Here is a 576,716-nt window from a genome sequence, read left to right on the forward strand (position 1 = left end):
GTATGTATTTAAGTAATAAACTAGTGAAAAGGTTAAGGAACTAACATCAAATAAATGAATCCTCAAAAGGAAACTTGAACAAATGCCATCACACCCGCTACCTCCTTATCAAGATCATATCAAGGACAATTTTAATAGCCATCCAAGATCTTCTCAGCATTCAGTTCCAGCCATCTGAACTATAATGAAACATCCCATCTCCGGCACTCTACTGCCCTTGTGTCCACTTAGTCCCATGGCACATTAGAAGACGTTTTGAAAGAACCACAGTTTTCATATACTTTCCTACCAAGACATCACATTAACAGAAACTGAAGATAGGGAGAGTGCAAATAATGTTAAACTTGGAGAGAGAACCACACATAAGTAATAAAAATTCTGTGCTCTCCTGAGCATTTACAGACCTGTCCTCAACGCTGAGGCTGTCTCTGCTATACTTAATAAAAGTTAATTTGGTAACGAAGATGGAATCCTACACTCCTTTGAAATACAGGGAAGAAAAGCATGACAGACAGCAGAGTGACATTCCCACCAAGAGTAGCTGTGATTAATGTAGGTGCAAACATCCGTTCGATAGAAAAAAATTTCCACAGCACCAAACAGAAATTCTGACCAAATCATGGGTCACCATGACAAGTCCTCATTATTTTTCCAACCCTGGACCTGTTATCCGTTTGGAATCTAATGGTTCAGCCACACCGACTGGTGGTAAAAATAAGGATAAATACTCCTAAACAAAATATTTTCAGTATAATGGGCATCTTCTCTGAAATTGTCTCTGAACCCTGACAGCTCTATTTCTACTACACATAATGGTTGGTGGGACTGAGGATGGATACTCAAACCAATTAACACAATCAGATTTCTTCAGCTGAAAATCTGATTTGGAATCAAATAGCCAGTCTGCCACATGCCAATATAGGCACTCTGGAGCACCTTAGGAAATGAGTCAGTTGAGGGGTGAGGGGCTAGAAAACAGAAAGGAGCTAATGACTTTCCAATATTTTCAGCTTTTTTTCAGAGTCCCTGATGCATTCCTGCTCTTGTGATATATAGTCCTGTCTCCTCATTATAAATTCCCTTTTTTTGCTTAATTTTCCTTGAGTTGATTTGCTACCTAAACCCAAAGCCTTAATTAATCATACAATTACACATTAAATTAGATACTGTTGTATTTTTATTTATACTTCCACAAAACTACAACTTACTTCCTCATCCATATAAGCTCCATGAGAGCAAAGATTACTCTTTATACTCCTTACACATACACCACACAATACTCTTTACACACACATGATGCTTTTGTGTTTTTTTTTTTAAACTTTACATAATTGTATTAGTTTTCCCAAATATCAAAATGAGTCCACCACAGGTATACATGTGTTCCCCATCCTGAACCCTCCTCCCTCCTCCCTCCCCATACCATCCCTCTGGGTCGTCCCAGTGCACTAGCCCCAAGCATCCAGTATCGTGCATCGAACCTGGACTGGCAACTCGTTTCATACATGATATTTTACATGTTTCAATGCCATTCTCCCAAATCTTCCCACCCTCTCCCTCTCTCACAGAGTCCATAAGACTGTTCTATACATCAGTGTCTCTTTTGCTGTCTCGTACACAGGGTTATTGTTACCATCTTTCTAAATTCCATATATATGCATTAGTATACTGTATTGGTGTTTTTCTTTCTGGCTTACTTCACTCTGTATAATAGGCTCCAGTTTCATCCACCTCATTAGAACTGATTCAAATGTATTCTTTTTAATGGCTGAGTAATACTCCATTGTGTATATGTACCACCGCTTTCTTATCCATTCATCTGCTGATGGACATCTAGGTTGCTTCCATGTCCTGGCTATTATAAACAGTGCTGCGATGAACATTGGGGTACACGTGTCTCTTTCCCTTCTGGTTTCCTCAGTGTGTATGCCCAGCAGTGGGATTGCTGGATCATAAGGCAGTTCTATTTCCAGTTTTTTCAGGAATCTCCACACTGTTCTCCATAGTGGCTGTACTAGTTTGCATTCCCACCAACAGTGTAAGAGGGTTCCCTTTTCTCCACACCCTCTCCAGCATTTATTACTTGTAGACTTTTGGATCGCAGCCATTCTGACTGGTGTGAAATGGTACCTCATAGTGGTTTTGATTTGCATTTCTCTCATAATGAGTGATGTTGAGCATCTTTTCATGTGTTTGTTAGCCATCTGGATGTCTTCTTTGGAGAAATGTCTATTTAGTTCTTTGGCCCATTTTTTGATTGGGTCATGTATTTTTCTGGAGTTGAGCTGTAGGAGTTGCTTGTATATTCTCGAGATTAGTTGTTTGTCAGTTGCTTCATTTGCTATTATCTTCTCCCATTCTGAAGGCTGTCTTTTCACCTTGCGAATAGTTTCCTTTGATGTGCAGAAGCTTTTAAGGTTAATTAGGTCCCATTTGTTTATTTTTGCTTTTATTTCCGATATTCTGGGAGGTGGGTCATAGAGGATCCTGCTGTGATGTATGTCAGAGAGTGTTTTGCCTTTGTTCTCCTCTAGGAGTTTTATAGTTTCTGGTCTTACGTTTAGATCTTTAATCCATTGTGAGTTTATTTTTGTGTATGATGTTAGAAAGTGTTCTAGTTTCATTCTTCTACAAGTGGTTGACCAGATTTCCCAGCACCACTTGTTAAAGAGATTGTCTTTAATCCATTATATATTCTTGCCTCCTTTGTCAAAGATAAGGTGTCCATATGTGCGTGGATTTATCTCTGGGCTTTCTATTTTGTTCCATTGATCAATATTTCTGTCTTTGTGCCAGTACCATACTGTCTTGATGACTGTGGCTTTGTAGTAGAGCCTGAAGTCAGGTAGGTTGATTCCTCCAGTTCCATTCTTCTTTCTCAAGATTGCTTTGGCTATTTGAGGGTTTTTTGTATTTCCATACAAATTGTGAAATTATTTGTTCTAGCTCTGTGAAGAATACTGTTGGTAGCTTGATGGGGATTGCATTGAATCTATAAATTGCTTTGGGTAGTATACTCATTTTCACTATATTGATTCTTCCAATCCACGAACATGGTATATTTCTCCATCTGTTACTGTCCTCTTTGATTTCTTTCACCAGTGTTTTATAGTTTTCTATATATAGGTCTTTAGTTTCTTTAGGTAGATATATTCCTAAGTATTTTATTCTTTCCGTTGCAATGGTGAATGGAATTGTTTCCTTAATTTCTCTTTCTGTTTTCTCATTATTAGTGTATAGGAATGCAAGGGATTTCTGGGTGTTGATTTTATATCCTGCAACTTTACTATAGTCATTGATTAGTTCTAGTAATTTTCTGGTGGAGTCTTTAGGGTTTTCTATGTAGAGGATCATGTCATCTGCAAACAGTGAGAGCTTTACTTCTTCTTTTCCAATTTGGATTCCTTTTATTTCTTTTTCTGCTCTGATTGCTGTGGCCAAAACTTCCAAAACTATGTTGAATAGTAATGGTGAAAGTGGGCACCCTTGTCTTGTTCCTGACTTTAGAGGAAATGCTTTCAATTTTTCACCATTGAGGATAATGTTTGCTGCAGGTTTGTCATATTTAGCTTTTATTATGTTGAGGTATGTTCCTTCTATTCCTGCTTTCTGGAGAGTTTTGATCATAAATGGATGTTGAATTTTGTCAAAGGCTTTCTCTGCATCTATTGAGATAATCATATGGTTTTTATTTTTCAATTTGTTAATGTGGTGTATTACATTGATTGATTTGCGGATATTGAAGAATCCTTGCATCCCTGGGATAAAGCCCACTTGGTCATGGTGTATGATCTTTTTAATGTGTTGTTGGATTCTGATTGCTAGAATTTTGTTAAGGATTTTTGCATCTATGTTCATCAGTGATATTGGCCTGTAGTTTTCTTTTTTTGTGGGATCTTTGTCAGGTTTTGGTATTAGGGAGATGGTGGCCTCATAGAATCAGTTTGGAAGTTTACCATCCTCTGCAATTTTCTGGAACAGTTTGAGCAGGATAGGTGTTAGCTCTTCTCTAAATTTTTGGTAGAATTCAGCTGTGAAGCCGTCTGGACCTGGGCTTTTGTTTGCTGGAAGATTTTTTATTACAGTTTCAATTTCCGTGCTTGTGATGGGTCTGTTAAGATTTTCTATTTCTTCCTGATCAAGTTTTGGAAAGTTGTACTTTTCTAAGAATTTGTTCATTTCTTCCACGTTGTCCATTTTATTGGCATATAATTGTTGATAGTAGTCTCTTATGATCCTTTGTATTTCTGTGTCGTCTGTTGTGATCTCTCCATTTTCATTTCTAATTTTATTGATTTGATTTTTCTCCCTTTGTTTCTTGATGAGTCTGGCTAATGGTTTGTCAATTTTATTTATCCTTTCAAAAAACCAGCTTTTGGCTTTGTTGATTTTTGCTATGATCTCTTTTGTTTCTTTTGCATTTATTTCTGCTCCAAGTTTTAAGATTTCTTTCCTTCTACTAACCCTGGGGTTCTTCATTTCTTCCTTTTCTAGTTGCTTTAAGTGTAGAGTTAGGTTATTTATTTGACTTTTTTCTTGTTTCTTGAGGTGTGCCTGTATTGCTATGAACTTTCCCCTTAGGACTGCTTTTACCTTGTCCCACAGGTTTTGGGTTGTTGTGTTTTCATTTTCATTCGTTTCTATGCAAATTTTGATTTCTTTTTTGATTTCTTCTGTGATTTGTTGGTTATTCAGCAGCGTGTTGTTCAGCCTCCATATGTTGGAATTTTTAATAGTTTTTCTCTTGTAATTGAGATCTAATCTTACTGCATTGTGGTCAGAAAAGATGCTTGGAATGATTTCAATTTTTTTGAACTTACCAAGGCTAGATTTATGGCCCAGGATGTGATCTATCCTGGAGAAGGTTCTGTGTGCGCTTGAGAAAAAGGTGAAATTCATTGGTTTGGGATGAAATGTCCTATAGATATCAATTAGGTCTAACTGGCCTATTGTATCATTTAAAGTTGTGTTTCCTTGTTAATTTTCTGTTTAGTTGATCTATCCATAGGTGTGAGTGGGGTATTAAAGTCTCCCACTATTATTGTGTTATTGTTAATTTCTCCTTTCATACTTGTTAGCACTTGTCTTACATACTGCGGTGCTCCCGTGTTGGGTGCATATATATTTATAATTGTTATATCTTCTTCTTGGATTGATCCTTTGATCATTATGTAGTGACCATCTTTGTCTCTTTTCACAGTCTTTGTTTTAAAGTCTATTTGATCTGATATGAGTATTGCTACTCCTGCTTTCTTTTGGTCCCTATTTGCATGGAAAATCTTTTTCCAGCCCTTCACTTTCAGTCTGTATGTGTCCCCTGATTTCAGGTAGGTCTCTTGTAGACAACATATGTAGGGGTCTTGTTTTTGTATCCATTCAGCCAGTCTTTGTCTTTTGGTTGGGGCATTCAACCCATTTACGTTTAAGGTAATTACTGATAAGTATGATCCCGTTGCCATTTACTTTATTGTTTTGGGTTCGAATTTATACACCGTTTTTGTGTTTCCTGTCTAGAGAATATCCTTTAGTATTTGTTGGAGAGCTGGTTTGGTGGTGCAGAATTCTCTCAGCTTTTGCTTGTCTGAAAAGCTTTTGATTTCTCCTTCATACTCGAATGAGATCCTTGCTGGGTACAATAATCTGGGCTGTAGGTTATTTTCTTTCATCATTTTAAGTATGTCTTGCCATTCCCTCCTGGCTTGAAGAGTTTCTATTGAAAAATCAGCTGTTATCCTTATGGGTATTCCCTTGTGTGTTATTTGTTGTTTTTCCCTTGCTGCTTTTAATATTTGTTCTTTGTGTTTGATCTTTGTTAATTTGATTAATATGTGTCTTGGGGTGTTTCACCTTGGGTTTATCCTGTTAGGGACTCTCTGGGTTTCTTGGACTTGGGTGATTATTTCCTTCCCCATTTTAGGGAAGTTTTCAACTATTATCTCCTCAAGTATTTTCTCATGGTCTTTCTTTTGTTCTTCTTCTTCTGCGACCCCTATGATTCAAATGTTGTAGCGTTTAATGTTGTCCTGGAGGTCTCTGAGATTGTCCTCATTTCTTTTAATTCGTTTTTCTTTTATCCTCTCTGATTCATTTATTTCTACCATTCTGTCTTCTAATTCACTAATCCTATCTTCTGCCTCTGTTATTCTACTATTTGTTGCCTTCAGAGTGTTTTTAATTTCACTTATTGCATTATTCATTATATATTGACTCTTTTTTATTTCTTCTAAGTCCTTGTTAAACCTTTCTTGCATCTTCTCAATCCTTGCCTCCAGGCTATTTATCTGTGATTCCATTTTGATTTCAAGATTTTGGATCAATTTCACTATCATTATTCGGAATTCTTTATCAGGTAGATTCCCTATCTCTTCCTCTTTTGTTTGGTTTGGTGGGCATTTATCCTGTTCCTTTATCTGCTGGCTATTCCTCTGTCTCTTCATCTTGTTTAAATTGCTGAGTTTGGGGTGTCCTTTCTGTATTCTGGCAGTTTGTGGAGTTCTCTTTATTGTGGCGTTTCCTCACTGTGTGTGGGTTTGTACAGGTGGCTTGTCAAGGTTTCCTGGTTAGGGAAGCTTGTGTCGATGTTCTGGTGGATGGAGCTGTATTTCTTCTCTCTGGAGTGTAATGAAATGTCCAGTAATGAGTTATGAGATGTCTATGGTTTTGAGGTGACTTTGGGCAGCCTGTATCTTGAAGCTCAGGGCTGTGTTCCTTTGTTGCTGGAGAATTTGCTTGGTATGTCTTGCCCTGGAACTTGTTGGCCCTTGTGTGGTGCTTGGTTTCAGTGTCGGTATGGAGGCGTTTGATGAGCTCCTGTCAATTAATGTTCCTTGGAGTCAGGAGTTCCCTGGAGTCAGGGTTTGGACTTAAGCCTCCTACTTCCAGTTATCGGTCTTATTTTTAGAGTAGTTTCAAAACTTCTCCTTCTATACAGCACCATTGATAAAACATCTGCGTTAAAGATGAAAAGTTTCTCTACTGTGAGGGTCACTCAGAGAGGTTCACAGCGTTACATGGAGAAGAGAATTGGGAGGAGGGAGTTAGAGGTGACCCAAATGAGATGAGGTGGAATCAATAGTGGAGAGAGTGGGCTAGCCAGTAGTCACTTCCTTATGTGCATTCCACAACTGGACCGCTCAGAGATGTTCACAGAGTTATACAGAGAAGGGAAGAAGGAGGCAGGAGACAGAGGTGGCCAGAAGGATAAAAGGGGGAAATGAAAAGGAGGGAGACAGATCCAGCCAGTAATCAGTTCCCTAAATGTTCCCCACCGTCTGGAACACACAGAAATTCACAGAGTTGGGTAGAGTAGAGAGGGGTTAGGGAGGAGATACAGGCGACCTGGTGGAGAAAACGGAGAGTCCAAAGGGAGAGAGAGCAGTCAAGCCAGTAATCTCGTTCCCTAGTGAAAAATGGGTCCTGAAGATTGGGTTTTTAAAGGTACAAAATTGGTAACAAATACATAAAAGCAAAAATTAAAAATCTAGAGTAGAGTTTGGAATTTCAAAAATGCGATGTTAATGAAAAGAAGAAGGAAAAGAAAGAGAGAAAAAACGAACAAAGAAAAACAAACAAGGTTGCGAAAATTATAAAGAAACTACAGGTACAAAATTGATAACTAATACCAAAAAGCAAAAATTAAAAATCTAGAGTGAGTTTGGAATTTCAAAAATACAATGTTAAAAAAAAAAAGAAGAAGAAGAAAAATAAAGAGAGAAAACAAACAAACCAACAAAAACAATGTCACAAAAATTATACAGAAAATACAGGTACAAAATTGATATCAAATACCAAAAAGCATAAATTAAAAATCTTGAGTAGAGTTTGGAATTGCAGATATATGATGTTATATAAAAGAAGAAGAGAAAGAAACAGAGGGGGGAAAAAAGAAAAAAAAGTCACAGAAATTATAAAAAAAAAACTATATGTACAAAATTGATAACATATACCAAAAGGCTAAAATTAAAAATCTAGAGTAGAGTTTGGAATTTCAAAAATACGATGTTAAAGAAAAGAAGAAGGAAAAGAAAGAGAGAAAAAACGAACAAAGAAAAACAAACAAGGTTGCGAAAATTATAAAGAAACTACAGGTACAAAATTGATAACTAATACCAAAAAGCAAAAGTTAAAAATCTAGAGTAGAGTTTGGAATTTCAAAAATACAATGTTAAAAAAAAGAAGAAGAAAAATAAAGAGAGAAAACAAAAAAAACCAACAAAAACAATGTCGCAAAAATTATAAAGAAAATACAGATACAAAATTGATATCAAATACCAAAAAGCATAAATTAAAAATCTTGAGTTTGGAATTGCAGATATATGATGTTATACAAAAGAAGAAGAGAAAGAAACAGAGGGGAAAAAAAGTCACAGAAATTATGAAAAAAAACTATAGGTACAAAATTGATAACATATACCAAAAGGCTAAAATTAAAAATCTAGAGTAGAGCTTGGAATTTCAAAAATACAATGTTAAGGAAAAGAAGAAAAAGAAAAAAAAAAAAAAAAACACGGTCAAAAAATTATAAAATATATATATGAAGTTTGCTGAAGAAGAAAAAAAAAGGTCTTTTTTTTTTTTTTGCAAAGTAATAGTTATAAAAGTGAAAATTAAAGGACAATAGAGGACTTAAATTTTTTTTTTAATTTAAAAAAAAGAAAAAAGAAAGAAAGATTGATCGTAAAAATAGTAAAAATATATCTATGTCTTTCTCTGGTTTTGTTGTGAGTATTGTGGGTTCAGTTCATTTTTGGCTAGTTCCTTGGTCTGACTTATATTTCTCAAGATCTATAGGCTCCTTCCTATGCAGTCCGTAGTAACTACAGGGTTTTAATCTATGGCCTGTAGCTTCCAAGGCGTTTCTCTCTGTTATAGCTTCTTCTGTTTGCTGGTCTCTTCAGTGTCTGGTTCCCGCCCTGATGCAAAGGGGATGGTGGAGGACACTATTTTTTTTAATTTTATTTAGGCTCACTTGTTCAGCCACGCTGTGGGGAGGGAGGGATGCTGCAAACAGATAACACTGGCATGCGCTCGCAGTGCCTCAGCCACACTGGGTCTGCCCCCGCTCAGGCGCGTGTAGCCTCCCTGCCCACACTGCCCGGGCTCTAGGTTGTTCCGCCGGGAACAATCAGAGGCCGGCCCTGGGCTGAGCTCCCAGGTCCAAGCCGCTCAGGTTCAGGCACTCGGGTAGTCCTCAGAGGCTCAGACTCGGTTGGACCTGCGTTTTGTGCTCTTCCCAGATCCGAGCAGCTCAGGTGATATGTTTGGCGGGCGCCAATGCTGCGACTTATCGCCTCCCTGCCACTCGGTTATCTGGGTGTAAAACCGGTGCACCTTCTCAGGCAGATGTTGACCGTCCAGACCCCCAAGAAGTTTTAGTTAGCAAAGAAGCCTGCTTACAGTTTTATAGATAGTGTCTCTCTTGGGCTGTGATTGCCCCCTTACGGCTCTGGCTGCCTGTCACCGGAGGGGGAAGGTCTGCAACCGGCTATCTCTGTTCAGTCCTTTGTTCTGTGCGCGGGCCTGGCGGTGTCTTAGGTTAGGGCTGGCTTTTCACGTGGTAGATATCCCACAGTCTGGTTTGCTAGCCCAAATTATTTCGCTCAGATAGCGCTCAGGACATTTGGGCCGATTCTTACTCTAAGGGACACAGCCCGCGCCGCGCTTCCCTGCCCAGCCCCCGCTTGCTAATGCCGTGTGCAGGCGTCTGCGCTGCTTCTCCGCTGGGGGAGTTACCGTAGGGCTCACAATCTGCGATTTTTAATTGTTTATTTATTTTTTCCCCCCTTTTATATTGCCCTCTGTGCTTCCAAAGCTCGGCACAGATTCGGCAGTGAGAAGGTTTCCTGGTGTTTGGAAACTTCTCTCTTTTTAAGACTCCCTTCCCGGGATGGAACTCCGTCCCTCCCTCTTTTTTTGTCTTTTATATTTTTTCCCTACCTCCTTTCGAAGAGTTGGGTTGCTTTTCTGGGTGCCTGATGTCCTCTGCTGGCATTCAGAAGTTGTTTTGTGGAATTTACTCGACGTTTAAATGCTCTTTTGATGAATTTGTGGGGGAGAAAGTGTTCTCCCCGTCCTACTCCTCCGCCATCTTGGCTCCTCCTCACACATGATGCTTTTGAACTGTGGGATTGGAGAAGACTCTTGAGAGTCCCTTGGACTGCAAGGCGATCCAACCAGTCCATTCTGAAGGAGGTCAGCCCTGGGATTTCTTTGGAGGGAATGATGCTAAAGCTGAAACTCCAGTACTTTGGCCACCTCATGCGGAGAGTTGACTCATTGGAAAAGACTCTGATGCTGGGAGGGATTGGGGGCAGGAGGAGAAGGGGACGACAGAGGATGAGATGGCTGGATGGCATCACTGACTCGATGGACTTGAGTCTGAGTGAACTCCGGGAGTTGGTGATGGACAGGGAGGTCTGGCGTGCTGTGATTCACGGGGTCGCAAAGAGTCGGACACGACTGAGCAACTGATCTGATCTGATCCCACACAATAGTAATATATTGATATATAATTATACATTCAACATATTGTTTGAATACAGTAATACATTGAATATTGTAAGCCAGTTTTAAATACTTGCTCATTAATTATGGCTTTATGTTGACATCTTTTTTCCTTTTTGCTAAAAATGTTATTGTTTATTATTATGATCCATTGCATGACCTACATACAAGTACATATGTTGTCCGGGAGTGTTTCCTCAGTATTTGCAAACACCAGGAATTAACCTCCTGGCTGTTTTCCAACTTTGGGATGACAGATTATGTTGTGTGCCGTTCCTTATATTACTTTTAAAACTAGTCTGGGTTAAAATGCAAACTAAGAAAAACATAAAGCAGCCCTTGGGAGAATAAATACACTACCCAGAGGAACAGTGAGATTCCCCTCCCCCTGGGAAAAAGTTTGTGTAACTGTAGGGGTTAATAGTCAGCCACCTGTTGCTCTGGCTAAGCCATGAGAAAATCACCATGGGAAAAGAATAAAAACAAAATATAGCAATTCAGCATAACCCAAATAAAAGTACATCAGGTTCATTAGTTGGGGTCAGCATGCCCTGCTAAGCTAAGGAAAAACATAGTGTGGACCTTGGAACGCCGGGTCAAGCACAAGTTCAGAACGCTGCTTGTGCACACACCAAGATGTTTTCCCAAGGCATATGCAGGTCTATGACCTCCAGCTAGTTGAAACCCCTTGTACAAGAAAATAATAAATATAGTTTGAAGTAATCAATAAAATGGGAGACGTGACCACGGACACAGGAGGCTGATTTCATCGTAACACAGCAGATACTTTCTGGTTGCCAACACACTAAATAAAAGTGATGTGGCTCTGAGGAACAGGGCTCTTGATCTAAGAGGTCTTGAGCCCCCCGGTCCCATCTTTAAACCCTTAATTCTGTCTCTAGTTTCTTTTTCCCAAACTGTGTGACGAACACTTTTGATCCCTACCTGCTGTGCTGGCTGCAACATGTAACCAGAACAGAAGGAGTTCAACCAAGTGGCCTCATTACTGAAGAGCGGGTGGCAGGAAAGAAGAGGGCTACCTTTAGTGATCGTCCACATTTTTTCCTCAAAGTGTCCTTCCAGCTGGTAACCATCACCTCTTCTCTTGAAATTTCCTCTCTTAGTTATTTGGAATGGAACCCTGAGAGTTCTATTTCTATTATCTAACCCCACCATGACCAGAAAGGAGCAAGCTTTTGTTTATTGATTTGAGCATTCTCACATTCATACCTCCTTATTCCCAATAACAAAAGTCAATGTCCTCATTACTTCACTCTGAGGTCAAGCAACAATCTCAGGACTCTCTAGTTTATCTTGTTTCTTTTCACCTCCATAATACTGCCAGTTCTAAAGCTACGTGTTTCTGCATCACTCTTTTACTCAAAAATCGATATAGTTCTCAGAGGCTAAAACTGATCCCATTTAACCACTCAGCCTCATTTCCTACTTTATTTATTTATCCATTCAACAATGTATGACCATCCTGCAAGGGGAGGAATTTTTTAAGCATTAGGAACACAGTGAAGAGTATATAAGTAAACACAATGCAATACTGTGGTGTTAAGTGGTATGACAGAGATATGCATACGGTGCTAACAGAGCATACAGAAGGCAGTCTCTATGCGTTTATCAGAAAAGGCTTCCTGGAAGAAACAATACCAAGAAATGAAATCTAAAGGGCAAGCAGTTATTAGGAAGGTGATGGTGAGTAAGAAAGTAGCCTTGGGAAAGCTAGGGGCAGGGATACAGAGAAAGGGAAGTGTTTTAGGCAGGAAGAAAGACATGCATGGACGAGTAAGCAGGTGGTAGCAGTAGAGATGAAAGAAACTGGATAAAGTTAGTTACAATCAATAGGACTCAGTAACGGATTGGATGTGGGAGGTAAAAGAGAGGGAAGAACTGAAAATGATTACCAGATACCTAGCATAAGAACTGTGTACACGGGAGTATCCTATAATGAAGTGGATAAGAAGGTGTTTGATAAGAAGATCACAAAGTCTGAAGAAAATGGTTTTTCAGTATAGCATCTTGGGTACAGGTAAGAATACTTTAAAAGGTGAGCTCTTGAGAAGGATATATCAATATATTTATAGAAGAATATGGACCAAATTAATATTTTCTAAATCAGTATGATGGACTCTTACCTATTCCTTCTACTTGTTTTGGTATGAACACGTGTCACTTTATAGCATGAAAAATATTGGAATATTTCAAAATAGTGTTTTAAAATATTAAAATATACATTAAACACATATGTTGTAATACATGGTTGTCATTGACTCAATGGACATGAGTTTGAGCAAACTCCAGGAGACAGTGAAGGACAGGGAAACCCGGCATGCTGCAGTCCATGGAGTTGCAAAGAGACACTACCAAGCAACTGAACAACAAATGTTGCAATATGACTTATTTAAAACAGAATGATGAGGCAAGACTGTACAAAAATACAATCCTTTTTATATTTTTCTGGGATCAGTATGATGTATATTTCTTCTTTAAAAAAAATAAAATAAAAGAATCACATATTTGTGAAGATACAAATGAGGTGCCACCATCTGGTATTCAGATAAAACTCATCTGGTAAAGTGTGACAGAGTAATATTTCAAGGCTCACACCATCTACTCACATGCTCCCCAGGGCGTTAACTTGCTCAATACACTGAAGAAAGTGGTAAGCAAGGCTGATGCTCATGGGCCCAACATAGCTCATCAATAGTGCTGAGACATGAAGGCAAAATCATTTCTCAAAAAGAGAGTGAGCTTAATTATTTGAATTTGTTCATGTCTACCCCAGGCTTTCTGGCTCATATCAGTCAAGTTAATTTACCATTAGAGCCATGAATGTATTTTTTTTAATTTGCTAATTATTTTTTTGCCTTCATCTCAAGGGCTTGAGGTCACTACAGACCTTTAAATGCATCCTTAAAATGAGAAAAACACCCCAAGACTTACCCTTACAATATTTAACATTTTGAAAAGCTAAAGTTATTTAAAATCCAATATCAAATTATGGCTATGATGAAAAAACAATGACCAGCAGCTGATTACTCAGTTTGGCATCTATAGCAAAAGCAGACTACCTATTCACCAAGAAGTTTACATCGTCTTCCTAAATGCACAGCTACACTGACTGTAGCCTTATGGGTATTTGGAAGAGGATGGTGGCAGTGGAGATGAGGTAAAGTGATAGATTTGAGGTTTGGTAGAATCACTAGGCGGAGAACGCAATGGCACCCCACTCCAGTACTCCTGCCTGGAAAATCCCATGGACGGAGGAGCCTGGGAGGCTGCAGTCCATGGGGTTGCTATGAGTCGGATATGACTGAGTGACTTCACTTTCACTTATCACTTTCATGCATTGGAGAAGGAAATGGCAACCCACTCCAGTGTTCTTGCCTGGAGAATCCCAGGGACGGGGGAGCCTGGTGGGCTGCCGTCTATGGGGTCACACAGAGTCGGACACAACTGAAGCGATTTAGCAGCAGCAGCAGCAGAATCACTAGGACTCAGTAACAGATTGGAAGTAGGAGATGAGGCAAGATGGAGGTATCAAAAATGACTACCAGATGTCTAGCATGAGCAGCTGCATGGACAGGAGTGCATAATGACATAAAGAAGAGGGCCAGGCTGATAAAAGTGATCATAAAGTATAAAAGAGAATTTCAGTCAGTATGACATCTTGGCATGAGTGAAAACAATGGAATGAATGTGAATAGAAATTGTGTTTGCCACTTATCACCCTGGTGCAAAAAAACCTCCCACTACCATCCTTCATTGTTTTTCCATGTACTGGCTGAATGCAGCAGACTCCAAGGGCCTGGTGTCTGGTGGAGCCATAAAAGAAAGGAGACTGGAGAACTGCGCCAGTAGACCAGGGGTTAAGACTCCGTGCTGCCAAGACAGGGGGCATGGGTTCAATCCCTGGTAGAGAAACCCATGGGATGGGAGCAAAAAATAAACAAAAAAGAAAATTTAAAAAAGGAGACTGGGTCCCTGGATGACCACATGGAAAGTATATTAGTTTCCCTTGGCTGCTGTAACAAATCACCACTAATTTATGGGCCTTTTTAAAACAACACAAATGTATTCTCCTATATTTCAGGAGTCAGAAGTCCTACAGGGATTCAGCAGGGCTGTGTTTCCCTGGAGACTCAAGAGAAGAATGCTTCTTTCCCTTTTAGAGCTTGTAGAGACCATCTGCGTAACTCATGGACCACCCTCCAGTTTTAAGACCTGCAGCATAGTATCTTTCAGTTTCTCTCTTCAACCCTCTACTTGTGTCATCACATGCCTTCTGCATCTGTCATGCCTCCCTCCTTCCTCTAATAATCCTGGTGACTACACTAGGCCTACCCAGATAATCCAGGGTAATCTTTCCATCTCAAGATCCTTAACATAGTAACATCTTCAAAGTTCTTTTTGCCATGGAAGGTTCAGGTGATTAGGACTTGCAGGGTGAGGGTGGGCATCATTCTGTCTACCACAAAGGGTTTTGGAATTCATATGAGTGAGAGAAAACTATTATGCTAATCCATTAACTTCAAGGGTATTACCTCTTCCTAGCTGATATTTCTTTAATAATGCTATCTACAGATCCATCAGTCAATATCTGACCTCAGCTGGATTTCAGCTGGGAGAGCAACAGCATCTTCAGTTCAGTTCAGTTCAGTCACTCAGGCATGTCCAACTCTTTGATACCCCATGAATCGCAGAATGCCAGGCCTCCCTGTCCATCACCAACTCCCAGAGTTCACTCAGACTGACGTCCATGGAGTCCGTGATGCCATCCAGCCATCTCATCCTCTGTCGTCCCCTTCTCCTTCTGCTGCCAATTTTTCCCAGCATCAGGGTCTTTTACAATGAGTCAACTCTTCACATCAGGTGGCCAAAGTATTGGAGATTCAGCTTCAGCATCAGGCCTTCCAATGAACACCCAAGACTGATCTCCTTTAGGATGGACTGGTTGGATCTCCTTGCAGTCCAAGGGACTCTCAAGAGTCTTCTCCAACACCACGGTTCAAAAGCATCAATTCTTTGGTGCTCAGCTTTCTTCACAGTCCAACTCTCACATCCATATGTGACCACTGGAAAAACCATACATGTTACTAAAAATACACTGCCCTACACATAACATGTAATAAAACTCTGGTAAAGGTGCTGAAGTTGAACGGTTCTATGAAGACCTACAAGACCTTTTAGAACTAACACCCAAAAAAGATGTCCTTTTCATTATAGGGGACTGGAATGCAAAAGTAGGAAGTCAAGAAACACCTGGAGTAATAGGCAAATATGGCCTTGGAATATGGAATGAAGCAGGGCAAAGACTAATAGAGTTTTGCCAAGAAAATGCACTGGCCATAGCAAACACCCTCTTCCAACAACACAAGAAAAGACTCTACAAATGGACATCACCAGATAGTCAACACCGAAATCAGATTGATTATATTCTTTCCAGCCAAAGATGGAGAAGCTCTATACAGAGAGCAAAAACAAGACTGGGAGCTGACTGTGGCTCAGATCATGAACTCCTTATTGCCAGATTCAGATTTAAATTGAAGAAAGTAGGGAAAACCACTAGACCATTCAGGTATGACCTAAATCAAATCCCTTATGATTATACAGTGGAAGTGAGAAATAGATGTAAGGGACTAGATCTGATAGAGTGCCTGATGAACTATGGATGGAGGTTCGTGACATTGTACAGGAGACAGGGATCAAGACCATCCCCATGGAAAAGAAATGCAAAAAAGCAAAATGGCTGTCTGGGGAGGCCTTACAAATAGCTGTGAAAAGAAGAGAAGCGAAAAGCAAAGGAGAAAAGGAAAGATATAAGCATCTGAATGCAGAGTTACAAAGAATAGCAAGAAGAGATAAGAAAGCCTTCCTCAGTGCTCAATGCAAAGAAATAGAGGAAAACAACAGAATGGGAAAGACTAGAGATCTCTTTAAGAAAATTAGAGATACCAAAGGAAAATTTCATGCAAAGATGGGCTCGATAAAGGACAGAAATGGTATGGACCTAACAGAAGCAGAAGATATCAAGAAGAGGTGGCAAGAATACACAGAAGAACTGTAGAAAAAAGATCTTCACGACCCAGATAATCACGATGGTGTGATCACTGACCTAGAGCCGGACATCCTGGAATGTGAAGTCAAGTGAGCCTTAGAAAGCATCACTACGAGCAAAGCTAGTGGAGGTGATGGAATTCCAGTTGAGCTATTTCAAATCCTGAAAGATGATGCTGTGAAAGAGCTGCACTCAATATGCCAGCAAATTTGGAAAACTCAGCAGTGGCCACGGGACTGGAAAAGGTCAGTTTTCATTCCAATCCCAAAGAAAGGCAATGCCAAAGAATGCTCAAACTACCGCACAATTGCACTCATCTCATGAAAATCCCAGGGACGGGGGAGCCTGCCATCTATGGGGTCGCAGAGAGTCGGACATGACTGAAGCGACTTAGCAGCAGCAGCAGCACACGCTAGTAAAGTAATGCTCAAAATTCTCCAAGCCAGGCTTCAGCAATACGTGAACTGTGAACTTCCAGATGTTCAAGCTGGTTTTAGAAAAGGCAGAGGAACCAGAGATCAAATTGCCAACATCCACTGGATCATTAAAAAAGCAAGAGAGTTCCAGAAAAACATCTATTTCTGCTTTATGCCAAAGCCTTTGACTGTGTGGATCACAATAAACTGTGGAAAATTCTGAAAGAGATGGGAATACCAGACCACCTGACCTGCCTCTTGAGAAACCTGTATGCAGGTCAGGAAGCAACAGTTAGAACTGGCCATGGAACAACAGACTGGTTCCAAATAGGAAAAGGAGTACGTCAAGGCTGTATATTGTCACCCTGCTTATTTAACTTATATGCAGAGTACATCATGAGAAATGCTGGGCTGGAAGAATCACAAGCTGGAATCAAGATTGCTGGGAGAAATACCAATCACCTCAGATATGCAGATGACACCACCCTTATGGCAGAAAGTGAAGAGGAACTCAAAAGCCTCTTGATGAAGGTGAAAGAAGAGAGTGAAAAAGTTGGCTTAAAACTCACCATTCAGAAAATGAAGACCATGGCATCTGGTCTCATCACTTCATGGGAAATAGATGGGCAAACAGTGGAAACAGTGTCAGACTTTATTTTTCTGGGCTCCAAAATCACTGCAGATGGTGACTGCAGCCATGAGATTAAAAGACACTTACTCCTTGGAAGAAAAGTTATGACCAACCTAGATAGCATATTCAAAAGCAGAGACATTACTTTGCCAACAAAGGTCCATCTAGTCAAGGCTATGGTTTTTCCTGTGGTCATGTATGGATGGGAGAGTTGGACTGTGAAGAAGGCTGAGCGCTAAGAATTGATGCTTTTGAACTGTGGTGTTGGAGAAGACTCTTGAGAGTCCCTTGGACTGCAAGGAGATCCAACCAGTCCATTCTGAAGGAGATCAGTCCTGGGATTTCTTTGGAAGGAATGATGCTAAAGCTGAAACTCCAGTCCTTTGGCCACCTCATGCGAAGAGTTGACTCATTGGAAAAGATTCTGATGCTGGGAGGGATTGAGGGCAGGAGGAGAAGGGGATGACAGAGGATGAGATGGCTGGATGGCATCACCGACTTGATGGATGTGAGTCTGAGTGAACTCCGGGAGTTGGTGATGGACAGGGAGGCCTGGCGTGCTGTGATTCATGGGGTCGCAAAGAGTTGGACACGACTGAGGAACTGAACTCAACTGAACTGAACTGAAAGGTGCTGCCAGGACATGAAATGGTACAAAAAGAAATAAGGACATACAGAGATACAGGTGAGACCGATAACTCACAAACAAGGTCTAAGTAATCATACTTTAAAGTTTTTTCCTCCTCTTCATGAACTGTAGGACTGTGGAATTGTTACTTCAAGGTCAAATCAACCTCAATGTCCATGGACTTTACTTGCTATAAACTTTTATTGCAATCATAGGGATTGGGTTATCACCAAATGTTGTTTTTATGAGAAGAAAACTAAAAGATAAGGTAGGGTCTTGTTCCCTCTAGACATTCATCACCAGCAAATTCCTAATTATTCTAATGACTGTTCACTGGGAAAAAAATTTAATGTGCTTTTGTGTCCTCCAGTTTAGAAAAAGAATCAGACTTTAATGTGAATGCATTTTTAACATTTTTCCATGCTTTAGGGAAGCTGCTTTTAGGAGGGAAATGTAATGAATGTTTTTAATCATACTAAAATGATTTGCCCAGAGTCTGTGGTTTAATTCAACTTTTCAATAACAACAAAACAGAAGACTAAGCACATTTATCACTAGGGCTCCTCCTTTCCCAACATAGCTACCTACTGTTTAAACATATTTGGAAGATAAAACTCATTTAGGGCAATCGGAACAAATAAGCCTGCCTAGTTAATTTTCACCATTTTTTATAAACATGCCTAAAGGGATCACTGCCAGTCTTCTGAGAACATCTGACCCCAACCCTCCAAGCAGTTTCCACCCTCAAAACCCACTTCACCCTATCCACAGACACATTCTCTAGTTTGTTCTTATGTGCCCTTCAGGTTTTCAATAAATTCTTAATGTCATTGATGAAAATGTCACTGCTGAGAAGATTCAAGTCCCATTGTTCCACTCAGGACGTTAACTGCAAAGCAAACACCTTGCTTTCGATAAGCTTGTCCTGAGATTTACACTGAACAGAAATCAAAGAATAATTTCTGTCTCACTTTTCTTTTCTTTGGTTTGAAACATACTCTCAGAGATTCCATCTAAATATCTCCCGGAGGACACTCCAATCGCCTCACCATCTTCACATCTCCTCACTGCTTCTAAAGTGCTGCAACCAAACCTTGGTGATAGTCTAACAACACTTTTCTCAGCCTAGAAAATAGCAGGTATCAAGGGGAGACAGATTTGAAGACTATAATAAGGAATGTGGTATGGCTTTAACACACAATAAAGAATTGATCTGTAAATGTTGACAGGTTCTTGAACAGAGGAGAGCAGATACCGAAAATCAATCATCTGAGAGAAGGGCTTTTCCCCGCAGCACAGCTATTGCCACCACAGGATATCTGTACAACTTTACAACTGATACTCATAACTTTAAAGAAGTTTCCAGAAAATGAAATATATGACCATTATCATATGTTCTGCCATTAATCATGATTCAGAATATATATGAGCAGTTATATCATACTTCTAAGTATTCAATTTTTAAAAACTCACAAACTAGATTCAGGAAATGACATGAAAGGCAGATGCAAACAACTGGATAATGTGTATAAAATTCACCCCCTCAATTCAAGTGACTCTGAGTAGTCCAGTCACCTCTTTGCCACTTCTGATGGCTCTCCACACCATTTTCTGGCCCATTTCATAAGAAGGAACGCTATCACAGAAACGCCCTAGTGAGTAGTGGGAGGCACTAGCAAAGGCAGGCCAATGAATCCTTAGAGATGAACCACCCCATTCTGCCTGGGTCATTCCTCTTTGGGGTCCTTCTGAGCAGGGCTCCCTCTGTTGTCTCTACACCCTGGGATGGCATGACAAGGCAGCTCCAGTACATGGCAAAAATTTAAGGCAATGGCACCCCACTCCAGTACTTTTGCCTGGAAGATCCCATGGACGGAGAAGCCTGGTAAGCTGCAGTCCATGGGGTCACTAGAGTCAGACACGACTGAGCAACTTCACTTTCACTTTTCACTTTCATGCATTGGAGAAGGAAATGGCAACCCACTCCAGTGTTCTTGCCTGGAGAATCCCAGGGATGGGGGAGCCTGGTGGGCTGCCGTCTATGGGGTCGCACAGAGTCAGACACGACTGAAGCGACTTAGCAGCAGCAGCAGCAGCAGTTATAAAGTAGCTCCATACTTCAACAATGAAAAAAATGGCTTAGATCACCTCTTGTGTCACTGCATCTGTTAACTTCCCCCTCTCAAGTATTACCCACCCAAGGATGTAAAACAATAGACTTTTATTCTAAAGATTTCAGAATTCTTCACTAAAAGGTGTGATTAAGGACTAAAAATATTACTATCCAAACTAATTAGAGGGAGTTATGGTCTAATTTAGTTTTATGATGCAAAGCTGTTCTGAGTTGGTTTTATTGGAAACACAAATTCTATTATATTCTAAATTCAATTGCACAATTCCACAGCAAAGAACTGGGTAATCCATATAGCTCTTCAATTTTCTTGCTAAGATTCAAAGTTTTGCTTATTTTGGGTTATGAAATATGAATTATTTCAGTGAATCAACCTCTAATTTCAAGGAGATTTGAGGAACAACTCTTTAATTAGTCTTTATCATGCTTGCTTAAACCTTGCCAGCCATCCCTCTCTCGAAAGTAAATTAAAGTGAGAAGAGGAAGAATCTGAATGACCTGCCATAACACAGCTGGCTACTTGACAGATAAATCTTCATAAGACCCATCATTCTGAAGAACGACATAATTTTAGTTCTAAGCACTAAGCGTGCTCAGAAAAAGTTATAAGGCAGTGAAACGAGACATCAGAGTAATAATTTGTGTGTGTATGAATAAACTAGGTAAATATTTACATCTGACAAGTAATGCATACTCATTATTTATCATTCATTTTTAACAGTTTTCCTGTCTTGAAAATATTTCCTTCCCCAAGCAGGTATTCAGCTTCTCCATAGTTTTTAATTATTATCAACACAAAGCATATTAACTTTTACCACCTTTATTTATTTTGTAATTATAATTCTAAGTTTTCAGCCATAATTCACAAAATAAGCACCAAAAAGCCAGGCTTTACCAGTTCTACAGTGTCGGTTTGGAACTAATTTTTACCTTCTCTTAGACATCATAATCTTGTATTTTGGTCATCTGATGCAAACAGATGACTCATTGGAAAAGTCCCTGATGCTGGGAAAGATTGAGGGCAGAAGAAGAGGGTGTCAGAGGATGAGATGGCTGGACAGCATCACTGATGCAATGAACATGAACTTGAGCAAACTCCAAGAGACGGTGAGGGACAGGGGAGCCTGGGTTGCTGCAGTCCATGGGTCACAAAGAGAGGGATACCACTGGGCAACTGAACACAACATCAGAAAAATCAGGAACAGAAAAAGATACAAAGTAAACAGACTGACAACATCTATGACCCAGAGAAGTAGCTACTACGATGTGCTCCCAGACTCTGTGCAAAGTACTTTACATGGATTATCTGATTTAAACCTCATTGAGTAAGTGAGTGAAAGTCGCTCAGTTGTGTCCGACACTTTGCGACCCGGTAGACTATACAGTCCATGGAATTCTCCAGGCCAGAATACTGGAGTGGGTAGCCTTTTCCTTCTCCAGGGGATCTTCCCAACCCAGGGATCGAACCCAGGTCTCCCGCATTGCAGGCAGATTCTTTACCAGCTGAGCTATCAGGGAAGCCCAAATAAGAACTCTCAAAAACGCTCTATTTAATCTTCATTTGATCAATGCAAAAATAGACTCAGTGAGTTAAAGCAACTGGCCCAAACCACATATTATATAGCTAGTTAGGAAATGACCTGTGGTTTAAGATTTGTCTGGACAAAGTGCTCAATTACTATGACATGTTGCTTCTACGTGCAGACACAGACCCACCTGGAATCTGGCACGTGATATCTGCTCATGTGCTGAGGCAGAAATGATTAGCTGTCTACAATTTGTGCCAGCCTTCCATGCATATTACTGTTGCTAAATGTCTACTCAACGACTACATTTTCAACCGCTAGCTCTTAGATCTAGGTGAGACTATAACACAGACAGGTTGTTAACCAACGGAATATGGGCAGAACTGAGGTATGCCGCCTTCAGACCTGGCCTATAAAAACCTTCCAAGAGATGCTCCATGCTCACCCACCATTCCATCTTCCATTTGAGGTCAATTAGGGCTGCCAGATAAAATGCAGGACATCCAGTTAAACTTGAATTTCAGAAAAACAACAAATGATGGTTCAGTGTAAGCATGTCCCAAGAAATATTTGGGACATACTTATATTTATCAGGGGCACTGACATTCAGGTTCCCAGATTTAGCAAATAAAATGCATTAAAAATGTAAATGTCCCAAATATTACATGGGACATAATTATCCTAAGAAGTTATTTGAATTGTTATGAGACAGAAACAGACTCATAGACATAAAGAACACACCTGTGGTTGACAAGAGGGAGGGGGTGGGTGAGGGATCAACTAGGAGTTTGGGATTAGCAGATGCAAACTATTATATGTATATTATCCATATACACAATGGACAAATAGCAAGATTTTACTGTATAGCACAGGGAACTATCGTCAATATTCTGTGATAAACCATAATGGAAAAAAATATTTTTAAAAGTATATATATAAATGAATCACTTTGCTATATAGCAGAAATTAGCACATTATAAATCAATTGTATTTCAATTTCTTAAAAAAGAAGCTATTCATCATTTATCTGAAATTCAAACTCAACTAGTGACCATTGGTTCACAAACTGGCCCAGCACCCAGAGAGCAAGGAGAGACCAAAGAAGGAGGCAGAATGCTCTAGGTGGGCAGCTAGTAGGTTAAACAAAGGAACTTAAATATGAGGCTTGTCTTGGGTAACCAAAAGACAAGTTGCTCTCTGCACCAAAATAGAACTGCCTTATGATCCAGCAATCCCACTGCTGGGCATACACACTGAGGAAACCAGAAGGGAAAGAGACACGTGTACCCCAATGTTCATTGCAGCACTGTTTATAATAGCCAGGACATGGAAGCAACCTAGATGTCCATCAGCAGATGAATGGATAAGAAAGCTATGGTACATATACACAATGGAGTATTACTCAGCCATTAAAAAGAATACATTTGAATCAGTTCTAATGAGGTGGATGAAACTGGAGCCTATTATACAGAGTGAAGTAAGCCAGAAAGAAAAACACCAATACAGTATACTAACGCATATATATGGAATTTAGAAAGATGGTAACAATAACCCTGTATACGAGACAGCAAAAGAGACACTGATGTATAGAACAGTCTTATGGACTCTGTGGGAGAGGCAGAGGGTGGGAAGATTTGGGAGAATGGCATTGAAACATGTAAAATATCATGTATGAAACGAGTTGCCAGTCCAGGTTCGATGCACGATACTGGATGCTTGGGGCTAGTGCACTGGGACGACCCAGAGGGATGGTATGGGGAGGGAGGAGGGAGGAGGGTTCAGGATGGGGAACACATGTATACCTGTGGCGGATTCATTTTGATGTTTGGCAAAACCAATACAATTATGTAAAGTTTAAAAATAAAATAAAATTAAAAAAAAAAAAGTTTATACAGAGGCTTAACTGGGTTCAGTCACATATACAATCCAGATGGTCCTAACAAGTGTCCTTGACACTGGTTCCCACTGTGGGAATGGCATGCAGAACACGCAGTCCAAGGACAGGGGAGGGGGTGGAAGCCCCCAGGCACTCGGGCCCGGCTCATGGGACATGTCCTCTCAGTAACCTTCTCCAACATTCCCCACTCCTGACTGGTTCCCTCTTCAAAGAGTGCCCTAAGCAGTCAGCGAGGGTTATCATTAGCATTGAGATGGCTTGTTTGGTGGCCATCTCCCTACGATGGAGGCAGACCCCATAGGAAGTGTACAGGTACATGCAAGAGAAAACACCGATTAAAATAATCATTCCCAAAATAAGTAAGTATTTTTTATTTATCTGAAATTCAAACTCAACTAGTTACTGTTGGTTCACAAACTGGCCCAGCACCCAGAGAGCAAGGAGAGACCAAAGAAAGAGGCAGAACGCTCCAAGTGGGCAACTGGTAGGTTAAACAAAGGAACTTAAATATGAGGCTTGTCTTGGGTAACCAAAAGACAAGTTGCTCTCTGCATAAGTAATGATTTTTCCCACCATGACCAGAATCACTGATTTAATAAGTGCCCTACGCTAGGGGTCAGACCGCTGAGGGCATTTACGTGCATCCTCATGTGATGTAATAAAGATGATACATTACCATACTCATCAGGGATGAACACACAGCACTGTTTGGATAACGGCATAGGTGCCTTATGATGAGGCCGCAGTAACGTCCAAGGCCATCCCATCTTCAGGACAGCTTTTCTCATTAAAGACATTTCAGTGCTCAGTAAGGACAGGCTGCTCTGGCTACCATTTAACGCTTGCTAGGTGAACTTAGTATGAGCTTCTATGTGTACTATAAGGAACAGAAGTCTAAGGTGGAAAAGACAGATATTAAGTAGGAACTTGTATGGGGAGGTCTTCTCCTTCTACCAAAATTACACCTGAGGCCTGGTCCTGAGATGATGCCTGGTTCTGGCTGTGCAGACCACACTTTGGAGGGAGAGGCAGCACTGTCAGGTATGAGGAGATGGGCTGGGGGCGGGATGCCCCAGGCCAGGACCCCCACCTTTTCCCTTCTTTCAATGGTGTGTGCTCCACTCCAGGTACAGCGCATTTCAACAGGTCCTGTTTACAGCAGTCTCCCAATGGAGACTGAGTAGTTCCCCTCTCACCCAGGAGTTCTAAGTAACTCACCCAACCTCACAGGAGAGCACATTGCAAATCCCCATAGACAATGCCTTTCCCAGGGGCGACGGAATGTTGTTCTCAGCAACAGAGCACACTGACCCTCAACGAGAGTCAGGACAATGGCCATCTCCCATCACATGCAGACCTTTATGGTATCGGGTGTCTCAGCCGAGGTCCCCAGTCTGATTAATCATTGAAATGTATTAAAACCTGGGATAGTCCTTTAGTCCACCTGACCAAGGCGATTGATTACCTGTTAGCAATTTAATCTGCTGCTTTACTATTCCATTTTTCCTATCAATGCTATTGCTTGCAGGTTATAGGGAGATGGAACCTCCATTCAGTGTCATGTTCTTTTGCCCAGTCTTATATATCTTATATATATATATCTTTGGAAATTTAATTCCTGATCACTGCCCATTTGATAATAGTATCTGCACATGGTATTCAGCTTCTTTAATCCCCTGATGGTGGTAGCCTGGTTTCCTCAGTGACAGGTAAAAGCTTGCATTAAGCCAGACTCAGTGTCCACACAAACCTAGGCATACCTAGAGAACTCACTCATGGAGAAGGGGGCCAGTGTAATCTGTCAACCCTTCACTGGTTAGGAACTCTAGTGTATGGCCCGAGTCCTCTGGCAGTTGCCTCAGGTGTTACTTAGAATACACAGGACATGCTGTTAACTGCATTAACCAAGTCACCATATTTCAAGGACAATCCAGCATCCTTGGAACCATGCCCTCCCAACCAGGAGTTGCAGTGGGTGTTCTTTCTATGCACTCAATCGGCCGTATCTACTGAAGAGTCAGCTTCTAGCACTCACAATAAGGCCAGGGCATCAGCATCCTGACTGCCAAGGGGTGTCAGTGCCTGTGAGCCATGATGTGAAAGACCATGAGGATGGCCTCAGGCTCCAGTAGGGAAGCCCAGATGTTTTACCACATATCCTGATCCCAGGAGGGCTTATTCATGATAATCCGCCTTCCAGCTTCTCACTGTCCAAGACACAGGGTCCATCCCATTCCTTTCAGTTCAGTTCAGTCGCTCAGTCGTGTCCAACTCCTTGTGACCCCATGAACCGCAGCACATCAGGCCTCCCCATCCATCACCAACTCCCGGAGTCCACCCAAACCCATGCCCATTGAGTCAGTGATGCCATCCAACCATCTCATCCTCTGTCATCCCCTTCTCCTCCTGCCCTAAATCCTTACCAGCATCAGGGTCTTCTCCAATGAGTCAGCTCTTCACATGAGGTGGCCAAAGTATTGGATTTTCAGCTTCAACATCAGTCCTTCCAATGAACACCCAGGACTGATCTCCTTTAGAATGGACTGGTTGGATCTCCTTGCAGTCCAAGGGACTCTCAAGAGTCTTCTCCAACACCACAGTCCAAAAGCATCAATTCTTCAGCGCTCAGCTTTCTTTATAGTCAAACTCTCACATCCATACATGACTACTGGAAAAGCCATAGCCTTGACTAGATGGACCTTTGTTGACAAAGTAATGTCTCTGCTTTTTAATATGCTATCTAGGTTGTTCATAACTTTCCTTCCAAGGAGTAAGCGTCTTTTAATTTCATGGCTGCAGTCACCATCTGCAGTGATTTTGGAGCCCAGAAAAATAACGTCTGACACTGTTTCCCCATCTATTTCCCATGAAGTGATGGGACCAGATGCCATGATCTTCGTTTTCTGAATGTTGAGCTTTAAGCCAACTTTTTCACTCTCCTCTTTCATCAAGAGGCTCTTTAGTTCTTTTTCACTTTCTGCCATAAAGGTGGTGTCATCTGCATATCTGAGGTTATTGATATTTCTCCCAGCAATCTTGATTTCAGCTTGTGCTTCCTCCAGCCCAGCATTTCTCATGATGTACTCTGCATACAAGTTAAATAAGCAGGGTGACAATATCCATCCCTTTAGCACAGCCTTAAGTGTACGGCCCGGGCTCTTGCATGATCACCAGTCAAACCTGCCTGAGTTCAGCTCACTGGCTACTGCACTTCATTCTTATTTTCATCCAGTTGGCATCAGTGTTTGGCTGAATAGTGATTTCAGTCCATGTGACTGTGTTGCTGCAACCAGACCCATCTGTATACCAGGCATCAGTTGGCATTTCCCCCACTCCGTCTCTACAGGCTGCAGGGGCTGCCAGAGATACAGAGGTGGGAGCATTTAAAGGTTCTCTACAGGGCACCCTCATTTCTAGGAACAGTGGGTGGTGGACAGAGTGCTCCTCTGCTGCAAATAGGCCACTTAGCCAATGTGGGGGTTTGAGCCATGGCAGAGGTGGGTTAATGAGACATATTCTCAACCCACCCTTTGATGGTAAAGGGAGTTCTTACCATGATCTGCTGCTCCTTTGTAAGAGGTTCTAGGGAGGAGGGGCTTCCCTGGTGGCTTAGACGATAAAGAATCTGCCTGCAATGTAGGAGACCTGGGTTCAGTCCCTGGGTCTGGAAGATCCCCTGGAGAAGGGAATGACTACCCACTACAATATTCTTGCCTGGAGAATTCCATGGACGGAAGAGCCTGGCGGGCTACTGTCCATGACGTTGCAAAGAGTTGGACACGACTAAGTGACCAACACTTAAAAACTAGGCAGGAGTGCTGTGTACACCGCTAAGAGCTGTTCTCCTGTGGAGGTTTATTGGGTTTCTGCCCCTTTCCAGAGCTGGAACCAATATCCTAGGAAGTCTCTCTGTTTCTAGCTCAAGATGGAATCACAGACACATCTAACTCAAATGGTAGCCCTATTTGGGAGAAGCCCAGCGCTTTCATCTGTTTTGCCAGTACTGCCCTCCCAAAGGCGGCTTCCTGCCCTGATCTCTGGTCCCACACCTGCCCATCTTACCCAGGTAGCACTAAGGGAAGAAGGCACTTTGCCAGACAGGAAGTGGAAATCCCAGCAAACCCCAAAATCCCCAGAAGGCTAGCTCCTCTTTCACGTTCTTAAGGGCTGGATAGGCTGGCATCTTATCAATCCCAGCTTCTGAGACAACACTTGTCATACCCAACCCAATGAATCCCAAAAACCGTGTGGGAATTTTCTGTGGGTTCAGGGCACATCCTGTCCCTGGGAGATGTTCTGGAAACATCTGCAGAGTGCCCTGCAGCAGAGGTAAAGTCTTCACATGTCAGTACAATAAGATCAATACAATGGCCCTGTTTCATGATGTGGGGAAGGAGAACAGAAATAGATCTCAGGCTATCATCCCATGCCACAGTGTGGAACTGCACGGGCAGCCTTGGGGAAGCACTTGAAAGGCCCATTATTGCCCCTCCCTTGTGAAGACAAACTGATCTTGTGACTCAGAGGCCAGGAGTATATTGAAAAAAAGCATTGACTAAGTGTAGTACAGCATGGTACTCAGACCAGGAGAAAAGGATCTACGGTGATGACAGTTTTGGGCACAGCCACTGTGGTTAATGACAGTTTCTTGATAGATGACAGTTATCCACCATGAGCCAATTGTCTTTTTTACTGGCCATACGATGGTGCTGAAAGCACTGTGTGCTGGGTGCACAATTCTTGGATAGCTTCTCCTCTTTCCTTATGCCCAACTCTCAATTTATATTGTTTGACAGGTACCACTCTTCCCAGGAGTAGTAGATTTACTGGTTCCCAGCTTCAGCAGTACATGAACCGTGAACTTCCAGATGTTCAAGAAAAGGCAGAGGTTTTAGAAAAGGCAGAGGAACCAGAGATCAAATTGCCAACATCCACTGGATCATCGAAAAAGCAAGAGAGTTCCAGAGAAACATCTATTTCTGCTTTATTGACTATGCCAAAGCCTTTGACTGTGTGGATCACAATAAACTGTGGAAAATTCTGAAAGAGATGGGAATACCAGACCACCTGATCTGCCTCTTGAGAAACCTATATGCAGGTCAGGAAGCAACAGTTAGAACTGGACATGAAACAATAGACTGGTTCCAAATAGGAAAAGGAGTACGCCAAGGCTGTATATTGTCACCCTGCTTATTTAACTTATATGCAGAGTACATCATGAGAAACGCTGGGCTGGAAGAAACACAAGCTGGAATCAAGATTGCCGGGAGAAATATCAATCACCTCAGATATGCAGATGACACCACCCTTATGGCAGAAAGTGAAGAGGAACTCAAAAGCCTCTTGATGAAAGTGAAAGTGGAGAGTGAAAAAGTTGGCTTAAAGCTCAACATTCAGAAAACAAAGATCATGGCATCTGGTCTCATCACTTCATGGGAAATAGATGGGGAAACAGTGGAAACAGTGTCAGACTTTATTTTTCTGGGCTCCAAAATCACTGCAGATGGTGACTGCAGCTATGAAATTAAAAGACGCTTACTCCTTGGAAGGAAAGTTATGACCAACCTAGATGGCATATTGAAAAGCAGAGACATTACTTTGCCAACAAAGGTCCATCTAGTCAAGGCTATGGTTTTTCCTGTGTTCATGTATGGATGTGAGAGTTGGACTGTGAAGAAAGCTGAGCACCAAAGAATTGATGCTTTTGAATTGTGGTGTTGGAGAAGACTCTTGAGAGTCCCTTGGACTGCAAGGAGATCCAACCAGTCCATTTCTGAAGGAGATCAGCCCTGGGATTTCTTTGGAAGGAATGATGCTAAAGCTGAAACTCCAGTACTTTGGCCACCTCATGTGAAGAGTTGACTCATTGGAAAAGTCTCTGATGCTGGGAGGGATTGGGGGCAAGAGGAGAAGGGGAAGACAGAGGATGAGATGGCTGGGTGGCATCACTGACTCGATGGACATGAGTCTGGGTAAACTCCATGAGTTGGTGATGGACAGGGAGGCCTGATGTGCTGCGATTCATGGGGTCACAAAGAGTCGGACACGACTGAGCGACTGAACTGAACTGAACTGAACTGAGCTGTTACATCCCTCAGCACTGGATTGATTACTCTGACCTGGAGGCAGAATTTGCCACCAGAGGTTGGCAGATTTTGACCTTGTAGCATATCAGTGCTCAATATGTCCTCTGGTATTGTAGAAATTAAAAATCTCATATTCTCACAGGGGAGAACACCCAATGCATGCACGCCAAGTCCCTTTGGTCGTGACCGACTCTTTGTGGCCCCCTGGACTGTTGACTGCCAGGCTCCTCTGTCCATGAGATTCTCCAGGTAAGAATACTGGAGTGGGATGCCATGTCCTCCTCCAGGGGATCTTCCTGACCCAGAGATCGAACCTACGTCTCGTAAGTCTCCCGCACTGTCAGACTGGTTCTTTACCACTAGCGCCACCTGGGAAACCCAGAACACCCGGTATGTGGCATCAAAGAAACCTTTCCTTATGGCAACTGTGTGCCCTCTGTAACTACTGATGGCACTAAGGGCACCAGAAAACTCCTGAGAGATGCCACGTATTCTGTTCCAGTATTAACCAAAGCTGTTAGCTTTCACTTATTTCTGGGGGACCAGTGACTAGTGAGCTCAACTCACTAGTGAGGCCTCCAGTTGCCCTCAGTGCTCATTATCAGGAGGGAACACCAGCCTGCATCCTCAGCCCAGGGCATGGGAGGCAACATCCAATAGGACTGCAGCCCTGAGGCCACTGCTGGAGTAGGCAGGGCAGCAGGTATGGCTGGACCAGGTGGGGCAGAGCTGAACTGGCGTGCAGATTGTAAGGCTTGTCCCGGGCCAAGCAGCACAGCCTTGGGTTGCTGGACTATCTTTTCATGGAGGGTCCCACTGGCAATGAGGTCAAACCACGTTTGCTTCCAGGGTACTTTCACCAGACTCTTTCTTCACAGCTGACTGGGATAGCCTCCTGGCTTTTCAGGCTCCCGCTGTGTCTCGGGTCTTCCCCATACTTATTTGTCAGCTTCCCCCAGATCAGCAGCGGATTGCCCAACATCATAAATGCCTTGTCCCACTCCTGGGCTCACAATGGATATCAGGGTCCTAGAGCAGGTACTGGGGATGTAACGGAGTATCCTGGCCTCATCCTGCCATGAACGAGGCCCAGTCAGGGCCTTCAGAGACAGCAGATGGCCTGTTTCATTCCCAGCTCCCTAAGGATTTGTCGTACCTTCTCTATAGATTTCCAGGGTCCCATGTGCCCAGGAAGATCCCTCTCTTTGAGCCAAGTGTCCTTGCGAGCTAGAATAATCCAATCTATGAAGGAACGAGTACCTTGAATCCCAACAACCCCCTCCAGCCCCGCTGTGCAGGCACAGCAAAGGCAGGGTGTGTGGTCATGCTGTTCATTTTCTCTGCCTCCCCCACTCATCAGAGAAATGCCACCACCTGCCTCCCACCCTGACCCGATTCCACAGCCACACGAAACCTGGCCTGGACACTTTCCTGGCCTCTTGTTGGAACCTGGCAGCTGTGTCGATAAGCTCAGCAGAATACGTATTCTCTCACCATCAATGCTTCCTGAACCCAGGACGGTCCCACCACTGGGGCTGTCACTGTGCTTTGGCTTTCCTTTGGATCAGGGAGCAGACAGCATGGAGCATCTTGTCCTTTTCACTTCAGTCACCACAACATCCTCCTCTTTGTTCCCCTCACTTTCCCAGGGTTCCCACCTCTTAGCATCCCAAGCACTGACACTTTAATCCAAGGCAGTCTGCACTCTCCTGGCTTTGCAAAACGGCATGCTAAGGTCTCTGACTTCTTATCCTGCTCTCCCACCTTGTCTACCAGCCCCAAAGCCAGCAGAGTAGGGACAGCTCCAAGTCCTTCTCACATCTCAGATTTTCTTCTGATTCTCTAACTTGAGCTTAAGCCTCTAGTAGAGTATCAGTGTCCAGCCCAACTGCCCTCAGCAGAGGCCAGCCCACCACACAGCATTGCATTTCCTTCCCTTCCATGCTACAGTGTGCTGCGTGCAGTTCCTCAAACAAGGATTTATAGCAGTCAGTGTCTTGGGCATCACTCCCATATTCACACATGGCATGCAGCATCTCACATGCAGCCACCCCACCCCACAGAGAGATGAATGGCCAACTTGGGATATCCCCCAGGGAAGCCTCGGTCCCAGGACCCAGTTCTTTGGTTTCCTGTCCAGCTCACCAATTGTCAGTTTGCAATTTCCGGGCACAGAGGGCAAAGAGAGACTGAAAAAAGAGGCAGCCTGCTCCAGGTTGGTAGGTGGCAGGTTTAATAAGCAAGGAAACTACTTACCTGGCCTGCCTTGCGTGGTCACAGGATGAGTAAATCTCCTCGCTCACTTTAAAGTTTACACAGAGGCTGTAACTGGGTTTAGTCCCATATATCACCCAGACAGTCTCAACAACACACTTCCCTCCCCAAGTTGCACCCTTGAAAGTGGCTCCCACTGTGGGGGCAGTGGCAGACAGCGTACATTCCAAGGACAGGCTAGGGGTGAGGAGCCTGCCACACCTGGATCCAGCTTACAGCAAGCAGTCAGGTCTTCTCAGTGATCTCCCCCAACAGCAGCCAGTACTTGTATCTGCTAAATCTGGCAGCCAAATGTCAACACCTCCAGTAACCTTAGAAGCAATAACATGCTGCAGCGGGCAGAGCCACTGTCAACGGGAGTCTGATGACTAAAACCTAGGGCACCTCCTCCTTTAGGCTTTGCATGATGAGAGATCAAGGTCTACTGTGTTAAGCCATTAAGATTTGTGAGCTAAATTGGGGCTCTGTGACTACCTAGAAGGGTGGGATGGCGAGGGAGGTGGGAAGGAGGTTCAGGAGGGAGAGGACATGTGTATGCCTATGGCTGATTCATGTTGATGTATGGCAGAAACCAACAAAATTCTGTAAAGCAATTATTCTTCAATTTAAAAATAAACTTTAAAAAATGAATTTTTGAGTTAATACAATGCAAACAATAGTAACATGATTCATTCTAATATAAGTGCCAAGAATTTACCATCCAGGCCCTACAGGAAGGCCATACAGAGAATGGAAATTGCTTGGGTCTGGAGTCACACCAATATGTCCTGGGTTCAAATTTCTGCTGTATCAGGTCCTAATTTTGTTGCTTTAATAGCCTCAGTCTCTTCATCTAGATAATGGTAAAGTCAATGCCTTCTTGAGAAAATATTTTAAAAATTAAGCAGGACAATACATGCAAAACAAAAACCCCAAAATGATATCTGGAACAAAATATATCAATTAATGAATTTATTATCTAAAACATAGGATAATTTTGTATTTTGAATATTGAGCTGCAAAATGATTAATTCTATGCCTTTTAAATTAAGCTTTATTTTATTATTTATCATTATTAAATCCTTAAGACTCAGTCTTATAAGTAGCTACTTTTTTATCTCACTGTCTTTGCACTTAGTCATGGGCTTTACTGATTTTTCAGCTAAGATCAGTGTTTTCTCTGAGTTTTCCAATTGGACTCTCACCACAAAATGGACTGGCTTTTGTTCACCATCCTCAACACAAAGCTCAACAGGCACTGTGGGCAAAGTCTGAAATCTGACTTTCCTCCTTACTTCTGAGCACATCCCAAATTGATCAGCTCACCAGGTAGAATTTGAAAGTTGCTTTCATTTAAAATAAGATAACCATCAAATCACCCTATTACTATTAGAAGCCAGGACGCTTGCCGTCACAAATCCCAAGACTGAGGCACATGCCCCAGACAATTCAGATCCTGGGTGCCCAGAAAGCATAAAACATTGGCCTGGTTTCTGACTTAGACACTTGCTGTATGACAGGAAAATTGAAGACTGATTTGAAATCAGTTTTTTTTAATGGTTATTTGTTGATAAACCATTTTAATCAATCCTCTAAGTCTTGAAGGTGATCAAAATTATGTTTCAGAAGCAGATCTGTTCTCATAAATCTCTACTCAAAGAAAGAAACTAAAAATTAAAGTGAATCCCTGATTTCCTATTGCTCTGGAATTATTCATTTTCTGCCACTTTCTAAATTTAGTTACAAACTATAAAAGCCAATAGTATAATATAGCACAGGGAATATAGCCAAGACTTTATAATAACTTTAAATGGAGTAGAATCTATAAAAATTTTGAATCACTATGTTGTACACCTGAAACTAATACAAAATTGTAAATCAGCTATATCTCAACTTAAAAAAAAAAAAAAAAAACACAGTTTAGGAAAAGGGCTTAACCTGGAATGCATGAACCTCCTGAAGCTTTAAAACAGCATTTTGAGAGCCTCGAAGAATGATCCAAGTCTGCATGGGTATCAGTAGAAGGGATACAAAGAACACCCCCACAATCCTATTTCCCACACTGCTGAGTGCAGCCAGCTGCAAGAGCGCACATGGCCACCAAACAGTTGTAGAGTCCTTTTATTTCTAATAGTCACCTGCTTAATGTACACCCATTGTGGACTATTGGTTAAACTCAGCAAGTTTAAGAAACATCAACATTAGCAACCAGTTTAGCATAAAAGTGATAGTAATTCTCACATTTCACCTCAAAAGGATATTTTACAGAATTCAAAATTACATCCTCTGATAAAGATTTTTATACAGTACCTCAAGAGGCTTTCAATACTTAAAAAAAAATAAGATTAAGAAGATGAAACAGAGCTTCCCAGGTGGAGCTGGTGGTAAAGAACTCACCTGCCAATGCAAGAGACCTAAGAGATGAGGGTTCCATCCCTGTGTCAGGAAGATCCCCTGGAGTAGGAAATGGCAAGCCACTCCAGTATTCTTACCTGGGAAATCCCCAGGACAGAGAAATGTGGCAGGCTACAGTCCAGGGGGTCACAAAGAGTCAGACACGACTGAAGCAACTTCGTACTCACCTTAGGAAGCAAGAAGATGAAACAGTGACAGTTACATTAAATGCGGTATTTTAACTCATTGGAAATAAAGGTTATCCACACCTGCAAAGCAGTATAGAAAAGTGTTTACAAAACAGAAGGCAGAAAATTTTTTGTTTCTCATCAGAGGGGAAACAGGACACACAAAAAAGATACCAAATAAAGCAAATCCTTTTTATCTAAAGCACAAAATGCAAGAACTCCATACATCAGGTTTTTAAAAACATACACATATTTTCTTCTATTTTAGATACCTCCAAACAATGTGATGGGGCATTATGTCTGCAGCCTGCTCTTGGAAGGGTCAAGGGAAAAAATTTCTTTGTCCCATTCTTATAACTCTTCTGAAGGCTTTTAACTCATTCAAAATGTTAGAAATTAAGTTACTCTTAAATATCTATTTTATCCTAAAATCAAACACAAAATAATGTCATTTTCAATTTATTATTTGTTGAAAAGCCTCATTCTAATGTATCAATTTAAAGTAGTTCATGTTTCTTGCTAAATACATCTAAATATTTTAGATCATTACATTTACATGTATTACATGTATTTAGAGTATGTTAAAGATTGCAATTTTTAATATTCTCATCTAAAATAAGATCTCTTTAACTCACATTAGCACCTCATCCTATAACTCTCAAAAATGATGGATTGAAATGATAAGATTATATTTTACCATGAAAAGAACTGGAATATCAAATAGGTTTGCTCCTATCCAAGCCCCGTCGTGTTCATTATGGATCAACTACAGAATGGGGAAAATGAAGCTTTCAGTGTCTCAGCTCCAGCACAAATACGCCATGTCTCACAGCAGAGTACAGAAGGGTAGATTTGGAGCCAAGAGACCATGGCTTCACAACTGGAAGCCATAATTGGGAGTTTCCCAATGGATGCAACTGTTCGGTTTTCTCCAGTGAGTGAGATCAGAAGGCAGATGGTTACATTGGTCTAGAGTTGCAAATTTGATAAGCAGGTGCCATGGAAAACAGATGGGAAGAGAGCTGAAAGTTCCAGTGAGAGAATAGTTTAAATTATTCACTGGTAAGGCAGGTCCTAGATAGACATTTTTTTTTTTAATAAAGAGAAACAAGGTGGGGGAATGATAGACCAAAAAAAAAAAAAAAAAAACTGGAAGGATTTGAACAGAAATATTGGGAATGTGGTATTTATGGAGAAAGGAAATTTTGTGTCTTTTTTTCTTTAATGGGAGGACAGAAAGGTTGTAAGAGACCTTGTGAGTAACATACCAAGGTGGTATGGAGGTAAAGATCATGATATAAAAAATGGCAAAACAGTTGTAAACTGGGGAGTTGGAGGGATTGTCCGGATGGATATTTTAAACACCCAGATTGACAGGTGTATGTATGCTAAATTGCTTCAATCGTGTCCAACTCTTTGCGACCCTATGGACTACAGCCCACCAGGCTCCTCTGTCTATGGACTTCCTCAGGCAAGAATACTGGAGTGAGTTGCCATTTTCCTGATCCAGGTCAAACTCACATCTCACTATCTTTCCTGCACTGGCAGGCAGATTCTTGATCACTAGCGCCACCAGACTGACAGGAGTTCAAGGTAAAGAGAAATATTGTAATCCAGATGCCAGAGTACGCAACATATTCTGAAAATCAACCAGAGAACGTTGTTAAAAAGATAAACTTTGGAGCTTAAATAGCAAGACTTCAGGTCCAGGTTCCTCCATTTACTAGCTGATCTGGGACACATTATTTATTCCCTACACATTATTTACTCTCATTTTCCTTATGTGCAAAAATGCCACTAGTAAATTTCACAGATTTTTTGTGAGAAAAATGGCAACCCACTCCAGTGTTCTTGCCTGGAGAATCCCAGGGATGGCGGAGCCTAGTGGGCTGCCATCTATGGGGTCACAGAGAGTCGGACACGACTGAAGTGACTTAGCAGCAGCAAGGACTATTTAAAGAAACTCATAACAGTGTCTGAATAGAAAAACCTGTTCCTCTATGCTCTTTCATTTCTGCTCGCCCTCTTGAGCTCATTTCTTTCTTGTCTTACCTTGACCAAGGCACACAGTAGGGGCTTGTACTGAATGCATCTTTGTTTTCCAGCCTCCAGTAATTCTCACTGACCACCAATCAGCCTTAAGCCAATGTCCCATATTTTAGATGTTTCCATGGCAGCACTACATTTCTGGGTGTAAAATCTATTATGATTAGGATATTTAATGCTACTGCTAGCATTAAAAGTTCAGAGTGTAGGTCAAAGTGCTGGAAGAAAGGGCAGCCCTGGAAAGTCGAGCTAGGAGGGAAGAAAGGAAGAGCAAACATGAACGAAAGCAGAGAGGTCACACACGGGCTTGCGTCCTGGGCGCGGACCAAGATGCCAAGAATGTAATTACCTGGCCTTGAGTTCCTGTTGGATTCTGGGGACACATTAACTCCTTGGGTGGTGAACCTGGGTAGGGCTCCAGGTCTGGTTTGGCTTGATGGCTAAGACGCTTCATTTATCAGAATTCTGGTATCATTCCCTCTCTAGGCCCTTCAACTTTGAATTTTTGAGGTCAGGCCTGCTACAGTGCCTCTAATCCCTATCCACGTTTTGATCCCCAAGCCCATTTGACAAGTGTACAGTATGCACAAAAAAAGAGGGTACAACTGACTTCTATCAGATTAAACCTGCAGTTGAATTTTATCATACATAAATTTACTGCTTGAAAAGAAACTGAAAATTTGTTCCAGGATGATGCCTTTCCCCAAAAAGTCCTAATTGTACCCATAATATATAAAAATTGATTCCTTAAATTTTCAAAACCAGAAAGTATCGTCATCACTATCATGTGATCACCATCACGCTGCCACCTCCATCCACTGCTTTCAACAGCCATCATCCTCATCATTCTCTTTCTTCCCCTCCCTCTCATTACTGAATATTTTTGAGTGTTTACTGTTGTAGGACATCATGCTAGGTGGCATCTTCGCCTCAGTACACAAGTGCAGTCTTTAGTCCTCTAGGACACGGTAATGAGGAATGCTGGGTCTTTTTTTGCTTTAAAGCCATATGTACTCAGGAAGTACAAGCAGCAGATTCCCCTTGTCCCATCTCAGGACTGACCCAGCGGAGTCTACTGGGTCAGACGTTTCTTCCACGTGCACTAGTTTATCATTGTATTTTTATGAAATTGAGCTCTCCCAATGTCCCCAACACTGCTATAAAAAAAAAGGAAGGAAGAGAGGGAGGGTGGTGGGGAGGAAGCAAATTCTAATATACTTGTGTCTATGAAAAGAAATGATTCAGTTCAGTTCAGTTCAGTAACTCAGTCATGTCCGACTCTTTGAGACCCCATGAATCGCAGAACGCCAGACCGCCCTGTCCATCACCAACTCCCGGAGTTCACCCAAACTCGTGTCCATCAAGTCGGTGATGCCATCCAACCATCTCATCCTCTGTCGTCCCCTTCTCCTCCTGCCCCAAATCCCTCCCAGCATCAGGATCTTTTCCAATGAGTCAACTCTTTGCATGAGGTGGCCAAAGTATTGGAGTTTCAGCTTTAGCATCATTCCTTCCAATGAACACCCAGGACTGATCTCCTTTAGGATGGACTGGTTGGACCTCCTTGCAATCCAGGGGACTCTCAAGAGTCTTCTCCAACACCACAGTTCAAAAGCATCAATTCTTCAGTGCTCAGCTTTCTTCACAGTCCAACTCTCACATCCATACATGACCACTGGGAAAACCATAGCCTTGACTAGACGGACCTTTGTTGACAAAGAAATGTCTCTGCTTTTGAATATGCTATCTAGGTTGGTCATAACTTTCCTTCCAAGGAGTAAGCATCTTTTAATTTCACGGCTGCAAGAAATGATTACATTCAGATAAAAAAAATTGGTTGCTTCACAAAGTATGCAGAAAAATATCAACAATTTATGAGAACCACAAATTCCTCAGAACCCCTGAATATATTACCTCTCTAAAGATTAAGCATTAAATACACACACTGACACACACACCACAGCTCGTGTGTCCCCTGTCAAAAGCATATTTAAAGCCATTTGCATTATCACTGTGAATTTAGTTTTCTTTACATTGAACCTAAATAACCAGACTCCACCTCTTCGTAAATTCTGTCCCATTTGTCCTCCTTCTGCCCAAGATGGGGCAAGTCTCATCTGTTATTATGACTAAGTCTGTTACTATAATTTCTATAAATCTTCTTTACAAGCTGAACACTCCGGGTTCCTTCTACTCCTTCTTGACTGACAGGACTTTTGTTTTCTTAGCTGCTTTTCTGTGAGGTATTCCCTTTGTCCACACCACTCCTGAGTGGAGGACCCATGCAGAGTAGACTGATGTTCTCAAAACCAGATTTCTAGTGTCAGTAGAACCATCTGAAGATGGCACCATTTTTATCTCATTTGAAATTTTTAGCTAAAAACTCAATTTTTAATTTGCTATGAAAACACATCCCACCCGCACAAACTTCTGTGCCTGCTGAGTCTGCCAGTGGCTGTTTCTCAGCATTCAACTAGCTCATGCTGTTGAAAGATGTGCTGCTGTGTATTTAGAGGGATGGAGTTAGATTCTGGAGTCCACAATTATGCTCTGCAAATAAAGTATTGTTATGGCTGTTAAAACTTTTACAAGGGAAATGCTCTCCAGCTGCTCTCCTTTCCCTGAATTAATTAGCTTTGCAAGAGATGATTAATGTCAGCAGCTCATTCTATAAGGTATACAGGATTCGTCTCTATCGTGCTGTTACATTTCATATCTTAGGTCAGGATTTGTTTGGGGCTGATACAAGATTTAGAAAATAAAGCAGATATACGGCATGATTTTTTAAGATGCTAAGAGTCAAACAGAAAAAATTTTGTTTATAACAAATTAAGAAGCAACAGTATACAAACCAACAAGATGACATAGAACCAATGTATCAACACATCATTTTAAATATGTAATTGATAAAACAGCTAATGTTTGTTTACTGCTTTTTAATTGTCAGAGACAGTTCTAAATGCATTATATCTACTATCTCTTTTAATCCTCAGAATAACTCTGTAAAATGGGCATTTTTAGCTGAATTTACAGATAAGGAAATAGAAGCCCTCTGGGGTGCTCTGTGTCACAAAACTAGTGAGTATCAGAACCAAGATGTGAAACCAAGCTATGCTGCATCCATATCATCTCCTGGTTCCTGTTAGCTCAAGTCAAAGGCACCTGAAAAACCCAGTGATAGTAAGGACATGAAGTACAAAGAGGCTTCAAAGACTGCTGGCAAGAGTGTCAACTGGTACAACCTTTCCAAGAGTATTTTGACATTCTCTGTCAAAAACCTTACAATTCACCCAACAGAAACTGAACATATACTAACATACATATGTTCAGCAAGGTCAATGGAAGCATGTAAAATAATGTACATGTACTGTATAATCATTGCAAAATTATTAAGGATTATGTCTATAGAATAAAAGCTATACATACAATTTACTGAAACGCACATATAAAACAGAATATAAAGTATATTGTTTATAAAGATGGACGTATATACACATATTTTTTCCAGTTTCATTGAAAAATAATTGACATACATCAATGCATGAATTTAAGGCATACAGCATGATGATTTGATTTACATATATTATTAAATGATTGCCACTATAGTTCAACTAACATCCATCTTCTGATATACATATAATTTTTTAAGAAAGAAGAAAGGAAAGGAATTCTCTTCTTGTGATAAGAATGCTTAGGATTTATTCTCTTAACAAGTTTTATACATTCATAGAGCAGTGTTATTCTCAGAAGTGAAACTTCTGTTATCATATGGTAGATCTATTTTTAATTTTTTGAGGCACTTTCATTCTAGTTTCTATAGTGGCTGTGACAAATTACAGTCCAACTTACAGTGCACAAGGATTCCATCTCTCAGCATCCATGCCAGTGTTTGTCATCTCTTATCCTTTTGGTGATGGCAATGCTAAAAGACATGAGGTGATATTTCATTGTGGTTTTAATTTGCATTACCCCAATCACTAGTCATACTGAGCATTTTTCATGTACCTGTTGGCTTTTCATCTATCTTCTTTCTTCAATCTTTTATTTGGGTCCTTACCCATTTTTAATTGGGTTATTTAAGGTTTTGCTACTGAATTGTATGAGTTCTTTATGTTTTGGATATTAACCCCTTATCAGATATATGGAGTTATATATATCAGAAATATATCCCCTTATCAAAATATGAAAATATTTTTCTCATTCTGTAGGTTATCTTTTTATCTGGTCATGCTTTCTTTTGTTATGCACAACTTTTTAGCTTGATATAGTCTCAGTCATTTATTTTTCATTTGTTGTTTATATTTTAAGTGTCATATAAAAAAATCATTACCAAGAACCATGTCAAGGAACTTTGTTTCAATGTTTTCTTCCAAGAGTTTCATGGTTTCAGGTCCAACATTTCAGTCTTAAGTCATTTTGAATTAATTTTTGTGAGTAGTATAAGATATGGGTCTGGTTTCATTACTTTACACATAAACACCCAATTATCCCAGTATTATTTATTGAAAAGGCTCACTTTTCTCCACAGAGTATTCTTGGCTCTCTTCTCAAACACTATATTTGCCCATAAACGGTTGGGCTCTTGATCCTGCCCCATTGGTCTATTTGTCTGTTTTTATGCCAGTCCTTCGAACTGTAGTGCTGAAAAAGACTCTTGAGAGTCCTCTGGACAGCAAGGAGATCAAACCAGTCAATCCTAAAGGAGATCAACCCTGATTATTCACTGGAAGGACTGGTGCTGAAGCTGAAGTTCCCATACTTTGGCCACCTGATGCGAAGAGCCAGCTCACTGGAAAAGACCCTGATGCTGGGGAAGACTGAGGACAAGAAGAAAAGGGGACCACGGAGGATGAGATGGTTGGATGGCAACACCGACTCAATGGACATGAGCTTGAGCAAACTCCAGGAGATAGTGAAGGACAGGGCAGCCTGGTGTGCTGCAGTCCATGGGGTCACAAAGACTTGGTAACAGAACAGCAGCAAATGCCAGCACCATATTATTTGGATGACTACAGTTTTATAGTAGAGTTTGACATCTAAAGGTGAAATCTCCTGCTTTGTTCTTCCTTCTCAGGATTTCTTTGACTATTTTGAGAGTTTTCTCTACTTCTATAACAAATGCCATTGGGATCTTCATAGGGATTGCACTGAATCTATAGAAATGGTTTTGGTAGTATTGATATTTTAACATATTATTTCTTTCAATCCATAAACATGGCACTTTCCCATTTATCTGTGTCTCCTTTGATTTCTTTCATCAATGTCTTACAGTTTTCACCACAGAGGTTTTCATCTCCTTAAATTTATTCCTAAGTATTTTATTGTTTATGATGCTATTATAAATGGATCACTCTCTTTGCTTCTCAGAAATGTCACTGTTAGTGTATAGTAATGCTACTGATTTTTATATGTTAATTTTGTATTCTACAACTTGCCTGAGTTCATTGATTAGAGCTAACACTTCCTTGGTTGAGTCTTTATGATTTTCTATATATATATATAACATCATATCATCTTCAAATAGAGACAATTTTACTTTTTCTTTTCCACTTCTGATATCTTTTATTTCTTTTTCTTGTCCTCTATCTAGGACTTCCAGTACTGTGTTGATAAGAGGGGTGAGTGGACACCCTTGTCTGTTCCTTAGAGGAAAAGCCATCAACCTTTTACCATTGAGTACAATGCACATTCATTTTTAAAAACTCAAGTACGTACAGACTAAAATGATATCAAAATATATCTCTGTATGGTTATATTAACCATTGTTTTTTCATTATTATCATCCACATTTTTTACTATTATATATTAAACATGTATTTTATTACAGAAATTAAATGTTTAATTCCTATCTTTAATGATAATTAAAAATAGTAACTGATGAAATGTATACTATCTCTTAAATAACAAAGATGACTCTAAAACAGTCAGGATAATATGATCTCACCTCTGTAATAATCTATATAGTTTTTATTAATATTATATTACAGTCTAAGAATGAATAATAAATTCATCATTATCTCTGAGTGGTAGGATTAAGGATGAATTTTACATTTCCTCATTTTACTTATCTATACTTTAATTGTATGCTGCTTTTATAATTAAAATGTGTTACTTTAAAGGAATCTATTATTAATGATGGGCTTCCTAGGGCGCTCAGTGTTAAAGAATCTACCTGCCAATGCAGAAGAGGTAAGTTTGATCCCTGGATTGGAATGTTCCCATGGAGAAGAAAATGGCAACCCACTCCAGTATTCTTGCCTGGGAAATCCCATAAACAGAGGAGGCTGGTGGGATACAGTCCATGGGGTTGCAAAGAGTCAGTCATGACTTACCGACTGAGCGTGGCACACACATTATTAATGATATGCCGACGAAGGTCTGTATAGTCAAGGATATGGTCTTTCCAGTGGTCACACACAGTTGTAAGAGATGGACCACAAAGAAGGCAGAGCGCTGAAGAATTGATGCCTTCAAACTGTGGTGCTGGAGAAGACTCTTGAGAGTCCCTCAGACAGCAAGGAGATCAAACCAGTCAACCTTAAAGGAAATCAACCCTGAATACTCATTGGAAAGACTGATGCTGAAGCTGAAGCTCCAATATTATGGTCACTTGATATGAACAGCCAACTTGTTGGAAAAGACCCTGATACTGGGAAAGACTGAGGACAGAAGAAGAAGAGGGCGTTAGAGGATGAGATGGTTGATGGCATCACCAATGCAATGGACACGAACTTGGACAAACTCCAGGAGATGGTAAGGGACAGGGAGGCCTGCGGTGCTGCTGTCCATGAGGTTGCAAAGAGTCAGACATGGCTGCATGACTGAGTAAGAACATCAATGAGTTGTATGAAAAATAGACTTTAAAATCACATAACCATGGCACAAAAAAGTACTAGTATACAAAATTGGTTAAATGAAAATAAATTGTTAATTCTCTTCCAGCATGAAGTGACTTGTCCACTGTGATGCCCTGGTAAGAAGATTAAAATTATAGCACTAATACAATTTGAAAAGATGAGGATTTCAGCAAGCAACCCTGAAATGTCTGTAAAACAGACAGACAGGGCTTGGTTCGGTGGTAAAGAAACCATGTGCCCCACAACTATTGAGCCAGTGCTCCAGCGACCAGGAACTGCAGCTACTGAGCCCACAAACTGCAACTACTTAAGCCCATCTGCAACACGAGAAGCCACCACAATAAGCCCAACTAGAGAGCTGCCCCTGGTCCCTGAAACTAAAGAAAAGCCCATGCAGCAACAAAGGCCCAGCACAGCCAAAAATAAATTTTTTTAATTAAAAAAAAAAAAAAAAACAGAACATATAGAAAAGCCTCAATTTGTCTCTAGGACTGTTTTAAAATAACAAATGGGAAACATTATAGCTTTGTTATCATGTGAAAGAGATTCATTCAATAATAGCTGTAGCATTTACCAAATGCAACTAAATTGAAATTTCCCTACAACATAAAAATTAACTTTTCAATCAAATATATGAAAATTGCTTATTGTACATTTGTGAAATAGTAATTCCCTGTTGTGTATGCAAGAAACCTGTCAAAATAGGGAGGCATAACATGTTAAAATATAGACTCTGATTGAATCCAGTCTAGTTCATTATGTTCTTTCCAATAACTCTACACTAAATTGATGAACAGAAGGCAGGAATAAGAAAAATAGCTAAGTGCAAGCTGAACAAAGCTTACACATGGGAAACAATTTGCTGTCAAAGAACAAAAAAGATACATGTTATTTAATGTTAAATAACAAACAAAGGACACCAATTTTTTTAAAAAAAAATCAATAGTTTTGACAAAGTCAGGGCAATTACTCTGTAGAAGAGAAAATCATGGAAGATAATGAAAATATTTCACAATAATAACTAGAAATTCAGAGTTACTTGAGTCTCACTTTAGTCCAAAAAAGTAGTCATCTGCCTACTTTAAGAATGAGACAGAACAGCAAACAATGAAAGCATTGAAAAATGCAGAGTGGAAAAAAAATTCTGAGAAATGCCGACCAAAAACCATGATGGACTCCTAATTTTCTCCAGGCTAGAAGGTGTAATCAATCCTCTTTCCAACCATTTGATTAAATGATTAAAGAGTTAAAGATGCCCAGATACTAAAAGCTTCACTTACCTAAGATTAGTGTGTATCCTTGCCAGAAAACAGACCGTTTCCAAAAATAATGAATAAGTGGAAACAACAGAGGCTGAGCTGGGCAAAGTTTTGTTGTCTCATAAGCAAAGAAAAGAAATACTTTAGGAAAAGCCATTGTAATATGTGGTTTCAAGGCAGAAGCCATCATTTCCCCCAGAAGAAGCACTGCTGTGGCATGATTCTCAGGGCACAAGGCCCATAGAACTGCCTCTGGAGCAAAAACTGATCTGATACCGGGGCAACGCAAAGGAAACGCTGATTAACAGACCACTGACACACAACAAATGCGCAAAAAGAGAACAGTTTGACGTCACTAACTACAAAGGACTAGACTCTCTACTGACCAAGCTAAATATGTCAATTAAAGAAGCAGTGCTTACAATACTGGATGCTTGGGGCTGGTGCACTGGGACTACCTAGAGGGATGGTATGGCGAGGGAGGAGGGAGGAGGGTTCAGGATGGGGAACACATGTATACCTGTGGCGGATTCATTTCGATATTTGGCAAAACCAATACAATATTGTAAAGTTTAAAAATAAAATTAAATTAAAAAAAGAAGCAGTGCTTAAATACACAAGAAAGATTATTTTTGTGTGAAAAGTGAAAGGGTTCTTTTTTCATATAATTTTTCAACCAACTCCCTGTTCCATTAGCTAGCTTCACCATAGAAACACAACTACATTCAGAGGTAACCGCAGTTCAACTGACTCAAATTCATTCCTTTTTGTGGTGAACCTAGAGCCTGTTATACAGAGTGAAGTAAGTCAGAATGTAAAAAGCAAATATCACATGTTAACACACATATACATGGAATCTTTCTGGTCCTATTTGCAGGACCAGAAGAGAGAGACAGGCGTAGAGAATGGACTGCTGGACCCAGCAGGGGAAGGAGAGGGTGGGACAAACTGAGAGAGAAGCATTGAAATATACGCGTTGCCATGCGAAGAACAGCTAGCTAGTGGGAAACTGCTGTATAGCACAGGGAGCTCAGCCTGGAGCTCTGTGACCATCTAGAGGGGTAGGAAGGAGGTTCAAGGGGGAGGGGATATACGAATACTTGTGGCTGATTCACACTGTTGTATAGTAGAAACCAACAACATTATAAAGCAATTATCTTCCAATTAAAAATAAATTTAAAAAATTAATAGGAGAACTTTCCAAAACTGGACCAGGAAGAAATAGAAAATCTTAACAGACCCATCACAAGCATGGAAATTGAAACTGTAATAAAAAATCTTCCGGCAAACAAAAGCCCAGGTCCAGACAGCTTCACAGCTGAATTCTACCAAAAATTTAGAGAAGAGCTAACACCTATCCTGCTCAAACTCTTCCAGAAAATTGCAGAGGATGGTAAACTTCCAAACTCATTCTATGAGGCCACCATCACCCTAATACCAAAACCTGACAAAGATCCCACAAAAAAAGAAAACTACAGGCCAATATCACTGATGAACATAGATGCAAAAATCCTTAACAAAATTCTAGCAATCAGAATCCAACAACACATTAAAAAGATCATACACCATGACCAAGTGGGCTTTATCCCAGGGATGCAAGGATTCTTCAATATCCGCAAATCAATCAATGTAATACACCACATTAACAAATTGAAAAATAAAAACCATATGATTATCTCAATAGATGCAGAGAAAGCCTTTGACAAAATTCAACATCCATTTATGATCAAAACTCTCCAGAAAGCAGGAATAGAAGGAACATACCTCAACATAATAAAAGCTAAATATGACAAACCTGCAGCAAACATTATCCTCAATGGTGAAAAATTGAAAGCATTTCCTCTAAAGTCAGGAACAAGACAAGGGTGCCCACTCTCACCATTACTATTCAACATAGTTTTGGAAGTTTTGGCCACAGCAATCAGAACAGAAAAAGAAATAAAAGGAATCCAAATTGGAAAAGAAGAAGTAAAGCTCTCACTGTTTGCAGATGACATGATCCTCTACATAGAAAACCCCAAAGACTCCACCAGAAAACTACTAGAACTAATCAATGAATATAGTAAAGTTGCAGGATATAAAATCAACACCCAGAAATCCCTTGCATTCCTATACACTAATAATGAGAAAACAGAAAGAGAAATTAAGGAAACAATTCCATTCACCATTGCAATGGAAAGAATAAAATACTTAGGAATATATCTACCTAAAGAAACTAAAGACCTATATATAGAAAACTATAAAACACTGGTGAAAGAAATCAAAGAGGACACTAACAGATGGAGAAATATACCATGTTCATGGATTGGAAGAATCAATATAGTGAAAATGAGTATACTACCCAAAGCAATTTATAGATTCAATGCAATCCCTATCAAACTACCAACAGTATTCTTCACAGAGCTAGAACAAATAATTTCACAATTTGTATGGAAATACAAAAAACCTCGAATAGCCAAAGCAATCTTGAGAAAGAAGAATGGAACTGGAGGAATCAACCTACCTGACTTCAGGCTCTACTACAAAGCCACAGTTATCAAGACAGTATGGTACTGGCACAAAGACAGAAGTATTGATCAATGGAACAAAATAGAAAGCCCAGAGATAAATCCATGCACCTACGGACACCTTATCTTTGACAAAGGAGGCAAGAATATACAATGGATTAAAGACAATCTCTTTAACAAGTGGTGCTGGGAAATCTGGTCAACCACTTGTAAAATAATGAAACTAGAGCACTCTCTAACACCATACACAAAAATAAACTCAAAATGGATTAAAGATCTAAACGTAAGACCAGAAACTATAAAACTCCTAGAGGAGAACATAGGCAAAACACTCTCTGACATACATCACAGCAGGATCCTCTATGACCCACCTCCCAGAATATTGGAAATAAAAGCAAAAATAAACAAATGGGACCTAATTAACCTTAAAAGCTTCTGCACATCAAAGGAAACTATTAGCAAGGTGAAAAGACAGCCTTCAGAATGGGAGAAGATAATAGCAAATGAAGCAACTGACAAACAACTAATCTCGAGACTATACAAGCAACTCCTACAGCTCAACTCCAGAAAAATACATGACCCAATCAAAAAATGGGCCAAAGAACTAAATAGACATTTCTCCAAAGAAGACATACAGATGGCTAACAAACACATGAAAAGATGCTCAATATCACTCATTATCAGAGAAATGCAAATCAAAACCACTATGAGGTACCATTTCACACCAGTCAGAATGGCTGCGATCCAAAAGTCTACAAGTAATAAATGCTGGAGAGGGTGTGGAGAGAAGGGAACCCTCTTACACAGTTGCTGGGAATGCAAACTAGTACAGCCACTATGGAGAACAGTGTGGAGATTCCTGAAAAAACTGGAAATAGAACTGCCTTATGACCCAGCAATCCCACTGCTGGGCATACACACTGAGGAAACCAGAAGGGAAAGAGACACATGTACCCCAATGTTCATCGCAGCACTGTTTATAATAGCCAGGACATGGAAGCAACCTAGATGTCCATCAGCAGATGAATGGACAAGAAAGCTGTGGTACATATACACAATGGAGTATTACTCAGCCATTAAAAAGAATACATTTGAATCAGTTCTAATGAGGTGGATGAAACTGGAGCCTATTATACAGAGTGAAGTAAGCCAGAAAGAAAAACACCAATACAGTATACTAACGCATATATATGGAATTTAGAAAGACGGTAACAATAACCCTGTGTACGAGACAGCAAAAGAGACACTGATGTATAGAACAGTCTTATGGACTCTGTGGGAGAGGGAGAGGGTGGGAAGATTTGGGAGAATGGCATTGAAACATGTAAAATATCATGTATGAAACGAGTTGCCAGTCCAGGTTCGATGCACGATACTGGATGCTTGGGGCTGGTGCACTGGGACGACCTAGAGGGATGGTATGGGGAGGGAGGAGGGAGGAGGGTTCAGGATGGGGAACACATGTATACCTGTGGCGGACTCATTTTGATATTTGGCAAAACTAATACAATTATGTAAAGTTTAAAAATAAAATAAAATAAAAAATTAATAGGAGGCAACCACAGAGTCAGTACAGGCAGAAGGTTAGCTCTATCCTTGGTTACTCAGCCGGGATGAAGGCTCAAGGGCACCAAGTCCCAGCAAAATTTATTTTCAATATGCCCACCATGAGTCAGTCCTTGGAATTAAATCATTACATCTCTTAAATGTCCCTAACTAAATGTAACATCAATGTTTTGATGTTTTGAATGCAATGTTTTGATGTTTTGAATGCAATGTTAAGATTGCATTAAGCGGCAAATACCAAAAGCCTACATCACTCAAGAGGGATTCAGTTATTTTCAGCCACAAGTTTTAAAGGAATCTCTACTGAGCTGGTATGTTGCCAAGGACCCGGATCCTTCTGTATTTTTGCTCTGCCTCTCTTGGTGTATGACTTTCTCCCTTAAGGTTATAGGATGGCTGCTGCAAGTTCTATCTGCTGTTAAAGCCTGAAAAATAACAACAAGATGTAGACTGGTAACTCTAGAAACCAGACTGTCTTTTAAAAGCCCCCTACCCATTCTTCCCAGACAAGAGTGAGACTAATTTCTGATGCATATGATTACTGCCTATATTAGTTTCAGTTGTAGACTTAGAATAAATATTCCTTCTGAGTTAGCAATGTAATTTAAGAGCTCAGTTATCAATGTCTCATCTTTCAAGTCTCTCTAATACAGAAATGGGGAAAGACCTCTAGGTAAGTGCCAAATGTCTCAAAGGCAAGGATAAAATACCCATATCTCTTACCAACTAGCAAAGGGCCAACAGGGCAGAACTGAAATACTGACCAACTTTCTAGATAGACAAATAATTACCGTCCCCCCCCCTCCGCCCCCCCATCCCACTGCTTCTCCAGGGGATCTTCTCAACCCAGGGATTGAACCCAGGTCTCCCACACTGCAGGTGGATTCTTTACCAGCTCAGCCACCAGGGAAGCCCAACTACAATAAAGCAAGTGCTAATTGTATAATGTTGTTTGTTGTTTAGTCGCTAAGTCATGTCCGACTCTTGGGACACCAGGCTCTTTTATCCATGGGATTTCCCAGGCAAGAACACTGGAATGGGTTGCCATTTCCTAATCCAGGAAATTTTTCCAACCCAGGGATCGAACCAGAATCTCCTGCACTGCAGGCAGTCTCCTGCATTGGCAGGGAAATTCTTTGCCATCCAAGTCACCAAGGAAGCTAATATACAGTTGGGCTTCTCTGGTGGCTCAATGGTAAAGAATCTGCTTGCAATGCAGGTGACCTGGGTTTGATCCCTGGGTCAGGAAGATCCCTGGAGAAGGGAATGGCTACCCAGTCCAGTATTTTTGCCTGGAGAATTCCATGGACTGAGAAGCCTGAATGGGTTGCAAAGAGTCAACCCAAAAGTAAAGTCTTTCACTTTAAGTAGTTTATACTTATCACATGAAATCTGAGCAGTACCCTTGTATTTGAGGTACTTCTGTTAGCTCAATGCTAAAGTAGTGCCTAAAGATTATGATTAAGTAATTTATCAAAAAGCACACAGACAGTAGGTGAAAAAGTTGGATTTAAATCTAGAGTAGGACTTTCCTGGTGGTCCAATGCATGGGGCCTAGACTTGATCCCTGATCAGAGAACTAGGTTGGCTCAGATGATAAAGAATCTGCCCACAATGTGGGAGACCCAGGTTCAGTCCCTGGGTTAGGAAGATCCCCTGGAGAAGGAAATGGCAACCCACTCCAGTATTCTTGCCTGGAGAATTCCATGGACAGGGGAGCCTGGCAGGCTAGGGTCTATGGGGTTGCAAAGAGTCAGACACGACTGAGTGACTAACACACACACACACATACAGAACTAGATCCGCATGCCACAACTGAAAAAAAAAAAAAAAAAAAAAAGATCCTGCATGCCAAAATGAAGATCAAAGATCCCACAACTAAGACCTGAACAAATAAATAAATATTTTTTAAAAACCTAGAGTAAATCAAGTAGGAGATTGAGACTCGAAGGTTCATAGTCTCTTTTTCAGATGGACTATGGTAATAGGCCAAAGACTTCTGTTAAACATCTGTTGCTCTCCCATAAACTGAGAATACTTTCACCTGAACTGGATAACGCAGCAATAAATTGCAGATTCAACACAGACTCTTAGGTTACAAAAACCATTAGTCTATATAGCATCATTTTGTGGGCCCAAGAATCCTGAGCCACAGGACTTTAAAAGATTTTTAAAGCAATATTAGTTGCTAAAAGCTTTTGTATAAGCTAACATATTTTCCCATAGATTAAGTATGAGCCAATATAAATCAGCAGCAGCATCAGCTTAGCTTAGATACTGCACTCACATCTCAATTTGTTTATTGCTATAAGACAAGTCTGTTTGATCACCACACCAAAAGGATGCATGCCACTGATGCTAAATTACATTTTTCAAATTAAACAAATATATACTCATAACATGATAGAGGAGAGAATAGTAAACCAAAATATATATACAGTGCAAGTTATTAAAACCTGTGTCATCATAACCCAAGGTTAAGGGAACATAGTAACACAATCAAATCTATACTTATGGAGGTAAAAATATCCTTTATTAAGTTAAAACAACATACTGGTGAACAAACACTACAGAGATGACATAAGAAAACAGAACTGTTGACATTCCCCTTAAGTCAGCAAATACTTGCAGTCACAAAGCCTCAGAGGTGGCAATATAAACCATGATCTTCCAGAAAGTAATAAACACAGCTAACAATTTTAAAGGTTAAATAACAACAAGATTATCCTTCTGTTTTTGTTCTGTTTTGTAAGCAAATGGCCTATTATTTTATGAGGCCATAGCCTGGGAAACTTGGGACTTGGAAGCTTTGTATGTGTGTTGTTTTGGTTTTTGCTTTCTCTATATGAAGATGAAACACATACCATACAATATACCATTTTATAGTGAACAATTCAGTGACATCTAGTACTTTCACAAAATATGCAACCACCAGCTCTCTCCATTTTTAAAACATCTTCCTCACTGCAAACAAAACCCTGTACCCATTCAACGGTTACTCCCTTCTGCACCCTCCCCTTGGACCCTGGCAACCACTAATCTGCTTTCCATTTCAATGAAGAATTCATGAAATGTATGTTTTGATAAGTTTACCCAGAAGCTGTAAATACTTTTACAAGTGTTTATTTTAAAATCACTAAATAAAAGGGACAGACTTACTAAATCAGGGAGATAGTACAATACAGATTTAGATTCCCAACAGAATTCTTCCACCTTTTTTTTCTTATTTTCACTCACAAAATTAACACAGAGAGTCACATACTTGGGATGTAAGTAACTGCTCATGCTACGACAGAAAAGGTGGGAAGGCTACCTGGGTCATGAAAGTACGAAGACATTTCTGTATCCTTCCACGTCTATTCTAATTGTCTAGAATTTTGTTTGGCAGATTCTGACACACACCATGTGGTCTTTCGAGTGACATTCCTGTACTTGACTTTACAAATGTCAAATCATCCCCCAAAACAACTGTGAACTAAACTGTTAACCAGAATATTCTGTTGTAGAAAACTATCACAATAAAATCTGCTATCTTCTGGGCTCAATTCCCCCCAAAGGGTATAGAAAATGTGTTTATAAAACTTTCCTTTGTTGCCGTCTCCATGCGCAGATCATACTGTCATACCAGATATAAGATCCTGTGAAGGGAATGAAAATGAACATGCCTAAAAGACATTCAGTGATTCAGCCTCGCAGAAGACACCTGGAATGACATCAGAAAATAACTGCAAACACGTACATAGGGCTTACTCTGCTCCCAGTATTCTTCTAAGCTTTTATTGTTTGTTAATTTACCATGTTATTTATTTATTCATTGTATTAAATGATCTTATATATATTTTCATTTAATCTTCATAACAATCATGCAACACACCTACTATTGCTATCATCCCCACTTTACAGACTAAAACTGAGACACAGAGAGATAAATGACTTGTCTGAAGTCCCTCAGCTCCAAAGCCAGGATGTGACCCAGTCCACTTGGCTCCAGGGTCCACGCTGTTAGCCCCAAGGTCATACTGCCACTCTGCCCAAGTAAAGACTCTCAGAGAAGCCTGCTGTTTAGCTGCTGAAATACTCATAGCTGCTGTTTAGCTGCTGGAATAGCTGATTACATCTTTCACAGTAGAAAAAAAGGAGAGACTCCCATTTTATTTAGTTCCTTGACTTATGTGAAGAAGTTAGCTGAGCTATGGATGGGTCCTAATTTTATAATTAATTTAGAGTAAGTGTGTTTTTCACCTGCAAACAAAAAACAATGCATAATAAATTTTCTCAGCACTCACCAAAACAAACAAACAACAACAACAACAAAATGATTTCGACAACCATTTAGGTTAAAAGTAAATCTGAATTCTACACAGAGAAAACTGGGAGACTAAGCGACATTCACTGTCACTTTCAAACATAAGTGTTTCCCTAAGTTTATAAGCCACTCTGATAAATTAATCCAACCCCAGGAAAGGGTCATCTGAACCTCTAAGTTATAGCCAATCTGTTGGAAGCATAGGTGACAACCTGGACTTGCAATTGGCATCTGAATTGGGGACAGTCTTGTGGGACTGAGCCCTTATCGTGGTGATCTGACACTATTTCCAGCAAGTGTCAGAACTGAGTTAAACTGTAGGACACCCAGCCGGTGTCACAGAATTGTTTGGTGTGGGGAAAAAAGTCCACATGTCTGAGGTCAGAAGTGCTATGAGAGTGGAGTGTAGCAGAAGGGCAAATGTAAAGGAGATACTCAGGAAAGAAAGACACACGAGGTGGAGAGCAGGATTTTCCCCATTCACAAGGGAAAGACTGAATGTTTTTCCTAATATAAGTATGTATTTCGTTCCCTGAATTTTCCATCTCTTCTATTCTCTACTATATCCACTCTATCCTCTAATATCTATTATATCCCTCTTGGCGCTAACTTGCCCATAAGATTCTAAATCTTCTACCATACACACAACCCTGCCTCAAACAGTTTTGAAAGCTTCTGAGTAAGTCACAGGAGAAAGCAAAAGTTGACAACTGCAATTTACAAGCTACAATACTTCCTGGCTACATAGCACGTACAGTAGTTCTTTGGGTTTTCTTAGAAGAATCTAAGAATAGCTTAGAAACATTCATGCTGCAGAGCTTCAGTACTCCTGCATCTGATAAATTCAGTTTAAAAAAATTAGGCACACTATTTTAAGTATATTCCAGACATGTATTTTCATGTTTCAATTGACTGAGCATCACGTTGTCTAATTTCGCAGGATCACTATCAATCTCCAAAATCCCTTTCCATCCTTTCTCAGTACGCTCCTTCATGCTCCTTATGTTCCAGACCAGGCCTATTCAAAGAAGTTTCTGTGATGAAGCAAATGCACTGCACTATACAATACAGCAGCCATTAGCCATCTATGCCTATTGTACACGTATCACTGGTTCAACTGAGGATCTAAAAGTTGAGTTTTACTTCATTTTAATTAATTGAATTTTAAATACCCATATGCAGCTAGTGGCTACCATATTGGACAGTGTATTCTCTAGACAAAGAGACCCACTTGTCCTTTCTTATCCTTTACTCATTTACTCCATTTGTATTTATTGCCCATCTGCTCTGGGCCATGCATCATGCTAGGCTCTGAGCATATAATGGTGTACAGGACACCTCTGACCTTACAAAAGCTGAGGGAAACAGCTATTCCTCAATTACAACAAAAGGAAAGGAAAGTGAAGTCGCTCAGTCATGTCCGACTCGTTGCGATCCCATGGACTGTAGCCCACCAGGCTCCTCCGTCCATGGGATTTTCCAGGCAAGAGTACTGGAGCGGGTTGCCGTTTCCTACTCCAGGGGATCTTTCCTGCATTGCAGGCAGACTCTTTACCCTCTAAGCCACCAGGGAAGCTAATTACAACAAAGAAGTTCTTAATTTCAAATCACAGTACATCTCATTAATTATAAGATATTAAGTTTTTCATGGAGAAGGCAATGGCACCCCACTCCAGTACTCTTGACTGGAAAATCCCATGAACAGATGAGCCTGGTGGGCTGCAGTCCATGGGGTCGCTAAGAGTCAGACACGACTGAGCGACTTCACTTTCACTTCTCACTTTCATGCATTGGAGAAGGAAATGGCAACTCAATCCAGTATTTTTGCCTGGAGAATCCCAGGGACAGGGGAGCCTGGTGGGCTACTGTCTATGGGGTTGCACAGAGTCAGACACGAGTGAAGCAACTTAGCAGCAGCAGCAGCAAGTTTTTCATATATTAACATTTCTACAATCAGGGTTTATGCCTCATATTAATGGTGCTCTTACAACCACTGCCAGTCAGGCTAGTCATGGCAAACTCTCATTGCCTGCACATACAGGAACTCAGTCATTATTCCTAGTGGCATGACCAGGAAAAAAGGCAACCCCTCAACACTTTAGACAACAAATTACAGAAGAATCATTTAAAGAAAGTCCTGGTCATTATGAGAAAATCTCCCATTAACACCTTCTGGTAAGATCAAGAAGGCACTTCCTGTTAATATCTCCTGATAAAGTCAAGATGAGACCTGAATCAAAACTCACAAAGTTGGGACCTGTGACTTGGAATAAAATACAAAGACAAGAGTAAAGCACTCTGTTAAGAACTGCTGTTATCACCAAAACACCTGAAGATACAAGGATAACACTCTTTGAAAGAATGTGGACCACAAAAACTCTACATGATTTAATAATTCCGAAGAATCAGATTCTAAATTTTAAAATGTACCTGAAATAACTTACTCAATTTATTTTGTCTATAATTTCATTTTTATGAATGCACAATAAAATATGATAAAATCCATGTCTATATATATATATATCTAAAAGAATCCTCTTGATAAGAATAAAATTTAAATTATGAAAAAAATATATGGTATCATGGATTAATTGGGAGTAGGGCTTTTCCTTTTCCACTAATACATAAAATAGTTGATTATTTTTCAACATCTGGTATCTTAAAAGCAAAGAATCTTAGTAAATGCAATACTCAAATGTTCATGTTTCCAGTCCTTTTTTTTTTTTACATTTTGCCCTTCTTCCTGGAAAATTCTTTTCATTCATCTTTTTATTCCAGGTATGATGCCCACTTATCACTGATCTTCATGTCTTTCCCATCACAAATAATTCTCCCCTCCCCTGAATTCTCAGAGTACCTTCTCAAGACTTACTAGTAACGGAGTACTTGGTATTTTGTTTGCTGAATTACAGTTACTGATGTGTGTTCTTAGCTCCTCAGTGGAGTACCTGGAGTCCAGACTCCTTAAAAGCCAACTGAATGTCTTATTTAAATCTTATATTGCACTTCAGATACTACTCTCCACACTGGAGTATTTAGAGAAGGTACCAAGGCCACTGCAGCATATAATGACACAAAAATACCCCACAGAGTGATGTACTGTCCTTCAGACTTGATATATGGCAGGTGCTATTTAACAGCAAATTTCTGATTGTGTCAATATGTAGCACAGATGAGATAAGCTGAGAATCATTCCAACCGACACATGACACACGCAATGGTCTGGGAACAATGCCATGAAGATGTCAGTTATTGAGACTGTATTCAAAGATCCCACAGGGTTAAATATAGGTTATTGCACACATTTTTGTGTAAAAAGGATTATCTCCACTTCTTCTCAAAAGCCCAAAAGATAAAAGTAAAGGAATTAACACTAATAAACCCAAAATACTAAGAAGTCTGGTAAAGGAAATGACAGTAAATAATGTCAACAAACTTTGGAAACTGATAAGCAGATGGTCAAGAAATTTTCAGGAACGAGAAACAAAGTCTCCCTCATAGATGAAGTGTAGTACAGGGCTAACAATGGAGGGCTTTGTTGAAACTCTGCATCAAGAATAGCGTCCCAATTCCCCTCCTTCCAGCAAACATGGGATAGGCAGAAGATAAGTTTACTGCTAAACTGGAGGAGCTCCAAGCAAAGCTAAGGGTAACACTGAGGTATAATTAAAACAAAGGAATCCTGCACAAGGGAGCCCGAGCCTCCTTTTCTCACTCAGCTCTGACAGTATGGGCTTAGATCCCTCAAGATGATCAGTGAATTCCTCCTCAGGGAAAGCAATCAGCCTCTTTTAAAAAATTACTGCACCAGCTATTTTAAAAGATAATATTTCTGCTTTTCTGCTATTCTATATATACATAGATACAGGTGCTTGTACATATACGTGTGTGTGTGTGTGTCTGTCTGTGTATATATGTACATGGGCTTCTCTGGTAGCTCAGCGTAAACAATCCACCTAAATGCAAGAGCTGTGAGTTCGATCCCTAGGTTGGGAAGATCTCCTGGAGGAGGAAATGGCAACCCATTCCAGCATTCTTACCTGGGAAATCCCATGGACAGAGAAGCCTAGTGGGCTACAGTCCATGTGGTCACAAGAGTTGGGCACGACTTAGGGAGTAAACCACCACCACCATATATATATATATACATATATTCAGAAACACTTAAGATTCAATTTGAAGTTTGAAATTTATATATATATATATTATAATTATATAAACATGTGTGTATGTATATATATATATATATATATATATATATATCCCACTAAATGGTTAGCTTGAAGAGCTTTATGTGTAATAAGTACTTGGGTAAATACTGTTAAATTTAACCAGAAGTTTTCAAAGAATACAAAATTTACCACTATATGTATCCAGACAGGGAGTTCTTAACAATCAAGGGCTGTTCAGACAAAACTTTCTGACTCCAACCAAAATCAAAAATAAAACCAAAGCAGCCATCAGTATTTACTGCGTTCAGAGTAAACATATAGCACAGTTTTATCTCTCAGCTCGCTCCAGGGGGCTGATCTCATAGTCAAAGATGACGGTTTGATGATTGGTGCCTACACAATCCAAACGAATCAATTAGATTTTCTGTGGCCTGTTTAGCAACAATTTTTATAAACAACCACTTTACAAAAAACATTTATAAAGATTTAGGAACATTCTCTAAGAAGAAAAAGGCCCAGTCTACACTAATTTCATGCTGTCAATTCTGGGAAGACATCTGTGGTTTTCAAAATTATCCATTAATATTAGCTGTTGATGAGCATCACTAAGTGATTTTAAGGTTTTATAAAGCAAATGAAGCCTTGGAAGTTCTTGCAGATGCTGTGCATCTACCAACAGCTGGCAATAGTTCAGGAATGGGGTAGTCAAGTGGCTGACCTCTTTTCTTTAAGCAATCTGAAGCAGAGTAGAAGGAGAGCAACAATAAAGGAAAAAGCAGAAGCCAAGAATCTTCTTCTCCCCCATAGATGAGATCTGCACCACTTTGGGAATAGACTCTTATATTATGACGTGGGGTTGGAAAACTATTCTGAAACAAAGGGTATGTCCAAAGAGGGCAATTATAGCAGATCCGTACAACAGCTTTGCCTGTTAGCTATTTGCACCTCCACGTAAGGCCCAGAGAGAATGAGTAAGAGCCCAGACTACCAGTGACTGCCCGGAAAATCCTCTCCCTTCACCCATGACAGTTGGCGTGCTGAGATCCAGAGGTGGCTTGCTTCCCTTTGAGCAAGCATGCAGGAACAGCCTCTCTGAACCCCACGTGCTTCTCCTGGCTCCCCACTAAGGACTCCACTTCTCTAACAACCACCTAAAGGCTGCTCTTCATTCCAGATCCCTCGGAGCTGAGAAGGGTGCAGGAGCCCCCTCACTTCACAAGTGCTCTTCTAAACCATGACTCCTCCACCCTTTCAGAGAGTCACTGTCCGTGCCTGGGACACGCCACCATCACACTCCCTCTGCTTTTCTGTGACTCCATCATCCACCTAATTCCAAGCCAGACCGATCAAAGATGACTTTGGTATGAAGATCACTATCCTCTCCTCTGACTGCTAGAAAAGTGAACCAAAGTAGTAGTGGGTGGGAACCAAAGTTAACTTCTACTTTGCCATTTTGTCTGTGGCTCTAGCTCAATCATCACTTTAGATACCATGAGAACCACCTATGACCTGGAGTGCTCTCAGTGTTGGCACCTTTACCAGTTTGCTAATAACCAAGCTATACAACAGTAAACTATTATATATAATTGTACATCATAAATTATAGAAATTTCTTCCCTGTTGGCTCAGATGGTAAAGAGCATGCCTGCAATGTGGGAGGCCCGGGTTCAATCCCTGGGTTGGGAAGATCCCCCGGAGAAGGAAATGGCAACCCACTTCAGTATTCTTGCTGGAGAATTCCAAGGACAGAGGGGCCTGGTTGAGCTATGGTCCACAGGGTCACAAAGAGTCGGACATGACTGAGTGACTAACACACACACGATTCAAACATCCCCCAATGTTTGGAAAAGGTGGTCAAATGTTCAACATTATCAGTGACTTTCATTTAATAAAGACATGACTGGATTCAAACTGTCATTCACAATCTGATATGCTACCATTTCAAGATTTAGGGAGGTGGCTGGGCAGGGACTGTAAGAGAGTGAAGATGGGCAGGGGGTTAGAAGAGAGCAAAGGTGGGCAGAAAGCAGCAAGATAGTGAGGTGACTTCCAAGGCTGCCTCATGACAGGAGCAGCCCTTCCCTTCCACTCAAGTACTCTCTGTCTGGGACTCTCTGCCCTGAGGTATTACTGACTACCCTTCCCTGGCCACATTTCTAGGCAAGTCCTATGAAAACCTCCATTTCTGCTTTTCACAAACATCCCAACATCCATATTTCTTACATCTGTGAATTCTAATCTTCAGGTGTTAGCTCAAAAATTTCCTATTTGAAAAAAAAATCAGATCATATGTATAGTATAATAGTCTTATGGAGACGACAGAGAGTGACATACATGTTATTTATTTACAGATACACATTTAACACAGCAGCCTACTGGGCAGGGATAATCTTCAACATTATCACCAAACATAGCACTATAAAAACGTTAAAATTTTATTAAACCTGTATTATCAAGGAAAGTTATATACTTACTGCAAACTAAAAAGACATCTTGGCTGTTATTCAGAAATATATTATTAATTCCAATATAAATTTTCCATTCCCACAAGCTATTATTTTTTCAATTCTGAAATTTTATTTGTGATATATATAAGAATTATATTTAATATAAATATATAAAGGTAGACCTAACTCAGCTTCATCAACATCACTTTTTACTAATTGCATTGTTTACTTGAATTTCTTATTCATAACAGCATTTTATTATTCAAAATAACATTGTTCAATTTTAATTGAATCCTCAAGCAAACCAGCATGCTGCTTCTCGGCTTGCATGGTAATTCATCAATACATTCATTATGCATTTCCTATGGACAGCACATGGATTAAAATGAGCGATGAGGCTGAAACCGTGCCTATGTTTCTTTAGGCAGAAAAAAGGAGGAAAAATAAAATACATGCAAAAAGAGACTTTTTTCTAAGTCCAAGTGCTTTAAAATATCATATTAATTACTTTTAACTTTAAAAAGCACCTGAATACCAGGGAATTAAAAACATAAATCTGTTTGTACCCGAAGGAGAGACATTTTTATCTACAAGAATGACTTGAATCCCTCAACAGTTAATTAGTCCAGAATCACAGAGGTGTCAATGAGAATCTTCTAGAACCCTAAAGGCTAAACACCTTTCCTGTTCAGTGCAGTTTCTGTGATTTATACCACATGTTTACATTTATAAAAGTAATTAGGAGGATTACAATTACTTTATCATAGAATTTGTATGCTGTCAGCAGTTGCAGACTGACAGGTGGAGCAGAATTCTGCTCTGCATTTAGAAGTGTTTTTGGTTTGGGGTTTGGCTAATGTAGTGTGCATGGTTTCTTGTTAATGGATTTGGATACCTTTGGGCCAGGATACACTGTCCACCAGCATCTTTGCCATTACCTAAGGTCTTTGCAATATGCCAGCAAGTTTGGAAAACTCAGCAGTGGCCACAGGACTGGAAAAGGTCAGTTTTAATTCCAGTCCCAAAGAAAGGCAATGCCAAAGAATGCTCAAACTACCGCACAATTGCACTCATCTCACACGCTAGTAAAGTATTGCTCAAAATTCTCCAAGCCAGGCTTCAGCAATATGTGAACTGTGAAATTCCTGATGTTCAAGCTGGTTTTAGAAAAGGCAGAGGAACCAGAGATCAACTTGCCAACATCCACTGGATCTTCAGAAAAGCAGGAGAGTTCCAGAAAAACATCTATTTCTGCTTTATTGACTATGCCAAAGCCTTTGACTGTGTGGATCACAATAGACTGTGGAAAATTCTGAAAGAGATGGGAATACCAGACCACCTGACCTGTCTCTTGAGAAATCTGTATGCAGGTCAGGAAGCAACAGTTAGAACTGGACATGAAACAATAGACTGGTTCCAAATAGGAAAAGGAGTACGCCAAGGCTGTATATTGTCACCCTGCTTATTTAACTTCTATGCAGAGTACATCATGAGAAACGCTGGACTGGAAGAAACACAAGCTGGAATCAAGATTGCCAGGAGAAATATCAATAACCTCAGATATGCAGATGACACCACGCTTATGGCAGAAAGTGAAGAGGAAAGCCTCTTGATGAAAGTGAAAGTGGAAAGTGAAAAAGTTGGCTTAAAGCTCAACATTCAGAAAACGAAGATCATGGCATCTGGTCCCATCACTTCATGGGTAATAGATGGGGAAACAGTGGAAACAGTGTCAGACTTTATTTTTGGGGGCTCCAAAATCACTGCAGATGGTGACTGCAGCCATAAAATTAAAAGACACTTACTCCTTGGAAGGAACGTTATGACCAACCTAGATAGCATATTCAAGGGCAGAGACATTACTTTGCCAACAAAAGTCCGTCTAGTCAAGGCTATGGTTTTTCCAGTGGTCATGTATGGATGTGAGAGTTGGACTGTGAAGAAGGCTGAGCGCTGAAGAATTGATGCTTTTGAACTGTGGTGTTGGAGAAGACTCTTGAGAGTCCCCTGGACAGCAAAAGAGACACTGATGTATAGAACAGTCTTTTGGACTCTGTGGGAGAGGGAGAGGGTGGGAAGATTTGGGAGAATGGCATTGAAATATGTATAATATCATATATGAAACGAGTCGCCAGTCCAGGTTCGATGCACGATACTGGATGCTTGGGGCTGGTGCACTGGGACGACCCAGAGGGATGGTATGGGGAGGGAGGAGGGAGGAGGGTTCAGGATGGGGAACACATGTATGCCTGTGGCAGATTCATTTCGATATATGGCAGAACCAATACAATATTGTAAAGTTTAAAAATAAAATTAAATTAAAAAAAAAAAAGGAGATCCAGCCAGTCCATTCTGAAGGAGATCAGCCCTGGGATTTCTTTGGAAGGAATGATGCTAAAGCTGAAACTCCAGTACTTTGGCCACCTCATGCAAAGAGTTGACTCATTGGGAAAGACTCTGATGCTGGGAGGGATTGAGGGCAGGAGGAGAAGGGGACGACAGAGGATGAGATGACTGGATGGTATCACCGACTCGATGGACGTGAGTCTGAGTGAACTCCGGGAGTTGGTGATGGACAGGGAGGCCTGGCGTGCTGTGATTCATGGGGTGGCAAAGAGTCGGACACAACTCAGCGACTGAACTGAACTGAACTGAAGGTCTTACCGAACAACTTTATTCTTCCACACGGCTTGTTGATGCCAAAGGCCTTTGAGTTTATGTCCTTGATCTATATAGACTATGTACTGTATTTCCAAGTTTAATCTTCATTGCCATGTATTACTTGTAAGGCCATTTCTTATTTTTTAAAGTCTTTTTACTGTCATTCACACGACCTTCCAAACCCATCTATCATAAATGCATGTTGTCAAATGTATTCATTCAGCAAATTCATATTGTATGGTCTAGAGCCAAGGTCAGAGAGGTGACCAATGGCAAATTCACCCATGCCCTTGGAGGCAAACAATAAGGACTTGGGATTTTCTCCAACTGTGATTAAGGACCACTGGAGATTTTTAACAGGTGGTTGAGATAATCTGACTTGATACCTAAAGAATTCTGGCTATTATGTTTAGAACAGACAGAGAGGACCATCTAGCAGCCGACCACATTGATCCAGATGAGACATGAGTAGATTAGATTCCTTGTTAATTGTTCAGGTATGGGCTGCACCTTGGAGCAGAAAATGGGAAGTGATCAAATTTAGGATATATATTGAAGTTAAAGCTTATAGGATTAGATGACATGAGATTAGAGAACAAGAGATGACTAAAGATGACTCCAAGATTTGTAGCCTGTTGAACAACTGTGTCTGTTCCTGAGATGAAGAGGGCAGGAAGAAGAGAAGGCTGGGGAGTAGAATCAGGAGTTAAGTTTTGGTCAAGTGAACTGTGAGATGCCTATCTGACCCTAGTGGAGATACCTTGTAGACAGGTAAACACAGAATTCTGGAATTCAAATGATAAGATGGGCTACAGGCATATATTTGAGGTGGGCTGCTGTCTATGGGGTCGCACAGAGTTGGACACGACTGAAGCGACTTAGCAGCAGCAGCAGCAGTATATATAATGGTATATAATCCATAAAAATGGAAAGAAACACCTAGGGAGTGAGTGTACATAGAGAAGAAGTCTGAGGACAGCACTCCCAATATTGTGACACAATTTCAAATTAAGAAAGAAGAGGAGTGTTCAGCAGAGAACACCTGGAAGGACTGGCCAGGGCAGCAAGAGAAAGAAGTCCTAGAAGTCAAGTGAAAAACAGAAGTTTTCAGCAGTGAACCAGCAGCAACAGCATCAACTGGGAAACTGTTAGAAACGCAAATCTCAAACCCCACCTCAACCCTACTGAATCTGAGGACTAAGTTTAAACCAAGTCCCCAAGATGTTCTGACACATACAGAAATTTGAGAATCAAGGAAATTTAGTAAAGAAACAAAGTAAAGGCAATACTGAAAAGGTCCCCAGAAGTGTTTGCTAAGGCCTAAACTGAATATATATGCATTGAAACTCTATGAGCTGTGCTAGATTTTAAAGCAATTTTTCCTTTCACAGTATCAAGTGATGCTTATTAACTAGCTGCTTTGTGGAAGAAATATCTCTAGGAGTCTCCCTTCATTTTAATTTTCACCACATTTGTCTTATCATAGACAGTAAGCTGCTATGGCTTCAAGGAGCCTGCTTCCTTCCCAACACTTCTTTTGCCAAAAAAACTTCACTTCCTTTTACAAACAGATCTGACCACTCTCCTCCCTTTCCACTATCCTCAACCTTACAGGTTGAGGTTCACCTTGCAGGTTGGAATTTAAAATGAACTCAAATGAAAAAAATCTCCACACGGGACAAACTTTTAATTAGTATTTCAGATCATTGGTTCCCAAATCTACCTGCTCATGAAAATCACACAGAAGTTATTTGGGGTGGGGGGCGGGGCGGAGGGCGGGTTGAGGGTTTTTTTTTTTAGTAGATTCCTGGGCTCCACTCCAGACCTACTCAAAATAGAATTTTGGAAGTAGGGCCCAAGAATCTATATTTAAAATAAATTTTCACATAATTAAAAAAAAAAAACAACCTTTCTAGTTGATTTTGAAGACTGGCTGGGCTTTGGGAATCACACTTGGAAACTGCAAATCATTTAGGAATTCAGGAACCATGAGTCTGTCAGGACTGAGCAGGAAGGGAAATCTCTGTGGCCTAAGTCCGGTTTGACTGGGCAGAATAGAGGTCATCAAATGTAGCTGATTGTAGACTGAGAGCAGGGGAAGGGCATGAGTTCTCTAGAAATGAGCATTAATCTGACAAATGTAAGAACCAACACAGGCTGATGCATCTCTGGTCCCAGGAGATGAGTAAACCCACCAGGAAGTAGAGAGGGTGTAGCAAGAAATGACAGGAAGTAGGTTAAACAGGAAGGCACCTTACAGATTATTTCAATAAGTAATAATAGTTCAAGCTTCAAGATAGATGAGGGTGACACAGAGAATAGGATAAAGGGGTCATGACCCTCCCTGAGTCTCAGCTCAGCTCTAAACTAACTAAAGCCCCTACAAAAGGGATGCTGGCTACGACTCTGGGGTAAAGGAGATTTTATCCAGATTTGTGATTCTCCATTAAATAAAAACGCAGACCTACATGCATCTAAGATTTCGTACAGCTCTAACCTTCATGATTTCATGTACAAGTCCTACTATTTCATCAGTTCCAAGTCCCTTTAAGCATTCTTTGCTGTTCTTTGAATTTTACTTCTCTCCATTATGGAGAGAATAAATTGCCAAGTAATGTGGGCAATGGTGGGTAATTTTCTTCATTAATCTCACAATAGGAAGTCCTGCATCTACATTTCAATAACAATCAACCTGGAACAATATGCACGCACCTTTCTCCAAAGTTTGCTCTAGAGACTTTGTGACTTTAATACAGATTTTTTTGACCAAGATAAGGCCTTGAAAACACACAAAAAAGATGGATTCATATGCCACATTGACCGAGAAGAATAAAACTCTGCAGCAAATGCATTAGATAAATCTGATGTGACAAGCACCTCAGTGGTAGTAGCCATTTTACCCAAGGGACTTAGTGATATATGAAGACTAATATACTCAAGGGATAAAGACTACAACCTTCTATTTCCAAGTACACTTGGCACAAACCAAAATCAATTTTCTCCTCTCTTTGAAGTTAGTTCCATCTGTCAAGATCCATCCTTCTTTGGCCTCATCTCCAGCCACATCCCTTTTTCCATCATATTATTTGATGAGTACCATTGCAAATCACTGAGATGAAGATTCAACAGAAGATAAAACGTTGTTGTTGAAGCAGAGAATTTGGTATTATTCACCTTAAAACTGTCTTGCTGAGGGTTCATGAGATTATTCCTATGATTCTCTGGAACAATTCTTTAGTGATTTTCCAAAAAGTATAGAATAATGTCCAAAAGACATTTCAAGGAAAAGGGAATTATGATCAAGGTCTATAAAGGAAGCAAAAAGCAAGATGAAGTTAATAAAGCCTCCTTTCCTTAAGTCTGCTTAGTGCTATGACTCTACTATACTAGAAATATCTGATGGCTTATCCAAGTTCTAAATAAAAGACAGGATAAAACTTGTATGATTTACAAAAAATAGTATGATTTACTCTGGAAGCCCTAGTTCTGTTCCTTTTTTATGATTTGTGTCCTGACAAATGCTCTCTTTAAAAGTAGTGCCAGGATGTAGTGGAAGTTGACTTTCTATTTAAAAAATCCCCAGGAAAAGAGTACCTGTACAAAATCCTTAATTGTTCACTGACTTACATTTTTTAGGTTTAAAGATTTAAATATATATATTTATGATGGTGGTTGGTGGTACAGTTGCTAAGTCGTGCCCAACTCTTGCGACCCCAGGGACCAGGGACTATAGCCTGCCAGGCTCCTCTGTTCATGGGATTCTCCAGACAGGAATACTGGAGTAGACTGCCATTTCCTCCTCCAGGGGATCTTCCCGACCCAGGTATCAAACGTGCATTTCCTGCACTGCAGGCAGCTTCTTTATCAACTGAGCCACCCAGGGAAGTCATATGTATTTATAAATTATATTATATCAGCATCATATATAATACTATTATTAATTTATATAAAACAAAGTTACAAGAGCTAACAAGCTGGTAGATAAAAGATATACTGCAAAACAATAAAAGCCACTATATACCTACCACAATGGACATAAAGCTGACCGCATATGTAATGAATAATGGTCTTTTTAACTGTAAATTATCAGAGTTTTGTGGAAAATCAGATTTGAAGTAGACTTTGAGGGATCAGCAAAGTCAAAGACCTCAATATTTTGAGGGTACGCTCTGAATATCCTGTCAGTTATACCCCCTCAGTGGATCTGACATCTATTCCCTTCTCTGCAGCTGCTCTGCCACCACCCTAGCTCCAGCCATCATTATCTCTCACCTCAATGCCTGCAATGACCTATGTTCTTCTTCTACTCTGGCCCAATCCAATCCGCTGATCATGTCTGCCTACTTTTTGTTCCTGGAGCATACCAAGTGCTTTCCACCTCATTGCCCTTGTCTGTAGTTTTTACTACTGGAGAGTATTTGGCACAGATTAGCTACCCAATAAATATGTGTTAAGTCAATGAATAATTGTTTCTTCTCCTAGTTTGTAAGCTTTACAAGGTCAGAAAGGTTTTATTCCCTACTCTATTCTCAGGAGCCAGTATAGCATGTAATGGATAGTCGGCCTTCCAAAAATAGTTACTGAAGGAAAAAAAGGAAAGAAGAGAGGGAGGAAGGGAGGAAAGACTGAGTGAAAACCAAATCTGCTGGATGAGCTTTGCTTTAAGGACATGTTATTATCCTTGTCACAGTTTTAATAGTTCTTAGTTCCCTTTGGAAGCATATAATAAGACCATGACATACTGTGGAATAAAGATAGGAATGCCTATGTTGCTATTTGCCCTATTAGAATTGTTTATAACTATCTATTTGACTAAATGTGCTGTTTAAGATGAACAGTAATAAAGATTCCATAATTGCACCTAAATTAGCCCCAAAGCATTATCATGAATACCTACTGTAATTTCAAATGTTAATAACCAAATATGCATGTTTTCAGTCATTTTAACAAGACTTTTACCTGAATATTAAAAAGACAAGTTACATGACAGAAATGATGTTATTAACATCCATGAACAGTATAGTGTTTCTATAAAATAATTGCATATGCTCAGAGAAATATCATGTTTCTAATGCTGGAGGTAATATTACTTCAGTGATGCTATTAAAATGAATTGTTCTTTTTTCATTACAACTACACATATGCCATTATCTGTTGGATTTAACAAACATGTACCATCAAAGCTGTTTCATATTTAGTATCCCAGGGTATACATGCAGTAATAATGTATTATGAAAGGATTGTTTTCACTCTTCCCTGTAAATTATTCTTTCCTCCCCATTCTCCATGTGTTAAGATTTAAAGTAACATTTTTTATTTATAGAGATGTGAATGGTACTTGACCAAAGTTAATAACAAAAGTATAGTTAGCTTACTAGGAATATAACACAGTATAAAACAATGTAAATACAGAAAATAGGATGAGAAGTTTTTTGGTGTAAAGAGGTACAAAGACTTCTTCCGGGTAAAGAGTTTAAAATAATATTATATACCTTGTGGGATCAACACAAGATCTCCAAAGTATAAGTTCAGCTTCATTCAACACAGTAGAAATTTCAATCTCATAAAGAATTCCACCAACTATTTTTCCAAAATCAAAAAAACAAAAATTGAATTTATTATAAGGTAAAAACAAATGCAACTTGAATGAAGGAAACTGGAACCAAAGTTTCCTAAAATTAGAAACTCTGTGATTTTAACCATATTGATCCAGTTTTTATGAAATAAGACTTCTCCAAGGATAGTACACTGCCATCTTAGGAGGAGTTATTTCTCTGGGGTGATAGCTGAACTAAATAATTTTCTTTGCTGTCAATATTTATGATTATTTTGTTTGATCTTCTGATGATGTATTAATAATACAGTCCTTTTATTATACCTTGATTCATGGACCTAACATTCCAGGTTCCTAAGCAATACTGTACTTTATAGCATTGGACTTTACTTCCATTCCCAGTCACATCCACAACTGGGTGTTGCTTTTGCTTTGGCTCCGTCTCTTCATTCTCTCTGGAGTTATTTCTCCACTGTTCTCCAGTAGCATATTGCACACCTATCAGCCTAGGGAGTTCATCTTTCAGTTTCCTATCTTTTTGCCTTTTCATACTGTTCACAGGTTCTCAAGGCAAGAATACGGAAGTGGTTTGCCATTCCCTTCTCCAGTGGACCACATTTTGTCAGAACTCTCCACCAAACTGTGGAAAATTGTTAAAGGGATGGGAATACCAGACCACCTGACCTGCCTCCTGAGAAATCTGTATGCAGGTCAAGAAGCAACAGTTAGAACTGGACATGGAACAACAGACTGGTTCCAAATAGGAAAAGGAGTACATCAAGGCTGTATACTGCCACCCTAGTTATTTAACTTACAAGCAGAGTACATCATGCGAAATGCTGAGCTGGATAAAGCACAAGTTGGAATCAAGATTCCAGGAGAAATGTCAATAACCTCAGATAAAGCAGATGACACCACCCTTATGGCAGAAAGTGAAGAGGATCTAAAGAGCCTCTTGATTGAAGTGAAAGAGGAGAGTGAAAAAGTTGGCTTTAAACTCAACATTCAGAAAACTAAGATTACAGCATCCATCACTTACCATAGTCCCATCACTTCATGGCAAATAGATGGGAAACAATGGAAACAGTGAGAGACTTTATTTTCTTGGGCTCCAAAATCACTCCAGATGGTGACTGCAGGCATGAAGTTAAAAGACGCTGGATCTTTGGAAGAAAAGCTATGACCAACCTTGACAGCGTATTAAAAAGCAGAGACATTACTTTGCCAATAAAGGTCTGTCTAGTCAAAGCTATGATTTTGCCAGTAGTCATGTATGGATGTGAGAGTTGGACTATAAAGAAAGCTGAGCACCAAAGAATTGATGCTTTTGAACTGTGGTGTTGGAAAGGACTCTTGAGAGTCCCTTGGACTGAAAGGAAATCCAACCAGTCAATGCTAAAGGAAATCAATCCTGAATATTCATTGGAAAGACTGATGCTGAAGCTGAAACTCCAATACTTTGGCCATCTGATGGGAAGAAACCGATTCATTTGAAAAGACCCCGATGCTGGAAAAGATTGAAGGCGGGAGGAAAAAGGGACCACAGAGGATGAGATGGTTGGATGGCATCACTGACTCGATGGACATGAGTTTGAGTAAGCTCTGGGAGTTGGTGATGGACAGGGAAGACTGGCGTGCTACAGTCCATGGGATCACAGAGTCAGACACGACTGAGCGACTGAGCTGAATTGAAACTTTATTATACCACACTATTCAGTTTCATTCTTTGCTTTTCTTTCTGACTATTAAAAATAACAGTGCACATGACTTTCTAAAATTCAGTGAATTTACAAATCAGTCTCTCTATACCAATTTTAATAACTAGTGAGAAAATGGAAAACAGAAGAGCTCAGGCTTCACAGGTGGTGCTAGTGGTAAAGAATCCACCTGCCAGCGCAGAGACATAAGAGAACACAGGTTCAATCTCTAAGTCGGGAAGATCTTCTGAAGGAGGAAATGGCAACCTAATCAAGTATTCTTGCTTGGAAATTTTCATAAACAGAGGAGCCTGGAGGGCTACAGTCCATGAGGCTGCAGAGAGCTGGACATGACTGAGCAACTAAGTGACTAAGCGCACACACACAGAACAGCTCTAAAATATCACCTTATTCTGCCTTCAAGAGTTAATCAGTGGTAATACTTTATGCATCCTTTTCTGTTTAATGCATTTTAAGTAGTCATTCATGCAATAAATCAACAAATACATATCAGTGTCTGCTACGTGCTTGTCTTTACCCTAGGTATTAGCAATACTACTATAAACAGGACAGTTAGGCTGCCTGCTCCTGTGGAATTAACATACTGGAAATGGAGACAGATTAAAAAACATATACAAATATATCATATTGTCATATACATACTCTGAAGAAAAAAAGATTTCAGCTAAAAAGTATCATTTACAGAAATGAGAACCCTGGAAAAGGAAGGGAATCAAGAATCTGGTTTTATCTATGAGATTCGCCAAAAGCAGTGCTAAGGAGAAGGTTCATAGCAATACAAGCCTACCTCAGGAAAAAAGAGAAAAATCAAATAAAAAACCTAACTTTACACCTAAAGCAACTAGAAAAAGAAGAAATGAAGAACCCCAGGATTAGAGGAAGGAAAGAAATCATAAAAATTAGGGGAGAAATAAATGGAAAAGAAACAAAGGAAACTACAGCAAAATTCAACAAAACTAAAAGCTGGTTCTTTGAGAACATAAATAAAATAGGCAAACCATTAGCCAGACTCATCAAAAAAACCAAAAGGAAGAAGAATCAAATTAACAAAATTAGAAATGAAAAGGGAGAAATCAAAACAGACAACACAGAAATACAAAGGATCATCAGAGACTACAATCAGCAACTGTATGACAATAAAATGAACTTGAAAGAAATGGATAAATTCTTAGAAAAGTATAACTTTTCAAAACTGAACCAGGAAGAAATGGAAAATCTTAACAGACCCATCACAAGCATGGAAGTTGAAACTGAAACCAAAAATCTTCCAACAAACAAAAGCCCAGGACCAGATGGCTTCACAGCTGAGTTCTACCAAAAATTTAGAGAAGAGCTAACACCTATCCTACTCAAACTCTTCCAGAAAAATTTCAGAGAAAGGTAAACTGTCAAACTCTTTCTATGAGGACAACATCACCCTAATATCAAAACCAAAGATGCCAGATAGATTGAATGCAATCCCTATCAAGCTACCAATGGTATTTTTCAGAAAACTAGAACAAATAATTTCACAATTTGTATGGAAACAAAGCTACAGTCATCAAGACAGTACAGTACTGGTACAAAAACAGAAATAAGGATCAATGGAACAAAATAGAAAGCCCAGAGATAAATACACACAACTATGGACATAGCTGTGAAAAGAAGAGAAGCGAAAACTAAAACAGAAAAGGAAAGATATAAGCATCTGAATGCAGAGTTCCAAAGAATATCAGGAGAGATAAGAAAGCCTTCCTCAGTGATCAATGCAAAGAAATAGAGGAAAACAACAGAATGGCAAAGACTAGAGATATCTTCAAGAACATTAGGGATACCAAGGGAACGTTTCATGCAAAGATGGGCTCGATAAAGGACAGAAATGGTATGGACCTAACAGAAGCAGAGTATATTAAGAAGAGGTGGCAAGAATACACAGAAGAACTGTACAAAAAAGATCTTCACGATCAAGATAATCACGATGGTGTGATCACTCACCTAGAGCCAGACATCCTGGAATGTGAAGTCAAGTGGGCCTTAGAAAGCATCACTATGAACAAAGCTAGTGGAGGTGATGGCATTCCAGTTGAGCTATTTCAAATCCTGAAAGATGATGCTGTGAAAGTGCTGCACTCAATATGCCCAGCAAATTTGGAAAACTCAGCAGCGGCCACAGGACTGGAAAAGGTCAGTTTTCATTCCAATCCCAAAGAAAGGCAATGCCAAAGAATGCTCAAACTACCGCACATTTGCACTCATCTCACACGCTTGTAAAGTAATGCTCAAAATTCTCCAAGCCAGGCTTCAGCAATACGTGAACCGTGAACTTCCAGACGTTCAAGCTGGTTTTAGAAAAGGCAGAGGAACCAGAGACCAAATTGCCAACATCTGCTGGATCATGGAAAAAGCAAGAGAGTTCCAGAAAAACATCTATTTCTGCTTTATTGACTATGCCAAAGCCTTTGACTGTGTGGATCACAATTAACTGTGGAAAATTCTGAAAGAGATGGGAATACCAGACCACCTGACCTGCCTCTTTAGAAACCTATATGCAGGTTAGGAAGCAACAGTTAGAACTGGACATGGAACAACAGACTGATTCCAAATAGGAAAAGGAGTATGTCAAGGCTGTATATTGTCACCCTGCTTATTTAACTTATATGCAGAGTACATCATGAGAAATGCTGGGCTGGAGGAAGCACAAGCTGGAGTCATGATTGCTGGGAGAAATATCAATCACCTCAGATATGCAGATGACACCACCCTTATGGCAGAAAGTGAAGAGGAACTAAAAAGCCTCTTGATGAAAGTGAAAGTGGAGAGTGAAAAAGTTGGCTTAAAGATCAACATTCAGAAAACAAAGATCATGGCATCTGGTCCCATCACTTCACAGCAAATAGATGGAGAAACAGTGGAAACAGTGTCAGATTTTATTTTCTGGGGCTCCAAAATCACTGCAGATGGTGATTGCAGCCATAAAATTAAAAGACTCTACTCCCTGGAAGGAAAGTTATGAGCAACCTAGATAGCATATTCAAAAGCAGAGACATTACTTTGCCAACAAAGGTCCATCTAGTCAAGGCTATGGTTTTTCCTGTGTTCATGTATGGATGTGAGAGTTGGACTGTGAAGAAAGCTTAGTGCTAAAGAATTGATGCTTTTGAACTGTGGTGTTGGAGAAGACTCTTGAGAGTTCCTTGGACTGCAAGGAGATCCAACCAGTCCATCCTAAAGGAGATCAGCCCTGGGTGTTCATTGGAAGGACTGATGCTAAAGCTGAAACTTCAATACTTGGCCACCTCATGCAAAGAGTTGACTCATTGGAAAAGACTCTGATGCTGGGAGGGATTGGGGGAAGGAGGAGAATGGAACGACAGAGGATGAGATGGCTGGATGGCATCTCCGACTCGATGGACACGGGTTTGGGTAGGCTCCGGGAGTTGGTGATGGACATGGAGGCCTGGCATGCTGCAATTCATAGGGTCACAAAGAGTCAGACACAACTGAGCAACTGAACTGAACTGAACAGAACAGATGGACACCTTATCTTTGACGAAGGAGGCAAGAATATACAATGGAGAAAAGACAATCTCTTTAACAAGTGGCGCTGGGAAAACTGGTCAACCACTTGTAAAAGAATGAAACTAGAACACTTTCTAACACCATACACAAAAATAAATTCCAAATGGATTAAAGATGTAAATGTAAGACCATAAACTATAAAACTCCTAGAGGAAAATGTAGGCAGAACACTCTCTGACATAAATCACAGCAGGATCCTCTGTGACCCACCTCCCAGAGTAATGGAATTAAAAGAAAAAATAAACAAATGGGACCTAATTAAACTTAAAAGCTTTTGCACAATGAAGGAAACTATAAGCAAGGTGAAAAGACAGCTTTAAGAATGGGAGAAATAGTAAATTAAGCAACTGACAAAGAATTAATCTCAAAAATATACAAGCAGCTCATGTAGCTCAATATCAGAAAAATAAATGACCCAATCAAAAAATGGGCCAAAGAACTAAACAGACATTCTCCAAAGAAGACATACAGATGGCTAACAAACACATGAAAAGATGCTCAACATCACTCATTATCAGAGAAATGCAAATCAAAACCACAATGCTGTACCATCTCACGCCAGTCAGAAAGGCTGCTATCCAAAAGTCTACAAGCAATAAATGCTGGAGAGGGTGTGGAGAAAAGGGAACCCTCTTACACTGTTGGTGGGAATGCAAACTAGTACAAGCACTATGGAGAACAGTGTGGAGAGTCCTTAAAAAATTGGAACTAGAACTGCCATACCACCCAGCAATCTCACTGCTGGGCATACACATCGAGGAAACCAGAATTGAAAGAGACACGTGTACCCCAATGTTCATCACAGCACTGTTTATAATAGCCAGGACATGGAAGCAACCTAGATGTCCGTTGGCAGAAGAATATATAAGAAAGCTGTGATACATATACACAGTAGAATATTACCCAGCTATTAAAAAGAATACATTTGAATCAGTTCTAATGAGGTGGATGAAACTGGAGCCTATTATACAGAGTGAAGTAAGTCAGAAAGAAAAATACCTATATAGTATATTAATGCATATATATGGAATTTATAAAGATGGTAATGAAGACCCTATATGCGAGACAGCAAAAGAGACACAGATATAAAGAACAGACTTTTGGACTCTGTGGGAGAAGGTGAGGGTGGGATGATTTGAGAGAACAGCATTGAAACATGTATATTACTATATGTGAAATAGATCCCCAGTCCATGTTCGACGCACGAAACAGGGAACTCAAAGTCAGTGCACTGGGACCACCCTGAGGGATGGGATGGGGAGGGAGGTGAGAGCAGAGTTCAGGATGGATGGGATGGGGAGGGAGGTGAGAGCAGGATTCAGGATGGGGGACGCATGTATACCCACAGCTGATTCATGTCAATGTATGGCAAAAACCACTACAATATTGTAAAGTAATTGGCCTCCAATTAAAATTAATTAATTAATCTTTAAAAAGTTACCAAGATTATTTTTTAAATTTTTAATATGATTTGTACCTTTATGTTCAGAAAACTTATTAAGCACACAAATAAAAAGATCTAATCCATAAATTTTATAGGAAAATAGGCAATGACTTACACTTCCTAATTTTCAGAGTTTTATATTTCATAAAAACTTAGAAAAAGAATAAAACAGAGATTCTAACTTTTAAAAAACTAACTAAATAAACAAACAAATAAATTAGAGGTTCCACAGTTGGTCACAAAGGCTGTAAAAACTCTCCCTATGGCTTTGAGAGCCTTGTTTACTGCTCATTGATCGCCATGACAATGCTACCATAAATAACCCCAGATAGACCGCTATGTAGAATCACAGAAGACATCCATATGCATGAATCACCTGTCAGCGCTCCAATCCCATCACTTTCAATACCTGTCAACAAGCCATCAAGGACTCTCTGAGTCTGTGACATAAACAAAACTTACTCTCTCAAAAAAGTATGCAGCACTATACATATTCTGGGAGCAGAAGGAAATGAAACAAGGAATGTCCACTATTTGGGGTAAAGAATGTGTGTGGGTTTGCCAGTTCACTAGGAACTGTTCTCTGACCCATACCCCTCCCCCAACAGTGCAAGGATCCATGTTCAAGGATAAAAATCCAAACCCACTTTTCATTTGTGCCTGAACAATATACACTGACTCACTTCTCATGAAAGGCAAGGCAGAGAATTATCTCAGAATGTTCTAGAACAAACTACCAAATGGCAACTAAACCTGGCATGGTGTATACCAGCCACAGCAATTTTTCAGGAAAGGCTTTGGTCACTTGGGCAGAATTAGTTTTACTGGGTTAGTAGGACCAGGAAGATGTTTAGACTGAGAGGCTACTGATAATACAAGGCCAGGTGAGAATCAAGAGTCAGGACAGAAAGGTCAGCCACCAGGCCAGCAAGATAAACAGTATGCAATTACTTGAACCCAGGAACAAGACAAGGGATAAGATTTTACAGACAAGAGCTAGGACTCAAAACAATTCACAGTGAGAGGAGAGACAGGAAAGCAGTAATTCACGGAGAACGATCCATAGGTGGGGGAAGCAAACGAGCAGAGGTCCAGTACCAGCAAGTAAAAGATCCAAAGCCTGGGGAGAAAAATGGGTCATTTCAAGGTATCAGCAGTCACGGCCTCATGTTGTAAATCTGACTGTGATACAAAATTTGTCTCAGCCAAGTATCTCATATGCTGGCTGCCAAGTCTCTACACACAGCTGCAAAGAGATAAGTGGCTTCACCTGTCTAGGAGATGGCTTCTGGTGGTTCTGAAAAAGAGAAGCCAAAAACAAAAACTGAAATAAGAGTGTGCATTTGTATTGATCTAGTAACATATACATGAATAAATGCATGTGCCATTTAAATAAGACTAACTGCAGAAAACAGTACCCCTGAATTTGTTTCACTTATGTCTACAGAAAATGACTAATGTAGGTAACAATAATAATGATAGTCATAACAAAAAAATTTCTACATGGCAGGGACTTTTGTGGGTAACAAGAAAATAATAGGAACAATAGTAGTATCTAATATTATTAAGCACTCACTAACAACCAGGCTCCGTTTCTAGGTGCTTTTCATGTGATGTCTTTTACTCAACGATTCTCAGTTAGGTACTATTATTATCTCCATTTTACAGATGAGGCACACAGACATTAAGTAATTTTCTCAGAGTCACATAGCTGGCGAGTTTTGATTTGAACACCTCTCCAACTTCAGTAGCCACGCCTAGGAGGAAGAATTAACATGACACTAGATCTTGTGATGGATCAAAGGAAAGAAAAAAAAAATGTTCACATTCCAAAACCTCCCTTCTCAATTCTGATTCGGTATAGCAAACAGCCTAACAGTCTCTCCTCTACCATCCTCTCCTTCTGACATCTGAAAATGCTAAGCATGGAAAACTTGCAGGGGATTAACATTTACTGAAATATATAGCATTACCTGATGCCAGGTTCCATGCTCAATACTTTATATATATGACCCCATTCAGCAAGTGGCTTTAGAGTGTTGAATCCTCCAGTCAGTCCCCTCCACAGACGGAAGTATACTTTTACTAGCAGCTATTATTGCATGACGGAGAAGGTAATGGCACCCCACTCCAGTACTCTTGCCTGGAAAATCCCATGGACGGAGGAGCCTGGTGGGCTGCAGTCCAAGGGGTCGCACAGAGTCGGACACGACTGAAGTGACTTAGCAGCAGCAGCAGCAGCATCATTGCATAAAGCCAGAAAACAAATCCCAAGTTCACACCAAAGGTCATAGCCAGAAAGATGGGTTTCAGAGGCTGGGGCAGATCAAAAATGAAAGGTAGAAACAGGAAGAGAACTTCTTGACAGTCTTGATGAACACTACAGAAAATGAGCTTGAACAGTGTGCCTGGCTTGTGTGTTTATGACAGACCTTATCTGAGGAGGTCAAAAATATCTGAAGGGTGCAGGATGAAAGCAACAAGTTCTTTGAACTTCTCAAGGCTGGGCCATGCTTAGCTTTCTGTACTTCATGTGTGATGAGAGAGTATAAAATTCACTAAGAATCCCAGGGACAGGGGAGCCTGGTGGGCTGCCGTCTATGGGGTCGCACAGAGTTGGACACGACTGAAGCGACTTAGCAGCAGCAGCAGCAGCAATAATATTGTCTTTCCAAACAATGACAAATATATGGGGGAGGGGACAGTTACTCCTTGCCTATAATCAAATGCTGAAAATTGTTATAAACAGTGAATATATTAGAAATAAAATGAGAATGAATACTATCATAAGGATGAGTCAGAGGATAGTTAAATGGCTGTTTCCATTCAATCTGTCTACTTTAGCCCTTCTCATAAGGGCATCTCACACATTAAGAAGTGACAAGAAAGCAACCAATTAAACATCTGTCACACTTTCCCTTTAGTATTTAATCTACAATAACTTTCCATTTCCTTCTAAATGAGAGTTGATTATTCAAGGGAATGCTGGCTATATTGTACATGACTTTGACTTGGCCCAGACTAGCATTAACCAGCCACCATATCAACACTGAAACTCACAAGTTCAACACAACAGAAAAGGGACATTTTCACCAGGGTTCAGTGAGGTTGTCTGTGTCAGCATTCCATTCACTGACAGTAACAAAATTAATGAATATAGTCACCTGGATGGTGCTTTCAATGCTACCCTTAAACTGATTTCCAAATACTACCAACCAAAGATCCAAAAATCACAAAATGAAAGAGATCATATCTAATGTCTATATAGTAACAGAGCTTGTCTATTAGGAAATGTAGGAAATGTTTCATGTTTTAATTTCAATCTTAGATTTTCAGGTCTTCATTATAAGGGGTGGCTACTCCAACTGCCTTTGTGATGTAAATCTATTTTGACCATTAACTCTTCTCCTCCTTAAGGAGCCCCCAAATTTTCCCAGTTCTGTTCCTTTTGCTCACAGGACCCTTTGATCAGTATTCAAAACCCAAGAGGTATTAAGCCAAGTGGCCATTTGCCTTCAAGGTTATACAGTTACTCAAAGAATGCACTTAACTCTCTCATCTCCCACCACACCCCCTCCTACGTCCTGTCTCTAGATTCACAGAGCTGCTCATCTTCCCTAAAATACACTGCGTGTCTCTGTGAGTTGCTCACTGTTCTAGTCTACTCTGGCCACCGCAAAAAAATGCCATCGGCTGCTGGCTTAAACAGTAGAAATTTATTTTCTCACAGTCCTGGAAGCAAAAACTCCAAGATCAAAGTGTCAGAAAATTCAGATTCTTATGAAAGCTCTCCTTGCAACTTGCAGGCAACCACCTTCCTGCTATGCCTTTAAATGAATTTATTCTGTGAGCACATGAAGAGGAAGAGAGCTCTGGTGTCTCTTTCATTTCTTATCAAGACATCTGTCCTCTAAGAATCCCACCCTCTGACTTCAATGGACCTTAATTACCTCCTTAAATACATAGTCATTTAGGGGGTGGTTGAAAGGTTGTTGTTGAATCACGCGAATACACCGGGATTCTTGGCCCCCGGAGGAGAAGAATTCAATCCGGGGCCAGAAACGAGGCTTGATCGCTCAGAGCTTTTGTGTAATAAAGTTTTATTAAAGTATAAAGGAGATAGAGAAAGCTTCTGACATAGGCATCAGAAGGGGGCAGAAAGAGTACCCCCCTACTAGTCTTCAGCTGGATGTTATATAGTCACTAGCAGTCTGTTAATGAAAGAAAGGAATGTCTTAAAATTCCAGAATGGCACCAAATGGTTTATCCTGGGCCATAAAATGATTAACTTGAATCTTAAAGAAGGGCAGACCACCATACAAATAGTTTCATTTACATAGATTAGGGGAACAATATCTGAGTATAACATACTGGTTTGTCAAGTAGGTTTTGGACCAAGAGGCGGAACCGACTTGGAGACGGAGTTTGGGGTAAAGGCGTAGTACATTAGCATAGCTTAAGACAAACATTTCCATAAGAAAAAGGCATTGGTTATCTCTAGGCTCAAGAATAGCTAACTTCAGGCGAAACCAGGTGTCATAATGGCAACACAGTATTTTAAGAGAAACCTCTCTTTAAATTTGTATAGAGAAGGAAAAAAATATTGCTTGTTTGTTTCCTCCTGCCGCTTAAGAGAGATAAAAATGTCTGACACTTGCAGGCTATTTCCTCCATTTGGAGACCCCTCTCTCCTTGGGGACCCCTAGATTTCCTATCAACCTGCCTAGGAAATGACTCTCTCATGGTTGTGGCTTCAACATATGAATTTGGTGGGAACACAGTTTAGTAGCTAACATTCACGCACTATCACCAGTCGACAAAGGTCCCCCCTCTCTTTTCCCCTGAGAGACATTCCACTCAGTGTCCACCTAAATGTTACCATCTCCAAGAAGCCTTCTCCAGTTACATTCAGGAATAATTTATTACCGTTGTGCCATTACATTTTCCCTCCTATTACTTCTTGTTAGCAGCTTATGTGCCTCTCCTCACTAAAATACTATGAGCTCCTTGAAAACAGGGACTCTTCTCAGACTCATCATGCATTGCCCATAACACCTAGCACAGTCATTCCCTCTGTCTCTGCAGTATCTAGCACACGACTACACACAACAGGCACTCAGTTAAAAAAAAAAGAACTTTCTTTCTCTCTGCTATTCACATTTTCTCCAATTCCCCTTTAGTCCTTTTTGTCCTCTTTATGAACTCTCTTCTTTCCCTTTTTCCCTTCCACGACATTAACATTTTTTTCAAGCCCCCCACCCCAAAAATATAACTTTCTCTCTCTTATTTCCTCTCCTATACACAGGATGTAAAAAAGAGATACACAAGGAGAAAGACTTCAAGTATGATTCCCAAAGTGCATCTGCATCCCAGACCTCCCTGCTGAATTCCAGTTCCGCATGCCCATATTCCTGATTGACAGCTCTACTGGATGTCCCACAAGCAGTCCAAATACAACAACCCATCTACGCATGGAGAAGGAAATGGCAACCCACTCCAGTATTCTTGCCTAGAGAATCCCGTGGACAGAGGAGCCTGGTGGGCTGCTGTCCATAGGGTCTCACAGAGTCGGACACGACTGAAGCGACTTAGTAGTAGTAGCATCTGCGCAGAAGTCACCCCACATCAAATCAGTCCCCAAATCCTGTAGATTAGACTGCCCCAACATCTCCCTTTCTGCCACTTCCTTAATTGAGCCTGGAATGCAACTTGTCAGGATGATAACGATGATGGTGGGTGTGAGGGTAAGGTGGTGGTGATGTTACTGATGATCTTGATGACAATTACTTCAGCAACAACTTAATTATTTGCCCAATTGTGGGTCTAGGCTCATTCCCACCATTCCCCTACATTCTCTTTTTGATCCCACCAGACCAAATACAATTCCCCAATTACATGTGATCTTTCCTGCTATGTTTCTATACACTCCTCCCTTAGCCAACAGTATCACCCTCCACCTTCTGAATCCAGTTCATTCTCACTCATCTTTCAAAACAGGTCACACTGCCATTTCCTACAGGAGGACCTCCAGGATATTCTTTGTAGCCAATGGCACTGCAAAGCAGTATCGCCTGTGTGGAAAGATAAGCTGATTTTCCTTGCTGATTCCTGACTTTCCTCTTCTGAGTCAAAGGTCTTCACTTCCCCAGGAAAAGGAGTGTTATATATACACACACATATGTACATATGACAGGAACTAAAGAGTCATCTGACTTTATAAATATAAGTTGGATATCATGTTGCTTTCCCTAATCACAAATTTGAATTATCCAGAATATATGAGAACTTCAGGTCAATTTTACAAATAAAAAACTATGTATTCCAACATATTAGATATTGTTTTCTCACACAGAATAAACCGAGATCCTTCTATATAACTCTGGGTGAAATGAAGAAATGAATGAATCTCAACTGAGAGCTACTCTAACAACACTGAGATATTCTTGAAACCTCTACAGTTAGTCTCAAAATAAGTTTAAAAGCAATAAAATACCTTAAAGAGTTGCAAGGTAGTCATGTTTGGGTCACATCCTTCAGAAAAAAAATGGTAACATATAAGCCTTAGTATGACTGTAAAATCTGCAACTGCCACCGATGACATACACAGCTCCTTGAGCGGTGGCATCAATGTTGCTAAGCACTAAACCATGAGACAGATCACCAATACCCAGGGCCTAAAATGTAATCAATACTACAACATAGAAACTAGGCTTATTATGTTTCAACATGGCCAGGTTTAAAAGGATAACAGCAGAATACAAAAGCAGTTCTTTATTTACTTCTGTGAGGAGACTTGGAAGAAACCCTTAACAAGTGGGATAAGGCACAGCTGCATGAGCAAAAAGCTTGTATCTGAGCAGCCCCTCTCTGCTCCAAGACTGCACTAGACCTGACAGCTGAGATCTGCCGAAAAACACCAGCACAGGCAGCCACAGCAGTGAGGAACGTGGGAGGTGTGGGTTCCATCTGACAAAGATTTCAAGCTGACCGCTCATAACTGTACACAAACTGACTGGGGAAAACGCACGTAAGAGAACGCTATTCAAGTGTCAGGGGTTTTCACGTAGATTTCTTCATCCAGCTATTTATTCTGGAAAAAAAAGCTATAATCTCATTGACTAATAATTAGGTTTTTAAAAATTTAATCCTACAAATTACTTTCAAAATGTTTGATTGTGCTCAACCTACATAGTTTTTCACAAACTGATTTTCTAAGGGAGAAAACTAACAAGCCATGTAGAAAAGAACAACAGACTTCAGTTGTGACTACTCAAGCAAGCCAAAAAAAATAACCTTCTGGGAACAGAGTGTGGAAATGTTCTCATAGCCTCCAGCATATGCACAAAAAGTAACCATAAGCCATTCATCACCTTTCCAGATGAAGAGTAAAGAGATCCATATAGATAATATAACAAAGATAGGCATAAAGCGACAGGACTGATTTTCTTATACAATTTACACTAAGTCTCATTGCTCTATAATTACACTAGGTATGTTTTTTGAATTACAAACCTTAATACCAAACAACCTTAATTTGCATCATAAGCTATAGATTACCAAGTACTTTCTTATGCATTAACTCCAGTGATCCTTAAAATATTACCCTGAGATATATCTCTCATTTCTGCTGAAGAAACTAAGGTTCAGAAAGGTTAAGGGGCTTGCCCAAGGTCATGCAACTGGTGAAGTCTGAGCCAGAGCTTTGCCATAAAATCTAATTCCATCACTTTTTCCAATGCACCACTGTTGCCTCCATGTACCTACGTCTATCCAATCACATCTGCATGCACAATACTATGAATCCACCTCTTCAATAAACACTGATCATCTACTCTGTGCCTAACAGTATGCTAAGCTATTCACATCAGCAGATTAGACCAACCACAGACAGAATTCCGGTTGGCTGAATCCCTGGATTAAGAATCCACAGGCTCAGAGGAATGACCATACAATGCCATTTCACATATGCAGCATCCTCAGGTTTTGGTATCCACAGAAAGCCTGGACCCAGTTCCCCACAGATACCCAGATACTGAGAGACAACTGCAATGATGAGTCCCATAAACAGAGACTAACAGCTGCTCTCCAGGCTAACTGCGCAGCACTACCCCATCAGAGAAAATAGCACATAACTTTTTAGGCACCTGGACTCAAAATATTGTATACTTTTTTTTCGTGTTGAAAAGTGTATTGTAGAATGTCGTATGTCTAGGTGGCCTCAAAAAGGGCTTTTCCCAACCTGTAAAATGTGGGCATTTAGGAGATTTTTGCATAAAATTAATAAATTCAAGCCCTCCCCCAGCCAAAAAAAAAAAGCCAGGCATCCAAAGGTGACTCAGATAACATCACTGACCCCTCAGAGACACACAATCTACTAGAAAGACAGTGACATCATCAGCATTATCAAAAGAGCTAACTTTTTTTGATATTACCCATGGGCCAGGCACAATTCAAAGCACTTTATAAGTATTCATTTAATCTCATAAAGCTATGAATTGGGTAATTTAATACCTGCATTGTACATACAGATAAGGAAACCAAGGTGAAAACCAAACTGACACAAAGGATTAAAAGTGGTAAAAAGAATAGCTTGGTGCTAAAACAGTGTTAAAGGCATTTCAACAGAGTAGATCCTATTTGAGCTGAGCTGTAAAAGATGAGCTGAGCTATGAAAGACAGAAAGGAAGACATTTCCAGTGGCAAGGCTGGAATCTTGGCAAGGCTGAAGAGCTGCCTCAAATGTGTTTCATGCTCTTTGGCCTCCTTGTCTTTCTGCTTTCCTTTAGCTACAAATCTCTTCCCTCTTCTCCAACTGAATATATCCACCAGGGCTTATTGGCTAATTGGAAATGGCTGGAAAGAAGAAGGAAGCAAAGGATAACTCAAAAATATTTGACTAAAACAACAAGAAAGATGGAGCTGCTATTAGCTGAAAAGAAAACTAGGGGAAGGAAAAGTCACCAAAAAAAAAAAGGGGAGGGGAGCCAAAACTGTGCACCCTACACAGGGAGCTTCTGTTTAGAGCAAGATAAGTCTTTCTCTAATTTGCATAAAACAAATGTGTAACAACTCCAGGAAATATTGAGAGTTTGGTTTCAGGCATGTTAAGGGATTTATTAGACATCCAAGTTAATCTCTCAAGTAACTGAATAAACAAATCTGGAGTTCCCTGAATAGGTTCAGAAAGGAAATATAATTTAGGAGCTGTGAGCTTAATTATACTACTTAAAACCATGAGACTGGATAAGTTTATCAGTGAAGAGGGAAAAAATAAAGAAGAAATCTAAGGACTGAGGTCTAGAATATCCAATGTTAAGAGATGAGAAAGATGAAGAGGAACCAGCAAAGAAGATCAAGAAAGTAGAAGTATCCTGGAAATTTAATGAGAGAGTGATAATAATACTGCTGATTGATCAAGTAAGATAAGGGCTGAGAAGTGCCCACTGGAGTTAACAATACGGCAGTCACTGGTGACTGACAAGAGTAGAATGGGAAGTGAGGGATTGGGGAGAGCAAGCAGAAGCAACTGTAGAAGTTTCGTAGAGGAAAGTGGAAAATGGAGCAGTTGCTGGCAGTTGCATTAATTATCATTATGTTGCTGCTGTTGTTTTAAGTTGAGAGAAATAGTTGCCTGTCTGTTACTAATGGAAACAATCCAATGGAGGAAAGGGAAATGACGGTGCAGAAGAGAGAGGACAGAATTAATGGAGCAATGTCCCTGAGCCAGTACAGAAGATGGGATCTAGGGCACAAGTGGGATGATTGTCACGGCTAAGAGCATGAACAGTTCCTCAACAATATGGAGGAAAGGCGGACTGCAGGGGCCCTGATGCAGGTATGCAGGTAGAAGCAGTGATGGGAACGTGGCCTGTCTCTTCTGATTATTCTATTTTCTCAGAGAAGTGGAAAGGAAAGTCATCATCTTAGAATGAAGACTGCAAAATCTTGCAAGCATTGCTGCCAAAAAAAAAATACTAAAGACTGACATACCAGAAAAAGGAGTTGTCAATGATGTGGACAACAGAAACTTGCATACACTTGTTCAGTCACCCAGTCGTGCCCGACTCCTTTTGACCCACGGACTGCAGCACGCCAAGCCTCCCAGTCCCTCACCATCTCCTGAAGCTTGCCCAAGTTCATGTCCATTACATCGGTGATGCCATCCAGCCATCTCATCATGCTCTGATGCCCTCTTCTCCTTCTGCCCTCAATCTTTCCCAGCATTGGGGACTTTTCCAATGAGCTGTCTGTGTGCATCAGATGACCAAAATACTGGAATTTCAGCTTCAGCATCAGTCCTTCCAATGAGTATTCAGGGTTGATTTCCCTTAAGATTGACTGATTTGATCTCCTTGCTGTCCCAGGGACTCTCAGGAGTCTTATCCAGCACCACAGTTCGAAGGCATCAAATCTTCTGCGCTTCACCTTCTTTAAGATCCAGCTCTCAGAACCATATGTGACCACTGGGAAGACCACAGCCTTGACCATACTGACCTTTGTGAGCAGAGTAATGTCTCTGCTTTTCAACACACTGTATAGGTTTGTCCTAGCTTTCCTACCATGAAGCAAACATCTTCTGATTTCATGGCTGCAGTCACCATCCACAGTGATTTTAGAGCCCAAGAAGAGGAAGTCTGTCACTACTTCCACCTTTTCCCCTCTCTATTTGCTATGAGGTATTGGGGCTGGATGCCATTATCTTAGTTTTTTTAATATTTATCTTTAAGCTGGCTCTTTCACTCTCCTCCTTCACCGTCATCAGGAGGCTCTTTAGTTCCTCTTTGCTTTCTGCCATTAGAGTGGTATTATCCACATACCTGAGGCTGTTGATGTTTCTCCCACCTATCTTGATTCCAGCTTGTAACATATCCAGCCCAGCATTTCTCATGATGTGCTCAGCATATAGATTAAACCAACAAAGTAACAGCAGACAGCCCTGTTGTACTTCTTTCTCAGTTTCAAACTAACCAATTGTTCCATACAGGGTTCTGACTGTTGCTTCTTGACCCACATACAGGTTTCTCAGGAGACCAGGTAAGATGGTCTGGTATTCCCATCTCTTTAAAAGCTTTCCACAGTTTATTATCCACACAGTCAAAGGCTTTGGCGTAGTCGATGAAACAGAGATAGATCTCTTTCTGGAATTCCCTAGCTTTCTCTGTGATACAATGAATGTTGGCGATTTGATTTCTGCTTCCTCTTCCTTTTCTAAACTGAGCTTGGACATCTGGAAGTTCTTGGTTCACATAATACTGAAGCCTAGCATGCAGGACTTTAAGCATGACCTTACTAGCATAACAATACTTTGGCCACCTGATGCAAAGAATTGACTCATTAGGAAAGACCGTGATGCTGGGAAAGATTGAAGCCAGGAGGAGAAGGGGATGACAGACAATGAGATGGTTGGATGGCATCACCGACTAGATGGACATGAGTTTGAGCAAGCTCTGGGAGTTGCTGATGAACAGGAAAGCCTGCCGTGCTGCAGTCCATGGGGTAGCAAAGGGTTGGACGTGACTGAGCAAATGAACTGAACCATTAGCATGGGAGATGAGTGCAATTGTCCAGCGGTTAGCATATTCTTTAGTACTACCCTTCTTGGGAACTGGGATGAGGATTGACCTTTTCCAGTCCTGTGGCCACTGCTGGTCTTCCAGACTTGCTGAAATATTGAATGCAACACCTTGATGGCATCATCCTTTAGGGTTTTGAATAGTTCTACTGAAATTCCATCACATCCCCTAGCTTTATTAACAGCAGAGCTTCCTAAGGCCTACTTGACTTCTCTCTGCGAATATCTGGCTCTAAATGGCTGACCACACCACTGGAGCAATCCAGTTCCTTTGGACCTTTTCTGTACAGTTCTTCTGTGTATTCTCTCCATCTCCTCTTGATCCCTTCAGCATCTGCTAGGTCTATACCATTTATGTCCTTTATTGTGCCCATCTTTGGGCAAAATGTTCCCTTGATATTTCCAGTTTTCCTGAAGAGCTCTCTAGTCTTTCCTCTTCTGTTGTTTTCTTCTAGTTTTATACACTGTTGATTGAAGAAGCCTTCTTGTCTCTTGGTGCTGTTCTGTGGAAATCTTCATTTAATTGAACATACCTTTCTCTTTCTCCCTTGTTTATCCCTTCTCTTCTTTCCCTAACTATTTGCAAGGACTCCACAGATAACCACTTTGCCTTCATGCTTTTCTTTTTCTTTGCATACACTGAAAGTGAAATTGAAAGTGAAATTGCTCAGTAGTGTCCGACTCTTTGTGACCCCATGGACTATATATATAGCCTCCTAGGCTCCTTCTATGGAAGGAGTCCATAGAATTTTCCAGGCAAGATTACTGGAGTGGGTTGCCATTTCCTTCTACTGGACATGAAAACTGGTAGAACCACTTGGAAAACAGTGTGACAAAATTCAGTAATGGCAAAGATGTTCATATCCTGTGACCCAGCAGTCATTCCTAGTTATACATATTATAAAAATGTGTGTGTATGTAATCACGGCCCCATACAAGAATAATCATGGCATGACTGCTCTTATGTAGGTAGTAAAATTATTTTTAAAAAAAGAAAGAACAGACAATCATCAACATAGTGGCTACCATTAAGAGGAAGGAAGGGGGCTGTGACCATGAATGAACATACTAAAAGATTTTCAAGTACTCACAATGTCTTATTTCTTAATCTGAATGATTTGTTAAACTGTACATATACATTTTATGTACTTTTACAAGCTGTTCAATTTCAACATTAAAAAAATGTTTTTAATTCCTTAGTCTTGCCACTTTTGATTTATATCTGTCTCACTGGGTATTATATTGGAGAAGGAAATGGCAACCCACTCCAGTGTTCTTGCCTGGAGAATCCCAGGGACAGGGGAGCCTGGTGGGCTGCCATCTATGGGGTTGCACAGAGTCGGACACGACTGAAGCAACTTAGCAGCAGTAGCAGCACTGGGTATTATGTCAGATCAAGAGTCTCCCATTCCCCTCCACCTTCCTTCTCCTCTGAAGATAACATAATTTCCCAAGGTGGTTGCAAGAAATCTTGGCAGCTGAATTATCAGGTCCAGTAGCATCTAGCTCACCCACCTGGTCGCAGGGCATCATGCACTGGTGTCTGATAAATATAAGTTCAATTCCTGCCTCAACCCCAATCCAGTCTTGAAGGCAGCATATTCTGAAACCTCCTCACTGAGACCTGGGCCCTCACTTAGCCTACCAGCCCTCTCAGCACTTATGCATGGCCCTGCTGGCTCAGAAAATCTGAGGACTGAGTGAGGCTTCCCCAGGCTTATCCATTTCTCTGTCCTTTGCTTTCCATCTTCCCACACCATGCTACGGGAAATACAGCACAAATCTTTACGCTCTGAGAATCTCCCTATAAATATCCACATCCTGCATCTTTTCTATTTTCAGGCTCATTTTATTTGTACTTAGTCCATCAGACTCTGAATTTTAATAACAGTAAGAAAACCTTTGGGGATCCAGAAAACTCTCAAGTGCCCAGTGGTTGCTATTACCTTTAATTCTGTCCAGTTTTGTTTCATGTACTTTGAAGCTCTGCTATTAGGTACACACTTATTTATGACTGTTACATTTTTAACACTAATAACAACTTTTGTCTTGAAGTCTAGTCTGTCTGATATTAATACAGTTTACTCAGCTTTCTTATGGTTAGAGTTCACACAGTATCCCTTTTTCCATCCATTTATTTTCAACCTTCTTTAACACTGCCCTACAGGTCTGTGATCTCTGGTCATTTTTTAAAACCTTTTTTCTATGTCCTTCAGAAGAGATAATTTTTATCGATCTATCTTAAAGTTCACTGACTCTTCTGTCATTTCCAATCAAGTATTAAGCTCATTCAGTGAATTTTTATTTCACGTATTATACTTGTCAGTTCTAAAATTTATATCTGGTTCTTTTTTGTAATTTCTGAGATATATCTGAGATATAATTGCTGAGATATCATTATTCATTACAGAAGTATCTTCCTTTATATCCATTACATATTTATAATCACTGCTTTAAAATCTGTTTGCTAAATCCAACATCCAACTATCTTTGGGTCAGTTTTTCTCTTCAGTGTGAGTCACATTTTCAGGTCTCTTCATGTCTAATAATTTTAAATGGACCTGGATATGATAAATGATACATTACAGAGACTCCGGTTACTGTTATGGTTCTCCAGAGAGATTTATTTTTACTTGTTTTGACAAAAACTTACTTAGGCTGAACTCAAACTCAAAACTCTGAAATCTCAGCTCAGCTCTTTATGTGTCATTCAGGGCCCATCTAGATATTTGGGCAACTGATATAAAGAATTTGGGGCTCCTTTTCCATGGCTCTCTCTTACTTCCTGCCTCACTCTTCAGCTGCTATGGTTATCTCAAATCCTATCCTCAGTAAGGCTATGGGTTTACTATCCATGGTTTGGTTTCTGAGTGTGCCAGCCTGGGACTTTCCTCCAGGCTAAAATCTATTAATATGAGAAACTGGAAATCCACTCCGTGCTGGTCCCTTCCTCTAAATGTCCATATAAAACACATACAAATGTGCCTCTTTGGTTTGCTTCCTAATGCCTTCAGATGATTGTGTTTTCCGTTTTATGTGGTGTTTATAATTATCTGTGGAAAGGCCATTCTGACAGGAGCTTCTAAGCCATTGTCAGAAGCAGAAACTAGCACCTGCTATTAAAAGCCAGGAATTCCATGCCTATTCCCTCTAGTGTCATTACTGTTGTTGTTTAAATCTCGAAAGAAACTCAATGAAGTCCTTCCTTCTATCTTTACTTGTGTGTATACGTCTTTTCCCTGAGAGTAGAGAATTCAGCTTCACTGTCTAACTTTAATGCTGAAAGGACTAAAGGAAATAAGAAAGGGAAACATGAATACATCCCTCTGTAACTGCAGATCTATGATGGAAGAGGTTAACACACTAAAATCATCATTTGAACAAATTAGGTTTCTGGCCTAGGAGGTCCTGAAGGAGAAGAATCTGTGAGAGGAGAGAGTACAGAGGAAATAAAAACATCCATGGCTGAGTGAGAGACAGATCTTGGTGGAGTCCCTTAGCGAGGTGTGAGATGGGGAGGAAAGGCTGACATCTCATAGATGGAGGAGGAGCCCCAAAGACAGCTTGTTGTTTGCCGTTACTCTTTATTTGCTCAGTCATGTCCAACTCTTTTCAACCCCATGCGCTGTAGCCCACCAGGCTCCTCTCTCCATGGGATTTCCCAGGCAAGAATACTGGAGTAAGTAGCCATTTCCTTCTCCAGGGGATCTTCCTGGCCCAGGGACTGAACTTGGGAGGGTGGATTCTTTACCCCTGAATTACCAGGGAAACCCAAAAAGACATTTTACAACCCCAGAAAATGGAGAATGCCTAAATTTTAGACTTATACCCTCATGACATTTTAAACCTAAAAGATATTTATCAGATCATCTAAATCCAAAAGTCTTATTTTGGAGACAAGGAAACTGAGTCTCACATTTTTGCCTGCCTCATAGTTTAGTCAATTTAACCCCATCGGTACAGGGCTGGTGCCGCTGCTAAGTCGCTTCAGTCGTGCCCGACTCTGTGCGACCCCATAGACGGCAGCCCACCAGGCTCCCCCATCCCTGGGATTCTCCAGGCATGAACACTGGAGTGGTAGTCTATTCTTCTTAACGGCAGCCTGGGGCCTGCTCACATTTGTGTTTTGACTAATCAATGTGCTGTATGATAGCTTTAGGTCTGAGCCACTCAGTTCATTCTTAAACATGCCAGAGAATTCTAATATAGAGCCTTTTGTTCTTTCTCTGTATATCCTGGAGTTTTAATCACAGCAGAGTGCACTGAGGCTTCTTTATGATTGCGTAGAGTACACCAGGCTCCAACTCTCTTTTCTAATTACGACAAAGCCGTGTGGCCTCTCATGGATTGCTCAGTGGAGTGTCCAGGTATAGATGGCTCACAGGATTTTATAAAGATTAATTCAGATTAGCTCATACATTTATTGAAGGAGGTATCTATTAGGTGTTCCTGTCTGTCTGTGTGACTGCTATTGACAATAATAAAATGATATGAGTTTCAAACTCCTTTGTCCCATGCTGCCTTCAGATTTAATCATTAGTCAGAATCTGCCTTCTTCCCTAAGGTATTTTTTTATCATTTCAAATAAGAATGACAAGCTGAGATTAGTAAATTTAAGAAAATTTATTTCAAATACTACTTTTATCTCCACAGATTTATCCTTCCCTCTCAATATCTGGGTTATAAAACAAATTGACATCTTCTGGACAAATTAATATATAATCAAGATGCGTATAATTGTTTTTTACTCGAAAGATAGTTTGTGCTTCCAGTGACAATGGTGGCCAAGTGAAAACAGAGTAAACCATTGTTCACAGCCCAGGGTCAATAGTTACTAGGTTTCTTTCAAAATGATGCACCCCTGCCCACCTGCCAACCAATAAGAGCCCAAACAGAATTTAACAGAGTGCCAAAGTATCCAATGTAACCAAGAGTAACCTAGCTTTGGGGAAGAATAAAAACAAGAAGTGACGTTTATTTCCCTTCCATAAATAAAAAATAGAAATGCTAATATTCTTTTTTAAATCTACAAATATTCATATTATTTTTGAGGCTGTAATTATATAACCCAAAGGTAATTCAAAATTCAGCACTTGGAAACACAAATAACAGCAGCATTTTTTAAGCAACTATTATGTGTAGAGCCAACAGCAGAGGCCATGCTATGTCTCACCCACTGGGGACTTTGGTTTCTTCTAGTCCTAGGGATCATTGATCTTCTTTTTAAGATTTTTGCATTTAATATTAAGATCCTCGCTAAGAATACTTTCTCTAATCCCAGATTACTGCTGTTAGTTTCAGTGACAAGCCTGATGATCTCCACAATACATAATCAAAATTCCTATATAAATAAGACACTGGATCAAATCACTTTTTAAAAAAGATAAATTATTATTTCTCAACAACCACATATGCAAATATACTACAGGATAAATGAAATCTGATTAAGCACTGTCACAAAATCAGTGACAACCAACTCCCACTTAACATCTCAGACACCACTATCAAGACCCCAAGCATGGGTCCTGATCAGTTTCAGTGGTCAGCATGAATGAACAGGAGCAGGAGGGAGAGAGAAAAGAGGCATCGTTTTAATGCTTTCACAGTATCTCTTCTACTCTGGTATGTTTTCCCCCCAACATGACCCTGGTAGTTACTGGATTCTATCTTCCTTAGCCTGGAGAAAATAAATACTGCCAGCTCCCTTTAGCCTCCTAACAACTTTATCCTATCTGAATATAATTGGCGTGTCATATTAATGGACACACATACACTAACTTATTTTCTTCTGCTTCCTCAGGCTTTAAAACCTCCTCTCCTGTTAATTATTGAACATTTTCATTCGATGAACAAATATTTTGATGTGGGCTTGGTGTCAAGCAACATAGAAAAGCAAGACTGAACTAGACAAAGAAGGGGACATACATTCCAGGCAGAAGACACCCATTAAAGAGAGATTCTGTAGCAAGAAAAGGAGGTTCCATCCTATAAAGACTTGCTATTTTAGTGGCAGCTTGTCATTCAGCCCACGTTACTGGTAAATCTTAAAAATTAGCCCATCAAGCTAATTCTCAAGAAAAAATGTGACAGCCACACAGCATGGCTAGTAACCAGGTTAGTGACTATCAGTGTGATAGTACCAGATGGTCATGGGGAAAATGCATCTTTGCACATGTGTCTCAGCGGGGCTAATGGTGTGAGTGACAGGCAAGCAAAATGCAAATGACAGGTAAAAACAGTCAGTGCTCTCAATACGGTTTTTAAGATGAATTACACTTTAAATAATTTTGAAACTTTTCTTCAGAAACTCTAATACTCTCTGACTAAAATGCCTGAGTAGATAAATTATCATCACTAACATACATTAATTTGGGGCTTATGATGCTTTAGTAACCAAAAAAAAGAATCTATTTTTGACTCTCTTAATTCCTTGAGTTTTTACGGAACTAATATATCTTGAAACAAAATGAAAAATATAAGCTGAGGTCCATCCTTGGTTAGACTGGAAAAGATTTGCTTGTAGTTTGGCACTATAATTGTATCTTTAACACACAAAATGTCCCTGAGGGTTTTACTTCAGATATAATCCCCTGGGAATTTACCGCAAGCCATTAATATATATGTATATACAAAATGTATTAATATAAAAATGTGATGTCTTAAGCTTTAAACAAAGTAAATTTATTTCCTTTTTTAAAATGAACTTTTAGGACTTTCCTGGTGGTCCAGTGGTTAGGACACTACACTTCCACAGCAGGGGGCATGCATCTGATCCCTGGTCAGAGAACGTAAGTTCCTGCATGCTACCCATGGCAAAAAACTAGAAAAGTTAAAAAACAGAAAGCAAAATAAAATGAGCTTTTACATCATGTCACAAAATGGCATTATGAGTACAATATTTAGTATCAAAACTCAAATATAAAAATTAAATGCAAAACTACATCAAGTGCATTCCCTTAAGCGTCAATAAAAAAGAAAAATATAATAACCAGATGAAGGTGCTATCAAGGACATTATAAGCATCCCAGTGGAAAAACAAAGAATGTTACCTGATTGGGATTAAAAACAAAAACAGGTGGCGAGCTTAGCTCTTCCTACTATAAGTTTTCTATAAACAACTGAAAAGGAGAAGGGGAGATGGGCATTTCCAGAAGACCCATCCTGTGCAGCCACTGCAGTGGGCTCTGAGGGTGCAGCAGGGAACAAAACATATGTCCTTTGCCCTCATGGAACTGACATGAGACAGACGAGAACTGAGAAAAGATAGTTTTTCTAAATTGTCTGTCTTCCCCCCCAAGCTCCCCGTAGCTTCCTTCCAGTATAAGGAAGAGAAATGCATCTGGAATTCCCTTTAATCCCTTTTCATTTTCTACAGAGTTCCAGCTCTCTGACCTGGTTTCCCAGGCCTTCCTTGGGCTATTCTCAACCCACAATTGCAATCTCATCTCTCCCACTTTTTCACATGTATGTTTTTCTCAGTCAGGTTTATCCAGTCACTGTTTCAAGATACTGTTTTTACTTTTAGTCAAAACAACTCACCAAGTCCTTTAATAGCTTCTCTTCTCTCAAGGGCACCTGGAAGGGCTCCCTTTGTGGACAGCCCTGTCCTACACCTAATGAAGATTTACAGAAAGAAGCAGACATGTTCCCTGACCTTGAAGAGCTGTTGGGAAAATGAGGAGAAATGGGCAGAGTTGATCTCTTTGCATTAGCTGTCTTCATGATCAATATCTGTCTCCACTAAATCGATTTTATGGAGCCTTAAACTGATAGCTAAAAGACCAGATTGAATATTGCAACCATGCTACATATGTCCATTTATATTTTCCATGTTGGCTGAGCCAAGGGCTACACATTCTGTATGGTACCATTATTGGGGTTAAAATTACATATATATAGAAGTCAATCTAGAAATGAATTGCTATTCTTCATAATTTTTCAATATTAGTAAACACAAAGATCTTCTTATAACTTAAGAAAAAAGGAGTCAGGAACTACAGCCCAGAGACAACAACATTAAGACCTAGATAAGATTTCTTAGACTTTCATAATGTCATTTACTTTTGTCACTCTCCATAGGAATTAACAACAGAAACATTAAAAGAAACAACAAAAAGACTCTGCTTTTTCTTTATCTTTGGGAACTGGTGGCAAGTAGGTCCTAATCTAAAGTAAGCACTCAGTTGTTTCATCATGATTTGTAACACTGTGGTCTGCAGGGAGAGAGCTGGGGAGGTAAATACCCCAACTTCCTTCCCTCCAACTTCCTGCCAGGGCTGAACCCAACCAGAAGTCACAGAAGCCCACTGAAGGGTTTCTACAGGTCACCCTCCTGGGATGTGGAGCAGAACGGAGAAACGTAGAAAGGGAATCCAGAGAAGCAAATGCAGGCTATCTAGCCAGAAGACTTGAAAACCTTTAAAATTAAATTCCAGAAAAGTCTTGTGCTCAGATGCAGTTGGTGGCTCAGAGGGTAACAAGTCCATCCGCCTGCAATGCAGGAGACCTGGGTTCAATCCCTGGATCGGGAAGACCCCCTGGAGAAGGAGATGGCTACCCACTCCAGGATTCTTGCCTGTAGAATTCCATGGACAAAGGATCCTGGCTGGCTAAGTCCATGGGGTCACAAAGAGTCAAACACGACTGCGTGACTAATACTTTCACTTTCATGCCACATTAAAATGATTAGAAAGATGGGGTCTGGAGTATCAATGACTCATTCATATACATAGTACTTCTTTTAAGAAATATGGAAGAATTGGAGACTGACATGTACACACAGCTTTATTTTAAATGGATAACCAACAAGGACCTACTGTATACCCCCAGGGAACTCTGCTCGATGTTTTGTAACAACCTAAATGGGAAAAGAATTTGAAAAAGAAGGCGATGGCACCCCACTCCAGTACTCTTGCCTGGAAAATCCCATGGACGGCGGAGCCTGGTAGGCTGCAGTCCATGGGGTCTCGAAGAGTCGGACATGACTGAGCAACTTCCCTTTCACTTTTCACTTTCACACATTGGAGAAGGAAGTGGCAACCCACTCCAGTGTTCTTGCCTGGAGAATCCCAGGGACGGGGGAGCCTGGTGGGCTTCCGTCTTTGGGGTGGCACAGAGTCGGACACAACTGAAGCGACGCAGCAGCAGCAGCAGATCCATGTATATGTATAACTGAATCACTCTGCTGCACACCTGAAACTAACATAACATTAATCACTTATACTTCAATATAAAATAAAAACTTAAAAAAAATAAAATAAGAAATATGGAGGAATTTGAACCACTTAACAAGAAAGAGACATCCATTAAGCTGTCTTTGAAGTGAGAAAGATTATTTACTTTAATAACTCATAGCTAGGAAATAACACCCCACTTTTCAAACCTTAAGGCCAGGTGATCTGGGAGAGAGAATCAGTCAGTTACCACACAGGGATAAGTAAACCCACTGGGTCTCTCACATCAAACGCAACTTAATAGATGTCTCTTTCTTGTTAAGTGGTTCAAATTCCTCCATATTTCTTATTTTATTTTTCAACTTTTTAGTTTATATTGGAGTATAAGTGATTAACAACGCTGTGTTAGTTTCAGGTGTGCAGCCTTTCTCAGCAGCAAAGGCTCCTGCCTCTGTGATACTGTGCTCACAGAAACTGTTAATTAACTGAGAAAAAATGGAGAATTGAGCCCAAAAGCACAGATGTGAACACACACAAATACCCAACACCACACTGAAAGAGCAGAAGGAAAATTACTACACTAGCGTGGATCTTCCTCGAAAGAGGGAAGCCCTTATCTCCAAAACCCTCTCTGCTTCCCCTGCCTCAGTGAATACAAACCATGCAGTAACAGAACCAGACACGGTGCCGGTGAGTTCAGCATCATATTCTGTTCATTAATCTGGCTTTCACATGTGGCTTGTTTTTCTAGAACACAGGATTACTACATTATGAAATGCTAATTGTTTCTGCTACCCAGCATGACCTGCCTGGAAGATGAGATGCAAATTAAGACATAATGCTGATATAATTATGGCTGTTCTCACGCTATTCCAATGTATTTTTCTTCTCCAACAGGCTCAGGTAAAGTGGTCCTTATTTTGTTTAATTCCCATAAGTCTCAACTCCTGCAGCCTACGGACTCTACCCGGTGAAATGTCTAACATTAGTATAAGACACTGAGGCTTCTTGTTTTGAACAAACATATCAGAACTTCTGTATCCAAACAAGTCTTGTCTTTCTAAATAATCACCTTGGGAGGATAATAATTTAGGCACATGGCTGCATTTTTATACCAGTGAGCTTTCATGAAAATACTGTGTCAAGACAAACTCTGAAACAGAAAAGAGGCACCATCATCAGAGAAGGATGATAGACATCAGCTTGCGGGGGGCATGTGGAAAGGCGGGGCTGTACACTGCCTTAATGACCATGGGGAGTTAGTGAGGCAGAAACCTCTCTTCCTTACCAGCAGCTTTTAAAGCATCCTCTTAGCCTCCTTAGCCAGCTGCCCACCCTGATTCAGGCTTGGTATCTTACCAGAACAGAATGAAATACATTGCTAATGAAAGTGTTTCTAAAAAAAGAAAGAGACAGAGGGGAATGAGAAGAGGAAAAGAAGTGAGGGGGGGACAGAATGAAGGAGAAATAAATGTGTTTTGGCAAAGTATCTGGAAATCTCCTGTCAATAAAACATTAAGCACTTCAGAATGTTGTAGAGTGTGAAGCTGTTTATGATAGTAAATACTTGAAGTTGCTGAACTGTAACTGGTAAAATAGTTTATGGATTATCCATGCATTAGAGTAATTGGCTGTGATTTAAAGCTATTGTATACACCTATTTTCATTGACATGGACAGTTGTTAGAAGAGAAAATCACATCACAGACTACATGTATAATGTGATCTCCTTTTTAAAATATGTATGTTTGCACATATAAATGTATATGTGTACACAGGGAAAGAGGGAGAAAACTACAGGAGAAAGAGAGAAGGAAGGGAAGAGTCTCAATAAACATCAAGATGAAAATGGATATTTTTGAGAGGCAAAAATTATGGATGGTTTCCTTCTTCTTGCTTATTTCAATTATTTTTCTAAAAGAGAGAGGACTTACAAATGTAAAAACTAAAGAAGGCTGCCATAAAGAAAACTGAGTAGTTGTGGCTGAAGATTATCATTCAATTAGTTACGCAGCATTTGCTTTTTTTTGTACTAGTGTCTCTTTCTAAAAGCAGACAATGTTATGCTATAGATACAGTGATGAGATTTGTACATAAACCTCCAGAGTCCACATATAGTGCTCTTTTAAAATCATAAGGCTTCTCATCTCTAACGTGTTATGAAGTGAAAAAGCAAAATGAAGAAGCAGAAAATGTATAAAGTATGCAGCCAATTGTTCACAAAAGGATATATCAGATTGGCTTCCATGTGCATAAAAATTATCTGAAAGGGTAAATAAGAAACTTAACAGTGTTTGCCTGTAGGGAATAATGACTGAACTGATGGGGGACAGAGATAAAGCTCTGCATGTTTTTTTACATTTGAAACTTTAAATTTATTACCTAGTCAAAAATAAAAACTTTAATTAATCTTTTATACTTTTCAATGACTTGTCATGTATCCTCAGAATTATAAGTGATTGGTTTAGTGATTTACTCTTGATTTAATATTAATTATATTCAAATGTCCATCTCCATGATATTTTTTAATATTTCTACTTTCTCTCTTTCTGAATGTTAAAGATTAGATGACCTGGGTAGGTGGGGACAGTCTCAGCATCCTACCAACTGAATAGGACTGAATATTTTTGCCCCATGCTTTTCTTTTTTGGGGGGTGGGGTGGGGCACATGACATGTGGGCTTTTAGTTCCCCCACCAGGGGCAGAACTCTTATCCTCTGTGTTGGAAGCATTGAGTGTTAACCACAGGACTGAGAGGGAAGGCCCTGCCCGGTGTTTCTTAATAGCAGGTTTACCAAAAAGTCAAATAGAAAACAAACCCTAGCTGGGGGTTAGCCGCTAAGAGGCATGAAAGAGGCCAGGTTCTCGTTCATCATTCTATTTTGGAGCCAGTATTAACGTCTCTTGGATGACAATCCTGCCTCTATTATTTCCCCTTAACATGGGGCACCCAATGGGAACATCTGCCCAACATTAATGAGCTATTCACAGGAGAAACAAGAACTGGGTACCAGGAGCCAAGACAAAACAATTAGAGGGAAAGGATCTGTTGGCTCCTGACCTAAATTGAATTGCTTTTAAGAGACAGAAACAGATTTTTAATTATGTAATCCCTTTGTTTCTCATTTCCTTTAAAATTTAAAGGTCAAATTTCCCTTTTAAATGCTAAAGGCCAGATCTGACATTATTGTACCTGATGTTATTGTGTCTGTGAGACTTGCTGGACTGAACCCAGAAGAGGTGCCCTGTTCAACCTAGATGGATGCAAAGCATTTTGTTGTTATTATCCAGACCACTCTTTGGAAGAATTAGTTAATAACTACTGTCTTTCTTCATTTCATTTTTCTTGCCAAATACTGTTCAAAGAGAAAATTTAGGCTGCCTTTGCTATGAAAAAGAACTGTTTGAAGGCATGAAGATTTGGGATAAGAAGTCTAGTTAACTTCCACTTCTGCAAGACTTAACTAGGCTTTGAGATTGCTTTAATCTACTCCCTCTCACATGTTATTGCTTGCATTATTTCATTAATGGAAGAAATTTTTCTTTCCATACACTTCTCCTCTGCCCTTCCATCCCTCCTTTTCTCAGCCTACACCTTTATCCTTCCCAGCCCAGCTAAGTCCACTTCTTCAAAATCAACTTCCCCAGTTTGCACAGCTCCCTCCAATCTTAATCTCTGACTCCCTGACTCTTTCTGTTTATAAAACTCAATTGGCACTCAGGTCCACATTCTCTTCTCTTTCGCTGGCAAGAAGTCTAATAAATGAACTGCACTGGTTCCTAAGGCAGGAAAGAAAAGGAATTAAGGCCTAGCTGTGTCCAGAGGTTCAGTCAGTGTCACTGGACTCTCTGCCTCCTTCTCCATCCCTTTGGCTCTGCTTTCCCTCTGTGCATCTTCTCTCTTAAGCAAGTTCTCCCTACAAGCAGGCTTATACAATCCTAACAGTTGAAAATCCCAGGAGAAAAGGACTCTCCTTCCCAGAGTTCTAGGAGAAGTCCTAAGGGCTGTTGGTAAGAGGCCCAGCCCTGAGTTAGATGCTCACCTCTGGAACAGGGATCAAGATCAGTTCTACCCAAAATCCACGCACTGCAAAGAAGGAAGGGAGAATCTCAAAAAGAAAGGAGGGATTCTGACACCAAAAGCAACAGTGCTACACACACACGCAAGTCATCCTCTCAAGTTAGCACCAATACTATCGATAATGATGATTTATATGCGTCATTCACCTAGACATGGTAAATTTCCCTGGTGGGATTTCCCTGATCTGCCTACAGTGCAGGAGACCCAGGTTCGATCCCTGGGTCAGGAAGATCCTCTGGAGAAGGAAATGGCAACCCACTCCAGTACTCTTGCCTGGAAAATCCTGAGGATGGAGGAGCCTGGTGGGCTACAGTCCATGGGGTCGCAAAGAGTCGGACACGACCGAGCATCTTCACTTCACTTCACCTAGACAGTAAGTTCTTGGAAATCAGAGACTTTCACTATCCTTCATCTTCCAACCTATTATGAAACACATTATTAGTGAATATTCTACACACACTCACTGAATAAGAAAATTCCTTTTACAAAGAGAGAGAGAGAGAAGCCCTGTGTAAGACTCGGAGGCTCGATAGAGCTGGATACTTCCATCAACACTGGGAGAAATTTCCATCTCTGGGGACAACAGACAGTGTTTTCAAGGGTGACAGACCCCAGATGCTCCTGATTCCCTATACGCAAATCCCAAATGTCAGCCACTCCTTATGCTGTAGGGAAAATTCCAGGTGCTCGGCTTCCTTTCTGAAGAACTTACAGCAGGGACCAGTGAACTTTATCTGTAATGAAGCAGATGGTACAAATTCAGGTTCTGTGGGCCACATGGTCTCTACTGCAGCTATTCAACTCTGCAGCATGAAAGCAGCCATAGACAACACATAAATGAATGTGCATGGCTGAGTTCCAATAAAACTTTATTTATGGTACTGAAATTAGAATTTCAGATACTTTTCATGTATCACAAAATATCATCTTCTTTTGATTTTTCTTTCAACAATTTAAAACTGAGAAATACATTCTTAGCTTGCAGGTCATACACAAGCTGGCAGGGAGCCAGAAGTGGTTCAGGGGCCATACTCTGCCAACCCTTGTTCTAGAGTAGTTCAGGTTTTTTAAGAAGGACCTTCTTCTGACTTTACTGGAATAAGATAAAAGCAAAAAGTAAATAAGACAAGTTTAAACTTCCACTTGAAGGTTAACTTTTTGAAAGGTGATAACCAGTTGAGCTTTCGGTGTGATGGTACCTAAGTGTACTAAGCTCTTTCAAAGCTGTTCTCAGTCTGACAGCCTACAAAAAACATTTAGCCATGTTCACTGGTGTTTTCGAGAACTGAAGCCATTGATGTTTGATACCAAGAAAACATCTTCTGCAGATTTAAAAGTCTGTCTCTAGCATACTGAATTTTCGATTACCAATACACATGTGGTTAATTTAGGTAACAGTTACATTACAATTTAGTCAGCCTCAAATTGATCAAATAACCAGTTGATCCAGGGGAGGGGAGCTTTTCTAAATTTGTGCATTGATTCAGTTAACATCATTCAGATACTGGATAACAATAGCAATGAACATTCTCTTATTCTATAAAGGAACTGAGGTAACTAAAAAAACATATATATGGTACTCATTTTTTCAAATTGTTTTGAGAATAACTGTGGCATTTATGTGTTATTATGTCATTTAATTCTCCCAACTTGATGAGTTAGTTAGGAAAGTTTATATTACTATAGAAATGCACTTCACTTTAAGAAAACAGAAAGCCAGAGAAGTTATAGAACTTAAAGCATTTGAACTTGAACCTAGATCCTTTGGCACTAAATGCTTGTTCTTTCCATACTTGCTCAAGGATGGAGATTTTGGGTGTTAAGTCAGGTCGTTTATGAGCATCAGATATCTGTGGTGTGACTAAAAATGTAAGCTCCATATATAAAATCAGATATAGAACAATGAGACTATTGGTCTCTTTGAAAAAGAATTTTAAATTGAAAATCCTACCTTGTGAGGCAAACAGTATTTTAAAACAGAAGATAAAAAAAAGACAGGAAATATCAAGTGTTAGAGGAGAAATATCAAGCGTTAGGAGAAAAGGAAACCCCTATACACTACTTATGGGAGTGTAAATTGGCACAGCCACAATGGAAAACAGTATTCAGACTCCTTTAAAACAGAACAGAACTATAATACAGTAGTTCTAAACCAAAGAATACAAAAACAATTGAAAAAGATACGCAGCCCTGTGATCATGCAACACTATTTACATTAGACAAAATATGGAAACCTAAATGTCCATCAACAGGTAAATGGGTAAAGAAGGTGTAGTGTGTGTGTGTATGTATAATATACTTTTCAGTCATTAAGAAGATGATACTTTTCAGTCATTAAAAAAAAAGATGAAATCTCACCATTCGTGACAAATGAACCTCAAGGGCACTATACTAAGTGAAATAAGTCAGACAGAGAAAGACAAACACCATATGATTTCACTCACATGTGAAATGCAAAAAGGAAACACAAACAGAAAAACAAACTATATGAACAAAACAAACCACATAAAAACAAACAAGTAGATACAGCAAACGGAGTCGAGGTTACCGGAGGGAAAGGGAGGTAGGGGACAAAATGGATAGACAGGATCAACTGCATGGTGACGAGCAGAAACTAAAGCTTTGGCAGTGAGCACCCTGTAGCCATTACAGAAGCTGAAAGGCAGTGTTGTACATGTGAAACTAACATAATGTTATAAACCAATGTTACCTCAACATAAACAAACACAAAAAAATTTTAAGGAACAAAAGATAGCCTTAGGAAAACTGGGCCTTTGGAAAACTCTAACAATGAAAATACAGGCATCATTCCTGCAAAAGCTACAAATGCATGTTCTTCTAAAGGTCTGCTGCTGCGTCACTTCAGTCGTGTCTGACTCTGTGCGACCCCGTAGATGGCAGCCCACCAGGCTCCCCCGTCCCTGGGATTCTCCAGGCAAGAACACTGGAGTGGGTTGCCATTTCCTTCTCCAATGCATGAAAGTGAAAAGTGAAAGTGAAGTCGCTCAGTCGTGTCCAACTCTTAGCGACCCCATGGACTGCAGCCTACCAGGCTCCTCCGCCCATGGGATTTTCCAGGCAAGAGTACTGGAGTGGGGTGCCATTGCCTTCTAAAGGTAGATCAACCCTAAAATAACCCTAACCCTGATTTGCCAAGTTTTATCCTTTTTGTTCTGACTACACACGTGCCCACACTTCCTTCCCTCCTGAGCTAACCCCTGCCCAACAAATCAAAATGCATCTGTGGACTGGTGGTGGCTTAGAAAGGTTCTAAAACAAAGCAGCTGTTCAGAAAGGACTTTAAAAAACATCCCAGCTGTGGAGCCAGCTTTCCTAGTGGCTTAGATGGTAAAGTGTCTGCTGTAACATGGGAGACCTGGGTTCAATCCCTGGGTCGGGAAGATCCCCTGGAGAAGGAAATGGCAACCCACTCCAGCATTCTTGCCTGGAAAATTCCATGGATGTAGGACTAGGAGACTGGTAGGCTACAGTTCATGGGGTCGCAAAGAGTCAAACACGATTGAGTGACTTCACTGTGGAGTGTTAACTATTATAGAACTTAATGATCATTTAGGCATACAACCTACCTTATTCCTCCAAGGGAAACTCCTACCTGTCTATCAAGAATCTACCTCATTCACCACATATCTGTGACCTTGCCTGACCCTCTATCCCCTGTTATCATGAATTTGGCACTTGTCTAAGGTCTTATAGCCTTAATTCAGTGTTATTTAACAATACCTGTATATTCACCATATCTCCAACTAGAATGTAACTTTTCAACATCAGTTTCACTTCCTTCTATCTCCACCCCTTTGTCAATATCTACCACAGTAGAAATCATTGTGATAATCTATTATTAATATGCCAGTGGCTCCCAGTGACCCAAAACTCCTGATTTAAACATATTCATGTGCTTCCCTCCCCATAATTCGTGTATACCTCATGACTAGCTTTAATCATAGAATACAGTGGTGGTACCAGTTCCCAGGCTAAGCCTTGAGAATATCTGGAACTTCTGCTTTTGAGTCCATGGAACCCATGGAAAGTTGGGAGACTCTGCTGGAGAGAGGCCCCATTATCTTTGTGTCCCAATTTAATCCAAGCCCCACCTGACCTACACGTTGAATGAGTCACCAGAGTGACCATCAGCAAAATCAGCAGAACTCTCCAGGTGACCCCATATTGCAGAACTATAAGCAAATTAAGTCTTACTGTTTTAAGCAAACTTAAACTGTTTTACGTTTTCAGATGTATAATGTAATAAAAGATAACTGGGAAAAGGTACCTGGAAAATATATGTTGACTGAGTAAATTAATGAATGAATGAAATTCTTGATTTGTTATTGCTTTGCTACAAAATTGCCATAGCAACAAATATAACATTAAAAACTCATAAAGATAATGGATTGAGAGTCTGGGGTTAGCAGATGCAAACGACTATGTATAGAAGGGATAAACAATAAGGTCCTGCTGTATAGCACAGGGAACTATATGCAATAGCCTGTGATAAACCATAATGGAAAAAATATAAAAAGAATGTACATATATGTATACAAAAATATGTATAACGGAATCACTTTGCTGTACAGTAAAATAAATGCAACACTAAATTAATTATACTTCAGTAAAATAAATCTTTAAAAAAACTCATAAAGAGTGGATTGAGAAAAAGCAGAATGTATGAAAAAAGAAAAAAATAACATCCCAGAAGCTTAGAAAAGCAAGATGAGAAGCTATGTGCCCCAGTCCAATGCACCACAATGCTGACCCATATCTGGATGCATCCATGTATATGCTGGCTCAGTAAGTCTGGTGTAACAGCAAAAATTTATGTACTTTTTACAAGCTCCCCAATTGATTCTGATGCACAGTAAGGTTTGAAAACCACTGTTCTGGTCCATTTAAAAATATAACTAATTCAGGAAAAACTGTTAGTTTTTACCCTTCAGAGCACATGTCATACTAATGGTACGTGAAAGATGATACATTTTTAATTATGTGGACTGTCTATCTTGACATCTTCAATTCATTAGATGTCATCAACCATCTTCTTTAATGCTGACTTGTGTAAAATCAGTTTAGTATCTCAAAAGGTGAGTTTTTAAATCTCAGCAGTCAGCCTAAAACTGGTACCATTACCCCATAAAACAGCAAGGTAGATTTAGGCTTGGTTCTTTGAACAGATACTAATGCATCTTTAGTATAATGTTTCCAGCTGATTTAGTACAGTAGATTCAAGCATATATACCTTGCCCTCATGTTTCTCTACTATGATAATTAAATGTAATGTGTTACAGTTTCAAGATCAATGTGGAATCTGGTTTTGTGATTAGTCACTCAGTCACGTCCGACTGTTTGTGACCTCATGGACTGAAGCCTGCCAGGCTCCTCTGTCTATGGTGGTTCTCCAGGCAGGAATACTGGAGTGGGGAGGGATTGGGGGCAGGAGGAGAAGGGGACGACAGAGGATGAGATGGCTGGATGGCATCACTGACTTGATGGACGTGAGTCTGAGTGAACTCCGGGAGTTGGTGATGGACAGGGAGGCCTGGCGTGCTGCGATTCATGGGGTCGCAAAGAGTCAGACTCGACTGAGCGACTGATCTGATCTGATCTGATGTCTGCACTAATAACCCATGGAAATATAAAACTAAATCCACCACACACACAATGAAGTGATCAATAACCTCATGCCACAATCAGTGGAATCAACACAAAGCCCAAGGCATTTGAAAATACACTGAGAAAAACCTAATGCTCTTCATCACACCACATACTCTGGTGTGAATCATGAAAAAGAAGCCACTTAAGGAAAAAAAAAATACACGACCAAAAATTATTTTTAACCTTTAAAAAAACTTTTTATTGGAGTAACATATAGAAAAGTTCATGCATCATTAGGGTATATAGCTCAATGAATTTTCACTAACCAAACTCGTCTGTGTAACCAGCATACAGATCAACAGACAGAATAATACCAGCTGCCCAGAGAGTTGCCTCAGGCTCTTGCCAACCACTAACCCCCACACCATGGTTTGTAGCTTTATTTAAAATTCAAAAAAGATATTTATATAATCCCACTTTCAGTCCCCTGACTCAGAGTCCAAAAAAATGAAGCCCGCGTGCCTAGAGCCTGTGCTCCACAGCAAGAGAAGCCATCGCAATGAGACGCCTGTGCACGCGGCAACCGTTAGCCCCTGCTTGTCACAACTAGAGAAAGCCCCAGAGCAGCAACGAAGACCCGGCACAGCCAAAATAAAAGTAAATAAGTAAAAAAGAACGTAGCAAACAGAGACGAAGGCCTCCATGCCCCTTGGGTGTTTTTCTATGTGTGAGACACAAAACCATACAGGACTCCCCTTCCCTTCCTCACTCCTCCAAATCTCTGCATCCCAGCAGAGACAGTAAACCCCAGAAAGTAGTGGGACAATGAGTATGTGTACAGAGGCGGCAGAAGACGCAGGAAGGGACGGGTGACATCCGCGTTCTCTGTGAACACCGAACTATTCGGCTATGAACACCGAATGCTGAGGATTGAAGCTTGTGTGCACAGTAGCGATTCACACGTCACAGAATCAAGCATTAAAGACAAACGAACGGTACGTCAACTGAACAAACGCCCGCTTCGAAAAGGAAAACTGGGCTGAAAGCGCAATGCATCAACCTGCTCTTCATATGTCCTGTGAAAAAGAGATCATATCTAAATATCTTTGGACTGTATCAATACACCAATACGGTTTGTTAAAGATATGAGTGAGGAGGTAAGAAAAAGTCTACCCACCCTATCTGATGACAAACACGGAGTTTGGATTCATCTCACTTTGTTCAAGGAAACAAAAGGAGAAAAACCCAACATAAGTCTGTGAGGGGAAAAAATACAGGATAAAGAAAAAGAGAACAACATATATGAGAGTCCAAGAAAAAAAGAACTAATGTCTGAAAATAAACTCTTTATATTCCAGCAAAAAATTTCCAAATTCTGATTAGTCTTCAAGAACAATATAAAAAGACATCTGATCTAACGAGGAGAATCTGGACAAAGAAAGAGCAGGGTGAAATGAGAAGGTCAAGTGAATAGTTTTAAGGAAATTAGAAGTACTATAGCACACAGTACTGTTCTGGTAAGTGGTCTGAAAATACCTACTAGAACTGATTATCTGTGTGCTCTATTAGTCAACAAACCTTCTAGTGGATATATAATATTTACCCTAAGAAATATCACAGAGTGCACCAGAATACAAATTTCAAGTTAATAATACTGTATTGGATACTGGAAACTTGCTTAGATTTCAGGTGCTCTAATCATTTTAAAAAATGAAACTATACAAAGGAAAAATATGTTAATTAGCTTGACTGTGGTAATTATTTCACTATGTATATGTACATCGAATCATCATGGTATGTACCTTAAATATATATAATTTGTACTTTTTTAGAGAATGTTTAAAGTAGCATTTTTTTAGTAGCCAAAAACCATAGTCAACCCAACTATGTGGACCCAATCTAACCCCTGCAGACAGGGTAGAATGGCGCTGTACATAACAATGAGATACCTACCATACAGAAACGAAAATGCAGCAGACTACACCTACTCACCCCCACACAGATGAGTGCCACAAATACAGTGACTTATGGAAGGAGCCAAACAAACAATTCACACTGGCTGATTTCTTGTACATAAAGTTAAAAAGCTAAACTGCGATATTTAGGGATGTATACGTAGGCTGCCAAATAATTAAAAAACAGAAAGCAAGGCAGTGATTACCGTCAAAGTCGGAAGACCATTACCTTTGAAAGGAACAAGGAGTTTGTCCCTAGGGATGGGGCATGTGGAGACTCCTGGGATGCCGCCATGTTCTGTTTCTAACCTCCTTCTTAGAGAATAAACTTTATTCTCTTAGAATTTCTCAGTGTGTGCATTTAGGATATATATTTTTCTGTATGTGCATTACATTTCATGACTTAAAAAGTTTTGGAAACACATTAGCAAAATTAAAATCTAGGTTGAGAGAAAATGCAGGTGTGATAAAAGAAAAAATGAGAATGAATTTGTATGCCTTTTTTTTAGTATTTATTTATTTGGCTGTGCCAGGTCTTAGCTTCAGCATGTGGGATCTAGTTCCCTAACCCATAGTCAAACCCAGGCCTGCTGCAGGGAGCATAGTGTCTTAGCCACTGGGCCACCAGGGAAGTTCCTGAACTTGTATACTCTTATAAAATATAAAACAATAAGAGGTAACACGATGACAGCAGAAGAAAAAGAAAAGGAAAGGTTGAAATGCAGACAACTGACATCTCTGGAAAAAAGCCCCAACAGACAGAAGGGAAAATCAAGTAAAGAAACAAGTAACGTAATGGGTACTGAAGGCTTCCCACGTGTCACTAGTAGTAAAGAACCCACCTGCCAATGCAGGAGATGTTAAGAGATGCAGGTTCAATCCCTGAGTCAGGAAGATCCGTGGAGCAACCTACTCCAGTATTCTTGCCTGGGAAATCCCATGAACAGAGGAGACACTGGGCTATAGTCCATAGGGTCCCAAAGACTCAGACAATGGAAGGGACTTAGTACAGCACAGAACAGAACAGTAAGTACTGGGCTAAACATAGAAATTAACTCACTGAATGCTTACAATAACTGTATGAGGTTCAGTACCATCACTGGGTTTCTTCCTCATGCTAGTGGGAAAACTGAAGCCTAACTTACCCAGGATCTTATGACTGGTAACTGGTAGGCAGGTAAGTGGCAGATAGAAACCTTAAACCTCTGTCTGTGAAGTACTAAAGCCAGTCCTCTGAAACACTATACAATACTGCCCCCTCTTTCTTCCTGTCCTGGATTAAAATAAAATGTACTGCAACACTCAAAGCCAAAGGACAGAGGAAAAAAAATCCTTTAAAAGATTTAAGGAGAAATTCATTTTTCATTTATGTATTTGTTTGGGCATGATTTTCGGTTGGGTTTTTTTTTGTTGTTCGTTTTTTCCGGAGTTCATTTAATCCAATTCTAACCATGAGCACTCATTACAAAAAGTATTTATTCAAACTAAACAGAATTAAAAATATAGATTTTCCTGAACCAACAACTATGAGTCATTTATTACAAAACCAGACGTATTTAATATTTACTACAGAGTCCAAACCTTATTAAAAAAAAAAAAAAAAACTTTAAATAAGTCATGCTTGAATGGGAAAAAAAACACCTTCTACTTAATGTTCTCTATAAGAGAAAGTCAAGTTTACCTTGGTACTAACTGGGAGTAGCAATCACACGCTCTGGTTAGAAACACTAATTTCTAGGTTCTTTGCCCTTGTTCTGCAGAATAAAGTACAATGTAACCAACGACAATGGCCCTTAAATATTATGCTATTTTAGTTATTTTGTTCAGAATGTATGACCCCATATGTTTTTTTTAACCCTCTTTTGCCGCAAAAGCCTTTCAAAGCAGATCATGCATCTCTATAGGATATAACTAGGTTGTGAAACAATGAACAATCAAAGCCATCCTATATTTAGTACAAAACACCACTGGAGCCAAGCCTGGGCACAAGGCACTGCTGCGGGTGGACATCAGCTACACTAAGACCACCAGGCACCGGCCTGCGCTCCTGGTTGGCCGCAGGGACCACACGTGACCCACTTGCTGCCTGTGACCCACCGGCCGCACTAGCGGCACGTGGGGACTGCACGTGAGCTGTGCGCAAGACCAGGACCCGAGACCCAGCAGCTGGGCGGGGCAGAGAGGGTCTTAGACCACGTCTGGGAGCGCAGGCGGCGGGTGGGCTGTGCAAGCGCAGCGCCGACGGCCACTTCCGCACAGGCCTTCTGGCCACGGGGCTGCGCTCTCGGGGCGCCGGGAGATACAGGCGCACAGACCCCGGCTCCGTACACAGCCTCAGCCTTCCACAGAGCCCACTACTTCTCTGCGCCAGTCATCAGCACGTGGGTTGTGCTCGGCTTTTCGCGAAGCGCGCAAACCACGTTAAGGAGTCGGCCGTCTGTATGGCCCTGGTGACCCGGCACGGCAGGGACTCTACCAGGGCCGTGCCCTGCACAGTCGTCCCCCAGGGAACCCAGATGATCTTGAGTCAGGGGCCGGGTCCTCCACAAACCCTCTCTGCTCTCTCTTCACCTTCAGTGCTGGAGCCTGAAGGACAAAGCCCAGTCAGTGCAGAGGAGTTTGCTGGGGAAAAGGCAGCAACCGGACGGGCCTCCTGGCCACCAGTGATGCCAGTTCAGGGACCAGGCCACTCTAAGGAGCACCATCAAGTGTGCATGACCTTGTCTCTGCCCTGCGACACCTGAGGGGAAATTCATGGTGATCCAAGAATTTTATACACAGCTGTTGACTAAGGGGGAAAAAAAGCCTTAAATTTGATAATTGTGTTTTATTCTAAAGATATCCTGAGGACTTAAGCCAAGCTTTCAACTAGCTGGAATAGATTGCTCCAGCAGAAGTTCAAGAGGAGGTATGGTATATATAAGCTTTGCAACAAAAACCAGGTAGTTGGAACATCAAAAGATCACTGTTAATTGAAGAAAATCATACATCCGAAGTTAATGAATTTAGCACATTTCTCTGTAGGGGCAAGAGTCTGGGCTCATTGAAATCCTGTCTTTGATAGGCTGTCTAGGGCGGGTGTCCTGTTTTTGTCCACCCTGGATCCCCTCAGGGGGCACGGGTGGGCATGGCTGTAGTGGCCTCCCTCTTGATGGCCACGGCATCCTTCCTTTACTGGTATGGCAGCAGCATTTCTCATCCATACACCCAAGTTGTTGCATGCTTGTGAAAGCAATAAAACAGACTCGGGTGTTCCAGAAACTATACCCACTCATATTTTTAAAACCTTTTAAAAAAATATACATTTGAAAACCAATTTCAACTGGCCAAGAGAAGAAGCCTAGAAGGAGGTAAATGTGAAAGAGGTAAAAATAGAAGTGTTCCAGAGCTCCAAAAATGGCTGAAAGATGGATTTAATCATCTAGGAAGAGTTTAAAAAGAGAAACTAAAGCAGTATCCAAGCATTCCTGATGCTACAATTAAAAAGAAACATTTTTGAAAGAAAAAAATATTTTTAAAATTTGTATAATAATCCAAATTTTAAAACTCAAATTTCATTAAGAAGAACTGGATGGGTGAGAAGTAATAAGCAAGGAGAAGGTGGTGGTGGTTGTTGAGGTGCTAAGTCATGTCTGACTCTTCTGAGACCCCAGGAACTGTAGCCCACCAGGCTCCTCTGTCCACAGGATTTCCCAGACGAGAATACTGGAGTGGGTTGCCATTTCCCTTCCAGGGGATCTTCCCAACCCAGGAATGGAACCTATGGCTTCTGCCACATCTCCTGCATTGCAGGCAGATTCTTTACCATTGAGCCCCCAGGGATCCTCAAGAAGTTGGAGGGGAGTTTAAACTGCTCTAAACAATAATCAAAGATATGGTTTTACTCTTTGGGAGTTACAGAAATATAAATTTATGAATGCTTTTGAAAAACTTTGAAAGCTAAGTACCACTAGCAAAATTTAAATATGTGTATGACTATCTCCAAAGGAAGATAAAAGCAAAGAAAATGAGATCCATATTTCAAAACAATGGAAACGCACAGAAATGGGAAAACAAAACATGAAACAAGATGACAGGTAACACCAAACATATTGAAGTCAGAGGGTTGCAGATCGAGTCCCAAACTGCTGAGTTTAAGAGCCCCATATAATATCAAGTGACATAAAAAGGAAAAAAGTAAAAGGAAAGGAAAATGTATGAGAAACAAGGGCACAGGAGAAAGAAGCAGTGATGAAAATATTAATAACTAATTAAGAGGAATATAAGGCCAAAAGCATTACATAGGATTGTTTTACATTAAAATAGGATTATTTTACATTAATAAGTGATACAGTCCTTAGTATGTGGACAACAGTCAAATCTTTATATGCCAACTAGGATTGTATCGAAAACACACACAGGAAATATGTCCATAGACATACCAGGATACATTTTCAGCAATGCAATAGTAGTAGAGAATTTTGACACTGTCTGCATCCTGGCCAATCAGATATAGGCCAAAAAAAAAATAAAAAGGATGACATTTCAAGAAATACATAAGATCAACTTATTGGATATGTGTATCATATTATTTATACCACAAACCGAACACCAACTCCTATAAACCTCCTAAGTAAAACAAAAATCATTAAGATCAATTTAGAAATAGCCAAAATGAAAACACTACACATTAAAGAATACAGTATCAGCAACGAGGTACCCAGAGGAAAATATTCACGAACACTCAAAGAAAGCATCATAATAAATGAGCTGAGGACTCCTAAGAAAGCAATAAAGCAAGACAAGGGTAAGCACAAAGGAATTAAGAGAAGAAAGTAATGAAGATGAAAATAGAAAAATATGAGAATGATAACCCCAAAGATGGTTCTTTGAAATTAAAAAAATAAATAAAAGGACAAATTTCTGTTGGCTCTAATCAGAAAGCAAAGACAAAAAGTAGTTACAGAGGATCAAGAATCTAGATAAGAGAAACTTTTTAAAGTAAAAGATTTAAAGTATTGAAAATCTGGATCAAACAATGGAATACAGCTTCACACCAATTAGGCTAGCAAAAATCATAAAAATCTAACTAGTGTTGCACGTGTGTGGTGGATGCGCCGAGCGCTGCTTTGGTTTGGAGGGCAGGAAAGACCGGAGACACCAAGTAGTTCAAAAAGTTGCTTTTCCTTTGATCTGCTCCCAATGCAGCAAATAGTGCAAAGGGTATGATGCAGGTGGGTGGATGTGGCTGCCTGTAACTTCTCTTGCTTTTTGTCGTGGCACAGTAGAATTCCAGTCCACCAGGTTAGAGAAGTACAGACTGGAGGGATCCCTGATTTTTTTTGTACCCTAAGATACATTAAAATCCAGACAGGTTTTGCTTTGCAAGAAGTCAAGTTGCCTTGCTTGTGCTAATGTTCAGATTTCATTCCTTGACATTCCTGCTGTGCCAGCTCTGGGCCAGTCTCCTTGTCTGGGTCAATACGCTTGCCCTGTAGGATCCAGGTGTTTTCAATCACGTTGACTCAGGGGATTTGGGTGCCAAGGCACAACACGGCATTAACTCCCAGAGTAACACCTAGTACTCTGATAGGTCTGTTCATTTGTTTATTCATCCATTCATTTGTTAACCAAATATTTAACAGGCTTTTATGTATCAAGCAATGGAATAAAGTCAGAGAATACAAAAACTTTGGGGGAAAATTACTGCCCTCATTAGGGACAGCACAATCTAGTGAGACAGACAGACAGAGTTTAAAAAAAAAAAATTATCATATCAAATGTGCACAGGTAAGCTATGGGAGCGAGCCATGAGAAGAAAGGGAAGTCTTAACTGGGGAGCTGTTAAAGGACAAATATAGAGTGTCTTTCTCTGGCATAGTTCACATAGCATAATGCCCTCCAGGTTCATTCATGTAGTTTCAAATGGCAAGATTTTTCTCTAAGGCTGAATAATATTTCTCTTTGTGTGTGTGTACATATGTGTACGTGTGTGTGTATATACATATTTTTCACATTTTCAACAATACTATATTGCATACTTGTAATTAGCTAAGAGAACCGATCTTGATTTAAATCTTCTCAAGATAAAATTGTACATGCAATTGTAACTACAGCTGATTCGTAAATTACTTAGCTTGATTATGGTGATATTTTCACATTTATCAAAACATCAAGCTGAATACTTTAAATATATACAATTTCATATGTCAAATATATCTCAATAAAATTGTTTTAAAAAACGAAAGAATAAGTATTAATTTTCTAGCTAAAATAACTCCAGGCAGAGGCAGCCTGTCTCTTCTCCCTCCCACATCAGTCTCTGAATTCTATCCTTCTCATTACCCCTCTCCCAGCATCATCCCTCTTGCCTGCTGCTGCTGCTAAGTCACTTCAGTCGTGTCCAACTCTGTGCAACCCCATAGACGGCAGCCCACTAGGCTCCTCTGTCCCTGGGATTCTCTAGGCAAGAATACTGGAGTGGGTTGCCATTTCCTTCTCCAATGTATGAAAGTGAAAAGTGAAAGTGAAGTCACTCAGTCGCGCCCGACTCTTAGGGACCCCATGGTCTGGAGCCTACGAGGCTCCTCCGTCCATGGGATTTTCCAGGCAAGAGTACTGGAGTGGGGTGCCATTGCCTTCTCTGAATTAGAGAAAGGAAATGCCTCAAAACTCAGAGAATAGCACCAGGCCCCTCACCACAGCAAGTACTTCTCAGCTGTCCTCCTTTTTTCAGGTATGACCTAAATCAAATCCCTTACGACTATACAGTGAAAGTGACAAATAGATTCAAGGGATTAGATCCGATAGACAGAGTGCCTGAAGAACTATGGACGGAGGTTTGTGACATCGTACAGGAGGCAGTGATCAAGACCATCCCCAAGAAAAAGATATGCAAGAAGGCAAAATGGTTGTCTAAGGAGGCCTTACAAACAGCTATGAAAAGAAGCGAAAGGAAACGAGAAAAGGAAAGATATACCCATTTGAATGCAGAGTTCCAAAAAATGGCAAGGAGAGATAAGAAAGACTTCCTCAGTGATCAATGCAAAGAAATAGAGGAAAACAATAGAATGGGAAAGACAAGAGATCTCTTCAAGAAAATTAGAGATACCAAGGGAACTTTTCTCGCAAAGATGCCCACAATAAAGGATAGAAATGGTATGGACCTAACAGAAGCAGAAGATATTAAGAAGAGGTGGCAAGAAATCACAGAAGAACTATACAAAAAAGATCTTCATGACCCAGATAACCACAATGGTGTGATCACTCACCTAGAGCCAGACAACCTGGAATGCAATGTTAAGCGTGCCTTAAGAAGCATCAGAACGAACAAAGTTAGTGGAGGTGATGGAATTCCAGCTGAGCTATTTCAAATCCTAGAAGATGATGCTGTGAAAGTGCTGCACTCAATATGCCAGCAAATTTGGAAAACTCAGCAGTGGCCACAGGACCAGAAAATGTCAGTTTTCATTCCAATCCCAAAGAAAAGCAATGCCAAAGAATGCTCAAACTGCCACACAATTGCACTCATCTCACACGCTAGTAAAGTAATGCTCAAAATTTTGCAAGCCAGGCTTCAACAGTACATGAACCATGAACTTCCAGATGTTCAAGCTGGATTTAGAAAAGGCGGAGGAACCAGAGATCAAATTGCCAACATCCGTTGGATCATTGAAAAAAGCAAGAGTTCCAGAAAAACATCTACTTCTGCTTCATTGACTATGCCAAAACCTTTGACTGTGTGGATCACAACAGACTGTGGAAAATTCTGAAAGAGATAGGAATACCAGACCACCTTACCTGCCTCCTGAGTAATCTGTATGCAGGTCAAGAAGCAACAGTTAGAACTGGACATGGAACAACAGACTGGTTCCAAATTGGGAAAGGAGTACGTCAAGGCTGTATATTGTCACTGTGCTTATTTAACTTATATGCAGAGTACATCATGAGAAACGCTGGACTGAATGAAACACAAGCTGGAATCAAGATTGCCGGGAGAAATATCAATAACCTCAGATACACAGATGACACCACACTTATGGCAGAAAGCGAAGAACTAAAGAGCCTCTTGATGAAAGTGAAAGAGGAGAGTGAAAAAGTTGGCTTAAAACTCAACATTCAGAAAACTAAGATCGTGGCATCTGGTCTCATCACTCCATGGCAAATAGATGGGGAAACAGTGGAAACAGTGACAGACTTTATTTTTGGGGGCTCCAAAATCACTGCAGATGGTGACTGCAGCCATGAAATTAAAGACGCTTACTCCTTGGAAGAAAAGTTATGACCAACCTAGATAGCATATTAGAAAGCAGAGACATTACTTTGCCAACAAAGGTCCATCTAGTCAAAGCTGTAGTTTTTCCAGTGCTCACGTGTGGATGTGAGAGTTGCACTATAAAGGAAGCTGAGCACCGAAGAATTGATGCTTTTGAACTGTGGTGTTGGAGAAGACTCTTGAGAGTCCCTTGGACTGCAAGGAGATCCAACCAGTCCATCCTAAAGAAAATCAGTCCTGAATATTCATTGGAAGGACTGATGCTGAGAAAGATTGAAGGCAGGAGGAGAAAGGGACAACAGAGGATGAGATGGTTGGATGGCATCACCAACCCAATGGACATGAGTTTGAGTAAACTCCATGAGTTGGTGATGGACAGGGAGGCCTGGTGTGCTGCAGTCCATGAGGTCACCAAGAGTCGGACACGACTGAGCGAGTGAACTGAACTGAGCCTTACCAACCTCCAGATTGTCCACTCCAATCAGACATTGTCCTGCTTAAAATCTGACATTAAAAACCTTTAGGATAAAATCTAAACTTCTTAACCTGGCTTACATGGTCCCTCAATATATGGCCCATGTCTATCTCAGCTGTTTCATCTACTGTATTTTCCCAGTGGACTAATTTGGAGAAGCAGATATTGCCCAATTGCAATAACCCCCTAGACTCTCGTAAGTTAGATTTTCTTGCAGGTTCCAACAGTCTCTTTGCAACACATCCCTAATGTAATACCCAGGCCTGGAGATTTGCTGTATATTCCCAGTGATGGTGAAAATGCTTGTAGTGATGATTGTGCTGGAAAGAGATTATACCTCCATTTAAGTTAAAGAAATCAGGAGTCTGGGTGGAGAGGGAGAGGAAAGTAGGTGGGAGGTGGGTGGGATATCTAGGATATGTTTACGAGGTTGGGCACCTCAACTCAATATCAAAACACCCGCGGTGGAGGAGATAAGTAGTAGAGAGTTCTGGTAAGTGTAAATCCCAAATCAGTAGGAGTTTGAGTCTTTGTTCCTGCCTGGAGTTCTATTCTAATAGGCAATTATAATGAAGGAGACAGCAGTGTGGAGAAGGTCTATGAGAACAGCACCTAACCCCTACTCAGGTGTACCTGGATGTAGGCAGAGAGCTAGAGAGAGAAACAAGTTTTCAGAAACTTTACTGAAGGATCCTGAAGTTACTTGAAAAATCACAAATCAGTATACCAAGCAAGAGGTCACTGCAGCATGGGGCAGTGATGGGAGCCCACAGCCAGTGGCCAAAGTGTGGACTGACTGAGTTTGGGAAGATCAGTAGGACTCCTGCGAGCAGGCATGGGAGCTGGTCAGCAGGGGCTCCCGGCTGGGCTCTCCTGAAGCATCATCAAGAGAGACAGTCCTCAAGATTCAGGGGCCACAGGCAGCGAGGGGAAGGCTGATGGCCAAACACCAGATGGAATGGCCTTCCAGCTGAGCCGGTGATGATCAAATGACACTTTGTTGGTTCAACTGGCCCCATACACTGAGAGCAAGGAAGAATTGAGGAAAGGGGTAGACCACTCCAGATTGGTGGGTGACGGTTTTAATAAACAAGAAAATTTTGCATGCAAGACTTGTCTTGGGTGCCCGCTAGATGAGCTGATCTCATCACTCACCCACCAGAACCTTAAAAGCTTATACAGAGGCTTTAATTAGGTTCTGTCACTTTTTCAGTTCAGATGGTCTCATCAACACCTATTCTTTTAAGGCTGTGTCTTTGAAAGAGCCTCTAGTGTGGGAACAGTGGGCAGAGCATCATTCCAAGAACAGGGGCAGGGGTGAGGAGCATTAATTGTATTGGTCCAGTTCTCCATACAACTGGTAGTCACATCCTTTCAATGAGCTCCTCCCATACCCTTCCCTTACCTCAGGACTCCATAGAAGCTCCATAGGAACTTTTAATCACCCCCATGGAAAACAGCAAAAATAAGTCGTGGATTCTGGGGCAAATAACCTGGACTTACTCAAGTCTATCACTAAGTAGCTATGTCATCTTGCGTGAGTCACTTGATCATTCTGTGCCTCCATCTCCTCACTGACAAAATGAAAATAATAATGGTGCCTGTCTCAGAGGTTATCCTTAGCACGTGAAACAGTGCCTGGCACAAAGTGAGTGCTCCATTCGTTATTAATTACTATTAAGTTTGTTATTCAGTTGCAGTTCCTGGTGTATTTGTGTACAATCAGTATAATATAATCCATGTGCTTTACCACTTAACAGCCATGCACACTTTTATAAGGCCTTTAAGTCTTAGTTACTTTATCTGTAAAAGGCAGATAATAAAGTGGGGTGCCCAACAGACAATGAAGAGTCAGAGAGGAGTAAAGCCTCCGTGACAAGGATGGCAACCAACACAGGGCATTTAATAAGCGCCAGGCACTGCTCTAAGCATACTACAGGCACTTAATCACTTAATGCTCACACAACCCTATGAGTAGGTACTGTGATTTTCCCCATCTTACACCTGAGAAGCAGGTTCAGAGTGATTAACGTGCCCAAAGTGATTCAGCTGGGGAGTGGCAAAGCTGGGACTCAAACCCATGCAGTCATGCTTCTAAACACCTCACTCGGCACCCTCTGTCCCCTGTGTGTGTGCTTAATATCAACACCCATGGATTCTTCTTCTTAAAAGAGATACACTACCCGTTTCCCCCTGTTTGCTAGATAGACAAACATTGATTATACAAAAGAAAAATAAAAGAGAAAGCACCTGTTAATCTAAACTCTGTTGGATTACTCCTGCTGGAAATAGCAAATGCTCAAACCTTGATGTTTAAAAATAGCTGAAACACCCACTATATCTAATTTACCAAAGCTGTTTATCCCCAAGGAAGATCTCCACTCATATGATAAGCAATTCACTTGAGCATGGAAACATAAGAGTCATAGAATTTTTGACATTTTCGGATCTTCTACTAAATATAACTTTCTTACACAAATTCTCCTGGTTATGGTTATTGTGCTTTTGCTTAAAAAACGAACATCATACTTTAAATCTATATTTAGATGATAACCAAATGAAACATGACTAAAATATTAAATATTCTGCAAGAAATTATAGGTCAAAAACGTGGTCAATCTGGAGATTTTAGGGTTATGTGTGACCTTGGAATCCCCTCCCAGTCTCTTAATTGTGCTGCAGAGTCCACAATTGCTACTTTTTTTTTTTTTTTCACAATTGCTACTTTTAAAAGAATTGATTTACAGAAAATTTTAAATTTTATGTATTTGTAATTTTCTTCTGGGAACTCGGTTTTTTAAAGTTTTCCATGCGTGATGTGGAGATTAACTCAGACTTTCCAATTCTGTACACTTGCAACAAACTATTTTTTTACTTTGGGGGTCCAATTATTTTAGACAGGAGTAGGGATTAGCTGTCAAAAATCACACACTAAGGCATGGGCATTGATATTTTTTAAAATCACAAAAAATAATTAGAAATGTCCAGAATTTAAAGTGGAGGAGAAATACTAAAAAAAAAAAAAAAAAAATTTGTTTCCAGTTATGTGGTAGCTGCTGCCCCCGTGTGGTTAAAAAGTGTTAGTGCCTTCAAGCTATTTTCACCTCTTGACTGAAATTTCTTCAACATTTTCTAACATTTCTCTGAAATGCTTTCCTTGTTATTTTTATTATGTCATTATTTTCTTCCCTTAGTCATTTTCTCTTTTGTTTATTGAAGGCCTAATAATATTAACGTAAAAAAACCCACAGTGAATTAAAATTTTCACACAATTCAACAACTAGTTCAGCAATTTCTACAAATAAGTAGAAAGTGAAAGTGAAAATAATACAGAGAAATGTAATGACACAGCCCTTAACAGAAAAAAAAGCACAGAATAATTTTTGTCTCTTGACAAATTTGTTTTTCAGTCCTAAAATCTAATAGTAAAGAAGACGTGGCAGGAAATATTGTAGTATTAATCTCATTTAAGTCCAAAAGTCAGAAATAAAGGACAGATACATTCTAATGTATGAATCATCTAACACACAGAAATTTTTCATTGATTATTTGAAATGAAATTATAATTTTCTTTATGGGAAGGTTAAACGATAAAATACTTCATGTCTCCTTACTTGCATATATCTGACTGGTAGGTTAGTTCTTTTTCTAACTTTCTAGAATCATCAGCAACTGATATTTTTAGCACAAGGCACTGCTTTATAAATAATTTTCATCTCTAGTCTACAGCACTTATGTAACCTACATAGTATTGCATATAAAGTGAGTGAATGATTATATCTCTGAGATATTTTTTAGTGACAATTACTTTATTTTTCTGGGCTCCAAAATCACTACAGATGGTGACTGCAGCCATGAAATTAAAAGACGCTTACTCCTTGGAAGGAAAGTTATGACCAACCTAGCTAGCATATTCAAAAGCAGAGACATTACTTTGCCAACAAAGGTTCGTCTAGTCAAGGCTATGGTTTTTCCTGTGGTCATGTATGGATGTGAGAGTTGGACTGTGAAGAAGGCTGAGCCCCAAAGAATTGATGCTTTTGAATTCTGGTGTTGGAGAAGACTCTTGAGAGTCCCTTGGACTGCAAGGAGATCCAACCAGTCCATTCTGAAGGAGATCAGCCCTGGGATTTCTTTGGAAGGAATGATGCTAAAGCTGAAACTCCAGTACTTTGGCCACCTCATGTGAAGAGTTGACTCATTGGAAAAGACTGTGAAGCTGGGAGGGATTGGGGGCAGGAGGAGAAGAGGACGACAGAGGATGAGATGGCTGGATGGCATCACTGACTCGATGGACGTGAGTCTCAGTGAACTCCGGGAGTTGGTGATGGACAGGGAGGCCTGGCGTGCTGCGATTCATGGGGTCGCAAAGAGTTGGACATGACTGAGCAACTGATCTGATCTGATCTGACTGAGAAACACTTAGGTGTTACACAAGGTGTCACAGACTTGTGCAAAGGAGCATCCAATTTCAGCATGGACTCCCACCAGGGTGGGACTCTTGTCACTGAAACACCCTTCCCATGCTTACAGCCCACAGAGAAGCCCCACCAGCAGAGCAGACCCAGTGGGCAGAGGAGAACATAACCACCAACATTCTGCACAAAGCCGCACATCAGGTCACCACCTTAACAGGAAAAGCAGACAGATGGCCTTGTCTAGCATTTGAGACGGAGAAGGTGATGGCACCCCACTCCAGTACTCTTGCCTGGAAAATCCCATGGATAGAGGAGCCTGGTGGGCTGCAGTCCATGGGGTCGTGAAGAGTCGGACACAACTGAGCAACTTCACTTTCACTTTTCACTTTCTTGCATTGGAGAAGGAAATGGCAACCCACTCTAGTGTTCTTGCCTGGAGAATCCCAGGGACGGGGGAGCCTGGTGGGCTGCCATCTATGGGGTCGCACAGGGTCGGACACAACTAAAGTGACTTAGCAGCAGCAGCAGCAGCAGCATTTGAGAGGCAAATGTAGCCTTCCACTAGAATTCATTGATAAAGATTTGTCTCTTCGGGTTTACTTTGAGCTGCTTATAAGCAAATCCTGTGACTTGGAATAAAGGTCCTAAAGTGAGAATTGTGTTTCACAGAGCAAACACTGTGGAGGAAGAGGTGAACAGGTCAGACCCAGGAGGCAATCTCCAGGTCCTGGGAAAAGAGTATATGGAGACTAGAACTATTCCCAAGACATGCTGATTAGGAAGCTTCACTGAGAGAAGAACCAGAGGCTGACAATGGAATTCTCTGTGTATGTATAGTTTATACTCTTCTTGTGGATAAATGTGAAACAAGTAACTTGGACTAAGATAACATAGATAGCAGAATATGTGAGCCATAATAGAGACCACATGCAGAACTGTGAATGAAATGATGAATGCTTTCCACCTAGCAAGAATATGACTATTGTTAAGTGGAACTATGTCTATGACTTAAGAGAGATCTATTAGGTAGAAATGATGCCCAAATTATCAACCTGCTAGGGTCTTCCTCAAGTGGTTGATGGACGGAAAATTACACACACTGAACAAGTTTAAAGGGACAGAGATAAAAATATAGTAGCTCTCAAAATTATGATTCACGATCCCTGCTCTTTCAATGCACTAATTATAAAGACGTGGAGTGCTGCTGCTGCTAAGTCACTTCAGTCGTGTCCAACTCTGTGTGACCCCATAGACGGCAGCCCACCAGGCTCCACGGTCCCTGGGTTTCTCCAGGCAAGAACACTGGAGTGGGTTGCCCTTTCCTTCTCCAATGCACGAAAGTGAAAAGTGGAGTGAGTCATGTGTAATTCCCATTACTCATCGATATTAAGATTCTTTGTTAGGAATCCTCTTGGACAGTGTTAGAAAGACACCCAAACCAGGTGAACCTTATCTGTTCAAAGTGAGCAGATAAGGCATCTTCTGGGACTCAAATGTGCCACATATCTCACTGTCCGATTAGTGTTCTCAATGCTGAATCCCTTTTCTTTCCAACAGGCAGGTGAAAAGGTAGTATCATCATTGTCACTGTGACCATTGTTTCACCAACAAGTTTAACTCTTTTTCAATATTGGGGATTTGATGTAAGGGCACATTTGCAACTGGTTCAAGAATCTGCCTGCAACGCAGGAGACAGGTTCAATTCCTGGGTTGGTAAGATCCCCTGGAGAAGGAATAGACAACCCATTTCAGTATTCTTGCCTGGAGAACCCCATGGAGCCTGGTGTGCTACAGTCCACAGGGTTCCAAAGAGTTAGACACAACTGAGCGACTGAACAGCAACGACGATGAAACATTTGGGTGTAAGGGTGAAAGGATTCCATAAATAGCCACGCTTCAAGATTCAAGGGCATCTAGGAACCCTACCCAGCCACGGCTCATGAACCTTCACCCTCTGGCTCTACAATCAACATGCCTCTTCCACTCTTTGTTTCTTCTCTATCATTTTTCCTCTCGTTATAGAACAGCTGCTGCTCTCTGAGTTTTCCTATTCAAATTTTAGAGGAAAGGAAGTATACATAGTCTAATTAATTGCCAGTATCTGTACTGGGATATCCTTATGCTTGCTCCTTGGAAGAAAAGCTATAACCAACCTAGACAGCATATTAAAAAGCAGAGACATTACTTTGTCAACAAAGGTCCGTCTAGTCAAAGCTATGGTTTTCCCAGTAGTCATGTATGGATGTGAGAGTTGGACTATAAAGATAGCTGAGCACCAAAGAATTGATGCTTTTAAACTGTGGGGTTGGAGAAGACTCTTGAGTGTCCCTTGGACTGCAAGGAGATCCAACCAGTCCATCGTAAAGGAAATCAGTCCTGAATATTCATTGGAAGAACTGATGCTTAAGCTGAAACTCCAATACTTTGGCCACCTGATGTGAAGAACTGACTCATTGGAAAAGACCCTGATGCTGGGAAAGATCGAAGGCAGGAGGAGAATGGGATGACAGAGGATGAAATGGTTGGATGGCATCACCGACTCGATGGGCATGAGTTTGAGCAAGCTCCAGGAGTTGGTGATGGACAGGGAAGCCTGGCATGCTGCAGTCCATGGGGTCGCAAAGGGTTGGACATGACCTAGCAACTGAACTGAACTGATCCTTACTGGGAAAACTTTTTCATGCCAAATCACTTTATAGGTTAGTAGCCAGTCTGCACCTTAGAGATGCCTTTAAATGATCCCACGCCTTTGTTTAAGGAAGAAGCTGGGACTGACTGCTTTTCTCGGCAGAGGGGCTGCAAGCAGAGGACTTGTTGAGTGTTACAGGCGTATTGATATGTCTAGAATGCCATGTCAAGGATTTGGTTTTCTTACCCTGTAGTGGCAACCTTAGATTTTATTTATGAGTAGGTTTTATCTATGACAGGTGCAGAGCCATATATAACATGTAGCATGGCTACTTCATTATTAAACATATTTTGTGATTATATTCTTAATAAAAAAAAGTAAACTCTGGTCATGTTTTAACATATCTCTTTTCAGCCATCACAGTTTCATGATCTATTTAATCATAAGAAATCCTTGCAGTGTTCCACGTAACTATTGTTTTGTGGAAGGTCTTGCAGAAAGGTGGGGATTTGTTTGAATCCAGTTAATTTCCTTCATCAGACAGCTGGACAGCTAATGATATGGACATATGGACTTAAAACTGAAAGGTGCAGATGGAGAAGCAGATGTAGCTGTCTCCCATAGAGGCTGAGTAAGCACAAGGGGCGCCGTGAATGTTCTTGCCAGAGAACCTGTAATAACAAAGCATGAGCTCCCTGAAACCATGCTGGACTTTAGACTCCAAATGGAAACTAATCATTAGAGTCATTTACAACAAGCCACATCAAAAGCTGTATGATACTCAATAAGTGAACGTAATTGAAAATGCTACTGTAAATAAATATATAAGAAGATGACAGAGTGGGAGGTGGGAGGAAAGTTCGAGGGGGAGGGGACATCAGTATACCTATGGCTGATTCGTGTGGATATACGGTAGAAACTAACACAATATTATAAAGCAGTAATCCTCTAGTTGAAAATAAATTCAAAGAAATAAAATTTTTAAAAAGGAGATGATGTAATATACACAGAACCGTAGTCTGTTGGTGTAAAGACTGCTCAGACTGTTGAGTTTATTTTTCTAATTCCATGAATATCCACATCTGTCTAACCCATAATGGTTGTCTAGTGTGTTAACTGCTCAGTCATGTCTGACTCTTTGTGACCCCACAGACTATAGCCTGCCAGGTTGTCTGTCCATGGGATTTCCCAGGCAAGAATACTGGTGTGGGTTGCCATTCCCTTCTCCAGGGTATCTTCCTGACCCAGAAATTGAACCCAGGTCTCCCACATTGCAGGCAGGTTATCATCTGAGCCACTGGATATCCATGTCTATCTAACCCATAATGGTTGTCTAAGCAACTAATAAATATACCTCAGTTCAGTGCAGTTCAGTTATGTCTGACTCTTTGCGACCCCATGAATCGCAGCACGCCAGGCCTCCCTGTCCATCACCAACTCCCGGAGTTCACTGAGACTCACGTCCTTTGAGTCAGTGATGCCATCCAGCCATCTCATCCTCTGTCATCCCCTTCTCCTCCTGCCCCCAATCTCTCCCAGCATCAGAGTCTTTTCCAATGAGTCAACTCTTCGCATGAGGTGGCCAAAGTACTGGAGTTTCAGCTTTAGCATCATTCCTTCCAAAGAACACCCAGGACTGATCTCCTTTAGAATGGACTGGTTGGATTTCCTTGCAGTCCAAGGGACTCTCAGGAGTCTTCTCCAACACCACAGTTCAAAAGCATCAATTCTTTGGGGCTCAGCTTTCTTCACAGTTCAACTCTCACATCCATACATGACTACTGGAAAACCATAGCCTTGACTAGACGGACCTTTGTTGGCAAAGTAATGTCCCTGCTTTTGAATATGCTATCTAGGTTGGTCATAACTTTCCTTCCAAGGAGTAAGTGGCTTTTAATTTCGTGGCTGCAATCACCATCTGCAGTGATTTTGGAGCCCCCCAAAATAAAGTCTGCCACTGTTTCCCCATCTATTTCCCAAGAAGTGATGGGACCAGATGCCATGATCTTAGTTTTCTGAATGTTGAAATATACCTAGTGAAGAACATTTCATAACATGCCTTCACTTGCACAGTCCTAAAAAATGGGATGCATCTTCCCTAAAGTAATTAAAGCTATTCCTAAGTCTATTACTCAGAATCTTATTTTCTCAACATCTTTATCCAAATATAGAAGCTGATTCCGGGTATTACCAAAACCCAAGATTCAATGAACACATTCTCTTCAGGTACATGATACTGTACTCCCATTAATATTTCAGTAACTTAATAACCTTTGTAATAGAAATACTTACTTGCTGAAAAGGGATATTTGATAAATCAGTTGGCTTAATGATCTCATTAAAAATAGAATTTTAGAATGATACATTTCAAGAGATCAGACAGGATGGAATAACCTGGGCTCAGCAGAGGAGGACTGTGTCTGACTCTGTACTCCTCACTTACCTTGTTAGCACTTAGTCAAAGTCTGCATTTTATCATCACCAGGTGATTCCTATGCCTAGTCAAGCTTGAGAAGCACTGTGCTATGATTCTCTCATCTCCATTGAGTTTTTCTTCCCAGATGTTTTCAAACACGCAAATAACTTGACCTGTCAACATCTCACAAGGATTTTATGAAGATTAATTTTCTGCAGATTATTTTTAAATTGCCTTCACGGCAGAACTATCAGCCCTAAACCAGTAAAATCCAGTGAAATGTGATCCTCACTCATTAGAGGTTCTTCAATCAGAACGCTTATCACTTCAAATGATGTCTTTACTGTAACTCCTAAGTAATCTACACATTTGTTATCCTTAGAAAAATGTCTAACCCTTCCAGAAATTGTTGGTTTTATGGATTTCCCTGTTTTGCTAAAACAAACAGTGCAGTCCTCAGACAAGTTTAAATGTACATATAGCATCCTTCTGTGGCTGCTTCACCCTGTTAAGGCAGCTGAGCAAGATCCTGACACAGATCAGAAAATAGAATTCTTCCCAGCAGCAGCTCAGGCCACATTTTCCCTAGGAAACAGATTCGCACCCCCTGGCTTTTCATGCCCTTCTCTCTACCTAGAAGTGTACTCTGATTACAGGGCTCTGCTGGGAAGTAGATACATGATGTCCTGCTTGGAAAGTGTATTTCTGAAGTAGCACAGACTTCCTGCATTACGGGCTGCCCCACTCTCATTTAATGACAATATCAGAGGGCCAGATGGCTTTGTAGGTCAATGGTTATAGTCCTCAGAATGTGTTGTGTAAAACAGATTTAAATGTTCGCCATCAAATTCTGGTCAAGGCTTCTTTTTAGTATGTCACATATTAATCCTTCCCAGTTCACTATCTTTTCTTTAAAAGTGTAAGTCACTTGTAGGGTTCAGCAATCTACGCTCTCCTGTCTTAACTGTCACTGCAAGTGATCTACAGAGGTCAATCAACCATCAGGGATATTGTGAGGGAATTCTTGAACTGGGTAAGGAAATAGGATTTAATGATCTCAATGGACTCCTTTAACTATAATTTCTCAACTTCATAAGTACTTCTATGTTCATAAGGAGTTAAGTATATGATTTTAACATCAAGTTTTCCCTGAAATTCATTAGAGAATAAATTTTAGATGCCTTGGTAATTATACAACTAAACAATTATGCTTTTTAATTGGCCTGGACCAAAAAATTTGAATAATTGTTAATTTAAGATTTCCATTAAAAAACTATTCAGAAGATGAGCCGATAATCAATTTCCTTCTTTGCTTTTGAAATGCATTTAAGACTTTCAACGCTTATTATCTTTTTGGTTTTATGAAGCATCGCCTCCATTTATTTTCTATCTCATTAAAATTCTTATTTTACCTTTATTTCCTTTCTCCTTCTTTCCTTAGATGTATTTGTTGTTCATTTTCATTGAGTTGAATACAAAGTTCATTTATTTTCAATCTTTTTTCTCCAGTTGCCTTTAAAACAATATATCCCTCTAATAATCTTTTTTTCCATACCACAAGTTTTGAAAGAGTACTTTTATTGTTCAATTCTAAATATTTTATAATTTTCATTGAAATTTCTTATATAACTCATGAGAAAATAACCTTGTTTCCAAGGACAGCAGTGTAACAAAGTCAGAGCACTTGGTTTGAGTTTTATTGCCATATGCCAGCAATTCCAAATAATATCAGTGATAAAATACTCCAGCTTGAAACAATTTTTATTGGTCTACAGTCTATACAATTGCTATGGCTACCTCTGAGTTATAATATGTGTGTAATTTTCTGATTATTACATTGAGACAGTGAAGAGGAACTAAAAAGCCTCTTGATGAAAGTGAAAGAGGAGAGTGAAAAAGTTGGCTTAAAGCTCAACATTCAGAAAACTAAGATCATGGCATCTGGTCTCATCACTTTATGGCAAATACATGGAGAAACAGTGGCTGACTTTATTTTTGGGGGGCTCCAAAATCCCTGCAGATGGTGATTGCAGCCATGAAATTAAAAGACTCCTTGGAAGGAAAGTTACGACCAACCTAGATAGCATATTAAAAAAGCAGAGACATTACTTTGCCAACAAAGGTCCGTCTAGTCAAGGCTATGGTTTTTCCAGTGGTCATGTATGGATGTGAGAGTTGAACTGTGAAGAAAGCTGAGCCCCAAAGAATTGATGCTTTTGAACTGTGGTGTTGGAGAAGACTCCTGAGAGTCCCTTGGACTGCAAGGAAATCCAACCAGTCCATTCTAAAGGAGATCAGTCCTGGGTGTTCATTGGAAGGACTAATGCTAAAGCTGAAACTCCAATACTTTGGCCATCTCAAGCGAAGAGCTGACTCATTGGAAAAGACACTGATGCTGGGAGGGATTTGGGGCAGGAGGAGAAGGGGATGACAGAGGATGAGATGGCTGGATGGCATCACCGACTCGATGGATGTGAGTTTGAGTAAATTTCGGGAGTTGGTGATAGACAGGGAGGCCTGGCGTGCTGCAATTCATGGGGTTGCAAAGAGTCAGACGCAAAGAGTCAGACACGACTGAGCGACTGAACTGAACTGAACTGAACTGAACTACCTATCCTTTCATAAACATTGTATTTGTCCCATACTCAGAACTTAATTCAGAGAAATCCCATACAATCCAGTCCCAACATACAGACACTCTTGCCTTTGGAAGGTTAAATTACTAACAGTTTTTGAATCATTTCGCCTCCCTTGAAGAGATTTTTTTTTTTTGGTCTTCAATATCCATTGGTCAAAGTATCCTAGTGTTTAAACAGTAGGTTCAATAAACAGTGGTAATTACAAAGATGAAGAAACAATTCACTCAGTCTTTATATGGCCACCCAGAGTTTTTGTTTGTGGTTAAATTTTAAAACAGTGAAAACAGTGTGAACTTTGAGGTGTAATCTTTTTTGTAAGTGCAAATTTTAGTGTACATGTGGAAACCTTTAATGAGTTTTAATATCTTTACAATTAAAACTTTCTTTTTGAACTGTTTTAAAACTAAAGGACTGACCAAGAAAATAAAACATGACATTAATGGCACAATTTAGAAATTTTTCTTGGTGCAAAGTTTTAGATGAGGTTGATCAGAAATTAAAATAGTTGCAGTCTAAACAGAACTAAACAGTGTACAGTAAAACATTTTTTAAATTGCTCCTCCATTTTTAAATTGTGAAGAGCAGCACACAGCAGCTGTAGAGAAGACCATCAGCTATGCAATGACAAAAATGTAAGCTATGCATTTACATTGAATAATCAGATTTGAAGAATGCCAGGAAAGCAACAAAAAGATATTGGCCTTAAATGATCAAAGAAATTAAAAGAGCAATGTTCAAATGCCTTGATCATCTTCACCATAAAAGGACCTTTGTTCTAAATCAATGGATCAAATAATGTCAATGTTCACCAGCATTGAGGTATCTGTTCTCATTTTTGCAAAAGAAAAATTTTGGAGGATTTTTATCAGATTTAAAAGGAATTTATCTTGAATTAAAACTCAATAAAGCTGTTTTTTTTTTTAAATAAGTGACTTTTTAATCCATCAATATCAGTTTTTATAAATGCTCTACTTTTACACTAGGCTTTTCAGGCTTACTAGATTTCAAAATAAGCGGGAAAACAGAGCAAATGTATATTTTATTGGTATTTAGACCTATCATAGTTCAAATAAAATGGAACAGAGCAATTTATTTACTCTAATCAAATAAAACATATAAACAATTCATTTAAAGTATCTGTTTTACCATCAAATGATTGTGTTCATGCAAATACAATCCTCGCAGTCCTGCTAAGCCCATATGGTAGCACCACCTTTTATTGCAGTACTTGATGTAAATTTCATTGTCAAACATATCTGGCTTTAGCAATGTAAACATGTGCTACAAGTAAACTTTAAAAGGTAAAAGTGAATGATACTAATGAATAAATCAAGAGAACTGAGCATCATCACATGATAAAATTCAACAAAATATTAGATAATACTGTTTCAATAAGAACTACAACTGTTCACGAAATGGAAGCAAAAACAGAAAGTAGCGTGTAAACTCCCAAGAGTTTAAAATACTGAAGGATATAATATAAAACTTACCTCAGATAAACAAAAGGAAATAACAAAAGCATGCAGTGAATATTAAATTTGGTTTAGAAGTTACAATAGTCTTTTTACTGCAAAGCCTTTCTAAAATGTACTGTGACGAAACTATTTCTTTTCTATTTCCCTTTATTAAAAAAAATATGTTTAATCACATAGTTGGGTCCTTTGTGGGAATTTCACATGTTATCAATTATGGAACTGTCATCCAAAAAAACTTTCATCTCTAAACTATTTTTTTCAAATGACCAAAAACATTAAATTATCTTCATGAAAATTACCATATATAAAGTCAAATAATTCCTAAACAAGTCATCATAAAAATATATCTGCCTTAACAGAGTAAGTACAGAAGAAGCGTATACATAAGTGCTGAATATCATGGAAAAATATTCAATGAATAGGCAAAAATGTTCACATTTATCATTACTGTTGATGATTTTGTTTACTTTCTGGTTAAAATTAAGAAACAAGTTTTCAAAAAGTCAGGAACATTCAGTGCCACTTTGAATTTGTCTGCAACATACAAATGAGCTATATCCCTGCAGTGCAAGGCAGACGCTGTTTTTACTTTTAACATAATTAAGTTATAAAGCATCACGAGCTAGATGGGACATGAGTTTGAGTGAACTCCGGGAGTTGGTGATGGACAGGGAGGCCTGGCGTGCTGCGATTCATGGGGTCGCAAAGAGTCGGACACGACTGAGCGACTGAACTGAACTGAAGTTATAAAGACTTCAAATTTCTAAAACCAGTTATAATACTGTGGCAAGGAAAACAAATTTGTTCGTATTGCTCTTATACTCTAGCTTAATCTACAAACATGAACATTTTTCCAAATGCTGTCTCAAACCATACTAATACAAAGAGTCTACAGAGATCTCTCTTGATTTCCACAGATTAACTGAAAAGAAGAGAAAAAAAGAAACAAATACTATTTCATCTTCTCAATCTTATTAAGTTCAGCACATCAAGCAGCACTTGACACAGCAAGTTTTTTCAAGTGATCCATAAACACTTGCAAACTAACATCATCTGTGAGAATCGGCGCTCCAGACTCCTAGAAGAAAACAAAGATATTTGCTATAATCAAAAACAAAGGATGATACCTTAAAATGTATAAGCAAATGTGTAAAAAAAAAAATAGACAAGGAAATCATTTTAAGCAGAATAATGTCTATGTTCTTGTATAATAAAGAATCCGACTGGTCTTTGTCCCAGATTCCTGAGGGGGGAGACTACATCCTTGGAATTACCCGACAGCAGCATCTGTTATTCATGAGCCCTTCAGATCACACTAGAGTTTATGCTGTGAGATGAGATGACTCAGGATAGGGACCAGTCACCAGAAAGATCAACCATGTAATTAGATGGCTGGGCTTTAAGAGAGCCTGACCTCCAGGGAGGAAGGGATGGTGTGGGGGGTGGGGGGGGCTAGATTTTCAATCAATCATACAAAACAAAGGCAAAGGCAAAAAAAAAAAAAAAAAAACCCCACTGGATACCAGAGCCAAGTGGAGATTCCTATTTGAGGAATAAATACATCAATACATCAGCTGGGAGGGTGACAAACCCCGATTCCATGGGAAAAGGAATTATCAGTTTTATAATAAAACTGTAATCATAAATATAGTGCTTTCCTGAGTTCTGTGAGTTGTTCTAGGGAATTTCCAAATCTGATAGGGGGTTGTGGGAACCCATCCTCTTATCTACCCCACCCACCCATCTCCCATCCGACCACTCTCCCTTTCTCACCACCCCCAAACATGAATTTGTAGCCAGCTGGTCGGAAATGTGGGTAACCTGGGATTCGACTTTCGGCTGGTATCTGAATAGGGTAGGTCTTGTTTGTGGACCATGTCCTTTGACTTTCGGGGTCTGCACTAACCCCAAGTGGTCAGAGTCAGATTTGTACTGCAATTCATCAATTGGCATTAAAATAGCTCCATATCCAATTTAGTCTTTAAAGTACTAAAGTGTTCATTTGTCTTGAATGTATTGGTGCTTTTATCTCTACTAAGAAGTAAGCCTCCTTCATTGCTGCCTGTTTACTAAAATAAAATTTCAATTACATATATTTTGGCAGAACTGCCAGCTGGAAGGAAGAGAATTTATATCATGTTTTAAATAAAACACACATATATTTTCATTCAAGTCATTTTCATTGATTCTTGTGGGTTCTAAAGTTAGGGAAAATTCCTGACTTCTATTTTAATAAAAACTGTGTTGATGAAATGATTTTAATAATCCAATCCACCAAGAATGAAATTTTATTGTAGCAAGAAAGTTTCCTGGAGTATTTTATATCTGGATTTTTAAATTCTTCACCTGATATCCAATTTCTTATTTACAGGTATATATAAAAGTCTAAAATAAGGAAATTCAGTAATTTTCAGAGGATATCTGCAAATTAGTGGCAAACATGAGATAAGAATTTCCAGCTCTTGTGGTTCTGATCTGGCATAGCCACAGACATGCCATAACCTCTCCTGAAAAGGAAAATCAATTTTATTATGTGTTTTCATAGGTGAATTCATAAGAACTTGAAAAACTACATAATGAAGGGAGACAACAGCACTGGAATTAAGAGCTTAGAGACTGGAGCCAGGCAGACTGAGCTCAAATCCTGACTCTGCTGCTTACTGCCTGTATGACTTTGAAGAAGTGACTTAAGCTCTTTGAGTCTTAGTTTCCTCATTTGTAAAATACAGATAAGAACAGAACCTATTGCACATGGCTGTCATATTGATTAAATGAGTTAAATTGTGTAAAGCAAATAGAACAATACCTGACACACGCAGGTGGCCTATAACATTAGTATCTATTTTAGAAAATCTATTCTTTTATAGCTACATATATAGTTTTATTATATTTTATTCTATATTTTATTCTACATTCATAGTTAACATAGGAAGTAAGGTATCAAAAATGTGACTTAAACTAGTAATAAGCCAATAGCTCCTTTTTTTCTTCCTATAATTATACCTGATTTTTTTTCCACTTTACACATTCTTCACCCAATCCCAGATCTATTTCTCCTAGTAAAGACAAAATATATATGGGTTTTCTAATTTATATACTGTGACCTTATTTGAAATGATAAATACTAAATGCTCAACTCAATCTTATCAAAAATTTCCAGTTGACTGATCTCAATTTTTCAACTGTACCCTTTTTCTCTTTAACATACACCCAGGATTGGGCAGAAAGGGCCACGTTTCATATCATTTAGTATATGAAGCACTACAGCATCAGAGGCCTCCAGCACCATCACAGAAGCAGTGTTGCAGCGGTGCCCCCTTCAGGTTATCCATGGATAATACTTATACTGGATTCTTGATTTCTGACAAAAAGAAAACTAAGGTATTAGATTTCATAATTTTTAGCAAAATGCTTGGGTATCATGTTAACTCCCTAAATTTCAATCATCAATTTAGCTTAATGGTTAAAAGTTCAGATTCTGGAGTTAGAATGACCTAGGATCAAATCCAAACCCTTGTCACAGTTTATGTGACTTGAGGAAAGTTACTTAATCTACGTAAGCATCAATTTCCTCTTCTGAAAAATAAGATTAACAGTACTCACCTCACAAGAGTGTTTTAATAAATAAGAGTTTATGAAAATCTTAGTATAATGACTAAAACAGTGCAGATTCAGCTTATTATTATCTATAAAAATATTAACATAATTTCTCTTATAAAAGTCATATGTCAAGAAAAACCTTAGGCTCTTGGTTTCTTTCTTACTCCTAATTATCACATTTACTTAATTTTGACGTTTCAAACACCATTACAAAAAAGGGATGCTTTCAAATTTAACAAAATATAAAGACTGAGAAACACTGATTTAAATACAGCAGACCAAAATTTCATTGTTTTTAGACACATGAACTAATTCAACATGGACTGAAAGATCTTTGAAATAGTTTTAAACCAATCTAAAAGGAGTTGTTTGTTTTGTTTTCATAAGATTCTATTCATAAAAGATAGGATCAAATGCCAGCTTGCCCCAAAGGTATAACTGTGACTAATTCTTCAATTTTCCTAAACCAGATGGCATTTCTGGAAAAGATTATTATATTTTCTAAAATGTAATAATGAGAAGAAATCCAAACTGCTTTTAACTTCCTCTTTGAGGAAAAAACTTTATAAAATAACCTAAGGAGAGACAGACCTGATAATGTAATTAAAACCACCATATAGTGTAAGGATATAATTTAACCGAATGATTGAAAATATTTAAACAAGGTTTTATCAAATGAATAAAAAGAACTCCTTTAATAACAACAAAGCATATTTAAGTATCTCCAAAGACGATGCTTTCAAAGTTGAATACATGGATGGGTGGATGGATAAATGAATGAGTGAATAAGATAAACGATACCGCATGTTTGTTCCTTGGCCTGGGATTTCCTTCTCCATCATATTCACCCAATGAAATGATCTCCCTCCTTCAGGGTCTGGCTTAAAATGTTAGGGCTTTTATTTATGCCTCTAATGTTCCTATTTCCAGGCAGTAATAATTAAGTTTCAGTTTAATTATTATAGGTTATATTATTATTGGTTTTCTTTCCTATCTTAAATATCTTTAGAGAGAGACTGTTTTCTCCAGTGATAACAAGGAAAACTAATAACTAATATTTACTGAGTATTACTGGGCATATCAAGTATGTGTCATTAAACTCTATAATAGATAAGGAAAAGAAGGCATAGGAAAGTTTAGTAACTTGCAGAATTTTCAACTACCAGCCCAGAACAACACATGGATTGATGCCTTTCTACCTCAATTCACCAATCTCAGATCTAGTTCTCCTAGACCAGACAAAATATATACGGGTCTTCTAATTTATATACTGTGATCTTATTTGAAATGATAAATACTAATGCTCAACTCAATCTTATCAAAAATTTCCAGTTGATTGATCTTGATTTTTCAACTGTACCCTTTTTCTCTTTAAAAATACATCCATGATGGTTTTCCACCTCAATTTGCCCATAGCTTAAAATAATATGACCTATAATAATTAAACTGGAACTTAATTATTACTGCCTGGAAATAGGAACATTAGAGGCATAAACAAGAACCCTAACATTTAAGCCAGTTCAACAGGTTCTTTATAAGCCTTCCATCTACATCTCCATGTTGTAATTTAAATCCTCCAAAACAAAGAACAAGTCATTATTTCCAAGAACTAAACCATGCTTTCTTAATGCAGAAATTCAGCCACAAAGAGATATGTTTTATTTGGACTTCATAATGTGAGCTCACAACACTTTGTTACTTGAATTACGTGAACACCAAGGGTCATCTGGAGGGGAGGAACAACTACTCCCTCTGGAAAAAGATCTGTGGACCCTCTGCATAAGCCCTAGTCTGCCACAGACCCCGCCCTCAGGCATTGGTTTCTGACACTGAGACTGAAAGGGTCTCTTCTATGCAGCCAGTTTCCCTCATTTCTTCACCTAGTCCCTACGTGCAATTGATAAACGACCCCTGATGAATACTGTTTTAAAGTATCCTTTAACTTCCCCCTCATATTCATTATTTACTATTTTCATTAACTCTATTTATCGGTGTTATATTTTCTATATTCTTGTGGTTTTCTTTTCTTAAATAAGTTCCTCTTAACTTGTGGGATCCAGAACCAAAACCAATACTCAACCGACTAAAGTATAAAAGAAAGGCTAACTCATGGACATCCTGTAGCCCAAAGTTCCACATCACAGGATTATACTTGGCTTTTTGTCTCCCCCCCAACTCCCTACCAAGTGGAAGACGGTGAGGGATGATATTGAAAATCTATATGTACATGTATTATGTGGAGACAAATTTTTCTCACACGTGCTATGTACCCTTTGAACAATTTCCAGGAGTAAGTTCTTTCCTTGCTATAAAAAAAAAAAAACAACTTCCTCACTTTTCAGGACTTCTAGACCATGGCCTCAATTTATCTACCTATATCACAAAAGCTTCTTAACTCCTAAAGCATCTCCACAGATTCCCCTACTCTAATCTCTATTCTCCTGTCCAGATGTATTATAGTCAATATGTGTTAATGTTTAAGGTACTGTGGAAAGTCAAAAATGAAAGTGACACAGTTATTACCCTCAAGTAATTTATATTCTAAAAGGAAAAATAAGTGCCATCAGAAATGGATGGGGAAAGAGAGGGGGAATGAAGGGTCAGGGATATTCCATAATATCCAGTCATACAATCACAGAAAAAGTTTCATGGAGTCAGTAAACTTTTAAAACTGAGCCTTGAGGGATGGCTGCTATGTAAGTTACATGCTCAGTACACTCAGAGTGCAGTAGGAAGGCCAGTTTGATTAAAAAGACTAAATAGCAGCTAAAAGTGGGCAAAGCTATGTGGAGCACACTACAAAGGACCCTCAATAGCAATACAGAGCTTTTAGTAACTCAATGCTGCTGCTACTGCTGCTAAGTCGCTTCAGTCGTGTCCGACTCTGTGCGACCCCATAGACAGCAGCCCACCAAGCTCCCCCGTTCCTGGGGTTCTCCAGGCAAGAACACTGGAGTGGGTTGCCATTTCCTTCTCCAATGCATGAAAGTGAAAACTGAAAGGGAAGTCGTTCAGTCGTGTCTGACTCTTAGTGACCCCATGGACTGCAGCCCACCAGGCTCCTCCAACCATGGGATTTTCCAGGCAAGAGTACTGGAGTGGGGTGCCATTGCCTTCTCCGAGTAACTCAATAGGGGGTTATTAAAGATTTCCAGGCAGTGCTTTGACTTAGAACTGATTTAGGGATACCACTCTGACCAGTGCCAAAATGGGAGGAAACGGCTGAAGCGGTGTCAGCAGGTAATTCCAACAGTCTATGTGAAGAGTAACAAGGGCCTAACCTTGATTAGCGATGGGGAAAGGAGGGAATGGCCAGGGAAAATAAGTCAATGATTAGGGGCAGAAGAGAGAAAATGTACATGACTAAAGTCCCAAGCCCTGGCAACTGAGAGAATGGTGGGCTCCTCTGTAAAAAACCTGCAAGTCAGTAAGTACAAGATGGTATGAAAGAGCTCAAGTTGGGGCATGCTGCTTATGAAATGTCTACAGGAAACTCAAGTGCTCTGCACCTGGAGGTTATAAACTCCAGTCTGCAGGTCACTGTGAAGCCAAAGCAAAGATGGAGACTTACAAGTTAGACTCAAATGAAAGCTGAAGCCACAAGAATGGATACAATCACCCAGAAAAAATTCTCTAAAATGTAGAGAATTCAAGGCAAACTTTTAAGGCACCTCTATATTCAAAGGGCTTCCCTCATAGCTCAGCTGGTAAAGAATCTGCCTGCAATGCAGGAGACCCTGGTTTGATTCCTGGGTTGGGAAGTTCCCCTGGAAAAGGGATAGGCTACCCACTCCAGTATTCTTGGGCTTCCCTTGTGGCTCAGCTGGTAAAAGAATCTGCCTGCAATGGGGGAGACCTGAGTTCGATCCCTGGGTTGGGACGATCCCCTGGAAAAGGGAAAAGCTACCCACTTCAGTATTCTGACCTGGAGAATTGTATAGTCCATGGGGTCGCAAAGAGTTGGACACGACTGAGCAACTTTCACTCACTCACTCACTATATTCAAAGAAAAGGGCCTGAATTCCAATCATTGCTTTATTTCTCTTCTAATCAGCCTGGGCCCCATAGTCAGTTGTTTAACAATGCTCTCAAGTATTCTCCTCTCTTTGCTGTGTCCATCTTTCTTACCTCTAGTTCTAAATTAGCCCCAGTTCTTTCATCTTTGATGCAATGCCTAACTGCATGGCTGAAGAACATTATGGAACCATGCTCAAGAAACTGTTAGTAAATAAAATGGACCCTCAACACTGCTCTAAGTCTTTTATTCATCCTCTATTGCTTTCTTATATTCCTTATAGCTGTTTTTAACCTGTTCTGTTGGAGAAGGCAATGGCACCCCACTCCAGTACTCTTGCCTGGAAAATCCCATGGATGGAGGAGCCTGGTAGGCTGCAGTCCATGGGGTCGCGAAGAGTCAGACACGACTGAGCGACTTCACTTTCACTTTTCACTTTCATGCACTGGAGAAGGAAATGGCAACCCACTCCAGTGTTCTTGCCTGGAGAATCCCAGGGACGGGGGAGCCTGGTGGGCTGCCATCTCTGGGGTCGCACAGAGTCGGACACGACTAAAGCAACTTAGCAGCAGCAGCAACCTGTTCTGTTATCTAGTCCTTAACCCCAGCATTTCTCACTCTAGCAAATAATCTATTATTGAAAAGAAACAGGCTTCTTCAATGAGTTTTTCTCTCCACCTCAAAATCTGTCTTCACCCTTCTTCTCACTCTTTGCTTTTGCAGAAAGAAATGTCCTGCCTCCCTACCAGTGCTTAAACTCCACATAATGTGATCACACTGTCTCTTTCTGAGGCTCTTAAACACCCATACACTCTTCTTCTGGGTCTCCCCAACGTTAGCTCCCTACACTTAGCCTACAAATAAGTTTTGTGCCCTTACTCTAATAACAATCATCCTTCTACTCTTCATTCAGGCTAAATTTGCAAAAGAATCATTTATACTTAATGATCTCCACTTCTTCACCACTCATTAATTCTTTAACAATCTATCCTGTACACAATGACTCTATTAAAACTGCTTAGCAAGGACACAAATAACCGCCTAATCCTCAAACCAAGTATCTGCAACATCTCAGTATTTATTACTCCCTTTTTCTTCCTTCTATAAAGTTCCCCCTCACCACTTAGGACATGGTGTTCTTCTCGTTTTCCTTCCACTTCTCTGATTACGTATAAAATACTCCTAGCACTTGTACTTCCTCAAGGTTCTGTCTCATCCTTCCTTTGCCTTTGTAGTCTCTCCTTGGACAACCATCCCCTGTGATGGCTTTCAGTATCACTTGTCTAATCCTTGCCCTGACCACCAAACCCAAATTTTCAACAGCCTGCTCATTTGGGCATCTAGATGGTATCTCAAACTCAAAGTCTAAAACGTTTTCTTTTCACGCTCATTCCTACTGGCACACGTTCTCCTCAGTTACCCAGGCTCAGAACGCCTTATTCCCTTGTTCTCCCTCAACTATTTTTCAAAAATTCAAACCTTAGAAAAAAAGTACAATGAATACCAACATAGCGCTAAACTTAAAATCAATGATGAACATTTTGCCGCATTTTATGTTTGTATCTATTTTTTCTTTTCTTTTTCTTCTTGTTGAATCATTTTTGCAAGCTGAAGACATCACAATATTTTATCCCCAAACACTTTAGGATATATCTCCCAAGATCAAGGACAATCACCTACATAACCACAACACCATTATTACTCTTAAGAAATGTATTACTATACTAGTATCTGACATACAGTCTATATATTTCACAAATCATCCCAATTATGTTCTTCATAAGCTGTTTGCTCTAATCCAGAATCCGATCAGAATTCAGATTTTGCATACAGCTGTCTGGCCCCAGAGTAAGTTTTACTTTCCTGCAACTGCTAATCAAATCTCACTGAGTCTCCTCTCGAAATATAACTCACATCTATTCCTTTTCACCATCTCATCTTCTTTCTCTCTCAATTGGATTACTTCAGCAGAAACAGTTCCAACTTATAGACTGCTTCCAACTAATCTTAAGAGTCAACTATAGTCTCCAAGAGTCAAAATTGGCCCTCTGGCCAAAAACCTTCAATGACATTCCATAACTTAGCAAATAAAAACCCAGCTCTTCAGTCCTCAGCCTGGTATTAAAGAGCCTCCATAATTGACTTCACAATTAAACATTTCCAGTTTATTGTTCTACTATTCATCCTGTCATATACTCTTTATCTTAGTCCATACTGTCGTCTACCTAGAATTCCGTTCCTCACATAATTTCTACTTATTGGAGTCATAAGCACTCTAAAGGAAATATCTATTCTGCCATCATGCGACCCTTTCCCCTTCTTCTCCTCTATCCCCCCGTAACATTTTAAATTTTCCTAAAAGCACACAACCTAATCTGCCTTGTATTTTTAATGACTTAGGTATGTGTTTTATTTCTAATACTGTTGAGTCATTGGAAAAGACTCTGATGCTGGGAGGGATTGGGGGCAGGAGGAGAAGGGGACGACAGAGGATGAGATGGCTGGATGGCATCACTGACTCGATGGATGTGAGTCTGAGTGAACTCCGGGAGTTGGTGATGGACAGGGAGGCCTGGCGTGCTGCAATTCATGGGGTCACAAAGAGTCGGACACGACTGAGCGACTGAACTGAACTGAACTGAACTGAGACTACAAGCTCTTCAAAGGCAGGGATGATAGCTGGGATCCTGAAGTAACCAATATAGAGTCCTGCAGATTGGACACTTGATAAGTGGTGATATAGTGTAGCAGCAGCAGCAGTGTATCAAGAGGTAGAATTTCTACCAAATTAAAATATATTAATAATGATGTCCAGGCCTCCAGCCTCTCTTGTTCAACCACAATCCCTGACCACTCCGAGCGTACTGTGGCCTTTTGTGGTTCACAGCCTAGCATTAAGTCTGAATCATCACCTTCTAGTTCATTTGCTACACACTTTATTGCTTTTTGTCTCAAGGGAAACATGATAAGCTTGAAATATGAAAGGGTTCTATATATTTGATATAATCAAATATTTTTTGTATTTTCTTTTGTATTTTCTGTGGTGCCACCAAATGTTAATTCTATTTTCACCTCCTTTTTTTTTTATTACTTTTCCAACAGAAACCATTACCAAAAACAAAGGCAAAAAATGTAGCTTTCGCTAAAATAACGAACTATAAAAAACACAAAGAAATAATTTCCATGATCTGCTATTTACACTTACCTGTCCCCAGGCATACATATTATTATGAGTCTGTGAGGGGTTAACTTTCGAAAGCAGGAAACGAGCCTTAAAAGCAAAGAAGAAATAATATTATCCATCAAATATAAGATTTGGTCAAAATAGGCTAAACAAATACATTATGCCATATAAAATCAATTCTATTTAATATCTTTTCATAAAATTAATTTTATTAAAATGAAACTTTAAAAAAATGAGATAAATCTTGAAATATGTAGACCACTATATGTACAAATAAGTGTAACCTCTCCAAATCATACATACACAATAACATTTACAGTAACAAATACAAATTGCAGAATTCAAAACTCGGCATATAAAGAGTATGTGTGAAACAATTATGACAAAGTTAGTGTGACATTTACCAAATACCTGGTCTGAAACATCAGCAAAGGTTCAAAGTCTCCAAAGGTTCAAAGTCTCTACATGTTCTTTCACTTCAAACAATGACTCTCACTTTTTCAAACTATAGGCTATTCCATGAGAGCATTTCCCCAACATTTTGCCCATCTATCACTATGCCTTATCATCATGAAATAATAACCAGAATTGAAAAGGAATATAGCACTACATGCGGTGAGACATCAATGAGAGAACAATTCAAAAATTATTATTTCACATTAAAAGAACAAGACAGTCCTATCATTTGAAATTTAGTACCATACAAAATCTTTTCTACTTCTAAAGAACACCTCAGAGAAGGCAATAGCAACCAATCAGTACTCTTGCCTGGAAAATCCCATGGATGGAGGAGCCTGGTAGGCTACAGTCCATAGGCTCGCTAAGAGTCAGACACCACTGAGCGACTTCACTTTCACTTCTCACTTTCATGCACTGGAGAAGGAAATGGCAACCCACTCCAGTGTTATTGCCTGGAGAATCCCAGGGACGGGGGAGCCTGGTGGGCTGCTGTCTATGGGGTCGCACAGAGTTGGACACGACTGAAGCGACTTAGCAGCAGCAGCAGCAGCAGCATAGAACATCTGGATTCAAATCCCAATTCTTCCATTTACAGTTTTCCTTGGCCACAAGTAACCTAAGTCTCAGTTTTATTACCCGTAAAATGGAAACAATAATTGGACTGCTAGAGAATCAAATGAGAGAAGTTATGTAAAGTGTTATCAGCTTTGCAAATTCTCAATAGGGTATAGTAGCTTCTATTATACATATAGTAAAACCCTAATAATAATTGCTATCATTTCTGAATAATAGTTAACTGATATCTACTACCTACTTTGTAATACTGTGCTAGGCACTAGGGATACATCAATAAACAAAGCAAGGTCTGTACTTTCTAGGAACAAGTGAAAAAAACTTACAATAACCTATAATTAATTTATATACCTCTAATAAGAATTTAAGAGCAGCAGTAAAAGTTATTCAAGAGTTGAGCTTTCCATAGATGGCTAACAAACACATGAAAAGATGCTCAATATCACTCATTATCAGAGAAATGCAAATCAAAACCACTATGAGGTACCATTTCCTGCCAGTCAGAATGGCTGCAATCCAAAAGTCTACAAGCAATAAATGCTGGAGAGGGTGTGGAGAAAAGGGAACCCTCTTACACTGTTGGTGGGAATGCAAACTAGTACAGCCACTATGGAGAACAGTGTGGAGATTCCTTAAAAAGCTGGAAATAGAACTGCCTTATGATCCAGCAATCCCACTGCTGGGCATACACACCGAGGACACCAGAATTGAAAGAGACACGTGTACCCCAATGTTCATCGCAGCACTGTTTATAATAGCCAGGACATGGAAGCAACCTAGATGACCATCAGCAGATGAATGGATAAGAAAGCTATGGTACATATACACAATGGAGTATTACTCAGCCATTAAAAAGAATACATTTGAATCAGTTCTAATGAGGTGGATGAAACTGGAGCCTATTATACAGAGTGAAGTAAGCCAGAAAGAAAAACACCAATACAGTATACTAATGCATATATATGGAATTTAGAAAGATGGTAACGACAACCCTGTATGCGAGATAGCAAAAGAGACACAGATGTATAGAACAGTCTTTTGGGCTCTGTGGGAGAGGGAGGGGGGGATGATTTGGGAGAATGGCATTAAAACATGTATAATATCATATAAGAAACAAATCGCCAGTCCAGATTCGATGCAGGATACAGGAAGCTTGAGGCTGGTGCACTGGGATGACCCAGAGGGATGGTATGGGGAGGGAGGTGGGAGGGGGGTTCAGGATGGGGAACACATGTACACCCATGGCGGTTGCATGTTGATATATGGCAAAAACAATACAATATTGTAAAGTAAAAAAAAATAATAATTATTATTTTTTTATAACAAATAACAAATTTGTTATAACAAATTTTTTATAACAAAGACCCAGTGTGGCCAAAAATAATAAACAAAAAAAAATTTTTTTTTAAACAGAGAAAAAAAAAAGAGTGTATGTTATGGGGTCCTAATTGAGTCTTCTGTAAGGCCAAAAAAGGCTATATGTACGTTATTTAACCCTCATAACTCTAAAAATTACACACCTTTTTATAATGCCATAATGCTTTCCTATTACATGACATTTTCTAGAAAAGTGAAATGATAGAATAAGGAAAACAAAAATTATGTTACCATAAACTTCATATTCATAGACTTTGTCAGTAAACAAAGAGATCTGAGAAAAGTACACTAAATTATTTCCTAAGTTGTTCATATCTACTTCCTCAACTAAAGCTGGCATATCACCAAAACACCACCCTGGCTCTTTACTAGAGCTGAGCTGGAGGAAGAAGATGGGAGAAACCACCACCTGTAGTCAGCTAGTCAATGATCTTACTGCTCTGCTCTCAAAACTAAGGCAAGAAGGAAGCATACCTTCCTCTGGAAACCATCTGCCCATCTCTTTCCTTTTCATTTGCCTGGTGAAGCAGTCTATTCAAACTAATGTCAGAAGGCAAACAGGAACAACTCATTGTAAAATCAGCAACACACATGCAAACAAATGAAGAGCATTACCTGACTGCCCCCGTGTTCCGTGTCAATGTACCTCGGCATTGGAAACCTGGAGTGAAGGATTTCCTGGGCATCGTCCACTGGGGCTTGCAGAAGGTGGCGGAAATTTTCATATTCTGGCATGTCCTGGTATCCTGACTTGCGCCACTGAGCTATGGTCTAATTTTAAAACAATTAAAGGAATTATTACTTTTTTTCTTGCCTAACCAAAAATTTGTTTTTCAAATGAAACAATCATCAGAAAATAAGAAAATCATAGATTATTATCCCATTTATTTTTAAGTTACTAATTTTTTAAAGTTACAATACTAATTTCAGTATTCTTGAGTAAACAGATGCAAAATTAGGATATTTCTTCTTTAAATGTAAAAAGAAATAATAACGAAGAAAAATTTTAAAACACTACACTTATCATATTAAAGTTATCTAAAAGGTATCCCTGGGCTTTCCAGGTGGCTCAGTGGTAAAGAATCCACAAATCACTGCAGGAGACAAGGGTTCAATCCCTGGGTCGGGAAGATCCCATGGAGAAGGAAACAGCAACTCACTCTAGAATTGTTGCCTGGAGAATTCCAAGGACAGAGGAACCTGGTGGGCTATATAGGCCATGGGTCGTAAAGAGTCGGACATGACTTAGCGACTGAACAACAACAACAACAACAAAAAGGTATCTACCTAAGTTTATGATAAATAAAGGTACACAAGATTTCCTAGAGACTTCAAAATTAATTACTCTTATATTATGAATCTTTACCATTGGAGTTACATTCTCACAAGATACATAAAGGTAAAAGCTTTAATAATAATAGCAATAATATAAGATAATATACCTATAAAAGAGCATCTGAATCAATATTTTTAGGTAAATGACTCCAAAACGCCATTTAATTAAATCATCCTAAGATTTAACCTGGCTTGATTTCTAAGTTAATTGAATCAATCAATGCATATCTTTATATCTCTATATTTAACAGAGGAACAGTCATCTGAATTTCTGATTTCTCATTTATGCATGTTAACAAGCTATTTGAAGAAATAAAACTACCGAAAACAAAAGAAATAATCAAAAACCTAGCTCTGTCACAGAGCTGGTATCACAGGCATTATTCTTGAAAGTTAAATAGCTCTAGTAACTGGTATCAATTAAAAATAATAATAGGTCTTTAAAAGTCCCATATATTTAAAGTGATATTTTGAATAAGATCTTCCCTGAGTGCATGCGTGCCAAGTCACTTCAGTGGCATCTGACTCTTAGCAACCTTATGGACTGCAGACCTCCAGGCTCCTCTGTCCATGGATTCTCCAGGCAAGAATATTGGAGTGGATTGCTTTGCCTTCCTCCAGGGCATCTTCCTAACCCAGGGATCGAACCCTGGGTTATATCTCCTATGTCTCCTGCACTGACAGGTGGGTTCTTTACCACTAGCGCCACCTGGAAAGCCCCTTCCCTATTACAGTGCAAATCTAAAATCATTTACAGTTATAACACTGGAAAAATATATCTGCACAAGTTACCTGAATACTAGACTATAAGCTTGAGTATAAGTTTATGAAAAAGGAGATCTGTATTTCTCAAAGCATCTAGATTTCACTGCTTTCTCACACAGAGGAAGCACTTAAATACTGCCTGAATGAATAAATACAGGAATGAATAGAGTTATGCTAAATAACCTAGATTAACTCAACTGCTACTCAGTCTGCTCTTTTCAATCATTTACCTATCCAATTAAGTTACAAATTTTAATTAGCTTGTGCTTTAAATGAATCTTTAAGATCAACTGAAATTTTTTTTTTTTTACTTTAAATACTTCGTGTGGAATATTTGGGGGGTGGGGATGGGGTCTGTGTCGGGTTTTAGTTGCACCATGCAGGCTCTAGCTCCCTGACCAGGGATAAAACCTAGCCCCTGCATTGGGAGTATGGAGTCTTAACCACTGGACCACCAGGGAAGTCCCAGAATACTTTTTAAATGGATACATGAAATAACAAAAAGGAAAGCCCGCCTACTGACTTTTCCCTTCTCAGTGTCTTCAGGTAAAACCCAAAGGTATGATATGCTCACTCTTACTTTCACAGCTATGCTTTGTATAAAATTCATTTCTCCAATTATGTGCAGACAAACAGACAAAACAACCACAGACAGGTCAACTGCAAATTAAGTCTAAAAATTCACAAAAGGAAGAATCACATTTTACACATAACTTAATAAAAGTGGAAATAAAGTTTATCATAGAGGAGACACTACTCATATATTAAAGGGAGGAAAACTTGTAGCAATATGAATTAAAAGACTTTACTGAAACTACATGCATAGCTTTAAACACAAGGGAATCTTACCTCACCATGATAAATCAAAATCTGGAAAAATGTGTCCATGAGGAGAATACGATCTGCAAGAATGCTGCTGCTATCAAGAAGAACCGGCTGATGTGAGGATAATAATGAAAGAGGAAGAAGGAAAAATTAATTACTTAAAAATACAAAATTGATCTTTTTAGGATCTTTTAAATCTTTTAAATGTATCATCTTACTACTTAAAACCTCCTGCTATTATGAATTCTTAAAGGATGTTTCAATGTAATTTTCTGAGGAATCGCTAAACTGAAATAACAATTGAAAATAGAATAGTCAAGAGGAAATCAGAGAATAGATTCCTAAGTCTGATGGTGTGTGGCACCACTGAGAGGGGAAAGGCTTGGGACAGAGAAAATTTGGAGATGGAAACATAGTTCTGAATATGAAATAGAAGGAAGTGGCCTGAACTGACATAAATTTGGGTATCACATGCATGAAGATGGCAATTAGAGCTATGTGATTAGACTGCACCGCTTCAAGGGAATCCAGAGAAGCCAGAGACTGAGCCCAGACGACACCAACATTTAGAGTTCAGAAAGGGAGAAGCCAGCAGGAGGAGTCTGAGAAGGAACAGGCAGTGAGGAAGAGGAAAATCAGCAGGTGCTGCAGGCGTTGGAGAAGCCTAGACCAAAAGTTTTTCAAGGAGAGTCCTCACTGGGTAAATGCTGTTGTGAGTTCCAGCAAGATGAGGGCTTGGTAGCCTTTATAAGAGTTGTTTCAGAATAATCTCAGGGCCAAGAGTCTGACTAATATAGGTTGAGAAGAGAATGTAACGTGGGAACATATGGACAACAAGCAACTCTCTGCGTTTAGCTGTGACTGGGACCAGAGCAATGAGGCGGCAATTAGAGACAATGTGAAGTCCAGGGGCTTTTGTTTAACAGGAGTGACACTAAGGTTTCTATGTTAATAGAATGATGGTGATGAGAGAAGTGACAATGCAGAAGAGAAAGAGGATAACTTTAAATGCAAAGCCTTAAGAAATGAATGGGATTCATGGATTAAATGGCGAGTTTGAAATCTGACAGTAGCAGGCAGTGGAATTCCATTTTTCTTCTAAAGACTTTTTGACATTTTCCAGATGTTTACAACTTACATATATTACTATGAAATTTAAAAAAAAAAAAGGTATTTCTAAAACTTAACTTTCCTCATTCAAATAACTATGAGACCAAATGTATAGCTAGACCAATTAAAAATGCATTTTCTAGAAAAGTAAAAACTATGACAAATTACTTTAAAAAATGGCAACAAAATATAACTTTCTACCCACTATTTTTTTTACAAAAGTGAATAAAGGCAGCATTAGAGATCATTAACAAATAGATATCATATTCTCTTTATACTGACCCTTCCTAAAGTTATTATTTTCAAATATAGTCATTACATACTTTTAAGTAAACAAATTGTTTTAATCATGAAACAGAAAAACTATCTATTTGAAAATAGGTAAAAATAATTGGGACAGTTTGCTAAGAAGGCAAAATAGATAGCTTTATCATTTTTCTAAGTATATATCTTTATAATCAACTGTATCTTATGTTCCAAAAGACTATAGGAGAATGGGACTGTATTAAAACAAAGCTTTTGTTTAGACAGAATGCCCTAATTGTCAGACACTAAACTCTAGAATACAGTTTCTAGAATCGTCATCACCTGCAGACGTTGGTAAGGACATAAGACTAGTCATGAGCCTGACAGGATTTTTATCAACCAAATGACTAGACAAAATGATCTTTAAAAAGTCTGTTAAAAAAATTTTTTTAATAAATAAAAAGTCTCTTATAGCTGCTTATTTTTTTAATAATTTCCTAATATAGCCTAGCATTTTATCTAGCATATAGTAAGCACTCATAAACATTAAGAGTACATATGAATAACAAGATATTCACGCTTGAATTAAATTCTTACATTTAATAACTATATTTCAAGAAAAACCTAGTTGTTTTACTTTAATAGCAGACAGCACAGTAACAAAACCAATTTTTTTTTCTACCCCTCTTACCTCTGGTGGTCCACTAAAAGAATAAGCGTACAGAATAGGCTGAATCATGATGAGAGACTGGGTCAAGTCTTGACGCATAAAGTGGTGACGATAATAGGAACTCTCATCAGGACTATTGTTAAAAACTTGCAAGAAAGGAGATCTTCTTAAATGAAACATAAACTACAAGATAAAACATGTGAGATAGCTTTAACTGATTTTAATATGGCAACAGAAGTTTACTACTATGAACACATTTGATTACAGCCATTAATACAAAAAAACAACTTACAATAAGAACATTCTAAATTGTATTTATCAGAATCTTACCCATGATATCTGTCAGTTACTTAAAAATGCAACTCAACAACAACTAAAAAGTAGAAGAGATGACTCAAAAGAAAAACAAGACTAGGGAAAAAACCCCTTGTTTGGATCTAAGTCAAATATTTAGACTGAGGGCTTCCCTGGTGCCTCAGTGGTAAAGAATCCGCCTGCCAAAGCAGGAGACACAGTTTCAATCCCTGGGATGGAAAATCCCCTGGAGAAGGAAATGGCAATCCACTCCAGTATTCTTGCCTGGAGAATTTCAAGGACAGAGGAGTCTGGCGAGCTACAATCCACAGGGTCACAAAAGAGTTGGACACGACTTAGTGACTAAACAACAATAACTTAAACTAATGCCCTCAATTCCCTTACTATTTTCTGATATGAAGTGAGATCCGAGAATTCTCAAAAGACAAAGGGCTGCCTCCTTTAAGACAAGTGAGTGAGTGACAGTCACTTAGTTGTGCCTGACTCTTTTCAACCCCATGGACTATATATAGCCTGCCAGGCTCCTCTGTCCACGGAATTCTCCAGGCAAGAATACTGCAGTGGGTAGCCACTCCCTTCTCCATTAAGACAAGTAGACACTGTCTTATTCTAATCCTCCAAAATCTCAACAAGAGTCTTGGGGAAGTCTCCCCCTATAAACATGGAGTTTCTAGGTTACAGATCAATAAACTATTTTCAAAAAATAAGAGTATCTCTGAAAAGAAGGTCGAAGCTTTAAACAAAGTTTTTGTGAGGAGTAAAAATTTGAATTTCCGTATCTCAATATTAATCATCCTTCCAGGTTAAGGTAAAATAAAATACCACTTCTTCCATAAAGATATACCAAATAATCCATTTGGAAGGATTCTTTAAAGTTTCCTTTAAATATTGTGCCTCTGTTGTAGTACTGAATCTCACTTTCTTTTCTGCATTGTTTACATATATTTCAGATCTCACCCTTCAAAATGAAAGCTCCTTGGAAACAGAATCCACGTCAACCATCTTTATTCTCCTAAATTACTTGCACTTCGTATATACTCAGTTGAATAAATATTATCTCTATTACTCATCATATAAACCTATACTTGTGGGAATATCTACCAAAACAACAGACAGATAGACTCCACTATCCAAGTAGAAAGGGTCTGTAAGATAAAGGTTCTTTTTCATTTATCTGGGATATCTCCATAAAGTTGTCCTCAGGCAACGATACCATAAGACTAGCAGATTGTTAAAATTACTTCCTTTCGGCAGTACTGCAATTAGTTAGATCCTTTTTATCAGATGAAAAGCTAATCTGCTTCATACCAAACTGTGCTCCCTGATAAGGTTCTGGTGTAAATTTCTACTCACCACAAATATATGCTATAAGGAAGGTTATCATAAAAATACTACTTACTTTTCACTAACTATTCAACCATAATACTGTTTTCTTAGCTATCTCAAAACTTAAAACCTAACCAAAAGAATAATCGTATAAGATGAGTAATAAAAGACAACAGGAAAAGTGAGACCCGACGCTACTGTCAACACTAAGAACATGTATCTTTTGTCTACTCACCTGTGGATAAAGGGAGAAAGTTTCTGAAAATCTGAAGGAACTTGGATCATCTTTGTGATACTCGCCAAACTTCTGACACTAAATAAAATAAAACTTGTTAGTAATACATTCTCTGGCACAGAGCTAAAACTTCTGCCTATGTGTTTTCTATTTTTAAAAAGTTATTCTCTTTAGGAGGCAGATACTTGACACAGTAAAACTGGGATATTATTTATAGACTTACCAAGAGAATGATTACCAAAAAAGACAGAAATTTGAATTTTGGAAGCAAACAATACATTTGCTTCAGTACAGAACAACTCATCTTAAAAGTGTTTGAATTTTTTTAAACTAAGTGTCTCTGATAGCAAATAAAGAGCTCTGGGTGATGGCCCAGGAGCTCAATATGTGCCCCCTAAGACCCTACCTAAAAAAGGCAACAGTCTACAGACAGAAAGATGTACTGTCAAGATGCCATAGGGGCTCTGAAGGCAAAATGATGGTATAAAATTGGGTACACTCGAAAAAATACCAAAAAGAAAGAGCTACTGAGGAAAAGAAAATCAAGATCAACGGGTAAACCCGGAAAGAAAGAACACAAAGGCAGAAACTAAAAGGCAATAAAGGAGACACATACTCTAGCAATAGGGAAGTAAACCCTCCATGATTATATAACAAAAGGCATCAACGTAACTGAGATAATCCACAGGAGAAAGTGCTCAGCACAACGGCTGACACTAAGCACTGAATAAATGGTAGCTTCCTCTTTGTTCTTCAGCAAAGTCTCTGACCTGAAAAGTTTCTATAGTACTTATGTAACTGGTCTACTTCCTGGCAACATCTATCAGTACTTGCATAGGATCAAGGGCAAAAATAACCACCAAAAAGTAACAAAAGGTTCACTGCTGAAAGTAATACAGGGCTTTTGTAGCCTAAAATGTTCAACTAAATCATTTACATAGCTATCTGTGCCATAAAGAACACATAAAAGGCATAATTGGTTTGATCACATTTTTGGCTTTCAGGAAAAATCATTTCAGAAGCACAGCTATCCTAAGGATAAAAAAGCTGCAGTTGCGGCACTAATCCTCAGAAAATAGATCTTGGTATCGGGAAATAAGAGTATTTCTGACATCAATGTGCCCTAATAACATTTCACTGATGAAACTTATAGATTAGGATAATAATTTTCACTGTCCAATATGAAAGCCACTAGCTATGATAAATTAAAATTAATTAAAATTAAATTAAAATCCAGCTTCTCAGTTGCACTAGCCATATCTCAAGTACTCAAGAGCCACATGTCGGTAGTAGTTCCATAATGGACAGTGCCAATAACAGAACATTTCTGCCATTGTAGAAAGTTCTCCTGGACTGGTCTAAAATACAAAATATACTTGAGATCTAGAACATCAAACACATTGAAAACACTCTTCAGAAAAGCCAGTATGTCACACATCATTTGATTTTATTATAAGATCAGTAACTTTTTCATGTTTTTCATTTTCATTTTTATTGGTGACTGCATTCCTTCTTTTGCTAATTCCTTGTCCATGATCTTTGCTTATCTTTTACCCAAATACTACTGATTTGCAATAGCTCTTATACATGAAAATTTTCACATTTTGCCATACATGTAATAATGTTGGTAATAAATTGTGCTAATGGTATTTTTACCACACAGACTTTTGTTCATTTGAATGTAATAAATCTTTTAATATTTTTATTTAATGGCTCCTGATTATATGTTTCATATTTAAAGTCCTTTTTCATCCAGAGGTTAAATACATATTAAATTATTTTTTATAAATATTGCCTATGCCACAGATAACAATACAAATTTTGTGTAATATACACATACATAAATTTCTAATCTTTGGGTTACTTTTTAAAATTTTATTGAACACTCAAATGCCCTGGCATTAATTACTGGAATTGTGAGGAGTAGTTCTTATTTACAACCCAACCAGAACACTACCACAAATGAGAAAAAAATAACCAAAAACTGAAGCAAAAATGAGGTAAATCAAAGATCCACTGTTTGAGTTATTTAGTAGCAGTAAGATTGGGCAAATAAAGTGACAGTAACAGAATTTTCTTGGAGAAAATAACAACACTTGTAAGAACTTTAGTCTTTAATTCAGCTATTAGTAATGCACAAAGCCAGCCACATAAATGGGCCCAAAGGGTCAAAGCCTAACCTCTATAAGAAAATGGTAATGATGGAAGCAGTCCTCCTTAAAAACAGCACAACTAAAGTGTCTGGTCCCACCAGTATACCAGAAAAAGTGCAGCTTCACACTGAAAGCTACTTATCAGTGGGTTTTACACAGGTTGATAACCCAAGTTGTACTATCCAATTTCATGTCATATGTCATAACCTACAAATGCAGTGATAGCTCCAGCAAAGTGGAAAAAGTACTTTACTACAAATCATAACCATATGGCAAATAAATGTGCTGATTACTTCAAACAGCTTTTAGATTCTCAAAGCAGTAAAGTATTTGTTAAAATTACATAGTCACAATTAGTGAAAAAGCTCAGGAAACAAGATATTTCAAAGCAAAATTTATTATCTAGAAAAGAAAAAAATCACACAGTGGATAAGAACCTAATAATGACCACATGTAAAATTACAGTAAGTAAAATGCTAGGATAAGATGAAGTCTGAGAAATTAGAAAGGTTCCATTGTAAAACAATATAAAAAGTGAATGCATTCATGACATGTTAAATGATGTTGAAGAGGTTTGTAAAATTGGCTGAAAAATAACAGCTTCCCTAATCAAGCGAACAAGTCAACAGATTTCACCAATGTCATGCCAAGTTGCTAAATAACAGTGAAATTCCAGAGGACTTTTCTGCTGCCCTAAATAAGCAAAGGGCAAAACATATTTAATGTTTTGATCTTCTTATATGGAAACCAAAGTCTACTTTGGAGAAAATATGCTGGCATTTGTACTGATGGTATCCAATTAATGGTTGGCTCCAAGAAAGGTTTTATGACTCTTGTCAAAAAAAGACAGGCTGATGTTGTCATAACACTGTTTTCTTCACAAAGAGGTGCCAGAGTAAAAACGCCCTCAAAAGTGGAAGAATGAAAGCACTGGATGATGCTACAAAAATGGTTAACTTTATTAAACAAAGACTAGTTCCCTCAATAATGTTTTAAATATACATGAAAATTTAGACAAAGAACACAAAAACTTCCTGCTAAAAAAAGAAATTTGATAGCCTAGCAAAGAGAGTTCTCAATAGAATTTCCAAACTCAAGGAAGAATTGAAGAAGTACTTTCAAGGAAATTATAGGCCAGAATTTGCTGAGTAAATAGGAAGCATTAAGAACAGAACTTAACTAAGCATTCTAGGTCATAAGGAAAGTAATGGGTTCCTGACATGTTAAAGCCCAAGTATAATTATCATTCTTAACAACTTTACTACATATACTTTGGTAGCCTAGATACAGATAATAAAGACTTGTCTATGTTTTGTATGTTAATGTGTATAATTTTTATATCCTAATTAATTTCTCTTCAAACTTCCACTAAAATAAAAATAGAAAATTAAAACCACAGCAGTGGAGGAAACTATGCAAAAATACAGTAAAAACAAATACAGCAATTAAATTGGGAATTAATTTGGTATCAGTCCCCCCAAATAATAATAGGTTACATAATTGTCACTCCTTCATTTTAAGGAAAAAAGGCATTTTCATTTACTGGAAGAGATCAACGAACTCTACTATTCATTTATGCCTTTCTCAGCAACTTGATCAGAGTCCCTCACAGTCCTTCAGTTACACTGTGAAGTACCTTTGAAAGAGATTATCAGAAAATACCGACCATCAATAAGTGCATACCGATTCAGAACAGTATGTTTACTTCTTACCAGTCTAATGAGCTGTCTGTCTAGCCATCTAAGCACATCTGGACCTTCTTCAGTTTCAGCTCTATAAATCGCCAGCCGAGCCATAAGAATGGCAGCTGCCTCCTGGTCAAAAGATGCAGCAATGTTTTGGATCTGAGTTTGAGCATCTGCCCAGCTAAAAACAAGAAGAAAACATAGAATTGCTGCTAAATTATTATGTTCATGATACCTTAGTAGGCTATTACACATATTTAAATTTAAAAGATACAGAAAATTACATTAATATTTCAAAATTCCAATATTACCTAGAAAAATTAGGTTTAAAAAAATCACTAATAGTAGTTTCAGTATAGTACTCACTGTTTTTCAGAAAAAAATATCCAAACCTAATAAAATCCTCTAAAATAACTGCATGAGCCTAGGTGCTTCAGTCCTGTCCAGCTCTTTGTGATGCCACGGACCGCAGCTCGCCAGGCTTCTCTGTCCATGGGATTCTCCAGGAAAGAATACTGGAGTGAGTTGCAATGCCCTCCTCCAGGGGATGCTCCTGACCCATGGATGAAACTCATGTCCCTTACGTCTCCTGCACTGGCAGGCAAGTTCTTGACCACCAGTGCCACCGCAGAAGCAGTAGATTTCCAAACACATTCCTTAAAACATTAAGATCTTTACACATAAAAATAACAGCATAGGTATGTGTGTGTGTATGCACACAGATACACGGGTTGGTATCACAACAAACTGTGGAAAACTCAACAGTTAGAACTGGACATGGAACAACAGACTGGTTCCCAATCAGGAAAGGAGCACATCAAGGCTATATATTGTCACCATACTTATTTAACTTACATGCAGAATACATCATGAGAAATGCTGGGCTGGATGAAGCACAAGCTGGAATCAAGATTTCTGGGAGAAATATCAGTAACCTCAGATACACAGATGACACCACTCTTATGGCAGAAAGCGAAGAACTAAAGAGCCTCTTGATGAAAGTGAAAAGGAGAGTGAAAAAGTTGGCTTAAAACCCAATATTCAGAAAACTGAGATCATGGCATCTGGTCCCATCACTTCATGGCAAATAGATGAAGAAACAGTGACAGACTTGATTTTTTGGGGCTCCAAAATCACTGCAGATGGTGACTGCAGCCATGAAATTAAAAGATACTTGTTCTTTGGAAGAAAAGTTATGACCAACCTAGACAGCATATCAAAAACCAGAGACATTACTTTGCCAACAATGGTCCGTCTAGTCAAAGCTATGGTTTTTCCAGTAGTCATGTATGGATGTGACAGTTGGACTATAAAGAAAGCTGAGCGCCGATGAACTGATGCTTTTGAACTGTAGTGTTGGAGAAGACTCTTGAGAGTCCCTTGGACTGCAAGGAGATCCAACCAGTTCATTGTAAAGGAAATCAGTCCTGAACATTCATTGAAAGGACTGATACTGAAGCTGAAACTCCAATTCTTTGGCCACCTGCTGTGAAGAAGCGACTCATTTGAAAAGACTCTGATGCTGGGAAAGATTAAAGGCAGGAGAAGAAGGGAATGACAGAGGATGTGATGGTTGGATGGCATCACCGACTGAATGGGCATGAATTTGAGTGAACTCCAGGAGTTGGTGATGGACAGGGAGGCCTGGCATGCTGCAATCCATGGAGTCACAAAGAGTCGGACACGACTGAGCGACTGAACTGAATTGAACTGACATGGGTTGGTATATCAGACTTAAAAAATCATTTCTTCAATCTTATAAAAACAGAAAAATGGAAACACAAAAAATAAAATTTTCTCCCAGACTAAACAATTATCATTTCCTAAACCAGAAAATGAATAAAGTATCAGAATTTTTTCTCATTGGTCTTTAATTCAATTATTAGTAATAAAAATTACTTAATTAAAATTATTATGTATTCTTTTCTCTCCATATCGACACACTGCTGCTGCTGCTAAGTCGCTTCAGTCATGTCCGACTCTTTGCGACCCCATAGACGGAAGACCACCAGGCTCCCCCATCCCTGGGATTCTCAAGGCAAGAACACTGGAGTGGGTTGCCATTTCCTTCTCCAATATGGACACACTAAAACCAATCAAAAATAATAAGTAAAATTTTAGTCTAAGTGATTCATTTGATATTATATATAAAATAGCACAATTTATTAAACTCACCTGTTCTATAAATCTAATCCAGTCAAGCTGATAATGAGGAGACCCAGCAATAGCTTTTGTTTGTTTGTCTAACATTTCACAGGCAGAGTCTTTTAATACTTCAGCTGATCCTGTTCCTAAAGCACCTCACTTTAAGCAATTCTGGCAATACTTATAGCTTCATGAAAAGCTGAATCACTTTTACATGACTCAGAGCTCTAAGAAGGGATCCCAAGAAAACTCAGGCAGCAGCACTCAAATTCTTCTCCTTTTTCCCTCTGCTTTTAATTTTTTTTCAAGTAGACAAATAAATGTTTAATATTTTCCAGGTGACTTATAGCCATAGATTATCTCAGTCTAATGAAATACCAAGAAGCAGAAAACAATGAGAATGAATAAAGGAATAAGAACTAGTAATTTTAAAGGTTATTTTTAGTGCAATTTAAATACTTAGTGATTATACTAATAGTTTAATTTAATTACTTTTAACTAAAAAAATATCATAGAACTATAAGCAAAGCTGTTGCTTGTTTGGCCACGCAGCAGGGCTTACAGAATCTTAGTTCCCCAACCAGGGAGTGAACCAGGGCCCACAGCAGTTGAAGTACCAATGGTTAGGACCACTAGACCACCACAGAATTCTCAAAAGCAAAATTGTTTTAAATGGGAATTTTTCCCCAACTTGTACGACCATGATATTCACTTGCTGAAACATTTTTCACGTGAAAACAAAACGGTTCAGCAGTGAAAAATACATTAGCAAGCAAACACATAGAAGTTTACTACTTAAAAGTTATTCAGCCATCAATTTAAAATTTTATTCCTAAAGTTTAAAGGGTTTGTTCACATGGCAAAATCTGTCTTCTGTATTTTCAATACTCTTTCACTATGATTCTTACCAGTAGTTTCAAACCAAACTTTCCAGATCAAAGTTATTTTCTCTATACAACACAGGATAACTTGACTGTATCTCAGGAACTTAAGTCCTTTACTTTCATATGGTTTATTTACTTAACAAATGCACTTGCCTCAGCCCCTAAAGTCATATTTCTAATAAATAAAGGGAAAAAAATAAGACTTGATTATTGAAAATGGCCAGGATAAGCTAAAGAAGCGGGTGCTTTGGTGACACTCATTGATATAAATGGCACCAAAACACACATGGTATCTCTCTACAAACAGCCTCCAAAATTCGAAGCAAAAAAAAATTGAAGATCTATAAATCCATGAAAAATTTCTTACAACAATAGTTCCCTTTCTCTTCTTAAGCTCTTTTTAAAACTTTTCATTTTAAGAATATTTCCAACATAAAAGCAATGAGTGGAATAATCTATATATTCATCACCTAGATTAAACAATTGTCAGCACTGTGACATTCTGTTCTGCCATTCTCTCTTCCTTCACACACACACACTTTTTCTTTTGCCAAACTTTGTGAGACTAAATTAAAGATAGATATATCACCGTCTCCTTAAATACTTCAATGTGTATCTTCTAAGAATAAAAAAGTTCCCTTATACAGCTCCAGTTACAAAATTAATGAAATTAAACACTGATATAACTCCAGTATTCTTGTCTGGGAAATCTCATGGACAGAAGAACCAGGCAGGCTATAGTCCGTGGCATTGCAAAGAGTCGGACACAACTTAGCAAATGAACACCACCACCACCACACAATCTGAAGACTGGGATTTGGGGAAATAGTTCTTGATGGAAATTTGGCATAAAATGGAAAGTGAAGTGACCTAGCAATATGGAATATAGATTTTTGTAAGAAATTAAAATTTGTGTATAGAATAATAGTTGCAAATATTCAAACAATAAAGTCCGTGGTTAAAGGAAAAAAAAAAGATAAAATATTATTATCCTATATGTAAACCAAATTCAAATTGTCCTAATTGTCTCAACAATGTCCCTATAGCAAAAATTTTCCTGACAGGATTTTATCCAGGATTGCATACTGGCTTTAGTTGTAATGTCTCTTTAGTCTCCTTTATTTGGACAAGTTACTAACAGTTTCTTTGCCTTCTAAAACATTTTTGTTGAGTCTAAGCCAGTGGCTTTGTAAAGTATTCCTCAATTTGACATGCTCAGTTGTTTCCTTAAGCAAATATTTTGAATTCCAAATTAAGTTATACAGGCATGTGGGGGTGGGATATGTATATGTTGCTGCTAAGTCACTTTAGTCATGTACGACTCTGTGCAACCCCATAGATGGCAGCCCACCAGACTCCTCTGTCCCTGGGATTCTCCAGGCAAGACTACTAGAGTGGGTTGCCATTTCCTTCTCCAGTACATATGTCAAGGGGGCATAAATAAATTGATCTATTTGCCAAGAATCAATACTTCAAAGTTTGTAGTACGAAATCTGAACAAACATAAAGGAAAGCTCAATTGGCACTTTTTCTTCAAAAGAATAATATATTCCCTTAACATTCATTCAAGGATTTTAAGTCAGAGCAAAGTTATAGCAGGACAATATATCTAATCTCTCTACATACTGCCCTCTACTATTTAACAGGCCATCCAACACAACACTCTGTTGAAACATTATTAGGCTGTTTCCATCACTCACCAAAATAGTCTCATGGTTTTAGAAATGAAGCTGGAATTTAAATACATTTCAATAAAAGGAGAGCTATGATGCCTTCCTTTAGTGTGCATTTTCTAAACCATACCTAGATCAGGTTAAGTTTATACTGACCAACAATTCCTACCCAGACAATCAAGTCCAAGACAAACAAAAACAGACCAAAAGTCTATTCATGTCTAGACTCACCTCATCTAAGAATCCTTTCCAGACTAACTTCATTCCAAAATGTCATTCAAAATAGGAAGCCAGTTTTGGGAGCATGACACATAAATTAAATCTCTAACAAATACAACTTACTTCCTAGCAATGGTGGTCACTCGTATACGTCTCTGCCCACTTGAATGCTGATACTGAGTCACAAACTGGATTGCACCACGCCCTCCTTGAGGAATTGGAGCATTATGCTGCATAAACATAAAAGAGCAGAATCTAAGCAAAGGCTATTACAATGTTGTCATATACTCATGGATTGCATATCCTAGCACTAACAATTCATTCTAAAATCTATCAGAAGGATGCTTATTTCAAGGGCATACAGAACAATGGTGATTTACCACATGAAGGAGAAATGTATTGGGGAGAGGAGAAAAATTATGAAGGATAAGAGGGGACTGAGTCAAGCTAGTAAACCAATTTCAAGTAATACATAATTCAGAGAAACATGAAAAAGCAAAATGAAGGGAGAAGTGTAAAGAAATTAAAAGATAAAAAAAAGCATATGTGAGGCAATTCTGCCTAACAGTAACTGGATAAAAAGAAATGGAACTAACATAAAAAAGAATGAAATAATGCCTTTTACAGTAATATGTATGGACTGAGATACAATCATACTAAGTAAGAGAGACAGAGAAACATGTATATCATATGATATCATTTATATGTAGAATCTAAAAAAAAGATACAAATGAACTTATTTACAAAACAGAAATAAATTCACAGACATAGAAAACAAATTTATGGTTACCAAAGGGGAAGGTTGGGGTGGGGGATTAGGATTTGGGGATTAACATAGACACACTACTATATATAAAACAGATAACCAACAAGGACCTACTGTATAGCACAGGGAACTATACTCAATATTTTGTAATAACCTATAAGGGAAAAGAATCTGAAAAAGAATAGAAAAATATATATGTATAACTTTGCTGTACACCTGAAACTAACACAACATTTTAAATTGACTACAATTCAATAAAAGAAAAAGAACTTGAGCTAAGTTTCCTCCCCTAGGTACATAAGATGAAAACACAGATTTTAGGAAGATAATCACATGATGAACAGATGACCAACAGAAAACCATTAATGAGAAGAGACCAACAGTAATATATGATAATAATCCTCAGAAAGAAACAAGACGGTCAAAAGGGAAACTTTCTTCATGCCCTTTGGCAACAGCCATTCTTGCTTTGTTGTTGTTGTTACTGTCTATCGATAAGAGCCACTATCTTTTTCACAAATTCTAATAGTTAAAAAATTACTGCATCTATTTTAGGCAGGCTCCCTACTAATACTTCATAGTTCATTTTATGCCCAATAACTACTGGCATATCAATATTTATACATTATATCATTCTTTAATATGATAATGTTCTCCTGCAGCAGAACAAAATATCTTTCCAAATACTGGCATCTTTTACCTTCCAACATTTTTCTATAAATTTTGATATCTTAAACTTTCTTTCAAAAGGACTCATATATCAGTATATACCTTGCGACACCTAGGAGGAACTAGATACCTACCTACAAAAATGCTTAACTAGAACAGAATTTAAGATTTTATTTATGCTACAGCTTTAAAACAAAAGACTAAAAGCTGGGTTGCCCAAGGTTGGGTATTTGCAGCTCTCCCTGCCATCTCTTATTATACAGTATGTCCTCTCACCAAGGAGTGCAGCCTTGAGAAATACAAAATGACAAAGAAAAATTTCAAAACAGAACAAGCTTTTGGTCATAGCTCTGGAAATACTCATGGCCTAAATTATGTTTTCAAATATACATTTCAATATTTAAATATAAAAGTCATACCTGATTGACAACTTCAAAATATATGGCTAAGGTTGTAGTGGGACTGAGTCCACATATCTTCCACTGACAAGTGCCACCTGTTCCTATCTCCTGTAAAAATAAAACAGCATATTTGAAAGCTAGAGAATATAATTTATCTCTGGTGGTGGTGGTGGTGGTGGTGGTGGTGGTTTAGTCAATAAGTCATGTCCGACTCTTGCAACCCCACGGACTGTAGCCTGCCAGGCTCCTCTGTCCATGGGATTCTCCAGGCAAGAGTACTGGAGTGGGAATTTACCACTATATATATGGGCTTCCTTTGTAGCTCAGTCGGTAAAGAATCTGCCTGCAGTGCAGGAGACCTGGGTTCGATCCCTAGGTTGGGAAGATCCCCTGGAGAAGGAAATGGCAACCCACTCCAGTATCCTTGCCTGGAAAAATCTCATGGACACAGGAGCCTAGTGGGCTGCAGTCCATGGGGTCGCAAAGAGTCGGGCATAACTGAGTGACTAACACTTACTTACTTACTTATACACACACACACACACACACACACATATATGCATATATATATATAAAGGTGGAGACGTAGAAAAAAATACCAGTGAGAAAAAATTTACTTCAGGTTTCTAACTAATTTAATAAATGTCAAATGTCTAAGATTTTTTTAAGATCATATAAATATGCCATGAAATAAAATTAAGCAGTTTTCACACAAATAAAATTAATTCAAATCCTTGCTAAGTAAATTATAAAAGTATTAGCATAAGTTCCTCATATTGGAGACATTACAAGTATACTCAATTTAATGAAGTAATTATAACTAACATTATCCTTCTATCCAATGATTTAATCCACTTAAAGAGATAGTGATTTAACATACGCATACATGAATACAGGTTCTTTGGGTCAGAACTGTGTAATTTAAGCCATCTAATTTCCAAGAAAACATCTTAGATATAAATTTTTACCATGCAAACTGCTTAAAATTAATTTTTAAAGTGTCATTTCAAAGATGATTGCACACTTTGTATTTTATCCCATCATTTTCTTCACAGCTACATGATTCTGCCATCTCAAAGCACCTTATACATCTCCTAGATAGAATAATAGTAAAGAAAGGAATTAATTCAGCTTGTGGCTTAGCTGGTAAAGAATCAGACTGCAATGTGGGAGACCTGAGTTAGAACGGGTTGGGAAGATCCCCTGGAGAAGGGAAAGGCTACCCACTCCAGTATTCTGGCCTGGAGAATTCCGTGGACTGTATAGTCCATGGGGTTGCAAAGAGTCAGACACGACTGAGTGACTTTCACTTTCACTTTCAAAATCTAAAATCTAATTCAATTACTCCAATGGAACCTCTATTAATGAAAAAAATGGAGGAATTAATTTTGACTTTCAGAAATCTCCAACTTTCCAAATCATAATAGTTGCTTTTTCTCCCCCAGGCACGATGGGGCAAGGAATAACTTAGACATAAAAAAAAGAAGACTAGTGAGACAGTACAAAAGTTCTAATTTAGGGACGGATGGGAAAAGTAGTATGTGGAAAACACCACCACAAACAGAGGTATACCAATGGAAGCTGAACCACGTTCTACTGAAAAGTAATTTTGAAAATTACTTTCAAAAGTAATTTTGAAAGGAATGCTACATACTGCCCAGGTCTCTACTGATCTGCTCTGAGAATTAATGATTTTCTTTTTAGAAAAAAAGGTCGTGACTTACATTTTCAGACACACAGGGTCCTTTAGAATTGAGAGACACACAGGGTCCAATAGCTCCTGAAATCTTTATTTCCCTTGAGGTCTGCAAAATAAGAATACACAGTCAGCCCCCCATATTGGTGGGCTCCACATCAGCACCTTTTTGAATGAGAGCTTTCTGGATATATGTGGCAATTTCTTAAAATAAGACAACAATGAACTTTGCTGCATCAAATGACTCTTCTTTTCACAAGCAATTTCTCTGTAGAATGCAACACTGTCGGACAGCATTTTACCCATTAATTGAACTTCTTTCAAAAGTGGAGCAACTGTGGAGGATTCATTTTGATATTTGGCAAAACTAATACAATTACGTAAAGTTTAAAAATAAAATAAAATTAAAAAAAAAATTGGAGCGAGTCCTCTCAAACTCTGTCACTGCTTCATCAACTAAGTTTATATAATACTTTAAATCCTTTGTGGTCATTTCAACAATCTATACAGTATTTTCACCAGTAGATTCTATTTTAAGAAACCCCACTTTCTTTGCTCATTCTGAAGAAGAAACTCCTCTCCATTCAAGTTTCATTATGAGATTGTAGCAATTCAGTCACATCTTCAGGCTTCATTTTCTTTTAAGTATTTATTTATTTCGCTGTGCCAGGTCCTAGTTGCAGCACACAGGACCTTTGATCTTTACTGCAGCATGCAGGATCTTTTAGTCGTGGCATGTGGCTTCTTTCAGTTGCAACATATGAATTCCTATTTGTGAAATGTGGGATCTAGTTCCCTGACCAGGGATGGAACCTAGGCCCTCTGCATTGGGAGCAGTCTCAGCCATTGGACCACCAGAGAAGTCCCCAGGCTCTAATTCTGCTGCTGCTGCTGCTAAGTCACTTCAGTCGTGTCTGACTCTGCGACCCCATAGACAGCAGCCCACCAGGCTCCGCCATCCCTGGGATTCTCCAGGCAAGAACACTGGAGTGGGTTGCCAGTTCCTTCTCCCATGCATGAAAGTGAAAAGTGAAAGTGAAGTCGCTCAGTCGTGTCCGACTTCTAGCGACCCCATGGACTACAGCCTACCAGGCTCCTCCATCCATGGGATTTGCCAGGCAAGAGTACTGGAGTGGGTTGTCATTGCCTTCTCCAGGCTCTAATTCTAGCTAGCTCTAATTCCCCACTTCTAATTCTAGTTCCCTAGTTGTTTCCACTATATCTGTAATTACTTCCTCCACTGAAGTCTTGAACCCCTCAGAGACCCATGAGGCTTGAAACTTCTTTCAAATGCTTGTTAAGGCTGATATTTTTTACCTCTTTTCACAAATCACATATGTTCTTAATGGCATCTAGAATGGTGAATTCTCTGCCAAGATTCATCAAATGAATCATCGTCTATGGCAGCATGACCTTATGAAATATATTTCTTAAAAAATATGACTTGAAAGTTGAAACTACTCCTTGATCCATGGGCTGCATAACAGACACTGGGTTAGCAGGCATGAAAAAAACAACATGAATCTCATTGTCTGTCTATATCAGAACTCTTGGAGTACCAGATGCATTTTCAGTGAACAGTAGTATTTAAAAGAGAACCTTTTTTTCTGAGCAGTAGGTCTCAACAGTGGGTTCAAAATATTCAGTAAACATGGGGTAAACAGATATGCTGTCATCCAGGCTATGCTGTTCCACTTAAAGAGCATGGAGAGAAGATTCTTAAGGGTCCAAGGATTTTCAGAAATGGTAAATGAGTCTTAATTTAACTTACAGTCACCAACTGCATTAGCCCCTAACAAGAGAGTCAAGCCTGTCCTTTGACACCCGACACTGACTTCTCTCCAGCTATGAAAGTTCTCAATGGCATTTTCTTCCAGTAGAATACCATTTCACCTACATTGAAAACTTGTTTTAATTAGCTACCTTCATCAACTATCTTAGCTAGATCTTCTGGATAATTTTCCTGCAGCTTCTACATCACCACTTGCTGCTTCTCTTGCACTCTCATACTTTCCTTAAACCTTATGAACTGACTCTGTGCTAGCTTCAGATTTTTCCTCTGCAGCTTCCTCACCTCTCTCAGCCTTCCAAGAACTGAAGAGAGTTAGGGCCTGCTCAAGATTAGGATTTGGCCTAAGGGAATGTATTAGCAGTTTTTATCCTCTATCCAGGCCACTAAAAATATCCACAATCAGGCTATTTCACTTTCTTTTTGCTATCATTCATGTACTTTTAATTTCCTTCAAGAACTTTTCCTGTGCCTTCATAACTTGGCTAAATGTTTGGTGCCAAGAAGCCTAGCTTTTGGCCTGTCTTGGCTTTTGATATGCCTTCCTCAGTAAGCTTTTGATTTAAAGTAAGAGATGTGGGACTCTTTCTTTCACTTGAACACTTTAGAGGCCATTGCACAGTTATTAATTGACGTAATTTAAAATATTATTGTGTCTCAGGGAATAGGAAGGCCTGAGAAGAGGGAGAGAGATAGATGGAGTGATCAGAACATACACATTTGCTGATTAAGTTCACTGTCTTAAATGGGCATGGTTCATGGTGCTCCAAAACAATTATGGTATTAATGGTAACATCAAAAATCACAGATGACAAATGCAATAATAATGAAAAGGTTTCAAATATTGAGAGCATTACCAAAATTACAGAGATAAAATAAGCAAATACTGGTGGAAAAATGGTGCTAATAGACTTGCTCCACACAGGGTGGCCACAAATCCTCAACTTGTAAAAAACATAGTACCTGCAAAGCACAATAAAACAAGGTATACCTAGCCTTAAAAAGTTAAACCCTATATAAACAAAAAATGGAGTCAAAGGAAATTTCACTTACATGATTTTTTCTTGTTTTAACAATTATCTATGGATGCTCAAGTAAAATTTCATTATATGTTTAATAATGAACAGTATTATAGTGAATAAAATCTCTAACTCCAGGTTTCAATATAAAATAACCACTATTTTTAAGGTATATATTGAGTTTGACTGATGGTATTTTAAAATTATGATCAAGCCTACCAATTTCTCTCTTGGTAACATACCACACATGTCAAGTTTTAGCTCTTACCTTTATTTCTAATGTACCACCAAAGCCCATTTTAAACTGCCCATGCATATCTTTGGTAAAAACTCTTTGAAAGGTCTGCTTGAATAAAGAAGTGTTGAAAGAGTCGCCCATTACCATGTATCCTCTGCATGAAAAGAACAAGAAACAATGTGATGCGAGTACTTGGGTCCATGTGGTAAAACCAGAAAAGCAAATTATTTCTCAACACTACTAACATTTTAAAGATATTTCCTAAAATGTGTTTATTAACATTAATTTTAAAAACTCAATTATATGAAAATATTCCTACCCCACAAATAATCTCAATTCTGAGGGTACCTGAGTGCCCCTAACACTTGCATTTGCCCTCAGTAATTTTTTAAAAATATTTTTTAAATAGGTTATACATCATACATTACAAAATTCAGAAAGCACAAATGGGTACACAGTAACATATGTGTTGGAAGTGAGAGTTGGACTATAAAGAAAGCTAAGGGCAGAAGAATTGATGCTTTTGAACTGTGGTGTTGGAAAGACTCGAGAGTCCCTTGAACTGCAAGGAGATCCAACCAGTCCATTCTAAAGATCAGTCCTGGGTGTTGATTGGAAGGACTGATGTTGAAGCTGAAACTTCCAATACTTTGGCCACCTGATGCGAAGAGCTGACTCATTGGACAAAGACTGATGCTGGGAGGGATTGGGGGCAGGAGGAGAAGGGGACGACAGAGGATGAGATGGCTGGATGGCATCACTGACTCGATGGACATGAGTCTGAGTGAACTCCGGGAGCTGGTGATGGACAGGGAGGCCTGGCATGCTGCAATTCATGGGGTTGCAAAGAGCTGGACATGACTGAGCAACTGAACTGAACTGAACATATGTGTTTCTCCTACCCCAGTTACCCAGTTCTCCCTGCTAGTGAAGACAGCTGAGTTAATGGCATGCATTCTCATTTTTAAAACATCTACATGTGTATGTGTGTATGCATGTGTTTGTCTCTGTGTATCACGTCAAGCCTAACAGTGTTATACCTAGTGAATGAGAATACAGGGATACTTTGGGAGCATTTTCACTTTATGCACTTAAATACTGTTAATTTTTTTCCATAACCATGTACTTCTATAAATTTAAGTTTTAAAAAAAACATTAATTATCAAATAGAAACTATCCAAGATGCCATTTCCACCCTAATAAATCAGCAAAGCAGTCTGACAATGTATTCTGTTGAGGAGACTGTGGGAAAAGTAGGCACTTTCATAATTGCTGATGGGAATGGAAAATGGTGCAACCCCAACGCAAGCGAATGTGACAATATATAACAAAATTAAATATGTATTTTCTCTTTTATCCAGCAAACACACTATTAGGAATCCATCCCAAAGATCACTGGGCAAACAAAAACAAAAAGGAAAATATAGGCACAAGTCTATTCACTTAAGTACTTTTTAGAGTAATAAAAGATTGGGAATAATCCAGATGATCATCTGTTAAACTAGCTGAATAAAATACGGTATATCCACACAGTGGAGTAATACACAACTGATCCTTGAACAACACAGGTTTTGAACTGCATGGGTTCACTTACATGTGTGTTGTTTTTTTTTCAGTAGTAAATACACAGAACCATACTATTCACTGATGGTAGAATCTGAGAATGTACAACTACAAATATGGAAGAACCACAGATACGGAGGGCCAGCTATAAATTCTAATCAGACTTTCCACTATGCAAAGGGTCAGTTCCCCTAATCCTTAAATTGTTCAAGAGTCAACTGTATAAATCTATTTCCAGGATGTGAGTAAAAAATGCAAAGTAGGAAAAAATGCAAAGTAGGGGAAAGTGAAGTCGCTCAGTTGTGTCTGACTCTTCGTGATCCTTGGACTGCAGCCCACCAGGCTCCTCTGTCCGTGGGATTCTCCAGGCAAGAATACTGGAGTGGGTTGCCATTTCCTTCTCCAGGGGATCTTCCCAACCCAGGGATTGAACACCAGTCTCCTGCATTGCAGGCAGATGCTTTACCCTCTGAGCCACCAGGGAAGCCCAAAGTAGGGGAAGGCATGTAAAATTTCTGTTTACGTTAAATGGGGGATTAAAAAAAAATTTTTAGTAAAAAATTAAAAGAAGACATATATACTCATAAACAACATGAGTACAAACATTTATAAATATTTTGTATAGTTTTTAAATAATAAAAACATTTTGAGCAGTTTTTAAATAAAAACAATCAAAAATTAAATTGGGCAAAAAAATAAAACTGCTGTAGTATAATCAATCAATGGTAATTTTTTTAATGAGATTGTATTTATTTATTTATTTGGCTGTGCCAGGTCTTCACTGAGGCATGCAGGATCTGGTTCCTGGACCAGGGACTGAAACCAGAACTCCTACATTGGGAGTATGGAGTCTTAGCCACTGAACAACCAGAGAAGTACTCAACAGTAATTTTATTTTTGATACTGCTAAAGTCCTAATTTATGTCATCTCTGATGCTATTATAGATTGTATGTTGTTAAATTTTGTTTGCCCTTTATTGTTGACTCTTGAACAACCCAGAGTTGGGACACAGACCCTTATGCTCAGTCAAAAATCTATGTAAAACTTTTTAATTACCCCTTTGTATCCACAGTTCCACATCCCCAGATTCAACCAACTAAGGATGGTATAGTAATTCAGTGTATATTTTCTGAAAAAATATCCACATATAAGTGGACCTGTGCAGTTCAACTTCGTGGTGTTCAAGGGTCTACTGTATTTGTTACTGGTATACAAAAATATAATTGAAGCTTGTACACTGACCCTGATTTAGAAGTCTTGACAATCTAACATACTGATTTTACAGTCGGCATGTACATTCTTTCAGATTTTCTACCTTTGTAAACATACCATCTATAATGATCTACATTTTCACTAAACCTAGTTAAGCATCCTAAATTAATGGCAACATATACTGCACCCTATTATCTGCTCCCTTTTACAACAAACTTTTATGCAAGAGCTGTCTATACCCTTCCTAGTCAGTGTGGCCTTTGATCCATCAACATTAGCATCACCAAGGGTCTTGTTTGAAAAGCAGAATTTTAAGTCCCATTCTATGCATACTAAACCCAGAATCTGCATTTTACCAAGATATCCTTCTGACATGTAAATGTGAAATGGAAGTCTGAGAAGTTCTGGTCTATACCAGCTGCTCCCAATCCCCTCTCCTGCTCCTTTTCTTATTCATTCTAAGTCAACTTTCAATGCTCTTAGGAAAGTTACCAATGACCTTCACAGTGATAAATTACACAATCTTATAATCTCATCCACTTTTACTACTTTAAAAAAACCTGTAATATTCTGGCAACTCCCACATTTATATCTACAGATATAAATCCAGACCTATTTTCTGCCTTCCAGGTTCTAATATCCAACTGCTACTCAACTCCTCCAACGGATGTCTACTGGCATATTAAACCAAACACGTTCGGAACTGAACTCCTAATCTTCTCTCCAACTGTTTTTCCTCCCATTCGTACCCATTTCAATAAAGAACAGCACAATCCTTCTAGACTCAATTGCGTTTCTCAAACCTCAGATCCAACCTATCGGCAAATCTTCTACCTTCTAAATATATCCAAAATCCAACCTTGTCTCACCGCCTGTGATGCCACCACTTGCTATTCCTGTATCTCACTGCTGAAGACAACTGAAATCAATGACCCTTTTAAAACATTTAGTCAAATCATATCACTCCTCTCCCGAAAACTCACTAATGACTTCCCATCTCACTCAAAGTAAAATCCAACAAACTAGGGATAGGAACATATTCAACCTGATAAAAGAATCTACAAAAATCCACAGCTAACATTATTCTTAATGGTGAAGGACAAAATGGCTTCCCCCTAATATCAAGAATAGACAAATCTATAGAGATGGTAAAGCGTCTGTCTACAATGCGGGAGACCCGGGTTCAATCCCTGGGTTGGGAAGATCCCCTGGAGAAGGAAATGGCAATCCACTCCAGTACTATTGCCTGGAAAATCCCATGGACAGAGGAGCCTGGTAGGCTACAGTCCATGGGGTCACAAAGAGTCAGACACAACTGAGCAACTTCACAAAAAAATAGAGACAGAAAGTAGTTTACTGGTTGTCTAGGCTGAAAGGTGAGGGGAAGGAAGGAGAAATAGAGAGTGACTGCTAATGGGTACTGAGTTTCTTGCTGGGATAATCTAAATGTCCTAAAATTAAATTATGGTGATAGTTAGAATATACTAAAAAAATAAATTATATGCTTTAGGGACTTCCATGGCTGTCCAGTGGTTAAGACTCTGTGCTCCCAATGCAGGGGGCACTGGTTTAATCCCTGGTTGGGGAACTAAGATCCCACATGCCATATGCCATGCAGCACAGCCAAAAGAAAGTAAAATAAATTATATGCTTTAAATGGGTAAATTTTATGGTATGTTAATTAAATTTCACAAAAGCCACTAAAGTAATAAAATACAATGACTTAAGAGTATCAAGATGAGCTTTTCAAACAGAACTTGTGCCTTTTTAATTGTATTTTAGAAAAAATTTGAAGTGAGCATCACTGAAAGGAGTATAAAAAACTTAACAGCTGTTGCCCTAGAGTGGCAGGATGATGACTCGGTTACTTTTTCCAAAATTGTCATTGGTTTATATTTGTAAACTCTCATTATTAGCTTATAATTGCAAAACTTATAAAAATGTGAATACATACCCAGTAAGGTTAGGACAGCATTTCATCTCCAGGAGACCCGTCTGATCTAATGCACATGCATAGATATCAATAACATGACCAGTGGTAGCAGCACGATTAGCCAATGCTTCAAAATGCTACAACAGAATTTTTAAGATCAAATCAAAGTAATGTACAAACTTCATCATCTTATAACTCTTTTACCATTAATAGATCAAGATGATCTAAGAAATGTTCCGAGTCCATAATAATTTAAATAGGATTTGTCCTAATTTAATTTTCTATAATGTCTCATAAAATAATACAATAAATTCTAGTAAGTCTGGCACTTTCACATTCTTTACTTTAACTGCTATTCTTTATAAACTCCTTAATCAAGTTAACCTTGAAGAAAAGCATGGTGAACATCTTGCTCTTCATACATAAAAATAATAGAAGAATCAATACAGAACTTTTTCTTGGCTAAATCTATACCCAAGTAACATCAAAAATAGAGAGACAATAACAAAATCGTTAAGATAAACAAATATAAAACTTTTTTTATAGCTCTAAGAAATATTCCAAGCTCAAAAGGGAAATTAGGTGTCAGGAAAATAGTATCCATTAATAGTAACAAAAATTATCTGTTATTAGCGACACACTAAAAATTGAATAATGACTACCAAAAAAACAGATGAGACAATACAGCACAACTAAGCTAAAATTGTAAACTTTAGAGAATTTTTTTAAAAGGGGGATGGTTGGGAATTAATAAGCAGACCAATACAAGGGTGTCAAGAATCAAAAGTAGTAAAAAATGTACTGACACAAACTCAGGTAAAATTGAAGTTTCATGAACAGAGAACAACTCATGAGAAAATGCTGGACTATTCAAATTATGAATAATATTCACATCTAAAGGGCAGCCTCTTGAAAATAAGAAATAGGAAAATTTAAGAAATTCTTCCTTGAGGGAAAGACATTCTTTAACATGAATATTAAAAAGACACACAGGTTTTCTCCCAGGATCAATTTTTAAAGAGACACCTACTGGTGTCCACTATTAAGGTTTTAATTAAAAAGTTAATATTTAAATTAAATTTAATTTAAAAATATTAAATTTTTTAAGTTTTTAATACTTCAGCCACCTGATGTGAAGATCTGACTCATTAGAAAAAACCCTGATGCTGGGAAAGATTGAAGACAGGAGGAGAAGGGGACAACAGAGGATGAGATCGTAGGATGGCATCACTGACTCAATGGACATGAGTTTGAGTAAACTCCAGGAGTTGGTGATAGACAGGGAGGCCAGGCGTGCTGCAGTCCATGGGGTCGCAAAGAGTCGGACACAACTGAGCAACTAAACAACAAAATTAAGTTTTTAATATTTAAAACCAGAAAAAAAATACCCTAAGTTATTAAGGAAAAAAAGACTATTTCTCTAATTCTGAATGGCAGCTATAGGATCATCACAATATCAGATTTATCATCAAGTAATTATATTCCTCCTCCTTCATCAAATGAATTTTTCTAATAAGGCAAAAAGACTTAAAAATCAAACTTACCTTAGTTCCCTTTTTGACATATTTGGCATTGTCTTTTTCAATGTCATGCCATGATCTTATGGGTGTCTTCAATTCATCTCCAACCACCATTCCAGGCCCCTGAGTGGCTGGACCACCAATGAACATCATGATACGAGCACCAGTGTTGGGAAAAGTACACTATCAGGAAAAAGGAACCCATGAGAAGAGTTTAAAGGGAAACACATGGATACACATTTCTGATAGTGGATTTTGATATATTCTTTCTAAACAACAGGAAAGCGCACATATTTCAAGAATAATCAAATGTTTAAAACAAAATTTAAACACAAGACATATCTCTCTTTTGAAATTCTATTCTAATAGTCATGTTTTTCCTAATTTTAAAATTATCTATAAACCTGATCCCTATAAGCAAGGTTGTTCTTCCTGCTTAACTAGTACAGACAGGAAGGAGTAGGGAAAGAAGAAGAAAATAGGGCACTCTATTTGTTCCACAAATGAATAATATCATATTCAAAATGCTTTTAATTTCTGTAAGCAGTTATTGAAAAAAAAATACAGAGTGCATTTTCAAGCTACTTATTCATTACATTCAGAAAAGAATATATCACTTCTCGGGCTTTTGGCTAAGATCAAGTGCAGAAAAGAATGTAAGAGATATAAACTTTAATAATAATTTTAAAAATCACATACTTAACAAATCTAGGGAAGAGCGAGGAAAACTGCCTTTTAATTTTCATTTTCATATATCCTTATATATTGTTTGAATGTTTTTATTAGGTATACTTATTACTTATATGACTTTCTTAAATTAGATTAATAAATAAAAATAATCTTTTCATCCTGGGTATCATCTTGCTGATGTAATAGCAATCATGTAAAGCTGAAACATCAGTAAAGAAGAATAAATAAAAGTATACAAACCGCACATCTTCATAACTAGAACACAAAAAACATTTAAACTTTGAATTACTTATAAGGAAAAAAATAAACACTAAGTCCCAGTGAGCTATCTCCCATGCAAACCTTCACACAGAGCAAGGGCAGTTTGGGGAAAAGTAGAGGGAAGAAAGAAGGGAGCTAGCAACCAGCACAGAACAACTGCCAGACTCAAATGAAAACTTAAAGGAAACTGAAGAAAAGCAAGAAAATACCCAAGAGCATAAAAACGAAGTAAAGAAGAAGAGAGCAGAGACAAAGTGGCTGAAATGGAAAACAGGCAAAGATCCAATTTATGTGTAACTGAAGTTCTTAAAGAAGATAAAACAGTTAAAAAACTAATACTTAAAACTATGATACAAGAAAACTTTATAGAAACAAAAGATTTGAATACACATATAAAAAAGGATCACCAGACACTAGAGAATATTTACCCACAAGACATTCTAATAATGCTATTAAGATAATAAAGATAAATTCAAGACCTCCAAGCAAAATGATCAAATAATTTACATGGGCAAGAGAATTAGACTGGCATCAGTCTTCTCAAAATCATCAAAGCAAGAAAACAATGGAGCATCATTTTCAAAAACTACCAGAAAGAAAGTGAGAAGCAAGGCTTTTTATATCCTGCCAAGTTATCCTTCAACTATAAAAAAGCCACAGAAGAAGTGTTTAAACATTAGACAGTTTATGAAATTCTGTACCCTTACATCTTCTTAAGAAATTTACTAGAAGACAAATTTCATACAACAAAGGGACTGACACTACTCTGAACATATAGTTTTGTACAACTTTGATTTGGAAGCATGTTAATGTTTCACTATATATATACACGCATGCAAAAGAGGAATGGGATTTTTTAAAAAGAAATGTACAGAATGTGCAACAAATCAAAAACATAACCACATGAAGTGGGGGGAGGGTGTGGATAACTAACCCAGTTCACTTTTGAGTATAGTGTATTTTGTCTCATATATCCTCAGAATGTTAAATAAACATTAAGCCCTAACTCCTAGGCTTTTTCACAGAGATCTGAGCTAAAAATTCTAAAACTAGTCTATCTGTATTCTAACACTGAGCAAATAAGTAAATATATTTTAAATAGTCACAGCCAGCTTCTCACGGTCAAAGGAATTACAAATATGCAAAGTGGGAAGGATAGAATAAATCCTGTGGTACTAAATTGGAATTAGATATATCTGAAAGAAATCTTGGTTTCTAATATATATAGTGTTTATGGTTTTAATAGAGATAGACATAGATGTTTGCAGGGGAATGTAGATATATGTGTAAATATATGCACACATACACTTAATTATATGGGTATGTGTATATATATATAAATATATAGCTATAGAGAGAAAGGGAAACATACATACTTATCTTCTCCTTATACATATCTGCTTCTTAGCTCTATTCACTAGGACATAAAAGCAATGACATTCTAGTAACAGTGAGCACATGAACCATCAGTTCAGTCACTCAGTTGTGTCCAACTCTGCAACCCCATGGGCTGCAGTACGCCAGATTCCCTGTCCATCACCAACTCCTGGAGCTTGCTCAAACATGTCCATCAAGTCAGTGATGCCATCCAACCATCCCCTTCTCCTCCTGCCTTCAATTTTTCCCAGCATCAGGGTCTTTTCCAATGAGTCACTTCTTCACATCAGGTGGCCAAAGTATGGGAGCTTCAGCTTCAGCATCAGTCCTTCCAATGAATATTCAGGACTGATTTCCTTTAGGATGGACTGGCTGGATCTTCTTGCAGTCCAAGGGACTCTAAAGAATCTTCTCCAACACCACAGTTCAAAAGCATCAGTTCTTTGGCACTCAGCTTTCTTTATAGTCCAACTCTCACATCCATACATGACTACTGGAAAAACCATAGCTTTGACTAGATGGACCTTTGTTGGCAAAGTAATGTCTCTGGTTTTTACTCTGCTGTCTAGGCTGGTCATAGCTTTTCTTCCAAGGAGCAAGCATCTTTTAATTTCATGGCTGCAGTCAACATCTGCAGTGATTTTGGAGCCCCAAAAAATAAAGTCTGTTTCCACTGTTTCCCCATCTATTTGCCATGAAGTGATGGGACTAGATGCCATGATCTTAGTTTTCTGAATATTGAGTTCTAAGCCTACTTTTTCACTCTCCTCTTTCACTTTTATCAAGAAGCTCTTCAGTTCCTCTTCACTTTCTGCCATAAGGGTGACGTCATCTGCATATCTGAGGTTATTGATATTTCTCCTGGCAATCTTGATTCCAGCTTGTCCTTCATCCAGCCTAGCATTTCGCATGTTGTGCTCTGCATATAAGTTAAATAAAAGCAGGGTGACAATATACAGCCTTGATGCACTCCTTTCCCAATTTGGAAGCAGTCTGCTGTTGTTCCATGTCTGGTTCTAACTGTTGCTTCTTGACTTTCATGCAGATTTCTCAGGAGGCAGGTAAGGTGGTCTGGTATTCTCATCTCTTTAAGAATTTTCCACAATTTGTTGTTATTCACACAGTCAAAGGCTTTGGCATAGTCAATAAAGCAGAAGTAGAAGCATGGTTATGTTCCAAAAGAAACAGAGCTAAAAGAAACCAGGGCTTCTAAATGGCCAATTTCAGGTCAAGGGCAGGGAACATGTAAGATGAGCATCTTACTATACTAGAAAGCAAGTAAATGTTCAAACAGTGATGAGGACATATAATAAGGACCTAGGAGCCAGCTTGAAAGGGCTCCCATTACAAAATCTGGACAATTTGAGTTTCAAAAAAAAAAATAATGACAGTAAAGGAATATAATCCATTGGATTAAATAAGAATTCACATTGATCTAAACATAAATGAAGAACAGAACACTCAAGTAGAAAGTCAATAAATGTAGAAGAAATGATGGAATTAGAAAGTCACTATTTAGCCCCCCTCTCAATAATAATTGATCAAGCAAGAATCAAGAATGGACGCTAAAACTACTGGGTAAAAGTTTGATGAGTACACAAGGAATCTCCCCATTCAGTTCAGTTCAGTCGCTCAGTCATGTCCGACTCTTTGCGACCCCATGAATCGCAGCATGCCAGGCCTCCCTGTCCATCACCAACTCCCGGAGTTCACTCAGACTCACGTCCATAGAGTCGGTGATGCCATCCAGCCAGCTCATGCTCTGTCGTCCCCTTCTCCTCCTGCCCCCAATCCCTCCCAGCATCAGGGTCTTTTCCAATGAGTCAACTCTTCGCATCAGGTGGCCAAAGAATTGGAGTTTCAGCTTTAGCATCATTCCTTCCAAAGAAATCCCAGGGCTGATCTCCTTTAGAATGGACTGGTTGGATCTCCTTGCAGTCCAAGGGACTCGCAAGAGTCTTCTCCAACACCACAGTTCAAAAGCATCAATTCTTCGGTGCTCGGCCTTCTTCACAGTTCAACTCTCACATCCATACATGACCACAGGAAAAACCATAGCCTTGACTAGACGGACCTTTGTTGGCAAAGTAATGTCTCTGCTTTTGAATATGCTATCTAGGATGGTCATAACTTTCCTTCCAAGGAGTAAGCGTCTTTTAATTTCATGGCTGCAGTCACCATCTGCAGTGATTTTGGAGCCCCAAAAAATAAAGTCTGACACTGCTTCCACTGTTTCCCCATCTATTTCCCATGAAGTGATGGGACTAGATACTTACAATGGGAAAAATATAACGCTACAGTGAAGAAACCTGGTTGAAACCACTTTGACCAAGTGATCAAAGCTAAGTAAACCAGCAGTAATAAAATAAGTTAACGTCACATCATGGAATTCCTGAGATGCTGCACTAAGCAGATCGCAAATCAGTATTTCCATTTTTTTTTGCAATATTCCTGCCAAAAGTGCAAAAGCTCAATCTACTCATGAGAAAAGATCAGATAAACCCAAATTGAAAGTCATTCTACAGAATAACTAGCCTAAACTAATACAAAATTATAAAGCCATTGTCCTACAATTAAAATTTTCAAAATTAAAATTAAAAAAATAACTAGACTGTACTCTTAAAAAATATTAATGTCACAAAACACAAAGAAAAACTGAGGAACTATTAGAATAAAGGACACCAAAGAGACACAACAACTGAATACAATACAGAGCTAGGATTAGGATAACTGGTGAAATCTGAATAAGGCTTAAAGATTTGGAAAATAGTGTTCTATCAATGTTAATCTCATAATGTTGAATGAGCTGCATTACAAAAGGAATGTTCTTGTGTAATTAAGAAATACACACTAAAGTATTTAGAAGTAAAGGGATATGATTATAACTGACTTTCAAATAGTTTCACTATCTATATAAATATCTAGAGAGAGAAGGACAAATCAAATGCAATAAATGTTAACATTTGAGGAATCTGGTTAAAAGATATAAAGGAATTCTTTGAACAATTTTCGTGACTTTTCCTATGTTTGGAATTATGTCAAACTAGAAAGTTAAAAGAAAAACAAAACTGAAAGTAACAGATTATAACTGGTATAAAACAGGAGACCATCAACCCACAGTGATATTAATAAATAAATGAGTAAATTGAAAGTTTGATGAGGAATGGGATATTTTCATGGTTTTAAAGATCCTCACCATCTAACGTTTATTAATCATAAAGGGAAGAGAAATGAGAGTAATTTTACAGTGGAGACTTCTGCCAGACACATTTTAATGAATGATCAAAGTGATCATCATCAATAATGGGGCAAATGAAAATCATGTGTCACCTGATAGGCTATAAAAAGAACAGAGCATTACTTCTGTGATCTTCCTGCCAATGATGCAAGACCTCAATCTAATTGTGAGGCTACCATCAATCTAACTGTGAGGCTACCATCAAGACAAACCTAATTTGAGAGACATTCTATATACTGGCCTGAATTTTCCAACATGCCAAGGTCATGAAAGCAAAGGAAGGCTGAGGAAATGTATTCGAGTGAAGGAGACTAAACAGACATAATCACTACATGTGTGTGCATGCATGCTGAGTTGCTTCAGTCATGTCCAACTCTTTATGACCCCATGGATTGTGGCCCACCAGGCTCCTCTATCCATGGAATTCTCTAGGCAAGAACGCTGGAGAAGGTTGCCATGCCCTTCTCCAGGGGATCTGCCCGACCCAGGGATCAAAGCTGCATCCCTTATGTCTTGTGCACTGGCAAGCAGGTTCTTTACCACTAGTGCCACCTGGGAAGCCCAATCACTACACGCCTCTGAATTAAATCTTTTAAGCAAAAAAACATTATTGAGATAATCAGTGAAACTTGAATGAGTTCTGAGAATTAGATGGCAGTAATATATCTGTGCTATGTATTGTATAATTCAATGGATATGAATTTGAGCAAACTCTTGGAGACAGTGAAGGACAGGGAAGCCTGGTGTGCTGCAGTCCATGGGGTCGCAGAGTCAGATGCAACTTACAAATGAACAACAACAACACAACAATACATCAGTGTCATGTATTGTATAAAACATCAGTGTATATATATATACTGATATATATATATATATCACATATTTTAAAACCTGATTTTAAAAGTTGTATTGTGGTTATGTAGAGAATATCTTAGTTTATAGAAAATACAGCTAAAGTATTCAAGGAGTTAGGAACATCACTTAATCACAAATAGTTCAGAGAAAAAAGTCCTTTGAAACTTTTCTAGTAACATTTCAAACTTAAAAAAAAAAAACACCTTTTTTTTACAAACTCTTCTAATTATTAAGATAAAGCTAAGATACGTCAAGTTTAAAATTTTCAAATTGTATTTCATAAAATTCTCCTTATCCTGCCACTCTTAATATTTGGGTAAACATCATTCCAGAAGCTTCTCTACACACAAAAGGATACACCACAGATCAAACTTTAAATAAAATCATGTATGTGCTATCCTGTAACCTGATTTTTCCACCCAGCATCATCTTGTGCATACCAGTCCATACATACATGTATGTATTTACATTCCAAAATAAAGTTACTGTCTCTACCTCAAGGAGTCCTACAGCTATGGAAAGTGCCACCCCAGAGGAACGCAAAGGTCTCTTTCCCTGTGGTACAGGCCAGGGGTCCCGCTGAAGCTCTCCCAGAAGGTCTGTGAGATTCATGTCTATCTTCTGTACTGGCTGTAAGAATCTACAAAACAAAACAAAATATAAAGCCATTGATAAATGTTTGTGGGTAAAGGTTTAAGAAACAAATTGTCCACTGTCTTAAAAACAGAAAAAGAAGCTGAATACAAGGCAGACCAAATGGTTCTCAAACTTTTGTGTATATCAGAATCGGTGAGAGAGTTTGTACTGACACAGATTGCTGCTTCCAGGGTTTTGTTTCAGTAGGTCTGGGGTGGTGACCAAGAATTCTCATTTCAAATAAGTTCCCAAGTGATGCTGTCTACTGCTGAGGAACTCAGTGAGTACAATTACTGTAAAGAGAACACTCAAACCAAGTATTACTTTGGGACTGCATCTTCCATTTACCAATCTAGTAAGTTTTAGAGTTACTGAATTAATTATGAGAAGATACATCAACTCAATTTTACTAATACCATCTCTGATTAGTAAGTTTAGCAGAAAAAGCTACCCACAAAACTAAGAAGGCAAAATTAAAAGCTTATGGGGACCTATTTTTGCTTGGCTGCCCTCAAGCACAGAAATAAAATTTTTTGAACTTAAAAACAGAAAATCAGGAATATATCAAAACTATATTCCAGGGGCCTTCCTGGTGTCTCAGTGGTAAAGAATCTGCCTGCCAATGCAGGAGACACAGGTTTGATTCTGAATCCAGGAAGATCCCACATGCTGTAGAGCAACTAAACCCCTATGCCACAACTGTTGAGCCTGTGCCCTGGAGCCTGCGAGTCTCAACTACTGCGAGTCTCAACTACTGAGCCCATGTTCCGCAACTTCTGAGCCCGTACACTCGAGAGCCTGTGCTCGGCAATGGGAGAGGCCACTACAGTGAGAAGCCCTCGCACCGAAACTGAAGAGTAACCCCCGCTCACAGCAACTCGAGAAAAGTCCGTGCGACAACAAAGACCCAGTACCATTCAAACAAATAAATAAATAAAATGCCCCACATAAAGTTAAAAAAAGAAAACTATACTCCAATATTTAAAAAAAAATTTTAAAGACTATATCAAAACTAAAGTAACTCCTTACATTGTCATGATGAAAAACCAACCATTGCAGCAATATGATGTTACCACAACTCTTTAAAAAGTATACTAATTCAGTATTTATATTCCTAAAAATATTTAACGGTATTGGATCACTGAAGGCCTATGTTCAAGTTAAGGGTGAAGACAGATGTATCAGCTGTAAAACTGTGAAGTTCTTTTTGACATATTTATTACCTATTGGAAGGAGGTGGCTGCTGTACCTGAGGACCACGTGTTGCTTGAGTAACTGGTACTTTAGAGAGCCCCAGCATTTCCTGTAAAGAGATTACTTCTGTGATGTCTGTTTAATTACTCCTACAAAGATGTATTAACTATTTATGGCATGGAAGGTGCTTTCATAGACGTTAGAAACACAAAAATAAAGAACACAAAATCTCTTCCCTTGAAAGCAAAAGTTCCAGTTGGGAAGACTATCAGGTAAACAGTGATATAATGAAATAAACATCATAAGAGAGCAAAGTACAAAGTGCTATGTGAGCAAAGTAGGGGGAAACTAGCCTAGAATACTTCACTTCTAATTAATAGTCAAAATAAATTACTGTGTAACTTGAATGTCTGTATTCTTAGCTTGTATTCATCAGCAGCTATATAGTTCAAGTATCTGTTATGGGCCAGGTATGTAATGGTGAAAAATATAAATAGTCCCTGACTGTATGAAAATTTAAATCTGGTGAAACCAACAAAAGTTGAAGCATTAGCTAAATAAGTGTAATAATAAATATGATGGAGAGATAATAAGGAATTGTATAAAGGGGGGTTATACAAGGGGGGTTATTATTATAAAGTAATAAACATCTTGCATGCCTATGCTTCTTAATTCTCTGACTTATATGAACATTCTCTGCCCTCTCAACTATCTTCCAATCAATGAACATATTTAAAGTAATATGAATATCTCTCATCATCTATCAAAATATCTAGACAGAAAAAGATTTTGAAAAATATACCAAGATAATCCTAGTATGTTGCACATAACTCCCTGCCTTGGAAGACAAGGCTTTAATTTGCTTCAAAGACAAAATATCCCAGTGTATGAAAAAATATATATATTCACAGTTCACCTATTAACTCTCAAGCCTTAAAATATCTCCCCTTGCCAAACACTAAGTGTTTAGTTCCTAAGTGACATACAAGGAAACAAAAGTGGTTGCCTTCTCTCAGTCTTTAGCATGACTCTTCTACAAGCCTTCAAATCTTTAGTAAAATAGCTTCAGTTTCACTCTAAGTTTTACAGATACTTAAAAAGTAAAGGGTCTTCAATCTCTATGATTACAGTGTAAGGCAAACGAAAGAAAGCTGAGGCCATCACTAAATTTAAAGGCTTTGTTATAATACAACTATATTAGTCATTCATAATATTTTCTGGAAACATATATCTAGAAGGCATTTTTAGACACACATAGAGTGATATGCAGAGACAGGCAAACTACCATTCTTGTTGCTTACCTGCAGTTGTTTGGCAGACAGATCTTTTGTTCCTCTGAAGACATAGCTTTTTGAAATGCCCTCACATCCAAGTTCATGAACCTGCACCATTCTCCCAAAAGTAATTAAGCCAACCAAAGCTGTAGGTGGTAAAAGGCTTAGTGACATCTGCATAGATTCTTTCAGGGCTTGTAAATCTTCATCTTCCATGCAAGTATCAACCACATAGAGGAATATCAAAGGCATCTGAGGACCACGCTTTTAAAATAGATTGTGATTAAAAAAAATGTTGTTTTAAAAGTATAACACTTCAGCTCAATACATAGGATAATCAATAGAGGACTAAAAAAATGTTGTTTTAAAAGTATAACACTTCAGCTCAATACATTGGATAATCAATAGAGGACTAATTAAATAATTTATTATATGTTTAACAATGGAATTCTAATAAAGCCATTTTACAAATGAAACATTATATATCTAATACATCATCAAGTGAAAAATTAAGTTTATGAACATTAGTTATGTTACAAGAAGGGGAGTTTCACTTTCAGTTTTACTTAACTGCATGAAGTTTCATTTCTTACAACAAGCACTTTTTTTAAAACAAGAACACAGTAACTTTAAAGCTTAACAGCAAAATTAGGTGATTTTTATAAAATAATTATCTAATCTGAATTGCATTGTAAGGGAACTAGAAACTAGTCAGAATGGACAAATCAGTGACAGACTCAAGTGAGTCATATTCTGCTATCTCTACAACATTCATAAAAGACATTACCTTAATACTTAAGTATTAAAATAAATTATATAAAGCTGTTCAGAAAGGAAAGAAAAATTTTCCTAACAATAACCAATTCAAGAGTAATTTCATTATTAGACTTGGGGATATATCATTAGGCTCCAGTTTCATATTGACCAAGTATCTGTAACTAACCTTCCAACTACAAAGCAAAATTGATACTTTACTATTTATTAACCTACTCGATATAGCAAATCAAACCTCCCCGCCCAAAATCCTGGCCACCTTTCAAATAACTACAATAGAAATTACCTTGCTCAAACTGACCTTGACAGTTCTTACCCTTGAAATGCTCGATCAATTCAATGTGAGAATGAAGAATGATGCCTTTTAAGTCAGCTCAATTGAATAATTATTTTGATATAAAGTACTGCTATATTACTGGATATTTTAAACTTCCTTAAAGAGTTATTTTTATGTTCTTACCAGAACTACATATTCAATGCTAGAAAACTGAGGTAAAAGTTCAGCAGGCTGATTCAGTTCAGATATACCAGCATAAGTCGGTGGAAACTACAGGTAGAAAAAAGCAAAATATTTTAACCAATTATTACCAAGTAATGAACTTTTAAAATGAAACAAAGTATTTCTTGATCACTTAATTACTTAAAAATAGATACTTTAATCACTTATTTATTTAATCCTATAAAAAAGTAATCTTTATTTTCAAATGTATTTTCCTACAGTATTAGTATTACAGCATTAACATCTACACTGGGGGCTTTCTTACCTGATTCCTCTGATAACAAAAGTTGCAAGCCCAGAGTTTTGCTCGATAATCCACTTGACTGTTTTAAGAAAAGATACAATAGCTCATGATTTAGCTAAACTGTGCAGTAATTCCAATTTCAATAAAATTAACTTCTTTCTGAAAATGAATTAATTCAAACCGACAGTGAAAGCAATCTTTAAAAGCCATGTATTTTTAGGTGTTGCCAATATTTAATTCATACTTTTAACACATACAAGCTTACCAAAGTGAATATATTGTAACTTTTAATGTATAGCAAATACCAACAATAAATTAAGATAATCTTATTTTTTTTCCCCAAGTGACTCAGTAACTTCTAAACTCAGCTCTAGAAAACACATATTCAATAAAAATATATGTAGTTACTGAATGCCATTATTCTAGGTACTGATGATAAGTAAATGAGATCAAAGGTCCTATTTTCATAAAGCTTATATTCTAGAAGTGAAAGACAATAAACAATAAATGCATAAATGCAGAAGACACTTTTAGATAGTGATAATAAAAACTAAAGATAACAAAGCAAGACATGAGAATGCATTTGGGAGGGCAACTTTAAAGGAAAGCCTTCATTAATAAACAACTAAAATGTAACTGAAATGAAAAGAAACCAGTTACAGGAAAATCTGGGGGCAAAGCAATCCAGGCAGCACCTATAGCTATTGCACAAAGTCTGTGGCAGAAATAAGTTAAGTATATCCAAGAATAGAAAGAAGATAAGGTGTAATGTAGGTGAAAATGAAGAAAATGGATGATACAGATGAAGGCAGAAATATACACAGGTTACATTATATAGAGCTTTACAGGTCTTGATAAGGGGTTTGGATTTTTCATTATAAGTGTAAATTCTCCACTCTTCTGGGTGGAGAAGAGATTACTGAAAGGCAAGAATGGAAACAGGAAGATCAGTTAGGAAGATAATGAAACCACCCAAGAAAAGATTACCATCTTTTGAAGCACCATGTATTAGCAGAGAATGAGAGTAAGAGACAGGATCAGTAATGTTCTTGAGACAGAATGCACCAGATTTGCCAGTGGATTGAGTGGAAAGAGAGGGAGGAGAAAGAGGAATAAAAGGTGATTCTTCAGATTCTGGCTTATATAACAAGAAATCATAACAGTTTTGAAACACCATACCACTCAATTATAACTTTACAAATGACACAAAATGAGGTGATAGCCAGCATCAGTATCTAGAGAATACTGATAGAATCTAACAGTTTACATACTGACAATTTTGTATTTGGTTTCTTTGTAACTCACTACAGCTAGTATGAGTCTAAAACTTTATAGCTCTTTGGTTCTACTTTAATTTGAAAAAATATAAACAAAAACATTTTATATAAATGAACAAGTAAGAAACTACACTTTTAAATCATAAGGACACTTTAGTGTTTTCCATATACTTTAATTACCATAAAGGATTCAAAACTGCACGGCAAGTGGTCCTACTACAGAGAACAGGTTCATATTGAATGGGTGGCAGATCTGGTCTCTCCTTCAGTGGTGTAAATAAGGCCGCTACTGGAACGACCATTCTTGTAGCTTCCAATCGACTCGATGGCCAAACATTCCAACTAAATCGCACTCCATCTCGTTCTTCATTTTGTTGGATGAATTCCAAATAGGTTGTCATTGTAGAGCTTGATTCTTATTTCTGTAACAAAATTAAAAGATATTTTTAAATCCTATTAAGAAAATTCAAAATAAGTACGTTTTTCCTAGTTCCACTGATACTCATCCATTAGAAATCATAAATGAAAGAAAATAATTATCTCAGAAAAAAATTAGCAAGTGAACAATGACCTCAATTATAACAAAATAATGAATGGCTCTACAGAACCCAAAGCTCATTAGGCCCCAAAGAGGTATTTTATCCCTTTTTCATTCACTCTTGAAAAAAACTACAGAAAAAATAATAAATGATAAAATTGATGTCCTATTGATTTAAGTCAAAAATGGGGAAAATCCAGGTCCTAAGTTTTCTGTATCAACCTTGTGAGTTACATCGTTCTAATAAACAGATTGTCAAAAACATTAAATTCTAAAACTCACATGCTTTTCTACCCAGAAGGAAGTAAGCTTCCATTAAACTTGTTAAATATAATGCTTAAGAGTACACAACAAAAAGATTTTTCTAAAACGAGGTACTTCTATTTTAGACAGGCAATTTTTTATCATACTAATACAGGACGTTTGAGGAACAAGAAATAAACACAGGTTAAGTGTGTTCCGTGTGATGTATACGTCACTTACTTCTTTTGCAGAAACAATTCAGAATACTTCTAACATTCCAACTTATGAGAGCATTTTAAACTCTAATTTGAGATATATAATTTCAATATAATCATTTAAACTCACTACCAGAAGAGGGAGATGCCATTTTGGTTAGGGCCCAGTATCAAAAGACATCTTCACCTTGTTGTTCTTTAGCTGCTTGACTAGGATGCCAGCTCTCCTACCTAGGCAACAGGTCTGTCTCATGCTCTCAAACTGCAGCAGTGGTTAGTGATGGAGGGAAATTATAAAATTTAAAGGTCTAAGGAGATAGAATCTCAAGTACTATCTGGCTGGCTAAAAGATTTGTGGGAGGGATGAATGGCATCAAGAATTGGAGAATTATGAAGGTAGGGTACCAACAGAGCCAGCATGGATGCTGAAGTTGCTAAGAACAATGATGGGATGAGGAACTGATTCTAAAATATAAGTGAGGGAAGAAAAGGTGTTATTAGATATAACAGTTTTCAGAAAAATGCTCAAATATATTTTGATAATACAAATTACAGAAACTGATGCTTAACAAACCTAAGTATCTTAAACAGCTAAGAACTTTCCCTTCTTTAAAAGAAATAAGAATGTTATTAGTCAATTATATCCTAATCGAAAATATAATAAGAAAATAACAATTAGACACTGTATTTCCTCCTATCAGAATTTCAGAGACAACTAGGGAATTTTATACTAAGCAAAAGCAATAATGGATTTTTCAAAGATTGACAAAGGGTAGAGAGAAATCCTAAGATAACTAGATTTGTTTAGAAAAGATTATTTTAAAGCTAAATATTGGGGACGGCTTTGAGAAAAATTGAAGCATTCGAGAAAAAAAAGTATTGAAAGATAATGATAAAACAAAGGTCAAGGATAATCAGAGGGGAGATAAAAGATGCCAACTTCAGTTTTAGCATAGGAAACAATAAGAGTTTTCCAGCTACGTGTTTACGTGAGGCCAGATTTCCTTCATACAATTCAACCAGACAACATATCAAAACAGCAAGTAGATCCGAAAATCCACCTGTCTTCTATTAAGCCTGGCTAAAGAATCCTCCTGCAAAGCAGGAGACCTGGGTTCAATCCCTGGTTTGGGAAGATCCCCTGGAGAAGGGAAAGGCTACCCACTTCAGTATTCTGGCCTGGAGAATTCCATGTACTGTATAGTCCATGGAATCGCACAGAGTAGGAGGTACTAAGGGACTTTTTTTTTTTTCTTTTCTTTTCTTCTGGATCCTCAACAATGTTTAAGAATATAAAGAGGTCCTGAGAATCACTTCCTTAGGACTCTAGGGCTTAATTTAAAAGCATGGAAGCTGGTAGAGCAGGCTCTATGAAACTTATCATGAAGACATCTACACACAGCCATTGGCCAGGTTTAAGTTTCTACAAGAGGTAACAAGCCTGGATTGTAACTCGACATCCTTACTTTTAGAGACATACTGAGTATCACCTGATTGATATTTAAGTACAATTCCCCTCCTCTTCCTCACTGTTTGTCTCCTCAATCGCTCTGCTCTAAGATCATATTTGTTCTCTAAACCACATCTATTTATTTCTTACATATCACTTTTCAACAGCAATCTGAAAAATGTCCCACGTTTTTCTTCTTAACTGGTCTGATTACAGAGACATGCAAAACCCCTCCCCAAATTCCCTCACCTTTGCAAGGGAGAAATTAATCTTAAAATCACTTACTCTAGAACAAATCCTGCCAGGCTTGGTCACATATTCAACAACAGCATATCTGAAATAAAGTCCTTTTGCAAACCAGGTCCTTATGAAATGGCATTATTTGATAAGCATTCTCTCCCCTAGTACTGTCTGTATAAAAGCATAAAACTAAAAAAATTTTGATTCAAACACTAAACTAGGATGCAGACAATATACTAGTCATTATATTTTATTAAGTGGCACAAAACATAAAAGACCATTCTAAAGAAATGTCTCCTTTTCAGCACAACTTATAATCATTGGGAATGTACTTTCTTATGGTATAACTAAAAGTAAAGAAACATTAAGTCACTTTAACCTAGCACATCAGATATATGCCCATTAGCCATTTTATGGGTAGCTAAGTGAGAAACATTGTAAATTGCAAGTAAAATTTGAGTTCCTTCCAATCAGATATATCTATTAACAGACAATTAAATGTGGCTTTCCCACTTTTCTGTCCTAAAATCCTCAATGAAGTGTCTTCAACTACTTCCCACGACTAGATTTACTATACTGCACAAATAGCTTAACCTCTCTGATCCTCAAATTCTCATCAGTAAAATGAGGGGTTTCGGTTGGAAAACTACAAGGCCCCTTCCAAATCTAAAATTCTGAGCCAATTAAAAATGACTGAACTTCCAAAATGATGTCAGTTAAGACTACTGGAGAAGGCAGAAAAGGAAGACTTAACATACATCTATAATTAAATCTAAAACTTCTTTTAACCAAGTTCACTTGGCTAGTTATCCACTCCTTTGAGGGGTGGACCTTGAGGAAGCTCCCAGATTCAACATACTCACTCCAGTGATTACAAGCAGATTTACTCTGACTTTTCCCTTCCCACCAAAACGGGAAAACATTTAGGGCCGAATGGAAGTACGGAAGATGGGTCCAATCTGAAAACTTAAGTCTATTTGTAATCAAGGCCCAAGGTGTGAGCTCTACCTGGCACTTTTCTCCTTATCCCCTTTAACTCCCAAGGCCAAACTACGAGTGACGAAGTCACTTCTGGTCAAAGTCTAGGGCTCTTCGGATGAGACAAGGAATGAACCAAGAAGCCAAAGTACCCAGAAGCGGCGATGGGGTGGGGTGGGGTGCGGTGGGGAAGGCAGATCGGCCATGAACGGAGGGTGGGGTGCTGCGAGAGATGCCCTAACTGCTGTTTTCCACTCGACTCTCATCTTTCACTCCTGATCCGGGGGAGGTGGGTGAGGGAGCCGGGTTCCCAGGCCCTGATAGAACTAAGCAGAGGTGGTGGGTGAGAAGGTGACAAGTTCAGGGCTCAAGGCAGCCCCCGCCGGGCCGGGTCGCAGCCCCTGCGCACCCCCATCTGGCCTGGGGCGCCCAGAAGGCAGAGTGGGCACCACCCTCGAGACCCCGGCCCGCGGACCCGCCGCCGACCTTCCCCCGCTTCCCAGTGAGCGCTCACAGCCCCGAAATCGATCCTTACCACAGTGCCACCACGTACGAGATCTGCGCCTGTTGCAGCCTGTACCTTACAAATCCGTCCCCTCCGCCGAGCGGCAGCGGCCGTGGCACTGCAATCAGGGACCGCGCAGTCCCGCCCCCGGCCTGCGCACAGAACACTGCTGGACCAACATGGCTGGCGCCGCCTCTGCCACGTCAAAGGGAGGGGGGGGGGGGGGGGGGCCATTCTGAGGGCGGGGCGACCGAGCCGCCGAACCGCAGGGGAGCGAGCGGGACCCCGGCGGAGCCCGGAGGTTGGAGAAGGGAAGGAGAGAGGGGAGGGGGGGAAAGGCGGAGACGGAGCTGGAGGGGCGGGGCGACAGTGACAAACCTGACACGGATACCCCGGAGAGGCGCGGAAAGCCGGTGGAACTAAAACGCGAGGGTGGGGCTGCGTCGTGGCGATGCAGTCTCCTCTCCCAGGAGTCACGGCGGATCCCACTCCCCGTGGGCCTCCACGATGTACGACCTTCTGTCGCCAGACTCCTCACCTCGTTGAGAGAAACGGAGGTGTTCCCGAGGACATCCTCTCCTCTAGGGCCCTGGTTGATTCCAAGAACAAGCCTCATCTCCCCTGAAAAAGCAAAGTGAGAAGTTCGTTTTTTCACTAAGTGCAACAAACATTTACTGAACATCCGTCTGCTTTGTGCTAGGCGCAGTAGCGATGCTGTGATACCGCGTAGGCAAAAAAGGCCAAATATTCGGTCTGGAAGAACTTACATACTATTTATACACTATTGATGTATTCCCAGTTTACCTCCCCTCCTACACTGCCTCTCCCACCTCTCCCCGCTAAACACATACAAACACACACACACACACCCTCTACAATCTTTGGTTGATTCATCTTGATGTGTTTTCTGCTTCTCTTTTCAAGAAAAGAATTGAGCAAAATGGGGAAAACAGAAACTGGCTGGAAAGGCACTGAAGCTTGATAGTCTGAGGCAATCCCACCCTTCAGTGAGGAGTTCGTTGACTAAAAAAATAATATAGTCACAACCTTAAAGTAGAGAGGTATTTTATTTGGTGGAAATGTTAAGGACTTTAAGCCCAGAAGCAGCATCTCACTAGACCTGAGAAATCTGCTCCAAGGAGGCAAGAGGGGGAGTCATGCTATATACAAGTTTACAACAAAGTGGGGCAGGCAGTCTGACCATCAAAGATTATTGTGAGGTAAGGGAAAACAACATTCAGAAAACTAAGATCATGGCATCTGGTCCCATCACTTCATGGCAAATAGATGGGGAAACAGTAGAAACAGTGGCTGACTTTATTTTGGGGGGGGGGGGCTCCAAAATCACCGCAGATGGTGACTGCAGCCATGAAATTAAAAGACGCTTATTCCTTGGAAGGAAAGTTATGACCAACCTAGACAGCTTATCAAAAAGCAGAGATGTTACTTTGCCAACAAAGGTCCATCTAGTCAAGGCTATGGTTTTTCCAGTAGTCATATATGGATGTGAGAGTTGAACTATAAAGAAAGCTAAGTGTCGAAGAATTGATGCTTTTGAACTGTGGTGTTGGAGAAGACTCTTAAGAGTCCCTTGGACTGCAAGGAGATCCAACCATACATCCTAAAGGAAATCAGTCCTGAACATCCATTGGAAGTACTGAAGCTGAAGCTGAAACTCCCCTACTTTGGCCACCTTATGTGAAGAACTGACTCATTGGAAAAGACCCTGATGCTGGGAAAGATTGAAGGCAGGAGAAGGGGATGACAGAGGATGCAATGGTTGGATCACATCACCGACTGAATGGACAGGAGTTTGAGTAAACTCCAGGAGTTAGTGATGGACAGGGAGGCCTGGCATGCTACAGTCCAAGGGGTCGCAGAATCAGACACGACTGAGCAACTGGACTGAGCGACTGAACTTAATTGAACTGAAGGGAAATCGGATATCAAGTTAAGGAATTTAGCATTCTATGTATGGGAAGATGCAAGTCTCTGGGCTCACTGACTTCATTCCTTTCATATGGACCTCAACTCTCTGGGGCCATATCCTGTTTTCTGATTGTTTACATCCTTAATTCCTTCTTCACCTTAAGGAGTGGCAATGTGGCAGATGGCTGCTTCCCCTAGCTTCTCAGCAATCCTGGGGGTGGAGGGTAGGGAGGGGGGCATGGCAGCATCTGCTGGACAGAAGGCATTGTGTTCCAAAATTGCTGATGTCTGTGACATTTCTTATTTATTGATACGGCAGGAGTTACTTCACGTAACAGATTGTTCATGAAATTATTTCCAAAAAGGACAATACCTAAACTCTTGCCAAGCTTAGCCCTATAAGCATTTTACTGCACAGAGAAAATGATTAATTTTTTTGTTCTTCAAAGCTTATATTCACAAGAAAGAAGATACATAGCAAATATATATTTTACTTTCTCTAAGCTTGGTTTGGAAGATAAAAGAGGGTGACTTTGGTTGTCAAATTTTAAACACTCCTGAAGAGGAAATGGGAATCAAAATTCTGTACAGACCTGCAAACAAAGTGGGGTCGGTGTGCCACCTTAACGAGGATTCTTGACTGAAAGTACAGCAAGTAAACAGCTGCAGACAATGATATATAGGTGGAATATGGACATTCACAGAAAAAACCAAGATCTAAGAATGAGTAGGGTAAGTAGAGACAGATGAGAGGATCCACTGGGATCCTGGAATTCCGTGAGGAATAAATCAAAGTACAGCACCTTTGGTAATTTCATTCATTTTATGGTCCCCAGAGAGGGATCTTTGCCATCCAACTCAATGAAGTCTAAGAACTCATTATGTTTTCAGCTGGACAAAAGGCTGTTGTTTCCTATTCCAATGAAATAAATGTTAGGATGGGTAACAAATTCAATTATATCTGTCTTTATGTACTTAAAGATTAATGAGTTTAAGAGTTAACCCTTCTACATATTAGGATCTATTAGACCCAACTTTAGTTTTCAACGATTTCTTGGAGTACTATTTGTAAGGATTGATTTTTTTACAACTTTTATTCTTTCTTAAAGGTCTTCCAAAACACAAAAATTCATTAAAAAAATAGGATAAAAAAAGGATAAAACTTTATTCTATTTGCAGTAGTTACATGGGTCCATTGAACTCTTGTAAATCTAGGATACATCATGGAAACTTACTGATCTTATTTTTCCTGTCTTGCAACATTCTGCTACTTCATCATCCATGGAATTATTTCATCATTACTGATTAATTATTCCAAACTATGCTTTAAAATATACTAAAATAATAAGAAAATGGAAAATGATATAATTACCTAAGATGATAGAATAGTGAAGTAAGGTATCACTATTGCATTATCCTTTAGTTTTCTTTTTGCAATGCTCCAAGTACTGTAGCTTCTTTCAAGATCTTTATACTATGTCTCTAGCTTTACACATATTCATATATATGTGTATATATTCAGCTTTCATTGAATATAGTTGAGAATTCAGAAGATGAATACAGAAATAGAAATACAGAAATTGCTCTCTAATAATAAGAGCAAAATCTTAAACTAAGAATCTTTAGATGACCATTTCCTAAATGAATGTTTCAAAGTCAAGAACTAATGAGTCAACAATATATTTCTAAAGACAAAAACTGTGATATTCTCATTTAGTTATTCAAAAGGATTAACTTCATTCCACAAGATTTGCAACAAGCATCTGCATGATCTTATTTTGCTAAGAGCACATATTATGGAATTCTTTCATCTTTTATAATGTTTATATGGATAATTTACTTGATAAGATTCTTAAGGGGATATTTGCTAATGGCAGTTTTGTATACAAAGATGATAAGAAGGAAACATAATCTAGAAATTAAAAATTCTTTGAGTTGCTCATTTATTAAACTAAAAATACAAATGTTTTGCAACTAGGTAGCAAAGAAGATGGCTGTCCTCTATTCAACAAAATGATGAGCCTTTAAAGGTTTCAGAAAATTCTTTGTCTTATGTTTTGATGATGCAACTGCAAAAAGAACCAGAAGTAACAATAAGAAATTCATAGTATGCAGTAGTAATGTATTTGGAATTTGTAGTCACCATGTGCAAGACGGATATGTTCCAGACACATTATTGCAGGCAATGAAAAGGTAGTTGCATTCAGAGCACATTGCCCATTTGGGGTATTATCTTCAAAACCAGGAAAATGGGGAATAAAAACTGGGATTTTCTATGCTTAGATACTTATTTAAATTTCCAATAAAGTTGCTTTCCATTATCCTTTTATTCTTTTTTAAATAATGGCTTTATTGAATATCCCTTTAATCTAAATATGTATTGGTTATTCATGAAATGACTTGAAGATATAAACTTATAAAGGATAATGAGTCCAGATAGTAAACGGTGAAAACTATTTTTTCTGATATATTTAAAGTTAAGTAGTTTTGATCTGAAGAAGAATAGAGACTGGGAAAGAAAATTTTTAATTGAAGTATAGTTGATTTACAATGTTGTGTTTGTTTTTGGTCTGGTATACAGCAAAGGGATTCTGATACATAGATATAGATAGATATGTGTATATATTCTTTTGACTAGATCAGTCTGGCTTAAGAAAATACAGGTAAGATTTATAGTAGAGAATGTTTTGCCTATGTTCTCTTCTAAGAGTTTCATGGTATCATGTCATTTAAGTCTTAAGTCATTTTGAGCTTATTTTTGCAAATGGTGTGAGAGTGTGTTCTAACTTCACTGATTTACATGCAACAGTTCAGGTTTCCCAACACCACTTGCTAAAGAGACTATCTTTTCCCCATTGGATATTCTTGTCTCTTTTGTTGAAGATCAATTAACCATACATGTGTGAGCTAATTTCTGGGCTCTCTCTTTTCTGTTCCATTGATCCATATGTCTCTTTTATGTGTAGTATGTGTAGTACTAGCACACTGTTTGGGCTTCCCTGGTGGCTCAGTGGTATAGAATCCACCTGCCAATGCAGAGGATACAGGTTTGATCCCTGGTCTGGGAAGATTCCCTGGAGAACCCACTGCAGTATTCTGGTCTCAAAGAGCTTAGCAACTGAACAACAAAAAACAACACTGTTTTGATTACTCTAGCTTTGTAGTCATGTCTGAAGTCTGGGAGGGTTATGCCTCCAACTTCGTTCTTTCTCCTCAGGATTGCTTTGGCAATTTTGGGTCTTCTGAAGTTCCATAAAATTTTTAGGATTATTTGTTCTAGTTCTGTGAAAAATGTAATGGGCAATTTGACAGGTATTGCATTAAATCTGTAGATTGCTTTGAAGAGTATGGCCATTTTAAAGAATGGAACATTTCTTGAGCTCCTGAGAAAGGAGTCAGACAATGAATTGGAAAAAGGGAAAATCTCCCAAAACAATCTTTACTGGCTTTCTATTTACTTATAGACATCCCTAGACCAAGGCATTTTAGATCAATATGTAAACCTGAAGGATACTAGTTAAACATTTACCAACATGCAACTGATTATAACTGTTTGCTTTCAGTTACACCACCCTGTAAGTCCTAGCACAAAATGACTGTTCCCCCAAATATTTATGAATTGAGCATGAAACTTAAACAATTATAAAATACTGTTTTTATCATTATCATTCATATGTATTTAGATTGACTGTAAAACTATAAAATCTGACATAAATCCCCCCACAGAAAAAGTCTTTTTTAAAAGCAAATACTCCTAAGATAATTACTTCAAACTGGTATTTTCTGAAAATGTCAGAATAGCCTGGCGTACTGCAGTCTATGGGGTCACAAAAAGTAGAACACAACTGAGTGGCTGAATAACAGCGAATTAAAAAGAGGAAGGAGGAGAGGTCCCATGGTCAAATAAAGTCTGGAAATGCCAGTTATGTAAAATAGGTCTCTTAATTTGTCAAGAGTTTTAATATGTTAATATTCATTGTGAATCTTTAAGAGTGGCATTTGTGTACATTTCCCAAAGATATCTGACCTTGGACTTTTTCCAGGGACTATCTAGGGGCAATTATTCTAAACAACCTATGACTTTGTCTTCAGTCATTAATCAATTTAATCACTAGTTAATGTGTAACAGCCAGTATTTTCCTTCCCACTTTTGAACCCACAGGTTTATCCAAACTGGAGATTCCAGTAGTAGAGTCAAAGAATACAAATTTCTTGAAATTGCATATGGTCACCAGCAGATGGTGCCTTCACCTCTACTTTTTCTTTCTGGTTTAATCTGTTTTTTGGGTTTTGTCCTGTGGGATCTCAGTTCTCTGCCCAGGGATTGAACCCGGGTCACAACAGTAAAAGCACCAAATCCTAACCACTAGACTAGGGAATAAATGAAGCACCTGTAGTTTTTTCTAACATGGATTGTCTTCTATTTGTTCAGATGGTGACATTATAAGACACCACGCAACTATTTTTGGAGTACTCAACTAGAAAAAGTAATACTAAGCATCAGCAGAGTGTCCATATATATTGCATATGTGATGCCATAGTCCATATAGTGTTGTAGTCTGCACATACAACTACAACTGTTGTTTAGTTGCTAAGTCATGTCCAACTCTTTGCAACCCCATGGACTGCAGCATGCCAGGTTTCCCTGTCCTTCATTATCTCCTGGAGTTTGCTCAAACTCATGTCCATTGAGTCTATGATGCCATCCTCTACCTCCCCCTTCTCCTCCTGCCCTCAATCTTTCCAAGCATCAGTTTCTTTTCCAGTGAGTCAGCTTTTCACATCTGGTGGCCAAAGTATTGGAGCTTCGGCTTCAGCATCAGCCCTTTCAATGAATATTCAGGGTTGATTTCCTTTAGGATTGAGTGGCTTGGTCTCCTTGCTCTCCAAGGGACTCTCAAGAGTCTTCTACAGCACCACAGTTCAAAAGCATCAATTCTTCGGCATTCAGCCTTCTTTCTGGTCCAACTCTCGCATCCATACATGACTACTGGAAAAACCATAGCTTTAACTCTACAGACCTTTATCAGCAAAGTGATTTTAAAAAATCTGAAACATAGTCTTGGAATGTTATATTAATTTCATAAAATAGTTTTCCATTATAGTGTTATCTAGTTTTAAATCACCTTGAATGATGAATCCTTTTCAATTTCAGGAGTTTGTTTTGCCTTTTCTTATTGCAGTATACACATGGTGATAAATTTTCATTCATGTTTGACCTTAATGAAAATGTATATCTATTTTATGAGTTCCAAAGATGGGTAGAAGACCTAAATAATCAACATCACAATTTATTAGAGAAATTCTAATCAATGCTACAATGAGGTACCACTTTGCCCCAGTCAGCATGGCCATCATCAAAAAGTCTACAAACAACAAATGCTGGAAAGGCTATGGAGAAAAGAGAGCCCTTCTACACTGTTGATGGGAATGTAGCCACTGTGGTGCAGCCACTGTGGAAAACAACATGAAGATTCCTCAGAAAATTAAAAAGAGTTACCATATGATCCAGCAATCCCTCTCCTGGGCACAGATCCAGACAAAATTCTAATTGAAAAACATACATGCAGCCCTATGTTCATAGCAGCACTATTCACAATAGCCAAGATATGGAAACAACCTAAACGTCCATTGACAGATGAATGGATAAAGAGGATGTGGCACGTATATACAATGGAATACTACTCAGTGATTTTAAAAATGCCATTTGTAGTAACATGGATGCAGCTAGAGATTATGATACTAAGTGATGTAAGTCAGAAAGAGAAAGACAAATAACATAAGATACCACTTACATACGGAATCTAAAATATAACACAAATGAACCTACCTATGAAACAGAAACAGAACCATAACATAGAGAACAGACTGGTGATTATCAAGGGGGAGGGATGGAGTGGGAGGATGGGGCTAGCAAATACAGGCTTTTATGCATAGAATGAATAAACAACAAACTCCTACTGCATAGCACAGAGAACTATATTCAATATGCTATGATAAACCATAATGGAAAAGAATATTAAAAAAAGAATGCATAAATATATACATATATGTATAACCAAATCACTTTGCTGTACAGCAGCAACAAACACAGCAATGTAATTCAACTCTACTTCAATAAAAAAAATTGATAAATTTGCAAAAAAAAATTATACATGGTTATAGAATTCTAAACTCAAATAGATCTCAGTGATCAGTTAGTCTAATCCCTGTACATAACAAATGAATGTGAGGATAATAGAGTTTAAGTAGCATATCCAAGGTCAGGGTGTTTATGTCCATTTAAAACCTAGAGCACTTGGTATTAGTTTCATGCCTGTCATATCCTCTTTAAATGTTGGCGAGACTTGTCATTAAAATTTCTAGCTTTTGTTCAAACAGCAATTGTTTCTACTCCACAGAGTGCCCCACCAGTATTATACTTCAATATCATTTCATTCTGCCACTCTGACCAAATCCATAATTATTACTAAGAGTACATATAATCAAACAAAACATATGAAATAGTATGCTCTGCTCTTTATTCAGTTATAGCTAAAGAAACAGAACATGGTTACTTTTCAATTTTTTAAAAAATATTTTTTAAGTGTTTTTCCTTTTCTTTTTATCTAGTGTTTATTTGATTTCCAAAGAACATAAGAATTATTAAAACCATGTAGCAAAGAAGAGAACTACTACATTAAAAGGAAGGAGCTAGATTTGTATTTTTACTTTAAAAGGGGAGTAAAGTTTTGGGTTTGGGGTTTCTATAATTAAATTAGACCTTGCCTCAACTTTACAGCATCAGGTAAGCTTTGTTGGATCTGGATTCAAAAGCTTAAGAACAGCATTCACAGTGATAAAGAGACTGACTGCTCATGCCCAAAGGGTGTGATCTAAGACTAGGTGTGACCTTGCATCTAATAGAATTGCCTCTCTCTAATCTACAGCCAGTTCCACTTCCAGTTCAGTGGCTGAGTCGTGTCCGACTCTTTGCGACCCCATGAATCGCAGCATGCCAGACCTCCCTGTCCATCATCAACACCCGGAGTTTACTCAAACTCATGTCCATTGAGTCGGTGATGCTATTCAGCCATCTAATGCTCTGTTGTCCCCTTCTCCTCCTGCCCCCAATTCCTCCCAGCATCAGGGTCTTTTCCAATGAGTCAACGCTTTGCATCAGGTGGCCAAAGTATTGGAGTTTCAGCTTTAGCATCAGTCCTTCCAATGAACAGCCAGGACTGATCTCCTTCAGAATGGACTGGCTGGATCTCCTTACAGTCCAAGGGACTCTCAAGAGTCTTCTCCAACACCACAGTTCAAAAGCATCAATTCTTCAGCACTCAGCCTTCTTCACAGTCCAACTCTCACATCCATACATGACCACTGGAAAAACCACAGCCTTGACTAGACGGACTTTGTTGGCAAAGTAATGTCTCTGCTTTTGAATATGCTATCTAGGTTGGTCATAATTTCCTTCCAAGGAGTAAGCGTCTTTTAATTTAATGGCTGCAATCACCATCTGCAGTGATTTTGGAGCCCAGAAAAATAAAGTCTGACATTGTTTCCACTGTTTCTCCATCTATTTGCAAAGAAGTGATGGGAATGCCGTGATCTTAGTTTTCTGAATGTTGAGCTTTAAGCCAACTTTTTCACTCTCCACTTTCACTTTTATCAAGAGGCTTTTTAGTTCCTCTTCACTTTCTGCCATAAGGGTGGCGTCATCTGCATATTTGAAGTTATTGATATTTCTCCCAGCAATGTTGATTCCAGCTTGTGCTTCTTCCTGTCCAGCGTTTCTCATGATGTACTCTGCATAGAAGTTAAATAAGCAGGGTGACAATATACAGCCTTGACGTACTCCTTTTCCTATTTGGAACCAGTCTGTTGTTCCATGTCCAGTTCTAACTGTTGCTTCCTGACCTGCATATAGGTTTCTCAAGAAGCAGGTCAGGTGGTCTGGTATTCCCATCTCTTTCAGAATTGTCCACACTTTATTATGATCCACACAATCAAAGGCTTTGGCATAGTCAATAAAGCAGAAATAGATGTTTTTCTGGAACTCTCTTGCTTTTCCGATGATCCAGAGGATGTTGGCAATTGATCTCTGGTTCCTCTGCCTTTCCTAAAACCAGCTTGAACATCTGGAAGTTCACGGTTCACGTATTGCTGAAGTCTGGCTTGGAGAATTTTGAGCATTACTTTGCTAGTGTATGAGATGAATGCAATTGTGCAGTAGTTTGAGCATTCTTTGGCATTGCCTTTCTTTGGGATTGGAATAAAAACTGTCCAAATTTGCTGGCATATTGAGTGCAGCACTTTCACAGCATCATCTTTCAGGATTTGAAAGAGCTCATCTGGAATTCCATCACCTCCACTAGCTTTGTTCATAGTGATGCTTTCTAAGTCCCACTTGACTTCACATTCCAGGATGTCTGGCTCTAGGTGAGTGATCACACCATCGTGATCTGGGTCATGAAGATCTTTTTTGTACAGTTCTTCTGTGTATTCTTGCCACCTCTTAATATCTTCTGGTTCTGTTAGGTCTATACCATTTTTCTGTCCTTTATTGAGCGCATCTTTGCATGAAATGTTCCTTTGATATCTTTAATTTTCTTGTAGAGATCTCTAGTCTTTCCCATTCTGTTGTTTTCCTCTATTTCTTTGCATCGATCACTGAAGAAGGCTTTCTTATCTCTCCTTGGTATTCTTTGGAACTCTGCACTCAGATGTTTATATCTTTCCTTTTCTCCTTTGCTTTTTGCTTCTCTTCTTTTCACAGCTATTTGTAATGCCTCCTCAGACAGCCATTTTGCTTTTTTGCATTTCTTTTCCATGGGGATGGTCTTGATCCCTGTCTCCTGTACAGTGTCACGAACCTCATTCCATAGTTCATCAGGCACTCTATCTATCAGATCTAGGCCCTTAAATCTATTTCACTTCCACTGTATAATCATAAGGGACTTGATTTAGGTCATACCTAAATGGTCTAGTGGTTTTCCCTACTTTCTTCAATTTAAGTCTGAATTTGGCAATAAGGAGTTCATGATCTGAGCCACAGTCAGCTCCTGGTCTTGTTTTTGCTGACTGTATAGAGCTTCTCCATCTTTGGCTGTAAATAATATAATCAATCTGATTTCAGTATTGACCATCTGGTGATGTCCACGTGTAGAGTCTTCTCTTGTGTTGTTGGAAGAGGGTGTTTGCTATAAGAAGTGCGTTCTCTTGACAAAACTCTATTAGCCTTTGCCCTGCTTCATTCCGTATTCCAAGGCCAAATTTGCCTGTTACTCCGGGTATTTCTTGACTTCCTACTTTTGCATTCCAGTCCCCTACAATGAAAAGGACATCTTTTTTGGGTGTTAGTTCTAAAAGGTCTTGTAGGTCTTCATAGAACCGTTCAACTTCAGCTTCTTCAGTGTTACTGGTTGGGTCATAGGCTTGGATTACTGTGATATTGAATGGTTTGCCTTGGAAATGAACAGAGATCATTCTGTCGTTTTTGAGATTGCATCCAAGTACTGCATTTCGGACTCTTTTGTTGACCATGATGGCTACTCCATTTCTTCTAAGGGATTCCTGCCCACAGTAGTAGATATAATGGTCATCTGAGTTAAAGTCACCCATTCAAGTTCATTTTAGTTCATTGATTCCTAGAATGTCAACGTTTACTCTTGCCATCTCCTGTTTGAACACTTCCAGTTTGCCTTGATTCATGGACCTAACATTCCAGGTTCCTATGCAATATTGCTCTTTACAGTGGGTCACAAAGGCTCTCACAAGAGATGAGCTGTATCTTGTGGAGCATAGTAATTTTTAGAGCAGTGGTTCATTAATCTGACTACCCAAGATGGATTCTCACCTCCATCCACTTCCTACTTGTATGATCTGGGCATGTTATATAACCTTTTCTGAGCCAGTTTCTTCATCTGAAAATAAACATAATAATTGTATTTACCAATTAGAATAACAACATATCATGATAATTTGTATAAAATATTTAGCCCAAAGAAAGAGAAAAGCAGTTTCTGAGAACCTGAAATTAGCCTGGCTCTATCTCTTGGTCCAGAAGATCCCCTGGAGGAGGACATGGCAACCGACTCCAGCATCTTGCCTGGAGAATCCCATGGAGAGAGGAGCCTGGCAGGCTATAGTCCATAGAGTCACAGAGTCAGACATGACTGAAGCGACTGAGCATGCACACATGATCAGGCCTAAAAAATCACATATAGGTATTTAACGAAGGAACAGGACTCATCAGAATTGTCCTCCTCAAAATTGTCCCCATTTCCTGACAGCAAACCTCCACTGTCCCCACATCACCTAATAATGCCCACGATCGTGTCTGACACATCATAGAAAACTGATAAACCTAGACAGCATATTAAAAAGCAGAGACATTACTTTGCCAACAAAGGTCCATCTAGTCAAGGCTATGGTTTTTCCAGTAGTCATGTATGGATGTGAGAGTTGGACTGTGAAGAAAGCTGAGCACAAAAGAATTGATGCTTTTGAACTGTGGTGTTGGAGAAGACTCTTGAGAGTCCCTTGGACTGCAAGGAGATCCAACCAGTTCATTCTAAAGGAAATCAGCCTGGGTGTTCATTGGAAGGACTGAAGTTGAAGCTGAAACTCCAATATTTTGGCCACCTGATGCAAAGAGCTGACTCATTGGAAAAGACCCTGATGCTGGGAGGAGTTGGGGGCAGGAGAAGGGGATGACAGAGGATGAGATGGTTAGATGGTATCACTGACTCAATGGACATGGGTTTGGGTGAACTCTGGGAGTTGGTGATGGACAGGGAGGCCTGGAGTGCTGCGGTTCATGGGTTGCAAAGAGTCAGACATGACTGAGCGACTGAACTAACTGAATTGAAACGTTAATTGGATGACTGAATTTATTAAAGTTTAATGCATAAAAGGGAGAAGTTAAATTTCAGACTGTAGCCAAGGAGAAAAGAACTGACAAAGTATGGTAAGACAGAATTCTAGGGTGTGTGCTAAGTTGTTTGAGTCATGTCCAACTCTTTGACAGCCTATGTACTGTAGCCTGCCAGGCTCCTCTGTCCATGGGATTTTTCAGGCAAGAACACTGGTCTGGGTTGTCATGCCCTCCTCCAGGGGATCTTGCCAACCCAGAGACTGAACCCATGTCTCTATGTCTCCTGCATTGCCAGGTGATTTCTTTACCACTAACACCACCTGGGAAGCCCCAAATTCTAGGGGAGTAAATCTTAAAGAATAAGGAGGAAAAGGTAAAATGGATGTACTAAGCTCTGTTTCTCACTTGGAATGCTTTCGAAAAATTTCAGTTTCAGAGTCCTACAGCCAATAAACAGAGTCAGAAGCTCTGGAGGAGAGAGTTATAGGACCCAGGAGTCTGTATTTTAAAGAATTTCTTGCAGATAATTCTTATACACACTAATACTTGAAAATAACTGAGCTGCTTAAAAGGACATAAAATACAGGGACAAATTTTTCATTTAGCTCTGCAAGTTTGACTTAGCAGATGCTGCTGTCATCAATAAACAGACATTCTGTGCTCACAACCTTCACATTACTCCCACAGCAAAGCACCAATGTGAGAAACATTGAAACATAAAAATATTTCCACTGTAAACTGAGAAGTGACTGGAAATCTTTAAAAACAGGGCCTCAGAACCAGTTAAGTATCTTAGAAATAGTTCTTCCTAGGAAGAAATGGTTATTATAGTCTTAGATGTTCAGATTTCTAATAAGTTGTTTTTCTTCAGAATAACTTCATCAACTGTCTCATAGTTTCTTCTCAACTGTCTCACATCTCAATCAAAACACTCAAAAATACTTAGTGCAGGGGACCTCCCTGGTTTTTCAGTGGTTAAGACTTCACCTTCCAATACAGGGGTTGCGGGTTCTATCCCTGGTCGGGAAGCTAACATGCCTCATGACCAAAAAACCAAAAATAAAGCAGAAGCAGTATTGTTACGAATTCAATAAAGACTTAAAAAAATACTTAGTGCAACTTCCTATTTATAACCATATTAAACGTGTTCCAAAATTCATTCCTTAATTCTTTTAAGCAAGATTAGTTTTAAAGAGCAGACAGTAACCCTTATAAATGCTTAATTAATTTCCTCTCTCTTGAATGAATTCATCCCTGCATATTTAAAATTTTAGAACCATCTCAGAATTATTGATGTCCTTTATTACACACTTCTTTTGAAAAAAAAATTCTTATTATTTCCTGGGACAAGCTTTGTTTTTTTGTTATCTTTCTCCTTGTTTCCTTCATCCATGTGTAGTTTTGCCATGCACTTATATATGGAGTCCAGTATTAAGAATTGTTCCCTTTGTGGTTGATCTAGTAGGTTCTTTTCTATAGAAAAATGGGGGGAAATTGCTAATAAGCTAGTTTCCAAAGAAAAAAGTATGTGTAAGAACATCCAGAAATGACACATTATGATTTCTAGTTTATTCTTGATCATCACCAAAATGTTTGTTGACGGGAGTGTTTCTCCACATCTCTTATAAGTTTGTTTCTTCTAAAATCAGTAAGATTTTTTAACCAAATAACTTTTTAGTTTGCAGCCAGGCAGTTTCTTTCCATATCTCCAATTGTTTAGTTAGTATTTATAAGCACTAATTCTTAACCGCTTAACCTAAAGATTGTCCTTACTTTATCTCCAGTTCAGAAAGTTACATTCTGGTTTTAAAATCAACTGTGTGCAATCTAAAGACTGATTTAAGAACAAGCAAAAAATCCTTAAATTAAAGACCTTAGAAAACAATTGTATTCACTCAGAGCTTTTTTAGAAAAGACTGTGCTCGCTTCGGCAGCACATATACTAAAAATTGGAACGATACAGAGAAGATTAGCATGGCCCCTGTGCAAGGATGACACGCAAATTCGTGAAGCGTTCCATATTTTTATTTGAATCAGTTCTAATGAGGTCGATGAAACTGGAGCCTATTATACAGAGTGAAGTAAGCCAGAAAGAAAAACACCAATACAGTATACTAACACATATATATGGAATTTAGAAAGATGGTAACAATAACCCTGTGTAAGAGACAGCAAAAGAGACACTGATGTATAGAACAGTCTTATGGACTCTGTGGGAGAGGGAGAGGGTGGGAAGATTTGGGAGAATGGCATTGAAACATGTAAAATATCATGTATGAAACGAGTTGACAGTCCAGGTTCGATGCACGATACTGGATGCTTGGGGCTAGTGCACTGGGATGACCCAGAGGGATGGTATGGGGAGGGAGGAGGGAGAAGGGTTCAGGATGGGGAACACATGTATACCTGTGGCGGATTCATTTTGATATTTGGCAAAACTAATACAATTATGTAAAGTTTAAAAATAAAATAAAATTAAAAAAAAAAAGCCTGAGACATAGTAATTTCACTGTTTCTTGCAATTTGTGACCTAGCATAAGTTCAGTTCAGTTCAGTTCAGTTCAGTCGCTCAGTTGTGTCCAACTCTTTGCGACCCCATGAATCGCAGCACGCCAGGCCTCCCTGTCCACCACCAACTCCCGGAGTCCACCCAGACTCACGTCCATCGAGTCAGTGATGCCATCCAGCCATCTCATCCTCTGTCGTCCCCTTCTCCTCCTGCCCCCAATCCCTCCCAGCATCAGACACTTTTCCAATGAGTCAACTCTTCACATGGGGTGGCCAAAGTACTGGAGTTTCAGCTTTAGCATCATTCCTTCCAAAGAAATCCCAGGAGTTAACTTAATCCATTTCTGCCTTGTTTCAGTTCAGTTCAGTTCAGTCGCTCAGTCGTGTCTGACTCTGCGACCCCATAAATTGCAGCACGCCAGGCCTCCCTGTCCATCACCAACTCCCAGAGTTCCCTCAAACTCACGTCCATCGAGTCAGTGATGTCATCCAGCCATTTCATCCTCTGTCGTCCCCTTCTCCTCCTGACCCCAATCCCCCCCAGCATCAGAGTCTTTTCCAATGAGTCAACCCTTCACATGAGGCGGCCAAAGTACTGCAGTTTCAGCTTTAGCATCATTCCTTCCAAAGAAATCCCAGGGCTGATCTCCTTCAGAATGGACTGGTTGGATCTCCTTGCAGTCCAAGGGACTCTCAAGAGTCTTCTCCAACACCACAGTTCAAAAGCATCAATTCTTCGGCACTCAGCTTTCTTCACAGTCGAACTCTCACATCCATACATGACCACAGGAAAAACCATAGCCTTGACTAGACGGCCCTTTGTTGGCAAAGTAATGTCTCTGCTTTTTAATATACTATCTAGGTTGGTCATAACTTTTCTTCCAAGGAGTAAGCATCTTTTAATTTCATGGCTGCTGCCTTGTTTACTCACTTGTAAAGTGGAAATAGTACCCCCTCACAAGATTTCCCCTGAGAATAATGATAACTTCTGGGTGTTGGCATTAACTTTGTTCTTTGCACTATTTAAGAAATCTTTCTTAAAAACAAAAAGGAATGGCTAGTCTAGTAATATCAATTTTGGATAAATATAAACTGATCTCTGGCACAGCCAAGTACAAGAAATTCCTTTGGGAAACTAATTTTACATTCATTTGGCATCAGATAAATCTGGGTTGGAATCGGCTCTTCTCTTTTGTTGTTCTTGTTCAGTGGTGTCTGACTCTGCGATCCCATAGACTGCAACACGCCAGGCTTCCCTATCCTTCATCATCTCCCAGAGTTTGCTCAAACTCATGTCCCTGGAGTTGGTGATGCCATCCAACCATCTCATCATCTGTCACTCCCGTCTCCTCCAGCTATCAGTCTTTCCCAGCGTCAGGGTCTTTTCCAATGGGTCTTCTTTATAAGAAAGTTACAATTGTCCTTAACCCCTCTTTCAGTCGATTTCCGCCCCCACAGACCTGGCATAATACCACTTACTTTAAAAGACAGGAAAAATTAAATGAGGAAATGCAGGTGATGTGAATTTAAAGCTCAATACAAGATCGTTACGGTAGCTGCTCATTAACTTAAAAAGTACTTACAGTTCCCTCAATACTAAAGATGCATAAAAGTTAATAAGCCTTAATCTTAGAAAGGTATAAGAATAAAACCCAGAAAAACTTCAGAACCACTTCTACAAGGAACTCAGTTCGCAGTCTTCACTACAGCACCGGACCATTAAACTCTGGGACAAGCTTCAGGTTTGCTCATGCGCAGTTACGCCCCCTAAGGCCTGCCTCTTGCTCAACTCCGCGCCTAATCCGCCTCTACGTGCGCCTGCGCTGTGACCCCCAGCTCTGGCGCATGCGCTGGGTGGGACGCTCCTCATTGAAAACTATGGCGTGGGTGCCTTCGGAGTCGCCGGTGGAGGAGTTGATGCCACGGCTTTTGCCGGTGGAGCCTTGCGACTTGACGGAAAGTTTCGATCCCAGCGTACCTCCGAGGACTCCCCAGGAATACCTAAGGCGGGTCCAGTGAGTGTTGGACCCTGTGCGGGTGGGCCGGTTGTCCTTACGCCCTTGGGCACAGTGCCCGTACCCCGCTCGACCCCAAAGTGCGATAAAGCCCCAGTACTGTCCCGTCCCCATACTCGGTCAGAACAAAACCCCTTGATTACATCTTTGTGTGAGCGAGTTTCTGTGAACTTCATTTTATTAAACCTGATTACTCGTGACAAGATACATGCTCTTAGATTGCTTTCAGTCCAGATAATTTTAGAAATTTATTGTTTAGACCTTCCATTGCAATTCTGAAGTGTGTAATTTTATGTTGAACTGTAGAAATTGGATCGCTTGTTATACTACACGTGAACAATAGTAATCACGTTTTTTTGCATTTATTACTTGTTTGTAGGATCGAAGCAGCTCAATGTCCAGATGTTGTGGTAGCTCAAATTGACCCAAAGAAGTTGAAAAGGAAGCAAAGTGTGAATATTTCTGTGAGTGTTATTATACGTCAGGGGATTTTTTTTTTTTTTTTTTCCTTCCCCGCAAATTAAAAGATGGAGGCTCACCCTATAGTGTCGGAAAGTATCGGACAGGTTAAGTTACAATGTAAGATTTGACTTCTGTATGTTCAGTTAGACAATTGCTTGTACTTTTCCCCCCAAAAGGACAACTGGCGTTTACTACCTCCAGAGAGGCTTTCAGTAACCCTGACATTCCTGGAGATTTGCTCATAACACTTTAGGAGCATGATCCGATTTTCATGGAGTCTTTAAATAGGTTATTTATGCCAGACTTTATTTTTAAGGTACCTTTTACCAGTTCATAATTATTATTGGGCTGGCGTTTAATCTTACCTAGAGTAGTTTGTATGTTTTGAATTTGACTAGGTTTTGTTTTTTAAAAATAGAAACCCAAGTATCACACTTTTCTACCTACGTGCCCACTGTGAACCTTTTCATTCATTTATTTATCCAGCACATTTTTTAACTAAACAACTGTATGTGCCAGGCACTGGGAATACAACAGAGGATGAGACAGAAAGTCCCTACCCTTGTAGAATTTGCTTCTCCTGAGGAAGACATTAAAAAAGCAAACAGTTATATATTATGTCTATTGCTGTGAAGAAAGTTAACATATATTGACCAGTAAGTAACAGGGAGAACTAGTCTGGATGGAGTAGCCACAGAAGTTCCACTTGATGCTGTTTAACCTATGGTGGAAGGAGAGCAGCAGTTTTTAAATTACCACAGTTCCTTTTCCTTTTGTGTTCTAAGTAATTTGTTTATCTGATGTTTATTATCAGGAGATTTTAACTCAGGCACTATAATGTCTCATATAATTCCTTTACAGAAATTTTTAGTTGATGACAGATGGTATCTTGTATACCTGACTTTTGAAATGTGACCATACTCATTTTTATTTCAAGGCAATATGTGATCAGTTGTGACCTATGTGCTGTTTTGAGAAACAAAAGTGGCCCTTGTAAAGTCAAATGTTTTGAATTATTTGCATTCTGCTCATACCAGAATGTTTTATTTGCATTATGTCTTTTTGTTTCAAATAGTTTTGCTATTATAGAAAGGTAGTACTGGGTTATATCTTTAGGTCTTATATTTGGATTTTGTAGAAACTCCAACTATAAACTGTTACATTGCTTTTACTAAAGCAACTATATAAGGATCTTTTCCTGATGTTTTAAACTCAGACATAAATGAATTGCCTCCTTTTTTACATCTGCAAAAAGTACTTCCTTTCTTGTGTAGTCTTACTTGCTTTATTACTCATTTTTCCTCTTGATTCTGCTTTTACTTTGCAGAGGCTTGAGATTCTAGTGGTAATAACTTAACATTGATTCTAAAATTTATGAACTGATCTTTAGCTTTCAGGATGCCAGCCTGCCCCGGAAGGATACTCCCCCACTCTTCAGTGGCAACAGCAACAAGTGGCACAATTTTCAGCTGTTCGGCAGGTAGGTGAGCTTTAATCATTTAATCAAATTAAAGCCTTCCTTCAGATTTATTTCTGTTCTTAGACTGTAGTTGGAAAAATTGGGACTATTAAATATATAAAGATAAGAATATTCATGAATCAATTACCAAATTATTATTATTATAATCACTCAACATAATACAATTTGAAATATTTTCCAGGCTTTAAGATTGTTAGAATGTTGTGCAGCAACTGATTTCTTTTGAGTTATCCATTCTGTGAAGATCATTTGTCTGATTTCTCTTCCTTTAGAGTGTGAACAGACATAGAAGTCACTGGAAATCACAACAGTTGGATAGTAATGTGACCATGGTATGTAAGTTTCTCTCTTTAGATTGTACAGTGTATAACTATTTGAAATAGTCCATATTTACTTCCAGTTCTTAAAGATTCTCTTGTTTAACCCATATTATTTTCATTCTCTCCCATCTACTATTAATAGTAACAGTTCCATTGTCTTTTCGCCTGAAAAGGATAGAATAAGTAATGCAAGTTATGTTTATGACACCCTTAATCCACATCTTGAGAGACTTTGGATCAGTCTCTACAAGTCTGCAAAGGTTCTTCTAGAAATTTTTTCAAGAAAGTAAATACATTTTCAGTATTTACAAAAAGATTGAATAAAGGCTTTTTGGATTTTCCTGATGAGGTAATGGTACCAGTACCAGTGACTGACTTTTTAGTAAAGTTTGTCATGCTTACTGGAAGGTACTATTTCATGTTTTATCAGCTTAGACTCAGAAGGCAATGGCAACCCACTCCAGTACTCTTGCCTGGAAAATCCCATGGACGGAGGAGCCTGGTAGGCTGCAGTCCATGGGGTCGCTAGGTGTCTGACAGGACTGAGCGACTTCACTTTCACTTTTCACTTTCATGCATTGGAGAAGGAAATGTCAACCAATTCCAGTGTTCTTGTCTGGAGACTCCCAGGGACGGGGGAGCCTGGTGGGCTGCCGTCTCTGGGGTTGCACAGAGTCGGACACGACTTAAGCGACTTAGCAGCAGCAGCAGACTAATTTTTTAAAATTTGTAGTTGGAGGATAACTGTTTTACAATATTATATTGGTTTCTGCCCTACATAACATGAATGGTATATATATGTCCCCTCCCTCTTGAACCTCATTCGCACCTCCCACCCCATCCAACCCCTCTAGGTTGTCACAGAGCACCTGATTTGAGTTCCTTGTCTCATCCAGCAAATTTCTACTGGCTGTCTATTTTACATGGTAATTTGTATGTTCCATGCTGCTCTCCCAGTTCTTCCCACCTTCTACTTCCCACACTGTGTCCACAAGTCTGTACCCTATGTCTGTATCTCCATTGAAAAAGTGAAAGTGTTTGTCATTCAGTCGTGTCTGACTCTTTGCAACCCTATGGAGTGTAGCCTATCAGACTCCTCTGTCCATGGGATTTCCCAGGGAAGAATACTGGAGTGGGTTGCCATTTCCTTTGCCAGGGGATCTTTCCAACCCAGGGATTGAAGCTGAGACTCCTGCATTGGCAGGCCAATTCTTTACCACTGAGCAACCAGGGAACCTCTTTAACCTCTTAGGGAGTCTCATATTCATCTGGAGAATCAAATGAAAGCTTTTTATTTTCAGAGAGGGGAAAATGCACCTATTCATACAATTTTGCTCATTGTTTCAGGTGGTTCATAGATTTCAGGGGGTTCTTTTGGCCATGCTGCGCTCCCCGTGGGATCTTGGTTCCCTGACCAGTGATCAAACCCATGCCTCCTGCAGTGTAAGCACCGAGTCCTAACCATTGGCCCACCGGGGAATTCTCCGTAGATTTCAGATTTTAGAAGCTTCTTCTAGGTAGTGCTTCCTAACATCTTTTAAATGATGTCACTTTGGGATAAGTTGAGGAAGCTGTTCTCATGGCCTAAGACTACCAGCTGAAATCTGAGAGATTCAGTATAACCTCTCTATATGCTTCTGTATACTAGTTGGAAGCTCTGCTCTAGGAAAAGTGTGAATGACACTAACATCACTTGCCCAAGATCATTTAACTCATAAAAAGTATAGCTGAGATACAGACCATACTTTGTCTGATTCGAAAGCCTTTCACTGTATGGTGAGGCCTCCTGGTAAGAAGAGGGAGAGGGCAGTAGGTAGGTAGATACACATTTTTTCCTTGCTCAAGGTAAGGACTTTTGAGTACCTATATAATTCAGAAAGAAGCTGCATCAGTAACATGATGATGATATAATTTTGTCGAAAGAGAAATGACAACATAATTAATTGATTTAATAAATGAAGATCCCCCATCAAAACAGTGGAATATTACATAGCAGTAGATACCAGGGGAACATTTCATGCAAAGATGGGCTCGATAAAGGACAGAAATGGTATGGACCTAACAGAAGCAGAAGATATTAAGAAGAGGTGGCAAGAATACACAGAAGAACTGTACAAAAAAGATCTTCACGACCTAGATAATCACGATGGTGTGATCACTCACCTAGAGCCAGACATCCTGGAATGTGAAGTCAAGTGGGACTTAGAAAGCATCACTATGAACAAAACTAGTGGAGGTGATGGAATTCCAGTTGAGCTACTTCACATCCTGAAAGATGATGCCGTGAAAGTGCTATACTCAATATGCCAGCAAATTTGGAAAACTCAGCAGTGGCCACAGGACTGGAAAAGGTCAGTTTTCATTCCAATCCCAAAGAAAGGCAATGCCAAAGAATGCTCAAACTACCGCACAATTGTACTCATCTCACACGCTAGTAAAGTAATGCTCAAAATTCTCCAAGCTAGGCTTCAACAGTACATGAACTGTGAACTTCCAGATGTTCACGCTGGTTTTAGAAAAGGTAGAGGAACCAGAGATCAAATTGCCAACATCTGCTGGATCATGGAAAAAGCAAGAGTTCCAGAAAAACATCAATTTCTGCTTTATTGACTATGCCAAAGCCTTTGACTGTGTGGATCACAATAAAGTGTGGCAAATTCTGAAAGAGATGGGAGTACCAGACCACCTGACCTGCCTCTTGAGAAACCTATATGCAGGTCAGGAAGCAACAATTAGAACTGGACGTGGAACGACAGACTGGTTCAAGATAGGAAAAGGAGTATGTCAAGGCTGTATATTGTCACCCTGTTTATTTAACTTATATGCAGAGTACATCATGAGAAATGTTGGGCTGGAAGAAGCACAAGCTGGAATCAAGATTGCCGGGAGAGATATCAATAACCTCAGATATGCAGATGACACCACCCTTATGGCAGAAAGTGAAGAGGAACTCAAAAGCCTTTTGATGAAAGTGGAGAGTGAAAAAGTTGGCTTAAAGCTCAACATTCAGAAAACAAAGATCATGGCATCTGGTCCCATCACTTCATAGGAAATAGATGGGCAAACAGTGGAAACAGTGTCAGACTTTATTTTTCTGGGCTCCAAAATCACTGCAGATGGTGACTGCAGCCATGAAACTAGAAGACACTTACTCCTTGGAAGGAACGTTATGACCAACCTAGATAGCATGTTCAAAAGCAGAGACATTACTTTGCCAACAAAGGTCCGTCTAGTCAAGGCTATGGTTTTTCCTTTGGTCATGTATGGATGTGAGAGTTGGACTGTGAAGAAAGCTGAGTGCCGAAGAATTGATGCTTTTGAAGTGTCATGTTGGAGAAGACTCTTGAGAGTCCCTTGGACTGCAAGGAGATCCCACCAGTCCATTCTGAAGGAGATCAGTCCTGGTTGTTCATTGGAAGGACTGATGCTAAAGCTGAAACTCCAGTATTTTGGCCACCTCATGTGAAGAGCTGACTCATTGGAAAAGACTCTGATGCTGGGAGGGATTGGGGGCAGGAGGAGAAGGGGACGACAGAGAATGAGCTGGCTGGATGGCATCACAGACTCGATGGATGTGAGTTTGAGTGAAGTCCGGGAGTTGGTGATGGACAGGAGGCCTGGCGTGCTGCAATTCATGGGGTTGCAAAGAATCGGACACAACTGAGCGACTGAACTGAACATATATATTCATCATGGCAGAAATATGTGAATTATAAGATGACGAATTTTTAAAGCAACCTCTGAAGGCAACTATGTAAATTTGAACATTGATTGATTGATCTAATCATTTGTTAAACACCAACCATATGTAATAATTAAGATTTTCAGTGCTACCTGAAGCAGAAACAGTCTCTGACCTAATGGAGTAATGGGAAAACATTGTTCCAGGACAGTAGGCTTTTACCTTTTAGGGGTTTTTTTTTCTCCTTCTGAGAATCTAATGAAAGCTCTTTATCCTCATGGGGGGAAACTGCATGTGTATGTAAAATGATTTGTGAGGTGATGTGCCCAAATAAAAATTGTTTTGTTAATTGAATCACTTTGCTATACGCCTGAAACTAACTCAATATTATAAAGCAACTATAAATAAATAAATATATATTTTTTAAATTTTAGGTTCTGTTAAGGTTGAGCTGAAAGGTCATGCTTTTTTCATCTGACAATGTAGAATAAATCTATTCCTTCTTTGATTGGACAGCCTTTTATGTGAAGTGTGTAATTATGTCTCCTTCCTTGGGATAAACAGGCTTCATTCTTGAAAGCATTCTTAGTGTATTTTTTTTATATCAATCTTACGTCTTTATCACCCTCTTTTGAGCACGTACTTGCTTGTCAGTGTTCATTAAAGTATGATGCAGACTAAAAGTGTCCCACATATGGTGTGACCACTTGGGTCCTGTACTGGTTTGCTAGGACTGCTGTAACAAACCACCACAGATGGAACAGCTCACCAAACAGTAAGGTATGTTCTCACAGCTTTGTGGATTAGAGGGCTGAGATCGAGGTGTCAGCAGGTTTCTCGAAAGGCCACTCTCTCTATCTGGCTTGCAGATGGCCATCTTCTACCTGTGTCCGCACGTGGCCTTCTGTGTGCATATGCATCCCTAATGTCTTTTTGTCCGAATTTCCTCTTCCTCACAAGGATGTCAGGCAGATTGGATTAGGACCCACTCTACCCACCTCATTTTAACTTAATCACTGCTGTAAAGACTCAGAGGTGAGGGTTTCAGCATACAAATTTTGAGGGGACACAGTTCACTCCATTACAAGCACTGTATGTTTGTGTGAGCTGGTGGGAATATGAAGGAATCCTCGCTTGTTTTTTCATTGTTCAGTATTAAAGAAAATACATAAGTAAATTCATTTTTTTTCTTTTAGCCAAGATCTGAAGATGAAGAAGGCTGGAAAAAATTTTGTCTAGGTGAAAGGTTATATGCTGAAGGGGCTATTGGACCAGCTGCAAGTGAAAGTCCTGGAATCGATTATGTACAAGTAAGTGCTACTGTGACTAAACAAACAAAAAAACATAGTTTTGGTGCAAGATTCATTATAGAGACTTAGCAGAATATAGCTTAGGCTAAATCCAGTCTCCTGACTGTCTTTGTAAGCCCATTTGCTAAACGTAGAAGCATAATAGCTTTTTTGTTTTCCAAGATTGTAAAAAAGTTTTAAAAAGCAAATAATATATGACTGATTTATATCAGCCTGTTTTCTAAAACAGTGTGTGCTTTAGCTGTTTAATAATTTTTTGAGCTAGATAGGACTTTTTTTTTTTAATTATTAGCAAGGGCCAAACAGTGAGTTCTGAGTGGTCAGAGAAACAAAGGAAAACTTGACTCAGGTGCTTAAAAATGCTTAATAAATTTCATATTCTGGCAGTGAAATGTTGAGGCTATATTTAATTTATATTTTATAAATATAAAGATTATTTATATTTCATATGACTTTAATAATAAAGTATGTGGCCAGCTGCTGCTTGTGCTTCAGGATTCACCTGCCACCAAGCTTGCAGATGTTCATACATCTGCATTACTGGTAACTCCCTATACCATGTTGTCTGTTCTGTTGAATAGGTATTTATTGTTTTCTCTTTGGTGTCATGTTTTGTTTTTCTCATTTAAAATTAGTTTACCCCCTAAATGTAAAAGCTCTGAAAATCACTAAAAAAGACCAAGACCCCAATTTAAAAAAAAAAAAAAGCAAAGGATGTAAAGAGACATTTCACAGGAAGGAAATACAAATTGTTCTTATATGAGAAGATCCCGAAACTCACTTAAAATGAAAACATTACTTACAGCTCCACTGAGCTGGCATTTTGCACATTGGTAAAGCAAGTTTGACACACTGTTAATAAGGGCTGAGAAAACAGGCACTCTTAATGCATGGTGGTGGGAGTGTAGACAGATTCAGTTCTCTGGGAGCTAATTTGATGCTCTTTCTTATACAGCATTTCTTCTATTGGATTATATCCCTAATGTATGTTACTTTTCAAAATTTTTTAATTTGGCAAAGTATATATTTATTCAGTTTGTTATTGCAAAATACACTTTAATGCGTGTCCTCTTAAGTTTCTCATAAGTCGGTACTGTTTTCATAATCAAAGCTCCCAACATTAAAGTCCAAAATAATTTTTTTTATTTAAAGGAGATTAGGTTTGAAAGAACTCATTCAAGTACCCTTACTTCCCCAAAATGTTTGCTTTAGCTAAAGATTTTTGAAAGAGTGTGCACAGCTTATTGATATCATACTGTGTTTCTAATACATGGTTTATTTTAATATCTTCATTACTCAAATCATTCTGTATTTTTACATTTATGTATTCAAGTGTCAAGACATTGTTTTCTTGGGCATTATTAGCATAATAGTTCATGGAATGTTTTATTGTAATATATAATGAAGGAATTTTGTCTATTTTTTGTTTTTATAAAACAGCATGTTGAGAAATTCACCAATTTAAAAAAAATGAAGACCCCCCCCTTTGTAATATCACTTAATAAACTTCAGTCTCATTTTTCTTTCAGATTGGTTTTCCTCCCTTGCTTAGTATTGTTAGCAGAATGAATCAGGTAAAATATATCTAATAATAATAAGAATATATGCATTCTTCTGTTTGCAGTGTGTGTTAAGATATTTGAATACATTTATTTAATATTTACAGTGTGTAAGACCCTGTCCTAAACTCTTTAAAATTCTTATTTAATCCTCACTACAACCTTATATGGGCAATTATTATTAATATACTTTTTTTTAGTAAATGAGGAAACAGTTGGCGATTAAGTCATTTGTAGGTGGTTTATTAGCAAACTTTAACAGCAGCACTGGAATTCAGTCCCAGGTTGATCTAACTTCAGAACTCGTGCTCTTTATCATGGTGCTAAACTATTCATACGTTTCTGTTTCAGTTATAAGTCTTAGATTATGGGGTTTGAAAAAAATACTAAGGTTAGATTGCTATTTCTAGTTCCAGATGTTGGGCACACTTCATTAAGAATGAAATTTGAATTTCTTGGGTCAAAAGGGAAGCAATATGAATTTTAGTTGTTTAGTCTCTCAGCACTAGGAACTCTGTTACCCACTTAAAGAGCAAATAAAACTTTGATTGTTTTGTATTCACATATATTGGATACCCCTGGAAGATAAACTTTTTAAACAAGTCATACTCTGTTGTGAATAATATACTGGCCGACAGTTTACGTTAAGATATTCTAATAATTATACTAAATTCAATGAGAATGACTTTTGTAAGTGTCCCATCTATATTACGGAGAAGGCAATGGCACCCCACTCCAGTACTCTTGCCTGGAAAATTCCATGGATGGAAGAGCCTGGTGGGCTGCAGTCCATGGGGTCGCTCGGAGTCGGACACAACTGAGCGACTTCACTTTCACTTTTCACTTTCATGCATTGGAGAATGAAATGGCAACCCACTCCAGTGTTCTTGCCTGGAGAATCCCAGGGACAGGGGAGCCTGGTGGACTGCTGTCTATGGGGTTGCACAGAGTCGGACACGACTGAAATGACTTAGCAGCAGCAGCATCTATACTAGAATAAGCTAGAGAATTTGGTAAATTCTATCTGTATAGCTTTAAAATTGATCTTTTTCTAGCTAACTTTGTGTTTAGATTTGTACTTTGATTTAATGAAAATAAGCTGAATTTATGCAAAGACTTTTTTTTAAAAGAGTGTGGAATTAAAAAAAAATAGTTCTGAACTAAATTAGTAGTTAACTAACTAAATCCTAGGATTTAAACCGTGTTGATAATTGAAAATATATAAAAATATTTGTCAAAAAAGCCTCATCTTACTGAGTGTTCCATCTAATCAAATTACTAGAGTCAAAGGTTTCTCTTTAAGTCTAAAGAAGTCCATTTTAGGCAGAATTGCTTTCTCACTGAACTTAATGTAACTCAGCTTGAACTTGTCAGTGTTTTATTCCTAACGATGTTCTTCCGTCTCTTCCCCCTCCCCCTTTTTTTAGGCAACAGTAACTAGTGTCTTGGAATATCTGAATAATTGGTTTGGAGAAAGAGACTTTACTCCAGAATTGGTAGTACTGCATCTTTTTCTTTTCATAATGCAGACAAAATTATATATACTTACCTTATATGTAAGCTATGGTTCTATGTTATTTATATACATGTATGTGTTATTCATCTATATGTATAATGCAGACAATTGCTTGTTTGCAGTAAAATTCTATTCACTTACAATAGAATGTTAATCAACATAGTACTTCCTTCATTGAGAATCTTGCATTGGGGAGAAGAAAAATCAACCAAATAGTTGGTTTATATCCTGGGAGAAGCTGCTTATCTTTTCACAGATCAATAACAAACAGAATGGCTACCAGTCTGCAGACCCCATTGCAAATAGTCCTGGCTTAGAGAAGTTTGAAATGCATTTTCTAAAATGGCTTTGAAATCCAGTCCACTAAAGAATATCAGAAATAGGAATAAGAGCAAATATACGTGCCAGGCTTCGTTCTAAGGATTTTATGTATAATAACTCCTCGAATCCTTCAATAACCTATGAGCTGTTATTTCCATTTTACACATGAGGAAACTGGAGCACATAGGGATTCAGTAACTTACCCGAGGGCACACAGATTATAACTGGCAGAACTGAGACTCATGCTGGGGCAGTTTGGCTGTACTCTGACCAACTCTACTGTACTGCCCTTCTGTTTTATTGCTTTACACTCACAGCTTAAAAAATTTTCACCTTCAAAATTGGGTAAATTTGATAGATGTTATGTAAATGAATTGCCCACTTAATCCCCTAATAAGAAATTTTATCATCCTTTGCAGTTAGATTTGATTTTAAAAACAAGTATTTTTCACCATTGAGGATATTTGCAAAAAAAGAGTGTATCTGAAGCTTCAAGGCTCCCAGTCAAAACACAAGATATAATCTGTGCCGTCCAGAAGCTTCTGGTCAAGTTTAAATGTATACCTGCTCTTTTCACGTAGAAGAGAATCCCATTCACTCTTTGTGAAAGAAACCTGGATTTGAATCTTTGTTCAAGAAAAAGTCATTGAAATAAAGCTTGAATAGAGCGAAACCATTTTTTTTAAAAAATGGAAAAAAAAAAAGCCATTGACTTGGGGTTGCTTGAGGAGCTAACTTAGTGTGTTGCACAAATTGCTATTTAAACTTTGTTCTAATACTCTTGAGTGGTCCCTGGAGTGATGTGTTGCTCCAAATAAACCCAGTCATATGTACTGCTGGTGGAATATAACTTGATAACGGTCTTTCTGAGGTACAATTAAGTGATTATAAATTAAACTTACTGTGTAGTTTGCCTACTTATTACTTTTTTAAATCCTGTATAGGGAAGATGGCTTTATGCTTTATTGGCTTGTCTTGAAAAACCTTTATTACCGGAGGCTCATTCACTGATTCGGCAGCTTGCAAGAAGGTGCTCTGAAGTGAGGCTTCTGGTGGTAAGTTCAGACTCATTGTTTCACGGCGGAAGCGCTCAGCAGCTTCTGTGGTGGTAAAGAATGATTTCAGTGAAATAACAAAAGGTGGACTATGTTGTTAGTCAGGATTAGATTTAGCCGTGTGGTAGAAGAGTCCAAAATAGCATTATCTTAAATAAAATGCAAGTGTTTTTCTCAGACAAAGGGAGTATGAAGGTAGGCAGATTAGATCTAAGGTGGCAGTAACCAGGCCTTCGAGTTCTGCCACTTGTGGTTTCCCTCCCCAAGCTCACTTCATAATCCAGGTTCCGCCAGTATGTTTCACTAAAGGAAGCTGGGAAGAAGAGAAGGTCCTCCCCTCTGAAGAGCCTTCCCAGAGCCTCTTACGAGCACATCTGGCCAGAATTTGGTCACATGACCATAAGGAACTATAGGAAATGTTTATTTTAGTTGGGTGGCAGTGTACCCATCTAAAAATGAGCTTCATTTGCTACATAATAAGGGGAATCAAGAAACCAGAGTGGCCAACCAACAGTCTCTGGCATAATAATGGTTTTGAATTTTCCCAGTTAGACCCTTCCTCTAGCTCATGCCTGCAGCATTACGATATAAATTAATTTGATGCCAGACTAAGCTGATTTTTTTTCATTCCTCCTTTCACCTGCACAAAATATATAACTGTTCTCCACTGACTACTCCAAAATATTTTCATTAAACTTCCAGGAGATGGCACAGACTAATTTAAATGGCCTGTACTCCGAGCAAAATGTAACTTACTACTCACTAGATATTTAAAGTGAATTTTAGGAAATGTATAGTTCAGGAACAACTTCCTTCGTCATTGAGAACCCTGATCTGAAATATTTTCTTTAAAATGTTTATATATGTTTTTTCCATTAGTGTCCAGTTAGGACACAGGCTTTTTTCAGTCTTGCAATCAGAAAAAGTATCTCTCCCAAGTTAACCTCCTTAGAGCCCTAAACTCTTATTCCTTTCTAGGACCTATTCAGGAGCTTTCTTTAAAAGAACATCTTAGATGTTTCTCAGGGAATCATTAACTCTACAGTTTCTCTGTTTCTTTGATGTTTTCTATATCCATGTGATTATTATTGTTATCTAATAAAATGTTCATGGTTTGCACCTTGAAAGGAAACTTCCTTCAAAAATATTAGGTGGTTGGGGCTTTGCTGGCAATCCAGTGGTTAAAACTCTGCTTCCACCACAGGGAGCATGGGTTTGACCTCTGGTCAGGGAACTAAGATCCCAAATGCTGCGAGGCCACAATAAAAGAAGAAGAAAAAATTAGGGGATAACAGACTACATTTCAAGCTTTCTTTTTTTCTTTTTACTTTTTAGGACAGCAAAGATGATGAAAGGGTTCCTGCTTTGAATCTATTAATCTGCTTGGTTAGCAGGTAAGTAATCCTTGACTTCTTGCTTTATAATAGCATTATTAATGGTGGTAGAAAGTATTGTTTCCATTTTACAGTGAGGAAGTTGAGGCATAAGGAAACAGCATTATATGTATCACAATTCCCTTTATTTCTAGTTTTTCTCTATAAATAATGCTGTATTGAAGATTCTTATACATTCAGCTCTATTTATTGCCTAAGGGCAAATTCCTGGAAATAAAGGGCTTGCATGTACTTGTAAAACTGAGATATTTATTTCATTTGCCTTCTAGAAAGATCATACCACTCTGGGTTCCCACTTAAATGTTGGTGAGAGTGCCCATCTTCTACTGGTCAACGCTGAGCGTTTTCAGTTGATGTAAATATTTCCATTCTAGTAATAAAAAGATGCAGATTATTTTTATTTTCTTTGTATGGTTATCCATAAGGATAGAATATGTTCCATTTTATTGCAGTTTTTTTAAATTGCTGTGTCCTTTGTTCATTTTCAGTTGGGACATATTTTTATTTAGTATACTTTTTATTTCATTTCTTACATTAAAATTCCACCTGGAATTTACATGAAACTCTTCGTATTCTGAATTCTTGTATGTGAATATGTGTATACATAAACACACATATTTATTTTAGGTCTCTTTCTGACTTGCTATTTTTGTCCATTGGTCTGTTTTTATTCCAACACTAATAACTTTTCAATGTTTTATAATATATTTAAATATTGGGATCTTAAGTAATAATACTATGTTCATTTTTCCCATTGCCAAACGAGATACTTTTTCAAAATATAAACACGTTCAGCATGTAGTTTCTTGATCTATAATAATTATGCTGCTGCTGCTGCTAAGTCACTTCAGTCGTGTCCGACTCTGTGTGACCCCATAGACGGCAGCCCACCAGGCTCCCCCATCCCTGGGATTCTCAGGCAAGAACACTGGAGTAGGTTGCCATTTCCTTCTCCAATGCATGAAAGTGAAAAGTGAAAGTGAAGTCGTTCAGTCGTGTCCCACTCTTAGCGACCCCATGGACTGCAGCCCACCAGGCTCCTCTATCCATGGGATTTGCCAGGCAAGAGTACTGGAGTGGGGTGCCATTGCCTTCTCCAATAATTATGCTAATGATGGTAATTAATACTTACTGGTCAGTTTGTGCCAGGCATTTTTCTTAGTGCTTCAAAATAGGAACTCATTTAATCCTTAGAAGGTAGGGCAGAAGTTTCTGAGGCTATAGATTTCACTTAGGAAAACCTATAGGTTATAGCAGGTTTGATAACCAGATAACATAGGCCTTGACTCTGTTGTAACAGCTTCAGTGTAAGTAACTTAAATGGTTATAAGTCTTTTGTGTGTTTTGTTGCTGGTTTTCTTTTGATAGCTTTAAGGCAATGGCTTAATTCATAGAAATACCTTATCAGATGAGTAGGATCCCATTCAAACAGGACCAATAACTGTTGTGCATGCATAGTTGCTTCAGTGTAATGTCTGACTCTTTGTGACCCTCTAGACTGTAGCCCACCAGGCTCCTCTGTCTGTGGGATTCTCTAGGCAATAATAGTGGAGTGGGTTGCCATGCTCTCCTCCAGGGGATCTTCCCAAACCAGGGATCTAACCCAGGTCTCCTGCATTGCAGGCAGATTCTTTACTACTAAGCCACTGGGGAAGCCCCTCAATAACTGTTAGCCACCTTAATTATTTTACCAATCATAATTAATTTTTATGCTTATTTTAGAGATTTATAAACACATAAAAATATAGTAAAATAACCCCCCCCCAGACCAATCCACCACCCAGGTTCCACAGTTACTAACTCTACACCAGGATGTTTCATTTATCTGTTTTGTTAATATGTTTTAAACAAATATTGGACATATTATTTCTCCTGTTTTGGTGTATCTGACTGATAAAGGGCTTTTAAAAAAACATGACTGTAATATTGGGCTCATACCCAGTAAATTTAGTGATTAACTCAGTATCTGATGCCCAGTCGTTTCATATTCCCTAATTGTCCCAAGAATGTCTTTTTATGTTTGTTCAAACCAGGATCCAAGTAGGATGCACTCGTTGCATTTGTCTGCTGTGTCTTTTAAGTACCCCCATCAGCCCTTTTGGTTTTTTTCTTTGCTATTTATTTGTTGAAAAAATGGGATCCTTTGACTTGTAAAATTTCCCATATTTTGGTTTTGACAGCTAACTGCATGGTGGTGTTTAATGGTTCATTTATCCTGCATGTTTTCTGTAAACTGGTAGGTAGGTCTAGAGGTTTGATTATATATAATGGGGTTTGTTAGTGTGTGTGTTTACAAGACTGCTCTTGTGTCACATCACGAAGCATACAGTGTCTAGCTGTCTCTTGTAGAGCGGTGTGAGGTTGATCTTCACATTCAGGTAAAGGGATAGAGCAGTCATTCTTTTTGATGCTCAAATTGTTCTATTGGATAGTGGGAACCCTTCAGATCAGTTCCTGTGCTTTTTGGTCTATAACCTCAGTGGTCTTTTGATAGCTTTCGTACTTTCTGCTCTGCCAAAATGACTCAGTTATATCTTGCGCACTTCTGGCTCCAGATCTGGAATTAATCTCTTCTCCTGGGAGTGTTGGTTCCTCTTTCAAAGTAGAAAATAGTATCTAGAGTCCACAATTTGAACATTAGGGAAGCTAGATGTTTTTGGGTTGGTCATTACATTTAGGCCTTTTCACTGAACACAGCTATGAAGTATGTATTTTTTTAGAAAGAAAAATAAAATCATAAGTCTAAGTTGATATTTCAGTTCTAATTTAAGATTACTTGATTTTTCTTAATAACATAATTATTGACTTTATCCTACAATATGCACATGGTAGTTTCAGAATAACAATACTAACAATATGGCCAGTTGTAAAACTGTTGAAATCTGTTTAAGAATTCTTGGCAGTTCTTTTTGTCCATGGTATATCATACTAGTTACATATATCAGAACATCATGTTTAAGATTACTTGGAATTATCCTCCTGTTTGGTTTATGCCACCAACCCAGTATAGGAGAAGATTCATGTAGTGGAGTCTGGTTAGTGATTTTATTTTCACTTAAACTTGTTTTATAATTTCATAAAATATTGACATTGTTCCAAAGTTAAAATTGTAATTTGTATTGGAGCATTTTAGAATCCACCTTTATCCTCTAGTCTCTTTTCTCCTTTTTGTAGTTATCTGTTTTATTGTTAATTTTTGATTTATCCTCTCATTCACTGTTTCTTTTTTAAAAATATAAGCAAATGTATATATACCCTGCACATGCTTACAAAACATAACATACTTAGCTTTCCATTCTGTACTTTGTTTTTTCACTTAATGAATCCTGGGAATCACATGGTAGCAGTGTAGATATTTTCCTCATTCCTTTTTTATAAAAGCTTTGTAATCTTTCACTGTGTAGATGTACTGTAGTTTATTCAGCCAGTCGCTTTATTGATGGATATTTGGGTTGTTTGTGGTCTTTTGCTATTACAAAAACATTATTTTTTATAGCTGAGTAATATTCCTTATATATGTATATCAGATCAGATCAGATCAGTTGCTCAGTCGTGTCCGACTCTTTGCGACCCCATGAATCGCAGCACGCCAGGCCTCCCTGTCCATCACCAACTTGCGGAGTTCACTGAGACTCATGTCCATCAAGTCAGTGATGCCATCCAGCCATCTCATCCTCTGTCGTCCCCTTCTCCTCTTGCCCCCAATCCCTCCCAGCATCAGAGTCTTTTCCAAAGAGTCAACTCTTCGCATGAGGTGGCCAAAGTACTGGAGTTTCAGCTTCAGCATCATTTCTTCCAAAGAAATCCCAGGGCTGATCTCCTTCAGAATGGACTGGCTGGATCTCCTTGCAGTCCAAGGGACTCTCAAGAGTCTTCTCCAACACCACACTTCAAAAGCATCAATTCTTCGGCGCTCAGCCTTCTTCACAGTCTAACTCTCACATCCATACATGACCACAGGAAAAACCATAGCCTTGACTAGACAGACCTTTGTTGGCAAAGTAATGTCTCTGCTTTTGAATATGCTATCTAGGTTGGTCATAACTTTCCTTCCAAGGAGTAAGCGTCTTTTAATTTCATGGCTGCAGTCACCATCTGTAGTGATTTTGGAGCCCAAAAAGATAAAGTCTGACACTGTTTCCACATCTATTTCCCATGAAGTGATGGGACCGGATGCCATGATCTTTTGAATGTGCTGCAATTAATATTTTTAAGTATAATTTTTTTTAATTGAAGTATAATTGATTTACAATGTTGTATTAGTTTCTGGTGTATGGCAAAGTGATTCAGTTATGCATATATATATATATATATATTCCTTTTTCAGATTTTTTCCCATTATAGTTTATTACAAGATATTGAATATAGTTCACTGTGCTGTACAGTAGGACCTTGTTTATTTTGTATGTAGTAGTTTGTATCTGCTCATTGAAGTGAAGTGAAGTTGCTTAGTCGTGTCTGACTCTTCGCAACCCCATGGACCATAGCCTACCAGGCTTCTCCATTATTGGGATTTTCCAAGCAAGAGTACTGGAGTGGGTTGCCATTTCCTTCTCCAGAGGATCTTCCCAACCCAGGGATTGAACCTAGGTCTCCTGCGTTGTAGGCAGATACTTTACCATCTAAGCCACTAGGGAAGTCCTTAGTGGACTGCTAAGGACTTATCTGCTCATTGGGAACTCCTAATTTATTCTCCCCTGCCCTGCCCCTCACCTTTCTCCTTCAGTTACCATAAACTTATTTTCTATGCCTGTGGGTCTGTGTCTGTTTTGTATCATTTTGTTCATTTGTATCGTTTTTTTAGATTCCACATAAAACTGATATCATATGGTATTTATTTTTGTCTGACTTACTTCACCTTGTATGATAGTCTTTAGGTCCATCCATGTTGCTACAAATAGCATTATTTCATTGTTTTTTATAGCTTAGTAATATTCCTTATATAGGTATATACATGTACCTTTTTAGAGTTTTCTCCAGATATATGCCCAGGAGTGGGATTGCTAGATCGTATGGTAACTCTGTTTTTAATTCTTTTTAGGAACCTCCATACTGTTTTTCCATAGTGGCTGCACCAATTTCCATTCCTACCAACAGTGTAGGAGAGTTCCCTTTTCTCCATACCCTTTCCATCATTTGATGATGGCCATTCTGATTGGCGTGAGGTGATACCTCATTGTAGTTTTGATTTGCATTTCTCAAAAAATGAGTGATGTTGAGCATCTTTTCATGTGCCTCTTGGCCAGCTGTATATCTTCTGTGAAGAAATGTCTGTATAGGTTTCTGCTCCTTTTTTTTATTGGGTGTTTTGGTTATTGAGTTGCATGAGCTGCTTTTTTTATTTTGGAAATTATACCCTCTTGAATCACATTGTTTGCAAATATTTTCTCCCAGTTCATAATTTCCCATTTCATTTTATGCTTTCCCTCACTGTGCAAATTCTTTTTTCACCAGGTATTTTGACCAGCGTGACTTGGCCGATGAGCCGTCTTGATGCAGCTGATCTCTCAGAGATAGAAGATACTTGTGATAAAGACAGCCTGAGTGTGAGGAAGTGCAGTGCCAGTTCAAGTGCAGATTGCCTCATGTTTTTAGCACCGTGTGAAGAGTCTTCAACTTAACCTGTGCAACTCAGGTTGATCTTCAGAAGATAGATTGTATTATTTTGAATATCTGAGGTGTCTTGAAAGATCTTACCCAGTTTTTAATGAATAAGCAGTTTTCTGTAATCACGTGCTTTTAAAGCAAAAGTGAAAGATTGATTGATGAAGCATCCTACACAAACTGTATGGTGAAATTGTACAGAGGTCTTTGGTGCTGTTTTGTTGTTTATTTACATATATACATATAAAATTTTATTGAAAATATGTTTTGGTTACTAAATTTTGTTTGACTCTTTAACAAAACAAGACAGCAGACTAATGTCCTTAGTATTAGAATTAAGATAATCTAGTTTATATGGCATGTGTAGTCATAGTTAGCAACACAATTAGTCTGATGTTTTCTCTTTAAGCTCAGTACTTTTATTTTTAAAAGCTTTCTTGCATAAACACAATTTTTTCTTTCCAAATCATTTTCTGTAATACTGTAGAAGGTCAACTCTTTTAATTTTTCTGTCACATCTTTTATCATATCACTTATAGTTTTTCTACTTCTGTATCAGGTAGGAGTGTTTCATACTTTAAGTGACAGAAGATCCAAGTAGCAATGGTTTTTCAAATAGGGATTTATTTTTCTCATATAACAAGAATCCTAGAGGAGCTGGCATTGGTTCAGTGACTCCACTTTACCAAGGTGTCGGAAAGTCTGTTAGTTTTTCCTTCATGGTAAGATGGCCACTGCAGTGCAGAGCAGTGTGTCTGTGTTCAAGACAGAAAAGTGGGGGAAGGAGGCAGAGCCTCCCATATCTGATCCTTTTCTCATAAAAGCAAAACCTTCTCCAGAAATCCACAGCAGACTTGTGTTCATCTGTTGGCCTTGAATGTATAAATTGCCTCTAGCTTCAAGAAGAATGGGGAAATGAAATTGTAAGCTTTTCCAATCTTTCTAATGGGAAAAGGAAAAGAGGACTGGGAATAAACATGGATAGGGCCACCAGTAGTTTTGCCACTAGTTATAAATGGAGCAGATATAATTTTGTATTTTAATCTTTTCTACTACATTGTCTTCCAAAGGTTGGTTTTGGCAGTGGGGGAGGGGGGTGGCACACAGTGGCTTCTGGGATCTTAGTTCCCCAACCAGGGATTGAACCCTGGGCCCTCAGCAATCAAAGCAAGGAGTCCAAACCACTGGACTGCCAGGAAATTCCCTCAAAAAACTGAGTTTTAAATGGTAGCCTAGTAGTCTTAAGTTGTGTTTTACCAGAATTTAAACATTCTCTCATTGTTGGGTATTTAATGTTTTCAGTGCTAATCCAATATAGAAAATATCTTTATGTACAACTTTTCCTTTCTTTGACCAGAAGTTCCCAAGAGTAAGATTGAAAGTCATAAGATTCCAACAGTCAAGTATTGCTTTTGAAACTTAACTGAGGTTTTAAAAATTAAGAATTTATTTTTTTTCTCATTAATTCTGGCTTAAGATCAGAGCTGGTATAGCAGCTGGCTGTAACAATATCTTAAATATCCTAGGCTACATCCAGATTTCTCTTTCATCAATCTAAGAGGATAGTTTTCATGTTTTTAGTTATGATATGGTTGTTTTATCTCTTTGAATCTACATTCCAGGGAGGATAAAAAGGTATCACACTTCTTGATGTCTTATTAGGGGAGAAAAGTATTACAAGAAATCCTCAACTTACACATTATTTGCCAGAATTACCATATTTTCTACTTAGAATGAAGGCTGGAAAATGTAATTATTGGTGAGCACATTGTCACTCCTACCAAAAATGGTTCTGTTAGACAAGAGGGGAGAAGGGCTATTGAGTAGGCAGCCAGCAGTGTCTACCATGAAGAGTTTAGATTTCCAACCAATAACCACAAGTAGCCTTGTAATAGACTCATGTTCTTTGCTATTTGATCTTTACTGGGTAAGGCTAGGGACTAATTTATTAATAGTAAAGGTATAAAGGGGCAGTTATTGTTGTAACTAATGTATAACTTTTCCATGGCTAGTGGCTAAGCATGTAGTTATGGTCACTACTCACACAGAAGAATTAACATTCCTGAGGACCAGAAACAAAAAACGCAATTTTGCATGTACAGAAGACAAGTGGTATACAAAACTGTTTTAATGCTGTTATACCTCTGTTTTCCAGCAAGCTATAGGTCTCTAATATTTAACTGAAAACTTATTTTTGTAATAACTTAACTTGGCATAAGGATATTTTTAGGAATGTAGAAACAAGGTATTTTAAGTCACAAATATAATTAGGCAGACTACCAATATAGCTGAAGGGTTTATCAAGTCTAACAAATAAAAGTGTCTTCTGATGTTAATGAGAAATTGAAGAGGAAAATTTTTCCAACTTTTTGACACAGAAATGCTTTAAGTTCATTGAGAAATTACACATTTTAAATACATAATTTAGAGGTAATTATTTTGAAAATAATAGCTACCATACACTAGTTTAATCAGGTCTGTGGGGGTATGGACCAGATAAATTGGATTGCACCTTTTTTTTTTTTTTTCACATAAAGGAATCCAAATTGGAAAAGAAGTAAAACTCTCACTATTTGCAGATGACATGATCCTCTACATAGAAAACCCTAAAGACTCCACCAGAAAATTACTAGAACTAATCAATGATTATAGTAAAGTTGCAGGATATAAAATCAACACACAGAAATCCCTTGCATTCCTATACACTAATAATGAGAAAACAGAAATTAAGGAAACAATTCCATTCACCATTGCAACAGAAAGAATAAAATACTTAGGAATATATCTACCCAAAGAAACTAAAGACCAAATATAGAAAACTATAAAACACTGGTGAAAGAAATCAAAGAGGACACTAATAGATGGAGAAATACACCATGTTCATGGATTGGAAGAATCAATATAGTGAAAATGAGTATACTACCCAAAGCAATCTATAGATTCAATGCAATCCCTATCAAGCTACCAACGGTACTCTTCACAGAGCTAGAACAAATAATTTCACAATTTGTATGGAAATACAAAAAACCTCAAATAGCCAAAGCTATCTTGAGAAAGAAGAATGGAACTGGAGGAATCAACCTACCTGACTTCAGGCTCTCCTACAAAGCCACAATCGTCAAGACAGTATGGTACTGGCACAAAGACAGAAATATAGATCAATGGAACAAAATAGAAAGCCCAGAGATAAATCCACGCACCTATGGACACCTTATCTTTGACAAAGGAGGCAAGAATCTACAATGGACTAAAGACAATCTCTTTAACAAGTGGTGCTGGGAAAACTGGTCAACCACTTGTAAAAGAATGAAACTAGACCACTTTCTAACACCATACACAAAAATAAACTCAAAATGGATTAAAGATCTAAACGTAAGACCAGAAACTATAAAACTCCTAGAGGAGAACCTAGGCAAAACACTCTCCAACATATATCACAGCAGGATCCTCTATGACCCACCTCCCAGAATATTGGAAATAAAAGCAAAAATAAACAAATGGGACCTAATTAAACTTAAAAGCTTCTGCACAACAAAGGAAACTATTAGCAAAGTGAAAAGACAACCTTCAGAATGGGAGAAAATAATAGCAAATGAAGCAACTGACAAAACAACTAATCTCAAAAATATACAAGCAACTCCTACAGCTCAATTCCAGAAAAATAAATGACCCAATCAAAAAATGGGCCAAAGAACTAAATAGACATTTCTCCAAAGAAGACATACAGATGGCTAACAAACACATGAAAAGATGCTCAACATCACTCATTATCAGAGAAATGCAAATCAAAACCACTATGAGGTACCATTTCACGCCAGTCAGAATGGCTGTGACCCAAAAGTCTACAAGCAATAAATGCTGGAGAGGGTGTGGAGAAAAGGGAACCCTCTTACACTGTTGGTGGGAATGCAAACTAGTACAGCCACTATGGAGAACAGTGTGGAGATTCCTTAAAAAACTGGAAATAGAACTGCCTTATGACCCAGCAATCCCACTGCTGGGCATACACACTGAGGAAACCAGAAGGGAAAGAGACACGTGTACCCCAAGGTTCATAGCAGCGCTGTTTGTAATAGCCAGGACATGGAAGCAACCTAGATGTCCATCAGCAGATGAATGGATAAGAAAGCTGTGGTACATATACACAATGGAGTATTACTCAGCCATTAAAAAGAATACATTTGAATCAGTTCTAATGAGGTGGATGAAATGAGCCTATTATACATAGTGAAGTAAGCCAGAAAGAAAAACACCAATACAGTATACTACCGCATATATATGGAATTTAGAAAGATGGTAACAATAACCCTGTATACGCGACAGCAAAAGAGACACTGATGTATAGAACAGTCTTTTGGACTCTGTGGGAGAGGGAGAGGGTGGGATGATTTGGGAGAATGGCATTGAAACATGTATAATATCATATATGAAACAAGTTGCCAGTCCAGGTCGATGCATGATACTGGATGCTTGGGGCTGGTGCACTGGGACGACCCAGAGGGATGGTATGGGGAGTGAGGAGGGAGGAGGGTTCAGGATGGGGAACACATGTATACCTGTGGCGGATTCATTTCAATATTTGGCAAAACCAATACAATATTGTAAAGGTTAAAAAAAAAAAAAAAAAGAAATATCTCAACCGGAAAAAAAAAAAAAGATTCATTACTTCTTTTGGTCAGGAGGACATTATGCATTCATTAAATTGTGTTTGTACTTTTATTGTACGCATTTTTTTTTTTTAAAGATAAGATTATTTCATCTGTGTCTCTTAGCAGAATAAGTCAGTTAGAGACTGAACTAGATGAAAAGTGGTTCAAGTTACCATCTGGGGACAAAAATAATAAAAATGCATTAGAAACTGAGAAAGACGAGTATAGCAGTATATAGTAGAAAAGCAGCCCAAATGGACCGAGACAAGTTCTGCTGACATCTCCAGGCTTAAGTTCCTTTATAGAGGTTTGGCTAGTAGACAAGGGTTGAACTGTCATCATGGTTAGAATAGGCCACTGACTACAGTTTATAAAAACTAGTTTATAAAGCTACCTACAGTTTGTCATTCATACAGTATATTTACTTTTGAAACATACATCTGCTCTTCAACACAAGTTTACTGTTCACTTAGGGCTGTTGATGACTATAATTAAAATATAGTTGTACAGAAAGATACCCCCAAAAAATCTTTATTGTGGGATTACTTTAAACTGTACAATTTACTTATAACTTGGATACACTCAATAGTCATGTATATTTATGTTTATAATATGTATTTTATATATTGCATGTGTGGTATCCTGTAAAAAAAACTTTCTAAGACCAATTAACATCATTCCATGTAAGCAAATACATACAGCTCTATTTCATCCTTTTTACTGGCTGTACATTATTTCCTTGTTTGCCAGTACAAATCAAGTGCCATCAATGAATATAAGCAAATAGTGAAAATCCTTATACATACAATGAACCTTTAGGTTGGTTCCACTTCTTGGCTATTAATAATGCTGCAGTGAACATGGGAATGCAAATAACTCTTTAACATCCTGATTTAAATTATTTGTAATAAATACTCTATAAAGTGGGATTGCTGGAATATATAGTAGTTCTACTTTTAAATTTTTGTGAAATCTTCCATAGTGGCTGTATCATTTTAACATTCCCACTGAGAGTGCAAAGGGTTCCAATTTCTTCATATTCTTGCCAACACACATTTTCTGGTTTGGGTTTTTTTAATGGCCATCCTAACTGGTGTGGGGTAGTAACTAATGGTGGTTTTGATATGCATTTCCCTCATTGGTCATGATGCTTAGCATCTTCATGGACCTGTGTATCGTATAAGGGTCCAGTTCCATTCTTTTGCATGTGGATGTGTGTTCAGTTTTCCCAGTACCATTTCTTAAAGATATGCTATTAATTTTTTCTACTATTTTGCTTTATTTGATTTTCTACAAGTCTTGAAAAGGCCTTCTCTACTACAAGATCATAAAACCTCATATTGTCTCTAGCACCTCATGGTTTTATTGTTTTAAATGTAAACCTTTGTCTTCCCCTCCCCCTATAGAAAAAAGAAAATTCAATATTCCCATACTGTTTCTCGTATAACCTAACTTTTGCCTCACCTCTACCAAGACAGGCTTAATTTTTGGCTACAAGTGTTGGCACTAATGGTAAAGAATCTGCTTGCCAATGCAGGAAACACAAGAGATGCAGGTTCTGTCCGTGGATTGGGAAGATCTGCTGGAGAAGGAAATGGCACCCAAGTCCAATATTCTTGCCTGGAGAATTCTATAGACAGAGGAGCCTGGCGGGCCACAGTCCATGGGGTCGCAAAGAGTCAGACACAACTGAGCACACACACACACAACAAAATACACAAAAGGGAGACTGAACAATACAAGGAATTTATTATAAAAGAAAAAGTCCAAAGGTATAGCAGTTCCAGGATTGATTAGTTCAAGAGCACAATTCAAGTGCTTTCTATCTGCACCTGCCATCCTCATATGATAGCTTTCATCTCCATGCTTGTCCTTTCATGATCATCAGATGAAAGAAGAGATAAGAGATACACTAGATGAGCACTGACCTCAACCCACAGAAGCTTATGGGCCCATGAATACTGGTGTGACTATCGCTTCATCCACCCTCCTGCCCTTGGGGAAGACTAAAAGTAAGGGGAAAAAATACAGATGTTAGAATCTTCACCAGCACTTCCACATATGGAGAGAGACACGGAAAGTCAAAACTGTTAACAGGAGTAAGTATAACAATTCCTTCCTCAAATACCTATTATTCTTTGGCTCTGGAGTCACTGATTTCACATCTGTATCCCACTTTATCTAGATCTATATTTTACTTTATTACATTAATAGAGCTTTCAAGAACTGAATTATATGAAAGTAAAATAAAGTTTTAAAGCAATTTAGGCAGTTAAATATGATATATCACACACAACACACAATATATATAATGAAATCCTTATACATGCATAAAAACTTAATAGAAATAAATTATAAGCAATAATATAATAAAGTTTAAAATTTAGTGTACTATTTGCTTTTTTAATAACTAAAACTCATAAACCAAAATTTGTTCATTTTTACACAAATATCTGGTTGGTGCATACTTTTCTTTATACTAATTTACCAAACCCTGAGTTTTGCTTCTCCATTTCTGGTTAGATATGTATCACTCTTAAGCAAATAAAAATGTTTAAATAAGGGTCCTGCATTGGTGTTTAGTTATTTGAAATTAGGTTTTCATTCTGAATAGTTTCAGTGAAATGTATGTTATAGTAGAATGTCTCTACCTGCTTTAAGGTCTGTCTTGAATTGATAAAATACAACCTTCCTCCTGCTTAAGAGTGCATCTTTCATTATACAAGTTAGCAAATAGCTTATATCAGTACAAATGTCCAACAATGTAATTAAATCATTGCCATCTGAAATACTTTATACAGGAGTAATTTATCTCTTTACACTAGTAAAGCCTTGCATTTCAGTAGGTTCTTACAGCTTCTGTATCATCACTTGAAATTTACCTAAAAAGGAAAACATGAAAATCATTTTGATTTCAGGTAAAAGGTAAACATGTCTAAACATCCGTTTTCTGCTCTATTTAATAAGTTGTTTCAATCAAGAAACTTGCTATATCAAATGACTTTTCACACTTTGATAAAGTCAGTTTCATTTTTATCATGATGCTCTGGTTTGGGAATGAGTGCCTTTGTTTCTCTGATTTCTGTATTTTAGGTATTTCATTGCTAATTACTATGAATAGAAAGGAAATAGAGTGATGCTCAAGCCAATTTTATTCTTGGTTAGTAGCTGTGGTGAAGAGATTTTTGAAAAGGAGTTTAGTGATAAAAGACTGCTGCTGCTGCTAAGTCGCTTCAGTCGTGTCTGACTCTGTGTGACCCCATAGACAGCAGCCCACAAGGCTCCTCCGTCTCTGGGATTCTCCAGGCAAGAATACTGGAGTGGGTTGCCATTTCCTTCTCCAGATAAAAGACTAGTTGGCTTTATCTAACGTTATATAATAGATGTATTTGAGAAAATTTTAAAAAATCTTCAAAATTATAAGGAAATTTGCTATCTTAAAATTTTCCTTTAAAAATTAAGAGTCACCCTTTAAGTTGTCGTATAAATTGACATTTCCTTAGCACATTTTCTTAAATCATTGTCTATTATGAATTTAAAAATCATTGACTATAAATATAAGTATGCTACATATTACTACATTGTGTTAAAACTGACAAGAGTAAAATGAAACGGTTTTAGCATTTTAAATGTCCTCTAAGTAACAAAAACAAGAAACAAAGAACACCAGACGTGATAAATAATGGCTAAAAATGTTTGTTAAGAAATGTGAAGTCAACTTACAGGCAGGCATTGAAGATACTTCAGCTGTTACAATACTTTTTATCCCCAAGTTTGATAAGCCACCTCTGATTAAGCCACATGTAAATGCTAAATACTAAAAGGAACAAAAGTGTAAAAAGTATTAAGGATTTACTAAGACAGTAAAGGTATTGATAAATACGACATTTAGTTAAACCTTGATGTTAATAAGTCACTTATTTGGAAAAGCTGTATAATAATTTTTCAAATTATTAAAAATTCTTATTATTAGATTTCCCAGCTCCTTGGCAACTAAACACGGACACATGACTTAAGCTCAGTCAACTCACTGGTCTAGTCCATGACCCTGACTCTACAGTGAGTGACAAAAACAAGCTGGAAACAGGTTAGAATTAGTTCTAGAGACAGCAAAGGTGGCTTGTGTCTACCATCAGTGCTGCCTGAAGGATGCTAACTAGGCTCCTTGTGGAGTGATCTGGCTGCTTTAACTTCCCATGGTGCCTTTTTTTCCTCTTTAATTTTGGCCACACCATGTTGCATGGGTTGTGGGATCACAGTTCCCTGACCAGGGACTGAACCTGGGCCACAGCAAATCCTAACTACTAAATCACCAGGATATTCCCCTAACCATGGTTCTTGCCTGTTTTCTGAGCCTTCCCATCAATTCTGTAAGCTAACTAATATGATTCCATTCAATCAAGATTGGTTTCTGCTTTCCACAACCAAGAATCTTGACTTGTTCAAGACTTATAGCCTGCCACAACAAAGACTTATCCAGTTTAAAGGATCAAAGTGCCAATGTTGACAAACTCTGCTAAGGAAACAAGGAAATAGGACTAAGCCAGAGCAGAGACAGCACAAAAATGAGAACCCAAAATCAAACAGTCCAAGGTATTTTATCATCTACATTTTTGTATTGCATGATATTCAATAATATGTATGAATAATACAGAAATTATTTTATAATATACATAAATGGGTACTGATAGGTAATCAGATATGAAATCATGAAATTATAAACTGGGAGAGAACTTAGCGATTGTGTATAATATACTGTTACAATCAATTTTATTAATAAGGAAACTAAGGTCAAGAGGGGAGCTATAAGTTGTGGAGTTAGCTTAAAATCTAGATTTATTTGGTCCCAAGTTCATCCTCTTCCCACTATACTAAACTGCCTTTGTGTTAGATAATTTAGGTGTGGACAAATTTTACAGATAAAAAGCAGCTTTTACATACTGCCCAATGTATTTTAATCATTTCAAAGGAACCTTTATATTAAAACTTGTCAGCTTTTCTGTAATACATCTGGCCTATTTATTTATTCCTACTTGAGACTGAAAAAAAATACATGAAACCCTGAAATGCAGTTATACTTAATACAAAACATATATTCTTAGAAACAAATATTAACTATATTAAAATTTTTTTTAATTTACTGATGGAGATTGTAAATATGAACTCCGAGGTGAATAATTTTGTATAGGTAATACCAGTTTTTTAAGCTTGAGTATCTTTTCTGATGTATCCATACTATATTTGAGAATCTTATCATTAATCTACATTTTTAATGGCATTTAAACTACAGTGTTTCTTGAATTGGTCATCATAAGCCTACTTAGTTACAAGTTAATATAAACTATTTCAATATGATAAATATCTTTCTATTTCATAGAGAAGTATTTAGACAAAAGGAACAATTTAAAAACATTTTGAATTCAAGTCTGTTATTAGCATTATACTTTTCCCTACATTTCTACTTGTTTCATAATAAAAAACCAATCTTTTATTCTATTAAATACCTTTGATGCATGTTCTAAATATTGTTTTCCTGCAGACATTTGAGTAAGTAGGCGAAATTTGTTGTCCTGAAGTACATAGATGCCCTGTCCCAAAAATAGAAAAACATCCAAAGTCAATGTAATCTGTACTCTTCCCTTCAAAACAATTTAAGAATTTTTAAAAGTTATTAAAACTCTCCCTTCCATTGGTCAAATTTTCTTTATACAAAGAAGTGTTGCAGTGTTCAAGTTGAAGAGTTGTTCATCATTTATAACACTAATATTTACTGAATACTTTAAAGATACTAAAGATACAAAGATACATAAAACAGTTCCTATCCTTAAAGAATTCAGTCTCGTGTGAAAGAATCAAAAATACATTCTAGGTGAAATTAGCAGCTATATCTAATTAACTCATACCTTGAAAGCCAATAATTAGAGTCACTTTTCCCCCTAAGCATTTCAAGTACTTCTAGGCTAAGGCTGATGTTATTTGAAAAAATGAATTCTACTGGTAGCTAAGAGATAACATTATTTTCATTTTTTATACTTCAGTAAATGCCAAATATATTCTAAGTATCTCCTAGAATTTACAAAATAAGTCAATTTTTGCATAATCTCTCAGGCAGCCTATCAACTTTTATATTAACAAAATATTTTAAGAATAAAAAATACAATGGCAACTGAACAGGCAAGAATTACAATGAGACTTCAGGAATTACTTGAAAGACAGAAATGTGATATATCTGTGGTTCTGCATATTATCACCACTAAGTAATAATAATGAAAGAACCAAGCCCTAAAACTGTTATCATTCTGATATTTGCTATTTTTTAAAACTTAAAATTTTATTGAGAGAAAGGGACAGCTGTCATTATAGATAACTGCCCTTGTCTTTATTCACTATACCCTATTAGAGAAAAAAAGTGATGATGTATTAATAACATAGAAACATTCCTAAGTTGCTGAGAAATTAAGTTTTATATAACAAGTAAATCACTAAAATAGGACATTTATATTAAGATAAAGGACTTTAAAAAATAGGCCTTAATTTATCTAAATACCTGATGATTTGTCCTTAGATTGTCGATTTGTTTCTTGAATACTGTAGTCCAAAAATCTTTACAAATGAACTTCATGATATCTAACTCATCCTTGAACCTTGCAGTATCTTTTGTAAACCTAAAAAGATCAACTAGAAGTAATACAGTACTTTTCATCCAGAGAAAGCAGGAGGGGCAAATTATTCACTAATTTGCAAATGCCACAATAGCACTGAACATTTACTAACAGTCATAAAGTGATAAGCACCAAGCAAAGTAGTTCCCATTTCAGTGAATTCACATTCTGTTATATAATGATGGGCTAAAATTAGTCTAACAGTAAGCAATTTTAGGTACAGCTGACATTTTTTTTAAAAAAGCTGAGCATGATCATGGTACTGTTATAATTTGAAAGAAAGAGTGGTCGCTCAGTCGTGTCCGACTCCTTGCGACCCATGGACTGTTGCTTGCCAGACTCCTCTGTCCATGGGATTTTCCAGGTAAGAATACTGGAGTGGGTTGCCATTTCCTTCTCCAGGAGATCTTCCCAATCCAGGGATCGAACCCAGGTCTCCTGCATTGCAGGTGGATTCTTTACCACCTGAGCCATGAAGGAAGATCAGGAAAATATAAGAGTTCAGTTATTTCAGATAGGGAGAAAAGAATACTATAAGAAATTGATCTGTAAGTTTGAAGATGATCACATGCATAAACAGAGACTAAGGTACGCATTTAAACCATATTCCATTTAGGATAAAGAACCTACTAGCTTAAGTAGGAAATGCAACAAGATTTTAGTTGTTTCAGCACTCCAAAGTTTTGAGGAAAAAAATTTAAAACAAATACATATTTTCTTCAAATTTTGAAACATGAAAGTTGGATAACTGAGTTAAAATAGCATCAGACCTAAAAAGAAATTTCAATCTGTGAATAAAGAACAGAGAATAAATAAAATTTAGGAATTAAAATGAAAGTTCTCAAGTTTTATGCAATCTTTTGAAATGGATCATCTTTGTTCATAACCTACCTGGAAGAAAATTTTCAAATCCATACTGCTCACCTTTCTATCAATCCTTGTCCCACTCGAAACCCCATGTTTTCCAGTTTAGTTATACAGCGTCCATTTTCCTATTTAAAAAAATAATAGTTTTGAATAATTTTAGAATGCTAGAATGTAAATATTTCACTGAAACATTGTGAGAAAAAGTGAATTACAGGTCATATTTGAATTTTCTTAATCATTTTCATAAAGCAATAAGATAAACAGAGAACTGTTACTACTTTTCAGAAATGCCAAAGCCTCTTCCCAGTTACTCTTCCTGCTTTCCCTGGCTTTTTCCATTTTCAACTATTCTTTCCGTTATAAAACTGAAGTCAAGGTATCGCTTTTGACTTTTTTCTGTCATTCCCTTTGTGCTGTCACTAAGTTCTAAGTTCTGCTTCAAAATGTCTCTTAGAGTCATCCAAGCTTTCCATTTCCCAGTGTATCTTAGGTGGTGACCCCACCATCCTATTTCTGGAATCATGCAATTGCCTCACTCTTCCTTTGACAATCTCATCCACTCTTAAGGCTTTAAATACCACCCATGTCAAAGACTCTCAAAATTCTCTGGATGACCTACAAAGCCCTATACAATCCAGACTCCTGTGCCTCTCTAACCCCACCTCCTCTTCTTCATTCACTCCATCCAGCTTCACTGATTTCCTTGCTGTCCTTAAACATGCCAGGCAGGCTCCAGGCAGCTCTCCATCTAGATACTCACGTGACCACCTCACTGGCTTTAGGTCTTCACTCACATGTCATCATCTCAATGAGGCTAATTTCAGTCTTTTAAAACTACAGTATCATTCCACTTCAGAAACTACCTAATGATTCTCAAAGTGTGTCCCAAGACTAGCAACATCAGCATCACATGGGAACTTGCAAAAATTGCAAATTCTGTAACCCCACCCCCAATTCAGTGAATCAGAAACTGTAGGTATGGGTCAGTAACCTGTGTTTTAAGAAGCCCTCCAAAAGTGATTCTGATGCTCTAATTTCTCTGCTTAATTTGTCTCCAAGAACTTCTTTCACTATTTAACCTAATATACATTTTACTAATTTTATACTGTTCGTATTCCTCTATCCCCACCTACTAGAATACAGCAACAAGAGGGCAAGAAATTTTATATATTTTAAAGCCTTTGTCTTCCATTAACACCACAAGCCTCATTATCTGCTGAACTTTCTTCTAAGTACTCCACTAACAGGGCTGACTGCTGCTGCTGCTGCTAAGTCGCTTCAGTCGTGTCTGACTCTGTGCGACCCCATAGACGGAAGCCCACCAGGCTCCCCTGTCCCTGGGATTCTCCAGGCAAGAACATGAGTGGGTTGCCATTTCCTTCTCCAATGCATGAAAGTGAAAAGTGAAAAAGAAGTCGCTTTGTTGTGTCTGACTCTTAGCGACCCCGTGGACTACAGCCTACCAGGCTCCTCCATCCATGGGATTTTCCAAGCAAGAGTACTGGAGTGGATTGCCATAACTACTAAATCTTTATTTCTAGTACAGATTTTAGCAGACACAATCATCTAGCGGTCCCATTGTGTGCATGCTCAGTTGTGTCCAACTCTTTGCAACCCCGTTGACTGTTGCCCATCAGGCTCCTCTGTCTGGGATTCTCCAGGCAAGAATACTGGAGTGGGTTGCCATGCCTTCCTCCAGGGGATCTTCCCAACCCAGAGATCGAACCCATGTCTCCTGCGTCTCCTGGGTTGCAGGTGGATTCTTTACCACTAGCGCCACCTGGGAAGCCCCAAGGTCCCACAGGCCCCTTAAATACGGCATGTTCAAAATGATATTATCTTAGCATCCTCAGCTTGTTCTGCCTCCAAAATTCTTTAACCTCATTAATGGCACCACTATCTATCTAGTTACTACAACCAGACAACTTCCATTTCCTTCACCTCTGTGCTGCCAAGCCTACACACACATTGCAGTCCTGTGGAGCCTGTCACGTACATGCTTTTCCAAATCCATCTTCTGTCTCCTGACTGCTTAAATTAGCTCTTAACCTTTCTCTCCTGGTCTTCAGTTAGGGCCTTCCAACTGATCTCCTTGTCTCTAGTTTTTTCTTCTTTGATTTATTTTCTGTATTTATGCTATAGACTTTCTAAAAACCAAATTGTGTTGTTTCTCCATTGGACCATACAGCACCACTCTGTTAATTTCCACACCCGTTTCCAAACATGCTCAGGTAGAATGACCTGTAAATCATGATGCTCTTTGTGAAACAATCTACTCTTTGTAGAATCACCCAGGAATATATTGATAAGCAGGAAATACGCTTATATGCAGACATTCTCAAATCTTAACTATGAATCACATGAACTTGAATTAAGCCCAAGGAAAACCTTCTGATGTTGCTACTTGCTCATTTACTTTGGCATCTATGAGTGCTCACTACTAAGTATCAAATTTTTAAGAAAAACTTAGGAATATTTTATCCATTAGTGTAAAAAAAAATGATTCCCAATAAATTGCTAAATGTCCAGTTATTCAATTATTAGATTTAATACCTCTTCGGCACAGTTGGAAAATTATTGATTTGAAGTGTGAGAATATTAGTCTTTTCCTTGATATCACTTAAATTTATGACTTCATGTCTAAAAAGATATATAAAGACCATCTCTGGATGATAGAATTAGGTCTTTTGTTTACATTTTTTTATTATGAAAAATTTGAAGCACACTCAGAGACTTAACAAACCCTCATACACCGAGATGCCAGTATGGATTCTAATCATCAAGGCTACTACATAACTTTTTAAAAATCCTTTTTGCTTTTTGCACTTACAATTTTTTCCCCACCATACACAAACTGCAATAGGAAAAGAAAGTTATTTTTAATGATTCAAAACTTTTGGATTTCCTTTCTCTTATAGGACTAGCACATCTCTCAAAATTATCAGTCACGATTAGAACAACCGTTTTGTTTTATTTTGGCTAACCCATTGAGCGGGGGAAAGGGATTTTTAAAAAAGGTTTTCCTGGGCAAGAGCTGAAAGAGGGAAAGAAAGTAGAAGAGAGCAGAATGAAGCAAGCTGATGCATATGTGGTGGGGCAGGGAGCAGGGATTTTATGATAAAAGAGTAAAAGAGGTGTGTTACTAATTATTCTCTGGGGAAAAGGATTTAAGGAAAGCTAAGTCCCTTGGACTGCAAGGAGATCCAACCAGTCCATTCTGAAGGAGATCAGCCCTGGGATTTCTTTGGAAGGAATGATGCTAAAGCTGAAACTCCAGTACTTTGGCCACCTCATGGGAAGAGTTGACTCATTGGAAAAGACTCTGATGCTGGGAGGGATTGGGGGCAGGAGAAGGGGCCGACAGAGGACGAGATGGCTGGATGGCATCACTGACTCGATGGACGTGAGTCTGAGTGAACTCCGGGATTTGGTGATAGACAGGGAGGCCTGGCTTGCTGCGATTCATGGGGTCGCAAAGAGTCGGACACGATTGAGCGAATGAACTGAACTGAACTGAACTCTACACAAACACAAATGTCTGCCATTAAGCACTACTGCTACTGCTACTGCTAAGTCGCTTCAGTCGTGTCCGACTCTGTGCGACCCCATAGATGGCAGCCCACCAGGCTCCCCGTCCCTGGGATTCTCCAGGCAAGAACACTGGAGTGGGTTGCCATTTCCTTCTCCAATGCATGAAGGTGAAAAGTGAAAGTGAAGTAGCTCAGTCCTGTCTGACTCTGAGTGACCCCATGGACTGCAGCCTACTGGGCTCCTCCGTCCACAGGATTTTCCAGGCAAGAGTACTGGAGTGGGGTGCCATCGCCTTCTCCAGCCATTAAGCACTAGCACTTAGCAAAGATGCTAAACATTAACTACTGGTTGTTAAAGTCAAAAGTGTGTAATTTGGAAAAAATCTCTTATTACTGATGGAACTGAATAATAGACTTTGTGGGATTCCCTGGTGGTTCTGTGGTTAGGACTCACTGCCGAGGGCGTGAGTTCAGTCTGGGAACTAAGATCCTGCATGCTGCAAGCTGTGGCCCCCCCAAAAAAATAAAGGGATAAAATTTGCTTTATTTCCAATACTCTTCCTGATGTCTTCCTATTAATATCTCTAATGCATAATTAATGCCAAAGACTGAATGTATCTCCCCAAAATTTGTTTGTTGAAATCCTAACCCCCAGATGGTATTAGAAGGTAGGGGCCTTGGGAAATGATTCTGTCTTGAGGGTGGAGCCCTCAAGAAAAACATTAGTGCCTGTAAAAAAGATACCCCAGAGAGCTAGCTAGTCCCTTTCCACCATGTGAGCAGACAGCCAAAACACATCTATCTATAAACCAGGAGGAGGCTTTCACCAGACACTGAATTTTCTGGTGCCTTGACTGTACTTCCCAGCCTTCAGAACTGTGAGAAATGAATTTCTGTATAAATCACTTTGGCATCTTTGTTTACAGCCCCCTAAAACAGATAGTATCCTGCTTATAGTTCACAAACTGACAGTACCTCTTCCTGGATGTCCTAAGGTGCCACAAATTCAACCAGTCCAAAACAATTCAGTATCTTCACCTCTTCTTTATTCCTTCTCCATCCAACCCAGCGGCTCAAGCTAAACACCTGGGGATAATTTTCAATTCTCATTCCTATACCTAATCAACTCTTAAGAGATTCGGCCTCCTATCTCTCAAACCGCTCTCTCCTCTTCTCTTTATCCAGATCTTCATCATCTCCTGCCTGGACTCCTATAATAATGGAGCTTCTCACTACAAAAGGTTCCCTCTCCAGTCCAAAGAATACTTTAATCTTTCTGAAATGCAAATGGACTGTGTCATTCTTTTTAAAAATCATCCACTGAGAAGGTCCATATTTTTAATCATACAAGGTTCTTTCTAGCTTCAGCTTTCAACAGTTTTCACTCTCCACCTATTCAATCTAGACACAGTGAATACTCATATTCACTCATAAATATGTAGGTGTATTATAATACTCATAAATATGTAGGCATATTTAAATACTCTATACCTTTCATTCCACTATGACTTTTCCTTTGCCTAGGATGCTTGTCCTGCCCTTACTTTCTACCCCTCTTTATCAACAGCATTATAAAAACTAGAGCTTCTGACCTGAGCATGACTTTAGAATACTTTATATATGAAATCCTACAACTCCATTATTTCATACCACCCAATACTGTTAATTATTCATTGAACCCACATTCCCCAATGACTGTAAGGCAGGGACTTCATCTTATTAATATAAGTGTCAGGCCCACAATACACTTAACATATTTTCTAAATGAATCAGTTAGTGATTAGAAGTAACTTCCAGAAGAATGGGGCCATTGTTTCCTTCTTCATTACTATATCCTCAGCGTCCAGCTCTGACATATAAAGCACACTAAATTTTTTACATTGTGTTTCCTAATCATAGTAACACATGCAAAGTTTCCTTTGCTTCGACCTCAAATCTCATTAACCTTCTTTCTCTGAGTTTCCTGGAGTGTTAGAGAGGGTTAGGGATGTGGAGGGAGGGACAGGATTCTCTGGCTAGGAGAGGTCTGTCCAGTGGACAACTGGGAACTGCTGGAAGTGACACTGGAATTAAGTAGGGGTGCCAAAATCAGCAGTTAACTCTGCAGCAAAGCAGGGCAGGGACAACACATGGAAGGGACGAAACTAAGAAAATCTGTGGCCTGCCAGACACAGATACGGGACTGGACAAAAAAGTATCATAGAGTAGAAGACACAAAGAGACAAGAATGCAAGACTGAAGACAGCTGACAGGTTCTAAGGCTTAGGATACCTGAAGGTGGACCAATTTGTCTACACTTCTGGAGGAGACGCGTGGCATGCGATAGGACAGGGGTTGAAGGAAAGAACTGAGTGGAAACAAGGAGTGTCAGGGCGTGTGGCAGCACTCACCACCTCCCCCTGCTCCGCGGACTTGTACACTCCAGACACCATCTCGTTATGCAGAAGCAAAAACAACGCCTCGTCCGCCATTTCCTGTTTATTTTTCCAAGCTCGGGGTTTCGGCTCCCGTTTGGGTCCCGCTTAGGGATTCTGGAGAGCGCCCCAAATGCTTGGACAGCTACGCGGCTGGCTCAGTCCGCGGCCGGGCCCAGTCCGCGGCCGGGCCCTCGTTGCTAGGAGACCAGGAATCCCCGCAGCTTCCTGAAGGTTGGTAATGGAGCGAGTCTGGTCCTGGGGCGAGCTCACCCCAGGGCCACTCAGCCCTACGGCTGAACGGGAGAGTCTGACAGCAACGGGAACCAAACCCAGCCCGTGGAGACCCGTTCCGGCCCCTAGGCGGGGAGGTGAAAAAACAACATCCGGTCCCCTCTACCCCGGCATTCCGCCAGCTCTATGGTCACAGAGTTCCTTCCCGGGGTGAACCGCTGGCGCCGATAGGAGGAAGGATTTCTCGTGTGCTAAATGGCGAAGTTGGTAAGATAAGAGAAGGGCTCCCGCAGCCATCTCTGTTAATTTGTTTTGTTAGAACTGACAACAATGTCTAATAGCTTCATTAAAAGCTTCCACTTCTGCTATATGTTCCTAAATATGAAAAGTTGTAAGGAGTGAATAAATCATGTTTTCAGGCTGTAAATTTTAGATTGGTGATGGACAGGGAAGCCTGACGTGCTGCAGTGCATGCAGAGTCGGACACGACTGAGGACTGAACTGAACTGATACATTTTAGGTATACTGAGAAATTATCCCAAACTGGAGTGGGTTGCCATTTCCTTCTCCAGGGGATCTTTCCGACCAGGAATTGAACCCGGGTCTCCCGCATTGTAGGCAGACGCTTTACCATCTGAGCCACCAGGGAAGTCCAGGTGTAAGATTTAGAGCCATTTTGGCCGCCAGGAAGTTTACTGGGAGTAAGGGACAAAGTGGATGGAGTAAGGAAAGAACAGGGAAATTTTAATCAGAAAATGCAAATAAAAGACTTCAGAAATGCGACGTCACTGTGGGATGGAGTTCATATAAGAATCTATGGTGGATGTGGGACAACCGCTGCAGACGTGCAAATACAAATGTTAGACCATATGCACATTTTAAATTTGGCAAACTTTGGCTTAAACGTGTTGCTGCGCCTATGATTAGTTCTTTTCTTAGCAACTTAAGAGATTTTTTGCCCAATGAATTCATTGCTTCCCTCAAAAGTAACGCTGAGTTTCTCAAATTGTTAACCTTTCAACTCTTCATATCCTTTAATAAAATTTAAGACCATGTACCATAATTGGAATTGAAGTGGGTTTGTTTTGTTTTTAAACATGTCCCTTCTAACGTTTCAATCGGTTTTTTCAACCACCACAAAAGCATATGTTTCAACAAACCCTTTGAAAATAGACTAATTTTGAAGAGTATTTTGTAATCTTAATCTTGATTTTTCCAGCACTAAAATTTCCCATTTGTGAAATCAGGTCCTTTATGTCCAATTGTATTCTCCCTCGTCACCACTAGCAAGGTCAAAGATTAGGCAAAAATTTGGTGTCTTACTAAGGTCGATTTTTCAAACCAAGTAACGGTGTCTTCAGATATTTTGGAGACTAGAGGGGAAACTAATACTTATCGAGCATTACTAAATGTTGGACGTGGCATTCTACTGATTAACCCCCGTAAATGAGAGTTAAATTTCCCCAGGATGTTAGTAATAGATTCTAAGGAAGTAGGACTAGATCCTACCTTTTTGGCTGACTCTAAAAGCATCTTCCCATGGAAACACTGTTACACTTTGTGGCACTATTACCACACTCAGGTTCCAAGTACTGCCTACTACACAGGATTGTGATAAGGATCAATGAGACTAAGCATGCTCACAATCAGTTCAGTTCAGTTCAATTGCTCAGTCCTGTCCAACTCTTTGTGACCCCATGGATTGCAACATACTAGGCCTCCCTGTCCATCACCAACTCAAGGAGTTTACTCAAACTCATGTCCATCGAGTTGGTGAAGCCATCCAACCATCTCCTCTGCCTTCAATCTTTCCCAGCATCCGGGTCTTTTCAAATGGGTCAGTTCTTTGCATCAGGTGGCCATAGTATTGGAGTTTCAGCTTCAGCATCAGTCCTTCCAATGAATATTCAGGACTGATTTCCTTTAGGATGGACTGGTTGGGTCTCCTTGCTGTCCAAGGGACTCACAAGAGTCTTCTCCAACACCACAGTTCAAAAGCATCAATTCTTTGAGGCTCAGCTTTCTTTATAGTCCAACTCTCAAATCCATACGTGACTACTGGAAAAACTGTAGCTTTCACTAGGTGGACCTTTGTTGGGAAAGTAGTGTCTCTGCTTTTTAATAAGCTGTCTAGGTTGGTCGTAACTTTTCTTCCAAGAAGCAACTGTCTTTTAATTTCATGGCTGCAGTCACCATCTGCAGTGATTGCTCACAATCAGAACCATGTAATTTTTTTTTTCCATACCACAGCTGCAAGCAGAATTTTAGTTCTCCAAACAGGGATCAAACCTGAGCCCCCTGCAGTGGAAGTTTAGGAGTCTTAACCACTGCACCACCAAAGAAGTCCCAGAATCATTTAGTTATTTATCAAGACTCATCCTTCTTGGCTTCCCAGGTGGTGCTAGTGGTAAAGAACCTGCCGGCCAATGCAGGAGATCCCTGGATCAGGAAGACTCCCTGGAGGAGGGAACGGCAATCCACTCCAGTATTCTTGCCTAGAGATTCCCATGGACAGAGGGGCTTGAGGCTATAGGCCATAGAGTTGCAAAGGCATGACTGAGCACACACGCATCCTTTTTACCCAGCTTTACATTTTCTTTTTTTGTATCGCACTTAACCCATTTCTACCACGTTTTACAACTTACTTATGCTTTTATCTGTCTCCTCATTCTTCCCATTGCCAAACTCCTTGTGGGCAGATACTGTATTGTACAGTGACTATCCAAGTGCCTGGCACACAGTAGGCATTTCATAAATATCTTTTGAATGCATAAGTACCGGAAGCATCTTTGCTTCCTGAGAAGCCTACAAACTTCGTGGAAGCAGAAACCACAGCTATCTTGCTCCAGGATTTTTCCAGAGTCCAGATTAACAGATCAAGAATTTTTAAGGATTGTATGAATTTAATAGTAACTCGGATTAAATACTGATGGCCCGCTAAGCTTAGTGCAAGGATGCCTGGCTAACGAATGAAGGATGAGAACACAAAGATTATCCATAACATTGTTCTTCAGAACCCATTTTAAACCAACCAGCTGCAGCCTAGCTGTAGAGGCTAATACCCGTTATCGTCGCTCTTTTTTTTTTTTTTTTTTAGTACAGCCCTGCACATGATCTGATCATTTTTTTTGTAGTCCAGTCTGGCACTGGTCTGATCATAGGATGATTCTGGGCCGGCGTGACCTAAGGACAGTTACATTATCTCCAGACTCAATTTCCTTATCAGTAATAACAAGCCTGAATAACAAGTTTATTCAAGCCTTTGGCTCGTGGGGGATAATGCACGTAAAGTGTTTCACAGAGTACAAAATAATTGTTAGCTACTAGGAGGAATGACTTTTCCTCTTCCTTCACTCGCGCCCCTCCGCTCTTTTAAGGTTTAACCTAATCAAGAGAAGTCTGCGCCCCGCCCACCGCCTCTCTGGGCATGCGCACCAACGGAATGGCCGCACCCTGTCCTAATCAAATAATTTACCAGGGGAATACGGGAAAATAGGCTCGCCTGAACCCTACTCTGAGGGGATCAGGTAGTAAAACGATAAGAGGCACGTCATCTACAGGTTAAAAGGTCCAGGAAGACCCCGCTCTCCTCACCAGAAGAGCTGGGCCGCGAACCCACGTCTCCGAGGACCCAGGTACTCAAACCCGCCCCGGCTCTGCGCTAGAAGCGGAGCCCAGCCACCCGCAGCTAATTGGGGAGGGAGGGGATCCCTGCCTCACTTTTCATTGGCCCAGAGTCACAAAGGCCGGCAGTTTCTCCCCCTTCCGGTTGCTGAGTGGTTGAGGCCAAAATACAACTCCTTTTGCCATTGGCTGCGTCCACCTGTCAGTCTTCTGGCGTCTTGCGGCGCGACACAGGCAGGCGCGGCCTATAGAGCAGTCTCGAAGCCTGCTGCAGGGAGAAGATGGCGGTCGCAGTGAGAACTTTGCAGGAGCAGCTAGAAAAGGCCAAAGAGAGCCTAAAGAATGTGGATGAGAATATTCGCAAGCTCACCGGGCGGGATCCGAATGACGTGAGGTAAGGAGTGGATGGGAAATGCTGGCTCCCAGAGGCGGCCGTGAAGCCGGGGTGAATTGGGGGCGGGGAGGGCGGTCAGCCCTGAGAAGACTGGAACATCGAGGCCTGTTCCCGGGCAGCCGTGGGACCCTGTCCTCGCTGAGGTGGGAATTTCCAAGGCCTTCAGCGTTAAGTCCTGGGTCTTGGGTGCGTGAGGAAGGAGAGCGGAGCCTGAGTGCGCTGGGATGGCCTCCCGTCCTGTGGGAAGGCCGGGACTGCCGATTCCCGCCCTCGGTCCCGCAGGCCCGGAACTGCAGCACAAAGCCTTCCTCCTTCCGGGCCACCCGATTCAGGGCTGGCCCTGGGACCTTCCGGGGACGCGGTCCGCCTCCTCCCCCTCCGGCTCTTGCCCACGTGCAACTTTCTTTGGGTTGGTGAAATTTGAACCTGCCTCAGGCCTGTTAACGTGTAGTGATGTTGAGATAAACACAATTTTGTGAAACTGGTCTTGGGAAAACGAGGAAGTTAGTAAAGTGCTTCTTGCCGTGTTTCAAACACGTGGGTTTGAAACCGTCATCTTAGAATATTTCTGTTTATTTTCTCTTGATGGTGAACCGCACCCGTTGAACTGTTCGGTGCCGTTAGAAACGATTGTTGGACTGATTTGTAAATTTATTTTGTAGGCCCATCCAAGCCAGGTTGCTCGCCCTTTCTGGTCCTGGTGGAGGTAGAGGACGTGGTAGTTTATTGCTGAGGTAAGAGTTCCTTAAAATGTAATCCATTGGTACTGTACTAAATGAATCGGTTTAAGCAAATTTCGTGCTAGAGCCAGTGTTAAGAAAAGTTTCGTTTGTTTGAAGCTGTGATTAGCTGTAGTTTTCTGTATAGTTATTTTCATTTACATTTATAGCTAGAGATTGAAGAATATAGTAACTGTATCAGTTATGTGCAAACTTAATTTATTCTCATAGATCTAAAAGAAATGCTATAAAAACATCCATCTTGAAGTAAATGCCCATTTGAGGTTCCTTTATTTGGAAGAGGAGTTTTTAATAACAGCATTAAATTATCTCCTTAAATAGAAATAACCATTTTTCTTAATTTTCATATGCTTTATGTTGGACATTTGTATTGCAGGCGTGGATTCTCAGATAGTGGAGGAGGACCCCCAGCCAAACAGAGAGACCTTGAAGGGGCAGTCAGTAGGTATGTTGGAGGACAAGATTCTGGAAGCATACTTTATTTTATGAGGTAGAATATAAATATTTAATATTGTTGAATTGAGTTGTATTAGAATTGAGTAGTATATCACTTACTCTGAGTCTTTTCACTTGGTATTTGACTGAACTGAGACAGCCAGTATCCCTCAAAACTCAGTTCTTCATGGCAGTAACAGAAATCTTAGCACATGGAGAAGGAAATGGCAACCCACTCCAGTACTCTTGCCTGGAAAAGTCCATGGACAGAGGAGCCTGGCAGGCTGCAGTCCATGGGGTTACATGACTGAGCAAGCATGCACGATAGAGATTGGAGGGAGATGGGTTGGTAGCAATAAACTGGTAGAATTAAAAAAAGAAAGCACAGTAAAGGTCAGGAGAAAGATAAGATGGAATAGATAGTCAGTTTGTGTTATTTTCCTGTCTTACACTACAAAAGCTTAACTGGGTTGAGAGCTATAAGAGATCAAAGTTTGAATTGGCCTTTTTAAATTCCCTTTCCTATGTCAGGCTGGGAGGGGAGCGTCGGACTCGACGAGAATCACGCCAAGAAAGCGACCCAGAGGATGATGATGTTAAGAAGGTAATTGAGATTAAAAGAACTTCATAGAGGGTGAATATAGTATTTTCACCTTACTACATTTAGTAGAGTACTACCCGTATGTTAGTTAAATTACTGAGATTTCTTTTCTCCTACAGCCAGCTTTGCAGTCTTCAGTTGTAGCTACCTCCAAAGAGCGCACTCGGAGAGACCTTATCCAGGATCAAAATATGGATGAAAAGGGAAAGCAAAGGTATCTTAAGTATCTTTCTGGAGGAAAACAACTCTTGTTAAATAATGAAATTTTAAGAAAATTTTAGGAATTGTTCAAGTGTCTACTGTGCTTCTTTTAGGACATGGCAGGCTTAAATGAAGTAGAACCTTTTGAAATTGGATTTTATTTTTCTTTAGGAACCGGCGAATATTTGGCTTGTTGATGGGCACCCTTCAGAAATTTAAACAAGAATCCACTGTTGCTACTGAAAGGGTATTTATGCAGTTTTTCTTTTGCTTCCTTTATTAAGCTGTCAGAGTAGTTGATTATGTGTTAAATGTTTTAAAAAATCTTAAGATTTAATTGCAAGATTAATAAAGTGAACTGATATTTCCTGAGGGAAAAAGATTTAATTGCCAGCCTAAAATGAAGCTAAGAAAAAACTTAAAACTTTCTCAAGTTGTTATTAACTGGTTCTTTCTGAGGTGCTGTTAAGTAACTTAGTGAACTTTTCTTTGTTGTTCAGTGAGCCTAATTTGACTCAGGAGAACCTGGATTCAGGTTTCAGCTCTATAGCAGTCTCATTTTCAGGACTTGGGCAAAGTCTCTCCATTTCTTCAGGCCTTATAGTACTTTCTTTCAAACAGCAAGTTGAACTTGTTAATCATTGTAATTTATTAAGTAATTATAATTTCTAAAACACACTCAGGTACTCTAGAAGCAGAAGTATAAATTATATTCCCTGCTCTCCAGAGTTTATTTGTCCTATTTGTGGAAGTTTTTATTTTACTAAAGCTACAAAATTGTGTCCTTGGAGTTGAACACCAAGTTACTGCTTCTGAGGGGAGACGGGAGATAGCATTTCAGTTATAGGAAGTTAATAAAGTTTTATTTCAGAGAGAGTGAACTAGTTGTCTGTTCTAGGATATCACTTGTCTCCAGTTTTTTGCTTTGGAAAGAGTATCTGAAAATAACCTATAAAACAGTACTCTTCTCTTTCAGGTGAACTTTTAGGTTAAGTTTTTTTCATATATTGTGTTGGAATGGAATGCTAACTGATATTACAGCTAGCAGCTTTAAAATTTATATTTTTTACATGAAAAGGCTTCAGTCCCCATTTCCTGAAAGGGAAACTGCAGTCTGCTTCAGATGCCAAGTTTGAATTCACTGGTGTCCTGAATTACAGATGTGACACATGTTTGTAGACATCAGTAAAAGTGCAGTGTTTCACATCAGGGTGCATAATAAGCTTTTAAAGGTTATTGTTTATCCTTAGCAAAAGAGACGCCAGGAAATTGAACAAAAACTTGAAGTGCAGGCAGAAGAAGAAAGAAAACAGGTTGAAAATGAGAGGAGAGAACTGTTTGAAGAGAGACGTGCTAAACAGACAGAACTGCGGCTTTTGGAACAGAAGGTTGAGCTTGCGCAGCTGGTGAGTATATTTTGGAATTCTAAAATTGGTAATCCTTCATGTTGACAAAAGCACTGACCTTTTACCTTTTCTTTAGCAAGAAGAATGGAATGAGCATAATGCCAAGATAATTAAATATATCAGAACTAAAACAAAGCCCCATTTGTTCTATATTCCTGGAAGAATGTGTCCTGCTACCCAAAAATTAATAGAGGAGTCTCAGAGAAAAATGAATGGTAAGTGTAAAGAAGAGGTCCCTTGAAATTTCCTTAATGGGTAACACACTCATACATACATACATACTTATTTCATGTAGCAATTGGAATTCGTTAATGTTTTAGAAAGATATTAAGGTGCTAATGTGTTTGGAGTATAGGATCATTTGTTTCATGACAGATATTAGATACAGGAAACTTAACATATTAGGTGGTGCTTAATGCATGTTTGTTTCTAAAGCATTTGTGTGAGCTGACTTTTTTTGCTTGATACTCTTAGTAGCCAGGTTCAAATGCTGATGAATCAAGAAAAAGGTGAAGATTGTTGTAGTCTATACAGGAAGTATATACATGGAAGGGTAGATACCACTAAGATTGTGATTAGCTCATTTGTCTCTTTTTGGGATCAGAAAAATTAATTCATGATATGATACCATGAAACTGATTGTTTAAAAGAAGTTTTCTTCTTTTTTCATTTAGTCTGCAGTAAAATAGCAAAAGATTGTCCTGTTTTTCCATCAGTTAGATAATGTGTAGTTTTGTCTGCTACTGATTTCTTAAAGTGTTGAGGTTTCCAGTGTGCTTTTGTCATCTTGTATCAGTTTGGAATTACTTACTTGACATAATCAGTTTTGTTATCTCTTTGCAAAAAAGACATTTAGATAAAACTCCAGTGACATTTTGTGACCAGATGTCAAATTGTGACTTTGAATTTTTTAAATCTTAGTAAATTTTACACATGTAAATTTTTATTCTTTAGCTTTATTTGAAGGTAGACGCATCGAATTTGCAGAACAAATAAATAAAATGGAGGCTAGGCCTAGAAGACAATCAATGAAGGAGAAAGAGCATCAGGTGGTGGTGCGTAATGAAGAACAGAAGTCGGAACAAGAAGAGGGTAAGGTGGCTCAGCGAGAGGAAGAGTTGGAGGAGACAGGTAATCAGCACAATGATGTAGAAATAGAGGAAGCAGGAGAGGACGAGGAAAAGGAAATTGGTATAGTTCATAGTGATGGAGAGAAGGAACAGGAGGAGGAGGAACAAAAACAGGAAATGGAAGTAAAGATGGAGGAGGAAACTGAGGTAAGGGAAAGTGAAAAGCAGCAGGATAGTCAGCCTGAAGAAGTTATGGATGTGCTAGAGATGGTTGAGAGTGTCAAAAATGTAATTGCTGAGCAGGAGGTAATGGAAATCAATCAAGTTGAAAGCATAGAACCTTCAGAAAATGAAACTAGCAAAGAATTGGAGCCAGAAATGGAATTTGAAGTTGAGCCAGATAAAGAATGTAAATCTGTTTCTCCTGCAAAAGAGAATGCTAGTACTCTAGAAATGGAAAATGAGCCTGAGGAAAAAGAAGAAAAAGAATCTGAGCCCCAACCTGAGCCTATGGCTCAACCTCAGTCCCTGCCTCAGCCCCAGCCCCAATCTCAATCCCAGTCTCAGCCCCAACAAGTACTCCAGCCCCCACCTCTCTCTCAGCCTGAGACTTTGCCATTAGCTGTTTCTCAGCCACCACCTCAGGTTATTCAGGAGCAAGGGCATTTACCACCTGAGAGGAAGGAGTTTCTTGTAGAATCTATAAAACTCACGGAGGTGACAGAGCCAGTCCTGACGGTACATTCAGAGAGCAAGAACAAAACCAAAACTAGGAGCAGAAGTAGAGGTCGGGCTAGAAATAAAACAAGCAAGAGTAGAAGTCGAAGCAGTAGCAGTAGTAGTTCTAGTAGCAGTTCAACCAGTAGCAGCAGTGGAAGCAGTTCCAGCAGTGGCAGTAGCAGTAGTCGAAGTAGTTCCAGTAGCAGCTCCAGTACAAGTGGCAGCAGCAGTAGAGACAGTAGCAGCAGCACGACTAGCAGTAGTGAGAGTAGAAGTCGGAGTAGGGGCCGGGGGCATAACAGAGATAGGAAGCACAGAAGGAGCGTGGATCGGAAGCGAAGGGATGCTTCAGGACTAGAAAGAAGTCACAAGTCTGCAAAAGGAGGTAGTAGTAGAGATGCAAAAGGATCAAAGGATAAGAATTCCCGGTCTGACAGAAAGAGGTCTATATCAGAGAGTAGTCGATCAGGCAAAAGATCTTCAAGAAGTGAAAGAGACCGAAAATCAGACAGGAAAGACAAGAGGCGTTAATGGAAGAAGCCAGGCTTTCTTAGCCTATTCTTTGCAGCAGAAGATTTCTTGATGAGTTAAAAGGATTACCTTTCCTTGTAAGGAGAATGCTGCCTTAAGAATTGCATGTTGTAAAAATTTTTTTGGAAAATACAGACTGTTTGTTTACCAGACACTCTTGTACTTTTGCATAATTTTGTAAGAGTTATTTATCAAAATTATGTGAGGTTCCAAAATATGTAAAAACAATAATAATAAAAAAAGATTAACATCCCTTGTCATCTTTTTTAAATATCCTATACTCTTCAGTAAGAATCTGTATATTTTAATAGGTAAATCTTAAAGTCTGTTCCCTTCTGTATCATACATTGCTTTTGTAGAAATAAATGTGCATTTGTTTCATTAGCTTTGGGATGTCCTCGTTGACGCTTGTATAATAAATACCCTCTTGATACCATTTTCAGCTTTTATCACTAGATACTAAACATGATTAGAATGTTTTTGAAGGTTTCATCACTTTTATTTGCCTTAGACAATTATTTTTAGTTGTCAAAGTCAGATCTTTCCAGCTTTGATGGGAACATAGTTTGTTCTCCTTCAAAATCACTTAGCACATTTTTCTAATCTCCCTTATTGTTTTGATCTAAGCATTTCCCCATTTTTTCCTGTTTTCTCGTATTTAAACCATATATTTGGTAGATAAAACAGTATGACTGGCATTTTCTTTATGATTATGGCAGCATCTTTGTGTCCATGGTTGCTTCTGTGATACAGCATATACATCTGTTAAAGAAAATAATCACTTTCTAGGGGAAGGAGGTAGAAAAGTATTTTCTAAACTTGGGTTTTAAGTTTGTGGTCTTGTCTTAACTTTTGTGTTGGCCCTATCTGAAACATGCCAATATGTGTTTTCAAGAATTTTTGTTTTAAGTATTTGTGTGAAAGTTTACAAAATGAAGGAACTTCATCTACACTTGAATCTGTAAGCAAGATAACACGCAAGTGGTACCAAATGATTATTTGTTGTTTTATAAATTTGTATGAATTTGGAGTATCTGTTGCCCATTACTATACATGTGCAAATAAATGTGGCTTAGACTTGTGTGACTGCTTAAGACTAGTACTTGTATTAACTTTTTGATGGTTTATACAAGAGAGCACTTAAATTGCAGATGGTCTTTTTTTTGAGTTCATAATTTTTTGTCGTGACTGTAGCTTTAGGCTTAATTTTGAATATTCATTATGCCTTCTCTTGACAAGAAAACGGTAAGAGTTAAAATGTCAACACATTTCCAGCATTATATAAATGTTAGTTAATGTGGTAAAAGAAAGATCTCTTTAAAAAATCCTTTCTTGGAGCAATTATTAAATAGTAAACGTGTAGATCTTCTCAAGCTGCAAAGCTACCTGCATCCCTGGGCCAGTTGTTTCTAACCAAGAGTCACTTTACCTAGGAATTGTAATGCTTTTCAGCATTACAGTATAAGCTTTATTTTCTTGTGTGCCATTATGGGGATAAGGTTGGTTAAACACTTAAAAGGGATAGCCATAGGACAACCTGATTCTTTTCTTAAAGCATCCTTGTTCGATGAATCTAAAATACTTATATGTATTAAGATCTTACACAAATTAAATGTTACTCATTTTTATCCATAAAATTTGAACTGTTGTCATGGTGCTTATACAGAAGATTATTTTGGGATTATAATGCATGAGGAGAAAAAAGGAAAAGATCTTTGGAATATGCAGAACAATTTTATTTTGGTTAAGCTGTACTGATGATGTATATAAAGAAAATTCTAATAACTTTGTTAGCTTTTTAGTGGTATGCATTTATAAATTAGAAAGTTTCATTTTTTAAATTGAGTTTTGCATTATCCTTGTAAATGATATTTTAAGGAATTCATGTTCAGAGAATCATGTAATTGGTTCCTTACAAAGATAGAAGAAATGTTAGAATGTAAAAGTAGTGACAATTTCTTAGGGGAAAAAGACATACAGGAATCCTATTAGAAATTATGTTTATGGGAAAATGGAGAAGCTTAAAAGGGGTACATTTACTGACCAAGGACTGCAATTAGTTTGGAGCTCTTAATTAGAGACATCTAAGAGGCTGTTAAGAAAACGCTTTGCTCTAAGAGTCCAAGGTTAGGTATAATCACAGAAATTAGAAAACAGTATCATCTTCGATGAGCAGTATCCAGTCTAGGGCTTGTCCTTGCACTACCTAGAACTCTGGTAATTACACACATGTATACTCCAGTCATTAGGGCCAAGCACTAATGCAGCAATTAGGTGAGTTGATAGGCTACTGAATTGACAGATGATTGCATGGGATAGTAATGTAGGCCAGTGCCCTCAGAATAGCAAGTCACTAGCATGTTCAGGCGGAGAAGGCAATGGCAACCCACTCCAGTACTCTTGCCTGGCAAATCCCACAGACAGAGGAGCCTGGTGGGCTGCAGTCCATGGGGTCGCTAGGAGTCGGACACAGCTGAGCGACTTCATTTTCACTTGCATGCATTGGAGAAGGAAATGGCAACCCACTCCAGTATTCTTGCCTGGAGGATCCCAGGGACGGGGGAGCCTGGTGGGCTACCGTCTCTGAGGTCGCACAGAGTCGGACATGGCCGAAGCAACTTAGCAGCAGCAGCAGCAGCATGTTTGGGGGTTCATTTCTTAACATGAGTTTTTTAGATAATTTTTTTTTTTTATTCTTGAATAAAAGTGAAATCAGTTCCCCTTGAGATAAAGCACTTAGCCCAGAAAACCTGTTGCCTGTCTACATGTTTGGACTTGGCTTCTGTAAGAAATCAATGGGGAGGATTGCAGCTTGGCAAACCTGAGGTAGCTGAAAATCTCTTAAACACTACTTTGTCTCACCTAGCATAATACTTCCCATTGCCATTTCAGTACATTATTTAAGTTTATAACACCCTTACTATCCTCTTGTCTTTATTTTCTTCCATAATACTTAGTATATTGTACTTTGATATATTGTATATGTCCCATTAGAATTCAGACTCCATGAATGATTTTTTTAATCCCATTGCTGTAATTCAGATACCTTGGATATGAACCTTGTTTGTTATAGGCAATATAATGAATAAATGATGGTGGGTAATTAATGTTTGTGTGATTTGATCTTTTTCTTTCCAACTTATGTTGCCTTTTCTATCACATTAAAATACGCTTCTTTGAAACAATGAACTGTTTCAAATGTACCAGCCATTGTAGCTAGACCCAAGGAGACATTTCTGGCTTAAGTTCTTTAGCTTTTATTTATGGCATGTCATTAGAGAGTTTTGAACAAAGAGGTTAAATGATAGGATTTAATAGAATTACTCTGGCGACTGTGCTAAGGAAAGGCTAAATGGAACTGAGGTCAGTAACAAAGGGTTAAGGAGCTACTATAATTAGACACGATGTAGTGACTTGGGGGTGGTAGCAGCAGAAGTTGTTAACAGATTCTGCTGCTGCTGCTGCTAAGTCGCTTCTGTCGTGTGCAACTCAGCGCGACCCCAGAGACGGCAGCCCACCAGGCTTCCCCGTCCCTGGGATTCTCCAGGCAAGAACACTGGAGTGGATTGCCATTTCCTTCTCCAGTGCAGGAAAGTGAAAGGTTAAAATGAAGATGCTCAGTTGTGTCTGACTCTTGGTGACCCCATGGACTGCAGCCCACCAGGCTCCCATCCATGGGATTTTCCAGGCAAGAGTACTGGAGTGGGGTGCCACTGTTTTAAGATAGTCCTTTCAAGTGGACTGTATGTTGTGAGAAGTCAGGGGTGATTAAAGATTTTACCTGAACTAGAAGTGGATTGCTATTAACTGAAATGGGAAAGATCAGAATGAAGAAACAGGTTTGAGGATAGTGAAGGTGAGCGGGTCAGGAACTTAGTCTGAGATTCCTATTGGATATCCAAGTGACAATATGCAGTAAAAGAAGCAAGACAGTTTACTGGAAGTGAAGTTGATTCAGGGGATGCTTTACTGGAAATACAAATCTGAAGAGTTCTGAGTGTATCCATGGTAAGATCCCCAAGGGTAAGAATGGAAGAAGAGTTGTAATGAGAGTCCTGGGCATTTCGACTTTTAAGAGAATGGGGAGCTAAGGAGAAACCCGAAAAATAGGGAAATAGAGTGGAGTGGTGTTTTCGAAGGTCAGGGAAGGAAGCCTTTCCAGGAGGAAGTAGTGTAATGTGCCAAGTAATGCAAATAGGTTAATGAAGAGTTAAGAACCCTTGAATTTAGCAACAGGTCACTACTAGTGAACTTCAGAAGGACAGTTTCATAAAACAGGCCCTACTATAAATATAGCACAGTGAAACTATATTCAATATCCTGTGATATAATGGAAAAGAAGATAAAAAATACATAACTGAGTTACTTTGCTGTACAGCAAAAATTAACAAACTTTGAATAAATTTTTTAAAGAACAGATTCAGGAGAGTGATGGGGTAAGCATGATGGAAAAGAAATGTATCATTTCCAGTTAAGGTAGTTACATTGAAGCTACCTATCTCCCCACTTAGAACTAGAAAAGATGTGATTGATACATAGACATATGTATGTGTATGTCTCTGTATATAATTACAGAAGTATAGATACAAACATCTGAAGCCTTCAGAGAACCACTAAGGTACTAAAGAATTATAGGGCCAAAATCTGAGAAAGGAAGAAAAAGAGGTGCTTGGTGTTTGGGGTTACTTTTCCCCCAGGACCTATTCTGGAAGAGACTACCAAGAAGCTGAAAACTACAGAATCAGGTGCCAAGCAGACAAAATCTTGAGTTCAATAGTCACCAAAAAAGGGAGCACTTTTAAGCCTCCCATGCCCCAGGCTTTGAATTGGAACCCCAAGTTACTATATACTCTAGGAATAGGTTGAACCAGAAGTATTAATTGACCAGTTTTCAAAGGGACTGAATGAACCTTATTGGATTGTTACCTGAGAGAGGAGCAAAGTTGGTTTGTATGAAGATGGCATCACCAGTGTTTCAAGTTTTTATGCAGTTTTTTGTACATGATCAAATATAACCAGGAGTAAAAAGAGATAAAGACCTGGTCAAAAGACAACAGACACAAAGGTGACAGAGTCAAAGGGAGTCCTGATAATGGTGTAATCAATCCTGGACTTTAACTGCTTAATATATACAAGGAACTAAGGGAAGATGGAGAATCTAACAGAATGGAAAATTAGTTTTAAAAAGCTAAATGGAAATTCTAGAACTGAGAAACATTTTGAAATCAAGAGTTCAGTAGCCAAGTTTAGCAATAGATCAGAGACGGTCAATGAATAGTGGCTGAGGATCTTCCACAACTGAGGAAACACAATAAGGCCATAGTCTTGAACCGCAAGTGGAATAAGTAAAAAGCACTTAAGCATCATAAAACTTTTCAAATTCAAATCCAAATGTATGGGAATTTTCTAGTATCTTTTTATTATTGATTTATAGTTTAATTCTACTGTCATTAAAGAGCTTATTTTGTGTAATTTCAATTGATTAAATTTTGTTGAGAATTACTGTTAGACCTTGCATATGTTTAGTTGAATAACTATTACGTGGCCTTGAACAAAATAGTGATTCTATAGCTATTTGCAGTTCATGTCAATTAGATTCTTTTTATTGATATGTTGCTTAAATCTTTTATATCCTTATTTCTTTATTGACTTAGTTACCAAGAGGTGTGTTATAATTTGCCAGTAAGTTCATGGATTTTTCTTCTTTCATTTTTATTTTATGTATTTTTGAGGCTGTTTTAGTGCATATAAATTTAAAATAGCTTCATCATCTTTGTGAATTGACCCTTTTAGAATTTTCAAATGTGTTTATCTCTAACAATATTTTTTTTTCTTAAAGTCTACTCTGATAGCTACTGCGGCTTTCTTTGGGATAGTGTTGGCATAATTTATTTTCCACATTTTACTTTCAGGCTTTCTGTAATCCTTGTATTAAAGATGTGTTTTATAAGCAAGATATTTCTAAAAACCAATATGATAGCCTTTGTCTTTTATTTGGAATAAGTCTGCCTAACTTTAATTATTGACATAGTTAGGTGTAAGTCTTACCATTTTAATAATCGATTATTTTTCTTTCCTATTCTGTTTTTTTATATTTCTTGACTTCTTTTGAACTGAATGAATAATTACTAATATTTTATTTTCCTGCTCTATTAACTTGATAGCATTCTTTTAAAGTTTCTTAAGGGTTTCCCTGGTGACTCAAAGGTAAGGAATCCATCAGCAATGCAGGAGACCTGAGTTCGATCCCTGGGTCAGGAACGTCCCTGGAGAATGGAATAGCTACCCAAAATATTCTTGCCTAGAGATTTCCATGAACAGAGGAGCCTGGCAGGCTACAGTCCATGGGTTGCAGAGTTGGACACAACTGAGCGACTAATACTTGCACTTTTTCAAGTGGTAGAGTCCTTGAATTTACAATATGTATCTATGCATGACCCAGTACCCTTAGAACATTTTGCTCCATTTTGCTAGTTTTTTCATATAGTTTGTCTATATATGTTTTAAGCCTCATAACACATTGTTATAGATTCATACTTTCATATTCATTTACACCTTCCATTGCTTTTTATACCTTCCTGCACCTTCAAGTTTTGATCTGGGATCATTTTCCTTCTACCGGAAGAACATTCTTTAGTATATCCTTCAATGCAGGTCTTCTGGTGATGTAGTCTCTGTTTTTATGTATCCTAAAATTCTTTTATTTCATCTACATTTTTGCAGGATATATTTGCTCCGTATGGAAGTCTAGGTTGGTAGGTATTTTCTTTCTGTATTTTCAACACCTTGTTTTATTGCCTTTTGTATTCGTTGTTTCTGTTGAAGTCAAATAATGGCCTTATTTTTGCTCCTCTGAAGGTAATCCAGACCTTTCCCCTGAGGGGAGAGGGAAACAGCAAAGGAAAAAATTCCAGGCCCCAGTTATTTCATCATTGAATTCTATCAATTTTGCACAAACCCTTCCAGAGAGTAGAAGAGGAAACCCTTCTTAGCTCATTTTGTGAGGCCTGTATAACGCTGATGGCGGTATGACACACGGATATCAGGCGAAAGGGAAGATTACAGTGCAATTCACTCACAAATGTACAACCTTTAACTATGGTCAAATCCAGCAATGGTTAAAAATGATACACAGTGGTAAAACATTTAACACTTTATCCTTGAGATTAAGAAAAAAAAGGAAGTTCACTATCTCCACCTTTATTCAACATTTTACTGAATGGACAATTCTAGTGCACTAAGGCAAGAAGAAAAAATAGATGGTAGGAAGGTTGGACAGGAAAAAAAATTGAAAACTACACAGAAAACTAAGATTATTGAGAGAAATTTTAGAAGAATTAAGTGAAAGAATGTACCAGATTCAATCATTAAGATTATTATAAAAACGTTAATTTCCACCAAGTTGATCTATCAATTCAATATTATTCTAGTATAGGTTCCACAAGTGTGTGGGGAAGGGAGAGGTGGGGTATGTAAGGATTGACAGGTCCTTCCAGTACTCTTGCCTGCAAAATCCACGGACGAAGGAGCCTGGTAGGTTGCAGTCTATGGGGTCGCGAAGAGTTGGGCACGACTGAGCGACTTCACTTTCACTTTTCATTTATATGCATTGGAGAAGGAAATGGCAACCCACTTCAGTATTCTTGCCTGGAGAATCCCAGGGACAGGGAAGCCTAGTGGGCTGCTGTCTGGGGTTGCACAGAGTCGGACACGACTGAAGCGACTAAGCAGCAGTAGCAAAATGTATATGAAAATAGAAAAGGTAAAGAACCTAATCCTTGAAGAAGGATATCTGGATATCTACCAGATATCAAGACTTTTTATAAACTAAGACTGTGATATTGGTGCAAGTATAGTCAAACAGACCAATGAAATAAAGTCCAGAAAGATGGTCACCATAATAGCTAAAATTAAAAAGGAGTGACAATGCCATGTGCTGGTAAGGTATGGAATAAAGAGAACTCTCATATATTGGTGAAAAAGTAAGTTGTATAACCACTTTAGAAAACTGGCAATATCTGCTGAAGTACATTTCTCTGCAGATCCTATATCCAAGCAATTTTATCCTGCTGCTGCTGCTAAGTCGCTTCAGTCGTGTCCGACTCTGTGCGACCCCATAGACGGCAGCCCACCAGACTCCCCGTCCCTGGGATTCTCCAGGCAAGAACACTGGAGTGGGTTGCCATTTCCTTCTCCAATGCATGAAAGTGAAAAATGAAAGTGAAGTCGCTCAGTCACGTCCAACTCTTAGCGACCCCATGGACTGCAGCCTATCGGGTTCCTCTGTCCATGGGATTTTCCAGGCAAGAGTACTGGAGTGGGGTGCCATTTTATCACTAGGTAGGTATAAATCCAATAAAAACAAGACTGGGAGCTGACTGTGGCTCAGATCATGAACTCCTCATTGCCAAATTCAAACAAATTGAAGAAAGCAGGGAAAATCACTAGACCATTTAGATATGACCTAAATCAAATCCCTTAACGATTATACAGTGGGAGTGACAAATAGACTCCAGGGATTAGATCTGATAGAGTGCCTGAAGATTTATGGACAGAGGTTCGTGACACTATATAGTAGGCAGTGATCAAGACCATCCCCAAGAAAAAGAAATGCAAAAAGGCAAAATGGTTGTATGAGGAGGCCTTACAAATAGCTGAGGAAAGAGAAACTAAAGGCAAAGGAGAAAGGGAAGTATATACCCATCTGAATGCAGCGTTCCAAAGAATAGAAAGGAGAGATAAGAAAGCCTTCCTCAGTGATCAATGCGAAGAAATAGAGGAAAGCAATAGAATAGGAAACACTAGAGATCTCTTCAAGAACATTGGAGATACCAAGGGAACATTTCATGCAAAGATGGGCAGAATAAAGGACAGAAATGGTATGGATGTAACAGAAGCAGAAGATGTTAAGAAGAGGTGGTGAGTTTACACATAAGCACTATACAAAAAAGATCATGACCCAGATAACCATGATGGTGTGATCACTCACCTAGAGCCAGACATCCTGGAATGTGAAGTCAAGAGGGCCTTAGGAAGCATCACTACGAACAAAGCTAGTAGAGGTGATGGAATTCCAGTTGAGCTATTTCAAATCCTAAAAGATGATGTTAAAGTGCTGCACTCAATATGCCAGCAAATTTGGGAAACTCAGCAGTGGCCACAGGACTGGAAAAGGTCAGTTTTCATTCCAATCCCAAAGAAGGGCAATACCAAAGAATGTTCAGACTACTGCACAATTGCACTCATCTCACATGCTAGCGAAGTAACGCTCCAACTTCTCCAACCAGGCTTCAACAATGTGTGAACCATGAACTTCCAGATGTTCAAGCTGGATTTAGAAAGGCAGAGGAACCAGAGATCAAATTTCCAACATCTGTTGGATCATAGAAAAAGCAAGAGAATTCCAGAATAACATCTACTTCTGCTTATTGATTATGCCAAAGCCTTTGACTGTGTGGATCACAACAAACGGGAAAATTCTTCAAGGGATGGGAATACCAGACCACCTGACCTGCCTCCTGAGAAATCTGTATGCAGGTCAAGAAGCAACTGTTAGAACTGGACATAGAGAGTCCATTGGACTGCCGGGAGATCAAACTAGTCAATCCTAAAGGAAATCAGTCCTGAATATTCATTAGAAGGACTGATGCTGACACTGAAACTCCTCCAATACTTTGGCCACCTGATGCAAAGAACTGACTCATTGGAAAAGACCCTGATGCTGGGAAAGATTGAAGGCAGGAGGAGAAGGGACAACAGAGGATGAGATGGTTGGATGGCATCATCAACTAGATGGACATGAGTTTGGGCAAGCTCCGGAAGTTGGTGATGGACAGGGAACCCTGGTCTGCTGCAGCTGCAGTCCATGGGGTTGCAAAGAGTTGGACATGACTGGGTGACTGAACTGAACTGATAAATCTAATAAAAAAGTATGCAGTCTTCACCAAGATATGTACATAATATCTTTAGCAGCCTTGTTTATAGATGGCCCAATCTGTAAAAATCCAAATTCCCTCAACAATGAGATGAATAAATTGTGGCATAATCATATGATGGAATGCTGTTCAGCAATTCAAATAAATGAATAGCTACATCATCAACATGATACTTTCTATAACTGCAATATTGAGCAAAAGAAATCAGGGAGGAATACATATCATGTGATCCCATTGACACAAATTTCAAAAACTAATCCATAGTTTTAGAACTAATGGTGTTAGAAGTCAAGACAGTGGTACCTTTGGGACGAATGGAGAGGTTAATGATGAAAGGGGTCATGAAGGAAACTTCTAAATTGCTGGTAAAGTTCTTTCTTCGCCTAGACAATGGTTATACTTGTGGGAATCAACCGAATTGTATAGTTAAGACTGAATTGTATAGTTAAGACATTTGTTATCCTTAAGATCATCTCAAGAATGCTTATAGATTATTACTACTTGTATATCAACCCAAACAAGTTAGTCTCTCAACATAACAAAGTTAACAATCTTAGTTTGTTATTTGAGTGATTCAATTTAGGAAATGCTTATTGAAAGCCTATTTATTTTATTTTTGTGTTAATTTTTTTTAGCTGCAGCATGTGGGATCCTAGTTGCCCACCAGGGATCAAACCTGCACCCCCTGCATTGGGAGTGCAGAGTCCCAACTATTAGTCCACCGGGGAAGTTCCTGAAAGGCTATTTATTCAGTAAAAGGAAGACATTTGGACAATGAGAGAGTGAGTGGTAGTCCTTGCCTTCCATTACTAAGAAAAACTTTAAGCTGATTGCTTTCACTCTCTTAAGGATTGATAATAGTCCTAAATTTATTGAGCATCTATTCAACACCAGATGCTGGAAATGGAATATATTCACATAGACCTCACTCCTTCCTAGAGAATAGTCAAGATGTGTGTGTTTATAATGCATTGTGGTTTAGCTTCTATAGATTTTTCACAATCATCCCATAAGAATACTTGGCAAAGCTGGCTGTAATGGTTACTTTATGGAATCAGTTTCCATTGAAATGATAGCAGTGTTCATTTAATGAACAGATATGCTGGGCAATTTTGGGAAAAATCTTAAATGTTTTTCCTTTTGGAAGAAATTAACTGGGCAGATTGGTGATATCAGCAAAAAAAAAACAAAAAACCACCACATATGTCTATATAGGCAGTCCTTGACTTATGAGGTTCAACTTAATGATTTTTTGCTTTTATGAATTTTTTACTTTACCATGGTATGAAAGCAGTATATGGTATTTAGTAGAAACTGTACTTCAAATTTTGATCATTTCCCAGATTTAATAGTAGGATGCTCCATCATTCAGTACGCTGAGTAGTCATCTGCCCAAAATACAGACCTTCCATTTTGACTTAAATACTATGACACTCTGAAAAAGAAGTTAATCATGATAGCAATAGGACAGGAATTGGAAGAAATCAGATGAAAATGCACTGCCAGCTCCCACATTACTCATCTCCAGAGGAACTTTCATGAAGATACTCAAAAACATCTGAAAAGCTAGCTGTGGAGATACATCTATAAGTGTGTTTGCCACAATGTGACTCATTTAACATGGCATATTTTTAGAAGCCCATACATAATTTGTAAGGTTTCAAAGCAAAAATTTTCAAGCTTTTAAGTAGCTCTTTATTACTGTGAATTTATAATAGTCTGAATTTTATGTGCAGGTCTATAAGAAGCAATATTTTGTAATTTGATAATATTTTAAATTATTTTTGTTTGAACTATTGCTTGATTACTGTAACCCGACATGATTTTCCTACTGAGAATGAAAAATTAGGATTTAATACTTGGGATGGAGATCTTAAGTCTTTTAATGTGTACCATTTAAGTATTTTTATGCTCTACAATATGGGGGAAAAAAGTGTTCTACAAATGTGAGGAAAGCAGACAGGCAGAAAATCCTCTTTGGCTGACATTGCACTCTTCACATGCTTTGAGTTGAATTTTTGGAGAAAAGAGTTTTTATTATCACTAAATTTTGAAACATATGTATGTAGCTCTAGGTGCCGATTTTGCTGTAATGGAGTCCTGAAGAATGCATGGAGGCGACATGAATTCTCAGCAGGAGTGTTGTGGGGCTTAAGTGAAAGTAAATATCTTGGATGTAGTTTACAGTACTCTGTAGAGTATAATCCTGTGTAAGACAGGTCTTGACCTTTATATGAATGACTGATACACCAACATGAACTTTGTTATGAGGCAGTTCTCTGGCATAGGCTCAGAAAGCAGTCCTAGAGTAAAAGCCCTCCAATGTCTGAAATGTTGATCCTGAAGAAAAAAAAAATACACCTTTGTCACTTGAAAATATTATTTCTTTTAAAATAATTATGGAGATAATTTTCTGTCAACAGGTTATATAAAACAAAATGTGCTCAAGTGTGGTAATACGTTTATTGATAAGACTATGAGCATTTTCACAATATATTGGCTTTGTTCCAGCATCATTCTCACACCCTGTCTGAGAATATTAGAAATACAGATCTAATATAAAGTTAATCTCAAGCCCCTGATTACAGTGTGGGTGGATTATAGATTTTTGTAACACACCTTCAGCAATGCAAATTTAATCAAAAGGATCACTTGACTTTTTTAGAAATGAGAGAGAGAAGTAGTTGAGCCTCACAGCTGAAGATACAGTTTCATTTAGTAATGGGGCCTGACGAATCTTGCCCTTGAAATCAGTTTATTCATTCAGGAATGTATTCGTTTATTTACTCAATAAAAACTTGAGTGATATATTCATTAAGTGATTTAAGATACTTGAACAATAAGTAGGAGTTAGTAAACCAAAAAAAGTGAGGTTCTATATAAACACAAATATTGTCAGTCTCTTCCTTAAAACTTCCTATGGCATCCCACTGCACTTAGAACAAAGCTCATTCATTTCCAAAGTCAAAAGTCCCTACACGATGGGACCTGTGTCTCCTACTTCACCTCTGACCACTCTCCACCTGCCTTTATGCTTTTTGATTATATATGCCAAGTTAGTTTCCACTTTAGAGCCTTGTGTCTGACATACTAGAATGCATTCAATGTGCCTTTTTCATTTTTTTTTTTCTGTACATCTTTTGTAATCAAACTACTGGAGAAGGGAAAAGCAATCCACTCCACTATTCTTGCCTGGAGAATTCCATGGACAGAGAAGCCTGGTGGGCTACAGTCCGTGGGGTTGCAAAGAGTCGGACACGACTGAGAGACTAACACATACACACACAATCAAACTTCAGACCATGAAGTACGACTTTCTCATTCATTCTCCCCTCTGCACACAATGTTCTGCCTTCTACTCCCCCATCTTAAATCAAATGTCACTGTCCAGAAATGCCTTTCCTTACAATTTTATCTTAAGCAGGCTTATGTAACAAGTTATCACTACTTGCAGTTATCCTGTTCATTTATTTGCTTGTTTGTTCTTGTCTCTCTTCACTAGCATACAAAGTCCTTGAGAGCAAGGACTTTGCTCTGTTCATTCCTGTACCTCCAGTCCCTAGAAGAGTGGCTGGCACATCACAGGCAGTCAATAAATAATACCTAGCCTGGAAGGTGAGATTTTCATGTGAAATATTAAGCTTATTGATACAAAGCTGGTGTTCAACAAACTTTAAATTCCTTTCCTATCCACTGATGAGACTTACCAATTCAGTCTGCTGATCAGCAAATATCACACACTTACCATCTTGACTATAGAGGATACTGCATACTATCATTCAAAAACACACAGTAAAGGAATAATGACAACATGGAGGGTATTATCTTCTTTTCCTCCCAGTCCACTGTTTGCCACTCTGCTCTGCATCTCTAGAACACAGAACTTTAGAATGGCTTCAAAGAGTTCCCTATTTGCTAGCTTCTGACTGGGTTTGATGGATTGGAGATAAAATCAGATCAGAAAAAAGAGATTATCTTGACTGAGTTCCTTTACTGAAGGTTTCAAGTTTGTGTTGGGCAGTCCTTTCCTGGAGTTCTCTGCAGTCTGTGGTTACTGTTCCTTCATACCTGGGGATGTTACATTCCCTGCTGGTCTGTTTTAACCCTGCCCCCACCTTTGTTATTAGAAACTCCTCAATCACTCAAGAGTGCCTCCCTCAAAATGGAATACCCATCTGTCTCCTGGTAGAACTCTTGATAGAATAAGAGGAAGTGGTCAGGATTAAAACAGCCTTCAGCAACACAAAAGCAACAAAAGTAAGAAGAACTATGGAGTGACTAGCACCAATGACAAGTCAAAGTGTGCACATTCTGCCATCTCTTTTTGCATCTGTGGATCACTAGCATCTGAGATTGGGTCCTCTAGGTAATAAATACCGAGACGGAGTTATGCGTTCAAGAGATTAACACCTACTAAAGGAGAGGAGAGAGGAGGGATTGGGTAGAAAGGGAAGTCAAACTCCAATGCAGGCTCTGCAAACTTCAGTCAATCCAACAAGGAGCTCTGTAGTGAGGAATGCCTGTCAGAGTGTCCTGCCTTAGGCTGAGATGATCCTGCTTTTGTATTCACTTGTCATTTATTAACGAGATTCATCAGATCACCCAGGAAGGGGTGATCTTGGGTAAGGTGGCTCTCTGCAGCTGAAGCAGACCTGGAAATAGGTGCATTGTTAGAACAGAAGCCATATGAATGTGGTCTCTCTGTCAACCTTTTTTTTTTAATTAATTTTTATTGGCACATAGTTGCTTTACAATACTGTGTTAGTTTCTGCTGTACAAAGTGAATCAGTTAAATTTATACACTCTTCTTTAGATTCCCTTCCCATTTAGGTCATCACACAGCATTCAGTAGAGACTCCTGTGCTGTACAGTAGGTTCTCATTAGTTATACATTTATATATAATAGTGTGGATGTATCCATTCGCCATCTCCCAATTCATCCCACCCCCACTGCCTCCACTGGTAACCACAAGATTGTTTTCTACATCTGTGACACTTTTTCTGCCTTGCAAACAAGTTCATCTGTAAATCTGTACCATTTTTCTGAAGTCCACTATAAGTGATATTATACAGTATTTGAGGTTTCTCAGGTGGCTCAGTGGTAAAGAATCTGCCTGTTAATGCAGGAGACGTGGGAGAGGCAGATTTGATCCCTAGTTTAGGAAGATCCCCTGGCGTAGGAAATGGCAACCCACTCCAGTATTCTTGCCTGGAAAATTCCATGGACAGAGGAGCCTGGCAGGCAATTCATGGGGTTGCAAACAGATGGGGATGACTGAGTTCACATATTTGTCTTTGTCTGTCTGTATGAAAATCTGTATGTCAGTCTGTATAACAGTCTCTAGGTCCACCCATGTCACTGCAGATGGCATTATTTCATTCCTTTCTGTGACTGAGTAATATTCCATTGTATGTATGTACCACATCTTTATCCATTCCTCATTTAATGGACATTTAGGTTGCTTGCATGTCCTAGCTATTGTAAAACAGTGCTTCAGTGAATATTGGGGTGCAGCATCCTTTTGAATTTTTTTTTCTGTATATATGCCCAGGAGTGGGATTGTTGGATCATATGGTAGCTTTATTTTTTTAAAGAATCTCCATACTGTTCTCCATAATAGCAGTATCAATTCACATTTCCACCAACAAGGTAGAAGGGTTCCCTTTTCTCTATACCCTTTCCAGCATTTATTATTTGTAGACTTTTTGATGAAATCTATTCTGACTGGTGTGAGGTGATACCTCATTGTATTAATAGTTTTGTTTTGCATTTCTCTAAAAATTAGTTATATTGAGTATCTTTCATTTGTTTTTTTTGCCATCTATATGTCTTCTCTCTCCAAGCATTTCTTATTGTACAAATTTAATGCCCTTTCCATCTTAACTAAGCATTTATCAGACATTATGAATGTAACTTTTGCATTTTGAAGTGTGATAGCAAAACCAGCACAAATTTCTTTTTCCTTCTTCACAATTTCACAGATAGATTTGTTTCTACCTTAGATCTCAGCAATCTCAGCATATGATTTTTTTCCGCTTATTAAGTCAAGTACTTTCCCATTTTCACCTAAAGGAAGTGCTTTATGGCTTCTCTTTGGCGTATCTGAATTGCCAGCATTGTTACTCCTGTGTTTGGGGCCATTTTTAAGTAAACCAAAGGCTCCTTGAACACAAGCACTGTGATACCTTGACAGCCCATCTGATGGTTATCAGATGGCTACTAAGTGACTGATGGACAGGATGTACTGGACAAAGGGATGATTCTGAGCAGGAGGGAGAAGGACAGCAGGAGATTTCATCACAGCGCTTAGAACAGTGCACAATTTAAAACGTGACTTGTTTGTTTCCGGAATTTTCAATATAATGTTCTCAGATCTCAGGTAGCAGAATCCATGGAAAGTGAAAATGTGGACAAGATGGGACCACTGTAATGAAGTTTCTCTATTTTATAAACTGCCAGGGTAACAGGCAGCTGATTGAAGTATGTTCCCACTTTAGGAAATCTGAGGTACTAAGAGAAAAAGTAGTACCACATAGTATCAGAAATAACTTCACCAAGCAGTAGAAGTGTGGCATTCATGATTATGTCTATATATTCTCATGGGAAGGTCTGCTTTGTCATATGACCTCTAAGATACTGAACATTCGTGGCTTTGAGGATTGATTCTTTAGCTCAGTGCAGTAGTTACTCTTTCATCCTGTGTGGTTTCTGAAGAAAGCTATTGTTGTTCAGTCACTAAGTTGTGTCTGATCACTCGAATGTAAACCCTCTGGACTACAGCACAGCAGGCTCCCCTGTCTTCCACATCTCCCAGAAGTTATTCAAATTCATGTCCATTGACTGAGTGATACTATCTAACCATCTCATCCTCTGCTGCCCCCTTCTTCTGCCCTCAATCTTTTCTAGCATCAGGGTCTTTTCCATGAGTCAGCTCTTTACACCAGGTGGCCAAAGTATTGGAGCTTCAGAATCAGTCCTTCCAATGAATATTCAGGGTTGATTTCCTTTAGGATTGACTGGTTTGACTTCCTTGCAGTCCAAGGGACTCTCAAGTGTCTTCTCCAACACCACAATTCAAAAGAATCAATTCTTCGGTGTTCAGCATTTTTTATGATCCAATTCTTATATCTGTGCATGATTACTGGAAAAACCATAGCTTTGACTATACAGACCTTTGTTGGCAAACTGATTCCAATACTGATTTGAAAGAAAGCCTTCCAAAGGCCTATCTTTTGGAAGATAGGCTTTCCAAATCAGTTTTCCTGACTTGTACTATGAAATCCTCCTCAGAAGCAGTATTATATTTTAATATTGACAAAACACTTGAGCTTCAAAATGCATCAGCCATTATATAATATCTGGCTAAGTTAATAGACTATTTTTGCAGTGAAAATTGATACTTCAGTTTCTTTAAATGTTCTCATCCTTTTCATATACCACCTCTTCATCTGGATCTGTAGAGACAGTGACATTATGCTACCACATTTTCAGATTTCTTGTTAAAATATATTTGAATAATGGTTTGAACATAAAATGAGATCATTTGAGTGCATTAAGTAGTAAGATAGTGGGAGCATTTCTAGCAAGAGCAAATCTCTGCAAGGTGGTATCTTAGGCAAGGATTTTTCTCTTGTTTTTCTGGACTCAAATGAATAGACAAATTTCTCTGGGTTTGTCTGTCTCATAATGCAGAGCACAATTAAATTAGCTAGTTAAGAATTTAGCTTTAACATTTTTAATACTGAATACAGAAAAGGATGAAGTACATTAATTATTGAACATTCTTGATTTGATACTATAGACTATGCAAGTAATTCAGTGCCAAAATTTGAAGCTGAAGAGCTTCTTTAATATCTTTGACAAACATAGTTTACAGATTTGCAAAAGTATTCAAGAAACAAACCTACACCTTTTTGAGTGTGCACATGTACAGCTATGCAGTGCTGTACTGCATAGCTCTAATTGTAAACCAAAGGATCCTCAAACTCATGTTCTGTCAGATTCTTTCCAAACAGGCAAAAATCTTTGATCTCAGAGAACAGGGTTCCTACCAATTATTGGTTCTGGAAAACAAATAGAGAACACACATCTTTTTTTTTAGGACTTTGAATGTAACAGACTTTCACTTTAGCTTGCTCAGGCACTAGAGGGGAGTGTGGCGTCATACAAGTGCAGCGAGTGCTGCATTCTGCAAAGTGTGTATATGCTGGCATGCCCAAACACTGGGAAAAGGTACAGCAAAGAAGGACTAAGAAAAATATTCCCCTAAGATTGAAATAGGACAAACTTAGTTTGCAAAAGCCTACTTTGACCCAGTGTTTTACACAAAAATTCCCAATATAGAGATTTGATCTCCTTTAAGGGACAATATCATTCAATTTGGAGAAAGAAGTGGCCACCTACTCCAGTATTTGTACCTGGGAAATGCCATGGACAGAGGAGCGTGGAAGGCTACACTCCATGGGGTCGTAAAAAGAGTCAGATGTGACTTCGCGACTAAACAAGTCATTCAAATAATTTAATTTACAAAACCTTACTGTTATTTAAAAATGACATATGCTTACTTATTTTTAAGAAGAAAGTCAAACAATACAGAAAAGTACAAAGAGGAAGTGAAAACAACTGGAACTCAAACGATATATTCCCACCATGTGGGAGAGGAGTCTTTCAGACATCTCTCTCATTCACCCTCTACATACAGAAATATGCATATGATTTGAAATACATGAAATGACACTGTATGTATGTATTGTATGAAACTGTGCCTTCTGTTTCTGGAATGGTATTGTCGCAGATGGAGTAGACACCTTTCTGTGGTTGTGAGAAGGACGAGTCACGGGACCTAGGTTTAAATTTCTTCTCCATGCACTATGTGACGTTGGGCAAGTGAGTTAACCCATCTCCATGTACCTCAATTTCCTCATAATGCAAAAATAGGGATGATAATATTACCTACTTAGACAGTTGATGTGAAAGTAAAATCAGATCATGTAATTGTTTAAGATAGTACCTGGATCAAAATAAGTACTGAACACATTTTAACTATCTTAATACAAGTTTCAACTTCAGAGTAACATAGAAGGTTGTTACAATATGAAAGTGGGATATTTTTTCAAATAACTTTCATCATGATAATCCTGAACCATGCTTTTAATATAAATTATTATTGCTTCTACATTTAACTATATCTTTCTTGATGCTGGTATTTACATGCAGCAAATACTATATACTTATTGACTGATCTACTCGAAGACTTTAACAGAAAGAGATGAACTACCTTTTGTGGAGGCCATTTAAAAATTGATATTTGGCAAAACTAATACAGTTATGTAAAGTTTAAAAATTAAAAAAATTAAAAAAAAATAAAAATTGTTCTGTGGAACACAAGGTGCCTTTAAGCAGGAGCGTTTTCCATGGGCCGGCTTTGTAAGACATGACTCCAGCTAAAAATCCCTGTTAATTATTAAACCCTTATGTATAATCTGGATACCTGACACTGCAGATACTGAAGATTGAGAACAGAGAGTGTTTGTCTCTCAAGCCTAAACACGGATAGAAAAAAGTAGTTATGGGGTAGAAGGGGTTGAAAAACCTCAAACCTTTCCCTCTTACATTTAGAAAATAGGCTGGGTTATCTCCTGTTTTGGCTGGCATAACTACTGCCTAAACAATCAGTTTAAACCTTGTTTGGGATTTCTGCTTATTTTAGCATGGCGGATCTTAAAATTCATAGGATCTTCCTTTTGGTTATTTCTCTGACAAAGTGTTTGGAGAGCACAAAACTGCTGGCAGACTTTAAAAAATGTGGTGACTTGGAATGTGAAGGTAAGTTGCTTTTCTTTTTTTCCTCTTAAACTAAGGCTCTGAAATGATATAAAATGTTATTTTGGGCATGTATGATAAAAAAATGAACATCAATATCATTGGGAAATATTTGTAGTTATACGGTATAGTCCATTATAAAAAGGACATGCTAGAAGCAAAACATTTTGTGATAGTTTTTAATGTAAATATAAAGGAGTAAGTATAACCTTATATATAAATATATCAGAAATTATAAGGATATTAATCCAGCTTTCAAAACCAAATTAGCACTTTTACTACTTTTTAAGATAAATGTAAATGATTTATATTAAAAAAATCAGGCCATTTGATAGCTATTTTTATGAAGCTCTTACATTTTTTAGTTTCTGTTTCACAATCAGAAGTTTCTGACTCTCATGAGTTTTCTAAGACTTTTTATTTCATACTATCATGATTTATTGTCCAAAACTTTATCAAACATTAATCATTTTTGCATAATTTATTATGTAAAAATACTGAAATGAGTTTTAGGAGTTGTAAATTTTATTTATGTCTTTGAATATTAAGCTTTCTTCTACAATGATAAATTAATTTTCATTTTGTTCTTTAAGAACTTATTTTCTGAAATTGGCATTATGGTACAAAATGAATAGCATCTTTCATCCCAATATATTATAATTGCTTTAAACCTTCTATCCCTCCAGTATGTGAGAATTATTTCTAATTTGCAACATGGAAATTAAAAATGCAAAATATTATTAGTATTAACATAAATAATTTAAAAGTAAATTTGTATGTGTAAACATTTTCTTTAGTAATTTGGATATGTAATTTAGTATAGAGAAAATGTTTACTAGATAATATTATTATATAAGCATTATATAATTATATTATTATCTAATTATATAATAATAAAACAATTTTTATTTCCTTTTTTACAACTTCATTTTAGTTGCCTTAGGGTTAGGCACATATCATGTAAACAGAACATTCACATTTATAGTAATTGATAAAAGTTATTTTAACTTTAATTGCACAACTTAATCAAAATGTTTTACATATGTCAGTATAATTATAATAGTTAATATGGTATGTATATTACTTTACATGTTGAAGGGCTAAATCTAGCATATGTGGATATAATCATTCATAGTTACTAAGGGTCTGTTATGTGCTGGGTCTGGAAGATCAGGGGTGTGTATCTAAGCGGAATAAAATAAAATGTAATATAAGTTTCTATTCCTCCAGCGATTTTCATTCTAGTAAATGATGGTAAGACAGGTCAATATGAAATAGTAAATAGGGATACAACATAAGAATAATAGGTAATTTTGAAATTCAGAGAAGGGGCAGAGTAGGCTGGACCAATTAGGGATATCTCATATAAGAAGTAAGATATGAGTTGTCCATTAAGAGAGACTGATGGATTTCTAGAAAGGTTTAGGGAAAAACAGAAAGAAGAGCTTAGAATATAGAAGGCTAATGTTGCAGTGAAAAGAAAGTCAATTCAGATCTGGCTCCAGTATTTATCAGGTGTGTGACCATCTCTTTGAGACTTAATTAAAGGCTCATTTGTTAGTCTAAGATGAGATTATTTCCCTCATAGGCTGTTTTGAGAATTTCATAATAACAATGATAAAAGGTATGAAAGAGCTTATCATGATGCCTGGAATATAGTAGGTGCCAGGAAGAAAACTAATTATCTTTTCCTTCCCTTCTCTACTTTGTGTGTTACATAGCTTTAATAAGCAGAGTCTTCGCCATAAGAGATTACAGAGGACCTGACTGTCGATACCTGAACTTCACTAAGGGAGAAGAGATATCGGTTTATGTTAAACTCTCAGGAAAAAGGGAAGACTTGTGGGCAGGAAGTGTAAGTATCTAATTTTATAAATTGAATACAGAATAAATGACCAGCTTGCACGAAGAAGCCTGCTTTTTATCTCTAAAAGAACTTTAAGATTTCAAAGTACTATATATATATGCTATGCTATGCTATGCTAAGTCGCTTCAGTCGTGTCCGACTCTGTGCGACCCCATAGACGGCAGCCCACCAGGTTCCCCCGTCCCTGGGATTCTCCAGGCAAGAACACTGGAGTGGGTTGCCATTTCATTCTCCAATGCATGAAAGTGAAAAGAGAAAGTGAAGTCGCTCAGTTGTGTCCGACTCCTAGCGACCCCACGGACTGCAGCCTACCAGGCTCCTCCATCCATGGGATTTTCCAGGCAAGTGTACTGGAGTGGGGTGCCATTGCCTTCTCCGATATATATATATATATATATTTATATTTATATATATATACACACACATATATATATGTAAAACCTTTATATATATATATATAAAACCTTTGACATATTTAAACAAACAAACATGGACATGTTCACTCTTGGTTCCAGAATTTCTATAAAAGTAGCTTTGAGGAAGCCAGTCTGATTGGGCTGAAGGCTTAAGAGTGCCTTGAAGTTATTTTACATAGCATGCAGTTTTTGAACTTAACTTTTATATTTGTTTGGAGAGACCTTAGAGGTACTGATGGAGATTACCGGGTGACTAGGTAAGCCCAGCCATCCTTTGTTGCTACCAACAGCCAAGTTTAAGAGAGACTGGGAAGTTTTAGTTAATCAGATTAAAAGACATGTCTTGGGCCTTCCCTGGCAGTCCAGTGGTTAGAGCTGCATGCTATCACCTTTCACTGCCAAGGGTGCAGTTCCATTTCCTAACTGGGAAAACTGAGATCTCAGTTGGCCAAAAAAATAAAAAAGACATGTCTTTCTGAGCAAATAAAGGACTTAGTTGCTATTGAAGAGGTCCTCTGAAAGATTAGTAGCCTAAGGAAATGAGGTATATGAATTTTTCATGGAAAAAAAGAATAACTGAGACACTTTTATTTGGCCCAAAGTCCTATTACACTGAAATTCCTAGATGCCTGAATCATCTTTCTGAATATATAACATAGACAAATTAATGATTAATATTTTGTTTAAAATAGATTGGTATCTTAGATTATATCATTATGTTTTAGAATGAAAACATACCATGACACATGATTTTATTCCCAAGCTGAGCAAGCATGACCAACCTGATACATACATCATTTCCATATAGCATATGCATAAGAGCTCTTCCTTGTATAGCATCTACACGGGAAGCCTCTGATCTTTATTTGAAGCAGCAGATTCTACATGGGTCAATCCTGCTTCTTAGCATTAGAGGCTATATGACTGAACCTCAGACATTGTCGACCAGAATTGTTTACCTGGACTTTGCAGCTCCCAAGACTGCTTACTGCTTATGGTTCTTTAAACACATTATTTCTCTGCCTTGAATGCACTGGAGGTATCTAATGCAACTATAAGAAAAATTAAACAGTAGGTATCATAAGAAGAAAGCATTCTTTCTTGTCTACTGTATGTGAAAATGATAGTTCCGCACAAAGCAACATGTAATGTGTGGAGCCAGGGTGAAGTTTCAAGCACACTTAGTTTTGTGCTTAGGTGTCTAGTCCAGGCAGATAGCCATTTAAGAAGCCACACTGTGGGCTTCCCTGGTGTCTCAGTGGTAAAGAATCCACCTGCCAGTGCAGGAGACATGGGTTTGATCTCTGATCTGGGAAGACCCCACATGCTGCCAAGCAACTGAGACCGTGGACCACAGTTATTGAACCCACACTCTAGAGCCTAGGAGTCACAAGTACTGAAGCCCATGTGCCCTAGAGCCCATGCTCTGCAACAAGAGAAGCCACTGCGATGAGAAGCCTGCACACCGCAACTAGAGAACAGGCCCTGCTCGCTGAAACTAGAGAAAAGCCTGCATAGCAACAAAGACATAGCACAGCCAAAAATAAGTAAATAAATAAAATTAAAAGAATCTACACTGTGTGATTAAGACTCTGGGCTTTCGTTGCCGAGGGCCTGGGTTCAATCCCTGGTCAAAGAACTAAGATCCTGCAAACCAGGTTTTGCGACCATAGAAAAGAAGCCACATTGTGGAGTTTGCTTTGTCAGTTTTCAAATAGTTGCAGCAACTGAAGAGCTGGAAAAATCAGAATTGAGGTATAATGGTGCTAAATCAAAGGGCCAAAAGAAATACACTCTTTAAACTTGGACAGGGGTAGGAAATGGGCTGAGAGTGGCCGTGTGAAGCCTTCACTCTTGGGGGACATCTTGAAGACACTTAAACAAGATTGAGAGGATCTCTGTCACCAAGGTACAGAAGTTGAATGGAACCCAATTCCCTCTGGAGGACTTGTAGATATTTACTATCTTGATGAATCCATCTTGGCTCTTCAGAGTTTAAACATTTTATTTTGACATCCTGAAAATGCTGAATATGTCACAGCTCCATCTAGCTTGGCTACTGTCACCATTCCCTTGTTTTTTGATATTCCAGGTTTATTAGTATAAATCTGTGGTCCACTAGGCAAGAAAGGTCATTAAGAACAGAAAGAGGAAGAAAATGAGTGGTTTTCCCTCTGAAATCTGAAAAAGTGCCATTTTATAGCTTGCCCCTTTGTTCCCTCAAATTAACCCTGTTCTGTTGAGTAGCAAATGGAATATGATTTCATTGGACTTTCTTTTAGATAGTAAATGAAAACCAATTAATATTTGTGATTTGAAATACATGAAAGTCAAGGACATGGAACAAAATTAGGCTCAATAGCTATTGCTTTGATCACTCTTACTTGCTAATATTTATTCTTCATTTTGATAGAAAGGAAAGGACTTTGGATATTTTCCCAGAGATGCAGTCCAGATTGAAGAAGTATTCATATCTGAGGAAGTTCAAATACCAACAAAAGTGAGTAAACAGATTTTGGTTGTTAATTGAACTGATTTATTTTTTAAAGTAAATTTATATATTTTTTCTCTAACAAAAGAAATAATTGTAAACACCCAAGAATTCTCTTTTCCAATTACCAGTTTTCCTTTTCTTCTTTCTCCTTTTAATGAATGTATTCTTTATTTAATTTATTTTTAAATTAATTGATATTGGAGTATAGTTATTCTGTGTGTGGGGTGTGTGTGTGTGTGTGTGTGTGTGTGTGTGTGTTAGTCATTCATTCATGTCTGACTCTTTGTGACCCCTTTGGACAGTAGCCCACCAGGATCCTCTGTCCATGATATTCTCAAGGCAAGAATATCGGATGGGGTTGCCATTCCCTTAACGGTTATTAGTTGAATTTAAAATTTCTTGATTAACACAGTTTTCTGTGGTGTAAGTGCCCATTAGTTATACATCTTATATAGTGGATACATAAAATAGTCTTAAGTGGAAAAGGAAATTGCAACCCACTCCAGTATTCTTGCCTAGAGAATCCTGTGGACAGAGGAGCCTGGTGGGCTGCTGTCCATGGGGTCGCATAGAGTCGGACACAACGGAAGCAACTTAGCATGCATGCCTTGGAGAAGGAAATGGCAACCCATTCCAGTATTCTTGCGTGGAGAATCCCAGGGATGGAGGAGCCTGGTGGGCTGCTGTCTATGGGGTTGCACAGAGTCAGACACGACTGAAGCGACTTAGCTGTAGCAGCAGCAGTGCCACAAAGTGAAAATATAGGTCACTAACTACAAACCACCAAAGGGTTCCATTTCCACTTAAACCAAGGTCATACACTTTATGTCTGAACTTTTTTTATTTTTTGTCTTCATTCATATCTTGGTAGTTTTCCCTGCTTTCCAATAAAGTTTTTCTATGAGGGGTATTATATTAAAAAAAATAGCCTTAAGAACTAACACTAGGAATAGTTTGAGTATGTGAATAATATCAGGTAAAACAGGGTTAATGACAAAGATTTTGCTTACTGAAAAATTAGCAGGCAGTAGAATACAGTGGTTTAGAGCATCAATTCTGGAGATGGGCTGGGTTCAAAGCCTGACTTAACCACTTAGTTGTCATGTGATCTTTGTGCCTTTTTTCTCATTTGTAAAATGAGGATGATGATTATAAACTTACCTCATAAATGTATTGAGGAAAAAAGAGCATATGAAAGCACATAAAACAGCATTTACTAAGTGCTATGTAAATGTTAGATATTATTACTAATGTTATTGTTCTCCTGAGACAGAGTTTATTTCCCATCATACTCTCTAGGTCTCCAATCTGTAAACCTCTTTTGCTGTTGGATTTTTAACTGAGTTTGATAATGCTGGGCTTGATAATGAGAAAGGGAATCAGAAGGTGACTTTTCAATACGTGAATTTGACTAGCACATTTAACTCAGATTCTGTGTTCGATCCCTGGATCAGCAAGATCCTCTGGAGGCGAGTATGGGCACCCACTCCAGAATTCTTGCCTGGAAAATCCCGTGGACAGAGGAACCTGGCAGGCTATGGTGCATAGGATCACAAAGAGTAGGACACAACTGAAGCAACTTAGCGCACACACACACACACACACACACACACACACACACACAGGTTAAGCCAGTTTACCTTAAATGAGGTCAGTGTGAAGTCAGTTCTGCCTGGTTAAGTAAACTGTCTATTATTTGGCTCTTTCCCAGCACAAATTCTGGGATTAACTGTCTATTCACTCTGTAACTATTGGTCCTGCCAGTTCTGTCTCCAAAATATATCTATCTGTCTTCTCTTCATTTTTACTCTCCCTATAGCTCTGACTCAAGGCATAATTACCTCCTGAGTAGAACCTGCAGTAGATTTCTAACTGGTCTTTTTACCTTTACTTTTGCCCTCTTCCAATTCATTCTCTAAACAGCCATGAATCTTATAGTCATGAATCAAAATTCAAAAAATCAGATCTTGTCATTCACTTGGTTTAAAGCCTTTCAACAGCTTTGCGTTGAATCTGAAATCAAGCCCTGACTCCTTACCTGGCTCTGCATGATCTGTTCCTGCCCTCTGCTGACCCTGTCTTATGCCCTTCTTCTGGCCCCCACTATGCTCCTAGCCATGCTGGCCTATTGACTGTTCTTAGACCATACCAAGCGCTTTCCCTGTCTAAAAACCCAAATAGGTCATTCTCTTTGTTTGGAATGCTTTCCCTAAGTTCTTCATCTGGTTAGTTCCTCCTTAGCCTTTTGTTGTTGTTTAGTCGTTAAGCTGTAGGTCGCAGCTTAAACATCAGTGCCTCAGAGAGCTCTTTCATGATGGTTCTAAAGGAATTACTGCTTCTCAACCACAGCTTCCTGTTTATTTCCTGCATAGCACTTATCACAGTCTATTATTTATTGTTTCTATCATTTACTATAGAATTTCAGTACTTGGCACAGAGCAGAGCACATAGTAGGCATATAGGAGGCCCAAATTCTTAGGTCAAGTCCCTGGGAAATAGATGGACTTTTGCATCCAAGAAGTGTACTGGGGGTGGGTACTCTTAAGAATAGCACTTATAAGGAAACACCAGAAAAAGCAGGATTGGACAGAGAGAGAAGTTGAACTATGATGCAGTTGCAGCAATGATTTCAGGTGATTCTATAGGAACTTAGACGCTGGGATGGCCTTTCAGATTTGTTCTGAATAGAGGCAAGGGGTTGGGCCTTTTGATCCTTGCACAGCTGGCTCATCTAGGGTAGTATAACCTTGGGCTACATTAGGCTAGTATTTACTAGAGACAGTTGCTATTTCAAGTATTTGATTCATTTAATCTTTCACAACAGCCCTATAAGGTATTATTTTTCTCATTTTACAAATGAAGAGACTGAGGCATAGAAAGCTCATCTAATTCACCCAAGGTCACAAAGCTAGTAAACAGCGGGATTAAGATTTCAATCCATAGTGTTTGGCTCCAATGTCTATTAATCACCTACAATGTTGCAGTGCCAAAATTATACTGTAAAAAATTGTAATTCTGAAGTTTATTTTTTGTAAAATTCTGAATTTTATTCTCATTTTATAATGGTGATAACCAAAGAGCAGTGCATATCAGTGTCTCATACCTTCAGATAAAAAAAATAGCTTTTACCATTTTATTCTTGAAAATTTGGTTGTTCTGTGAGATGAGCAAGGGGATCCCTGCCTCCATTAGCTGTTTGCAATAACTCAATTAAAGAAGCCTGAGTGTTTTAGTGTAGCTTCTAACCAGGCCATCATGCTTTAGAGTCTGGTTTTTCTGAGCTGTGATCATGTGCTGTAAGTTCCACTCTGAAACCACGGCACAGCTCCATGTGTCCATTCAGTGTACCCTTACAAGGAGCAAGGTTTTGTGGCCATGTACGCCTTTTCATTAGAGTTTCTTTGCAGAATATACTCAGTACTAGATTGTCTTTTCTTCTAAAGTTCTTCAACTATTTGATAACAAATCCTAATGCAAGTGATATAAACCTAACTGAGGTTTATATCACTAACCCTGAAAAGTCAGTTATGATACAAGTGTTTGCAATTAGGAGTTTTTGCTCAGCTATTGAGCTAGTTGTGTGGCCTTGGGAAAATAACACTCATTTGGAATGATTTTAGACAAACAAGGAGTTTCAGTATATTAATGTTAATCATATATTTATTTTTCCTTTCAGGAATCTGACTTTTTCTGTCTTCTTGGAATAAGCTACATATTTGAAAATGAAGCTAGTGAGTTAAACAGTGATAATGGTGAAAATATGTATCCATATGAAGAAGATAATGACCCCAAATCTAGTGTATATGAAAGTGATTTTCAGATAGAACCTGGCTTTTATTCAACTTCTGAAAGTAGTTTGTTTGAAGACCAATTTCCAGCTTCAGAGGCTCCTGAAGATATCAGAAGTACTAGTGAATTAGAAGATTGGGAAGCAGAAGCTGAAAGTATAGAACAGTATCTTATTCCAGAAGAGGTTCATGTCCCACCATCTTCAGCTGTCCCTGAAGTGAAAGGATGGTTTGGATTTGGAAAGGACCAAGCTGAAGAAAAGCCTTTTGAATCAGTTACTGAACCTCAAGAAGAAAGCTCATTTCTAAGTAGACAAATAGCAGTGGAAGATGGGAATGACCCAGAGGAATTAAACAGTGGTGAACCCCAAACAGAACCTAAGCAAGAACTTGAATTAGAGTTTGATTCAGTGCCAAAGGAACAGTCTGAACTGTTAGTATCTGAGTTAGAGCACATTCTCAATCCTCAAGACACTGGTTGGTTTGGTGGTGGATTTACAAGTTATTTGGGTTTTGGAGGTGAGAATACAGAGCTTGAGTTATCATCCAAAGAAAGCAACCCACCGTTAGAAGATGTTCCTAGTTCCATATCCTCTGAAGAAGAACCCATTGTTCCGTGTACAGAAATATTAACAGAAAAGGAAGACGTAATCACTAATGAGAGCTCAATTCTCAAGCCAAGTTGGTTTGATTTTGGTTTTGCTATGCTAGGCTTCGCATATGCTAATGAAGATAAAATGATATCAGATGATGGAATAAATGAAGAAGGAGGTGAGGAAGATAAACATAGACATCCTTCAACAAGTGAATTTGACCCTGATAAGGAACAAGAAATAAAACTAATAAAAGTTACAGAAACTGAAAATCAAATAGGCAAGGAAAGGGTCTTAGAGAAAACAGAGGATTCTGATACTGTACCATATTTTAAAAAGTTATTGTATAATTTTGACAACCGCTGGAGGTTCCAGAACACTCCAAAGGAAACGGAATTGACATTTCCCAAACAGACTCTGGATGAAAGTAATGTAGGTGAAAATGATAAAACAGAAGAATTTTCAGCTGAAAAGTACCCCACAGATAATATAGAAGATACGTTGAAAAGTGGTTACAGTCAGCCAGGTTAGTATAAAAATATCTATAATGTGATTTCTTTTTTAAACATAGGAAAAAGTGAAATTGCTAGTTGCTCAGTTATGTCTGACTTTTTGAGGTGCCATGGACTGTAGCCCGCCAGGCTCCTCTGTCCATGAATTCTCCAGGCCAGAATATTGGAGTGGGTAGCCATTCTCTTCTTCAAGGGATCTGCCCAACCCAGGGGTCAAACCTGGGTCTCCCACATTATGGGCAGATTCTTTACAATCTGAGCCTATTTTTAAAAGTACAAATCACATGAAAAATCCAGGAATCCTTGTTTTTCTAAATAAACAATAATCAGCAACAACCTTGTCAATCACCCATTTATCGATATATCTGGTTTGCTCTGGGACTTAGTAGATCTTAAAGTGAAAGTCAGTCAGTCATGTCCAGCTCTTTGTGACCCCATGGACTGGGGGCCTGCCAGGCTCCTCTGTTCATGGAGTTCTCCAGGCAAGAATACTGGAGTCGGTTGCCATTCCATGCTCCAGGGGCTCTTCCCAACTCAGGGTTCAAACGCAGGTCTCCCACATTGCAGGTGGATTCTTTACTGTCTGAGCCACCAGGGAAGTGCTTAGTAGATCTTAATATCATAAAATCTCAAGGGACAAGGAATGATTGGATGTATATGGATATTTCAAGGAGATCTCTAGGTATTTTACAATAAGTTTTAATCAAACTGCTATATGTAGACAGGTTTAAAAATATATGTAGTGCTAAGGCTTTTTTTTTTCCCTAAACAAAAGCAATTTCTGTTCCCTTTGTCCATCTCTACTTCCACCTCTCTCCCAAGGATAATAATTTCTTTTATTTTTTAGAGAATATTTCTTTTAGTATTTATCTATTTTCTAAATAAAATATTTATATTGTTCTCCTTTGATTAACTTATTTTATATAATGTCCATCGACTTTCTGTTCTGTTAGGTGATAATTTTTGCTTATTAGGTTATTTTAAAAACACCTTTCATTACTTTAAAATAGCCTTGGTTTCTAAATTATATTTTATTCTAGATCTATAGTTCCTCACCTCCCCACTAAGAAGATCTGTGATAACAAGGGTTTTCTTTAAGTGTACAAGGTAATATGGAAACTCAAGCAAAAACAAAGTAAAACATTTTCCACATTGTCCATCAAGTCTCTCAATTCTGGGAGCTCAACAGAAGGCAACAGAAGAGAGCAGAGTAGCGGAGGAGACTTCTAGGTGTCCAGGCATCAGTGACACCTATGATTAAAAACACGTGGATTATATTTTAAGTAGAGTTATATAACATGACTTTCGCACATCTCCATTCTGTCTTTATGATGGACAGATTAGAAACTCAACAAATATTGGCCAATAATACAGAAATTATTGAACTTTAGAATGACAGAAAAACTTTCACAAGAAGAGATCAATAATGTTGCAAACTCAGAAAGAAACACATTTCACTGGAGCTGGTTGATTTTCTTGAATTTCCAGAAGAACTATATGTTATTTCTTAATATTCTATAAAATGTGAGTTCTTTATTTGATCAACATCCTCTAACCAGAATATAGACTTTAGATTCTAAGTGAAGTGAAAGTATTAGTCGCTCAGTCATGTCAGACTCTTTGAGACCCCATGGCCTGTAGCTGGCTAGGCTCTTCTGTTCATGGAATTCTCCAGGCAAGAATATTAGAGTGGGTAGCCATTCTCTTCTCTAGGGGATCTTCCTGACCCACGGATTGAACTTGGGTCTCCTGCATCACAGGGAGATTCTTTACCATCTGGGCCACCTATAACACTTTTCTAAATAAGAAAGGTGTAGATATGATGATTTTCATGACTGAAAACATTAGAGACCTAGATTGTCAAAGGCTAGAGGAAATTATTTTATTCTAAGCTTGTTAGATCCTAAAGAGATATTTGTGAAAAAGCAGATAAGAGTAACTGGAAAGAAGAGACTAAAACAAAGCAATATCAACCCAGAAACATAGACATTTCAAAATATAGATATATAAAAATATTTTAGAGCTTATATATAGAAACTTCAGGGCATTCTGAATATCATTTTAGTAGAATTTATTTCATGTAGTGATGCTGGGAAAATAACTTGGTAAATAGTCAGGCAGTGCATTTATGCAATTATAACTAGTTTTGAAGGATTTTTATAAAAGTGTTAAGAAATTCTTTTAAGGTTCAGAAAAAAGATGCCTTACTCTACAAATATTTCAAAACATTTCAGTATTAACTAAATGAAAACAAACTAAGGTCATGCAAAGTTTGCTATTAAAAAAGAGAATACTAAAGGAAGGATTCAGTTAATGCCACAGAGTCTATTTTCTGGATATTGGAGAAATAGCTAAAATAGCCAATATTTTCAGATAATTTCACTACCCCTTTTAGGGAATAACAAGTGAAAACTGGACTTATTTGTAAAGAATGCATAAGAAAAATGAATCGCTGATCTTGAATAAGTATTTGTGAAAAGTTGAGGCTTGAGATAACACATTTACAAAAAGCCAATAGTGCTGATCTAAGAATTTACAAAATAAATTAATTAGATAAGTTATTTATATTACAATATTAATAGCTATTTTACAAAAGGATTCCAACTGAGCTTATTTAAATAATGAATTTTCCAAGTACAGTTAAATATGAAAGAATATTATTTTATTTGAATTAAAACTTTATTAATTTATTAAAAATTATAAGAAAGTCATAACTGTATCTAATTTAAATCTTTTTTAAAAATTGAAGTATTTACAATATTTCAGGTATACAGCAAAGTGATTCAGTTATATATATATATAAAATATATATACATATAAGAACATATATGAATATACAGATAAGAATATATATTACTTTTCAGATTGTTTTCAATTATAGGTTATTATAAGATATTGAATATAGTTTCCTGTGCTATTATTAGGACCTTGTTGTTTATTTTATATACAGTAGTATATAAATGTTAATCCCAAATTCTTAATTTATCCCTCCCTTTCTTTCCTTTTGGTAACTATAAGTTTGTTTTCTGTCTGAGTCTATTTCTGTTTTGTAAATAAGTTCATTTGTATAATTTTTCTAGATTCCACATGTAAGTGATATCATATGATATTTGTCATTCACTATCTGACTTCATCTAGCATGATAATCTCTAGGTCTATCCAATGCTGCAAATAGCATTATTTCATTCTTTTTTATGGCCTATAGTCCATTGTCTGTATTGAATACATACAATTTTCTTTTTCTGTTCATCTGTTGATAGACATTTAAATTGTTTCCATGTCTTGGCTATTGTAAATAATGCATGTATATTTTCAAATTATAGTTTTTTCCCAGTATGGATCCTATGGAAGTTCTATTTTTAGTTTTTTAAGGGACCTCCATGCTGTTCTCCCTAGTGGCTGCCAGTTTATGTTCCCACCAAAGTACAGAAGGCTTTCCTTTTCTCCACACCCTTTTCAGTATTCATTGTTGACTTTTTGATGATGGCCAAAACTCCCCAGGTCAGTAGGTGCCCAATATGCTACTGGAGATCAGTGGAGAAATAACTCCAGAAAGAATGAGGGGATGGAGCCAAAGCAAAAAGAATACCCAGCTGTGGATGTGACTGGTGATAGAAGCAAGGTCCAATGCTGTAAAGAGCAATATTGCATAGGAACCTGGAATGTCAGGTCCATGAATCAAGGCAAATTGGAAGTGGTCAAACAAGAGATGGCAAGAGTGAATGTCGACATTCTAGGAATCAGCGAACTGAAATGGACTGGAATGGGTGAATTTAACTCAGATGACCATTATATCTACTACTGCGGGCAGGAATCCCTCAGAAGAAATGGAGTGGCCATCATGGTCAACAAAAGAGTCCAAAATGCAGTACTTGGATGCAATCTCAAAAACAACAGAATGATCTCTGTTCATTTCCAAGGCAAACCATTCAATATCACAGTAATCCAAGTCTATGCCCCAACCAGTAATGCTGAAGAAGCTGAAGCTGAACGGTTGTATGAAGACCTACAAGACCTTTTAGAACTAACACCCAAAAAAGATGTTCTTTTCATTATAGGGGACTGGAATGCAAAAGTAGGAAGTCAAGAAACACCTGTAGTAACAGGCAAATTTGGCCTTGGAATACGGAATGAAGCAGGGCAAAGACTGATAGAGTTTTGCCAAGAAAATGCACTGGTCATAACAAACACCCTCTTCCAACAACACAAGAGAAGACTCTATACATGGACATCACCAGATGGTCAACACCGAAATCAGATTGATTATATTCTTTGCAGCCAAAGATGGAGACGCTCTATACAGTCAGCAAAAACAAGACCAGGAGCTGACTGTGGCTCAGATCATGAACTCCTTATTGCCAAATTCAGACTTAAATTGAAGAAAGTAGGGAAAACCACTAGACCATTCAGGTATGACATAAATCAAATCCCTTATGATTATACAGTGGAAGTGAGAAATAGATTTAAGGGCCTAGATCTGATAGATAGAGTGCCTGATGAACTATGGAATGAGGTTCATGACATTGTACAGGAGACAGGGATCAAGACCATTCCCATAGAAAAGAAATGCAAAAAAGCATAATGGCTGTCTGGGGAGGCCTTACAAATAGCTGTGAAAAGAAGAGAAGCGAAAAGCAAAGGAGAAAAGGAAAGATATAAACATCTGAATGCAGAGTTCCAAAGAATAGCAAGAAGAGATTAGAAAGCCTTCCTCAGCGATCAATGCAAAGAAATAGAGGAAAACAACAGAATGGGAAAGACTAGGGATCTCTTCGAGAAAATCAGAGATACCAAAGGAACATTTCATGCAAAGATGAGCTCGATAAAGGACAGAAATGGTATGGACCTAACAGAAACAGAAGATATTAAGAAGAGATGGCAAGAATACACAGAAGAACTGTACAAAAAAGATCTTCATGACCCAGATAATCACGATGGTGTGATCACTCACCTAGAGCCAGACATCCTGGAATGTGAAGTCAAGTGGGCCTTAGAAAGCATCACTACAAACAAAGCTAATAGAGGTGATGGAATTCCAGTTGAGCTGTTCCAAATCCTGAAAGATGATGCTGTGAAAGTGCTGCACTCAATATGCCAGCAAATTTGGAAAACTCAGCAGTGGCCACAGAACTGGAAAAGGTCAGTTTGCATTCCAATCCCAAAGAAAGGCAATGCCAAAGAATGCTCAAACTACTGCACAATTGCACTCATCTCACACGCTAGTAAAGTAATGCTCAAAATTCTCCAAGCCAGGCTTCAGCAATATGTGAACCATGAACTTCCTGATGTTCAAGCTGGTTTTAGAAAAGGCAGAGGAACCAGAGATCAAATTGCCAACATCCGCTGGATCATCAAAAAAGCAAGAGAGTTCCAGAAAAACATCTATTTCTGCTTTATTGACTATGCCAAAGCCTTTGACTGTGTGGATCACAATAAACTGTGGAAAATTCTGAAAGAGATGGGAATACCAGACCACCTGATCTGCCTCTTGAGAAATTTGTATGCAGGTCAGGAAGCAACAGTTAGAACTGGACATGGAACAATAGACTGGTTCCAAATAGAAGGAGTTCGTCAAGGCTGTATATTGTCACCCTGCTTATTTAACTTATATGCAGAGTACATCATGAGAAATGCTGGACTGGAAGAAACACAAACTGGAATCAAGATTGCTGGGAGAAACATCAATAACCTCAGATATGCAGATGACACCACCCTTATGGCAGACAGTGAAGAGGAACTCAAAAGCCTTTTGATGAAAGTGAAAGTGGAGAGTGAAAAAGTTGGCTTAAAGCTCAACATTCAGAAAATGAAGATCATGGCATCCGGTCCCACCACTTCATGGGAAATAGATGGGGAAATAGATTGGGAACAGTGTCAGACTTTATTTTTCTGGGCTCCAAAATCACTACAGATGGTGACTGCAGCCATGAAATTAAAAGACGCTTACTCCTTGGAAGGAAAGTGATGACCAACCTAGATAGCATATTCAAAAGCAGAGACATTACTTTGCCAACAAAGGTCCGTCTAGTCAAGGCTATGGTTTTTCCTGTGGTCATGCATGGATGTGAGAGTTGGACTGTGAAGAAGGCTGAGCACCGAAGAATTGATGCTTTTGAAGTGTGGTGTTGGAGAAGACTCTTGAGAGTCCCTTGGACTGCAAGGAGATCCAACCAGTCCATTCTAAAGGAGATCAGCCTTGGGATTTCTTTGGAAGGAATGATGCTAAAGCTGAAACTCCAGTACTTTGGCCACCTCATGCGAAGAGTTGACTCATTGGAAAAGACCCTGATGTTGCGAGGGATTGGGGGCAGGAGGAGAAGGGGATGACAGAGGATGAGATGGCTGGATGGCATCACTGACTCGATGGATGTGAGTCTGTGTGGACTGTGGGAGTTGGTGATGGACAGGGAGGCCTGGCGTGCTGCGATTCATAGGGTCGCAAAGAGTGGGACACGACTGAGCAACTGATCTGATCTGATTCTGGCTGGTGTGATACCTCACTGTAGGTTTGATTTACATTTCTCTAATAATTAGAGATGTGCTTCTTCTTAGCCATCTGGATGTCTTCTTTGAAGAAATATCTATTTAGGTCTTCCACTTATTTTTGATTGAGTTGTTTGCTTTTTTGATATTGACCTGTATGAGCTGTTTGTATATTTTGGAAATCAATCCCTTGTCCTTTGCAACCTTTGCAAATATTTTCTCCCGTTTCATAGGTTGTCTTTTTGTTTTGTTTATGGTCTCTTTTGCTGTGCAAAGATTTTTAGTTTAACTAGGTCCCATTTATTTTTGGTTTTGTTTTCTTTACTCTAGGAGACAGATTCCCCAATATATTGCTATGATTTATATCAAAAAGTGTTCTACCATTGTTTTCCTCTAGGAATTTTATAGTATCCAGTCTTATAGTTATGTCTTTAAATTTTTTGTGTATGGTATTAGAGAATGTTCTAATTTCATTCTTTTACATGTTGCTCTCTAGTCTTCCCTGTACCACTTTTTGAAGAAACTATCTTTTCTGCATTTTATATCCTTATCTCCTTTGTTGTAGATTAATTGATCATAAGTGTGTGGGCCTATTTCTGGGCTCTCTAGAGTATTCCACTGATCCATGTATCTATTTTTGTTCCAGTATCATACTATTTTCATGATTGTAGCTTTGTAGTATAGGCTGAAGTCAGGGAGTATGATTACTCCAGCTCTATTCTTCTTTTTCAAGATTCAATATCCTTCAATTTCAAGATTGCTTTGGCTTCTAATGTAAATCCTAAGGCTTACATTTAAGTAATGTAAAAATAATACCTCAGAAGTATAATTAAATATGAAAATAATATAGGAAGTTTTCACTTTTTTACATATATTTATTTCAAGTGCAGTATAAGATAATATTTTAAAAAGAATCAATCTAGGCACCCAAAAATTTTGTGAAATTAATTGTTGAATAAGTTGATGTTTGATGCCATCAAACATCATTGTAGATCACTATTTGAGTCCTGTATTTACAATGGTCCAATTATATTCAAACTCCTGAATTGACTGTTCATTTTAAATTTTAATGTCCACATGTGGCATTATTAAATTACAGGTATCTGTTTGCTCACTTGGGACTTTCATCTTTTAAACAATGCTGACTAAGTGACAGCATGAAAATGATATGTTACATTCATAACTCAAAGAGCAGAGTTAGATATTGAATAATTAAGTTAGGACTATTCTTTAATATTGTTTTTCAGGACTGCAATGATACTTTTCTATCCTTGTCTTAAAAAGTAACTGAGAAATATATCCTACAATTTACTTGACTACTATACCTCAGGCTAGGACTAGTTAGAACCTTTTTTTAAAAAAAATCCTGTTTGATTAGTTCATTGAATCAAGTGATCAGTTTAAACTATACTTGAACATTGAATTGATGGCTGTGTGACATGGCATGCACATAAATATATGGTGCAACATTACAAATGTGGAAAATTATAACACATATATTTCTAATTAAATTTTTTTCTTAATTTTGGAGAAGGGTAGTCCTTTTTAAGGGCTTCCCAGATGGATGAGAGGTAAAGAATCTGCTTGCCAATGCACATCAGGTACTTCCTGGGTTTGGAAGAGCCCCTGAAGAAGGAAATGGCAATCTGCTCCAATAGTCTTGCCTGGAAAATCCCATGGACAGAGGAGCCTGGCAGGCTACATTCCATGGGATCACAAAAGTTGGACACAACTTAGTGACTAAACAACAATGACAACAATCCTCTTTAAAGTGAATTTTCTCGAGATGTGCATATATATGTATATATATCTTCATATATACAGGGCCATGAGCCAAAGGATGCAGGTGGCCTCCAGAAGGTAGAAAAAGCAAGGAAATGAATTCTCCTCTAGACCTCCAGAAGGAATACAGCCCTGCCACAGCCTTGGTTTTAGGATTTCTGATTTCCAGAAACATATTTGTGTTGTTTAAGCCATTAAGTGTGCGTTAATTTATATCTGCAGTAGGAACTAATACAAACTATAAATTTGTTTCAAATGAATTCTTTCCATAATGAAGTATCACAATGCCCACAAAGATTCAAAGGATGATCTGCCTAGGAAAAAAAAAAAAAAAAAAAGGAAGCCTACAACAAAGTAAACATTATTAAAAACCCTAAACATTTCTCTCTATTTGCAGATATGGACTCTGAAATAGAGTTCCCTATGAGAATTATTGAAGAAGCTCATTTCAAAACTCTATCTTCTGAAAATAGTGATGAAAAATTAAAAATATCACTAGACACTGAAAGGCCTACTCAGGTGGAAATGGACACATCTATGGAAAATACCCTGTCAAACAGTCAGATCCTTTTAACTGATTACTCTTTATCTTCTCAAAATTACATTGCTAAAAAAGGTAAGAAACAAGTTATTTGTTTTCTAATGCAGCAATTAAGGAAGAAATTAAACTCAAAATTTGTATCTTATCATGTATTAACATTTTAATTTATAAATTGACAGAAGATGCTTCTTGGCGTCAGCTTCTGGAATATTTATTTCAAATTGATGTTTATGATTTCCTGAATTCTGCATTTTCACCGATTGTAATTCTTATAGAAGGGGTAAGTTGACCTTTTAGATATTTTTCAATACTTTTATGTGTGTGCTGAGTCAGTTGTGTCTGACTCTTCGCGAAGCTATAAACTGCAGCCCGCCAGGTCTACATCATGGGATGATGTAGGCAAGAATATTGGAGTGGGTTGCCATTTCCTTCTCCAGGGGATCTTCCTGACCAATGAATTGAACCTGAGTTTCTATCTCTTGCATTGGCAGGTGGGTTCTTTATCACTAGCGCCACCCAATAATTTTACCTATTTTACTAAATATAGGAATAGCTGAAAATTATGTTTGAGTGAATCCTCCCTATGTAAATATTATTGATGCATAATATTTCTCTTTGCATAAAATCTTATATATATATATGAAGCTTTTCCCTTATATGAATATTTTGTTGCATAGATGTTCTTAAAGATATTTTTTAAAGCCTTTCCTTAAACTTAGTTGATCTTGAGCATTAGGGTTTTTTCCTTCTCTCTTTTTTTTAAATCAGAGGAAATCATGCTAAGATTTAACTCAGAAATAATATGAACTGAAATTTACTCTTAAGGAAATTATTAGTATTTGAATGACAGCTGTGACCTCAAAATGATGTAATGAGAATCTTACAAAACAACTAGTACTTCAAAATTTAACCAAGTCATAACTAAAATTCTAAAATCTGTCTGCTTTTTCATTTATTGTAACTTCTATTAAATTCTATCTCATTTATTGTAAATGAAATATTACAAAAGGATCTAGCTGTAGTATTTGGCACATAAGGTCTTTTGCAAGTATTTGTTCCTTTTCTCATTTACTGCTATTATATAAATAATTGAGGAAGCACTTGTGTCTTCTCATTTACATTTTAAGATGAAACTTAACAGTGGTTGCCTTCAAGGAGTTCATTCTAGTTGGACACAGTAAAAAAAGCAATAATTGTATGTGCTGTAATGGCCACAGGATGCTACTGATACACAGGAGGAGCTGCCTGGTAGACTGACTGGAAATGGTAGGTAGAGAGAGTGGGGAGGAGGAGCCTGGGAAAATGTCCCAGAAGAGATCTTACTTGAGCTGATCTTGAAGAAAGAGTAGGAGTTAGCCAGGCAAAAAAGGATGAACATTCTAGGTTGAGAGTGCATTTTAAAAAGTACAGAAGTGGGAGAGAGTCTGGCATTTCTAAGCAATTCAGTCTGATTGAATTTATAAGCAATAAATTTATAAGCAATTTATAAGTAATTCAGTCTGATTGAATATTGGGCTTGAAGTTGAATACTGGGATTAAAGAGAAAGGTTAGCTTTGCATTTGTGATAGGAAGTTGAACTCTATCTTTTCAATAATGGGGCACTATTTTTTAAATTTATTTTTAATTGGAGGATAATTGCTTTAAGTAAAGTGAAAAAGTTTTATGTATGAAGTCTGTCAAGCAACATTGTCAATATTAATAATTATTGACTGAAGACCAGAGGAAGTGAGCCAATCAAGAAGTTATCACTTGAGCTCAGGAAATAAATCATGAAGGTCTAAATTAGGGTTTATAAACTCAAATGAAATGAGTGAAGCACAGGTAAAGGAGAGAACTGTAGCCAACTAGAGAGTGCATGGCTTCTCAAAGGATATAGCTTCTTCAGTTTTGTTTTTTTTTCCAGATCTTCTGATATTTCAAGAAAAGTTGGAAATCTAGATTTTTGTGTGTGTGTGAAATCTCCCATTTTTAAAAAAGAACCTGATTTTTAAAAATAATATTTAAAACTATTGATCTATTTGTGGCTGTGGTGGGTCTTCGTTGCTGCACAGGTTTTTTGTAGTTTCAATGAGTGGGGCTGCTCTCTAGTTGTGGTGCAAGGGCTTCTCACTGCAGTGACTCCTCCTGTTGAGGAGCGCAGGCTCCAGGTGCAGGGGCTTCAGTTACAGTACACGGGCTCAGAACTTGTGGCTTGAGGGCCCTAGAGCATGGGCTCAGCAGTTGTTGCACTCGGGTTTAGCTGTTCTTCGGCATATAGGATCTTCTCTGACCAGGGATTGAAACTGTGTCTCCTGCATTGGCAGGTGGATTCTTTTTCTTTTTTTTTTTTAATTTATTTATTTTTAGTTGAAGCATAATTACTTTACAGTATTGTGTTGGTTTCTGCCAAACATCAACAAGAATCGGCAATAGTTATACATATGTCCCCTCCCTCTTGAACCTGCCTCCCCACCTCCCTCCCCATCCCACCCCTCTGGGTTGTTACAGAGTCCTGGTTTGAGTTCCCTGAGTCAGACAGCAAATTACTATTAACTATTTATTTTATATACTGTAATGTACGTTTCCACGTTACTCTCTCCATACATCCCACCCTCTCCTTCCTTCCCTGCACTGTGTCCATAAGTCTGTTCTTTATGTCTGTGTCTCCATTGCTGCCCTGCAAATAATTTTATCAGCACTATCTTTCTAGATTCCATATATATTTGTTAGTATATGATATTTGCTTTTCTTTTTCTGATTTACTTCACTCTGTATAATAGGCTCTAGGTTCATTTATCTTATTAGAACTGACTCAAATGTGCTCCTTTTTATGGTTGAGTAATATTCTATTGCATATATGTACCATGGCTTCTTTATACATTCATCTGTTGATGGACATCTAGGTTGCTTCCATGTCCTAGCTATCGTAAATAGTATGGCAATGAACATTGGGGTACATGTGTCTTTTTCAATTTCGGTTTCCTCAGTATGTATGCCTAGTAGTGGGATTGCTGGGTCATATGGTGGTTTTGGAGAAGGGAATGGCAACCCACTCCAGTACTCTTGCCTGGGAAATCCCATGGACAGAGGAGCCTGGCGGGCTATAGTCCATAGGGTTGCAGAGTTGGATACAACTAAAGCAACTTAGCAAGCACACACATGGTGGTTTTATTCCCAGTTTTTTTTTTTTTTAAACGATCTCCACACTCTCTTCCATCATGACTGTATCAATTTACATTCCCACCAGCAATGTAAGAGGGTTCTGTTTGCTCCACACCTTCTCCAGCATTTGTTTGTAGACATTTTGATGACAACCATTCTGACTGGTGTGAGGTGATATCTTATAGTTTTGACTTGCATTTCTCTAATATTGAGCGATGTTGAGCATCTTTTCATGTGTTTGTTAGCCATTTGTATGTCTTCTTTGGAGAAACGTCTGTTTAGGTCTTTTCCCCCCTTTTTGATTGGGCTGTTTTTCTGATATTGACTTATATGAGCTGCTTGTTTATTTTGGAAATGAATCCTTTGTCAGTTGTTTCATTTGCTATTATTTTCTCTCATTCTGAGGGATGTCTTTTCACCTTGTTTATAGTTTCCTTTGCTGTGTAAAATTTTTAAGTTTAATTAGGTCCCACTTGCTTATTTTTGTTTTTATTTCCACTACTCTAGGAGTTGGGTCATAGAGGATCTTGCTGTGATTTATGTCATAGAGTGTTCTGCCTATGTTTTCCTTTAAGAATTTTATAGTTTCTGGTCTTACATTTAGGTCTTTAATCCATTTTGAGTTTATCTTTGTGTATGGTGTTAGGGATGTGGGTTCAATCCCTTGGTTGGGAAGATCCCCTGGAGGAGGGCTCAGGCAACCCACTCCAGTATTCTTGCCTGGAATATCCCCATGGGCAGAGGAGCCTGGTGGGCTATAGTCCATGGGGTCTCAAAGAGTCGAACATGAGTGAAGAGACTTAAGATGGGGTGAGGAAGTGTTCTACTTTCATTCTTTTACATGTAGCTGTTCAGCTTTCCCAGCACCACTTATTGAAGAAGCTATCTTTGCCCCATTGTGTATTTTTGCCTCCTTTGTTAAAAATAGGTATCCATAGGTTCATGGCTTTATCTCTGGGCTTTTTATCTTATTCCATTGGTCTATATTTCTGTTTTTGTGCCAGTATCATACTGTCTTCTTGATGACTATAGCTTTGTAATATAGTCTGAAGTCAGGAAAGTTGATTCCTCTAGCTGCATTCTTCTTTATCAGATTGCTTTGGCTATTTGGGGTCTTTTGTGTTTCCATATGAACTGTGAGATTTTTTTGTTCTAGTTCTGTGAAAAATGGCAGGTGGATTCTTTACCACTGAGCCACCAGGGAAGCTTGAAATCTCCCAATTTTTAATTGCTGGCAAATATTCAGATTAAAAAAAAATACCAGGCAGGTCAGACAAAATGTTCTGTGGGTTGAGTTTGGCCTACTAGCTATATTTTTTAACCTCTGACCTAAGTATCTGATAGTGGTTATTAAAATGATTGGAAGAACAAACTAGATAGATCTTTTGCAGATAGAATTGACTGGATTTAGTGACTGATTGAAAGTAGCAAGGAGAAAATGGAAAACATAGGAAAATTTACCAGATTTCTAGCTAAGGTGACCAGGTATCACTGACTTTAAGAGTATTTGTGAAAACTAGGCTTAATGACACATATTGTTTTGCTTTCAGAGGCTTCCTCCTCACTTTCTTTGGTGGGTTCCAGAGAGTTGACATTACCTAGTAAATAAGCTCAGAGAAATGATTAATTTACTCAGTATGATCTGATGTTGAAGATGTTGGTTAAAAACATTACTCAGAAGTCTGCTCTAGCATAAGAGAGAATAAAAACTAATGATGATGTAGTTTCTAAAATAGTTATAATAAAACTTTCAACTGCTTATTTAATTCTACTTATTAGTATGTCCTACTGACATAGCCCTTACTTGTCATCTCTCCATAAATTATACCAGTGAAGTTACTAAATTAAAAAATTATTGCTATACCATATTAACCTTTCATATTCAGTTAAGTTCTTATTTAATATAGGCTGTGCTAAGTATGCTTACTTTTGTGGACTCAGTAAATTTTGTCAAATACATTTTATATGAACATCTTGTTTGAAATTCTTTAGACATGAAAATACTGACTTTAAATGTATTAATTATCTTGTGACCCTGGAAAGTCACTTATTTCTCTGGGGAAGTCTCAGTTTAAAACTCTAATATCAGAGATTATATGACAGGCTTGACAGGTCATAGACTTGAGCTTTGTGTAAAACATTATGAATCAGTTGCCTGCATTTAAAGTGTGCATTCATACAAAAATCTGGATTTCTGCATTCTGTTGAAAAAGTAGAAGACTGTAGTACATAGTCTCCCACTCTTCTACAGCAACAAGAAGTTCAAGCTGAATAGTGCTTGTATTGAGTAGACATGCATTTTTTATTTCCCTACACTTATTTCAACTGTTTGGCCTCGATATGGCTTTAAGTTCATAATGTTTGGACTAAATATTCTGAAGAGTTCCTGTCAGACTAGGAATTTCAACAATCTTAATGTGTCTAATAAGCACCCATAAATTTAGGTGAAAGGGTTTCCTTTTTTTCTTGCCTAAATTGTTTCTATTTGTTGACAAGTTCAGTTAGATTTTGTACAAAAAAAAAAGCTTTTTAAAAAATTAAGTAATAGGAATCAACACCACTTTTATCTACTTTATTTTATAACTGAAGAGGCTCTTTGAGTTCTAACATTTATATATTCTTAACTAGAATGCTTCATTTATATATGGAATAAACAATGGAAATTACCCAACTCTTGTTCAACAGGTAGCTCCTGATTTAACATGTTTTGAGAACAAACTCTTACATCATTAGAGAATGAAGATGTGGCTCAGCATGTTTGACTTTCTTTTGAAAGGCTAGATCTTATAGCCAGTGACACTGACTGTTTAATTAAAAGGGAGTAACTAGCATTTATAGTTTAGCAACAGGGCCCTTTATAAGGGAAATCAGTTTCTGGATTGTGGACAAAGTTCACTGGTTAGCATGTTTCCAATGTTCTTGTATGGGTTCTTGTAGCTGTCACAAACACTAACTGCATTATGTTCTCCATTTCCTTTCAGGTAGGCCTATATAAGTGGCAAAATCCCTTATCTACTTAAGGAGAACAAACTTTGAATGTAAATATGGTAAAAATCATACTCTATATGAATATATGTTAAAACAGTCAATTTTATTTTTATCAGTTACCTAATGCAGGATTTCTCTTTTCAATTGTAGATTTTAAGAGAGTAGTACTTGCATGATATTTAAAGACAAAAATTGACCAGGAGTTTTGTCCATGAAATTAGATTATGGGTTGGTAGTCACAACTCCACCTATAGCACCCCTTTACCACACAAGTGTCAAAACAGGATCACAGTCATTGTAGAAACAGAAAAGTGCAGGATGTATTAGAACCTGAAATCTTTCTCAAAGATATGAGGTACTTATTAGAATTTTACTTACATATTAGGATATTTTAACATGAACTTTTTAAAAAATGGAATTGAAAGATCTAGAGGAAGAGGTAAGTTTCAACATGACTATTAAGTAGAAATTAGGTTCGGATCTGGCATTGAGTTTAAGGTTTACTGTTTTTGCCATGGGGAAATTTGTAGATTAAAAAAAAAATTCATTTATCCTTTTGTCCCTGATCTATGTTTTTAATATTTGTAATGGTAATTATTGTTAAATTAGAAAAGAGCACAGACTGTCTCTGGGAGAGCAAAGGGACTTAAAAAAAAATGTTTTAGGTTGTAAATAAGTCCTGAAAGCTGAAAGTAATTCTGGAGTTCTCTGAAAATGTTCAGATTTACTGAAGAATTTTCATTCAGTAATACAATGTTTTGAGGCATACTTTGTTCTAAGATTCTTTTAAATTTTAAAGACAGAGTTTTAGTTTGGCTTCTGTTTGACTTAATAAGCTATACACATAGTTTAGTTTGAGTATATACTGTCCAACACATATGAAGGTTGTGTAATACCTTAAATATGGAGAATTATTAAGCAATTTCTGCTGCTCTTTGCTACCGAAAGTTCCTGAAACTCCTTAGGCTGATGTGGCAAACGAGAGTTCTGAAAATCTAGGCGGCATTTTGGTTCCAAAAATCTTCGATCGTGAATTGGACCATTTTTGGATTCTTTATGGCACAATGCTTTTGTTGCTGCTGGAGCTTAATATTAGGGAAGTTTCCTAAGGAACTAACATATTGTTCAACTGCTGAGTTCTCTCAGGTGATTTGTTAAGGAAGACGTACCCGTTCCTTTCCTTTTCTTGTTGCTTCAACGAGGACTTCAGTTGAAAATGCAGAGATGGGTTATAAAACCCATCTCTAAGAACAGATCCATCCCTGGGTATTTTATTCAACAGACCTAAATATAGGGTCCTAAATTTAGAGGGCAAGGTGCTACTTTTAGCTCCCCTTTTCAGAGAACACGCGCCCAGCTGAGGTTCATGCGGGTTTGATTTGGCGTCTGGGTAACTAGGAGCTCATGGAGTTGAAGAGTTTTGCGCAGCAAGTGCCCAGGTAACTCAGGTAAAAGTGAGTAAGCCCCTGGAGCCCTCCGCTGGGCACCGAAGGCCCGATCGATGTTCTCTTGCGTGGGAGAGGTTAAACTTTGCCCAGATCACAGCTGACCCGAGACGCCTTCCTGTTCAAAGTCCGGACACGGTTGGCAGGACGCAGAGGCCCGGGCCCCGCAAGCCATTTTATGACTGGAATGAAGACGGCGGCCGGTTTCTCTGGGCCGGCGGGGTCCCCCGGGGTACGACGCCATCAAGGCTTCTGTGGGGTGCGGACAGCAGGCTCTTGCAGGGCTGCGAGAAGAAAGCGTTGGGGGCTGGGCTTGGGCCAGGCGCCGGCAGCCGGGCAGAGGAGGCGCGTCGCGCTCACCCAGCCGGGCGACCCGGAGGGGCCTCCGGGAGAAGTCTAGCAGCCGCCAGCCCGATGGTGGGGATTTCTGGGCCATGGTCTTGACCTTCGCTGGGGATGTCTGCGGCCCGCGCTACAACTCAGGGCCGGAGGCCGAATCCTTCTCTCTCAGCCTCGAGCACCTCGATTTCCAAGGATGGGTAGCCTCTCTAGGTAGAGGGCCGGCCCCTTTAAGAGAGAAAGACAGGGACACGTCTACGAACCTCGCGCGAAGAAGGAAGGGAAATTAACTGAGTCCCCGCGACCCCGCCTCCCCGCCGCGGCCCGGCCGAAACCAAACCCCGGGGTAGGGTGGCAAGGAGAGTGCAGATCGCAGACTTGCGCGGGCGGGTTTGAACCTTCGGATCTTAGGGACGCAAAGCGTAACCTGGGGTGGGTGGCGAAGCTCCCCGGGTGGTCAACGTGGACGCTCGAGGCACGGCGGCGCCATTCATCTCCAACACCCCCCTGTAGCCGGCTCCTCAGTGGACTGATCCGGTTGCCCGGTGCAGGTTTGGGTTCCGGACCGAACGCTGCGTGTTCTGTTCGTTTGTTGTGGCTCGGGCAGGCCCTGGATACGGCTCCGATTGCCAGAGCAGCCCTGGCGCTATGGAGGGGCCCGGGAGTGCCCCTCAGCCGTACCTGGGGCTGGTCCTGGCAAAGCTTCGCTGGGTGAGTCCAGGCGCGATCAGGGTTACTTGGCCCAGGGGTCGCGGGTGCCTCCCGGGGAAGGAAGCTGCAGACTTTGGCTTTGGGGTCTGAGCCGCAGTGGTCGGAGGTCCTGAAGCCAGTTCTCACCTGCCGGTGGGCTGCGGCCTGTGTCCAGGGCACAGGTTCCTAGGGTACTTGGGCGGGTTCTGATGTGGTGTAGGGGGACCTGGAGATCCGGAAGGTGGAGAGAGCATTTGCTTATGCTTAACAGGACTTTAGAAAGGTGAGTTTCCTAAAATGAATTAGCCTTTCGGTCATGTTATTTATTTTGATGACACGTGGTTTCCCCGACTGTGAGAAACTTGAGGACTGATCTTCTGAAATCAGTTCCTTTTAAATGTTGAAACTTCCCGTTGCTTGAAAGGACATCTAAGCCTGGACAGGGAATTGGGATTCTAATTCTGCGGTTTCTTTTAAGAAATAATGCTCTTTTGAGGTGCTTTACCATAAGTGAGTTTGTTCGTCGCTTCTTTCTATCTTGTTAATGTAAACGGTCGTGTTAACGTCAAGATCTGCAGATATTGAGCTCCCAGTGTTCACAATTTCTTTTCCGTTTTTTAAGGTTCAATTTATAATCAAGTTGCAGGGATTTTTCTCAGTAACTGTTTACAAGTGTCTTTGTTGACATGTTTAGGGGGATTTATGTCACCGTATTTAAAAAAAAAAAAACTGCGTTAGAAATGTCAAAAGCCCCTTTAAATATTGGGGCAGTTACAATTTTTTGTTTCTTATTATGTAGATTAAAAAGTTCTATTGCGGTGGTATTCACTTACTCAACCATAGTGTGTCTAGTGTCTGTATATGTATAAATGTAAATACAGATGATGGTTACATGGAGAGTCTAAACAGACCAAGACGTAGTCTGGGCCACTGCTGTCATGCTGTCAGTTAAGGGAGAGAAGACAAAAACACTGCAAGGTAGAAACGGATAAAGTCCTTACTGAAGCATACATAGTAAGTGCTGAGGAAATTGAGGGCTGGGAGACAGCACATTTTCTTGAGTGATTATGAAAGCCTCTGCAGACTGAGTGAAGAGCCTAAGCGAGCAATGAAAACAGCATGGTGTGTACAGCGGACTAGGAGCAGTGTTCCTGGAGTGTAAATTGGGCTCAGGGAGCAATATGCAGTGGTGCTTGTTGGAGACATAAGTAGGTTCCAAGTGATGGAGGTGCTGGATAGCCTTCAAAGTATTTCAGTGGTTAGACTTTTGGGTTAAATAGATCTTCCTGATAGAAGTATGTAGGTTAGATGTAAGAACAACAAAATGAGGAGCACAGTGTAAGGGAGAGGTGACAGACTTGTCACATAGGATAGAGAAGAGGGTGTGCTCGTGCTCAATCGTGTCTGCCTCTTTGTGAGGCCACAGACTATAAGCTGCCAGGCTCCTCTGTCCACGGGATTTCCCAGGTTAAGAATACTGAGTCGTTTGCCATTTCCTTCTCCAGAGGATCTTCCCGACCCAGGGACTGAACCTGCATCTCCTGCTCTGGTAGGCGGATTCTTTACCACTGAGCCACCTGGGAAGCAGAGAAGAGGGTACTGAATGGGAAATATTTGGGTAGCCAAATTTTGTGCAAGTTGTTCTACTGTGTGAACAATATCTTCACCTGGATGATTTTTTTTTTTTGGCTAAATACACTATTCTCACAAAACTAGCCTGGGGCCTAGGATTGCACAACACTGCTCTACTTTTTAATTTTTTAGATAAAAAAATAATTTATTGAGATATAATCAGATAACATAAAATTTACCCATTTTGAATGCTGAATTCAGTGATTTTTTTTTTGGCGTATGTTCACTGCATTGTGCAAACATCACCACAATTTTGAAATACTTTTATCATTCTAAAAAGAAACCCCGTCCTTATTAGTAATCAGTCCCAATTCTCGCCTCACTTCATCCCGTCAGTTCAGTTCACTTCACTCAGTTGTGTCCAACTCTTTGCGACTCCATGGACTGCAGCACGCCAGGCTTCCCTTCCATCACTAACTCCTGGAACTTCCTCAAACTCATGTCTATTAAGTCGGTGATGCCATCCAGCCATGTCATCCTCTGTCATCCCCTTCTCTTCCTGCCTTCAATCTTTCCCAGCATCAGAGTCTTTTCAAATGAGTCCAATCTTCATATCAGGTGGCCAAAGTATTGGAGTTTCAGCTTCAGCATCAGTCCTTCCAATGAATATTCAAGACTGATTTCCTTTAGGATGGACTGGTTGGATCTCCTTGCAGTCTAAGGGACTCTCAAGAGTCTTCTCCAACACCACAGTTCAAAAGCATCAGTTCTTCGGTGCTCAGCTTTCTTTATAGTCCAGCTCTCACAACTATACATGACTATTGGAAAAACCATAGCTTTGACTAGATGGACCTTTGTTGGTAGTATCTCTGCTTTTTAATATGCTGTCTAGGTTGGTCATAGCTTTTCTTCCAAGGAGCAAGCATCTTTTAATTTCATGGCTGCAATCACCATCTGCAGTGATCTTGGAACCCCCAAAAATAAAATCTCTCGCTGTTTTCATTATTTCCCCATCTATTTGCCTTGAAGTGATGAGACTGGATGCCATGATCTTAATTTTCTAAATGTTGAGCTTTAAGCAACTTTTTCACTCTTCTCTTTCACTTTCATCAAGAGGCTCTTTAGTTCTTCTTCGCTTTCTGCCATAAGGGTGGTGTCATCTGCATATCTCAGGTTATTGGTATTTCTCCCGGCAATCTTGATTCCAGGCTGTGCTTCATCCAGCCCAGCATTTCTCATGATGTACTCTGCATATAAGTTAAATAAGCATGGTGACAATATACAGCCTTAACATATTCCTTTCCCGATTTGAAACCAGTCTGTTGTTCCATGTCCAGTTCTAACTATTGCTTCTTGACCTGCATACAGATTTCTCAGGAGGCAGGTAAGGTGGTCTGGTATTCCCATCTCTTTAAGAATTTTCCACAGTTTGTTGTGATCCAAACAGTCAAAGGCTTTGGTGTAGTCAATGAAGCAGAAACAGATTTTTTTCTGGAACTCTGTTGCTTTTTCAATGATAGAATGGATGTTGGCAATTTGATCTCTGGTTCCTCTGCCTTTTCTAAATCCAGCTTGAACATGTGGAAGTTCATGGTTAAGGTACTGTTGAAGCCTGGCTTGGAGAATTTTGAGCATTACTTTGCTAGTGTGTGAGATGAGTGCAATTGTGCGGTAGTTTGAACATTCTTTGGTTTTGCCTTTCTTTGGGACTGGAATGAAAACTGACCTTTTCCAGTCCTATGGCCACTGCTGAGTTTTCCAAATTGACTGGCACGTTGAGTGCAGCACTTTAACAGCATCATCTTTTAGGATTTGAAATAGCTCATCAGATTTGAAATTCCATCACTAGCTTTGTTCATAGTGATGCTTCCTAAGGCTCACTTGACTTCGCATTCTAGGATGTCTGGCTCTAGGTGAGTGATCACACCATCATGATTATCTGGGTCATGAAGATCTTTTTTGTATAGTTCTTCTTGCTACCTCTTCTTATTCTTTGTCACTTCCACTGTATAATAGTAAGGGATTTGATTTAGGTCATACCTGAATGTTCTAGTGGTTTTTCCGTACTTTGTTCAATCGCTACTTCATCATCAATCCCTACTTCATAGCTTGGCCACCACTAATCTACTTTATATCTCTATGAATTTGTCTATTCTGGACATTTCATGTAAAGTAAATCATATTGTATGTGGCTTCATTTACTTATCACAATTTCAAAATTCACCCATGTTGCACTAGACGTATAACATTTTGAATGTTCATTCATAGTTTAATGGATATTTGAGTTTGTGCTTTTTGACTGTTATGAATTATGCTGCTGTAGACATTCATGTACAAGCTTTTTAAATGAATATTTTCAGTTCTTTTGAGTGTATGCCTAGGAGTGGAATTACTGGGTCATATTTACTGTATGTTTAACTTTTAGAAGAACTGCCAAATTGTTTTCCACAGATGATGTACCATTTTGTATTCCTACCCTCAGTTTATGAGAGTTGAATTTCACACATTCTCTCCAATATGTTTTTTTCCTTCCTATACAACCACCCTAATGATGAGTGTGGGCATCCCTGGTGGCTCAGTGGTAAAGAATATGCCTGCAATGCAGGAGATGTGGGTTTGATCCCTTGGTTGGGAAGATCCCCTGGAGGAGGGAATGGCAACCCACTCTAGTATTCTTGTCCAGGAAGTCCCATGGGCAGAGGAGCCTGGCGGGCCACAGTCCTACAGTCCATGGGGTCACAAAAGAGTCGGACACGACTTAGCAACTAACAACAATGTAAAGTGGTACCTTGTGGTTTTGAGGCATCCGGTCCCACCACTTCATGGGAAATAGATGGGGAAACAGTGGAAACAGTGTCAGACTTTATTTTTCTGGGCTCCAAAATCACTGCAGATGGTGACTGCAGCCATGAAATTAAAAGACGCTTACTCCTTGGAAGGAAAGTGATGACCAACCTAGATAGCATATTCAAAAGCAGAGGCATTACTTTGCCAACAAAGGTCCGTCTAGTCAAGGCTATCCCTAGTTGCAGCGAGCAGGGGCTTCTCTCCACTGTGCGCAGGTTCCTCACGGTGGTGGCTTCCCTTGCTGTGGAGCACGACCTCTAGGTGCTCTGGCTCAGTAGTTGTGGCACAATGAGGTTAGTTGCCCCGTGGCATGTAGCGTCTTCCAGGGCCAGGGATTGAACCCATGACCCTGGCATTGGCAGACAGATTCCTCACCATTCAACCATTAGGGAAGTCCCCTTTTACCTTTTTATGTGATTGAATAATATGTGGGGCCTGGTAACGAAGAAAAAATAACCTCATTGGATGACAGTGAAGATGAATTGACCCAGAGAAAGGTAAAATACAGAAGCAGCTGCAAAAGCCTTCAGCTGTTTTGTGCTGAAGACTTGCTAGGGAAAGAAGTAATGTGGAAAGGCCATTATTACAGTATCGTGGTCTTTGGAAGACAAATAGTAGGAAGAGTTACCTCTATTGAGCACCTGTCCTCCATGTTTAAACAGCATTATTCCCATTACAGATAAGAGAAGGGAGCCATAGAGGTATGGTAGAGGGATTCAGATTCTAAAGCCATGGTTTCATCAGTAGTATTTAAACTTTAATAAGGCAGCAGATCCATTCCCCCCCACCCAGGTAAATCTTATATGGAAGCCAATATACTCTATGGAAAAAACCTAAACTGATTGAATCAGGATAAGAGCATCTGATTCAGCTTCTTTCTTTGGCCTTCTCTCCTCTTACTCTCACTTTCAGGCATCTCTGTAGAGTTCTGGTTTAAAAATCATTACATTTCACCCTACTGTTTTCCTTCATCTCTTGGTGATAGTGGTTAATAACAGATCATTTTATGAAACAGGTTTTAGTAATGTTTACATGTAAACTTGTACTTAGGTTTATGTCTTAGTCTGACAGGGCTGCTGTAACAAAAATACTGTAGACTGAGTGACTTAACAAACATTTTCATTATAGTTGTAGGGCTGGGAGCACCATGATAAAGGTGCTGCAGATCTGGTGTGTTGTAATCAAAACTTTTTAACAAGTTAATTTTCTTTGTCTTGAAGGCTGTGGCAGCATTGCCTGAAGATATGAGACAATCCAATTTCTATGGTTTTCCATGGGAATTGGTGATGTGTGGAACTATTGTTGGATTTTTTGCCGTTCTCTTGTTTTTGTGGAGAAGTTTTCGGTCGGTAAGTAACCAATGCTAGGTATACTAAGAGAATGTTCATTCAGTCTTCATGTTGAATAAGTAATATGAGAAACGTATCTTTTGTTTTAAGGAAACAGGTTATCATTTTGTGGGCTACTCGTGTTAATGTGTTGCTACTAGAAACTGAATATAGATTTTAAGGAATTTTTTTTTTCTTTCATTTTTCGGCCACACCATGCAGCATGCAGGATCTTAGTTCCCTGGCCAGGGATAGAACCTATGCCCCCCTGCAGTGGAAGCGTGAGTCTTAACCAATGGACTGCTTGGGAAATCCCTGTAGGAATTTTTTAAAGTGCTGAAATTTTAAAAAATTCCTTTACACGAGTATTCCATACTAATACTAAAACCCTGCCTTTATTTCTTATTTATTATTTGGGGTGGTGTTCATTTTTAATAGTCTTAAACATCTGTGAATATACCACCCACCTGGAATCAAAGATGTTGACCGTCACTTATATTTAGATGATCCTCCTCATTTCATCCCCCTGCCTCCCTGAAGTAGAGGTAATCCTGTTTAAGATCCTGTGTTGATATTCCAATGCCTCAAAAAAAATTTATTTTTGGTCATATGTATTAAATACATATATCTTTCAGAAGTATAGTAATTTTGCTTAGTTTCATGCCAAATATCATGTTTTAGAACTTTTTTACTCCATCCTATATTGCTAAGATTCATCCATATTTTTGGCTCATTTTGATTGTTTTAATATTACATCAAGAGAAAATACTACAGTTAATTTATATTTTTTATGATCTTGGGCCTTTGAGTTGTTTCCAGCTTTTTTCTATTACAGATCATGCTGCTGTGTAAATTCTTATACTTGTCTCCTTTTGTGTATTTGTAAGTTTCTCTTGGGAATATACTGGGTCTGAGATTTACTTGGTTTAGCATGCTGGAGGTTCTACTTTTAAAAGGTGATGCTAAATTCTTCTCCAGATGTCTGTACCAGTTTATACTCCCAACAGCAATATATAAGAGGTCCCAGGGATCCATTTGATCTCTGTCCTCTCCAACAGTTATTATTGTTGAAATCCTTTATTTTTGCTATTTGAATGGTATCTTACCATGGTTCTGATGTATTCTTTGATCACTAAGGAGATTGGAAACTTTATTTACTGGCCATATGTATTTGTTCTTCAGGGAAATATTTTGTTTATGTCTTATGCTCCTTTTTCTTTTGAGTAGTTTGTTCTTTTCCTTTTTATTTGTAGGAATTTCTTAAGTATTCTTTAAAATTTTTTTTTTAATTGGGGTTTGATTGCTTTACACTGCTGTGTTGGTTTCTGCTGTATAGCAGAGTGAATCAGCTATAAGTATACATATATCTCCTTCCTCTTGAGCCTTCTTCCCAACCCCTACTTATGTATTCTTGATGATATCCTTGTTGATTATGTCTATTACAGATGTCCCAGTATGAAACATCATTTCATTGTTCTTAAGATGTTTTCTGATGAGTAGAAATTCTTAATGAAAACAGTTTCCATTTAGCACAGAAGTGCTTGATCCATTTTGAGTTAATTTTCTGGTTGGTGTAGGGTAGTGAGTCTGTAATTCCCCATCCTCCTCACCCTACCCCGCAAGTAACCTTTTTCCCAGCTTTGTTTATTGAATAGTCTTTCCTTTTCCCATTTGTCTGCCATGCTACGTATGAGAGTGCCACGTGGACATAGACCTTTTCTGTGCTCTTTTTCCTATTCCACTGAGTATTATTGAAAACAAAACATGTGTATCATTCCATATCCATCCATTATTAGGTCAGTCTTGCTAACTTGCTAATTTGTAGTGTTCATGTATCACATATTCTTGCTCTTTTTGTTGTTGTTTCCTTCATCTATCAAAAATAGAGAGAAGTTGGCTGAATTCCACTGTCATGATGGATTTATCAGTTACTTTCTATAGTTTTTTCAATTCTTTCTTTACATATTTTGAGAATATTATGTTAGGTGGATATATGTTTAGAATTGCTATATCTCTTCTTGGTGGGTTAACTGTTTAGTCAATATTTAGTGACCCTCTATAACTCTACTGATGCTTCTGTCTTAAAGTTTCTTATCTGATGTTAATACAGCTAGACCAATTTTCTTTTTGGTAATGTTTATTGTGTCTTTTTCCATGCTTATATTTTCCAGTCTTTCTGTGGCCTTTTACTTAATGTATGTAACTCTACAAATTTCTCTATTTTATTGGAGTATAGTTGATTTACTATGTTGTGTTAGTTTCAGGCATACAGCAAAGTGATTCAGTTCTGTGTGAATTTTTTTAAATATTTAATCTGAAAATCTGTGTTTTCACTGAGTTTACTGTATCTACATGTTATGATTATTGATTACTGATGTATTTGGACCTCTCTCCTAGCATACTTTATTAATTCCACTTTTGATATATTTCTTTTCAGTTCTTTCTGCATTCATGAAGTAAATTTTCCTAGTGAGAAGACAAGAACCTTATTTAGCATACTCTCACATCCCTTGGTCTCTTTCACTTTCCAAACTACTTTCATGTTGGTATAATCTAGAATTTTAGTTCTAAAAATATTTCTCTTTTCTTTTTCACTTTCTTCTCCACCCCTTCTCCATCCCTGAAGACAACAATAAATATTACCAAGATATTTGATCATCAATAATTGACATACCTCTTGTAGGGTCTCCTGGATTTAATTCTTCTCATATTTGGATACTTCTTTCTATATTGTGTTTAGTATTGGTCTTTGTATGGCAGAACTTTTATATGCTTGAGAATGTTTGAATTAAGTCCTTATGTTGGAACAGCAGTTTGTTTGATTTAAGCATTCTGGGTCTAAAGTTTCATCCTGTTAATACTTTAAAATCCTTTACTTCCTTGTCTTTTTATATCTAATGTTACTTATTGAAAGGTCTCTTGTCAGTGTGATTCTTATTCATTTGTAAGTGATCTGTTCTCTGTAGAGGCTTTTGATATCCTTATTTCAATACAATTTGTTTAGGCTTGACTGTTTTCTTATTTCTTCTTCGAATTATCTTAAATATTTAAATATGAAATCTTTTATATTTTTTAATTCTGAGAAGTTTTTTCTGCATTTTACATGTTTTTTTTTTCTCTTTGGGACTATTGCTGTTTAAGATGTTGGCTCTTCTCACTTCCCTATCTCTTTAACGATTTTTTCTCCTTTTTTAAAAATGGTTTACTGTTGCTTTTTTTTTGAAATTTAAAGAAAAAATTTATTGAAGATCTGAAAAACAATTTCTAAAAGATTAACTTTTCCAGAAAACTGTAGCTACACAATGCATTGAGTCTCTCATGTTAAAACGTACATTAGACACAAATACAAAAACCATGAAACAAGCCACCGTTCTTCAGCAATTGGGCAAAGATAAAATGCCTAAAGAACAATATGGATGGATTACTCACAAAGGATGGGCTCTTTAAGCACCATAAAAAAAGGGGAGCACAAATGGATAAATGTTTTCAGTTATATACACTGAATTGAGCCTTTGGCACTAGGAATCAGAGCATTGTGTCATATAGCATTAACACATATTATAAAAGTGCGTAGTGTCAAAGGAATAGAAACCACCAGTGTTCAAAAACAGCTTTGTCAACTAAGCAATAAAACACTCTACAGTATGTCTCTCTGTTGTCCATCACTGAATATACTGGCAGCAACTTTGAAATGAAAAAAAGGAAAGAAAAAAGGAGCTGTAACTCCTTTTATTTTCTCTGTTTAAAATCAAACAGAAAACATCAATTTTGTTATACACGAACATTTTCAAAGTACATTGTTTGTACAAGAGAAGGACTAAGAAACAAAAAGGTGTTTATAGAGATCAAATGTGGGTGGGTGCATGTGCCTCACACGGCTTTCCGATGGTACTCGGGGGAGCCACTTCATAATCGCTGGCACTGAACAAAATTGCAGAGTTCTTTGCCAGGTATTTTAGGAAATTGTGAAGATAATTCAGTAATAAAGCAAGGCTCTTCTCATCCAGAGGTGTATAGGCCAACATTGCTCCAATTCTTACAGTCTCAGGAGATGTGGCCCTCTGTACACCTGGGTGCTTCAGAGTGGTCCGCAAGGATCTCAGCGTGCTGCTGCTGCTGCTAAGTTGCTTCAGTTGTGTCCCACTCTGTGCGACTCCAGAGACGGCAGCCTACCAGGCTCCCCCGTCCCTGGGATTCTCCAGGCAAGGACACTGGAGTGGGTTGCCATTTCCTTCTCCATTGCATGAAAGTGAAAAGTGAAAGTGAAGTCGCTCAGTCATGTCTGACTCCTAGCGACCCCATGGACTGCAGCCTACCAGGCTCCTCCTTCCATGGGATTCTCCAGGCAAGAGTACTGGAGTGGGTTGCCATTGCCTTCTCCTCTCAGCGTACTGTGGCCTCTCAAATTTGTAGAGCAGTTGAATGCCCAGCATCACACTGAAGTACTCATTTTTCCCAGCCACAACCTCATTGACTGCATACTCCTTATCTGATCTGTGTTTCCTCGAGATTTCTTGTGATTTGCATAATCCTCTAGAATGGAATCCACATTCTTCTTGGCAGGAAGATAAAAGAGCTGTTTTTGCTGGGTAATTAAGTCCCAGTCATCAACAAGCCATGGTTTCAGTTCTTCAGGAATCTTTAACTTCAGCTCTGCACATGAATGTTTCCTGGTTTTCAACAGTAGGATCTACTCGAGTCCTTTTCTTGCAGGGAGGCTGAGGTGTCTCACCGATGCTGCCACCATCTCCATTTCCAGGTGTCTTCTGTTTGTTCTTTTTTGTTTTCACTTCAGCGTTTTTCTGCTGCAGCCCAGCAGTCTTCTTTCCAGGGGCAGCCCCTCTCATCTTCCCCTCTGCCTGCTGCTTCTGATTGGCTTTTTTGAAGTTCTCGTTGTTTCTGCAGATTGGTATCCACGTACTTGAATACTCTGCTTTCTGGAATCCATTCACCCCAATTTTTATTCCAACCACTGTAATGTATATTTTACTTGTTTATCCTTTATGGCAACTTTTACGCCTTTTGCTTCATAAAGAAGAGGCCCATGAAAGCACAGCACTCTCTCACCTCCTGGAATTTAGGCTTCGGGTCCTGCTTCGGCACCATTTATAAGAGATTCGTTGCTGCTGCCTCCTCCTCCTGTTACTTTTCGAGATAGTTTCTGAATCTGTTTCAGTTCACTAGTTATTCCTCATCTAACTAATTATGCTGTACCTTGACTTTTAAATCTTGTTTCATTTAATTTTATTCCTGTATATCTTGTGTAGTTTATCTAAGTCCCAATTGCTTTTTTTTCTCAGTACTGAAATGGCAACCCACTCCAGTATTCTTGCCTGGAGAATCCCAGGGCGGGGGAGCCTGGTGGGCTGCCATGTATGGGGTTGCACAGAGTTGGACACGACTGAAGCGACTTAGCAGCAGCAGCAGCACTTGTTTATTCTGGCCCTTGTGGCCCATTTGGGGAGTGAAGGGGGAGCAGGCATGTCCCCATTATTTTTTAGTCCTAAGCCTGACCCCTTTATAAATTCAAATTTTCCCTTCATTGTTTGAAAGAGAGGTTAAAGAAGAAAAAAGGTTTTTTACTTTATAGTCAGCAGATCCATGGCCCCATGGTAACATTTTTCAAATTGTGTTATTTTAGATATTAGTACTAGGGGAGATGATAGGGGCTTCTTTAAGTAGTTTGTTTTGGGGTCAAATATGTTTGAGGAGCAGTGGGCTAAATGAAATGAAACAGGTATTTTTAAGGTAGAGTTATTTCAGAGCCTTGATTATGCTAATAAATAATGTGAATCTTCAATGGGGGGACTTTAATATGTAGTATTATATTCTCAATGGAAATACAACACTTTTTGGTTAGCTTACGTTTATACTAAAGGTAATAGAAACACTTTAAGTTGTCAGTAGCAGTTAAATAAGTTATATTTGCCTGAATATATGTTTGTTTTAATGTAATTTTTGTTAAAAATTTGTTTCAGGTTAGAAGCCGGCTTTATGTGGGTAAGCTCTTTTTTTCTATTTTAGTTCACATCATTGTTGTTTGTAATTAAATAAGATTAAAAACATGGTAACATTAATTCTTTTTTAGGGAGAGAGAAAAAGCTTGCTGTAGAACTTTCTACACTGATTGAAGAAAAATGTAAACTGCTTGAAAAATTTAGCATTGTTCAAAAGGAGGTAAGACATTTTTGAAAATGTGGGCATTCATGTTAGGATCCTCTAGGATCCTTACTTTTCAGTGCAGGTATGTCTGTGTAAGTTTAAGATTATTAATGCTTTGTTTGCAAAGTATGAGAGTTCAGTTGCTTTCATATTACCAGTCTAAATTGTAACCATTGTGGTCGGTGCATAGTGATGTCCCATTGTGATTTCCGGTTTTGTTTCCCTGACCAATGAGGTTGAGCACCCTTTGATGTTTTATTGGTCATTTGGATATATCCTTTTTGTTTCGTGTTGCCTAGTTGATTTTTTTTTTCACATTTTAAAAATTATCTTTGATCTTTTGAAAATCTTTGGTTATCTTTTTCCTTTTGATATATATATTTTTCCTGTATTTTGGATACAAGTCCTTTGTCAGATGCCTGTATTACAAATATCTTCTACTCTGTGGTTTGCCTTTATATTTCAAGTGGTGTCTTGGTAAGCAGAAGTTCTTATTTGTAACAGTCTAATTTGTCAATCTTTTCTTTATGATGACTGCTGTTTGTTTCCTACTTAAATTTTTTTTTTTGTTCTACTCAAGAATATGAAGATATTCATCTGTGTTATCTTTTAGAAACTTTATTTTTTTTACTTTTCTTATTTAGTCTTTTTATTAGTTTGATAGGACTGTTACAACACAATACCACAGACTGGATGACTTACATAGAAATTAAATTTTCACAGTTTTGAAGGTTAGAAGTCCAGGATCAAGGTGAGGACTGGTTTGGTTTGTGCCGAGGCCTGTCATTTTGACATAGCCGGCCAGCCTCTTAGTCTGTTCTTAAATTGTCTTTTCTCTGTGCAGGTGCGTGTTTCTGATGTCTCTCTGTGTCCAGATTTCCTTCTCTTGTAAGGGTACCAGTCAGATTGGATTAGAGCCTATCTTAATCCAATGGGCTCATTTTAACTTAATGCCCTTTGAAAGGCCTGTCTCCAAATACAGTCACATTTTGAGGTATTGGGGCTTCAACAAACACATATTGAGGGGAAACTCAGTTCAGCCCCAAGTTAATCAGTCTCTAATCCATCTAAAATTGAGTCTGTGATGTATGATTTGGAGGTTAGTATTTCATGTTTTTCATATGGCTGCTGAATTTACCAGTACCATTTATTAAAAGGCCATCTTTCCCCTTTGTTCTATAGTGTTGTTGTCTTAAATCTTGTGACTGTGTATATCTGAGTCTGTTTTTATAATATTTTCTGTTCTGTTGGTCTATTTTATATATATACACACACATACATATGTATATTGGAGAAGGCAATGGCACTCCACTCCAGTCCTCTTGCCTGGAAAATCCCATGGACGGAGGAGCCTGGTAGGCTGCAGTCCATGGGATCGCTAGGAGTCAGACACGACTGAGCGACTTCACTTTCACTTTTTACTTTCATGCATTGGGGAAGGAAATGGCAACCCACTCCAGTGTCCTTGCCTGGAGAATCCCAGGGACGGGGGAGCCTGGTGGGCTGCCATCTCTGGGGTCGCACAGAGTGGGACACGACTGAAGCAACTTAGCAGCAGCAGCAGCATATATGTATATATCTTTGCACCAATACCATGCTTTTTAAAAGCTACCTAGTTCGCCTTGGTATCTGACAGTGTAAATCGCCAGACTTGTTTTTCGAGATTGTGTCTTTTCATATAAATTTTCAATCACTTCATCAGTTTACACATGCACACATGCACATAGCCTGCTAGGAATTTGGGATTACATTGATTAGATAGATTAATTTGAAAAGAATTTACATTTTTACAATGTTGAGTATTTGTCGATGGACCATGGTATATCCCTCTAATTATGTCTTTTTAAAATTCTCAGTGTTGTTTATACATTTTTGTGTTGAGGTCTTGCACAGCTTTTCTTAGATTTATTCCCTGGTATCTGAGGGTTTTGAAACTATTATAGTAGTTTTTTAAACAGCTCTGTTGGGATATAATTCACATACTATACTGTTTACCCATTTAAATTATACAAATGAATATTTATATAATTAGTATATTTTAGTATACTTTAGTATATTTAGTATACTTTTAGTTTATTTACTAAACAAAACAAAATACAAAAACAAAATGTTTTTGAACATACTTTGTACACCCTAAAGGAGCCCTGCACCTCTTAGCTGTCACCTTCACCCAATCTCCCCTATTCCCAAGCCCTAGACAACTTACCCACTTTATATTTCTATAAACTTGCCCACTCTGGGTTCCATTTCACGTAAATGGAATGATATATATAACATGTGCTTCGTTGTAACTAGCTTTTTAAACCTAGCATAATGTTTTCAAGACTCATCCATGTTGTGGCAAATATCAATACTATATATATCTTTTTTTGCCAAATAATATTCCTTACCACAATTGACATATTCATTTTTCAATTGATGGTCATTTGGGTAATTGTACTTTTTGGCTGTTATAAATGATGCTGCTACGGACATTCTTGTACACATTTTTGTGTGAATATGCGTTTTGAATTATTTTGGGTGTATACCTAGGAGTAGAATTGTTGGATCTATATTTAACTTTTTGAAGAACTGCCATATTGTGTTTCACAGCGGCCGTGCTAGTTTATATTTCCACCAGCAGCTTGTTGAGTGTCCCATTTTCTCCATATCTTTCCCAACACATGTTATTATGTCTTTTTGATTACAGCCATCCTAACAGATGTGAAGTGTTGTCTCAGTGAGGTGTTTGTTTTTTTAAATTTTATTAAAGCATGGTTGATTTATAGTGTTGTTCAGTGAGGTTTTAATGTACATTTCCCTCATAGCTAGTGATTTGAACATCATACTGATAGGTTTTTCTTTTTTTAATCAGTCTAAAAAATCGTTTTATTTAATTAGACTATTTAGTTCATTTGCATTTAATATAATTTCTAATTTATTAGGGGTCAAATCTACCATCTTAACTATTTTCCTATTTGACCCATCTGTCCCACATGCCTTTTTCTCTTCTATTTTTTTATTTTTGGATTGAAACAGTTTTTAACTAATTCAATATTTTCTACATCAGTGGGTTTGTTAGTTATGGATTTTATTTTTTTAATGGTTACCTTTGAGATTGTAGTGTATATTTTTAAATTATTGAGTTCTAATATAAATTTGTGCTATTATAATACTGCTTAATGAATAGTGCAAAGATCTTAGAATGCTTTAATTCCACTCGCCCCCTTTTATCTATTATATTTTGCCTTTTGCATTATATTTTGCCTTTATATTTATATAAACCCCCAAATAATTTTATTATTCTTTGAGATAGTCAAGATTCATTTGGATTTATCCACACATTTATTCTTTCCATTACTTTTCATTCTTCCCTTCCTTTCCATCTTCCATCTGAGGTGATTTTTCTTCCTCTTAAAGAATAGAAGGACCTCCTGTTCTTTTTTTTCTGTTATATACTGTCGATAACTCTTAGTTTTTGTTTGACCATGTCTTTATTTCTCTGTTTTGTATAATGTTCTTTATAGAAGTTTGAGTTGGCAGTTATTTTCTTTAAGCACTTTGGGGACACCTCATTTTACTTTTTTTTCCTTGGCATGTTGTTTGTGGGTCGAAGTCAGCTATAAGTTTTATTGAAATTTGGTGTAATGTCTTTTTTTGAATTATTTTTCTCTTTCAATTTAAAAACTTGAAGTATAGTTTTCAATAGTTAAATGGACATTCTTAAATACACAGTTCTTTTTATTTTCACAGGTGTATTCACCCAGGAATCTACCTTCCTCATTAATACATAAAACATTTCTATCACCTTTGTATTTCCCTTGTCCTCATTTTCATTCAGTCCCATACCCCTGCCAGCAACCACTGTTTGTATTTCTATCTCCATAAATTAGTTTTTGTCTATTTAGAGTTCCTGTAAATGAAATCATACTTTTTTGTGTCTGGCTTTTTTCAGGTAGCATTGTATTTTTGAGATTCACTATGTTGCATATAGTAGTTTTTTGTTTTTTTTTTTTTAACTTGAAAGTAAATTTTCATTATATCAACATACCACATTTTCTTTTATCCGTTTACCTCTGAATGTGGTTATTTCCATCTTTTGGCTATTATGAAAAAAGTTGCTATGATCATTCTACCTTTTTTTGTGTGTGGGTATATGTTTTTATTTCTCTTCTGTAAGTATTTTAGAATTGGTGGGTCATATGGCAGGAAGTATATAACTTTATAAGAAACTATGTGCCTATTTTTATGATTTTCTGTTTATCTTTGATTTTCAGCAGTGTTACTAGCTGTATGGATGTGGTGTCTTCTGTTATTAATCCCTGGCCTTCATGATGTTCCAGAATCTGTGGCTTAATGCCTTATTTGTTTTAAGACATTAAAACAAATAAGAACTTAGCTTTTTCAAATACTGTTTTTGCTCTTTTTTCTTCTCTTGCTGGGATTCCAGATACTTGTATTTTAGCTTTTTACTATATCCCACATATCTCTTATGTTCTTTTCTGGATTTCTTATCTTTTTGTTCACACTTTAGTCTGGATATTTTCTTCTGATCTAGCTTCCATCTTACTGATTGTCTTCACCTATACCTGCTGCTGCTGCTGCTGCTAAGTCGCTTCAGTTGTGTCCAACTCTGTGCGATCCCATAGATGGCAGCCCACCAGGCTCCCCCGTCCCTGGGATTCTCCAGGCAAGAACACTGGAGTGGGTTGCCATTTCCTTCTCCAATGCATGAAAGTGAAAAGTGAAAGTGGAGTCGCTCAGTCGTGTCTGACTCTTAGCGACCCCATGGACTGCAGCCTACCAGGCTTCTCCGTCCATGGGATTTTCCAGGCAAGAGTACTGGAGTGGGGTGCCATTGCCTTCTCTGTCACCTATGCCCAATCACCTTTTAAACCTTCTTAATTTCATCTGTTGCCTTTTTTTGTTCTAAAGGTTGTGTGGCTCTTTTTGTAGTTCTTTTTCTTTGGCTCAGTGATTGTCTTTTAGTTCCTCTTATATATTAAGCTTACTTATTTTCTTGTCTGAAGGAGAACTCTGTTACTTGAACCCTCTAAGATTGTCTTTTTCTCTTGTTCATTTTTTCTCTTCATTCTCACTCAGATCTTGTTTTCTTGAATGCCAGATTTTTCCATGTTGAGTATCAGTAATAGTATAATAAAAATTATCGTGGTAAATTTGAAGCTGTGGATGATGCTGTCTTTCTGCAGTGTGGTTTTACTGTTGCTTTTCATGGAATTGGTGGGTCAGAGGGCAGGTATAGTTTGGAATAAAATTTATAGTACTTTTACTTACAGTGTTGCTTTCTTTCAGTATGAAAGCTTAGAGTCATCTTTAAAGGATGCCAGCTATGAGAAGGAGTCAACAGAAGCACAAAGTTTGGAGGTAAGAACAAATAGATACTTATAAAAGTTAAAGGAAAGGTTTTTACTAAATGACATAAACTTTAAAAGTCATGTATCTTCTCAAAACTCACACTTCTTGGATATTAAAACTTAAAGAAATTTAGGTTAAATATAGGAAATAGAATGTTAGTAAGTAGCATAAGGTATTTTAAAATTTTGACCCTTTGTTGATGATTTGTTTTGAGTGAAGCATATTCGGTTCACTGTCATCTAGATTTATATAGACGCTCTTAATTCTTCATTTCTGGGAAGTGTATTAAGATAATCATTCTTTTTTTGGCTCAGTTTGCTCCAGGAAGGAAAAACAGAGTTCACTTTCATAAATTTAGGAATAGTTTGAAATAATAATTATGTAAGTTGAGGCAGTTCTTGCCTTTACCCCATCAAAGGGTTAGGAGCTGACTAGAATGTTACACACAGTGATGTGCTGGTATCTGAAAAGTAGGAGCCTTTATTTTAACACCTGCTGAGTTCTGTTGTGTAAATACTCCTACCATGACCAATTTCAAGGTACCAACATGATGCCACTGAATGTGCAGTTTGGAAGAAATACAGAGTTGGGTCTCCTGAGCCAGGTTTGATTTGGCTAATAATAAGGAAGGAAACTGTGATAATCTGTCGTTTAGCTAAGGTATAACAGATAAGGGTTTGTAATAGGAGTGTCATGCTACTGTTTAGAGATGGAAGTGTTGTAAAAAGCATACTAATATTAAAATAGAAAATGATGGACTTTGTACCTTTGGTATACGTGTTCAGTTTAACTTGGCGTTCTCCATCACTGATGTCTATAAATCATCAAAGCATATGAATCAGAATTTCCTAGTAGAGTCCAAAGGAAGTCATAAATTGAATTCCAAATAAAATTGAATTCTTAACCTTTTTTCTTTATGTTACCTATTAATATTCTCAAGAACTTGTTGAAATTATTATATTTTATTTATTTATTTTATTTGTAATTTATTAGATTGAATAAAATAGAATTTCACAAGGAATTTAACATGCTGACAAAAGAACAAAAACTGAAGAGCAAATATATTTACTTAAGCTTTGCAACATTGTGGATAAAATAAAGCATATCAATTTATTCTTAGGCATTGAGTTTTTACTTTAAAATGAATATTTTGGAAGTTTTTCTCTAATTTTGGTAGTTTTTTGAAACATACAGTGTTTATTTTCAAGATTGGTAAACATAGTTGAATATAAACTATAATGTGGTATAGTTACAAAAATTGCTCTTTGAATCTGTAGATAAAATCCAAATATCAGGGTAATTTTGATTCAAGTAAGAGAACTCATATAATCAGGTAGTCAAATTTGGGGAAATATATGCATATATATATTTTTACTATATATATAAATATGCTTTTTAACCAGTATGATATAATATGTACTTGTTTTACTTTTATTTTGGCCTGCATTAAGTTCTTTGATTCTTTTGGTTTATTTTTCTTTTAACAAGTTTGTTGAAGGATCACAAATATCAGAGGTATGTTTATTACAGTATTTAAATTTCAATTGGATAATCCAGTAACTAATCATTTTAAATTAAAAAGGCCACAGAAAATATGTCTTAATTCAGTGTAGAATATTATCTTGATTGTCTTTTGAGTTTATTTTTTATTTTATGTATTGAATTATATGAAATTGGACTTTTTCTCATGCTTCTTTTATAATGTTTTAGAGCAGAAGTTGGCAAACTAGGCTCTGAGCTCTCCACCGGTTGTTGTAAATAAAATCTTATTGAAACATAGCCATGCTCATTCATTTATGTGTTGTCTCTGCTTTCTCACTACATATGTATGTGACTTTAGCTGGAACAGAAACTGCATGGCTTTCAAGCCTAAAATATTTACTATCTCTTTCTAGAAAAAGTTTGCTAACACCTGCTAGTATTTCTGTGATTTCAGTGTTATAAAAATGAACAAATATATAAACTAGACTTATTTAACTTATAGTGTGTGTATTTGATTACATTCATCTGATTTATCTTCACCAAATATTCCTATGACTGTCTTATAAAGTTTTCTTCCTCTATCAGGCATTCTATGAAAAGCTGACTGAGTCCAAATCTGAACTTGAGGATGAAATACTCATTCTAGAAAAAGAGTTAAAGGAAGAGAAATCTAAACATTCGAAGCAAGATGAATTGGTAGGACTTTTGTGTTTGAGGAGACTGTAGGAAAAAGAATATTGAGTTAAAAAAAATTATATGATATCGGTTAAAGTATTACATGCACTGTAAAAAAAAAAAAAGTCCAAAGAATACAGAAGCCTATAAAGTATAGAATAAAATTTTCTGGATCCTCTAGCTCTTTTCATTTGTTAAAGTTAACATTATATGTTACATTTCTTGCATATTCTTATAGAAATTTTCTATTTGCACTATGGAATAGCTCACATAAATCATTTAAGTTGAATAATCACATATATAGTGGTTTTGGATTTTTATTACTCTGAAAGTGTTTTAGGAACTTAAACTTCCCTTTATTTGTCTTTATTTTAAAATCTATCTTAAGGATGATCTTAATGTGTGTGAGATTATTTAGTAAGATATAATGCTAGTAGCCTTCTTATATATAACTTAAATGTTAAGAAGTATTAAAGATGATTTGAAATACTGTTGTTATATAACTTTCATATAAAATCCCTTTAAGCATATAGCTGTGAAGTTTTCTTAATCTGAATCCTCACTTTTGGAGCAAAAGTGTTAGGTTAATAATATACTTGATAGAAATGGCATCTTGAAAACTGGAGGAGTTCGGTAAATACTTGTTGATTGATACTGTCTTTTTAGATGTCAGAGATTTCAAAAAGGATCCAGTCCCTAGAAGATGAATCCAAGTCCCTCAAATCACAAGTAGCTGAAGTAAGTTGAGTTGTTTTAAAAGGGCTATTGCTTTAAAAATCATTTACATTTTGCTATTACTTTTATAATTAAAGAATTAAATATTAGAATTTAGATCAGATCAGATCAGTTGCTCAGTCGTGTCCGACCCCATGAATCATAGCACGCCAGGCCTCCCTGTCCATCACAAACGCCCAGAGTTTCACTCAGACTCACGTCCATCGAGTCAGTGATGCCATCCAGCCATCTCATCCTCTGTCGTCCCCTTCTCCTCCTGCCTCCAATCCCTCCCAGCATCAGAGTCTTTTCCAATGAGTCAACTCTTCGCATGAGGTGGCCAAAGTACTGGAGTTTCAGCTTTAGCATCATTCCTTCCAAAGAAATCCCAGGGCTGATCTCCTTCAGAATGGACTGGTTGGATCTCCTTGCAGTCCAAGGGACTCTCAAGAGTCTTCCCCAACACCACAGTTCAAAAGCATCAATTCCTCGGTGCTCAGCCTTCTTCACAGTCCAACTCTCACATCCATACATGACCACAGGAAAAACCATAGCCTTGACTAAACGAACCTTTGTTGGCAAAGTAATGTCTCTGCTTTTCAATATGCTATCTAGGTTGGTCATAACTTTCCCTCCAAGGAGTAAGCGTCTTTTAATTTCTTGGCTGCAGTCACCATCTGTAGTGATTTTGGAGCCCAGAAAAATAAAGTCTGACACTGTTTCCACTGTTTCCCCATCTATTTCCCATGAAGTGGTGGGACCGGATGCCATGATCTTTGTTTTCTGAATGTTGAGCTTTAAGCCAACTTTTTCACTCTCCTTTCACTTTCATCAAGAGGCTTTTTAGTTCCTCTTCACTTTCTGCCATAACGGTGGTGTCATCTGCATATCTGAGGTTATTGATATTTCTCCTGGCAATCTTGATTCCAGCTTGTGTTTCTTCCAGTCCAGCATTTCTCATGATGTACTCTGCATATAAGTTAAATAAACAGGGTGACAATATACAGCCTTGACGTACTCCTTTTCCTATTTGGAACCAATCTGTTGTTCCATGTCCAGTTCTAACTGTTGTTTCCTGACCTGCATACAGATTTCTCAAGAGGCAGGTCAGGTGGTCTGGTATTCCCTTCTCTTTCAGAATTTTCCACAGTTTCTTGTGATCCACACAGTCAAAGGCTTTGGCATAGTCAATAAAGCAGAAATAGATGCTTTTCTGGAACTCTCTTGCTTTTTCCATGATCCAGCGGATGTTGGCAATTTGATCCCTGGTTCCTCTGCCTTTTCTAAAACCAGCTTGAACATCAGGAAGTTCACAGTTCACATATTGCTGAAGCCTGGCTTGGAGAATTTTGAGCATTACTTTACTAGCGTGTGAGATGAGTACAATTGTGCGGTAGTTTGAGCATTCTTTGGCATTGGCTTTCTTTTGGATTGGAATGAAAACTGACCTTTTCCAGTCCTGTGGCCACTGCTGAGTTTTCCACATTTGCTGGCATATTGAGTGAAGCACTTTCACAGCATCATCTTTCAGGATTTGGAATAGCTCAACTGGAATTCCATCACCTCCACTAGCTTTGTTCGTAGTGATGCTTTCTAAGTCCCACTTGACTTCACATTCCAGGATGTCTGGCTCTATGTCAGTGATCACACCATTGTGATTATCTGGGTCGTGAAGATCTTTTTTGTACAGTTCTTCTGTGTTCTTGCCATCTCTTCTTAATATCTTCTGCTTCTGTTAGGACCATACCATTTCTGTCCTTTATTGAGCCCATCTTTGCATGAAATGTTCCTTTGGTATTTCTAACTTTCTTGAAGAGATCCCTAGTCTTTGCCGTTCTGTTGTTTTCTTCTATTTCTTTGCATTGATCGCTGAAGAAGGCTTTCTTATCTCTTCCTGCTATTCTTTGGAACTCTGCATTCAGATGTTTATATCTTTCCTTTTCTCCTTTGCTTTTCGCTTCTCTTCTTTTCACAGCTATTTGTAAGGCCTCCCCAGACAGCCATTTTGCTCTTTTGCATTTCTTTTCCATGAGAATGGTCTTGATCCCTGTCTCCTGTACAATGTCATGAACCTCATTCCATAGTTCATTAGGCACTCTATTTATCAGATCTAGACCCTTAAATCTATTTCTCAGTTCCACTGTATAATCATAAGGGATTTGATTTAGGTCATACCTGAATGGCCTAGTGGTTTTCCCTACTTTCTTCAATTTAAGTCTGAATTTGGCAATAAGGAGTTCATGGTCTGAGCCACAGTCAGCTCCTGGTCTTGTTTTTGCTGACTGTATAGAGCTTCTCCATCTTTGGCTGCAAAGAATATAATCAATCTGATTTCGGTGTTGACCATCTGGTGATTTAGATACAGTATTTTAAAAATTTAGATACAGTATTTTAAAAATTTAGTTTATTTTAAAATAAAATTTAAATAAAATTTTAAATAAAATTTAGTGTATTTTTAAACTACTTTAAAAAGTAGTTAAAATTTTTTTAATTTATTTTTGGCTGTGCTGTGTCTTTGTTGCTGTGCGGGCTTTTTCTCTAGATGTGGACAGTGGGGACTAATTCTCTAGTAGCTATGCAAGGGCGTCTCAGTGCAGTGGCTCCTCTTGCTGCAGAGCGCAGGTTCTGGGTGTATGAAGTTCAGTAGTTGCCGTACGTGGACTCAGTAGTTGTGACTCTTGGGCTCTAGAGTATAGGCTCAATAGTTGTAGCAAACGGGCTTAGATGCTCCTTGACACGTGAATTGAACCTGTGTCTCTTGCATTGACAGGCAGATTCTTTACCACTGAGCCACCAGGGAAGCCCTAGGTACAGTTGTAAAATACAGAGCATCTGAGGAAAGTTCATTTTTTTCATTGAATAATATTTATTGAGCTATAGCTGTATATACGGTTCACTGTTGAAGGTGATAGGCATTTAATATTAGTAGACAAAATGGACAGAAAGGCTTTTGTGGATTTTAAGGAGATCCAACCAGTCCATTCTGAAGGAGATCAGCCCTGGGATTTCTTTGGAAGGAATGATGCTAAAGCTGAAACTCCAGTACTTTGGCCACCTCATGCGAAGAGTTGACTCATTGGAAAAGACTCTGATGCTGGGAGGGATTGGGGGCAGGAGGAGAAGGGGACGACAGAGGATGAGATGGCTGGATGGCATCACTGACTCGATGGACGTGAGTCTGAGTGAACTCTGGGAGTTTGTGATGGACAGGGAGGCCTGGCGTGCTGTGATTCATGGGGTCGCAAAGAGTCGGACACGACTGAGCGACTGAACTGAACTGAACTGAAGAGAGACAATAGAAAGTTAATTAAAGTTGCCAGGTAGTGTACATAGAAGGTTATGAGGGGTTAAATCATGTGGCCAAAGTCATGTAGCAATTAGCGGCAGAGCAACTAGACCTTGAGTGACTAGACCATGAGTTTAAGCCAGCCTTTTTTCTGCTATAGCATGCTGCCTCTCCTATTAATATTGGCACGTTTTTAACTTTAATTCCGTGTTTCAAGGAGTGTGTATGAAAAAGGGCTATTAAACTAATTCTTGTAATCTCACTATGTTGTATTCTACTTAGGCCAAAACAACCTTCAAAATATTTCAGATGAATGAAGAACGACTTAAGATAGCTATAAAAGATGCTCTGAGTGAAAATTCTCAGCTTCAAGAAAGCCAGAAACAGGTTTGTACTGTAAAGGGACTTCTCAACTTGTGAGTATATAATTATAAATGTTCTGGGCATACTCATGACTGACTCATGCTAGGGGCAAAAGTGGGCTATTTCCGGAGACCACAAGAGCAGGGCAATCTCCTATGTACCCTATGGTGTCTCTTTTGTAAAGAATACAAAGGTCTATATTCCTGGAACCCTCTTCCCCCAGGAGTGAAAGTAAGCCTGGACACTCACCATTTTGATAATAATAGCAAATAGCATTTAGCACAAATCTTCAAAGCCAGATTGTAGGAGAGCAGAGAATACCATGAGAGTTATTGCAGCTAGGGGCCTAAAGACAGAAGCAGCTGTGGTGGCAGATATAGTAAGGATTTAACTTTTAACTTCTTCCTCCTCACATGTGTAGACACTGCCATGTACTCAAACATATTTCCTCTCTAACTATTCTCCCAATACAGTTAGAATTTTTCAGTGGGAAATTTTTTTAATGATAATATTATTTATAATTTTCTAAACATTGGTCAAAGCTGAGTCACATGATGTGCTCTGATTACGTATTCTGTTTCACTCAACTTTTTATTTGCTATAGAGTTAATAATTGTCTTGTTTCTTTTAGACCTATCTGTAATTTATCTGTATTTCAATGATAAATGTCTCTTTTAGAGATTATGTAAATATTTTGTTGATGTGTGCAAAGGCTTTGGTTAATCTAATTTTATTTTTTCCTTGAAGCAGTACTTTCTGGGGTCTTCCATCCTCCTAGTTCAGTAGGAACTTGTTCTCTAGGTCTGTTATATTTCTGCCGTGCTGAGATTTCACTTCACCCCTATCCTTTGACTTGTTTTTTTTCTGTTTTGGATCTTCTATTTCCTATGTCATGTGTGTGCTTTATGTGGTAAATTCCCTTGATTATCTTCCTGAGAAAAAGCATAGGAGGAAACTTTTTAAGAAGTTTCATGACTTAGAATGTCTTCTTCTTGGTTGGATATCTTCTGGGTTGCAATTTTTTTTTTCTCTTGAAATTTTGACATTATTGCTCTATTGTCTTCATTTTCCAGACTTACTTGTGAGAAGTCACATGCTGTTTGGATTACTGAACATTTTTTGTTACCTACTCTTTTCCCCTGTGGAAAATTTTAGTATCTTTCATTATTTCCAGTTCTCTGAAATTTCACAATGTTATGGCTTAGTGTGGGTCTTTTTCCATATATTTATTGGTTACACTCTGTCTGGAAACTCTTGCTCTTGATTCAGTTCTGGGAAATTTACTTGAATTATTTTATTCATTTTGGGGTGTATTTTGTATGATGTATGAAATTATTTGAAAATGTCTTTTTTAGTTTCTTTATGACTATGAAACTTTTGTTCACTTATTCTCTGATATTTTTTACTTGTAAGAATTCTTTGTTGTTTTGCTTATGCTTTTTACTGATTTCATGGATGCAGTGTCTTACTTTGCTGAGGATGTCATGTTTTTCTTCCCCACTCTTTTTTGATTTTTTTTTTTTTTTCCTGAGTTGCCTTGTTTCCTTCAAGTTCCTTTGTGTTCTGTTTTAGTCTATGTCTTTTGTCTAAGGGTTTCTTTTTTCAGATGTTTGGTGATTCATGGGTGTCTGTTTATTTAATAGCAGGGCTCTCCAAATCTAGTTGGAAGCCCTGTGTGTGTTTCCTATGGGCCTTTCTACACAGTAATCTGGCTAGGGTATTTCACTGGAGGGTCCCCAGTTGGTTTTCAAATACCATTCTCCACAGGGATGAATCCGCCACAGTTCCTGTTAGGTATAGGGTTGTTTGTGAACACTGAGGTAAGGAGGGCTGGTATCTCACTATTCAGTAAGTCAGTTTTCGCTTAAAGCTTTTATGTTTACAGCTTATTACTCACACCTTTACCTGGGTCAGATGTCCCAGAGTTTCAGATTCTAGCTCTCTAGAGAATAACCTTCCAGACTTTTGCCAGATATGTGTGTATGTGTGTGTAAGTGTGTGTGCACATGCATGTGTTTGTGCATGTAAAAGAGGGAGAGAGGGATGGACTGAGAATTAGAGTGTTTGTATATGTATGTGTGGGGAGAACATGGGCTTTTCTCTAACTAGTTTTCATACAGACTTTTGAGTAGTCCTTCTCTTTTCACTCCACTTACAAACTAGTACTTGTACCTCCAAATCATGAGCCTTCCTGGTTTGTATCAAGTCAACACTACTTTTAGACTCTACCATCTTCTGCCTTAGATTTCAATTGTCTGGTCTTTTACCATGCTTCCTTCCATCACTTTCCACTTCTGGAACTATCTTTTTCTTCATCACATTTTGTCTTTTTCCTTGTGGGTTTATGCTTTTTTTCCCCCTTAAACCTTTTTACTGTCATCTTAGTAGATTTCAGGTGAAAGTGGCTGGTATCAATACATCCTGTGTTAATTTTGCTGTGTTATCAATATAGTCAAAAGTGACCTTCTGTACATTGAAAATATTTCATCTAGATTGTCTTACTCTTTATAGCTGCTTTACTCTAACTCCTTTTGGTCATCAGAGTTTTTGAAATAAACTATTCTGTATGCACTGACTCCATGTTCTAACACGTTCCTTCTTTAACCTTATAAGACTGCTGGCTATGTATGCAGTCTCCTTAGTAACTCACTAAAGATCAGCCAGTCACCGAATCCAAGTTTTATTCTTAAATTCTTATTTATTTTTAATCTGTCAAAATTATCTTACTTTACTAACATACGTGGAGAAGGACTAGTTTTTTGTGTGCTAGGGAATATGCTGATGAAACCTTAATTTTTCAGGGAAACCCAGTAATTACTATTTAATAGAATAGAGTTTTAAAGATTAAGTAAAATTGGCCTTTTTTCCATATATATATATATATATATATATATATATATATATAGGCTGATTCTTTTGTAAATCACTTGCTGATTCTATTTTTGGGGGAGGGGACCTTTTTTTCTTATTGACTTCTAAAAGCTTTTTGCATATTATAGTTATTAACCCTGTGATGTATATAAAGATTTCTTTCTAGTTACTTGCTTGTTTTTAAATTTTAAATTTTATTTCTGTTATTTTTTGATTTGCACAACTTTAAAATAAGCATTATGTAGTTAAGTTTATCTTTTATGACAGTCTTTACCTTTTATTTATGTTGAGAAAGTTCTCCTCTGTAAAAGTCTATACAGTAAAAGATTGTTTATGCAGAATTTGATCTATTCTAGATTAAGGGTATTTCTGAAGGTTAGTTAGCCACAAAACGACACATGATTTAAAAATAAATTTTAATATAAATAAGGTATGGCATGTTATATGGGATATAAAGAATGGCAAGAAATGGCCAAATCTAACAAGTGTGTTTGTCTCAGAAAGCTTTTAATTTGATATAAATTTATCATGTAAGTAGTTGAAGAACGTTAAAGTCTGTTATTTTACTTTAAAACCCATGTTTTAAAAGTTCTTTGAAAAAAGGAGCCCTTCCTCCCATTCCTTCTTTCTTCATTACACTCCTTCTTCCCCGTCACCTTTTTTCTCGCCCTTCTTAGCAACACACTGTGTTGTATAATATTTATTAGTGGTGCGTGTGTGCTCAGTTGCTAAATTGTGTTGGACTCTTTGCAACTCCGTGGACTGTAGCCCACTAGGCTCTTCTGTCCATGGGATTTCCCAGGCAAGAATACTGGAGTGGGTTGCCATTTCTGTCGCCAAGGGATCTTCCCAACCCAGGGATCAAACCCAGGTCTCCTTCACTGGCAGGCAGATTCTTTACCACTGAGCCACCAGGGAAGCCTATTTATTAGTCGTGCACCTAGGTAATATAAATAAGTGCATCCACGCCTGAGTTTGATACAATAATGAGTTACTTCTCCTTTTTGTGAGGTTCTTTTAATGATACACCTTACATACATAAGTGTGAAAGTGAAAAGTGAAAGTCGCTTAGTTGTGTCCGACTCTTTGGGACCCCATGGACTATACAGTCCATGGAATTCTCCAGGCTAGAATACTGGAGTGGGTAGCCTTTCCCTTCTCCAGGGGATCTTCCCAACCCAGGGATGGAACCCAGGTCTCCCACTTTGCAGGTGGATTCTTTACCAGCTGAGCCACAAGACAAGCCCATGAATAAGTGTACCTGCACATAAATATGAGATAATAAGAGTTGCTTTTCTTTTTCTTTGGGGTTTAAATTTTAGCTTTTACAAGAAGCTGAAGAATGGAGAGAACAAGTGAATGAGCTTAATAAACAGAAAATAACATTTGAAGACTCCAAAGTACATGTGGAACAAGTTCTGTGTGATAAAGAAAATCAGATTAAGGTAAACAGCCCTGCTAGTTTAATGACTGAGTTAAGCTAGAATTTTATACTAATTGTGAAATATAAGAAATTTTGCTTTAGCAGCTTTTATTTTGAGGAGATGTACATTTTGGCAAACATTACTAGTTGTACTGTGTTTTTATTCATGTTGCCAAATGTTCTTTGAAAACTTGTAGATTTGTAGTATGTATGTGTATATATATATACACACACACACACACACATATATATATTCTCTGTGTCCTTTTTTCTTCTCTCTTCTATTTTAGCCTAGATATTTAATGAAGAAAGACAAAGGATTTTGGATTTTGGCTTTCATCTTAAGATTGCCATCTTTTTTTGTTAATGAGAAGAATTGGAAAGAATTTTATAAATTGGACAAATGAAGTTATATGCATTGAATATAAATATGAATATCTTTAATGTCTAGATTAACTGGTGTATGTACTTTCACAGAGATGAATATTTTAAGTAAATCTAATTGCACTTTAACTCCATTAGGAATAAGATAATTGGTATTACTGTTAAGATTTATTGATTTTTTTCCTACTTCTTATCTCTCCCTTCTACCAGTTTTTCCTGCCTACACTTTTAAATCTTATGTTTTTAAGCAGCAAACAGATACTCAAGTATCTGTTTATTATATTAACTAATATTAACTAATAAGATGTACAACTAACATTCTGTAACCTGCACAGTGAAGTGGATGATGTCACCTTGAAAGCTATACATTTACACTGTTTACTTCACTACTAAGGATGTTTCTGGGGCTTCCTCAGTGTCTCAACAGTAAAGAATCCACCTGCCAGTGCAGGAGACCTAGGCTCGATCCCTGGGTTGGGACAGTCCCCTGGAGGAGGCATGGCAACCCATTCCAGGATTCTTGCCTAGAGAATGCCATGGACAGAGGAGCCTCTTTAAGAAAATTCAAAAAGTACTGTAGCAAAACAAAACCTCTAATGTTCCAACTCAGATTCTCTTTTGCAATTTCTTTTTCTGTCAGTTGTGTCAGTTGATCTCCTCAGCTAGTTGTTTACTTGAATAAATTGAATCTGTGAAATCTCTTTTTTCATACATCACTTGGGGATTTGTTTAACTTCACACAAAATTTATTCTCATGTTAGTGACTACTCTTATTGTGGCAAATGAGAAATACCATGTAAGGAATGTTTTGTTACTGTGTAGTCGTGTAAAAATGGGCCAGTACTACGTATTCTATTTATTTGATTTGGGCTTCCTTCGTAGCTCAGACGGTAAGGAATCCACCTGCAACGCAGGAGACCTGGGTTCCATGCCTGAGTTGGAAGATCACTAGAGAAACGAATGGCTACCCACTCCAGTATTGTTGCCTGGGGAATTGCAGTCCATGGGGTCACGAAGAGTCGGACCTGACTGAGCGACTGCCACTTTCAGTTTTCACTTTTCATATTTGATTTAAGAGTAACCAGTTGTTATTTTTTAACTTGTAGACCTTAATAGTAAATAAATGTTAGTTTTTGAGAGTATTTACATATTTTATGCTGGGTAGAGAGTGAGAGCTCATGTACTTTTTATCTGTGTGGGTTGATTTTTAGACTACAGTTATGCATTCAGAGATTGTAAAGCCAGCATAAGGCATTACCCTCTTTTTTCCCCCCTTTGGTAAACGTCAAGTCTCTGACAGAGCGCTTACGAAAGATGAAAGACTGGACTGCTGTACTTGGTGAAGAAATTGCAGACGATGATAACTTGGAATGGGAAATGAAGAGTGATTCAGAAAATGATGCACACCTAGGTATTAAGTCATAACATCTTCTCTTACTGAAAATGATGACTGGCTCTTGTATGTCCTTTTAGTTCCCCATGTGCTATTATAATACTCTTTATATACTTGTGTAATATTCTTTTCCTCTCTCACTATCAGCTTCAGCTATTTCAGCTAGGCTAGCTCCATTTCAGTAAATCTTTCTTCAGCGCCTCAGATAGACTTTCAGCCTTCCTCTCCTCTGTTCTTTTTATGTGTTGTACATTATAGCAGTCTTTGGCTTCCCTGATGGCTCAGTGGTAAAGAATCCGCCTGCAATGTGGGGACCACCTGCAATGCAGGAGATGCATGTTTGATCCCTGGGTCAGGAAGATCCCCTGGAGAAGGAAATGGCAACCCACTCCAGTATTCTTGCCTGGGAAATCCCATGGACAGAGGAGCCTGGCGGGCTACAGTCCAAGAGGTCGCACAAGTCGAATATGACACAGCGACTAGACCACCAGAGTCTTCATATTGCATCGTAATTCTTTCCATGCCTGTTTTCCCCTGTACTGTAAGCTGATCACATGGGTGGGTGAGTAGTTGGAAAATTGAGTGTTATATAAATGAATGCCTTAGGGTGCATTTTTTTAGATGGTTCATATCGTGACAGTACTTTAATTTTGACCATCCCAAAGTCTATTGCCATTGCTGGTTGCAGTATGAAAACTCAGCAGAAGTTAGGTTCCCTATAGCCACTTAGTGTATTTTCAGATCAGTTCTTTTGACTTTAAAAAAGAACATCTTGTTTTGATATATAGACTCAGAAAATTGTAAGAACAGTACAAAGAGGTCTCAGGTATCTTCATTGAGTTTCCCCCAATGATAGTTTCTCTGACTTTTGTAACCTTTCTCTTTTCTCTCCCTCCATTCTCTATATCAGTAAAAAATGTGTTAAGGAGAAGGTGTGATTTTTTAAAAGATTTTCTTTGATGATAACATTAATGTCTTGGAAGAAAAGTACACTTCAAAGTAAAGACATATAGTTCTGTTTGTACTTCTTTACTTCTGCTTTATCTTATAAGAAATAATTATTTTTCTAATGAGAAAACTCACATTTAATGTTATTTTAATTTGGAATATAATTCTGCTCATATTTTGTCTGATGAGGGATTCTAAGAATAATTGAAACTGGGGGCTAGATTTAGGTGACTACCACATGCTTATTTTAACTCTGTTTTTGGAGTTAGTGGTGAAGAACCGTGTTACGTGATACTATGATAATTCCATTGCTTTTTTTGTTTAGCTTCCTGGGAGCAGGTCTGAGGCTGTCGTGCCTTACGTTAAATTCTCTATTGTAGCAAGGGATTATAAAGCTCTAGTTGAGTGAACTAATAAAATCATTTGGCTGTCTGTTGTGGCATTGTACTGTTTTATCAAGGTATTATGGTTTTGTTTTTCATTATAGATAATCAACCAAAAGGAGCTTTGAAGAAATTGATTCATGCTGCTAAGGTTTGCATTACTACATAAGAATATAGAGAAACAAATAAAGCATGGATTAAATCTATATATCCTAGTAACTCTTTTAAATGTCCATTTTATAGTTACCATATAAGTGATAGAAGTTTTAGAAGTGATCAGAATTTTCTTCAGTTGCTTTTTAATTTTTTTATGGTAACTAGAAATTCATATTGTTAGTTTTTAGAATTTATTGTAATAAAAATTTTCAAGGTGTGCACTCATTTCTTTGGATAAGGACTGTATTAATGTTTACTACATATTTTCCCATACTTTCCTCTTTGAATGTTCTTCACTCTCGGGTCTCAGTGTTTTCTAATATTCTGTTGCCCCATATCTTATCTTGAGAAGTAGGTACTAGATTCATTTTCTTGTGGTTTATCCCTGTTCTCTTTTATCCTAGTAGTGGTATCCTGATCTTTATTGATCGATGTGAAGTTTCAGTAATGTAGTGTGAAGGTTGCTTTGATCAAAATGTATGTGCTGAAAGCAAACAGCTGCTGTTCAAACATTAATCACTGACTTCTTTATGCCTGTTTTGAGATTTACATGTGTTGATTACTTTGCTAACTTTCTAAGATAGAAACTCCATTGTTGGCTTGTGTAGTCTGGGCAGTAATTTCATCGGAGTGTAAAAGAGCTTCAAAGGATTAGGATGGTATATTGAGATTTTTGTTTGTTTTGGTATAATTGTTTAATGTTGCTTTTTTTCTTCTCCTTCTCCCATTCTTTGAAGTTAAGAGCTTCTTTAAAAACCCTAGAAGGAGAAAGAAACCAAATTTACACTCAATTATCTGAAGTTGATAAAACAAAAGAAGAGCTTACAGGTAGATAATCTATAGACTTACAAAGTTTTTCTAAATAAATATGTCTCCTTATAGAGAATAGAACATTAATTGAATCAATTATGGGGAGATACAATTTGAATTTTTTTACTTTTACTTTTGTTTGTTATTTGTGAAAAGTTAGTCTGAGTTTTTATTGTTGGTAAAGCCATATCGTTTCCTCCATATTTATATAAAATTAATGGCATTATTTAAAAAAAAACTATGTAAAGCTGTACTTGTAATTTCAGTGTCAAATATTTGATATGGTTTTAGTTGTTTAAAAGTAGCAAATTAAAACTTAATTTAAAAAATCTTTGTTAATTGCAAATTTGATTTTTAATAGTGGTACTTCTATATTTCATAGATCTTTTTATGGTACAGTTTTTTCCTCTAATGTCCTTGCATAGTATATTAACATATATGGGAATGATGTTAGACCTGTAGAACTGATTTGTTTTTCATTGAAAATTTTTTTTTAATTTTGCTGATAGCGTTTTTTTTTTCCTAAAGTGAACAAATACTGTTATGTTCCAAAATTTTAAAAGTTGATGTAAGTAACATTCCATTTTGTAAAAAAAAAAAAAAAATTCAGCATAACTGTTAGCAAAAAAAATGATGGAAGAACATTCTCAAATGTCAGCCATGATTCTCTTTGAATATGGGATCATGGACAGATTTCTGTTTTCTTTTTATTTATCTATATTTTCAAAAATTTCTAAAATAAGTAAACTGTGTTTATAATAAGACATTTTTTGAAAAGGTTGAACCACCAAAGATAGAGATTATTTAAAAAATTATCATTGCCCTATTCACATGGTACTGGTAGTTGGGTTATTTTTGAATTTTGAAAAACATTAATATTAACTTAAAGTTTTGCTGATGTATAGTACTAAAAGCCATGGGAGATTTACAAGAGGAAAAGATATGGAGCTTACTTTCAAGGAAGCCCTGTTTTAGTACACTAACAGGCTTTCAGTGAGGAACTGTAGTAAGAGCTAGGATAGTAACAAATTTGCTCACCAGTTACCCCATCACTTAATATGGTATCTTGGCAAATTACTATTTTTCTAAAACTAGTATTTGGAGACTTTGTGTCCCTTCTTGCAAATCTTTCTTATTTTAGGGAGTCATGAAAGATAAATTTCTATAATTGATCTTCTATTCAGAACAGAAAGGTTTTCTTCTGAATTGTTTGTCCTCTGACCTACCATTTTTCGTAATCATTTGCAGTGGTATTTTAAGATACAGAGGATTTGAAACAAAATAGTTAAGGTAGAAGTGAAAAAATATAATGAAGGTTTAAGTGCTGGTTTAATTTTTTTTCTAAATAGAGATGATCCAATTTTAAAAGAAGTAATATCCAACGTGAATGTCAGTTAAGTGACTTAACAATGGCTTGTTAAGAATTGTTAAGATGACATGGCAATGGCTTAAGGCCAAAGGTCAACAAACTTTACTGATCTAGATTTAAAAATTTCTTGGAAAGACAGAAGTGGACAATTTCCTGCACATTTAATCCTTTAATGTTAAGGTATTAAACTATCTTTTTGGTGTGTATATTTAATTAGTAGATGTTTTAGAATAATTATATAATATTACATAAATCAATAAAATTCTAATGATTGTTAGTATGATTTTGGAATTGTCCTGTTTAGGCAGAGTGAGTTTTGCCATGTTTCAAGATTTGTGGTATGGTCGTGATTCATAAACATTTTTGGGGGAGATGTCACCTTAGTCTTAGAGGAGTTGAATTATGTTCTGTTGAAAGAGAAAGACTTTATCTAATTAGTGCATCCACTAATTATTTTATAATCATAATTATTTAGAATTGTTTATTTTAATTTTCATTGGTGATTCTTTGAGGTTGAAACTAAGCTAAAATTGGTATTTTCCTTTCCAGTCTTTATCTGGTGTAAGCCAGCAGGACTTTGGGGCATTCATTATCAGAAGATTCAAATTTCTGGCTTGATTTTTAACATGTATAAAAATTTTGGCTTAAAAAGAGGCTGGGTAGAAGTATTAATGGGTAAACTTTTTACTAGGGAAGAAAAGATGCATTATTAATTATGTGGGAGAGGTTCACAGAAAATATTAAGCTAAAGTATTTGCCTTCAAAATCCTCATCACCAAACTTTGAGAATTTTAGTGACTTTTGTCTCCTAGACTGAAAATTAGATGCTACAATTAAAGAGTACTGAAGGTTTTAGAATTTTTTTAGGAAATCTTTAAATAATAAAAAAAATCATAATAATTTATATAGCTCTTTAACATGTTAAAAGATATTTAGGCGAACAAAATATCGATTTTCTGTCAGAAAGAATTTAGTTTATTAATAATTAGTTTTTGTAATTTTTATTTTTATAAAATATTAATGTGTAGCTCAAAATATTTGCTCCCTTAATTGTGATTTAAAACATTTTTCTGTAGAGTGTATTAAAAATCTCCAGACTGAACAAGCATCTTTACAGTCAGAAAATACACAGTTTGAAAATGAAACTCAAAAACTTCAGCAGAAACTTAAAGTAATGACTGAACTGTATCAAGAAAATGAAATGATACTTCACAGGTAATAAATTATGTTTGTCACTCCATTGAGTGGCAAATAAAATAGCTTAAAAATGTTTTGCATTCAGCTTATGTGATTATTTAGGCTTCCCTTGTGGATCAGCTGGTAAAGAATCCATCTGCAATGTGGGAGACTTGGGTTTGATCCCTGGGTTGGGAAGATCCCCTAGAGAAGGGAAAAGCTACCCACTCCAGTATTTTGGCCTAGAGAATCCCATGGACTGTATAGTCCATAGGGTCACAGAGTTGGACATGACTGAGCGACTTTCACTGGCATTCCACTCTAGTACTCTTGCCTGGAAAATCCCATGGATGGAGGAGCCTGGTGGGCTACAGTCCATGGGGTTGCTAAGAGTTGGACACGACTGAGCGACTTCACTTTCACTTTTCACTTTCACGCATTGGAGAAGGAAATGGCAACCCACTCCAGTGTTCTTGCCTGGAGAATCCCAGGGACGGAGGAGCCTGATGGGCTGCCGTCTATGGGGTCGCACAGAGTTGGACACGACTGAAGCGACTTAGCAGCAGCATGTTGTTATTCAAAGTTCTTAATTTATGATTGGGTTGCATTTCATCAATATATTTTTTTAAGAAAGTTACTTGATTTTGAAACATTTTTTCTTTAATGATAAAAATATAAATGATAATGATGAACTCTTAAAGCTTCTGTATGAGTAGTACTTTATTGGATAAGGTGCTTTACAATTTGAGTCTATAATATTAAATTCCACACTCAGGTACATTTGTTTTTTTCTTACATGTGATGTTTTTATTGATATTTGCAGGTTGCTTTATGGGAAACAGTAGAATAAATCACCAGTTGTGATATAATTAAAAGTATACCGTTGATTATTTTATGACATACAGTAACAGAAATAAAATACTTTTTGTTTTAAGGAAATTGACAATGGAGGAAAATTACCGGTTAGAGAAAGAGGAGAAACTTTCCAAAGCTGATGAAAAGATCAACCATGCAGCTGAAGAGCTGGAGACCTATAGGTATGAATATATTTCACCCCTTTCTTTTTTAGGTAGGAAGGATATCCATACAAAAGCCCAAAAGCAGAAAAAAAATAATAGAGCAATCAAAAAAAAATCCCCCATAAATTTATTATTTTTCATTTAGATGTCTTGCTTTTATGCGATTATACAGAAAATATAAAAAGGAAAAAAGTTTTTCTTTTACTCTATGTAATTCAAAATCTCTTAGATTAGTTAGATTTGAATATGGGCAATCCTATATTATGTTAAAGTTAAGAACTTTATGAATGTGACTAATTTTAAGGTCTTTCCTCTTTGGTTCACATGGGGAAGAATGTATATAATATTAATCAATTTGAGAAGTATGCTGCAAAAAGAAGAATAAGCCTTAATTAAAGTTATGAAGAAGTGTTTATAAGACCATAAATCTAGTTTTTACCTTAGCTCAATCCTTACTGAAATAATTGATCCTAAAATAATAGAAATAATAAAAACTTAGAGAAAATAAGTGACAAGATTCAGCAGTACGCCAAACAGTTGTGATACTTCATTTTACATTAGGAAGAGCAAGCTTGAATTTTATCCAAAAAAAGTTTTTAGTCTTAAAAAGTCTTTTTATAGTCTTATGAACTTTGTCTTTTTAGTCTTATAAAGGTAATAGCATTTTCTTTCTCCCAGATCTTTAATTTCCTAGAGTTCTATTAAGACTACAGACATCTGAATACATCTCCAAATATGCTTCTTAAAAATGAAAATGAGCCAATATTCCATCTAAATCTTAGGTAAACTCAAGTAGTAGTAGTCCTAAAGCTTACCTAATTATATCAGGAAAAAAATATGCTTTAGAACCTTGCAACTAAACCAGCACCACAAAGGTGATGAACATGTGGAGTTCTAGCGTTACCTGAAACAAAGCAGTCTAGGTGTTAAATTAATTAATATTTTCAGTAGAGATAGTGTGTTCTGTCATTTCTTAGTTTGTGTTAAGAGTAGAATGATTGTTTGTTCTTTATAGAAAGCGAGCCAAAGATCTAGAAGAAGAATTGGAGAGAACTATTCATTCTTATCAAGGACAGGTATGTGTGTGTGTGTGTGTGTGTGTGTAAGTTAAAACAGTGGTGATTTGTTTGAGTTCATATCTGTTTTGATGCAGGAGTGTAGTTAGTCTCTTGAGGTTTTGCATGTGGTGGTGGAACATTTCTAGGGAGCAAAGATTCTGGGACAAGAGACATTGTTTAAAGTTGCTATGTGAACTACTGCTGATTTGGGAATTTGAGTTGCATAAATAAATAAACGTATAGCAGCCTTAGGAGCCTCTATATATATATAAAGCCAGTCTGGCTAGTTGTCTCTTAATTGGTAACCTCCTATTGTAATTGATTATTGTGTAAAACAGAAATGTACTAGACAAAAATTTCAGTTGTCTTTACTTGTTTTTGTTTTACAAGTATAATAGAGTAGATCATATGTATATGAAAATTTGCTTTAAAATAATACTTTCTGACTTTTTAGAGATGATTGAGTTATTTTTGAGTTTATGAGTTTTGTATTAAATCATAGTGGTAGCTATGAATGTTTTTTACAGAAAAAAACAGTTATTAGTAGTATTTTAATGACTTTTCTTTTTCAGATTATTTCTCATGAGAAAAAAGCACATGATAATTGGGTAAGTATTAAATTTTCTTAGGCTTTTTTGTCAAATTGTTCTTTTTCCTAATTTAGATGAGCAGTGTAAAGGTACACTTTTACAACTGAGAAAAAAAGGTAGTGTTTAAAGAAATCAGTTTCTTTTAATTTCACCAGTAGTGGAATTATATCCCTTATGAACTAAATACTTTGTTATGATACAGTTATTCACAAATCTGATTTTTCCTTCTCTGCTTTTAGCATATTACTTCTTTGCAAGGAGCTTTACTCTTTGGGGCTTATACTCTGGGGGAGGTGAGGCAACGTTCATGGACTTGTTTCAAGCAGTGGATTGCCAGCTAATTACTTGTGGACAAATTTTTAAAATTCTCTGGGCTTGTTTACTCACCTGTAAAACAATGGGACTAGCTGAAGTAATAATCTAAAGCCCGTCCTAGTTCTAAAAATTATATTAATATAATTCAGGTATCTGATTCTCTGATTTTTAATTACTTGTTACACAGTACGAAAAAGACCATCATGAGAAAGGACATGTCAGTGCTGTGGAGGAACTGTATGAGGAAGTGATAACTATATAGGTTTTGAGTAATGATCAGGATGGTCTCTCTAACATGAAGAACTGTTGTTAACAGCTGGCCTTTGAAAGACTTGCCCCTCAAAGTCTTCAAGGGGAAGTGATTTGCACAGTAGGTGAATATGGGGTCTGGAGTCAGCTTGTTTTGGTTGATATCCTGGTTCTATCACCTACCACCCGTTCCTTACCTAAAGAGAGAGATATTAGTATCTATTTCACAGTTATTGTGATGACATTAAATAAGATAATTCTGATAGCCAAGTACCTGACATACAGTAGGCATTCAGTAAGTGTTAACTGTTAAATTATCACTGGTGTACTGAAGCTTGGAAGATATTTTTATTTTTAGGCATGGATGTTTCTTGGAATGGAGATTTCAGCTTAGAGTAAGAAGTTAGATAAGTTGAATATCAGGATCCTTCCCAATTTTGAGCTTTTATATGCTTCTGTAATGAGGGTTCAAGTGAAGATTTGTTAGTGAAATAATATGCTGGTCTTGGAAATGAATTTCGTCTTCTTCACCCCTTTCTAAATGCTCAGATGCAAATTATTTTTTAAAGATGGAGAGGAATTGATGTTTATTAGTATTGCATATATTCTAGGCACTGTACTCTAAGGCATTTTACATATATTACTCACTCAGTCCATACAATAACTGTAATTCAGGTCTTCCTGATGAGGAAACAGCCCTAGGTCACATGATTAGAGAGTTAAGATTGGAGATTGAAACATTGACCTTTTAGATTCTAAGTCTTATAGATTTGTTTTTAGATTCCAAGTCTTATACTTTTTCTTTTCAATACATTGAAATTCTTGTTTAGTAAATAATGACATTGACCTTAAATTAAAACATGCAGAAAATATGCCCTTCATGTCTCAAACTAAAAAGATATTTTATAAAAATAATATATACTCATTGAACAAAAATTTATACCATGTAGAAAAGTACAAAGAAGTAATCAGCAGTAGTACTTTAATTTATTCCATGCTTTTATAGATACATTGAGACATAAAGCATATATATATGTTTAAAAAAACAAGATCATATATTAATGTTTTATAACCTTTCTTAATATATCATAGATATTTTTTATGAAGTTTTATATTTTCTGTGAAGTTTTTCATTTTATAAACTTTGAGTTTGTTTCCACTATTTTACTGTAATAAATAATTTCTTAATTTTAGATGTTACTTTCTCTGTTGAGCATTTCTTTGCTCATAGTTCTTTGTTTTGTTTTGTTTTGTTTTTTTGTATCCTGTGGCAAGTACTGTGGTTATTTGTATTTGTTCTTACCACAGATTTAAGCTTATAGGGACTGTTTGTCTTTCCTTCTTAACACCTGTTCCTAATAGAATCTTTTTTGCATATTTAAATGTTCAATATCTGAATATAAATGTTTTAGAATACATTGTGGTTGGTTATTTACTAAAATTACAGTTTTTGCTAACTTCAGGGTGTAAATTTTTCAGTGAATCATTATCATCAGTCTATTTTTATATTTCTTTGTTGCAGGTATATCTTTAATATATACTATACTATAATCAGAGTAGAATTTACTTTTGACTTAACTACACATTTTTGTGCCATATGTTTAAGAGTAAATATGTTACATATTAGCAAACATTTAGAAATGATTTTAGTTCTGCATCATTAAAAGTTAAATGAATTGTTATTTTGTTAACAAAAATTGTTACAGTGGTGTTCTTTTTTGTTAGTACCAGAATTGATTATGTAATGCAGAAAAAGATTTACACCTGGAATCTTTTTGGTATTGAGTGCTAACATGTGGTTAAGCTATATTTTTGGTGAATATTTGCCCAGTTAAAGTCAATTCTCAGGTACAGTTCAAAATTATAGACAGAGTCACCTTTTGGTGACTGTCACATTTGCTCTAGTGAACTGCATTAATCTGGCAGGTGTGATGTTCCACACTCTGCTGCTTCTACTCTGGAGAGTCCATAGAATAACAGGGAAACATGTAGTATGCTATGCAGACTTAATTTTACCCACAGCTGTTTGGGTTTACTGCATATTCTTGGTATAAGCTTTTTTTTTCTTGTAACATATGTATTGGTACTCTGATTTTTATTAAATGTAAGTGTCTCTAAGTAAATGTAAAAGACTAAGGAATGTATCTCTACAGTGCTGTGTACTTAATAAACATGCAGCATGCTTTGATTATATTCAGCCATTAAAAAAAAGAGCCTTTACCAGCATTTTTAGAACTTTATGGTTTCACAGAATTATAGTGATTTCTTTCCAGAGATAGTTACTTTGTTCTACTGCCAATGCTGCCACGCATAATAATCATAATAATTCTGAGTCTCCATTCCTAAGCTTGGGTCCTCTTCCATTTCTCTTGTCATGTTATTTGGATATTTACAACACCAAGTAATTCTAATCCTTGACTTTGCGTCTAGCTGAAAGCATTTCTTGGCAAGTACATGATTAAACTCCAGCCTTAGGCTCATCTGGTTGTATGAAACTCATTCCTTTTTGATATATTTTTCTAAATTAAGTTTTTTTTTACATTGAGTTTACTGAAATGCATACTTAGATACTTAAGTGATTGTATGCAATTTTTGTATATTTGTATGCAATTATTGAGATATTTATGTATGCTTATATTATTTTCCTTAAGTTGGCAGCTCGGACTGCTGAAAGAAACCTCAATGATTTAAGGAAAGAAAATGCTCACAACAGACAAAAGTAAGTATCTTAGTAGGAATACTTTAAAAACTTTGCTTATGACTTTTATTCTTAGTTGTTACTTTATTAAGTAGTTATATTTTTATAAGGATAAACAAACTTTCAGTGACCCAACATATCTAGTAATAAAGTATACCTTAGTTCTATTAGAGTTTACTAGATTTTTTGTTTGAAACACTTGTCTTAGAGGTTACTGTAACAGAAAGAAACTTCATAGATTTTTTTTGTAAAAAGTATAACTTAAAAATTTTTTGTTTAAACCAGGGTGGGTAGAAGGAGATTATAAGAGATGGAGATAGAAAGGATAAATCTCTTTGACATGGTAATTCGCAGAGTATTAACATCTTTAATGAATAAATGGATAGAATGTTTATTATTTCTCTTTTTCCATGGTCGTCTTATACTGGATGGCATTGCTTTACAATAACAAAATGAAAGGATAAAAGAGTACAATGTTCAATTGAAGGGAAGAGTAAATGGTTTTCTATGAAGACTGTAAAAGTCTTCCCATAGTGTTATAATTTCTTGACAGAATGTACTATTAACATTATCCAGTGTTAGTTTAAGTCTCTTGTCTTTTCTACTCAGAAATTAAAGCCATATGATTAAATGTTTTATTTCAGATCTAATGGTATAGAACTAGAAATAAGATTCTTTTAAAATGTCATATTTTTCAGATAAAAAGTTTGGAAAGGGATAAAATAGTAGGATGAATTAATCAGATTCCAATTTTATGTTATGATTGAAATTGTATGGGTAACACTACAATGGAAGGCTTATATGACTCAGAGCTGGGAGCCCTGAGTTTTAACCCTGGTACTTTCATTTTGCATAAATCATTTGAACTCCTAACTTCACTTTCCTTAGTTGTAAAATAATAGGTTTGAACTCATTGACCTTGGAGGGCCCTTCAAGATATTTCTAAAAGTTGGATTCTGTGATACGGTATTCTTTGTAGCCTAGTTTTGAAAGAGATCAAAACAATTTCAAACCTCAACAAAACCACTATCATGAGGCAAAAGGAACCTGTTACCCTAAAATAAATAGTGGGGGATATATAAAGGTATTTCGGTCAGAATAATTTTACAGGACCTGTTTCTTTTATGTAGATATTGAGATAATAAAAAGTAGTTTATAATAGTGGCATTTTTCTTGAAATATGAGTGCTTCTCTTAGATAAGTAACTCAGCAATGTTTGTTCTTTATTTGCAGATTAACTGAAACAGAGTTTAAAATTGAACTTTTAGAAAAAGATCCTTATGCACTTGATGTTCCAAATACAGCATTTGGCAGAGGTAGTTTTTTTTTTTAACCCCTCATTAAAAAAATACTTATTTTATTATATTTTGTACATACCGTTTATATTAGTGTGAATTAACACTACTCCTTACGAATTTTTTAGATTTTGGAATTAGGGTTCTAATCTGAGTTCTCTTGTGGTCTCCCAAGTTTCTGAGTTTTGTTCTCTAGCAATAATGTGAATAATGGCTATCTCAGTGGCATTTTGTAGGATGATGTATGTTTAGTACCTTGAGCTCCTTGGGAAGCAAAGTGCTTGGTACATAGTAAGGTACTTGTTGTTTTTTTGTAGAGTGTATGGGTAAAGATTGCTTAAATGGAATGGCATTGTGACTGTTTATATATTAACCATTCTTTGGAATTTGCTTGAATCTTAAAAATAAGAATTAAAACAGCTGGTTTTAAATGATGTAAAATTCATTAAAAATGTGGGAAAACTTTATTAATCTGAGTTTTGATTGCTTTAATTACCCCCAAAAGAACCAGTTATTTGGAAGATGTATTTAATATTTCTGTCTATTTATTAGTGAGTTAGCATCTTTATCATCTCATACTATTCCAAATAGTTTATTACATTTTTCAAAATACTTTTGGTTGAATTGGAATTAAGCTTCTAGGGTAGTAAAAACAAACCTATCTTGTGTAGGTAGACTCCTCTTTTAATAACTGTTGAAAAGTTATAAAAATCACTGAGAGTCCAGTTTCATTAAGTATTTCTACGTTAAGAAATAGCAGATTGTTATGAATTTCAAATAGGAACAAAATCTGGAGTTGAGGGAGTTATACAGAAAGAATTTTTATCTGAATCTAATGCAAAAATGTCTCAGGGTAAATAATGCTTTGATCTTTTGTTGTAACTACATTTGAATATTATATAAGCTACATAATAAAGTTTAGCATGTTTTGAAAAGTATTATTTTGGGTGGCATTGAAGTTTGTTTGTTCTTTGATAATGTTGATTTTTGATCTTTGGAAGTATAACCATTATTTGAGAATGGTGAAGTTTGTAAAATGATCAGACTTTTGGTCATATGGTTAATAGATAAAGTGATTTATTTGATGTGTAAAACTGAGTTTTCACTGGTGATAAATCAGAAGTAATTTCTGATGCTTCAGAGTATTTTGTGTTTTTTCTTTTCAGCTTTTGAAAATCTGAACTTTACTTGGGTAATTCATGGCCCAATACATGCCCTATCTGGCCCTGATTTAAACAGAGCCCTTCTATTGGTACAACCCTCACCAGCTGAAATATCTGGAAGCATACTGCCATTCAGAACAAAACAAAAACCAAACAAACTTCATACCCCACAAATGCTCTTATAACTAAAATATGGTGTCCTTTACTTATTAGTGTATGATCATTCAAGTGTATTAGTTACCAAAAGAGTGATGTTTTTATTGACTGAAGTGTCTATTTGGTAGATAGACTTAAACACATGGTTCTATATATAGCTCTATCCCATATTAGCTAAACCCAAGGCACGTTGAGTATGTAGGACAGAGAATAAATTTAAATTGGCAATAGAATGACCCGATGGTAATTGCTGAGATAGGATTCTAATCTATAGTGTAGGTAATTGAAACTATGAATTTAAATATGCTGTTTTAATTATTCCAGAGCATTCCCCATATGGTCCCTCACCATTGGGTCGACCTTCACCTGAAATGAGAGCTTTTCTCTCCCCTCCAACTTTGTTGGAGGGTCCACTCAGACTCTCACCTTTGCTTCCAGGGGGAGGAGGAAGAGGTATATTGTTTAAACATCTTTATTACTCTAGATTTCTTCCTTACTTTATATTTTCATCTCAACTTATCTTTAAAATGATCTTTAAAGTAGACCTTTGAAAAATACAGGCATTCCTTGCACTTACTCTGGGTTAATTTTTGTTTGGAAAAGGAACTCTGTGACATCTAATTTGAATATATTTTTCCCTTAGAAACCTATTTCTAATGGATTACATTTTGGTCAGGGACTTGATATATCATCTTTTAAAATCTTTTTAAAAACTGTATCTTTTGCTACATAATATATAACTTTATAAAAGTATACATGAAATACAGTAACAGTATAACCTACCATAAAATTGTATTTTAATTAAGCATTATTGGAATACAGACTTTAATTTTTTAATTTTTTTTGGAATACAGACTTATAAAAAAATCTTTTTTTACTTTATTATCATGATCTTTTTATTGTAGAAAATCAGAAAGTGAAAGAGCTATTTTTTTTTTTTTTTTAAGAAATAAGGAATTCAGAAGTGCTCTCCTGTAGGCATAGTTTTGTTGGGAACCTTAAAAGAGCCCTAACTCATTTGTCAATACTTTGAGAAACTGACCCAAGATTGTGTGCTTTGTTACCCCCTTATGTGTTTTTGAGAATTTCCAGAGCCATTCAAGCACAAGCATTAGCTATTGATCTTTCTGCAGTTACCTCATCAGCACTGATGTTACCTGTATACCTCTTTTGATCTGGAGTTTTCCTCTTTTGATCTCTCAACTATATTTTGTTTGTCAAGTTACTTTAAAACTTTCCCTTGTGTTGTGGCAAAATTGAAACATATTTATTCCAAAATCAAGAGCTTTAGGTTTTTAGCCCTGAATTTGTGTTTATATCATGTCATATTACGCATGAACATGTGTTCTCGAAGCCAGTCACATGAAATAGTACTACCCTTACTATCTTTGATGCTTTCTGATAACTTCTATTCAGTTCTATTCCATTTCATTAAGAAAGAATACTAGTTAAGATTAACTTCATACACCACAATGGGTTACAGCCAACAGTCTGAAAAACAATGCCCTATAAGGGTATAAACTAGCTAAATTGCCAATGTGAATCACTAGAAGTTGAATGATATAAGTCAAGGATTGCTTGTAGTTAATTGAATATTTGAAATAACAGTAAAAAATTACCTTTGATTTCTCCTCTCCTATTTAAATCACTTTCCTTTCTTTTTAAATAACTTTCAAGATACAATGTGATTAGATCATTTGCAAGGGTGTTTTACTGTTTGTTAGAAAAGCTACAGAAGTTTTAGGTAAGTTATCAGCCGGTCTTAAAAGAGTTGCTTTGAACTGAACGTTTCTATGACCCACAAAAGAAGAATGACCTTTCTTTTCCTTCCTCTTATCTTTTTTTTTTTGAAAGTTTGGATGAGATACATGTTTGAGTAAGGTTGAGAGTAAGGAAAATAATGTCTTTTTAGAGTAAATTGCATGTAACTTGTGGACTGAATGAAAAACCTTGACCTTTTAGCCTGTTCATGTTGGCAGTCTTTCACCTAATAGTCACTTGGCCTGTACTTTTTCCTCTGGAAGTAAGCAGTCAGGAGAAAGTCTTTGAATGTCTCTTTTAAAGATCCGTTTTTCCCTCTAGACAACCGCAGCCTAGTTGACTCTTGCACATTTTTCACCGATTTAATTTTCTGCTTTCCTAACCTTTTTTTCCTTCTGATGAACTGATTAGAAGGATGAACAAACTAGAAGGAATGAGGAAAAGTTGACCTTCTGACATAAAAGTCAGTTGGCTTCCTGACAACAAGAGTAGATAGAACAATTTTAAAAATTACTAAAATTTAAAAAAAAAGAATGCTTATGCTGATTGGTACAAGTTACCATGAAAAGGTCATATTACTTTTATCTCTTAGAGGAAGTACTGAAATGTGGGGAGCATTTTAGAATGATTTCTATTAAAATAATTGTTTTTTAAAGTTGTTCTTTGAAAAGTTAAATAAGCTTTTGTTTTCTGGGCAGTATAGTTTTGAGGAGACCTCATTCCCCCTTCAATGGCAGATAAAATATTAATTAATTAATTTTGTTATTTAATATTAAAACTTTTTATATTTGTGTTTTTCACTTTAATTGAATATGGGTTATTAGTTGAGGAGCCATTCTTTCTGTGGTCATAGGAAGGGAACTTTGGAATGATTCCCTTTCTTTATAAATGTCAGCGTGTCAGATTTTCTTATCCAAATGAGTTTACCTTGTTCAGAGTGTTTATTTCAACAGTGCTGCTGCTTTTGAAACTCTTTATTTTAGACTTGCTTTCAGAGTTGTGAGCTCTTTTGGAGGTGAACTTGATATTTAAAAATTGCTAGAAGCCACTTAAAGCCAAATTTATGTGGCATATATAAATTTTGTAATCAGACTGGTTTAAATCATTTCTGAGGCAAAAGTCATGAAGAGTCATGCCTCTACTTACTACAAGAGTAAGATGCAATTTCTTGAGTGGCTCTTAAGTCAATATGAGTACATTTCTAAAAGATACTTTGAGTAGTTGCAGAATTATTACAATAGGTATATAGCCTCTAAGATGACTGTTTTAAAGGCTTCATACCCTTTGACTATTGGCATATTAGTTTAATTAACAAAAATCTCATAATTATTACATCTGATATAGAAATCCTTTACTTTGCTATTTACTTTCTACTTTTATTTTCAGACTTAGTATTTATAATTTCCAGTTTAACCACTGACTTTATATGTAAATAATGATAGTAATAACATTTAAGAATGGGTTTTATAGGCAAGTATTTATGTATATGACAAAATATTTCCTTTTGTTTTAGAAATGGCTTTGGTAGGGATAGAGTTATAGTCTAATGTGTCTTAGGAAAACTTGGTTGGAATCTGATTGTTCTGCCTTTCAAAAAAAGGCCTGGATTTTATTTGATGAGAGATCTTATAATACTTTTTTAGATAAAACAGTTGTACCTTTCTTCTTTAATTAGGCTCAAGAGGCCCAGGGAATCCTCTGGACCATCCGATTACCAATGAAAGAGGAGAATCAAATTCTGATAGGTTAACTGATCCTCACAGAGCATCGTCTGACACTGGTTCCCTTTCACCTCCCTGGGAACAAGATCGTAGGATGATAATTCCTCCATCAGGTATGGAATGAGTATAGTTAGTGTGTATATTTGGAAGGCAGCCAGTATGTGCAACATACAGGAATGAAAGACTAGAGAAGTACACGTGTGCCCTGTCTTAAGAAGAACCATGATACATATTAGAAAACAGTAGTAACACAAATTTCCAAAGAGAATAATTAGGGATGATTATTCACATTATAGAAAACTGTCCTCCCTCCACCCCCACCATGCAGTGTCTTTATAGTTTTTGTTGCTCATAGAAGTGATGCATGTTTATGTTAGAAAATTCGAACAATGGAGAAATGTATAATTAGAAAAGTGAAAAAAATCCCCCTTGTCATCTTAAGCATGCCCCTCCCAGAATGTAGTTTTATATCTTTTAGGGAGTTCTTTTTTGATATGTTTTCATAAACATAGGTATACCCATTCCTTCATCACTTCTGTGGAGTTATACTATTCACCTTCTTCTAATTGACTTTTTACCCTTGAACAATATATCTTAGATTAATTGTCAAGATAAATATATTTACCGGAAGACTCACAGTAGAATATTCTGAAGTAAGGCAATAACTGTTATTCCCTTATAGCCTCTATTTGCCCAAGGAACGTTATTAAAATTATTCAGTTTGCTAAACTTTTATTTATGCACAGTGTTTCAGGGACAGACACTGTTATGTAGAGTGAGCTATGCCTGCTTTGCATAAATTAGTTACATTTAAAAAAATATACTAGTTCAGATTGCTTCCTGAGGAGTTGGAGAAGGAAGAATATTGTAGTTAAAAAAAACTTTAATTCCAAGAGTTAGCCTTTGCTTTGTTAGTGTGTGTATATCGTATGAAGTGGTAATTTCCTTGGTTTGAGGTTACTTTCTTTTGTTTGATATCATGAGAGTATCAGCTTCATAAAAACAGAGATTTGTGTCACTTTCGTTCACTGCTGTATCTCCAGAACCTAGAACAATGCTGAGCCTGTAGTATTTGCCCAGTAAACATTTGTTGAATGAATGAATACCCAAATAATTCTAAGAAAGCTGAATAGTTTTCTTACTGTTTTTATATTTAGAAATATATATGCTGTGACTTTCAAACTTAAGAATCTGTTAATAGGTGGCATAGAAATCCTCCTTTCAAGGATTTTTTTCTTGAGTAGCATTCATTTTAAACTTTAGATGTGATAAAAATAAAGATGAATAATTTACAGCCCCTTTCTTAAGGAGTTTGATTTCAAGCTTTTGGTGTATATTGTATTTCTGTGTGTGTGTGTGTGTATACACACACACACACACATATATATATTTAAAATTTTTTCTCTGGGAGCATCAGGTCTTAGCGGGATCTTTCTTTGTGGCTCACGGACTCTCTAGTTGTGGTGCATGGGCTCAGTTGCTCCAAGGCATGTGGGATCTTGGTTCCCTGATCAGGGATCAAACTCGTGTCCCCTGCATTGCAAGGTGGATTCTTAACCACTGAACCACCAGGGAAATCTCATTTTTTGGTAAAGAATGGTCCTTTTGAGAATTTACAAGCTGTCAGTACCAAGAGCCCCTGTCACATGCTCTGCCTCTCCCCCCAAGTATTATCTAGGGTAGTGATGCTCAAACTTGGCTTATCAGAAATAATCTAGGGGACTTAAAAAAATGCAAATACCTGGGTTTCACCGCTTTCCCCCGCCCTTGTTTTTCTGTAAATTTCATTGAATTATAGTTGCTTTACGATGTTGTCCTTACACCTTCTGAACATGATCTCTGCAGGTAAGATCTGTATTTCCCAAAAAAACCTCTCTAGGAGGTTCTGAGGAATAGCTAAATTTAAAAACCACTAATTTATCCAGTGGCTTTACTAAATAGAGAAGGGAACTAAGTCCCAGAAGAGGGATTTTCCCTGACAGTCTTAGGTTAGAACAGTTAGCTAGGTGAGGAGCTGAGGCTGGAACTCAAACAATAGTGACCATTATTTATAAAGTTGGAACATACTTGACATGTTACCAATTGCCTGAAACTTATAATTTTTCAGACCTTTTGATATTGTTCTATAGATCTCTGTCTCCTCATTTTATTGCCAAATTTTTTTCCTTTCTTTTTTCGGTTGAATAATTTCTGTTGATCGTTCTTCAAGTATACTGGATCTTTCCAGTGTTACTTCCATTCTGCTCTTAAGCCCATCTGGTACATTTGGGGCTTTCCTGGTGGCTCAGCGGTAAAGAATCTGCCTGCCAATACAGGATACATGGATTTGATCCCTGGGTCGGGAAGATCCCCTGGAGAAGGAAGTGGCAACCCACTCGAGCTTTCTTGCTTGGGAAATCCCGTGGTCCAAGGGGCCTGGCAGGCTACAGTCCACAGGATCACAAAGAGTTGGACACGATTGAGCAACTAAACAACCCCATGCACTGTAGCCTCTGTCCAGAATTCTGCAGGTGAAAAAGTATTTGGTGGATTGGCAATTAAGAAATTTGATTTCTCTTCTTCACTCTTTAATCTTTTTATGTGATTTTTGAAATTTGTTTTATCTCTTTGGACCTCAGTCCTTTTATACAATGAGAGAGATGAACTGAGTGATCTGTGTAATCTGTTTATCTGAGTAAGAGAACATTTAGTTCAGTATTAATGGTTGATGTTGAGATGTTCAAGATAATGTTCAATCTAGTTGACAGACCAAATAATATAATATACAATGTTAGTAAAACCAAAGACTATTTACAGCATTCTTTTCTAAATTCAATTGTGAACACACCTTTTTCATTTTAAAAACTTAATTGAGGGACTTCCTGTTCTAGGTCAAGCTACCTTTTAAACAAACTGGTAAATGTTGACAGCAGTAAACAGTGGTAAGTTATGTAATACCTAGAGCAACCACTAAAAAGTCTTCTTAAAGAGATATACTGAGGAATGCTTTGGATCAGATAAATTGTCATTGGAATAGACCTGCTTTTCAAGCCCCAAGGAAACATTTCTCAAGATAGATCATATCCTGGGTCATGAAACAATGTTTAACAAATCTAAAAGAATTGAAATCATATCCTGTGTTCTCTGACTATGGTGGAATCAAACTAGATTGAATTATTGGTACATGCAACAATTTGAATAGATCTCAGATGGTTAAGAATCTGCCTGCAACGCAGGAGAGCCAGGTTGGATCCCTGGCATGGGAAGCTCCCCTATAGAAGGGAATGGCTACCCACTCCTGTATTCTTGCCTGGAGAGCTCCATGAACAGAGGAGCCTGGCGGGCTACAGTCCATGGGGTCTCAAAGAGACAGACACAACTGAGTGACTAACATAAAGCCATAATGTTGACTGAGAAAAATATCTCAGGTCAGATAATATATGATTTCATGTATATAACATCCTTGAAATGACAAAATTATAGAACTAGAAAACAGATTAGTGGATGCCGTGAGTTAGGGATGGTAGAGGGAGGAGAGTGGATGTGATTAAAGGGAAGCCTGAGAGAGATCCTTTTGGTAATGGAATAGTTCTGTATCTTGAGTGTGGTGGTGGTTTCATAAATCTATTCATGATAAAATCTATCCATGGCAAGAACTATACATGTTAGTTAGTAATAATGTTAGTTTCCTGTTATTACATTGAACTATAGTTATGAAAAATGTAAACATTTGGGGAAACTGGGTAAAGGGTATGCAGGAACTTTCTGCATTATTTTTGCAGGTCTCTGGGAATCTTTATTTTAAAGTCAACAGGTAAAAAAACCTTCTTATCTGGATACAGTGCATATAAAGTGCAAGTATTTTTATGCATATAACCTGATGATTGTTTCAAAATTTGAGCACACCTGTAAGCCAGCATTCAGGTTAAGAAACTGTTTTCAGTTTATTTTTATTCATCTTATGAATTTAGATAGAAATATCACATCATAAGTAATCAATTAAAATTTTAACAAGAAGATGTCCCGTAATTAACAAACCCATTATAAATTCTTAATAAATATTTAACTGCAACCTGAATTTCATCAGTGTTACTTATCTTGCTCAGTGTTTCATTCTGTAAGAAGTTGAACTTTATTCTGTGAGGATCTCATCCTTGAAGTTCAGGAGTAGAAAAGCAAAAACATCAAAATACTTTTTGAAGCCTCTGAATCACAACAGCTAACATTTGATTGACAAAGCAAGTCACGTGGCAGAATTTGGAATCATTGGGCAGGATAGGTATTCTACCTCTTAAGGGCAAGGATACAAGGAAAGGTAAATAATTCAGGTCATGAATAGAATCTAGCCAGAGTGATTATGTTAATACTATTGTGATGTATTTTCACTTATTATATAACTGGCTTTTAAAAATATATGTAGGTAATATAATTTTAAAATTTTAAAATTACTTTTTGGAAGAAAGGAATATATGGTTTTTCTGTTAAGTTCTTCCTAATTGCCTTGTTTTCTTTGTAGTTGCTCTTATTTACAAAGCTGTGCATAGTAAGCAATCTTGACTAATGGTTGAACAAGTTTTTAGAAAGTCTTAAAATATGATCTAACTCCCACGTGTGCATGCTGAGTCACTCAGTCATGTCCGATTATTTGCAACGCCATGGACTGTAACCCACCAGGATGCTCTGTCCATGGAATTTTCTAGGCGAGAATACTGGAGTGGGTTGCCATTTCCTACTCCAGTGGATTTTCCCAACCTAGGGATTGAACCCATATCGTCTGCATCTCCTGCTCCCACATTTAGTAGTTATTAATACATTTTGAGAGACATGCTTATTAAAATGTTCTTATGCTTTTTGTAAACTGTAATTAGTATCTGTATGTTTCTACGGTACTAGTAACATAATTCAAATAAGAAAAGAAATGCTAAAATTTAAATGATAGCTTTTTGACTGTCAGAGTATGAATCTGCAGGATTCTTGGCTTTTAGTCTTTTAACTGATTCTTGAGAATTATATCTTTAAGTAATTTATAGTACAGGTATTAATCATAGTAATGATTCATCATATGTCCATGGTTATATTCATGAATCTAACAAGAAGGATAGTAATTGTGTCTGAGTTCATGTAAATATTTTGGTAAAATTTTAAGTTAAGAAAATAAAACCACAGATACTTTAATGAAGCAAAGTTTCAGTTTTTATCATTTTTTTTTCACCCTTGGGTATTCTTCATCTCTCAGTGCCCCTCTTGATCTTTCAGTGCTCCACCTTCAGTGTCCTTTTATTCCTCTATGTTGCCTCACAGTTTCTTTTTCCAGGAATAGAGAAGTAGCAGAGAAGAATAAGAATCCTAATTCTCAGCAGATCTTGTGCTACTCGAGAGATATGCATTAATAGTGAATTATATAATTTTTCCTCCATGTACTTTTTTGAGCTTTAGCAAAGAGCAGGGAATATGTATGTATGTATGTATTCCATTTTGTATTTTGGTCAGTGCTTATCTTTAACTGATTTAGATAATATATTTTATGTAAGGGGTAGCAAAGAGACTTAGCTGCTATTTCTTGGTGGTTTTATCAAGAATTAAGTGTGGCCTTCAGCATTGCATGTTTAAAAAACTTGCTTTTTATCTCTCTTTTTTTAAAGAGCTAAACAGAAGACATATACAGCCAACTTGAAGAGGACAGTTCTAAATTTTACCTTAAGAGAGAAAAGCAGGCTAAACAGATCAAAACAGTTGGGAGAGCTTTATCAGAACAGTTTGGAGAACACAGGCATAGATTTTTACATTACTGGCTCTGATCTATAGATGTTTGTGTAGACCATTGCCCTGCGTTGCAAATATTCTTTCAGATAAGATGCATTTGATAGAATTATAGTTTGTCTTAAGTTAGGTTCACTTTGATTTTCCTGTTGAGATTTTGGAGTTTTCATAAGCTGAAAATGTGTATTAAAATCCATAATGATGCTTTTCTACTCATAGAGGATGAGATTTACTTTAAAGTTATTTCCAAATTCCCAATTTTGAGGCTGTCACTTTTTTGGGAGTATATATTTCTTGTGGCACTTCAACTTTCTTGTGTAATGATCCTTTTTAAATTCTAATGATTAGCATTTGGTTGCTAACTTACTGCTATATGTAGTTATATACACTTGAAAAATCCATGTTTAATTTTGCAGTCTTCCTGAACAGAGTCTATTGAGGAAGATTAAGATGTGGGGACAAATGTAAACAATTTTTGAAAAAATTTGCTTTTAATAAAAATGAGAGATGAGGTGGTAATTGGATGGAGCAATGTTTTTATTTTTAAAGATAGAAAACATTACAACATGTTTATTTGCTGATGGGAATAATCTAAGATCAGAAGAGAAATTGATGATGTATGGGAGAGGGTATAAAAGTACACAAAAAGAGTGGGATCCAGAGGGTAATTAAGAAATTAGATAGTGTTTGAATAACTTTGTAAAAGGAAGGAAGGCGGAGCAGCTGGGTACAAACGTAGAGGCTGGGTGAGGGTAAGTGAGTGTGTTTAGTTGCATCAAGTTCCTTGATGTGTAAGATCATTAACTTGGGATAGGAGAGAAAGGGAGGGGGTTGTCAGAGATTTGGAGGGAGAAAAAGGTACACAGTAGCCATTTAGGAGAGTGAAAGAATTTACATGTTAGTGAAATGTGGTATGATTACAAGGCAATGTTGAGTATCCAGTTGAAGTTTATGATCGTAGATTTGAAAGAGACCAGTCAATACTATAGGCTTCCCAGGTGGCGCTAGTGGTAAAGAACCTGCCCGCCAATGCAGGAGATTCAAGGAACATGAGTTCGACCCCTTTGTTAGGAAGATGCCCTGGAGGAAGAAATGGCAACTCATTCCAGTATTCTTGCCTGGAAAATCCCATGGACAGAGGAACCTGGGCTACAGTCCATGCAGTCGCATAGAGTTGTATGCGACTAAGCATACAAGTCAATACTATATTTTAATATAGTTTGTAATTATAAAAAAATTAATTTATCATTACATCTACTTTGGGATGCTTACTTTGTGCTAGATGTTAAGAGCTTTATATTAATCATTCTAACACTCTTAAATTTATTATTCCCATTTTACAGGTGGAGGAAAAAAAACAAGAAGTTAAAAAATAGCATAATCCTATCACCTACCAGAATTTACATATTAATATTTGTTTCATATATATATACATATGTATGTGTGTGTGTATGTGTAGCTGTGTGTCAGAGAAAGAGCATGGGTAAATAAAACTAATATAAACTATATAAGTTGAAGTCTGTTCTGTTTCCTTCACAGCAGGTGGATTCCTTACCCTCTGAGCCACCAGGGAAACTCTTCTGTTTCCTTTCCCAAGGTCAACCTTCTTTCTCAGAGACAATTACTCATCAGTTTAATGTTTGTAAACTTATAGTCTATATATAATTTTTTAAAAATTTCTATTTTATCAAGTTTTTGTCAGCATATGTTCCTGATTTCTTTCCATTTTAATAAAAAATTTATTATTAAATTGCTGTATTTAAGTATATAAATATACCACAATATATTTATCCAGTCTTATCCATTTTCCTCTGATGAACATTCAGGGTGTTTTCAGTGTTTCACCATTACTAACAGTGCTGAAGTTAACACTTGATTTTTGCACATATGTTCTTTAGAGATGAGCCCAGGTTATGGAATTGCTGGGAAGTAAGATACACATAGTTTCAGTTTTAATAGATGTTGCCCTTGGTCTTCAAGAGTGGTTATGTGTGAAGTATTTGAGAGTAGCTGTTTCTTCAATACCTGATGTAAAACTTTTAAAAAGTATTTCCAGCCATATGAGTTAAATTTTTTCTCATTTTTCTTTGATTGATTTTTTTACAGTTCCTTCATTATTAGTGAGCTTGAGCCTCTTTTTATGTTTATTGGTTATTTGTATTTACTTCAGTAGATTGCCTGATCCATTTCTCTTTTGCTTGATAGGAATTCTTAGTATCCTTTGAATGCTAATCTTCTATCTTTTATAAATATTTTCTTGGTTTATTGTTATGTAGGTTATTGTTATATATCAAAAACCAAAAGTTTTCTATTTTTTTTAAGGGAAGTTAATCCATTTTTATTTTTACTGAATTTTTTTTCTTTAGAACCTGTCAATATCAAAAAGATACTGTTTTCTTCTAAAAATGTAAAATTTTGATTTTTTTAGGTCTTTAATATGGGTTTTATTTTGGTTTTAGTGTTTAGTTGAAGAGTTTTTTTCCCCCCATGGATAGACAGTTGTTTTAATACTGTATATTTATTTATCAATTTGAAATATTACTTTTATCTTAAATGTCCATATTTGCATATGTATGTTTCTTAGACATTTTCTCTGTACCATTGGCCTCTTTATTCCAGAGCCATAATCTATCCATATTGATGGTTTTATCAGCTACTTTCTGGAAGTTTTACTTTTATTTAATTCTTTAATCATTAAATTAAATTATTTCTTCACATTCTGAGTAAAGATGCTTATTGTACTTGATTAGTGAACAGTATTGAAATTAAAAAGTGCAAATCCTTTATCCATCTGTATAATTCTCTTCTCAACCACATTAATGTTCTTGTTATGTGATAGACCCCCAGTTATTAAAGCTACTGAAGGAACTATTATAAGCTGAGATTTGTTTTGGAATGAAAAGAGATGAATAACATTTTTGTTTAAACTAGACATTGTGAATTTTATTGTAATCTTTATTTTATGAAATTGCTTCACGGTGCTCTGTATGGTTCTTCCTCCTTTTTTATTTGTTTTTTTTTTTCCCCTGATTCTTTTCCTTCTCCCATTCTTTCTTTTTAATCATCTCTTCTCTGAGAAGGCTGGTAGAAAACAAAGGTAGGCAGTCAAAAGAGAAAGGAACCCTTCATGTACTTATTTGTATTTTAGTCTATCATTGGTCATATGCTTTCCATGTAGTTTTAATACATTAAGTATATGTGTCTGTTTAAGTATGTACATATACATGTATATGTATATTTGAATTTGACTAGAATATCATTCTAATCAATACCAAATATCAATATCACTCGTTCGTCCTTTCTTATTTTTCTTTTGGGGCAAGCTTTACCTCCTCTGTGGCACCGTTTCTGACTCCTCCAGTCAGAATTAGATAGACCATCTCTCATATTATTTGTATGCCCTTTTATTTAAGACATGATTTGTTTTTGTTTCATCATCATAAGGACACAGATTGTATTAAAACCAACTTTGTATCACTAATGCCTGGCACATAATAAGAGCTGGTAGATTTAAGAGTGGATTATTTTCCTAGAGGAGGGCAATGTGTAACCTATGGTCAGTAAAACAGAATACTTACAGCAAAATCTTGTATTTCTCAGGTTACTGATATTGTGGGGATGTATTTTAGAAGCTAAATAATGATATGGTATCTTGAGACCTGATTTTAAGAGAGTTGGAAAGTCTGCCATTTAGTTAATTCTGTGTTTAAAGTAGGGAAAACTCAGTTTAGACCTCAGTGGTTGGTATTGGCCTTTTCTCCCATGGGGCTAATTCAGATGGTTATGACAACTCTGAAAGAGGGAGGAAATGAGCTTCAAGACTCTCTGAATCTTTCTTTCCTAAGTCACATCCCTTGACCCTTGCTGCTGCTGCTGCTGCTAAGTCACTTCAGTCGTGTCCAACTCTGCGATCTCATAGACGGCAGCCCACCAGGTTCCTCTGTCTCTGGGATTCTCCAGGCAAGAATACTGGAGTGGGTTGCTATTTCCTTCTACAATGCATGCATGCATGCTAAGTCGCTTCAGTTGTGTCCAACTCTGTGCGACCCCATGGACAGCCACCCACCAGGCTCCTCTATCCACAGGATTCTCTAGGCAAGAATACTGGAGTGGGTTGCCATTTCCTTCTCCACTTGACCCTTGAGAACTCATTAAATATAATTTTCTTCATTGACTCCAGTTGATGTCAGATGGTATCCTTGGCTTTTTGTCTGTAAGGTCCCAAGGGACTGAGTCATATAACAAGTATGTATGGAGTTCACATTATATTCACCTAGGACAGTCATGGAAGGTAGTATGAGACCATATCTATTAGGATGGGAGAGAGTGAAATAGGGTAAAAAAAAGTTATCCCCTTTGTCCTCTGCCATATTTTTTTAAATAGTATTATTACTTATTAACTTTTGCCAGAATCTGGTTACTTAAGGAAACTTCTGGCCCTTCCCTCCCACTGTAGCAGTGTCTTGAAGAACTTCCACCCCTAATTATTCAGATAGAGGAAGACAAATACTGCAGGACGTCACTTATGCGTGGGCATCTAAAAATGTAGAACATGTAGAAAGAGAGTGGACCAATGGCTACCAGGGGTTGGGGATGGAGAAATGGGTAGATGCTGGTCATGTTCTCTACCATATTTTTGAAGATTGGCAAAAGCATCCTTAATCAAAGTCTACCATCACCTAACAGAGATGAGATAGACTACCTATATTTTTTCAAGAATGAGGAGTTATACAAGGACCCATGAATTATTACCATTTTGTCATCATAAATGACAAAGGAGGCTGACTGTAGAAGCACTTGAGTTAGAGTCTGTGCCTAAATTTGTGTCCACCCAAATGTCCTTAATCTGAGCATTGTGAACCTTCCATTCATCTGTTGAGTCAGAGATCTTTCCTTTTAGTTTTGGAGGGATGCTAAATTCTAAAATGTTGAAGTTACTGAAAATTTGATTACTTGATGACCTCACTGATACTGTTGCTGCTCTGGTGACTATTTCTTTTATCATTATCAGTTCTGCTAGTTCTTACTATGTTTACAGCACATTCATCTTTTCTTTGTTTACTAGTAGATAGCTCCTTGAAGCCTTTTTTTGATTTATTGATGTATCCACTTCCTTCCACTATTATTAAAATTAAAGTTAAGTCTATCTATAAATATATATATGTAACTAAATTCTGTTCATATATTCTCATGTACATGTAGTAATGGAAACTTTCAAACTCCAAGGTGTCATCATATTTGTGTTTACTAAAAAGCAAAATTATTGCTTTAAGTAAAGTGTGTAGTTTTCCTAAAATTGTTTACTATCATCTACCAAGAATATGTGTCAAAGTATTTTAGAGAGAAAAATTCTATGTTCAATGTATTAAATTTAAGGAAACTTGATTTTTATCTTTAATGAAGATATTTTAAAAACATGTTTTTTAGGCCAGCCATATCCTGATCCAGTTCTTCTTCTACAAAGGCAAGACAGATTTTATTCTAATTCTGGTAGACTTTCTGGACCAGCAGAACTCAGAAGTTTTAATATGCCATCTTTGGATAAAACAGGTAAGAAATAATCTGTGTGTATATGTGTTTTTTAGTAATGAAGGCATACTAAAGAACTGGAAGCTGCATAAAGGACTAATATAATTGTGATTTCTGCTTAGCTCTTAAGGTCACAGTTTCTTTCCTGAGAACTTCCTGGTTTTGTTTCTTGCTGTTTTGTACCCATCCATGGCATCTGTACATGTGTTGGTGGTTGGTTTGAGCACTATTGCAATGACTTTATTCTATGTACCTATGGTGGTAAATTTTACTGTGTTCCACGATTAATTTTCTAGTTTTTCCAGTCCACTTTACATAAATCCTGTGTAGTTATCAGAGAAATTAAGCTGTGTGAATGATATGTGAAAATCAGAGAAATAATTTGAGTGCATGCTCTGTTGATGGGTTAATCAGTTACCTTGTTTAAATTTTTTATGTTTAGGTAGATTTAACATTTACTGAGCAACCAATGATTTGTCTGGGGCTCATTTGCTTAAACCACCTCATAGCAACCCATTGAAATTGGGAATTACATACACCCAATGTATTTTAGAAGTACATAACAAAAGATTAAAAGTAGAAAATGAAAAATTTATGGGTAAAAGATTTCCTCAGGAAAGGGTATATATTTTAGGAGAGGGAAATTATCCAGTTGGAATATGTATTATTTTGGAAAATCATTCTTCTCTGAATAATAAGCAAAGAAGGAGACCTATGGCCTGGCTTTCTGTTATTATAATTATTTCTGTTTGGTGTTTAAAATTGTTTTCCCCCATTAATTCAAGCTTAATGTGAATGAAAGTATGTGTGATTAAACATCTGTTTCTAAACTAATGCTATTTAAAATTTTTCACATTTTTGTTCATTTTTTTGCAATTGAACAATATTCAATTTAGCAAGTAATTTTTAAGTTCTTTCACTTTAGAAGGTACACTACATGACATGGTAGACAATATAATTATAGTAAGGTATAGTTTTTAGCTCTAAGGAGCTAATAATTACTAATAGAGGAGAAAGACAGATATATATGCTTGACTGATACTAGTCAGAATGGTAAGTCCCATTAGAGAATATGTTATGTTCACAGAAAGTGAAAATGCCCTTATAGTTGAAGGATGAGGGAAAACTCTGTGAAAGAGGTGGCATTTGAGCTGCTTTTAGGGAATTTGAAAATTTAGTTAAAAGGTAAAGGTCTGTGCCAGTAATAATGAAGAGTATAAGCAAAAATAAAGAAAAGAGCATGAGTTATTGATGGGTAATGCCTGTAAAACTAAGATATGAATCCCTTGATCTTATGAGGGTTAAATGAGTTAATGTGGGTGGAAGTATTTTGTAAGCTGAAAAATTTCTATATATATGTAATGTTTTGTTATTGATTTATCAGTGTATGGTATTTACATGAAGGAAAGTGGTGTGAAATGGTTGAAATACATTAAGTAACACTAGTGCTCAGTAAACATTTATTGAATGAAATGAATGACCTCATTTCATCTTTACAATAAACCTGTAAAGTAGATACTATTACCCTTATTTTACAGATGAAGAAACCAAGGCTCAAAAAGGTGCTAAAGAGCTCAGGTAGGAAGTGTTAGAGCTAGGATTTGATACCCTGTCTGACTCCAGAGCCATGGTCTTGATCCTTAGGCTTTACTGAAATAAGAGGCTAGTGGATCAGTTTAGTGCCTCAGCCCTGCCATTGATGCACTAAATATCTTAGACTGTTTACCGTTTGACAGGCACTGTGGTAGCTGCTATGTTTCAGTGGTGAATAGGAGGTCACATTCCTTATACCTGTGGTCTGTAGGCAGTTGCACTATATAGTGACAAAAGTAACAAGTGCAAAATGTTACGGGAGCTTATGGGCCATGAGCCACGAACCTAGATGAGAAGTGGTGATGTTTTGAATGTAGAGTTGTCAAGGAAGTCTTTTTGGAGGAAATGATGGATAAGCTGAGAATTAAAGGAGGAATTAGCTGGGCCAGATGATGTTTGATAATGTTCTGGGAGGAGAGAATAGCATATTTAGAGACACAGGTAGGATTGCCTTGTAAATATGGCTGCAGCATGGAGTGGAAGTCAGAATATTGAAACAAGTAGTGTAGAGGTAAGCAGTGCAGTTTTCAAGGCCTTGCAAACCTGTTCAGAAATGTTGGACCTACTTGTGGGATAATGGGAACACGTTAAAGGGTTTTAAATGGAGAATAATCAGATCAGACCTGCATTCTGGAGAAATTATTCTGATTGTGTTATGGGAAATAGATTAGAGGGAGTGGTTGAGATTGGAGAGAGGGTAACTTTTTAGAACACTGTGACAGAAATCTGCATGGATGATGGTGGTGACTTAGCTGAGCAGACAGAAAGATGTGAAGAGACACAGAGCTAGTATAATTGGGAGGACTTCAGATTGAATGGAATGAGGGAGGAGGGGGAGTCTTGGCAGATGCTGGCTTCTTGGCTAAGGCATGTGGGCCATTCATTGTTGTGAGACAAGGAGCAAGAAGCAGTATAATGTTTGATGGGAAATATTTTAAGTTAACTTTGAACTTAAATGAGCTGCTCCTGTGATACAGCTGCAAGGTTATTCAAGTAGGCACTTCAAGCTCGGAAGTCCTGGGGGAAATATCTAGATCTGACTTAAACTTCTGGAAGTACAGTAGTAGTATACATCAAATTCGAGCTGTAGAATGGGTGAAATTTCTCAAGGAGAGAATGAGAGGAGAGAAGGCTGAGGGTGGAACTCTGAAGAGACCACCCCTGAAGAGTCATGGAGCCCACTGAAAAGACTGAGAATGAGCAGCTAGAAAGGAGAGGTGGAGAAGGTGCCCTCCCAGAAAGTGAAGGCTGAGAGGATTGAAAGAGGGAGGGAATAGTCAACAATGTGAAAAATTACATTAAATAAGAACTGAAAGTTCTATTTTAATTGAGGGGAAAAAAGACATTTTATCTTGGGCGATACAATTTCAGTGGAACAGTGTATGCTGCACATAGATTGAGTACAATTGAGAGACAAAATGGGAGGAATTCTGAATAATATATATAGAAAAACTTTTTTTTTTTTTAAAGAAGAACAACTTTTGACTGTGAAGGGAAGCGATAGCTGTAAGGGGGTTCTCTTTTTCTATCTAATTTTAAAATAGTAGTTGGGAGAGACCTGCTCATAGGATAGGTCTAGCAGAAAGGGTGGAGGGAGGAAACAGAATGGAAGATCCCAGTGGAAGCTCGAGGCAGGGGACTCTGAGTACAGAACCAGGCTCTTAGATTGTCTAGAAGAATCCTAGGCAGGTGAAAAATGGCCAATAGGATAAAGACGCTAGTGACTGGCTGTTAGCAGTGGAGTCTCCGAGATCAGCTAATTAGGGAAGGACATGAAGAAAGGAGGAAATTGAGAGATCAGAGGACTGGAAGCTTCAGTGATACCCAAGGACACGTATAGTGAGAGTAATGAAATGAAAAGGCTGGGAGGGGACATGTAGTTGTGGTCAGAGAGGGTTGTTTACATTTATGTTCTCAGAGCCTGTGCAATTCTTGATGATAAAGCCCAGGAACATTTATTTAGAAACAGTGGCTAATGCAGTTGCTAGTCTATGTTATGTGATGGAAGAATAAGGAAGGAAAGATGAGAGAGAAGGGAGGAAGAAAGGAAAGGAAAGGAAGGCAGGAGGAAAAGGAGGTGGGGAGAGGAGAGGAATGCTGTCTCCTGGAAGCTTCCTTAATGAGGCAGCTTGCAGGATTATCTAGGCACGTGGTGGGGAAACCACAAACACATGCCTTTACAGAACTCTGAGTCTGCCGAAAGTTCACGGACTTCAAGCTGTCCTTGTGGCCCTAATACAGGATGCTGGTGTCAAGCTGGCTTATGTGCCAACAAGGGGAGTAGGGATAATCAATGTCCTTTGTGATCAGAAGCTATAAGAATGGTGTGATAAACCATGTATTTTTCATGATTTAAGTTTTAATTTTAGATGGGCCAGTATCTTCAGAAATGGAATCCAGTAGAAATGAAAGCAAAGATGATCTTGGTGTAAGTATTGAAAGTGGAATTGTATCCATGTATTCAGGATCTTTCTAATCTCTTGGTTTACTAGAATAGTAATTTAGCCAGCATCTGGTTTTTTGATTAAAAGCTGCTGCTTTCTTTTTGACAAATGTACTTCATGCTTTGCATTATAGCTATTTCCTTTCTGGATTGTACCCCATGGTGATAAAGTACAATGTACAGACTCAAGGCTTGATTTAGTTTATATAATTAAACAAGAACTTGAATTACCTCTTGGACTTTCATCTTAAATCTAGCTGGTTTAAAGTATGTTTTTTGTTTACTATGCTTACAATCTTGGTTTTTGGTCACCTTGAAAATCTTAACATAAGCTTTTTTTTTTTTTTTTAGTATATGCTTGATAAAAGAATGTATATTTTGGTACTCTTGGGCTAGTCTTATGTTTTATTTTTAACTGGACAGTTGCTTTGTTGGTTAAAGCTGTTTTCTGTTAAGTTAATAAAATATTTATGATAGCTCCATCTGATGTAGAAAACGGAATCTTTCTCTGGAGTCTTTTATGGTATCATAGACTGCTTTCTGTCTAGGTGCCTAGATGCCTTCTTTTAAGCCTAAATTTATAAGGAAAGCTATTGCAAACTTTGCTATTGCAGTGACTGCCCTATGTCAATTTGTTGTAGAATTTAAATGTTCCCGATTCATCTCTTCCCATTGAAAATGAAGCAACTGGACCTGGTTTTGTTCCTCCACCTCGTCCTCCAGTCAGAGTTCCATTGTTTCCAATGGATACAAGGGGTCCTTTCATAAGAAGAGGGCCTCCTTTTCCTCCACCTCCTCCAGGAAGCATGTATGGAGGTCCCCGAGATTATTTTCCACCAAGGGATTTCCCTGGCCCACCACCTCCGCCATTCGCAAGTATGCATTATAAAGCTTTATATATGTCTTATAGAGTAGATCAGAAACATTCATTTTACTTTCTATTCATGAAGTAATACAATGGAGGAAAGTTTTTCTTATCTTCTGTAAGTATAGCATTATTTTTCCAAATTGGAAAGATTGCCAGCCATCAGTAATGAGGCTTCAACTTGATTCATCTTAATAGATGTAGAATTACTTCTGTGTTTCAGAAACCAAGAGAATCATTGGCTTTTTGCAACAGTCTTATGTTAAGACTAAAATTATTTGTATCTTATTAGACAGAAATTGGGTCAATTAGTAAAAATAATTACAGTTTATATTTCGCATTAAAATGACTGGCTAAAGTATTTTAAAAAATCTTTTAAAATCTTTTTTCATAAGTAGCTCCCATGCAGTCCTACTTATTTAAAACCTAGAATGTGTTTATCATCATGTTTGGATTAATTGTTGAATTTATTAAAATTCCTCACAGCCTCACATTTGAGAAAAGAAATAATTATTGCTTTTATGACTATCTGTTCCCATTTAGAACTACAGGTTTCAGCAGAACAAATACATGGTTAACAAACACTAGGAAAAAGCCTATCGTTTGCCTGAGAGTCATTCCTTTCCTCATTCCTCCTCTTTAAAGTTTAGAGTGAACTAAAATGAATTTTATTTGAGGAATTTCAAGACAGTTTTTGATATAACTGTAAATATTTTAGGATACTGTCAAATTAGATTTGGGAATTACTGATCTTAATTTTAAGTCTGGTGAAATTTACATTACATGAAAGCTTTTTTGAGAGTAAGTTACTCTATTTTGAAAGAATTCTCCTTTTTAAAAAGTGTTAAGATGTTAGATTTTCATAGGACAAAAATCTGCAGCTAAAATGAATGATATTCCTTTTAATCACGTTTAGTTGAAGAGCATATGTTTTTCTCAGTGTTGTAAAAATTCATTTGTTAAATCAGATAATTATTCTGGTGTCATCTTTTGAAAATAAAGATAGGTACGGGAAGTTATAAGCTATTGATTTATTGGGGCCATAATGCAGGTGCTGAAAGTTAAAACCTGTCTTTTACCAATCTCTTTGAACAGTGAGAAATGTCTATCCACCAAGAGGTTTTCCTCATTATCTTCCCCCGAGAGCTGGATTTTTTCCCCCACCCCCTCATCCTGAAAGTAGAAGTGAGTTCCCATCAGGGCTGGTTCCACCTTCAAATGAGCCTACTACTGAGCATCCAGAGCCACCGCAAGAACCTTGACCATATTGTTGGTCTCTCTTCAAAAGTAATTTTGACTTCTCTCTCATTTTCAGTTTAAGTAACTGCTGTTACTTAAGTGATTATACTTTTGCTCAAATTGAAGCTTAATGGAATTATAATTCTCAGGATAGTATTTTGTAAATAAAGATGATTTAAATATGAATCCTATGAGTAAATTATTTCCATTTTATTTTGTTCTAGGTGGTATAATTATTTTAATTTAATTCATCCACTATAACATAAACAATAAAGAGAGTTTTATATATGTAATCTTGCAGTTGGGGATATTTTAAACTCCAAAGGCTGTGTGTCTTTATGCCAAGAACTGTATTTACTATGGTTGCAGGCAAATGTGAAAGTAACTTTATGCCTAATTAAATAAATTTTGATTGATTTAAAGACTTGATTGGCATTGATAATAATAAAATCAGCTAGTTTTTTCATAAATATGGCTCCATTAGTTAGTTTTTTTTTTACTTCTACCAATGGCTTTGAGGCTAAAAATAATATTTTTTGGATCTTTCCCATTCAGTTATCTTAACCAAAACTGTGCCCTTTTCTTATACATAGACATGAATGACCCAATGCAAAAAGTTAGTACACTAAAGATCATATTTTAAAATCAGGATATTGTCTAATGGCAAATTTTAGAATTTGGATATTCTTAGTTAATTCACCGATTTCCTGTGCAGCTTTATTTCTTCTTGTTTTTCTCTTCATTTGTAAGGTATTTCCTGTTTGTAGTGGGAGTGTTGAGATTTACTCTAAGAGAGCTGTATTGGGGCAGTGTGTCATTTTCAGCTTTGGACTCAGTGTCTTTTGAACGTCTCTGTAACTCGGGTTTGTATTCTGTTGTTGGTCATCTTGCACATTAATATGATTATAAAAGGAAAGGCAATTAAGTATAGCTAATATTACACTGTTTATATTGAAAAGTTGATTGGTTTTAGTTGTTTACTTGGATTTTTTCCTTCAGTGCCAAGAGACTGAAGATTAACTATTTTTGAACAAAGCAGTGATGCATTATAATTGGAACACTTCATACCAGCATTTCCCCAGATGTTCTTTGAAATGCTGTCCTTGTGAGGCATTTACACTCCCTCTCCATTCTTACCCCTGCCATAGAAAAAAGGCTAAAAAGAAAGGCTCCGTGTGAAAATCTTGGATAAAATAATAAGTAGAATGAGAACCAAAAAGCATCATTATATTCAGTATTAAAAGGCAGCCTTCAGAAGGAAATAAAGACTATTTTTTTTTTTTAAGTTGGAAAGGGAAAGAAGAGAAATGTAAGAGGAGTAATGTGGAATGTTCTAATCAAGTAAATAAAATTTTTTTGCCCTGGGGTAGGAAAGACTTGACTTGGCTTAAGACAGGAGAGAGGAGAAAGCAAATCAAACATAACAGAGAGAATGGCAATAAACCACGGAGGCAGATGAGAGCATGGTGGAAGGCAGGAGACTTGGTATGGGCTGAGTGGTCTAAAATACAGAATAAAGGAACATAATTAGTTTAAAAATACATTTTATTAAGGTAATATAAACAACTGGGAAGAAATCAAATAATAGAATTTAAGGATCAATTTCAGTTTTCCCCATTTATTCCTTATGCCCAGTTATACATCCTAGACATTTTCTCTTTTGACTTTTTTTTTCCCTTTTTAATTATGGTGATTTTAGAATTTTAGAAGATATACATATAATCTATGAACTTTTATTAATTTGTATGTGTATTGATTCCTTGAGATGAAAAATTGGGACTTAATGTACTTGTACTATTCTCATCCCCATTTTCCTTTCTTCTTCATGTTTGATATTTATCCCAGTTAAAGTTTTCTATTGTTGCTTTCATAATTTTTAATGTATTTAAGCCTCTATTAGTATATTTCTCTCTTTTTAAAATTATTTATTTTTGGCCATCCTGGGTCTTCGTTGTTGTGTGGGCTTTTCTCTATATTTTAGGAATATATCCCTAAAGAATTATCCTTTTTCCCCTGTCCCCAAATACCCTGTCTTATAGGGTTGTTATGAGAACTATATAAAATACTTTATTGTGAAGTAGTTAAAATTATGCTTGGTACACAGTAAATATTCATTTTCTATCAGTCATGATATTTCTTAGCTAATAACTGTGTTTTCTTAGAAAATTTCACTTATTTCTTGATTAAAATCCATTCTTTTAAACACAAATATTTATTTTAACCATCTTGTGTGAAAAGATTTCCAAGATATGTTAAGTGTTCTATTAACTCACTACAGAGATATTTTGAATATATTTTTATATTGTTTCAGGGTCATTGCATTTATCATTACGTTGTATTTAAAGCTTGTTATGGGGTTGTTCAGGTCTATTTCAAGTTCCTTCACAATAATTTAAAATTAGTTATATTCTTTTTGAGGATTGTAAACTTCTGCCTTCCACACTCATTTGTTCTCTCCACTTCTAATCTACTGGAGACCAAGAAACAAACAGACTTATCAGAATTATGCTGAACGTAAGAACAAATGAGCTGGAAGGAAACACGTGGCTCTACTGAATTTGATGCCTTTAAGTACAGGGAATAATCTCCCAGAAACCTTTTCTATTCCCTTGTGGATTCTTGGCCATACTCCAAATAGCTGAGGTTGTTTTCTGTAACAATTATGTAAAGAATACTCCTTTACCTAGACAGCAAATTTAACATTTGCCTTAATTTTTTTCAAGAAAAAAAAAAAAAATGTTCCCGATACAGTTGTCCTCATGCTGAAGAGGTAAGTATTCTTGTGAAAAGAGTGTGAATGGTTTTTGTTTTTCTGGGTAAATGTGTTTATGTATAGTATATAGGTTTATTTTTCCTGCCTTTCAAAAATGTACATCAATAACATCTTTATACATATACACACACACACACACACACACATCCTTTAGAAGTTGGCTTTTTTGAGATCCATCATGTTAATAAATGTAGGTCAAGTTAGTTCATTCTGACCACTGTGTGGTTTTCCACTGTGTGGCTTTGCCACAGTAGCTCTATTCTGTTATTAATGGTCATTAGGTTGCTGCCGATTTTTCATTGTAAATAATGTGGAAATAAGCCTGCTAATATTTCTTGTCACAGAAGCTATAGTTTGCAGACTGGGATACACCCCCTGAGGGGCTTCCCTGGTAGTAAAGAATCTGCCTGCGAATGCAGGAGACACAGGTTTAATTCCTGGGTCAGGAAGACCCTTTGAAGGGAATGACAACCCACTCCAGTATTTTTGCCTAGGAAATCCCATGGACAGAGAGAGGGCCCTGGCGGTCTACAATCCATGGGGTGGCAAGAGTCAGACACAACTTAGTGACTAAGCACCACCACCAGCCCCCCGGAGTATGGTAAAATATCTCCAAATGTTGTGCAGGTATGCTTCTAGGAAAATTCACAGAATTCACCTGTGTATACTGCTTAAGGCTATTCTGCCTAGAAAGAACTTGTGAACAGGGTGCAGGTTCTCCTTTCCTTTTCTTCGTTTTGCAGGTAACCCTTCTCCCATGTATGAAATGAGCACATACCTTTAACCTTCTAGTCTTATGATGATGCATCAAACTAAGGTGTGCAAACCTATGGAGCTAAAGACAGTTTGAGATATTGGTGATATTGGTGTCAGTGATGAGAATAATTAATGATTACTTTCAACTGTTGACCTATATATAAAATAACTTTTGATAATAGGACAGTGCTTTGTTTGGTCCTGAAAACTCAGAAGTTGAATGAGTGATATTGTTGTAACAAAACTTTCTTCTCAGCTACTTATATATGTGAAACAAATTTTTTACCACTTGTGTTTATAAAAATGAAAATAGAAATAGAATGGATGATGGACCGGACTCATTTTCAGGAACAAGTAATAATATTTGTATTTTTGATCAATTATATTTAATAGGTATAAAATCTAGGACAAAAAATGTAATGGCTTTTAAGAAAAAAAAATCACGTTAAAACTTTTTTGTTGCAGAAAATATGTTAAGTAATCAATTAAAAACTAACAAAAGGACTAGATTTGCATAAAAAGCTGTGGCATAGTTGAAAAGGATATATGTAGCAGTCTCGATCAAATCAGAAGACAAAGCACACAGTAGTTTGAGCAGGAAAAGCTTAATATAAAGAATTATTACTATGATAATAATTGTAAAATGTGAGGAAACTGCATATGGCCCCTTCAAGCTGAGGGGGCAGTCATGGTAGGACAGACTCGGGAGGGCTTCAGTCGTCTTTGGTGAAGGTGTGTTTCAGCCCCCAGGACAGCAGGGATCACTGGTTCCACAAGGCCTGAGCCAGTCTGGAGATGCTCAGCAAGCAATAGGCCAAGCAGGGTGCAGGTGGGGAGGAGACCGACAGCAACTGCTGGCACTGCGTGTGCAGTGGGAGTGTGGACACCAGGGATGGAGAGGCCTGCAGAGCCAGTGTGTGGGTCACATGTGACATGCAGGGCAGGGGATGGGAGTCCAGTGCACGCAGGAAGCACATGCTTCACAGCCTATGAGCTGTACCGCAACTCTGGCTTCTGTGTGAAGGACAGGCAAGCTGAGGCTGCAAGGTAGCAGAGGGACCACGGCTGGGGGAGGCTCCACCAGAAGTCTTACATCCAGGCTGCCTACCCTGGAACCTACACGATAAACTTTGCCTTCTACCATGTCCCCCATGGCCCTTACTGAACAACATTGTTCTGACTTTAAAGGTGTGTTACTCAAAGGAGCTCCATTATTGGAGAGCATACATTGAAGGGTGCATTCAGAGCTGAGGCAACAAATTAATAACTGATATATAGGTTTAAGGGGGAAAATGATGTAAATTTCCAAATGATCAAGAGCTTATTGCATTTTTAAAATAGATGAATGGTAGTAGGTATGGAATCACTCACCCTGGTATTGTATTTACCAGAGTGGTGTGTACTTGTAATTGTACCCAGGCACCCACTTCTCCCTTGCCAGATGCAGTGTTCCACTGTTCACACACAGATGATGGGGATCTATGAAGCTGGGAAAGAAGTATACTCCAGGTGTTTGAAGAGCAGGTGGGAAGTCCAGGTACGAAATTCCATATGTAGCTGGTGGGTGTGAGGAGCGGGGTGTTGGGGGCTGGAAGTGGGAGCAGGGCTTCCTGCAAGCCTTGAATTGCTTTCATATAAATCAGGTATTTCTGTGTGAACAGTGGCTCAACTAGCAGCAGAGTTATGTATGTACAAATTAGAGTTTCATTCATTATTTTGAAATACTTAATAGTGAAAAAAATCACTTGAATTTGAAAATTAACTTACATTGTGTAAGAAAGCTCAACATTACACTTACCATTACATTTAGAGCTGTTAGATTTCATAAGTATAATTTCAGCTGCATACATGTTTGATGTTGTGGACGGTAAGGTTTAAAAATTATCATCCATTTGTGGGGTGTTCCTCTTGGTGGGAACATTAAAATTTTTAATAGGTTATAAGTTAAAACAGTTGAAAAGATTTTATTTGAAAGTTCTATACAAATAATTATTTCCATCAACCTTCTGCATTTCTCTATGTAATGAAAACAATTTTTTTTTTTTGGCTTCAATTCCTTCTGTTATATCAGTTTGCTGCATAATATTTTCTATGTGTCAGCATATGAAAAAGCTTAGGAAGCTTTGATACAGACAATGTAGTGTGACTGTTGGGTATTATTTACACCTACTGTATGTTACTCCATTCGTTTCATTTAATGTTAGTAGCTTCATAACAACCCAGTCTGGTTCATGCTATTGGATAAGCCACAAGCAAGTTAGGTGCTGAATCTATGTGTTCAGTCGTAAGCACACTATCCTTCCGGAGCCCCGCCCTACCAACTCCCTAACCTCTCTATTCCCAGGGTGGTGGAGGAAATAGGAAAGTAATTTTAGATATACAAATTTCGTATAGTTTAGTAAGTTGTGTTTTGAAAATAAATATTTGTCTATAAGCTGTCAGACTAACATCAGCTGAAACTTTCAATGAAGAATCAGTTTTAGGTGAATCCCTCATATCACAGATGAGGAAACTGAGGCTCAAGAGTCTGTGCTCTTCTCATGTAGCATTAGTCAGAGCTTAGTGGAGAAAACAGGTTAACACCCCCCAGTTTAGTGCTTTCCTACATACAACTTCACTTATGTATATATTCATTGACTTTCTTTTTTCATATATTTTAGGTATTGTTTTAGTCTTTTATATACACAGACATGTTGATTCATCCAAAGGAGTTGTATCCACGAAATGAGGGAGCAATAGGTATAACAACAGTTCTTTGTAAATCCCAGATTATTCCATGATGAGGCAGTGCTTGGAAGAAGTGGTGTCTGGAATGATTAGAGAAGGAAGAAGGAATGACAGCTGTTTGTCTTAACAACCAAGAATGGAGATTACAAAGCTAAACTAAAGCAGTATAGAAGTTTAAGATCTATTTAGTACTGGCATACTGAAATTTTTTTTTTTTTTCCTTTTCATCCAGTAGAAGAATTTTTAAATGTAAGTTCCTATAGTCTATAAATAATGTATTCTAAATACATATTACACTTGGATTTGGTGGTAACCAGTCTGTTTTATATTTTGCCACAGTGAGTTAAAAAAAAAAAAATCAAAACTCTCCAAATTGTTCAAATTTAAGCTTTGCTGCACCAGACTACCAATAGGAGCTAACATGATTATACACATTGTTAAGATTACTGTAGTTTATTTAACACTAAAGGTTTTTCATGCTTCATGAACAAGAAAATGTTACAATGATCACTTTTTAATGCTTTATTCATTGATTAAAAGAATATACATTTAACATAAACCATACAACATCAGTCATCAGGTCAAACATTCAGCTGGTTTCCTTACAGTTTCTGTCAGGAGTTATTTTATCTGATCACATTTATAAGATAAAATCTCACCACATCTGGCATTTACACACCCTGTGCCAGTGGATTCACACTACTGATGTACATAAAAAATCCGCATGGTATGTGCTCACTGGAGACAAAACAGTGCACACCTGTCAAAAGGTCATTTTAATATAAGATGGTAAAACCATTTGTAAAATACATATAAACTTTTTCCATAAATAGAATCATATCTGGACATCTGTTGCATAAATTGTGTTTCCAAAGCTTACAATAGAGCAGCCAGGTCTCAGCACTGCTGGGCACCCACGTTGGCTACTTACTTTATTATTGCAGACTGTCCTTTAACATTAAATGCACAACATTCGTACCACTTAAAACTGGGGTCAGGTGGAAGTCTCACAGAGACCACGTCTGTACCGCGGTTGCCCTGAAACAGTTAAGTCGGCTTTTAAAGCCTCTCAGATATAACAAGGTTTTAAAACATACTTCATGGAATGTTCTTCATTTATCATAGCAGCTCATACCTGTGATAGAACAAGCGTTCAGTTTTTCCGTTTTTTTCCTTTACATTCACTATTCACAGTGAAACAGGTGCATGGTTTTTTTTTTTCTTTTTTTTTTTTGTTTTGTGTTTTTTTTTTTCAGAGATCTGAGGTTGCTGACTGAGCCACAGCACAGCTGTGTACCACAGGTCGAAATTCGACCTTAAATATTACAATCTAGCAGTATCTGGCTGGCCAGAGTGGGCCAGCCCCTGCCAGCATGTGGGCACTTCTTCAGTTAAGTCTATTCTTTGGCAGCTGACACGCGCGCTGACAGAGAAAAATCCAGTGACTTGTTGCTAGGGATTTCACGACTAATGTTTGTTTGCAAGCATGTGTGTTTACAACTCTGTGATTTCATGATATTCTTTTAGGAGGTTTTACCCTGGAATATTATTTCTTTCTTCCTCCACTATTTGAAATCTGGGCTAAAAAGCTAACTTGAATGTATAATGTAATTGATGAATTAAATTATGTCAGATATAGTTAGGAAAAATCCAATAATTTGAGTATTCATGTTTACACAAATGCATTTTAAAAAGGATTAAGCAATGTTCTAACCTGCTACTATATAAAATTCAGAGTGGTAATTAATGATAATTGACTATTATATATGTAATGAAAGTTAAAGTCTTGGCTTTTCTGTTAAAGATGACTCATTTGGGATCATAGTATCCTCCCTTCTTCCATTTCAAATAAAAATCAGTGAAATGCTATCAGAATGAATGAATGCAGTGCATTGCATACAAATCCACCAGGCTATGGATATATATCTATATATGTATAAAAATATTTTGGCTCCTGAGCTCTGACACACAAAGAATAAAAACATCAAAAGGCAGAGTAACTCAGTGAAAAATAGTTAGCCAGCAACCTCAGACAACCTTCGGTTGTATATTCTTAAGGTCTGGTAACAAGTCCATTAACCGTGAAAGCCCTATACGTTGTCACTTTGAACTTCTAAACCAATACCCGACTATGTTCTTTGATCAAGAAGTAGAATATACACATATAATTCTATAAAGCTAATACTGATTAAACACAGCACAAAGGGGTTAATTCACACTACTGGAAAAGAAAAAAAAAAACATAATAGGACCCTACTTGCAAATGTAACCACAGGAATTGTACGTTAAAAAAAAGCTAAACGTCTTCGCTGAAGCTCTGCATCTCTCTGTAAAAATGACGATTTGGTTCAGTGAAGACACTGAGTGATTCGATGTCCATGACTGCATGCCAAGGCTGACCGAGGCCCAGGGACACCTGCTCAATAAGATTATGCACTGGATCCACGTCCTGGTCGGCCAGTTCACCTTGGTCAAAATCAATGCTTTCTTCGGTGACTTCAAGTACTTTTAGATCAGAGCCACGAAGACGAGCAATGGCTATGAGGTTGTGTGCCCACACTGTGTAACCTTAAAAATAAGCAGAAGACAAGCGCTGTCATTTCCTTGTATTTTATTTTGTCTATTTTATACATCTGTCTTTTCCACAAATTTGTATCTCACCACTTTGGGGTCCTTTTCCTTTAAAAATATGCTGAGATTTGTGGATTCTTTACCACTGCCAGGGAAGCCCCAGTAATTGTTTAGCTCAGAGAAAAAAAAAGACTAGAAGTCTGATATTGTCTCCAAGAACATCACTGCAGCTGGTGAACAGATATGTGCTGTAACTGTATTCTGATATCAGCACATTTAGTAAAACTGAAGACATTTAAAGTATAATTTTATAGCTTTTGATTAACAATACATGGTAGGCTGGTATTTTTCATTAGTAAAAGTCATCTCCTATGGTGCTTCCCAGGTGGTGCAGTGGTAAAGAATTTGCCGAGTCAATGCAGGAGACGCAGGTTCGATCCTTGGGTTAGGAAGAGCCCCTGGAGTAGGCAATGGCAACACACTTCAGTATTCCTGCCTGGAAAATTCCATGGACAGAGAAGCATGGCAGCATACAGTCCACGGGGTCCCAAAGAGCTGAGATGTGACTGAGCACCCTGTGCCTGTGTGCACGCGTGCACACACACACACACACACACACACGCGTGCGGTACTTCACAGTCCAAAGTTATAAAGTGACACTTTAAAGATAAATTGTTAATTATCACTAGCAAATATAACGTTTTACTTCTTAATAAGAGAAAAAAGCTTTAGCAAATTCTCTGTTGACCCAATGGTTAGGTTTCAGCTCTTTCACTGCTGGGGCCTGGGTTCGACATCTGGTTGGGTAACTAAGATCCCAGAAGCCTCTCAGCAGAGTCAAAAAAATAAAAGGAGCTTTAAAAAGACCAACTTAATTTTAAATATCTTGCTATTTCTTCATCCTATTAAAAAAATCCTAATTTATTAACTTCAATAGTGATCTATTCTTTGCTATTACTTCCAATGACTGGCCAAATTATAAAGCAAAACTTGAAAAGCAAGATACACTCCCACACTCAAATGCAGCTAAAAGATTAATTTCGGAAATAATGAAACATAGTAAATTTAAGTTGTTCATGCAGACTTTCTAGTTTATATTCTCTAAATATCTTACAAGTTTCAGAAAGGAAATAATATGTTCTTCTAACTTATAAAAGGAACTCTGTCCAAATGAAAAATAGTTCACATTCAGATGAAAGGCCGCCAGAAAAGAGCACTTTTCAACCAACAGAACCATCATTTAAAAAATGTACAAATTAACATGTTGATACCAAGAATCTAGAAGATGAGACAGTGAGCATGAAAGAAATCATACTTTCTTCTTCCTTCTGTGTTATGTTTTTAAGAAGAAGAAATACATCTATTGTAGGTGAATATGTATGTTTTCTTGGATAATTTCATATGCCATTTTTGTGAAGTACTATTAATCACATGGTGAAAGAAAAACAGTAATACAGGAGCTGGAACAAAATAGGGTAGAAATGTGTCCTTCCACTTCTAAGTGGTATATGTTATACATGGTATACGTTATACATGTTATACACATGTTTCTGCTGCTGCTGCTAAGTCGCTTCAGTTGTGTTTGAATCTGTGTGACCCCATAGATGGCAGCCCACCAGGCTCCTCCATCCCTGGGATTCTCCAGGCAAGAATACTGGAGTGGATTGCCATTTCCTTCTCCAATGCATGCATGCATGCTAAGTCGCTTCAGTCATGTTAGAAAGTATAAAAAATCTGCATATCAACCTGTTATAAGAGTTTTTGACAGTATAAATGTCAGTGCTATCTTTTTATTGGTATAAAATATTTTAGCTGTAATAACAAATTCAAACTATAACAAACAAAAGTTACCTACCATGAATTGCCAGAAGAGAAAGCTTTGTGCACCTCCATGCTAATAAAACCAACGGATCTTCATTTCGGTTGTCACTAAGATCTGGAAAACCAGACGTGTCAATCACATCATTCATTAATATAAAATGAGTGAGGAACTTGTCGTACTGCCTAGATATAAGATCAACAATAGCTCCTGAAACACAAGTGATGTAGCTGTCAAAATGAATCCTCTCTAGTGGTATACTGGGTTTCAGAATCTTTAACATATCTTCACTCTTGATATCAAAAGCCATAATATAGACCCGAAGGCTGGTGCTCTTTCTTGACAAGGCTTTCCAATGCTCATCATTTGGCATATTGTCCAGAGACTTGTGCATCACGGAAACATTGTGAACCAGGAGAGAAAGTCGCTGCAAAGGCACATGGTTATTATCGGTTAAGACTCTAGCCATCTCAGCTGTAAAGTCACAGAAATCCAGGGCAAGTGAGCGCAGATTCACAAATCGCTCCAGTTCTGCTGCGGTGATAAGGGTGCTGTTACCAGGAATATTGTTGTCCAGTAAACTCAGGTGCTCCATGGTGTTGGCAATAGAGTTTGAGAGAGATGACAGTGATGTTGGGGTTACTATTTCCAGCATAAACCCACAAGACAGCCATTTCAGTTGCCTACTATTACTCAGTATTTCTTCAAACAGTTGCTGAATTCTGTAAGGAAAGCACATGCCACACAATCCTGTTAAGACTTAGCTCTAGATGGCTCAGATGGTAAAGAATCCACAGAATCCACCTGCAATGCAGGAGACATGGGTTCAATCCCTGGGTCGGGAAGATCCCCTGGAGAAGGGAATGGTAACACACTCCAGTATTCTTGCCTGGGAAATCCCATGGACAGAGGAGCCTGGCAGGCTACATTCCATGCAGTTGCAAAGAGTTGGACATGACTGAGCAACTGAGTACACTCATTTGACCGGCAAGTAGTAATATCATTAAAATTCACATAAAAATATAATACATATTACACATATAGAAATATGTTTTTCAAGTAAAGGAGCATTTTATATCAGTAGAGAAGAAAAGACTGATGATTTACAATTCATGTTATAGCATAGTAAAGTAGAGAGGTTAAGTTTTAAATAGCAATAATTACACAGCAAATTCTTTGTCTTAAAGATTGGAATGGTATGTATTGATCACTATTTCATTGTTAAGGCATTTCCAGGGTACATGTTCTTTTCAGAAAAAAATACCATTACTCTTTGAACAGTATCTTAAAATTTCTCAGAAAAATATTTTTATTATTATAGAGTCCCTTTCCATTAGCTATATAACTTACTGTTTAATTTTTTTGCCATCAGGGTCCACCTTGCTGAGGTATGTATTTGACAAACTTCCTTGCTGTTGTAGAACGCTTATGTCTCCAAAAAGGCTAAACTTCTGGAGGTTCCTATAAGAAAAGTAATTTAAAATGATTGTCCAAATAATCAACATAAAAGTATAAATATTAAAAGTAAACATATGCAGAAGGGATATTCTACAGAAGTTTCTACCTTAATAACTTATTTAGAATCCAACCTAAGTACCTTCAGATTGCTTTTAACATACAATGAAAAACAATGCGATATAGGAGAAAACAGCATAAGCTTTAAAGACTACAGCATAACAAGTAGTTCAGAACTCAAAGTTTTAGTGACCATGGAAAAGTATTCTTAAGGTTGCTGGAATTCAACTCTTTATCAGTAATAATAATACCTACCTTAAAGGTTTAGGGATGAATAAATCACAAAATGACATATTAAAGAACATTCAAGCTTCATATATATATATTGAAACACTGAAGCATTCAAGTTTCATATATATATATTTTTCATATACATTTTAACTATAATATAAAATTTTTCCAAACCAGTTAAAATTTCCCAAACCAGTTAACTTAGTGCATTAAATGTTCTAAGGTGGGGCACTGCCCTGGAGATATCTTCTCAGTAAGAAATATTCTTTAACTAAAATATAGAGAACCTTCTCCGGTTTTGTGATCAAACATAGAGCTTACCATTAAGAGGTCAATTAAAAAAAAAAAAAAAACTATGTAAAAAATCTGTAAATAACTTTAGCTACAAAACACACTTTTCTAAATAGTAAAATTCTAAATACAGTAGGAGAAAGGATAAAGATTAAAAATACCTAAATGCTAATAATAATGGTTAAACAACAAAAATTCAACTAATTTAAAGATCAAATTAGCTTTATTAAAAGAGTTGTTAATTGGGCAGCATCCTATGTAGCAAACAGAAAGGAGCCCTGCAGAGATATAGAAAAGGAAAGGCTTTTCAAGTAGAAAGGAAGTAGAAAAAGTAAATTATTAGTAAATAATGCACTGTTCCAGGCAATAGTCACTCTCCTAAAGGGAACTGAGAAGGCAATGGCACCCCACTCCAGTACTCGTGCCTGGAAACTCCCATGGACGGAGGAGCCTGGTGGGCTGCAGTCCATGGGGTCGCTAAGAGTTGGACAAGACTGAGCGACTTCCCTTTCACTTTTCACTTTCATGCATTGGAGAAGGAAATGGCAACCCACTCCAGTGTTCTTGCCTGGAGAATCCCAGGGACAGTGGAGCCTGGTGGGCTGCTGTCTATGGGGTCGCACAGAGTTGGACACGACTGAAGCAACTTAGCAAAGGGAACTGAAGGGACTATATGGCAGATTGCCTCACTAATGCTGACCTGGTAATTCCAGGCTCACTGATTAAAGGTTACCATCCTGAGGCAGATTGAAACCACAGCTGTGCTAGGTATTAAGTCTTGGTTTGGTGACATGGGGTTTAGCATAACTGACCATTTTGGGTCTGCTGTTTCCTTCTTAACATAACCATTAGAGAATTACATCTGTAACTAGAAGTTTGGGATAACTATAATAAGAAATGTATAACCCACAAAAGTGATAAAAAGATTTAAGTAAATGAAAAATAACATTTCTTAATATTATGACACATTTCCCCAAATTAGTAACCTTAGTTTCACTAAAAAGTCTGATTATTCTAAAACTTAGCTTGAAGAAATCTTGAGAAAGAAGAACACAGCTGGAAGAATCAGGTTCCTTAACTTCAGACTATACTACAAAGTTATAATAATCAAAACAGCATGGTACTGGCACAAAAATATAAATATAGATCAATGAAATAGGACAGACAGTCCAGAGATAAACATAGGCACCTATGGTGATCTAATTGATGACAAAGGAGGCAAGAATATACAATGAATAAATGGACAGTCTCTTCAATAAGTGATGCTGGGAAAAAATGAAAATGGACAGCTACATGTAAAAGAATGAAATTAGAACATTCTCTAATACCATATACAAAGATAAACTCAAAACAGATTAAAGACCTAGACATAAGACCAAATAATGTAAAACTCAAGAGGAAAACACAGGCAGAACATTCTTGGGCAAAAATTGCAGCAATATTTTTTGGATTCAGTTCCTAGAGTAATGGAAATAAAAACAAAAATAAATGGGACTTAATTAAAATTAAAAGTTTTTGTACAGCAAAGGAAGTCATAAACAAAATGAAAAGACAATCCACAGAATGGGAGAAAATATTTGCAAATGATGAAATCCACAAGGGTGCAAATAGCTCATACAGCTCAACATTTTCCTAAGAAGAACATATAGATGGCCAAGAGCACATGAAAAGATGCTCAACATTGCTAATTATTAGAAACATGCAAATCAAAACTACAATGATGTATCACCTCACACCAATCAGAATAGCCATCATCAAAAAAAATCTACAAGTAATAATGCTGGAGAGGCTGTGCAGAAAAGGGAACCCTCCTATACCTGTTGATGGGGATGTAAATTGGTGCAACCACTATGGAGAACAGTATGGAGGTTAATTAAAAAACTAGAAAATAGAGCTACCATATGATCCAGCAATCCCACTCCTGGGCATAATCTGGAGAAAACCGTACTTCCAAAATATACATGAACCCCAGTGTTCACTGCAGTGCCATTTATAATAGCCAAAACACGGAAGGAACCTAAATGTCTTATCAACAGATGAATGGATAAAGAAGATAAAGTATACATATACAGTGGAATACTCCTCAGCCATAAAAAAGAATGAAATAATACCATTTGCAGCAGCATGGATGGATGTAGTTTATCATACTAAATGAAGACAGAAAGACAAATATCATATGCTATTACTATATGTGGAATCTAATTTAAAATGATACAAATGAACTTATTTACAAAACAGAAACAGACTAAGATTTCGAAAACAAACTTATGGTTCAGTTCAGTTCAGTTCAGTCGCTCAGTCGTGTCCGACTCTTTGCGACCCCATGAATCGCAGCACGCCAGGCCTCCCTGTCCATCACCAACTCCCGGAGTTCACTCAGACTCACGTCCATCGAGTCAGTGATGCCATCCAGCCATCTCATCCTCTGTCGGCCCCTTCTCCTCCTGCCCCCAATCCCTCCCATCATCAGAGTCTTTTCCAATGAGTCAACTCTTCGCATGAGGTGGCCAAAGTACTGGAGTTTCAGCTTTAGCATCATTCCCTCCAAAGAAATCCAACACCACAGTTCAAAAGCATTAATTCTTTGCTCAGCTTTCTTCACATATATGTCCTTAATTTTCAGAATTTTATATTGAAGTGTGTAGTATAAAATGAATGACATCTATATATTGGATTTTCTTTCAAATACTTTAGTAAAGATAAATGGTTGCTGAATACTGCTGTTTCTCTAGGAAAACTAGTTTAGGATTTCAAGACTATCAAGAACACAAATACTCCTCAGCTCTCTGCAGTACTGGCAACGTGACTGGGGCTCACCCAGCCCCATGATCATGGTGGTAACTCTTCTGCGACTTTGGTATGGAGAAGGTGTGTGGCTTGGGAAGGTGGATCTAAGCTAAAGATCAAAGTTTTTTTTGCCTCAGGTGAGTGCTTTTCTCCTTTGCCTTGAACCAAAGTTGATTTTTTGAGGTTTCTAAGAATGAGATTCTTTTTGGAAGTTATCAGCAACATGTGAATAACAAACCAAGTTAACAGATGGCTCAAGTGTCGCTCCAGTTTCCTTCCTTTTCCTTGCCCATTTCAGAGATGTAACAGAAGAGTACACAAGAGAAGTTCCTGGACAGAAAAACTGACTTACCTGACTTAGTATTAACAGTGATAAGACCAGTGATTTGGAGCAAACGAAAGGAAGAAGCCTTATGCAGAGTACTATGCGATTGGTGCAAAAATAATAGCAGTTTTGCATTGCTGAATTTTGCTATTTGATATTCCAATGCATTCTTAAATAAATGTGGTTATGTTATACATTAGTTTAATGTGCACTTCTCGCTTTATGTTTTTTGCTTATGACTAATTATTTGCTGTGTATTTTATATTTATTTTAGACTAGGGAAATGATGTTAGACAAAAAGCAAATTCAAGTAATTTTCTTATTTGAGTTTAAAATGGGTCATAAAGCAGTGGAGACAACTCACGATATCAACAATGAATGCACTTGGCCCAGGAACTGATAATCAACATACAGTGCAGTGGTGGTTCAAGAAGTTTTGCAAAGGAGACCAGAGCCCTGAAGATGAGGAGCACAGTGGCTGGCCATTGGAATGACGATGACCAACTGAGAGCAACCATCAAAGCTGATCCTCTTACAACTATATGAGAAGCTGCTGAAGAACTCAATGTCAACCATTCTACAGTTGTTTGGCATTTGAAGCAAACTGGAAAGGTGAAAAAGCTACATAAGCTGACTGAAAAAAAAAATCATTGTTTTTGAAATGTCATCGTCTCTTTTTTTTTTCACACAAGAAGGAACCACTTCTTGATCGGATTGTGACATGTGACGAAAAGCGGATTTTCTAGGACAACTGGCCAATGACCAACTCAGTGGCTGGACGGAGGAGTTAACAAAGCACTTCCCAAAGCCGAATTTGTACCAAAAAAAGGTCATGGTCACTGTTTGGTGGTCAGCTGCTAGTTTGATCCCAATTGTTTTCCACGACAATGCCTGACCACATGTTGTACAACCAATGCTTTAAAAGTTTAATGAACTGGGTTATGAAGTTTTGCCTCATCTGCCAATTCACCTGACGTCTAGCCAAGTGACTACCACTTCTTCAAGTAGCTCAACAACTTTTTGTAGGGAAAATGCTTCCATAACCAGCAGAAGGCAGAAAATGCGTTCCAAGAATTCACTGAATCCCAGAAGCATGGATTTTTATGCTATAGGAATAAACAAATTGATTTCTCATTGTCAAAGATGTGTTGATTATAATGGTTCCTATGTGTTTGAGTCTAGTTATAATAACTTAAAATTCATGGCCCAAAACCGCAATTATGTTTGCACCAATATAATACTTGCTGCTTCTTTTCTCTTAGTCTTACCATCTTGAACCTACAGCTTTTATGTGGGTCAGACTTAAGCAAATTTCAAGGAGTGATGGGTTTACATGAAAAGGAAAGCGAAGGAGGAGAAAAAAATCCAAGTGACTGCAGTGAGGAAGGCCAGGAAGTTTTTGGGGAAATTCGACAAATTGATTCTAATTTATGTAAGGCCTATATGAGCAGAGCACTGGTTAAAGACAAGCCATGCTTTCAATTTCTTAAATAAATGTGGTTATGTTATACATTAGTTCCACTTGACGAAATTAAACCCACAAAAAAACAACAACTATCAAAATACTCATGACACTTTTCACAGAACTAGAACAAATTATCCTAAAATTTTTATGGACATTAAGACAAAGGAGAGAAAAATATATTGATACAATGGAGAAAAGACAGTCTCTTCAATAAGTGGTCCTGAGCAAAATGGACAGCTACATGTAAACTGAAGTCAGAACACTCCCTCACACCATACATAAAAATAAATCCCAAATGATTTAAAGACTGAAGTATAAGACATGACCGGAGAAGGCGATGGCACCCAACTCCAGTACTTTTGCCTGGAAAATCCCATGGATGGAGGAGCCTGGTGGGCTGCAGTCCATGGGGTCGCTAAGAGTTGGACAAGACTGAGCGACTTCACTTTCCCTTTTCACTTTCATGCACTGGAGAAGGAAATGGCAATCCACTCCAGTGTTCTTGCCTGGAGAATCCCAGGGACAGGGGAGCCTGGTGGGCTGCCGTCCATGGGATCGCACAGAGTCGGACACGACTGAAGCGACTTAGCAGCAGCAGCAGCATAAGACATGACACCATAAAACTTTTAGAAGGGAACATAAGCAAAATATTCTCAGACGTAAACTGTAGCAATACTTTCTTAGCTATGTCTCCTAAGGCAAAAGAAATATGGCCATCATCAAAAAAATCTACAAACAATAAACGCTGGAGAGGATTTGGAGAAGAGGGAATGTTCTAGCACTGTTGGTGGGAATGTAAATTGATACAGATACTATGGAGAACAACATGGAGACTCCTTTAAAAACTAGGAATAAAACTACCATATGACCCTGCAATCCCACTACCGGGTGTATACCCTAAGAAAGCCATAACTGAAAAAAACACATGTATCCCAATGTCCGTAGAAGCACTATTTTCAATAGCTAGGATATGGAAGCAACCTAGATGTCCGATGACAGATGAATGGATAAAGAAGATGCAGTACTATACACAATGGAGTATTACTCAGACATAAAAAAGAAATCTGAATCAGTTCTAGTGAACTGGTTATAACCTAGAGCCTGTTATACAGACTGAGGGCTTCCCTGGTGGCTCAGCGGTAAGAGAGTCTGCCTGCAATGCAGGAGACGTGGGTCCATGGGTTCAATCACTGGCTTGGGAAGATGCCCTGGAGAAGGAAATGGCAACCCGCTCCAGCACTCTTCCCTGGGAAATCCCACGGACAGAGGAGCCTGGCAGGCTACAGTCTATAGGATGGCAAGAGTTGGACACAACTTAGCAAGTAAACCACCACCATCATACAGAGTAAGTCAGAAAGAGAAAAACAAGTATCATATTTAATGCATGTATACGGAATCTAGAAAAATGAAACTGATGAACCTATTTTCAGGGAAGGAATGGAGACTCAGAAAATGGAATTGTGGACACAGTAGGGGAAGGACAGAGAGACGAATTAAGAAAGCAGCATCGACATATATAAGCTACCATGTATAAAACAGAGAGCTGGTGAGAAGTTGCTATGTAACACAGGGAGCCCAGTCTGGCCTCTGTGATGACCAAGACGGGTGGGACAGGGGAAGGGGAGGGAGGTGATATATGTATAATAACGGCTCATGTGCACTGTTGTATGGCAGAAACCAACAGAACTTTGTAAAGCAATTTTCCCCCTATTAAAAAGAAATAAAAATTAAAAAGATAATCTATGGAATGGGAGAAAATATTCATAAATGATGTGACTGACAAAGGGGTTACTCTCCAAATATACAAATAGTTCATATAACTCAACATTGGAAAAATCAATCAAAAAAATGGTCACTTATCTGTGAAATCTAAAAAATAATACAAATATATCTATATAGAAAACAGAAACAAACTCACAGACATAGAAAACAAATTTATGGCTACAAAAGCAGAAAAGGAGGATGGAGAGGGATAAATTAGGGGCATGAAATTAATAAACTATTATACATAAAATAGATAGGCAACAAAGATTTACTGTATAACACAGGCAACTATATTCAATATCTTGTAAAAACCTACAGTGGAAAATAATCTGAAAAAAAATATGTAAGTGAATCACTTTGCTGCATACCTGAAAACTAATACTAATATTCTAAATCAACTATACTTCAATAAAAATGTTTTAAAAAGAAATTAAACAACCACATACAACTTTTCACTGAAAAGAGCGATCTTATTTTGTTCTTAGGGTAAAAATTTCCCTATGAATCAAACAATCAACGCAATTTTTGATAGCCTTATTATAAAAACCTATACATACAGATTCAGTGTGTTAGTTTGGGCAATTCTTTGAAAACAATATTAACCACCCGTGAGCTTAAGAAATACTCTCCAAGGTCTAACTGAAGAGTGCTGAAAACTTCATTTTTCTCCGAGATTTCTTTGGATTATTTAGTATAACCTTTAAATTAGAGTTAATACAGCTAAGTCTAATTAACTATGAAAAAGGAGACTACATACAAACTTGATTCTTTAAAAAGATGCAATTGTTAACAAGGTTAAGTCTTTCTCAATCATGCACTGCTGCTGCTGCTGCTAAGTCGCTTCAGTCGTGTCGGACTCTGTGCGACCCCATAGACGGCAGCCAACCAGGCTCCCCGTCCCTGGGATTCTCCAGGCAAGAACACTGGAGTGGGTTGCCATTTCCTTCTCAATGATGCACAGGAGGTCACAAAATGCAATTTTTTCCTTTTCTAACCTAATAAGCTAATCTGTATCATTGCATGAAATTTTTTCAGATCAATTCTAATCTTCTTAGTCCATGTTTGATATCAAATGTCTGCATTTACATAATACTTTTTAATAACATATTTCCTCGTCTCAGAAATGTTAATAAATGACCACAGCCAAATCAAACAAAGAAGACAAATACTTTAGAGAAATGCTGACTAACAGAACTTTCTGCCATGATGGAAATGCTCTATTCTATGGTGTCCAAAATGGTAGTCACTAGCCACATATGGAGCACTTGAAATGTGTCTAGTACAGCAAACTAAATCTTTAATTTTAGCCAAGTAATTTAAAATTTGATTAGCTATATGTGGCTATTGGTACAGCTTCAGAGATTCCACAACTAAGTCATAGTGAAGTGAAGTTGCTCAGTTGTGTCCGACTCTTTGAGACCCCATGGACTGTAGCCTACCAGGCTCCTCCCTCCATGGGATTCTCCAGGCAAGAGTACTGGAGTGGGTTGCCATTTCCTTCTCCAGGGGATCTTCCCGACCCAGGGATCGAACCCAGGTCTCCCACATTCCAGGCATAACTAAGTCATAGGCCTATAGTAGTATTCTTTATCAACTTTCTTAGGATCCATTAACTAAAAGCAATTTTCCAGAATTTGTTTTATGAATTCACTTACTGAATTGTTGTTGTTGCTTAGTCGCTAAGTTGTGTCCGACTCTTTGTGACTCCATGGACTGTAGCCTGCCAGGCTCTCTATGTCCATGGGATTTTCCAAGCAAGAGTATTAGAGTGGGTTCCCGACCCAGGGACCAAACATGCATCTCCTGCATTGGCAGGAGGATTCTTTACCACTGAGCCACCAGGGAAGCCCCCACTTATTGAATTACCATCATCCTCAAATCCCAGGGGTTACGAAATAAAAAAAGGTTTAAATAAGACTGACATTTAAAACTGTTATTTAACATATTATTAAAAGACAATTTTAACAGTACTAAGGAGGAAAGAAAGAAAACTCAGTGAGTTTTAAAGACAAATGGTAAAAAAATATTTGATTCTTCCTTTCCTTTACATCCTAGTAGCATGTCTTCTTGGCTCTACTTCCAAACATATATATTCCATATCCATCCACTTTTAAAAAATCTTTTCTTCCATCATACTCTAGGCTATCATCACCTCTTATGAGGATTATTCATTCATTACACAGTAACCAGAATGATTGCCTTAAAATGCAAATTAGATCACCATATGCTTGTCCTTAACATTTTTTCAATAACTTCTATTCTTAGAATATAGTCCAAACTTTATTCCACAAGTGCTCATAAAAAATCAACATTCCTTCCTCCTCCTACACTTAAGAGCTCCCTGTGACACTGCTCTCACCCTTCACATGGTCCTGCCTTACTTTCTCTCCTGCTGTTGCAAGAAGCCAAAAATTTGGCTGGCCAAAAGCCTTGGTGCTTACTCTTTTTTCTGCTTGGAATGCTGTTTGCTCAAATCTTCAGATGGGTGACTTGTCATTCATGTAGCAGCTTAAATGTCCTTTATAGAAAAAGTTTTTCCCTCACCAATCTATCTCAAGTTGCCACCTAGTCACTATTACGTAGTCCTCTTTTACTTTCACAATCGAAATAATCTTTCTTTTATTTGTTTACTTGCTTCTGCCTATCTTTTCCCTCTGGAATGTCGAATCCATGGGAACAGGGAGTTTGTCTTCACTGCTTGGCACATAGTATACTCTCAATATTTGGAGGGGAAAAAAAAACATATTTTAACAATTATCTTCTTAAATTGGCTATAAATTTAACAACTTGGGTGAACTCTTCCGAGGCTGCCTCAGAACTAAACCATTAAAATGGAGATCACTTAATCCCTTCACTCAAAAGCTGCTCAGTCACTTCTTGTAACACAGGAAAAGTATTTTACTTGGATGACCTTTTTGTTGAGTTTTATCTCCTATCCTCTATCTTCAGTTCTCAGTCACTGGAAGAATGTACCTATGGACTAGCTGCTGCTGCTAAGTCACTTCAGTTGTGTCCGACTCTGTGCGACCCCATAGACGGCAGCCCACCAGGCTCCCCCGCCCCTGGGATTCTCCAGGCAAGAACACTGGAGTGGGTTGCCATTTCCTTCTCCAATGCGTGAAAGTGAAAAGTGAAAGTGAAGTCACTCAGTGTCCGACCCTCAGCGACCCCATGGACTGCAGCCTTCCAGGCTCCTCCATCCATGGATTTCCAGGCAAGAGTACTGGAGTGGGGTGCCATTGCCTTCTCCGCCTATGGACTAGAGAGAGCTCTAATTCCTGTCAGCAGCCCTCCAAGGAGATTAGTTTCTTCATCAGGTTAGTCTCCTTTCTGCTCCATGACCTTGAAGCTATCCCCATGGAGTCACTTTAATCTGTCTGTTTTAAGGTGAGGAGTCTGTTGGGTAAAGTATCTCTTCTCTAAAAGCAACCATCTCTTGGGCAGCAAGGACTGGTCAGAGTCCCACTATATTTTAATACACATATTCTCCAAATGGGCTTTTTAAAACAAATAAGAAAAGTTAGCTCTCAAAAGTGAAGTATTATTATTCCATGTATTTACTGCCCCCTGATGGGAAAAATATTTCAAGAAAAATAAGGCTCAGGGTTGTTGGAGATAACCTTCAAGAATTTCCTACCTTCTTGGATAGTAATAGGAAATGTTCAAAGATTTTTTAATCTATTTTAAGATGTATTTTTAGATTGCCTTATCAGTTGCTGGGTCCTGGCATACTGATGTTGAAAAAAATATTAAGATTCTCTGTGACTGCATGTGCCAAGTCAGCAGACCACATCTAAGAATTATTGATAGGTGTTCTACTACTACTGCTGCTGCTGCTCAGTCGCTTCAGTCGTGTCAACTCTGTGCGACCCCAGAGACGGCAGCCCACCAGGCTCCCCCGCCCCTGGGGTTCTCCAGGCAAGAACACTGGAGAGGGTTGCCATTTCCTTCTCCAATGCATGAAAGTGAAAAGTGAAAGTGAAGTCATTCAGTCCTGTCCGACTCTTAGCGACCCCATGGATTGCAGCCTACCAGGCTCCTCTGTCCATGGGATTTTCCAGGCAAGAGTACTGGAGTGGGGTGCCATTGGGGTATATAAGCAGGCACAGTAAAAAAAACTGGTCAATCTAGATAGTTAGATTTTTTTTTAATTGGAGGATAATTGCTTTACAATGTTGTGTTAGTTTCTGCCATAAATTAATGTGAATTAGCCATAAATATACATATGCCCCCTCCCTCCTGAACCTCCCCTCCACCCCATGTAGTTAGAATTTTAACAAGAAAATCACGCTTGTACAAAGTCTCTCTGGCTTGCATCTTTTAGAAAAGTACTGCCCTCAATTAATATTTCATCCAAAAAAGCCTCATGCAAAATATTTATATAGTCCAGGAAAGTATAAATCAGATGTTGACAATGTACCTATGCTTACTGATTAAGTATTTTTAGTGACTGAGTCTATTAGCTATTATCATAAATCTTATTGTCCCTTCAGTCTCATTTTTCCTAAGGAGTATGAAATACAGCATTTTTAATAGGTAGCACTCAACTTGACAACCACGTTAAAGTCTAAAAATGCATATTTATATTTCTTGTTTTGAACTTCTAAGTACAATTTCCTATAGAAGAAATTCAGCCGATTTAACCTACAATACAGTTGAATGTGTACTTATTTTTTTCTTTTTTAGTATTTTGAATAATAATTTTTTATTTACGTTCTTACTGTTGATCAAGAAGGCAGGTATCCTAGCCCCCTCTGGAAAAGTGAACTCTGAAGATAGAAGACTGTCTTTTACCCTCTGAGAGGCATCTCTGTACCTCTTTGATACTCATCAGTTGTCCCTAACACCTAAGAAATTGGTAAGGTGGCTACAATCACTCTGAGAGTACATGTGCATACCCAGGAAGTAAGCAAAATGCCAATTATTCTCTCAGAACAGTACCCTTGAAAAGTTCCCACAATTCAAGGTTATGGTTTTAGTTCTTTAACTCAGATAAGAAAATAACTGAAACACAGCAAAATAAAAGTTTGAATTGTATGAAATTCAACATAAAGGCAGGAAGCATAAAACTTGTGACTTGGTAGGTTCATATCCTCCTCTTCTACCTATAAACTGGTAGAAATAATAAGGCAAAAGCACTGTAAAATTTACCTTGGAAATGTAAAGAACAACGTCAAATACTGATTTTTCTCATTAGTTACTGAATTTTTTGGTTTTATAAAATCAAAGAACACTAAACACTAAAGCATTTGAGTCATTCTTCATTGAGCCTGAGTCTGATGTTTAAGTGTTTATGAAGGAAATAAGAATAGGCTTTATCAGAGTTATCAAATAAACATCTTGGTTTAAAACATTTTCAAATTTCTCTAAAGAAAACTAGTTTCACTTTAATTTTTAACATCCATATTAGTACTTCCAATATTAGTAGAGTATCTCAAAATCTTTTCAAAAATAAAGCTGAGACCTTCCTTCCAAATATATAAAGATTTTTTTAGACGGCAGTCTTATAGACAAGTAGATTGAGATGCTAAAGAAGAGGTAGGTTCACTTTTATTTGTCAACTTTACCTCAACACACACAGCTAAAAAAATAAAAATTGATAGGGGTGAGGAAGGGAGCCGGAGAAAAATTAAACAACAAAGGGAAGAAGTGATATATCACTATTTTGCCTATATAACCTTTACCTGTCCAACCAACCAATCGGTTAAAAGGAACTAGATAGAAACTTTGTAAAGTGGGTTCTTACTTGGACAAAAGACATGCATTTTTAAATGACTGTTCAGAACTGCTATCTAATCTCAAGAAAAATATAACTGATACTGGCAAATTACTTGACCCTGTTACGTTTCAGTTTCCTTTCTATAAAGAATCCACCCCATTTCTACCCTCCACTGAATCATCAGTAATAAGTGCTCACTACTGACTCTAACCTCTGGGTCACCTGGGCCTCCAGCCACACATCCAACTCTGACAGAAAGTCTCCAACATGATTAAGACCAACTTATAGCTTAAACAGCCTCTTTTGCCACATAAAATCAAAGTGAGGAAATAAAACGGCTTGGTGTGAAAAGCTAGGAAAATACACAGTACACCGGGATGATGCAGCCATGCTCCAGATACAACTTGCAGCTAATGCTTATTTTCCACCCTTGTGATTCAAACAGAGAATTAAGAATACAGATGTATCTATCTCACTTAGCATAACCAGGACCTTCACTCCATCCTGTTCAACATAATGTATTTACTGCAAAAGGAGGTACACTGCTGTCAGAGAAAAACAATGCTGTATGATAATGCTGTATGATAATCTGCTGGATGATAAAATGCTGTATGATAATTTGCAAATTATTTGACCCTGTTAGGTTTCAGTTTCCTTTCTATAAAGCAGGGATAATAGCAGCTGTCCTAACTCACAGGTTCGGCTGAAAGGATCAAATAAGATCCTGAATGTGAAACAACTTGCAAACTGCTAAACTATTACTGCTGTCTAAGTTGCTCCTTTTTTGAACTTATGAACTTTCCTCTACCTCACGGTTTAATTTTAAGCTTAGAATATCCAGATAGAGAAAATCTACGTTAAGAGGATTCTGGAGAGGGCGGTAGATAAATAATGGAAAACACTGATTAGGACGACGGGCCAGAACACAGGAAGTTAGAGCCCCAGAATTACAGTAAAGTCTTGATGCACAATCAGGACAGTTTGGGCTTACCCTTTGCAGACACTGGCCAGTTCCCTCAACACACGCAAACACCAAGCTGTACTGTGCTACTTTTAGGTGAATCACTGGGGACAAGTTGAGTCAGGAGGTGCAAAAGGGAGGGACCTTCTAATCCTGATGATCAGGCAGTTTCCCGATCCCTTAAAAAAAAAATTTCTCCTACTCTGTGCCTGGCCTAGTTAAAACCATTCCCGGTAAGAAAATGGCTGTCAAAGATTTCTTTTTTTGCCGGGAGAGTCTCCAACCTATGCGAAACCTGTGGCATACCTACTCCCTCCGCCACCACGAACTATTTTGATCGGATAGGTTCAGAACGAAACAACAACAAAAAAACGGATTAGTTTTGTTTCTCCCCAGACTCATTCACAGGTCTCACCCGCCAAGCTTCAGCTCTGTCATCTGTAAAATGAAGAATGACCGCGCCTGTCAACTCCATCCCACTGCTGCCGAAAGGATGAATGAGACAGTGCCTGGAAGGCGCCAGGAGTGCTGTCTGATAAACACCAAGTCCATCACTGTTTATAAAGTATTAGGCTAAGTCCTGTTATGTCCTCCTGCCTCAAGGAAATCGCCGGATTAGAACTGACACCCCCAGTCACCGAAAAAAGCAACGCTGAAGCGGGCGGGGCGTTTCCACACTGAATCTATTTCGAGGTGAGAGGAAGCAGACGACCCTGCGCCCCGGGAAGTGGAGGCGGTGGGGAGGAGGAGGAATGGAGGGGCTGCGAAGAGCCTACCTGTTGTTCCGGATGCTAACTAGCACGCACAGGACCAGCTCTAAGTAGGTGCGCAGCACTTCCAGCCAACGGGTTGAGAGCTGCAGGGCTTCGACTTCTTCCCCGCCAGTCCCGGCGTCCGCGCTGCCTCCTCCATCGCCCGGGCCGCCGCCGCCGCCGCTGCTGCTCAGGTAGTTCTCCGCGGCGAATTCAACACGCAGCTCTCGCACGAACCAGCCGCACTTGCGCATGAGGAATTCGAGCCGTGGCTGCTCCGCGGGCGAGACTCGGAGGCAGATGCGGAGCTGGGGCCAAAGAGCCGGGTAGAAGAGGCACTCGCGCCAGTGCGAGCAGGAGGCCGAGGCCCGGAGCCGGTCGGACGCGGACAGGAAAGAGAAGATGTGCACGATCAGCTCGCTAGGCAGCGACGCGGCGCCTGCCGCCTGCCCGCACAGAGCCATCCGGCCCCGCCGCCGGCTGCCGGTCCCCGGCCGCCCCCGCAGTCCCCGGAGCAGCCCCCGCAGCCGTCGCAGCTGCTGCAGCCGCAGCCGCCGCCACCGCGCCACCCGGGCGGCCCCGGCTCGGGTTCGGGCTCCCGGTGGTCGGGGCTGCGGCACTGACAAGAACAACAACATCAATGACAAGGAAGAAGGGGGCGGAACCGTCGTGGGTCTCGGCGGAACCAAGTGCGGCACAACTTGCGGAGAGGGGGAAAGGCCTCTGCGGGGGTGGCCTCCAGATAGCCAGCCTCTGGCCTCTCAAACTTTACTCACGCTCGTCCGAGGCCTGCGCTCCCGGGAACTTAAAAACCCTCCCTTGTACTGGTTAGGAGCCCGGAAGCGGCAGGATTTATTTTAAGGAACCGGGAGCCCTCCCCGCGCCTGGAGGCGGAGGCAGAGCAGTGGTAGGCGCTGAGTTTGACGTCACCGGTGGTAGGCGGAGACTGGGCGTGACTGGGCGCGACTTCCGGAAGAAGGGAGCGTCCGCTTGCCGGTAGGGAAGGGAGACGAGGCACGTGATTCCTGACGCGCGTAGGCCGGTGGGGCGGGGCGGGAAGCGCTGGTGGTGCCGGCAGATGGGCGCCCTCTCCCGTCTCTCAGAGACCACTCAGTCCAGTCAAGTCTGCAAGTCGGTTATCTTGGGGGCTCTGGCGGTCGAAGTGGCGTTAACTCGCGTTGGTGCGAGAGGTCGCGACGCTTTTCATTATACGCTTCTCTGTTTCTGGGCTGAGGGCTCAGAGCCAGAGTGCTGGCTTGTGTCTTTCCTAGCCGTCCCGCCTGCCCCGAGTGTTGTGGAGAGTTTCTGAGAGAGAGCCCCTGAGAAGGGGAGCGGGCGCTTTCGCGGGCTCACTCGGAGGGGCTGGTTAGGGAGAGGAGCCGCGCGGGCCGGGGCGGCGGAGAAGCCGGACCGAGGTCGTCAGTGGACGCCGCCACCCCTCGGTCGGACCTCGAAGGGGACCTGCGCGCACACCTGGTGTGCGGGGAAGGAATGAGGACAGCGCCACCCTTTGGATTTAGAGAGAGAGGCGAAAACAAGGCAAATGAGTTAGATCTGCTGGTTGATAATCGGCGTCTTCTCTGGTCTTCGAGGGAGGCTCCGCGTTCCCTGTTTTGAGGCCCTAGGTGTAAAGAAGCTGGTTGTTATGGTGAAGGTTTTCTTTAGCTTGGCTGCCCTCGCTTGAGAGAGGGATTTTCGAAAGAGTGTCCGTTAACTTCACCACATCTTGAAAAGTAGTAAACTGGTTTGTACAGGGCAGTGAAGTCAGAAGGGAATAGGTAATTTTATGTAACAATTGAGGATTGCATTAGTGGGCTGCCGCTTCAGAGCCTTAACTATGATCTTGAAATAGCCTAGTTTTCTTGGAATTAACTTCACGAAACTCTTCTACAAGATATTTTTAGCTCTTTGAGGGCAAAATTCTCCGTGATGCTTTGATGCCTTTTGGTGTCTTGTTGCCTGTTATACTGAGTTGATACCTCTGAGTTATGTGTCTTTCCGTAGCTGTAAAAACAACAAAAAACCAACAACAAAAAAATGCGTTCCTTCGTGGTAGATCACGTCTCTGAGTCTCTTGTCTGCAAGAGATTTTTCTATGTAATTCTTCTTATAATAATTTTATGAATGAATTAATGAGCAGTAATGGAAACAGCAATGAATTAGGAAGTTGAGACTTGGATTTGAATTTTTTATTTTTTAAATTCATTGAAATATTTTGAAGTGGACCATGGGTATCTGAATCTCCCACTTGTAAGTACTTCAATATGTATTTCTGAAAACATAATAGTATATTACAAAAATAGTGTTATCACACTTAAGATAACTTCTGTTATCTTCAAGTTTATCTAGTTATCTCCCCAATATTCTTTATAGCCATCTTGTCCAAACCAGGATCCAGTTAAGGACCACATTTGTTTTTGTTTATATTTCAAAATCTCAATCTAGTCACCCCTGCTTTTTTTTTTTTTTTTTATTTCTCTGATTAGCTAAGAGGAGGCATATTGTCCTGGAGAATATCTTCCCTTCTGTAATTGTTTGACTACTTTCTCTTGGTGTTTAGCTTATAACTCTAGTACCTGAAGTTCTAATAAACCTGGACATTTAATGCTAATAGATTGATGAGGTTGGTGAAGTCTCCATAAAACAAAGTAATCTGTGAGGTATGATGTTTTCTGTAAATGTTCAACTTTCCCTTCAACCATTCACTTAATGGCCTTAATAATAATTGATAATTCTTGCCTGAATCATAATTTTATTATGGGCTTCAAAATGATAATTTGTGTTTTTTTTCATTCCATCTACATTTATTAATTTGCATTCTTCCTCTCTATTGGAGAAGCTTTCTGTCATAAACTGGCAGCATTTCATTACCCTGAAATACAGCTTTTATCGGAAAGTCAGAAAAAATGTTTAGTTATTTTTCTTTTATTACCAATTTTGAAAGTTATATGGCCTCAAAGAGTGACAAATGAGTTTTTCTAGCTTTTAAAAAATTTTTCTAAACATCACATTCTTAGGATTTTTATGTTTTAAACATTGTTTTAGGTTCTCAAATTTTAATACTTCTAGAACTCCTCACAAAGAAATCTATGCAACTGTTATTGTAATTTTAAACAATTCCATGGCATTTTATTTTTTGTAGGAGGCTGAGGCTGGATTTTAGTCTTTTTTACTTTTGTCAGGATCTAACTGGATAACATTTAAACAAGTTATTTAACCCTTTGGGGCCTCACTTTCTTCATTTGTGTAAGTTCTGGCAAGGTTCCCTGCAGCTCTAATGTTCTCTGACTTTAAAAAAGAAAACATCCTATTTTATTGAGATATATTTTTCATATATAATTCATTCAAGTATACACATTAATAATTTATTTTATCAAGTGGTACAACCAACACTATAAATCAGTTTTAGAACATTTTCATCTCTTTAATAAGATTAAAGATTTAATAAGATTCCACATGCCCATTTACAGCTAATCCCCACTTCTACCTCCAGGCAACCATGAATGTACTTTCCTTTTCTGTAAATTTGACTTTTCTGAACATTTGATATGAATGGACTCATACAGTATATGATCTCTTTTTTTTTTTTTTTTTTATTTTTTATTTTTTTTTTTTTTAATTTTATTTTATTTTTAAACTTTACATAACTGTATTAGATTTGCCAAATATCAAAATGAATCCGCCACAGGTAGTATATGATCTCTTATGTCTGTCTTCTTTGACAGCATAATGTTTTTGATCTTGTGTCATTAATTCCTTTTATTATTGCTAAATAGAATTTCATTTTAGTTATGGTTTACTCATTTACCAGTTGATTAACATTATTTGTTTATTTATGGCCACTCTTAGTTCCATGATCAGGGATTGAATCCCAGCACTGGTAGTGAAAGCACCAAATCCTAACCACTGGACCCCCAGGGAATTCTCTGATGAACATTTAGGTTTCTAGTTTTTGGCTGTTTTGAATACCATTTCTTTAAATATTCATTTGCACGTCTTTTGTGGACATATGGTCTTGTTTTTCTTGAGTAGATACCTAGAAGTGAAAATGATAGGTTGTATGATAGTTCTATGTATAACTTTTGGAGAAACTTACAGCTGTTTTTATAGTGACTGTATCATTTTCCAGTCCTAACAGCTATGTATGAGGGTTCCCAGTCTCTGACTCTTTGATAATCTGGAGATATTCTCTGATTGATTTGAGAATGATATTTTTCCTTATTCTTAGTGTTTTACTAGCAACAAACTACCCTCTCGTTGTTTTGTCCTACTGTTTTGCTTCCCCATGGCCTGTAAGCCCAGCAGACTCCTCTGTGTATGAGAGTCCTCAGGCAAGAATACCGGAATGGGTTTTCCTCCAACGTATCTTCCTGACCCAGGGATTAAAACTGCATCTTCTGCATTCGCAGGCGGATACCTGCCTTAGATACCACTAATAATTAATCTTTAATTATTAGGGATAGTTCCTAAAGGAAATAAAAATACAGATAGTCTCCAAAGTAGGTGATTCTGCTTATGATTTTTTAATTTCACAGTGATGTGAAACCGTGATGTGCATTCAGTAGAAACCTACGTTTGATTTTCTCCAGGCTTGTAATATATGGTATGATACTCTTTCATGATGCTGGACAGTGGTGGTGAGCCACATATCCCAGTTGCACCACTATATTGAGGGTAAACAACCAAATACCCTAAAAAAATTATGTTTTTCACTTTTAGAACAATGTACAATCAATCACATGAGATGTTAAACACTTTATTATAAAATAGGCTTGTGTTAGATGATTAGCCAACTAAATATAAATGTTCTAAGCATGTTTAAGGTAGCCTAGGCTAAGCTGTGATATTTGGTAGGTTCAGTTCAGTCGCTCAGTCGTGTCCGACTCCTTGTGACCCCATGAATCGCAGCATGCCAGGCCTCCCTGTCTATCACCAACTCCCGGAGTTCACCCAGACTCACGTCCATCGAATCAGTGATGCCATCCAGCTATCTCATCCTCTGTCGTCCCCTTCTCCTCCTGCCCCCAGTCCCTCCCAGATCAGAGTCTTTTCCAATGAGTCAACTCTTCGCATGAGGTGGCCAAAGTACTGGAGTTTCAGCTTTAGCACCGTTCCTTCCAAAGAACACCCAGGGCTGATCTCCTTTAGAATGGACTGGCTGGATCTCCTTGCAGTCCAAGGGACTCTCAAGAGTCTTCTCCAACACCACAGTTCAAAAGCATCAATTCTTCGGCACTCAGCTTTCTTCACAGTCCAACTCTCACATCCATACATGACCACTGGAGAAACCATAGCCTTGACTAGATGGACCTTTGTTGGCAAAGTAATGTTTCTGCTTTTCAATATGCTATCTACGTTGGTCTTAACTTTTCTTTGAAGGAGTAAGCGTCTTTTAATTTCATGGCTGCAGTCACCATCTGCAGTGATTTTGGATCCCAAAAACTGAGACTATTTCCACTGTTTCCCCATCTATTTCCCATGAAGTGATGGGACCAGATGCCATGATCTTCATTTTCTGAATGTTGAGCTTTAAGCCAACTTTTTCACTCTCCACTTGCACGTTCATCAAGAGGCTTTTTAGTTCCTCTTCACTTTCTGCCATAAGGGTGGTGTCATCTGCATATCTGAGGTTATTGATGTTTCTCCCAAGTATATTAAATTGTTTTTGACTTATGGTATTTTTGACTTATGATGGATTTATTGGAACAGAACCCCATTATAAGTCAAGGAGGACCTCTGTATCAATCTGCTATAAAATAAAATGCTGCTTCTTAGTGTTGCTTTAAAATTTTTAGTTTCATTTAATATGAAAATCATTTAATTTTCATATTAAATGAACGATGGTAGGAATACTATTATTAATGACATTGAGCTAAGACATGAATTAATAAGATATGATCATGCTCAGTTACAATTGAAAAACAGTGTATTTCAGGGACTTCCCTGTTAGTCCCGTGCAAGGGGTGCTGGTTGGGGAGCTAATACTTCACATGCCTTGTGGCCCAAAACCCAAAACATTAAATAAAAAGAAACAATATTGTAACATGTTCAATAAAGTCTGGTCCACATCTTTAAAAATGGTCCACATAAAAAATTCTTTAAAAAAGTACATTTCAATAATGGTGTACAATTTGTTTATTTTATTAAGCCAGAATCTTTAATATTAATCCATTAAGCATGTATTGAGTATGTATGTTCTTAACATGCAAAATGACTTAGGTTGTTTCTCTTGACATTTACTATACTACATAAACTATAAATTATTTTGGGGAAACTATTTTTGAGAAAGTAACAAATTGACTTCTTTAAAGGACAGAATGAAATCACATTTTGTGAAGTTTTAATGTCGGAATGTGTAATGTTGGATGTATAATTCAAAGTGTGGGAGGAAGTACTGACGTTATGAAGACCATAAGTACTCAGTAGTACTAAGCTTCTGGTTCCAAAAGTGGCATATTGTCTCTATAGCAACTACCCATGCTTATTTGGATTTGAAACCCAGGCAACGAATAATGGATAAGAGTATAACATCAAGATGGATATGTACCCTGGTGGGGTGATATGTGTGCCTGCTGATGGTCAGGTGTTTGTCCTGTTTCTCTTGTTATGTTTATTATGATTGATTTTTTGGTAGAGATACCTTAATTCTTGTTAATGTGTTTTTCTGGAGAAAAACATTCAATGTTCTTATATTCTTCCTTTTCTAACATGCTAAAGTTAATGCTTTTCCCAATTTGGTTATTAGGATATTAAATATATTTTTCCTCTGGCTTTCTCTGCATTGCCAAACAGTAGTTATAAAAATATAACTTATACTGAATCATTTGAAATTTCAATACAGAAAAAATCTGTGACAAAAATTTTACGTTAATTACATTATGAAAAGATGTTCAAGGCTACCAGTAAACATGCAAGTTGCCTAAATTCAAACATTTTTTGAAAGAATTTTTTTTTTTTTTTCTGAGCAGGGTATGAGTTTCAGACACTGCTGGCTGGTAGAGATGATGTAACTTCCTTCCAGTTATCTATTAGCTGCATCCATAAGTTTACTTAGAGGCACAGGAGCCTCCTGGGAGATTAGAACTGATAATTTGATTCTTCCTCTCCACCCTTGTCTGAGGGATTGGGATGGTTCCTAGAGAGGTCACATTACAGGAAAAAGAAACAAAGAACTGAAGGACACTTTCTTTAGGGTAGGAAAAGTCTGCACTGCTAAGCTGGATGCAGGACAAAGGACTAAGTCTTTTTTTTTTTTTTTTTTCTGTTAGTAGTTGCACCATGTTGTTGATGTCAGAACTGATCTTAACCAAGCTACTCACAAGTTGGTTGTGCAAGTTTGTGAACTGGAAGATCTATATCAATGGAGAGATTGATAGCTCATATCCTAAAGGCTTATATCCGCCTGCAATGCAGGAAACTCCAGTTCTATTCATGGGTCAGGAAGATTCCCCTGGGGAAGGGGTAGGCTACCCATTCCAGTGTTCTTGGGCTTCCCTGGTGGCTCAGCTGGTAAAGAATCCGCCCACAATGTGGGAGACCTGAATTTGATTCCCTGGGTTGGGAGGATCCCCTAGAGAAGGGAAAGGTTATCCACTCCAGTATTCTGGCTAGGAGAATTGCATAGACTGTATAGTTCATAGGGTCGCAAAGAGTTGGACATGACTGAGCGACTTTCACTTCCACTTCCATGGAACAATTAATTACTGTTTTTAGTTCCCCATCTAGTTCCGGGGAGGCTCAGGTGTGTTCTAATGTATGCATATGGATGTCCTCAAAACTCCCTAAAGTATCTCTAAAAAAAGAAAAAGAAAAGAAAAAAAAAAAAATCCCCGCATTACATAAACTAGTAAAGAAACTAAAGGAACCCAATTAAAATGACTACTTAGAGACAGCACCCTTGGAGTAACTGTGGGATACTGCCCATACACAATATAAGCTGTACAATTCGAACCAAGATAATTAAAATCAGTCAATTACTGATGTTGACTAGAAGTCAAGGTATCAACTTGCATTAAAGATAGCAATATTCAGTTTTTAACTACAAAAGGTACCTATAGAAACATTCAATCTCTTGAATTAAAAGAAAATAGTAATGCTATAAAAATAAGACATTCAAGTTAAACTTCTTTTTCTTTTTTCTTTAAACTCTGAAAGGAATGAATGAAAATACATATATATAAAATAGTTGAAGGAGTGGAACTGAAACACAGGAATTAGCTAGCAGGCCCTGTGCTCTTGGAACACAAAGTGGCTCCAGCCCACACATATGAAAGTTCTTTGGTTAAGAAGTTGTAATCTGGCATCCTGCCAGATTTCTGGTTTTGCTTGAATCTGGTTATGTTTGCCCTACAGAATATTTTTTATGTGAAAGCTGAAAATCAAGACATTTCATCTTTTAAAAGTTGATCATATTCCTCTTGATTGGCTTGCTTTAAGGTGAAGTGTCCTGCCCTAGTTCATTTAGCTGAGTTAAGGAGGATGTAGTAATGTGCGGAGTGCTTTAGACAGATGGATGTGGGGATTTGGGTGAAGAGAGGAAGGAACTCTGTTCAGAACAGGATGTGGGCCAGCGTCTATCTGCTCATCTGCTCGATACCATGGCTCAGTAATAACCTTTGATCCAGAGATGCCTGGAACTCTGTATTGAACAAAATTGGTCTAAGTTGTCAGCAGATCTTTTAAATAGTTGTTGAAAAGTGTTTGGACAGTCTTTTTGCCTCTCCTTACTGCTTGAATATCCATCAGACTTCCAGGTTATATGAGTTGAGTAGCTACAAGACTCTGCCATGAAGAAATACATTCTTAATGTTCAATTACAGCAAGATTCTCAATGTAATATCTAACCTTTGGAAAAATCTGTTAAGCCTTTTAATTGCTGAAAAGGTGAAATGAAGTAAATATTTTCATGTAGTAAACTTTAATTGGAGTGTTGCTTTGCTCTAAGATAAAGAAGTTTCACTTGATTTGCTAACTCTGATCAGTTTTGGAGGATGAGGAGTACTGTATTGAGATGAATTTTGGAATTTGAGATTGTTCCCTTGTGTTACTGGGCAGAGTGCCATGTTTGATTTGTGATGTCTGCCATGGATGGAAAGAATTGTTGACCTGAATGACCTGTGTTTTATTTGTAGTTTGGGTTAATTATTGTTTAAATAATCTATTAGTGTTGGTTTTCTATCTTCCTTTTGTTGTACCTATATACTTTTTGGTGGGTAGTATTCATATCAATTCTCTATATTGTGAGTAACAGCAGATCACTTAAGTCTAAGTTTTATAAGTAAATTTTTCCATATTAAGAATTTTTTATGGCAAAAGTGATGTTAAGTAAATTTCTAAATATTAAATTTATTAGCTCCTAACTGCATTCTCTAGGAATGTGAACTACTTCTGCATTTGTACTGAATATAAAGGGGAGACTCATACTTTTGTACCACAACGAAAGTATAAGTTTCCTTTCATTTACACAGTTTTTTCCATGGTATTCAGTTATTCTCTCATCTCTAAAGTCTAGCCTTTAAGGGAGAAGTTTCTAGTAGAAATTCATTACTTTTTTTCTTAGAGTAATACGTGAACATGTCAACAAAAAAATGTAGTACAACAGTACTTTTGATGTAAAGCAACAGTTTCTATTCCTTGCAAATAGTTGTTAGGCCTACCCCCATAAACAAACATTTGAACTAATTTATTGTTTGTTCTTCAGGAAACTTTAAATTATTATGCTTTTACCTACACTCCTTGGTTGATTAAACACCATCTATTTCCTCCACTTTATAAAAGATGAAGATTTAGTTCAGTTACTTCCTTTTCCCTCCCCAATTCCTACCAGTGTTTGGTAGTTAATTGTAATTGTAAGTTTTTTTCGTGTGTGTGTGTATACGCACATACAGTCACATATATATTTATTGAGGTAACATTGACTTATTATAATATGTTGTAATATTGGCTTATAATATGCGTACAACATAATAAATGGACAACTTTATGCACAGCAAAGTGCTCTCTACCAAAAAGTCTAGTTTCCATCCATCACCATACACCCTCTTTATCCATTTTGTTTTCTCCCCACTCCCCTTTTCCTCTGGTAACCACCAATCTGTTCTCTGTATCCATGTGTGTGTGTGTGTGTGTTCTGTTTATTTTTAAAAATATTTCACATGTGGGTGAAATCATACAGAATTTGTCTTTTTCTCTTGGCTTGTTCATTTGGCATAATACCTTCAGGTTCCCTCCATGTTGTACCAGATTGCAAAATTGAATCCTTGTTTAATGTCTTGGTTCTTATATTAATCACCTTTGACTGCACAGTAGTCACAATCTTTGTGTGCAGGAGAGTGAATTGTGACAGATTAGGTAACTGTTCAGCAGATACTTACTTCTTGGCCAGAAGAACTTGGGAAGAAGTGACTGTACCAGTTCTGAGCCTAGGCCTTAGGAGCTATTAAATGTTTCCACTTGCCACTCTGGGAGTTGCCAATCTTTGCATAATAAAACAGGTCCCAGGCATCTGCTGGCCACTGTAGAGCCCTAGATAGAAATGCATGGGAAAGATGTCAACTTGATCTACAGCCTGAAACAGAACTGCCCCAATTGACTTAAATAATTTATTTCTCGAAGTGAGAAATACATGCTTATTTTTGTATGTTATTGATATTTTGTGTTTGCTTATTTTGCCTGAAAAGGGTGATTAATTTAAAAATGGGTACCTCGGAGTGGGGTGCAGCTATAACAGAAACTTCAATTACATACCATTGGCTTTGAAACTGGTTGATGGTTAGCAAGGAAACCACTACAGGAGGCTGGGAAAATGGTGAATTGTGTTACGTAGTAGCAAAACTTTTGATAAAACTGTTGTCTGTGGTATCATGGAAGGCAGTTTAACTAATGAAGTTGCAGTTTTGGACAAGGAAATTTGTTGGCTGAAAGTTGAAAGCATGTGCTAGTTGCTATTGGCCACACAGGGTAAGGTACTACAAGAATAATTCAATCTACCACATCTGACCTCTTGGTGATAATCATTCATGTCCCTCCCATTCCAGTGACCTAGTTCTTTGTCTTAATATGCATGTGTGATGGAACATGCCAGCTGTCAGGCTCTCCTTTAGTGTGGGTGGATAGAAAGCCAACTGTTAGGCTGCTGATATTCCAAATGCCACAAAGAGGAAGGCCTGCCTCTGGGTTACTAAAACCGAAGCTTAATTTTTCTGTTGATGTTTTCCCCTTCCTCCTTTTCCTATTTCCTTTTTAAAAAGGGGGCTATCGTTAGTAAGTGTGCTATTTGCCGAAACCAGTAAACCTGAAAATTCAATGGCTTAACAAAAAAGCATTTTAGTTTTTTGCTTCTTTAGTCGTCCAATGAGGGTCTTCTCAGCAGGTAACTTTCCTTCCTGTGATTTAGTGTACTGAATTTCTTTTGTGATTTTGCTATCCTTAAAATTCCTTGTGGTTCTCTGTCTCCTTCTAGAGGAAGGGAAGGAGAGAATGGAGAAGACACTTCATTGCCTGGCAGGGAAATGACCCATTACTTCTATTTCATTCCATTGGCTAAAACTAGTCATATGGTAGTACCTAGGTACAAGAGGGCTCTGAGAAGGGGTGGGTGGTTTGGCTAAGCAGTTCCTTTAATTTAGGTTGATAGTTGAACATCTTTGCCACAAAGGAGAGTTATCTTCTTGTTATTTTTGGTTAGGGATAAATATTAGGCTTCCATGTATGCTTTGTGGATTGAGGTGGAAGAGGAAGATAAATGTGGAGTATTTGGGTACAGTTTTTCTATATTCAGGTCTTCTGGTTGTCTCTGTCCTTAGCTACTCCCTTCTTTAATGACCCTTTGAGACAGCTCCTCGGGTATCCCTGAGCCTAGAATTCCTCTGGGGTTCCAGGGGGCAGGTCAGCTTTCATCTCAGTTGCAGCTTCCTCCTATTGTAGTCTGTTCTGTTTAATTTGTTAATACACTCCTGTCTGTTTTTGTCTTTCAGAAATTTGTTGCTGGCCAAATCTCTTGCTGGCCAATGATCAACTCTTTCCAAGCTGAGCTTTCTTTACTGTTATACAGGTGAAGTATCTGTACATTGTTTTTTATTTTAAATTTTAGAAGTCAGGTGTAGTAAATATAGAATATTTTCAATTAGTACCTCTAACAGAATTTCAAGTATTTTTTAACACCTGCTACTTGATGAAGATGCTTTCCATCCATCATCTACTGAGCAGTTTTCCAGGCTCTGGAGAACATGAAAAAAGGTCTCATATATAACACTGTAAGTGTAAAGTCCCTCCTCAGCCGGGCCACTCCCAGCTTACTTTTTCAAAGACACTGATTCTATCATGGTACTTCTTTAGAAATAGTTGGGGCTTTTTCCTCACTTATCTTTCCCTCTGTAAGCCCTACCTGGCTCTTAGTTCCCTCTCACAGTACATGCCCCTCAAGTAAGAGCGATTCAGTTCATTGTGTCAGCAACATGCCATGTCATTTCTCACATCTGTGCCTTTGTACATACATGTAATGTCTACTTTCCAGAGTTACTGTCCCTTTCATATCTGAGTCCTACTTAAACAAATGCTGAATTCAAGTTTCGGTTTTTTTCCCAAATAAATGAATATTCATTAATTTAAACCCTGAGTTGTTTAGATATATGCTGTTCAAAGTGCATTCTGTAAATTCTTTTCCCATTTAGGTTATTGCAGAATATTGAGCAGAATAACCGAATCACCTTGCTAAACACCTGCAGTTAACGCAACATTGTTAGTCAACTATGCTCCAGTACAAAATAAAAATTTAAAAACAAAATGAAAAAACCCAAAGTGCAGTCTTCAGACTGATAGCAGTCTGTGAACTATTACCACTGTGCTGAAATATAAGTACAGAAATTAAGAATAAGCTTTAGAAACTTTTATAGGAATTTGACAGAGAAATTATATGCCTGTCAAATTTATAATAAAATTTGGTTTCTATTTTACATGTTTAAAAAATTCTGGTAATTCATTTAAATTTCATTTTATAAAAGGCTCGGTCCACAAAGGATTAGAAAAATTATAAAAATGGCATTTTACCACAGATAGTTCAAGAAGCATTTATTGGGGCTACCTTAGTGGCTCAGTGGTAAAGAATCCACCTGCCAATGTAGGAGACTGTTTCAATCCCTGTCCTGCAAGATCACACATGTGGCAGAGCACCTAAGCCCATGAGTCACAACTATTGAGCCGTATTGCTGCCACTGCTGAAGCCTGTGCCTAGAGCCTATGCTAGTGCACTGCAACTGGAGAGTAGCCCCCATTTGCCACAAGTAGAGAGAAAAAAAAGAAACATTTATTTTAGGCATCTTGTGGGATCTTAGTTCTCTACCAGGGACTGAACCCAGGTCATGGCGGTGAAAGTGCTGTGGACCACCAGGGAATTTCCAAGAAGCACTAATTTAGACTGCAAAGATTATGAGTATTTAGCAATGAAGAGATTAGAAGAGGATTTCACAAAGGAGATGAGATCTCTTTTTGAAAGGTGACTGAGATTCAGATGGTTGTAAAGCTCTGTGGCATTTCCAGCAGGAATAACGAGGTTTTGGATTACAAATGAAGAGAGTTGTGCTATTAATAATACGATCTGTGGTGACGAAGGAGAAAAGAGTCCTAGCAGAGTATATGAGACTAGTTTATAGTTTTAATCACACAGAATCCTAAGGTGGTAAGTTTGGAACTCACAGCGTCAGTAAGGGAATTTGTACTTATTCTTTTGGTGGAAATTGCTGCATCTGAAGAGAAGCCTTAGCATCTTACTTGACACTGCTCTGATTATATTTCAGGACTATCATGAAGATGCATTGAAAGTTACACACACTGGAGGAGTGTGATATCCCTTTCAGTTGGTAATCTTCCTGTCATGAAAGTTGCTTGCCAGCTTTACTTTTGAATGAACACAGTAAACACCAAGGTGAAAATATCAATGAAAAAAATCTACTCTCCATACTATGTATATTTCCCTGTATGTTCTGAACCTGCTTATAGCCACCTACCACAGTAGTCTGTAGTTTCTGTTGCCAAACTATTAAAAGTCTTAGTTATAGTCATATTTTTTTTTCTACTGTTCTACCTTGACTTTCCCTTCAGCTCTTCTCAGGATTGAGATATGGAAAGATCCTTCTGTCCTTTACCACACAGTTCCTTTGTCAGGAATTCCAGGATTTCCTCAAAGTTTGCAAGTATGTATTTGACTTAATTCCTTAATTTCAACACTGACTGTTTCATTTTATGTTTTCCTACTTTTGTAATTAGGTTGACTCTAATAAATAATAAATAAAGTTTTTATTTTTTACTTGAAATATAGTTGACATCAATATTATCTTAGTTTTAAGTGAAAACAGTGATTTGACATTTATTTACATTATGGGCTTCCCCAGTGGCTCACATGGTAAAGAATCTGCCTGCAATGCAGGAGACACAGGTTTGATCCCTGGGTAGGGAAGATCCCCTGGAGAAGGAAATGTCAACCCACTCCAGCATTCTTGCGTGGAAAATTCCAAGGACAGAGTAGCCTGGCAGGCTACAGTCTTTGGGGTCGCAAAGAGTCACACACGACTGAGCGACTAACACACACATACATTATGAATTGATTACAACTGTAAGTTTTTTAACCAAATGTCACCATACATATTTATTACAGTATTATCAACTGTGTTGCTTGTGGTGAACATTACGTCTTGGTTACTCATTTGTTTAGTAGCTGGAGGTTTATATTTCTGAATCCCCTTTACCTATTTTACCCAACCCCCACCCAGTTCCCCTCTGGTGTGCACCAGTTTGTTATCTGTGTCTCTGACTCTGTTTCTCTTTTGATTTCCTTTGTCTTGTTTTGTAAAGTCCATATATAAGTGAAATTGCGTGGTATTTGTGATTTCTCTGACTTATTTCACTTAGCATAATACTCTGTAAGTCCATTCTTCTTGTGAAGGTTTGTCTTCCCAGTTCTAGTGCTGCAAGCTAGGGAGCCTGACAAGGAGCTCAGACGCCAGACACCTTACTCTCCAGGGTTAATGTCTGCGGTTGTGATACCCCTCCTAGTTGTGGGCTGCCGCACTAGGGTGTGGGTTCTGTGCCCCTCGTACCCATTTTCTTTTATATCTTTTAATTGTAGAAAATGTATTCTGCTAGTCTTTAAGTCATTTTCAGAGATAGTTATTCTACATGTAGTTCTATGTGTGTGTCCGTTGGAGAAGATGAGCTTGGGATCTTCCTACTCTGTCCACCATCTTGATCTTCTAGATCCAATCTGATAAAAATTATTTTCAATTAAAAAACTTGTTTTTATCTTGTTCTCTATTTTCCTTTATCAGTTTTATCTTGGATCACAGCTTTTCTTCTTACTGAATTACAGTGATAGGAATTCAGAGACATGGGATTAAAAAGAATATTGATATAATCATTGCTTCTGGAGAATTAACATTTACAGTACATATATGAGCTGAATTAGTTTTTTTTTTTTGTAGTAAAATATACATAACAAATTCAGACTTAAATTGAAGAAAGTGGGGAAAACCACTAGACCATTCAGGTATGACCTAAATCAAATCCCTTATTATTATACAATGGAAGTGAGAAATAGATTTAAGGGACTAGATCTGATAGACAGAGTGCCTGATGAACTATGGATGGAGGTTTGTGACATTATACAGGAGACAGGGATCAAGACCATCCCCAAGAAAAAGAAATGCAAAAAAGCAAAATGGCTGTCTGAGGAGGTCTTACAAATAGCTGTGAAAAGAAAAGAAGGAAAAAGCAAAGGTAGAAAGGAAAGATATACCCATTTGAATGCAGAGTTCCAAAGGATAGCAAGGAGAGATAAGAAAGCCTTCCACAGCGATCAATGCAAAGAAATAGAGGAAAACAGTAGAATGGGAGAGACGAGAGATCTCTTCAAGAATATTAAAGATACCAAGGGAACATTTCATGCAAAGATGAGCTCGATAAAGGACAGAAATGGTATGACCTAACAGAAGCACAAGATATTAAGACGTGGCAAGAATACACAGAAGAACTGTACAAAAAAGATCTTCACGACCCAGATAATCACGATGGTGTGATCTCTCACCTAGAGCCAGACATCCTGGAATATGAAGTCAAGTGGGCCTTAGGAAGCATCGCTACAAACAAAGCTGGTGGAAGTGATGAAATTCCAGTTGAGCTCTTTCAAATCCTGAAAGATGATGCTGTGAAAGTGCTGCACTCAATATGCCAGCACATTTGGAAAACTCAGCAGTGGCCACAGGACTGGAAAAGGTCAGTTTTCATTCCAGTCCCAAAGAAAGGCAATGCCAAAGAATGCTCAAACTACTGCACAATTGCACTCATCTCACGCGCTAGTAAAGTAATGCTCAAAATTCTCCAAGTCAGGCTTTAGCGATACATGAACCATGAATTTCCAGATGTTCAAGCTGGTTTTGGAAAGGCAAAGGAACCAGAGATCAAATTGCCAACATCCGCTGGATCATGGAAAAAGCAAGAGAGTTCCAGAAAAACATCTATTTCTGCTTTATTGACTATGCCAAAGCCTTTGACTGTGTGGATCACAATAAACTGTGGAAAATTCTGAAAGAGATGGAAATACCAGACCACCTGACCTGCTTCCTGAGAAACCTGTATGCAGGTCAGGAAGCAACAGTTAGAACTGGACATGGAACAACAGACTGGTTCCAAATAGGATAAGGAGTACGTCAAGGCTGTATATTGTCACCCTGCTTATTTAACTTCTATGCAGAGTACATCATGAGAAATGCTGGGCTGGAAGAAACACAAGCTGGAATCAAGATTGCCGGGAGAAATATCAATAACCTCAGATATGCAGATGACACCACCCTTATGGCAGAAAGTGAAGAGGAACTAAAAAGCCTCTTCATGGAAGTGAAAGAGGAGAGTGAAAACGTTGGCTTAAAGCTCACATTCAGAAAACGAAGATCATGGCATCTGGTCCCATCACTTATGGGAAATAGATGGGGAAACAGTGGAAACAGTGTCAGACTTTATTTTGGGGGGCTCCAAAATCACTGCAGATGGTGACTGCAGCCATGAAATTAAAAGACGCTTACTCCTTGGAAGGAAAGTTATGACTAACCCTGACAGCATATTAAAAAGCAGAGACATTACTTTGTCAACAAAGGCCCGTCTAGTCAAGGCTATGGTTTTTCCAGTAGTCATGTATGGATGTGAGAGTTGGACTGTGAAGAAAGCTGAGTGCCCACGAATTGCTGCTTTTGAACTGTGGTGTTGGAGAAGACTCTTGAGAGTCCCTTGGACTGCAATGAGATCTAACCAGTCCATCCTAAAGGAGATCAGTCCTGAGTGTTCATTGGAAGGACTGATGTTGAAGCTGAAACTCCAACACTTTGGCCACCTGATGCAAAGAGCTGACTCATTTGAAAAGACCGTGGTGCTGGGAAAGATTAAAGGCAGGAGGAGAAGTGGACAACAGAGGATGAGATGGTTGGATGGCATCACCGACTCAATGGACATGAGTTTGGGTAAACTCCGGAAATTGGTGATGGACGGGGAGGCCTGGCATGCTGCAGTTCATGGGGTCACAAAGAGTGGGACGCGACTGAGCAACTGAACTGAACCGAACTGATACATAAAAATTTATCATTAAGCATACAGTTCAATGGCCTTAAGTGTATCCACATTGTTGTGTGACTGTTAACCACCATCCATCTCAGAACTTTTTCCTTTTTCCAAACTAAAACTCTATACCCATTAAAAAATTCCTTATTTCCCCTCCCTACCCTAAACTAACTATTTTAATTTTACCTATTTTTGCATGTGTTTACTTGTTTTGCTTGCTGTTATTGTAAATGAATATATATTGAGTACTACATATATGTATGGAACTGGCCAGATCAGGGTGAAGTTACATTTATAAAGAAGGCTGAGAAATTTGCCATTAGGTGGTTTCCTGGGTGACAGAGACTTGTATCATATTCTTTATCTTACATCTGCACTCCAGTCCGTGAAATGTGAAGAAGTACATAAGCTAATTTTTGTTTCAGAGTTTACCAGCAAAATGTCTAATTTTACCAGTCTGACAATTCTAAGCCAAGATTGAACTGAAATATTGCTTTGATTTCATCTGATATCTTGAGTACTTGAATGAACATATTTGCAAAATTGCTAAATGCAAAATGAATGGTAGCTTGATTATTTTTTTAAAGACTGGAGAAATTTTTATATATGTATATATATATTTTTTTTTTTTTTTGAGGTGTCCTCTTTTTCTTTCTTTCTTTCTCTTTTTTCTTTGTTATGTTCAGTTGCACCTCTTCCTTCTTCTGCCCTGTAGGTTACCTATTTCTCATGGTTTTTACCTTTAGTCTTTTGCTTAGAAATCTCACTTTTTTCAGTTCACGGATATCTTTGTGAGAAAATAACTCCTAAGTCTATATAGTTGCCTCTTGAACAGTATGTGTTTGAACTGCGTGGATCCACTTATATGTCGAGTGTTTAATAATACTACACAATTTGTGACTGGTTGAATCTGCAGGTACAAAACTACAGATACCAAGGGCTGACTATAAAGTTGTACATGGGTTTTTGACTGGATGGATGATTGGTACCCATAACTCTGTGTTGTTTAAGGGTCAACCTAAGCTATAAGTCACTTCAGTCGTGTCTGACTCTGTGCGACCCCATAGACAGCAGCCCACCAGGCTCCGCCGTCCCTGGGATTCTCCAGACAAGAACACTGGAGTGGGTTGCCATGTCCTTCTCCAATGCATGAAAGTGAAAAATGAAAGTGAAGTCGCTCAGTCGTGTCCGACCCTCTGCGACCCCATGGACTGGCAGCCTATCAGGCTCCTTGGTACTGGAGTGGGTTGTACTGGAGTGGGTTGCCGTTGCCTTCTGCAGTTTAAGAGTCAACTACATTCTTAATCCTAAGTCATAGTTCTAAATCTAGAACTGTCCTGAAATTTTCTCTTATGTAATCTGGTATCACCTCAAACATATCTAATATTGGACTTAACATTTTTCCTGCCACTTTAATCCTCCTCTTTTCTCTCTCTCTCTTTTTTTTTTTTTTTCAAAAATAGCACTGCTATTTTTGTCATTACCTAAGTTTGACATTTAGCAGAGATTTGCTGTTTCTTTCTGAATTCAACTAGTCACCAAATCCTACCAACTGTTTCTATTATGATCATTGTAACATATGACCCTTTCCATTTTTATTGTACTCTAGCCAATATAGGGCCTAGTCAGCTGATACCTAGGTTACTGCAGTTGTCCCCTACTGATAAGAGTTTTTCTCTTGAGTCCCTTATACCACTTTTTTTCTGTAATTCTCACATAAAAGTTGTGAATGTCTATTTTGGATTATAGTTAATTATGTCCCACTTCTCTTTTTCATCTTTGTACTCCCCAGAAGCCTTGCAACAACTGAGCGACTGAACTGAACTGAAATGTTTTTAAGAATATGGTGTTCTAACTATAATTATGTATTTTGAACAGCATTGCCATGTTCTTTCATTCATTTAACAAATATTTATTGAGTGCTTATTATGTGCCAAGGATGTGTAGCTAAGGGTATAATAATCATTATAGCAATTAATAAACAAAAACTTATGACTCTGGTGGCTTATATTCCAGTGAGGTCATGCAATGACAAAGGAGCAAAATGCATAATGTCTTAGATGGTGATAACTGGAAAGGAGAAACAAATAAATGAAGTGGGAAAACAGGGAGTATTGAGGGTGAAAGGTTGACATTTTGGATAAGGTCCTAGGAAGGCCCTTCTGTAAAGGTGGCATATCAGTAAAGACTCGAAGAAAATGAGTGGGAAAGGCAGCAAATATCTGAGGAAAAGAGGTTTCCAAGCAAAGGGAGCAGCAAGTGCAAAGGACCTTGGATGCAAGCATGTCTGGCATGATTGAATATTAGGGAGGAGTAGAGTGAGCTGGAAGATGGGTAATATTAATAGAAATCAAAGGCCTATATTAGGAAGATAGGTATAGAGTGGAAAAATACAGATTGAGTGGGGCCTTGTAGGACACAATTAGGAGTGTGGTGTTTTTTTTTCTTTCTTTGAATGAAATGTTTAGCCTTGGGAAGATTTTGAAGTTACAAGTGACACGATCCTTCTTGTTAATAGAATCATTCTGGCAACTATAATTGAAAAGAGAGAGGAAGCAGGGAGATCAGATAGGAGCTTTGACACAGATCTCAGTGAGATATAGAGGCTCAGACTTCGGTGATAGCAGTGGGAGTAGTGAGAGGTATTCTGGTTTGGGATATAGTTGAAATAGAACCAATAGAATTTTCTGGTGGATTGGATGTGAAGCATGAGGGAAAATGGACAGTCAAGGATTATTTGAAGTTCTTTTGGCCTGAGCAGCTGAAGAATGGAGTTACTATTAACTGAGATAGAGGTGCATCTGAGAGGAGCAGGTTTGGTAGTAGGTTTGATAGGAGTTAAGCTTTGTACATGCTGAGTTTGTGATCCCAGCTTGACATCCAAGCAGAGCAAAACTGTCCAGGTGGGTATGAAAGTCAAAGTCAAAGTCATTCAGTCGTGTCCAAATCTTTGCGACTCCATGGACTATACAGTCCATGGTATTCTCCAGGCCAGAATACTGGAGTGGGTAGCCTTTCTCTTCTCTAAGGGATCTTCCCAACCCAGGGATTGAACCCAGGTCTCCCGCAATGCTGGCAGATTCTTTACCAGACCCAGGTCTCCCACAGTGCAGGCGGATTCTTTACCAGCTGGGCCACAAGGGAAGCCCAGGAATACTTGAGTGGGTAACTTATCCCTTCTCCAGCGGATCTTCCTGACCCAGGAATTGAACCTGGGTCTCCTGAATTGCAGACAGATTCTTTACCAACTGAGCTATCAGGGAAGCCCTATTAGGCTGAAATTTAGGAAGCAGGTCTGGGATTCATCAGAATTGAGAGCATGTTTAAAACTGTGAGACTGAGTCATCTGGAAATGAATGTAGTAACAAAACATTAAACTTTTTGAAATACCCTGTATCTCTGCGTAGTACATACCTTGAAAGGCTCCAGGTTCTCCTGGCCTTTCACAGTTAGTCTTGTATAAATCTCTTTTGTCAGTCACACTGGATACTTATGTTGCTTAAGATCTCCTTTATCCTGTCACCACAGAATGATCTATTTCTTTAACAAACACCAATTATTCTTTCATTTTGTGAAAGTCTGCATATTTATTCCACTCCCCCTTTATCTTGTCTGTGTTGTGAAGTTCATTATATTTTTATATGTGTCCTTTTTTCCCCTAATAAGCTAATGAAATCTGTAGCAGGAGTCATGATTTTTAATATTTTCTACAATGATCAGAAGCCCAGATCTCCTCCTCAGGGGATATCTTTGGAGAAAGCCTTTAACAAACATTAGAAACCTGGGGGAAGCAAGGCTGTTTAGAAGCATCCGGACATTAATTTTGGTTCCTCCCATTACATAAAAATTTGTAACTGATTGTGATCGTCAGATATGCGCTGTTGATACTATGTATAAAATAGATAACTAATGAGAACCTACTGAGAGAGTCAATTCCTAGGCAGGTTGGTAAGAAGTCTGGGGTCCCCGAGGAGCGGAGAGGGGCCTGGGGTTCTCAAGGAGGAGATAGAGGTCTGGAATTCTCGAAGAGGAAGAAAGAACAATTCTTTCTTTTTTTTCTCTACATTCCTTAGTCTTAGTCACATAAAATGTTTTTTTTTTTAAGTCCGGAATTGATGATTCACACAACAAACAACTCAGTTTAAACTGGGTACTAAGGATAATACAACAACAATGTATTCTGCTTGAGGACAGTTTCCTGAAAACCTTCTGACTAATCTTGTTATTGTAAAATGTTTATTATGGGAGTGGGTCAGGTAGGATCTTTCTTTTGTTAAGTTCTAATCCTGTTATCCTAAAATATAAATTGTGGGAGTGGGTCTGGTAAAATTTTTACAACCTTGAGACATTCTTTTGATTTATCGTAATAGCTAATTTTAAAAGTGTATGATTCCCTTGCTAAAGACTAGCGAGTGGAGCACTCTCCACCCGCCTCCAATATCTAGTGTCAGAAGGTTTCTCTGTCCCTTTTCACTGTAATAAAACTCCTGCCACACAAGAGCCCTGAGTGGTCCAGCCTGGTCTCTGGTCCTGAAGCTGAATCTTCTTCGGAGGTCACAAATCCGACATCGTTCACTGTAAGCTATCACTACTACATGGCACAGGGAGTTCTACTCAGTGTTCTGTGTTGACTTAAATGGGAAGGAAATCCAAAAAAGAGGAGATACATGTATGTATAAAGCTGATTCACTTTGCTGTATAGCAGAAACTAACACAACATTGGAAAGCAATTATACTCCAATAAAAATTTTTTGAAACAGTGGCCTCATTAGCACTGAGTTTGGCTTAGGAGCCAGCAGGAACCCAGATGTTTGTAATATCTTCCCATTAAAGGGCATAACTTGTTAGAGATTGTTTTGCACAAAGTGGTGATGTAAGCCCTAAGCATAAAAGAGAGTGGAACCAAGAGAATTGAGCTGGCCAAATATCGCAAGACCCTACCTTGTCCTCTCACTGGTAGTGCCTGGCTCTACAGGCCAACGGAAGCTCTGCTGAGATATGCTACATTTGTCCCTGCTTTTCGTGGTGCCCTCACTGCTGAGATTTGAATCTTTGGCTAAGTAAGTCAGGAGGTAAATATAAACTGATTTTGTGTGTGTTCCCTCTAATTCATAGCTGATAGCTAACGTTTACTTAGGGTTTACTGCTCTGAACCACTCACAGTTCTAATGCTCTATTTGTATTAACTCTCAATCTTCATAAGATCATATGAATTAGCTATTTTTAGCATATAGCCATTTTTAGGTAAGAAAATTGAAGAAAAGAAGACCAAGTAACTTTACTTAATAGCACTATTAATACTAAATGGAGGAATGGAGTTTGATCCCAGGAAGTTTTGATCCAGAACTTTAATTTTTAACTGCTGAAATACTAAAAGCCAATTTTAATTATTTCTTTTTGTCTTCTATTAGATGCCTCTATAATTTATAATATGCCACTATTTTTCTTGATCCATCAGCTAAGGCAGTAAGTGTTGATGACCTGTAATTAAAAATTAGGCTTTAGGGAATTCCCTGGTGATCCAGTGGTTAGGATTCCCCTACTGCAGGGGAACTCTGTTTGACCCCTGGTCAGGGAACCAGATCCCACAAGCTGTGTGATGTGGCTTAAAAAAAAAAAAAAAAAAAAAGATGAGGCTTTAGTTTATTTACACTACTCTTGTTCTACCCTAGTTTCCTTCAAATTTTATATGCTTAATTGATGTTATTTCCTCTGTTTCTGCAGCTCCAGTATACGTAAGCCTCTATTTTGTGTTCCATTAATTGTCAGCAGTATCTCTTATTTTCCTTTTTATAAAGCGAGACTATTATCAGTCATATCCTTTAACCTTTTTTCTGTCTTTTAACTTCTGTTAAATATGTTTACTTTAAAATGATCAAAGTTGATAATTATATTGTATTTAAAGAAGGCTAGAATATAAATATTATCAATTTTGATCATTTTAAAGTAGATATTTAACAGAACATTTATAATATTTAGATAAATGTAGATAATATTTATATTCTATTTAAATAAGGTGGACTTCCCGGTTAGCTTAGTTGGTGAAGAATCTGCCTGCAATGCAGGAAACCCCAGTTCAATTCCTGGGCCAGGAAGATCTGCTGGAGAAGGGATAGGCTATCCACTCCAGTATTCTTGGGCTTCACTTGTGGCTCAGCTGGTAAAGAATCGCCTGCAATACGGGAGACCTTGGTCTGGTAAAGAATCCGCCTGTGATGCAGGAGACCCTTGTTCAGTCCCTGGGTTGGAAAGATCTGGGAAGGGAAAGGCTACCCACTCCAGTATTCTGGCCTGCAGAATTCCATGGACTGTATAGTCCATGGGGTCGCAAAGAGTTGGACATGACTGAGTGATTTTCACTAAAGAAGGCAGTATAACATTATGGTTAAGAATGTAGATGTTGGAGCCAGGCCTCCTGGGTTCAAATCCAACCTCTGCCACATCCTGACTTTGTGATGTTGGCAAATTATTTCATCTTTTGTGCCTCACTTTTCTCAACTGTGAAATGGGGATAATAATGATATTATGAATTTCACAGGATTAGTGTTACGACTAACTGACTTATTATATGTAAAGTATTTAAAACAAGGCCTGGTACCTACTAAGTACTATATGAATGATTGCTATCAGTGTTATCATTATTCTGAAATCATAATGAACTCTTGCATGCTTTCAGTTTATTCTAAAAGTTACAAATACTGGAGTATTATTCAGCCATTAAAAAGAATACGTTTGAATCAGTTCTAATGAGGTGGATGAAACTGGAGCCTATTATACAGAGTGAAGTAAGCCAGAAAGAAAAACACCAATACAGTATACTAATGCATATATATGGAATTTAGAAAGATGGTAACAATAGCCCTGTGTACGAGACAGCAAAAGAGACACTGATGTATAGAACAGTCTTATGGAATCTGTGGGAGAGGGAGAGGGTGGGAAGATTTGGGAGAATGGCATTGAAACATGTAAAATATCATGTATGAAATGAGTTACCAGTCCAGGTTCGGTGCACGATACTGGATGCTTGGGTCTGGTGCACTGGGACGACCCAGGGGGATGGAATGGGGAGGGAGGAGGGAGGAGGGTTCAGGATGGGGAACACATGTATACCTGTGGCGGATTCATTTTGATATTTGGCAAAACTAATACAGTTATGTAAAGTTTAAAAATAAAATAAAATTAAAAAAAATAATAAAAGTTACAAATAGTACATCATGATTATATATCTTTGTTTCTTGGTCCAAAATCATAACCTTAGCAATAAGGTTTTTAAGATCAAAGTCAAATGGGTTATATTTTCTTGTACACCATATATTTGAAAAATTATATTTTAATTTTATTTATAATTGGATAATGACTTTCTTTTGGAGCCCTTCCCAACCCCACTTAGTTTTGAATTATTTTTTTTCCTTCTTATTGACAAAAAGAATATTTTATCATATTCTCAAAATTACCTGACTTTTCTGTTATACTTGATTATAAAAACTCACTTCCTTCTTGGAGATGGTCCTTTCACAGTCTGTGAAAGATAAAATTGATAAATTGGACTTTATCAAAATTAACAACTTTTGCTCTATAGGAGATACGTTAAGACAATGAAAAGTCTGATTATACCTGGGAGAAAATGTTTGCAAATCACATATCTAAAAAAAAATGTATGTCTTGGATATATAACAGATTTTTAAAGCTCACCAGTGAAACAGTCAATTATTTTAAAAATGGACAGAAGATCTGAGTAGACACTTTAAACAAGATTTATGGATGCCAAAAACCATATGAAGATAGTCAACATTATTTTTCACTAGGGAAATGAGTGAAACAGTGAGGAGCTACATTGATTAGAATGGTTAAAATCCAAAAAATTGGGAGTACCAAATGCTGGTGCTCTCATGTGTGCTGGTAGAATGCACAAGGGTATAGCCGCTTTGGAAGACAGTTCAGCAATTTCTTATAAAATTAAACACAGACTTGTCATATGACCTAGCATTGCACTCCTAGGTATTTAGCAAGTTGATTTGAAATGTATTTACATACAAAAACCTATGTGTGCTTTATTCACAACTGCTGTCTTTTTTTCATAATCATCAAAAAAGTGGAAGCAACCAAGAAATTCTTCAATAATAGGTAAACAGATAATTAAAGGATGGTACAGCTATACAATGGGTATGAAAAGCAGGAATAACTATAGATTAATGCAACTTATTTTGTATATTCAACAGGTATGGAATATGAATATGAATATGAATACTCATTCACTGAGTATGTAAAACTCCAATACTTTGGCCACCTGATGTGAAGAACTGACTCATTGGAAAAGACCCTGATGCTGGGAAAGATTGAAGGCAGGAGGAGAAAGGGATGACAGAGGAGGAGATGGTTGGATGGCATCACCGACTCAGTGGACGTGAGTTTGAGCAAGCTGTAAGAGTTGGTGATGGACAGTGAAGCCTGGCCTGCTGCAGTCCATGAGGTCGCAAGAAGTTGGACATGACTGAGTGACTGAACTGTACTGAATGCTACAATATGAATGCATCTTAAATGCATTTTGCTGAATTAAAGAAGCCAGAGACTGAAAAGGCTACATACGAAATGATACCATTCATATGGCCTTTTAGAAAGGGCAAAACTATAGGGATGGAAAGCAGATCAGTGGTTGTCAGAGGTTTGAGGAAGGGGAAGTGTTTGACTTGGGGAAACGGGAGTTTTTAGGGTGATGAACCAAACTGTTGTGGACATACGATGCTACACATTCTTTAAAATTCATAGAACTCTGTATCTATAGCATAAAAAGTTAATGTATGCAGATTTAAAAAATCAACCAGGAGTTTGAGGGATCCCAAAATGGAATGCAGAGTAATAAAAGAATCTAACAAATATTTTAGAAATGTATATGACATAGTCTCACTGAAGGAATGGGTAAAAAAATGCTTGATGTGAATAACTTTGGAAAAGAATGTTTTGACTCAGAATATGTAACATTAAAGACAAAAGTATACATAAACACTGTACTGCCATTGATAAAAGTTGTTTCTCACAGGGGTGCAAATGAACAATTTTGAAACTACTATAGAAGTGTACTGGGAATGAATGAGTGTGTAAAAGTATGGTGGCTGATAGCCAGGTTTCTCACCATTGGAAAGGGAGATTGGAGATAAGCATGGGGAAATGCTACAATGAACATAGTAGCTGACTGTTAAGATCATCAAAAGTAAGGTCTTTAGAAACTGTCTCCAGAAAAAGGTGGGAAAACATGATCACTAAATATGATATCCTGAATGGGATCTGGAACAGAAAGGACATTAGGGAGAAATTAGTGAAATCCACGTTAAATGTGTAGTGTGAAGAAATGAAAGTGTTAGTTGCTCAGTCATATCTGTTTGCAATCCGATGGACTGTAGCCTGCCAGGCTTATAAAGTAAGATGTTAATAATATGGGAACTCTGTACTATCTTGATAACTTTTCTATAAATCAAGCTTTAAATTAAAAGCTTGTTTAAAAGTTAGTTTAAATTAAAAAACCTCAGTAAACAACATTTAACTTACTATGATTATATAATGCAGAACCAAATAGTTTATACTATGATTACATTTCTTTTGTCTCTGTGTCCAAAGTCATGACCCTAAAGAGAATATTTCTAGGATCACTGTCAAATAGATTACTTTTTTCTTCTACTACATACATTTCTCAAAATTATATAATAGTTCAGTTTTCTTTATAGCTGCATCTTTGACTTTCGTATATAGCTTTTTTTCCTCTCTAGAATTTAGAATTACTGTTTTTTTCTTCTAAATGATATAAGAATAAAATACCTTCATTATATTCTCTGCCATACTCAGTTTTAATAATATCTGGTTTTTAAAATAATCTGGTTTCTCTGTCATACTCAGTTTTAAGAATCCACTTTATTCTTGGAGACAGTCTTTTTAGAGGCTTTTGTCTTAGTGTGAGATTTGTTATTCTCTAGGTCTGCCACGTGGTTGTTATTCTGGATCTTTCTGTGTCATTGGACTAGATATTCTATTTCTTAGATCCTATGTTTTGTCTCTCACTTCATTTTGCTGAACTGCATCCTTGATGTCTTCAGAACATTGCTTAATAACAAATTTTAGGGTTGATGTGTGTGTGAGAGTGTTTTTGCCTGATCTTTATAGTTGATGGAGCTGTGGGTATAGAATTTTAAGTTCAAAGTTACAAACATTTTTTCTTCAGAACTTTGAAGGCAAAGCACATTGCCTTCAAGCATTTTGTGTTGTTACCAAGAAGCCTGAATGCTGCTTATTTCTTACCTTCTGGAAGCTTTTAAAATATTTTTCATATATGCCTTATACTAAAGAATAAGTTTCAAGAATGTATCTAAATAAGGATCTTATTTTTATTCATTTGATTGGTGTTTGGTATATAGCTTTTCAATATAAAGACTTGCATTTTACTTAAGTTCTCTGAAATTTGCTTCTATTATTTATTTAATTATTTCCTCCTCTATATTTTCTTGATTTTTCTCTGTCTGGAACTTCTGTTTATCTGACATTGAATCTTTTAGATTTATATTCCATTTTTTATATCATTTGTTCCATATTTTCCTCTTTCTTTTTGCTGTATGTTCTAGGAAATACCTTTGCCTTTATTTTATAGTCCTTCTTTCAGAATGTTTTCAGCATTCTTTATGAGGATGATGAACTCTTGACTGAGGTCATGGGGGCAGTGAGCCTTGTGTGTCTCCCATCCTATCATCAGGCTAACCTGGACTTGTTTACATGACAGATGCAAGGATCTCAGTGAGGTAAGCAGTATTGGAAACACTTTTGAACTATAGACTTTGAACTGGCTGAGAAATTAGCAGTGTCACTCTGCTGGACCCTTTTGACCAAAATAAGTCATAAAACCAGCCCAGATTCAAGAAATATTTGTTAAATATTTTGTTTATATTTTTTCTTTCACTGTGAAGGAGCTTTCTAGTTTGATGTAATCCCATTTATTCTTGCTTTTGTTGCTTATGCTTTTGGTATCATATCCATAAAATCATGGTCACATCCAATATCAAGGAGCTTTTACCCTATGTTTTCTTCTAGGACTTGTATAGTTTCAGGTCTTAAGTTTAGCATCCTTTTTGTCATCAGACCACTTGAGTCTGAAATGAATGTTGCAGTTCTGTAAGGTGTCTTATGGAAGTTTTGCAGAAAATTTGGAGGATCTTTAATCTGTATAATGGAGAGTGGCATTTATAGCCAGTCACCAGTGTCATATTTTGCAGTGTTCTCTTCTTTCCCCCTAACTCCTATCTGGAGCACGACCCAGACACAATTGCCTTTATTAATTTATTCATTTTTTGCATGTGTCTCCTTTTGGCAATAGCCAAATAAATACATTTGCTCACTCTTGAGAATATTATACAAGATTCTAATCTACTTGTCCAAATGGTACCTGTTGTAGATACAAGACCTTCCAGTGTTTTCTGAACAAAGGAAAATTACCTTGACTTATTTTCTTTTCAATAGAATGGGGAAATTTTTTGGTGTGTGTGTGAAGTCTTTTGGGTGCATTGAGGTTTCTCTGGGAACAATTTTGGGATAAAGAAACTACTGCATAATCAAAAGAACATGAATATTTCTGCTGTCCAACTGTCTATAAGATTTTGCCTAAAGATTTTTCTTTGAAAAGGGCTATTAAATAGAGCTGCTAAAATAAATAATTAAAAGATAATGTAAATTTCAAAGTAGACTGCAGTAGCAAATTGATAAATAGGACTTTGGGCCGAGTTCTCAAAGCTGAGAACAGAGCATATTAGTGCCGATAGATTTTAGAGCAGGATATTACCTGATCTGTGTAGAGCTTGTTATGGTCACAGTTCTTGCTGGGGAAGCAGTTCTAGGCAGTCCTTGCAGATGTGGCTCAATGTAGTGCCACGGGACTTGTCCAGCTCATCAACAGCTGACTGGTGATGGTTGGACTTAGTACTCCATCTCTCCAGCTGTAGCCAGCCAGGGCCTATGAGATGCTGCCACGAAGGCACTGCTGGCATAAGGGAAATGGTCATTTGCTGGTCAATGAAACTTTTTTTTTTTTTTTAATTTAAGCAGAAGTTACATTGATATAGGCAGTTGGTTATAGGAGCAAGAATCAGGAAATGCAAGTAAATAACTGAGTCATATCAGTGTTGAAATAATAAAAAAGAGATCCACCAATTCCTGCTACAGCTGCCTGAATCTAAATCTTAAAAAATGTTTTTTTCATCTGATCAGGTTCTATTTAAGTTTGATATACGCTTGTTTTCAAGCATAAGTGAGATTTGGGATACTAGAAGTAATGCTCATGTTTTGTCAGTTTATAGGAGACATTATTTTCTACCTCATTCTTCATACATATCTACTTATCTGAGTGGCTCCAGTTGTTGCACTAGTGATTCTATTTGAAATTTCCACTATAATTCTTGTCCACTTGAGCTGTAAGAACTGACAGCATCTTCAGTTGTCATCATGACTCCTTTAGGCATAGAAAGCACAGTTAAGATTTTGTATCTGTTAGGAAAGGAAGGCTTGGTAAGATAGTGTTTATTTTACAGAGTAATATTCTTTTATCTGAATGTTGTTCTCAATTCTGTTCCAGAAAGTGTCACTGGCAAATAAAAACTTCACTTCTTTTAAAAATATTCTTCTAAAGAGAAAACATATAATAGGGAGTCAGGATTCCATAGAGTTCATGCTATTGGTTTCTAGTGGGCTTGAAATAAGAGATTTACCTGTGGTTATATAGAAATCTAGTAGATGAAGTTGGAGAGAGAGAGAGAGAGAAGAGAGGGGAGGGAAAGGGAAACAGACCGGGAGAGGGAGGGAGAGCAGAAGAGAGGAGAGAGGATCTGAGAGAACACAGTCTTCTTTTCCAGGTTTATGCTTTTCCTACCATGAGCCTGAGAGAATAATCTGGCTTATATTAACAACTGCAGGCCCTCACTGAGTTTCTGAAGATTTTCTGGAGAGAAATTGTGTTGATATTCTCATGATCACTACCACCTCTGACTGTCAAGTAGATACTGGGGAAAACCTTCTCTCTCCCCAAGGTAAAGATGGGGTGTGTAAATTAGAAATACAGAACGTGCAGGGAACCCCAGCCTGACCTTTTCTTGCTTTTCTTCCTGGTAGCTTTTCTCTCAGATACCATTGAAGTGACACCTTCTGACAACCTCTCTGTGACAGTGCCTCTTGGACGACTTCTTCTTGGCTCTCATCATAGGGGCTTGCCTTTAGCAGTTGTAGTTCTTCAGAGTCCCCTGTAATTCCCAGCTGCAGCTGTTCCCCCTGGTTGTGTTACACCTGATTTGACCCTAGGCCTCTTGCTTACTCCTGTAGAAACATCATGTGTTCTCAGCCTTGCTTTTAGCCTCAACTCTCACTAATTACTTCCTTCCTGTTCTCCTACCTTAATGGACTTATTCATACCAATATAGTGGTTTCCCAAATATAACCCACTGTTTGATAGCTGCTCCTCTTCATGTCAGTGCCCAAATTTGGTTCAGGGGTTACTTATTTCTGTGATTTCCCAGGTGGAATTAACTGCTGCCTCCTTTGTGCTCCGGACAAGGCAATGGCACCCCACTCCAGTACACTTGCCTGGAAAATCCCATGGATGGAGGAGCCTGGTAGGCTGCAGTCCGTGGGGTCGCTAGGAGTCAGACACGACTGAGCGACTTCACTTTCACTTTTCACTTTCATGCATTGGAGAAGGAAATGGCAACCCACTCCAGTGTTCTTGCCTGGAGAATCCCAGGGACGAGGAAGCCTGGTGAGCTGCTGTCTATGGGGTCACACAGAGTCGGACACGACTGAAGTGACTTAGCATAGCATCCTTTGTGCTCATCTGTTCTTTACAACATCTATCATAGCATCTGTAGTTCTTTGTTGTTTATGTCTCCCTTGAATGGAGCAGAAATGAATTATCCCCACCAAGCCCTGCACAAATTTCAGATTCTTGAGCAAATGTTGTTCTTTTAAGCTACTAAATTTGGGGGTAATTTGTTTTGCAGTCATAGAAACTGAGTTAGATTTTGGTATTTGGAGGTGGGTGCCATGTGACAGAAACCTCAAAATGTAGTGGTGACTGAAGCTAAACTAGATAGGACTAGACAATGGGCAGAAGGTGGGAGGACATTGAAGAGAGTGTTAGTGGAAGCCTAATGGTCAAGGATTATTTCAGTGAAGGTTTAAAGGAAATTGAGAAAGTATCATTGAGAGCAGGAGAAAAGATCCTTGTCATGTAATAGCAGAAAGTTTAGCAACATTGTCACTTATGGTAATGTGGAAAAGAGAAAATGGTTATAATGAATTGCACAAATTCACAGGTGTTGTCTGGCTGTTTCTTGCTGCTTATAGTAAACTTGACAGGAGGAAGTGCTGTGGTGTAATGGCTTGTATCCCTCAAAATTCATGTGCTGATGCCCAGTGTGAAGGTGTTAGGAAACGGGGAGATGCTTAGGGAAGTCCTTAAGTCTGAATGGTGGAGCCCTCAAGAATAGGATTAGTGCTTCTGTAAAAGAGACCATGCAGAGCTCCCTAGCCCTTTCCACCATGAGATAACACAGTGAGAAGGTGGCAGTCTGCCCCCTGGAACGTTCTGGCCTTCACCAGAACCTAACCATGCTGCCACACTGATCTTGGACTTCCAGCCTCCACAGCTGTGAGAAATTAATTTTTGTGGTTTATGAGCCACCAAGCCTCTGGCCATTTCATTAATAGTAGTCCAATTAGACTAAGAGAGAGAAGCTAAGGAAAGAATTGTTAAAGGAACCAGACTTCCTGAGTTTGAAAATAAAACTCTTTTTTTCTAGTTTCTCCAGGTGGCAGACAATTTGCAAATTAAGAAAAATCTTATGGAAAGAGATTAAATCTAGAGTATTGTGATTGACTCTAGATTCACATGGTTTAACTATGAAACCAAGGGAGTGATTGTGACACTCTTTGATAAGGCCTCAGGAAATTTAATGTCATACCTCACCAAGTCAAGTAATCTATCTTGAGGATATACCATGCCTCACACATCTTTACTAAACGAAAATGTCCTCTAAGAATTTTAACAGAATTGTCTCTCAGGATACCTATAGGAAGCTCAAGGACATATACTGCAATTTATGAGTGTGATTTTTGTCTGATGGAGTGGATTATAAATTGATTCACAAGAAATCTACACAGTTAAAAGATTCTATTTTTTAGAGAAGTTTTAGGTTCACAACAAAATTCAGCAGAGAGCACAGAGAATTCCCACATACCCCCATCCCTCTCGTATACACCTGAGTAGCACCTTTGGAAAAATCGATGAACCTGAACATTGATGCATCATTATCACCCCTGGTTTATAGTTTACAGAAGGTTTCACTCTTGTTGTATATTCTATGTTGTTGTTCAGTTGCAAATTGTGTCTGACTCTCTGCAATCCCACGAACTGACATGTATCCACTATTCAAGCCCTTAAAAATCCTCTGTGCTTTGTCTTTTCACCTGCCCTATCCCAGTCCCTTGTTGTTGTTCAGTCACCAAGTCATGTCCGACTCTTTTTGACCCCATGAATTGCAGCATGCTAGGCTTCTCTATCCATCACTATTGCCCTCAGTTTGCTCAGACTCATATCCATTGAGACAGTGATGCCATCCAACCATCTCATCCTCTGTCGCCCCCTTCTCTTCTTGCCCTCAATTTTCCCCAGCATCAAGGTCTTTTCCAATGAGTCAGCTCTTTGCATCAGGTGGCCAAATTATTGACGCTTCAGTTTCAGCATCAGTCCTTCCAATGAGTATTTAGGGTTGATTTCCTTTAGGATTGACTAGTTTGATCTCTCTGCTGTACAAGGGACTCTCAAAGGTCTTCTCCAACACCACAGTTCGAAAGTGTCAGTTCTTTGGCACTCAGCCTTCTTTATGGTCCAGCTCTCACATCCATCCATATATGACTACTGGAAAATGGCTTTGACCGTAGCTTTGACTATACAGACCTTTGTTGGCAATGTCTGCTTTTTAATACACTGCCTAAGTTTGTCATAGCTGTTCTTCCAAGGAGTAGGCATCTTTTAATTTCATGGCTGCAGTCATCATCCACATTGATTTTGGAGCCCAAGAAATGAAAATCTGTCACTGTTTCCACATTTCCCCCATCTTATTTGCCTTGAAGTGCTGTCATCTGCATATGTGAAGTTCTTGATATTTCTTTGAGCAGTTTTGATTCCAGCTTGTGATTCATCTATCCTGACATTTCACATGATGTACTCTGCATATAAGTTAAATAAGCAGGGTGACAATATACAGCCTTGATGTATTTCTTTCCCAATTTTGAAGCTGAAGCCGAATGATTCTATGCAGACCTATAAGACCTCTTAGAATTAACATCAAAAAAAGATTTCTTTTCATGATAGGGGACTGGAATGCAAAAGTAGGAAGTCAAGAGATACCTTACATCAAGGTAAGTTTGACCTTGGAGTAGAAAATGAAGCAGGGCATAGGCTAACAGAGTTTTGCCAAGAGAACACACTGGTCATAGCAAATACCCTTTTCCAGCAACACAAGAGACTGTACACATGGACATCACCAGATGGTCAGTACTGAAATCAAATTAAGTTCAGTTTGGTCGCTCAGTCGTGTCCGACTCTGCGACCCCATGGACTGCAGCACGCCAAGGCTTCCCTGGACATCACCAACTCCTGGACTTTACTCACACTCATGTCTATTGAGTCAGTGATGCCATCCAACCATCTCACCCTCTGTTGTCCCCTTCTCCTCCTGCCTTCAATCTTTCCCAGCATCAGGGTCTTTTCAAATGAGTCAGTTCTTCGCATCAGGTGGCAAAAGTATTGGAGTTTCAACTTCAACATAATTTCTTCCAATGAATATTCAGGACTGATTTCCTTTAGGATGGACTGGTTGGATCTCTTTGCAGTCCAAAGGACTCACAAGAGTCTTCTCCAACACCACAGTTCAAAAGCATCAATTCCTCGGCACTCAGCTTTCTTTATAGTCCCAACTGTCACACCCTTACATGACTACTGGAAAAACCGTAGCTTTGACTAAATGGACGTTTGTTGGCAAAGTAGTGTCTCTGCCTTTTAATATGCTGTCTAAGTTGGTCATAACTTTTCTTCCAAGGAGCAAGCGTCTTTTAACTTCATGGCTGCATTCACCATCTGCAGTGATTTTGGGGCCCCCAAAAATAAAGTCAGCCACTGTTTCCACTGTTTCCCTGTCTATTTGCCATGAAGTGATGAGTCCGGATGCCATGATCTTAGCTTTTTAAATGTTGAGCTTTAAGCCAGCTTTTTCACTCTCCTCTTTCACTTTCATCAAGAGGCTCTTTAGTTCTTCTTTGCTTTCTGACATAAAGGTGGTGTCATCTGCATATCTAAGGTTATTAATATTTCTTCCGGCAATCTTGATTCCAGCTTGTGCTTCATCCAGCCCAGCATTTCTCATGATGTACTCTGCATATAAGTTAAATAAGCAGGGTGACAATATACAGCCTTGATGTACTCCTTTTCCTATTTGGAACCAGTCCGTTGTTCCATGAACAGTTCTAACTATTGCTTCCTGACATGCATACAGATTTCTCAAGAGGCAGATCAGTGGTCTGGTATTCCCATCTCTTTCAGAATTTTCCACTGTGATCCACTGTGGATCCACTGTGATCCACACAGTCAAAGACTTAGGCATAGTCAATAAAACGGAAGTAGATGTTTTTCTGAAAATCTCTTGGTTGTTTGATGATCCAGTGGATGTTGGCAATTTGATCTTTGGTTCCTTTGCATTTTCTAAAACCAGCTTGAACATCTGGAAGTTCACGGTTCACGTACTGCTGAAGCCTGGCTTGGAGAATTTAGAGCATTACTTTACTAGCGTGTGAGATGAGTCAATTGTGTTGTAGTTTGAGCATTCTTTGGCATTGCCTTTCTTTGGGATTGGAGTGAAAACTGACCTTTTCCCGTCCTGTGGCCACTGCTGAGTTTTCCAAATGTGCTGGCATATTGAGTGCAGCAGTGTCACAGCATCGTCTTTCAGGATTTGAAATAGCTCAACTGGAATTGCATCACCTCCACTAGCTTTGTTCATAGTGATGCTTTCTAAGGCCCACTTGACTTGGCATCCAGGATGTCTGGCTCTAGGTGAGTGATCACTCCATCATGATTATCTGGGTTGTGAAGATCTTTTTTATACAGTTCTTCTGTGTATTCTTGCCACCTCTTCTTAATATCTTCTGCTTCTGTAAGCTCCATACCATTTCTGTCCTTTATTGAGCCCATCTTTGCAAGAAATATTCCCTTGATATCTCTAATTTTCTTGAAGAGATCTCTAGTCTTTCCCATTCTATTGTTTTCCTCTATTTCTTTGCACTTAGGTCAATAACTACTAGGGTCATTTTTTAACACAGTCTTAGTAGCTGAAATATTTAGAATGGTTTATCATTTTGAATTTATTTTTTTAATTAAGTTCTGGTAATAAAGTTATGCTGGCTTCATGAAATGAATTGAGACACATTTCATCTTTCTGTTTGATATGAAATAATTTAAATAGTATTGTAATTATTTGTTCCTAAAAGGTAGACTAAGATTTAAAGCTTTTTGGATGTATTATTATTATCTAAAATAATAGTCACCTTTTGAATCCCTTCTTTGGTAATTCATCAAGTTGGTTTTCTACCTGGTTTTCTCTGGTTTATTTGTATTTTCTAGGAAATCACACATTTCTTCTATTTCTAGTCTTGCTAATATTTGTTTTGTTCTCACATTTTTAAGCAGGATCATAAATGGTGTATGTGTTTGTATGTGTGTGTATATATCTTGTTTGTTAGTCTTTAAAACAGCATCTTTTGGAATTATTTAGTAACTCTTCTACTGTTTTTCTGTATCATAGATTATTTCTGTTATCTTTATCTATTGACTCCTCAAATTTTCTTAGTTAACTTTGTGCTTTTTAAAAAAATACTTAGGATAAACATGTTTCTGAACTTGTGCTCATTTGTCTTCATAATGAAAGGATTTAGGGACATCAGTTTTTATCTAATTATGGCTTTTTCTGTGTTCTGTAAATTTTTATGGAGTTACTTTTTCATTAATTTCTAAAGTGTTTGTGGGCTTATTAGGTGGCGCTAGTGGATAAAGAACCTGCTTGCCAATGCAGAAGACGCAAGAGACGCAAGTTCTGTCCCTAAGTCAGGAGGATCCCCTGGAGGAAGAAATGGCAATCTACTCCAGTATTCTTACCCTGAGAATACCATGGACATAGGAGCCTAATGGGCTACACTCCCTGGGATTGCAGAGAGTTGGACAGACTGAAGTGACTTAGCATGCATGCAATCACGAGTGTTTGTGATTTTTCTCCTTAATCAGGAGTTAATTTTCAAATCGTTAAGGTATTTCAAACTTTAGAAGATGAATTTAAGGAGAGTCACTCTGGAGATCAATCCAAATTAGTGGATTGGAAAAATCAAGAGGAAGAATATCTAAAAACTATGAACAAATTCATACAGAGAAATAGATTATAACAAAAACATTCAGAGGTTGATTTTCCACATACCATTTCTGTGGACATTATTGGAGCCTGTGCATCATTAAAATACTGGTGTAAATCAAGGAAGAAGAAAACAAAATTGAGGGAACAGGATCCAACATAAAAGAGACAAAGGAATTTGCTAAGTGTGGGTAAAGAGACACATCAAATGATAGCTTTGTAGCAGGCCTGAAAATGAGTTGATATAGATTGTGACAGGTCAGAAAGCTCAAGGAGAGACTTCTTCAAGAAGATGAAATTAATAAAATAATCAGTGGATTTGACTCTATTGGGAAGAGATTTACACAAGCTCTGGAGAATATGGGAGGAAAAATTAATGTTAAAACAGAAAAGTAAAAAAAAAAATCTTAATTAGAGAAAATAATCATAGTAAACATGATTCAGCTATCATAGTATTTACATGGTCAACATAAACAAGATTAATCTAAACAATAGATATGGGTCCTGCAGTATTATCCTGTGGTATTGATACCACAGACCTTTAGAAGAGCTGGCTAGGGGAGCTGTGTGAGGGAGAGAGACTAGGAGAAAATGGATATTGATTTAATCATAACTTGATAAGATTTTGGAAGAATGTGGGAACCCAGTTGTGTGTGTGGGGGGGTGGGGTGGGGTGAGAATGGTGGTTATATGTGAAAGAGCTAAATTCTCATCATCTGTATTAATAATAAAATGGATATTGATTTAATCATAACTTTATAAGATTTTGGAAGAATGTGGGAGCCCAGTTGTGTGTGTGTGGGGTGGGGTGGGGTGGGGTGAGAATGGTGGTTATATGTGAAAGAGCTAAATTCTCATCATCTGTATTAATAATAAATATTATCAGTAGATAGTAAAGCCAGTAACTGATAGTAAGAACATAAGACTGTAAACATGTTATGTAGAGACTGGGGATAAATACCGGAAACCAACAGGAAGAATTGAAAGCAGTTGCCTTCTAGGGTGAGAAATTTGAAATGTGTGGAATTGTGAAGTGAACTGAAAGTTGCTCAGTCATGTCTGACTCTTTGCACCCCATGGACTGTAGCCTGCCAGGCTCCTCTGTCCATGGAATTCTCATGGGTTGCCATTCCCTTCTCCAGGGGATCTCAACCCAGGGATCGAACCCAGGTCTCTTGCATTGCAGGCAGATTCTTTACCATCTGAGCCACCAGGGAAGCCCCTGAAATGTGTGAGGCCTAATGTTTTTCATAACAAGTCTTATAAAATTTTAAATGATGCACGTGTGACTTTGCCAAAAATACCTTCCCACCAACCCTAGATTAAAAACAAAATGAAATAACAAAAGAAGACATAAACTTAATAGATTCAGGAGATACAAGGAGGAGTTCTACAAGGTTAAAAAAAAAAAGAAAATTGTAAGAACTCATATTAGAAAGAAGATCTGCATTTTTAAGAATTACCCTATTCCTTTCCCTCAGTCCAAATTTCAATTAGCATTGATGAGGAAAACTAATAGATGTATTCCTATACATTTTTTAAGTTTCAGGAATAACAAAATCTTGCTGGGTTCCAGAAAGAAAAAAAAAGTTACTTGTGAAGGGGAAAAAAAAAAAAAATGAGAGTGAGACTAAATTTCTTGCATCGAACTTTGGAGACTAGAAGATGGTAGGATAATGTCACTGAACTAGTGATAGAATTACATCAGTGAATCCTATACTGGGCTAAGTTATCAGTCACCTGTCAGGGAGAGAGATGTGCAGATGTTTGAGGAGTCAAATATTAGAGGTCTTGAGAAAATACACTAACTAACAAAAGGATTTGAACAGTGACTATGGGAAATGGAAAGATAAGAGAGGAAATGGTGCTAAGTAATGAAGTTGTCAGTATACACATGGTCCAGCTTTAGTGGTTAGAGACCAGCTTAGAAAATGTTTACTATAAGCTCTAAAGGAATATTCTTTTTTCTCAACCTTTCAGCTTGAAAATTTTAAAAATAAAAATCGGAAAGACTTTTACTTAGATTAAGCAGTTTCTTTTGCAGTAGAGTGCTTCCTATTCTTTAGAAATGGCTGGTTCTAGGGCAGGAAAAATAGGTGAGCCTGCATTTTTTTTTTTTAACATGGCAAAGAAATGTGCCGTAATAAAAGGGCAGAGAGTGCATACAAAAAGATTTATTGCTGAGTGCCTTTTGAAAAACCACCTGTCAGGGAGTGAACAAAGTGGGATTGGAAGAGGAGGAAGTTCAGTTGTGATGCATTTTATCTTCTGCACTATGAGCTCTAGACCTGATATGGTCCAGCTCTGACTGTTGTATTTGTCCATTTGTCAAAATTGGACAAAGGAGTATGAAGAGATAGATCCCTTTCATATATGCCCATCATATGACAAACATACGTTTGTCATCTGGCAATAAAAAATACCCTGCACTTTTGTGACAGAAGCCCTACCTCTTTCTGATGACCAAGATCAATTACTCCTGCCAGATTTGTTTCTTGGCTCAAGATACTTGGAGTGACCAGGCGACAGTTGTAACTTAAAGTTTAATGGGCTCTGTCCCTTGGTGAGAACAGGACTTCCAGATTCATAGAACCTAGCATTGCAGGGAAAGGAAATATAAATTTCTAAATGGGCGCTGGGACTGAGGAGGCCATTCCTGCTTCTTCCCCTTGTTTCTTGCCTACATGTATGTTACTTCTTACAGATGCGATAGCATAATGTTTACTGATTTAGGGCATAACTACAACCCAGAGGAGGGTGTCCTATCTTCACATGGTATCATCACCTCAACCATCCTTCAGAATGCTTTTTGAGCATTCCAGATTACCATCTCCGATTGGCAGCTTCTGAACGTTGTGGTATGTAATAGGAATAGTGCACCGAGCAATCTGTATTGACATCTCCCTTGCTTTAGTACATCTGTTTGGTCGGTAGCAAAGCTCTGTAGGATATAAAGTGAAACAGAAACGTTGTTAAATCTCAGGTACTGGTGTTAAGTCTCTGTCTTCTTTCCTTATTCCATTTTATTTTTAATTTAGGTTTGGGAGTTTATTTTTGGAAAAGTCATAAATGTGCATCATTTAAAATTTTTAAGTCACAAGCTCACATTTATACTTGTGGTCAGGAAAGGCAAATCCATACCTTTAATAAGTGTTGATTCTGGTCAAAGTGAATCACTGCCCCTTTCAGAGTGGAAAAGGGTCCAGTGTAATCAGTTTACCCTGTCTGATGGTCTCCTGGGGGAAATGTTCTATACTGGGGGTTCAGCTTTGGTCTCTTTCAGATTATATAATCTGTTTTAGGACTTAGCTAGATCAGCCTTGGTAAGAGGGAGCCCAGACTGTTGGGCCCATGCATAGTCGCTGTTTCTGCCACCCTGGCAGCTTAGCCCATTATGCCAGCACTAAGGGGGTCAGTGACATGCTGGATGATGTCAGCTGGTTAGTATTCTGTATACTTGGTTGTTTAGTGCCTCTTCCATGGTGGAGTACTTTCTGATGGGTGTTAATATTAATAATATGTTAATACAAAGATTCTCAGTTTATGTCCATTCCCACAGGACTATCCTCATGCCCTGTTCCCAGGAAAACCAGTCAAGAGACTTTAATCTTTTAGATGACATTAAAGAGGCCCTGAGCTAGCAGAGTGGCAGAGACTATAAATAAACGTTATATCTGAACAGTATTTCAGGTTAGGCTTGTGATATTTTAGAGACTCCAAAATTTTCAATCTGATTAATTATGAAGATCAGAAATTCATCTTAACTGAGGCAAAGGATTTAGGAAAAAGTTGGTCTGTAGGTGAGACAGATACATTTTATTTATTTTTATTGGCGGATACTTGCTTTACAATGTTTTTGGTTTCTGCTGTAAAACAGTATTAATCAGCTGTAAGTATACATCTGTCCCCTCCCTCATGAGCCTCCCTCCCTCCCATCCCCCTGTCCTACCCCTCTAGGTCGCTATGGAGCAGCAAGCTGTGTTACACAGCAGCTTCACACTAGCTGTTTTATACATGGTAGTGTGTTTATGTTGATGCCACTCTCTTAATTCATTCCACCTTCTCCTTCCTCTGCTGTGTCCACACATCTGTTCTCTACATCTGTGTGTCTGTTCCTGGTCTGGAACTCAAGAAAGAGGTCAGAATTAGAGACAAACACATAGCCATGTCATAGGGCTACCCATTTCACAACTCAGAACTGCAGGGAAAAGTTTATTTGCTATCACTGCTCTAATTCACCCTCTACAAGTCTCAATTTGCTGGTTATTGGGGGATTGGTAGTATGAGGGAACAAACAACAGTAACAAAAAATACAAGGAAATTGCCAGGTTTTAAACTTAGGCTCGTGTAAGCATTTAAACATTTCCTTTCAGGTTTCAGTAGTGTTTAATGATCTTAGTATAACTGCTCTCTTAAGCATTTTTCTCTAAGATGTTATCTGAGTATATGATGGAGAGGTGGCTTCTGTGATCTTCTGGCTTGAAGAAGGCAGGATTCTCAGATTTCTATATTGTCTCAAGGTTCCTCTGGTCACCATGGTCACCTCTGTCAGTTGCTGCTCTTCTGTTTGGACTCCTGTCCTTTAGTTTGGTCAAAGCCTAGTGATGCTTCTTCGCTCTCAAGACCTCTGGTATTAGAGACCCCTCTGAGATCTGGCAGTGAGTTGGGGTCAGTTCAGCTTGGGTGGCTCACTTTGAGCCATGACCCTCAGCCTCACACAGAAACCTCAACTGGCAATCTCCCTAGCTAGATAGTCTGGGGTTAACCTATGCCAGCCTTGGGGAAGCTAAGCTCAGAGTGCCTCTCTAACAAGACTCAATTGCAGAGTTTTTGTTACTTTATTTTTGATACTTTTGATATTTTGATACTTTCCTATTTATTTGCTATTTAATTTGTTTAGTATTTGTCACTTTTGATACTTTCCTATTTATTTGCTGTTTAATTTGTTTAATATTTGCCACTACCTACCCTTCCCTTACAGTATACATGTACACAAGAATATCAACTCATGATAATGGGGACCTTCTCAGTCTTGTTCATCACTGAATCACAAACTCCAAGGATAAGTACCTGTCACATGGTTGGCCCTTAATAGATTTTTGTTATGAAGGACAGAAATAATAGCTGAAATCCCTAAGTTAGAGTATATCAAGTGAGAACAAGATGAGGACTAAACTGTTTAGTCATAAACAGTTCTAGAAGAACTAAACTGTTCTTCTACCTTCTCTTTTAGAGGTAAGAAGAAGAGGTTCCAGGGAAGAAAACTGAGAACTGATTGAGAAGTATGAAGAGGATGAAGTGCAGAAGATGGGGAGAAGCATGTTCAGTCGAGTGTGATAATCCCTATTGCCCAAAATGTCAAGAGTTGAGTCGGAGTAACTGAAGCTGACAAGTCTGTTGATGATTGGTAATCTGGGGAGGAAAGCACTATCAAGATACAAGTCTGAGAAAACTCAGGTCTCAAGAAATTGTGCCATCAAAGGGAGAAGATAACTGTGGCAGCAAGTAAAATCTTTTATGAAGATTGATGGTGAAGGTAAGAAGGACTTAGGATTTGTCGCTGGGCTCTTCAGAAACAGGACTCAATGGAGGGCTCTTTTCCCCCCAAGACAGAAGAAGCTTGGTGTTTTGATACATAGGGAGGAAGGTGAGGAAAAGAGGAGGAAGACTGAAGAAAGATAATTTATGAGTTAAGGTCTCAGAACTTAACTGGAAAAGGATGAGATCAACCTTGGAATGGAAGGCAAGAAGGAAAGAGGAATGAGTGGGAAATAGAAGGTGTGAGGCAAATGGGAAGAACATACAGGAATTTCCATCAGCTTTTGCTTAATGGAATAGAGGTATCCAGATTATCTGCTCAGAGTACTTGTATATAGACCCCTGTAAGAATTGGTCTCCTACCTCCCACACTTCATTTGCATGTTCTTTGACAATCTCCTGACTGAGGGTAAACAGCCAGGCTCCCTGGAAGTGCCTTTCCAAAGAGTTCTGAAGAAGAGAACTCTAGTTCTTGTTCAAACTCAGGGGACTTGGGTGCCCTGGAGTTCCACAGAATTCATATGCAGATCTCAACAGATCTCAAACTCAGCTCTGTTTGTGATCCTGGGTTATGTAACTAACATGCATAATTCAAATATCACAACTTTTCAGTTTCTTTTGTACCTCAACAATGGTGACTCATTATCAAATAGATAAAATTTATTTACTCCGAATGTTTTGTCTTCATTGGTGCTCTTAACTGATGAGACAGTCCATCAGTATCTTGTTTTGGATTACCTTATAAAAATGAAGAGTTTATGGATTATATGCTGATGGAAAAATTACCTACTGAGGTAGCTTCATATTTGTTCTTTACTGATTTCATGTATAGGAATTTTGCAAAAGGTGAGTTTTTTGAATGAGCACACATACACACACACACACATATATAAGGAAGTACATAATGTGCATATCTGAAGCCAAAATATTTAAAGTTATTTTGAATTAATAAAAGTTTATATGTAATAATATTTACTTTGCTTGTGCTTTTTTGACTGTCATTCATTTATTCATTTACCAAATACTTACTGGTTACAATGTGTAGGTTCTGTTCCAGGTACTAGGAGTATAAATGCACCAAAGATACAGTCCCTGAGTTTCAAGGAATTTATGGTCTGGTTATAGGAGACAGATGTTGTAATAAAACAAGTACTGTGGTGTATTGTATGTGCTAAGAAAGAAATATGTACAGGATGAACTAGGGCCTGAGGGAGGGAGCAGTCAATTTCTGTTTCAGAAGGGTGAGAACTTGCTGTCAAAAAGTTTTGAAGTAGGAGGCAGATTGCCCTGCAACCGGGGTAAAGCAATTGGAGATTCATTCTCTATGAACTGAAACTCTCAAGAAGAGAAAAGCAGGATAATTAAGGGAGGAGGCTGGACCCTGCCCAAACTCCCCAACTACAGATGCACAGAAAAGTCTCCTTGGATGTTAAAGGAGGAGTTACGTCAAAGTATGTTCTGTACCCATACTCCTTTTTGGTAAAATCCATCTTGGCTAAGAGATGTGTGTGCACACATGGGAGGATCCTAAGATATACCAAATATGGACATAACCAGCCAGTCAAAACCACTGGCTAAAGGAAACCTGTAAGAAATACCCCATAAAGTTAATTCAAACTGCCACGACAGTGCAACTCAGGGACTGTCCCTCTGAGTCTGCTCGTGTCTGTTTACACGTACTATACTCTTTTCCCTCTTAATAAATACTTCACATGCCTCACTACTTTCTGTATCTTTGTGGAAATTCTTTTCTGCAAAGCCGAAAGGCTGGGGCCCATGTCATGGACCACTGATCTAGTGGGTAGGAACTGATGTTTTCACTGCCGTGACCCCGCCTCAATCTCTCCTTGGGAACCCACCCCCTGCCCCAGTCCCACCCCCAAGCCACTGCAGGCCAAGGCTACCCACCTTAGGTAAGTTGTACTGATGAAATGGGGCCTGAATCTTGAAAAGTAAGAAAGTGTTTTTAAGTTTGCCATTAGATAATACGAAGTCTTTGAGGACAAAGAACTTGCCTTTTATAGAAGTTTGTATTCTAGCACAAAGGAAGAATTTGCCAGTTAAATGAAAGTCTCTTAAGGTTTCTAAACAATTTCAAATTTAAAACTACTGAATGTTATAAAGGTATTTCTGTTTTCAAATACCAGCAGGTGGCAATATTACCCCATGAAAAAAGACTGATCGCCAAAAGCTGAAAATGTCTTTCCTGAATTTCCATATCTGGTAATGAGGGTGTTCTGAATTAAAAATGGATAAGAAAACTCAGCTTGAATTTTTTTATTTTTTTCAACAGGCTAATTGAAAATGCCAGTGTTGGAACCCCACCCCCCTCCTCCTTCCCATTCATCCTGAGCCCAAGAGATCTCCATAAAATTGACCTGGATACCTTTCATTCAAGGTTTGTGGGAGTCTGAAGCCCATCTCAAGATTTCTCCACTACACTGACCCAAGAAGAAAAACTGAGCTCCCTGTCTGATGTCCAGTAAAAGCCAATTCACAGAAAATATTCATGAATCTAAGAGATGTTAGTGACGATTTGGGGAAAGGATAAAGGATAGAGTTTACACACCAGCAATGTAAACAAGCACAAGTGAATTGGCCTCCCAAGTCTCAAAATGTCCTTCAGCTGTGCAACATCTTGGAGTTTCATTGAATTCTTTTGTTTCAGCCCTTCATCTGGTTGGCTCCTTTTACCCTTCTAGGCCTTGGAACTTCAATTTCTTTTCCTTTTCTCCTCTCCCCCTCTCTCCATCTCCTTCCTATTTCCCTGTTTCCTCTCCCTGCCTCTGCCTCTCCTCCTCCCTTTTTCTTTCTCCTGGTCTTGCACCCCCAAAACCCACTAAGATTGCCTACAGTAAAGGGCTCTTCCCTCTGTGTGATCCCCACTTCCTTAAAGGCATTAGTAGCAGTTTATTACCTTGAAACAGAAGGCAGACCAATTTTTCAGTTTTCAGTGTAATAAAAATACTTGAAATACATGCCCTGCAGATATTAAAAAGAATCCCCAAGCCTGTGATTTTAGTTTTCAGCTGGTGTTTGCAGGTTTTTCTTTAGTAGGGTAATGTTAAGTGAGCTTGTTAGAGTCCTCTACACCTCTCTGCATCTTCCATGTGCCTACAAAATAAACTGCCCTTGTAGCTCAGCTGGTAAAGAATCCACCTGCAATGTCTCAGATTGGTCTGCTATAGTGGACCATTTTTCCTCTGAACTTTTTATGGAAATGTGCAATACAAAGAATATTTCAATATGCCACCTAGAATCTATGATTGTTAACATTTTGTTATATTTGTCTTCTGTGCATCTAAGTTTCTGATGCATTTCAGACTAAGTTGCAGACATAGGTACTTTTCACTCCTAGACGTTTTAGCATTCATGTAATTTTTTTTTCAGGTTTTTTTTTTTTTTCTAGGTGAAATTTATATAACTGTGATATTCAGATTTTAAGTGCACTATTAGATAAGTTTTGAGCAATGCAAAAGCCTGGGTTATCTAAACCCCTATTGAAATATAGAAAATTTCCATAAAGGATTTATTTGTTAGTTTTTCCATACACAAGGAGTGTAAAATGGTTAAGTTCTTGAGAGTTCCAGGTCCGAGTACACTATTGGTAAGAAATTGCTTATTATAGTGTAATGGATTTAAAGTGAGTTTTATAGGTATAGAAACCCAGTTCAAATTAAGCTCTGCATCTGTGCTTTTTTGCTGTTGTTTCAGTTTGAGCTCTGACTTTACAAGCAAGCAGAAACACTCAAGCAAAATGGGCACTGCCTGTCAGTTAAGAGCAGGAACTAGGTCTGTTTTATGATACGTATCTCAACTACCCAGGATGCTTTATACCTTTGACACTCAAATATTTATTTCCTGTCGCCACACTATCTGTTACAAAAATTTATTGTCTATTCTATGGCTATTGTTTGTGCACCTAAGAAATAATCATGGGACTATAGAAGTCAAAACCATGGAGAATGTCACATATCCCTCTTAGGTGGTCATCAGTCAGTACTTGAAATAGGGTTAAAAGAATAGGATATGTAGAGCTTCTCCACAGCCCAGAGGTAAAGAAAGATGGATAACTAAATTCAGAGAGAACAGCCTTGAGGCTCCAGGAGTAATAGACCTGGATTCTGAGTTCTCTTTTGCTTCCTATTGGAGTTCAAATCAATGCTTGACCTTCCCAGGGCCTGTAGGTTCATGCAGATGAGTAGTTACTGCTTCTTGAAGGTGTTTATATGGAAAAGTCCTGATGCATGTTTATAGAAAGAAATAATATAAGACAACAGTGCATGTTGCTTTCTTAAGTTTTAGTAAAGAAATTCGGATATCTTTTTAAATGCTACATCCAAATTTCAACACATCAAATGCCCAATGAGGACCATAACACATCATTGCTTGCCATTCTTTTTTTTTAAATTTAAGAATAGTTGATTTACAATGTTGTGTTAGATTCTGTTTACAGCCAAGTGATTCAGTTTAATATATATGTAAATATGTATATTTTTCAGATTAGTTTCCATTATGGGTATTGAATATTGATACAAGATGTTGAATATCACTTATATGTAGAATCTAAAAAAATGATACAAATGAACTTATTTACAAAACAGAAACAGACTGGCAGACATAGAAAACAAATTTATGGTTACCAAAGGGAAAAGCAGGGTGAGGGATAAATTAGGAATTTGGGATTAACAGATACACATTATATATAAAGTAGATAATAAGGACCTACTATGCTGCTGCTAAGTCACTTCAGTCGTGTCCGACTCTTGTGCGGTCCCAGAGACGGCAGCCCACCAGGCTCCCCTGTCCCTGGGATTCTCCAGGCAAGAACACTGGAGTGGGTTGCCATTTCCTTCTCCAATGCATGAAAGTGAAAAGTGAAAGTGAAGTCGCTCAGTTGTGCCCGACTCTTAGCGACCTAATGGGCTGCAGCCTACCAGGCTCCTCTGCCCATGGGATTTTCCAGGCAAGAGTACTGGAGTGGGGTGCCATCGCCTTCTCCGAGGACCTACTATAGCACAAGGTAATTGTCATTCTTTGTTTTTTAGGTGGTTCCTGCTTTACTGACTTAAAGTCTAATATGCAGAGTGAAATCTGTGTCTGAATTGCTGTCTTGGTCACAAATCTCTTTCTTCACAGATGGAAATTTTCTCCAGAATAAATAAGTAGCATTTTGGTCAGTGTTCAGTTTTGGAGATTAAAACTCACTATAGTCAGTTTGAGCACAAAGAGATTCTTCAGAGTATTAAATGGCTCACAGATTCTAGGTTGAGCTTCCAGGAATGGTTCCCAACTTACACTGGCTGTCAGGAAATTATTGCTTTTAACCCAAGCAGGACGCTATAGTATCAGAAAGAAATGACTACAAGTTATTAGCTCGTGAACCTCTGCTGTGAGCAGAAAATAGTCTCCCAATTTAGGGGCTGCTGTCCCAGCCGGTGCCACTGCTGTCCAAACCACACCAACAAAGTGAGTGCCAAAGTCCAGTTTAACATCTGATGGTAGGAACTTAAATCCTAGAACCTTGGTACAAGGGATTGTGAAATAGTTTTTAGCTGGTTAGCCTCAGCATGTTAGAAGAAGTTAAGACACGTAGTGAGTGAGCCATTTCAGTGTCCTCCAGTGTCTTCTAGGAATAGCAAAAGTTTGAAGAGTTTATCAAGATGTTGACATAGGAGGCTCCTGAATATTGTTCCTTTCATGGAAGCATCATGTATATAGGTACATTCTGAGAAATTCCCTCTGAAAAAACAATTGAGAAACTAGCTAAGCAATTTCTACATATCAGACATATGAAAAAACACTAAATGGGTAGAAAAGGCTGAGACACATGCTCACTATAAACTCGGCACCCAGCAGTGAAATACTATTGAGAGAGAATGCCTATTCCCAGCTTTTCCCTGAGAAGCAGAGTTTGGACGGCACATCTAGCACCTCAGCTTTTGACTCCCACATGAGGGATGGGTTTCCAAGATACCAAGCCCACAGCTACTTCAGTTCAGTTCAGTCTCTCAGTCGTGTCTGACTCTTTGTGACCCCATAAACCTCAGCACTCCAGGCCTCCCTGTCCATCACCAACTCCTCGAGTTCACCCTAACCCATGTCCATTGAGTTGGTGATGCCAGCCCACCGCTAACATCATACTTAATGGTGAAAAGCTGAAAACTACCTTTAACATTAGGAACAAGGCAAAGATGCCACTTCTGTCACTTTTATTCAACATAGTACTGTAAGTTGTAGCCAGAACAATTAGACAAAAAAAAATAAAATAATCCAAATAAGGAACAGAAGTCTCTTTTTGCAGATGATATATTAGATATAGAAAACCATAGGACTTCTCTATAGAACTGTTAGGACTAATAAAAATTCAGTAAATTTGCAGGATACAAAATCAATATACAAAATTAGTTGCTTTTCTATACATTAACAATGAACTATCAAAGAAATTAATAATCTCATAACTGTATCAAAATAATAAAATATTAATACTCACTTAGAAGCAAATATAACCAAGGAGGTAAGAAATCTGTACACTGAAAAGTGTAAGACATTGATGATTAAAATGAAGACAAAATGGAAAGATATTCCATATTCATAGATTAAAAATATTGCTGAAATGTCCATTCAGTATAATCTCTCTAAAAGTTCCAATGAAATTTTTCATAGAAATAGAACAATTTAAAAATTTGATCCATAAAAGACCCCCAAATTTGATATCAATCTTGAGTAAAAACAGCAAAGCTGGAGGCATCACACTGCCTAACTTCAAACCAAATTACAAATCTGTAGTAATCAAAACAGTATGATGCTGGTATAAAAACACTCAGAGGTCAATGCAACAGAACAGAGTCTTAAAACAAGCCATATAAGGTCAGTTATTTTTTACAAAAGAGGCAAGAATATGCAATGGAGAAATGAAAGTCTCTTCAGTAAATGTTGGGAGTACTGGATATCCTCAAGCAAAAAAATGAACTGTATTATACCATACATTAAAATTAACTTAAAATAGATTAGGGAATAGGCCTTAATTGAAGGTGTTGGTGAAGTTGTGTTCCTTTATGGAGGCTCCAGGGAAGAATTCATTTCCTTGCTTTTTCCATTTTCTAGAGGCTTTTTATATTTCTTGCCTTGTGATCTCTTTCCTCTATACTCAAAACCAGCAAGGGAGACTGAGTGAATAATCCTTATTTAAAATTGTTTGTTCAATTACAAGCATATTTTGAACAAATATTTTTCATTTGTTTTTCTCATACATTTATTTAATTCATTTAGTAATAGTTTTTCACAGGCTCTGTATTCAAGTTTTTCTGTTATTCATCTATAGAGGCCTGCTGTTTGCCTAGAGAATTATGGGTGCACTCTCCTTGACTTGACTTCCTACTCTTCTTTAATCTGGTACTTTCTCATCCGTACTCTTGGAATTTATGCTGGATTTGAGTTGGAGGCCTGGAAACATTTGTCCTATAATCTTTGTTTAAGGCCTTTAGCTACCCAAAAGTGAAGGGAAAGTAAGCTGAGTTTGCTGTCAACTGGCGTCTGCAGTTTGGGTGTGATGAATCACATCCCCTGAGCACACATTGTTTCTGGGGATGCTTTCTCTGAATCTTGGTCATCCAGAGAAGCAGGCAGCCTCAGGAAGAGGAGGGACAAGTGTGTGACTCTGTGGCTCATGGGCATTTTATTTGGTGGCATCACCGTGATTCTTTCTGTTTAGCAGTTATTTACCATATACTTCATTCTTAAGATATTGTTTCCTACCCCTCAAGGATATCCTTTTTAAGTAATTTAATGATGAAGAGACAGAAGTTGCAACTGACAACTTTTTTTGGAGATGCATGAAGTGAAGTGAAGTCGCTCAGTCGTGTCTGACTCTTTGCGACCCCATGGTCCTCTGGGACAGAGGTCCTTACCAGGCTGCTCTGTCCATGGGATTTTCCAGGCAAGAATACTGGAGTGGGGTGCAATTTCCTTCTCAAGGAGATCTTCCCAACCCAGGGACTGAACCTGGGTCTCCCGCATTGTAGGCGGACGCTTTACCATCTGGTGGGTATATAAGGTGAATTTGATTATTTAAAGAAGATCTAAGGCACATGGACCAATAGAGAGGCTAAAATGTAAGGGCAAGGATATTTGTTTTGTCCACTTATGTATCCAGTTTCCCTCAAACAGGTTCTGACACCTAGTAGATGCTCATGAATATTTGTTGAATGAAGGACTGAAGATAGAAGAGAGACAGATGAAATGAGATCATGAGGTAAGAAAGAAGGGGTTGAATCAAGGCAATCTCCTTCCTTTGAGACTGGTGACAAAAATAAGCACACTTCGATAAAACAGGAGCTCAAGGAGAGGGAAATTATGCTTTATGATGTCTATATTCTTCATAAAGTGGAAGTTCAGGCCACAGGTTGAGAGTGAGGGTGAGAATAGAATAGAGTTGAGTAGAGTAGCGGAAGAGAACATAAAATGCAGCTTGAACAGAGCGTTAAAGCTTTGGAACTGTTTTATAAAAGTGGCAAAGGAATTTAACTTGGGGTGCATATGGGGCTACTGAATAATGCTGGAGTCTTAGCTTAGGAACCTGAACCAATCAATTTAATTATTCTGTTTTTTCTGTAATTATGTGATTTCTTTTTTGGAAGTCTGAAAAAAAAAAAAAAAGGATAAACTACGCCCACAGTTAGGTAGGCAAGTGTTGTGCACTGTCAAAGGAAATTGAAGGCATGGCTAGAAAATGGTAGAAATAACTGTTTACAAGATTGTAGCAGCTTCTTTATAAGGTTGCTGTGAGAATGAAATGAGGTGATATTCATGCAGCACTTAGAGTAGGGCCTGGCAGAGTAAGCTCTCAATAAACGTTAATTATAACTCCTGATTAAGTTAGAAAGACAAAATTAAAGGGGCTGATAGTTTGGGAAAGTGGTTAGAGAGAGAAGCTCTAAGGTAAGCCTTAGGTAAGCCTTAAGATGAGTGAAAGGACTAGAGAATTTAGGTGGATTTAGTTTCAGAGTTCAGTAGTCCAGAAATTAGTGATTATAATTAAGGTTGATGTTGGTTATTTCCTGAGACAGGATTGCTGAAGTGCCGTAGAAGCCAAGTGTGTTGGGGTCTGGATCAGACAACTGTGCAGTTACTATTTAATGTTTCCTTCACGTGTATGATTGAATCAGGCTGAACATGCAGGATTCAGGGTGTGAAGGAGTATCTTGAGCCAGATGCTTCAGATCTTAATGAACATGGTGGAGGGGTTTGGAGGCTGGTAACAAAAGTGTTAAGCATGGGAAGAGAAGAGTGGTTCTATATAGTGGTGGGAGCTTCAAAGGCAAGGGTACAGTTGAAGAGCATCAAAAGAGAAAAGTTCTGAAGTTGGTAGCACAAAGTCTGGAGAGCAACTCGACTTTGAGAGTGCCCCCAGTGTTCCCCTCTCCAATACAAGGCTACAAAGGTGAGAGATGGCATGTTTGCTTTCTCCCAGGGTCTCACAAACACGTGAATCAGCAGTAAGTATGCATGTATTCCCCTCCCTCTTGAGCCTCCCTCACCACATCCCAACCCTCTAGGTCATCACAGAGCACCAGGCTGAGCCCCCTGTGTTATACAGCAAATTCCCACTAACTAGCTGTTTTACACATTAGTGTATATGTTTCAGTGCTATTCTCTCAATTCCTCCCGTCTTCTCCTTTCCCTGCTGAGTCCACCACATGCCCATTTTCTACGTCTGCATCTCTATTCCTTCCCTGCAAATAGGTTCATCACTACCGTTTTTTCTAGATCCCATATATATGCATTAATGTATGATATTTGTTTTTCTCTTTCTGACTTACTTCACTGCATAACAGGCTCTTGGTTCATCCACCTCAGTTTCACTGACTTGACTTATAAAGTTTCTATTGATAAAATTTTGTCACTAAGTGGTATTTTATATATAAGTGAAAATTTAGTAAGTAAAAGCCAGCAGTATTGTACCAGTTAACTTCTTAAGCCCTTTTGTACCCCGCTTTGTGATGCTTGGACTCTGTAAACTCCACTTTTACTCTGTTAAGCTGGCTCCCTGTTAGGCTCTTCCACTAGGGAGTGTTAGAGGAGACTGGGAGGTGGCAGGAGAAAGGAGGGACTTGCTGCAGCCTGTCAGCTTCCAGTTTTCTTTCTGCCTTCTTCCTGTTCTTGTGAGCATTAGCTCAGCAACCCTTCACCAGGCAGCCGCAGTTCCCTCCCTCCTACAGCATTAAGTGGGACTGGTTTGCCAGTTTTCCCATACTTGCAGAAAGAAATTCCTTGTGCACAACTCCTTCCACTCCAACCCTCAACATAAGCATCAGGCATGCAGCGTCACCTCGGATGTTTGAGTTCATATGGGCTCCCTCCTCTACCTTTCTAGTTTCTAAGTTTTAACAACCTCTTTCCTTGTTCCTCCATCCCTACAGGTGGAGATACTACTTTCTGCAGTTGCTATTTCTGGTATCTTAAGAATGTTTTTTATTTCTCCAGTTTCCAATTTTTAAAGTTCTCTTCATTCAAATAACTGTGTGATTGCTGCCTCCTCACTGTAACCCTACTGATATAATTGTCTTCTTTAATTTTTAATTCATGGACAATTTAGGATTATATCTTGATCACATGCAATATGCATTTATTATATGGTGTTATTATTTAATGTATGACATATTTTCCCAAGAATTAATTATAAAATAAATATTATAGATAGAAATAAAAATAAAGTTTAGTTTTATGAAAAACTTTCTGCATTGCGCTTATTTTTCTCAGTTTCACTATAAATAATGAAACCTTAATCAGAGCCTCATTTGCCTGTGGACAGCCATTTGGGTACTCCCTATTTAGTACTAATGACTGGATTTTAAATTAAAATACTTCACTTTGGTCAAGACTCACACATTTAGGTAATATAATTAACATTTCTGAGCTCTGAATCAAACCAGATTGAGTTCTAAATTTACTTTGGAAAGATAGGATGTAAATGCCAATCATAAAAAATTCGTTTGAGGTGGTTAATTGGAAAATCTTTGAGAGCAGATAAAAATCTTCAGTTTGGTCTCAGTAAAGTACTTTCTTCCTTTATCATTTACAAGCCCATAAAGTTAAAGATGAATGAGTTATTACATGCAAAAACCTTGTGGGGTGGATATTCTGAATTGTTACTCTTTCCTGGGACTGAACCTGTGCTGAGGATTCTGCTTTTAGCTGTAAAATCAAAGTGGATCAGTTTTTCATTGTCAAGGAAGTCATTTGGTAGTCTGTCTACCTACCTACCTACCTATCCATCCATCCATTTATCCATCCATCCATCCATCCATCCTATCATGTATCTATCAGAAAAGTATAGGACTGAATAAAATAATGAATAAAAAAGCACTTCTACACCAGTCTTTTCATTCTACTTGCTTAACTAATTTAGAGTATAACCTAGTTTCCCTTGTGGCTCAGACAGTAAAGAATCTGCCTGCAGTGCAGGAGACATAGGTTTGATCCCTGGGTTGGGAAGATTCCCCGGAGAAGGAAATGGCTACCCACTCCAGTATTCTCACCAGGAAAATTCCATGGATAGAGAAACCTGGCGGGCTATAATCCATGGGGTGGCAAACAGTCACACACAACTGAGAGAGTTTCATTCATTCATTCATGCACACATGTTCTTTCCTCTTTTACCTCACCACACATCTTAGTGACCCAGAGCTTCTTATCTTATATAATATCTTTTATCAATAATTTTTCAGGCTTCCCTCATAGCTCAGTTGATAAAGAATCTGCCTGCAATTCAAGAGACCCAGGTTTGATTCCTGGGTCAGGAAGATCCCCTGGAGAAGGAAATGGCAACTCACTCCAGTATTCTTGCCTGGAGAATCCCATGGACAGAGAAGCCTAGCAGGCTACAGTCCATGGGGTTGCAAGAATCGGACATGACTTAGAGATGAAACCACCACACTATCATAATTTTGTATTTGCCTTTGAACTTCCAAAATAACTAACCTTCACTCTTAAAGCATATATTATGTGGTCTTGAGAGTCCATCTAGTCTAGGTGTTGTCTCACAATAACCTAATTTACTGGACAGGGGTTATTGGTTTTAATACCAATATTTAAATTTATATGGATGTGGTAATGATGAGAGAACCACTAATGACTTTATTTTGTTCTTTCTATTGGATATCTGTTTTTCGACTAGATATGAATACATCAAAAATGAATTCAATGATCATAAAATTGTTTTGGTGAACACAGATTTAGGTATAGGGGGATGATATGATCCTAAAGCATGTTTAGGCTAAACTGTTCAAATAGTCTGATTCATTCTTATGATTTTGGGGACATGTTATTTTATTAAATATTATATTGACTTTATTTAGAGATGAGTAATGTTTAAAGTTTTTAAATGACCATTTCTTTGCTGGCACTTGTCATTTCGAATTATGTTTTGGGAGCTGGGTCAGATCAATGGCAATGCTCTTAAATAGTCTGTGAACCTCTATGTTTGAGATATCCAGTTGCTCTTGCCCTTTCTGCGATGTGTATATATGCTTGGGCTTCCCAAGAAGTGTAGTTGGTAAAGAATCCGCATGCCAATGCAGGAGATGCAGGAGATTCAGGTTTGATCCCTGGGCTGGGAAGATCCCCTGGAGTGGGAAATGCAACCCACTCCAGTATTCTTGCCATATGTTTTCAAATTCTTGAGTTCTATGAGTTTTCCTAATATCCTATTAATAAGTTTATATTTTGTCATAGGCTAACCAGAATTGACTTCAGCATCTCCCAAAAGTAAACCAGAAGAAAAAGGGGCAAACATTGAATGAAGAAAGGATGTTTTAATATTACCAAAAATTGGAAAGCAAAAATATACTGATTAAAACAAGGTTGATAATAAAATGTTAGGTTGTTTAGACTTTAGGGAGTTTATTCTTTATATATTGCCTTTAACAAACTCTTGTAAATAGTAAATGCTATTCTGCTTTGATTTAAACATTTCATTCCTGCAATGACAGCATATAATTAACCTAGAAAATGTCTTGTAAGCCAGTTCATGATTATTAGAACTGTTGAAAAACAGGGGAAACATTTTATTTGGCAAATATATTACAGATAAACAATTTTACATTCTCCCAACGAAGAGAGGAATAATTTTAGTAACTTTCTGTGTTTCACAATAATATCAATCCAGATTTAGGGAAATTGCTTTTATTTATAATAAACAGTTTGCTATGTTTGACCCACATAACACCTAACTTTCCAAGTTGTCAAACCTGAGCACTATTGCCTCAATTAGGGAATGTGGAAATATAACTCGCACTGGTAAATGTTGGTTGTATATGTCACAAAGATAGTTCCTTACCTTTATTCATACATTCAGTTATTCTACAACTATCTAATGCATGCCTTTTATATATTAGGCTTTTACTAATGCCTAGGAATCACCAGTTAAGAAATGGACAGAGATCTATGTTCTTGAGATGCTTACTTTCTAGTTTTCAAATGGGTTTGATTTTTGTATTTGTTAATTCAGGAATCTTTCTATTAGCTTCCTTTTTTGGCAATACAATATGTGTTTTATTTTTTAAAATTTATTTTATTGGAATATAGTTTATTTACAATGTTGATTTCTGATGTATAGCCAAGAGTCATATACATATATATATATGTATATATGTATCTCCAAGTGATTCATTTATATATATATATATTCTTTTTCATATTCTTTTCCATTATAGCTTATCACAGGATATTGAACATTGTTCCCTGGGTTATACAGTAGAACCATGTTCTGTATTCAGTCTATATATAATGGTTTGCATCTACTAATCCCCAAATCCAGTCCATCTCTCCCCCAGTACCCTCCCCACTGGCAACTACAAGTCTATTCTTTATGTCTATGATTCTGCTTTATAGATAAGTTCATTTATGTCCTATTTTAGAGTCCATAGACAAGTGCTATCATATTGCATTTGTCTTTTTCTCATTTACTTCATTTAGTATGATAATCTCTAGGTCCATCCAAGTTGCTGCAAATGGCATTATTTCATTCTTTTTTATGGCTGAGTAGTATTCCGTTGTATATATGCACCACATCTTTGTCCATTCATCGGTTGATGGACATTTAGGTTGTTTCTGTGTATTGGCAAAGAGTCAGACAGGACTGAGGGACTAAGCACATGTGTCTTGGCTATTGTGAATAGTGCTGCTATGAATATAGGGGTGCACATATCTTTTTGAATTATAGTTTTATCTGGATATATTCCCAGGAGTGGGACTGCTGGATCATATAGAAACTATTTTTAGTTTTTTGAGGAATTTCCATACCACTTTCCATAGTGATTGCTTCAGTTTACATTTCCACCAACAGTGTAGGAGGGTTCCCTTTTCTCTACACTGTCTCCAGCATTTGTTATTTGTATATTTCCTAATGATGGCCGTTCTGACCAGTGTGAGGTGGTACCTCAATGTCACTGTGATTTACATTTCTCTTATAATTAGCAATGTTGAGCATCTTTTCATGTGCCTGTTGGCCATCTGTATGTTTTCTTGGGAGAAGTGTCTATTTGTTCTTCTTGCCCATTTTTTGATTGGGTTCTTTGCTTTTTTGGGTGGAGTTGTATGAGCTGTCTGTGTATTTTGGAAATTAGGCCCTTGTTGGTTGCATCATTTGCAAATATTTTCCTCTAGTCCACAGGTTGCCTTTTCATTTTTCCTTGGGCTTCCACCTTTGTTGTAAAAAGCTTGTAAGTTTAATTAGGTCCCATGTGTTCATTTTTGCTTTTATTTCTCTTGCCTTGGGACACTGACTTAAGAAAACTGGTATAATTTGTGTCAGAGAGTATTTTGCCTACATTGTCTTCTAGGAGTTTTATGGAGTCCTGTTTTAATTTGTGTTTAAGCCATGTTAAGTTTATCTTTGTGTATGACGTGAGGGTGTGTTCTAACCTCATTGATTTGTATGTGGCTGTGCAACCCTCCCACTTGCTGAAGAGATCTTTTTTTTTTTTTTCCCATTGTGTATTCTGTTGGCTTTTAATCAATTTGAAGCCCACTCAGATTGTAATAATTAGGATCATTTAGGGTACATTTAGTGTGTCAGGGGAGAGAATAATTGTGGACAAGCAAAATGTCTACTATATAGACACCTAAAAATTATTTAAAAATCTTTGTAATTCTGTCTTGAAATTCATTGAGTTGTAGAAAAATGTTCATATTTTGGCTTTGCTTTAAAAAGGAAATTAATGTGGCAAATTCCCTGATAGCTTAGTTGGTAAAGAATCCCCCTGCAATGCAGGAGACCCCAGTTCGATTCCTGGGTTGGGAAGATCCCCTGGAGAAGGGCTAGGCTACCCACTCCAGTATTCTTTGACTTCCCTTGTGGCTTAGCTGGTAAAGAATCTGCCTGCAATGTGGGAGACCTGGGTTTGATCCCTGAGTTGGGAAGATCCCCTGGAGAAGGGCTAGGCTACCCACTCCAGTATTCTTGGACTTCCCTTGTGGCTCAGCTGGTAAAGAATTTGCCTGCAATGTAGGAGACCTGGGTTTGATCCTTGAGTTGGGAAGATCCCCTGGAGAAGGGAAAGGCTACCCTCTCCAGTATTCTGGCCTGGAGAATTCCATGGACTACCGTATAGTCCATGGGGTCGCAAAGAGTCGGACACGACTGAGCAACTTTCACTTCACTTTCTTTTTTTTTTTTTTTTTTTAGAATTACTATTTTTATATTATCAGGGGTACAATTTCTAATTTCTTTTTTTTTTTTAATTTTATTTTATTTTTAAACTTTACATAACTGTATTAGTTTTTGCCAAATATCACTTTTCACATGCATGTTTATGTATGCCAAATAAATATAAACATTTGCTACTCACACATGCACTGTATTACACAAATGTTCTTCATTAGCTCTTTTGTCAGCTCCAGCTCAAAGACTTATTTATCTATCCTTAGGAGTTTTAGCACACAGAAGATGTTTTAGACAACACAAGAGAAACAGAAGCACAGTTTATCATTTTTATAAGTTAACTGCAGTATTGATATGTAATTAACTCTAATGAATTAAACAGTCGTAAAGAAATCATTAAGTTAATTTTTAGACTAAGAGCATTGTCACAGTTAACTCACTGCTGATGGCCATGTGCATTTCAAAGCATTACTGCTGTCTATGAGTATATCCAGCCTCTGCTGTTATTGGCTAAGGCTGAGAACCTGAACTTTGTGTAAAGTTAGAAGTTAATATTCTTATCTTAGTCACTGGACTTGGGCTGTTTCTTAAAACTCTAAGAACTGGCTTGGTTACTATTAGTTTTCCCTTCTGAAAACAGCATTTTAATGTGACCTAGTAGACAAATTCAACTTTTCCTACTGATAAACTAAAGATTTAGAGCAGCAGTTCTCAAAGCAGTTCTCTTCTTCAGGGAGTCTGCAAGGTTAAAACTGTTTCCTTAATGATAAATTTTTTATTTTATTTTTATTTTTTATTAAAAAAACTCAGACTTTTCTTTCTTCCTTTCTTGTCCAGAGGTTACAGAACAAGATAGCATAGTTGCTCTGATATTAACATGGGGTGTTTATTATGATTTTTAAAAAATTTCCTAAATAAGTAAATACCTATTTAAATATTTTCTGTTTTAATTTCTTATAAGGTAATAAACCATTGATTGAACTCACATAAAAACTTTTTGGGGCTGTCTATAATCTTTAAAGGTAAAGGGATCCTGAGGCCAAAAAGTTGAGTACTATTATTGGTTTAGCATAAAGTAAACAGCTGTTTGAGAATATTAGTGTTCATATTCTAAATGTTCTCCTTGGGAATTGAGACATTATATTCTGGATTCTATATAGTTGCCAGAAGGCTCTACTGCATTAGCATGGTAATAAAATGCTTTTCAAGATTTATTTCAGTGTTTCTACTAAAACATGATCCTTGTGACACATATTTACAACTGACATAACTTGCCATTCATTATGGAATAATTGATTTGCCACCTTGAGGCTTTAGATAATTGTGGATTCTCCACTGCAGATTCAAATGCATCTTATAACAAATAACTATGGGTCATTATAGACAATTGATAATAAATACACTTTCAACTCTTAAAATTACTACAGATCTTTTCCGAAGACATTTATCTTGGTTTATTTGGATTATGATACTTTGTATCTATATATTATCTATCTTTTGAAGTTAATAGTTACATTTCCCTTACTTAGGGAATCTGCAACTAATATTCTTCAAAACATGCTGGTGAAAGTAATTTTAGTTAAGTTTAGGTAACAAATATAGCAACATATAAAGCTTCTTTAATGTGTATAGACTCAAGGTTTAAACATTTTTTTAATTTCCAATGTTTCCAACATTTACACCAATATGAAGTTTTTCAATAATGCTATTGTTTATCTTAAAAAGCAATTTAGAATAATTGTATAAATGTAGAAATTCATGTATGAGTTTATTTTTATTATAAAATATTAACAACATACTAATAATATTTATTGAACTAGGTTGTATGCTTGAAAAATATGAAGTATTATATGAACCCTCTTTATTTTATTTATTCATTTTTATTTATTTATTATTTTTTATTTATTTTTATTATGAATCTGTCGTTATTTGACTGCATCAGGATTTCTTTATTTCTTTATTTAGCTGCTGGACACGGGATCTCCAGCCTCGTGCTGGCTCTTTTGCTGTGACACAGGGCTCTCTAGCTGTGGCCCATGGGCTCAGGAGTTGCTGCACTCGTGCCCTCTAATTGTGGCGCACGGGCTCCAGAGAGTACGGGTGCATGGACTTAATGGTCTATTGCACGTGGGATCTTAGTTCCCTGATCAGAGGTCAAACCCGTGTCCCCTGCATTGCCATGCAGATTCTTACTCATGGGACCAGAGAAGTCCCATGAATCCTCTTTAGAGATAAGCAGTATAGATGAGAGAAAAGGGATACTTTGGGGAAGATTATTGCAAGTTTTCAAGAGTTCAATTATTCATTTGCATTATCATGGGAAAAAATATAGTGAAACTTATATTTAAGAATTACTTCCAAGTATAATACCATTTTGGTATGTTGGAGGATGTGACAAAAGCCATTTAGTACTCTAAAAATTAATCTGATTATATGAAGTAAAACTTTAGTTAACTACCATGATAAGGTATTCTTTCGGAGAAGGCAATGGCACCACACTCTAGTACTCTTGCCTGGAAAATCCATGGACAGAGGAGCCTGGTAGGCTGCAGTCCATGGGGTCGCTAAGAGTTGGGCACGACTGAGAAACTTCACTTTCATTTTTCACTTTCATGCATTGGAGAAGGAAATGGCAACCCACTCCAGTGTTCTTGCCTGGAGAATCCCAGGGATGGGGGAGCCTGGTGGGCTGCTGTCTATGAGATCACACAGAGTCAGACATGACTGAAGCGACTTAGAATGTATTCTTTTGGCTGATAGATGATAGAAAATGATCGCCATTGAAAAGATAGTTTTTTGTAGTTTTCAGGAGGAAATATGTCATGCCATGCAGGGCCAGATGGGGAAGCAGACGGGTAGGTCAGGATGCAGGAGTGAGGGGAAAGCACAGACCAGAGCCTTTATTGTGGTTTTGGTGGGAAGGATTGAGAAAGGCAGAGTAAGTAGTAGAACAAGTTTAGGATTGGAGAGTTTGAGTAACTTCTGCAGCCTCTGAAATATAAGGGTGGTTCCTAGTTGTCTGGTATCCTGCCCTGGCGTGATTTAGGCCCTGGGAGATAGTGTATCAGACTTCAGGAGACTCATAAAAGGAGATGTCAAAATATCATAAAATACAGATAGTAAAAAACATGATTAATATACTGACATGCCTTGTGTTTATCTTTAAATGCCTGTGTCCCTTCACAGAATACAAGTTCCATGAGGCAGCTCTTTGTCTACTTTATTCTCTGTAGCAGTCCCAGCACTTAAAATGTTGCCTGCAAATGACAATTATTTGTTGAGTGAAGAAGTCCAGTGAACCATAAGCCTACTTTTCTTTTTATGCCTCCATTCTTTTTGTCATCTAAGGTTAAGGTCTCTCAGTCCTTGTTCCCTGCAACTCCGTCCGCACTGTATCAGTTGCTGAGTCTGTTAGGTCTACTGCTGTAATATCTCTGGTATCTCTTCTTTGATTAAGATTACCAATGCATACTTCAGGCCCTCATTAACTCTTGCCTGGATTATGAATGTAAGTGCATGCTCTGCATTTTATACCTTTTACTTACCTTCTTTTAAAGTTTATACAATATTGTTAAATTCCATATTTATTTTTGACCCTCATAGCAATCTTATGAGGTCATTTCAGTTAATTCCATTTATAGAAATAAAGTCTGAGATCCAGGAAAACAAGTAATTTGCTCGAGATTAGCATAAGTGGCTGAGCCAGAACCTGATTCACTTTCACCAGTGTTCTTTCTCTAGTCCCTTTTCCTATTATACCTTGCTTAATTAATTTCTCAGGCTTATCACTCCTTTGCTTTACACTTCTTGTGGGTTTTCATGGCCTATAGACAAGTCCAACCTTCTTAGCCTGACTTTTACTGTTTTGTTTCCAATCGATTATAAATCCCAGCCAAAGTCATCTTTGTACAATAAATTGGACACATGATACTTTATCAGTTGAACTGTTCATCTTGGCACATTAGATCATTCAAGGCCTGTCTTCTCCATGAGCTATTTTCATCACTTTCACCCTTTTCCCACCCTAGCTGCATGGAAATTTCTCCTTTTTCTGAACCTTTTACCTATAACTCTCTTGTTATATATATAACTTAGAGAAGCAGTCTTATAATATAGCTATTTATGTTCATTTTATCTTTCTGTAGGTCTGTACCTTATTGCTTGTAGGTCCTATACAGCAGAAATCAGCACTGAAAAGATTTTGTTTTCTATGGCTTACTCCTCCACCTTCTAACATCAGCAACTAGCACATTACTTTGTATATTTGTACCTGACAAGTATGCACTGAAGAAACTATTAATCTTTTGGGTGAATTGGGACATATTCACTGAGAATACAATATGCTAAAATTAGCTCAAGCATTCACTGAGGATAAGTGGATTAATGAATTACCATAAAGCACTTAGGTTTTATTTGAGAACCCTCTGAGATCTCAATATATCCCTATATATTTGCATTTTAAACAATCCTTAATGAATTAAATTCTTTTTATACTCTCATTTGAGTTTTTGAGTTAGTAGGCTTACATTCTATGTTTAACACCACTTGAAGTGGTGAATAACTAGTGAATATTAAAGCTCAGCCCTTAGTAGACAAAAGATAACTTGAGAGTAAAAAAATCACAAGACTTATATGTTTTAAGGTCTCCATGATGAACCACATAAATTATGTTCTAATATTTGTTTTATCTTTTCACTTTCTGTGAATATTTCTGTGTCCTATAAAATGCCACTGCTGCTGCTAAGTCGCTTCAGTCATGTCCGACTCTGTGTGACCCCAGAGATGGCAGCCCACCAGGCTCCCCCATCCCTGGGATTCTCCAGGCAAGAACACTGGAGTGGGTTGCCATTTCCTTCTCCAATGCATGAAAGTGAAAAGTGAAAGTGAAGTTGCTCAGTCATGTCCGACTCTTAGCGACCCCATGGACTGCAGCCTACGAGGCTCCTCTGTCCATGGGATTTTCCAGGCAAGAGTACTGGAGTGGGGTGCCATTGCCTTCTCCAATAAAATGCCACTGCTGCTGCTAAGTCGCTTCAGTCATGTCCGACTCTGTGCGACCCCATAGACAGCAGCCCACCAGGCTCTCCCATCCCTGGGATTCTCCAGGCAAGAACACTGGAGTGGGTTGCCATTTCCTTCTCCAATGCATGAAAGTGAAAAGTGAAAGTGAAGTCACTCAGTCGTGTCTGACTCTTCACGGCCCCATGGACTGCAGCCTACCAGGCTCCTCCATCCATGGGATTTTTCCAGGCAAGAGTACTGGAGTGGGGTGCCATTGCCTTCTCCAATAAAATGCCACAATCCATATCAATTTGGAAAATAACTTACTATACAAGTTTAAAAAGGGGTATTCTTTTGAGAGATATTATACAATTTTCAGTATTAGACAAGTTCTGTAATTAAATGGAGACCGGGTTGACATTTATTACCTGTCTCCTGTCAGTTCAGTTGCTCAGTTGTGTCCCACTCTTTGCAACCCCATGGACTGCAGCACACCAGGCTTCCCTGTCCATCACCAACTCCTAGAGTTTACTCAAACTCATGTCCATCGAGTCGGTGATGCCCTCCAACTATCTCATCCTCTGTCATCCCCTTCTCCTCCCACCTTCAGTCTTTCCCAGCATTAGGGTCTTTTCCAGTGAGTCACTTCTTCACATCAGGTGGCCAAAGTATTGGAGTTTCAGCTTCAGCATCAGTCCTTCCAATGATTATTCAGGATTGATTTCCTTAGGTCTTTTCCAACACCACAGTTCAAAAGCATCAATTCTTCGGCACTCAGCTTTCTTTATAGTCCAACTCTCACATCCATACATGACTACTGGAAAAACCATAGCCTTGACTAGACGGACCTTTGTTGGCAAAGTAATGTCTCCTGTAGCTGCTGTAACAAATAATCACAAACTTCATGGCTTAAAACATCAGAAATGTTATTCTCTTACAGTTCTGGAGGCTAGAAGTACAGGCTCTTTATCACTGCACTGAAATCAAGGTGTTGGCAGGGTGACATGCCCTCTGGACACTTTAGGGGAAAATGCATTTCTTTTTTTTTTTTTCAAAGCTTACTTCCAAATTTTATTTCATTATCAAATCCTTTTATTGTTCATGGAGTCTGTCTTATCTTCATAAAAGAAAAATTAGAATTAGTAGAATTCATCCACTTATTTATTCAGTCAATATCTATTAAGTCATCTCTGTTCTCTCTAGCTTCAGGTGGTTATCAACATTCCTTGGCTTCTGGCCACTTCATTCCATTCTTTAAGGTCAGCATCTTTATATCTCTGCTCTGTCTTTATATTGCTTTTTCTTCTGTGTGTCGTTAAGTCTTTTTATAAGGATACATATAATTACATTTAAAGCCCACTTAGATAATCGATGATCTTTCCATCTCAAGGTCCTTAACTTTATCACATCTGTGAAGACCTTTTTTTCTTGTAAGGTAACATTTACAAGTTCCTGGGATTACAACCTGATATATTTGGGGGACCATTATCAGCCAATCATAGTAACTGAACACAACTTTCTAAAGGAAGATACAGAGAAGACTGATTTTTTTTTTTTGACAATGACAATCAGCACTTTCATTTGGAAACTTCCTAGTGAAGCTCAAACTTTTGTCCTTTGAAAAATTAACAAGTTAAGGGGATATTCAAGTGTAATAGGCTTCTATAATGCTTTCAAATCATTTAACATGCTGGGATAATGATCTCAGTTCAGAAACTGGTTCTAGGAAATAGTAACATGGTAACATGCTATTCCCTTTCTTATTGGTGGTAGAAATTACAGTCCAACCAGCAGATCATCAATACTGCAGAACATAGGAGCAGTGCAAATTAATTTTTAAGTAAACTTTTATTGAAGTATAACATACATAGAGGAAACTGAAAATCATAAATGTACATACAACGTGATGAATTTTCACAAAATGAGCAAGCCCATGTCAACAGCACCCAGATAGGGATACAGTATTACCAGCACCCCAAGAGGAGTGCCTTGTGCCCCGCCCTGGCCATTACACCCAGCTCCATCTTCTATTGCTGTAGAGAAGCTTCACCTGTTTCTTGAAGCTTATGTAAGTAGAATCCATGTAGTATGTACTCTTTTGTGTCCAGCTTCTTTTGTTCATCATTTTGTGAATTTACCAGTGTTTTTGCAAGTAGCAGTAGTTCTTTCATTTTTGTTAGTGTGTAATTTATATTTTATAAATAGACCACAATTTACCTATTTAATAGTAGGTGACATTTGTGTTGTTTCCATTTGGGGGCTATTACAAATAGTGCTTTTGTGAACATTCTTGTTAATTTTGTTTTATAAAACATTTATTGAACATATAGTTTGTGCTAGGAATTGTGTTTGGTACTAATGATATAGATACAAATAATAGAGATTCTCTCCTGAAAATGTCCTTGAGCGGGGAAAATAATAAGTGAGATGAAAATGAAAAATGCAGTTATCATGTTGTAAGGTAAAGAAATGAACTCTTTGTGAGGGGGGTGAGGAAGTCTCTGCTAAAGGAGGCAACATTTGAACTGGATCTTCAAAAATAAGTAGGAATTTGATGAATGTATTCTATATATAGAGGAAAAAAATGTGTGAATAGACAGAGTGTTGAAGAGCAGATGTATTCATAAAATGACTAGAGGTTTGCTATAGGAATGAGCAGTGTGCAAGAAGGTGAGAGGGAGAAGGATCAGGGAGGAGACAAGAGTGGATGGATATGAAGCTAGAACATTTTAGGAAGAGAAGACTGCATGTGTAAAATTCAGTAATTATAAAGAGACGGCTTATTTATCAAACTGTGAGAAATTCGGCATGGCTAGAAGATGGACTGTGTTTGCATGGGAGAAGTAAGAACAGAGGAGTGATGAGGAACAAATGGAGATAAGGATGAGATTTGGGTTGGGCTTATCTCGAAGGAAATTGGGGAGAGGGAGAGTTTAAACAGGGAGTGGCATAATCACATTTGATTTTTAGGAAAATGATCCTCAGGAGCCTGGAGGGTAGATTAGTAGGTGGAAAGTTGGTATTTGGAAATCAGTTAAAAGAAATGAGGCTTGGCTATGGTGTGGCAGTGGTGATGATAGATAGTCAGATGTAGAACTAGTCTGATTATACACAAGAAGACTTGCTGACCAGGAATGATAGGCAGATATGACAGACAACTCCAAAATTTATAGTTTGAGAGACTGAGTGAATAGTTACACTATCAACCGATATAGGAAATATAAGAAGGAGAAGGTATGGTGACAGCAAATAATAAAATTTGAACTTTTTATGTTTGAGATGCTGGTTAGTTAAGTAGTTGGAGGTATGTAGGAAGAATTAAAACCGTGTGTAGAATTCAAAAGAGAGGTCAGGGATATAAATATATATTTGATAGTCATCAGTGTTTAGAATATCATTGAAGCCACAGGAATGGATGAAATCATCCAGGGAGAGTATAAAGAAAGAAGAGAGTAGGTCCACAGAATCAACACAAAGTAACTTGATCACTTAAGAGAAGAATAGGAAGGTGAGTCTGTGAATGTGAGATTTTTCCATCCCCTGTCTGTGATTTCTAATTTTTTTTTTACTGTAACATTATTCTTGTGTAATATAAAACAATAACACTGAAATAGTACATAAAAGCATATGATGAAAAGTCTCTCTCCCTGCTCAGTCCATCCCTCAAAAACAATATATGTTTCATTGTATATTTTAGTTGTTAAAAGTCTATATCTAAGTTTGAATAGTATGCTTGTTCCTCTGATGTTTGATCTACCTACTTTAGATCGTGATGTGTGCTAATCAGAAGTCTAAGATGACCACGAAGACTCCCTCACTGGGGGCTTCCCTGGCAGTCAAGTGGCTGGGATTCTGCGTTTTGACTTCAGGGGGCATGGGTTTGATCTCTGGGTTAGGGAACTAAGACCCCGCATGCTGCGTGGCCAAAAAAACAAAAAGGAAAGAAAATTAAAAAACTATTTCTTGAACTGAATAAAAATGAAAATACAAAATATCAACTTAGAAAATTAAAAAAAATTTCCTCCTCATGGTGTGCATGCCCTGTATATAATCTTCTCCCTTTGAGGGCTGTTGGAGACCTGTGAATATTATCAGCTATAACTAAACAATTGGGCTTCCCTGGTGGCTCAGATAGTAAAAATCCGTCTGCAATGCGGAGACCTGGGTTTGATACCTGGTTTGGGAAGATCCCGTGGAGAAGAGAATGGCTACTCACTCCAATATTCTTGCCTGGAGAATCCCCATGGACAGAGGAGCCTGACAGGCTACAGTCCATGGGGTCACAAAGAGTCGGACACGACTGAATGACTAAGCACAGCACATGACTCTAACAATTAGCTTATTAATCAGTTGACTTTTAGTTAATACATTGGATATTATCTTGGGTGGACCTGACCTGTTCAGATGAGCCCTTAATAGAGGGACTAGGTCTTTTCAAAACTGGGTCTTTCCTCCAGGCTTGAGGAAGGAAGCTGCTGTATTTTGAGAAAAGAGAATCATATGGCGAGGACCTGAGGGTGACCTCTAGGAGTGGAAAGCGATTCCTTGCTGACAGGAGCAGGAAATCCAGGACATCAGTCATACAGTTGCAAGGTGATGACTTCTGCCAGAAATTACAGAGTTCTGAAGAGAACTACAAACCTCATATGTGACTACAACTGTCACTTGCACCTATATTCCTATATTTCAACTTGGTGAGATCCTGAACAGAGCATCTGGCTAACCCAGACTCTGACCCACAGAAAACTGAGAGGTAATAAATGTGTTTTGTTTTAAGCTGATAAACTTATAATAACGTATCATGCAGAATTAGAAAACTAATCCAACTTTTAACTGCAAATAGAAAGATAGAGATATAATTTACTTACTTTATCTCTACTTCTCATTTAAGTGTTAGATTAATTTTTAATTTTTCAACTGCTTAATTTTGTTTAATTCTTTTTGCTCCCATTTTTGTTCTGTTTAAACTTTAGCTAGTGTCTTGATTTCTATTAATGTGAAAGAAAGGAATCTGGATTTAGTCTGGGGCAGTTCAAAATGATGAAAATATTATGTAATAAAAACACACTGCACCTGTTCAGGGTGAATTATTATTAGATAAAAGTCCCTAAGCAATGTGAGATACTTGAAATAGGGTGGATGCACTTGCAAGTTGACAAAACTCAGCTGGACCTTTCAGGAAGGCTCTGCCCTGCTTATGAAACCATCCCCTGAGATGCCCAGGAAAGACAAGTAAAAGCTGCCAGGAAAAGGCTAAGGGAAATTAAGTATAGGAGCTCCATCTTGGCAGCTAAGGGATAATTTAAGTTTATCTGATAGAGACTTAGTGAAGTGTAATTTAATGCTGGGAAGATAAGCAACAATGCCATCTAATTGGGAACCCCCAGCATCATTGGATTTTCTCATGCTCTTCAATCTGCTTAAATTCTTTGCTGTTAAAGAAGTCACATTTTATAGAGTTCTTTGTAAGTGTGGTAATAACGTCCTACAACACTACCTGCTGTGTATTTCAAGTCACGACCATGAAAAGTCTCTTCTATAACCAAAATTGTGTTCTCAGGGCTTGGTTTAGATTGATTCTCAAAGTTAAAAAAACCCATAAATAGTGTTTACGATGACATCAAAGTGCCACTGTTTTTGAATTATGTGTAGAAGAAACCTTCTTTAGTTCACTTAAAAGATTTTTTTTTTTTTTTTTTTTGTGGGAGGATCTCAAGAAGTCTCTGGAATTGATGGAAAGTATAGAGAAGGAGGTTCAGAAACATGGTGCTATCACTACCGTAAAGGTATGGTAGATTTAAATCCTAGGATAAGGAATCTGATAGTTTCCACTTCCAGAATCTGAACTCTCAGAGGGACTCGTCAGGGACCTCTCTGACTTTCATCAAGAATTGAGGGCAGGGAACCTGGATCGCAACTGCACCAATACTGTACCCTATGATAGAGCCAAATGGAGCAATTGTTCAGAAGCAGACCTGGATGCCAGGCAGGGAGAAAAAAGGTACTGAGGATTATAGGTTGTCTAGCATTTACAGCCTGAGGGAAATCTATGTCCTTTTCAGGGGCTACAACAGGCTAAACTGGAAAGGTTATGGGGGAAAGCAGGGATATCATTAAACCTAAATTAGGCTGAAAAAAACCAATGTTCCCATTCACTAAGCTAGAACAAAAAAGTACCTCTAAATCTGGAAATTGATACCTTTCTGCGTTAAATTATCACCAGATAGTGAAGGGAAATGAGAGATTTCCAAGTGTTTTTGCTTGCCTGCAAAGCTTTCCTCCAACTTGTCTGATTAATTTCAGATTCCGTGTCTACAATATTATTAAAATATGATTTCTTTCAACTTGTGCTTACTGTAATGTTTCTATGTTATTTTCTATCCCCAATTAAATAGGCTATGGGAAACATTCTGTTTTATTCCTGCTTGCTCTCTGACCAGAAATCAGGCAGAAGGCAGATTGCCCTAATTATTTGCTATTATATTGTTCTCCCTAACTTTCTTGTGCTTCTCTGCTTTAGGGTTTGCAAAAAGTGCTACTTAAATTGCAAAGTCCTTTTCTTCAAGTTACAGCATGTTCAGAAAACTTATTTTCTGAATTTCTTAGAGCATGCTTTTTTCAGACCAGTTCTTCCCTGGGACAATTAAAGCTGAGAATTGGTAATTATCTTGATACTTCAGTAGGAAAACCCTCTTGTCTCAAAGTGGATTACTTGGCTGTAATTTGAATAGCTGTATTTATTCTTCTCTTCACTTAGCCTTTCAGGGCTTTTATAGCGAGTTCTTTTTTTAAAAGATTTTTTTAAATGTGGACCATTTTTTAAAAGTCTTTGTTTAATTTGTTACAATATTGCTTCTATTATTTATGCTCTGTTTTTTCTTTCTTCTTGGCCACAAGCATGGGGAATCTTAACTCTCTGACCAGGGACCAAACCCATACCCCTGCATTACAAGAGGAGTCTTAACCATTGGATTGCCAGGGAATTCCCTACATAAGGTTCTTTTGAAGGAAGGTAGATGCTGAAGAAGGCAGCTTCTTTTCAGAGATTGTGAACGTCTAGTCATGATATAGTTGTGCTGTATGATCTGAAAAATGATTACTATAAGGATAATGTGATCGACTTTTCTACCATCACTTTAAAATGTAATTATGTAGTCAACTGCCACTGGAGAAAAGAAAATATTGTCAAATTAGATTTTTCTTCCCATTACAAAATGAAAACATCTTCCAATTGCTCAAGAAAAATAAAGCCTGTATGATTCCTTTAGACACATGTAAGCCTTAAGTTGGAAGCCTAAGGAGTTTCATCTTACTGTGCTCATTTAAAAATAAGTAAAAGCTTAGTAAAGTTATATCTGACTACATATTAACATTCTAGGTCTTTCTGCTTTGTAAATCAATTTGAAGTGCCTGCATAGAAATTGTTTCAGTGAGTTAAAAGAGAAAGTTCTCTTAGGGGTAAGACAAGAGAATTCATTCCTTCTTTAGTGTATCTCTTTCGGTCAAGCAAGACTGAGCCCAGCGAGATACAAACGAGTCCCTTGGGCAGTCTTTATATAAGCCAGAAAATTGGATGCAAAGTCCACTTTGTAGTTCCATGCTGAGGGAAGAGCCCTGGCATGGAGTTTGCTCCTGGATACTCTACTATGCAGGACAGGGTGAGGGACAAGAACAGGTGTGCCAGACACTATACTTTTTCTACCCCTTTCACTGGGATCTCTTCTTGGCTTTACAGTGGCCTGGGTGCTATAGCTCCTCAGCTGGTCTCTAGAGTTTTCACAAAGGTATTCTGATTCATATATTGCTATTTATTCAGTGTCTCTGCGAAGGAAAGAATGTCTGTAGCTACATAGTCCACCATCTTTCTAGAAATATTTTAAAGGAAAAGCATTTTTAGGGTACAGTATCTGTTGTCAGTAAATAATGATCTCTTATTCTAGTCTAGGCTTCCCTTGTGGCTCAGCTGGTAAAGAATCTGCCTGCAATGCGGGAGACCTGCATTCAATCCCTGGATTGGGAAGACCCCTTGGAGAAGGGAAAGGCTACCCATGTTAGTTATTCTGGCCTGGAGAATTCCATGGACTTTACAGTCCATGGGGTTGCAAAGAGTTGGACATGACTGAGCAACTTTCACTTTCATTCTAGTTTACTATGAAATGAAACATTCTGAAATTATTTTCACGTTCAGTTTATCCTGAACTACTCTTTTGCTATATCAATTTATCTAGGGGAAGACAGTCTCATTTGTGAGTTTTTAGTTAACTATTGGTTTGCATAATCCCATCTAGTCAAGGCTATGGTTTTTCCTGTGGTCATGTATGAATGTGAGAGTTGGACTGTGAAGAAGGCTGAGCGCCGAAGAATTGATGCTTTTGAACTGTGGTGTTGGAGAAGACTCTTGAGAGTCCCTTGGACTGCAAGGAGATCCAACCAGTCCATTCTGAAGGAGATCAGCCCTGGGATTTCTTTGGAGGGAATTATGCTAAAGCTGAAACTCCAGTAGTTTGGCCACCTCATGCGAAGAGTTGACTCATTGGAAAAGACTCTGATGCTGGGAGGGATTGGGGGCGGGAGGAGAAGGAGACGACAGAGGATGAGATGGCTGGATGGCATCACTGACTTGATGGACGTGAGTCTGAGTGAACTCCGGGAGTTGGTGATGGACAGGGAGGCCTGGTGTGCTGCAATTCATGGGGTCGCAAAGAGTCAGACACGACTGAGCGACTGAACTGAACTGAACTGAACCTCATATTTTTTGTATGCTTAAATTAAAAAAATAAAATAGATTATTTTTGTTAAGGATAGTAGGCTACTGACTAGGTTTGCTCGGTGTGTGTGTGTATCAAGGAAACCAAGGGAAGAACTTGGGTATTTCCTCCAGACTTATAAGAAGTAGGATGCCTGCCTTTCAGATTAGTGGGACATAGAATGTCTGTGTTAGCTGGAATTCATTATGGATGCATTAAAGTCAGGAAAGCAGTTGATTTATATGGAATGACACTTTGGCATTAGTAAACTACAAAGTTATTGACTGCTACTGATTCCAAAGGTAGTTGTGTGATTATGCTAATAAATTTGTATCTACTGCTTACCTTAAGGTAACGGTTTGAATTGTGTCACTTTCAAATAGATACATTGGAGTCCTAACCTCTAGTACCTCTGACTGTGACCTTATTTGGAAATAGGCTGTTTACAGAGGTAATCAAATTGAAACAAAGTCATTAGGGTGGCTCCTAACCCAACGTGACTGGTATCTTCATATAAATTGGAAATTTGGACACAGAGATAGACATATACACAGGGAGAATGCCATAGGAAAATTAAAGCAGAGATTGAGATGATATCTCTTCAAGCAAAGAAACACCAAAGATTGTCAGCCAACCACCAGAAACGAGAGAGGCATGAGACAGATTCTTTAAAGTTTTCAGAAGAAAGCAACTATGCCAACACCTAATCTTAGACTTCTGGCTTCCAGAATCATGAGACAATAAATTGCCATTGTTTGAAACCATTTTTGTGGTATTTTGCTAAAGCAACCCCAAGAAACAATACAATAACATATTATATTGCAGAATTTTTTTCTAAACTCTTTACAAATGATTATCAAAGATATTTAATATCTGCTACTGTAAACACATCCTGGGGTATATAGGTTTATATTGTTGCCTGTCAACATGTGGTTGAGCCACACACTCCATTTTGAAGGCTCCATGTTAGACCTGTCCCCTGCTCCTCCTGTGTGACTCAGCTTTAGCCTCCTCACAAGAAATGTGCCCAAGCCAGATAAATTCCCTAACAGCTTTTACCACTGTCTTCATCTGATACAAAAACTGGAAGAATGACTTTGCTGACACAGATAGTTGATGGTCTTCAGACCCCTGGGTTTCACTGGTTCTCATCTCTCATAGGTGTGGAGATGCTTCTCACTATGTAGTCAGATTCTGGTTTTAGCCTTGGCCCCTGAAAGTCTTGTGCCCATTTAGGCATCGCAGAGTACAGCTTCAAATGCCTCTCCATCATCATCTGCCCAATCCTGCCTGTAGGTAAGTTACCTGCAATAAACTTCCTAATTGCACGTTATAGAGTTGCCTGCTTTGTTTTTTCATTTCAAAGCTCCTGAGTTTGGAGGATAGTAATCAGATATCAGAAAAAGCAAGAGAGTTCCAGAAAAACATCTATTTCTGCTTTATTGACTATGCCAAAGCCTTTGACTGTGTGGATCACAATAAACTGTGGAAAATTCTGAAAGAGATGGGAATACCAGACCACCTGACCTGCCTCTGGAGAAACCTGTATGCAGGTCAGGAAGCAACAGTTAGAACTGGACATGGAACAACAGACTGGTTCTAAATAGGAAAAGGAGTACATCAAGGCTGTATATTGTCACCCTGTTTATTTAACTTATATGCAGAGTACATCATGAGAAACGGTTGACTGGAAGAAGCACAAGCTGGAATCAAGATTGCGGAGAGAAGTATCAGTAACCTCAGATATGCAGATGACACCACCCTTATGGCAGAAAGTGAAGAGGAACTCAAAAGCCTCTTGATGAAAGTGAAAGTGGAGAGTGAAAAAGTTGGCTTAAAGCTCAACATTCAGAAAATGAAAATCATGGCATCTGGTCCCATCACTTCATGGGAAATAGATGGGGAAACAGTGGAAACAGTGTCAGACTTTATTTTTTTGGGCTCCAAAATCACTGCAGATGGTGACTGCAGCCATGAAATTAAAAGACACTTACTCCTTGGAAGGAAAGTTATGACCAACCTAGATAGCATATTCAAAAGCAGAGACATTACTTTGCCAGCACAAGTCCATCTAGTCAAGGCTATGGTTTTTCCAGTGGTCATGTATGGATGTGAGAGTTGGACTGTGAAGAAGGCTGAGCACCGAAGAATTGATGCTTTTGAACTGTGGTGTTGGAGAAGACTCTTGAGAGTCCCTTGGACTGCAAGGAGATCCAACCAGTCCATCCTAAAGGAGATCAGTCCTGGGTGTTCATTGGAGGGACTGATGTTGAACCTGAAACTCCAATACTTTGGCCACCTGATGTGGAGAGCTGACTCATTGGAAAAGACCCTGATGGTGGGAAAGATTGAGGGCAGGAGGAGAAGGGGACGACAGAGGATGAGATGGTTGGATGGCATCACTGTCACAATGGACATGGATTTGGGTGGACTCCGGGAGTTGGGGATGGACAGGGAGGCCTGGTGTGCTGTGATTCATGGGGTTGCAAAGGGTCGGACATGACTGAACGACTGAACTGAACTGAATCAGATATCTCCACCTACCAACACAATGCTGGAGAATCATCTTTTCGACCTAAAATTTCTCTATTCTTACCTCATTCGGATGTTCATTGTGTTGACATGCACTATACAAGGTTATTTTGTGATTTGGGTGACAGTATTTGGCAGAATGAATGAATGATTGTATGAAATCTTTTAGCGTCACCATCGTCTTTGCTTTTCCCTAAAGACATGTTTGGGTAGGATTCACCTCACAATTGTGTCAAGGACAATTTTGGAAGGTAATTGATTATGGTCAAATAAATACTAGCAATTTCAACATGTCTAGTTCTATTGAAAGTTGTTTTTTCTCTCTTAAAAGGGTTTTACTGGTCAAATCAGACTTTTTCCTTCAGGTATTATTTTGTCATGTGAATCATTATCACTTTAACTCACTCAACTTCGGGTTAAATCAAATTTGCTGAGCAAGATAATACAGTTATTTGTGTGCACAACAGTAAGGGAAAGAAGAATGAATGACTTGTAACAGATGCTGTGCTTACAAATGTCAAAGTTTTCAATGAGCTCCTGACTTTAAAAGGTCATACCATCTTACAGTTACACTTTTTAAACTCAGTAATAAATACATGATATGTGCTATACTTCCTACTTTAAATGTATTGGTTTCCCAGTTTTCTATGTCAAAAAAAGGCTTTACCATCTGCCGCTGTTTGATAGCATTCCTTCGAACCCAGGCTTTTCTTCTTTTCTGATGTGTTTGTTAACTTTCAGGCATTGTTACCACTGAGTCCTCACACTGGGGAGTTGTTTTATAGTATCGGGCCAATAGTGATATGAGTGATTGGTTTGGAGCAAATTTTAACGTCAGAAATAAATTTGGAGAAGAATTATGTGAACCCTAAGATCATTGGTGAAATTCAGGTCAGCATGATTTAATAAGCAAATTATGCTATATTCCTTCTCTGCATGTCAATTAGATCAAACCTTGGTTGTTTTGTTTTAAAATTTCTATACTCCTATTTATATTTGTGTACTTGATTTTTCCTGAACTGAGAAAATACTATAATCTCTTACTGTGATTGTAGATTTATTTTCACATTTCTATCAGATTTTATGTATTTTAAGCCTATGTTTAAAATTTCATATTTCAAATTCATATTCATATTTCACATTTCACATTTACCATATAGTTTACCATATGAAACACCTAACTGCATGTGCATGTGCTAAGTCGTTTCACTCATGTCCTACTCTTTGTTACCCTATGGACTGTAGCCTGCCAAGCTCCTCTGTCCATGGGAGTCTGCAAGCAAGAATACTGGAGTGGGTTGCCATTTCCTCCTCCAGGGGATCTTCCCAAGGTCCAGGGATCAAATCTGCATCTCTTATGTCTCCTGCATTGGCAGGTGGGTTCTCTACCTCTCAGTTCATTTCAGTTTAGTCGCTCAGTCCTGTCCGATTCTTTGCGAGCCCATGAATCACAGCACGCCAGGCCTCCCTGTCCATCACCATCTCCCCGAGTTCACTCAAACTCATGTCCATTGAGTCGGTGATGCCATCCAGCCATCTCATCCTCTGTCATCCCCTCTTCCTCCTGCCCCCAATCCCTCCCATCATCAGAGTCTTTTCCAATGAGTCAACTCTTTGCATGAGGTGGCCAAAGTACTGGAGTTTCAGCTTTAGCATTATTCCTTCCAAAGAACACCAGGGCTGATCTCCTTTAGAATGGACTGGTTGGATCTCCTTGCAGTCCAAGGGACTTTCAAGAGCCTTCTCCAACACCACAGTTCAAAAGCATCAATTCTTCAGCGCTCAGCTTTCTTCACAGTCCAACTCTCACATCCATACATGACCACAGGAAAAAACATAGCCTTGACTAGACAGACCTTTGTTGGCAAAGTAATGGCTCTGCTTTTCAATGCTATCTAGGTTGGTCATCATAACTTTCCTTCCAAGGAGTAAGCGTCTTTTAATTTCATGGCTGTAGTCACCATCTGCAGTGATTTTTTTTTTACCTCTAGAGCCACCTATGTTTTGACCTTTAATTATACTTTAACTTACTATACTTAACTTTAAAATGTTAATTTACATTAAATTTTACTTAATATTAAATATTATTTAATTTACTTTTTCATTTGCTTTATCATTCTCTTTCTCTTTGTACGTATATAATTTTTTTTAGAACTATTTAAGAGTAAGTCACAGAGTTAGTTTCCTGTTTCCCTTAGATACTTCAGTGTGTAATTTGTAAGAGCACAAGGGTATTCTCTTTTATAATCATATTACAATGAATTAAAATCAGGAAAATTTAGCAATGATATATTAATACTAGTACTAGCTAGTTAAAATGTTTTACTATATGATAGCTTTTTGCTCTATTTTTGGTACAGTCTGAGTATCTTTAATTTTTATCTGTGTTCACTCTTTTTTTTTTCCAGCCCGAATTTTGAGTTTTTATTTTGATGACTGCATTTTTCATAGGCAAGATCTCTAACTGTTTCTTTTTTATAGCCTGACAAGCAGTAGTGGTAAAGAAACCACCTGCCAATACAGAAGACATAAGATATGCAGGTTTGATACTTGGTTTGGGATGATCCCCTGGAGGACGGCATGGCAACCCACTCCAGTATTCTTGCCTTGAGAATCCCATGGACAGAGGAGCCTGTGGGCTACAGTTTGTAGGGTTGCAAAGAGTCAGAAATGACTGAAGCCACTAGCACACGCTTGTTTCATCATAGTTTTTGTCCTTTCTTATTTCATTAAGGTTATTTAAATTTCTTTTAAATTTACTTTGTTTCCTCTAATATTTATTCTTACTTAGTTCATGTGTTCTCATTTCTTCTGTTGTTTATTTTTTTTTTATTTTTTTTTTTTTTCTTCTGTTGTTTAATTCTTCTGTTTTATTGTGTTATCTTCCTTAAATGTTTTGGTCATTTTTAGTTGTGTGTTCACCTTGTATTTGAGAATCCCTGTGATAAGACACTGAATGTTATAATGTTATTTCTGTTTACCACAGCTTGGTTCAATTATTGTGGGGAAGGGTGAGCCCATTGCCAGTATTCTGATTCTGGATATTTCCTATTTTTCCTAGATTTTGCCAGGTACCAGATATCAGCAAGGTATGTATTCAGTCTAACTGCTGTTGCCAGAGATGGCTGACTTTCATGCATTGATTGGTTCAGTAGTAGAAGGGGAAGTTGTGTCAATTATCTATGGTTGTAAACAACAAAAAAACCAAAACTAAGTGACTTAATAAAACAGCACAATTATTAAATTGACAGTTTTGTGGGTCTGATGGTGATTCATCTGGTCTAGGCTGCCCTGCTTTTTCTGCTGATCTTGTTCACACTTCTGTGACCAGCAGGTGGTTCTGTGACTTTTCTGTTCTGCTGTCAATTGGTAGGTTGGTTTTGAAACTGGTCTCAGATATTTGGTTTCATTCTGGCAGTAGGCTGAACACTTTGGTTCTGCTCCATGAGGCCTCTTATCCTTTAGGTCAGCTGGGGCTTGTTCAAATGGTTGTCTCAGGGTTCTAAGCACAAGAAAACAAGATTTTCAGTCATATTTGCTTGTATGATATTTGCTAATGTCTGCTGACTGAAGCAATCACATGGTCAACTCAAAGTGTGGGGAAGTAGATTCTATTTCTAGAAGGGAGGAGCTGCAACATCACGTTGCAAGAGTGTGAATGAAGGGAGGGGAAAGATAAATGACCATCTTAACAGTCTGTCCCAGACTGGCAGACCCACCTGGATGCACAAAATCTGGTTCTCCTGACAATAACCTGAGCAGTTTTCCAGGTTCTCTTCTCCTACCAGTTTTTGCCACTACAGTGCTTGGAGTACTCCTGGCATTAGAGACTCCATTTCATTAGAGACTCCATCTTTTCTGTGTTTGGGGCATGCTTTCCTTCATACTTCTGAATCCACCTGCCCTCTGTTTTTTAGGGTTCTTTGTTATGTCTAACATACTGAGGTAGTTTGTTCTTATTCTCTAGAGTTCATATGGAGTTTTTCTTTTTTAAAAATAAATTACTAAAAAGTAATTCTAGGTATATTTTAGGCAAGAATAGGAATCAGAGGCATATTCTTGGTTTGCCTTCTTATGTATTACTTTCAAAAACAGAATCATAAATTTAAAGTATTAGACTAAAGTGCTTTCACTTTAATATCACTTATTTCTATATACTACTTCCTCTGGGACAATCACCTATCGAGCTCACCTAAGATGACTGTGTTGCACTATGAAAATTTTATCCCAGCTAAGAAACTTTATTGGGATAAGTTGAGTTTCCTTTGTAAGAATAAAAGGGCAAAAGTTAACCACTTAAAAATGATCCTTTTTAATGGCTGAGTAATACTCCATTGTGTATATGTACCATAGCTTTCTTATCCATTCATCTGCTGATGGACATCTAGGTTGCTTCCATGTCCTGGCTATTATACAGAGTGAAGTAAGCCAGAAAGAAAAACACCAATACAGTATACTAACGCATATATATGGAATTTAGAAAGATGGTAACAATAACCCTGTGTACGAGACAGCAAAAGAGACACTGATGTATAGAACAGTCTTATGGACTCTGTGGGAGAGGGAGAGGGTGGGAAGATTTGGGAGAATGGCATTGAAACATGTAAAATATCATGTATGAAACGAGTTGCCAGTCCAGGTTCGATGCATGATACTCGATGCTTGGGGCTAGTGCACTGGGATGACCCAGAGGGATGGTATGGGGAGGGAGGAGGGAGGAGGGTTCAGGATGGGGAACACATGTATCCCTGTGGCAGATTCATTATGATATTTGGCATAACTAATACAATTTTGTAAAGTTTAAAAATAAAATAAAATTAAAAAAAAATCCTATTTTATGGAATTGATGAGAGACTTGAAACTAATGAACATAGAAAGACTTTCAACTTTAACTGTTACCTAAAGTAGGTATTTTACAGGAGGAAACAATTATTATTTCTTTTTATTCATCAAATTAGTCATTGTAGTCTTCTCAGTCCCAAGGTGTAATATTAAAAGTCACTTCCTTAGCTAATGCCTAGCCTTCTAAAACTCTTCCAAAAAATTGCAGAGGAAGGAACACTTCCAAACTCATTCTATGAGGCCACCATCACCCTTATACCAAAATCAGAAAAAGACAACACAAAAATAGAAAACTATAGTTTTCTACAATATCACTGATGAACATAGATGCAAAAATCCTCAACAAAATTTTAGAAAACAGAATTCAGCAACACATCAAAAAGCTCATACACCATGATCAAGTTGGGTTTATTCTAGGAATGCAAGGATTCTTCAATATATGCAAATAAATCAATGTGATACACCATATTAACAAATTGAAAGGTAAAAACCGTATGATAATCTCAATAGATGAAGAAAAAACCTTTGACAAAACTCAGCACCCATTTATAATTAAAAGTCTTAAAAAAATGGGCATAGAAGGAACCTACCTCAACATAGTAAAATAGTTCTGGAAGTCCTAGCTACAGCAATCAGGGAAGAAAAAGAAATAAAGGAATCCAGATCAGAAAAGAAGAAGTAAAGCTCTCACTGTTTGCAAATGACATGATACTGTACAGAAAAAACCCTAAAGACAGTATCAGAAAATTACTAGAGCTAATCAGTGAATTTAGCAAAGTTGTAGGATACAAAATCAATACACAGAAATCACTTGAATTTCTATATACCAACAATGAAAAATCAGAAAGAAAAATTAAGCAATCAATCCCATTCACCATTAGAACAAAAAGAATTAAATATCTAGGAATAAACTTATCTAAGGAGATAAATGGCAACCCACTCCAGTGTTCTTGCCTGGAGAATCCCAGGGACGGGGAAGCCTGGTGGGCTGCCATCTATGGGGTAGCACAGAGTCGGACACGACTGAAGCGACTTAGCAGCAGTAGCAGCAGCAAGGAGATAAAAGAACTGTACACAGACAATTATAGGACACTGATGAAAGAAATCAAAGATGACATAAATAGATGGAGAGATATTCCATGTTCCTGGGTAGGAAGAATCAATATTGTGAAAATGACTATACTACCAAACGCAATCTACAGATTCAGTGTGATCCCTATCAAATTACCAGTAGCATTTTTCACAGAAGTAGAACAAAAATTTTCACAATTCATATGGAAACACAAAAGACCCCAAATAGCCAAAGCAGTCTTGAGAAAGAAGAATGGAGCTGGATGAATCAATCTTCCTGACTTCAGATTATACTACAAAGCTACAGTCATCAAGACAGTATGGTACTGGCACAAAAACTGAAATATAAATCAATGGAACAAGATAGAAAGCCCAGAAAGAAACCCATGCACCTGTGGGTACCTTATTTTTGACAAAGGAGGCAAGAATATACAGTGGGGAAAAGACAGCCTCTTCGATAAATGGTGCTGGGAAAACTGGACAGCTGCATGCAAAAGAATGAAATTAGAACACTTCCTAACACCATACACAAAGATAAACTCTAAGTGGATTAAAGACCTAAATGTAAGACCAGAAACTATAAAACTCTTAGAGGAAAACATAGGCAGAACACTCGATGACAGAAATCAAAGCAAGATCCTCTCTGACCCACCTCCTAGAGTAATGCAAATAAAAACAAAAGTAAACAAATGAGACCTAATTAAACCTAAAAGCTTTTGCACATCAAAGGAAACTATAAGCAAGGTGAAAAGACAACTCTCAGAATGGGAGAAAGTAATAGCAAATGAAATAACTGACAAAGGATTAATTTCCAAAATATACAAGCAGCTCATACAACTCAATGCCAGAAAAACAAACAACCCAATCAAAAAGTGGGAAAAAGACCTAAGTAGACATTTCTCCAAAGGAGACATACAGATGGCTAACAAACACATAAAAAGATGCTCAATATCACTCATTGTTAGAGAAATGCAAATCAAAACTACAATGAGATTTCACCCCACACCGATCAGAATCAGATCAGATCAGATCAGTCGCTCAGTCATGTCCGACTCTTTGCGACCCCATGAATCGCAGCACGCCAGGCCTCCATGTCCATCACCAACTCCCGGAGTTCACTGAGACTCACGTCCATTGAGTCAGTGATGCCATCCAGCCATCTCATCCTCTGTCATCCCCTTCTCCTCCTGCCCCCAGTCCTTCCCAGTATCAGAGTCTTTTCCAATGAGTCAACTCTTCGCATGAGGTGGCCAAAGTACTGGAGTTTCAGCTTCAGCATCTTTCCTTCCAAAGAAATCCCACGGCTGATCTCCTTCAGAATGGACTGGCTGGATCTCCTTGCAGTCCAAGGGACTCTCAAGAGCCATCATCAAAAAGTCTATAAATAATAAATGCTGGAGAGGATGTGTAGGAAAGGGGAACACTCTTTCACTGTTGGTGTCAATGTAAATTGATACAGCCACTGTGGAAGACGGTATGGCGTTTCCTTAAAAAACTAGGAATAAAACCACCATAAGACCCAGCAATCTCACTCTTAGGTATATATGCTGAGGGAACCAAAATTGAAAAGACACATGTATCCCATTTTTCATTGCAGCACTATTTACAATAGCTAGAACATGGAAGCAACCTAGATGTCCATCGACAGATGAATGGATTAAGAATTTGTGGTACATATACACAATGGAATATTACTCAACCATAAAAAGGAACACATTTGAGTCAGTTCTGATGAGGTGGATGAACCTAAAATCTATTCTACAGTGAAGTGAGTCAGAAAGAAAAAGATAAATATCATATTCTAATGCACATATACGGAACCTAGAAAAATGGTACTAAAGAATTTACAGGGCAGCAGTGGAGAAACAGAGAATGGTCTTATGGACATGGGGAGAGGGGAGGAGAGGGTGAGATGTATGGAAAGAGTAACATAGAAACTTACATTACAGTATGTAAAATAGATAGCCAATGGGACTTTCCTGTATGTCTCAGGAAACTCAAACAGAGGCTCTGTATCAACCTAGAGGGGTGGGATGTGGAGGGAGATGGGATGGAGGTTCAAAAGGGAGGGTATATATATATATACATACATATACACACGGGGAAGGCATTGGCAACCCACTCCAGTACTCTTGCCTGGAAAACCCCATGAATGGAGGAGCCTGGTGGGCTGCAGTCCATGGGGTCACTAAGAGTTGGACACGACTGAACGACTGACTTCACTTTCACTTTTCACTTTCATGCATTGGAGAAGGAAATGGCAACCCACTCCAGTGTTCTTGCCTGGAGAATCCCAGGGATGGTGGAGCCTGGTGGGCTGCCATCTATGGGGTCGCACAGAGTCCGACATGACTGAAGCGACTTAGCAGCAGCATGGCTGATTCATGTTGAGGTTTGACAGAAGACAACAAAATTCTGTAAAGCAATTATCCCTCAATAAAAAAATAAAAAGAAAAAAAGAGTCTCTTCCTTGAACATAGAGTTTTCAACATAAAATTGTTCTTTCAGAGTCAGAAAAGATTGAATTTGCCTGGAAAACTGCTATCCTGTTGAAAGCTAATGACAACAAGTTCAGCTTGTTTATTCACTTCACTGCGTTCATAAATGGCACTGTCACACAAATATGTTGGTTATTGAAACTATTTCTCACAGCATGTGCTTTTTCTGAAGAGTGCATGCTAGTCATTTTATTAGTCTCTCTTGGTTTCCTAAACCCAGGGGAATGAGTGAGTGAATGGATGAGATTAGAATAGCAGCAGTGAATCTTGACTTCTTTTCCTCCCATTAGCATTTCAATATCTTCATCTGCTCATCATTAAAAAGCCTCCCTATATCTACTTCACCCTTACAGCAATCCCGCATCCACAGTTAAACTTCTCTGAAGAACTATACTCTCTCTGTTGATTTTTCTCACTTCCCATTCTCTCCAATTATACTTCTCCATTAGAACTCTACTGAAATAGTAAAGATCACTCATCATCTCTTTGCCACTAAACCAAATAGGAAAATTTCAATTTTCATTCATTCACAAAAACTTAGTAGATCTCCTGTTATGTCCTGGAGCTTCCCTGGTGACTCTGATGGTAACGAATCTGCCTGCAATGCAGGAGACACCACTTTGATTGCTGGGTCAGGAAGGTCCCCTGGAGAAGAGAAGGGGTACCCACTCCAGTATTCTTGCCTGGAGAATTCCATGGACAGAGGACCCTGCAGTCCCTGGGTTCGCAAAGAGTCAGACACAACTGAATGACTAACACTTTCACGTTCACGATTGTATCCTGAGCACTGTTCTTGATATTGGAATACAGTGTTGAGCAAGACAGATGATAAAATTCCTGGTGTCATGGAGATCACATGAACAAGAATAATCAATTACTGGCAAGTGTTATGATGAAAATAAAGGAGAGTAGAGAGAGGAAGAGAGGAAATGAATGAATGTTTTGACACTTGGGTGGCAAGGAGCCAGCCTAGCTTCACCTGAATTTAGAAGTAGTGAGAGGAGCCACTGTGGCCAGGGTTGTGGTATTGCTGAGGAGAGCCATGCTAAAGCTTGCCTGGGTGAGCCAGGCAGTGGTGTTAGGAGATGAGGAGACGGGGCTGGTGGGGTGATTGGGTTCTCCTTGAATAAGAATCCTACGCCCAGGAGATGGTGGACTGGAGCAAATCTGGAAAGGTTTGATAGCTGAATTGAGTGACCATGAGACTAGTGACCTATTATGGGTCTCAGACAGCAAAATGACTTTCTTTTCTGCTAACACCCCCCACCCCCTCCAATGTATATGATAATAGTCCAAGTATTATTTTAAGTATTTGAATGGCCTTATCAAAAGGGTATGCTTGATCTATGGTTTTCACTGTCACACCAACAATGCCCTTTACTGGAGGTTTTAAAAGTCTTTGCCATAAATTTTCTAAGGGGTTGTGGCTGTTTATCAGGCATTTAGTTTGTCACGGTGTTAGACTGACCAGGCAATTGCTCATGTTGGAATTTGTAGGTTATGATTTGATAAATTAGATGACTGCTGCTACATAGGGAGTAGTTTGTGTTTGCCTTTTCTATGATAATCCACTGGAAAACTGTGAATAATAATATTGCATATAAAAGAGACAAGGATGGATAAAGGTGTAAGGGAATACATTTTCTCTTTAAGTAGCAAACAGCCATGAATCTCTTATTAAATTTTCCAGGCAGGGAGCCTGTCACTCTAAGCATGAGTTCTTATTGTAAGGAAAATTTAAACTGGTTATGGACTTACTGTTCCAAAGCAATCAGAGTTGAAATGTTTTACATCTTGACCACATTTTTTTTTTTTGGTCGGGAGGGCAGGGTCAAGGGTAAAATAAAGTATTATTGAAAAATTTAAGCATAACACCTCTTAGTCATAAGCAGTGGAAATGAGTTTTGGCTGATTTAGGAAGAATATTATTTATTCAGAGGACTCTAAGCTGGAGAGCCAGTCTTGGGACTATGCAAATGAGAACAGCAGTCCAAATCCTGCTGTAGAACTAGCTCAGTGGGGACCTTGCTGTCACAAGAGCTGCAGCTCACACTGTTGGCACACCTAGCAATGGACTCTGGAAGCTGCCATTGACTCTGCTATGTGTGCTACCCAAAGAACCTGATTTTTGTGACAGCCCCTTCACTTTCATAGGTAATTTATTCCTCCTGTGAATCTCTTGACAAGGAGAGTGAGATTGTCTTCACCAGCAAGGGCTTGCCCTGGGATTTGGTGAGTTTGGGGAATTTATGACATCCAAATCCAACCATTCCCCTCCCCACCCCTCCTCCATATCTCAGTTTTGTTCTATTCTGATCAATGCTTTTACTTTCACATAAGTGATCTCAGTGGGGTATGAATTCAGCTGACATTATAATTTAGAAACCTGCAGGATCAAAGTTTGAGTTTGATTTTCAGTTATCTCAGCCCTGCGGCTGAAAGCGATAAGAGATTCTTTTAGCAGTCAGAGAAACTTGGGATTTCACTTTATGCCTCTAGACAAGAATTTGTGATTTCGGCTCGTCATTCTTTTCCTTTAAGCACTGTAGCAGTGTTAGAAGCAAACTCCATGCCCATAGTTCTTGAATTCCTCACACCTGTCATATACTTTTGTGGCAGTGGGTTATGTGGTCCTTGTTCAGTGAGGACTTCTGTAAGGTGATAATTTGATAATTTGTGCCATGAGCTTCCAGATTCCCATCTCTTAGTATGGGCTGGCTTTTCATTGTTTTCATTTTCAACCAGGCCAGACATCCAATTCCTTTTTTTGAGGGACTATTGGCTACAACTGTAACTGGTATCGATTGATGTTACTGTTCTTAGTTAAAGCAATTGTGTATAATGCAAGCAGAAAATGAACTAGTTCTTAGGACATTTAACTGCACAGAGTGTCCAGGGCTACAGAGCTAGGAACATTGCTCTAAATCATGTCCTCCAAGGACATTGCTGCTGCTGCTGAGACTGGGTGCTGTGTTTTGCAACACGGACAACAGTAATAGCGGACTTTGGATTGGGGCCACTAGCGCCGCTACAATTGCCATATTATGCTCTAGCTCTTGTCATTGCAAGAGTAAATCACTCATGTTCTCCTCTTCTTTGTGTCATTGTTCACAGTTAAAACTAGAGTGGATGCATCTAAGACTGATAGAACTGAGGTCAAGGGCCAACATGCCAGCTGTGAAGGCCACTAAGAAAGTGAGTATCTGGCATTTTTTTCCCATAGTGCATAGCAGGCTCTGCCACCTATAATACTCATCGGGGGGAAATCCTTATAACTCGTAAGGTGGTAGCAGATATTATAGGTTGGCTCACCCAACATCCATTCCACCCCTCCTCCAGACAGTCTTTGGAAAATGGTGGATTACATTCCCAGGCTTCATTGCCACATAGACAGAATTGAGATATAAAGCCAAGTCATGTGAGATGTTGGTTATATACAGGGAGACTGGACCTTCTACAAGCATGGTTATGAAGGTGATGAATTTTTTCAGAGTAGCTATGATGCTTACTCCTTGGAAGGAAAGTTATGACCAACCTAGACAGCATATTAAAAAGCAGAGACATTACTTTGCCAACAAAGGTCCATCTAGTCAAGGCTATGGTTTTTCCAGTGGTCATGTATGGATGTAAGAGTTGGACTGTGAAAAAAGCTGAGCACCGAAGAATTGATGCTTTTGAACTGTGGTGTTGGAGAAGACTCTTGAGAGTCCCTTGGACTGCAAGGAGATCCAGCCAGTCCATTCTAAAGGAGATCAGCCCTGGGTGTTCTTTGGAAGGAATGATGCTGAGGCTGAAACTCCAATACTTTGGCCACCTGATGTGAAGAGTTGACTCATTGGAAAAGACCCTGATGCTGGGAGGGATTGGGGATGGGAAGAGAAGGGGACGACAGAGGATGAGATAGCAGGATGGCATCACTGACTCGATGCACATGAGTTTGGGTGAACTCCAGGAGTTGGTGATGGACAGGGAGGCCTGGTGTGCTGCAATTCATGGGATCACAAAGAGTCGGACATGACTGAGCGACTGAACTGAACTGAACTGAATTGATGAAGACTTTGGGCATTCAGAACCAAGTGAACTAACTTGTGAGTAAGGATGTCAGTGGAGTTTCTTAGGACAGACCCACAGTGTAGCTATGCTTTTCTTCTCACTGTGTTCTTGGCTCATTGACTCTGTGAGCCTCTAAGCCTTGCTCTTTAGCCATTTCAGGGAGTCTATGAGTTAGCTAATGTTCTCCTACAAATCCCTTTATGCTAAAACTAGCTCATTCAGTTCTGTTGTTTGCAAGTAAAAGCCCTGATTAATAGAGTTTCAGACAGTAGGTTAATAAAATTGTATTATATATTTGAAAGCTGCAATGATAAATACAAAATTTTAAATACTCCATATGCCTGGAATATACATGTAAAGATTGCAGATGTTATTCTTCACTTAGTATTTGGAAGGAAAATTTGATTAATATATCTAGAGGATGGGCATTGCTGGTGGTTGTGAGACTAACATATTCAACTAGGCTAAATCAACTTGTGAATTTCAAGTCTCAAATGCTATCAATAGAGATGTGAATACAAATTAGAGCATTGTAGATGCTGTGACATTGTGTTAGTCAATATTAACAACTAGCACTTGTTGAGTTCTCACCAGGTAATACTACATGGATTATCCTATGTAAACTTCAGAGTAAACTTTGGAAGTACCATTGGCATCTCTGTTTTACAGATGAGGAGACTGAGGTTTAGAGTGGTTACACTGCTTTCGCAAAGTCACTTGGCTGGGTAGGCAGGAGAAGGATTTGGGCCTACAGCTGTCTGACTATAGATTCTTCATTTTCCTGCTATAGTCCAAAGGGTTGCAAAGAGCTGGACATGACTGAGCAGCTAAGCACACAGCACACTACCTCTTATCATTGAGTGTAGATTTAATTGATCTGCTCAAAATTGCATAGAATTTGATGAGGAAGTTAAGATACAGGATGTATATTTACCAAAGAAAGCCAGAGAAACAATATCAGCACCCCACAGAGGAACCACAGGCTAAGAGCTAGTGAGTCTTCTAGGTGGATTCCTTCTGTACAGGAATTAGGAAAATATTTCTTAGGTGAGTTATGGTCATTATGCTTGAAAGCCTTGATACTCCAAGTATGTTCCTTGGACCAGCATCATTGGCATCACCTGGGAGCTTGTTAGAAATGGCTTTGTTTATGAAAGATTGAAATAGGAAAAGCAAATGAAGGAAACTGAGGAACCTTCTGCATGAAGTCTTACATGTGAATGTATAGGAGAGGTTTTTGCATCCTAATGGAAATATTTGTTTTCCTATGTGAGAGTAAAATGTAGAAGAGATATTCAGTAAAGTTTTTCAAATATATTTTCCTTCTGTTATCTGCTTTTATTATAATTGCATTATAAAGAATCAGAATCATATATGTATACTTATGTAAGTGAAAGACACTAATGTATACTAAGACTTAGGACTTAGCTAAGGACTTAGCTGTGCATCCATCTCCTCACACTATTTCCTTAATATTTACTGCACTCTTTATTGTTCCAAGTTTTGATATTCTAGGTAGTATTATAGAGTTTGTAAGACATGTTGTCTCCAAAAGGTAATTCAATCATAGCAGTTGCTGACTTGGATCAACGTCTTACTTTCTTTGCTCTTGTCATGACTCCAGGTATGGGCTTTCATTGCAGAGATCATTTAAATTCTCATTTCAGAAAGCACCTACCTGTCACAGACACAGCTGTGGGGGGAAAAAAACCCATAAGACTTCTGTACTGGAACCAAAAAGCTTTCTGCAGTTCAGGTGGCTCTTGTATCTCTAACCAGATGTCTGTCTAGACTCATTAAGTCCTAGTACATGTGCTTTTGGGAAAGGTCTAATACTGTCTCATGCTCAGTGCTCAGTTGCTAAGTCATGTCTGATTCTTTGCAACCCTGTGGACCGTAGCCAACCAGGCTTCTCTGTCCGTGGGTTTCTCCAGGCAAGAATTCTGGAGTGGGTTGCCATGCCCTCCTCCAAGGGATATTCCTGACCCAGGGATTGGACCCATGTGTCCTGCATCTTCAGCATTGCAGGTAGCTTCTTTACCCACTGAGCCACCTGGGAAGACTATCTCACCCATAAACAAATGCTGAATGAATGGAAAGTTTCTAGCTGTGTGCCCAGAAAGAATGTTTAATAAAGACAACTGGTATCACTGGGTAGTTTTTTATTTCATCTGTTCTTAAGGCTATAATTGACTGATAAACACTTCTGAGGCACTAAGTATGCAAAAAAGGCATTTAAGATGATAAAACTTTACCATTTACTAGGTCATTGTCTTCATTTTCATGTTCTCATTTATTTTTATGTTAAATTTTTGGGAACAATTTATAAAGATTTATTTTTTAAATTTAAAAGACTTTAAAATTTAATTTATTTTTTAAAATTAAGGGACAATTAACATATAACATATTAGTTTCAGATTTACAAATACATTTTGATGTTTGTATGCATTATGAAATGATCACCACAATGTCTAGTTATCATGTCACCATATAAAGTTACAAGTTTTTTTTCTTGTGATGAGAACTTATAGGATATACTTTATCTATTTTCAAATATGCAATGCAATTTTATTAACTACAGTCATCATTCTGTGTATTATAGCCCTATAACTTCTTTGTTTTATAACAGGAAGTTTGTACTTTTTGACCCCGTTCACCATTTCTCTCTGCCCTCAACACCTCCCCTCTGGCAACCACCAATCTGTTCTCTGTATTTATGTTTTGCTTTATTTTCTTAAAAATTGCACACGTAAATTGAATCATGCAGTATTTTTCTTTTGCTGTTTGACTCATTTTCATTAGTGTGATACCCTCAAGGTCCATCACATTGTCTCAAACGGAAACTTCATTTCTTTTTAATGCTGAGTATATTCAATGGGCTTCCCTAATGGCTCAGTTGGTGAAGAATCTGCCTGCAATGCAAGAGACCCATATTCAATCCCTGGGTCTGGATGATCCTTTGGAGAAGGAAATGGCAACCCACTCCAGTATTCTTGCTTGGAGAATTCCAAGGACAGAGGAGCCTGGCGGGCTACAGTCCACAGGGTGGCAAATTGGACATGACTGAGCAACTAACACTCCATGTATATGTATACATACACACACACACACACACACACACACTACATCTTTATCTTTTCATCCATTGATGAACACTTGATTGAGTGAGTGAAGTCGCTCAGTTGTGTCTGACTCTTTGCACCCCATGGACAGTGGCTACCAGGCTCCTCTGTCCATGGGATTTTCCAGGCAAGAGTACCTGAGTGGATTGCCATTTCCTTCTCCAGGGGATCTTCCTGACCCAGGGATCGAACCCAGGTCTCCTGCATTGCAGGCAGATGCTTTACCCACTAGGGAACAGCTCAAACACTTAGGTTGTTTCTATATATTGTCTATTACACATAATGTTGTAATGAACATAAGGGTGCATATATCTTTTCCCATTTCTGTTTTCATTTTCTTTGGATATATACTCAGAAGTGGAAGTGCTTTGTCAGACATTAGTTCTATTTTTAATTTTTTGAGGAATCTCCATACTATTTTCCATAGTGATTGCACCAGTTAACATCCCCACCAATGGCACATGAGGGTTCCCTATTCTTCACATTCTTGCCGGCACTTGTTGTTTGTTGTCTTTTTTGATAATAGCCTTGTGTGAAGTAATGTCTCATTGTGGTTTGATTTGCATTTGCCTGATGATTAGTGATATTGAGCATCTTTTCATGTGTCTGTTGGCCACCTGAATGTCTTCTTTGGGAAAATGCCTATTCAGATCCTCTGTTCATTTACGAAATCAGATTTTTTTGTTGTTGTTATTGCATTTTGTGAGCTCTTTTTTGTAATATTTTTTTACCTCCTTATCAGGTAGGATGTTTCACAAATACTTTCTCCCACTCAGTAGGTTGCCTTTTGGTTTTGTTGATGATCTCCTTTGCTGTGCAGACGCTTTTATGTTTGATGTAGTCCCACCTTCTTATTTTTGCTTTCATTACCTCTGCTTTTAAATTCAGATGCAAAAAACCATTGCCAAGACTGATGTCAAGGAGTTTACTGCCTACTTTTTTTTCCAGGAGACTTAAAGCTTTGGGTCTTATGTTGAGACCTTTAATTCATTTGCAGGTAGCATATGTTAATAGTCTATTTTTTTTGCATGTGGCTGTACAGTGTTCTCAACACATTTATCAAAGAGACTATCCTTTTGCTGTTATATATTCTTACGTCTTTTGTCATAAATTAATTTGCCATAGTGCATGGGTTTACTTCTGGACTCTCTGTCTGTTCTGTTGATCTATGTGTCTGTTTTTGTGCCATTACCATACTGTTTTGATTGGTATAACTTTGTAGTTTAGCTTGAAATCAGGAAGTGTGATGCCTCAAGCCTTGTCATTCTTTCTCAAGATTGTTTTGGCTGTTTGGCATCTTTTCAATAAACAAGCTTTTTATTTCATTGCCCTTTTCTATTGTCCTTTTGGTCTTATTTTATTTATTAAGATTCACTCGAATCTTAATTTGTTTTCTTTTACTTACTGTGAGCTTCATTTGTTCTTCTTTTTCTAGTTAATTTAGGTGTAAAGTTAGATTACTTTGAACTCTTTATCAGCAAATTACAAAATGCCCATAAAACAAAGTTTTACATGGACATTGAGTGTGGTGACAAAGAATGAGCCAACGAAAAGGAAAGAGTCAAGAAGATTCCTTAAACCAGTGATGCAGGACCAGAAAATCACAGACAAGAATAACTTTTTTCTTTTGCATATGTTTATGCATTATTTATCTATTGAAAACTCTGTGGAGCAGAGTACATGACTCACGTATCTTTGTATTAATATACCCAGTGTATTCTCCAGTGATAATTTTGTTCATCTGCTTGATGATGCTGTTTTTAGACAATAAATTACCAAATAATGATTTCATTAAAAAACATTTCTTCTTTGGCTTGGGATATTCATCATGACCTTAGATTCCTTAGGACTTCCTGGTGGCTCAGATGGTAAGGTCTTCGTACAATTCAGGAGATCCAGGTTCAATCCCTGGGTTGGGAAGATCTCCTGGAGAAGGAAATGGCAACCCACTCCAGTATTCTTTCCTGGAAAATCCCATGGAGGGAGGAACCTGGTAGGCTACAGTCCATGGGGTCGCAAAGAATCGGACACAACTGAGCGACTTCACTTTCACTTAGATTCCTGAGCTATACTGCCTTTATTGAATAGCTGAGATTTATTTTATATAAAGATTCTTTATAAATTTTCTTCAAATGTCAGGATTAAGAGAATAGAAATATTTGCTTCTGAATGTTTATCCTATCTATGTTTATCCTAATTGATGAGCATTTTAGAATGTGTCTGTTCAAACAAGAATAAACAGAACAAATGATCTCTCTCCCCAATATGGGCCTTTGACTTTCTCTTTTCCCTAGAATGAAAACTGCTTCTTTTCCAGTAGAGGATCTTTGTATTGTCATCTAAAAAAGAATTTCATCAAACCAGTAACCTTTACACATACCTTGTTTTCTCTTATATGGAACTGTGAGATCAGCTGCCACAGGTTCTGTTTTGTGGTGTGTGCTGTCAGTGAAAGGATGTCATTTGTCATACCTTAGATGAATAGCATCCCTTCCTTCTTATACCAAATAAGAAAAAATAAGTGCCTCTCTGCTCAGGTAAGATAAATGTACTTGGTACACACATTCTTTCCTGTGTCTTTTTGGTCTTGTATCACTGGTTTAAGAATTGAGGAATATTCTTGGTGCTTTATTTTTTATTGTTTCTCAGATCTTTGTTACTGCTTACTCAATATTCATGTAAAGATTGTTTTATGGGTATTTTGGGAATTGAACAAAATTGCAATGCAGTTCAGATCCGTCTGTGGTGTTATTCTACCTCTTTTCTGTCAAGTTTTCCTTCCTTCTTACCCTCGACCAAGTACTTAGTGTCCTTACGCTTTAATTAGTCAATTTTCCTCATAACTTGCCTGCTCTCTTGGGCCAGTGTACCAACAACAAAACCATTCTCTTTTCTTCTTCAACTAAAACACTCAATAGTTGATTGTCAAACAGAAAATCATTTTCATTAACTCCCCTCCGGGAGCTAGGTAAACATTTATGGCCCAATGTCTTATTCTTCTAGGGTGAAGATGAATATTGTGGAATACTATGCCATGAATAATTTCATAACAAATTCATTAACCAAGGAAGTGACTCCATGACTGTGGTGTTCAGCAGTCATGAGGTGGGATGCTGGGATGTTGCACATCTGGGAGAGATGTGTAAGCTTCTGCATACCCCTCCTGTTGGTAAGACTGGTCCTGGTGGTGGCGCAAGCAACCTGGATTTTCAGTCCTAAAGTCATGCATCTCTATTCTGCGGAGGAATCTAATGTCATAGTAACTGCATTGTGCTTCGTAGAATATCATAGAAATTAGAGGTAAAGTCATTTTATTTTTTATAAAAACATTACTGAGGAAATGTAAAGAAGAACAGTAGTAAGACTATTAGCTTCTCAGTAGTTTGTGTATAACATTATAATATGCTCAGTCACTCAGTCGTGTCTGACTCTTTGTGGCTCTATGAACAGTAGCCCTCCAGGCTCCTTTGTCCACGGGATTTCCCAGTCAAGAATACTGGAGCGGATTGCCATTTCCTCCTCCAGGGGATCTTCCCAACCCAGGGACTGCACCCATGTCTCTTGTGTCTCCTGAACTGGCAGGCAGATTCTTTACCACTGTGTCACCTGGGAAGCCCAACATGATTATATGTTCTAAATTTACTGATTTATAGATATCTCTGATTTCAGTAAAGCTGTGTTTATTTAAAGGTCCATGAGACATACCATATATTTAAAAATAGTTTGCTTCAGATTATTTTATGGGAACAAGTCAGTGGAGTAGACAGAATGTGCCTAGTCAGCATAGCATTTCTTATGTTATAGATATAACACTGATAAATATAGAAGAAAATCGAAGGAAAAGATTTGAAATATAAGATAATTCTAAGGAAACCATAAAAACAGACAGCAGATGTCACTGTTGCTTTTCCATTTCCCTTAACCTTATTTTTGGGGGTTTTGTTCCTAGCTAATGACATTTTCTCTCTCATCTAAGAATTCTAATAGGTTAAACAAGTTCACCTATGCTAAACTTCTGTTTTGAATTTTGTATTTATTAAGATCATGACTATAAATCTTCCACATATAATTTGTAGAGAAGATATTTATTATAGTTTATATGTCTAGGTTTATTAACGCAATATTATAAATGGATAGAATAATACTTTTTACAATTATCATCTGATTCAGAATGGATTACTATTAAAATGAGATGTTATTCACCTCAGATATAAACTTGTCCTAATCTTATTTTAAATGATCAATCATATTGTTTATTCTCTTTATGTAAGTACTCAAACACATGAGTGCTTATATGAAGTACTCAGTTCATTTCAGTCACTCAATTGTGTCCGACTCTTTGTGATCTCATGGACAGCAGCATGCCAGGCTTCCCTATCCATCACCAGCTGCTAGAGCTTGCTCAACCTCATGTCCATCGAGTTGGTGATGCCATATGAAGTCCTACCTGATGATAATTTAAGAAAATTTTTGCCATGTCAATACATCCAGCCAGTTGCATTCAGAAAATACCCAGGGAAAATGTTCCACATCAGCTTTCAAAATACCCATATTTTCCCCATCCCATATTCTCTCCATCAATTCTACTCTAATTTTCGATTACAGTGTTTCCTCTTCAAGCTGCTGTCTAGGATGTATAAACCTCAATTTCTCATCTCCCCCACCTTATCAATTATCAGATCTTGTTGATTCTATCTTCTGTATATTTCTAAAATCAACTCCCTTCTTTATACTACAAACTTTAAACTTCATAGTACATAGCTGAAGTGTGTGTCACATACATATTTTTGTAAGAACTTGGATAATTTTTCAGTTTTAATGGAGTCCCATTATTTCATGAGAAAGAAATTGTGCATCCTTGGTTTTTATGTGAGAGGAATGAAGCAAGAAGTAGTAGTAGTACAGTGAAAACTTAGGAAGATTTCTTTCTTACAAAATCGAATCTTAGTATCATCTTTTATGCAGAAGGTTGAAGCTTTATCATTATGTTCTTAGACTTGTTGAGCCTGTTGATTTTTTTTTAATCTGTAAAAAGAAGCTTGGATAAACTATTTCTAATGTGCTTTCTATTAATAAAATTCAGTGATTCAGTAGGAAACACTAAAAAATGATCCTTAAGAGACCATTACTTGGTTCCCAGGTGGCGCTAGTGGTAAAGGACCCACCTGCCAATGCAGAAGACATAAGACATGTGGGTTTGATCCCTGGGTGAGAAAGATCCCCTGGAGAAGGGCACTACAATATTCTTGTCTGGAGAATCCCATGGACAGAGGAGCCTGGCAGGCTACAGTCCCTAGGATTGCACAGAGTTGGACATGATTGAAGTGACTCAGTACCCACAGACCATCAATTTTTTTTCTCTTGAAAAAATCTTATCAGTTGGTAATTTTGGTAGCATTTATGGTTTGCATATATGTTTCATCACAGATAACCATTTCCTAGAACTAAAATGAAAGTGTATACTGGAGCACTTATTGGAAAATTAAGATTTTTATAGTCAGTACAGTAATGAACCCAGGCTTCCCGGATGGAACTAGTAGTAAAGAATCCAACTGCTGAAGTAGGTGACTCAAGAGACCTGGGTTTGATACCTGGATTGGATCCCATGGAGGAGGAAATGACAACCTACTCCAGTATTCTTGCCTGCAGGACCTCATGGGCAGAGAAGCTTGGTGGGCTACTGTCCTTGGGGTTGCAAAGAATCCAACATGACTGAGCATCTGAGCACAGTAATGAAATGTGGTTCATCCCTCATTTAGAATCTGCTATAACTGACTAACAATTCAAAGAATTTAGTGATCTTAATTGAGGATAAGCCTGTGAATGTGTATATGATGGGACAGTTACAATAAATGATAAAAAGCAACTAATATTTTGGGATTTGTTATTTTAATCCTTTATTGAGAATATGATTAATGGTAATATTGACTTGGGTTGGAAAAGGAGGGAGTTCTGAGTTCTAATGAGTTAGCCCTGCAAACTGATGCCATGTTCAAATTAACTATAAGGAATATTTTCAAAGTTGCTAGGGTAAATATTCTTTATCATCAGTGAATTGGAATATGGTTCTGTGTGTCTGGTTTATGTACTATTTAACTCAGCAAGTGTTCTGTAAAGGAACTTAGAAAACAGAGCATTTTATTCACTGGTAGGAATTTTGGTGTTTAGAGAAACATTACTGTTGCTTGTTCCAGGATATTATGGTTTGCACACATTGCATTTTAAATATATACCTTGGTTTGAAACTTGGCCCTGCTACTTTTAATGTTTCACTTTGGTCAAGAAATTTACCCTCTCATAAATGCAGTTTCCTTAGATAGAGAGAATAATGCTACCTATATTTTTCAGGGTTGTTGTGAAGATCAGAGTTGATGTGTTTAAAGTACTCAAATATCAATACATGTGTAAGGTGTATTCATAAATTATTCACACATATACAATCATAATCACTAATGACAAATGTTTCTCAGTGGTCTATTGAATATAAGACTTTCTGTTAGTTCTGGCAATATAAAAGGGTAAGATTTATGATTCCCAAACTCAGAAGCAATACCAAAGTAATGTACTAATTGGTACAGTAGTTCTTTACTGCATATCTTAATTAAAAATTTTTTTAAATTATATTTGAATTTCAAAGCCTTAATAAAGTTCTCTTAATAGCAACTCCCTAACTATCCCTATTCTTTTACCAACCAATCTAGTGAAGCTGAACCACCAGATTTACTACCCTACTTACTTCTCGTCTTTAGACCTTGATACACAGATGATAGGGATGTGATGGAATTTCAGAGTTTCACTTCCTCTTTATTGCAATAGAGTACACCACACACTATGGGTTTTTTTTTCCTATGTACTCTATGATTACCACTTCTTTTTACCCCTAGACATAAAATTTTTATTGTTGCCTTTTGTAGTCTTTTTTGATATTGATAGTTTAGATTTAAATTTTGGCTTCTGGCATTTGGCTCACATACTAGTTTTTTTTTTTTTAATCTTGTGCCTTGAGAGCTTTCTTAAAATAAAATTCAGTTTCCCTTTTGTTTTCAGGATGATTGCATCTAATTATGTAATTAGGATAAATACATGCAATCAGAAGCAAGTAAAAAATATTAAATTTTAACTTTGTAAAGTTTATTTTTGATAGTAAATGCCCCATGGGGAGAGCTTTCTCATTTATACATGCTAATACCTTGTGCAGTGTTATGCATGTACCAGGAACTCAGTAGTTATTTGTTGAATGAATGAAGTATTTTTTAAGATGGTGTACGAGTCTCATCAAAAATATGCAAATTCTCCTGGAGGCTATAAACATGTTTGAGGTTATTTAAACCATATTGCGTTTAGACCAGGTATCAGCTTGGAATAAACAGATTGATCACGTTGCTTGCTTTGGCACAGTGGTGACTATGAGTGCCTTGACTGTCTCTGGAAGAAAAATGATTTTTATAGGTGGTAAGTAAGGTCAGTCAGTCATCATAGATTTACTGTGTTTCTGAGGCTGCTTCTTTAGATTTGATCTGGCTTCTCTCTTGTACATTTGAAGCTTATTTAGGAATGTGTCAGAACAAACTGTCTCTTCAGCCTGAATTGTTAGCCTTGAGGGCAGGAACCACGTTGTTATATTATGTTTAGAGCAGAGCACAGGAGAGAGCTGCCCAGATCACAAGGGACAGTGATGAGCTCAAGTGGATGACCTGGTTCCTAGGCCTGGACACCATGGGCTGGAGAACCCAAGTGCCATCTCTCCCAGGGTTTTTTCCTTTACGATCCTTGAAGTCTTATTTTATTTTACTTTTAGAAAAGTTCATGCCTGTAACAACTTGCCTCAGCGTTTCAGTTTTCTAAGCACTTAGAAGTCATACTTTGTCTTATTTGTGTTTTTATGTTTAATGCTTACCAGAATTCCTGGCACACACAGGCATTTGATAAATGTGTGCTAAATCAAATCGAGTTGGTACCTTTGAGAGTGGATAATCAGGCACTCTATACACTGAGAGCTGTTTAAGATCTAGATCCTGATTTCCTGTCTCCTATCAGAGAACAGTGAATTCTGATGGTTCTTTGATCCTCACCCAGAATCCAGCCTGCTTTAGGGTTGCCATTAATCTCAAGGCCATGAAATTGAGAGAAACAACAGACTTGAAACAGGTAGTTAGGTTTATAATTGAGTTTGATGTCTCCTTAGGTTTGTAATGTAAGTAGTCTGGGGCAATGCCTGGTTCTCCTCCACTTGGAGAAGTTTGTGCTGCTAAAAGGGGTCCAGAGAAGCTGGGGAACTGGGAGGAGGAAGACTTAAACTGCTTATTAAAACTGGACTTTCCTCAATGGCATGTTGAAACACCTATTTTGGTGCTTTTACTGGAGTTGTTTAAACGCGTATTGCTCAATGCCAATATAACAGAAAGAGGAAACTGTGTTCTGACAGTAAAATGTTCATTTAAGAATGATGGTAAATTTATTGGGAACATTTCAGGGCTGGAGCATATTTATAACTGTGAGATATGGCCTCAATTATTAATCAACATGAGAAACCGAATAGAACTGACTCTGATATACTAGATTAATGGCACTTGATTTTGCTACCCCAAACTGAAATTTTCATCCTCAGAGAAGTTCTCAGTCTTTTCAGTGAATCAGCCCTGGCCCTGTGATAGCCCCAGAACTGTGGCTTTTAATTACTCTGGCTTCATTTTACTTTCTCCTAGGGATGTCGTTGTGAAGTGTGGTATGGTGAGAGAATTCAAATCATCCCAAATTTAACACTTTGAACTAAAATTAATCCAGAGCTGCAGTGTATTTCTTTGATTTTTTTTTTTTAGATCTGTAGGAAATGAAGGAGGGAAGGTCTTTTTGATCACTTACTATATTTTAGGAATATTAGCCAAATGTAGGTATTATTTCCATTTTACAGTTGAGAAATCTGAGACCTAGCATAATTAAATGTTTTGCCCATGATTACACTATTTAAAAGAAGTCAGCCAGGATTCAAACAGCCTTAATGACTTCTAAGTCCATATGCTTCTCACTCCTCTAGAGATTTCCCCTAGAGTTTTACACTTGTTTAAATGCTTCCAACAATTTGTTCCTCATATGGCGCTTACACTGGTGTTGCAGTTATGACAAATTTAGTTTTATCTCATTAGTCTATGTTCTTCTTAATGAATAGGGTTATAGCTTTGTATTTTCTAAGCACTGGCACAGAGCTTCTTGCATGTAAATATTTTTTGAATAAAATTGTTTAATAATCTGAGACACTGTTTACTACTTGGTATAAATCTAGGCTTCAAAATTATTCTTTCCCAAATTTATGATAGTGGCTGGTAATTAAAAAGAGAAATCTCAGTTGAAAATTTTCACTTTTATCAATTTTTTTAACAGAGTAAATAACAACTTACAAACAGTAATTTATTTTTCCTAAAGGGTAGGAGAAAATATTTAGAGGGGATACAAATACGTACACTGAGGTCTCTATCTTCTGGGAATTCATAGCCAAGTGGCAGTAATGAGAGATATTCATGGTATTTATAATATAGGGTAGGATGCTCTAGTGCCTTAAGAAAAGATTCGAACAGGGTTGTAAAAGTTTAGAGGATAGATGACTTTTCATTTGCAGGGATCAGGGAGGGGTTAATGAAAGAGGGGACATTTGACCTGGAACTTAGAAGGATGAGTACATTTTGACAGAGAGATTTCAGGGGAAGGGACTTCAGGCAGAGGAAACAGTTTGAGAATAGCCGTTGAGGCATAAATGTCAAATAAGTGATAATAAGTTTAATCTGACTAGAGTATAGGGCATGTTAAAGGTAATTAAAAAGATAAGACAGGAAAGGATACTTTGGGATAGAACTTGGGGCCCTTGTACAAGATGATATTTAAGTTCCTTTTTTAACAATTTCATGATCCTGTAATTCTCTGAATGCTGTGACAAGGCACTTGAGTTTTATTCAGTAAGCAATTTTGAGTTTCAAAAATATTTTGAATTGTGCCATCTTATCTTCATTTGATATTCTTACAAGTCTCACAAAGTGACACAATCAGAACTCTGCTTTGTAGGACAGATTTAAGAAGATTATTTTGGCAGCAATGTGTAGCATTGGATAAAGTGGAAAAGGATCGAAGATTAGAAGTTAGAAGGCTGTTGCAATAGTATAGGCTAGAAAATGATATAGATTATACTATTAGACAAGGCTATGGTTTTTCCAGTGGTCATGTATGGATGTGAGAGTTGGACTGTGAAGAAAGCTGAGCGCCAAAGAATTGATGCTTTTGAACTGTGGTGTTGGAGAAGACTCCTGAGAGTCCCTTGGACTGCAAGGAGATCCAGCCAGTCCATTCTAAAGGAGATCAGACCTGGGTGTTCTTTGGAAGGAATGATGCTAAAGCTGAAACTCCAGTACTTTGGCCACCTCATGCGAAGAGTTGACTCATTGGAAAAGACTCTGATGCTGGGAGGGATTGGGGGCAGGAGGAAAAGGGGATGACAGAGGATGAGATGGCTGGATGGCATCACTGACTCGATGGACGTTGAGTTTGAGTGAACTCTGGGAATTGGTGATGGACAGGGAGGCCTGGCGTGCTGCGATTCATGGGGTCGCAAAGAGTTGGACATGACTGAGCGACTGAACTGAACTGAACTGAACTGATACTATTAGACAATAATATAGATCAGGAAAAAGCATTGTGTAGATTAGAAAAAAATTGTACTGGTTAGAAATAAGGACGTGAACTATGATGGCATCAATGAGAATAAAGAATTAGAGATAAATTTAAGATGAGCTTTAGAGTTATATTCGATAGGGCTTGGTAATTGACTGAATATGTATGTATGTTATTAAGAGTGCTGGAGAGGGAGAGGTTAAAGACGATTTGAGCTTGGAGCATAGGGAATTATAAGAAGGCTAAGAACATAATGGCTTCCCTGGTGGCTTAGGCACTAAAGAGTCTGCCTGCAGTGCAGAAGACCTGGGTTCGACCCCTGGGTGGGGAAGATCCCTGGAGAAGAAAATGGCAACCCATTCCAGTCTTCTTGCCTGGATAATTCCATGGACAGAGGAGCCTGGTGGGCTATAGTCCTTGGGATTGCAAAGAGTTGGACACAACTGAGCGACTTCACCTAAGAACATAATAGAATTAGAGGATTCAGTTGGTGAAGTCTATTAAAGGAAGACAAGAAAGATGAGTTTATTTTAGTTGAATTAATGGCATAGAAGTCAAGGCAATCTATTAGATTGGAAATTGGGAATAAAATCAAAAGGCTGATATTATTTCTGTATGTGTAAACCCTTGGTAAGGAAGGTTTAGGACAAAGTACAAGAGGGAACATTACTAAATTTTCAACACATATGTTAATCATAGATCCTGAATGACTCTAATAAATAGACATATTCTAATAATAAAAAGTCACACAGACACAGAGACATGTACACTCACACAAATATTCTTGTGTGAATAGCTCCTAATAATTACCACAATGAATGTAAAGTGGCTGTCTCTGGAATTAGTAAAGAATGAGACGGCCTTAACTTCAGAATTGATATGGGTGGAATGACCCCAAGAAGTTCCACTATAGTGCTTCTTCTTTTTCTTTTAATTCCAAGACCCTTCCTCAGGTCCCTTTGGTTGATTCATTTTCTTATTGTTAACAATCTCCTATAAGGAGATGTGGCTGGAACAGACTTTGTGCTATCTTGGGGCTATTTTTATCAATTTTTGCTTGAAGGAGGCAGATGATTCTTCTAGAAGTTAGATTTCATTTTATTAATTGATGTCTACAAGACTCAGAATTTACTTAATTTAGGTGGGGGGTGAAAAGTGAAAATGAAAGTGAAGTCGCTCAGTCGTGTCCAACTCTTTGTGACCCTGTGGACTATAGCCTACCAGGCTCCTCTCTCCATGGGATTCTCCAGGCAAGATTACTGGAGTGGGTTGCCATTTCCTTCTCCAGGGGATCTTCCCAACCCAGGGATTGAACCTGGGTCTCTCGCATTGCAGGCAGACGCTTTAACCTCTGAACCACCAGGGAAGTAGGCCATTAACTCTCCAGCTACATTTGTCTTCCAATAATCAACCTGAAATTTAATTTCTAAGGTAGGTTTTTCAAATCTACCTTCCTTTCCTCCCTTTCTTTCCTTTTCCCCTTGATTTAAAAAAAATATGTTTATTAAATGCCTGTTGAATGCTAGGAATGGATTGATGGATACTTTTCTGTTTTTAGGGATCTCATAGTCTAGTGGGGTGGAATTATAAATGCACTGCTGCTGCTGCTAAGTCGCTTCAGCCGTGTCCAACTCTGTGCAACCCCATAGACGGCAGCCCACCAGGCTCCCCCATCCCTGGGATTCTCCAGGCAAGAACACTGGAGTGGGTTGCCATTTCCTTCTCCAATGCATGAGAGTGAAAAGTGAAAGTGAAGTCGCTCAGTCCTGTCTGACTCTAGTGACCCCATGGACTGCAGCCTACCAGAGGAACACATAATGAAAGTGAAATTAGACCTGGAAGTAAAGGGGTGAATTAGAAGCGGTTTTTTGGAAGTGGTGACATCTGAACAGAGTTTTGAAGATAAATAGGAAATAGCTAGACAAAAAATGGAGTTTTGGAATGGGAGAGCTCATTTTAAGGATGTTTGAAGACATTCACAGATTTACAGCAGTCTATATAGCTGGAAAAAAAGGGGTGTATTTGGGGAATTCTAGGATATGGAGTTAAAGAAGTTTGCAGTAGGTAAATAATTATGAGTCTTGTTTTCTTTTTTTTGACGTATAGTTGACCTACAACAGTATATTGGTTCCTGGTGCCATAACACAGTGATTTAGTATTTCTATATATTACAAAATCATCACTACAATAAATCTAGTTACCATCTGTCACCATACAGAGATATTGCATTATTATTAACTATATTCCCCATGCTAGACATACCATCCCCGTGACTCATTTATTTTGTAACTGGAAGTTTGCATCTCTTAATTTCTCTTACCTATTCCACTTATCCCCTTACCACCCTTATTACAGGGAAAAAACAGATTTTATTCTCTGTATCTAGGACACTGTTTCTATTTTGTTACTCTTATTCATTTGTTTTTTTTTTTTTTTTAAGATTCCACATCTAAGTGAAATAATATGTTTTGCTGCTGCTACTGCTGCTAAGTCACTTCAGTCGTGTCCGACTCTGTGTGACCCCATAGATGGCAGCCCACCAGGCTCCCCGTTCCTGGGATTCTCCAGGCAAGAACACTGGAGTGGGTTGCCATTTCCTTCTCCAAAGCATGAAAGTGAAAGTGAAAGTGAAGTTGTGTCTGACCCTCAGCGACCCCATGGACTGCAGCCTTCCAGGCTCTTCCATCCATGGGATTTTCCAGGCAAGAGTACTGGAGTGGGGTGCCATTGCCTTCGAAGTAAAGACCATAAAGGTATCCAATGAACTGATGCTATAGGCATGGATGTCATACCCTCATGGTGATGGGATGAAGACTGTTAGGGTTCTGAGGAAGACACTTAACTAGTAATCAGAGGAAAACATAGAGGAGAGAGATCAACAGGAGGAGTAAGAGGTAGGAGAAAAACTAGAAAGGAGCAATGTAATGGAAACAGAAAGTGTCATAAGTGTCAAACCGGCAAAGAGGTATACTAAGAACTACAGAAAAAATAATTGTATTTTCATTATGATGAAATTTTCATTTAATTTGACCTGAGAAGTTTCAGTAGAGCAATATGGGCATGGCTGAGTTTGGGGCAGAATCACATCCAATTATAAGGCGGATAGCTGAGTTAGGAACAAAAAATGAAATAGTAAGATGAGAACAGATCAAGAGTCCTAGGAGCAAATCTGGGTTGGGGGCCAAAAAGAACAGCAAGTGATCCCAGACAGGACATGGAGGGAGCAAAGATGAAGCTCAGAAAGATTCAATGGCAACATGATAGGAGTTTAGCTGGCATGGCTTTAGTTCGGATGCCTTACAGCCACTATGCAACTTCTCACACCACATTTCTGAGACATGTTTTCTACTAACCAACCACTTCACATCCAGGCTGCAGATCAGAAATCCTAACTGATTACATGCAACTGCTCATCTGGCATTAAACAGAACTATTGCAACACAATAAGGCAACGTGTCCGTGGGAAGAAGAGTCCTTTATCATTTACTACACAGACATAGGAATCAATAAGTGGGTGACAGTCTGGAAAGCATCATTGTGGTCATGGATCCAGTGCCGCTGGAAGTAGTTGCATGCCTCAGCAATGTTTGTCTTTTGTAAAAGAAAAACCTGGTTGTAAACTGCTTGCTCAGAGAAGGCTTGCCGCTCTTGCTGTGTTTTCAGAGTGTGTCGGCCAAGGACATAAACCACGTTTTGAGGGATACTATTCCAGCAGCATTGCTGAGGTAGTTAATTTAGCAGGCAAGGCTACCGTCCAGCTGGGTAGGATGTTCTCTGACTAGGGTCTTGCTTAACCAAGGAAAACGAGCTCTGGAGCAAAGGCAAGCAGACTGACTCCGTACTTGGTTCACATTTGAGTCTGATTCTTACCTATTTGCTCCCCTTAGGTACCTGCTTTCTCTGGTTACTGATCTTCAGCTTTGGTCTTGGCTGCACTCTTAGATCTTCTGCCATCTGGGCTTGTTGAGTTTTCCTGTGAAATACTGAGAGCTGATTCTGGTTCCCCTTCTTGGATCATACCATTTATGGCTTATAAAATAAACTTACCTGGGCAGAAACACACCTTGTTACTATAGACTCGAATAAAGAGTTTTGCCTACTCTGACCGCAAGAATGTTGGCTAAGAATCTTGAAAGTAAAAGTGTGAAAGTGTTCATTTCTCAGTTGTGTCTGACTCTTTGGGACCCCATGGACTGTAGCCCATCAGGTTCCTCTGTCCATGGAATTTTCCAGGCAAGAATACTCAAGTTGGTGGCTATTCCCCTCTCCAGGGGATCTGCCTGACCTAGGGATTGAACTTGGGTCTCCTGCATTGCAGTTAGATTCTTTACCATTTGAGCCACCCCAATCCAGTTGTTCATCTAGAACAATATGAGGCGTTCTCTAATTTAGAACTTTATTATGGAACAAATGGAGAAGGCAATGGCACCCCACTCCAGTACTCTTGCCTAGAAAATCCTATGGACGGTAGGCTGCAGTCCATGGGGTCGCGAAGAGTTGGACAGGACTGAGCGACTTCACTTTCACTTTTCACTTTCATGCATTGGAGAAGGAAATGGCAACCCACTCCAGTGTTCTTGCCTGGAGAATCCCAGGGATGGGGGAGCCTGGTGGGCTGCCGTCTATGGGGTTGCACAGAGTCGGACACGACTGAAGTGACTTAGCAGTAGCAGTAAGGAACAAAGGAATTTCTGGACAATCTGATTCCCCATTCTGGAAAGAGAACTTCAGTTCATACAGTTTAATACCACAAAGAATGAAACTGGACAATGGTTTTTGATATACATTTCCAGTTTCTTAGTGAAAACTCTTTACCAGAGAAATAGTTTTTGTTTTTATTTGGTTTGAATGTTCTTATAGTGACCAAGTTTAGCTGACCTTCCTCTGATCCTCGTCTGTATGCTGCATATTATTTTTGCCCACTGTCTTCTGCCCAAGGGTATAACTTCTTCACTTAAAGGTAATTTTTAGAATTTTTTTCCCACTGATACTATGAAAAATGTGTAATTTATGTTGTTCTGCAAAATGTTGCTGCCTGCTTTCTTTTTACCTCAAAGTGGCTGGTTTTTTTTTGCCCCATGTCTGTCTATATCTCTCCTTTTGGTCTTTAATCACCTTTCCCACCTAGCGATCTCTGTCTTGATCTTCATTATCCTCACCGAGGGGCTTCCCAGGTGGCGCTAGTGGTAAAGAACCTGTCTGCCAATGCAGTGAGACGTAAGAGACTCAGGTTTGATCCCTGGGTTGGAAAGATCCCCTGGAGAAGGAAATGGCAACTCACTCCAGTATTCTTGCCTGGAGAATCCCATGGACAAAGGAGCCTGGTGGGCTACGGTCCAGGGGGTCGCAAAGAGCTGGACATGACTGAAGCTACTTAGCATGCACACATCCTCACTGTGGTGATGGTTAATAGCTAAGACTCAGAAAGAGACAGGCTGGAGTTTGATTTTAGTACTGTCTGTTACATGCTGTGAGGTCTTGGACAAATCACTTGGCATTGATCTGCTTAAATTTTCTCATCTCTGACATGGAGTCACAATGATACCTACCTCATAAGTTGTTGTTATGAGGATTAAATGAGACAGTACATGCAGAGTGCTCAGCAGAGCACTGACCCATAGTAGGGCTTCAGAATTATTAATGTTTACTGCTTGTGTTTACTGATGTTGTTTATTGATGTTGAAGCTAAAACTCCAATACTTTGGCCACCTGATGCGAAGAGCTGACTCATTGAAAAGACCCAGATGCTGGGAAAGATTGAGGGCAGGAGGAGAAGGGGATGACAGAGGATGAGATGGTTGGATGGCATCACCGACTCAATGGACATAGGTTTGGGTGAACTCTGGGAGTTGGTGAAGGACAGGGAGGCCTGGTGTGCTGCGGTTCATGGGGTCACAAAGAGTCAGACACTACTGAGCAACTGAACTGAACTGAACTGACTGCTTGTGTGCTAAACTGAATATGTATGTACTCTCTACTATTAAGTAAAAACAAAATTCCATGACACTTCCTGTGTTATATCATTGAACCTCCGCTTTTCTGTGGCAGCACCTCAGAGGGAATTCCTCTAACCCAGAGTATTATTTTTCATAATTAAAACTTGGCTTAAACCAGTACTTATTTGTTATCTCATAGTCTGAGTGAGTCAAAAGTTTAGACAAGGCTTAATTTAAGGGCCTTCTGATCAGGGTTACACAAGACTGCATCCAAGGTGTTGGCTGGGCTGCATTCTCACCTGGAGATTCCACTGGGAAGATTTTGCTTCCAGGCTCATTCAAGTTGGTAGGATTCATTTCCTTGAGGAGGTACTATGAAGGGCCCAGACTCCTTATTGGCTCTTGGCTAGATCCCTCCCGCAGTTTCTTGTCACTAGCTTCCTCAGTACGGCTACTTGCTTTATTTAGTAGGACAATGAGGAGAATCGCACTCCAGACTGCTAAGATGGAATATTGTGTGATGTGATGTAAACATGGGCATGACATCCTGTCACCTGTTACACGTTCTAGAATCAGGTCATGTGTCTCTCCTGCACTGAAGCGGAGATAATTATTTAAAGTTGCGAAACACAGGAAGTGGACATGCTCTGGGGAGAAGGATCGTGTTAGGGTCTTTTTGCCATGCTCAGATACTTGACGCAGTGTTATAGGACATACTGAACTCTTCCATAACCTTAATCTTGTTAATTCTATGAACAAGATATCAAGATATGGTACCACACCCGGAATTCTTGGAGAAATATCACAGCAATAGAAAGCATGAATTTAAGACATTTACCTTGAAAAGTACCCTTGAAGCTAAGAAGCTTAGGAGAGCTCAACAAATTTTGCAAAGATCTTTCAGGAAATGAGATAAGGGTGTTGTGTGTGTTTGTGCTCAACTCTTTGATTATCTTGGTCAGAATACTGGTATGTGTGCTCAGTCATGTCCAGCTCTTTGTGACTTCCATGGACTGTAGCCCACCAGGCTCCTCTGTCCATGGAATTTTCCAGGCGAGAATATTGGAGTGAGTTGCCATTTCCTTCTCCAGGGAATCTTCCTGACCCGGAGATTGAACCCACATCTCTTGTGGCTCCTGCATTGGCAGGTGTATTCCTTACCACTGAGCCATCTGGGAAGCTTTATGGGTGATGAGGTCAGAGAAAAGTAGAAAGACTTTGAGAGAGTTCAAGTGGGCAACATGATAACAGTTGATTTAAGTGGAGAAATAAAACAAGTTGCTAAGAAACAGTGAGTGTCTAACTTAGACCTGTTGGAATGAATTTGTAATGGATCAGTGAACAGTTTCAAGGTGTTTTGCAGCAATTCTGGTCAATCTGGAGGTAGGACTAGAGTTTAATCAGAGATAGGAATTGGCAAAGAATACTGGACATTTAGAAGGTGGGAAATCCTAAATCTTATTGCTATTGTAATTTGTCTTGTCTGGCTGAAGACAGACCATTGTCTGTCTAGCTGGAGACAGACCATTTCTTCCAATATTAGTTTATTCCAAACATGCAGAAAAAACCCAGAAAATGATGTAATAGGCAACCACTTATTCCCAATCATATTTTGTTGTTGTTGTTGAGTTGCTAAGTTGTGTCTGACTCTTTGAGACCCCTTGAACTGTAGCCTACCAGGATCCTTTGTCCATGGAATTTTTTCAGGCAAAAATACTGGAGTGGGTTGCCATTTCCCATTCCAGGGGATCTCCCCGACTCAGGGATCATACCCACATCTCTTGCATCTCCTGCATCAGCATGTGGATTCTTTACCATTGTGCCAGCTTTGACTCCTGATCATGTTTAATAGATGTTAAAATTTCACATATTTCCTTCAAATATTCTTCTCTGTTTTTTAACATATGTGTTTCCAAAGCAAGTACTTTGCTTTATTTTTTAAAACATCTGAAACCTCACTTCCTACTCAATCTTCTCTCCTTTGTTTTCTCCCTTAAAGAAATTTGAGGCTTGCAGTTATTATTGTATCTGTTTAACTGGTCAGTATGTGTAAGCTCTGAATTTCATTTTAAAGACGGAATTCTTTCCCTCACTCATGAGCAAGTGATGGATATAAAGCAAGGAGGAGAAAATAGAAACAATCTTTGAGGACAAGGACTAAGGCCCAGATGTTCTGTTGCACACTAATGTGCCTGATTTCAGAGCAAACATTAAAATGCTTTAATATCCATTTGGCTTAAAAGGTCAAGGGCAGGAAAACAAATGTACTCTTCTGTGGAGGAGTTAAACTAGGAGGCAAAGGGAGCTCTTGTCTAGCGAACTATAAAAGATAATTGTTCATTAGAGAGTGTGAAGCCTGTTGTATGTACAACCACATTCATTAGCCAGTTCCCTACTTCCTGTCAGTAGTGGGCATTAAGTTTCTCTCTTCAATTAGAATGAATTCTGGCATGTGCACTACAGATCTTCTTCTGGGTTTTTCATATCTTGGCCTTTGGTCTTTTTTCTTTTTGGATTATCACTGAGTAGGTATAACCTCAAGGCAGTATATAAATTATTTCTTAAGTAACATGTTCCAAGTGGAAAAGTTCTCAGAGAATATAAAGTATCCATAGAATCAAGGAAAAACACCCTAAACCTAAAATATTTATACAAAAGATACACCTAAAATATGTTTATACCAATTAACAAATGGTGTATTTTGCCAATAAACATGAGCAAAAGCCAGAAGTTTAGGAAATCAACAAAATTACTGGATGTGCTTTGCTTTGGAGATAGGCCTAGCAGCTTAGCTCACTTAAAGGACACAGGATTTTGACAGATAAGATTTTATATTGCAAGGTGTCAGGGTCAACTCTAGATTTAATGCTAGGGTCAGCCCACTCTAAATTACCTGGTTTGGACTTGTTTTCTGGGGTAACAAATAGCCTAGCCTTCCCATTTGATTATACCTGATAGGTAGTTAAATGTCCCTCACAGTAAGAAACCTAACCAAAGCAAAGGATGCACGTGGGAAAGAAAGTGGGTGTGTGAATTATACTGAGAAGCTGCTTGTGCCAATTACTGTGGTATCCTTAAGAGGAAAGGCAAATATGTGAAAATTCTTACTGTTATGGTATTAATGCATGTTGATTAAACCCTTCAAGATGATAAGGAGCTTCATTCTTCTGGTGGAGTGATGGGTTTGATTCACAGGTAATAGGCTGGATAATTTAGGATATGGTTATGCCACAGGACTGGAAAAGGTCAGTTTTCATTCCAATCCCAAAGAAAGGCAATGCCAAAGAATGCTCAAACTACCGCACGATTGCACTCATCTCACACGCTACTAAAGTAATGCTCAAAATTCCCCAAGCCAGGCTTCAGCAATATGTGAACTGTGAACTTCCTGATGTTCAAGCTGGTTTTAGAAAAGGCAGAGGAACCAGAGATCAAATTGCCAACATCCGCTGGATCATGGAAAAAGCAAGAGAGTTCCAGAAAAACATCTATTTCTGCTTTATTGACTATGCCAAAGCCTTTGACTGTGTGGATCACAATAAACTGTGGAAAATTCTGAAAGAGATGGGAATACCAGACCACCTGACCTGCCTCTTGAGAAATCTGTATGCAGGTCAGGAAGCAACAGTTAGACCTGGACATGGAACAACAGACTGGTTCCAAATAGGAAAAGGAGTACGTCAAGGCTGTATATTGTCACCCTGCTTATTTATAACTTATATGCAGAGTACATCATGAGAAACGCTGGGCTGGAAGAAGCACAAGCTGGAATCAAGACTGCCGGGAGAAATATCAAAAACCTCAGATATGCAGATGACACCCCCTTATGGCAGAAAGTGAAGAGGAACTCAAAAGGCCCTTGATGAAAGTGAAAGTGGAGAGTGAAAAAGTTGGCTTAAAGCTCAACATTCAGAAAACAAAGATCATGGCATCCGGTCCCATCACTTCATGGGAAATAGATGGGGAAACAGTGGAAACAGTGTCAGACTTTATTTTTCTGGGCTCCAGAATCACTGCAGATGGTGACTGCAGCCATGAAATTAAAAGATGCTTACTCCTTGGAAGGAAAGTTATGACCAACCTAGATAGCATATTCAAAAGCAGAGACATTAGTTTGCCAACAAAGGTCCGTCTAGTCAAGGCTATGGTTTTTCCTGTGGTCATGTATGAATGTGAGAGTTGGACTGTGAAGAAGGCTGAGCACCGAAGAATTGATGCTTTTGAACTGTGGTGTTGGAGAAGACTCTTGAGAGTCCCTTGGACTGCAAAGAGATCCAACCAGTCCATTCTGAAGGAGATCAGCCCTGGGATTTCTTTGGAGGGAATGATGCTAAAGCTGAAACTCCAGTAGTTTGGCCACCTCATGCGAAGAGTTGACTCATTGGAAAAGACTCTGATGCTGGGAGGGATTGGAGGCAAGAGGAGAAGGGGACGACAGGGGATGAGATGGCTGGATGGCATCACTGACTTGATAGACGTGAGTCTCAGTGAACTCCGGGAGTTGGTGATGGACAGGGAGGCCTGGCATGCTGCGATTCATGGGGTCACAAAGAGTCGGACATGACTGAGGGACTGATCTGATCTGATCTGATGCCGTAGAGAGACCTATAGAGTCTCTTGATTAGGTAAAGAGGGTATAAAAAAGTTATTTGACCTGTTGAAAGACTCATTAGAGATCTTCCTTGAGGTTAGCCCTGTGGGTTACATAACATTGAAAAGGGAATGCCACCAGGAGACCTTCCATGAGGTTGGACTTCTAATGGAGGGAAATTCCAGGTGAAGATGTTATGACAACAATGGAACCTGATATAACCTTGCGATAGTATCTGTTCAACAGGCTAGGAAAGAAAAGGCTCTTAACCTTCATTTTCCCCTGGCATGTGTAAGATTCAACTTTGTAAAGTGTCTTCCAGTGTAAGATTTCTGATTGGCTGAAGGAGGGTGACACTGGACAGACTAAAACTTCTCCAAAATGTGCCTGAAACAACGAGACAGGGAGTGTGAGGAGAACCATTAAAATCAGGAGTACTAGGCTTTATCTCCTTAGAGCTAATATGGGGATTCCAGGTGGAAACTGCACATAAATTCATAGATAAACATATTCTCTGTAATGTAGAGAATTATATAGGACCCTTGCATCATTCTATTCTTAAAGCATTTATTAAGCTCTTATTATATATGAAACATGGTTCTATAAAGATGAATAAACCATCACTCCTGCCCTCCACTGTAAGAACAGTTACAACAAAGTGATTAATGCTATCATAAAGGAATAAACAAGTTGTGGAGAAGGCACAAGAGAGGAAGCACTTCACATTTTTAGAAGAGGCTAGAAAAGACTTTTCAAAGAGGGTGGTATTTGAGTGGATGCTTGAAGAATGAATTAGTTTTTCAGGGTAATAAGAAGGAGCATTATCAAATGAATAGAAAGCATATGAGTAAAGTGAAAAGATGGAAGCAGTCAGGAGACCAAGGTGTGTGAGATCTAATTTTTTAAAGGCCGATAAGAGCAGAAATTCCAAAAAACCCAAATTTGTATACTCTGGAATTCAGATTTCAACCTGTAGACTTTGGGGGGCTTTTGAAGGGTTTCATTTCACAAGGATGGAGAGTGGAGGATGGGGGGTGGGTGATGACAGATTCTGGATGACCAGTTAGAAACATATCACAGTCATGTTGATGAGAAACGATGGTGGCCTGGGCAGAGGAACATGATGGGATTCCTTTCAGCTTTCTGACTCTGTGGATTGTTGTTTCATTAATCAAAAGAGAAGAGCCATCTTTTGGGAGTGGAAAGGTGTATTCAGTTTTGGACATCTTAAGTTTGAGATTCTGTGGAACCATTGAGTAGATGACCATGAAGCAGTTGGTAAAATGAGCTTGAGAAAAATCATCAATGTATTGAGATTTTGGAGCCATGAATGTGAATAAGATTGCTCAGGAAGAGTGTGTCAAATCAGAGGAGAGGAGCAAAGGCCAAGCGAGGCAATTCTAATAAATAATTAAGGTGTTAAAGAGAGGAGTCAGTAGACAGAACTGAGCAGGAATTATGGGAGATGTAAAAAGAAAAATCAGGAGGAAGTGATGCCAGGGAAGTGGATAATTCCAAGAAGGAGATAATGGGTAATAGTATCAAATGCTATTGTTGACCAAGTTTGAAAATGACACTGAATTAGGTCATCACAGGCCAAGAGAAGAGCAACAACAATTTTATTGAAATGGTAAATGCAGAATAAGATTGCTACAGTGGGTTGAGTATTAAATGGGAGATGAGGAAGTAAAATCATCATCAAATGCTCATTATGATTTAACCTTCCTTTGAAGACAAGAAAAGAGAGATATTGTAGCTCCAGTGGCCAAAGAGTCTTGGGATTGGACTTTTAAAAATAATAGAAGAAACCTGATACTTGAGGAGAGTTCAAGAATGTGGTCTGGTGGCTATTGAGCTAGATTAAAATATATATGTATATATTTTTTGCTTCCTTTCTGAGTGTTGGTTTAAGGGTGTTTTAAGACTAGCTGTGACTTTGAAATGTCTAAATCTGGTTAGAAGTATCTTGAGAAACACTTAAGACAAAGGACAATTTAGGAAAGGAAGCCCACTGCTGCTGAGGCAGAGTGTGGCTAGATGTATGAGGTGATGAGGTTTAAATAATGGCAAAGATAGTTGAAAGGCTCTCAGTATCTTTGCTGACTCCAAGAAGCAAAAACAACCTGCCCTCCGGCAAACACATTTTCCCCTCTGAAATTCTGTCAAATAAATTCAGAGGGACATGAAAAAAATGGAAATATATCTTGTAACATGTGCTGATATGACTGCACAGCCCCTATTTCTTAGATTGTGCATGATGAATTCTAACACTATATCTGATTCCTCTGGCATGTACACTGTGTAAAAGAGCTTGTTGAGGTACAACATTATAATCATTCCAGGGAACTTGAGAAGGCATTGCACCAAAATGAGACTACAGATATTATATAAGCAAGAAGAAATCTTTCCTTCAAAAATGAAGGCACTTCATAATAACATTCAAGCAAAATTGCATCCTTTGAGGCACTCTGCACATTCTTTCTCACCGATGACAAGGAATGCAGCTTAGGTTTAGCATTTCATTCAGAGTAACACAACCTTAGCTAGCTTTCAATGGGCTTATTTTTCAAGAACTGAAGTAGTAGCTCGTCATATATTTCTCAGCTTCTGAAATGATCGGTATTCCTCTCCCATCTAGCAGTTGTTGGAGGGTTTTATTTAACCAGTGAAGAGTTCCAAAATAGAAGTGTTGTCCTGGATATATTTTACAAACACACATTTCAGGCCTTTCCTCTTTAACTAGAAGTAGCAGATAAAATTCCAAAGTGAAAATGACAAGATACCATAGTAACACTGACTCACAAAGGCATGGGTTATCTGTGGTGGCCCCTGCGTATCAGCTCCCAAGGCAAACGCTGCAACTGTCTTACCTAACATCCAAGAGCTAAGTAGATTTACTCAAAACCCTGAGTCACTGCAAGACTAAAGGGACCAGGTGTTCTGGATAACGAAATTCTCTAGTTACTAGATGGCTAAGTAGAATACCCCTTTATTTGAATTCTTGTTACCACAGAGCTTTAGAGATGTGTTGTCATATTTTATTCATTTAATGATTTTCCTATTGGTCTAAAAGCTGAGTTTGGTTGTGGACTCAATTCCTGTTGAAGGTTAAGAGGCAGTTGTTTTCTCGATATTTTCCTTGGGATATGTGTGTAAAAGAGTATGGCTGGTGGTTGCTTTTTCCTGTTCTAGATCTTGTGATTGGTCTGTTCAATATATTCTCAGGCATCCTCCCCCTACCACTCTGTCAAGTTTATATAGTATTTTATTTTCAATCTATTTTTAATCCTCAGGTAGTTAATGTAGATTGGGTATTGAAGGTCCTAAAATGTGTAAGTAATGTGCAATGCAATACGAGGAGAGACATAATACTGCTGAAAAGCTAGCTGCCTGGGGTTGAATCCTGGCGTTGCTACTGGCTAACTGTATGTCCCTGAGTAACAACTAAATGTGTTCGTGTCTCACTTTCCTCCTCTGTTAAACGGGGATAACACTGATACTTACCTTGTAGCACTGCACCTTGTATCAGTGAAGTACTTAGGTCAGGGCCTAGCTTGTGCAACCGTGATTCTTATCACCCAAAATCTTTATTCGAGGTAGGCCTCAGAATGCATCTTCCACTCCTGTGCCGTGGGAGATGTCTTAGTTTGAGCTGCTGTAACAGAGCACCACAAACCAGGTGGCTTCAGCAGCAGACATTTATCTTCACAGTTCCGGAGGCTGAAGTGCAAGATCAGGGTGCCAGCATGGTTGTGGACTGGTGAGGGTTCTCTTCCTGGTTTGTCGCCTTCTTGCTCTGTTTTTATGTTGTGAAGAGAGAGAGGGCTCCAGTCTATTCCTCTTCATATAAGGACATGAATCTCATCATGGGCTTCGCTCTCACGATCTCATGAGTGGGTGCTCCTGTTGTGTCTGACTCTTTGCAACGTCTGTGGATTGTAGCCCGCTGGGCTTTTCTGTCCATGGGATTCTCCAGGCAAGGTTACTGGAGTGGGTTGCCATGCCCTCCTCCAGCAGATCTTCCCAACCCAGGGACTGAACCCGTGTCTCGTATGTCTTCTTTATTGGCAGGCAGGTTCTTTATCACTAGCACCACCTGGGAATCCCATCTAAACCTATTTACTTACCAGAGGCCTCACTTTCTAGTACCATCACTTTGGGGTTTTAGCATATGAATTTTGGGTCTGTATCATAACAAGAAAGGATAGAGATTTTCCTTGGAGAACATAATCCTCAGTCTCCAGAAATTTGGAAAAAAGCATCTTCCTTGAATTTGTTATTGTCTGGCCCTTTTACATATGAATATTCTAGATTGGGTTTATATGTTCTATTGTTAAGAGATGGTGTGCTTAAAAAAATAAATAAAAGAAGAAAAAGGAGAAAAAAAAAAGAAACAAAAGAACCCTGATATAGGTTGTTATGTTGTCATTTGCCTCTCTATAGCTGAAAACAATTTCTGGTTGCTATTATGGTAAATTGAGGGTTTCAATGGATTAATCAAGGTTTTCTATAATATGCCACAATAGAAGACAATGAGTAATTACATGAATGACAAGACATAAAAGTAAACCAAAATATAATGAGAAAAGGCAATTTATTAGTGCTTTCCTCATGCCTCAGTGTGTAACTTGATCTGTGTTGAGAATAGCAATCAGATTGGCTTCTCCTTCTCCAGGGTAGGCAGTAACTGGAGGATTCTTTTGATCATTTTATTCATTTTGTGTTAAAACTATAGCACTTCTAATTTATAGACATATTGTGAATGTCAAGGAAATGTCACCCAAATCATTGAAATACAGGGAAATTCATCCATTATATTTAAGTAACAGGTTGCCCTGGGCTCCAAGGGAAGCAGGCTTAAATGGAACTGAGATTCTGACTGTTCAATTTCAGGACTTTAAAGACACAGAATAATCAAGGTGAATTTCTTGAAGGAAGAGACTCTGAGGATAGAAAAGTAACTGTGAAGTATTTCTGGATAAGCCATTAAGTGTCAGATTGGCATTTGGCTACATTTCAGACCCTGATTTGTTTGGTTTAATGTGAATCACTTTTCTTCCCCTTTAAATTGAAGCCCAAATCCTATAATGGAGATACTTAAATGAACCCTCTGGGTCACTCAGGCATCTATTTCAGCATCCCTCTGAGAAATTCAACAGTCTGTTATAAAAATTGAGTTTTATATGTTTCTGTCAAAGCCTAAGGAAGAATTTGATTATCCTCCAGATATTACCCAATCCTTTAACTATATTGGATTATCTACTGATTTACCCTTTACTTTCCATGCCACAGTAGTGTCTTAGTTGCAAACTTTATAGTAAAAACTGACAAGATTATAAAATGTTTATCTTCCTAGGGAAGCAGCATGGTTAGTTTTGACTTTGACTTAAATGGATCCACACTCCAATCCTGCTTTTGCTGACTATTAACTGGGTGACCTTAGGCAAGTTAACATGATTTCTGTGGGTTTCAGTCCCTTTGTAATACTGACCTTGCATGGGTTTTGGTAAGGATGAGTAGAGACAATGCATGTAGAAATACTGGGTCCTGAGACACCCTCAATAAGTGTAACTCACCTCCCATGTCCCCACCACCAAACCACTTTTTATTTATTGAGGAAACATGCAACCAAGGATATATTTAGACTCAGTATCTTGTAGGATGAGAGCCCAAAATAGTGCAGCTTAAATCAATCTGTATCAATCATGGTTCAACCAGGGAAGCAGACCAGTAGGAGATATATATTAAAGAGATTTATCACAAGGAATCAGTTTATGCAATGTACAGGCTGGTCTAGCCAAGTCTGAAAGTCATAGCTGCAGGCTGTCAAGAAGGGGAGGGGATGAAGCTCCTGTTTCAAGTAGAATTTATTCTTCAGGGAAGCCTCAGCTCTGTTTTTAAGGTCTTTCAACTGAGTCAATCAGTCATATCCAGAAAAAGTACATATATTATGCACAAGTACATACAGACAAGTGCACATATCATGAGTATACTTGATGAATCTTTACAAAGTGAGCACATCCATGTAACCAGCAGACAGATCCAGGCAGAAAATAAAATGAGCTCTCAAGAGCGCCTCCCCTCCATTCCCTTTTCCAGTTACTACAGGCACTACTCCTCTCCTCCTCCCTCTGCCCCCCACCTCCTCTCTTCTCCCCAGAGGAAGGCCCTTGGGATTTCCTGGCTTTTTGGAGTGATGCTACTGTGGCACTGTGGATATCGTATTGCTCACAGAGGTAAAAAGTTAAAGCCTAGCTCTTGTATTTCTTCACCCTATGACTTTGGATCCCTTTAATTCTCTGGGCCTCCATTGTCTTATCTGTAATATAGAGATAAGAAGGAATTTTTGGTTTAGCAAGAAATTTCAATGAATGAAGAGAAGTGGAATCTTCTAATAAAGATTCTGGAACAGAGTAGGTACTTAGTAAATGTTGGGTCCTAAAAGCTCTATTTTCAGAAAAACATCTACTTCTGCTTTATGACTATGCCGAAGGCTTTGACTGTGTGGATCACAACAAACTGTGGAAAATTCTTCAAGAGATGGGAATACCAGACCACCTGAACTGTCTCCTGAGAAATCTGTATGCAGGTCAAGAAGCAACAGTTAGAACTGGACATAGAACAATGGACTGGTTCCAAATAGGGAAGGGAGTATGTCAAGTTGTATATTTTTACCCTGCTTATTTGACTTATATGCAGAGTACATCATGAGAAACACTGGGCTGGATGAAGCAGAAGCTGGAATCAAGATTGTCAGGAGAAATATCAATAACCTCAGATACACAGATGATACCACCCTTATAGCAGAAAGCAAAGAACTAAAAAGCCTCTTGATGAAAGTGAAAGAAGAGAGTGAAAAAACTGGCTTAAAGCTCAACATTCAGAAAACTAAGATCATGGCATCTGGTCCCATCTCTTCGTGGCAAATGGATGGGGAAACAATGAAACAAGTGACAGACTTTATTTTTTGGGGCTCCAAAATCACTGTAGATGGTGACTGCAGCCATTAAATTAAAAGATGCTTGCTCCTTGGAAGAAAAGCTATGACCAACCTAGACAGCATATTAAAAAGTAGAGACATTTGCCAACAAAGGTACATCTAGTCAGGGCTATGGTTTTTCCAGTAGTCATGTATGGATGTGAGAGTTTGACTATAAAGAAAGCTAAGTGCTGAAGAATTAGAACTGTGGCTTTGGAGAAGACTCTTTAGAGTTCCTTGGACTGCAAGGAGATCCAACCAGTCCATCCTAAAGGAAATCAGTCCTGAATATTCATTCATTGGAAGGACTGATGTTGAAACTGAAACTCTTTGGTCACCTGATGCAAAATACTTTGGTCACCTGATGCAAAGAACTGACTCATTGGAAAAGACCCCTGATGATAGGAAAGATTGAAGACAGGTGAAGGGGAGGTGAAGGGGATGACAGAGGATGAGATGGTTGGATGGCATCACTGACTCAATGGACATGAGTTTGAGCAAGCTCTGGGAGTTGGTGATGGACAGGAAGGCCTGGCATGCTGCAGTCCATGGGATCACGGAGTCAGACATGACTGAGTGACTGAGCTGAACTGAACTGAAAGCTTTGTGTCCCTTTATAAGTTGGAGGTTGTAAACTCATGGGACATCATATATAGATTACACAATCTTTTGACATTAACCTTCCCATGTGCAACTTCTTGCCTCAGTTGCCACAATCCCTTTTCTCAGGCATTTTTCTATTCTAGGGACAAAATTTCCCAACACATCATGCTGAATGAATGAAACTGGAGTTCCAATATGTAGTCTAGTCTCACCTTATAAGTCCTGGTTTGCTGGCCTTATTGTTAGTTGGATACGAGCTTTGATGAAATTCTTATTATGGAGTTGAAGAATGCAGCAGTGTAGATCAATGGCTTCTCTCATATTTACGCCTTAGACCTGAGGCCTGTTTCAAGTCACAACACCTGATATCATTAGAAGTCAATGCTACTCTTTGTGAAACTCCAGTTCTAGCTTCTGCTTTTCAGTACTGAATGAAGTTTGATATTTCGTCTTTATTAAATGTTGATGGTAGATGATCAATGGAAACACATATAATGTCCTCAACTTTTGGAACTGGATGCAGAAGGTGAAGTATACCTATTTTCTATCTCATTCTTTTATTTAGAATCTTAATTTATTCATTTTATATATTCTTGTCATACAGTTTTTATCTTTTACCTTATTTACTGAGGTCATTAGAGTGGCTAGATGTGCACCAAATACATATTTTATGTTTCTATTTCCCTGAAAGGAGGAAGAGACATTTTTTCTCTCCTGCCATTGTTTTGTTTTCTATGTAGTACAAGCATGTTTTAATTATGTCATGAATTTCTGCACCCATTAATTTGAGGAAACACCATATTTGTGACTTTCAATGAGGCTATGAAAATTTTGTCAGTTTGCACAGATTCATCTGTAAGAAAAATTAGGACAGAGCGATAAAATATAAAAAATGTGGAAAGAGAGGCAGGGAAAGGTGAAACCTGTGCTTATTGTCTGCGTATTGTGTATGTGTGTCACTGTATCTTACCTGTCTCATTTAATGTCGCCGTGCCAAAGTAAAGGCACTATGAAAATCAAACACCTTTATGATGGCATCAAGGTGACGGTACCACTCCATTAGGTATCTTTAGAATTTCCAGGCACCAAATTTAGGTCCCTCTAAAAGAGCGACAGAGCCACATGTCATGAAAAACTCATAGGTTTAAGGTTCATTCTTTATTTTATCTTTATTAAAGTCTTATAAGGTTTATATTTTATTACACTAAAAATGGGAAATAAAGGAGAGAAGCTCAAATGATTTATTTGAATATATTGAGGACAGAATGTCCTTGGAGTCCTGAAGGAAGTCTGGGAAATGAACTAATATTCTGGTTCTTAATCTTGTATAAACTTGAACTGGAGCAATGCTTATTAATTTAGTAACAAATATTTATTGGGTTTCTACTTTGGGCCAACTCCTGCTCTGTGCTGCAGATACAGTGGTGAGCAAGAGATGGTCTGTCCATGAGATCATAGTCTAGTGAGGAAACCAGGCATGAAAACACGACCACAATCCAAACGTGTAAACGCTGAAGTAGGGATGCTGATGAATATTATAGTATATTGGACATGGGAATGCCCAGCATCAGGCCACTAGTGAACTTTGTGGGTTGAGGGGCTTCAGGAGTTTTCCCAGTAGAATGTAAACTCAAGTTGAAGATTAATACAAGATGGATGAGTTGAAAGGGAGTTACAAACCTTCAAGTTCAGAGGTATAGTGTAGCTCAGGGAAATGCAAGAAATCATTGTCTCAAGTGTTTTGCACAGATCTCTTTGGTGGCATCCACGAGGCACTGTGGGGGAATTATATTAATCCCTTCTCTGTTTTCACATTTGACAGGACTCTAAAATCCTTTCAATTCTACCTTTATGACATTGTGAATATCTATTTCCTCTGCTCTTCCCCCTATTACTAATATTTATCTCATTATCTCCTCCCAAGGCCATTGCAGTTGTCCTCTAAATCATCTTGCTGCCTTTAGCTTTGACCATCTTGGATCTATTCTCTTGGGATGCTGTCAGAGTGATCATTCTATACTCAAATATATTCTCTGTGTCTTCAGTTCAGTTCAGTAGCTCAGTCATGTCCAACTCTTTGCAACCCCATGGATGTGCCAGGCTTCTCTGTCCATCACCAACTCCCAGAGCTTGCTCAAACTCATGTCCATCAAGTCAGTGATGCCATCCAACCATCTAATCCTCTGTCATCTCCTTCTCCTCCTGCCCCCAGTCCTTCCCGGCATCACGGTCTTTTCCAATGAGTCAGCTCTTCACATCAGGTGATCAAAGTATAGGAGTTTCAGCTTCAGCATCAGTCATTCCAATGAATACTCAGGACTGATTTCCTTTAGGATGGACTGGTTGGATCTTGCAGTCCAAGGAACTCTCAAGTCTTCTCCAACACAGCAGTTCAAAAGCATCAATTCTTCAGCACTTAGCTTTCTTTATAGTCAAACTCTCACATCCATACATGACTACTGGAAAAACCATAGCCTTGACTAGATGTACCTTTGTTGGCAAATCTCTCTGCTTTTTAATATGCTGTCTAGATTGGCCATAGCTTTTCTTCCAAGGAGCAAGCATCTTTTAATTTCATGGCTGCAGTCACCATCTACAGTGATTTTGGAGCCCCCCCAAAATAAAGTCTGTCACTTGTTTCCATTGTTTCCCCATCTATCTGCCATGAAGTGATGGGACCAGATGCCATGATCTTAGTTTTCTGAATGTTGAGTTTTAAGCCAGTTTTTTCCACTCTCTTTTTTCACTTTCATCAAAAGGCTTTTTAGTTCTCTTTGCTTTCTGCTATAAGGGTGGTGTCATCTGCGTATCTGAAGTTATTGATATTTCTCCTGGCAATCTTGATTCCAGCTTGTGTTCATCCAGCCTGGCATTTCGCATGATGTACTCTGCATATAAGTTAAATAAGCAGGGTGACAATATACAGCCTTGACGTACTCCTTTTCCAATTTGGAACAAGTCTGTTGTTCCATGTCCAGTTCTAACTGTTGCTTCTTGACCTGTGTACAGATTTCTCAGGAAGCAGGTCAGGTGGTCAGTATTCCCATTTCTTGAAGAATTTTCCACAGATTGTTGTGGTCTACAAGGCTATGGTTTTTCCAGTGGTCATGTATGGATGTGAGAGTTAGACTGTGAAGAAAGCTGAGCGCTGAAGAATTGATGCTTTTGAACTGTGGTTTTGGAGAAGACTCTTGAGAGTCCCTTGGACGCAAGGAGATTCAACCAGTACATCCTAAAGGAGACCGGTCCTGGATGTTCACTGGAAGGACTGATGCTGAGGCTGAAACTCCAATACTTTGGCCACCTGATGCGAAGAGTTGACTCATTGGAAAAGACCCTGATGCTGGGAGGGATTGGGGGCAGGAGGAGAAGGGGATGGCAGAGGATGAAATGGCTGGATGGGATCACCGACTCAATGCACATGAGTTTGGGTGAACTCTGGGAGTTGGTGATGGACAGGGAGGCCTGGTGTGCTACGATTTATGGGGTTGCAAAGAGTTGGACACGACTGAGTGACTGAACTGAACTGAACTGACACAGTCAAAGGCTTTAGCGTACTCAATGAAGCAGAAGTAGATATTCTTCTGGAATTCCCTTGATTTTTCAATGATCCAATAGATGATGGCAATTTGATCTCTGGTTCTTCTGCCTTTTCAAAAGCCAGCTTGAACATCTGGAAGTTCTCGGTTCATGTACTGTTGAAGTCTCGCTTGGAGAATTTTGAGCAATACTTTGCTAGCATGTGAGATGAGTGCATTTGTGCAGTAGTTTGAACATTCGTGGGCTTCCCTGGTGGCTCAGAGGTTAAAAGCATCTGCCTGCAATGCGGGAGACCTGGGTTTGATCCCTGGGTTGGGAAGATCCCCTGGAGAAAGAAATGGCAACCCACTCCAGTATTCTTGCCTGGAGAATCCCATGGACGGAGGAGCCTGGTGGGCTACAGTCCACGGGGTCGCAAAGAGTTGGACATGACTGAGCGACTTCACTTTCACTTGAACATTCTTTGGCATTGCCTTTCTCTTTTGGGATTAGAATGAAAATTTACCATTTCCAGTCCTGTGGCCATTGCTGAGTTTTCCAAATTTGCTGGCATATTATTGAGTGCAGCACTTGAACAGCATCATCTTTTAGGATTTGAAATAGCTCAACTGGCATTCATCAACTGTGCCTTTAAAACCTTTCTAAATTTGCCTTCCCTCTGGCATAAAAATAAACTTTTTGTATGTTACAGGGCATTTTCATGATGTGACTCTGTCTGGTATATATATCTATCTTGAAAGCAAATATGAGGTTTTGGGGGGCAGAGAGAAGAGTTATTATTTAGAGCAATGACTGCACTCATTTTGCCATACCCAGTAATTCCCAAGTGATACAAATCAAGTGTTTTCCTGCATGTCGGGGGATGGGAGAGTCTACACTGCAGGAGAGGAACCCTGAATTTATGAATCTGGGAGCTTATATAGACTACATGCTGCCCCCATCATGGAGAGAAAGAGAAAAAAAACCTTTATTCTCTAGTTTTGTACTGTCCTTTGTAAAGGATTGGCTTCCAGGCTCAGGGTTTCATCCCTTTTAGATAAGGAAACAGAGAAGTAAACAAGTCTCTCAACTTGTTGGTGGTCTCTAGCTGAATCAAACACTCTTTAACTTCCAAAGTTTATCTTTTAACCCAGGTTCCAATTTTCTTTGGTCAGAAATTGAAAATACTTTCACTCCCGTTTCACACTGCTTACCTTTCTAGGCTCATGCTCGATTGCTTCCTTGCTCAAACACTGTGCTCCACAGCTGCTGTGTTAGGCACAGTTTTCTACATACTGTGCTGTCTCAGCCCTCAGCCTTATGTATTTATTTATTTCAATGTTGCCTCATTCATTTTTTGACCTGTTATTTCTATTGAGGAAAAATTGACATATGGTGAATTGCACTGATCTTAGGTTTACAATTTGGTAAGTTTTGATAAATGTAAGTGCCTGTGTAACTCCACCCCAATCAGGATTTAAAACAATTCTCTCAAACCAGGATGTTCCTTTTATGCCCTCTTCCAGTCAGTCAATCCCTGCCTCTTCTCATAGCAAGTACTTTTTTGATTTCTGTCATCATTGATTAGTTTTGCTTGTACTTGAACTTCATAAAAGTGGAATTATACAGTATGTATTCTTTTGTGGCTGGCTTCTCTAGCTAAACATTATATTTTTGAAATTCATGTATTTGATTGAATCAGTAGTTTATTCTTTTTCGTGTAGTACTTTTCATTGTATGAATGTTGCTCAATAATTTTGCCTTATTTTTATATGATTATATTGAGTTGTTTCCTGTTTTTATCTATTATAAATAGAGCTGCCATAAACACTCTTATTTAAGAAGTTTTTGGAGGCCTATCTTTTTATTTCTCTTGGATTAAATACCCAAGGCTTGTAAACAGACAGTAGGGCTTCCCTAGTAGCTCAATTGGTAAAGAATCCACCTGCAGTGCAGGAGACCCCAGTTTGGTTCCTGGGTGGAGAAGATCTGCTGGAGAAGGGATAAGCTACTCATCTCAGTATTCTTGGGCTTCCTTGTGGCTCAGCTGGTAAAGAATCTGCCTGCAATGCGGGAGACCTGGGTTTGATCCCTGGGGTGGGAAGATACCCTGGAGAAGGGAAAGGCTACCCACTCTAGTATTCTGGCCTGGAGAATTCCATGGTCTGTGTAGTCCATGGGGTCGCAAAGAGTCAGACATGACTGAGCGACTTTCACTTTCACTTTCAGACAGACAGTATGGGCTTCCCAGGTGGTGCTGGTGGTAAAGAACCTGCCTGCCAATGCAGGAGTTGTAAAATATGCGAGTTCAATCCTTGGGTCAGGAAGATCCCTTGGAGGTGGGCATGGCAACCCACTCCAGTATTCTTGCCTGGAGAATCCCATGGACAGAGGAGCCTGATGGGCTACTGTCCATAAGGGTCCCAAAGAGTTGAACATGACTGGAGTGACTTGGCATCTATAGACCGATTGCATACTTAACTCTACAAGAAATGGCTAAATAGTTTGCTAAAATGGTTGTACCTTCAGGGTCCATGCTTTTGGAACATGCTTTTTTTTTTTTTCCGCCTGGAAAGTTATCCTGACCCCCTTTGCTTTGTGAACTCTTTCTCATCTTTCAAGTCATAGTCCAAGCACTACTTCCTCTATGAAAGCTTCAGGAGAGTTGATTATATGCTTTTGGCCACCTCTTTGTCTCGTTCATCTCCTCTTCTGCTCCTCTCCCTAGTCTGTATAAAGCAGGAATAATCTCATAGGCACTCTAAATTAAAAAAAAATTGCACAACCTTAAAGTTGAGAATTATGTTTTGTTCAGCAAATTTTCTGAGGACTTCAAGCCTGGGGACAGCATGTCACAGTTCTAAGGGACTGCTCTGAAGAGGTGAGCCAGGATATATAGGAGGTTTGTAACAAAAACCAGGCTTTCCTGGTGGCTCAGTCGGTAAAGAATCTGCCTGCAATGCAGGAGACCTGGGTTTGAATCCTGAGTTGGGAAGATTTCCTGAAAAAAGGAATGGCTACCTACTCCAGTATTCTTCCCTGGAGAATTCCACGGACAGAGGAGCCTGGTGGCTTGTACTCAATGGAGTCGCATAGAGTTGGAAACAGCTGAGTGATTAATACTTTCACTTATGTAATGAAAACCAGGTAATCAGGACATCAAAAGATTACTGTTAATTAAAGAAACACCAGGCATCTCAAGTTCATGAATTTAGCCCTTTACTATGTGTGGGAAGACGCAAGAGTCTGGGCTTATTGAAATCATTCCTTTGATATGCATCTTACAATCTAGGATCAGTTAAGCTCACAATAAAATCACATTTAAAGACTTCCTTTTTAAATTCTTGACTGCTTGATGGACACAACATCCTTTGTTTACTGACATGGCTAGGTGATATCCTTAGTCCGCCACATGGTGACTTACATACTCAGAGTGGAATGGTGCATTATGCGAAGCTACTAATGTTGTACGTTAGATATCATCCCTTTATTCCATAAAATTCTACTAAGCAGTTACCATGCTAGGCAGAGTATGTGATAAGTTTCTAAAGAAAACTTTTGACATATAGATGTCAATTTTTTTTTTTCATTGGTGAAAGAATCTGATTGATGAAAGATGTCATACTGAGGACAAGGAAGTTATGGCTGCCAAAATGGCTTTGTACTCCTCTTTTTATGTGGTGAAAATCCAGGGATAGCTAGGATTTATTTCACATAGGGCTGAAAAAAGGCTACTGTTGCCTCAACAAGGCAAGAAGAAATAAACATGAAGAATGCATATGGATTGTTTAGTACCAAGGTTACAAAACATCATTATCCCCAATTCAAATGTAAGAAGGTGACACAGCAAAAAAACACTATCTTGTCACTCTCATCTTCCATGTCTTTTGTGCTAGTTTTTGAGTTGTAAAATATTTTATCTTTAATTTATCAAAGGATCTTAGCATGTTCTGTCTCCTGTGAAGCTGGTCTAACCACAGAGCTTCCTCTGACTAGAGAGAGGATGCTGTGGGTTGTGAAGCAAGATGAAAAACAACATCTGAATGACATGTGTGCTGAGCAACAGAAAACAGAAAATGCATTTTTTGTCTTTTCCATGTGTCCTTTTTTTTTTAAAAAAAAGAGATCAGAACAAGAAAATATTTTAATAGTTTGTTGTTCAAAGTCTATTGAGATTTCTCCTCCGCCTCCTAATTCTTAAGCAGGGGAGGTGAGTTATCATTGCTTAATAGTCAGTACGGTGGATATTTAATGAGAAAGCAGTTCTGCAAAGTAGATGGGTTATAAAGATCTCAGCATGAAGAAGTTGAAATATTAAAGGTAACAGTTGCCTATAAATGACTGCTGTTAGCTTCAATTTACATATTAAAGAGTAGAGAACTCCTAAGATTTCTTCATTCTTAACATTTTAAGAATGCAACACTTTAAGTTAATAACTTGTAAGTTTTATTTTTTAGGAATGCACTAAGGCAGATGAATAAACCCACATGCTACGAAAAACACTATAGGAAAATACTTAGGCAGAACCATTCTTAGCTGATGTGCCAGTTTTTCTCAGAATACACCATCGGATGTTATTTCTATACATTTCATAGAAATTGCTTAAAGGGCTCATAGATCACATTATATGTACCCACTTTAAGTGAACTACAAGACAATGGGAACTTTGGCCTGAATTTACCAATACTGTATATGTGCTGTGTATTCATTGAGCGCTTGCAATGTTCAAAATGCTTTTCCGACAAACGATGAAGATATGCAACCTAGCCACTGGCTTCAAGAAATTTTACATTTAGATTATGCTTTGGAACAATTGAGTGGCACATTTACATATCAACATAAATAATGCAAATTTCAACAAAGCAGACTGAGTCCTGAAATAACTTAAAAAGGAAGTTTTTAAGTGTGATTTTATTGTGAGCCTAACCTACTTTAAAAATGGAACCTGGTGAAAACCAAAAACTTTTTCCAGCCCTCAGAATTTTATTTTGGACTACTTATAAAATGTAGATGTGCTTTCATTAAATTAAAACTGTCTATTTTTTATTACAAGCACTTTAGAAAATGCATAAAAAGAGACGAATCACTTATAATTCCAAAAACCAGAGAGTCACTGTTCATTCCGTCCTTCGTATGTGTGTTTATGTGTTCGTCTATATATATGTGCAGTCACACAGATATTAATTAACTTTAAAAATCGCATCACACACTTTTGTAAACTGATTTTTTTTAAGCCTAGCAAAATTTATGCATAATGTCAAATGGTGAGGGCTTCCCTTGTGGCTCAGCTGGTAAAGAATCTGCCTGCAACGTGGGGGACCTGGGTTGGATCCCTGGGTTGGGAAGATCCCTTGCAGAGGGGAAAGGCTAACCCACTCCAGTATTCTGGCCCGGAGAATTCCATGGACTGTGTAGTCCATGGGGTCACAAAGAGTCAGACACTACTGAGTGACTTTCACTTTCACTTTCAAATGATGAATTTAAAATATATATATTATATACTTTTTCTATAATGTATATAATAAAGTCATTGTTGTTGGACACTAAATGATTTTCAGTGCTGTGATGAACATTTGTGTGTTTGTGCTACATCCTAATGGCAGATTCTAGACATAGACTTCTTAATGGGCCAAAATCCTTTAAGAGTTTTCATGTGTTGTCAAAATACCCTTCATAAAGCCTGTGCAGCTGTAGTTGACCATTTTCTTCTGTCTAGAGTAATGTCCATTTCCATAAGACCTTAACAATATGAGAAATTGCCATTAAAAAGTGTCCAAGCTAGGTTGTGGAGTATTTGAGGAAAAATAATGTCTTTTTTAAAAAATATTTTATTTATTTATTTACTTTCGACTATACTGGGTCTCTGTTGCTGCATGAACTTTTCTCTAGTGGCAGCAAGCAGGGTCTGCTCTCTAGGTGCAATGTGAGGGCTTCTCATTGTGATGGCTTCTTTTATTGTGGAGCATGGGCCCTAGGGTGTGCGGTCTTCAGTAGTTCTAGCTCGTGGGCTCAGTAGTTGCGGCTCCTGGGCTGTAGGTCATGGGCTCAATAGTTATGGCATACAGACCTGGCTACTCCATGGCATGTGGGATCCTCCTGGACCAAGGATAGAACCCATGTCTTTTGCACTGGCAGGTGGATTCTTAACACTGAACCACCAAGGGATCCTCAGATAATTTCTTTATTGTTGTTAGAATTTTTATTTCTTTGATTGGTAAGGAAGTTGAGCTTTATGATATTTTTTTGATCATCTATATTTCTTCTTTTATATGTTGTCTGTTTATATCATGTTCCCATTTTTTTTTTCTCTTTGAGGCTCATTTTTTTCTTATTTTTTTTATAAGAGTTCTTACTATGTTAATGATAACTCTTAGTCATGCATGCCCTTTTAGACAAAGGAGTAATGAGGTTTCTATCATATTTTAAATTCTCTTTCACTTCACATTATTTCACTGTGTATTTCTGTGAATTGATGTAAATCCCAAATGTTTTCAGAAAGTTGAACAGTATTCCATCTCACATATATATTTTCTGTTTTCAAACTTAGCAATGTACGGACATACCAAAAATTTCAAACATCCCAGTGTTGAAATAGTATTTTTATTCAGAACCTAAGATATACACTAATATCGAACTAGACTTGTAATCCTTTGTTCATAGGGTCTATGTAGGCAACCATTAAATCAGGATGAATTAACAATTAAAATACAGAAGAACTGCAAAAATACCAAAAAATACCATTCATGTTAGCAACCAATGATGTTACTTTGTTAAATCTTAAATGCGGTGTTGACCCTTAAGGTGCATTTTTGAGTTGCACGTTATCGTTCTTTCTTGTGGAGATGTGACAATCCAATTATTCTATAGCCTTTCTTTATTTAAACTATTTGTTAATATTTTGTTAACACATAAATGAATTTGTCTCTCTTTTGAAGAGAATAATTTACTCAATGGTATTAAACGTAAAAGTTGGTTATAGATAATTGAAAATATGCTTATCTTAATTCTTTGATATTTTCATCCAACTACAAATGGAAACGTTAAAAATTATAGAAAACACTTGGATGCTGATTTGAGAACTTCATTTAAAAAATTTATTTATTTTTAATTGAAGGATAATTGCTTTATAGTATTGTGTTGGTTTCTGCCAAGCATCAACATGAATTATCCATAGGTATACATACGTCCCATCTCTCTTGAGTCTCCCTCCCACCTCCCTTGCCATCCCAGCCCTCTAGTTTGTTACAGAGCCCTGGTTTAAGTTCTTTGAGTCATACAACAAATTCCCATTGGCTATCTATTTTACATATGGTAATGAGTGTTTCCATGTTACTATGATTTGAGAACTTCTGATCCACATCAAAGTTTCCTATGTTCTTCCTTTATGCGAGGTCATTTAGGTTGATGAAAAAAATTCACATGAATTAATTTTTAATTAATTAATTTTAAATTAATATGGGAATGTAAGGAGTGGAAGCCAATCATGAAAGGTTTTATCTCAACAAAATTATCATTGGAAATCTATTTAGATGAAGTGAAATTATTTTTTAACTGTACAAAAATACAAGCATACTTTTATTACTATACTTTTCATATTGTATTATAATGTGTTACATGTTTTCTCCTTGATAGATGATCAACTATAGAAATTATATTTTTTATCACTCTGTTCAGTACCTAACAGTGTCTACCTAGTTCATTTGAAATACTCAATAAATATATATTCTATTGAGCTACCAAATATGTATTGTATTTAAAATAAATGAGTTAAAAATACAATTGATAAAATATCTTGAAACAGTGCAATGCATTATTAATTTCCTTTCTTATTATCAATTCAATGAAAGAGATATTAATTCTTTGTGTGTGAAGGAAGGTTCATATTTTTATCATTTTCTGGAGGTAATGCTCTTAGGTGCCACAGTTTTTCCTGAATTAATGGGGATATAAGTACATTTTTGGAGAAGGCAATGGCACCCCACTCCAGTACTCTTGCCTGGAAAATCCATGGACGGAGGAGCCTGGAAGGCTGCAGTCCATGGGGTCGCTAAGAGTCGGGCACGACTGAGTGACTTCACTTTCACTTTTCACTTTCATGCATTGGAGAAGGAAATAGCAACCCACTCCAGTGTTCTTGCCTGGAGAATCCCAGGGATGGGGAAGCCTGGTGGGCTGCCGTCTATGGGGTCACACAGAGTCGGACACGGCTGAAGTGACTTAGCAGCAAGTACATTTTATTGAGTTAAATAGTCAACATTTTTAAAACCATTTGTACTCTATTTACTTGACTTATCAATAATTGAGGTATTATGAAAGCTTCCACTGTGATGTGAGATTTCTTAATTTATTTTTATAGCTTTATTAATTTTGCTTCATATGTTTTGAGGTAATTAGTTGTATACAAATTTGAAATTTTTAAATCTTAGTAGTTAATCAAAACTTTATCATTCTGTAATGACTTATAATAATATCATTTTTTCTTAAAGTCAATAATCTTTCCAGCTTTTCTTTTGGTTAATATATGCTTGAAGCACATAGCTGAATTTTAAAAATTAAATCCATCTATTTTTGTTTTTTAATTGGCAATTTTAAACTACTTACATGTTTATGACCACTGTTTTATATGGACTTCTGACTTTTATCCTACTTTTCCTCTCTGTTTCAATTTTAAATGTTTGTTATGTTTCATTTTTTTTTTAATTGAATATATTTAAATATTAAAATTTTATTTCCTTTTTTGTTTTCTTCCTCAGATAGTGTGAAAGTTGCATATTCCATTTCTATTATTTTAAAGTTACTTTTGAAACTTTACCACACAAACTTATATTCTAAAGTAAATATCTACATTTTTTTCCAAATCATATAAAAGCTTTAAAACACTTTAATTCTGATCACTCAGTTTCCAAATAATGTCATTGTTGTCCTGTATTTTAGTTTGGTACTTAAAAATTTTTTTTAATTGCAATATAGTTGATTTAAAAAGTTGTGTTAATTTCTGCTGTACAGAAAATTGATTTAGTTATACATGCGTGTGTGTGTGTGCTCAGTTGCTTCAGTAGTGTCTGACTCTTTGTGACCTTATGGACTATAGCCTATCAGTCTCCTCTGTCCTTGGGATTCTCCAGGCAAGAATACTGGAGTGGGTTGCCATGCCCTCATCCAGGGATCTTCCTGACCAAGGTATTGGACCTGTGTCTCTTATTTCTCCTGCATTGGCAGGTTCTTCGGGCTTCTGTGGTGGCTCAGACAGTAAAGAATCTGCCTGCAATAAGAGAGACCTGGGTTTGATCCTTGGGTTGGGAAGATCCCCCTGGAGGAGGGCATGGCAACCCACTCTAGTATTCTTGCCTGGAGAATCCCGTGGACAGAGGAGACTGACAGGCTACAGTCTATTGGTTTGCAAGGAGTTGGATAGGACTAAGTGACTAAGCCCAGCAGCGCCACCTGGGAAGCCCTTAGTTTATATATATATATATATATGGCACCCCACTCCAGTATTCTTGCCTAGATAATTTCATGGACAGAGGAGCCTGGCAGGCTACCCTGCAAGGGGTCGCAAAGAGTTGGATGTGATTGAACGACTAACACTTTTCACTTTCTTTCACATATATATCTATTCTTTTCATAGTTTTTTCCATTATGGTTTATCATAATATATAGAGTATAATTTTCTGTGCTTTACAGTATAATATTGTTTATCCATCCTATATATACCCACTTGCATCTGCTAATCACAAGCTCCCAATCTTTCCCTCCCTCACCCCCACTCCTCTTTGGCAGCCACAAGTCTGTTCTCTGTGTCTGTTTCTGATTCATAGATATGTTCATTTGTGTCATATTTTAGATTCCACATATAAGTGATACAGTATGGTATTAGCCTTTCTCTTTCTTACTTCACTTAGTATGAAATCTCTAGGTCCATCCGTGTTACTACAAATGGCATTTATTTCATTCTTTTTTATGGCTGAGTAATATTGCCTATGTAAATATCACATCTTCTTTATCCATTTGTCTGTCATTGGACATTTAGTTTGTTTCCATGTCTTGGCTATTGTGAATAGCGCTGCTGTGAGCATAGAGGCACATATATCTTTTTGAATTGTAGTTTTGTATGGGTATATGCCCAGGAACAAGATTGCTGGATTATATGGCAACTTTATTCTTAGTTTTTTGCTTTGTTGTTCTATATTTTGGTCATATTTTATGGCATGTGGGATCCTAGTTCCTTGACCAAGGATTGAACTCATGCCCCTTACAGTGGAAACATGGGGCTATGAACCACTGGAAAGGTTCAAGGAAGTCCCATCTATTCTTAGTTTTTTGAGGAACTTCCATAACTGTTTTCCATAGTGACTGTACCAATTTACATTCCGAAGTTTGGTCCTTTTAATGTGAAAATTGTTATTGTAATTGACAGAATTCTGATCACTCTGTCCAAAATTATATGCTATTTTATATAGCATTTAAATTTGTGCCTTTAAAAATTATTTTATACAGACAGTATGTTTTAAAAATTACCTAATATTTCCCAATTTATCTGTTCTTCCATTTTGATATCACAGACCATCATTCAGCGATTGTTGCTTTTCCTGATGTCTATCCTGTGAAGAGTTCTTTTAAAAAAGGTCTGTTTGGGATAAATTCTCTTAGTTTTAGTTTATCTGAAAATGTATTTTTTTTGGTTTTTCATTTCTAGAAAGTAATTTTCTTTTCATTTTGTTATTTTCTCTTAGCACTTTGTAAAAATTATTGCACTCTCTTGTGGTTTTCATTGTAACTGTTGGAAAGGCTTTTATCATTCTGTTTGTTTCTTTGTAGGTGGCTTGTCTCAGGTTGTTCTTTAAGAACATCTCTTTATGTTTCTTGTTATCTATACATTTATGTGTTTTAGTTAGTTTTAGAAAATTAGTGACCACAGTGTCTTCAAACATTTCCTCTCCTCTTTCTTTTTCTCTGGGAATCACATAAGAAATACATGTAGTTTGATCACAGTCATAATTTTCTCTGAGTAGTCTTGGTAGAAATCTTTTCAGAGTAAGTTATTAATGGAGTCCCCTTTCACTCACAAAAGTATCTTAATTTTATGATAAATTAATTTAACCTTGTGTATGTGAAATCTTCTGAGTTTTCCTCACCCGCATCTCTTCTCTTTTATATTATCTATATTCTTATCTTTCTAAGTCATATCAACAAATGCTGTGTTCGCAACCTCACAACTCCTGTTTCAGGTTAGTTTCTTCAGAAATATATTCCAATTCACTAGTTATTATTTCAACTGTGTCTAATCTGCTATTTAACTCATTAATTCAACTTTTTATTTTTGTAATTTTTTACATTTTTAGATGTTCTACTTGCTGCTTGACTCTTTTCTAAATCCACCTGGTGGTTTTTAGTAGGCTTCGTATTTGCTCTTTTTTTTTTTTTTTTTTTTTACTAACTTGAACATTTTGTGCATAGTAATTTTATAATCTGTTATATGAGAATCCAAATTTTGAAGTCCCTGATGGTGTAAAGTCTTTTTTTTAATAGTTCCTTCTGGCTTTCAGTTGTGATAGGTTTTCCCCTTGTATTTCATTGTGGTATTGACTGTGAGCCTGCCTTATTCTCAAATTTTGGGAATCCATGAAGCTTACATAAGGGATAGTTTCCTCCAACTAGAATTTGTGTATTCTTTCAATAGCCAGGGTCACTACTGGCCTAAGGCCATGATAACCACCTTTTAGGATACTTTTTAATATAGAAATGGCAAGGTAAACATTCTTGCCACTAGTCCACAGGGTGTTTTCATGTCATAGTGCCTATACTGGCATTTGCCCTTACATGTTTGCTTGTGGCTCTTGGCTCATTGCTTTAGTTTCAGTTTTGTTGTTTTTTCTAAATCGAGGAGAGTGTCTCTCAGAATTTCTTTGCTTAATTGGGACCCCCAAATGCATTTAGAGTCTCTTTTCCTGAGACACAGCTGTTTTTTAGTGGGAGGGTCTTTTGGAGTATCTTGTTCAACTTAATGGTAGAAGCTGAAATCTTACGTTATTTGTTATACTCAGTGTGTTTTATGGAGATTGATGAAAAATTCTTAATTCTTTTAAAGCGGTTCAATAATTTTTCTTACATGTGAGAAAGCTAAATTTTGGATGTTTTGGCCAGTTTTAATGTTTTCACATGAACTAATTTATTTCACATTTAGATTCACATATTAAGAAATGTTATATTGTATATTTGGTGTTGTTACTTGAGTATATTGAAAACCACTGTATATTTTGAATGTGTCAGTCCACCTTTCCAAGCTGTTTCTCCAAATTTCAAACTCTTATCTTCTAAGCTCCATGTGCATGCGTGTGCGTGATATGCTTGTGTAACTTTTGGTTGGATAGAGTGTAAGATGAAGGTGAATATGTGCTTACATTTAGTGTACATGAACTTTTGATTTGGGCAAAGGTGGAAGTTCGTAGAGGTGGGGTTGAGAGCACAGTTGTTGATGTCTCTGGGAGGAAGGAAATGGCAATCTTGAGTTGAGAAGCAATTGTGCAATTAAATAACTACTCTTTATTGAATCTGTATGCTGCTAAGTTGCTTCAGTCGTGACCGACTCTGTGCGACCCCAGAGACGGCAGCCCACCAGGCTCCCCCGTCCCTGGGTTTCTCCAGGCAAGAACACTGGAGTGGGTTGCCATTTCCTTCTCCAACGCATGAAAGTGGAAAGTGAAAGTGAAGTCGCTGAGTCATGCCCGACTCTTAGCGACCCCATGGACTGCAGCTTACCAGGCTCCTCCATCCATGGGAGTTTCCAGGCAAGAGTACTGGAGTGGGTTGCCAGTGCCTTCTCCGTTGAATCTGTATAAGGCTTTGTTATTAGGCTTTCTGCTAAATGCTTTGCTTTCATGATTTCAACTAACCCTCAGAAACCTGTAGTAGTATTGTTGTTGAGTTGCTAAGTCATGTCCAACTATTTGCGATCCCATGGACTGTAGCCTACAAGGTTCCTCTGTCCATGGGATTCTCCAGGCAAGAATACTGGAGTGGGTTGCCATTTCCTGCTCCAGGGGATCTTCCTGATCCAGGGATTGAAACTGCTTCTCCTGCATTGTCAGGCAGATTCTTTACCAATGAGCCACCAGGGAAGCTGGTAGTAGTGTTACTTCATTTTAAAGATAAGGAAACTGAAATGTAGAGAGGTTAACTATCCTTGCCCCAGTTCGCATGGTCATTAGGCAGCAGAGCCAAGAAAGCCCAGACTTAGTGACTGACTCTAAAGTGAAAGTGAAAGTGAAAATCGCTCAATTGTGTCTGACTCTGCGACCCCAAGGACTATACAGTCCGTGGAATTATTCTTCAGGCCAGAATACTGGAGTGGGTAGCCTTTCCCTTCTCCAGGGGATTTTTCCATCCCAGGGACTGAATCCAGCTCTCCCGAATTGCAGGTGGATTCTTTACCTGTTGAGCCACAAGGGAAGCCTGCTGCACTCTTTCTCTTATTCCAAAATGCCCAAGGAATGAATGTTAGCCTATATATAATCTTTAACACCCATCTATGGATTTTACATTCCTTTCATATTACTAATATAAAAATGAAATAATTTATCCATTAGTATCTTAAAATAAATGTTCTTTAATTTTATTTGGGAATAACTATTTTTTCTTCTTTATTTAGGAGAATGCTTGGGGCAAATGAATTTTAATATTTTTGGCATCTAATATTGAATAGAAAAAAATGGATGTGTTGGCATCAATAGTGAGGAAGATCAGATATTTTGAAGATGCATGCTACTTCAGTCTGTTCAAAATTTCTGAGAAAATGTTTCATATACTTGAATATCTTTCATGTAAAAATTATGACCTATGCTCTTTTAGTTTTACTCACAAAAATATTTATAAATTAATTTCTCAAATCAATGCCATTGAAGCATTTTACAGCTTTTGAGGAAGCAATCTGGTCACAGCTAAATTATTAAATATTAAAGCTCCAATTCATTCTTTTTATCAGTTAATATAATGCTAAATTTACATAATTAATTGATTTTATTAATACAAATGTAGCATGTTTAACTTAGTAGTCAAATTAATTACTTATTTAAGAGCAATACAATACTTGGAAAGACTCAGCATTTAATAATAATACTTTAAAATAAATTTTATATTAAAAGTAGCTCTAATATATTTGACTGTTTGCTGGCAAAACTGCTGAAGAAACTGACATTATGTTAAATAGTTTGTTTTTTTTTTGCTTTTTTTTTCTTTTGATTTGGAGATAGATTGCTAGAAAGCAGATCTGATAATAATAATAGATTGATACTGAGGCGTGTAATAACCTCTTGGGATTATTTTCTGGGGGTATGTTAGTTGGTACCTGGTACAGTAAATTAACATTGAACTCCATATTAGGAAATACTAGCACACACTTGCTTTCTTTCAAGCTATTTTTAAAGAATGTGCTTATTGTTTACCTGACTTTTTGAAAATACAATTTATGGAATGTGGAATCCTTAAGGGATGCTGTATGAAGATATTCACTGATATTTTATGAAAGGTTTGAAAGTTTGGGGTTTGATTCTATTTCTTCTTAAGCCTGGAGTTTAAAAGTAATTTAGGAACTAAATAAAAGTCTCTATAGGGACCTTTCAGCTTGTGGGCTTACCAATAACATTTTGAAAAATCCCATTACTATTAAGCACTGTGTTTTTCATTAGATTTCAATAGCCCTTTTTTCCTCTTTCTCTCTGACACTTTGTAAGTAACAGATCTGTCCAACTGGAATATAACACTTTACTGTGGCTTAATATTGATTGTCTTTCTTAGCACAGCTGAATAGCATTTAAAACAATGCTTTGAAGAATATTAACATGAAGAGCAACCTTTTCAGTCATGCAGAGAAATGATTTTGAAGTGACATTAACTTTCACATAAAATTCTGTTGGGAAACCTCATAATGGTTCACTTTTTTTTTTTTGCATTTTGGGGACAAAGACTTTTGAGTTCTAATTTTTTACTTTCTTTAGACACATTCATACTTTTAGCTTGCCCCATATAAGTCAAAATAGCTTGGTATTTTAGAGCCTTAAGGTTTAATACTAGCTGTTTCACATAATCCTCTTCCTGAAAACTGTGTTGGATGTTTCTTTTATCATTATATGCTTTGTGGCAATCTCTTAAAGGGACTTTCATAAAATCACAACTTTTCTAATCTATTTTATTCTCTTGCATTCCTGGATTTCATATTTGATTGCATTTTTAATTCAATTCAAATTAAAGTTTAGTACAAAACCTTTTTATTTCAATAGAAGTTCATTGCTCGTAGCTAATTTTCTTAAAGTAATTTCGAGTTGTCTGATTAACTCAGCCAAATATATTATTGGGAAAAATTTTCTCTGCATCTTTTCCTCTCTTTTTTTCTTTTTAATTAATTTTTTATTGAAGGATAATGGCTTTACAGAATTTTGTTGTCTTCTGTCAAACCTCAACGCGAATCAGCCATAGGTAAACATATATCCCCTCCCTTTTGAACCTCCCTCCCATAACCCTCCCCATCCCACTCCTCTAGGTTGATACAGAGCCCCTGTTAGAGTTTTCTGAGCCATACAGCAAATTCCCATTGGCTATCTATTCTACAGGTGGTAATGTAAGTTTCCATGTTACTATTTCCATACATCTCATCCTCTCCTCCCCTCTCCCCATGTCCATAAGTCTATTCTCTATGTCTGTTTCTCCATTGCTGTCCTGTAAATAAATTCTTCAGTACCATTTTTCTAGATTCTGTATATGTGTTTTAGAATATGATATTTATCTTTCTCTTTCTGACTTACTTCACTCTGTATAATAGGCTCTAGGTTCATCCACCTCATCAGAACTGACTCAAATGTGTTCCATTTTATGGCTGAGTATATTCCATTGTCGGAGAAGGCAATGGCACCCCACTCCAGTACTCTTGCCTGGAAAATCCCATGGATGGAGGAGCCTGGTAGGCTGCAGTCCATGGGGTCACTAAGAGTCGGACACGACTGAGCGACTTCGCTTTCACTTTTCACTTTCATGCATTGGAGAAGGAAATGGCAACCCACTCCAGTGTTCTTGCCTGGAGAATCCCAGGGACGGGGGAGCCTGGTGGCTGCCATCTATGGGGTCACACAGAGTCGGACACGACTGAAGTGACTTAGCATAGCATAGCATATTCCATTGTATATATGTACCACAACTTCTTGATCCATTCATCTGTCGATGGACATCTAGGTTGCTTCCATGTTCTAGCTATTGTAAATAGTGCTGCAATGAACAATGGGATATGTGTGTCTTTTTCAATTTTGGTTTCCACAGGGTATATGCCTAGGAGTGGGATTTCTGGGTCATATGGTGGTTTTATTCCTAGTTTTTAAGGAATCTCCATACCATCTTCCATAGTGGCTGTATCAATTTACATTCACACCAACAATGTAAGAGTGTTCCCTTTTCTCCACACCCTCTCCAGTATTTATTGTTTGTAGACTTTTTGATGATGGCCATTCTGATTGGTATGAGGTGATATCTCACTGTAGCTTTGATTTGTGTTTTGCTAATAATGAGTGACGTTGAGCATCTTTTCATGTGTTTTTTAGCCATCTGTATGTCTCCTTTGGAGAAATGTCTACTTAAGTCTTTTTCCCACTTTTTGATTGGGTTGTTTGTTTTTCTGGCATTGAGTTGTATGAGCTGCTTGTATATTTTGGAAATTAATCCTTTGTCAGTTATTTCATTTGCTATTATTTTCTCCCATTCTGAGGGTTGTCTTTTCACCTTGCTTATAGTTTCCTTTGATGTGCAAAAGCTTTTAGGTTTAATTAGGTCTCATTTGTTTACTTTTGTTTTTATTTGCATTACTCTAGGAGGTGGGTCAGAGAGGATCTTGCTTTGATTTCTGTCATCGAGTGTTCTGCCTATGTTTTCCTCTAAGAGTTTTATAGTTTCTGGTCTTACATTTAGGTCTTTAATCCATTTTGAGTTTATCTTTGTGTATGGTGTTAGGAAGTGTTCTAATTTCATTCTTTTACATGTAACTGTCCAATTTTCCCAGCACCACTTATTGAAGAGGCTGTCTTTGCCCCATTGTATATTCTTGCTTTCTTTGTCAAAAATAGGGTACCCATAGGTGCATGGGTTTATTTCTGGGTTTTCTATCTTGTTCCATTGGTCTATATTTTTGTTTTTGTGCCAGTACCATACTGTCTTGATAACTATAGCTTTGTAGTATAATCTGACGTCAGGAATGTTGATTCCTCCAGCTCCGTTCTTCTTTCTCAGGACTGCTTTGGTTATTCGGGGTCTTTTGTGTTTCCATATGAATTGTGAAATTTTTTTTCTAGTTCTGTGAAAAATGCCATTGGTAATTTGATAGGGATCGCATTGAATCTGTAGATTGCGTTTGGTAGTATAGTCATCTTTACAATATTGATTTTTCCTACACAGGAAGATGGAATATCTCTCCATCTGTTTATGTTGTCTTTGATTTCTTTCATTAGTGTCTTATAATTTTCTGTGTAGAGTTCTTTTGTCTCCTTAGGTAAGTTTATTCCTAGATATTTAATTCTTTTTGTTGCACTGGTGAATGGGATTGATTCTTTAATTTCTCTTTCTGATTTCTCATTCTTAGTATATAGAAATGCAAGTGATTTCTGTGTATTGATTTTGTGTCCTGCAACTTTGCTAAATTCACTGATTAGCTCTAGTAATTTTCTGATACTGTCTTTAGGGTTTTTTCTGTACAGTATCATGTCATCTGCAAACAGTGAGAGCTTTACTTCTCTTTTCTGATCTGGATTCCTTTTATTTATTTTTCTTCTCTGATTGCTATAGCTAGGACTTCCAGAACTATGTTGAATAATAGTGGTGAAAGTGGACACCCTGTTTTATTCCTGATCTTAGGGGGAATGCTTTCACTTTTTCACCATTGAGAATGTTTGCTGTAGGGTTATCATATATGGTCTTTACTGTGTTGAGGTAGGTTCCTTCAATGACCATTTTTTGAAGAGTTTTAATCATAAATGGGTGCTGAATTTTGTCAAATATTTTTTCTGCATCTATTGAGATTATCATATGGCTTTTATCTTTCAATTTGTTAATATGGTTTATCACATTGATTTATTTGCATATATTGAAGAATCCTTGCATTCCTGAAATAAACCCAACTTGATCATGGTGTATGGGCTTTTTGATGTGTTGCTGAATTCTGTTTGCTAAAATTTTGTTGAAATTTTTGCATTTTTGTTCATCAGTGATCTTGGCCTATAGTTTTCTTTTTTTATGTGTGTTTTGTCTTTGTTTGGTTTTGGTATCAGGGTGATGGTGACCTCGTAGAATGAGTTTGGAAATGCTTCTTCCTCTGCGAGTTTTTGGAAAAGTTTTAGAAGGATCAGTTCAATTAAGTTCAGTCACTCAGTTGTGTTCTGCTCTTTGCGACCCCATGAATCACAGTACGCCAGGCCTCCCTGTCTATCACCAACTCCCAGAATTTACCCAAACTCATGTGCATCGAGTCGGTGATGCCATCCAGCCATCTCATCCTCTGTTGTCCCCTTCTCCTCCTGCCCCCAATTCCTCCCAGCTTCAGGGTCTTTTCCAATGAGTCAACTCTTTGCATGAGGTGGCCAAAGTATTGGAGTTTCAGCTTTAGCATCAGTCCTTCCAATGAACACCCAGGACTGATCTCCTTTAGGATGGACTGGTTGAATCTCCTTGCAGTCCAAGGGACTCTCAAGGGTCTTTTCCAACCCCACAGTTCAAAAGCATCAATTCTTTGGCCTTCAGCTTTCTTCACAGTCCAACTCCCACATCCATACATGACCATTGGAAAAACCATAGCCTTGACTATATGGACCTTTGTTGGCAAAGTAATGTCTCTGCTTTTGAATATGCTGTCTAGGTTGGTCATAACTTTCCTTCCAAGGAGTAAGAGTCTTTTAATTTCATGGCTGCAGTCACCATCTGCAGTGATTTTGGAGCCCCCCAAAATAAAGTCAGCCACTGTTTCCCCATCTATTTCCCATGAAGTGATGGGACCAGATGCCATGATCTTCGTTTTCTGAATGTTGAGTTTTAAGCCAACTTTTTCACTCTCCTCTTTCACTTTCATCAAGAGGCTTTTTAGTTCCTCTTCACTTTCTGCCATAAGGGTGTTGTCATTTGCATATCTGAGGTTATTGATATTTCTCCCGGCAGTCTTGATTCCAGCATGTGCTTCTTCCAGCCCAGCATTCCTCATGATGTACTCTGCATAGAAGTTAAATAAGCAGGGTGACAATATACAGCCTTGACGTACTCCTTTTCCTATTTGGAACCAGTCTGTTGTTCCATGTGCAGTTCTAACTGTTGCTTCCTGACCTGCATATAGGTTTCTCAAGAGGCAGGTCAGGTGGTCTGGTTTTCCCATCTCTTTCAGAATTTTCCACAGTTTATTGTGATCCACACAGTCAAAGGCTTTGGCATAGTCAATAAAGCAAAAATAGATGTTTTTCTGGAACTCTCTTGCTTTTTTCATGATCCAGTGGATGTTGGCAATTTGATCTCTGGTTCCTCTGCCTTTTCTAAAATCAGCTTGAATATCTGGAAGTTCATGGGTCACATATATCTGAAGCCTGACTTGGAGAATTTTGAGCATTACTTTACTAGCATGTGAGATGAGTGCAATTGTGTGGTAATTTGAGCATTCTTTGGCTTTGCCTTTCTTTGGGATTGGAATGAAAACTGACCTTTTCTAGTCCTGTGGCCACTGCTGAGTTTTCCAAATTTGCTGGCATATTGAGTGCAGCACTTTCACAGCATTATCCTTTAGGATTTGAAATAGCTCAACTGGAATTCCATCACCTCCACTAGCTTTGTTCATAGTGATGCATTATAATGCCCACTTAACTTCACATTCCAAGATGTCTGGCTCTAGGTGAATGATTACACCATTGTGATTATCTGGGTCGTGAAAATTGTTTTTGTACAGTTCTTCTATGTATTCTTGCCACCTCTTCTTAATATCTTCTGCTTTTGTTAGGTCCATATGATTTCTGTCCTTTATCGAGCCCATCTTTGCATGAAATGTTCCCTTGGTATCTCTAATTTTCTTGAAGAGATCTCTAGTGTTTCCCATTCTGTTGTTTTCCTCTATTTCTTTGCATTGATCACTGAGGAAGGCTTTCTTTCTATCCTCTAAGTGTTTGACAGAATTCTCCCGTGCAGCCATTTAGTTCTGGGCTTTTGTTTTTGGGGAGATTTTTGGTCACAGCTTCAGTTTCAGTGCTTGTAATTGGGTTGTTCATAATTTCTACTTCTTCCTGGTTCAGTCTTGGAAGATTGAACTTTTCTAAGAATCTGTCCATTTCTTCCAGGTTATCCGTTTTATTGCCATATAGTTGTTCATAATAGTCTCATAATACTTTGTATTTATGTGTTGTCTGTTGTAACCTCGCCTTTTCCATTTCTAATTTTGTTCATTTGATTCTCTCTTTTTTTCTTGATGAGTCTGGCTAAAGGCTGATCAATTTTGTTTATCTTCTGAAAGAACCACTTTTAGTTTTATTAATCTTTACTATTGTTCCTTTCATTTCTTTTTCATTTATTTCTGCTTGAATCTTTATGATATCTTTTTCTACTATTTTTTTTTTCTTGTTGTTGTTCTTCTTTTCCAGTTGCTTTAGGTGTAAAGTTACGTTTCTATTAGATGTTTTTCTTGTTTCTTGAGGTAGGATTGTATTGCTATAAACTTCCCTCTTAGAACTGCTTTTGCTGCAACCCATAGGTTTTGAGTTGTCGTGTTTTCATTGTCATTTGTTTCTAGAAATTTTTTGATTTCCCTTTTGATTTCTTCAGTAACCTGTTGGTTATTTAGAAACGTGCTGTTTAATCTCCATGTGTTTGTGTTTCTTACAGTTTTTTTATTGTAATTGATATCTAGTCTCATAGCATTGTGGTCGAAGAAGATGCAGGATACAATTTCAATTTTCTTAAATTTACCGAAGTTTGATTTGTAACTCAAGATGTGGTCTATCCTGAAGAATGTTGCATGTGCACTTGAGAAGAAGGTGTATTCTTCTGAATTTGGATGGAATGTCCTGAAGATATCAGTGAGAGCCATCTCATCTAATGTATTATTTAAGACTTGTGTTCCTTATTAATTTTCTGTTTTGAAGATCTATCCATTGGTATGAGTGGGGTGTTCAATTCTCCTAATATTATTGTGTTACTGTCAATTTCTTTTTTTATGTCTGTTAGTGTTTGTCGTATGTATTGAGGTGCTCTTATGTTGGGTGCATCAGTTCAGTTCAGTTCAGTTGTTCAGTCGTGTCCGGCTGTTTGTGACACCATGAATCACAGCACGTCAGTCCTCCCTGTCCATCACCAACTCCCAGAGTCCACCCAAACCCATGTCCATCGAGTCGATGATGCCATCCAACCATCTCATCCTCTGTTGTCCCCTTCTCCTCCTGCCCTCAATCCTTCCCAGCATCAGGGTCTTTTCCAATGAGTCAGCTCTTTGCATGAGGTGGCCAAAGTGTCAGAGTTTCAGCCTCAGCATCAGTCCTTCTAATGTACACCCAGGGCTAATCTCCTTTAGGATGGACTGGTTGGACCTCCTTGCAGTCCAGGGGACTCTCAAGAGTCTTCTCCAACACCACAGTTCAAAAGCATCAATTCTTCAGCACTCAGCTTTCTTCACAGTCCAACTCTCATATCCATACGTGAACACTGGAAAAACCATAGCCTTGACTAGACAGACCTTTGTTGGCAAAGTAATGTCTCTGTTTTTTAATATGCTGTCTAGGTTGGTCATAACTTTCCTTCCAAGAAGTAAGCATCTTTTAATTTCATTGCTACAATCACCATCTGCAGTGATTTTGGAGCCCAGAAAAATAAAGTCAGCCACTGTTTCCACTGGTTCCCCATCTATCTGCCATGAAGTGATGGGTCTGGATGCCATGATCTTAGTTTTCTGAATGTGTTGTCTTCCTCTTGGATTGATCCCTTGATCATTATGTAGTGTCCTTCCTTATCTCTTGTAATCTTCTTTATTTTAAGGTCTATTTTGTCTGATATGAGGATTGCTACTCCAGCTTTCTTTTGCTTTCCATTTGCATGGAATATACTTTTCCATCCTCTCAGTCTATATGTGTCTTTAGGTCTGAAGTGGGTTTCTTGTAGACAGTGTACATATGGGTCTTGTTTCTCTATCCATTCAGCCAGTCTGTATCTTTTGGTTGGAGCATTTATCCATTTACATTTAAAGTAATTATTGATATATATGTTCCTATTGCCATTTTCTTAATTGTTTGGGGTTGATTTTGTAGAATTTTTTTTCCTTCTCTTGTATTTCTTGATTATATAAGTCCCTTAACATTTGCTGCAAAGCTGTTTTAGTGGTACTGAATTCTCTTAACTTTTGCTCATCTGAAAAGTTTTTTATTTCTCCACAAATCTTGAGTGAGATCCTTGCCAGGTACAGTAACCCTGGTAGTAGACTTTTCCCTTTCAGTACTTTAAATATATTCTGCCATTCCCTTCTGGCCTGCAGAGTTTCTGTTGAAAGATCAGCTGTTAAGCATATGGGGTTTCCATCGTATGTTACTTGTTGCTTCTTCCTTGCTGCTTTTAATATTCTTTCTTTGTGTTTAGTCTTTGTTAGTTTGTTTAGTATGTGTCTTGGCGTGTTTCACCTTGAGTTTATCCTGAATGGGACTCTTTGTTCCTCTTGGACTTGACTGACTATTTCCTTTTCCATGTTGGGGAAATTTTCAATTATAATCTCTTCAAAAATTTTCTCATACCCTTTCTTTTTCTCTTCTTCTTCTGGGACCCCTATCATTGGAATGTTGGTGCATTGGATAATGTCCTAGAGGTCTCTGAGAGTATCCTCAGTTCTTTTCATTCTTTGTACTTTATTCTGCTCTTCAGAAGTTATTTCCACCATTTTATCTTCTAGCTCACTGATTCATTCTTCTGCTTCAGATATTCTGCTATTGATTTCTTCTAGAGTATTTTTAATTTCAGTAATTGAGTTGTTTGTTTCTGTATGCTTATTCTTCAATTCTTCTAGGTCTTTAATTGATTCTTGTATTTTTCTCCATTTTGTTTTCAAGGTTTTTGATCATCTTTACTATCATTATTCTAAATTCTTTTTCAGGCAGTTTGCCTATTTCTTCTTCATTTATTATTTCTAGTTTTTCCTTCAATTGTGTGGTATTTCTCTGCTTTTTCATTATTTTTTTTAACTTACTGTGTTTGAGGTCTCCTTTACCCAGGCTTCAAGGTTGAATTCTTTTTTCTTTTTGGTTTCTGCCCTCCTAAGGTTGGTCAGCTGGTAAAGAATCCGCCTGCAATGCAGGAGAACTGGGTTCGATCCCTGGGTTGGGAAGATCCCCTGGAGAAGGGAAAGGTTACCCACTTCAGTATTCTGGCCTGGAGAATTCCATAGACTGTATAGTCCATGGGGTAGCAAAGAGTCAGACACAACTGAGCGACTTTCACTCACTTCGCTCAAGGTTGGTCCAGTGGTTTGTATCAGCTTCACATAGGGTGAGATTTGTGCCGAGTTTTTTTTTGTTTGTTTTCCCTCTGATGGGCAAGGATGAGTGAGGTGGTAATCCTGTCTGCTGGTGACTGGGTTTGTATTTTTGTTTTGTTTGTTGTTTAGATGAGGCATCCTGCACAGGGTGCTACTGGTGGTTGGGTGATGCTGGGTCTTGTATTGAAGTGGTCTAGGGACTACCAGACACTCCAAGACAGTGCTCCTACTCCAAAGGCTCAGGGCTTGATCTCTGGTCAGGAATGAAGATTCCACAAGTGGTTTGTTATGGCATTAAGTGAGATTAAAACCAATATTCAAAAATGAGCATGTAAAGATGAACCCCAGAAAAATGGCAGTTACAAAATAAGGCAAATAATTAAAATAATGGAATATACACATATACATGTACATCCATGAGCAAAGTCAAAATAGTTCAACAAAAATAAAGTACAGTAGATTGACCTGGCAAACAAAGGAAATAAAAAATTATATTTACCAGTTAAGAACAAAACTAACTAAAGCACAAACTAGAAAACAAATGTAAAGCAAGGTGCCAAGTGGGGAATAGAGCAATGAAAACAAAACTAACAAATATGTTAAGAGGAAAGGAAAGAAAGAAAATAAAGAAAGAATAGATATGCAAAGTTAAATAGAGGTAGATGAAGAAGATTTACATCCATTAAAGATTAACTGCAAGGGTAAAAGAACAGTAGGAAAGACAAAAAAGGGAAAAAATGTAGAAAAAATGTAATAGGTTAAAAAAATTAAAATTAAAATTGGAAAAGAAGAAAAAAAATGGAAGACAAAAGAAGAAAAAAAAAAAAAACACTCCACAGAACTGCAAAAGCCCAATGTAGAGGCAGAAGTTTATAATGGCAATAAAAAGTGTGACTGAATATACACATATACATATACACCTATAAGCGAAAATCAAAACTGTGAAAAAATAAAGTACAATAGATTGACCCACTGAACAAAAGAAACCACAAATTATATCTACCAGAAGAAAACTAAATAAAGCACAAACTGGAAAAGAAAACTAAAGCAATGTGTCAATTTGGCAATAAAGCAATGAAAATAAAACTAACAACTATATTAAGAGGAAAAGAAAGAAAGAAAAGAAAAAATAGATCTGCAAAGTTAAATAGGGGTAGATAAAGAATATTTATATAAATTAAAGATTAACTGCAAGGGGAAAAGAGCAATAGGAAAAGCAAACAAAGGAATAAATGTAGAAAAAATTGTAATAGGTTTAAAAAAATTAAAAAATAAAATTAAAAAAAGAGAAAAAAGGAAAACTCCACAGAACTGCAGAAGTCCAATGTAGGGGCAGAGGTTTACAACAACAATAAAAAATGTGACTGAGGAAGAAAGAAAAAGCTAAAAAGCTTAATTAGATTTCATAGTGCCAATAAAATGGACAGTTACAACGTTGGTGGGGGGCAGAAAAAAAAAAGAAAAAATCAAAAAGAATCTACAGAACAAGTCAAAACATAAGAATAATAAATGTTTTTCTTGTGTCACAGCTGTCTGAGTCCTTTGCCTCGCTGGGAGTCACAGTCCACCTCACCTCCCTGGGATGCCCTCTAACACTGTGCTGATCTCTGGACCTGCTGTGGCGGCAGCTCAGAATCTAATCTGGTCCTACGCCTGTGTGTTCTTGCCTCCAATGTCCACAGCTCTCAGAACTAGTGCATTTTCTTTTGTGGGAGCTCTCAGTGACCTTTCATATATTCCATAGACACAAAGTCTGCCTAGTTGATCACGTGGATTTAATCTGCCACTTGTACAGCTGGTGGGAAGGTTTTGGGTCTTCTTTCTTAGCCATACTGCCCCTGGGTTTCAATTGTGATTTTATTTTCACCTCTGCATGTGGGTCGTCCACTGGGGTTTGCTCCTGAGGCTGCCCTGGAGGACTTGGGTTTGCCTCTGTGAGGGCCAGGTGTGGAGGTGGTGCAGCTGTTAGAGTTGCAGGGGTTCTGGCAGCACCAAGGTTCTCAGGGGAGTTGGCGGCTAGGGCAGCAGGAAGTTTAGCACTCTAGAAGGGTATGGCAACCAGTGTTGGCCAATACGCTCCAGTATTCTTGCCTGGAGAACCACTCCCCCACGCCCCGTCCCTGACAGAGAAGCCTGGCAGGCCACAGTCTACAGGGTTGCAGAGTCAGACACTACTGAGGTGACCCTACGTACCTAGATGCAGGACTTTTTTTGCCTGTGGCAGCTCTGCCCCAGTGAGAGTTGAGCATGAAGGTGGTGCAGCTGCTTGGCTTGCGGGCACCCTGGGGGTGCCAAGTGCCAGACTGTCTCTGCCGCTGGAGGTATGGCCCTATCAGAGTATTTTTTTGAGCCTCTTGTAGCTGGCGATCAGAAGACCTCTTTGGCCAGTCTTTCTTCATAGCTCTGCCCATTTAGACACTTAGAAGGCTCCCTTGCTGGGGTCCTTCTCTGTTGTTCTGTGTGTCAGGCACAGAGAGGGGGCTCCCCTGGCTGGGGTTCTACTCTGTAGATCCACAAGTCAGGCATTTAAAGGGGCACCCTGGATGGGGGTCCTACTCTGTAGTTCACTGTGGCAGGCATTTGATGGGCCAGCCTCTCTATTGTTCAGCTGCTGATGCTGGCCTGTGGGGAGAGAGAGGCTATGGTGATGCCTCCCCACTACAAGTGACTCAGCAGTATTGTCTTGCTTCCATGGCTGCCCAGCTTTCCTCCATAGGCATTTCCCACCACAATCTCCTCCCTCACATCCCCTTGATCCGCCCCTCCGCAATCAACAGCAGCCCTCGCCCTGCAGAGCAATCCCTAAACTCCAGCTCCCAGCCACTGTGCCTTCCAGGTGACCTGTGTCCCTATCTGGGGTATGTATGGCTGTGGCAAGGATAGTCTGATTCTCATTCCATTTAGGCTGCCGCAGATCACCTGTTTCACTCTCAACCTTAAATATTTTTCCTCTGACTCAGACAATTGCCCCCATGTGGGGATCGGACCCCTGCTTCAGTTCTCCCACCAGCCAGAGGGCAGGTCCTGTCCTACTAACACTCCTGGTTTTTCCCCTAGTTCCTTTGTCCTACCGAGTTTTGCATGGGCCTATATATTCTTCTCCACTGTTCAGGTACTCCTGTCCACTCTCAGCTGGTGTTCTGCATGCACTTCTGTGTCTGAAGGTGTATTCCTGAAGTATCCCTGCAGAAAGATGTACTCCACCTCCACCTAATCCTCCGCCATTTTACTCTCTCATCTTTTCCCCTCTTTTGCATGTAGGACTCAAGAAAGTCAAAGCATCAAGGTTATGTTTTCCATATCTTTAGGAATCTCATATGATGTTCCTTTTCTGGAACTTATGTCACTATCCAAGTGGATGGTATATTTATCTAATATTACTTTCTTATTGGTGAACTTGCTAATATTTCATTTGCACTACTTAACTTAGAACAACAATGACTTTTTTATTTCTGGATCATCTGGTTAGTTCTGTTTCGTATGGTGTTGGCTAGGGTTCCTCATGGAGAAGGCAATGGCACCCCACTCCAGTACTCTTGCTAGAAAATCCCATGGATGGAGGAGCCTGGTAGGCTGCAGTCCATGGGGTCGCTAGGAGTTGGACACAACTGAGCGACTTCACTTTCACTTTTCACTTTCACGCAATGGAGAAGGCGATCACAACCCACTCCAGTGTTCTTGCCTGGAGAATCCCAGGGACGGCGGAGCCTGGTGGGCTGCCGTCTGTGGGGTCGCACAGAGTCGGACACGACTGAAGCGACTTAGCAGCAGCAAGGTTCCTCATGTATGTTTGTTCAGTTGATGATTGGTTTAGCCTGCAAGGTCCAAGAAGGCCTCTGGCACATATTTGAGATCCCAGTATTGACTCTTGGTCAGGTGACGATTTTATCTTCCTGGTGGCCTTTCTGTGCAAGTAGTATATATTGAATACTAGGTTTCTAGATCACACCGCATCACTTCTACCATATTCCGTTGGTCAAAGCAAGTCATTCTATTTTGTTTGAATCACTTGTTTTGGACTTTTTGTGAAACCTTAGTTTAACCTATTTCCTAACAAAATGCAAACTCCTGTTCGACATCTGGACAATTGAAACATGCTATATATATGGCACCCCTCTCTAGTACTCTTGCCTGGAAAAACCCATGGATGGAGGAGCCTGGTAGGCTGCAGTCCATGGGGTCGCGAAGAGTCAGACACGACTGAGGGACTTCACTTTCACTTTTCACCTTCATGCATTGGAGAAGGAAATGGCAACCCACTCCAGTGTTCTTGCCTGAAGAATCCCAGGGACAGGGGAGCCTGGTGGGCTGCCATCTATGGGGTCTCACAGAGTTGGACACGACTGAAGCGACTTAGCAGCAGCAGCATATATGTTTAAGACAGTCAAGAGTTTAAAAAGCTAAAGGAACTACATGTGAAGATATGTTTTTCTAAACAATGAAAGAAATATACCAGTGTATAAGGAGAGATAGACTTTTTGTGATCCTTAACTCAGATAATTTATTGCGAGGATCTTTTTGTAGTTGTTCAAATGTCTGTATAAGAATTGTATCTTGAATGTAAGTTTTATAAAAATAAATTTTACATATAGCATTCACTGTATCATCTTTTGATTAATAATGTGTTCCTGTGTATAGGTTTCTGATAAACTGGCTTAATGCAGGATAACACAAACTAAAGTAACCAGCAGCAGGAGGTAAATATATCTTAGATCAATGTTTCCAGCTGGGTTCTTTAAATGCAGGACAGAGCAGGAAATCTATAACTGTTTGATTTGAATTTGTGTGAAATATTTAAAAATATGTTTTAACCACTGTTAAAAGAAAGTTGTTATAAAACATTCTCCAGAGATCTCTATTTTAGTGAAGAGAATTCTGAGGGTGCAGAATGAGCTATTACAAAACTTTTACCATTTGAAATTAATTTCTTATCTGACTTAGATTGTCTCAGTATACAAAAACAAATTGGATGATGAAGCTGGTGAAGTTACAGTTGATGAACATAACTACCAACTTAAAATCTCTGGGGTTCAACCAAACAATTTCATTTTCTATAAATTTGAACTAAACTAAATTTAAATAAATACTACCATACATATTAGAATTAAGTGGAGAATTTTCACTGACAGAGGGTTGCATTACTGGAATAATTGGAAATACATTTAATTAGGTTTTCCCTGTTGACTATCAATAGTGTTCATTAGGCTTTGGATAAGAACCACAAGACAGATAATTCCCCATTGAGATGGATAGTCAGTGTCCGACAGGATGACACTCTCTGCTGTTGACTGAAAGAAGATCAATATGTTTTAGATGCCAGTAGCATAGATGGTGAGGGTGCTGATGGGGGTCTACTTTGTATTCCAGGCTTAGTTGAGGGCCACCCAACTTTAACTGCACATGGTCTCGGGAGGTAGGGCAAGACTTTTCTTGAACATTGGTTCTGAATCTATTCAGTTGCCTAACAATCTTGCTTTTAAGGCTCAGAGTTTTGCACCTTATTAAATGATGCTTGGATACTTTTGAGGGAACAAATGTTTAAACACCCACATTTATCACTGTAAAACTTTAACATTGATCAAAAAATAAAATTTATTTTTTTAGTCAGATTGTGTCTTGATTTTCCCTTTCAAATTAAGTCTTGGAAGATCAGCAGTATTACCATTACCTGGGAGCTTGTTGGAAATGCAGAATTTCAGGTATCACCTCACATTTCTTGGATCTTAATCTGCTTCCCAGGTGGCACTAGTGGTAAAGAATCTGCCTGCCAGCGCAGGATACATGAGAGATGTGGGTTTAATCCCTGGGTCAGGAAGATCTCCTGGAGGAGGGCATGGCAATCCACTCCAGTATTCTTGTCCAGAGAATCCCATGGACAGAGAAGCCTGGCCAACTACGGTCCATATGATCTCTAAGGGTGGGACAGGACTGAAGTGACTTAGCAAGCACAATCTGCATTTAAAAAGGATTTATGACCCACTGCCACCCAGAATATTGGAAATAAAAGGAAAAATAAACAAATGGGGCCGAATTAAACTTAAAAGCTTTTGCACAACAAAGGAAACTATAAGCAAGGTGAAAAGACAGCCTTCAGAATGGGAGAAAATAATAGCAAACGAAGCAACTGACAAAGAATTAATCTCAAAAATATACAAGCAACTTCTGCAGCTCAATTCCAGAAAAATAAACAACCCAGTCAAAAAACGGGCCAAAGAACTAAATAGACATTTCTCCAAAGAAGACATACAGATGGCTAACAGACACATGAAAAGATGCTCAACATCACTCCTTATCAGAGAAATGCAAATCAAAACCACAATGAGGTACCATTTCCTGCCAGTCAGAATGGCTGCTATTAGAAAGTCTACAAGCAATAAATGCTGGAGAGGGTGTGGAGAAAAGGGAACTCTCTTACACTGTTGGTGGGAATGCAAACTAGTACAGCCACTATGGAGAACAGTGTGGAGATTCCTTAAAAAACTGGAAATAGAACCGCCTTATGATCCAGCAATCCCACTGCTGGCATACACACTGAGGAAGCCAGAATTGAAAGAGACACGTGTACCCCAATGTTCATCGCAGCACTGTTTATAATAGCCAGGACATGGAAGCAACCTAGATGTCCATCAGCAGATGAATGGATAAGAAAGCTGTGGTACATATACACAATGGAGTATTACTCAGCCATTAAAAAGAATACATTTGAATCAGTTCTAATGAGGTGGATGAAACTGGAGCCTATTATACAGAGTGAAGTAAGCCAGAAAGAAAAACACCAATACAGTATACTAACACATATATATGGAATTTAGAAAGATGGTAACAATAACCCTATATGCGAGACAGCAAAAGAGACACAGATGTATAGAACAGTCTTTTGGACTCTGTGGAATAGGGCGAGGGTGGGATGATTTGGGAGAATGGCACTGAAACATGTATATTATCATATGTGAAATGAATCACCAGTCCAGGTTTGATGCATGAGACAGGGTGCTCAGGGCTGGTGCACTGGGTTGACCCAGAGGGATGGTATGGGGAGGGAGGTGGGAGGGGGGTTCAGGACGGGGAACACATGTATACCCGTGGTGGATTTATGTCAATGTATGTCAAAACCACTACAATATTATAAAGTAATTAGCCTCCTATTAAAATAGATAAATTTATATTAAAAAATAAAAATAAAAAGGATCCTCAGGCAATTTATAAGCATTATTAAAATTTGAGAACAGCGATATTAGATGTTAATAGCAAAATGAAGTCTTGAGACAAGGAACTAAATTCAGTATCTTAATAACGTATAATGGAAAATAATCTGAAAAAGTATATGTATAACTAAATCACTTTGCTGCACACCTAAAACTAACATAATATTGTAAATTGACTATAGTTCAAAAAGAAAAAAAAATCTAAAGGAATTCATAGGTTGAATAGAGATTTCAAAAATATTGTAAGAAATTCCCTGGCAGTCCAGTGGTTGGCACTCCTATTGCCAAGTGATGGGGCTCCATCCCTAGTTGGAAAATTGGAATCTCTGCAGTTTGAAAGCATCAATTCTTCAGCGGTCAGCCTTCTTTAAGGTCCAACTCTTACATCCATATATGACTACTGGAAAAACCATAGCTTTGACTAGATAGAACTTTGTCAGCAAAGTAATATCTCTTCACTTAGATATTTCCATATCTTGGCTATGTTGTAAATAACGGTTCAGTGAACATTGGGATGCATATATCTTTTCAAATTAGTGTTTTCATTTTCCTGAAGCAGGATTGCTATGTAAGAAGGTGGTCCTATTTTGAATTTTTTGAGGAACCTCCATACTGTTTTTGATAGTAGCTGCACCAATTTACATTCTCACTAACAGTGTAGGATAGCAAACACCCTCTTCCAACAGAGAAGACTCTACACATGGACATCACCAGATGGTCAACACCAAAATCAGATTGATTATATTCTTTGCAACCAAAGATGGAGAAGCTGTATACAGTCAGCAAAAACAAGACCAGGAGCTGACTGTAGCTCAGATTATGAACACCTTATCGCCAAATTCAGACTTAAGTTGAACAAAGTAGGGAAAACCACTAGACCATTCAGATATGACCTAAATCAAATCCCTTATGATTATACAGTGGAAGTGAGAAATAGATTTCAGGGACTAGATCTGATAGACAGAGTGCCTGATGAACTATGGACAGAGGTTCGTGACATTGTACAGGAGACAGGGATCAATACCATCCCCTTGGAAAAGAAATGCAAAAAAGCAAAATGGCTGTCCGAGGAGGCCTTACAAATAGCTGTGAAAAGAAGAGAAGTGAAAAGCAAAGGAGAAAAGGAAACATATAAGCATCTGAATGCAGAGTTCCAAAGAATAGCAAGGAGAGATAAGAAAGCCTTCCTTAGCGATCAATGCAAAGAAATAGAGGAAAACAACAGAATGGGAAAGACTAGAGATCTCTTCAAGAGAATTAGAGATACCAAGGGAACATTTCATGCAAGATGGGCTCGATAAAGGACAGAAATGGTATGGACCTAACAGAAGCAGAAGATATTAAGAAGAGGAGGCAAGAGTACACAGAAGAACTGTACAAAAAAGATCTTCATGATCCAGATAATCACGATGGTGTGATCACTCACCTAGAGCCAGACATCCTGGAATGTGAAGTTAAGTGGGCCTTAGGAAGCATCACTATGAACAAAGCTAGTGGAGGTGATGGAATTCCAGTTGAGCTATTTCAAATCCTGAAGGATGATGCTGTGAAAGTGCTGCACTCAATATGCCAGAAAATTTGGAAAACTCAGCAGTGGCCACAGGCCTGGAAAAGGTCAGTTTCATTCCAATCCCAAAGAAAGGCAATGGCGTGCTGCAATTCATGGAGTCGCAAAGAGTTTGAGACGACTGAGCGACTGAACTGAACTGAACGCAACAGTGTTTGAAGGTTTCCTTTTCTGTACATCCTCATCAATACTCATCATTTCTTCTATTTTTGATGACCACCATTCTAGCAGGAGTGAGGTAGTATCTGGTGGTCTTCATTTGCATTTTTGTGATGATTAGTGATGCTGAGCATCTTTTCATGTGCTTTTTGGCCAACTGTACGTTTTCCTTGGAAAATACCTACTTGGATCTTCTGCCCAATTTTTAATGTAATACTCAGGTCTCGGCCATTTTTTTTATTCATGTGCTAATTTACTTATTAATTTGCTGCCAATTTTATTTTTATCTTCAATTTTATTTCTTATCCAGAAGCTAATTTTCACAGATTCATGTGGATATTCACAAGGTCTTAGAAGGATCTCTTTGTGACATGGAAAAGTAGTAGAGATATGAGGGAACTTCCTGGCAGTTCAACTCAGTGCTTCCACTGCAGGGGGGAATGGGTGTGATCCCTGGTTGGGCTAAGATCCCACAGGCCATGTGCTGTGGCCCCCCCAAAAATAGGGATATGAAATGACTTTAAAAACATACACAAAATGCTGAAAGTCTTGATACTTGTACTTTTGGTAGTATGCCAGATTTATTCCAAAATGTTCATTAATTATAAGCCAAGATGAAATGGAGAGTGGGTGACAGTTTTCAAAAAGCATACATTGAAAGCTTTTCTAGCATATTTTTTTCTATAAGTCATAATTCACAAAATGAAGTTTTGAAAACTTTAGATATGGTTTTTAGGTGTATTTTTCCAGCTGATGAGAATGGTATTTCTAGAATTTTTGCTTTTCTGTGTCCAAGAACACAATCCATTATAGAATTTGGTTATTGGAGATTTCAAAATTTCAGTCAGGTGTAGTATATCTTGTTCTGAGATGCATGTGGTATTGCAATGTTAGGCAATGTTCTTGCCTGTTGTATCAACTATCATGATGTCTTTTGTGATGTTCCATTTGCCAGTAATTTTGAGCGATTAATTACTTACATTACTAAACAAAAAGTCTTCAAAGCACTTTAACATGCATTAACTTATTTAGTGTTCATTCTAACTTTGAGTGGTAGCTTTTGTTAGCTCTGTTATAGAAATAAAGAATCTGAATGAGGATGATTAATTGTAGCAAACACAGAAAGTGAAAGGCAGAGGCTTGAATCCAGGTTACCTGACTTCTAATTCAGTGCTTTCTCCACCAATTTTTCTTCCCTTCCTTTTGATTTTGTTTATCTCAGAATTTCCTTAAATATTATGTAATCCAGTATATATTAGTAAATTTTTCTAGTTCAAAGAAATTGACCCTTTACTACAAACTGTGTCTACATTCTGTCCTAACACTAACCAAGAAGAAAGTTTTACTAAGTTTAAAGTTTTCTCTTCCAATTCAATTATAATTTGCACTTCAATTTAATAATTCTGAAATCTTAAAATAAGCCAGAACAGGTAACCCTTTATAATTATTTTATGAATACCTACTAAAAAAGAACGAGGTAGCACTCATTTCAGATTTATTATCATTTTAAACAAAGTCTCCCCTTAGTTACAAGGAAATACAGCAAAGTAGATAATAAATAATGGCTATTTGTAACACTTGAAAGGCTTTATTAATAAGTGATGTCAAACCATCTAATGCTTTCTTCTCAAAGTTATTATTCACCAACAATTTATGGATTTCTACTTGTTATGTTGCTTCTAAAATGTGGATAGGATTCTTACATTCAGGGAAATGTTCTTTTCTTTCTTTGCTGAGTTTATTTTGAGGATAAAATCAGTTTAGGTATCATTTATGTGAGACATGAGTTCTTAAATTTGTACTTATCAGAAGATAATTGTCTCCATGGATTCAAGCTGCCCCTTTGTTTTTTACTATTGCTCATTTCATTTCTTTTTATTGCAAACTGTTTAGTATCTAGGTTAATTGTTTATCATAAATTGATTTTGGTTCTTCAACTGTGATATTTGTGTGCAGTTCTAGAAAACATATTGACTATTTTCTAAGGGTCTAATACTATTTTCCTTCCCTCAGGATGTTAATTAATTTTTATTGTTATTAGTTCTAAAATAAATGGCCTCCATATTTAGGGTATCTTCACCCTAGACTTTGCATTTTCTCTATTTGCCTTCAGGATATCTCCAGTTAAAGGTTCTACTTTCAACTGTGGTTTTAGGCTGAAAATAGAGTTCATCTTCCTAACTAAATTGGTACCCCTTTCTAACTGCCCTTGGTCACCATCTTTACAAGCTCTCAGAGTGAGTTTCACTTTGGTGTGATTTTGAGCTGCTTTCCTTCTCTGTATCCTTCATTCAATTAGTTACCAATTCCTATGGATTGAATGTGTCAGTTCAGTTCAGTTTAGTTCAGTCGTTCAGTCGTGTCCTACTCTTTGAACCCCATGAATCGCAGCACACTAGGCCTCCCTGTCCATCACCAACTCCCAGAGTTCACCCAACTCATGTGCATCGAGTTGGTGATGCCATCCAGCCATCTCATCCTCTGTTGTCCCCTTCTCCTCCTGCCCCCAATCCCTCCCAGCATCAGAGTCTTTTCCAATGAGCCAACTCTTCGCATGAGGTGGCCAAAATTTTGGAGTTTCAGCTTCAACATCAGTCCTTCCAATGAACACCCAGGACTGATTTCCTTTATGGTGGGCTTGTTGGACCTCCTTGCAGTCCAAGGGACTCTCAAGTGTCTTCTCCAACAACACAGTTCAAAAGCATCAATTCTTCGATGCTCAGCTTTCTTCACAGTCCAATTCTCACATCCATACATGACCACGGGAAAAACCATAGCCTTGACTAGATGGACCTTTGTTGGCAAAGTAATGTCTGTGCTTTTGAATATGCTATCTAGGTTGGTCATAACTTTCCTTCCAAGTAGTAAGCGTCTTTTAATTTCATGGCTGCAGTCACCATCTGCAGTGATTTTGGAGCCCAGAAAAATAAAGTCTGACACTGTTTCCACTGTTTCCCCATCTATTTCTCATGAAGTGATGGGACCAGATGCCTGATCTTCATTTTCTGAATGTTGAGCTTTAAACCCACTTTTTCACTCTCCACTTTCACTTTCATCAAGAGGCTTTTTAGTTCCTCTTCACTTTCTGCCATAAGGGTGGTGTCATCTGCATATCTGAGGTTATTGATATTTCTCCCGGCAATCTGGATTCCAGTGTGTACTTCTTCCAGCCCAGCGTTTCTCATGATGTACTCTGCATATAAGTTAAATAAGCAGGGTGGCAATATACAGCCTTGATGTACTCCTTTTCCTATTTGGAACCAGTCTGTTGTTCCATGTCCAGTTCTAACTGTTGCTTCCTGACCTGCATACAGGTTTCTCAAGAGGCAGGTCAGGTGGTCTGGTATTCCCATCTCTTTCAGAATTTTCCACAGTTTCTTGTGATCCACACAGTCAAAGGCTTTGGCATAGTCAATAAAGCATAAATAGATGATTTTCTGGAACTCACTTGCTTTTTTGATGATCCAGCAGATGTTGGCAATTTGATCTCTGGTTCCTCTGCCTTTTCTAAAACCAGCTTGAACATCTGGAAGTTCATGGATCACATATATCTGAAGCCTGGCTTGGAGAATTTTGAGCATAACTTTACTAGCATGTGAGATGAGTGCAATTGTGCAGTAGTTTGAGCATTCTTTGGCATTGCTTTTCTTTGGTATTGGAATGAAAACTGACCTTTTCCAGTCCTGTGGCCACTGCTGAGTTTTCCAAATTTTCTGGCATATTGAGTGCAGCACTTTCACAGCATCATCCTTCAGGATTTGAAATAGCTCAACTGGAATTCCATCACCTCCACTAGCTTTGTTCATAGTGATGCTTCCTGAGGCCCACTTAACTTCACATTCCAGGATGTCTGGCTCTAGGTGAGTGATCACACCATTGTGATTATCTGGGTCATGAAGATCTTTTTTGTACAGTTCTTCTGTGTACTCTTGCCTCCTCTTCTTAATATCTTCTGCTTCTGTTAGGTCCATACCATTTCTGTCCTTTATCGAGCCCATCTTGCATGAAATGTTCCCTTGGTATCTCTAATTCTCTTGAAGAGATCTCTAGTCTTTCCCATTCTGTTGTTTTCCTCTATTTCTTTGCATTGATCGCTAAGGAAGGCTTTCTTATCTCTCCTTGCTATTCTTTGGAACTCTGCATTCAGATGCTTATATGTTTCCTTTTCTCCCTTGCTTTTCACTTCTCTTCTTTTCACAGCTATTTGTAAGGCCTCCTCGGACAGCCATTTTGCTTTTTTGCATTTCTTTTCCAAGGGGATGGTATTGATCCCTGTTTCCTGTACAATGTCACGAACCTCAGTCCATAGTTCATCAGGCACTCTATCAGATCTAGTCCTTTAAATCTGTTTCTCACTTCCACTGTATAATGATAAAGGATTTGATTTAGGTCATACCTGAATGGTCTAGTGGTTTTCCCTACTTTCTTCAATTTAAGTCTGAATTTGGCAATAAGGAGTTCATGATCTGAGCCACAGTCAGCTCCCGGTCTTGTTTTTGCTGTTTGTATAGAGCTTCTCCATCTTTGTCTGTAAAGAATATAATTAATCTGATTTCAATATTGACCATCTGGTGATGTCCACATGTAGAGTCTTCTCTTGTGTTGTTGGAAGAGGGTGTTTGCTATGACCAGTGCATTCTCTTGGCAAAACTCTATTAGCCTTTGCACTGCTTCATTCCGTACTCCAAGGCCAAATTTGTCTGTTACTCCAGGTGTTTCTTGAGTTCCTAGTTTTGCATTCCAGTCCCCTATAATGAAAAGGACATCTTTTTGGGGTGTTAGTTCTAAAAGATCTTGTAGGTCTTCATAGAACCGTTCAACTTCAGCTTCTTCAGTGTTACTGGTTGGGGCATGGGCTTGGATTACTGTGATATTGAATGGTTTGCCTTGAAAATGAACAGAAATCATTCTGTCGTTTTTGAGATTGCATCCAAGTACTGCATTTCAGACTCTTTTGTTGACCATGATGGCTATTCCATTTCTTCTGAGGGATTCCTGCCCACAGTAGTAGATATAATGGTTATCTGAGTTAAATTCACCCATTCCAGTCCATCTTAGTTCTCTGATTCCTAGAATGTTGATGCTCACTCTTGCCATCTGCTGTTTGACCACTTCTAATCTGCCAACAAAGGTCCGTCTAGTCAAGACTATGGTTTTTCCAGTGGTCATGTATAGATGTGAGAGTTGGACTGTGAAGAAAGGTGAGCAGCAAAGAATTGATGCTTTTGAACTGTGGTGTTGGAGAAGACTCTTGAGAGTCCCTTGGACTGCAAGGAGATCCAACCAGTCCATTCTAAAGGAGATCCGCCCTGGGTATTCTCTGGAAGGAATGAAGGAAATGGCAACCCACTCCAGTATTCTTGCCTGGAGAATCCCATGGACGGCAGAGCCTGGTGGGCAGAGCCATCTATGGGTTCACACAGAGTCGGACACAACTGAAGTGATTTAGCAGCAGCAGTAGCAGCAGCATGCTAAAGCTGAAACTCCAGTACTTTGGCCACCTCATGCGAAGAGTTGACTCTCTGGAAAAGACTCTGATGCTGGGAGGGATTGGGGGGCAGAAGAAAAAGGGGATGACAGAGGATGAGATGGCTGGATGGCATCACCGACTCGATGGATGTGAGTTTGAGTGAACTCTGGGAGTTGGTAATGGATAGGAAGGCCTGGTGTGCTGCGATTCATGGGGTCGCAAAGAGTTGGACACAACTGAGCAACTGAACTGAACTGAATTTGCCTAGATTCATGGACCTAACATTCCAGGTTCCTATGCAATATTGCTCTTACAGCATCAGGCCTTGCTTCTATCACCAGTCACATCCACAACTGGGTATTGTTTTTGCTTTGGCTCCATTCCTTCATTCTTTCTGGAGTTATTTCTCCACTGATCTCCAGTAGCATATTGGGTACCTACTGACCTGGGGAGTTCCTCTTTCAGTATCCTATCATTTTGCCCTTTCATACTGTTCATGGGGTTCTCAAGGCAAGAATATTGAAGTGGTTTGCCATTCCCTCTCCAGTGGACCACATTCTGTCAGACCTCTCCACCATGACCTGTCTGTCTTGGGTGGCCCCACACTGCATGGCTTAGTTTCATTGAGTTAGACAAGCTGTGATCCATGTGATCAGATTGGCTAGTTTTCTGTGGTTATGGTTTCAGTGTGTCTGCCCTCTGATGCTCTCTCGCAACACCTATCTTCTTACTTGGGTTTCTCTTACCTTTGACATGGGGTATCTCTTCATGGCTGCTCCAGCAAAGTGCAGCTGCTGCTCCTTACCTTGGACGAGGTTGCCCCTCCTGACCTAGAATGTGGAGTAGCTCCTCTCAGCCCTCCTGCGCTGGTGCAGCTGCCACTCCTTGGACGTGGGGTTGGTCCTCTCGTCCACCGTCCTTGACCTCGGATGTGGGGTAGCTTCTCTTGGCCACCGCCCCTGACCTCGCGTGTTGGGTGTACATCTACCCAATTTCACAAGCTGAAGCCCCAATCCAAGATGTGGAGGTGGAGCCTTTGGGAGGTGTTAGTTCATGAGGACAGAGCTCTCATGAATGGGGTTAGTGCCCTTAAAAGAAGAGAAGCCAGAGAGATAACCTCTCAGTCATGTGAGGAGACAATAAGTAGGTGGCTGTCTTTAAGCCAGGAAGTGGTCTCTCACCAGAACTCAATCATTCTGGCAGCGTGATCTCAGATTTCCATCTTTCAGAACTGTGAGAAACAAATGTTCAACCCATCTACTCTATGACTATGGTTAGTCATGTCCGACTCTTTGAGACCCCATAAATTGTAGCCTCCCAGGCTCCTCTGTCCATGGAGATTCTCCTGGCAAGAATACTGGAGTGGGTTGCCATGCCCTCCTCCAGGGAATCTTCCCAATGCAGGGATCAAACCCAGGTCTCTTGCATTGCAGGCAGATTCTTTACTGACTGGGCCACTAGGTAAGCCCCTTATTATACCAGCCAGAACTAACTAAGACAGCAGCCTTGGTGTCATGGGCTAAATTGTGTCCTGCCCCCCTCCCCCCAGTTCATATGTGGAAGTCTTAACTCCAAGTACCATAGAATGTGACTATATTTGAATACATGATCTTTAAGAGGTAATTAAGGTTAAATGAAATCATCAGCGTGGGTCTAATTCAACATTACTGGTATCTTTAAAAAAAATTAATTTATTTTAATTGGAGACTAATTACTTTACAATATTGTAGTGGTTTTTGCCATACATTGACATGAATCAGCCATAGGTATACATGTGTCCCCATCCTGAACCCTCCTCCCACTTCCCTCCCCATCCCATCCCTCTGGGTCACCGCAATGCACCGGCCCTGAGAACCCTGTCTCATGCATTGAACTTGGACTGGTGATCTATTTCACATATGGTAATATACATGTTTCAATGCTATTATCTCAAATCATCCCACCCTTGCCTTCTCCCACAGAGTCCAAAAGTCTGTTCTTTATATCTGTGTCTCTTTTGCTGTCTTGCATATAAGGTCATTGTTACCATCTTTCTAGATTCCATATATATGCATTAATATACTGTATTGGTGTTTTTCTTTCTGACTTACTTCACTCTGTATAATAGGCTCCAGTTTCATCCAGCTCATTAGAACTGATTCAAATGCATTCTTTTTAATAGCTGAGTAATATTCCATTGTGTATATGTACCACAACTTTCTTATCTATTCATCTGCCGATTGACATCTAGGTTGCTTCCATGTCCTAGCTATTGTAAACAGTGCTGGGATGAACATTGGGGTACACGTGTCTCTTTCAGTTCTGGTTTCCTTGGTGTGTATGCCCAGCAGTGGAGTTGCTGGGTCACATGGCATCTTAAAAGAGGAGGAAATTAGGACACAGACACATTCAGAGGCACATCCATGTAAAGATGCAGGGGAAAGATGGCCATCCTAGCCAAGGAGAGAGGCCCTCAGAAGAAAGTAACCTGGTTTACACCTTGAGCTTGGACTTTGAGCCTCCAGAAATAAATTTCTGTGGATTAAACTACCCCATCTGTATACTTTGTCATGGCATCCCTCATAAACTGGTACCTTCTGGCAATTCTGTGCAGTGTCTCTTGAATTTTGGCCAGTTGAAGAATACATGTTGATTCCTTATTGTCATTTTATTTACATACATATTGCTCTCTTTTTCTAAAACAGCATTACATTTTCCATATTTTGGTTTAATTTGTAAAGGTACCAATAGTTTTGAAAAAATTCCCATTTGTCTGTTATTTTTCAACTTAGAAGTAACCTCCTCTAAAAGGCATGGCCATATATCCATTCCATGGGCTCCTTTGCATTATAGTGCTTATCCCAATGACATTTTTCATACTGTGTTATAATTGTACATTTTACCACTTTTCTTTTCCATCTGCTAGATTGTAAATGCCCAAGGTCATGGACTGATTCTTAAATAGTATTATAGTCGTACCACCTAGGGTAGTGCCTGGCATAAAGAATGTGCCCAGTGAATATTTATGAATAAATTACTTTGTATTTTGCTGCAGTAACAAACAATCCCCAAATATCAGTATCTTAGAACCATAAAAGTTTTATTTCTTGCTTCTGATACTTTTTCATTATCTGCTAGAGGCTCTGCTCTGTGTCATCTTTACTCCTAGATCCAGGTTAATAGAGGAGCCACCATTTGGGGTATTATCTGTCACTGTGGCAGAGGGGAAAGGAGAGAAAGCAAGATGATCCATAAGTCTTCTGCTCAGATATCCCTTCTGCTCATATTTCATTCATCAGAGCAAGTCCCGTGGCCTAAAGATGTCAAGTGAGGGGAAGAAATTACAATCCTATCATATGCCAGGAAGAGAGAAAGCCAGAGGTATTTGTGAAGAGCGCTAGTGACTACCCGAGACTCCGGTGTTGGTGTGTGGTGCATTGTTTCGTTTATGATTTGCTGTTTTAAGCTTCACATTTTTCTACTACTTTTACCTTATGTGCTTGAATTCTGGTAAAATATTAACTTTGAAACTGTATTTTTGCCATATTCAGTCTGGATCTTATGACACATCAGAAACTGTTCTTACTTTTCTTTTATATTTTGAACTTGATCTTCTTGGAGGACTATAGCATCTAGCTCTTGTAGCTTATGATCTTACTGTAGTTTCATATATTATGCACTGTGCCCATGAATAGGACAAAACTTTTCTGCTTTTCAGTTTCCTTATCTGTAAAATGACACATCAAATTCCTCCTAGCTTTTTATTTCACATATATGTTTAAATATTATTAGTCACTGTGGTATTCATGGATTTAGAGGTGTATGTTTGTTGGTTTATTAGTAGGTAACTGTTTCATTATTTTAGGAGAGCCTCCTGTTTATGCTCTCAAATACATACTGATTTTTCTGTCATATCACAGCTTCTAACAGTATAAAAGCCTCTGACATTGCTGAGCAGAGCAACTTGAACATATTCTGGACTTTCTAAGCAAACAAGGGCAGTAAGAATTTACAGTAAAAAAATCAATACATTTGATGATGTGTATATTTAAAATTATGGTAAAAATTAACACAAAAATATTCAAACCAAATGACATTTTGGGAAAAATATTTGCAAGAAATAAAAATAGACAAAGGATTTATATAACTTCTATACAGAGAGATTATATAAAGTCATGAGAAGAAATACAGTAGAAAAATGGGCTAAGGATCTGAACAAGCAGTTTGCCCTCACCCCCCACCACTCCCTCCTCCCTCAGGCAATGAATGTACAAAAAGATGCAAAATCTCAGTACTGAAAGAGTGGGGGAAATGGACATTCCTCACTGTTGGCAAAGTGGAGAGTGGTATAATCTTTTGTGGGTAAGGTGGCACCTCCCTTTGTGGCATGTATCTTTAAAATGTCAAATGTCTGTATATTTTAACCTGGCTACTTCAGTTTTTGGAATCAATCTCCTAGAAAGGACAGGAATGTCCCTTGTAGCACTGTTTGTAAAAGCAAAAAGTTAGAAGAAATTTAGTGTCTCAGTAAGGGAAAAGTATATCCATAAAATTGTATTAGAAGAATGAGGAAATAGCAATGAAACAAAGCAAAGATTTACTGAGTGCTTCCTATGTTCCAGACACAATTGTAAGTGCTTGTTTAAAGGCAGACTTATAAATTTGAACAGGGTAATATATACATGATATATTAAGTGAAAAAATGTTTCAGACTCATATGGAAATAAATGTGAGTAAATAATACGTGCTAAGTCGCTTCAGTCATGTTCAACTCTTTGCAACCCTATGGACTGTAGTCTGCCAGGCTCCTCTCTTCATGGGATTCTCCAGGCAAGAATACTGGAGTTGGTTACCATGCCCTTCTCTAGGAGATCTTCTGACCCAGGAATCAAACCTGTGTCTCTCTTGTCTCCTGCATTGGCAGGTGGGTTCTTTACCACTAGCACCACCTGGGAAGCCCTGTTGAATAAATAAAGGCAAGCACAAATATATTATTGTGAAGATCCAGATACTTACATTACTATATGTACCTAGATGTATATATGGAGATAGAGACTTATCTGTATGTATCTTATCTGTAGGAAAAGCTGGGAAGGCTACACTCTGAAGTATTAACAATAGTTAATTCTCAGGATTGGATTAGATGGGAGGCTTCTATTTCTTATATAATCATAAAAACATGGGATTGCAGGTAATTTTTACTTTTTAAAAAATTTTAAATAAAAAGTTAAATAAAAACATGATGTTGGCAATGGTCCAGAAATAGTAGTGTTCTGCTTTTTATAGTAAATGCAGTGTTGTAGTTTTGGTAGAAAAACTGGGGAGAAGATTACTTTTCTGGTGTGGCCATGGAGAGCTAGATGGTTCCATAAGTGGGAAGCCTTTATTCTATCAGTAATTTATAACTAAGAATACGTTTTAAAAATAGATAATAATTGGGACTTTCCTGGTGGTCCAGTGGCTAAGACTACACACTCCCAATTCAGGGGGCCCGGATTTGATCCCTGATCATGGAACTAGATCCTGCATCCCGCAACTAAAGATTTTGCACTCTGCACGTCCAATCACAGGGGGTGAAGGGGACTGTGGGACAAATCGAGAGCGTAGCATTGATATATATATATATATATATATATACACACACACACACATACTGCCATGTGTAAAATAATAGCCAGTGGAAAGCTGTTGTATGGCACAGGAAGCTCAACTTGGTGCTCTGTAATGACCTAGGGGGGTGGAATGGGGATGGGGGGTGGGAGGGAGCTCAAGAAGGAGGGGATACATGTATACATATAGCTGATTCAGGGGCTTCCCAGGTGGCAGTACTGGTAAAGAACCTTCCTGTTGATGCAGGAGACATAAGCAACTCAGGTTCAATTCTTGGGTCAGGAAGATCCCCTAGAGGAGGGCATGGCAAACAATTCCAGGATTCTTGCCTGGAGAATCCCATGGACAGAGAAGCCTGGCGGACTATAGTCCATAGAGTCACAAAGAATCAGACATGACTGAAGTGACTTAGCATGCATGTATAGCTGATTCATGTTGTTGTACAGCAGAAACATAACATTCCAAAGCATTACACTCCAGTTAATAAAAATAAAAAAGATTCCGCATGCCACAATTAAGATTTGGTGCAGCCAAATAAATAAATATGTATTTAAAAATGGATAATAATTATTCCTTGGAGAAGACTCTTTTTTAAAATTTTATTTTATTTTTTAACTTTACATGGAGAAGACTCTTGAGAGTCCCTTGGACTGCAAGGAGATCAAACCAGTCAATTCTAAAAGAAATCAATCCTGAATATTCATTAGAAGGATTGATGCTGAAACTCCAATACTTTGGCCACCTGATGCAAAGAACTGATTCATTAGAAAAGACCCTGATGCTGGGAAAGGCAGGAGGAGAAGGGGACGCTAGAGGATGAGACGGTTGGATGGCATCACTGACTCAACGGACACGAGTTTGAGCAAGCTCTGGGAGATGGTGAAGGACAGGGAAGCCTAATGTGCTGCATGCAGTTCATGGGGTCACAAAGAGTTGGACACAACTGAGCGACTGAACAACAAATGATCATTTCCCTCATTGAAGTAAGAAGCCACCTTTATGGTCAGCTCATTCAAGATGGTTGTTCTCTTGCTCTCTGTACATCCCCTGTTGGACCAGTACCTGCTTCATCTTTATTTTACGCACATGACTGACCTTCCTATGTACTTGCCTTAGGCCCCAGCTGGTGATTGTTCTCATCAAAGGGGTGTTGAGGGGCCATGCCCCTCTGCTGGTTTCCCTGGTAACTAATGAGCCCAGCTGAAATCAATTCCCCCAGACCCAGTAATCTCCTTTTTACCCAGGACTGAAGACTGCCGCCATGCTCTGCCCACAGACTGCTTTACACCTCGGGGTGCACTCCAGGACCTTACTTCACGTGGGTAAGCTCCTCTATCCATTAAACCACCAATGTCTCTGTTGCTGACCCTGGGCTCTCTCTTCGGTCTTGAAGCTGAGCAAGTATGGGCCTTGTAGGCCTGTGGGGTGCAACCCAACACCACCAGGGAGGAGAAATATGGGTAGTTACAATAGGGGAGTCAGAGCACGGAGAGGTACATTTTGAGAGAGCAGATGTGGCAGTCTGGATCGTTGTAATGTCACAGGGGGCTCTGCAGGCCCAGGGGACAGGGTGAAGCAGGAAAGGATATCGATTGTGTGATTCCCCTTGCACATTTGCCTCTGGTTCTTCTGTTTGCTGTTTTGTCACAAAATAACTTTCAAACTCTAGATTAACAACAGAAGCATTTGTGTATTAGCTCTGGTTTGGAGGGAGCAAAGGGTTTCCCAGGTGGCCCAGTCATAAAGAATCTGCCTGCTGATAAAGGAGATGCAAGAGATGTGGGTTTGATCCCTGGGTTGGGAAGATCCCCTTGAGAAGGAAATTGCAACCCACTCCAGTATTCTTGCCCAGAGAATCCCATGGACAGAGGAGTTTGGCGGGCTACAGTCCATGAGGTTACAGAGTCAGACAGGACTGAGCAGGCACATTGTCGTTGTCATTGGAGGGAACAAGCCTTTATCATCAGTGGTTCTGCTGCCCCTCATCCAGCATATCCTTAATGATTCTCTCCTTTCTATTCCACTCCCAGTGGTATTGAGAAGACAGTGTGCCTGTCTTCTCCAGACAGCAAAGGAACAAGGCTATTTTTGAATCATTCACTGCTAGGAAAGTAGTTCAGCAGAAGGACTGGTTGCTTTTAGGATCTCCGTGTCCAGCACACCCCTCTTATTTTTACATGAACATCTGCATCTCCCCAGACTTGAGGATGACTATTCTGTGATTTTAGTTCTCCAGTGGCTTCACAAAAAGTCATTAATTTGCTGTCTGTCCAGCTTTCTTCTTGTTGCAGATATGAACGCTGCAGCTCTGAGATCACAAGTAAGTGATTTCAAGTAATTGAATTACTGAAGCAATGTAGGTAAACTGAAGATAACAAAGAAAACGTGGAAGAACTCTAAAGGACACCAGTTAAAAAAGCATGTGTGAGCAATGTAACTAATAGCATCAGTCAACAACAATCCCACCAGTTTTCTAAAAACAATTTCTAGTTATTTATAAATATTTATAAATAACCTAAGTGCAATGTATATTTTTGAATGCTTTGCTTACTTTTTAAAATTGAATCTTTTCAGCAACCCTCTGACTTAGGTTCTCTTATTCCTGTTATGAGGAAACTGAGGCACAAAAAGTTTGAGTGATTTCCCCAAGATTGCACAACTTATAAATGTTGGAACTGGGACTCTAATTCAGAGGAGGTCTGAATCCAGAACCTGTCTTCATAATATAAATAAAATGAGGCTATCACTTTTTCTGATATTAAAAGGAACTCAGTTGAACAAAGAAAGAACATGCTGTAAGAAATAGTTCAATAGCAGAAGATACTATAATAGATATGAAAGGAGAAAGACTCTCAGATTGATGAAAAGAAGAGAAGGAAAGGAAAGCTTGTGAGGGTTTTAGAGCATCCTGACCATGGCAGCATGTCTGACCCAGTCAGACACTTCTAAGAGCTGCATGGAACTGTATTTAAGATCGACAGTAATAAAACCATCCATTTTATCATGCTTTTCTTGTATATATCCTCAGACTCATCTCTGTTATTCATTGGCAACTCCAGCGTTTGAACTCTGAAAATTCTTTTTTTCCCACTAAAAAAAGACACTTTTTATTTTAAATCATATCTTCCCACTGTTTGTGGATATAATGCGCATTACATTGCTAAAGAATCATTCTCTTTGCCTGAGGAACAAGACAGTTTAAAAATAACTTGTGTTGTGATTAGAAGAGTCTTTGTATAAAAGATACCTGAAGAGAGAGAGTGTGTGCACAGACCCCAGTATAAGACATGACAGGTCACAGTTTGCAACTCTGCCAGGGGGAAAAATTTTTGTTTTGTATAAAACAGAGCAGAGACAAGAAAAAAGCATGATATGATAGTGTTAGATGTATTTGGCATGTATTTAAATATATATGTTCATAATGAGCAGCATACATCCTCTAAATATAAAAGATATAAAATTTTGGAAATGCAATTGGCCATCGATCCTCTTTTGTGATCTGTTAGTGAGGGGAGGAGGCAGACAGGAGTTGGAGAGAGAGTATTTCCCCTGGGAAAACTTGAACTTCATGATTGGAAATATTCTCCTTCCTGTTGATACTCGTTATGCTTAAAAAAGATAATGGGCGATTGTCATTTTTTTTTTTTTTTTTGGGCGATTGTCTTATTTGCAAGCCCCTATGTACTCTTTCCGGAGAAGGCAATGGCACCCCACTCCAGTACTCTTGCCTGGAAAATCCCATGGATGGAGGAGCCTGGTAGGCTGCAGTCCATGGGGTCGCTGAGAGTTGGACACGACTGAGCGACTTCACTTTCACTTTTCACTTTCATGCATTGGAGAAGGAAACGGCAACCCACTCCAGTGTTCTTGCCTGGAGAATCCCAGGGATAGAGGAGCCTAGTGGGCTGCCGTCTATGGGGTCGCACAGAGTCGGACATGACTGAAGCGACTTGGCGGCAGCAGCATGTACTCTTTACACTGAAAGACTTGGAGCATACGATGTACCCCATTATAGAGAGGTGTGCAAGTTTTACTGTGAGTCTAGCAATTACAGAGAATCTAGGATATTTCACAACACCATTCTTTATTTCAAAGTCCAGCCTGGATTTTTAAAATATTTGAATAACTTTCAGTTCAGTTCAGTTCAGTTGCTCAGTCGTGTCTCTTTGTGACCCCATGAACGGCAGCAACTTTGGATTGCAGCAAAATTAGCTTTTGTGGAAGACAATAAACCCTCTCCCATCCAACCTGAAATGGATTGATGCAGTAGTAACTTTACTCCAATTCTGAAAGAAAATCTGCTTCTTTAACCTTTTTAAGTAGACAGACAGACCACATCTTCAGAAAATGTGAGATTGGAAAGTCTAGTTGGAAGGTTTGCCTTTAACAATTGCTTTAATATGGAGAGGAAATGGTCTCTCCAGTGACTCTTTGCCCTGGCAGTGTGAAGAAGGGGCAGGGCGCTGATATCCCAGCTGGAGGAGCCACGGGTTACTCAGTGCCTTTTATTTCAACATTAAAACACTGCAGAGGAAAGATCTGACTTTCCACCTTTTAATATTGCTCAATCATTTCTTTTTACTTCTTGCTTCAGTGAGCACAGTATGCGGTTTTCTGGGGAATTTATTAAAAAGAAAACCTTTCACAGTTTTATGGATGGGTTTTGGAGAAATCTACAGTCAACACGTGTTTCTCAACTCCATCACAGCTGCTCTAATTCTCTGAGTTTTAGGACATGCTCAAAAATTGTCTCCTAATTTACAGTTTAACAAATGACAGAATATTTTGACATTAGCAAATGAAGGGAAATGTTTTACATACCATCAGTGGCTCAAAGCATGAGTATAGCTTTTTATTTTGGCCACTTGTACCGAGCAAATAGTCATGATCAAATAGGGCTGCTTTATACCCAGGCCAATTTTGTTGAAACTTTCTGGGTAGCTGAGCTGATTTGGGGTCAGTATTGTATTTACCTTAGAGTGACTATATCTGCTTTCTGTGATAAGAATGCCCCCTCCCTTCCTGCCTTCTTTTGCTTCTTACTCAAAGTCACTTAAACTTTTTTTGCATATCTATAATTTTGTATCTATTATCAACTTTGGGCTTTAACTTCTTGTTTTCCGTTTTTTTAAGGGCCAGTCTCAGCATTTCCCCAACATCTAAATCACAGTGAGTAAAAGATGGCAAGAAATAAGCCAGAGAAAGTGTCAGTGGGCCAGCTAGAGATTATTTTACTAATGTAAGACAATGGGCTTCTGTGGTAGCTCAGCCGGCAGAGTCTGCCTGCAGTGCCTGGTTTGATTCCTGGTTTGGGAAGATCCATTGGAGAAGGAATAGGCTACCCTCTCCAGTATTCTTGGGCTTCACTGGTGGTAAAAAATCCTCCTGCAGTGCAGGAGACCTGGGTTCGATCCCTGGACTGGGAAGATTTCCTGGAGGAGGGCATGACAACCCACTTCAGTATTCTTGTCTGGAGAAGCCCCATGGAGAGATAAGCCTGGTGGGCTACAGCCTATGGGGTCGCCAAGAGTCAGACATGACTGAGCGACTAAGCACAGCACAGCGCAATGTAAGACAATATGGTAGAGGCCATGCTTCTGGGGTCTGTATTCATCACCCACTTGGATTCTCTATCACACAGATTCTTTTTTTTAAAAATTAATATTTTTTAAAAATTTAATAAATAAATTTTAAGGCCTTGGCAGTGCCAGGTCTTAGTTGTGACATGCAGGATCTAGTTCCCTGACCAGGGATCAAACCCAGGCCCCCTTCATTGGAAGAGCAGAGTCTTTGCTCCTGGATCACCAGGGAAGTCTCCACAGATTCTGATTTTAGGGCATATGCTGTCATCTTTCAGCTGGCTTAAAAAAGACTTACAACAAATGTACTCTTTGAGAAATCCTTGAGTCTAAGTTTATATTATTCAGGATAATTCTCTAGAGCACAAGCTTATAGGAAATGTGTGTAACAAAGTGGGTAAAGTGGGTCATATTAACACTAACATTGTCTTTTAAATGTCTGTGTAAGCGTAAAATTTACATACATTAATAAGGTCCATGGGCTGGCTGGGTGCGACTCCTGCTTCATACTCACAGTTTTCTGGCACTAAGAGTGCTTCACCATATAATAGAGCTCTCTCTTCCATAGTCCCTGAGAAACCAACCTCCCAGCTGCAGGCCCCATTTTTAGCTAGGACAAATCTCATCTTATTTAACCAATATTTCTATAAGTGGCTGAGCTAAGGAAGTTACTGCTTTTTGTGGTCTCAATTGCCTAATAGAAAGTAATTTAGCCTAAATCCTTGAACCCCTGTGGGACAGTCCCAATTGGTTACTGTGCCTGTAGACTAAATGAGGTGCTGACTGACTCCTCTTCACAAGGAGAACTAGTTTTAAGATCTTCACTCACATTACCTTAGTTAAACTTGAAAATGTCCTATTTGTTATAGCAAGGAAGCCAATTCAATTTTGCTGTCTTAAAATATTATTAGAAAGAGTCTGCTCTTGGATGCAATTCAGTCCTGAATAGGGTTGTTGCTGGGAGATCTGACTGAATATGTTGTATCTGGACTTAAGCATATATTATGAAAACATGATTTATTTGCAAAGAGGTTCTGAAATTCTGTAGTATCCATCAGGTATTGCTTCATTTGTAAAAATTAAAAACCTATAAATCTTTTTTTCTTGTCATCTAACAAATACTTACAAGGATTGTACAATAGGATTCCTTTAAAAATAGGATTTGATACTTAACTACATGTTCATGAAATGATTTAATTGGAGGCTTCTGCACTTTGAGCATGGACAATTGTCCAAGGAACCTGAAAAGGCTTCATGTTGTAAAATTACTTAAGCACATAATAATTACACCTTTCACCTGTGAGGACATCTTATAGATAACTCACCATTAATAGGCATTTATTAAGGCAATTAAAAGTACACTCTTCTTTTATAGCTATATAAACCTTCCCATTTCCTATGAAAGCGTGTTGTTATTCCCTTATCATTTAATTCAATTGCTCAGTCGTGTTCGCCTCTTTGCGACCCCATGGACTGTAGCACACCAGTCTTTCCTGTCCATCACCAAATCCTGGAGCTACTCAAACTCATGTCCATTGAGTCAGTGATGCCATCCAACCATCTCATCCTCTGTTGTCCACTTCTCCCCCTGCCTTCAATCTTGAGAAGACTCTCAAGAGTCTTCTCCAACACCACAGTTCAAAAGCATAAATTCTTTGGCATTCAGGTTTCTCTATAGTCCAACTCTCACATACATACATGACCACTGGGAAAGCCATAGCTTTGACTAGACAGACCTTTGTTGGCAAAGTAATTAATGTCTCTGCTTTTTAATATGTTGTCTAGGTTGGTCAGTGATCCTCAGTGATCAATGCAAAGAAATAGAGGAAAGCAATAAAATAGGAAAGACTAGAGACTCTTCAAGAAAATTAGAGATACCAAGGGATTTCTAATTTACCATTTCATGCAAAGATGGGCACAATAAAGGACAGAAATGGTATGGACCTAACAGAAGCAGAAGATATTAAGAAGAGGCGGCAAGAATACTCAGAAGAACTGTACAAAAAAGATCTTCACTACCCAGATAATCATGATGGTGTGATCACTCACCTAGAGCCAGACATCCTGGAATATGAAGTCAAGAGGGCCTTAGAAAGCATCACTACGAACAAAACTAGTGGAGGTGATGGAATTCCAGTTGAGCTATTCCAAATCCTGAAAGATGATGCTGTGAAAGTGTTGCACTCAATATGCCAGCACATTTGGAAAACTCAGCAGTGGCCACAGGACTGGAAAAGGTCAGTTTTCATTCCAATCCCAAATAAAGGCAATAGCAAAGAATGCTGAAACTACCCCACAATTCATCTCACAGATGAGCAAAGTAATGCTCAAAATTCTCCAAGCCAGCCTTCAACAGTACGTGAACTGTGAACTTCCAGATTTTCAAGCTGGATTTAGAAAAAGCAGAGGAACCAGAGATCAAATTGCCAAATCCACTGGATCATCAAAAAAGCAAGAGAGTTCCAGAAAAACATCTACTTTTGCTTTATTGACTACACCAAAGCCTTTGACTGTGTGGATCATAACAAACTGTGGAAAATTCTGAAAGAGATGGGAATACCAGACCACCTGACCTGCCTGCTGAGAAATTTGTATGCAGGTCAGGAAGCAACAGTTAGACCTGGACATGGAACAACAGACTGGTTCCAAGTAGGAAAAGGAGTACATCAAGGCTGTATCCTGTCACCCTGCTTATTTAAGTTATATGCAAAGTACATCATGTGAAGTGCTGGACTGGATGAAGCCCAAGCTGGAATCAAGATTGCTGGGAGAAACATCAATAACCTCAGATATGCAGATGTCACCATCCTTATGGCAGAAAGCGAGAAATAAAGAGCCTCTTGATGGAAGTGAAAGAGGAGAGTGAAAAAGTTGGCTTAAAGCTCAACATTAAAAAAACTTAGATCATGACATCTGATCCCATCACTTCATGGCAAATAGATGGGGAAACAGTGACAGACTTTATTTTTTTTTGATTTCTGCAAAATCACTGCAGATGGTGACTGCAGCCATGAAATTAAAGATGCTTCCTCCTTGGAAGGAAAGTCATGACCAACCTAGACAGCATATTAAAAAGTAGAGACATTACTTTGCCAACAAAGATATGTCTAGTCAAAGATATGTCTAGTCAAAGCTATGGCTTTTCCAGTAGTCATAGACGTGAGAGTTGGAGTACAAAGCAAGCTGAGTGCTGAAGAATGGATGCTTTTGAACTGTGGTGTTGGAGAAGACTCGTGAGAGTCCCTTGGACTGCAAGGAGATCCAACCAGTCCATCCTAAAGAAAATCAGGCCTGAATATTCTTTGGAAGGACTGATGCTGAAGCTGAAACTCCAATACTTTGGCCACCTGATACGAAGAACTGACTCATTTGAAAAGATCCTGATGCTGGGAAAGATTGAAGGCAGGAAGACAAGGGGATGACAGAGGATAAGATGGTTAGATGGCATTACTGACTCAGTGGACATGAGTTTGAGTAAACTCTGGAAATTGGTGATGGACAGGGAGGCCTGGCATGCTGCTTTCCATGGGGTCACAAAGAGTTGCACATGACTGAGCGACTGAACTGACTGAACTGAGGTTAGTCATAGCTTTTCTTCCAAGGAGCAAGCGTCTTTTGATTTCATGGCTGGAGTCACCATCTGTAGTGATTTTGGAGGTCCCCCAAAATAAAATCTTTCACTGTTTCCATTGTTTGCCCATCTATTTGCTGTGAAGTGATGGGACCGGATGCCATGATCTTAGTTTTTCTGAATGTTGAGTTTTGAGCCAACTACCTCTTTCACTTTCATCAAGAAGCTCTATAGTTCTTCTTTGCTTTCTGCCATTAGAGTGGTGTCATTTGCATATGTGAGATTATTGATATTTCTCCTGGTAATCTTGATTCTAGCTTGTGCTTCATCCAGCCTGGCACTTCATATTATGTACTCTGCATATAAATTAAATAAGCAGGGTGACAGTAGTATACAGCCTTGATGTAACCCTTTCCTGATTTGGAGCCAGTCTGTTGTTCCATGTCCAGTTCTAACTTTTACTTCCTGACCCACATACAGATTTCTCAGGAGGCAGTTCAGGTGGTTTGGTATTCCTGTCTCTCAGAATTTTCCACAGTTCGTTGTGATCCACACAGTCAAAGGCTTTGGTGTAGTCAATAAAGCAGAAGTAAATGTTTTTCTGGAACTCTTTTGCATTTTCGATGATCCAACGAATGTTGGCGATTTGATCTCTGGTTCCTCTCCCTTTTCTAAATCCAGCTTGAACATCTCAAAGTTCACATACTGTTGAAGGCTGGCTTGGAGAATTTTGAGCATTACTTTGCTAGTGTGTGAGATGAGTGCAATTGTGCGGTAGTTTGAACAGAACTGGGGAAGCAGACTCTTAGAGGGCACAAACAAAATCTTGTGCACACCAGGACCCAGGTAAAAGAAGCAGTGACCCCACAAGCAAAAGACCCAGAGTTTCTTATGAGTGTCCAGGAGTTTCCCATGGAGGCGTGGGTTGCGGTGGCCTGCTGCAGGGTTGGGGACACTGAGTGTGGCAGTGTGTGCATGGGACCTTTTGAAGGAGGTTGCCATTATCTTCATTACCTCCACCATAGTTTGGTCTTAAGTCAAACAACAGGGAGGGAACACATCCTCGTCCATCAATAGAAAATTGGTTTAAAGATTGCTGAGCATGGCCCTGCCCATCAGAGCAGGACCCAGTTCCCCCCACAATTAGTCTCTCCCATCAGGAAACTTCCATAAGCCTCTTATCCTTATCTGTCAGAGGGTAGACAGAATGAAAACCAAAATCACAGAAAACTAATCAAACTCGTCACGTGGACCACAGCCTTGTCTATTTCAGTGAAATTATGTGCCATGCTGTGTAGGGCCACCCAAGACACACAGGTCATGATGGAAAGTTCTGACTCCACTGAAGAAAGGAATGGAAAACCACTGCAGTATTCTTGCCTTGAGAACACCATGAACAGTATGAAAAGGCAAAAAGATAGGACACTGAAAGATGAACTCTCCAGGTTGGTAGGTGCCCAATATGCTACTGTAGAAGAGTGTAGAAATAACTCCAAAAAAAAAAAAAAAGAAAAATAACTCCAGAAAGAATGAAGAGATGGAGCCAAAGCAAAAACAACACCCAGTTGTGAATGTGCCTGGTGATGGAAGCAAAGTCAGATGCTGTAAAGAACAATATTGCATAGGAACCTGGAATGTTAGGTCCATGAATCAAGGTAAATGGGAAGTGGTCAAACAGGAGATGGCAAGAGTGAACATCGACATTTTAGGAATCAGCAAACTAAAATGGACTGGAATGGGTGAATTTAACTCAGATGACCATTATATCTACCACAAATAGATAGAGAAAGAATCCCTTAGAAGAAACAGAGTAGCCCTTATAGTCAACAAAAGATGAGAATATTATGAAGGGATTAATAACTGAATAGAGTATAATTTTTATGTCTCTGTCTCATGTCCAATAATGGTCAATTCTTTACCATTGTCAGAATAATGGAATCTTATTTGCAGTAAAAATATAGCCTCTCTGATGGCTTTAAGAGCATGGTCAGCCAATTTCTGATACTCCTTCATTAAGATGTGGGATCCTTGTCCTCTTTTCTTGAATCAGGGCTTTGTGACTGTTTTATGAATAGTACTGAAAGTCACACTGTGCTGATTCCTGGCCCAGGCTTTGAGAAGTTAGCCGCTTCTGCTTCCCGTCTCTTGGGATGCCTGTTCTTAGCATCCAGCCACCGTGCAATGGAGAAGCCTAAGCAGCCAGAGCAGTGGCCCTCAAGGAGCACCCAGCACATGGCTGTAGCTGAACCTCCTGTTTAAGGTCAGTTCCGACCTGCAGCCATGAGTGAGACATGCTGAAAGTGGGTCCTCCAGCCTTCAGCCGAGCTGCTCTCCAAGATGCTATGTGCAACACAGATTAGCTATCTCTGTTCATCCCTGCTCAAATTACAGATTTGTAAGCAAACTAAATGATTATTGCTGCTTTCAAGCCACTAAGTTTTGAGGTGATTTTTTTATGCAACAATAAATAATTGGAACATGCTCTAAGGAAATGGCAGTATTCCTAGCTCCCTTCTCTATTGCACAGCAAGAACTAGATACTATTTTAAATCTCAACCCTGATGCCCCTGGTTTGTAAAGGAAGAAAGTGAACAACCAGGTTTCTCAGGGAGGCTCCCAGCTCTCCCTGAGTATTGGTGGAACTGGATTTGTTCTAGGATGTTGTGTCGCAGTCTGATCAGATTTACTTCGCATCTCCTAAGTTCCAGGCACAGTTGTAGCTATAATGGGAGCAGCTTTGCTGTTTCTTATGCTGATTGAATTCTAATTGACCATGGGGATACTTGACAGAGTATTCTGTGTTAATGAGTCCCCTTTCCTCCTCTGTAAAGTGAAAGAGGCAGGAGATAGATGGGTTCAAATTTAGACTTTTACAGCTGGCCTCCTGTTTGCATTTCCTGGGGCACAAAGAAGTGCACACAGAAGGGGCTTCAGGCTGAACTGAACTCAGGCTGTATACTTATAATATACATTATAGCATAATGTATATTATAATGTACATTGCTATAGAAATGTAGCATTTCTTGAGACAAGAGATAGACGGGCTCCAGTTAAAGCATTTACAACAGCCTTCTATTTGCCCTCTGAAATGAAAGTAACAACAGAAACAGGGTAAGTAGCCAGTCTTTGTCTCTTGTAAATACCTTAAGGTAAGAGTCATGGCAAGGACAAAGAGGGGCAAAATCCTGTTTAGGTAATGGATTAAGAGATCTTCACTCTTCCCCCTTTTTGGGACAAGGGAAACACTACACATGTGCAGAAAGGCTCCTTGTGGCTCATAAATCAGGGGATAATCCCAGGCCATAATGAATCTTGCTTCTCTTAGAAGCCTTTACTTTGAGATCCATCTTGACTGAGAAGTGCATGTGCACCCAGAGAAGGGTCCCAAGGTAGGTCAGGTGTGGAAAAAGAAACCAGATAATTGGCTAAAAGTAAACAAAGACCTGGAAGAACTGACCTATATAAATGATGTAACCACTTCATTACGGTCTTCCTCCTCACTAAGGCAAAGGCCCACACCCTTTCTCCCTGGGTTTACATCTCTGCCTTGCTTCTATCTTAACTAAACAAACCATTTCTCTCTGTGCTCTCCCATTTGTGGTCAAGCTATGTCTCTAATAATAAACTTTGTACCTGCATTTACAGTTTCTGCCTCCATGATAAATGCATTTTTTCACTGTGGCAAAGATCCAGGGAAAAATAGCTTCTAGCCTCTAATCCTTGCTGGTCTGGTGGCTAGTATTTCTGATTTTCATCCAGGCTACTCAGGTTAAGTTCCTGGGCAGGGAATTAAGGTCTTGCTTCACACCACCACTCACTGCTGCCTCTCTGAGATCAATAGGACCAATAATATTTACCTCTGCTGCTGGGGCTAAGTTGCGTCAGTCGTGTCGGACTCTGTGCGACCCCATAGATGGCAGCCCACCAGGCTCCCCCGTCCCTGGGATTCTCCAGGCAAGAATACTGGAGTGGGTTGCCATTTCCTTCTCCAATGCATGAAAGTGAAAAGTGAAAGTGAAAGTGAAGTTGCTCTGTCGTGTCCGACTCTTATCGACCCCATGGCCTGCAGCCTTCCAGGCTCCTCCATCCATGGGATTTTCCAGGCAAGAGTACTGGAGTGGGGTGCCATTGTCTTCTCCGATATTTACCTCATAGTGTTGTTAAAAGAGATAACATATGTAAAGCCCATATTTCAGGATCTGAACTTAGCAGATACTCAACAAAAGTTGTCCCTATTGTTTTTCTTGAGAAGCAAACTGGATCAATTGCTTGAAATTTAAAATTTTGATCATAGAATTTCATTAAATACTTGCCTATTTCTACAAAAATTTCTGAAATCTTAAATGCCCTATACTAATTGACAGCTATTAAATATATCATATTTTCTTTTTGATATATGCCCATACATGTTTGATAAATACTGTCTGGTTTCTGATTTTGTCAAATTTTCCTTTTTCTTTTTTTTTTGGTTTGTTTAAATAGGGAATAAGGAATATAATAATAAGGAATCACTATAAAAATGCAGACCAGGATATATATGATGAGTAATTTATCTAAGAAAATGTACCAAAAGATGAATTGGGACATGACATTTTATAAAATTAATGAAATGAATTTTCAGTATTCTGTTAGAGAAAATTTTAGTTAAAAATACATTGTTGTTCCTTGCATGTATTATCCATTGCTGTATAACAAATTATCCCCAAGCTTTGTGTCTAAGACAATAAATATTATCTCACTCAGTTTCTGTGGGTCACAAATTTGAAAACAGCTGAACTGGATATTTCTGACTTGAGTCTCTTCTGAGTTGTGGATAAGATATCAACCAGGGCTGCAGTCATCTGAAGGTTTGACTAGGGTTCGGGAATTTGCTTCTGTTGGTTCATACATGTGCTGGCAAGTTGCTGCTGGCTGTTATTAGGAGACATGAGTTCCATGCTACATGGATCTCTACTTAGAACTACTTCAGTGTCAGTTTGACATGGCATTTGACTCTCCAAGGTAGAGCAAGGAGGAAGCCATAATGTCTTTTATGATCTAGCCTTTGCAGTCAAACTTTTCCATTTCTATAGTATCTTATTAATTATACAAGATCAGTTCAATTCAATTTGAGAGGGTACCACCCAAGTGCTAGAGTACTAGGAAGTAAGAGTCATTGTGGACCATCTTGGATGGTGGTTACCATGTCAAGTTTTTTGCTTAGGCTCTCTTATCACTCTATACATTCTCCATGGACAAATCCACTCATATCCATAGCTTCATATGCCATGTTTAAGGCCATTACTTTCAAGTATATAAATAAGCCTTAATTTCTCTTCAGCTCTTCAAACCCCAATGTATAATATTAATACCTATTTGAAGTTCATTTTATCTTACTGGTATTTACTAAGTAGGCACTAGGAACCAGCCTTAAACTAGTCTGGATAAAGAAGACAGGCTTCTTGCCCTCATGGAGATTGAAGTTGAGTGAAGCAGGAGGAAAATAAATAAATGAAGGAAAAAACTTATATAGCTTGCAGTAAGTATAATAAAAAATATACAGCAGTGATATTGATGGCAGTGTGTGATAGGAGAGGAGGGGCTTAGCTACTTTAGATGCAGTTGAAAACAGGAACTCATCGAGGAAGTGACATTTAAGCTGAGACTGGAGGGATAAGGTATGAAAGAAGGGGGAAGAAACTGTTTCAGTCACTGAGAATAGCAGGTGCAAAGGCCTGAAGCAAGGAAGAGCATAGCGTAATCTAGAAAATGTCAAAACAACTGTGGCTGGAGCACTGTGAGAGAGAGAGAGAGAATGGCCTCTAGTCATATGGTATGTAATATAATGTAACAAGTCCATATGTAAACTTGTTCTCAACTCTCACTCCAAATTGTTGGTTCTCTCCTGCCTTCCTGTGTCCCTGAACAGCAGCAGTTGTTAAGAGTTGTAGGATTTGGAGTTAGCCAGGCCTGTTTGAATCCTGGCTCTACAACCCACTAGCAAAGAGATCTTGGAAGTGTTGTTTACTTTTTCCGATCTCCAGTGTTCTCACCTTGGTGAGGATTAAATTGTCTGGCCCCTGGTTGCATTTGAAATGTGGTAGCTGTGATTATTATCTTTAAACAGTGAAGCTGGGTCTCCTGAGGTGTCCCCAATTCATGTTCCTTATCTTATTTTTAAATGAACTATCCAAGTTATATTACCATGGCCAGCAATTTAGAACACAGATCTGGTATAGTGTAGGGCTCGCACTACAGAGCAAAACCATTTACAGCTTGAGTCACACACTAAAACAGGGTTTAATACATGAGGACGTTTTTTGTATTAGCCTTACTCTCCTTTCTCCCCAAATTGGCTAAAGGCTTTTTGTTTCTATTATATAGTTTTTGAATTAGCTAGGTTCATTATGACTAGGCTTTGAGTATAAGCCCTTGTTAATATAAGTCCAAACTTTCCCTAACCAGCAGATACTAAGTCCCAGACACCCAAGTCTAATATTTCTTTTTTTATTTTGTATTGTTTGGATTGCTAGTTCCCAAAGATTTCTATAATTTTTATAATGGATTTCTAAAATCTATTCATAAAAATGGATTTAATGAGGACTTACATGTTGTCCCCATTTCTTGGAGACTTAGAATTGTGATAAATAGCTAAGGCTCTATGAGAATCTGTTTAATGGTGTTTAACTCAGTATTTCCAAATGCATTTGACCATAGAAATTCCTCCCACCCCAAAACACATATTAAACCTTCCCTGCATTTTGGGAAATTCCATTTCAGGCTAATTTCTCATTCTCCTGATTTGCTTATCCCTACGTCTTTATTCCATGTGTCCTCAGTTCTGGTGAAGTAACATCAATTTCTCCATCCTAATTCTTAATTAAAAAGCAGGGACATTACTTTGCCAACAAAGGTCCATCTAGTCAAAGCTATGGTTTTTCCAGAGGTCATGTATGACTGTGAGGGTTGGACTATAAAAAAAGCTGAATGCCGAAGAATTGATGCTTTGAACTGTTGGATAAGACTCTTGAGAGTCCCTTGGACAGAAAGGAGAACCAACCAGTCCATCCTAAAGGAAATTAGTGCTAAATATTCATTGGAAGAACTGATGCTGAAGCTGAAACTCCAATACTTTGGCCACCTGATGTGAAGAACTAACTCATTTGAAAAGACCCTGATGCTGGGAAAGATTGAAGAGGGGAGGAGAAGGGGACGACAGAGGATGAGATGGTTGGATAGCATCACTGACTCAATGGACACAAGTTTGAGTAAACTCCGGGAGTTGGTGATGGACAGGGAGGCGTGGTGTGCTGCAGTCCATGGGGTTGCAAAGAGTCGGACATGACTGAGCAACTGAACTGAACTGAATTCTTAATTAAGAATCCTTAATTCTACCTGATTATCTTATTTCCACATGTTCTGTTTCCTTGTCCTTCCTCACTGCCAGTCATTACTTGTCTTTCTTCATGTCCTTTCTGGCCTCCATACTTATTGGTAACATTTATTTTTTCATTTTTATAGTCATTCTGGATTATTTTATATATATACTTTTGTCATACTTCTTTTTAACTGAATATAATTGACATATAACATTATGTTAGCTATAGTTGCACAAAACAATGATTTGCTAATTGTATATATTGTGAAATGATCACCATAATAAATCTAGTTAATATTTGTCACTATTCATAGTTATAGATTGTTTTCTTTATATAGGTATGTATATACTTCCTATTTTTTCTCATGATAAGAGTATTTAGGGCCTACTGTCTTAGTAGGTCCTAAAGATACAACTTTCAAATATATAGTAGAGTCACCATGCTGTACATCCCTGTAACTTACGTATTTTATAGCTGGAAGTCTGTATGTTTTGAAATCCTTCACCTATTTTACCTACCCCCTACCTTCTGCCTCTGAACCATTCTGTCTATTCTCTGTATCTGTGATTGATTGATTGATTTTTCTCATATAAATGAGATCATGCAATATTTGTCTTTCTCTTATTTATTTAACCTAGTACAATGGCCTCAAGTTCCATCCATGAATTCACAAATAGCAACATTTCCATCTTTTTTATGGCTGGAAAATAGTTGAATTATATATATAAATACCTCACATTTTGTTATATCCATTCATCCATTGGTGGGCTCTTAGGTTGCTTTCACGTCAGCTAAGACATGGCGCGTTGTAAACTGTTTTATTATATTAATGTCTCTTAAACTTTCCTTCTGTATGGCTTTAAAACTTATGTTGTCTGAAGAAAATTAGAGGTGTTTAGTGTTAAATTTTGGGCTTCTCTGGTGGCTCTGATGGTAAAGAATCTGCCTGCAATGTGGGAGACCTGGTTTTTTTTTTTTTTTTTTCTTTATACAATTTTCTATTTTCCTGGTACTTTCTTTTTTTTAATTATATTTATTTATTTTTTTAAATTTTATTTTATTTTTAAACTTTACATAATTGTATTAGTTTTGCCAAATATCAAAATGAATCCGCCACAGGTATACATGTGTTCCCCATCCTGAACCCTCCTCCCTCCTCCCTCACCATTCCATCCCTCTGGGTCGTCCCAGTGCACCAGCCCCAAGCATCCAGTATCGTTTGATCCCTGAGTTGGGAAGATCACCTGGAGGAGGGCATGGCAACCCACTGCAGTATTCTTGCTTGGAGAATTCCATGGACAGAGAAGCCTGGCGTGCTACAGTCCGTGGGGTCGCAAAGAGTTGTGCAAGACAGAGCGACTAAGAACACAGCACAGCATTAAATTTAGTTTTAGTTGTTGATACAAACTTCTTCCACATCTCCTAATCAGACATGCTTTCTTCATTACCCTTAACTGAACATTTAAGGACCAAGGAGTTTGTTACCTTGGAGAGCAGCCCTCTTCATTTGGACAACTCAACTTAAAAACAAAAGTTTTTAAGAAATTCTTTCTTATGCTGAAACCAATTCCATCACTGTCATTGGTGGCTTAGTTTATCGCCTTTTGCATTAAGTTTTGTCATGTCCTTCTGTTACTGTCTCTTTTTCAGGACAGTTTTGCATATGATATCATTTCATGACACTTCACTATTCTGTGTACCCTTTTGAAACTAGTGTATACAATGAGGAGCTCTCTTCTTGTAATGAAGTCCCGTAAATCTCATACCCACAAGTTAAATCCTTTGCATCAAAATAGTATGAAGTTTGGCTTGAACTGCAGCTGGTAACACCATCATGTATGTGGCCAGCTGGAATAGCTTAGTCTTCTTTCAGGAGAGCAAATCAAAGGTTTAGGAGAGAAACGGAGAAGGCAGTGGCACCCCACTCCAGTACTTTTGCCTAGAAAATCCCATGGACGGAGGAGCCTGGTGGGCTGCAGTTCATGGGGTCGCTAGAGTCGGACACGACTGAGCGACTTCACTTTCACTTTTCACTTTCATGCATTGGAGAAGGAAACGGCAACCCACTCCAGTGTTCTTGCCTGGAGAATCCCAGGGATAGAGGAGCCTAGTGGGCTGCCGTCTATGGGGTCGCACAGAGTCGGACACGACTGAAGCGACACAGCAGCAGCAACAGCAGGAGAGAAAAATTCAGAGGCTGGATAAGGAAATGTAAGTCAACCATACACCGCAGCTCTAGGGAAAATTTTGAAGTAGGTGAAGCTTGTTTTGATATTCTTGGCTTGCTTTTTCTGATTCCTTTTTCTAATGTGTGGATCCTCTTCAGGTTCTTCTCTACTTCACGTGCCCCAAACTTGCGGGCTCTTTCCCTCAATTAAAACCTGCATTCAGGAAAAGATTTAGTTTCAATTACTTGTGTATTTGTTGGGAATATATTATGTTGTCATTTTCAAGTTTGAAAGTGAAAATGTTAGTTGCTCAGTCGAGTCCTACTCTTTGCCACCTCATGGACTGTAGCCCGTCAGACTCCTCTGTCCCTGGGATTCTCTAGGCAACAATACTGGAGTGGGTAAGCCATTCCCTTCTCCAGGGATCTTCCCAGCCCAGGGACTGAACCCAGGTCTCCTGCATTGCAGGCAGATTCTTTTTTTTTTTTTTTTAGTTAATTAATTAATTAATTTAACTTTACAATATTGTATTGGTTTTGCCATAAATTGACTTGAATCCACCATGGGTGTACATGTGTTCCCCATCCTGAACCCTCCTCCCACCTCCCTCCCTATCCCATCCCTCTGGGTCATCCCAGTGCACCAGCCCCGAGCACCCTGTATCATGTATCAAGGTGGACTGGTGATTCGTTTCACATATGATAATTTACATGTTTCAATGCCATTCTCCCATATCATCTGCCCTCGCCCTCTCCCACAGAGTCCAAAAGACTGTTCTATATATCTGTGTCTTACCATCTGAGCCACCAGGGAAGGCCAAGGGGTTGAAAGGTCTTATGTGAAAGGCAATTTAAGCTTCAACAACTAGGTGGGAGAGATTTTTGTGCTGGGTGAGAGATTTATATTGGTTTCTATAAAATCCTACAAATATTTCGGCTGTCTATTTCCTTGTATTTAAGCCTATTCTTGCAAATTCTCCTAAACATTCTGTTCCCTTAAATAAATTCTGTAATGTATTCTGCCTAAGGAATCTCCCATGCAATATTTCTCAAACTTTAAATTAATGTGCTCCTGATAATCAAAGGAGAGTGAATGTGTAAATCCCTGAGACTTGAGGGTGTGGTTTGAAAAGTGCTCAGAATTAAACTGATTCCCTTGGGAAATTGTTTCCTTCTCTTATAGACTAAGAATCCATTTAACTTAAAAGATCAATGAAAATGGAAAATCACTGTAAATTCTTATCCATACAGGGCAGTAATGGTGGCATAGCACTAATCTGGAGAATAGCTAATCCCTTTAGATGAATGGCACATAAATAAATTCATTTCAAACAGACTTTTTCATGTATTACATGTCCATCTTTTATTTTTTCAGGGTCACTTTAATAATAAGGCATTTTATAAATGAACCTGTTCTATACAATACAGACTTTCACACACAGAGAGAGACATTAACTTCGCATTCATCACTGAAATCAATCCAAGAGAATATCCTGCTTAACTAGGCATTCTGTGAGTACACAACTTAATATTTCATTGTGATATACAGTCAGGGATCCTGAACAAAGATGAATATAATTTATACAAAGTCACCTTCATGCAAATGGAAATTTTAGATGAAAGTCAGAATGCCTATTTCTTAATCATAGTATCTTCATTTTTCCTGGTACATCTAAGAGTTCTGACACAAGATACTGGTGGTAAAAATTAGTATTGTGTGATACTAAACAAATCTTGTGAGGCATCTTTTCCTTTTGCAATTGTTTTTCAAGATTTTTATATTTGTGACCACTCAAAACTACCCCTAAAGTTACTTCAATCTATATTATCTGTGGAGGTAGGTTGAGACTATAGTATTTTTACTACATCTATCCAATTTGTGAAAATTATCAAAGTCTCTAACTTTGTTATTAAACTATCTTAATATAATTAAGAAGTCATTGCTAGAGATATTAATGATTTCAACCTTTTATTACTATATTAAGAATCTGCACTGGATGGCATACAATGACTTCTAAACTCTTAGAAAACATTTAAAATTAAAAAAATAGAAAACTAGAAGAAAAGAAACTGAAAAAATAATGCCATTTAAAATCCATGTGATTAAAATGTGTGATTCAAGCATCCAAAAGAAAATTGCTTATATTTGCAGACTAGAACCTAGGTTATTATTTCTACTACTTGTATGATGATAATCATTAGCCAACTATTTTATGAATCAATAATTCATTAGTGAACACCTATAATCTGCAAACCTGGGGATCCAGGCTCAGAGAGGCAGTAGTAGCAGTACTTTGGCAGTAGTGGGTAGAATCAACATTTAGGAAGCACTGATCATTGCTCTGGTGATTAGTTTGTTCATTTCCTATTATTTGTGTTCTCTTGATAGGTATATTCTTCCCTATTGACTTTGGGGTTGGCTACATGACTTGCTTTGATGATTGGAATGTGGGCAGAAATGAAAGCATTTTGTGACCTGAAATTTTGTGGGTATCCAGTCATCCTCTTCTATCCTGCAACTGTTATTCTGGAACCCAGGATTCAGCATGGGATCCAGAATTAAACATGGAGCACCAGCTCAATTAGGAAATGAGGAAAAAAGTATTTATTCTTGAAAGCTATGGAGATGTTGAGGTTGTCTGATGTAATATAACTTTAGGAAAGTTTTCTCTCTATTCTCTTAAGCTTCATAAGCATCATATGAGCTAGATATAATGTTTTTATTTCACAGATGAAGAAATTAGAATGTCAAAGGGGTTCAATATTTTTATGTTTTTTCCCTATGGTCACATTGCTGAAAAGTGGCAGATGTAACCCACAAGTCAAAATATTTATACCATACCCTGATTTCTAGGGTAAAAATATGGAATGAGGGCAAGAACACTGCCTGAAGTTTAGAACCCAGGTTCTAATGTTAGGGAAATTACTGAGCATTTTACCCTAAGATGAAAATCCCTGTTGGGTCATAATTCCCTTTTAGGACTGCTGTTGTCTCTGATTAGTAG

General features: G+C 38.3%; 7 protein-coding genes, 1 long non-coding RNA gene, 1 other non-coding gene and 1 pseudogene across 42 annotated transcripts; 6 read left to right on the top strand and 4 right to left on the bottom strand.

Moving 5' to 3' along the window:
• Positions 1-129,053: 129,053 nt before the first annotated feature.
• On the bottom strand, positions 129,054-188,583 carry SEC23A (SEC23 homolog A, COPII coat complex component). 11 transcript variants are annotated; one of them, XM_055555396.1, is made up of 22 exons: positions 187,628-187,815; positions 187,245-187,418; positions 186,160-186,221; positions 183,609-183,850; positions 182,173-182,230; positions 181,869-181,955; positions 180,662-180,898; positions 179,390-179,469; positions 178,026-178,170; positions 171,134-171,292; positions 169,611-169,726; positions 164,911-165,034; positions 161,863-161,943; positions 160,157-160,246; positions 158,426-158,532; positions 153,409-153,562; positions 149,544-149,621; positions 147,689-147,850; positions 145,666-145,752; positions 143,332-143,487; positions 140,329-140,394; positions 129,054-130,586 (listed from the first exon to the last, which is right to left on the bottom strand). In XM_055555396.1, the coding sequence occupies exons 4-22, from the start codon at positions 183,827-183,829 to the stop codon at positions 130,497-130,499; spliced, it is 2,298 nt and encodes a 765-aa protein (XP_055411371.1). In that variant the 5' UTR covers positions 183,830-183,850; positions 186,160-186,221; positions 187,245-187,418; positions 187,628-187,815; the 3' UTR covers positions 129,054-130,496. The 11 variants fall into 11 exon arrangements, with proteins under 11 accessions (XP_055411371.1, XP_055411380.1, XP_055411374.1 ...); XM_055555405.1 differs by lacking the exons at positions 186,160-186,221; positions 187,245-187,418; positions 187,628-187,815 and adding exons at positions 187,976-188,218; positions 188,465-188,583; XM_055555399.1 differs by lacking the exon at positions 187,245-187,418 and having other exon boundaries at positions 186,160-186,208.
• A 13,722-nt stretch (positions 188,584-202,305) lies between these two features.
• Positions 202,306-202,413, top strand: LOC129634663 (U6 spliceosomal RNA). The gene has a single exon (XR_008705833.1). It is a non-coding gene; the product is annotated as a U6 spliceosomal RNA (small nuclear RNA).
• A 2,253-nt stretch (positions 202,414-204,666) lies between these two features.
• GEMIN2 (gem nuclear organelle associated protein 2) lies at positions 204,667-223,874 on the top strand. 2 transcript variants are annotated; one of them, XM_055555985.1, is made up of 11 exons: positions 204,667-204,910; positions 205,290-205,374; positions 206,763-206,852; positions 207,125-207,184; positions 208,520-208,615; positions 212,051-212,164; positions 213,694-213,738; positions 215,151-215,219; positions 216,505-216,615; positions 217,951-218,009; positions 223,464-223,874. In XM_055555985.1, exons 1-11 carry the CDS (start codon positions 204,741-204,743, stop codon positions 223,501-223,503), a joined length of 939 nt encoding a protein of 312 aa, XP_055411960.1. In that variant the 5' UTR covers positions 204,667-204,740; the 3' UTR covers positions 223,504-223,874. The 2 variants fall into 2 exon arrangements, with proteins under 2 accessions (XP_055411960.1, XP_055411961.1); XM_055555986.1 differs by lacking the exon at positions 208,520-208,615 and having other exon boundaries at positions 204,681-204,910.
• A 6,115-nt stretch (positions 223,875-229,989) lies between these two features.
• On the bottom strand, positions 229,990-242,070 carry TRAPPC6B (trafficking protein particle complex subunit 6B). Of its 2 annotated transcripts, none has more exons than XM_055556353.1 (6): positions 241,712-242,070; positions 235,849-235,916; positions 234,810-234,927; positions 233,767-233,850; positions 231,986-232,079; positions 229,990-231,144 (listed from the first exon to the last, which is right to left on the bottom strand). In XM_055556353.1, the coding sequence occupies exons 1-6, from the start codon at positions 241,790-241,792 to the stop codon at positions 231,113-231,115; spliced, it is 477 nt and encodes a 158-aa protein (XP_055412328.1). In that variant the 5' UTR covers positions 241,793-242,070; the 3' UTR covers positions 229,990-231,112. The 2 variants fall into 2 exon arrangements, with proteins under 2 accessions (XP_055412328.1, XP_055412329.1); XM_055556354.1 differs by lacking the exon at positions 241,712-242,070 and adding an exon at positions 241,593-241,655.
• On the top strand, positions 241,869-290,253 carry LOC129633935 (melanoma inhibitory activity protein 2-like). Its single transcript, XM_055555896.1, is given in 7 exon segments — positions 241,869-241,931; positions 242,053-242,236; positions 273,171-273,304; positions 276,146-276,232; positions 279,903-281,133; positions 289,782-290,000; positions 290,105-290,253. Coding segments are annotated over 7 exon segments (2,067 nt in total).
• Positions 245,692-252,785, top strand: PNN (pinin, desmosome associated protein). Its single transcript, XM_055556351.1, has 9 exons — positions 245,692-245,987; positions 246,650-246,721; positions 247,104-247,172; positions 247,694-247,766; positions 247,883-247,977; positions 248,136-248,211; positions 249,215-249,370; positions 249,447-249,585; positions 250,325-252,785. Exons 1-9 carry the CDS (start codon positions 245,875-245,877, stop codon positions 251,689-251,691), a joined length of 2,160 nt encoding a protein of 719 aa, XP_055412326.1. The 5' UTR covers positions 245,692-245,874; the 3' UTR covers positions 251,692-252,785.
• Positions 290,254-291,056: 803 nt separating the features above from the next.
• On the top strand, positions 291,057-363,081 carry LOC129634253 (melanoma inhibitory activity protein 2-like). Of its 20 annotated transcripts, none has more exons than XM_055556336.1 (25): positions 291,057-291,191; positions 304,169-304,297; positions 310,255-310,276; positions 310,365-310,453; positions 315,731-315,802; positions 317,282-317,308; positions 317,861-317,971; positions 318,617-318,688; positions 322,233-322,337; positions 326,507-326,629; positions 328,282-328,402; positions 329,820-329,866; positions 330,609-330,699; positions 333,127-333,265; positions 334,162-334,263; positions 335,261-335,321; positions 335,876-335,911; positions 339,109-339,176; positions 340,389-340,471; positions 342,094-342,222; positions 345,206-345,364; positions 356,418-356,540; positions 360,470-360,540; positions 361,197-361,431; positions 362,516-363,081. In XM_055556336.1, the coding sequence occupies exons 1-25, from the start codon at positions 291,189-291,191 to the stop codon at positions 362,680-362,682; spliced, it is 2,385 nt and encodes a 794-aa protein (XP_055412311.1). In that variant the 5' UTR covers positions 291,057-291,188; the 3' UTR covers positions 362,683-363,081. The 20 variants fall into 20 exon arrangements, with proteins under 20 accessions (XP_055412311.1, XP_055412316.1, XP_055412308.1 ...); XM_055556341.1 differs by lacking the exon at positions 291,057-291,191 and adding an exon at positions 291,250-291,285; XM_055556333.1 differs by lacking the exon at positions 291,057-291,191 and adding an exon at positions 296,360-296,494.
• On the bottom strand, positions 308,147-309,382 carry LOC129634255 (mortality factor 4-like protein 1; annotated as a pseudogene).
• A 6,341-nt stretch (positions 363,082-369,422) lies between the features above and the next one.
• FBXO33 (F-box protein 33) lies at positions 369,423-389,920 on the bottom strand. Its single transcript, XM_055556750.1, has 4 exons — positions 389,140-389,920; positions 374,656-374,766; positions 373,342-374,027; positions 369,423-371,483 (listed from the first exon to the last, which is right to left on the bottom strand). Exons 1-4 carry the CDS (start codon positions 389,751-389,753, stop codon positions 371,212-371,214), a joined length of 1,683 nt encoding a protein of 560 aa, XP_055412725.1. The 5' UTR covers positions 389,754-389,920; the 3' UTR covers positions 369,423-371,211.
• Positions 389,921-389,986: 66 nt separating this feature from the next.
• On the top strand, positions 389,987-442,418 carry LOC129634505 (uncharacterized). Of its 3 annotated transcripts, XR_008705704.1 has the most exons (9): positions 390,598-391,775; positions 401,091-401,167; positions 402,909-403,304; positions 414,933-415,117; positions 431,422-431,724; positions 434,020-434,124; positions 439,896-439,980; positions 441,199-441,223; positions 442,148-442,418. It is a non-coding gene; the product is annotated as an uncharacterized LOC129634505 (long non-coding RNA). The 3 variants fall into 3 exon arrangements; XR_008705702.1 differs by lacking the exons at positions 390,598-391,775; positions 414,933-415,117 and adding an exon at positions 389,987-390,111; XR_008705703.1 differs by lacking the exons at positions 390,598-391,775; positions 414,933-415,117; positions 431,422-431,724 and adding an exon at positions 389,987-390,111.
• Positions 442,419-576,716: the final 134,298 nt, after the last annotated feature.

This window comes from Bubalus kerabau, chromosome 19 (assembly GCF_029407905.1).
Source record: "Bubalus kerabau isolate K-KA32 ecotype Philippines breed swamp buffalo chromosome 19, PCC_UOA_SB_1v2, whole genome shotgun sequence".
NCBI lineage: Eukaryota > Metazoa > Chordata > Mammalia > Artiodactyla > Bovidae > Bubalus > Bubalus kerabau.

What these genes read in the sequence shown, in the direction of transcription:
- PNN (XM_055556351.1), top strand. Translation starts at nt 245,875, where the DNA reads ATGGCGGTCGCAGTGAGAACTTTGCAGGAGCAGCTAGAAAAGGCCAAA. An exon ending in CGGGATCCGAATGACGTGAG is followed by an intron (nt 245,988 to 246,649) that starts GTAAGGAGTGGA and finishes TTTATTTTGTAG; the next exon opens with GCCCATCCAAGCCAGGTTGC. An exon ending in CCACTGTTGCTACTGAAAGG is followed by an intron (nt 248,212 to 249,214) that starts GTATTTATGCAG and finishes GTTTATCCTTAG; the next exon opens with CAAAAGAGACGCCAGGAAAT.
- TRAPPC6B (XM_055556353.1), bottom strand. Translation starts at nt 241,792, where the DNA reads ATGGCGGACGAGGCGTTGTTTTTGCTTCTGCATAACGAGATGGTGTCT. An exon ending in CCGCGGAGCAGGGGGAGGTG is followed by an intron (nt 235,917 to 241,711) that starts GTGAGTGCTGCC and finishes TTTTTTAAATAG; the next exon opens with GAAAATGGACGCTGTATAAC. An exon ending in ATCTAAGGACAAATCATCAG is followed by an intron (nt 233,851 to 234,809) that starts GTATTTAGATAA and finishes TTTTTGGGACAG; the next exon opens with GGCATCTATGTACTTCAGGA.
- FBXO33 (XM_055556750.1), bottom strand. Translation starts at nt 389,753, where the DNA reads ATGTTGTTGTTCTTGTCAGTGCCGCAGCCCCGACCACCGGGAGCCCGA. An exon ending in GATGGCAAAAAAATTAAACA is followed by an intron (nt 374,028 to 374,655) that starts GTAAGTTATATA and finishes CTTTCCTTACAG; the next exon opens with AATTCAGCAACTGTTTGAAG. An exon ending in TTCTCTTCTGGCAATTCATG is followed by an intron (nt 371,484 to 373,341) that starts GTAGGTAACTTT and finishes CTTATTTTTAAG; the next exon opens with GTTACACAGTGTGGGCACAC.
- SEC23A (XM_055555405.1), bottom strand. Translation starts at nt 183,829, where the DNA reads ATGACAACCTATTTGGAATTCATCCAACAAAATGAAGAACGAGATGGA. An exon ending in GCAGTTTTGAATCCTTTATG is followed by an intron (nt 182,231 to 183,608) that starts GTAATTAAAGTA and finishes TTCTTAAAACAG; the next exon opens with TCAAGTGGATTATCGAGCAA. An exon ending in TGTCTGCCAAACAACTGCAG is followed by an intron (nt 179,470 to 180,661) that starts GTAAGCAACAAG and finishes ATCTCTTTACAG; the next exon opens with GAAATGCTGGGGCTCTCTAA.
- GEMIN2 (XM_055555985.1), top strand. Translation starts at nt 204,741, where the DNA reads ATGCGCTGGGTGGGACGCTCCTCATTGAAAACTATGGCGTGGGTGCCT. An exon ending in GAATACCTAAGGCGGGTCCA is followed by an intron (nt 204,911 to 205,289) that starts GTGAGTGTTGGA and finishes ACTTGTTTGTAG; the next exon opens with GATCGAAGCAGCTCAATGTC. An exon ending in CTGAAGTGAGGCTTCTGGTG is followed by an intron (nt 216,616 to 217,950) that starts GTAAGTTCAGAC and finishes TTTACTTTTTAG; the next exon opens with GACAGCAAAGATGATGAAAG.
- LOC129634253 (XM_055556329.1), top strand. Translation starts at nt 298,488, where the DNA reads ATGGAGGGGCCCGGGAGTGCCCCTCAGCCGTACCTGGGGCTGGTCCTG. An exon ending in ATAAAGAAAATCAGATTAAG is followed by an intron (nt 326,630 to 328,281) that starts GTAAACAGCCCT and finishes GTAAACGTCAAG; the next exon opens with TCTCTGACAGAGCGCTTACG. An exon ending in AAAAAGCACATGATAATTGG is followed by an intron (nt 335,912 to 339,108) that starts GTAAGTATTAAA and finishes ATTTTCCTTAAG; the next exon opens with TTGGCAGCTCGGACTGCTGA.